General features: G+C 36.8%; 15 protein-coding genes and 4 long non-coding RNA genes across 36 annotated transcripts; 7 read left to right on the top strand and 12 right to left on the bottom strand.

Annotated features, from left to right (window-relative positions):
- The first annotated feature begins 3,744 nt into the window (after positions 1-3,744).
- On the top strand, positions 3,745-7,857 carry LOC139138335 (iron-sulfur cluster assembly 1 homolog, mitochondrial-like). Its single transcript, XM_070706667.1, has 3 exons — positions 3,745-3,896; positions 5,686-5,845; positions 6,284-7,857. The coding sequence occupies exons 1-3, from the start codon at positions 3,822-3,824 to the stop codon at positions 6,430-6,432; spliced, it is 384 nt and encodes a 127-aa protein (XP_070562768.1). The 5' UTR covers positions 3,745-3,821; the 3' UTR covers positions 6,433-7,857.
- A 1,634-nt stretch (positions 7,858-9,491) lies between these two features.
- Positions 9,492-20,941, bottom strand: LOC139138337 (R3H domain-containing protein 4-like). The gene is made up of 7 exons (XM_070706669.1): positions 20,648-20,941; positions 14,944-15,098; positions 14,395-14,513; positions 13,221-13,365; positions 12,359-12,444; positions 11,934-12,075; positions 9,492-11,392 (listed from the first exon to the last, which is right to left on the bottom strand). Exons 1-7 carry the CDS (start codon positions 20,707-20,709, stop codon positions 11,289-11,291), a joined length of 813 nt encoding a protein of 270 aa, XP_070562770.1. The 5' UTR covers positions 20,710-20,941; the 3' UTR covers positions 9,492-11,288.
- A 103-nt stretch (positions 20,942-21,044) lies between these two features.
- LOC139138336 (V-type proton ATPase 21 kDa proteolipid subunit c''-like) lies at positions 21,045-29,365 on the top strand. Its single transcript, XM_070706668.1, has 7 exons — positions 21,045-21,252; positions 21,404-21,452; positions 24,123-24,206; positions 24,693-24,770; positions 25,301-25,419; positions 26,207-26,397; positions 26,905-29,365. Exons 1-7 carry the CDS (start codon positions 21,186-21,188, stop codon positions 26,935-26,937), a joined length of 621 nt encoding a protein of 206 aa, XP_070562769.1. The 5' UTR covers positions 21,045-21,185; the 3' UTR covers positions 26,938-29,365.
- A 25,008-nt stretch (positions 29,366-54,373) lies between these two features.
- On the bottom strand, positions 54,374-79,154 carry LOC139138338 (phospholipid phosphatase-related protein type 5-like). Of its 5 annotated transcripts, XR_011553581.1 has the most exons (10): positions 78,863-79,142; positions 68,398-68,738; positions 68,050-68,179; positions 66,834-67,029; positions 66,289-66,346; positions 64,948-65,124; positions 63,683-63,907; positions 58,154-59,209; positions 57,407-57,473; positions 54,374-55,965 (listed from the first exon to the last, which is right to left on the bottom strand). XR_011553581.1 is itself a non-coding variant. In XM_070706673.1 (9 exons), the coding sequence occupies exons 2-9, from the start codon at positions 68,677-68,679 to the stop codon at positions 57,439-57,441; spliced, it is 1,119 nt and encodes a 372-aa protein (XP_070562774.1). In that variant the 5' UTR covers positions 68,680-68,738; positions 78,863-79,095; the 3' UTR covers positions 57,280-57,438. The 5 variants fall into 5 exon arrangements, 4 of the variants coding, with proteins under 4 accessions (XP_070562774.1, XP_070562771.1, XP_070562773.1 ...); XM_070706673.1 differs by lacking the exon at positions 54,374-55,965 and having other exon boundaries at positions 57,280-57,473; positions 58,154-58,169; positions 78,863-79,095; XM_070706670.1 differs by lacking the exons at positions 54,374-55,965; positions 57,407-57,473; positions 58,154-59,209 and having other exon boundaries at positions 60,587-63,907; positions 78,863-79,154.
- A 3,208-nt stretch (positions 79,155-82,362) lies between these two features.
- LOC139138349 (phospholipid phosphatase-related protein type 1-like) lies at positions 82,363-120,672 on the bottom strand. 2 transcript variants are annotated; one of them, XM_070706690.1, is made up of 9 exons: positions 120,182-120,672; positions 117,192-117,341; positions 99,134-99,410; positions 90,781-90,913; positions 88,639-88,828; positions 87,715-87,772; positions 87,006-87,182; positions 86,213-86,386; positions 82,363-85,312 (listed from the first exon to the last, which is right to left on the bottom strand). In XM_070706690.1, the coding sequence occupies exons 3-9, from the start codon at positions 99,383-99,385 to the stop codon at positions 85,247-85,249; spliced, it is 1,050 nt and encodes a 349-aa protein (XP_070562791.1). In that variant the 5' UTR covers positions 99,386-99,410; positions 117,192-117,341; positions 120,182-120,672; the 3' UTR covers positions 82,363-85,246. The 2 variants fall into 2 exon arrangements, with proteins under 2 accessions (XP_070562791.1, XP_070562790.1); XM_070706689.1 differs by lacking the exon at positions 120,182-120,672 and having other exon boundaries at positions 117,192-117,363.
- LOC139138341 (uncharacterized) lies at positions 104,634-107,946 on the top strand. The gene is made up of 2 exons (XR_011553582.1): positions 104,634-105,239; positions 105,703-107,946. It is a non-coding gene; the product is annotated as an uncharacterized lncRNA (long non-coding RNA).
- Positions 120,673-121,302: 630 nt separating the features above from the next.
- Positions 121,303-206,712, top strand: LOC139138342 (calponin homology domain-containing protein DDB_G0272472-like). The gene is made up of 18 exons (XM_070706674.1): positions 121,303-121,452; positions 121,596-121,688; positions 121,860-121,923; positions 144,017-144,249; positions 146,921-147,070; positions 147,640-147,724; positions 149,505-149,631; positions 150,314-150,441; positions 151,309-151,423; positions 151,702-151,768; positions 156,460-156,504; positions 157,560-157,799; positions 160,211-160,572; positions 192,653-195,454; positions 197,293-197,875; positions 199,278-199,535; positions 200,432-200,883; positions 202,659-206,712. The coding sequence occupies exons 1-18, from the start codon at positions 121,386-121,388 to the stop codon at positions 202,734-202,736; spliced, it is 5,949 nt and encodes a 1,982-aa protein (XP_070562775.1). The 5' UTR covers positions 121,303-121,385; the 3' UTR covers positions 202,737-206,712.
- A 2,447-nt stretch (positions 206,713-209,159) lies between these two features.
- On the bottom strand, positions 209,160-328,494 carry LOC139138348 (single-stranded DNA-binding protein 3-like). Of its 9 annotated transcripts, none has more exons than XM_070706680.1 (19): positions 328,339-328,494; positions 328,031-328,103; positions 327,760-327,821; positions 325,007-325,109; positions 279,875-279,958; positions 263,785-263,859; positions 263,419-263,454; positions 262,070-262,129; positions 259,919-259,985; positions 233,701-233,765; positions 232,946-233,010; positions 222,600-222,639; positions 221,538-221,579; positions 220,334-220,388; positions 217,859-217,912; positions 215,957-216,027; positions 215,327-215,399; positions 213,383-213,504; positions 210,229-212,663 (listed from the first exon to the last, which is right to left on the bottom strand). In XM_070706680.1, the coding sequence occupies exons 1-19, from the start codon at positions 328,392-328,394 to the stop codon at positions 212,553-212,555; spliced, it is 1,314 nt and encodes a 437-aa protein (XP_070562781.1). In that variant the 5' UTR covers positions 328,395-328,494; the 3' UTR covers positions 210,229-212,552. The 9 variants fall into 9 exon arrangements, with proteins under 9 accessions (XP_070562786.1, XP_070562785.1, XP_070562781.1 ...); XM_070706683.1 differs by having other exon boundaries at positions 217,877-217,912; positions 325,025-325,109; positions 328,339-328,477; XM_070706681.1 differs by having other exon boundaries at positions 325,025-325,109; positions 328,339-328,477.
- Positions 245,504-292,945, top strand: LOC139138351 (uncharacterized). 3 transcript variants are annotated; one of them, XR_011553586.1, is made up of 6 exons: positions 245,663-246,087; positions 247,104-247,516; positions 253,055-254,017; positions 263,738-263,888; positions 278,405-278,507; positions 292,182-292,941. It is a non-coding gene; the product is annotated as an uncharacterized lncRNA (long non-coding RNA). The 3 variants fall into 3 exon arrangements; XR_011553587.1 differs by lacking the exon at positions 247,104-247,516 and having other exon boundaries at positions 245,504-246,087; XR_011553588.1 differs by lacking the exons at positions 245,663-246,087; positions 247,104-247,516 and adding an exon at positions 252,468-252,854 and having other exon boundaries at positions 292,182-292,945.
- Positions 328,495-329,133: 639 nt separating the features above from the next.
- Positions 329,134-354,550, top strand: LOC139138350 (ubiquitin-like-conjugating enzyme ATG10). Its single transcript, XM_070706691.1, has 6 exons — positions 329,134-329,270; positions 346,425-346,577; positions 351,444-351,564; positions 352,375-352,472; positions 352,979-353,073; positions 353,553-354,550. Exons 1-6 carry the CDS (start codon positions 329,166-329,168, stop codon positions 353,641-353,643), a joined length of 663 nt encoding a protein of 220 aa, XP_070562792.1. The 5' UTR covers positions 329,134-329,165; the 3' UTR covers positions 353,644-354,550.
- A 6,823-nt stretch (positions 354,551-361,373) lies between these two features.
- On the bottom strand, positions 361,374-365,421 carry LOC139138346 (uncharacterized). The gene is made up of 2 exons (XM_070706679.1): positions 365,284-365,421; positions 361,374-364,602 (listed from the first exon to the last, which is right to left on the bottom strand). The coding sequence occupies exon 2, from the start codon at positions 364,476-364,478 to the stop codon at positions 362,418-362,420; it is 2,061 nt and encodes a 686-aa protein (XP_070562780.1). The 5' UTR covers positions 364,479-364,602; positions 365,284-365,421; the 3' UTR covers positions 361,374-362,417.
- Positions 365,422-381,774: 16,353 nt separating this feature from the next.
- Positions 381,775-386,767, bottom strand: LOC139138345 (uncharacterized). Its single transcript, XM_070706678.1, has 3 exons — positions 383,887-386,767; positions 382,436-382,580; positions 381,775-382,097 (listed from the first exon to the last, which is right to left on the bottom strand). The coding sequence occupies exons 1-3, from the start codon at positions 386,746-386,748 to the stop codon at positions 381,904-381,906; spliced, it is 3,201 nt and encodes a 1,066-aa protein (XP_070562779.1). The 5' UTR covers positions 386,749-386,767; the 3' UTR covers positions 381,775-381,903.
- A 14,790-nt stretch (positions 386,768-401,557) lies between these two features.
- Positions 401,558-423,683, bottom strand: LOC139138343 (uncharacterized). Of its 2 annotated transcripts, none has more exons than XM_070706675.1 (4): positions 423,563-423,683; positions 405,325-408,217; positions 404,342-404,486; positions 401,558-404,018 (listed from the first exon to the last, which is right to left on the bottom strand). In XM_070706675.1, exons 2-4 carry the CDS (start codon positions 408,190-408,192, stop codon positions 403,810-403,812), a joined length of 3,222 nt encoding a protein of 1,073 aa, XP_070562776.1. In that variant the 5' UTR covers positions 408,193-408,217; positions 423,563-423,683; the 3' UTR covers positions 401,558-403,809. The 2 variants fall into 2 exon arrangements, with proteins under 2 accessions (XP_070562776.1, XP_070562777.1); XM_070706676.1 differs by lacking the exon at positions 423,563-423,683 and adding an exon at positions 417,599-417,790.
- A 2,133-nt stretch (positions 423,684-425,816) lies between these two features.
- Positions 425,817-433,748, bottom strand: LOC139138353 (uncharacterized). The gene is made up of 3 exons (XR_011553589.1): positions 433,632-433,748; positions 427,733-429,328; positions 425,817-427,426 (listed from the first exon to the last, which is right to left on the bottom strand). It is a non-coding gene; the product is annotated as an uncharacterized lncRNA (long non-coding RNA).
- A 6,376-nt stretch (positions 433,749-440,124) lies between these two features.
- Positions 440,125-446,038, bottom strand: LOC139138354 (uncharacterized). The gene is made up of 3 exons (XM_070706692.1): positions 443,148-446,038; positions 442,560-442,704; positions 440,125-442,235 (listed from the first exon to the last, which is right to left on the bottom strand). The coding sequence occupies exons 1-3, from the start codon at positions 446,019-446,021 to the stop codon at positions 442,027-442,029; spliced, it is 3,228 nt and encodes a 1,075-aa protein (XP_070562793.1). The 5' UTR covers positions 446,022-446,038; the 3' UTR covers positions 440,125-442,026.
- A 12,866-nt stretch (positions 446,039-458,904) lies between these two features.
- Positions 458,905-478,092, bottom strand: LOC139138344 (probable serine/threonine-protein kinase roco4). Its single transcript, XM_070706677.1, has 4 exons — positions 477,893-478,092; positions 461,479-464,379; positions 460,783-460,927; positions 458,905-460,472 (listed from the first exon to the last, which is right to left on the bottom strand). The coding sequence occupies exons 2-4, from the start codon at positions 463,051-463,053 to the stop codon at positions 460,279-460,281; spliced, it is 1,914 nt and encodes a 637-aa protein (XP_070562778.1). The 5' UTR covers positions 463,054-464,379; positions 477,893-478,092; the 3' UTR covers positions 458,905-460,278.
- Positions 478,093-496,768: 18,676 nt separating this feature from the next.
- LOC139138356 (uncharacterized) lies at positions 496,769-512,088 on the top strand. The gene is made up of 4 exons (XR_011553591.1): positions 496,769-496,907; positions 508,133-508,198; positions 511,013-511,267; positions 511,954-512,088. It is a non-coding gene; the product is annotated as an uncharacterized lncRNA (long non-coding RNA).
- On the bottom strand, positions 505,141-512,188 carry LOC139138355 (uncharacterized). Of its 2 annotated transcripts, none has more exons than XM_070706694.1 (3): positions 509,318-512,188; positions 507,141-507,285; positions 505,141-506,819 (listed from the first exon to the last, which is right to left on the bottom strand). In XM_070706694.1, the coding sequence occupies exons 1-3, from the start codon at positions 512,186-512,188 to the stop codon at positions 506,626-506,628; spliced, it is 3,210 nt and encodes a 1,069-aa protein (XP_070562795.1). In that variant the 3' UTR covers positions 505,141-506,625. The 2 variants fall into 2 exon arrangements, with proteins under 2 accessions (XP_070562795.1, XP_070562794.1); XM_070706693.1 differs by having other exon boundaries at positions 505,142-506,819; positions 507,141-507,288.
- A 25,546-nt stretch (positions 512,189-537,734) lies between these two features.
- LOC139138357 (uncharacterized) lies at positions 537,735-548,653 on the bottom strand. The gene is made up of 4 exons (XM_070706695.1): positions 548,577-548,653; positions 540,585-543,488; positions 539,940-540,084; positions 537,735-539,702 (listed from the first exon to the last, which is right to left on the bottom strand). The coding sequence occupies exons 1-4, from the start codon at positions 548,577-548,579 to the stop codon at positions 539,494-539,496; spliced, it is 3,261 nt and encodes a 1,086-aa protein (XP_070562796.1). The 5' UTR covers positions 548,580-548,653; the 3' UTR covers positions 537,735-539,493.
- Between the last annotated feature and the right edge of the window lie 8,202 nt (positions 548,654-556,855).

Here is a 556,855-nt window from a genome sequence, read left to right on the forward strand (position 1 = left end):
AGCTGATGAGAATATCACAGAACAGAGAAGTTTGAAACAATGCCATCTCTTCTTCAAACATTCTGAAATCGCCCCTTTATGTATCTGTGATAAAATCTGTACTGGAAACATAATTTGGAGGGCAAGTGATTACACATGCATGTTTCACCCCAAAAGAAAAAAAAATGATCACATTAATTTCAAAAATTGGCAACTTTTCCCTTTTCTATATAAATTGAGAGCTGCATTCAGACAAAAGTAGTGGGAAGAGAATATAGGAAAGCTGCATTGAAATATTGCAACACTGCTTCAGAGACATGATATCAGTTCAAAAAAACTTCAGGTACTGAAAAATGCTGGTGATCATGTAACTTAATATGTTACTACACAAAGTTCAGTCACAGTTCAATTTCTTCTTTGTCTACAAATGACAGAAGAAACTTCTATCACACAAACACAAACTTGACCATGGACCTCAGGGAAAATATTATCAGCTTTCGTCTTTTCTCTGATTGACTTTTTCTTTGAAGTCTTGAAGTCTTGCTTTCTGTGAATGAGAAAAGATGATGTCCAATGAATGTGAAAAAATGGTAAACAGGGTGAAATCAATCATAGTAGTTTGCTTGCATTTTAAAGAAACACAGTACAAATTGTCATGTATCGGCACAACATGGACTGCGGACAATTTCTGAAAAATAGTTAGATATGTGTATTATAAACATATCAACATTATACGTACACCGCCCTGTAAGTTAATGTTGGGTGCTACAGACTCAAAAAAGCTCTCTAAATGCGAAACCGTTTTTGGTATTGGATGTAATAATATACATATTGGATGTAATAATATACATGTTGGATGTAATACAATATACTGGATATAGCATACTTATTGAATGTAATAATATACATATTGGATGTAATATACATATTGTATGTAATAATATATATATTGGATGTAATAATATACATATTGGATGTAATAACACATACACGGAATGTAGCAATATGAGACTTAGTAAACTAATTTTCCAGAAATTTCTACATTGACTCAAAGATTTCACAAATGTCAATAAGAGAGAACATAAGAGTAATGGGGCAGAATGAGGTTATGATGATGAAAGACTAACCTGTACTAAATCCTCTGGAGGGAACAGGTATCTCTGAAATGACAAGAAAACATTCCAGATTTAATCTTCATGTATAATCTTGCATTGCCTAATACAGAAGGCCATTTGCATAAAATACCTTGTCCATTCTTGTAACAGTCAGTCTATAATCAATAAATGCACACTGGCTGTAAAAAGTGTCTGGTATACTGGTAAAACATAACTTTACAAATGTCAAACTTTAAATAATGGCAAAGTAATTAATCATTTTCTTGTTTGTTTGTTTGTTTGTTGGTTTGTTTGTAACTTTCTCCTGTATCAGAGATACAGTTGCATGATTTTTGGCCAAATAGTTACAAAGCTTAATCAATTACACCAATGTACAAAGGTACAATAAATCATAGACCCTAGAGAAATGGCCTATAAGTAAACCAATGCCAATATTTGTACAAATTTATTATCATACATTTTGAAATAAAAACATTTCCTGTTATCTGAACTACAACCAGACACCACTCACCCTCCTCTGTGAGATGTATTCTTCAAACCATTCTGGCTGATTGAAGTAAAAGAATAATCCAACAGGAAAGAACACATACATGGTCATCTGTAGAATAAAATGGTAAAGTTTATCACTACAAAGCTTCTCAAAGAGTTGGATCAAAATATGATACGAAATCCATAGCAATGCTGCATTTCTACAAACTACAGCCTTGCTACACATGTACAAAATTTACTGATGAAAGATGCTGGCTACAGAACAGCAACAGCCACAGGTGATTCTGGCAAATGTGATTCTGTAAATGGATAATTCATTTCTTTTTTGTATATTTGCCAAACAAATGGCTCACAACCTGAATATTACTGATCATTAAATTCAATTCAAATATTTATCTGTCCATGTCAATATACATGTACAGAAATTTGCTGTAAGGCTCATCAAATACACACCAGAAACTTACAACGACATTCAGAATATTGAAATGAATCACAAGTTGGTAATGAGTTGAAACATAATCTGACTTTACAGATGGAGTCTGATTACTTTTTCTGTCTCATTAACAACGTAGAAACATTTTACTTCTGTTTATATGGTCAAGTAACATCCCATAACACAATGTTAAGGTCAGAACACATTGAATTAAAGATCATATGCATCACAAAAAACATTATATACCAGGGTTGCTGTATGCTAGAGTCTAGCTTATGGAATGAGAATTGCTTCAGGGTCTTTCTCTAGAATAGACAGATTACCTCTCATGGTGTATTTTGCATAGGTACCAGCACAGAACACAGAATAAGGAATTACATTATATCTCACTTTTTCTCAATTTACACCTCTTGACTACAGCTTTGGTCAATGGTAAATTTGTTGCCCACTCTTAAGCATGTTTTAGGTTCTGGGCAACACAAGTGACTTTTCAAATTAAAGTCGACAGAGATAATTTTTTTGATGTTGTCCCTTTGCTTAGCAAAACACTTTTGAGCCTTATTGGGTTACAGATGGGTAGTTGTGAATATGCAATGTTGAGGTAATGGCTAACGTTTGAGGTAGGGTCATCCAAGGATACAGCTGCCACTTGCACCATAATGCTGCATGCCTTATATATCCAAAGTTTGGAAGTGCAATTTGTAAGGAGGTATGTATGACTTACAACACTGATGGGAAGTTTAAGTCGGACCTAGTCTGTCAACTCAATCTTGGCAACCATGATTTGCCAATTTACACGTGAGACTTAGGAAGAAAATACTGTGAGGTTTAGAATTTCATATTCCTCATTATAGCAAAGACATACCATATTTATGTAATTGAGAATTTTATTGTCCGGAAATGTTTGTTGCACTTTTCTAGGGATGCCCGGATGTAGCTTAACTGATAATTTGGGAGACAAAAGTGAGAATAGATGGTAGATTGTGAAATAGATTAAAGCCGCTACTTATACTATTACTGCATGGGAATCTAAGACCACAGCTATACCAAGGATATAGAGTTCTACCTCCTTCAGTCCTTGGCTGGAACAAAAAGTCACATTAAATTTGTGTTGTTGTTTTTTACAGTGTAACTTTAGGTTCACAGTGGCCGTTCAAACTAGCAGAGCCAGAAAACTACGTGACCGATTCCTGTAATTACACCAACAGAGCATTAGCATTCAAGTGACACTTTGACTTTATCTCCATGGTGACATCGAATCACAAGAAAGCGTCGACCTACATCAATCACGTTCACAAGTAAAGGAGACGTGCAGCGTGGCCCAGTAACAGTGCATTAGTGCAGTCACACGCCATGATTCATTCTAAAACACCTACCCGAGCAATTTCTAGCTTCCAACCACCCATGGTGCTGCGTGAGAATGTTTAGTGGATCGTAGAGTAGAATCTCACGTGATTAATTCAGCTCTAACCCTTCTTCCGCCTTCAGATAAGAGGCAAAACTACTTGTGAGACAACGATCCTGCGTCGTCTGCATTGACCCACAGTTGACCTAAAACAAACCAATATTTCATACACGGCACAACATTCGCTTAAAAAATAGTTGAGAGTGTCAGTTTAACCATGTTTGAAAAAGCATAAATGGCTTCGTTAATATTAAATTATATATGTTATCTTTTTACGACAGATGGTGTGTAAAAAGTTCTAAAGAGTACAATATTGATTTCATCAATTCCTTCGAACAGACAGTTTGTCTATGCAAACTCGTTTTCACCGGACACATTACGACACAGGTTTTCCCCACCGATGGCTGCGTTATCCGCGACTGTCCGTGCTGTTAGTCGGAAAAGACAGATTCCTCGGCGGGCTGCCCTTGTTCTGGTAAGACATTCAAACAGGAAGATTGAGGTTTTATTACTGATCATGTTTCTTCGACTTGTCTTTCTTTTTTTACGCATTGACACGGGGCACGATCGTACATTACGAAAGAGCATTGTGATCAATCGATGCTGTTATAATGTTGACCCTAAACCGTGTCACGCGACTTACGTAAACTCCGTGCAATGACTGCGTTCTTCGGGTTCCCGTGTTGCTGTTCCCCTAAAAGTCTGACATGAATCAAAGATAAAATCACTGTAATTGTCTTCAGTTGTTGATGAACTGCAAATTTATGACTGTGACTGAAATTTTTTTGTAGCTTTCCATGAACAAACAATGCGTAACGCGTCATGCTTGGCAGTCTTTTTAAGTCCATGACCTACGAAACCACAAGCACTGGTGCTGCAATTATTGTAGGGCTATATGTGTATATTTGCAGTTGAATCGCATCGGCAGGAACGACTAGAACCTCATTTGAATCACACTCAGGGCTACGTTAAGTTACTTAAAAGTTTATTAATCGAGATGTTTGTACTCCTTCTGCTTTAATAAACAATTACCCTCCGAATTTTCAGAATTTATACAATGCTGTGGGCGTGAAAACATTACCATTCAGTCAGGGAATGAAGCACAGTCGCTTGTAATTGGGTATATGCCAGCTGGACAGCCCCTATGACGTGGGAAAAAGGCCCCCCTTTTTACATGTCATAGGGGCTGTCTAGCGTAAACTAAATAATGAGACACTTTGGAATGAACATGGAGTTAGCAGCTACCTCCATGGAATGAACGTATATGTGTGATAAGATAACATTGGCTACTGTCAAAAGAAATTCTGGCAAATTTGTTTCACACCAAGTTGTACATTCTGATGCCATTGGGCTTCCATCCTACTATTCTGTGGTAGCAAAGTACCAATTTTATTTAAAATGTTTCCAAGGAAACTGTGACAATGTAAGTTTTTAAATATACATTGATGATGATGTTGATACCTACAAACACAGTTTACACTTTTGTGATATACCATGTGTGTTCAATACTTCCAAACTACCCTTAGCCAATTGTTTTACGTCCAGTACTCATGCAGTTAAATGCTAAAGCACCTGCATTGATTTTAGTGCATAAACAAATAATTGCAATAGTACATGGGCGTAGAAGGGGCCTGCTACTACTAACACAGTAATTCTTTGAATCAAATTTCAAATCCTTGAAGTGAGTGATTCTGAATTACAGGACACTAGCCTGTTCCCCCATGATGCAGATACTTATTCAGTGATAAGAGGAAGGGCCGGTGTTTGATTTACAATTTGCTGTTGCTTCAACTATTTATACTACTGTTTTGGATTCAGTTTTATTCTCCATGAAGGTGGTTTCATAAAACCTGTCCATCACCAACCCTTAAACGCCCCCATTGCTTACCACTATGGTATATCCATAGAAATGAGAGGTTTTAAACCATTGCAGAGCTTTTGAAGACATGCAGTTTGAATCTTCGGTACTTTGGACAGGGCTGTGATAATATATCTGTAGGTGTCTTTCAGGAGTAACCACTGACATTGTAGCCTAGGGTGACAGGACTACCTCATTTTCTTTCATCATTTTGTGGTTGCCAAGGACATAGTACATCCAACTTTCCAAACTTTCATTTTGTCATAGGTCACTAACGTTCAAGCAACATGGCACAAATAATTACTGTATCCACAGTCTGCTTACATAAATTTGTATGCTGAAATAATGCTATGAAAAAAACTTGCAAGATTGTTACATCTTTTACGTTTTATTTAACTTGTACCAGACACAGGCAGCTGTCAGTAAAGTACAATCGCTGATGGAAACCAGACAGGATGCTGTTGGTTTGAAAGTGGGTGTTAAAACAAGAGGCTGTAATGGACTGTCATACACTTTGGATTTTGTCAAGGAGAAACAAAAATTTGATGAAGAAGTTTTTCAGGATGGTAAGCAACCGAGCATGGACCTATGATAATTTCCTAAACAAAGAAATATATGATCTTCGGAGCATTAGTGTTGATACAGCTTTTAAAGAGATTTGGAGCCAGTGTTACAGAATCCATATCAAATTTTTCAGCTCAGCCATACTTCAAGTGGTCATGCATTGCCTCAGAATGTAAAGACTTGTGATTCATCATTCAGAAATATTCATTTTCACCTAGCATACTCTGCCTCATAAGCTTACTTACAACTGATCCACGTTCTCACCCGATCCAAAAATCACACAAAAAAGAATGTTAAAAGCAAGCTTTTTAGCTCTCCTTGTTAGCTCTCCCACATGTCAGTTTTGTTGGAATTTACAAATCAATCTATCAGTCATTAAGGCATTAATCTGAAAGCGAATTGATAATTGTAACTGTATATTCGTCTTAAATTTTCTACAGGTGTGCGGGTACTCATAGATGCCAAAGCACAGATGTCACTTCTAGGAACAGAAATGGACTTTGTTGAAAACAAACTCAGTAGTGAATTTGTGTTCAATAACCCAAACATCAAAGGAACTTGTGGATGTGGAGAAAGTTTCAACATATGACATCAGTGGATCTTTTTTAGAGATGAGTTTTATAGCATGGACATTTACAAAAGATTTTCATCATGTACTCTGGGAACAGATTGTGTGTACAGCTTCATCGGTTGAAACAAATACATCTGTCTGCCTTTTATCTCAGTGCACAGCTTAATACAATAAATCTTACATTTTAAAGAGCAAGTTTAAGTGTTCTAAAGAATATATTTGAAAAGATTAATCTTTTTGCCATAACATTTATAAGTAAAACATAGAGGTGAATGTACCTAGGTGTAATAGTAAAAATGCTTACCTTTGCATTAGTAATGGTATAGCCCCTCTGCTTTCTATGATGTGTGATCTTTACTGATATGAGTTACTCTGTCCCACTGGTGGAGTAACTGTGTATAAGTGAAATAGGGAAGAGGGATCTTTGAAACACCCTAGGTAATGTCTAGGAGTTAATAATCCTGAATCAGGTCATATATACCACTATATATATGGTGGGTCAGGCTTGAGGGGGTCAAGCTTTTATTGCTAGCTTTGAAAATTTGTGAATAGTTGCATGCTGTTGTTCTTCATTATTAAGTGTAAATCAGAAATGCTCAAAATGCTCACTAAAATCACCAAATGATGGAGTGCAAGTTAATACAACAGAGGAAATCAATGGAGACAGCTGCAAGTTACAGCATCAATTGCCTTCTGTAATTTTTTTCAATTTTAAGCTATTTATTTGACAGAGAAAAGAGCAAAGAATGTTATCTTTTGCAGATGATATACAAGTCTCCTTAGTGATTTGTATAGAATTTCCAAACCTCATATTTTATGTACAATGTTGAATGGTTTGATCTAAGATTGCAGTACATGTGCTTTCTTTAATCCATGTACTTTCAAAAGTTAGCCAATCGTGAAAATCATTGATAGTCTGTGAATATCTGAAAAGGAGTCATTTGACTGTAATACTACATAGAATATATTGACTTTGAATGTTTGGTTTGTGTTCGGGTATCTGTATACATCTTACAAGTACAATGTACCAGTCAGTTGGTACATTGAAACCATTTGTCTATGAGTGATGCTTCAGAACATCTGGCTATTCATATATGAATTTTTTAACCATATTGTATTGAATCTAGATGTTGTGATCCTTGCCATGCAGTAAGGTATACTGCTACTGGTTAGGGTGGAACTAAAGTCTCCGTTTAATATTTTACCAAAATCAAAATCTGAATGAGGTATGTATGTTCTGCCCATTGTGACTGTTCAATGGAAATAATGTGCATTCAGTATGGATTACTACATTGCATAAGTAGTATTTCTTCAATGAACTGCTGATTCGCATAGTATTGTTTCAATTGAGTCAAATTATTCATGATCATATAATGCAGCATTAGATAAATGTAAATTTGTGGATTTCAAAAATAAAATTTTTATTTATTTATTTATCATGAAGTCTGTGTGGATTGTGTGTTTCATACCGTATATAGGAATCTGAACATGCCTGTTGAAAAGTCATGCACTGTTGAAAACTTGTTATTCATATCACTATTTGAAAATGTTCTGAAATAAAATGAATTTACCTGGGCAAATGGTGTGCGCCCTCTTGTGGTCATTTTATTTAAAATTCTGTGACCTGCATTTCGACATGGAGGAGAAAGATAAAAGTATTTACAACCTAGGCGTGCAGTAGGATATACAGTTTACAATGTAGAAGACATACATTATCACTGTAAACTGTACTTTGTCATTGTTCTGAGTAACAAATAGTCAACAATGATCTATGTCAATAATGTTCTAATGCTGATTGAGTGTCATTGCAGGTGCAAAACTTTCCACATATAACAAATAAATATTTATTTATTTATTTATTTGTTAAAACTTTCCACATGATATTTTAAAGACTCATCGAAAATACATTTTGCATAGTTTTTATCCAGAAATCAATTAAGTTTTAAGATTAATTCCACAAGAAACCCTGGTATTCTGTCTGATCACATTGCAGTATGTATAAAAGGCTGGACTTAACCAATTCCATGGCAATAGACTAGTGTATATGGGTGAAAGGTCAGTGAATTTATTGATACTGTGATCCTATCTTTGTAGGTCACGCTGTTTATAGTCGTGCAAGAGTAGAAATACTCTAATATACAACATGAATACTCAACAGACCAGAAACTATTATTATGTAGTAATCCCAAATTCTGGACTCAGCTGTTGCAATGTTTATTTTATTACATGTGCAGTATGATATGTTATTAATGGCATATTGCTGGCAGGACATACTCAAAATTCTATGTTGCAAAAGTGCAAATTCTTGCTTGAGATAAGCTACAGCACAAGAAGTACACAAGTCAGTGAATATGCTAGCCAGTTTAACAATATCTGATCAAAATGGATTAATACTAAAGGACGACATAGACACTTGGTTGTCCACTTATCAGATAAGCTCTTATTATACACCTATGACAAAATGGGATCTAAGAATACAAGGCTGTAAGGTCATGTAGGGGTCATGAAGATAAACCAATGGTACATTCTACTTGCATACACACAACACTGTGAAACCTTCCATTGATTGTTTCACTTCCTTAATTAAATGACATGTGAGCCAAATAGAAACGTTATTTTACACCATTAGCTTGGTCTTTTACTAGTGTTTCCTTGTGTGTAGGACCATTCGTTCTATTTGAAACAATTGGGGTGGATCAATGTCTGGTGGTTGCACGTAAAATCTAACCCTTTCGCCACAATGGTTTGGCCCAAATCTATTCTTATCAATGATGTTATGGACTTGTTTATAAGGAATTAGGGGTGAACAGGTTAAGTTTAAAGGCTTAATGCAAAGAACATGGAGAGAAATTTACAGGGCCATTTGTACCATAGCAGTAGCTATGGCATTAGTGTAAAATTATTATAAGGCAAGAAATTCATGGCCATAAAGGCACGAAACTACTCTACACTACACTATGGCCCTTAAATTTCTTGATAAAGAGACCATTTCTGATTACCAAAATCTAGAACACATGAATACTCAAACTAGGCAAGTTTTGACTTCTCAGTCAGAAACAAACACATTCTCTCAACAGTTTCGTGCACATAGATCACTTTATTAAATACAATTTATTGAACAGCGTGTACAGGAAGTTTATAATATGATTAATGTTTGACAAAGTCTCACATTTGTTCATTATACTCTCACAGAAATCTATATTGACATAATTGCAGAATATAAACACAGCTACATTAGACAGGATTTTTGTCAAATGAATGCAAAACTTCTGTGAACAATTTGTAATTCATTAATTCAGTTACCTGAGGGTGAAGAATTCTGTGTCTAACAAAATATCAAAGTGAAAGATACAGAGTGGCATGTACTGGAATAGTTCAAGCATGCAGACATTACAGGTACAGAGATGACAAAGTTGATTTTAAAACTTACAGATATGTTCTATCTTAGATGAAAGAGTGCCCATTGATGATGCATGCTTTTGTCTCTATATGAACTTGCGGTGCAAAAACGGAGGACCTTGTACAGAACAAGACAATTTTTAATCCTGTTGTGACAGCTAGAACAGGGGAAACAGTTCTCACAGCGTGGTACTTTCAAAATGACTCTCAATATTACACAACTTTTACAATAGACCCTGGTATATTAGAATATGAGAATACTCACAAGGAGATTTAACTTCACAACGTGTTTTACAGTGGAAAACATTATGGGGTATGCTGTCTACAGATGACACATTAAAAGATATGTTACAGAGAGACAAGAATTAATGGGGTTTAATCAGATACAGGTAAAATGACAGCAACGGTCAAGGGAAAGTTAATATACACATACATGTCCTTTTACAGTGAATATTCAAGACATCTTGTGCAAATCAGAGGTATATGTCTGTTTATACTGTTGTCCTGGAAAAAGTTTATTTCAGATCTGGATGCAAGTACCTGCCTTCCGAAATGCAGTGAGCCAAGGTTTACAAATCGAATGCCCTATTCCACCAAGTGATAAGAAAATTGTCAGTTTGTTGGGAATGATGTGGATGACAGGTACTACAGTAAGTAAATAATTTCATGGCTTTCCGGCATGTCATGTTTGAAAAAATAATGCACAATGTACCATATAGAAGGATTCGATCCACATTTCAAGTATGATCCAAACGGAAAGACGTTCCAATAATGACTCTGATAAAATGGTTGTTTCTCGGAGCAGTCGTTTTGAATTTGAGAAAATAAACTGGTGATCGTTCATAACATCTATTTTCACACTTGTCTCTTCAAAGTCAAATGATACATAATCAAATGATTACAAGAACAGTCCATTAGATGATAAGGTATTATTTAAAACAACTAACAAGGCTCTCAAAAAGTGATATTATGAACTCTGGCAGTCAAGTGTGGTGTTACAAAGTGAAAATTTTAGGCAACCACTCAAGATGATAGTTGATGGTTGATATGTAAGGTTTTGCTTCACAAAAATATATATTTCATAATCATATGAGTATTTGATATCGATGGCTAATATCTCTTACAATGGATAAGGATGAATGTAATAAAATATAATATTTTATCACCCTGACTGAATGTTTCTGAGGGGCAAAAGAAATTCTATTTCTTTGATGTGTAATAATGCCAATTTGTTTATTTCAGATTGAGTTAGACAGAATGAGCTAAAAGAGATCTTTTTAAGTTTACTGATGAACAAATGACCTCCTTAATTTTTAAAGGAAGACTTTTCAAGTTTGTCCTGGATCAGATGTTTAAATAAAATCAACTGTTTTGAAAATAAAATTGAGAACATAAGAAAGTCTACGACTTCATCTGAACGTGACGTCGTGATACAGTTGCTTTTACTGTATCTCTTGACTGGGTGATTTTATCTGTTAACTGAATCTTTCAAGGAACTCGGAAAGTTTCAGATCAGGTGGAAGGAATTCCTTCTTGTTGTTTACTACTTCAGTGTGACGAGTTCCTTCATAGTCAGCACCTAAAGTGGATAGAATATAAATAGAATTTTATACAGCACTAACGATATCATCAACTGTTGTTCTGTCTGTTTACTACGTTAGTACTACCAGTAGACAGCACTGATGCTATGCCTTGCGATATCAGCTTTCTTGAGTCAAGCACCAATGTAGAATATGAGATGGGTTGTCTTTGTTGCCAGACACATGTGACTGTTTCTGCAGAGTTTAAGTTGACGAATATTCAAAACAACTATGTGCATTGTGTAAAACGTGAAAACAGTGCCTTGATTAATACTGACGTTCAGCTGCCATTGGCCACGTGGTTTACATAGTTGGTGAGACTCTTTGATTTGTGTTGTGCCGATCATTAAATGATGTTTCCTTTGTGCATATACTAATGTGTACCTTAATATTGTATGGTTTTGGGAAAAACTTCTGAAATAGGTAATGCTCCACAAGCGAGATCATAAATCATAGTTCCTATGACTACTTTATTGTCACCATCAGAAAGACAGAAGTCAGACTCCCTGTGTACATAGACAACATTTACTGTCCACTTACTCATAGAATGAAGATCCAGGTACTGACACACAGCATGCAGCAGTAGTCTATCATAACTACTTGGCAGCACGGAGACATACACCGAGTCTGGACTCATAGTGAACCATGACAGTACATCATCCTCGATGGTTTCCAATGTTCCCTGCAGATGACACAACATGACACAGTTAGCTATACGCTGTCATGATACTTCTTTCAAGTAGCTTTTGAATTATGATTAGGGTTTTTTCAGCCGCACAATATCAGAGGAATCAGTATTGCAAATGAACGATATAAGAAATTTACATGGTAGTGTAGGGGCGACATACAGTGTAAGAAAGGCACTCGAGAGCAATTCTAGCAATCAATTGAGATGTATTTGTATGCAGAGTTTACACTCTTCAATCACATTTTAACTACAATTGACCAATGCAGCTGAAGCATACCTTAGGCAGGTGTCTTCTGTGCAACAAAGCTTTCAATTTTCCACTGATTCTCCTGAAACACTGTTCTGGAGTGAACGCTGGATGTTCTGCAACACAGCAAGAGTACTGCTGTCAGATGGAGTGACAATTGTTGACAACATACATGTACAGCATTCTTATTTTTGCCTTGCAGAAAAAGCTATTGTGATAATTGTGTTTGACCTGTTTCACGGTCACTCATTACTCCTGTGATAACAATAGGTCATTTTTATTGATCAACAGCTTGTACAAGTTATACCCTTGGGCATCCTGTACATACGAACTTATCAAATGCCATGATGCATCTCGTACACCCGGTTACCAAAGAAAACAAGTAATATATTGAAGAAACCTAGTAACGATACAGCTTTGTACTAGGGTTTACAATTGTAATACATGCGTTCAAATTCAAATAAGTGGTACTACCGTACTGTAATTACAGTGGCATATCTAAACTGTTGTTGAATTTGGTCAAAGTTCAACCCTTTGAGCGCCAAAGTCAATTTTTGTTACCTTTACAAAATGTACCCCAGTCAACATTTTTCAGATTTTTGCCAAAATTTTGATAAGAAACTGTAGCCAAGGAAATTTTATGTCCATTTGGTTCAAAATTATCAAAAAAATTGCAGAAAAATTCATAAAAATTTGTAAAATGTAGCACTCAAATTTTGATGGGAAAAATTACAGCACTCAAAGGGTCATGAGTATGAAATGATAAAAAAATTTCAAGTTATGATGTTAATCTTTGGCAGATTTGAGGTTCTAGTAATAGGCTACCATATAAGTATCATTTGATCAGTGACAATCTGAGGAATAAAGAGTGATGTTGTCTAGCAAGATGTACCTAGGCGTTTATCAGTGATTTCCCCTTCAGCGCGGTCAGCTTTAGCTTCTTCATTGCTCTTGGTTAACTTCTCCTTCTTTCCTTCAAGACTCATCAGAAACACCTCTTGCTCTTCTTCAGGATGATTGATGAAATCATTCCAAATCTAAAATTAATGTAAAACAGGGTCATCAGGGCACATGCAGTGCCCCTCTGGGTCATCGGGGCACATTGAAAATGCACCCCTCACGTCATTGCTCAGTTTTTGTTGAGCAATAACGACAACTATCTTCACATGAAGGAGAGAAGGCTATCCTGAGGGAAAAACAAAACAGTCAAGAGTTGTAAATGGAAGAGAAAAAGACAGAATAGCACAGTTATTGTGCTCTATGGAAACATCTCTCAACCCTTTCCCCACCAGAGAATGGTGGAACCACATTGTTATCACTGGGCTGGATGGTTTCATAGACATGGAAATGGAGTGAACGGGTTAAACACCATGAGTTGCTGCTTTCAAGATTAATATTAATATTGAGGCATGACCTACCGGTACAAGTTAGGCGTATCAACATTGGAAAAATTCAGTAAAGAACATTTAGAAAGACATAGAGACAAGATATTTCACGTACATTTGGTAGGAAAGCAATTACGAATTTCAAGTAATTGTAACAGGCAGGATTTCAAGTAACTGTAACAGGCAGGATTTTACTGATAAACAGGTCAACATTAGAAACAGTGTATCCTCTAACTGACAACATTTCTGAACTCTCTTATTCCACTTTGGAACTTTTCTATTTAAGAATTTCTTTGAGTCAGCCCTAGGACAGTAAATTCAGCATGTAAAATGTTCTAGAATCAACATGGATATTGCAGGTTTCAGTTTACATAAATATAGCAAGGAGGGCACACTAGTTGAAGTATACTTGAGACAATTAATACATTATTTACACAATACAAATGCATACATTTCAAAAAAATTTCGTTTTGTGCTGCAGGCACTAATACCAGTTCCCAACTGTTAGCACCTGCTTCAAATGCACATGATTTTTGTACAAAAGCTACTTATGTAGTAGAGTTATCTACTTGCAACTGGAATATATGGAAGACTACACACAACACGCCTTCGATGTCACTTTTATGGTAGACAGGGCAATGTGTGTTGTACACCTTTCTTTCTGCCTGAAGTCCCACTTACCTCCATGCTCTCTTCGTTTGTTAAGAGTTCACCAAACACAGTCTGATTGGAAGCCATGAAATCATTGATGTTTACTTCACCAAATTCCTCATAATCAACCATTTCTAAGAGGTAGCAGGCTGGAAAAAAGACAAGACATGTTTTCAACAGTTGTGACTGTGATTAATCAACTCAGTGCTGTACAGTAATTGCAAAAGCTTTAATTCTGTGATGTACAAAGTATAACATGCATTGATTATTTACTTCAAACATCACAATTTAAACTTAAGTAAATGGAATTACAGTAACATTCACATTGGTGATGAAGTAAAAATAAAGTGAAAGAAAGGTGAGTTTTTAATTCTCGTTAACCTCACAATTAAATTTGCTGAAATTGTAAATCACCATAAACACACCTTTAGAAAGTTTTCTTTTTTAGTCAAAAGGCATTTCATTACTTTGCGGAAACATAACTGACAATGACCTTGAAAAGATTGTCTGGTTTCAATGAAACTATTTATCTTAAAGTATATTCATGAGTAACTGATCGCATGAAATACAAGAACTCACTGTTTTGATATCTCCTAGCATGTTTGTATCCCTTTTCCTTCATGAATGACTGTGGGCGCGGTGATTTTGGTACATGCTGCTTACGACTCTTGGGTGACTTTGGTGGAATTGCAATGGGGTCTCCATGGATACCTGGAGCATGGCGCTCAATCAACCTGTGATGAAATGGAAACGATACGGATGTTATGAGATGCTACAGCATGTGTCTGGTCTGTATGTGCAACCTGATTGTAGCTCATGACATGTAATTTATCAAAATACCACAGTTGATCTTTTTTCATGAACACTATCAGACATGTTTGCCACAAAATATTGAATATTAGTTAAGTAGTGAATCAGAGGGAATATTTTGTAATTATCTTTTATGTGTCAAGCAGAATGACTTATCATTTGAGTACTGTAAATTGAAGAAGCTGCCAGCTCATTTGGCAGTCTAGTTTTGATTACATCATGAAACCCATTTCAAAAATATCACAATGCCCTTTTGGTGTCAAAATGACCGAGGTCACATTTGTTTATCATTATGAAAAGTCTGAAATGGACCTAGAAGCACTGCCCGCCAGTCTATTTGCCATTCTCAATTTCTAAACTAGCATACAAAAATCTTTTCTTACTTTAATCTACTGTCCTCATTTTTTCCTGAGTACAGTTGTACATAACAGTTGAGCTAGTACTGCCCTAAATTATTTATAGCCTGCATCTGTGACTGCTTGTCGCAAATAACATATGGTGTAATGTTTTTCCTAAATTGTACACAAATTGTTTTACTGTGTTTTCCACTTAATGGTTAAAGGCAGGGGAGCCTATAAATACCCCCTATCTCCCTGGGGATTCATAATCCAACATGAGTGGCACATGGTAACAACGTCAACGAATGCTCCCGAAAATCTGGATCTTTCAACAACCATGGTGTAAATTAAAGCACTGTTCCAACATATTACGTTTTGTGAATACTTGTGGCATCACCCTGTTGGCGAAATTCTCTCATTTTTTCCATTTTAAGTTGATTTTTTATGCCAAATTGCTTCGATGTTGTGTTCGAAGCGTCCAACGAACAATAGATGAAAGCATTCAAACAGCTGCCAATCACGAGGGGACGCGCAAAGGTGCAAACGATCAAACATTTGTTGTGTACATCGGATCGATTACGATGTCAACAATGAATAAACGATTCTTACTACTGAACGAAAAAACTTGACCAACGGTTACTGAACACGCGCCTCAATGAATTCAGACACAACGGACTACTTCATGGTTTCAAGCAGATTGCCTCTCCCTTTTTGTTCGTTGATATGTGTACCTGTAGGCCTATGAATGGGTGATGTTTTCGTTGACCTGCAGTACGATATTTTACGATAGATCGCCTTTGGAAGTATGTTGTGGCATAGCCCTGCGTACGATGACGTGTATTCCCGGGGTTATACGGCCTCCCACCACAGCTCTGCTGATTACCATGGACAAACCGGCAACATGCGGATCCAATTTGGACGGAGACACGAAAACTACTTTCTAACTGTTTTCCGCCGAAATCAACTCGATTCCGATCTACATGTATGCAGCCTACCCAAACCACTCAACCGCTCACAGACTGCGAAAAAAATGCTCTCGTGACATGCAACACCGTTGTTTGTTCGCGATGCACGGTCAATGGCTCATGCAGTGGACGGGCATTGGATACGTTGATGCCACGATTACATGTATACAGGTGCCCATGAGCTTTATTATCAGCATTATTTCCTGTCGGGTCGGGGCGATGAAACTAAATCGTGATTGATTCATCTCTGTCGGATTTGACCAAAAAGAGACACTTGACATAGATTATGGCATCAAATGTTGACCGTTCAGACTGAAACATGATAGAAGATCTGAAGATCGCCGTGATCGGTGATGTCGTTCTTCTCTATACGTTTTTCTGAGCTAGTTTTTTACTAATTTGTTCGAGTATTAGCTGACGTTTTTTTGAAAACTTAATCAACTTTTCTTTCCCAACCAGGGCACAACATTACCTTTTATACTTTCATGGTAACCTAAGATGAATTAAATCGCAGATTAATAGACTCTTATGTTCTTCCTCGATTGTCTGTGACTGATTTTGCTATCTCCATATCGATATTGCGTTCGCACTCGGGTGTCTTGAAACTTACGTCATTCACTGAAATAGTTTTCGGACAAACTCAAGAAATTCGACAACTACTAACGAATAGTCGGCAAATTTAGAGAGTCAAGCAATAATAATTATGGTCATTTTACCGTCTTTTTTACCATTTTTGCCGTCTTTAGATAAGCGGACTCGTTTGACGGAAGCAGTATATAACGATCTGAGTTCCCATATTTTTACCCTACCGTGTGAGTGTAGTATTCGAATGAGTGAGATCATAATCTTACGCTGTTCCGAGTGGTCTGGAGATTTTTTATAATATACAATAAATTGACCTTATCAAAATTATTGTTTTACATTGCTTGGATATTGATACTTTTCCCGTACGTTTTGACTGTTGATTTGAAGTCTTTTGATTCTCCATTGGCAGCAGCACATGTACGGTTACAACCGCCATGTGATGACCAGAGTGTGATTGTAAAGTTGTCGGGAAGTTGTTCAGAAGAAAAATCATTTTGTATTTAGAGGCTTCAGTTCGGGATTTTTCAAGATAAACAAATCATTATACATTTCCTACGTCTTTGAAACGGGGATTACGGTAATGTGATGAATGTGATGAAAATTTTGTGAACGTCTTTGCAATGTGTTCCCACGATGAGTGTGAACTGATTCTTTGTTAGTAAAAATCGTCAGAAATGGTCCAGTGACCGTGATAAAATAAACACAGATGCAAAACCATTGCGAGGAAGATAGTAAGAAATTCACATTGCAATATTTGCTGTCGTATTTCTCAGCAGGAATAATCAATTTTTACACGTTGTGTATAAGATCAGCAAGCAGGTGTTCGGCGGTCAATTGCTTCTTGATCGCAGCTATTTGGCGAGAAGACAGCGGGTACTTATAATTTCGCAAAATTATTGATATCATGTCTTTGTGTTGAAAATTTTCGATCGGAGGCAGCTCAAATCAACAGCCGTGATATATTCGGAATCGTGTTCTTACTGGACACCGAACTACCTGCTATCAACAGTACGTTATGTACCATCGGCGGTAACACATTGGTCGTAATCTTGTCTAATTCTGCCCCGCCGTTTGTACAGTCCAGAAATTTCAAAGCTAGATTTTTTCACCCTGACATATAACACAGCGACCTTGCACACTAATGATCATTCCACTGTTTCTGTTGGGGTTTGTTGGTTTTTTAATTTGCTCCGTGGCCCCGGTAAGATTTTTTCAATACGATACAAAGTTTGAAATTTTTTTCAACGTAAATTTAGTATATTCCCAGTTTGTGGGGTAAAGTTTTCTGGAGTGAAATTTTGAGTTGACGCTGATAGAGTAGACGTCGAGCCCGGCACAGTTGACTGGGACCCGGTCGGTTTGGGGTCGTTTAGTCCAGAAACCTGCAGCAGAGTTCTGTATGATCACCGTTCGGCATTTGGGTGATTTTTTGGTCAAAGTAATGCAGTAACAATGTACGCCAGATTTTTTGTGTTGTTTTTGTCACAAGACTGTCATGTGCGTATACGGACGGTTTTCGATTAAAAACGGTAGTAATATCCAGTGCTCGCAAATGCATGCAAAATTTATTCAGTGACTGTTTACGCAGCAGTCGTAAATACAACTAGGATTTACCACTACGTAACAACTGTAAACACCGTATCAACAGTCCATACGAAAATTTTGTGCTGAATCGAGGGAGATAACAATTGCGGTAGAAAAGGTCAGTCCATCATCCGTCAAAGTTGTTGATCGAAAAATCTTCACTGAGCGCCAACTACATGAGTGGCTGTTATAGTTGTACACGTAGTTCTGTGGGCTTTCCGCTGTCACTTGTTACCAGCTATGTTCAAAGTGCGTCAAGCTACGAATATTTTCATGTACTGAGTTACAGACATCGGTGAAGTACCGGGTACATTGATTTTGTTCAAAACCACTGCCTGTTTGTTCCTCGTGTTGTTTTTTGTGTCCCTAACGTCGACTGGCTCTATGTGCGTACAAACATAGCAGTCGGGATTAAGATTTCCTGGATAAATAGATTTATTCCGCCTCTGACGCAAAGATACACACTGTTTTACATGTGCCACTCCTAGGCCCTGGATCGATTTCCATACGGTTAAAGCTTTGAGCCATACCAGACTTTGTAAAGGGGTATACATCCTAATGATGCAATAGGTCCCTGCATATTAGGAAAGTAATTAACATGAAAAAAGAGAAGGTCACAGACCTATCAGACGGCCATCATGTGATCAACATGCCTCACACATATTAATGCACACTCTCTTTCCCTATTCTATTCTATAGTATCTCCTGAGTGCAGGATTGAAACTATCATTGTTAATAAGGATTTGAAGAATAAGAATGCATACAGATGAAATCACATTAAATTTTATAGAAAATCAACACTAAACAGAACTGAATCCCATCACTGCATTCGCTGTCCATGCCATTTACATATACATCACTATGACACTGCACATACCTCATAGTGTTCTTATTATTCTACAAAATTCTCCAACATATTCATGGTGAGTGTAGAACTTGGAAAAGTGCAAGCATACGTGGCTACTTTATATTGCAGTCCCTCCAGCAATGCAGATTGCCTCTATATTTGCATGATATGACAGCTCTGCCCAGGCAAGGTCAGTATTATATATGTGCCACTGCCTCTTCAGGAAAGCCTGTTGGTTTGTCAGTCATTATGAAGGTTAAATGATCATTGAAGTGCATGGTCAATTCCTGCCGCAATTAATAGTTGGTAGCACCATGACTTTTCAAATTTTGGTGAAACCTGTCAGTCTTCTGTTATGTTTTTGCTAGAATGCATGGCAAATTATGTAACCTTGGATTTACACAACAGGCAACAAGTACTACATCTATCGCCCGATACTGGTGAAAAAGATTAATTTAGATAATCTGGGTGAGAAAATTGAAGCTTTTAATACTTTGGGCTTTGAGCAAATTTCAGAGCCTTCAAAAGTAATATTTATAGACACTCCGCATTAAATTACAGAATTTTATTCTAAGGGTAAGGGTATAATCATATCATTTTGACTGAGCAGAATTACAATTTACGTTTCCCAGCTGACACGTATACGTGCACTGCATACTAGTACTTAGATAAACCATACACTCCCTAATGATATTCTTAATCAGTCAACAGATCTTCACCAGGTCTGAACAAAACAGTATCTATAGTATCCATTTTTACAATTTATAGATGATGTCCTGTTGATGGTTTTCTCGTATCTTTGATGGCACCGGTGTAAACAATATGTCTAAATCTGACAGTCCATCCATGACAGCCCATGCATAAATATAGCACAGACCGGTGATACAGCATTCGCATATCAATAATACGGATAGAGTTTGACGATAAGCATGTACATTTGCGAGATGGAGCCGCTGGAGGCCTGGCATTAATGGAAAAATAATGCTACACTCCTCAGAAAGTTTCCTACACATCCATATCCCTGCCGGGCGCGGACAAACGGACATATTATTGCCACAAATTGAGCAATCGCATCGCATATTCACCTCAGCTCAATCATGACATATTTCGTGCCGATAAAGAGTTTGCTGTTTCAAAAACTTAAATAGACTCACCCGACATCATTATCCATTTGTGCATGATTCATGTAGTCGCTTCCCACTTTCTGCACGCCCATTTTACCAAAATCTTCCGTGAGCACAGTGACTGTTTTTTTCTCAGATCCAAGACCGCAACCGTCCGCCGTCGTTTCTTTGCGCACTCGTAGTATGATAATATTCAGGCTGTTCCATTTACTCCCCTTTAGAAATATATAAAAGAGAAAGATTTCGCACGAAAATGTTAGTTGGCAAAATATTTTGAATCAAGAATTCATATTTTTATTGTTGTAAACAATGCCGGTAATTTATGAGGAATATTTTTTTCCAGAATTTTATTTCAAAAGAATGCTGTTCTCCCGTCTGCCACATCCCCTCCGAATGCATGTTGGGGCGGTGTGCCGAAGTTCAGTTCGACCATTGCAAGAGGTGAGAATTAACCAACGCACAGACAGAGGTCACGAGACATTAGTCACCGATCATCGTCAACCTTTTACAGGCTATGTTTTCGTGATTTTTTCGGCGTATTTGAGGATTTTCTAGTCAAGTTACCATCATGGGAAGGGGAAGTGTTGTATTTTGGACTCTGTTCTCGACGATATTGAGTATTATCCTCATTGTATGTAAGTATACATATAAATTACTGAGAAGTGTTCCCATTTATCGGAGGCCCTCTCGAAATATGAGGTCATTTCTCGTGATTTTGCTGGTATTTTATTTAATTAGTTGGTTTTAGAATCCATAGTTCTTACCTTTACGCTCATTATTTTTCAGGTCTATATTATCTTTTATCCGAAGAGGGGTATAGGTTCGACGTCGGATGGTAAGATAAGAAATTATTCCCTAGTTTTCTGGTCTGTTCATCATGATTTAACATGTGTACATACTGAACTTTGTATGCAATTTCCGGTTTGTAGTGCTGATACCAGTACCTCTAAACTTGTAATACGCATTAATGATTCTATATTTAGCTTCATTCACACGATTGAATTTAAGTTACTCAAAGATATCTTGTAACAGAGCACACGTATCCCAATGAAAATCGCAATACTAACAACCGCAGTGCAGCAACCGCAGACTGCGTATGGCTTCTCACTGCCAATCTCAGACTGGTGTAAATCATCCGGGTCAGGTTGTAATGTAAACCTGTCTATGATAGGGGTCAACTGTATAGAGTTGCCCCTCTCTTCGTTTCCAAGCAGACAAAGTATTGCAAATGCTGATATGGGTCATTATTCAATCCCCCTCCCTTAATGACAAATGCAGGTAACGCCGTTATGTGAAAGCAAGTATTATGAGATATAATAATAGATAATTCCTAATTTGCATTATTAGTGAAGTAAAATCAGATTTCATTTGTAATTCCTGGTACTGATGCTGTACCCGTCTTGGCTGTAACAAAGACAAAGTAAAGAAACAGCATTCATGAATTCCTCTGAAATAATGATGGTACAGATGAACTGTACACATGATGTATGTGTATATTGGAGTCCCTCTCAAATCCATGGTGCAGATTGCATTCTACGTCACAAGTTGCTCTGGTCAATATTTTAACGTACTTTGCTGCACTCTTCTTTAATTTGATTAATTTCATTAGGTTGGGTAGTGTCTGCCCGTGCCCATAAAAACCTGTAACTGGAAAATGGTGATACCTTGAAAATGATAGGTCTTTTGAATTATTGTTTTTCACTACTTTATGCATGATATTAGAGCTAAAATCACTGATATCAATCTTTCTGTCTTCTATGAAACAAGTCTAGATAACTTGTCAAAGTGGTGGTCCATTTGTATCAAGTAAAGATACAAACCCAATCCAACTGAAACGTTTTGTCCATTTGTATTTGTCAACAGAGAACCAAAGTCAGTTGGCCATTTAGATGTGAAATTGATATTTCAATATTTTGAACACTACTAGTAGCTAGTGATTTGCTCAGAGAATCTATATCATCAACAGTTAAATGGTAATGATATACAAGCAGAATAATTAGTTGTTAAAGTATTCCATGACATATTATGCTTTGATGATATTTTAATGATTGAAAGAACACCTTGACAGTTATGGATGCCTAAACTTTGCATAAATTTTTATATTGCTTTACTACTATGATGTTGTTTTACATGGGAATGAGCCATTTAATATTAAAGAGAAACAACAGGGTTGAGTTTGTCTGCCAATGGTTACTTGACCGAGCAACTGTGGTCTACCTTTTGATGGTGATCTGTGCATTCCAAAAATCCCATCTATTCTGAACTAAATAGTGTTTGGAACGTTTTGCAACATGATGCACGATCACTTTAAAGTAATGTCTTGAAAATCACAGCCTGAAACCTATCATTTTTCTTGTTCACATTCCATGAAGATGGTCATGTGCTGAGCATAGCAGGGAAGCCATTTATCTGTATGAATCTCAAACGTTGCTTTGCCTAACACCTTTGGTATCGTACCAATGTAGCAGTGGAAAAAGATATGTCTCTAATCTCTGATATTAGTATTTTGTCTAGCATTTAAAATTTTTAAAGTTTTCCTTGAGATGCTATTTATGACTATTGAGCTTCTACCTGTGTACGGACCATTAGAGTGTGAATCATTTAACTATTGTTACCCTATATTTTCATATGGAAACTGCTGCATGTTAAGACCAGTTAGGGAAGAACTAAATTATGTTTCCCCACTCACTAATCCTCCAACTCTGGTTTTTAGTGACATATAAAAACTGTGTGGACACATTGTGTAAGGTTATATATACATTGAAAGTAGTGTAATCATGTATGGCTTCAATGTTGAACATTGGTTCATTTGAATTTAAACATCAGACTTATGTAACCTCTTATGGAAGGGCAACATGTACACGCAGGCAACAATTTGATCCTATGCGCTCACTGACGCTGCTCTCAACTGGTACACATGTATACTCCTCTGATTAGTTTTGAGATGGGGAGATGGGGACCACAACATGTCATATGACTTCTACTGTCAGATGTGACTGATCTAGTACTTGCAGTGGAACCGTACATGCAAGGATAGAGTGTGCAAGGAAGAACAAATCATGTTCAGATCCACTCTCCTGTGACCTTGCAGACATAAAATGTTACTGTATAGTCCAGCCTTTGTTTCCACCTTTCCAGTAGTCAGCTTTTTAGTAAGAAGCTGAATAATTCACCAGTCTGGTGGAAAAGAAGAAGGAAAAAAAAATTACGGTACTAGCCTGGTCATAAAAATTACTAGTCCATGCGCTTTAGCAAGTTGATTTGCTCACCCCTTGTCCATCATGTACAAGGTCCATTTTGTAATATAGTAGGGGTACTACATACAGCCACCAATATTTTACTCAAGCAATAAAGATCAAACATGTACATGTTGTATATTTGTTTGTATATTTGTAAGGGCAATAAATCAAAGGCCTTTTGATGTGGAATGGACAAGCAGGCCAGTCTGTACATCTCGTATACAGCAGATTTTCTTACCTAAAAAGCATTTGGTGTTCTTTTATAGGTTCTTAACAGCAATTTCACCATACATGTGGGCAAGCGTAGGGGTCGGCCTAGCTATATCACTGTCTGTGGTTGGAGCTGCATGGTGAGTCTTGAATTCAAAGTTACTCGTCTTGTTGTTCCTCAAAAAATTGTTAGAATCAGAAAAATTTCATGAATAGTCTGTTTGAAAAATGTATGAGAGCCAGATATTACATTTTGTTACCAAGACATTCCGTGCAAAAAGTTGAAAATTTCAAATCTCCTCCCAACAAATGAACATTACATATATAATTAAATAGTATATCCATTTCATATTTCCAGGAATATATAAAAAAACTATTGTGTCATGAAAGTGAAGCATTTACTGTAATTGTGTCTCAATTAATGCACTTGATGATAGCTTAAGAAACTTTAATTACAAAGTGATGCATTTACAGTATTCACTAATTTATGCATTTCTTTATCTTGTTCATTTATTTATGTTCTTGTGTTCAGTCAGATCAGAATCCAATGTATCGTCCCAAATATGTGTCCTGACATAATGTATTCAAGTTTCATGTTATGGACACTTTCTCTCTTTTGTTTTTAGGGGTATATTTGCCACAGGCGCCAGTATTCTCGGAGCTGGAGTCAAAGCCCCCAGGATCAGAACTAAAAATCTCATCAGGTATGTCATCTTCACTTTATAAAGAGCGAAAATGTCCATACTACATGTGTTAATGTAAAGATACAATATTATTATACATACTGAGAATATATTGTGTACTCAATTATGTCCCACAAAGGCAAGTTACTGTACTTAATTTGCAGATCTAAAGAAGAGAACTGCCATCTCCACTTCTAAAAGAAACTTCATATTTTTCATCCCAATTCCTCACATATTGGTTCAGTTATGACTAATAAAACAATTGGTTAGCACCAAAGAAAAGAGTTGAGAGGGTTATTAAAGAAGAATTTCTAAAGATTGCAAAATTACAATGACCTGTTGGTAGACCTGTTTGTTTGATTTTGTATGAATAATTATCAGATTATTACACACAGCTACAGCTGTTTTTAAGGTGAAATATAGTGATCTCTATGTGTTAAGAGTGGAGGTCATGCAAAGGAGTTACTGCTTCTGGTTTAGCAGGAAAGGGTGTACCAGTTTAAAAGTTTAAATGAATTTAGAAAGATCATGTGATGTTCATTTGTCAACAGTATCATTTTCTGTGAAGCCGTTGCCATCTATGGCATTATCATGGCTATCGTTATCAGTGGAATGATAGAAGAATTCACCAACTTTGATGAAGAGACCATCCGACAGAACTACAGAGCTGGTAAGAAGTGATGAATTTTCACTGTAATTCTACTGCTTCTAGCCAGCTGTGTAGTCACACCGAGCTGGCAATTATCCTCACTGCAGAATCAATTAGAAAACACCATTGTACTTAATTGTGTTTTTACTATTCCATCAATGAAAAGCATGTACAACACCTATTTCAAAGTATGTTACTTTCACAACTTTTGAAAATCTAGCTTAGAAAGGAACTTAATTGGGACAATAAAGAACAGAGGAACAAATTCTTACGGGCATAAAATTATACTTGCTCACAATATAGAGATTAATATGTGACAGGGATGGATGGTCTAGGGAAAGGGCAGATCGTCCATGTAGCCGACACAAACACGAAGTGTCTGTTACCGGCTACCAAAAACTATGAAAAATAGTAAAGAATGAGCTACAAAATCACTATCAGTTTTAAGTTGCAGGTAGAATAAGTCTGTGCCTGTGTAAAAAATAATATGAAAATAGTAGAAAGTGAAGAACCAGCTGAAAGTTAGTTGAGGAGACCTTGACCGCATATCATTTGCATCTCATTGTCGGCTACATGGACTGTGTGCCAGGGAAAGACCATAAATGGATGCATAATGTAGTACACATCTTATAATGTGGTACACATCCTATGATGTGCTACACCTATTGATCCATGTGTGTACACATCAAATTCATTCTTTGTACACCATTGTTTTCTGTTGGACTGTAAATCCGATCCTCTCTGTTCAGTCTCATCAGAAATACATTACTCACCAGTAATATTTTTTTTATATGTTTTGTGTACACAGGTTACTCGATGTTTGGAGCAGGATTGACTGTAGGTTTCTCAAATCTCTTCTGTGGTATGTGTGTTGGAATAGTCGGTAGTGGAGCTGCCTTGGCCGATGCCCAAAATGCTAGCCTCTTTGTTAAAATTCTTATAGTGGAAATCTTTGGTAGTGCTATTGGCTTGTTTGGTGTCATTGTGGCCATTCTTCAGGTGAGTAGAAAGTTTCATATGTTATCAGTGTGTTTAGACTCTACCATTAATGTCCTGTGTATTTTTGCTTTCAAACATTCAGAATAATGAAAGATTTTGTGACAATAACCCTGCTGATTTCCTGAAATCCTTTCCATATAGTAAAATATTCATTGGGACTTCTATTTTCATTCAGATGTAAATTTTTGTCAAGCCCTCAGATATTACTACGGTAACAAATTACATGAAGGCTCTAAGCATTGATTGTGATACCATTTTCCGATATTACCTGTGACTGAAAATCATGGAAGACAGTGTCAGTGGATTCTATTGTATGATTCTGCTGAAAGAATGTGTTTGAAAGAGAGGGCGATTTTGGAACTTTGGAGTGGAAAAGCACAATTGTCACCAAATTAGTTGCATTTTGATCTGTTCATAGTAGTCTACACACATTACCTTTGCTAGCTGTTATTGAGATTTCTGTGAACAAATTGAATTAAGCTCTTTTTATTTTTCTTTCTTTTGCAGACATCGAAAGCCCAGATGGGTAATCTAACATAAAACGTGCAACCATCAATGATGTACAAAAGTGCTGCAGAGCATTAAAAAATAGTCTTATAATTTATATGGTGTCATCAACTCTCCTACAATCAGTGTTTACATTCCAGAGTGACTGTGTTAATCCAAGCCCTGATCATGTGAAATTAGAAACTCCCTAGACAGCGAGTTTTGTGATTTACATTATCATAGATGCAACGTAAAGTACCTCTGTGATAGAACTTGATATTTTTAATAGATTTTGTTGTACAGGTCCTCATATTCAGTGTCCGATGAAAGATTTCTTTGACATGTTTATGTGATGGTGAACTAGAAGATGACAAATGTTTATCAAGGGAAGCATACAGACGTAGGGATTTTACTTCTGGGATAGTATTTAAGTGTACATTTTAGAGATATTGTTGAGAAGAAAATCCTCAAACTGAACACAGTTCACTGCTGGCGTTGGTATCATTTTCTTTTAGTATACATGTATTTCCGATTGATTTGCATGTGCACTCGATAAAATTCATCCTTGATTTGGAATGTTATTTCTCAATGTGGACTGCGAAGCAAGCTTATTTCATGTTCTTGTAAGTTAAGACTGATATCTGTTTGATTATTTTGTGAAATTTTTGCGTTCATGCTCAACATACTTGCTGATGTTCTTCAGAAATCATCTGCTCAAGCCATCAAAGTATGATTCCTCACTTGGTCATTGCCAACAGCTTGCAAAGATTGTTAAAACATTTCACACCCATCTCCCTGCATAAATGTACAGTCACAGAGACACTCCACTTTCCTTCTGTGCAGGTTTACTGTCACTGTGAAACAAAGGCTGGAACTGTAGATAGGGATTATTGAATTTCTTTGATCTCTTTTCATGCAAGCTATCATTATGTTGACATGCAGTATGTTGGTTGTACTCTAAATAACCTTTCAGATATTTTGTCATCACTGACTTTCATCTCTGTGTAGAAGATCTGTCAACTTTCAAATATGTCCGATGTAGATTATTGTTCCAAGAATGGTAATGATAGGTTGTTTATATTGCTAATGTGTATAGAGTGTGCAGATAGATGACGGTAGATTTAAATTCTGTTGTACAAACTTTCAGAGGTGGGGGAAAAGATGTCAGTGTGTTTGAAACTGACCTCTCACTAGTTAATTGATTGAAAAAGATAGGATCCCAAATCATGTACAGACATAAAAATTTGATTGCTATGCCAGTGAAAATATTTTATTTGGCAAACAATATAGTAATTAGTCATGATTGTTCAGACTGAATGTGTCATTAGCTGAACAGTGGGATTCATTTAAAAACTCATTTATTGTTGGTGGTAATACATGAGAATTATTTCATTGGTAGTTGTATTTTTGAAATCGGTGTATTCTGAGTTGGGTGTCATTGGAAGCTATGCATAGCTGCACGTTGGATCTGTGCAGATACTGTCTAGTTGTTGTAACCAAAAAAATTTCTCTGTGCTGAAATTTGATAAAAAAGATGTATAAATAAAATACTGTCACACTGTATTACGTTTTTTGCCCTTGTGGGAGAATTACAAATTTGTGAACAAGACCAACAAATGGTCAATCAGAAAATGATGTATTTTTAAAACTGGAAAGCCACTTTAGATTACAGCAGCAATCTATCCGTGTTTATAGTAAGCCAATATTTAATGTTAAAGTGAACAGAGCTGATAGTAATGCATAAACAGTCCAAACTAAACAGCAAAATGAGCTAGATACTGCGACATGTTAAAGGTATCTGTTGGTCATCATATTGTCTCTGCTATTTTCAAGTCAGTCCAGTATAGTAGATCAGTTCATTCTGAAAATTTCTGTGTCTGTTTTTGAATTTCCCATATCTTTCAAGTCAACTGTACCATAATTTTAGTGTACTGTAAACAAACCGATGACTGGAGTATAAATAATGACCTACATACATACCTACCTGTAAGGAGTACGTCCTTCCTTTTGGGCATGTGTACATATTACATGTAGATCCTAGATTTCCCCTTCAGTGATTCAAAGCTGGCCCTCATGTTATATATCAATATGGTTATAAATAGGTTTGTAGGAATATTCTTTCAAAGTATGTGTTCAGTTCTTTGCAAACAACAGTAACGTCAATAATTATATATATGCTGTGGACTCAGTGATAGTAAATACGGTACATCCATAATGGAATGTAGGATGATAGTCATTCTTCCACGATGAAAGTTTCATAATATTCTAGCGTAGCAACTGAATTACTGAATTACCAAGGCCTGTCTTGAGAAACCTGCAGTATGTGTAAATAGTTTGCACGGAAATAAAATAAAAAAACTGACCACAGAGGCAAGAGAATACTGTGCATAGAGTTTGTGAAAAATTATCAGAATACACAAGCCTTTGTGTGTGTATGTGTAACGTGAAGGTCAAACTGTGACAATAAACATATTGGAAATCATTTGTGGCACTGTGTTGTTTTTTCTTGTCTCACAATGAGAACAACTTCATGACATTTTTGCCACAGTTTTGGTACGTAAGTACATATACAAGGAATCCTGGTACTACTACTGTTGTCCTCTGAAGGGAATTATAGCTGTCGAAACCAGTGAGGAGCCACTCATTAAAATGAGCTCGCTATACCATGCTGAACCACTGCTAAAGGATTCTGTTGTTTTCAAAACTTTCACAACTTTCAGAAGTTCCTTTCAGACTGTTTACTTTTGATAGTCATAATATGAAAGACAACAGTATACCAGCTGTAACATACAGTTATAATGAAACACTTTTCATCTGCTAAATCGTCTGGAAGAAATGTAGCATCATTTTGATTTATTGTTTTCCCGGTCGTTGTTTCAAGTTGAACTCAGAAAGAACAGTGAATATTTGATCACATTATAAAATGCTGTGGCACGGTCATTATACCTTTGCTATTGGTACGGTGCAGTTGCCTTCAAAATGTGATGTGGTTGTGAATTGTTCATAATTCAGAGTTCAACCAGAAACTACAGTATCTTGGGATGTTGTGTAAATGCTGCTCGTCCTGTCAAAGTCATGGCATCAGCTTGATCAATTTTGTAAGAATTTCACCAAAATTCTTGTAAATATACAAGATATTGAATAAATTTAGGTGGAGCTGCACATTACCAACACATTTTCAAACGAATATTTCTCATCTAAGATGACAAGGAAACCCCCTCATACCATATATTTTCAAAAAGCAGAGAATCTAAAATTTAGTATGGTAGTAATAGTTTACTTTAAGGAATGGGGATGTATATATTTGGGGTAAAAAACTCAATTTTGGTATTTATGATAAAAATTAATTTAAGTCAAAAACTTGATACATGCTCTATTTTCTGAAATGTAATATTTCACTTGAAACAAGGGCGTATGTAGAAAAAAACGACTATTTTGCATTTGCATATATTTGCATAAATTAAAACTTAAACTTACGACTTGATAAGATGAACCCAACTAATATTTTAATCTATTAATATAGAACAGTTGGCAAAAAAGTGATTTTGAGCAAAATACGCTGTGCTGGGTGCAGCGCCCCTTAACAGCAGTTGAGATCAGCTCACCACTAAGGGGTACACCATTTGATTTCTGGGGGGGTATTGAGGATTTTGAGAAAAAAAAATTTGTCGCCAGGTGAGATAGAAGAAAAAAAAAATTGATCCTGTCATGGCCTGAGAAAAAAAAAATTGTCATAACAGACAGAAGTGAAAAAAAAAATTGTCACAATGTACCAGAAATTAGCAAAATTTGGAAACCCTATTCTCATGTAATTCTTTGCCGGCGCGCCGCCATAGGCGGCGCAAATGTTTTTAACTCATGATATAAGCATGCACTACATAGGTCTACTTTACACCTCAGTGCACTCAATGTTTTCCTTCCCTTTACTGACCCAAGAAATCATATTTCAGGATTTCTGTTGCAATATCTCAATGGCATAGGCACTATCTAAAGGGGACTTTTTGACTTCTGTAAATTGTGAAAATTTTAAAACACAAGACAGGAGTCAATAAACTAGTGTTAAAATCAATATGTTATTCTCTCAATATAAATATATTAGGAAGATGTACAAGTTGACAATGAAAAATTGAGGAACAACAAATATAATGAAATACAAGGGAGGGGTCACTAAAAAAATTGAAAACTTCAGGGGGGTGTTACTCAAAATGTGGAGAGGAAGAAGGGGGGGGGTTACTCAATTTTATTTTGCGAAATAAATTGAAACACATCTCAGATTGCACCATTGCACACATCCATTTCTCAAAATTTTCACAGGATCTAGGACAAAACTGAACTGTTGTGAATTCATCCTTTATTATCACAGAAACATGTTTTCATTTACCTCAGTTCAATGACCATTTTGACAGTTAAACATACCATATTCATGCTTTTTATTAGAAGCTGGCAGCTGGAGAAATGACACAAGAAGGTCACAGATTTTCCGTTCCTGTATATTTATTTATCTTCAGTCTCTGGCAAACAGAACTGTTTTTCACAAATTGTATTGTCATTTTTTTGGTTGTTGAATATTGTGACACAAACACTGATCATTCATAAAATGTAAAAAAATATTGCAGTGTTCAATGTCATTTTCAAACAGTTTTACCGAGTGCAAATAACCTGAAACTCCTCTCAGATTGCACCATTAAACACATCAATTTCCCAAAATTTCCAATACGAGAGGGGAAACCCCCTCTCGTGCTCTCCCCCTTAGGGTGTTCTAACAGTTTCACTTTGTAAAAAAATTAAAAAAACACCTCTCAGATTGCACAAGACTGCACCATTGCACACATCAATATCTTAAAAATTTCCATGCAAGATAGGGGAAAGCCCCTGTGACACTTTCCCCCTAAGCCTCTCGCGTGTTCTTCTCCTGTACTTTCAAATTCTGCCCGGTCAGATATCCTAGTGAAACCTTGTCATAATACCCATCCAAATTAAACAATATACTATATGGTTAGATACTGCGTGAGCTTTTATATCTTTATTCTATTGTGACTTACAATTTCATTTTGATGGGTTCACCTTTTTTGAACCATCATGAGATAACTGATGATAGTCTAGCAGAGTATATCAGGATTTCAAAGGTCTTTACTGTTGCTGTATTTTGTAAATGTTACAAATACATGTATTTGTATTTAACTTTTCTAAGTTGGGGGATCAGTCAAAATTTCAGAGTTAGAGAGGGGAGTTGCTCAAATTTATCATGGTTGACGGGGGGGGGTGGGTGGGGGTGGGGGTGTCACTTAAAAATTTCTGAGTTTCAGGCCGTAAATAATGACAGCTCCCTTATACAACGCATAACAAACTTGATGACAAAGAAAAAAAAAATTGCATTGCTACTCCATTTGAAAAAAAAAATTGATGCAGCTCTGACAGTAGAAAAAAAAATTGCTGTCACTGTGACAGGAAAAAAAAAATTTGCTCCCATACCCATTTCCCCCATACCCCCCCCCCAAAAAAAAATCAAATGGTTCTCCCCTAACCATAGATCGACGCAATTGCGCGGGAAAAATAGCCCCTTCAATCCCCTTTCTAGCATGACATTTAGGGGCGACCCCCGCGACTCCCTTACAAAGATTTTATGAAGACACTGGAGAGGAGTTAATTTCAAATTGCATTGGAGGGCCTTTAGGGGTAAGGAACAGGTTTCACTACCCTTAATTTTAATTTTGTTTAATACATGTAACAGATTATAATTAATATATAAAAAACATCATTGCTCACCATTTCGAAAATTCAGCTGCACCGGTGAAATCAATACAGATTGTAGTGCAGTAGTTATTAAACTCCACGTACACATTCGAGAATTATTATCAGCATAAAAACATTCATACGTAGCCATCTGTCTGGAGTGGGTCGGATGTCATCCAGGGGTCTCACACGAATATCAGGAGTATTAAGGTTGTTCTTTTTCCGTAAAACTTACATAACCCGCTATCACGCGCCATCTAAACATGAAGTGCCGTGTAGGCTAAACATATAGGGGAGAACAATTTGATTTCTTGGGTGGAGGAAATTTGACAAAAAAAATTATCCGATCCTGTAACGGCCTTAGAAAAAAATTTTTTCTACAGACAGATCAGTGAAAAGTGTGTTGAAATCAGTAAAACGGGGAAATGTGATTCTCTTACATTCTTTAGTAGCGCACCGCTAAATAGTTTCAATATTTGTAAGCAAGTCCTATGTTTGTTTGTTTTTTTTGTTTTTGTTTTTGTTTTTGCCTGAGTATATGACACATAAGTCTGATTTAAATTCATTTGATACGACGTCTTGTTACATGACAGCCAGGAAGACATATCTGACTTTATTTGCAATAATCATTCATAAAATAAAGAGAATTTATTTGATTTATTCTGTATTAAAATATTGAAAACTTAAAAACGCAGGACAGGATTAAAGCTAGTCTTAATTTATGAATATATGAATATGTTTGTATTTGTTTATATTTAGAAAACTAAGCATTTCTTAACAATGAAAACACAACAAATTAAATCAAGTACAAGTTCTGTTTTTGACAACAAAGCATGACGCCTTTCCTGAGAAGTTTCAAAAGGAGTTGATAGTACAAATGTACTGATTTTATGAAAAACACCTATAAACAGATAAATGACCTACAGGTAGAATTGTGAACAAATTGTTAAAAAATGTTACCAGCGAAAACAATTGCATTCTCTTTCATGTATACAATAGAAAACAATGCTTTCACAATGACAGAAAAAATTAGCTGCCATACCTATTCCCTACACCACCCTAAGAAATCAAGTGACTCTCTCCTTCCAAGTATTTCAATATCAAACAAACAAACCTTTTGATTGGCTATATCTTCATTGACCAATCAAAGAGTGACTAGGTTCTTGGTTCTCGGCGGAAGTGCGCGGGAAGGAGCCATCTTATCACACACAATGCATGTGCTAAGACCCACCATGGCCGGCGAAATCAAGAAGACATGTGCGTGTCACATCATGAAGAAGGTCAGAAAAGAACCGATAGTATCCTTTACCGATAAATCGTGGGCAAAATTCTCCGAATGCGTCGAAATATGGAAGAATTCTGACGGCTTAGAGCGGGAATATGCTTTGCAGTTTGACCCCGAGTCCCGAGAACGGATCGGTTTTCACCGTGTGTGTTACCAGCGTTTCACAGACAAACATCGCCTGGCTCAAGCAGAGAAACGCAGAGAGACGGGCAAGTTACGTAAAACACTCGTCGAAGATAACCAAGGGGAACCGATAAGCTTTCGACGTCGCCAGAGTTTAATTCATGAGCGCCGCCTACTGAGAGCGAAGAAACGCATGGAGAAAATGAAACCAGCGATGACAGGTAAAGCAGACAACATGATATCTGTGGATCATGAAGGTGGTGGGCAACAAGCTCCGCTGAGAAAGCGGTGCTTACGGTCAAATACAGGTTCCGCATCTCTTTCGGCAACCAAACGAAGAAGTACAAATATACTGCCCCCGATATGCATGCTGTGCAGAAGAAGAAAGCAAAGACGGGACAAGATCACAGGAAAAAAGTCAAGTGAAAAACTCACCTCCTGTGAGACAGGTGGACGTACATTGATGAAGGCCGCAGAATTTAAGAAAGACGAGAACCTGCTTCTTCAACTGAGAGGTCAAGACTTGGTCAGCATTGAACTCAAGTATCATAGATCATGCTACAAGAGTTATATCAGATGTGTAACTAACACATATCAGAAGAAAACTGAGGAAGACAGCGGAATCATGTATGCCCCTTCTTTCAAAAAATTCTGCGACGAAGTGGTACAGAAGAGAATATTTGATGGCAATGAAGTTATGGAGATCAGTGAACTGAGGAAGATCTTTGTGGGAATTATTGCAGAGACCGAAGACATTGATGCATCGACATACCAGAACTCTTCTTTGAAGATGAGGATGATTAATAGATTTTGTGACAAAATTGATTTCTTTCGACCACATTATCGAAAATGTGAATTAGTAAAAGCAGCAAGAGAAGATTCGTCGTTGGCCAGCCAAGTCATGGACGCAGATGGTTGTGGATCTGAGAGTGAGGAAGATATTTTCTCACAAACACAAGCAAGTAACACTGAACATAGCGAAAATTAGGACGATCCTGAACGGTTTTATGAAACTTCAAAGCATTTTTGGGACACCATGTGACTAAGGAAACGAGTTGTTTATAGCAAATGTCTTCCAAACCAACTAGCTCAGGACTTTTTTAAAAATTCTCGATCAGTGAACGGACATTCAAACTGCAATACCAAACGTCTGTTTCTCCTAGCATGATATCGTTTTTCCCTCTAACGTATAAGTAACAGCTTGTGGTCCTCCGAATAAATCCAATTTATATATATAAACACGATTTGTCATTTTCATGGAAGATTTAAGGAATATTCACAAGATCTGATTGTAGAACTTGGAACTCGGCGAGCGGAAATGAACAGCTTAGCTAACGCATGAGAAGTTTCGAGAAATAATAGAGACGCCTTTAGATTAAGTCAACAGTGCTGATTTTATTTCTCGAAACTTAAACAGGCTACAAAAACAAAACAGCAAAATAAACATTGTCTGCACCTTGATTCACCTGGGATCACTCAGAGTCATCAACTTTGAAGTTCACCGATAAATTTGGATATAATATTGAGCCGATACCCGATTGTTTCACAGCTAAGTCTTCCAGAAATGATGTAATACTTTTAGGGTTTTTTTTATTTAATTAAGGTTTGGCTACTTGTGGGGGCTTTTCATCAAAAACATGACCTACTGGACGGCTGCACGTTAACAAAAAGTCAATTGTATACTTAAATATAAGCTAAATCTGCAATGCAAGTTTAGTCATTTGAATTTTAAGAGAGAAAACGGGAAAATTCGGCCATTTTTTGAAGTTATTGCGCTCCGGCGGATATTTTGTTTGGGTGCCTAAGAACGCCCTCACACGGCCGTGTGTTGTATAATGAAAATTGACACCAGTTTGTTGAATTAAAGACATCATTGTTGCATTTTATATATCTCTTCACACTCAGGATATAATTAGTTATTATGAATATAGATTAAAAATGCAACAACGATATTTGTGGTAGCAAACTTCAAAACAGCCCCAAATTTACAGTTGTAGAGTGTATTTCTCAGTGAAATGAGTCCCCTATACCATGCTGACCATTATAGATTCTGTTGTTTTCAAAACTTTCGCAAGTTTCAGAAGTTCCTCACAGACAAGTTATTTTTGATCGTTATAATATGATAGACAACAGTATACCAGCTGAGAAATACAGATATAGTGAAACGCCTTTCATCTATTAAAACAGCCTGAGGAAATTTAGCATCATTTCCATCTTGTTATTTTCACATTGGTTCAAGTTGAACTCAGAAGAAACAGGCGCACTGTCATAATAGCTCAGTTGCCTTTGAAAATGTGATGTGGTCATGAATTGTTAATAATTCATAGTTCAACTAGAAACAACAGTATCTCAGCATACATAAACACTGCTTGTCCAATCAAAGGCATGGTATCAGCTTGATCTTTTTATTGTGAATTTCAAAGAAAATTCTTATAAACATAAAAGATATTGAGTACCTTGCCAACACAGATTTTTTAAAACGAGTATTTCTCATCTAAAATTACAAGGACACCCCCTGTACTATATATTTTCAAAAAGCAGAGAATCTAATGTTTAGTATGGTAGCAATAGTTTACTCGTAGGAAGGGGGTGTGTACTTGGGGTAAGAAACCTCAATTTTGGTATTAATGATAAAAGTCAATTTAAGTCAAAAACTTGATACTATTTTCTGAAAAGTAATATTTCACTTGAAACAAGAATATATGTAGAAAAAACGGCTATTTGGTTTTGCATTATCTGTCATTCTAAAATGGCATGAATTGAAAGACTGACACTCAAAAAATGGATTAAAACATGATTAGCAAACTTATAATGCCTCTTATTCAAAATGTAAGGACTTTACTGCCAAAGAAAATAGTTGTTTTGTTACACAGCATTTAAAGAACATAATGTGAAAATGATAGAAAATTTGGCCCAGCCATTGTGGAGTTAAATTCTTTGGAAATCTTGAAATCGGAACAAAAGATAAGCCAGGATATCTGGTGATTTGCATATATTTGCATAAATGAACACTTCTTCATCACGCAATTTACGACTGCTTCACAAGCTGAAAGGTGAACCCAACTAATATTTTAATCTTTGGTTAACAAATTCATTAAAATTGAAAGAAAATTTTACAAAAAAGTGATTTGGGGCAAAATACGCTGTGCTGGGGGCAGTCGAGGCGATCTCACCACTATATAATTAACCATAGTTCGACGCAATTGCACGGGAAAAATAGCCCCTTCAATAGCATGACATTTCGGCGATTCCCCCCCCCCCCCCCCCGGTCGCAATAATGTGGGCTCTCTTACAAAGAAGACACTGGGGGAAGTTATTTTCATTGGAGGGCCTTTAGATTTAGTGAACAGGTTTCACTACCCTTTCAAATTTTAATTTTGTTTAAAATATGTAAGAGATTATAATTTACATATAAAAACAGCCCTGCTTGCCATTTCGAAAATCAGCTGCAACGGTGAAATTAATGGAGCAGTAGCTAACTCCACGTACACATCTGAGAATATTGTTATCGGGTGGGCCTCTAAATCGACGTAACAACACAACCCTACACTCACAGCTAAGACACGTGGCTATCTGTCCGGAGCGGGTCTGATGTCATCCAGGGTCTCACTCGAGTATCATGAGTACGGTTGTTTTTCTTCCGTAAAACTTACATAACTCGTTATCACGCGCCATCTAAACGCCTTAAAGCTTGAAGTGCCAAGTAGGCTACACGGGGAGAACCATTTGATTTCTTGGTGGAGGAATTTGACGGAAAAAGTTATCTGATCCTGCAACGTCCTTTAAGGGAAAAAATTGTTTCAACAGACAGATCAGTGAAAAGTGTGTTGAAATCAGCAAAAATGTGATTCTCTCGTATTCATTGGCAGTGCACCGCTAAATAGTTTAAGTATTTGTGAGCAAGTCCCATGTTTTATTTTGTCAGCGCATACGAGACGTAAGTCTGGTTTAAATTCATTGGATACAACGTTCTTGTTAAATGACAGAGCCATGAAGACATATCTGATTTTATTTGCAATAATCAGTGACATTATCATTCAGAAAAGAAGATCTATTTGACTTCCTCTGTATTAAAATGGTGAACACTTAAAAACGCAGGATTGGATTAACAATGAAAACACAACAAATTAAATCAAGTACAATTTCTGTTTTTGACAACAAAGCATGACGCCTTTCTTGAGAAGATTTCAAAAGGAGTTGATAGTACAAATGTACTGATTTTATGAAAAAGACCTATCAATGACCTATAGGTAGCATTGTGAACAAATTGTTAAAAAAATTTTACCAGCGAAAAAAATTGCATCCTCCTTAATGTATACAATACAAAACAATGCTTTCACAATGACAGAAAAAAATTAGCTGTCATACCCATTCCCTACACCGCCCTAAGAAATCAATCCTTCCACGTATTTCAATATCAAACAAACAAACCTTTTGATTGGCTATATCTTCATTGACCAATCAAAGAGTGACTAGGTTCTTGGTTCTCGGCGGAAGTGCGCGGGAAGGAGCCATCTTACCACACACAATGCATGTGCTAAGACCCACCATGGCCGGCGAAATCAAGAAGACATGTGCGTGTCACATCATGAAGAAGGTCAGAAAAGAACCGATAGTATCCTTTACCGATAAATCGTGGGCAAAATTCTCCGAATGCGTCGAAATATGGAAGAATTCTGACGGCTTAGAGCGGGAATATGCTTTGCAGTTTGACCCCGAGTCCCGAGAACGGATCGGTTTTCACCGTGTGTGTTACCAGCGTTTCACAGACAAACATCGCCTGGCTCAAGCAGAGAAACGCAGAGAGACGGGCAAGTTACGTAAAACACTCGTCGAAGATAACCAAGGGGAACCGATAAGCTTTCGACGTCGCCAGAGTTTGATTCATGAGCGCCGCCTACTGAGAGCGAAGAAACGCATGGAGAAAATGAAACCAGCGATGACAGGTAAAGCAGACAACATGATATCTGTGGATCATGAAGGTAGTGGGCAACAAGCTCCGCTGAGAAAGCGGTCCTTACGGTCAAATACAGGTTCAGCTTCTCTTTCGGCAACCAAACGAAGAAGTACAAATATACTGCCCCCGATATGCATGCTGTGCAGAAGAAGAAAGCAAAGACGGGACAAGGTCACAGGAAAAAAGACAAATGAGAAACTCACCTCCTGTGAGACAGGTGGACGTACATTGATGAAGGCCGCAGAATTTAAGAAAGATGAGAACCTGCTCCTTCAACTGAGAGGTCAAGACTTGGTCAGCATTGAACTCAAGTATCATCAATCATGCTACTTGAGTTATATCAGATGTGTAACTTACACGTATCAGAAGAAAGCTGAGGAAGACAGTGGAGTTATGTATGCCCCTTCCTTCAAAAAATTCTGCGACGAAGTGGTACAGAAGAGAATATTTGATGGCGATGAAGTCATGGAGATCAGTGAACTGAGGAAGATCTTTGTGGGAATTATTGCAGAGACCGAAGACATTGATGCATCGACATACCAGAACTCGTCTTTGAAGATGAGGATGATTAATAGATTTTGTGACAAAATTGATTTCTTTCGACCACACTATCGAAAATGTGAATTAGTAAAAGCAGCAAGAGCAGATTCGTCGTCGGTCAGTCAAGTCATGGACGCAGATGGTTGTGGATCTGAAAGTGAGGAAGATATTTTCTCACAAACACAAGCAAGTAACGCTGACCATAGCGAAAATTAGGACGATCCTTAACGGTTTTATGAAATTTCAAAGCATTTTTGGGACACCATGTGACTAAGGAAACGATCGAGTTGTTTATATAGCTTACGTCTTCCGAACCAACTAGTGCAGGACTTCTTTAAAGACTCTCGATCAGACTTGGTTCAAGTCGGTGAATTGAAAAATAAAATCATTTATAATAATTTCTCTTGTGTTTCTCCTATTTCGTACCAACCTATTCGGAATTTGACAGTCCAGGCCAGGTTTTCCATGCGATTGAATGTATTACCTTTGAGTCTGCGCAGTAGTGAGTTAGTTTCTACCTGATTCAAACTCCCCTGTATAGCTTTCACCCAACTCACTCAACGTCCACTCCACTCACGCGTTTCAAATGAAAACAGAACAAAAATCATCGCGTTCACTCCACTCAAACATTCACAAATCACAGACTTGAACCAAGTCTAGACGGACCTTAAAACTGCATGATGTCGTTTTCCCCTCTTATTGAACATAACCTCGTGGTCCTCGGAATCAGTCCAATGTATATACACATGATTTGTCATTTTCAAACATTTTGGGATATTCACAAGCTCTGATTGTGGAACCTGGAACTCGGCGAGCAGAAATGAAGCTTATGCATGAGAAGTTCCGAGAAGTAATAGAGACGCCATTAGATTAAGAACAGAGCTGATTAGCTCAAAAACCTAAAAGAACCCCAAAATCCCGAAAATTGATTTTTCGTCACTTTTGTTTACAAACAAGGTCATCAATTTTAAAATTTACAATGCAATGATTTGAATAGAAATCACAAATCAGTTTTTGCTCTCGCTTTAAACACCGAATTGAAGTCTGGCAAATTCACAAAATGATTAACTTGAACAAGTCATTGAAATTGCCTAGAAGATGACCAGAATTTTATGTCATCACTTTCTGTAATAACCTCAACTCGATTTTATCTGGTAAATAATAACTATTCTGTATCAAATTTGCTAAAATTTTTAACATATTTCTCAAACACTGCCACTAGTTTGAGTTCCAAGTGCTGCCTACAATAAGTGATTTGCAGATATATCACGAGAGACAGGCACAGGCAAAATAGTCATATTATATAATTGTTTATTTTCTGCCTATTGCGAGATCTCGCAAGACCTAGATAATCCAGCGATAATCATGCGTGGACAAGTTAGTTCCAACCCCCTGAGACAAGTCACTTTTGTATGATAGCAATGCTAAAACGGCTATTCATGGTCAAGTGAAAATAGAGACATTTGGAAGCAGAGACTACTAAACACTCATAGTCTGGTGTTTGTCGTCGGCCATCGGACCATGCTGCGCTTGTGACTCTGATCACCACACTGACTTTCGCAGCCGCTTGCCCGATGGAAAATTGATTTTTGATCGTGTGACTTGCTAATCATTCAGTGCTTCATTGCATAATATGTACCACTGTGACATTTTAAAGTTCTCGACTCAGCTTTTTTGAGACGGATGACATGTTTTCTAGCGCTAGCTCTTCAACTACCATGGCGGAAAACTCTGTGAGGCGAGGTGGTCTCTCTCCTCAGACTTAATATCGATGGAAGTAGGCCATGATTTTTCCAACTTGAAAATATTTGACGTTTAAACTCGGCAAACGGCTGTTGGTCTCTAGCAGCACTACTTTTCTTTCGCACTATCTTGGTCAATGTCAATGTCCAGTTAATTTCAGCTTAGAAAGAATGTTTTTGTGATATAAAAGTGAATAAAGCCGCTACCTTAAATTGCGAATATAGAGATCATATTGCCGTTGTCGGCGGGGGGGGGTGGGTTTGGGGAGGGTCGGAAACCCCGAACGTTTTCACTGAGTTGGGTGCTACATGAGGTAAACACATTTACCCATTTATATTACCAATTATTTGAGATTTCTAATCAGAATATTACTAGTAGTCTTTCGAAACAAATGAGTCCAAAAAGGTTCACTACGGCCCAAAAGTATGCCTCAGTGTACGGTATTCCGCGAAGCATAATTTCTATCGAACAGCGCTCTAGCCGGTCGCTATTGACAACGGCGAACATTGTATCAATTTATTTTCAATAGATTATCGATCGAAAATCTGTTTGGGCGCCGCTTGTGCCGGGCGCTCGTGTGTTGAGGTCATGTCATAAACATTTCCACAATAACCCATATATTGACTTATACACTTTAACATCAAGGTATCAGTTTGTTTCCTGTACTGACAGTAAATTGACGACACTGTTTTCAGTTTTGGTGATACTTTTACGTACGTTTCAGCACATTTTGGCGCACCTCGGCGTAGTTTGGCGCCATTGTGAACGGGGGACTACACGCGAGTGAGCGAGACAACAATGTAACAATTTCGGACAAAAGGATATCGATCGATAACGTTCACTGCACGATTACAGTGGAGACTCTACGCCCGTTCGCCTCTGTTCTGTGTTATTTTTGCAGTTTACTGGAACTTTCATGGTTGATATTCGCCAAAATTTGGTATAAATTACAACAACCTGACTGGTATTTGGTCTGTAAATTTAAGAGACACTAACCGATTAAAATGGGTCAATATTAGACCCTGATTCTGCATATGCAAACGCCGTAAGATCGCCATTTTATTGAGGGCAAGAGCAAACATTCAGCGATCGGAAAAATAAAATGCAACTAAAACAAGTTTCGTTGAGAAATTAAAAAAACTAAAACGACAGCAATTTTGTATATATATCAAGGAAACACCGTGCCACTTTTTACTATAATTGGTTCAGAATGAGAAATTTGAACGAGCGAGAGTTGTACGGTCTGTTCAGTACATAAAACGCCATTGTTTTCTATGGGAAATCGAGCAGATTAGACACATCGTAAAATGAAAAATACATCTGAAGAAAACCGTTGGTTTAACTTTTTCATTTCGCTGTTATTTTTTATAATATTTGGTATGACACATATCATGAAGGGTAACTAAAACTCTATGGTTTTAGTTTTTTGAGTTTCCCTCTTATTTTTATGGAATGACGAGTTGAAGATCGTTTTGCTGTTGACTGTGTTTTTACTTGATTTTGCATATGTCTGTTATCGCTTACGTATTTTTGGAATTCCCTTGTGAAATTCTTCCAACAATATTGTAATTGTAAGGGCAGCGTATACGGGAAATAGGACCTGTTGCTCTTTCATTAATATTTAGATGTGCAGCAAGGAAATACGGCGAAATTTTCAACATGACGCGGGAGGTGAAATTGACTCTCTGAACGCGCGCTCCACGTATGTGTGGCGAAAATTCGGGACGCTATTACCGTACAAAATGGGCGCCTTTGGCCTAGTGGTTGCATGGTGTTGTGTCACCCAATGTCATCAAACTTACACTGCGCCAAACGCATACAGCTTCGCACAGCGAAATGCGGGTCCGACGTAGTGTCAAGCATTTCAAAGGTTGCGAGACAAGTCAATTATCTTTTCATTTACCAAAATTTGGATACAAATCAGAAATCTGCATAAATTATAGCATGGGTCATGTAGCTATTTTTCGTGTATCGTCTACAGTTTGCTTATAAATATCTTCGTTGGTAACCAAAGCACAGTGAACTTATCTCCACAAATTTTCCACCAACATTTGAAAAAGTTTGGACAGGCTACAAAAGCAAAACAGCAAATATATATATATATATATATATATATATATATATATATATATATATATATATATATATATATATATATATATATATATATATATATATATATATATATATATATATATATATATATATATATATATATATATATATATATATATATATATATATATATATATATATATATATTTATAGTTATTGCGCTCAGGCGGATTTTTTTGTTGGGGTGCCCAAGAACGCCCTCACACGGCCGTGTGTTGTATAATTTAATTTGACTATTGACACCAGTTTGTTGAATTAAAGACATCATCATTGCATTTTTATATGTCTTATCATACTCAGGATATAATTATATAAGTATTTATTATAAATACAGATTAGAGATACAACAACGATATTTATGGCAGCAAACTTCAAAACAGCCCGAAATTTAAAGTTGCAGAGTACATTTCAACACTTCAGAATGCATGGAATGAGAGGATCACTGAGAATCTGTGGATCGAATTTGAAAGGTGTCAGCCTTGTGGTTTCTGTAAATTCTTTGGATCAAAATGTCAATACATGGAGTCTACAAATTTCATCAATCATTTGGCAAGGATAGAAATGGTAAAAAAGTGATGAACGCAATAAAATGAAATGAATTTTAAAGCTAAAGAAGGAAAATAATGGAACTTTTTCAATCAATGTTTGATGACGATAATCACTCTCTAACGTAAATCATAAATGTGTAATCTTAAAAATACAAGGCATTGATTTGTCTGAAATGAAACATGTAAGAAGTACCACATGCACAGACAGTAGAGAAGGAAAGATCTTCCCCACTATTGACTGTCTATGAAAATATGTATGATATTACATGCCGTACTCGCACTAGACACCCAATCTTTTACTGATAAGTACTGACCCAAACCGGTGCCGTGCCGATTTTATCCCTTGCCGATTTCGTCCCCGCGCATGCGCTGACTATCCAACAGGGCTTCACTGGGACAAGATCGGCAGCTATAGCTGCCGATTTCGGTTCTGTTGCCGATTTCGACCCTCGACGCAAAATTAAAGTTCACGCTAAAGTTTCTCTCGTATAATCTACCCGTTGGTCAATTATGTGAAAATGTATTATAAGTTTTGGAAAGTTCATCAATCGGTGTAATTTACTTGGAACATAGAACTGCTATATATACAGCTGCCGATTTCGGTTCTGCAGTTGCCGATTTCGACCCTCGACTCAAAATCCAACTTCACGCTGAAATTTCTTTCGTACAATCTTTCCGGTGGTCACTTTTACGTGTCTAAATTAGTTAAAAATGTATTATACCTAAGTTTGGGGAAATGCATCAATCGGTGTAATTTACTTGGAGTATAGAACTGCTATAGCTGCCGATTTCGGTTCCGCACAGTTGCCGATTTCGACCCTCGACTCAAAATCCAAGTTCACGCGGCTCTAAAATTTCTTTCGTACAATCTATCCGGTGGACACTTTTATGTGTCTAAATTAGTTGAAAATATATTATAAGTTTTGGGGAAGTGTATCAATCGATGTAATTTACTTTGAGTATAGAACTGCTATAGCTGCGTCGATTTCGGCTCTGCAGTTGCCGCCGGGAGTTGCCGATTTCGACCCTCGACTCAAAATCGAAGTTCACGCTAAAATTTCTTTCGTACAATCTCGGATGCGTACGCGATCTTGCCATTTTGCGCCCCATTATCGACCAATACTGTTTCATCTGCAGGAATTTCGGTACAAGTATACGATTTAACAGGCTATGATAAGAATGCTTCTCAACAAAAAGTCGAAACGGCTGACATATGATAGAAGAAAGTGGCTTCAGATTTGGGGCTACTTGTCTGGGGCCGTTTTATGAATAGAAACCATGTTGGATAGTTTGCGCATGTGCGGGGACGAAATCGGCAAGGGATAAAATCGGCACGGCACCTGCCATGTCCATATACAAGGTTACTTGCAAGTTACGTAATGTAAGGTACTTGAAAAATAAACTTTTGACCGGCATTTATAAATAACTAAAACTGAAACTAAACGGTAATTGGTTATTCATCAACAACCAATCAGAAAGGTTTTAACTTACATTAAACGCACTCTGATTGGTTGTTGATAAACGACCGATTACTTAGAGTATAAGGACAGAATGGCGGGCAAAATGAGTACCACGTGCGCGTGTCACATCGTCAAGAAGGCCAGAAAAGAACCAATATTATCCTTTACCGATAAATCGTGGACAAAAGTTTCTAAATGTGTCGAAGTATGGAAGAATTCCGATGGTTTAGAACGGACCGTTGCTATGCAGTTCGATCCTGAATCCCGAGAACGGATCGGTTATCACCGTGTGTGTTACCAGCGTTTCACGGATAAACTGCGTCTGGCTCAAGCTGAGAAGCGCAGAGAGACGGGCAAGTTACGTAAAACACTCGTCGAAGATAACAACGATGGCACGATAGGAGTCAGCGGTGACGATAGACAGGCAAGCGGTAAACCTCGAAACCGACGCAAAAAGCCAACAAAGAAGCGCAAAAAGAAAAGGAAACAACCAACTGCAAGCAGAACAGACGATCATGTAACATTGGACAGCGGTGATGAGCTGCAAATTCCGACAGGAAGGCGATCCCTGCGATCCAATACGGGTTCCAGTAGCCTTTCGACCTCCAAACGGAGAAGTGTAAACATACTACCCCCGATATGCATGTTGTGCAGACGTGAGAAACGAAGACTCGACCCATTTACAAGGAAAAGGTCAATAGAAAGACTTGTCTCCTGTGAGACAGACGGGCATACATTGATAAAGGCTGCGGAGTTCCAGAAAGATGAGAACCTGCTTCTTCAACTGAGAGGTCAAGACTTGGTCAGCATCGAACTTAAGTATCATAAATCATGCTACCAGAGTTATGTGAAATGTGTAACTTACACGTATCAGAAGAAAGCTGAGGAAGACAGTGGAATCATGTATGCCCCTTCCTTCAAAAAATTCTGCGACGAAGTGGTACAGAAGAGAATATTTGATGGCGATGAAGTCATGGAGATCAGTGAACTGAGGAAGATCTTTGTGGGAATTATTGCAGAGACCGAAGACATTGATGCATCGACGTACCAGAACTCTTCTTTGAAGAACAGGATGATGAACAGATTCGGTGACAAAATTGATTTCATTCGACCACACATCAGAAAATGTGAGTTGGTAATGGCGACCAGAGAAAATTCTACTTTGGTCAGTCAAGCACTGAGTGTAGCTGATCGTGAATCTGACCTTGGCAATGCCGATAGAATTGACTCTCAAACACCAGCTACAGAGCACTGAAGATGACCAAGCTTAGAATTTTATAACCAAATCTTCGAATGATCGAAAATAGAAGGAAAAAACCCGCAGAGCAGAAATTCCCACAAAAATGCGTCATTGAATTTTTTTTTCATTGATATTTATTGGATATATTGACATGGAGGTAGGACAAAATAAGTTATGGAATTTGGAAAACGAATCTGAATTTGTTCAAAATAGCTGGATCAAAATGGGAAAATTGGTGCCAATATAGTCTAAAAGTGTACATTTGCAATTTACCGAACAATTTAGGGAATCATTGTTTTGTCCAGATAGGTTTGGAATTGGCACAAATTTAAATATGCAAACTGCATATCAGAATGAGGTAATCTTCAACCAATCTGAACACTATCGATAAAGTGGTTTCCGAGATGAAAGAAGAGACTATAAGTAAAAAATTTTGGTTTTAATATGCTCCGAGAGATACATATGATAATTTTTTAGACATGAATTAATAATCTGTAATATTCGTATGGAAATAGTTGCATATCATCTTGTGCGTATAGACAGTTCCGCTATTGGCACGTCTTTGTGCAATCTTCCTACCTAACAGGGGAGTCGGCTGTGACAATGAACACTGCGAAGCAAAGATGAGAGTGAGAAAATAAAAATTCAGGAATTATGTTCAAGTATGGTGGTTGCACTGTTATTTTCTTGTTGAAAAGTTGCAGACATCCAGTATCCACATGAAACATCTTCCAATGAGTAAAGTGATTGAAAACATATACGAAAGAATGCAGGAAGTACAAAAGAAGGGAATATGGTGTAACGTAAAGGAAAATTTCGAGCTTTACATCATAAGTTTTAGTTAATTCTGATGTACACAGTGTCTGAGAGGACCTTTCCTTTTAACGTTGAAACCATTACATTGTAAAACATTGTGACAGCTAATAATGACAAAAACCGCCATATGTGAACTATCAGTTTGGTCATGAAAAAAAAAACACCTTTTACTTGAATGTGACATGAGGGATAGTAGTGCATCAAAGAGAATAAAAAATATCTTGTCGTTTTTCTCTTTCTGAAATATGTCTGTATCAAATTTATTGTGAAACATTAGTGCATGTTGCTTTCTTATACTGAATTCTCATAGAGAAAACAGAAAAGGGTCAGGAATTTGACCTTTGCTTTGATTATGAACCGCAGATTTCGTAATGGTTAGGACACTTTGTAAAACAGACTTCCAATTTGCAAACATCCAGACATCTCTGATATATCTCTCTGTGATATGGTGAAGTTATGCGCCCGAAGGGCATGTCGAAAACTGTGACTGATATGATGTAATTTGTGGCTGGTATGATGTTTTGTAAAGCAAACTTCCAATATGCAAACATCCAGATATCTCTGATATATGTCTGGTATATTAAAGTTGCGCGCCCGAAGGGTGTGCCGTCGAAAAATTAATGAATGATGAAATTCGTGGCTGGTACGATGTATTTTAGGCTTGTATGACCCCGTCTTGTAATTCAAAAACACACTGACCCCTATTGAGCATTTCAAAAACTTGGTGACCCCATCACCAAAGTAAAAACAAGTAGACCCCATGAATCCGCCGCCCCCAAGCCGAGGAAACTGACCTGCCCCTAAAGTAATTGATTCCAGAGTAGCTCGCGTATCGGGAACGCCTACCCACAGCCAAACACACGGCCATCTGCCCTTGGAGCAGGCCTCATATCATCCAGGTTCTCATTCGAGCATACATATGGGTTTTCGGTAAAAGTTACATAACCATCTATCTCGCGCCATCTTCATCTTCAAGTGTCTTGTATACATACCTAAAGCCTAAGAGGAGCCATTTGATTTCTGAGGTAGGGAAAGTTTGGGGAAAAATAATTTGATCCTGTAATGGCTTGAGAAAGAATTGTTCAACAGATAGATAAAAAGATTGTCCAGAAATCAGCAACCTAAAATCTGATTGTTTCGATATTGTCAATATTTGTGAGCAAGTCCTACGTTTTTTGTCAGCATTTATGATACATGTACACAATGGTTTCGTTTGCAAACATTTTTTGTTGCAATGACAGACCCTGGAAGACGTATCTCTTGGTTTAATCCCTTAAATTGATACAGGAGACATTTAAATAACGGGGAAGTATTTTAACTTAATTGCCCTGCACTAAAATAGAGAAACTTAAAAACACAGTGATTCAACTGAATCATTGACCAATCAAAGAGTGACTCTGCTTATTAACAACTAATCTCGATTTATTTTTCGAGAATTAACGCTCTCCTCACAACCATACTGTATCCGAAAACCACCATATAGCAAAGATTGTCGATGAGCCGCCGGAGAATATAGAATACAGGTGAACGTTTTCCCGCTAAAATTGTTTAAATTTCGGTGTTTGCTCTACTGTCCACGTTGGAATGCCCTTCTGTGGTTGGTCAGTAAAAAGGTCATGACTCCTGCGATCGTCTTCCGCTGTACACGAACTGCAAAACGTACCAGAAACAGGCTACCATGGCGGGAGAAATGAACAAGACATTTGCGTGTCACATCATTCAGAAGATCAAAAAAGAACCGATAGTATCCTTTACCGATAAATCGTTGGCAAAATTCTCCGAATGCGTCGAGATATGGAAGAATTCTGACGGCTTAGAGCGGAAATATGCATTACAGTTTGATCCCGAGTCCCGAGAAAGGATCGGTTATCACCGTGTGTGTTACCAGCGTTTCACAGACAAACGCCGCCTGGCTCAAGCAGAGAAACGCAGAGAGACGGGCAAGTTACGTAAAACACTCATCGAAGATAACCAAGGGGAGCCAACAAGCTTCCGACGTCGCCAGAGTTTGATTCATGAGCGCCGACTTCGTAGAGCAAAAAAACGCATGGAGAAAATGAAACCCAGTGCAGCAAGTGAAGCAGACAACCTGGTATCGACAGATCAAGGGGATGGGCAGACATCTTCGCTGAGAAAGCGGTCCTTACGGTCAAATACAGGTTCCAGCTCGCTTTCTACAGCCAATCGCAGAAGTACAAATATACTGCCCCCGATATGCATTCTGTGCAGAAGAAGAAAACAAAGACTGGACAAGATCACAGGGAAAAGGTCATATGAAAAACTCACCTCCTGTGAGACAGATGGACGTACATTGATAGAGGCTGCAGAGTTCCAGAAAGATGAGAACCTGCTTCTTCAACTGAGAGGTCAAGACTTGGTCAGCATCGAACTCAAGTATCATAGATCATGCTACTTGAGCTATGTTAGATGTGTAACTTACACGTATCAGAAGAAAGCTGAGGAAGACAGCGGAATCTTATATGCCCCTTCCTTCAAAAAATTCTGCGACGAAGTGGTACAGAAGAGAATATTTGATGGCAATGAAGTTATGGAGATCAGTGAACTGAGGAAGATCTTTGTCGGAATTATTGCAAAGACCGAAGACATCGATGCATCGACATACCAGAACTCATCTTTGAAGATGAGGATGATTAATAGATTTTGTGACAAAATTGATTTCTTTCGACCACATTATCGAAAATGTGAACTGGTAAGGGCAGCAAGAGAAGATTCGTCGTCGGCCAGCCAAGTCATGGATGTAGATTATTGTGGATCTACCAGTGAGGGGGATAGTATTTTCTCACCAACACAAGCAACTAATGACACTGAACATTGCGAAATTTAGGCGTGTGAAACTTGTATGATTACAAATCACGAGATATTTGGAAACCTGAACTATAATCATTCCCAAAAACTATAGACTTGCTGGCCATAGCAAACTCTAAATCAGTCAGCTGACCTTCAAACTGTCAAATCTGCGTTTCTCGCTGTAAGATGTCATTTGCCGTATACCTACCTCGAACAAATTATCTCGTGGTCCTCGGAATATGGTTTGTCAATTTCATACAAGATTCGACATGGAATATTCACAAACTCTGGTTGTAGAACTTGGAACTTGCGGAAATTGAGAACTTGCCTAGTTCTGAGAAATGACTGAGCTACAATTAAATTTAGTGAACATTGCCGACAGTAAAAAAGTTAGACTCTTTTTTGACTTGCATATATGAATAAGGTCATTACATTTATATTGTTCGATGCGATGATTTGAATAGAAGTTACAACTAGCCCTTTGTTGCTGTTGACTGAACCATGTCTGGTACTGTCTATGGCTACAGTGATTAAGTCGGACAAGTAATTAAAACTGCTCAGAAAGTGACCCGTAATTTTTATGTCATCACTTCCTCGACCCTGTAACTCTTAACTTCTTTAACTTCTTTAAATCTTAACTGGCTTTCAAATAATTGAGTAATCAAATAATAATATTATATAAAATTTGCTCAAGTATTCAATATTGTTATGCGCACAAAATTTTAATGAGTGGTGACAATATATAAATTGCCTTGCTAATGATTCAGTACTTCATTGTATACTTTGTACCATGCACATTGAATATATTTGTATTATCAATGTAATTTAACTAATACAATCACTTTGATGAATTAAAGACGTCGCATTACATTAGTAATATGTCTCATCTTCCTCACTATATTGATAAATCTACATTGAAAAATACAACAACGGCATTTGTCGTACCAAGCTTTAAAATAACCCCGAAATTTACAGTTGCGTATATTTTAATGTCTGGAATGAGGACATATCTGAAAACCAGTGGATATAATTTGAAAGCTGTCGGCCATGTCGTTGCTGTGAAGTTTTTCAAATCAAAATGTGAAAACAGTCAACAAATGTCAACAAACTATAGGACGTATTATCGACAAAGCAAATGCGGAAATTATTTGAACGAATGTTCTCTCTCATGACACTCCGACGTTAATGCTTTACAGTAACATAAGCTTACACATCATCAATTTGAAAATGAATGTGCAGCCAAAGCATAGAGTCTCTTAAATGAAACCGATTCATGCTTCTGTATGTATGGCATTGTGTAGTACTGACTGATGTCGAACTAGGGGCTCAATTTTGTAAGTAAAGGGCAATGTCAAATCAGTCACGAAGGTTGCATGTCAGTTTACGTAATGTACTTGGAAAGCAAAGCTTCTGACTTGCCCAGCTACTAAAACCAAACAGTGATTGACTATATCAACAACCAAAAAGAGGATGTTTAACTTAAACCCTCTCCGATTAGTTGTTTACCAGTAACATTAATATAAAGGCACAGAATGGCGGGAGAAATGAGTAAGACGTACACGTGTCACATCATTGAAAAGATCGGCAAAGAAACTATGTCATCCTTTTATACCGACAAATCGTTGAGTATATCATAAGTTTAACTTTCTTCGGTCTTTATGCGTGATATAGTGATGTGCTTTAACGACTTTAAAAAAAAGGTTTAGAAATGTAGCATAAGCTGATTTACTTTCCTCTAAATAATTTTCGCAATTACATGTATTTCTATCTGTTTGGTTTGTCAAAGGCTTTCGTTTGTCGGGGTAAAGTGACCATGGCTTGCAATGCTGATATACGATACCCGACGTCAAGTGACCGTTTCTCAATCGAGAAACCCGAACAACGCACTAAGTAAGCTTACCCTGGGAGCACCGCTCGCGCCACAGGAGACAGTGCCTGGAATCTGGCACAGTTTCAGATCGACCCAGGCTAGGCTGGGCGTGCTACTTCCGATCAGCATTGATTGAGGAAGTTAAACAAACAACAAAGTGCAAACTTTTCGATTGGCTATCTTGCTTTTAGCTCTGCATGGCAGGGCTGTGTGTTACCAGCGTTACACGGCCTCCCACCATCACCGGTAAGGGATGGACCACACACCCTGCCATGCAGAGCTATCTTGCTTTAACAAATCAAAACTTGATTGGCTATTTAGTAACAACCAATCACAGAGTTCATAAGGAAAAGCACAGAAATGGCGGTCGACCTGAACAAGTCGTGTGCTTGTCACGTACTCGGGGTTCAAAATGAGCCGATTAAGCCCTTTACTGATATTTCGTGGGCGAAAGTCGTTGAATGTATGGAAATATGGAAGAATTCCGATGGTGCAGAGCGGGAAATTGCTCTTGGATTTGATCCTGAGTCTCGAGAACACACCGGTTTCCACCTCGGGTGTTACCAGCGTTTTACGGGTAAACGCCGCCTGGCTCAAGCGGAGAAACGCAGAGAGAAGGGTAAGTTACGTAAAACACTTGCCGAAGATAAGCTAGATCTTGAAGACGCTGGTGACGATAGGCAGGCCAGCTCCAAGGTTCGACATCGTCGGAGTTTGGAGCGCGAGCGCCACCAACGGAAGCCAGTAGGTGCAAAAGAAGCAGATGATCAGGTAGCAGGGGATGACAGTGGTGTGAAGCACGTTCCACCAGAGAAGCGATCCTTACGGTCAAACACAGGTTCCAGTGCTCTCTCGGCAGCCAAGCGCAAAAGTTCAAACGTATTGCCTCCAATATGCATGTTGTGCAGACGTGAGAAACGGAGACGCGACCCGATTTCGGCGAAAAGGTCATCGGAAAGACTTGTCTCTTGTGAGACAGACGGACGTACATTGATAAAGGCTGCAGAATATCAGAAAGATGAGAACCTGCTTCTTCAACTGAGAGGTCAAGACTTGGTCAGCATTGAACTCAAGTATCATAAATCATGCTACCAGAGTTACGTCAGATGTGTAACTTACACATATCAGAAGAAAGCCGAGGAAGACAGCGGAATCATGTATGCCCCTTCCTTCAAAAAATTCTGCGACGAAGTGGTACAGAAGAGAATACTTGATGGCAATGAAGTTATGGAGATCAATGAGATGAGGAAGATCTTTATTGAAATGATCGGAGAGACTGAAAATATCGATGCATCGACATACAAGAACATGTATTTGAAGAGGAGGCTGCTGAACAGATTTGGTGACAAAATTGAGTTTGTTCGCCCTCACATCAGAAAGTGTGAGCTGGTAATGGCATCTAGAGAAAATTCTGTTACAGTCAACCAAGACTCAAATGAAGCTGAATCTGGGTGTAGTCAGATATGACTGTGAGACACCAGTATAAACTAAACCTCGAAGTGATCAAGATTAGGATGATCTCCAGTTCATTAACTGTTTAACAATTCATGGTATGTAATCAACTACATCGTGAGACATGTCAGCTTATACAGTCCTCCAAACAGACCAGAATGTCCACTGGCCATCTGAGTCAAATGCTGGACTAGTCTTGCCACTTCTACTGACAGACTTTGCTGAAAGGCTGTGAAGTGACGAAATAGACCACCTCACTATGAGGAGGGGAAACAGACTGGTTAAAAAGTAGAGTGTGAAAGAACCATAGAGGCTAAAAGAAAAGATATGATTGTGAAAATTACCGACACTCAGAGATTTGATTTTAGATGTAAACTCTAACAGTTTTGCCTGCCAAATGATGATTGCTTTGCCATCTAACATCCAACAATTTAGGAGATTCTAAAAATTTCCTTGTGTCAACGGATACATGAAATATATAAAATGTTCATGCAACAAAGTTATGATGCTCTCAATGGAGGGAAAGTTCATGCTTATGAAAACTAATTCTGTACAGCACTCATACCTATTGGCTGATGGCCCTCAGAATCCAAAACATTACCAGACACTGAAGAACTTCAGTTGGTATTTGCAGGACTCCCTCAAGAGTTGAAATGTGAAGAACTTTTGTTTCGATTTTTTAAGCAATAGGTAGTCTCTCTGTTTTCCCAACTATCTGAAAAAGCCATGCTCTTATTTACTTCAAAATTGCTTGCAAAAATGAAGTTGTGCTTGTAAATCAGATACTAATTGACAACAGATAATGTAAATTACCAGTCTGAGGAAAAACTGGTCTGTTTATTATGTTAAAATTTGACATCAATATATGACAATGAAAAAAATTACAGCAAAATTTGAGGTAAAATTACACTTAATAAAATTTTCAGTCAGGTTTATGTGTCAACAAATAATTTGTTACCTTATATCATGTAGCACTGAACTTCCTTAAGTTTCTCATTTTCATGAAAAACCCAACTTTCTTGAAATTCAAAATGTTTCCTATATAATGAGTTATCTTAAAGCTGTGGAATTATGTTCTGTCAGGCAGGGTGAACCTTTTACCATTTTCAAAATGATATCAAATACTTGAGAATTGGTTAATACTGAGAACAGTTACATGTTACTACATTGACTTATTTCAACACATCATGGTTTTGTCATATTTTTTAGTGTTCCTATACAGACAGTGCATGGATATTACAACAAATTTGTAGTAAAAAAATGAATATATAGATGGAGATTGATATATTACAAAAATGTGAGATTTATCTCATTTCAGCTGCTTTACAATGCATCCTGTCAGCTCAAGTGAGTTATCTCTGAGAAAAATTAGGGGATTATGTAATTTGTTAAAAAACCTAGATACATATTGAATGTTTCCTATGTTGAATATAATCTATGACAACTTTGGGATTTTATATTATGAACTTGGAAGTCATGTTTATTGAGTTCACATTAAAAAAATTAAATGTAAAATTATACTTTGTTATTGTATCTCATTCAAGTTTCAACTTCAAGTCTAGAAATTTAAAAAGACATTGAATATGTAATGATATTTGTCAAATATTATCGATAACTGTGAATTATTGGTAAGCAATGCATTTTGGATGAAAAGGTGTTGAAAGACTACCAGGGTTACAGCCAGGAAATGAAGGTTTATTTTTATTGGTGAACAGTAACATTAATCATTTTAATCATTTTAATACCGTGCTGAACTACTTTGGAAAGTTTACCTGTAATCTCTTTTGGAGTTTAAAGCAGTGTAGTAAAATTATTGCTTTGACAAGGACATTTCAATGTATGATTTGTAATAATTATGTGGAATTTCTTAAGATGGGAAAAAATGCTCAAAATGTAAGCAGATTGCAATAAGTCTGAGGGGAAAATTTTAATGATAATCAAGCGTGATAATTGAGAATAAAATATCCATGGAATGAATCAAAATAATAAATGTTGTTTTATTTTGCATTTCTTGGCTAAATTTTTTTTTCGTGTCCTGTCACTTGTTGCTATGTTACGCTCATTCATATTTACACACTTGTCTGGGTAGTACTGGTAACAGGTATGGTTTCCATGGTGATAGCTATATGAAGGGCGGGGGCCTGCTTGCATGGTTCTAGGGTAATTCTGAAAAACAGTACAGCCTAATATCTTTGACGGATCAACAATATGTACATGTTTACAATGCATTGTTGTACAGACAAGGTCTCATGTTGGTATTCTTTACACTGATGTGGTACAACAGCAATTTTCCAATGGGGATGGAATCTCCAGGATTCATGCGGTCGCATTGTACTTTGTTGGATCTGCCGATGTGGATGCACTCATTTTCCTGCATAGAAGTCAACCAATGCTGGAATGGGATATGACCATAATTTTGATGAATATAATAATTTTGTTAAAATATCAACCATGGGACGTACATACAAAGACCTGAAATAAAACAATTGCGATATACCAAGTCAGTTGAATTCATACTTATCTGAAATTGATTTCTGCATTACGTTGGTTTAAGAGAGTTACAGATGTTGTGAGATCTACTACAAATGGTGAAATAAAAAGAGTTCAGTAATGCCGAGTTTGGATGACCAACTGACTTGAGTATCTGAGTAAAGTTGTTTCATATTTTATAAAGACCACTGTATTGTTAGTACTCTCTCTATGCACAATCTCATGTATTGTGGATAACGGTAAATGGTACATGAGTCAGGTTTCACAGATATGAACTTTGCATTTATTCATACAATTTTTTATAAACTTTCATTGAAATTTTTCCTTAAAACTACTTATAGGTTGCAATGCTGGCAAAAATCACTGCTACTTATCATTTAAGAGAAATTTTGATAAATAGTACATTTTAGACCTGCACTATGTTTCTAGAACTTGAACCTTGATTTGTTTTGGCTAAAACTGCCATGCTACAATTTTGAATATTTTAGCATGTTATTTACTTTGTATCTCAGTTTAAATGACCAAAAATGAAGGTTTGAAAATTTGCTGTAAAGTGACTGTTGGAACATTACCAACCACAATTCAAATTTTGTTTAACAAAGTTCTATGGTGAATATTTTACATGCAAATTTTTTTTTCCATCATAATTTTTAACCTATTTATGTATCTTTGAGGATAAGAATAGTGCAATGAATGAATGCATGGCTTGTATGAAAATTTCTGTCAAAGTTTCAGAAATTACAGTCTACCAAGAAATCAACTTGACATTTAGAAAGTGAAACGACCTTCACGGATAATGAATGACAAACACAACTGATGTGGTATCATATTTTCCCAAGTGTCACTTCAAAGATGAAAAAGGCACTGATCTGGTACCATATTATTCCAGAACACTGCAGTCACCAGACAAAATTTATTAAAATTTCAACCCAAAAATAAGACAAATTTTACATATGCATGAACCTTATCACATGCATGACTTGCCATTAGATCCTGTGAAAGAAAACATGTCATTCAAAGAGAGTTGATTTATATACATCAAACAGTGCAATATCCTAGCCCACTGAAATACATCAACTTTTGTAAACCGCTCTCAAAAACATTGGATGAAATACAGAATAAGGCAGAAACTCACACATGCACAGTAACAAAGACATTTCTTTCATTACTCCTTGCTAAATTATGCTAAAATAAAAGACATGCTGACTTCGTAACGTGCATTATAATTAGATTTTATTACAAGAGAGTGCAATTTGATAAGAAAGATTCCATTGACAGTGGATATGGTGAATTCATCTACAAGTACTGTATAAAACTAGCTGCAATACACTTCAATTACATACCGCTCTCTCAATGTAAATTACACCATCCTTGTTTAATAATACTGATGTGTTACTGTATAGGAGTCACCTGTGTATATAGAAAATAAATGAATGTTGAAATCGGGGAAGATATTTTCCTAAATAAAATCTTTCACTCCTGCCTTGATCAGAGATAATTGACTACATCACATTTAGGATTCATTTGTCATCAATTTAATTTTGTATCTGATCAGTCATGCAAATCCTAAATTTACAACATTTTACTGCGTGGTGATGTCAAGTCCCTGGCATATTCAGCAACACCTTTGCATGTTTCATGACGTCAACATCAATAGCTAGAGAGACTCCTACAAATACAGCAGTTGCAATGCAATATTAAATATACACTAAAATCCTTATTGTTAGTACATACTAAAAAGGTTGAGGGGAAATTGGCAGTTAATAATTTATCAGTGGACTTTTATATATTACCAAATGATTGAACAGTGAACAATTAGTTCAAAGGTAACATTCTCACAGCACTATGTGAATTAATAATTAAAATACTTTTTTTCATTTCAAAATGGCTGGAAAACTTACACAACCACATTTCTGTTAGCAAAAGCTTGAGAAATAAAAACACACAAGTGAGTTACATTTTAAACTGCAAACGTAGAAAAAAATTGTTTAAGAGCTTATCGGTCTAATAAGGGGTTTAAATACTAAAAACTACAAACACTATGCAGAAGTAACAAATCTACGGTGCAGAGAAATAAACACTGATATTACCTTTTGGATAAGTAACCTTTGAGACATTTGTGAGAATAAAGAGAAAGAAAATAACAATATGTGAGAAATCTCTGTGTAATAATTTCTGAATTATGAAATACAGCAAATACTATTGCAAAAATATGTCCCACAGTGTGACCCTGTGATCCCAGGGTCAAAGGTTAGGTGTCTGGCTCTTTCACTCCTGGGATCTTCAGATTCTGAGTTGTCATTTAAATTTTTGTTTTACATAATGCTGTGTTTTCCATTGCATCATATCTTATGAAATGCTTTATCAGACCGATCTCTTAATAGATGATTTTTTGCCTCACATAACCTGTCCTTGCAAAGAGAATTAACAAATCACAACTTCTTTTACACTTCCATCAAATTATATATTCATAAAACAGCATTATATACACATGCAGTAGTACATTACTCCACAAACAAAATATGTTATGCCTTCACATTTTTGAAATTAGTGATCATTCAGTACATTTTAAATGTAAAAATTATTGCTTACATAATTGGTCCTGTTTACTTTCTTGGTAAAGATAAATTCTTCATTAAGGCAATGACTCATCAAAACTATAAATCTATGATGACACTATGTGTCTGGGAATAAAGGTTGCACATTTTTGTACATGAAATGTACATTATATCACATTGGAATGTACATTATAGTGCATCTGACTGTACATATATAGTACATTGGAATGTACATTATTAGTATGATACAATGATATGCAGTACTGTATATATATTGGACTTATCAGCAACAGTACTGAAATATTAGTACAATAAACACTTGCTGTTTGATGCAATGTTGTTCATGTCATAATTAAAAATACCGTTGACAAACTATACAATATCAAGGGCTTTAATTACTGAAAAGATGCACAGTATGAAGTAGATTTCAACCCCTTCCACCTCCTCAATATGGTATTGTCCCTATTGATTTCTGTGGTGCAAGTGGACCTGTGTACTGTGTTGTAAGGGGTGCAAGGCTTTTAAGAGGTACATCCCGTATGATCATCCATGGCTAGATACGGTGCACTGTTAAGTCCAATAGGTGCCCTGTATAAGCAAGAAACAATATCAAGAGCTGCTGTAAAGAATTGTTGCACATTTTGTCTCTATGTAGTCAACTAAAGCAACTGAAGTGTTTATTTGGCAAATTTAAAGGCATGGTTACTTCAGTTACAGTGCTATTAAAAGGCAACCTATCCTGAGTATGTTTTTTCCATTAGTTTGCATTTGTCTTTATATCGAACTTGACTCTGGCTACAACATCAAAATAAATTGTTTGAAACTGAACCCAAAGTAGCAGCCTCTTGTGAAAGTTACTGGCAACTCTTTTTGATGCTTTATTCATTTTGCAAAGCAAAATATAATATTCGATATCAGAATTCATAATTAATGAGATTTAGAAATAACTTGTTGATAGCAGAAAACTCCGAACTAGTTATCTTAATGTTTATTTTTTTGATTGTTCATGTTCATTGCATCAATGTGAAATTTTTTGATCAGACTTATGATATTAAAAAAAGATACAATGTATATTCTCTTGAACATTGAGACAGAAGCAGCTGAGGATTATTCAAAGTAATGCATGAAGTTATGAATTCAAAAGTGCAGAGATGAATCAGCAATCACTGATAGAGACTGAAGTGCTGGCTTTGAGTCTTTGTGCATGGTTATACAGGCTGGTTCAGAAGTGTAATTCCTTATGTGTGTGCAAGTTTTGTACCTTAATATCTCTAGGATTACCTCTTGATAGAACATACCAAACCTACAGAAACCCATGAATGCATGATATTAACCTAAAGCAACCCATTCAACCCATGACCCATGAAAACATATCATTCACCCTCAAACAACCCATTCAGCCAAAACCATTATACACAGACACATATCACATACCCCAATATACCCATCGAGCCCCAAACCCACCCATGATAATACATATTATTCAACCCAAAAGAACCCATGGATACATATCACATAATCACAAAACACCCATTGAGCCATAACCAACCTTTGATTAACATATCACCCAACCCAAACATGTTCACCCCAAACAACTCATGAACACAGCAAATCAACCCAGCCAACTGAAGACAACTCAAAACAACCCATGAAAGCCAAACATTTGACCAAACCAACCCATTCCATGCAAGAAAACTGTGACATCACAATGTTAAACCTACAGACATCCAGAATACAATAATCAACATCCAACATACCACAGCCAGAGTGCTGAATCATGTGTATTGCATGCTGGGTGTACCACACCCACCACCAAACATTCCCATAATGCTCTGCTGCAACCAGTGCTTTCAAGATTTTCAAAGTTATCATATTCATCCTTGTGTTGATACTTCAAAATCATTTTCAAATTTGAACAATTACACAAAAATCATTTTAAGTATTACAACAGTTCTTCACGATGTCTGAAATTTATTTTAAATTTTATTGAGTAACTAGATTTTTGCAGAACACGGTACACTAACAGAAAAATGAATTTTATCAAGATATTCTTATGTAATTGTATGGCCTCATTTTCTTTTCTTTAAAACAAAAAACAATGTTTTATCAACTGGACACATTTTCTCTGACAGCTAGAGGTAAAAAGACAGGTTGTAAATATGAAAACTATATTTAGAAATCAGGCCTCGTTGTCTTTAAAATAGCATATTGGTTGAGTTTTTATATTCATAGTACATTATTTTGCATATTTCTGTATTTAAATCAAATTTGGACAAAAAATAATAAAAAGATTAAGCATGATAAAAAGACAACAAACTATACTAAATCCAAACTGGTAAAATATTCATGCAAATTTGCTGTTTACAAATATTCCTTCACCCACCTAAGTAAATGAAGCCATTTTTACAAATTTTAAAAAAATAAAAAAAAGAGGAACTGTACATTTTACATTTTTGGAAAAAGAAAAACATTTCACATTTTTGAAAAAGAAAAATATTTCAACATGTGACATTGTTGGTATGAGTAAAACTATCAGAAACTACAAGACTACTTGTGATACTAAAATGGATTCTTGTGCTGGTAGTGGCAAAATGTGAATACTGCCATGGCACCATGGAAGATTCTATACAACCATGAGGGGTGGAAGGGTGAAAATGAGGGTGCTTTATGACAAATGAGGAAGGCTTTGCAGTCAAAGCCGTCCTCTTTCTCCCAAGGGGTTAAAGTTCACACCTGCCAGTCAAATTTCTTTGAAAGGCAGCCATGTACATGATGAACTTGCAGTTCAAACTATCTTCCCAAAAGTCTGTTTTGATATGCCATCCATTCAATGCCCATCATAGTCTGCATACAGCTGTTTTTGTAGAAATATCAAAATTCTGCTTACTCAAGCAAGTTCATTTTTGAGTCATCACATTTTTTGAAAAGTCTTGAGTTGAAAACAGGACACAGTTCGGCAAGACAATGATAAGTACTGCTATAAAGTGTGAATATTTGACTTTTTGAACTTTTCCTTTATGTTCTGTTGTATCTATTATTAGCAACAGTACCACACAGTCAGACATACTGACTATGCACCAGTTTTTTTTGAACAAGTACATTTATGTATTGCAGCATATGGAGTTGATGATTTGAAAGTTATTGCTGTCAAAATTGCAGCCAGCTTCATATGGTGCGCATAAAAGAAAAACAATTAATAAAAGTACATCCATCTTTAAAAATCTAATTTGCATCACAATAAATCATAAATTTCATAACGTATACACATCTTGTAAAATTTCTATATATTCTTTATAGATGATATGTCACAGACTATAATCTTGATATGGATATTAGATTGAGGTGATAAAGACTGAGAAAAAAAATAACGATTGACAATACTGAATATCAAAAGCTGAACTTTGTTTTACTGTGAGTCCAGTTTGAAATCTCAGCAAGACGTTCATTCTAGTAAAATACTTCCTTGGACTATTACAATGCATGCAAATCTTACACACCAGTCTTACAAGAATGAAAATTTTATGATATCAACTTGCGAAATAATAACTTACGAAATGATTATTCTTAGATGTAGCTGAAAGCTTTGTCAAATAATTTTTCTTGAACACTGTACAGAGTACAACTTCATTGATACCACTTTAAAAGGGGGGTGGGGTGGGGGGGGGTGGGTTGGGGGTTAGCCTGGTCTTTGGATCTCAGATGCTTTCTTTAAATACAATGCTGGTGTTTATGAGGTGTGTGGAAAATGTTACTTTCACTTAAAATATCTGGAAATATTGTTTTATTTGCATTTAATGCTATGATTATTGATATTTGATTTTTAAAAGTCAATATAATAGTTTTAACATGCATATTAAAAAATTAGAATTAAAAATATACTTTATTATGAATTTGTGACTGATTCATCTGCATAGTTTATGATTATGGAAGAAAATCAATACATAATAAATATGATTCATATTTTAATTTTTATGGAGTAATGACATCAATCTAAATACATAAATTGAGTTGAAGATTAATGTTTGACTAAAAAGTGACTTGTGGGAAGGCCGACGGTGAAGCAAGTTCAAGGTGAGATGATGAGTAGATGACATTTATTAGTTTGCGATGACTGTGGTTTGTTTCTAATTACTGTCTATTTGAAGATTTGATATAAATGACATGATATCATATGGTATTATATGAAGATATATGATGTATTTGTATTTAATAGTGTAATTATCTTAATGTCTATGATCGTCTACAGTTGAATTCATAAACAGAGTTTCATCTTATACAATGCTTTGTTGCATAATTGAACTCTGAGTTGTGGTTGATATTTGGTACAGTACTGATTGTAACAAGGCTGAATTGGGCTAGACTCATTTTAATCTCATTGCAGCATGTCATCAATAACAGAAATAGCACAGATGGCGTGACTATATTCATCATTCTAAAAACTCAGAAAGGGACATCATTTACATAAAAGAATTATATTGTTCTGTTTGCACTGGCCACTGGTTTACTTCAATTGGAAGGAGAAACTTATTGTAATATTGGCTGTGCCTTTGTTCAATTTTGATCACATTCTTCTCTATCTTGTTGTTAGTTGAGAAGACTCAAATGGTATATGTAAATGGCTTTCCGAATGTAAGACAGAGTAGCTATGCTGTTCTTTTCTGGAGTGAAATCAAACCATGCACACAATCGCAAACCACATTGAATGCTTCCCCTCACTACAGTTGTAGCTCCCATGCTTGGCATGCAAAGACTAATATGTGGCATGTCAAAATTTATTAAATTTAAAAAAATCATCACACTCCGATATTTCATCACACGACAAATACTGCTGAAAGTACGGATACACACAACAAGTTTCAGAGCAGCAAGCCTTGCCAATGTAAAACTTGATTTCAAAATTTGGCTGTACTGTGAAAATTTGGAAGCTGGTTAAGATTTGTGTGCAAAACATTAGGAAGTCTTTTTGACTGGGAGCTACGTGTAGAGGATCTATGGTTGACCAAAGTGATTTTCAGGACTGTACAAGAAAGATTTTTTTGCCTTTCCCTTTTTGCCATCTACCTTTCCCATTGATCCATCGTAGGTGTACGTAGGTTTTTCCGGCTCCCCAGCGTTGTCGTATAAATGCCTGGAATGCTGGCTTTGCGGGGGCCGGGCAGCCACAGGTTCCGAGTTCTTGTTGGTGGGATGCATTGGGTTCATGATCACGGTGTCTTGCAAGGTCATTGGCATGTTGGCAATAGAGTACTGGGGCCTGCCCTTGAAGTAGTCAACAACAAAGAAACCCTGTAGTTGGGAAGATAAAACAGATGTCTGTCAATGACAGGGTTTGTGTGTAAGCTAATCATGGAGTAATATCTGCAAGAGGACTCTGATCCAGAGATATCACCAGTTCATTTGGTTTTGTGATGGGATAGAGTGTGACAAACAAGTGTACTAACCATGCAGACTAAAAACAGAAAGAGCAAGATGTACTAAAAGTGTTGTTATCACTTAAAATTATGGCATTTTGCATTGTCTTTGTACAGTCCTGGATATATGGTTTATGATACCTGACATTATTCATGGTATTTTTTATTCATGTTCCATGATACGTAGGAAATTATATTTTACTTGTTGGCCTTATTCATGTTTCATATTTCTATATCTAGGGATATTTTCCTTACAGTACATTATCTTGAAAGTTTAGAATGACAAAGTTCTGACACTTAAGTTCAAAATCATTCCAATAAATTTCTCTCAAGGATATCACAACAAATTGTCTTGAGTGAAAAAAACCACCAGAATTTTACAAAAGTCTTGTGAAGTAAACTCACTGCCTGATTTGATATTTTAAATATTTTACCATCTTACAATAATACTGATATTCACGGGTTTGATAAGTATTTTATAAAATAGTAAATCTAAGGCAAAAATAACAACACATGTATTGTCCGACAGTCCTGTAGAATGCAAACAATAAGGCAACTTAAGACAGAAAAAATACTGTTGCTGAACTGGAGAACTGAAACAATAAGCTATCTGAGGCACTAACAATGATGGACAGTCTGAGGCGATAATAGCAATGTTGCCTTGATTGAGACTTCAAACAATGGGCAATCTGGGGCAATAATAACAATGATACTGGATTGATACTTCAAACAATAGGCACTCATAGGCAAGAATAATGATGTCACATAGGTAGGCAATATGGATAATGGAGTCATTTGGGGAAAAATAGTGGCAAAATCTTTGGGAAAATAGTCATTCTTATGCTTGTGGTCTTTTCATGTTTCTTTGAAAAAAGAAGAAAGAGAAGAATGAAGCACAAAGAAATACGGACTCACCAGGTATGCAGCGACTGAGATACCAATCGTATAACCAATGATGATGTCTGTCCAGTGACACCGGTATTTGGCAACTTCATCCAATCCAGCCATATAAGCCAGGGCTAACATTCCCAATACCAGAAGTGGTTTTGTAAGTCTGGTCAGTTTTACCGTAAACAATGATGAGATGTAAAGCTACATTGAAAGAAAAAAAATTTGCTCAGTCAACTAATTATTATAGAAATGGGGAATTTGTTCAATGGAAGGGATAATTTAAAGTATTTTCATTGGTAGGGTTATATTAGAATAGGTAGTGTTATATTTGACAAGATTGGCACATATTTGAATTGGTCTGGTATATTTCAACGGGTATGGGCCATTCAGATAGGGTTATCTTTGAATGGTTACGCTTGGGAAATGAATGACACCTTAGGGTTTTATTCAGATGGGTTGTACTGCCCTGTAGTTGAATTGATTGTCCCACATCAAGAACCAGAATACCGCTGATATGACGGGTCCATCATCAATATGCAAAAATAAACATTTTCCAAGAATATTTTTTGAAGACCTTTGCAAATTACTCATTTTGGAATGGCAAAATGGTACTTTGTTACCGCCGATGTCATGGCTGAAGCTATAAAAATCTCCTGTCAAAGGATCGGAGCATAAACTTTGTATTTATCTCAGCAACAGCTGATGTCATGTGCAATGTTATTTTTAGCAACAGACTTAGAATGGCGATCAGTGCTATTGTTTTCAACAATGAGCAGAGAATAATGGGGACTAACAGTAATACTGATATGAAAATGAACAAAACCAATTGCTTTAGACTTCTTGCATCAGATCTACGCTGTCAGTTTCCAACTGATACTCTTAATAATACTCTGGAATTTTCTTATGTCCATATTTTTTGTTTTCATCTATAAAATGATTGACTGCAATTTTGATGTGTTTTTGGGTGTGATATATGCTGACTGTTATGTGGTTGTCTATCTTTGGTGTAACTGCTAATGCTATGTACACTACATCGTAGCATTTGGTTGTCTATCTTTGGTGTAACTGCTAATGCTATGTACACTACATAGTAGCATTTGGTTGATTACTGTTTGAAATGCTATAATCATATAACCATACAGCAATAGTGGATAAATTATTGCAAATATTCATGTTAAGTATTAATCTGAAAACATCTGTAGCTTTTTTAATGATATTTTACAACCCTTTTTGAAGGAAAAAAGATTTGATGGATTAAAAGTTGAACAAGTGTCTTTGTGAACACGATGTTTTAAAAAAGCTACGTAGGCAGATGTGAAAAAAAAATCCTCTATAAAGTTCAAAAACAGTAACATCTCTACTTACTCCACAGTAAACAGCAGCATAGGAAGTCAACGCTGAATACAGATTTGGAAATGACATTCTGAAATAATATGAATAGTAGTGTTAGCTACATTATAAAATTGACATATGAACAACAGAACTTTCTAAATTATCTTCAATTAATTCTATCAGCATGGCATATGTTCAACTTCCACAGAGTTTTAGTAAGACCAACTCAGGCAATAAATGAAGAAACATAAATTTTACAAATGCTCTGAATTGTTTAATCTTAACTCTGACATTTGCAGTATATTTTCCCACTCCCTTTGGCAGCAAGACTCAGTAAATAACAGCCATACAAATAAATAAACAAATAAATAAATAAATAAACAAATAAATAAATAAATAATTGCACATATACAAATAAATTAACAATGAATAAATAGATAATAAATAAATAAATAAATAGATAAATAAATACATATATAAAAACAAATAAGTAAATAATCAATATTACAAACAGGAAATGGAAAAGTGCAAAATGAAGAGTATCAAATATTCATAGTGGCTGCTGGTATAATTCTTACCTGGCTTTGTTGAGCTCAGTACACTTGTCTTCATCTTCATCAGTACAGCCAGAGCAGTCTGTATTCTGTGTTATCTCTGCATTCTGTGTGCAATCTGCGTCACACACTGTGAGGAAATACGGAGTGGGACGTCCGATGATGAACTGACCAGCACGAATGAATATCCACGTCGTGAAACCACCGAGTACAAGCATCCCTGATGGAAAGAATTTAGATTGGCTTGTCAAAATGCAATGCAACAATCTTCTCTGTTGTTGTTTTGTACTTGACACTTCCTAAAGATCAAACCATGACATCTGTAATACGTATAGTCTTGCCTTCAGCCAATGAACTTGCATGTCAATATTTACTCATGGAACACATCACAAATGCGCTGTTCCACTCTTGTAGATTTTGTAAATACTTGAGGACATTATCAGCAGGATTTTTGTTTTACTAATGCAAGTACTGGTACAATTCAAATGTTACACACGGCATATGTCCCAATCATGCATGCATATCTGTATATCAACAGCGACTTACGGTAAGGTAGAATGTGACTCCGTGACAGTTTTCCGGATTCTTTAATAAACTTTTACAATATTCAATTGGCCTACCACTTATAAAGGCTTATTTTAAAAGACAGTGGTTGAAAGCTTGCATGCTTGAGTAAAACTTATGCAAATGTTTAAGTCTTCCAGTTTGGAGGTGCAAACTACCTCAAGCAGAAATGAATGGCGCCTTGTGTTTGATGGGGTAGTGTTATCTTCAGATGAACTGGTACAAGCAATGGAATATACAGATTTGCACAGCAAAGCGTTAAGCACAGCATCTATGCACTATATCTTTACATATGCATATTGCTATGTGTTGGGAATATAGTGAAATAACTTTTCCATTCTTTTCATGGACCAGTAATGTGAATTATATCATGACAAAGATGTATGATAAAGAATTAACAGTGGTGTCAAGCTTGCCTGCACCTAACCTAACCCTTTCACCACAATGGTAGGACCAATATAAACTGTTACAGATGGTGATTGTGGACTAGCTTGTTTATAGAAAATTGGGGGTGAACAACTTACCCTGAGACTGACCCTTGGGCAAAACACACAAAATAGATAAAAAATCTGCAATGTTTCCTAATTACAATACATGACGTTATTACCCCCTCCAACCCCTCCAAAAATGATAAAAAACAAACAAAGAAACAAACAAACAAACAACACTATTATACCTGTAAATCGGAGAGTTCTTCTCAGCATTGGATGCAGTCTCATTCCACATGACTTCACAGTCTTTTCTTGATTGATGTAATCATTTACTTTAATTTGATAGATGGATAACGATGCTTCACCAAACAAAATCTGCAGTATAGAACAAAAAAATATTGTACATAATCATGATTAACTAAGATGGGAAATTTTTCTTTCTCAAAAAAATTTGAATGAGCCCCACATGTGATTAAGAATTGTAAACATATGTGAATCTGAATAACTTTACCAGAGGAATACTCTCCAGTAATAAGTTCTTGTTCTGCAATTGGAATGAATAATTGTAACAAAAGTTTAGATTTTTTACTCACCACGACAAACGGAATCAAAAACACCATTGTGTAAACCAATGCTGCAGGCACATCCTCTTCTGGTATTGGTTTGGAATAGTCTGAATCACCACATGTAATCACTTGATTATTCACTCCAAACCACTGTGGAAAAAACTCCAGGAAACTCCACAGAACAACAACGGCAGCAACTATAATGCAGTCTACGACAAGAAAACATGGAAGAAGTCTGTTGTTTGTGGTCACCACGGGACCTGATGGTTTCGTTGGTACAGGCCGAAATTCGTGCTGCATTTCAGCCATCTTGGATGATGTTGGTCAACTTCTTCTCTCAAAGTTTTTCTATTTTCTTATCAGCTGCTCTGGATAATGGCTAATAAATGCACAAAAAATACTATTTAATTAGTTTACAATAATACTCCATTTACCTATTTGATTTTGTTAATTGTCTCTTTTGCGTCCCGGTTAAAAATTTTCAAAAATACAGGCATACTAGCAATAGAATTGGAGTAATTTTGGTATTTTCACAAATAGAATATCCACATTCAGACCATGGTTGTGGAGGACCGGTCGACATGATGGCCCATGAACAGATGATTTGTGAAGTCAAAGGGAACTTCTTTGATTTGTGAGTTCTTTGAAAATCAAGCACTATATATTTCAACTTGAATCTGTTTGGCAGCTCGTCATGAACTGTAACTCCCTTGGAAAAACAGGATTTTTAGAGATGGTTATCAATATCAAATATGGTGGTACTCTCAAAATTCCATCATTTACTGATGTCATATCAGGTGAAGTTCAAGTTTCCATTACAAAAAATATCACTCTGTAGCAGTTTAAAAAATTGTGGGTTTCTGTCCCTTAAAAAATGAAAATTTTAGTGTGGTCAAGCTTGTAATGAATCTACTAATACTATCCGCCTATTGTCCTGGGTTAAAGGTCAATGAAAATTGTACACTTGACAACCATTACATGTACACTTAGATTATGAATATAATACAGTAATAATAAATAACAGAACTGTTGTATTTACTGAAGATTTATGTCAAAACTACACTTTGCAAGTCAATATTTTTTAAAATGAACTTTGGAACCAATGTTTTCCCTGGACAAATTTTGGTATCTCATTTAGAAAACAAAACTTTTTGGAATGTCTGAGGATAATGATCATTGTGAATATTATCAGTAATGAACTATGTAAAATCAGACAACTAGAAATCTTTGGCTGAGGAAGATAACCAGACATTTTAAGGTCACTGATATGAGGCTGGTGTGTACATTTCATATGCATGCATGACTGGAATGCTGGTAACCCTGGAATGACTGGCATGTCTACATGTATGATGTATACCGGTACGCATATTGTAAAAGAAATGGACAGATATACACCTAACTTTCAGAGAAAAAAGTGTTGACTCATCTCAATGATATCAAGAATTTCAACTGTCCATTGACTAAAAAAATGCAAACAATTTCAAGATTTTTTTGAAATAAGCATTTTCATGATGTATAACCTGAAATTTGTGGAATTCATTGATAGTCTATATATCTATCTAACCCTTTCACCATCATGGTTTGGCCTAAACCTATTGTTATCAATGGCAAGTATGGACCTGTTTATGGGGAATCGGGGTGAACAGGTTAAAACCTTTGAATGTGATATTTAAATGTTATATTTGTGCAATGTATATCACTAGCAATGTTATACATATTAACAGGTAAGCATTAACAGTTACAAATATAAATGTGATGTACATTGCAATTAGATAATTGGTGCTTCACTTTAATTGCCCCTGAGTCTACCACGCCAAGTTGAGAAAAGTTACCAGAGTTTTGGTTTAACTTGCATCTGTCTGATTCTACTACAGTGCCTGTACTTGTGTGTGTGTGTGTCTACTTCATTGTTGTGTGAAGGGGCCCGTTTGAAATTGCGAGAACTTAACTCGGTTGTCGAACTTCAACCACCCTTTTTTTGATGAGAGGATATAGCTGGGGTTTTGAATGCTGGCTTTCTTTGTAAGCAAGTGAGAATTAAGGTACTGTACATTTGGTCCAAAATTATCGAGAAAATTATAGAAAAAAATTCATAAAAATCAGTGAATATGGCACTAAAATTTTGGTAGGAAAAATTACCACACCCAAAGGCCTAATTGCTAAAGGTGTACAATAGGCTACAAAAATATTAAGACTGTTGTCAAAAATATAAAAATGTTTCCATGGCAACATGCACCATATGTTGGATGTAACGGGTGTGTTTCATTGGCATGATTAATTGATAGAGTGTGGGTGTATTGTTTACAATATAGGTCAGCGTTGTTGGTCATACCAGACCAAATGACCTGTTGACGTACATGCAGGCATTTTTGGCTGACAAGTTGATAAACCCAACTTGGCAAAAGATCAACAGGTGGTTTTTGACGTATGTGTAAAACTTGCCAAGATACAATTTCATGGATAAAACCAGTCATTAATCAAAGCTGAATTTTCAATATATAGTGGCAGTGATTTGTGATTTTTCACCTAGGACGAAAGTCCATGCTTGAATGAAATTTACTCACTCCTTAGTATGTAATTGTGTCACTGGAGAGATCGTTAAAACTGCCTGCGAACTTCTAAAGTGAAAGACCCAAGAGACCTATGAGCTTTGATGACATAATTACATCATGAGTTGACTGAGACCTGCCTCTACACATACATGTACACAAACAACATAGTACACCAACTTGCCATATCATGTTGATAATTTGTCCCTTGGGCATCCAAATTCAACAAGATGGAGGAGTCATTTTGAATTTCAGTGGGCAGGCTGTGACAATGACATTGAAGCACTGAAGGCTACCTTTGATTAAATTCTGACTTAATACTCTTTTGAATGCCAAGGAACAACAGTAACAAAAAAACTAGCTTAAACACTGAAAGAAAATAAATGGTGCAGGTGCAAATAATATTACCAAGAAGTAAATCAGCTTTTCAGCAATATGCTGGTATTTGGGAGATATCATGACAAACTGTACGTCATTGATAAGCAACATTTCTTCTTTGCTGTTTGTGTAATAGTTAAAATAGAAGAGTAGTTCTCTCTGTTTTTAAAATCAGTGGTGTTAAATAGGAGGTATCATCTATGGCAACTACACACCTGTTCTCAGAGATGACCAGATGTGTGATTGCTATGATTTTAAACTAGATGTACCAACCAACATTTTGTTCCAACCAAATTATGTATACAAGTGGCGTAGCTCACAAAAATCATCTGAATTGAACACGGAAGTGGAAGAATCTTAGTAAGCTCACAAAAAAGAATTGAAATGAACAAGGAAGTGAAAGTACTTAGTGAGATAGCTATCCTTTCAACAAAGGTTGCTATGATAAATGATCATGTGACTTACAGATAACGTTTACATACAGATTGTAAAGTTTGACAATGCCGGTACGTTGGTGGGAAATTTCTAATAAACCTCACCTGATGTGCCAGTATTGGTAATCTACCTGGTGTAGTGAGAAAGAGCAACCGTACAAAGTATGCGTTTCCTGCTCATGGGGTGCAACCTGAGATACCTATGGCATGCATAATTTGAATATGCATGACTGGTTTACACGCGATCAGAGTTCACGATGTGGAGGTTATCTGAGTCAACTATTTACTTTCCAATGCAGTGGACAACACCTTCCATTGTATCTTGTATATCTGTGACCTTTCTACTATTCTAAATTCCAGAGCTTTTTCTGAAAGGTCATTTTTCTGCGTGTGAACTGAACAGTAACGCTACAAATTGGCCTGGTTGAGTTCTGTCTTTTCATGGACTGTGACACTTGCTCAGAGAAGAAATACATTGTTTGATATAAAGTAGTTTTCTGAACTTATTTTAACTTGAGTTACGGAAACACTTGCATTTCATAACAATGACAGAACTATGTAGACGCATCCTATCAACATGAACATCTAGGTACATGTATTTGTATTATCTATCTTTCTCAGTAGGCACATGGTTGTAATTTCTGCATATGGTATAAAATAACATATGAAGAACGTGATCAACATGACAGCATGCCACACTTGGTCTGAGAAACATATTGACGAAAAAAATTACAGATTACAAATTAGTTCTCATTTTATGTAATACTTTGTTGAACATATCGTTTTGCACTTGACATTCCGTAAACACCACAAATGCATGTAAAATACAATTGCTTGTTAATTATAGAAAGTTTAATTATTATCTTTACTTTGACATTTTAGAAATACACATCTATTCAGAATATTGACGAGCGCAGAAGAGATGATTCCTTCAATTAATTTGAACAAGTGACAGATATGTGTACAGAAAGTTCATAAAATTGGCTATACTGTCAGCTATGTTAATGTTTTTTCTGTCTATTCCACTGCTTGTTAGTTGTTAAATACAATCATATCTCAAACATAAGTGTTAAAAAATTTTCACATGGAACTTTCATTCGGCAAATTTGGCAAAATATAAAAAGACACATATACTATAATCATATGCCATTGAATCCATACTGATTGTAATTCCTATTCAAAAGAAAGCATTGGTGAATTTTGTGTCTGCAGAATGAAAGGACAATTCACACACGTAGGTGTAGTGCTATCTGAAAATTTTTGCATGGCATATGGACAACAGCTGGGGATATGTTAAGAGCAGACTGATGTTATATTTATATATATATATATAATATATATATATATATATATATATATATATATATATATATATATATATATATATATATATATATATAATATATATATATATATATATATATATATATATAATATATATATTAGAATATTTGTATAAAGTGCTGTATCATGGTGATGGCAAATAATGTTTTAGTAAACTAAGAGCATATGGTTGTAAAGACTGACTAGTGATTTATGAAAACCACACATCCTTTATTTTTCAATTGAACATTTGTTGAATCTTGATATTTATCTCTGTGTAATTCATGTTATAGAAAGTTTTCACTAAATTATATTTTTATATCTTACACTTGAATTAAGCCATGCTGATGCTGTTTGTGAATGATAATATTGCTGAAATTAAACGTGGCATCGTCCTTTGTAACATTTTTCATACATCTTATTTTGATACCAATTCAAAGGTTAATATTTCAACTTGAAATTATGCATTCAGAACATGTCTCTACTCTTATGTTCTGATTAGGAGAGTGTTCATGATAAACATTCAATTTTCAAAGCTTCAAATTCAGTGGACATGTGGACTATCAAAATGTGAACTTCTAAAAAAACGTCCCATCAAACGCTGCCCAAAACAATCCATTTCTCTTTGCCTACAGAATGAGTCAGACTATCTTACAAGAAGCAACTGTCAGGCCTTATGGCAACTAATGTTATGTTGCTATGCTCATGGCAAGGGACAATGACTGTCAGCGTGACTGAAGGCTTAGGTGACATTTCTGGGTACATTTATTTTGGTTCTGTCACATCTAATATCTGTCTGTCCATCACTGGTCAAGTTTAACACAACACAAGTCATGTCCACTGACACTGCTAGGTTCTAAGGAGTACAGTATGATATTATCACACCCAGTGTTAACCTCAAGGCTAGAAACGATATAGATGATAAATGTCAAGTGCATTATTTGATCACCAAGTCAGCATTTACAAGGTCTGCAAACATGACCTTATTGGGACAAATATGGCCCTTCTGCTTATCTGCTCCTCATGGTATGCACTCTTGACCACTTGTTACTTTAGATGATAGGTCAATCGAGGAAAAAAGCAAATCTACATCAAACATGCATTTAAATGCACAGAAAAGTGGTAACTACTGGTCACTAAGTACAACAGGGAAGCACATATATGTAGCATAGAATATCAGAGATTTATATTTTTACCACACCCTGTCCAGTAAGGGTTAAGGTTAACATTCCATATAGCAATCAACAAGCATGCTTTCTGACACCTTTTCCATAAATTTTACAGTTATGTTTGAATGAACCTCCAGCAGAATTCAACCATCAATAAATCATACATGCCAAGCTACCATCTAATAAATACTACACTTGTAATAAATTTATTCACAATCATATGCCTATAGACCAAAAAATGCTGAAGCTAATCTTTCGCAACAATTGTCACAGAAAAGTAGACTTTGAAAGCGGTGCTTATTACCAGATCTTCAGAATGTGGAGTAGTCACATCTGAACACCAAGTAGTTTTAATTGAATTTTCATGTTCCATGGCAGATACAGCAAATACGGAATTGAGGATTTTATTTCTTCCCACTTGGTAATATTGAAATGTTCTACCATCTATTTATAAACAATCTGACCCAGCACGGATGTTAGTCACACATTTCAAGGATCACCACAGCTGACACACCAAAAGAACACAGACAAATGCAATGTTTTTCAATTGTTCATTGTACATCCACCCATTGATTTCAAAACCAAAACAGAACTGAAACAACCGTATTGACCTGTGTCTGCACTTCTTCATAGCCGTATTCACATAACGCATCCTTGAGATTTTGTTTATTTTGTTTACATTCACCTGGAACAAAATGTTCCTCATACACCTAATTTAAATAGTGAATTATGACAGCTATTCTGTATTCATTGAATGGATTGAAAATATACATGTATATCTTTACAGTAACATAGTGTTATGCAAATATGTGTATGTGTGTGTGTCTGTGTGTATGTGAATAAATGTGTCAATGAATAAAAAAAACTGATGTAGCAAAATTGTAGTACATTAATGGATAACTGTGAGATACATGTATGTTATCATGACAGTCATTTTACAAGTTACATTGTTACATCTGTGATATATCTTGGTTCTATATCTTCGATCTATGTTGGCATCTTTTGAATGCTTTAAACTTTGTAGCTATGCAAAATGATTTTCAAATCAATTGTCATGAATTTTTGTTGTCTTGGTATATTAAAAGTGATAGTGCTAAACTGCAATGGAATCATTGAAATATATGTTATAAATCTACTGTGTAAATGATGTTGATTTGGAATACATGGCCTTGAACTTATACTTGAACTCACACTATTAGTATTCTAGTTAGTCGTCTAAAAGTAGAATACAAAACAATATTGAATAAGTATATCTGCAAGGAGTATAAATACGAAAGCTATGAAGAACTGAAACTACAATGCACAGAAGCACAAAAATATAACATCTCTTTTTGCATCAACTGTATTGGTAATTGTTCACATCGAAAATTCCTTACAATTAGTGTGAACTTAACAACTACCAAGACTGCATACAAATGTGATGCTTTCTGGTGACCATATTGGATTGTCTTGCAAAATAAATAGGCTTGTTTTTTATAGCAAATCCTTCATACCGTACAACTTTTTGTGACAAATTCTTGTCATACATATTACCACTTCAGATAGTAGATAAATGAGTGGACGTTTCCAAATTTTCCTGTTCCTACATGTAGATGTTTCAACTGTATGATAAATGTCACTATACATAAATGTGACTGTGTGGTATATCACCAGTAGCTGAATTGATAAGCATCTCATCTTAATATTTCTTTAGTAATTTCATATCTCTTTAATTATGCCGTCTGTCTCAACAAAAGATCTGCTAGACTGAAGTGCAAATTGACAACTTGTTGCTAAGATACTGCCCTGTGTCAGTGGGCACGATGAATACAGCAAAAACCCATAAGACATGCATGGCAGTAAAAAATTTGCTACGCAACAAATATTGGTGATACCAGCATTGAATAAAAGGGATGAAATACCTACCATTAATATTAATCAAACAATATTAAAACAGGCACAAACCCAATCTATTTTTTCCTACAGCTTTATAATTGAATTTTCACTGAGCTGGGCTGTGACTGAAAATGAACGTCAAATTCCCAACCCCACCCAAATTTAATCTCAAAATTCCAAAAAATAATTTTCATGATGATTACGCACAGGAACAAACAACGGCTTGTTTGAAATAGTAGTCTTAATAACATGTTCTAACTGCATTCTTAGAAACCAAGGAATTCATCCTCACTGACAACGTCATTGATTGACCCTACTTCAGGTTGGGATCAATATTCAAAGTCGAAGTTATGACTGAGACTGAAGTTGGAAATTTCAAATTCACAACCCCACCCAAATTTGATCCAAAATTCAAAAAAAAAAAATTTTCATGATGATTACACACAGGAACAAACAAAGGCTTGTTTGAAATGGTAGTCTTAATCCATGTTTTAACGTAATTCCTAGAAACCAATGAATTCAATGCATTAACCATCCTCACTGACAACGTCATTGATTGTACTTCAAACAAACTGTTGGGATCAAAGTCGAAGTTACACCTTTTTTAGAAGAATATGTATCACACACAATGCCAGTGTTGTGTTATTAAACACACACAATAGAATACACCTCTATGAAAGCCATTGTGAATATTTTTTAACCATGATTAACACACAACTTAACACACAACATTATTTGATGTATGGCGCCACATTCCTTTATTTTGCAATTTTGCATGGATGCTAGTTTTGCTGTGTAAGTGTACATTCATTTTTGTATACTGATAATGGTATCCTCAAGAGAAATTTCACTTCAAATGCCAATATTTCCATCTGAAGAGTTCGAATTTGAAGATGTCAGTTTGTTTTCACATAAGCACAAAGTTGAGCTATGTGGTAATATCTGATAGAATCACTGACCCTGTTCATTTTTTCAGTTGTGCTTTTATAATCCTATGATGCTAGTAATTTAATTTCCAAAGTAAAATAACCATGTTTCCCTGAGGTCATAACATTTTCATTAGTTTACACTGGGGCAATTAGATAATTACTCACTGGAGTACACTGCAGAGTCAATACAAAGACACTGTAGGGAGATAAAATGGGTCAACAATCTTTTTGTTTGCATGTACACATTACTCTTTTTTGATATTATGCTTTACATTGGCCATCTTATTAATAATCTACTGGGGAATATATCGTTATATGTTATCATAATATTAACATATTTGTTTACGTTCAATTATTAAGTTTAAATGTACTACCATGGTGGTCCTTCATGACAAGTAATACTGTTTTTTTTTGTTTCTAACTTCTTAAAACACCATTTTGTTAGATTAATTTTTTTAATGAAATCTTGAAGATAATTTCAACCTTTTTTGGGAACTGTTATTAAAGCATAAAACAGCCAGTAAATACTTTTGTAAAAGATTGTCCTTTATTTGTAAATTACATACTTGCGATCTACGACAATCAAACTACAATGGAAATCAACCTGACATGGGTAACGTGCCCATTTCTTGGAGGACTGAACTGCAATTTGGTTGTTATGGATACCAGGAAGTATGGCTGAATTCACCTTAATACTAGTAATTTGTACTGCTGTTCGGAATTTCTTTTGCTCATATAAAGTTTCAAGAGATCAGTGCCAATATTTTACTCAACAAGTTGGCATAAAAATTCTACCGGGCAAATAAAATTGCTTTTCACTGAAGATCTGGGTATTACAAAGTGTTGTTCACTTACTTAATTTCTGCTCTGAAGTCTGGTGTTCAATATTCATCATGGCGTTAAAACATTACACAACAGAGTTTACTGGGTTCTCTGTACAACTCTTTAAATTTCATTGTGCAGAAGAGCTGAAATCCGCCATCGGATGAGCCAGCTAGTTATTTTTATGATGCGATGCTGTGTCATCTGGTATTTTCAGAAAAGTGTATGGGCTTATACTAGCACGCATACACAACTTATTAATAGACAGTTCAATAAAACAACCTGTTGACTGCAAGAAATATGTGTACGTGCCGCTATTTGCGCAAGAAAAGTATAATATAATGAAACAAGTGTCCTGTCGTATCAATTGTGTATAGTTGTCGCAATACGTGGGGTGTGGCTGTATGTGGACACCTTGGTCTTTTTGTTCGAGTGTCCATGCCTTGATTTAGATCACAAAGTGAGCACAAAAAGCGACGCGAAGGAAGTTGCCCTCGATCCTCCATTGCGGTCCTGAACTGTAAGACGAGGCCGAAGGCCGGGGTAACGTAATTGACAGTTCGCGGAAGCCAATGTTCAGCCTATCCATGTATTGCATAATGTGAAAATGCCGATTTAATTTCTCACTACGGCGGCAAGTTCAATTTCGCCTGCTTTGTTTTCATGGCCGGCGTACGTCGCGGCACAGCTCCATGGTAGCGGTGACTTGGGAAATATTTAACCTGCTTTTGAAAAATGAGACGGGGCGAGAACAGACAGGCCAAGGCGGGTAGTAAAAGTGTTCAGTCACCAATAAATGCCTAGCGCCTCGCCTTGGGGTCATTCAGGTTTATGGTCTGCTGTTGTCAGAAATTTCAGTTTGGAGTGATTCGACTGACTATTTCACCGCTGACCGAGTAATATTATTTTGGCCGTACCCTTGTCTACAGCCGTCGGGGAAAGGTCACATGAGAAAATGTAAAATGGTGATATTCAAGCAAAAAGTGGCTACTGAGCGGCCGTTTCCAACTCACCTTGACTGCTGGACGGTCGATCTGAACTCCACCGTGCACCGATGCCACCCGTTCTCGCTTACAACAATCCGATGTCGTGGCAGTGTTTTTTATGTTTTTCAGTCAACGTCCCTTGGACCGTGTGGTACCACACCCTGATACTGGCAGACCGATAAACTACCTTCTACTTTTCCACCCTACAGTTGACTGGACGTGGGCTGTTGCGATGTCGATCCTCGCAGGGCGTAACATTTAGAGGTAGCATGCGTACAGAAAAGTTCTCGGTGTGTTGTGCTAGTATAGTCTGCTCGTGCACAGGTAATTTGAATATTAATCAGGGTTAATGTGAACGGAATATACTATTGATGGCCGGGGAGGGTTCGGTAAATCTGAAAACAGGGGTGTTTTTCTGTTATTGTTGATAACGAGAGAATAAGAAATGCTGAATTTTAGTGACTATGTCTCGGTGACTTGTTAGTTGCAATGACTAATTAATAGTTAAAGTTTCCTACTATCATTTAGTAGATTACCTTGATATGATGGTGCACATCAGCTGAAGCTGCTCCTACCAATGAAATGGTTTCCAAAAATCAACTCCACACATTTAAGATCAAATTACGACAAATAACGAATTTCAATTTGTCATTTATTTAAAAAAATTGTCTTCTGATGAAACATATGTGACACCACTCTTTGACTGCTGTAATTTTTCCCACCAAAATTTTAATGCAATATTTTACAAATTTTCAAGTTTGTGAACTTTTCTGTAAGTTTTTTCATAATTTTGGACCAAATGGATATCACATTTCATCAACTACAGTCTTTTATCAAAATTTTGGCAAAAATCAGAAAAAAATTGACTGTGATATATTTTATAAAAGTGACAAAAATAGACTTTGGCGCTCAAAGGGTTAAAAGTAGGATTCGTTGATAGGGATTTAATGCGTTGAGCAAATCTGGTTTGTAAACATCCAAATTGTTTACTAAAGATGGGAAAGGGGATGGGCGTGCAAAGGGAAATAAGAAAGTTATTGCAAAAATTGTGTCCATCAAACTTCCATTATTTCCTAGCAACAAGCTAATTATATTTCAGCTAGCCATATGTGATACCAGTATATTTAGACAATTTTGTGACATACTGTGTTGTCATAATTGATGGCAGTACTACCATTAGCTGTATACAAAAACAAGTTTGAACTCAAAAAAGTTGAGATCCCAGGTGAATTTATTTCTGTGTGAAATTATATCTATTGTTTTTGTTTGTATGTCTATTTTGTGAGTCAAAGTTTTTAAATATTGTGTAAAAATTTTAACATTCAATTATACATATATAGTGTTACCAATAAAATATTTTAATGAGTGCGATTTCTTCCAGTTGTTTTAATTCTGACCAATTTTTTCTAAATGTCTGTTACACTAAAAGTTGTATTTAGACAAGAACAAATTAGCTTCTTGAAACGTAATGAGACTAGCCTTCTTTCAGTGTGCTAGAAATTTGTCCCCTAAGGGACTGGTCAGTTTCTTCGGCTGGGGGGGGGGGATTATTTCTTGCCGACATCAAAAAATGGTTGACCCCCTATTCCGACTTTCGAAAACAAGGTGACCACCTGCGTGTGACAAAGGCAAAACATAAGGTGGAATATAAATTCAATAATTCAGTGTGTAAATATATGTGTGTGTGTGTGTGTGTGTGTATATATATATATATATATATATATATATATATATATATATATATATATATATATATATATATATATATATATATATTTGGGGTATATTTCAAACATTCTGTCATTCTGTGTTTAGATAGGAACTTAAAAGTGTCAATTCTAAAGTTTGAATACAGTATTTAGAATGAGCTGTGAATGTATTCCTTACTTTTTATGCATAACCAGATGTCCAGAACTGTTGTAAAAAAATGTGAGTGTGAAATTTCAGTGCATGTTGCTTTCTGATACTGAATTCTCATAGAAAAACAGAAAAGTATCAGGAACTTGTCATACCTTTCATATGAACTGCACATTTCATAATGATTAGTACACTTTGCAAAACAGACTTTCCATTTACAGACATGAATATATTTCTGACATAATATCTCTGATATATTAAAATACTGTGCCCAAAGGGCGTGCCGAAAAATATTAAACATCCAAGTTATGTGGATGAAGGGCATGCTGAAAAATATGGTTGATATTTTAAAGAAACGTGCCCAAAGGGTGCGCCGAAAAATTTTAAACATACAGATATCTCTGATATATATATATGTCTGATATATTAAAGTTTTGCACTTGGAGGGGCTCTGAAAAATATGTCTTATTACTATTAAAGTTATGCACCTGAAGGGTGCACAGAAAAATGCAACTGAATGATGAAATTTGTGGCTGACACGATGCTTTTTAGGCAAGTATAAGTCTGTGTTGAAATTCACAAACACACTGACCCCCCCCCCTATTGGGCATTTTAAAAACATGGTGACCCCCATCACCAAAGTCAGAAACAGGATGCCCCCCCCAGGCTGAAGAAACTGACCAGTCCCTAAGCTTCCAAAGGAAAAGTATCCTTGACGTAAAAATTTTATGATACTCATTGGTCTTGAAAATGAAAGACTTAAATTTTCTCAAACATTCATCAAGGAAACTTACAACCATTCTCTTACCAAATCAAGAATAAAAAATTAGGGTCACTGTGCAAAGAAGAGAAACAAATTATCTAATAATTACTGAGACTTCAAATTCAAAATGGCTGTCATCCCAGTGTCGATTTAATGGGGGAAATATAAAAATTCTGATTTTGAAATTTTCAGAATTTTCAAAATACAGTAAAAAGTTTTTCCGACTGCAAGAGCTTCAAAAGGAATCCCCACAAGCAGTAGATCAGACGACTATTGGAAAAAGTGAGAGTCCAAATATCTCTCCCCAAAGCGCATTCTACCTTAAACAAAGTTATCTTGTGAGTTCTTAATCATGGTAGGGGGAGCTGCCAATTTATCAGAGTAAAATGTTGATACAACATGTTCAGTGGCTTCCATGGAGAGGGTGATTGCTTGGCATGGAGAATAATGGAAGCAACAAATTTTAAATGTTGTCTGGGATTCAATCCAGCAAACTAGTCGGCAATGATGTAACAAAGTTAAACAAGAGAATCATCTTTTAACACAAACTTGTTTTTCATTTTACTTTCTTTGGAGGTAGAAGGATTACACGTTTTTGCCTTGTGGTCCACTTTGGAAATAGAAACATGCTGTACCCCTCTTTGTGACCAGTAAACCAAGGCTACAGTAAATTCATCCGACCTTTATGGTCCAGAGAAGTGTACAGATATATCAAGTGGTACTAAAACAGTCCTTTAAGTCATATGTTCACTTTGTACCATGCTGTTCTGAAAGAATTCAATGTCATGGTCTCTATGACTGATAGAATATTAACTATTCTGCTAAATAAAATAAAAGTTGTTCCACACCTTAGATGCAGAAGCAGTGTTCATCGATTTTGACATTTTCAAGACAAGAAGCATTGCTCTGTATTGTGAATCAGTGGGAGTTATTTATTTGACCAATATCATGATTACATATACGGAATAATATAACGATGTCATTTGACAAATGAATATGCCATACCTGAGAAACTTAATGAACTCAATAACATAAAAGCTATCAAAAAACTGTTGTAAATACAGGTTAATACTGAAACAAGGATGTCCCTATATAGATTTTTTCAAAACTCCTTTTGAAGTTTACACATCAGCCTGGCTTACCATAAATATTAATGAAATAAACACAACCTATAGGACAACAACAACAATATCGCGTTATAAAAAATACACACCAAGGGAATACATATTTAATATATCTGTATACTTTCAGTATGAACGTTCATTGTGGAATACATTATTCCAAATTTGTTTACTGTATACTGTCATGGTGAGGCAATATTATACTGTCATGGTGAGGCAATATTGTGTTGATTTTTCCACATTAATAACCACTGTGATCCAAGTTTAGGGGTGCGCTAGTTTCAAAAAATGGCAAACAAACAAATTCCTTGTCTAGCTGTAATATTAAAGCCTTAATTGAACAAGGGTTAGTATATTTATATATGTAGCTAGTGTGCCCACTGATATTCCAAAGTTCTGGAAGGAAATTCTGAACTTTAACTTGGAATTGAGTCACAAACCCATTCATGAATTTCCATCAAACAGGGATTGTGGGTCTGCAACAGCTCATCTCATTGGCTCAGAGGACACACTGTATTTAATGGTAAAACGGTTAAAACTACTTTTTGAATGGAGTTGCTCCATAGTCTGCTATCGCATACACACATTGTGTAAATAACTCACAGAAAAACAAACAAACAAGCAAACAAAAACAATATCAGATGACTTTTTATAAAAAATATCTATCATGGCAATTTTCAGAAGAATGACCAGATAACTGGACCGCTGACAAGTTCAATTATAAGGTATTTTCACATTGAAAATCTTGTTGAGTTGTTCAACATTCTAAAACTGTGTCTAGGTATAACATTGTTTGCTACAGCAAAATCAACTTATTTTGCTATTATGGTACTTGATTAAACCGAGTAGAGGTTTATAACATGCTAAATATTGTAGAAATCCACAAATGAAAAGGAGCCTGGCGATGTGATTAGATATAAAGGATACAAGCAAAGTTCAAAGGTCATCATGTCTGCACATCTGTGACTTTCTTGTCTATAAACAATACATTGTGGAGAAATTTGGTTGAAGCACGTCAAAGTAGTGAAGGAAATTTAAATCTTCATGTACGTGACAGTATAAATTATGGAAACAATCTTTGTAAATTTGGATCTTCTTGAAAGTAAATTTATACCATGTCTCTTGGTCTCATATATGAAGCTTGCGCAAGAAGGCTGACAGCTGGGTATTACAAAGAATATATGACCATAGGGAGTGCTAAGTGAATAAAGTGGTATGAAATTACCAGCAAGCTACAACACTAAGTTATCTCACACCTGAAATGAAATCATCTTTAACTTACTAACTTTTTGGCAAAGTTTATCACTTACCACATTTGTATTTGTGACAGTGATTCATATTGCATCCATCACCATTGCTTCCTTTGTAACTGGCAGTGGACTCAAGTTTCAACGATGTGATTGTCTAGCAATTTCCAAAAGAAGTGGAAATACAGATATGATAATATACACAGAACTAACTTTTACCTTGTATTACCTCATATCATCTGTATATATTTCCAAAAAATGAATGACCTGGTGCAAATTCCGTCGCTTGTTTAAGGTGTTGTAACATTGCTTCTGACAGTAATATTTGTCAGTTGTGGTTTGACCTTATGGAAAACTATTTCATTGAAGCTTGTACAGTAAATGTGTGGTTTATAAAAAAGTGAAATTTCACTGTTTTTTCAATGCTGGCAGGTCTACATGCATAGAGTGGTAAAAACTTATGAAGGGCGTAGGGGTCAAAGGTGAAAGACCTTTTCTGGTGAGGAAGAAAAGAAAAAACTAACAATTCCAAGAACCAAAGGATCTTAGATTTTTAAATTCCAAGAAATATTTTAAATTTTGTTATACAATACAAGTTAAATATTAACAGAGGTATAACTCCACCGTCTGAATCCAATCGAGTTTCTTCTAAGTTACACTGAAGATACTACTTTCTCTTGTATAATTTTTTTTTGATTTACAGATATAAAAAGTATATCCTTATATTGGTATGTATAACTGGTTAACTTGAAACCTCAATGTAAACTCAGTAGCATAAAAATACAAACCACAATATTTATACATACAGTCTTCACCATTTTTTCTTAGCTTTATTTACAAATATATACTACTTAGTTTTCAATGGCTTGGTTACACTGTAGAGGGGAATGGCAATTATCAATGCAGGTAAACAAGTATTTTGGATCACCCTATATCCATGACTGGTTTGTGTGGGGGGTCTAGTCTTTTGTTTAAACTCTGCTGCTCACAGCTATCCATCGTAACATAAGGAAGTCCTTGTTGGATGCGATATTAATTTTATATCTTAACAATGAGGGAAAGTGACAAAACTATATTGATTAACCATGATAATGCTACGCATTTTAGGGAAAAGTAAAAATGGGCATATACAAGTAATTGTATGTTAATCAAAAAATTATGCATAATATTTAAATAATTGCCGTGTACATATACTGTTACATTGTTACCAATAACACTTTATCTTCAAAGATATTTGTCTCATGTGATACCATATTTTTGACTGGGATGGTTGGCAGGTGGGGTTTTACCTAACCAAAGCAAATTACCAGTATCTTGAATAAAACCTTGTACAGTATATCAGCCTCAAGGGTAGGAAAAATGAAGGTGCAGTGGGACTGACAATCATCTCTTCATCTGTTGAGTGACCCATTGACCGGTGTATTTATCGCCTGTAGAGCTGACCGGCACCATCCTCAAGGTATGCAGGATTTGAAATGACTATCTGCTCCTGAGGAAAAAAATTATACAAACTGTACTGGTGAGTTTATGCCTGGAATACTAGCTTCAGGATTTGAAGTAACTAATTATTACCACAACGTGACAAAGTCATTCAGCTGAGTTCAACCAGGAATGACTTAGAATGATTTATCTAAATGTACTGTAAGGCATTCAATTATTTATGCAGTACAAAATAATAACCAAAGTCTTTCAGGGTATAATGGGCATTGGGCTCAGATATTCAGACTATATAATTTTTATAATAATTTTTGATCTATCACTTATGGCAGCTCATTTTGAAACCCACGGTGTAGTAAAGTTTTCATTGGCTTTATTTTTGTAATAATAAAAACATTACCTTTTTTCACCATAGGATAACACAGGAATGGTGTCCATTTTGACTTTCAAATATCAATAAATATTGGGTTCTATGTTCATCTAGTACCAATTTTTGCACGGTGACCCCTGACTTTTATTCTTAATTTCCAAAGGGAATGGTTTGAAGTTTCTTTATGGAAAGTTAAAAATTTTAGCAAAAATTGAAGTCTTACAATTTTAGGGCACCTGTAACCTTACTATTAAGAGATGAATGTCATGGGCAACTGGAGTCTGGATAGCCTTAAAAAGGCCGAACTGTGCCAATGCCTATCAACAGGGAATCTATCAAGTTTCCACAAATGTATGCCAGAGATTGCCTATTTTCCATTTACTGTGTTGAGATGGTTGTCAATCAGAGTATTCTTGTTACAGAGATCTCTTCAGCATCACTAATGCAGCAAATTTGTCTAGGAGTGATGAAATATTTGGCTCATCCTTGGGGTGTAAGACTTTATTAAGAAGCTGGACATTTATTTGTATGGTCTAACATCACCCTGAGAATTCCTTGGCATGGGTAGCATACAATACTTACAGATCTCCTTGAACTGGACCTGTCCAGAGCATGAGGGATGTAAGTTTGATTGCCATTAGCATGGCTGTACTTTGACTTTGGCCTTGGCAGTGTGACGACACCAATTCCTTCTTTTGCCAGTTCAGCTACAGAGTCCTTCGGTGTTGGATTGAAGAAGTTCAACACCACGATGCTCTGAAATTCACCAAGAATTAGAAATCATTTCCTGTTTCTGAAGGTGAACAATTGAACCTTTACAGGATACACTTGTACTGAAATTTGACCTTCTATGTTGACAACAGTTTTGTCCGAGCAATGGCTTCACTGTTGTGGACATAATATATGGTATACACAGTTTTGATTGAAGGCCACTGAAAGATGGCAATGCACTGTCACCGAGACATCTTGATTACCCCATACTGAATGAAAAGTTAGATGCATGATTTATAGTAATAAATGAGTGGTTTCATATATGATCATCTATAGAATTGTCTGCAGTCTCTTTGTAGCAAATGATTTAATCCTCTACTATCCTGTTGGACTGATAAACCCTATTTTTTATCACGTTGATCATTGGTATATGATATTAAGGTCTGAGTTTTGGAAAAACTTGTTTAATAAAATGGCTGTCAATTCTATCACAATAATTATCAATTTGTGCAGTAAGGTACTTTACAGATACAGTAGCATGACAGCAATATTACTAAAATACTTGGTATTTCACTTGGTATCCGGACAATTTGTGATTCTCTTTTGATAAGCCTACCTCACAAAAACTACATTGTCAACCAACAAACTGATGAGGAACACTTACCAAATATGCTGCCACAGCTGCTCCAATCAAAAACCCTAATAACACGTCAGCACTGTTATGTCTGTACTGTTGCATGTCAAGCAACCCACACATGTATGACAGTGTGACCACACCCAGGGATAGCAGAGGTCCAAGCAAACGAGATCCACTGATGCTCAGTAATGATTGCACGTACAGCTGTGGTGGAAAAAACAAAAGTATACAATTATTTTTGCTACTGAGGGCGCTATACAAACAGTAGAAATAGATCTTGAGCATCATACCATCTATGTTATACCTGAGACAACATAGGTCTAAACAAATGAGATGTACCGATGCTCAATAGAGATTTGATGTATAGTAATAATAGGAAAAACAAGAATAACATTTTTGCTACCATTGAGGATACTCTGTAAATGGCAGAAATACATTGTGTACGCTACCAACAGAAAATATAACTAAGTCATCTCTGTCGGAGACGAAATTTGAATTTACGTATTTTAATGAACATTTCTGACATCAATGCTAGGGCCGAAATCATGCATGAAATATTGTAACTACCACTTTTTTAATTTTTACAGCTTGAATAGCCACAAAAAAGCATTAAAATACGTGCTATTCACACATCTGTGACTATACATGAAATGATCATCATGTAGATGAAAATATTACTTGGGTGCAAAGCATAGCAAGTTTACAATTAAATATTATGAATTTTTTTTACACTTACTGCAATAAAGACTGCACAGTGCATACTAAGAGCAGCATTCAAAGATGGAAATGACATCCTATGGAAGAAAAGAACAGAATTTACTTTTTTCTACTTCATTCTAACTCCATGCTTTTAATGATGTTCTTGTGGTAAAGATCTGAAGCCATAGCTCAGATAACATCCATTATCCTACATCTACTATCAAGAACAATAGAATTCCATACTTGCACTACAACTGGTATATTTGTCGACCTTGCACAGGTCAATACTCAGCCCAATTGACGTCCAAGTTGGGAATGTAAGATGTATAATAGTAAGGTTTTTATGAAAATAAAAACTATGCACTTGGACATTGGTGCCGCATACTGCCCTCTGCTTCGTGTTGGGCAATACCAAGTGCAAATGTCCCTGTGGTGCATCCTTTCGGTATTTTTGTAATAACCTCATGTAACCTTTTGATTTTAGATTGTGATTATTTCATGCTGTGGTTAACAGTAAAACATTTAGCAGTCGTAGTCAATTTTGGATAGAGTATGACCAAAATGGTCAATATGGTATGACCAGAATTTTGAATGTGCATGGTTGAATTTTATGCTCCTGCTTGTTGTGAGCAAAGTAGGTTGCACTATTGATTTCAGAATTTGTGAGCTTTCTTGAGCTAAAAGTTTGAAACTAGTGCACAGACTCTACACTATTGGAAAAAGATGTTCATTGATTTACATACAACACTCTAAAGTACAGTTATATTCATCTTTCGGTTAATTAATTGAAGAAGTGGTTTGAGAAGGTACCTTCCTGGAAGAATCTGTTGATTCGCTGATTGTATAAATTGGGTTTGCAATGTACTAGATTTGAGAAAGCCTTCAGCAATTATTAATCTTCACTCTTAGTAAATACACACTATTTTAATAGTTGTAACAATTCTTGCATATTTTTAATTACCTTCCCAGTTTGATTTCATCGGCATCTCCTGTACAGACGCTGTCATCAGTGACTAGATTTAACTCAACACAGTCTGTGTGTGTCATGTTAGGAGCACATACGGTCAGAAAGAAGGGTGTCAAACGTCCCGTCAGTAACTTGCTAACATCTGTCAGGACCCATGTAGCAAATCCTCCAAAAGTACACATACCTGTCAGAGAAATTACAATTATGCCATGATTGAATCTCTCATCAATTTTCTCTGGTATTGAGAAGATTATGAGTATTTCAGAATTCTTATTATGAAAATTTGACTCACAAAAGTGCATGTGACTTTGGTACAGACATTCATGACTGCAAACTTCTATACAATTTCTGTTACTGTATGAAGTATACATCATCTTGTTCTCTACCCTGTACTAATTTAATACAGTCTTCAATTTTAACTTTTGTTACCCTCACAACATTAACAACACAAGGCAAAAATATTTCATGAGAGAGAGTTTGGAGAATAGCTGTCAGTATATTAGAGTTACATATTCAGTGGTTTGCCCAGAGTGCGTTCTTGCGTCTTTTGACGCAAAATTAGCAACAATGTCCCGCAAAAATACCGGACATTGGTCACAGGGACGCACTAAAATCAGGGCTAGAATTGTAAGTCCAGCATCCACAGACAGACTACATTTTTAGCTATTAAATTACACACTTGATAGCCCGTACAGTTATCGTTTCTCTATTGAGAAAATGAAACATTTAAAATTTAGTCTATTTTTTTCGTCACAATGTAAACACTTTTGAAAAATCAGTTAGTCTGTTACAGGCTACGATTCATGGTATGAGCAAGGCGATGTGCATCCACTCGGCCCTGCAGCCTTGGGGACAAAAAATCAAATGCCGGGCCACGTACGATCCCGATAACCACAATGATTTCGGAAGCGGAAGGCTTGTAAAAAGAACAACTAACTTTTCACAAAGCAAATTTTATTGACCAACAACTTGAAATGAAACATTTACATGTAAATATATGCTAGTACAGTGAAGTACGGAGAATCAAATTTTCAGTCACTATACTAGCCCGGGCACGGAATTGACTGCACGTGTATTTGGTGTACAGTGGAAGCTCATGACTTCATCTAAAATATCATCAATCCCCCATTTTTTGTTGAAACACTATATCCCTGACTTTCAAAGTAGTAATTTGCCTTAAATTTCCCCAGAAGGAGTCTCATAAAACTCTCCGATCGTCTGCAAGCCAGCCCACCTAGAGATCGAGGTCACGCTGAATTCGTTATATAGTCAAGACCCCTAGCTCGATTGTAGCTGATCTTAACAAGAACCACCTAGCTTGTCAAAACAGCGTTATGGCTATGTGCTATTGCTATCATGATGATCAAGGAGTTTTCCCACACGTTTGTTTTCAAACTATATTTTTGCAATTTTCAGGGAAAAATGTCAGTCATTGGAGCAATTATAAAAAAGAAGAGAACTTTATAGCAGTAATAAAAAACCCAGGTTACAATGTGCATCAAACTATTGTCTTCAACCACTTCTAGTTCTGGAGTCATAAGTGTAATGAAACATTCTTCTTTATTTCTGTTAAACACATGTAATGCAGGATCCCCGTAAAAGAAAAATGCGCATGAAATTGATTTTATCATGATGATGTCTTTTTTACAATTCAAAACTGTAAATATAACCAGTTAAAATGACTTTGTCACAAACCATTATAGGAGACGTCCAGCAATCTTAATTTTACAATGAATGTATGTATTCATGATATCAATTTTTTGATGGAAAACAACAGCCCTACATGTTTACAATACCTTTCTGCCTTGGTGACTTGACTTTGCTTTGCGTTCTTCGCTCACACATTGACCCCCATTGTAACTTAGTGTCCCCCTATTTTAACAATCATGGGACACTGTGTCCCACCTTTACAATTCCTGGGCAAAACACTGCATATTCTGTGAAAAAATTTGATCTCACATAATTTCTTTCACCCATTTATTACTGCTATTTATTCTTTCATTGCCCTTTGCCAAGCAGTTGAATTTATTTTTTTTCACTTTGCTTTGGTCTGACTTCACATTTTTATCTTTTCTTTGTATATGGATTCGCAGATCCTACAGGCACAATCTAGCTTGTATTGTTACTAGAACTCACCAATAAATCGGATCATTCTTCTAAACACAGGGTGGAGATCACAACAGTTGCAGGTCTTCACAATTTTTTCTTGCTTTTCATAGGTTTTTGACTTAAGGTGGTAGACAGAGAGACTTGACTCCCCAAACAAAATCTGCACGAAACAATCAGAAAAATAATATTTACACATAAACCCTACGGTAATGTATCTTGATTCCACAACTTTTTTAATAAGTTTGTTCTCATATGTATCAACCACACTTCCTGGTTGACATCCATCAACACATAGGAATTGGATACTGAGAATTGTGCTCCTGTCAACACAGCCTGGTGTCCAGTAAGTACATGCTGTCAAGAGAGTTAAATTCAACTGTAAACCATGACAACACATTTCAGACACACATGCATGCCCAGTGTTGACAATCAAAATACTGGGCATTTCAACAAACACAGTAGGGAGCATGTAATAAAAATATAGTTGATGCACAGAACAAAACAATTTTATTTTAAAGTGCATGTCAGTTATTGAGGTTTTTACTTGATATTAAAGTGAGAATCCATTTACACCGTAAATTCCTGGACACTTACAGTTGGAAGAGAAAAACCAGGCAACAGCCATGGAAAAATCAATTGCAAAACATGATGGAAACTTGAATCAGGTTAATTATAATTTGAAATGAGATAACTCTACATAATACATTCCGTATATAGCACAACAACTTCATTCAGGGATTATCATACAAATGGCATTATCTTATGCACAAGTCAAGTTTTCATCTATTGACAAAAAATACCGGATTTATCTTTTTGTCATTCTACGTCACAGCTGCTACAGCACAACCCGTATCTCTATCATCAATTTTGGTGCGTCAGAACTTTTTTGTGTTATCAAAATTTGCGTCTGGCATGAACATTTCATAATCAAAGTGAGACTTGAGTGGACACCGTGGGTCATCAGTATGTATTAGGGAGATGGTGCAGTGGCAAAGAATGTGAAATTTTCAGAAGAGTACTTTCAGAATGTGCTTTGGAATACAATTCAGAATAACATTCAGACACTCACTATGTGAGATAATATTCTGTATATTCCAGAAGAGTACTTTCAGAATGTGCTTTGGAATTAACCAAACTTACTAAACTTTTACCATAGTTATGCTATAGGGTAACAAGTCATTGACAATGACATAGTCCCCACTTGTAATAGGAGTATTAGTCTTGATGGGGCAGGGAAATGAGGTCATTAAGAAGTATCACTGGAGTGTATATGTTCAGATCTATGGACACATAGGTCTATGTCATTATTCCCAACTTGAAACAAGAGGCATGTCTAAGTTATGGTTTCTAATCGGGAAAAAAGATCAGACCTCTAGCTGTATTGGCCAGCCAAGAAATACATATGTGCATAATAAATGAGGTACAAGATGTGACATCTTAAGGTCTATTATCCTATCAAAATTGAAGCGTAAAGAACTTGTGGTTACTGAGTTATGCATATATATGCATATTCAAGGTCAAAGGTCATCAAGGTCACGTGACATTTTGAAAATAAAACATTGTATTGCTAATAAATCCATATCTGCCAAATTCAGACCTCTAGCTCTATTGGCTTGCCCACAATTATATATGGGCATAATTAACGAGGTAAAGCATGTGTTGTCGTAAGGTCTCCCATCCCACTAAATATAAAGGATATAGCACTTGTGGTTACTTATTTATTGACATAATCGTGTATTTTAGGTAAAAGGTTATCGAGGTCACATGACATTTTGTCAAAAAATTTCTATCCTATAGTCTATCCCTATATACTAAAAATCATATATTTACCTCTATTGGCTTGCTCAAAATTAGATATGCACATAATTAATGAGGTACAATATGTGGCATCATAAGGTGTCCCATCATACCAAATATGAAGGGTGTAGCACTTGTGGTTCCTGAGTTATGGACAAATATGTATATTTGAGGTCAAAGGTCACCGAGGTCACGTGACATTTTGTCAAAAAAATTGTATTGCTAAGTTATCCCTACATACCAAAATCAGACCTCTAGCTCTATTGGCTCGCTAAAAATTAGATATGTGCATAATTAATGAGGAACAATATGTGGCGTCATAAGGTGTCCCATCATACCAAATATGAAGGGTGTAGCATTAGTGATTACTGAGTTATGGACAAATATGTATATTTGAGGTCAAAGGTCACCAAGGTCACATGACATTTTGTCAAAAAAATTGTATTGCTAAGTTATCCATATATACCAAAAATCAGACCTCTAGCTCTATTGGCTTGCTCAAAATTAGATATGCACATAATTAATGAGTACAATATGTGGCGTCATAGGGGGTCCCATCATACCATATATGAAAGGTTTAGCACTTGTGGTTACTGAGTAATGGACAAATATGTATATTCGAGGTCAAAGGTCACCAAGGTCATGTGACATTTGTCAAAGCGTCTGAGATATCTGCCTGAACAGATGGACTCACATGGATGGACTAACGGACTGACATGACCCCATGAGGGAAAATGCCGAGAGAGTTTGACCGGTTAAGAAGGGCTTGACTACGCAGTTTCTGCGTAGTGAAGCGTCATTACGTATTCATGGTGACCTCTGGCCAGCTGTCAATATCTTTGGGGGCTTTTGTCTTTTGGCCTGCTTTGCATATGCGTCGTTGGACACGACCTGCCAATCACCCAGGTAGTCAATTAAACTATTAATTGACTGTTTACCGACCCAATTAACACTATCCAGCAGTATCAGTCATATTTTAATCGCGTGGCCCGGGTGGGCACAACGTAGGAACGCGTGTATTTCTATGTGTACGTTTCACTTATGGTGTTGTTTGTACCATGGAGGTAGGAATGTTTGTACCATCGTGCGTTTGAAGTAAGCTTACTTGTTTCACCTACAGCATTACCTTCAAGGTGACAGGCTTACTATTAATGTTCAGTATCATTGCACCGAGTTCTGCCCACGGTGAAAACCACCTGTTTTGCCACGGTCCCTCTGTGGAGGGCCGTGGTTTTGCCTACTAATTACTGCCCGTCGCTGCCCGTCCTGAATGTAGCCTATCTATAGCTACAGTAATCAGTCAATATATAATACCCCGCGCCTTATAATTTTTATATAAACCACAGTCTCTCTATCCACGAGGGACTGTGTATAAACTTATAAAATCATAGTCCGTGCCGTAAAATTGTTGACTTTCGATGCGATATACAGGTTGATCGTTGAATCGCACCGGCGCATCCATATTTACTTGCCCCATAAGCTTACTACTCTGTAAAGGGTGGGTAGATGCAATTCCTGGGCCATATATGAACACCGGGGCGAAACTTTTTGTGAACCCATGTGAAACATAAATCATTTATCAGTTTTGATATATACTCCTAAATTGTAAGTTTGATCATGGAGGTACCTCCATGGTTTGATCAAAATCGAGACCACATTCAAGGGCTATGCAGACTGCCCATGTACGCACACACAGTGACAAGAAGGCGGCAAACACCTACTTACCAAGCACATCGAATCGACGAAAAGAAGCATAAAAAAGCTATAGGCTCATCGCCAAAACAAACGCGCCAAGCGCTAACAAAAACCCATACCAAGCGGCCCTTTTCAGGGCCACCAAACACTCCAAAAAGAGAACTACCAAAAAAAAACCATAAAATGACATAGAACACACAAACACTTAAAATAAATAACAAAAATCGTACACATAAAAATAACGTAACAGAAAAAATGGGCCGTGGAAATAAATCAGCTATTTCCAAAGAAAAGCCGACAACAACATGAAATTCAACAACAACTATCATCGCTCAAACTATGAAACTCCGAAAAATAGTACTAGGCAAAGGCCTTAAAATTAATTCGGACGCCAACAAAACCAAACAGAATAAAACCACATCACGATTTCAACAAATAAAGTCGTAAAATGTGACTACGCTACATCATGAGACACAAACAATCGCAACAACACAAATTCAAAGAAAAGTCAAATTGGGCTCCACAAACAACAAACACCAAAAACTTGAAAGCTATCTGAAGCTGCTAAACTCGTACTTCTAGAGATACCCTTTCAAACAAGGAAACAAAACATGTCGCGTGCTAAAAGAATCGCGATAAACCAGCTTGCAAACAATAGACAAATTTCGGGAAAAAAAAACCCTCGACAAGGTCGGGTTTTCGTCATTGTCAACACAAACGATTACGTACTTGAATGCGAAAGGCAATTACGCAACACTCAGTATTATACACAACAAGCCAGAACAAACAGTAAACAAAGTAAACGAACTATGAATCAAAATGTACGAGAACAAGCACATCAACCAGGATACTTGTGAGTATCTTGATCCAATAAACATAAAATCCGTACCCCCAGTGGTACTTATTGCCTAAAAATTCACAAACCTCCGCAAAAATCTAAAAGACACACCAGTCAAAACAAAATTTACCGAAGTAAGAAACATAGAACAAACAAACCGAACCACCAAACGGACTCACAACGTGACCAAAAATTAATATACTTGCCTCGCTAATCGAAAAGCAAGACCACTAAAATGCATTAAAATAATTTTCACAAACACAAACTAAGAAAGAATCTACACCGCGACTGATGAGAAACCACAACCGGGTTTCGAAACGCAAGCGTCAAGGGCGACTCTATCACTTTTGTAACAACATAGGTCCGGCTGCGTCTCGCCATAAGCTTTCCCCACACAAACAAAACATTACCGTACACACTAATCCAAACTTCTCTACAAATATCCAAAGCGAAACAAACATTTTTATTAACACACACAATCGGATAAGAATGTAGGAACACATTTTCGAAACGAATCAAACACAAACTCGACACAAAAACATTTAGGATAGTTAGATGGGGAGCCTCTTTCACATTTTTTACATCTCGCTATACTGTCTATGATTCTAAAAATAAAGTCATCTGCCACTTTTTCTGTATACGCGGTTTGGCAAAACTCATCTCTTCAATCGAAAGTCGGGCGATTTCATGGTTCTTTGGGGTACGTCGAGCTTAAGGAATGTGGTTATATTCGCGATATTTTATTCGAAATTATTTATTTCTTCTAGGGCAAATGCACGTAATTCATGCTGTTGGAAATACTGGCCGCTCATAAACAAGACAATAAACTCGATATCTGTGCATCTTTACTTTTATTGTCAAAGTACCATCGACACCCAAAAAAAACCAAATGGTTCAGTCCACGCGTGGGTTCAGTCCAGGTATTTGCAACGCCAGTCACCTAGGCGACGGTAATCCGCACCACTTATCACCATCGGGAAGGTACTCTTCCCTCTTTACCACTGGCGATCCCACCCTCAAGGCACTGCGTCATTCGACCAAGCATTGTTGTTGTAATTTCCTGCATAAAATTAACAGCGAGGTCAACCGGTCAAACTCTCTCGGGATTTTCTGGCATGCCAATCTATGAGCCCCCTGGACTTTATCTGTGGGGACTAAAAACTGTGTCACTGCATCCTTTTTGCAATATGAATACGATGAGAAACTAAATTTTTATTTTTCTTGGCCTTATACATGGGAGTCTATGGACTGCCTTATACATGGGAGTCTATGGACTTCCTTATACATGGGAGTCTATGGACTGCCTTATACATGGGAGTCTATGGACTGCCTTATACATGGGAGTCTATGGACTGGCTGGAGTCTATGGAGGTGAAAACTAAAAAGTCCTCTAACACGGCCAAATTTGATCGCATTGTGAAACAAATCGACGTGCACCTGTATGAGGTAGAGTACTATCCTTGTACCAAGTTTGAACGAAATCGCTCCAGGCGTCTCTGAGATATCTGCGTGAACGGACGGACGGACGGACGGATGGACGGACGGACGCACAGACATGACCAAACCTATAAGTCCCCCCGGACGGTGTCCGTGGGGACTAATTAAGTATGTGTACAGTCACATCAAATTTGGTTCAATATTTCTTGAGATATAGCCCTATGGCCAAAAAGTCATAAAATATGCAAATGAGCAATTAATTAATAAGCCACACCCACCAAAATCTAATCAGATCTAAGTCTCATCATGATAATACCAAATACCAAATTGCATGACATTGGACCTAAGGGTTCTTAAGTTATGAGTGGAACAAAATCTGTCTACGGACGGACGGACGGACGGACAGACGGACGGACAGACGGACACACACACAGACATTGTGGCGACAAAGGACACCTTTGGTGCTTCGCACCACGGTGTCCAAAAATCGTCATAATTATTAGAGTCTGACAAAGTTCATCTACTTGGCAACTTTTAAATCCTTCTGCATAAGCTTTCTTGCCAATATAGCAGTTCATATGTATTTAACTAAACTTGACCACTGCCTGAACTTTTGATGCATGAGGGTGCTATCATGCTGTAGTGACATACAGTTTATTTCAATTCCTGTACAATAACTGGGATCAAGTGCTGTGTGCAGGCCACATCCTGAGCCTCAAAAAATTGTGTTGTCAAATTGATATTTTCACAGGCTATGACAACAATAATCCAATAACAGAAGAGTGCATAATGCCTGTATATGACATGCCAAAGGAATTACATGAACAATTTTTGGCAACATGTACCTCGAAGCTGGTCGCATTACCATGGGTTCTGTAAGCATTGCAACCAGGTCTGGCGCGACATTACACATTTGACTAGGTCAACTTTTGTTCTCTAAAAATAGTGTAACTTTCTCTGAGGTAAATTTCTGGGCCTTCATGTATGCTATCTTTGAAATTGTGTACAATGAATGTTCGTCGCTCCCACAACAAACGATAGCTAAAAATGATTGACAATTTACCCATTGCCCATTGATATTATTCCAAAAGCAGTTCAAAATTTAAATGTGGAATTGTTGAAGAAAACTCCTATCATATTGCAAAAATAACAAATTCTTGGCTTGATGTGCATGTGATAAGTTCCTTAATAGTTTTCTTCGTTTAGCCTGGAAAATACTCATGATGAAATGACTGTGTCACCACTCATCTTCAACTCATGGTGACCCGGTCATTACATCACTTGTCACTCATACTCTCCTGCACTGAACAAAGACAACTATTAGGGAATAATATGCCTTTAATCTTTCATAATTTGCATACATTGTAGATCATGCAGATTACCATTTTCCAATAAAACAATGGTGGTGAACTGCTGCTACCAATTAATGCTGTTGCTTCATCCTTTATTTTAGCCAAAGAACAATCAATGAATAAATGACATTGAAAACGCATTGTATAATCACTGCAAAATCCAGGAGAAGTCATGAACATGTATCTGCTTGCTTTAGAAATGAGATTTGATATCTTTTTTCTCAATTTTTGTCTCATTGCCTGTAACATTGCTGTCAAGCTAAAATACAACTGGCAAAGGCTTCATAAAACTTGTATTGTGGCATTAACATTAGAAATTTAGGCTCTGATGACTGCACCTTTTTATGCATTTCTCATGTCTTTTTTTTCCGTTTGCATAATACAGTCTCTCTTTTACTACTGGAATCACATCAAAACGGCCAAGTTTTCACTTGTCAACACAACCTGCATGCGTGTAATGTGTCCAATATTACTATTGACAGCTGAATTCTAATCTAAACAACAATTTGTATGCCAAGAATGTACTGCATTGGTACATTCTCTTTGCAAGATAAATCATACTTTGCATAATTTCAACATACATTTGGAAGGACATGTATCGTTACATCTATTATTAATACTATGAGTATGTAACTACTGAGAGTTTTGTCAGCTGTTAATGCACCTATCAATATTTTCCATAAGGAGGGAGTGTGGAGCAACATTGGAAATTTAATGCAATTTGAATCTCTGGACAGGGAAATTCGATTTCCATGATATGCACTGTGTCTAGAATCTTGACTGATATCATATCAAGTCCTAAATTAATATCTACATGTGTATAATGTTACTAATTTCCCCACATCCCCTGTTCGGCCAATACAAAATACAATGTCTCTCTTCGACAAATGATCACTGATGGCATCGGTGACATTGGGGCCTTAAGTTAGTGACCACAACCTATCTGACTTACAGATTGATATATGGCGGGTGCCACATGTGGGGCAGGATGCGCTTACTATTTTCGAAACACCTGACATCACTTCTTGGTCTTTTGGCCAGAGGTCCATGCATATATATCTTTCTTTCATGAATTTGACTTTGTTTGCGTACCGTCTATTTACTGTCTGTTCTGTGCTGTTTTGTGTCTATGTTTACAACTATTGTCTTACAAATTTTGACCTAGTGTTATTGGATTATGGATTGGTATGATTGCGATTATTTTAACACTCCCCTACCCAATGGAAAACATTGATAGGTGCATAAATACAGACATACATACCACAACTACTGGCAGAGCAAAGCACATAATGTATATCATGATTTTGGGTAAAACCAGATCATCATCTTTGATGTATGGCTTCATCAGGTCTTTGTCATTGCAGTAGAACCCCTGTTTGGCCACGGTGAATTCGTCTGAAAACTCCAGGAAGTACCAGAGTACGACAACACCTGCCACAATGAGACAGTCTATGAAGAGGAAACATGGTATGATGGCGTTGTTGGTGGTCACCACGGCTCCTTTCTTTATCATGGTTGTTTTTGATTGTCAAGTCTCTCTGTAGATCAAACAGAAATGTGATCTTACATTATATTAATTGATGAATGAATGAATTCACTGTTATGAAATTCAAGTGTGGTTGTATTAACACGATAACAATCAAAAATCAACTTAGAGCCTAGCTATCCTTTATGTTATTTTTGACATTTTAGTTGGTTCTGCATGTGAATTAATAAACAAATAATCTGATGAAATCATTTGTATGCAATGGAATGATAGCCAGTTAGTTACCATTGCAATATACTAATAACTTAGTCACCGTTATAACATACTACCATAAGGCCTCCAAAAATATGGGCCTGTACATAAAACCAACATCTCTCACAAATATATTATGCTGCAAGTGACAAGTTTACTTTCTTCAGCTAATTAACAGAATCATACACAAGCATGAAAACAGCAGGAAGATGATGCAGCAGTAATTCTGACAGGTAGACAGTGAGAGATGGTGATGATAAGTAAAGTTCATGGTTCAGAACTGTCTGTACCCTGTATCAAATGTGCGTATAATCACATAATACAGATACTTTGATTTTCTGTTGTTGGTATTACACTGTAGTTTTTATTTCACAGTATGAATTTTTTCAAGTGAATGTGAAAAAATAAGTCTGGATAAATTGACTGCCAGGATGAGAAATAAACATCTTTCCTTTTTTCAACCTTAGCAAACATACAGTCTACAGTCCTCAGCAGGGCTCGACGTAAGGTCAAATCATCCACTAGCCGAAGGACTAGTAGCAGTTCATTTTAGTAGTCCTAAATGAAATCTACTAGTCCTGCTCAAGCAAAGCCAAATGTTTGCTCTCATGTTGGAAAGAGGTGTATATGACCATTCTCATATTTTTGTCGTAAAGGTTTTTAAACCCAATAATTAACTTTCATGCAAGACTAGCACATTTGCTTACTGCAAAATGTTTAACTTTGAATCATATATAAACCACAAAAATAACCTGAATGAAATGTCATGTGTAGGAGGAGAGGTCATGAAAATAGCCTATTACCATCAAGAATAAAATCAGAGGTAGGGATGAATTTGTTGGAAAATCCTTCATAGCTCAGGTAGTGCGCCATTAATTTGCAAAGAACATGTTTGTTCATGGTGGGGACAGATTTGTTTCTCCAGAACTGAAATTCATACAGCCATTCACAAATGTTCCAGTGGAGTGCCTTCATATTTTTGACATATATCACATTTTAAAATTGACCAGCTTGTGGGGAGGACCTCTCATTTGTAATAATGGTTTGTGAAAAATTTTGTTTTTAATAGTAAAAATGTTGCATTTTACCATTTCATGTGCTTGTGTCTTTTATGAGTTTTTGCCAGTTACTGGTAACAAAATGTGATTAGCACAAAAATAACCAATGACTCCCAGAAGTGATTGGATACAACAGTCTGATCACAGTCCCTCTATCCATGTGGTCTGATACACCCATTTCATACGTTGTTTTTTCACTACTGTTTTAAGGTTCACTTCACTGTTATGCCCCAATAATTTACACTTTTCCACTAAAATGGCAAAACAATAAGTTGCTAGCACCAAGTTATTATCTGTCAGGAATTCCCTCACCTGTACAAGCAGTAGCAACTTGCCATAGCACTGTTTTGGCAAGCTAGATGGCTCTTTTTAAGATCAGCTTCAATCAAGCTAGGGGGTCTTGACTATATATGGAGGTCAGCATGTGGAGGCATTCTAAAGCAGGGTCAAGCTAGCTACGAACTATCGGAGGTGTTGTTTGGGAATGCCCCTGAAGAAATCTTGAAAAAAATCTTCTTTGAAAGGCAAGGATACAGTGTTTGAACGAAATTCTGGGGTTGCTCATGTTTTTAGGCGAAGTGATGAGCTTCAAGCAAACCAAAATACACGACGTGCAGACAATTCCGTTTGATGCTCAGCGTTGAGCCATGTTTCCCGGGGCCACGTTACTATGGCGTGTACAGTACAATTTGATTCTCCGTAGCAGGTAAACTGTTTCATTTTAAGTTGGTGATCAATAAAGTTTGCTTCACTGTTTCACTGTCCAATTTGTTTGGGTAAAATTTAGTTTATTTTTGTATAAAATGACCGAGGCTTGGTTCATTCTTATCGAATGAGTGAGTGGCCCGGCGTCCCATTAGTTTTGTAGCGATAAACTTTCCTGGACAACTACGGAACTTGAAAATTGCACTAGTCCGCAGGACTACCTCCGAAGACATTTTTACTAGTCCTCTTGAAAATTTACTAGCCTCGGGCTAGTGGGCTAGCGCTTATGTCGAGCCCTGCTCAGCATGGCAATGTGACTTTGGCCAACTGATGGTGTTACAATGAGTGTGCATGTTCAGGAGACAATCAACCAGGCCATGATGTCTTTGTAAATTTTTTAGTGGAGTCTTAGAAACACAATTTTTCTCCAAAATCAATCATGGCAACCATCACAATCCATCCTTCACACATTGGAAATGCTTTTTAAAGTCTTAGTAACGGAAAAAGTGTAGGAAAATAAGCTATTGTCAGAGCATTTTAATTTTTCTCTTTTAGTGATAATAATAACTGCTGATCATTTCACTTTGATGCAGCAAGCTATGGACAATGTGAAGTAAATGCAATCAGTGACTGAATCTATATAAAGTACATGTACTGGCCTAGGAGCATTGATGGCCTTGAATGAATGGTATTAGACATTGAATAACATGAAAATTCCGAAAGCAAAATCATGACTGATCAGGCTAAGTAAATTACCGTAACTGAATTTACATGTAGCTGCCTCATTGTAGTTAACTTCAATAGTTCACTGACAGCTGCTTCTAATAATGACTGTTTTGATTTAAGAAATACACAAAAAAATACTGTTATGTAGCAATTGAACAATGTCCACTTTGTATAGATGTTAACGATTGAAGTGTCATACCTTCACTTTTTTTTATTAAATGTCATCTTTTCTGCATGTGGACTCATTCACATTCAATCTCTATTAATAGTGTAATCATTTTCTCATTTAATACGTAATTGTTTTGTTAAACATTATACATACAATTTCAGTTTTTGATAAGTTTGGTACCATGGTCTACTTTGCCAGGGTTCCATACTCGTGATACCAGAGTTCCCAATGGTATATCAACACAAACGTACTGAAACAGTAGAAAGGTGCAGGGGTTCAAAAAATTTATGCATGTACCAAATCCTTGGCAAAAAACACTGCTTTTCAGGTTAAATAGTTGATTATTTTTGTCTCTGAATTAGGAGCTCAGCCTGGCTAGCAATAGAATAATCTAATATGTCACCATAGATTTGCATTTTAGGAAAATGTATCATAGTGCATGATCTTCATCAGTTTGATTGAGCACATGAAACTGGATATCAGAAAAGGAAAGACATCATGCTGATGGAAAGATGATCTCTTCATTATCAAGGATTCTTTAAGAGATAACTGAGAGAACTGAATGGAAGAGAGTAAGTGGCACATTGAAGAATATGACTGACAGCAAGATGAAATGATGGGGCCTGGCTGGGGCTAAGTTTATACTGTATCTGTGAATAACTTTTCTAACAGACTAATTGTAACCTAGCTACAGACAGTATATACTTCTGGCACAACACTCATACGAATAGCTGTACGTGAATTATGCTTCATTTTGATGCATTCTCAACAAACGATCAGATTTTACCCAATGCTTACATAATGAGGAACAGTTTGCACATTCTAGCAAAATTTTTGTCGAGTGTTTTACAGGTATTTGAAGAATGTGTGCACAAAATCTAACAGAACTCATTGTGTATGATGAGTTTGTAAGTTATGAAATACGTATACAGTCAGTGATGGTATGGTATGTGTGTGCAGACAGATGAGAAGAAGTTGCTATTGTGATACAGAGATGAATTAATTCAAAGTGGATATTACAACTGCTTACATAATGAAGGATTATTTGCATAAAAACTATTCAATTCAGAAAAGTTATTGTGATGGCATGCGGGACTTAACAGAATATCTTCACTGAATTTCTATAGCCGAGGGGTCATTCAGAAAGAAGTTGTTCGGTCTGCCTTCTATCAAATAAGATATAACAGCACACTGATTTCACTGCTTTTTTTCAGTTCTATTTCAGTTGTGTTCATGCTCAAGATTTTGTAAGCTTGTTCTGACCGTTTATGTCACATACTTTTTATGTAGGTGATAAAGATGGTAATTTTTCCATTTCTCAATTTCATGATAACTATATATATATAACTTGGTTTATTACCGTGAAAAGTAGTAGTAGTACACTTCACAAGTCATAACAGGCAAATACAAATTTACATTTCAGTGGTAATGTGGAGCCAGAAAATATAGCTGTTCGCTAGTCGAGCCTGGCCCATTTACAAAATTTAAATTAGTCAGGTCAACACGTACACTGTTATACAAAGAGTTCTACAAACATTATTTTATATTTATATGATACAAATTTGATATCAGAGCGAGGTATTCCTGAAAATTCATACACAATGATGTGACGACTATTGTGATTTAACTAGTTCACTGTAGGTATTCCTGTAACAGATACTCTCTCAGTGCTTTTGTAAAGCTATGCCTGGAAGTATGAGCTTTAATTACATTAGGCAACGAGTTCCATAGTTGAGCACCCGTGTACGAAATTGCCGATTGACCTTTACATGTGTACATTTTCGGCAAAACTGCTCTTTTGTGGTTCACTACATGAAATATCAAGTACTGACCAGTTCTTTATTTTGCAAATTGGAAAATTTCACACGGGGAACTTTTATAGAACAACAACATATGATAATGAATTGTTAATTTTCAACTACTCTTGCATGAATGAATTTGAACACAATATAAAAACATTTAGCGGGAAATTATAAGTTTTCTGCTTGAATTAATGTTTATAGACTTAATAATGGGGCGCGTTTGGTTCATTTAAATATTGGCATTTCAAATTTTGTCTCACTGAGCTGAACATTCCTGTGCAGTCTGGTTTAATTCACACAGTTTTGAAAGCTGAATACAGCTATACTAGGAACCTAATGACAAAGAGGCATGCCATATCGCGTGAGTGAAAATATGAATATGGTAATATCACCTGGCAATATTTATTGTGGGTTTGTCACAATGAATTAATTGTAGAGAACTGAAGGATATTAAACATAAAGCCGGTGACTTTTTCCAATACGCCATATTCGAGATGCATAAAAACGAAAGAAATTGTGGGTTGTTTGTTTTACGGGGGCGCTGTTTGTTGACAACTGGTAGGGCTAGAATTTCAAGATGGCTGCTGGCAGGACTGATGTGAACTGTCGTCTGTAGGATTGAGAACACAGCCACGAGTAAACATGTTTTCAGATTATTGACTTTAAGTACTGTTACTCTCCAGAAGATGCCTCATTTCTTTTGCAATGCCCCTGGTTGTAATTCGGCCACTGTCAAGCTAGAAAAGCTGCAAAAGTACCCGTGGATGGAAATGTTACTTTCCACTCATTCCAAACTGAAAGAAAATGTAGACGCCTGCTACTACAATAGATTCGTATGTTGCGGAGGGAACCAAGTTGCTGTCCAAACTGGTTTTCCAGAGTGTGTTCCCGGCATTTCCAAGGTAACAAAGGCCCTACATCTGAACATCCAGTTCCAACCTTATTCGAATACAACAACTGGGGTGAGTCCATATCGAAGCGGACAGCACCGAAGTGTAGGAAACGTCTGGTATATAACCTTGATGCCCCTGCTTCACTAGAGAAACCAACTAAACGGTTTGAACAGCATGCACAGAATGATAGGTGTGTAATGCAGCATTCTGAGCCATATGATGGGATTTGTGGCGAACTAGAAATTACAGAAGAAAATTCCAAAGCAAGTTTTCCAGGTAGGTGTCATGTAACTAATATTTGCTTCAACTGCCTCACGCTGAAATCACTGTAATTAATTCTACAAGTAATTTGATGGGCGCCAAAAGTAACTTGTATTTTGTCCATTTATGTGTATTTCATGCATAGTTATTAATTTTCAGTAAAAATAATGTTTGAAATACAGTTTTGAAACACTTTTAATCAAATCAATGTTCTTCAGATCTGAAGTTGTGTAGTTTGGAAAAACACGTGATATCATTCCCATTTAATATAAATACAAAACCGGTCGGTATATTTGATGTTGATTAATACATGCATCTGTGTAAGTAACCTGCCACTGCAAGCCTGTTTAAGTTGCAGTGATACTTTTATTATTAGCAATCATATTTTTCACAAAATATTGTAGAGTAATTTATAATTTCATTACTCAAAATTTCTAGTTCATTATTTAACTTTTGTTCATAATCTTTTTGTTGACAGATTTTACATCCAAAGTATCCACTGTACCATATGATCATCAGTATGTTGCTATGGAAGATGATGTAAATTGCGATGATCCAGTCCTAACCAATACTTCTGTACAAACTGATTTGACTGTTGAAGATATTAACAAACTAGAAACTGAAATTCATACGTTGAACTCAAAATTTAAAGACACAGATACTTTGCGAAGGGAACTTTTTCTTGATAAAGTCTGGAAACTGACAAATCTGTAGCTTTGTACACTGGTGTTGCCACTCTTTCATAGCTGTATACGTTGTTTAATTTGATACTTTCTTTTTCTCCCAGACTTAAATATTGGAGTGGTTGTCAATCAGCAAAGGAAAAAAACTACCAGCAAAGCCAAAACAATCATAAACCAGGGCCACAAAGAAAATTAAAAATGTTTGAAGAATTTATCATGACTCTGATGCAATTAAAATTGGGATTACTGTCATCTGTTCTTAGTGATATATTTGGGGTTTCTCAAAGTCGTGTATCTCAAATATTTATTACCTGGATAACTGCCCTTGCAAAAGTTATGATACACATCATAAAATGGCCTTCACGTCAAATAATAAATAAGCACATGCCTTTGTCATTTAAGAGATTTTCCCCCATATGAGAGCTATCATTGATTGCACAGAAATATTCATTCAAAAACCAAGAAGTCCTACAGCTCAGATAACAACATACAGCTCATATAAACATCATAATACATACAAACTCCTTGTTTCAATCACTCCAAATGGTGCATTGTTTCAATCACTCCAAATGGTGCATTTTCTTTTGTTTCTCGTCTTTGGGGAGGAATGTTTCTGACAGATATAGTACTAAATAAAGTGGTTTTCTAGATATCACTAAAGAGGGGGATGATATTATGGCTGACAGAGGATTCACTATCAGAGATCTTTTGACTGAGAAAAGGGCAACTTTGAAAATCCCACCGTTTAAAAGAAAATGTAAGACTGCCAAAGGGAAACTGTTAAATTCAGATGAAACATTACAATCAAGGAGAATTGCATCACTAAGAATAAGGGTAGAACAAGCCATTGGGCGATTGAAAAAATTCCATCTTATCAATCAAGTCATGCCGTTGAAATTGAAAAAAAGTTGCCAACCAGTGTGTTACTGTTGCTGCTGCACTGTGTAATTTTCAGGCACCCATTGGTTCAAAGCTAAATCAGCAGAGTTCATGATAGCTTTCCTATTTCATGTCATTGATCCTTTATCAACATAAAGATACCTTCCTTTAGAAATCATAATTTGCCATAATTGGATTTCATTTGGCCTCATTCCAATGCCAATTCTTTCCAAAATAATATCCCATACATGTAAGGTGAATTTCTATGTCTCTTTAAGTGTTTGGAGGGGTAGTTGTCATTTAATTACAGTTAATGTACATATGTGAATGTATGTATTGAATTGCAACAGATTATTAAAAATGCAGATACTGTCATTTCATCTTCTAAATTGTTTTTTGAAATGTAACCATATTGCTGTGTCATTTAAATTACACAAAAATGAACAACTTTTAAAATACAATTAAATTATACTTGTCTTATTTATGATAACAATAATATTTATTCATATGAATTCTATTTAGTATATGACATTGTATGTACAATTGAAACTGCCATGCAAGGAAATCTGTTTTGTTTAAATAATTTTCAAATACTATATATATGATTCATACTTGGCAGTAATTGATAATATGTAATATTTCAATGCATAGAAATGTAAATAATTTTTATTATTGCATTGGAACATAAAGCTAATCATAATCTGACTGTAGTTACATTGAATAAAACCACCAGGGCTATGCCAGGTAAATATGGTCTGAAGTACATTGTAATACTGTCAGCTAGTATTTATGTACCACTTACCACATAAAAGTAATTATCTGTAACACAGAAAGGTTGTGTGAATGATACAAAATTGATTGTGTAATAAGTGATTTTGTTTTGAGAAATAAAGCTGATTAGAAGACACACAAGTTAACAGTTTAGTGGCATGTAACTTCCAAGAGATAGAAGAGTGAATGAATAGGTGTATGGAACACTACAATGTTTAGATTTACTCATTTCTTTCCTGCTAAATTTCTTTAGTTACACAGTGATCTCTTTTCATAAGTAATTACTCATTCAAGTAACTTTGGGACAATGAATGTATCATAGAACCTAGTAAGTTTGGTTTTCATAGAATCCCACAGATCTTTGTCAAATAAAATTCTTTCAACACTTATGTTTTTATTTGTGAAAAGCACAAAATCACAGAATGGTAAACCAGTTACACCCAACTGACCTTGAATTTGATAGTACCATTTTGAAGTTGTCTTTAATTTAACTCTGTTCCCATCCAAGTATACATGGTATGATTTATCCTGTGCTGCTTTATTTGGAAATTAATCTTTATGTTTAAAACAACATTTAATTTCTAGCAACCACTCAACCTTACTGCAACAGGTACATTTAACTTTACCATCAGGGCTTGCTCCAAGAAAGGGAAGATCAGCTGAGATGACAAACCCTGAACTTGATATTTTAGTACCCCCCGTGCCCTTCACCACATAAATATCTACTGATTCATGTTTTACACCAAATCTGATTGCATCTGATGATTGACAATTGGAAGCTTTTGTGAGAATTTTAGAAACTAAATAATGATTTTTGCCTCTCCCTGTATAATTACAACAGTCATAAAAATTACTTGCAGTTAAACAGGCTTGTCTGTAATCAAACCAATCCTGTACATCTTTTTGACCAATGGTAATGTCATTTACAATGGATATATGCTTACTGTCAATATTGTCCTTCAAGTACTCAATGAAATTTAACTCAAAAGAATTTTAAAATCACAGACAAAGTCTAAAATTGTTTTGGGCAAGCATTATACATAACAGATCTGATTTCTTCTGGTGTTAATAAGGGATTACTAATTGCAGAGTTATATGTGTCCATAAGTGGCTCAGGTTGTAATGGTGTAGCTCTATTGTTCCTGATGTCAATCTCATCAATAAGCAATGGAACTGACTCCCTCCTAGGTTTGTCCCACGTACATGGTGTGTCAGTTGCTACTTGACTATGACGATCCCTATGACGATCTGTAAAACTGCTCAAGCTGAATAGAAGTGCGACACACTGCTTACCATCATCCCTGAAAAATAAAACAATACACTGCCACTTTTAATGCATACCTCAGAACACTTATGATTATACATTGAGAGAACTTCTAGGATTTCAACTTATTAGATTAATCAATTATCATTTCAAAATTACATTCAATAAAATTATGATATTAAGCATAATTTACAGATGACTGAAATGCCAATACTGTTTTGTGCTGTATGAAGTTGTAGTTTGCATAGTCCCAACAAAGATCTAGGGGGTGTAGGGAGACTGGGCTATGAGGCAAAATAAATGCGTCCACTGAAGGTGTAGGGCTTCCTACTTCCGTGTCCATAGATACAATGTATCTATGGTTCATGAATATGCAATTGACCAACCCGAACAGCTGGGCGCAAATAGCGTGCTATTGTTTACATTATCGAAAGACACTTGTGACTCAAATCTTCGCCTGGATTTTCTTTTTTAAATCTCTTTCTGGAATTTTTTACCACCATAGTAATTGTGTCAGTACATTTATAAGGCTTCGGTACTGTCAAATCAATAACTGAAATAAAGAACTGAGTACTTACGCGACGCAATCACAACCACCAGGATGCAGTCGACCATCAGCTGACATTAAAATCCATGCTTCGTAAGGCTTGTCTGACTGATTCGTCTCACGAATGCAGCAAAATTTAACGTCCATGAAGGGGTATATTGGAACGCTGTGAATCTTCACACCGTAGACATGGCCGTCAACAAATAACTTGTGTCCGTTGTCCTTACGATAATTTAGGAGTCATTCTTCGGACCAGTTACACAAATTCCGTAGATATAAACTTATTCGTATCAAATCGACATCTGGCAGAAACTTAAGGTTTTCATTCCAATTTTTGATGGATCGGATGTCGACTAGTAACTTTGTCACCGTGGATATCAACTGTAGGCCTACGGCGTTTCTTCCGCCCTAGTTCAGTTCAGAGTCGTCCGATTTCGATTCATTTTGGAGATCGAGATCGACAGCATTTTCAGCAAGCTTTAAAAGAACGGTCTTTCTTGCATCTTTCCTGGAAATACCTCTGGCTTTAGAAATTGCACAAGTTCCGTAAATTATAGCGTAACCATAGACCTTAAAGGTCTATGGCGTAACCAAATCACCACGGACAATTTTTCGCGCCGCCATTGTTGACTGTTGATCATTTTAGCCCTACCAAACAGCGCCCCCGCACAACAAACAACCCACAATTTCTTTCGTTTTCATGGATCTCGAATATGGCGTATTAAAAGACACAATGCTCTAGCTTTGTATTGGCAGATTCTATGGCAGATGTTGCATGATTTAAGTGTTCCTGTATTTAGCAATTAATCACTGAGATAATTGCGCTGTGGACTTGATTGAATTGAGTTGTGATTGACACACACAGGTGTTGCCCTACTATCACAAAAAAATGGAAAAGAAAATGGGAGTGAAGCAATCATGATAATATCCCATATTTGAAATATTAAAGTTTTGTATAACAGTAGTAATTAGATGATTGCAGGGATCTACAGATTTATGGAAATGACACTTGGAGTTACCAAACAGCAATATTTGTGGTTGAACACATCACAGAGATATACTATATGTACTTTGTAATATGGCAGGTGATCTCCAGATTTGACATTCTATTACAGGGGTAAGTCCATGTACATCAAATAAAACTGTGTCATTCACATAATGGAAGTTTCAAACCCATTGAGTAAAATATTGTAAAATATTTGAAAATTAGTGAGTTGAAAAGTAAAAGAGAATTCACTTCAAACTGGCTTCTTTTCAGTTTCAGTGATATACTGGATATAAATTTTGACAACAATATTGGGATGCTGTTTGCACAATAGCTTGATCTAAGCCCACAGATTTCTAGCCTAGTACATGGGTGTATACGGCATTGCCTTGTCAGATATCGGTATGAGTAACTGCAACCTTCAATACTGCACAATCTCAGTTGACATGGATATTCATTAGTACAGCATATCTTCTCTGTGTAAAAGATATTAAAATAGGAGACTGAGTCAGTATTGCCTGAGGGTGTTTAAAGAAAAGACAAGGTTGTATAATTGATGTATCATCTACCTTTTTCCTTGAGTATGAGGAAAGCATACACCTTCAGTCTGAGAAGAATGTGCATATTAGGAGAATATGTATTTTAGGTCTTTCTGGGCACAGAGGTAATTTCTTTACAGCTTGATTTTTTTACCTAAATTTTTATTTGAATCTAAGCTAAGTCTAAAAAATATTGACTAAATGATGTGATTGAAGAGCTAGATGATAAGCCTTCAACACAGAGACATAAAATTGAGAATTGCATGACCTCTAGCTCTGTAGCTATTCCCATCATCATCGATGCACTGTTTTAACCTGTCTATAAGACGGGAAACAACTATATATAGTGCTCAGTATATACTGTATTCATTTTGCTGCAAGCACAGCAAATATTCCTATTTTAATACCAATGTGCATTTTCCCTCATCCATACCAGCTAGTTAATCCTTCATTTCTTGTTCTATGTAAGAATTGGGTGCCAAATATTTTGTGTCTGATTAAAGCATAACTTGTTCTCAATGGCTGTATCAATTTGATTTTTCTGAACTATTTGTCAAACTGCTCGGTCATGAAACTGAATATTGACCAAAAAGTACTGAAGAACCTGAGTGTATGATTTTATGTGTATTTTTTCAGCAATCTTTGATGTATACTACAGTTTTTGCCACAAATTATTTCCTCACTTTAGGAACACAACTGATGTGCAGTATGTGGTTCAGGGAAGGACGAGCCTTTTTTGTGAATATAAACTGGAAAGCTGAAAGCATGTGAACGACTGAAAGTATACTGCAAACCTCTGTAAAATTCTGAAAGAGAACAGCATTTTCAACCATGGTAATGGTGTTTGTGAAACGTGCTGGAGACACTTCTTACTCAGTTAAACAGAACCCAGCCATGTTTATCTTGTTTGCCATGTGAACAGTGTGACCAAACTGACATTTGCACAAATTGCTCTAAATTGCATCGCCAGGTGAACGTAATTGCATTAGATAACACAACATGTCATGACTGATAAAACTCAAAGTACCCTATCACGGACTTGTGCAATTTCCTAATTTTATGGCAATTTGTATTGCCATGGTAACAGTAATACAAACCTTGCATCAGCAGTCACAACCATTTGTATTCATTTATTCTAAAATTAACATTTTCAAATGAGTGAATTTTGATAAGCAACTGGAGTACTACACTGTAAAGAATGTTTGGAAGTGAAATTGAAGGTACATGTAACTGAATGAATGAATGAATGAAGGAAGGAAGGGAGACAACACAACAAACCACTTTTACATTCCATCGTGACATTTCAAAAGTAAAATGTTACCAAAAAATTGCCCTGTTCAAGTAATAGTACTAACATTTACTTTGACAACCACTAGAGTTTTTTACGGTATAAAATATTAAAATGGCTTTGAGCTTGTCTTTGAAAATGGGAAAAAAAACGGATGCATGCAGTTCAGTTGAATCCTGTACTTGAATTACAGACCACTCAAAATCTGCTGTAATTATAGCACTTTGAATCTGACTTTATGAAACAAATTATCCAGGGACTTTGACATTGGTATTGTAATAAACAAGAGGTTAGGATAATATATATGTTGTATAAGTAATTAAAAAGAAAGGTCAACTCTGCTGGTACATCTGTTTGAAATACATCAAAATGTACTAGGGACTGAAAAAATCTGTATATGACAATCTTCACATGTAAAGACAAAAAGCCAGATTTAATAAAGTTTATATTGTGATATTAAATTCCATATCATCAAAATTGAAATCCTGATATATGTGGAAAAGCAATTACAGAGAAAAGAATGTCTGACTAAATTTCAAAATTGAAATGCGGAAGAAATGTGTTTACAAAACATGACTATCCAAAATAGACAAGCAAAAATTGGCAAATAAGGCTTGTGTTTCAGAATAAAAAAACATGCAATCATTTGTCCATGATATAACCTCATGGTAGTAATAGATGTCAGAAGACTTCAATTGTTCTCTGTTCTCATAACTGTTTGTTATGATGGATCTTGCCCTTAATTGATGCTTGGTACAATTAAACGCACTTAATAAGGGAGAAATGACCTTTTTCTGTTTAATCAACCTTTTGTGTACAGCACTTGTAATCATAATTAAACGGTGTATTGTACCCAGGGGAAATGGTTCATTTGTGCATCAATAAACAATGGATTATATTGCTGACAGTTCTGCATGAAGAAACAATTTCATGCCTGTCTAAGTATTGTTAATATTACCTTTTCAAAATGTGAAAAAGCATTTATATGGAACTACAGTGCTGTAACTATCATATACATACACTAGTGCCAATATGACTTCCACTATCATTACACATCAGAGTTTCAATGGGTTTAGATAGTCTACATGTATACATGTATGTATGTAAAATCTACAATCTGAGCATTTGGATGTATTTGAAACATGAGTGAAAATAAAACCAGTTGGAAGTAGTCAATGCTGCTGTTTTATCTGCATATTAAAAACTATCTACTGTTGATTGACCAATCAGAGTGCTCAATTCAGGGTGTTTTATTTCCTCGTAAAGCCTTGGTCACCAAATTCCAGAAACGAATGACAGAGCCGTAGTAAAGTACTGTCCAATCAAAAGTGAACATGTCATATTCTGTAGACATCTGGTACGTTTTAATATTCAATTTGGTAACACAGCGGACACCAGCTGCAAACACAAAATCTGCTGTGCCCTAGGGCATTTATATAATGTGGCCAAGGGCATTTATAGGATGTTCCATTACATTGGAAGGCTATTTCACAAATAAAAGTTTTAATTCATATCCTAAACATGTTACATTGACAAAGGGGATGGTTGACGTAAACACATTGAAAACGAAGATATATCAGTAAGGGGCGATAGTTTTTAAGTCGGATAAAACCCTCGTACTCGGGCTCTTCTGGTATATAAAGTCCAACCCTACGATAAAATGTCTCGGCCTGCGGCCTCGACATTTTATTGTTGGGTTGGACTTTATATACCAGAAGAGCCCTCGTACTCGGGCTTTATCCTATACTTATTTGATGCTATGCCTGATTATCTGTAAGTACTGAGTATCCCTACTGCTGGCACTTCCATGGCACTTGTTTACATCACAAAGGTGGACTTCTTGGATAATAAACATTGACTGAAGTAAAATATGCATATCGGAATGCCCTTTTTATATATGTTTAATATTTGTATGGTAATATTATAGCATGTGTGACGCAGGGTGAATTAGTCCACAGGAGCACTTAGCAAATATTCTTATTCACATAAGTGTAAAGAATTGATATGTATGGTTGATATTTATATTGTACCAAAATCAATATTTCAACTTGAAGAACAAAAAATATACAATGGCCACCAGCCTTTTATAGTTTTTGTTGATAAAATCAGCTCTTTTTGTTTAAGGACAGATTTGCAAATATAGTCACGCTTTCATAGACTTGAAAACAATTGACTACCTGGAGGTGTACTGAAAGGATAGCAAATTTAACACATGTGATGGTGACAAGCTGACATTATTGGACATTCATTTGAAATTGACTTTTTACCATCAGGTTTTGACAAATGAATAAGAAATTTTTTCAAATTAACTGAAAGGAAATTCAGTGACAGAGATGAGATATATTTGTATATTTGAAGCAGATGAATGATTAGAATCCTAGGTTTATGGATGTCAAATATCTATACATCCAAATTGATAGCTGGCAGACATTAATATGCTCAATTTTACAACAGAACAGGCAGTGACTTGTTGGATTTTGCAGGGTATTTGTTCTATATTTATAATGATCAATATCCATAATTCAGGGCACTGTTCTTGAAAAATGTTGAGTTATTCTAAAATACAGCATGGTTACATAAAACAGCTTTCAATAGACATTCCGTAAGATTATAAACTTTCCAAAATAATCTATTGATGACCATATTTTTAAAAATTTATGTTAAGCGGTTTGTGATTAGCCTGCATACTTACTGGGAGCAGATGTTGCAATGAATGCATACAAATTGTTCATGTAACAACTCCTTTAGCACTTTGTAAATAACTGAGCAAAAGCATATCAATGTTAGAAGTGTTTGTTGATCACATCATTAGAAGAGGTGGCTTTTAATCTTGAAATTTAGTCTTCAAACTATGGGGTTTAAAAAAAAAAGATAAAAAGCACCAAAAATGAACTAAAACTTCACATTAGGAAAAATGTCAATAGAAATTGTCAGTAAATTGCAAATCAGTTGGTAATATTACAAAAAAGTTAGAAAAAAAGAAAACTTTAATGACAAAAGCAGAGAAAATACAGCTCTTGTCACTTGGCTTTTAGTAAACAATGGTCACAATGTTTATGTTTTTTGAATGATATCAAAGATATCTTTCACCTGGCTGGAATCTATGGTTTCAATTTTTACACTGTCCTGATTCGTAATATTTCCTCAGAAAAAGAAATAACAGGAGAACATGCACACATATATTTTTCACAGAAAAGGTAATCCCAGCTGATGACTAGACAAAGCTGCATAAATTAGTACAACACTCATGAGGGATGTTTCAATTCTCTTGAAGCCAATGAAATCAAAGTTCAATGTCCTTTAAGTTAAGCCCATGACAGACATAAAAGTTTGTCAATACACCTCTATACCCTTGCAAGTAATATTGAGAACGGTTTGTCACTGGCTGAATAGCCAGTATGGAAATGATGCGACAAGACATGGTTATCGGACAAAAAGACAGAGTGACCATGGCAAACCTATACTTCACAGACACTAGAATGGTATTTTGTAAGCAACCATGGTCACTGCGCATAGTGGCTGGAGCTGTATATGTGCAGATATTTGATAAAAATGGACAACTTTGTTGTCTCCAACAATTAAAAAAAACACTTGTTGCACACAAAGTCACCAATTAAAGGTTGGTAATATGTTAATTTGCCCGTCGTATCATGTCATGACAATTGACTAAATCCTGTCTCATGTTTATGCTTAGTAGTAGCGTAATTTGTCCTTCTGTTATGTAAAATAGAACCTCACAAAAACGACAATGAAGCTAGCAAAATAAGGCCTTACTGTCTGATGTCTATGATGTACCAAGATGATGCCCAAACATGAAAGAAGACTATACTTGTTTGTAACATAACATCTTTCTTTGTAAACAAAAACACACAAAAGAAAATAATTTACATGTTTTCTGGTTTCTTTGGTTATTTCAGTCAGGTTTTTTCTTTTCATGAACTTAGGTGTCTTTATATTATTTTGCCTACATGAAAGTAGAGTCATTTAAAGTTCAGTATAATGTGTGAATCAGAGACAATCTTTTTGCAGGCTAAAGAAGAGCATGTGTTTCTCAATGTGAAACTTATAACCACAGTCTTTAGCGATGCATGTCTGTTACGAATTGCCCGCAGCTGTTCTGCGAGTATCAGGTCTTGAAAAGTGACTGTAACCATGGTAACTTCCATGTATGTGTACTAGATAGATATGTGGAAAATACTGAGAAAAGCAGCAACTGAGCCACATCAGTAGAGGGTTGGGTTGGGTTTCAAGTGGGAACTGAAAGTGAGTCAGAATGACCCTTCCTAAATGAAAATACCATTGTCCTAGCTGTTCAACCAAGTTTTGTAAAAGGGTTCCTGACACGGGGAGTTTCTGCCAGTGTTTCAAAGTCAGTTGAAGAAATGGACACACCTAGACTGACTCATGTCTGCTTGACCTGTTTATGCCCCTCACTGGGGGGGTTTCAACCAGGTGAATGGAAAAGTCAATAATCTTACGCTTTCAGTTATTTGTGGTGGAAGTTTACAGACAAACAGGTCCCCGTTTTCACTGCAGACCCTTCTGTTTCACCTGCAGTATGTAAAGAATTCCGATCTCACATACCACCTTTTACGAATGCAAATAAGGTTACTGGAAACTTTGACCTTGTCCAAGTGATGTGCCCATAGACAATTGTCTGGACTGACTTTGTTAAAATGTTGGTTGTATGGCAAGTTGCCGATCTTCGATGTGCATGACTGCTACCACATCAAGCGATTGTTTGGTACGTCACACGCAAGCACAGTTTTAGTACAGAGCTCCTGCTTGCTTCATCTTGAACAAACTAAGATTCTGTGCTTGTGGTTGATACAGTAAATGAGGTACCTGTGTTGGTGGGTGTAACACATTTCCAAATGTGTAAGGTGTATAACCATAAAGGCAGGTAAATTGATCTAAAGATCACATAAAACCACCATAAGGTCTACTTAACGAGGTCCTAATGACCCACAACACAGAACAAGCCACAATACATCTGACTCTAAACACTTACCTTTTATAAGAAGAATATTTCTGCACAGATCTCCCCCTAACAACTGGCCCCCGACAACTCTCACACAATCGCGGGTCGGGCGATGTATTATGCTGCCTTGTTGTAGTTTACCGGCTTTGGACACTGTTACGTTCACCTTTCTACCACACCCTGCATTGGAAGGGGAACAACAGAGTGAGGGGTGCACCTATTGTTTGTATTCAACGACCTGTCTATCATTTACATTCAGATTTCCACCGTGTGGCTATGCAAGGTGAAAGTGCAAGTGGACTGGGCCACTGCTTCATAGGGGTGCTCATCTGTGGATGGGCACTTACATTTTAGAATGGGTATACAACTCTCGTGCTAGTATTGATCTTTGCAACATTTCACCACCACATTGTGGTCTCTTCCCATTTTCTTAAATGGCGCAAAAGTCGGACTTGGTCTTCTGAAACAAAGCAGTACAGTGTTAGAACTAAATTATCCACTCTTGTAACAGTACAAAACCATTATACTCATTTGAAAGCTTGTTGTTGAAGATTTGTTCTGAGATAAAACAACAGGTGCTTTGGTTTCTTGCAATTTCCTAGCCATTCTATGTCTGATTAGCCATATAATTACCTCGGGATCTGCAATACAACTTACACCTAACCATAGTTGAGGACTATTTAATGGGGCTTTGCCTATATACATGTAATTGGTCATTTGATACTGAGGTATTAAAAGTAACTGGTGTTTAGCTTCACATGAATGACTTCTTTAAGTGGCTGTAAGAAAGGGAAGTGCCATGGGGAACAGTAGCTGTAATTTACACAATATCTGTATTTTAGTAGCTATTCTTTGCAAAAGATGACATCACTGATGTGGCTACATCTCAATTTAACTTAATCATTGTACTTATCAAGAAACTGCTACCATCCTGACATCATCTCAGTAATGGGTTCCATATATTGCAGTGATCAGTGTATGCTATTAAAGGAATGTACCAATAAAAGCTGTATGCTTGACCCTCATACACCTACTTGGTGACTGTACCCACTGTGGCCTCTGTCCTTGAATAGCTCAACAAGTGGTTCACAAATCTAAAACCTAAGAATAATCACCTACTAGGCATGTTTGCTCTTAGCATAGTTTCACTTTTTCATAGTCAACCTTGACCTCACATTGATAGACTTGGTACATAGTTGAGCAGCCTCAAGTTAAAATCAGGGAAAATCCGTAATTTTTCCAATAAACTAGTAGAACTCACATGAGAGAGTTTGAATTTGCACATTCCTTATATCATTTGGTTAAATCGAAGCATAAAAAATAATTGGTTGCAACCGGAAATAGCATAGGTTTCATGTAGGAAATTTTGAAATAGGCTGATATACAAACTGTATGGATAGAAAAAATACTGCGATAAAAATCCAAGTTGTAGGAGATCAAGAAAATAGGGAAATATGTGAGCTGCAGTGCACAACATGATAACAGGTGTTCATTCATGGCAAAGGCAACTCTGGTATTTATATGGACTTATGATATATGGATGCAAGCTAGGAAAATGGAAACTTTTAAAAGACACACCCTGCATCAGAGTCACTGGGACTACAGATCATTGAAGGTTGAATGAAGTCAGCTGTGACACAAGAAGAGTGTCTATTGGTTCAGGTTATCTTTTGATAGGCTAAACATTGCCTTGATCGGGTACATGTGAAGTCATGCTTGATAAGATATGCAACAGGTTCTTTGCATCTGATCACGACAGTTACACCTCTTTGTAAATTGTAGAATTAGTTACACCTCTTCAGTATTCAATTGAACCTCATCAATAAGTTTACAGTACTTCTTCCAAATATTCAAAAATCAACTCTCATTAACCACCCCATATCATGCAAATAATCTTTGATATTCTATCAACTGCTAACTTACACTGATGTACACCAGACCTTAGCAATGAAGAGTTTTCATCTAAGTTGGGTTAACTGGGCTTTCTTATCTATGAAATTTGTCCATGGCACCACAGAGCATCTCTTGACATATGTTTGTTAGTGTTTTAACCATCACTGTTGAACATAATACATTGTAAAGAAAAGATCAGCGGTTTCATGTGGCATAAAATTACATTTTTAGAATACTAAAAGTGTGCAATTTGTATTTAGTATGAAATTGGTCAAGAGTATGTGCTCCCTTACATAAACCTTGTGATACTATAGTCACACAGTTTTCATGACAGTCCTCCACGCATACTGAATTGAGTTTTCTATCACTAGAGGGCGCACATAAACGACAACTAGTCCCAACTGGGTCTTTACAATACTCTGCAACACATTTGAAAATTTATTGTCCTCGTTCATCTCTATCAACAGTTTTGGAAAAGATACCACAAAAAGTTTTTTCACAAGAATACTTGGTTTCAGATTTTTCGCCTCGAAATATAACTACTGGGTAAGTAGTTTTTCAATGTTTTCTGAGGTATATTTAATCAACAATCATACTCCTCACTTTTTAAACAACACTTTCTGTCTTTTAGGTTGCATCTAAGTATGGGAACCCAAACAGGATATAAGGAATCAAAGTCACAATTTTGTTAAATTCAAAAATACATTTTTGAAGTAAAGGTGTCACACAAAACACTAAGAAATCCAGTATTTAGCTGGAAAGGAATGTTGTTGTATAACCAAGTTACAGCAAAATGAAATATTTCTATGCTATCTGCATCACTGAAATAATAAAATGCACAGGTTTTTGTGGCAATAATTACATGAAATTTTTGTTGCTAAAATAATAATTTAGAAATTGTTATCATAAAAGACAGCGAAAGCATTTTTTCAATAAGATTTTAAGATGTAATTTAAAAATACCAAAATAGATGTATGAAGTTTTTATATCTTTCTCCACCTTAGCTTTGAGGAAGGTAAGCGGCAAGCTGACAAACTATGAGATACGGGCGGCTCTTAAGAGTCCTATAAAATCCTGGCTTTCTTGATTTGAATGATAGAGAAAAGTTCATGTATATCTTTACTCACAAAGATAAATTACCACTTGTGAAATTCTATTTCTTGTACTTTAGTTCCTCCCCAGCAGCAGCTTTATCCAGTGTTTGTTGAGTTTGTAATTTTTGCCTTACCACACTCCTGTGTTGTTGAAAAATAAAGTAATAATGATATGATACTTGACTAGAGGGAATCTATTTTTTTTTTTGCCTCCGAAATTACTGATCTTGTACTTTGGACAATGTAAGTAGTGATCAACTTTCACGAGAATTTTATCCAACAAACTTAATTTTGCAACTTGATTTATCTTATCAACTATACAAGTTGACATGGCTGTAACTGTATTTTTAAATTTATATCTCCCTAGCTCTCCAAGGCTTTGTAAATTAGGGGATGTTATTTTTGTCTAATTTTCTCCCATATTTCTCAAAAAAAGGGTGACTTTTTCGTTGAAGAAAGCCAGATGAGGGATGCTTTGAAATTTAATGGAACAAAGCAGGTATCAAGCCATTGTTTGAGTCCTACCGATGCGGGCCCAGAGCAGACGACGAACCAAAAGTTGAAGTCGGCTTGCACGTACGTCTTGCATAGGTTGCCAAAGTGGGTGTAGTACGGTTAGCTACGTTAGCGGAGAGAGGCGAAGAAGAGATAACCTAACCATTTTGAAGAATTCCACATCAAAATTTTTTAACTGAAAGTTTTAAACCATCTCTGACACAGGTCACCATTCATCATGGGAAGCCTAAGTTTGGGAAAGCATCTACACGCACCCAATCCGTTTGTGGAATTTGAAGCGGGAAGGGGTTTGGTAGTACTGTATTTAGGCAGAGGGCTTACACTTTACGACGATTTTATGATGTACCACAGTCCCTCCATCCGTATTCAACCAGTGTAGTTCTAAATAATTCAATATAAGAACCACAAAGTCTATCCATACTACTCACCTTTTAGACCAGGAGCAGATGGTAATTCGCAGAAAAGAAAGTCACCAATTTTCCTCAAGTTTGTTCATGGACATTTCGTCTGGCGTTCTTATGATGCACACTCAAAGTTGTTGCTATCGCCCTCGCGTGGCAGCAGACGACCACGGTCGTCATGTGCGTGAAATTGAGGTCATCGATGTACGATATCGATACATTTTCTGCGTGCAATGAGTACAGCGGTGCTACTGTGACAGCAGCCAGCAGTTTACGATGTCACCAATGTGCCTTTCACTTTAAATACATTATTCGGCTATATGCTGCATTGTTTGTATTTGGCCAATAAATTAGGGGGCTTCGTAACCATGGCCGGAGCAAGTCAAGGTAAGATTTGAAGACATAGTCGCGCCAAAATGTCATGCTATATATGCACTGTGCAGCTCTATCGAAACTTTGTCAAACCGCTCTGATGTGATGAACGGCAATTCACATAATGTAAACACTGGCACTTCTTTTGTTTTTCACAGATGGAAATGATGACTGGAGTATGACCGACGAAGAAAGAACTCGGTATGATGCTTTATTCTACAGTCAAAATCCTGTTGTAGGTCTTCTTACAGGTATGTTGAAATGTCATTCATACTTTCTCTGCAGTGTAATGTGTATTATGTACATGAGATTTTGAAAGTTCGAAAGTTGGTGTCCAGTAAACCTACTTCACTTTCTTCTTTCATTATTGTAAATGACATTAATTGTCTCTCTAAGTAGCCTTTTGTCGTTTTAATCCCTAGGAGAGAAAGCACGCGACTTGTTCCTGAGGTCGAAGTTACCCCTGCAGGCCCTTAGTCAAATATGGTAGGTTGCACTTCATTCACACAAGTATGACAAATATTACCTCATTGTCCATTGGGCTGAATTCAAACAGGAGATGTAATGTTTGCAGTAAGGACAGCTAGGTCACAAACATCCAATGGGCTAAGAGGTTTCGATCATGAAGTACTTGTTGAGTATAGCTTAATTTTTATCAAACATTAAGTACCAGTGGCCAATAACAAATGTGAATCATAAAGCATAGCATGTCTCTCTTGTGTTTTAATCTAAAAAAGGGAATATATAAATTTAAATTTATTTGAAGGAACAATAGTTGTAAAACTTTTGGTAATGTTTTTAGTCTTTTTTGTACAACTACAGTTAAATATGTTTTCTTATTTTTCTCCTCAAATTATATTGAGAGAGAAAGTATTATTCTCGACTGCGGGCCATCCGGGTACTTGCAGGTTCTTACATCATTTTTGTGTCACAGCGCCGTGGGGAAGTTTGGATTTTTCAACCACCAAGCAATATTCAAAGTTTCAATATACATAAATGACATAACTTTTAGTTCTGATTTTTTCCCACACAATTTCTGTTATCATTCGCTCTTCCTATCGTCTGATCTTTCATTCACCTTGCTCGTATGCATTTCACCTAATACCTACTGAACACTCAACAGGTTGCGGGAATAGTAACCTGGTTTACTTAGGCATAAAAAATCATTGTGGAAATAAAAATTCCAGTGTAGAATACTAGTCCAGGTGTGTAAAAAGTCAGTAGCCAGGCATAAAAAAATACCTTGACAACTGTCAAGCTACTGGAATGTGCACAGCAGTCAAATGTACCAGGTAACATAAATAATAGGCATTGTTGTAGGTGCATGTATGTGTATGATTGTAAATCTCTCAAAGTACTCAACATAGCTGTGTCTCCAGTGTGATAAGTAAGATACAGCCTTGGTTTCACCTATAGTATAAGTGTGTCTGATATCAGAATTGATTTAACATGCCAATGTTTAGCCACATACCGTTTGAAAAGACAGACAGATTTAATAGAACAACTTAGTTACTCCATAATGTTAAAAACTTCTTATGGGTGCAGCTGCAAGAAATTAAAAGACTGCTTGAGATCATATTCAATCCCCTGAATACTTTATTACTGTAAAAATCAGTTATCTCATTGTATGAGTGGAATTCGCAGTTTATATTTGTAAGTCTCATGGTGAATCGCAATTATATATTGTCTACTTCAAAAAGTCAATACATTAGTAACTGATGTCAAAACTATGTATAGTATAGCTGCTCCATTTGCTCAAATAATTTTGTTTAAAATTTTCCAGAACAAGCAAAACTAACTTAGAAGTGATGACAGCTTTTAATCACTCTAAGTTATTTTTATCAATTTTTAAAGAATGTCATATGAATTAAAAAACTGATCTTGTCTCTGCATGAAAATTGAAATGAGTAGCTTTGTAGTATATAGGAATGTTTATGACCTCAATATGTGACCTCTGAACTTTGGTACTGTAACCTACAGACTTTAAAAGGTCATGACCTCAGGTTGTTTAGGTTAATGTATAATGTCAATAAATCGTAGCTGAAGTCAAATACAAGCGGTATTCAAACAGGAAGTTTGTGTGTTGAAATACTTCAAGGAATTTGTCCAGTTTTTCTGCAGTTGTTTGTAAGATAGAGTTTCTGAATCTGTTGAAAACGATTTATCAAATTGGAAGCATAACAAATGGTCATTGAAAAATATGAATAAAAAGTTAAATTACCTGTACATATAAAGACATACCTAAGCTCTAGAGAAGATGAAGTTTTTGAACTGTTGTGTGTTTTAGGTTTACAGAAAAGTGGATGATTTTTTCCTGTCTGTTTGAGATTGGAGTATAATCAAACATAACATGAACTAATTCATTAAAAAAATGCCAAGAATTGCCTTTAATAAATTGAAACTACCTTGTCAAAAAGGAAATTAGTTTCATCCAGAAAAGTTTTCAACAAAAGTGATGATAATTTTTTAAATTTAGTTACAGTGTTGAAGACAGAGAAAATTAACATTGTGTAGTTTCCATTCTGGATGTGCATGAAAAGAAGAACAAACCAGATACAATTTAAATATCGATAAAATATTTTTATTTGTTATTTCTTCACCAAAGAAACAAAATATATGAAAACTGTACAGAGAATGAGCATTTTTCAAAAATGTGTATCTGCAATCTGTAGTTACTGTCACAGTGTTGTTGATATCAAGTTTAGAAATTTTCCTGGAAGATGAATTCATTATGCAGATTATAAACATTCTGGAGGTTCATATTTTTTAATTTAAAAGTTTGCAATATTAAACAATTTTTAAAAATTGCTTGGATGAAAGGCGCAGGAAATGATGGCCAATGAACACACATTTTCATTGCTCATAACAGTCATAATCACAGTTATCAGAGACTTTATGTCTCCTCCCAGTCTCCTCCCTACAGAAAGTCCATAGCCTATTTTTAGCCCAGCTACAGTATCTCTCTGGTGCTGATGTTGTCATGGCCAAAATTTGCAAACAACTCTGAGTATGAAAGGGGTTGTCAATAGGTCACCAAACTTTGAGTGTCACTGTTGTCCATTGTACCGGTTTCTGTGTGCAAGTATTGACATCAAATGACTAGAAATTACACTTTATTGGCAGAATCTGTAAAAATTAATAAACTAAAATATGCATGCGCTACCTGCAGCCGCAGCCAATGTCACTTGGCTACCAACTTCAAAAAATGGTAGCCCAAGTAGACTACAAGGTTAAAAGTTAATTTTGAGCCCTGGATTTCAAAATGAACAATGACATAAATTCAGACAATCTGACTGATACATATTTTTATCTATAGTGAGGAAATTATTCTGGTTATGAAACTCTTAATATTTAACATTAAAACCCTTTGAGAGCTGTAATTTTTCCGAACAAAATTGTTGTGCACCATTTTACCAATTTTCATGAATTTTTCTGTGTTTTTTTTGATAGTTTTGGATCAAATGGACATCATATTTCATTGGGTACTATTTTTATCAAAATTTTAGTGAAAATCTGAAAACAAATTGCTTGGAATATATTTTTAAAGGTGACAAAAATTTACTTTGGTGCTCAAATGTTTAAATAAATGAAATTAAACATTGCCCTTTCATGGTCAAGAAAATTAAGAAATGTAAATTCATGTTTTGACTTGATGTTGTATACAATTTTATTGTGATATTTTAATAGGGTGAGAATGTCTTACTGCTTGTGGTTTATGCAAATCATAAATATTTTGGATATGGTAGAAAGGTTTCTGAAATTCAATTTAATTTAACTACAAGACCTATCTGTATGTAGCTAAAATTCCTTCAACTATCATTGGCAGTGACAGCTGGTGATAGCTGCCCTTGAACAAACTGAGAAACAAAATCATTATCAGTTAATCCCATATTGTGTGTAGTTTGCTTTGTTTAATAACATCAATATTGTTTACTGAAATATCTAACTTCAAGGCAAAGCATTCTTTTTGTGGAAAGAAAGTTGTTATATGATCAAAATGCCACAGAAATTATTGTTATTATCATAATTGGTACATAGGTATTTCACACAGGTGTGGAATTTGATGAAAACCTTTCATTTTTACATTTACCTTTATTTTTCCATGAAGGTGTGGATTCATAACAAAAACATGATTTGATCATTTATGGAAGATTCTGATAGAAAAGGTCTTTCTAAAGAAACGAAACTCAAATTCTAGCAATCACCAATTATAGATCCCACCAACATATTTATGGACTAAATAATAACCAAAAATAAGAGAGATACATTACCAGCAGACCATGACAAAATGAAATGAGAGCCAGCTTTTATTGTCATTATAATTATCATTGTATGATTGATCATTCAATTTCTGTAAATTATTACATATGTACCACAGTTTACTCGCATCGAAGCGCGCGCGTACTACCGGTATTTGCACTGCAGTGCAATACCAAAAACATTATGCCATTCCTTTATGTTAATGAGTATTTACCAATGTTGACCCAGAACTATTTTTTTTTGTAAACACAAAAAATGTCGTCCACAAGATTTCATTTCATGTTGGTTCATCGTACAATGGATGGCATTAAAGATAAAAACCCACAACAAAAAAAATTGCGTGTACTTATTGTAGTGTGAGGTCGATTTTTATAATCAAGAAGAGCAGGTTGTCATCAGCGAAGCAAAAACATTGACAACGGGCGACGTCGGCGCAGCCACGGTTACGTGTGGTTCGGTACACGGCACGGTATGCGGTAGCCGTGCTGCCGTGGGAACGGTGGCTATCGTGTATCGAAGCACACGTAACTATTGGCGCAGCGGTGCTAATTAAACAGTTAACATTTTCAGAGACGTTTTGCCAGTAGTTTTCTCCCCAGACATTCCCCGTTTTCAATGTTCAGAAAGTCAATTTTTGCGCGCAGTTTACTCTGTGCTTGTATGTGTGCCACGGTGAACACTGAAATTTGATCGTTCGACAAGTTACGTTTGCGGAATCTTACTCTTGAAATTCCCGTAAAATCTCTGAACTGTTATTTGTATCGATCATTGAGAAGAATTTCAAGCACAAAACGTGAAAAATTTAGAAGCGTTCCATTTTCAAAGTTGTCTTTGTTTGACTATCTATGTCACCCATGTGTGAGCAATCGCGATCACGAGCAGAGTTCGAGCTCGCCGACGTTCCTCTGACGTCATCCTTGATAAACAAGTAAACAACAGTTAAGCCAATCAAAATAGAGGGTGTGGCGGCGTTGACCAATGAAAAGTGAAAACTGATTTGATGCCTCACTACAGTGATGTCAATGTTGTATAACGCTGCAGGGTTCGACTGAAGCTTTGATAGACAAGTAGTACGCACGACTAATCGTCGATTCTCTCGATGAATGATGCAAATAAAAGATAGAACATATGTAATAATAACAGAACCCCATGACCTGTGAGTGCAAGCGTCCGTACTGGCGGTATTTGCACTCGTGCTGCGGTGTATTTGGCTGTCCTTTCACTCGCTTCGCTCGTGAAAGGACTGCCGCCGAATACACAGCAGCACTCGGCAAATACCGCCAGTACGGCGCGCTTTATGGGGTGAGAACACCGCCAAAATTATCTTGAAAACTTTATTTAAACTTATCTCATTATTATTATTCCATTGTTTGGTGATTTAATGATAATTATATCAGTATTTGGCCATTATTTTGCAATTATTTGATCATTATATGGATATTATTTTGACATGATTATGAACTTATTTGGTAATTCGGTTGTTTTGACATTATTCAGCATTGATGTCTTGATTTGGAACTTATTTCATCATTATTATGCCATTATTTGGTGATTTGGTCATTTTTATGTCATTATTTGGTCTTTATTATGCGATTATTTGGTCATGATATGACATTGTCTTGATATTATCTTGATATTGTCTTGACATTATTATGTTAATTCGGTTCTTTTGCCATTATTCGGCATTGATGTCTTGATTTAGAACTTATCTTATCATTATTATTCCATTATTTGGTGATTTGGTCATTTTTATGTCATTATTTGGTCTTTCTTATGCAATTATTTGGTCATGATTACGACATTGTCTTGATATTATCTTGATATTGTCTTGACATTATTATGTTAATTCGGTTCTATTGCCATTATTCGGCATTGTTGTCTTGATTTAGAACTTATCTTATCATTATTATTCCATTATTTGGTGATTTGGTCATTTTTATGTCATTATTTGGTCTTTCTTATGCAATTATTTGGTCATGATTACGACATTGTCTTGATATTATCTTGATATTGTCTTGACATTATTATGTTAATTCGGTTCTTTTGCCATTATTCGGCATTGATGTCTTGATTTAGAACTTATCTTATCATTATTATTCCATTATTTGGTGATTTGGTCATTTTATGTCATTATTTGGTCTTTCTTATGCGATTATTTGGTCATGATTACGACATTGTCTTGACATTCTCTTGATATTGTCTTGACATTATTATGTTAATTCGGTTCTTTTGCCATTATTCGGCATTGTTGTCTTGATTTAGAACTTATCTTATCATTATTATTCCATTATTTGGTGATTTGGTCATTTTTATGTCATTATTTGGTCTTTCTTATGCAATTATTTGGTCATGATTACGACATTGTCTTGATATTATCTTGATATTGTCTTGACATTATTATGTTAATTCGGTTCTTTTGCCATTATTCGGCATTGTTGTCTTGATTTAGAACTTATCTTATCATTATTATTCCATTATTTGGTGATTTGGTCATTTTTATGTCATTATTTTGTCTTTATTATGCAATTATTTGGTCATGATTACGACATTGTCTTGATATTATCTTGATATTGTCTTGACATTATTATGTTAATACGGTTCTTTTGCCATTATTCGGCATTGATGTCTTGATTTAGAACTTATCTTATCATTATTATTCCATTATTTGGTGATTTGGTCATTTTTATGTCATTATTTGGTCTTTCTTATGCGATTATTTGGTCATGATTACGACATTGTCTTGACATTCTCTTGATATTGTCTTGACATTATTATGTTAATTCGGTTCTTTGCCATTATTCGGCATTGATGTTATGATTTAGAACTTATCTTATCATTATTATTCCATTATTTGGTGATTTGGTCATTTTTATGTCATTATTTGGTCTTTCTTATGCGATTATTTGGTCATGATTACGACATTGTCTTGACATTCTCTTGGCTTTCAATTATCTGACCTCCTTTATTATCTGAACTCATTATTTGACCTGCATTTGAACCCTACCCAGAAATCATTTCTTATTCACAATGGCGCAGATGATACGGTCTGTTCCCTCGCATAGAGATAGAAAAAACGGGCTTTGCTTAAGTTTTAAAGCGCAGCTCAGCACATCGCGTATCTAGAATAGTTGGGCGTGCTCGAAAACAGAGATCGACCACAATTTGGATAAAAATCGATTATTTTCGGCGGCGGGACTGGGCTGTGTTGGGAAGCTTTGGTGGCCTGTAGTATTAGCTATTACACCTAGCCGAGCGTACACGTCTGTGTACCGTGTGTTCTCGGCGTTATATGGTACAGGCCCACGGCAACGTTTCGTAGATCGTTGTCGATGGGAAGTGACTAAGACCGAGGTTCGGTCTTCGGCCTCACAGTGTCAGTCACTTCCCATCCGACGACGATCTACGAAACGTTCCGTGGGCCTGCTATGTTATGTGGTAGAGGCCGTATAACACCGGAAACACACAAGACCTGTACGTACGCACGGCTAGGTTACACCCAGCCTGCCACACAGAGATCAGTAAAGGTATCGATACCGTGGACGAAAACGACAATCGCCGCGCTGTCTTAAAAAAATCGCAACACATAGAAGACTAGGGGACTAACAGTTACCATGGATTTTTGAATTCTGGCATATGAGAACAATCAAATATTAGAGAAAAAAGATGGGGTCACCATACTTGATCTTATGCAAGTGTACGATGAAAAGTCAGTTTTTCTAAAATCACTTAAAATCAATATATAAAACCATTCATTTCAAGTTCATGCAGTAAATTAAATTTTCACATCTCATTGTACCAATAACACAAAGTTAAACTCTGAACAGTAAAGACTCTAATTTAAATGGAAAAATGTGTGACTAAATGGAAACTTTTATTTGTTATTAAATTGCCATTATTAGACCCAAAATTTCTGAGATTAAAACATTAATTTCATGGAATATTTAACCTTCCAGTATTGTCAATTTTGTAAAACATTTTATAAGTGGCATCTAAGTTGTACATGTCTTGTACTTTTGAAAAAAAAAATTTCGGTAGGTCACTGTGCTCATTTTTTTCACAATTTGGTTAAACGTAGCTAGGATACACAATTTTCATACTCTCTCATGATTGTCATTTTGTGTGCTCTTCAGCTGGTACCATTGAACTGGCCAGAGTTGGATAAACTCAAGTCGGCTTAGACTGAGAAATCCAAAAAGTTCACTGATGCATTTAAAAATGAATCAATTTTAGAACTTGCCCTAGGTATATGGCTCCACAACCTGCTGATAAGAGGTAGTGTTAAAGATTTGCGTGCAGAACAACACATTACATGTTGTTTTTACTCTGTTTGCATTCCTAATAGATATGCGGCTATATGGTAATTTGGGGGGGGGACTTGAAAATTTTTGAGGGTATTGAGGGGGGACTTGAAAATTTTTGAGGGTATTGAGGGGGGATCTGAAAAAAAATAAGCTTTCAATCGCGATTCCTCCAGCCCCCTCACCATTTTTTTTTGAACGCACCTTAAATATGTTTGACCTTGACAAAGCGATTACATTGTCGTATTTATTTGCAAATATAGACCACACTGCATTTGATTGTATTATTAGAATCAAAATCATCTCAACATACTCGTGCCATTATTGTGTATCCCTAGCTACGTTTAACCAAATTGTGAAAAAATGAGCACAGTGACCTACCGAATTTTTTTTTCAAAAGTACAAGACATGTACAACTTAGATGCCACTTATAAAATGTTTTTTCAAAATTGACAATACTGGAAGGTTAAAATATTCCATGAAATTAATGTTTTAATCTCAGAAATTTTGGGTCTAATAATGGCAAATTTAATAACAAATAAAAGTTTCCATTTAGTCACACATTTTTCCATTTAAATTAGAGTCTTTACTGTTCAGAGTTTAACTTTGTGTTATTGGTACAATGAGATGTGAAAATTTAATTTACTGCATGAACTTGAAATGAATGGTTTTATATATTGATTTTAAGTGATTTTAGAAAAACTGACTTTTCATCGTACACTTGCATAAGATCAAGTATGGTGACCCCATCTTTTTTCTCTAATATTTGATTGTTCTCATATGCCAGAATTCAAAAATCCATGGTAACTGTTAGTCCCCTAGTCTTCTATGTGTTGCGATTTTTTTAAGACAGCGCGGCGATTGTCGTTTTCGTCCACGGTATCGATACCTTTACTGATCTCTGTGTGGCAGGCTGGGTGTAACCTAGCCGTGCGTACGTACAGGTATTGTGTGTTTCCGGTGTTATACGGCCTCTACCACATAACATAGCAGGCCCACGGAACGTTTCGTAGATCGTCGTCGGATGGGAAGTGACTGACACTGTGAGGCCGAAGACCGAACCTCGGTCTTAGTCACTTCCCATCCGACGACGATCTACGAAACGTGCCGTGGGCCTGTACCATATAACGCCGAAAACACACGGTACACAGACGTGTACGCTCGGCTAGGTGTAATAGCTAATACTACAGGCCACCAAAGGCTACCCAACACAGCCCAGTCCCGCCGCCGAAAATAATCGATTTTTAATCCAAAATTGTGGTCGATCTCTGTTTTCGAGCACGCCCAACTATTCTAGATACGCGATGTGCTGAGCTGCGCTTTAAAACTTAAGCAAAGCCCGTTTTTCTATCTCTATGCGAGGGAACAGACCGTATCATCTGCGCCATTGTGAATGAGAAATGATTTCTGGGTAGGGTTCAAATGCTGGTCAAATAATGAGTTCAGATAATAAAGGAGGTCAGATAATTGAAAGCCAAGAGAATGTCAAGACAATGTCGTAATCATGACCAAATAATCGCATAAGAAAGACCAAATAATGACCAAATCACCAAATAATGGAATAATAATGATAAGATAAGTTCTAAATCAAGACATCAATGCCGAATAATGGCAAAAGAACCGAATTAACATAATAATGTCAAGACAATATCAAGAGAATGTCAAGACAATGTTGTAATCATGACCAAATAATTGCATAAGAAAGACCAAATAATGACATTAAATGACCAAATCACCAAATAATGGAATAATAATGATAAGATAAGTTCTAAATCAAGACAACAATGCCGAATAATGGCAAAAGAACCGAATTAACATAATAATGTCAAGACAATATCAAGAGAATGTCAAGACAATGTCGTAATCATGACCAAATAATTGCATAAGAAAGACCAAATAATGACATAAAAATGACCAAATCACCAAATAAGTTCTAAATCAAGACATCAATGCCGAATAATGGCAAAAGAACCGAATTTACATAATAATGTCAAGACAATATCAAGATAATATCAAGACAATGTGTAATCATGACCAAATAATTGCATAAGAAAGACCAAATAATGACATAAAAATGACCAAATCACCAAATAATGGAATAATAATGATAAGATAAGTTCTAAATCAAGACATCAATGCCGAATAATGGCAAAAGAACCGAATTAATATAATAATGTCAATACAATATCAAGATAATATCAAGACAATGTCGTAATCATGACCAAATAATTGCATAAGAAAGACCAAATAATGACATAAAAATGACCAAATCACCAAATAATGGCATAATAATGATGAAATAAGTTCCAAATCAAGACATCAATGCTGAATAATGTCAAAACAACCGAATTACCAAATAAGTTCATAATCATGTCAAAATAATATCCATATAATGATCAAATAATTGCAAAATAATGGCCAAATACTGATATAATTATCATTAAATCACCAAACAATGGAATAATAATAATGAGATAAGTTTAAATAAAGTTTTCAAGATAATTTTGGCGGTGTTCTCACCCCATAGCGCTTGCACTCACAGGCCATGGGGTTCTGTCATATAACTTATGAATATATTTTACTTTAGTCGATATTGTAACGACTGTGCATGTTATTTCTTCATATTGCAATCCTATACAATATTGTAGATTTGATATCGGTGTCTGCGGATGTACAACTTGTTTTCAGCATAGAAGGACATTGCTGTCAGAAGTAACAGACTTGTTTGTCATCAAAAACATGCCACTTTTGTTATTTGAAGTTTTATTTATGATCAGAAATATGTGAAAGTAGGTTTTACAGAGTACTGAAAAGAAGAGATTTTACCATTGTAAGGCAGTATGGAAACTCCCTAGCATGTGCACAATATTGGAAATATCACTTTTGTCAGCCCCTTAGTGGATACGACATGTCTTTCTAATGTTGCCTAGTGTTGTTCACAAAACATGGCGATGATCTATATTTATTGTCAAAACATTTTTTGAACAGCTCATGCAAATTCTGTCAATTACCGTAGTGCCACTGGAGGACAACTTTAATAAAATGCCAATCATTTATCCAAGTCAATCCATGTTTTACAGTCATGGTGACTGCCAAAAGAAAGTGGTCTATGCAAATATGCATATTTTCAATGGGTTATCCTACAAGGAGCTGGTATGCACTATATATACATTTATTTATGGCCCATATATTAAGAGGAGATTAGTCAAATGAACAAGATGCATTTAAAAAGTTAATCAAGTGTAAAAAATGTGTATATAATTTTTTTAGTAACTGTATAATTACAGCAGATAGAGTGTTATAATCATGATGATAATTTTGTCCATTTTCTAGAATCAGTTCTGTTAAGCATTATGAAAAGTTGGCTGTGCTACCAAAACCACAATTTTCAAATTTGGAGAAATTCATCAACATTTGAACCTGGTGAAAGGAAACACCTTATATTGAAAAACATATATTTTTTATGTGCTGAATGGAACTTCAATTAATTACGAAATTAAATCCTCTTCTCAGAAGTGAAATCCTGTTGTTACTATTTAATTGAGGGTGAATCCTCAGTATTGTGTATTGATCCAGTTCTGTAATATTAATGCTCTTTATAATGATGATGTCCTGTTGTCATGACAACAAAGCTTGAAGTCTTTGGACAATGGCCATAAACTGGTTAGAGTACATGACATCTATTTCTGACACTTTCCTGAAATTTATGAATATAGTCTAAAGAAAAAATTCAAGTGAAAACCATAAGGTTTTGACAGTAATAGTAAATTCAATTTTTCAAATTTGTTTCACACGAAATGGTTCAAAAATTGTCAGAACGCAACAGATGTTAAGTCTGAGAAAGGAATAATACATCATGTCAACAGAGAACAATTGCTGATTTGAAATGATGGGAAACGGTAGTGAAAGCTTGTAGTGTTTGAATGACATGACAAGACATGAATAATTTATCACATAGTATTTGAAATTGCTTTATAAAGGCTGTAGAAATGTATGACATGATGCAAGAAATCTGATCATTAATGCTATGTATGTAAATAAAGATCTATCGGCAGTGAATAATTCCTTTGTGTTTGAACTTAATCATGTCAAATGACTGTGATCATTTTTTTCGTGTAGCAGGTGAAACATCTGTTTCATCCATTAAATGTAATAGGAGAATGTGTGTTCTGATATTTATACATGAATACCATATAATAATTGTTACCATGGTGATTGATAGATCTTGATAAAATAGGACAACTCGCATGTGAACTCGATGTATGCCATGGTGCATATTTTGTTGGATTTTGATGTGAATTTGTTGAATGATCAAGCAATCAGTATATCAGACATGATTTTCTTATCATAGCCGTCATGTAAGACTCCTGTAACTTGGACATATAGTGCATTTGCTAATTAATTGATCACTTAAGAGTTCTGAAGTTGAAGCACTTACATATATGTTAGTGGATGACCTTTAAAGGTTAAACCAGGTTAATTATACACACTGCAGTAATTTTGGTTTAGGACATATTATACCAATGATTTCTAAAGATACTAATCACTGTTGATTGAAATTTTGCTGCTAGTGTGTCAAATTATCCAAAGTTTTTACAAGGGTTCCATTGAGTGTTAATATTTTTCCGCACCTTTAAAGTGGAACGATCTCACACAAATTTATGTACCATGACAATTTCACTTATCTCTGTTGTAGTTTTTATCACAACCATAGGAATTGCATCCTGCGTCTGGATGAAAATTCACACCAGTAGCATAGGCTTAAATTGAAGTACTGATTCGAGAAGGTATTTGGCATTTACTATAGAAAGCACCTTTAGGCAAGCAATATTATCACCATAAGGAGCACTGTATCCAGTTTTCTTCAGCTGTGCCCAATGGAACTGTGAAGCTGGTGTAGTTGTAATGTTGTATACAGTATTCATGCATAAACGACAAGATGTTACTAACATGTAATACTCTGGCCTGAAGGTCTTTCATAGTACAGGAATATTGTCTTTTGTGAACACTCTGTGTCTATATCATCAATCATTTCCATCATAACAATGACATCAACATTGGGATGTAATCTTTTACTAATTAGATTTGACTTTGTGAAAGCTTCAATAGCTATTAGTTTTGACGTACTTTTTCCAGTATTTAATATATTTGTTGTGTGAGTAAAATTTAACTTTTTTGTTTACTTCAGTGTTTCAGCCAGCTTTTGATAGCATGGGGGCTCAGTGACCCACAGTAGGTTTAAATGAGGGACAAATTAAAGTTTTGAGGGTCAAATAATGTATTTCAATAAAGTAACATAGTATATGTTCATTGGGTGTCATCATGACCTGGTAAATAGGCAAGTCAGGTGAGTGAAATACATGTAAAGATAAGTATGTAATAGGCCACTGGTGTTGTGCCAAATTGTGCCAATGTGAAACTTTCAGTATCAGTTAGTTTACTGCTACCATGTCAGGGTTCGCGGTAGAGGTCGCCACAGTCGCAAAATGCGACTAAAACTTGTTTGTGGCAAACAAAAACCCATCGGCAATCGCCACGATCTCAAAAGCGTGGCGACAGCTGATTTCTAAAGTCGAAATTGATAAGACTAAACAGTCCAAATCTTAATGCTTTTCCACTGATATGCTAAAGACAACATAAAAACTCTTTATTTAAAGCACTTACTTGAAATTGTAAAGGAACACAAAATACAGAATACAGTTACAATTGCATTCTCGCGATTTCGATCTCCATGAACTGGCATTCCGATCACGTTGATACTGAGATTGATAACCATAGCCAAAAACAGCAAAGCTCAGCGACGATTCCGAGATTTATTGACACAGTATTTCATATCGCAGTATCAAATCAAACTGATTACACAATCCCTGGATCAGCGACATTTTAGTGAAATTTCCACATTAATCATAACTTGAAAAAAGACGACGTGTACGCTGTCGATCAACAGCATAGTGTGAACCGTAAAACTGGCATGGCATATGCATTGACTGCACATAAAAGCAGGATCGACATTGCAATATCAAACGGTCTACATCTTGTGAAAACAACGACATAGCATGAAAGTTGTAATAGTCACCGGTAAAAACTCTTCACTGATGAAAGGATAATAGCGTCAAACAAATGAAATTGCATATTTAGAGAAGGAAACCAACGCAACGTCGCATCGCGGCCTTGAGTGAGAATAACAATGGCGGATGTGCGGAGTGGGACTATTCTATTTAGGTCACGGGGGTACGGAGGGACACAGATTCATGAAGGTACTGGCAAAACGTGCCATTTTCCTAACGATGCTTCGCGGGAACTTCAATGTCATTGTTGTAACACCTTTTTAATAGTTTTCCTGATCGGAAAAGTAATTTTACTAACTGTAATGATCTATTATACGCTCATCACCTTTCTGTATCGGGGTTTAACAAGGGTAGACATGTAAAGTAAAGTGAAGTAAAGCCTTTATTGAAATCCTATCCCAATTGGGGATCTTGATCATAAAGTGCAATACAGGTTTTGCAAAATCAACAACAAAAGAGTATATATAGATGAGGTTGTAACATGTTCATCAATATTTTACTCTTTTTCATTTTCATTTTGGTCTGAGTTCAAACAATTTTCCCAAATCACATAATGATGATTTGACTGTTCTTGAAAAATGTTTATAAGGTCTTGTGTATCTCTGAATGTGTTTTTACAAATGTTTAGTTTACTTAAAGATCATGTCTACTGTCTGTGTAGCCTTTGCAGTGAAAAAAGAAATGTATAGTCTCATGTATCTCCTATATATATATATATATCAGGGCTCGACATAAGCGCTAGCCCACTAGCCCGAGGCTAGTAAATTTTCAAGAGGACTAGTAAAAATGTCTTCGGAGGTAGTCCTGCGGACTAGTGCAATTTTCAAGTTCCGTAGTTGTCCAGGAAAGTTTATCGCTACAAAACTAATGGGACGCCGGGCCACTCATTCGATAAGAATGAACCAAGCCTCGGTCATTTTATACAAAAATAAACTAAATTTTACCCAAACAAATTGGACAGTGAAACAGTGAAGCAAACTTTATTGATCACCAACTTAAAATGAAACAGTTTACCTGCTACGGAGAATCAAATTGTACTGTACATGCCATAGTAACGTGGCCCCGGGAAACATGGCTCAACGCTGAGCATCAAACGGAATTGTCTGCACGTCGTGTATTTTGGTTTGCTTGAAGCTCATCACTTCGCCTAAAAACATGAGCAACCCCAGAATTTCGTTCAAACACTGTATCCTTGCCTTTCAAAGAAGATTTTTTTCAAGATTTCTTCAGGGGCATTCCCAAACAACACCTCCGATAGTTCGTAGCCAGCTTGACCCTGCTTTAGAATGCCTCCACATGCTGACCTCCATATATAGTCAAGACCCCCTAGCTTGATTGAAGCTGATCTTAAAAAGAGCCATCTAGCTTGCCAAAACAGTGCTATGGCAAGTTGCTACTGCTTGTACAGGTGAGGGAATTCCTCACAGATAATAACTTGGTGCTAGCAACTTATTGTTTTGCCATTTTAGTGGAAAAGTGTAAATTATTGGGGCAATAACAGTGAAGTGAACCTTAAAACAGTAGTGAAAAAACAACGTATGAAATGGGTGTATCAGACTGTTGTATCCAATCACTTCTGGGAGTCATTGGTTATTTTTGTGCTAATCACATTTTGTTACCAGTAACTGGCAAAACTCATAAAGACACAAGCACATGAAATGGTAAAATGCAACATTTTTACTATTAAAAACAAATTTTTCACAAACCATTATTACAAATGAGAGGTCCTCCCCACAAGCTGGTCAATTTTAAAATGTGATATATGTCAAAAATATGAAGGCACTCCACTGGAACATTTGTGAATGGCTGTATGAATTTCAGTTCTGGAGAAACAAATCTGTCCCCACCATGAACAAACATGTTCTTTGCAAATTAATGGCGCACTACCTGAGCTATGAAGGATTTTCCAACAAATTCATCCCTACCTCTGATTTTATTCTTGATGGTAATAGGCTATTTTCATGACCTCTCCTCCTACACATGACATTTCATTCAGGTTATTTTGTGTTTATATATGATTCAAAGTTAAACATTTTGCAGTAAGCAAATGTGCTAGTCTTGCATGAAAGTTATTATTGGGTTTAAAAACCTTTGCGACAAAAAATATGAGAATGGTCATATACACCTCTTTCCAACATGAGAGCAACATTTGGCTTTGCTTGAGCAGGACTAGTAGATTTCATTTAGGACTACTAAAAATGAACTGCTACTAGTCCTTCGGGCTAGTGGATGATTTGACCTTGCGTCGAGCCCTGTATATATATATATATATATATATATATATATATATATATATATATATATATATATATATTGTGTTGGTGTGTGTGTGTGTGTGTGTGTGTGTGTGTGTATGGATTTATGAATGTATCACATCAAAAACTTGAAGATTGAAGCATGTTTCTACCAGCATTTAGTATGTGTGGCTAATGAAAGTTGCGTGTGGCTAATAAATTAGGACCAAATTAGCCACACTCAGTAAGTGTGGCTACTAACTTGAAAATCCTACCGCTAACCCTGCATGTGGTATGCGTATAACTTCAGGGTTCCCCTCAGTCACCAAAATGATTAGCCAACTCATTAACCAAATCAAAAATCTTGTAGCCACTTTGAGCAACTTTTAACCCTTTCACCACCATAGTTTGACCCAATTCCATTGTTTTCTATGGTAAAGTTGGACCTGTACACAGGGAACTGGGGGTGAAAGGGTTAAATAGTTTATGATCTCAAGTATAGCAACAGCTGTTTTTTGGCATTCAGGAGCAAGATGTTCAGTATGTTGTTCGTGATAGTTTTTACATTAAAAAAATATTTCTTCAGGTTTTATTGCATTAATTGTGTTTTTATGACATTTCAGGGATAGGAATACTTTTTCATTTCTGGTTGCAAACTTTTACCACCAGAAATAAAATTAGGTAACAATCCAAAAATCTGGTAGCAATGTGAAGTGTATATTACCACAGATGCAGAATATTTCTGTGGCATTCAGTCAGTGTTCACAGTATAGTATGACAGCTTATCATAAGCTACAAGCTTCTCATGTGGCACATTTATGCAGTCTTTAAGTCATGACAAAAATTTTGTGAGCCACACAAATAAAAATTTTCCATGCAGAAGAAAGCATTTGGTTGCATAATGGCAGTGTAGATACAATTATTGTGGTATTTAAGGCCCTGGTGTTGTGTCATAGTTGTGATCAAGTAGGCTCAATAGCATCTTAAGCATAAGTATTTTTCTTGAGACAAAAAGGGTCGGGCCAAAACCAAATTCTGTAAAATAAGACACAATGATAAATGTTCCCACAGTTTGAGAGTAATCATTGTTTTAATGATTATGGTAACAATATATTTTTAGCCCAGAAATATTTTCATTTGATATTTTGATATCATCAAGAAATTATGGTGATGTTCACTTCTATGTCATTAACAGTTTGAAATAGGCCAAATGGACAATTTTTATAGTTCTTTTACTTTTGAATTGTTGCCTTGATGTTAAGTAAGCATGAAAAATTGCAGTTCTCTAATGTGATGATTTGAAAATGGATATGCTTACTGCATTTACTGTTGACAATTTCTCTTTGCCATGACTCTTAATAAAATTTAATTTAAAACTGTCATTCATGCTGAATGCCATTTACTGGTAAGTTGGAAGGCACCAGAAATTACCTTCTAACATATGATTGTACCTATTGGACCACCCTAGGTGGTTTCTTTTGAACCATAATTGTGTACTTGAGGGGTCTCATGCATGACATTACATGAGATGACCTAGGTTTGACCTTTCAGAAAACCTCAGTTTTTCTCCTTTTCCCTTGTACTGTGACTGTGTTTTTGAAAGTTTCCTTTGAAATAATGGTTTTAACTATCAAACTGGGTAGTTTCAGGCCAAAGTTTCATTCAAGCAAATTAGGTAAAACTTTTAGCAAAGCCAAGCCTCAGTGTATTGTAATGTTGAACAGCAACAATGTTTGTTTTACCAATTTTCAACTGAGACACAGCTCATTGGCATCAAAATTACTGAGACAAGGATACAAAAACAAAAAGACTCGTTAGGACTTTCAAAAAGTTCTACGGTCGATATGACAATATTGTGGCCAAATATGACACCTCGGTCACTCAAATGATTAACGACAGTATTCCTGGCTTTGACTTTATTACAATGATTCATATCCTGTATCTTTTCATACAATATTTAGACAATTTTGGGACCAATCCTGACGGGTGTAGCATGCTAGCAGGGTACGCTTACCCATTCCGGACACCTGGTACCACCACTAACTATCAGTGGTTCAGGATGGTCCTACTTAAATTTGTAAATCACAAATGTCCCATGGACCTGGTAATATATTACCTTGTTTGGAAATGATTATTGGACCAGTTTAATGTCATATTTCCATAGACAGTAGAGTTTGTATACTGTCTATGGTTTTACATGCCAGGGAATTTGTAACTTTGTAGAAAGGAAAGTAAACTGTTTCAATACTTTGCAACTTTGTAGGAAAGAGGGTAAACTGTTTCAACATCTTACAACTTTTTATTGTTAGCTGTAATTTTCTGTGGAGGAGGGGATATCTAAGACTTCATAGCCACTAAAATATGGCCTAAGCAGATTGTATCACAGTGACCTACAAAGATTATTTTAGGGGACAGAACAAAAGAAAATTTTGTCAAATGTTGCAATTCGGTAGGCTTGCTGAAACACTGTACTTCACAAAATTTTTACTGTTCAGCTTGTCAACACAGCCTGTGTACCCTATGGTTATTGCAAATGGTGATTTTAAATTTATTTGTCAACAATGACTCTGCAGACTGTAAACAATGCATTGTGTTTTCAGGCCCAACACTTCAAATCTTTACATAATGAAGAAAATTTATCAGTTCTATAATACAACAATAATGAAATCTGCATCAAAATTTACCACTATCCCTTTAATTAATGCAAGGCAGCCATATGCTGTAAAAGAGGAATTATTTCAGAAAATAAAAATTTTGAAATGTCTGGAAAATTTGTCATCTTTCACCATTTGACATCACCACCATGAACAAAGATAAGGTGTGGTTCTGTAGAAGGAAGACATGTGGACATATTTTGCTGTTTATTTATGTGTCATTGTAATTTTTTCACACAGTGGTCTGTGTAAATGCTTAACATAACCTTTGACCTTCTCTACTCAAGTAAAACGTATCACATCATACTTAACAGTAATTCAAATAAATTGTGTCTGTAATCTCTAATTCTATTATACCTGTACTGACCTTAATTTCCACAGTTCATTACAGTTTATTCCTTATTTTCTAGGGTTCACTAGAGTTTATTCCAATACCTGTAATTTTTTGTGTTCACCAGTGAATGAATGTGATATGGCACCTTTTTTCTCAGAATTTCATCAGAAACGTAGTGCAAGACAGTGTCAATAATTTTATCCTTAACAGCAATTTTGCATTCTGCTAAAATGAGTCAATGTCCGGTACTGTTCAAAAAATGACTATACATGTAGCTCATCTGTCCATGCTGTTTTGCTAGGAAGACCTCAATCTGATCTACAGCTGGGGTAGGCTCACTTTGAAATGTGTACATGGGCTTTCCAAAATGTCTTGTTTATTTTGAAACAAAAATTTGAATTTTTCCCATAGCAGTATGACAGAGAATGTGGCCATTTTGAATGTCTGACATCTGTTGAATTTGGTGATTTGCACCGTAAAGTGACCCATACTCTTAAGTTAAATGTTCTTTGGGCAAAGCATCAGGAAAAGTTGTGTTTTCCAGGTTTATAATACCATGTTAAAACATAATATGTACAATCAGTGTAATTAACATACTGAACTTTTATTCATGTACTTTAGTGTGTATGTTGTTCATTGGTAACTTATAAATGGAATTTGTATAGAACATGTAATTAACACAACCATTAATGTGGTGTATTGTTCATGAAAATGCCAAATTGCAAGTTATAAGCACATCTACAACTTATATACTTGGTTTTCTAAAATTTATACTTGGCATTTCAGTAGATAGCATTTTCAGTATCAATGGATCGTGGTTTCTATGTTACGTCAGTTTAGTTTCAAAGAATGTGAAATAGTACTCAGACATTAATGAAAGATTGATGATTTCCTTTCATATCACTGTATACATGTTTGGTAATCCTCTCAGCGCTAGGAACAACCAAAATGCATTTTATGTGATTCAGGGGTACGTTGCAGTGCAATTAATTTGACGTGCCACAGACGCAATAATTTTCTTTAGTATTTTTGTTGACTCAACATTGTGCTCTGTTTTCTCACACAAATTTGTAGGAGGTCTGAAATGTGACTTGAAGAATTTAGAAAAGGGCATTCTGAGTATGAGTATTTCTGTCTGGTAAATTGTAACCATGGAACAGAAATAAAAAAATTGCCAAAAAAATACTTAGATTTGCAACTTTTTCGTTGGTGTCATTACCACTATAGGAAATTTTGGAAAAGTACAACCAGGCATCTGGGTAGGTCACCTTGAAAAGTTGCCCATCTAGCAAAATGCAGTATTACCTGCCCTTGTAAGTATGTCACAGTGTACCTGGTTTACCTTGTCTGTGATTTCTGCAAACCAAAACCAGAAATTATTGATACCTGTCCATCTTGAAGGTAAACCACAAATTTTTGCTCGCTCAGCAAAAAATTTACAAGCTCCAAGCAGGGGAAACACTGGCAGCTATATTCTAGTCTGTTATCACAACCTGTCGTTGCATTGTAGAGTATGAAAGAACACTTCATTAAAAAATACACTGAAAGCCTTTATCAGTAAACTATAGTTCATAGGGTGCCTTGAAAATATTTTCATTAGTTTCAACTATTTTGAGGTTGTATTTATTGTGTCAATATGTAACCAGAATGAGGTGGACATTCAATCAAACATCCAAATAAAGAGTTATCAATGTGGTAAGATAATGAATCAGATAGTAGATTAATTTTAGTATTTTTATCAGTGTATGACGTATGCTTTGAATGTTTTTATTGAAATTGTGGTGAATAGTGCAGATAAATTCACATATTTTGTAACTTTTAGTCTTTCCTTACTAATGGTTTGCAAAGATAATTCATACCAGTTACTGAAAAGATTATGTGAATATCAAATTGCCTGATTTCTCAAATTATTCAGGGTCCTAACCCTTTCATAGAAACAACTGACACATGTGGGGATAGATTTTACTTTTTACAAGGTTTGAATTATCCCTGATTAATTAATTAGCTCATTGAAATAAAGATGATATTATGACATCTTTTTCAATATTAAGTTTTGTGATTTTTCCATTCCAAATATTGTGATATTGATAATTTTTCCTCCTACTATTTTAGTACTAATTCACACAGTCTAGAAACTTGGCGATTAAATATAAATAGTCTGTTTGCACAAGGGTTCATGTTGTATCTCCTATCTGATTTCAAATAGCCATTGGAATCTACCAGTATTCTGAGGTTGATATCTTTGTGGAGGTGTACTGAAGATAGAGCCAGACTGCCATTACTTAATAACAACCAGTTGTTCAACTCTATAGTATTGCTGGCATTTTATATTATTGTGATCATGTAATTCTTTGCCAAACTTAGAATAACACAATGTTGTTTTAATGTCTTCGTACTGTGCTAATGGTTCATTCCATGAGTTCTATTTCATCGAGACTTACCACACATACATGTACAATAAATATCTCAGCTACAGTTCAGAAACATTCAACCATACTTGAAATTTTGTTAATAGAATAACAATGCATTTTTTACATTATTAGTGAACATGTTGTTTTGATTTTATTATCTGTTCATATTTTAATATTTTTTTATTTATTTTACAGTATTAACAGTGTGCCAAGTATTTGAACACTGGGTTTAGTGATGTCATGAAGTTGTTAAACTGGTAACAGTTTCCATATTACATTAAAAAGTGGAGTTGTACAAGTTATTTTTGATTGACTCACAGGAAATTATGCGATGTGAACCATGACAACATGCTGAATGCTGATGAGTTTTCCATAGCCATGCATCTGATCAGCCATAAACTCAGAGGGAAGAAGATGCCGGCAGCACTGCCGGAGTGCTTGATTCCCAAATCTCAGCCGGAAAGTGAAGTTCCCGGGATAACAGAGAAGGAGAGAGAAGCGTATCGTCAGGTCTTCCAGAAAAATGACAAAAATATGACAGGATACATCTCAGGTAATCGGAAAACTGAGTGTCAACTGACAAAATTGTGTCAACAAAATAATTATAATATATTATTACCTTCTCGTGTCTATTTATAGACAGAGAAGGTATTAGAGTTGAAAACCAGTATGCTGCTGTCAACTACTACTTCCGTCTGTCAAGACTTCCGTCTGTCAAGATCCGTTGACGTCATGCCATTGTGATAGGTCATATCATAAACTGGTGGGGGTGTTCATGGCTCAGGTTGAGGTGTGGGAGAACGATTTTGAGCTGTGACAAAAATCAAAAGGGACTTAGCGGCATAGCCACAGTGTTAAGCCTTTCTCCAAGGTTTCTTAGTTGACTACAATCTATTACAGACTACTGAGCTGACGTTAGGGGTACTTTGTGTTTGCTCACTCTGTGAGCGCTAGTGTTTGGTACTGAGTTGCGTGGATATCCCCTCATGGCCTCACGTCATATGGGCCTGTTGCATAATCTGCAGAGATGATCATATGCCTCCGTCTGAAAACGGTCATTGTGTAAGCCTGTCGGCATTTTCCTTGCATTTTTCTCATTTAATTTTGCAAAATATCGGCGAGTACCTCAATATTTCAAGATAAGCCTCTCTTCCCAATCGTTTCCTGAGTTTCAGAGTCATATGAACGAAAATGAGTGAAAATTTTAGACAGGAAAATCGGACGTCGGCCATGTTCAATGTTTACAGTACAATCAGAAGTTTATGTGGAGGAATTAACCAACAAACACTGTTCATGATGCCCGCCCTCTAGAGGCAGACCTTCCTATATGAAGTATCACAGTTGATGCTTGTGGAAAGCTTGACCACACAATGGAGCATTTAAACTTTTAGAAAATGACAAACTGAATAAGAAGGTATTCAGAAAATGTCAAATACTGAGGAAAAATGCGCAAATATTCAAAATAAACAGGTTAACTGACTGGTCAGCTATAAAAAACAATGAAAATGTTTATGATCAAAGTTTTTGAGATGCGCACATTTTAACAAATACAGAAATTATGAACATCATAAATATAAGACAAAACTATTTTTTCAGGGATGGGACAGGTTGGAAATGAGGGGTGAGAGACAAAGGCACTCCTATTGCTGCATGTGGATGCAGCCCACCATTTCATTTACAGCATACTTATTCACTGTGTTGTGTTCAAGTTCCATATTGTACTGACTGTCATACAAGGATAACATAAGCAAATCAAATCAAATTAGAAAAGGATCAATGCTGTTGTGTGGATTTTGCTGAACATGGCTGATTTTAATATTTCGCCCTATATATTTGGTATTCAGCAAAGGCATATTTTGATGTAAAGTCAAAATTAACACTACATTGCTGACAATATATGTTACCGTGAACTTTCTTTTCTTTTTAATTATAGTATAGTAGTACTTCGAACAGATTAACAATTATCGTAATGTCAACCCATAATTTTACATCACAAAGACTGTAATTCTGCCAATTTTTTTTGTTTTTCAGTCATTTTATAAATTTTGCACTGCACAAGATGATTGAACAAATTGCAATGTTTGAATTTGTAAACTCAAAGAATAAAAATCCTTTGGTCACAGATTAATTATTTTTTGAAAAGAAATTTACTCTTAAACACTTTTAGCATACCATCAAAAAAGTTAGCTTTTCTTCTTTCTGTGTTGTCTTTCTTTTTCCTCGGGTCTTTTCTGTTGTCTTTATGTTTGTTTTTTCAATAAAAAAATTAAAAAAAAAACCAAAAAAACCCACTTTTAGCATATATTCTTTACGCGGTCATGTATTTCAAGGAAAATATGCCTATTAAAAACAGTAATTTCTTCACTTTCAATTATTTTCAATACTATGACAATTATCAGCCATGAGGTTATACAAACACAAGACCAGATAAGCGTTTTTTCGTCATTTCCACATGACTCTTTGGAAAATCCATTAAAAACAGTTAAAAGTGACTCAAATGATCACTTGGTTACAGATGCCAGGTTGAGTATTTCACATACACTCAGGTCAGTAGGGAAGTGCGTCATTACTATTTTGGACTGTTAATTCTTATTTCTGAATTATTTAACTTTTTTTCCACATTGAACTATCTTTAGGCAGTTTATACTGTAGCTTAGAATTTTTTTGATTGATGTATTTAATCATCTTTTGGGTTCTTTGGGTCCATATCCCACCTTATACCCCTACATCATCAACTATTTACCAACAACTCCATGCCAACAACCAATTACCTGACCTGGCCACACATTAGAGAAGGTACAGCGTCATTGACGGTATTATCCATCATGTAATAAGATAGCAACATCCTCTTGATTTTCTGAAATTTTTGTCAGGCCCACATTTTAGGATGTCCTTTCATTAAACAAGGATGATAGAAATTACAATATTCCTACAAATTAGATTCCTGGATTTTGAAGATACTATTCGGGATTTGTTGGTTTGTCAGAATGGAAGTTATTTTTCATGGTAACAGACTGTGTATGTATAGGCTGGAGATATAATATCTTACATTGTCATTAAAAGTTATCTTTCAAAAATAAATTCAAACTAGAAATGATTATACTTTGATGTTACAAGGACTTTATATTTTTCCTTTCCTCTGTCTTTTGTGCCATCTTCTACTCGTCTCTGTTCTTTTCTACTTTGTTCCTTGCTTTGCTACTCTAAACTCTTTTTCACAAAAGCTGCCTGTGCTAGGGAGATATTCCTGAGTTCTAAGCTGCCGGTAGGTTGCCTTGCCCAAGTCTGGAATCTTTCCGATATTGACAGGGATGGTCAGCTGGATTCCGATGAGTTTGCCATTGCTCTGCATTTACTCAGGTTTCTCAGGAGAGGTAAGACTTCTCAGAGCACATGATTGGTCAGCTGCAGTCACATGACCAGTCATAAAGTGTTTCTCAACATACTGTTAAAAAATCAAGGTGGCAGAAGCTGCATGTGAGTCAAAGCAAACTGAAAAACAGTACATCTACATGTGCCTTGGAGACAGATATTCAGAATCTCAAGCTTTTACAATTGCCTTCTGGTCTACAACTTGTGACAGCTCATTTTTAGCTCTTGAGTAAGAAAATTTTCACCATCTTAAATTTTCAAAAATTGAAACTTTTATTTTTTCCACATGGAGTTAACATAGAGATGACATCCATTTTGAATTTCAAATATCATTTAATATTAGGTAATTTGTTTCTCTAGTACCAAACTTTGCACGTTTACCCCTGATTTTTATTCTTGATTTGGTAAAAGAATGGTTGAAATTTTCATTGAGGAAAGTTTGAGCAAAACTTTTAAGTCTTTCACTTTCAAGGCACACGAGACTTTGAAGCAGGGTTACAGTTTGATGTTGTTCCACTATTCCATCATCAAACCTTTCTTATTCAGATGCATTTTTTTCAAACTTTTTCAGGTAATCAGATCGATGGGTCTATAAATGTTCTGGAGATCCTGCCAGACAAGCTGCCCTCTAACAGCGTAGAAGCAAAGAGGAGAAGGTGAGATAACTAATGTTTTCAAGGGCATTGGTATAACCATAACAACAGATTTCCTCCATCATGTAGCTTTTCTTTGTATCTGTATGTTTCCTATATATTAAGGGAAGTAAAACCTACTTATCAAATCAGGGTAGGTAAATAAGTAAGGTGATGATACCATAGCACAATTTGATGTTGAAATAGGCAGTCTTGTTGCCATGGAGTTATGATAATTTCAGACCATGCTCAAAGAGATGAGTGATTGATTCGATTCAAACTTAGGCAGATCCTGTCACAAAATGAACATAAACAATTGTTCTCATTGTTCATAATCAAAGTTTTCTGACTGGTCCAAAAAGGAGCCTTGAATGAAATAAAGTCAAGCGGTTTTGAGACAGCAACTTTTAGATGGCCACAGAGGTGATCTCCATTAGCAAAAACTGATACTTCTACCCATTAATAGTGTGTAGCATTTGTCCAATTCACTGTTACATATATTGAACATTGTCATATGGCTCACTGGATTCAATTTGTACACACTACAAGATTTGTTTCAAACTCAAGGGATGTTGCCGCTTGTTGACAGTGGAAGTGTGTTTTAATGTCCCTCCTTGTCTGATCAGACTTGGTAAATACACAGTCCGTACAATCTTGAAAGTCCTTGAATTTTAAAGCCTCATGTTAGATACTGGAAAAGTCCTTGAAAATGAAATTGAGTCTTGGAAAATCTTGGAAAATTGATAATCCACCCCCAATTTTCAAAAAGGCAAGATGATAAGTCTTGATGTCGTAAAAATGACAGGGGAATGATATATAATGGTATCTGGAAAATGGTATGTTGGACCTAAAGAGGTCCTTGAAAATTACTGAAAACTCCTTGAATTTGAAGTGACTTTGAGTGTATGAACCCTGTAAATACTTCAACAAAGGTGTATTCAACTGGCAACAGTATTGTACTGTGATGTGAATTTTGTTTATAGGTCAACATTGGTTGACAATGTATGATGATTTCTCACAACTGATATATTTAATATTTCCAAAAATAATTTCACAACTAAATTGCCAAACATTGGATAGCGTTGCATTTAGAGGAAAATGTTATTGTACTCAACAACAATAAAATTGTGTATATTGAATAAACAAAATACCATTAAAGACTTAGTCACCCAAATAATCTTTGATTAGGGCAGACTTTGTTGTCTTGCCCCCAGCTATGACTGAGCATCTGGAACATCATGATGAATGCTGTTGTTGTAAAGCATTCAGGTTTGAGGTGTAGCTTCTTGTAAACAGCCAATTTTTTTAATTATTATGTTTTGCCCAGACCAAGTGTGTAAATTCAAATATTTATGGTGATGTGAAAGACTTCATTTGTCAGGATTTCGATATGCAGTGTTTTTGCTGAGGAGCAAGTGTATGGAACAATGGCAACATCTCTGCTGTCCCTCAATATTACTACATGTACAAAGATACATTGTGGCAACCCTTTGTAAAGTAGTTGGTATTACTATTGGTATTACTATTAGTACCAATATTGAGAAGGATTGCTCAAACAAGATTAATTACCACACAAAGTTGACATGTTTTCAGACCTCAAACATCAAGAGAGTGCTATTACTTAACTTTGTGAGGTATAGATATTAAATTGATGCTGATTATCATTTCAGAATCACTGAGTTTGAGATGTAACATGTGATCTGATCATTTTCAGCATCACTGAGTTTGAGATAGACAGATATGATTTGATCATTTTAGAATTGCTTGGTTTTAGATGAAAACAAAGGTTGTTTGATTATTTCAGAATTGCTGAAGTTGAGATTCAGAAGCAGAAACTGAGCACCGTCAAGGAACAGAAACGACTAGAGATGGAGAGAGAAGCAAAAAGGGTTGAACTTGAGAGAGAGAAAATCAGACTCAATAAAATGAAAGTGAGTTGTCAGATTTTGAAATATTTCATGTTTTATCTTTCTAGCACATATAGAATCTATTACAGTTATTATGGATGATGCAATAGTCAGTTTAATAATATACTTAGATTTTGCAAGTATAGATGCTAATACTTTATTCAAATAAAAGTTGTTTTAACTTCTGTGGCATTGTGTTTGTCTTTGATCTATTTTTAAGAGCTTAATAAATACAGGGGTGTCCTGTGCGGTCTGTGTGTATTTATGTATGAGACCACTAGCTTTTCGTTGTACTGTGACTTTGGCCGATATATGTTATTAACATGATTATTCAAGCTATTATAGTCCTTTTTACAAAGGTTTCACATTCTTAAAAGGTAGGTTTTTGGACTTTTATTGTATTTCACAATGTCTCTATGCATTACCTGTCATCTCAACCTATAGTCTCCTTATGCAACAAATGTAATGACAGGGTTCTCTGCAGCAAAGGGGACTTTATACCAATAACCAGTGAGGATTTCCTCTATTCAGTACAGTGGTACAATAAGGGACATCACATCTTGTTAAAAAACAATTTCCAAGTCAAATTGTGACCATGATCATAGTGAACGATCAAGTGTCCAAATTTGAAATCTTTCAAAAATCATATTCTCTTTGATTGTGGCTTAACTAATCTCTAACAGATTTGTATACTGTATGATTACAGATTGAAGTACAGAAAGAGAAATGGTCACGAGAAGGAAAAATTGTACAGCTCAGTGACCTTGAACAAGAGGAGAAAAGTCTTACGACAGATTTGAAGAATCTTCAACAATTAGAAAATTCCTTGAGACGGTGTGTTCACAGTTTAATTCATGAAATTCAAACTTGTGGTACACATGTATCAATAATTCACATCGGAGGAATACAGATTGTTGTAAATGATCACTTGAAATATTTCTCAGAAAATGGATGTCACTGTAGATTCTCTGACCTAGAATATTACAGTTTACCACAAAATTGCATCTTCATCGTAGCTGAGGATTATGTATAGTGGTTGACATTTGAAGCACAATGTGTATACACTGTTTCTAACACAAAGTTCATCACTTTGCTGTGACATACCCTGAGGGGTCACTCAGCTGTCACCCAAATATTGACTTGTGTACTGGGGTGTATTGCTGTTGCTCTTGAGTTATAATCTGTAGTTGTGCTTCTTGCCATGTAGTATCTCACTGTGTCACATCTGCATCACTATTTCCCTGTGGGGAATGTCAAAATTCTACTGTTGCGTAATAGTTAAGCTGTTCAGAGTGACAGTGTTACAACCTGTGTCACAGTCCAGCACACCATCAATAGTTACAAAATTGTATTGTATGGCCAAAAAAAAAAAATGATTTGTTTCTGGTCAGCGCGCGCATCACTTCAAAGTGTGCGCGTCAACTCTTTTTTTTCTGTTTTTCATTTGCCCCTACGGAAAAAAGGGGAAAATATATCAAATTCAAGCCAAAATAAAAAAAAACTTGAAAAAAAAAATCGCGTCACCGCATCATTTTTGCCACATGTCAATGACCAGAAACAAACCTATTATTTTTTTTGGCCTATACATGTATGTCACAGTTTTTCCACAAGAATTGACAAAGTGTTACATCTGTGATCTTAGTTTGTTGCTGTTTTTAGCAGTTGGAAATGACAAAATATTTTCCATTTTATGTATCACAGCTTAGCCATTGCTAATGACAAAATGTTACAGGAAGAATTCAGATTAAATCTTGAGGAAGAACGTTTACTGAGTGAAAAAAGACTACTGGAAAAAGAAGCAGATGAGGTTAGACAGGTAAATAGATTTATTTGGCTCAGAAATCCATGATGAGAGCATGACTTCCCTTCGATTGACAGGCCTGATTTCTGCATCAGCTTGCCTTTCAGTATGAAGTTGAGAAATGGAAAAACAAAAGTCGTAATCTTGTCGATGATAGAGGGCGCTCTCCGACCACCTGTTTGATGGGTAGGCGTCGTATAACTTTCATTGATATGCTCCGTGTGTAAACGGAAATATTGATATATTTTTTCAGATTTGTGTTTATTTTTAATTAGGTGTGTGTTCATTTTCAGGAAGCTGCAAGGAATAAACTCCACAGAGAAATTGATCCTTTTCATTCACTCCATGAGAAGAGAAAAGGTATGTAGCATGGTTCATTTTAATACATACAACAATAACTCATTTTTGCTCATCAGTCTCTCTATATTCTGCTTTTTTCTGTCATTTTCCAAGAAAAAAAACAGCACAGTCAAAATTCCTGAAACAGTTGGATCAGGTAACTAGGATAGACATTCTCAAGTGATGATTCTGTACATTGGACTAAACAGTCACAATGCAATTATTCTAATGTACATAAGCCGATGTAGACTTGGTTCAAGTCTGTGATTTGTGAATGTTTGAGTGGAGTGAACGCAATGATTTGTATTTTGCTTTCATGTGAAACGCGCGCGTGAGTGGACGCGATGAGTGGAGTGAACGCTATACAGCGGAGTTTCACCCGGAATCACAGACTTGGCTTTCTTGCACGATCTGCGTTGCTATAAATTATTCATGAGATGACGTTTTTCTTTACTCATATATTATTCATAAGATGACATCACTAAATTTTACACATTGGGAGGAGTTACCAATTGACCCAAACGAGACGTGCATAAAACTCACATGGCGTTGTTGACAAAATGTCGAGTGCGATCACTCCCACAAAAGTCAGCATGACCTCTGTTGTATCACCGAAAACGCGTGAAAATATCTGTGTTGTTTGTGGGGCCCATGTTGCAAAATGCGAAAATCGTCGCCGGTTATTCAAGGATGGGAAAAGACACCGTCCTTACAGTTGTAGCCTGTTCTCTTACGTGCCCAAAGCGATGGAAATCAAAACAATGTGGGGCGACTTCGTATGTCAGTGATTTTCCACTGCCGGTTGGTGCGCAGACGAACACATCTTTTCCCTCAATGTAACTCTCAACAAGCTTTCTTTGGTAATCTCGCATGATTAGCAATGGTCGACCGATCAGTAGTAAAACGCGGTTGATGTACGAACTTGATGCCATTATTCGCCCAGGTATAAAACGTATCGTACTCGATGTCTAGCTTTGCACGGAGATGCCAACATACTTTTTAATGCATGCAGAGGTTTATTAGCAAGCGTTCTTCTTATTGGCCAGAATAACTGCGGGGGCTGTCAATTATTTTGTATTTGCTCCACGTCACTGTGTACACAGTCCGTCTCACCGCCTGTACTTTGCAAGAAGTCCAAGTCGGTGAATCCGGCAGAAACTAACTCACTACTGCGCAGACTCAAACGTGACGCATTCAATCGCTGTGAAAACCTGGCGTGAGCTGCCAAATTCCGGATAGGTTTGTACGAAATAGGAGAGACACAAGAGAAACTATTATAAACGATTTTATTTTTTTAAAATTCACCGACTTGAACCAAGTCTAAAGCCGATGTTAAATTAGAGTTTTACTGATACTCAGAGGACTCTCAGACGAAGGTTTCAATATTTGTAGTTTTTTCCAGTTCAATGTAGAACCAAGTAGTAAAATATAATTACTGAAATTGTTATGTTTTAAAATTATGCAAAGCTTAAATTTCCATAGGCAGATCTTACACAATGACAAATCTAAAGTTTGATATAGCAAGTAATGAGAACCTAAAGACTAATATGTATATTCATTATCACAATCATTATCACATCATCTGGGACTCATTTCATCTCTACGTTACGACTAACACTGTTTTATTTTCATTTCATTGTGTTATCTTTTATTTCTTAAGACAAACTAGAGGATCCTTGGAGTATAAAGAACAACATTTCATCTTGTGATGGTATTGCTTCATATTCACTTTGTTGCATGCCATAGTTTCCTTCCCAGCGCTATCCCTCTGTCCCGAAAACAACATTCTATTCTTCACAGTTCAATTCTTTTACATATCAAACAGATCTATTGACACAAACGCACACTGTATGACAGCTAATATGTCACATCTTTGCACTAGCCCTTCACAGTTGACATCGCTCGCTTCACCCATTTTACGCCGTGCCTGGCAACCCCTCAAACAACCTGACAACTGTAGATCTACCAACAACAACAGCTACCCCAAATTTCAGAATAAGTCTCTTACTGTATACCTTGAGTACAGTTTAAATCACAGACTCTGGCTTTTCTCCAAGGTCCATTGTATGAGCACTAGTAGAATATTTTTACATATATTAACATAAATTAATATTTATAAGCTTCATGATACCACCAACCTAGCAACTGCACACCTACCTACCAACATCTAACCTTGTCTAGAATCAAGCTTCTGAAGTATACTTTGAGTATACTTTGACTATGGCTTCACTCCAAGGTTATCTTTTCATCCAGACAATAGAAGAATATTTTTACATATATATGAATATTAATGATCTTCATGTTACTGTGAACCTAGCAGCTGCAAATCTATGCAGCGACTTCTTACCCAGAGATCAAAATTCATCTACCAAAGTATACTCTGAGTATTTGAGTCAGTCAGACTCTGGTCTCACTGCAAGGTCTAAATTTTGTCATGATGATGGAAGAATATTTTTGCATGTATTTAGCATAAATTATAATATTCTTGTACTCTATGATGCCACATATTGGGCTTCTGGATGGAACTGATTGTGAATAAATGTATGTGTGTAATGTGAAATATGAACCTCTGGACAAGTGGGACATTTATTTATTTATTCTCTTTAAATCGGACATCAATTGTCCATAGAAACACTATTACAAAAATGAAGAATAAACTTAAAGACACTTGGAATAAAGCACCGGTGAGGGTGCTGACAGCCAACCTTATCTCACTAGAAAAGAGAATCAATCCAAACTTGCGTAATTCAGATGAGAAATTCAAGCACTGATTCACTTGCTGAATAATTACATTATCACATATAGATATTCGTACCATAAAGCCATACATTTGTTTCCTGAGTAAACTGTCAAATTATACAGATCGTTTGAAACAACATGGAACTTGCACTACTGAACTTGCTGTATCCCAGAAAAATATGGGCAGCATTATTATAAGCAACTCTCAGTTTCATCATTTGCCGTTCTTTCTCACCATTTACACGTACAGTCAATATTATTGCCCTGTCTATATTAAGGAAAACCACAAAATTCACAAAACCACGTCTTTTAACCTTTTGAAGCAAAACAGTTTTGATCATGTCGGCAAAACACTGAAGCCATGGTGCCACCGAGAACTCAGTATCTATGGTTACGATGACGATAAACAAAATCTGGGTGGTCTATATCTTTCAACTGAAGCCTGTTTCATTTCCTTGCCATGGCTAGCTAAAAGAAATTAGTCTAGACATTTCCGTCGTACTATACCAACTTAATGAATTTTTGTTCCATTGTTGACTCCTGCAAGATTTCATCTTAAGATATTCCATCACTACAAGTCAGTTTTCCTCTGTGTAAATAATAAATAAACTTCTAATAAATAATTCATATGGAGTGTTGAACATTTTTCTTCGTTATTACATAGTAAATGCTTGCTTTTGATGCCTGGATAAGGCAGTTTAGAAAGATTGTTTAATGTGTATCTGTTCATACAATGCATGTATTTTTGTGTGTACCGGTATCTACATACATTCATTTGTGTGGGGGTATATTATATGTATTTAGATGGGTATTTGTGTGGTTTGATAAAAGTAATGGCTCTTGAAACAATTTATCACATGCTGTGCAGTCATGTGTTATGAAAAATCTCAAAAAAGGCAATTAATGCTTAGAGAAGTTGTATGGATTTGGTCAGATGGTAGTTGGCTAAAACTTAAAATATGAAAATTTCAATTTTTGGTCACTCTCTGATTTGATAGGAAACTTAATGCATAAACATTGCACTGTCTTGTCAAGGTCCCTGTGAAGATTAAAGCAATATTTTCTGTTTTGAGTTTGAAGTTGTAGGTAGTTTAAAGTTGTAGGTAGTTTAAAGTTGTGGGTAGTTTAATGTTTATAACTTCAAATGACAGTGGCTGAGAATGTTTTTACGGTAACATTCTAAATTCGAAATATTACCTGGCTTAAATTCTATTTTCATTAACTATGTGCAATTTATTACCATACTGCCTTCTGTAGAACAACAGAATCAAAACAAATAGATGTATTATTTCCATTGACAATTTCAGTATAACATGAATTGCATTAAGTTTGAGTCAATTAAGGGGCATGTTGTCATGGTTACCACCATGACAAAACAGCTGATAGAATTCAAAAGAATCAATAGAACCCATATTGGGTATTCTGTACATGTCCACTCTATTATAATTGATCAGAATTTTACATTATTTTATTTTTATCATTGTATAAGATTCAGTGATCAAGTGCCATAAATCATGACAAAGCAAAAGTAATAAACAGCTGGTTTTATAATAATTTATACAATTTTTACAAATCAATACAATTCTAGAGGGTTCAGTAACTTCATCGAGCCAAAGAAGGACCCTCTACAAAAAGCTGATTGGGGCCCTTTTTTTTTTCAGTCGCACCATGATAACATACATTCATGATTAACAAACAAGACAACTGGACTTCTGCATATGTTGATACTGGTCCTACAGACCACCAATAAAAAGTGAGGCTGCTTGCCCCAGCCCTTGCACTGTTCCAAAGTCCTATTATTGGTCCCATTATGTAGATGTGAAAAATAATTTATTATTGAATTTTTTATATAACATTTGAGGTAAAGTCGTTTGCTATAAAAGTTCATCAACATACAAGCTGATTAGCTCATTAGTGTATGCAACACTGATTTCAATGTCACGTATTTCCTTCCTCCTATTCACATGCTGCAGACTTGTTGGACATAGATGATGTATGGGCCATGGATGATCAAACTGGTACTATGAATTCATAAATAGCTTGAGTATCATAATTTCAGTTGTATTTCATATTTAGAAACAAAAGCTGAATGGCTGAATCTCTTTTATTGTTGTAAAGGATCATGGTTTTCCCTGCAAAAACTTTTAATGCAAAATTTTTTGAATATATTGTCTAAAAATAATCCGAGGTCATCTTGGTGTGCGATATTTTGATCACATCTGTTCCAAAATAAATGAATAGTTGAGTGCTACAGAACCACACACAGAATCGTTTTGTGGAAGAACAAATACGGACTAGGAAAAAATGCTTGTTGTAAGTGTATACTAATTATCTTACTGTCATTATTATGTCATATTTTTGTGAGAAATTTGTCAGTGTTACGTTTTTTTATTTCATAAAGGTCGGATGCAAAATGGCACATTACCTGAATACATTATTGCATGGGAAAGTAAACTGTGTCATTTTGAGCCACACCTCAATACAGTTGTTTGGTTTGACGAGTCAAATATACGCCAGTGATAGGATCAAATCATTGCCTGCAAATCTCTCACTTCATAGAATACACAGTTGCTTCTCTTGAATAACCTCCCATTTTTTGAATTTCATCGGGTGCATTAGATTTCATTCATCTTTATTTTCAATGGGGCTCAGTGTTCTCATGTTCTGTATATACATGTACATTCTGTTTCTCCTCTATTCAACTCCTGCATCCAACCTGATGTAACCTGCATGTATGTCACAGTTGTCATGACAACCAGCCAACAAATACGTCTTTCCATTGGAGCATCATTTCCTAGTTCATTTTTCTCAAGCCTTCCGGTATTTCCTGTTGTTGCCATTTGCTTCTGTATGGGAATGGTCGTCAGAGTCTCCGTGTCTGTACTTAGACGTAAATTTAATTACCTGGTCGTGCTCTGATGCATCATTGACTTTTTATGCCAGCCAATCAGATTTCAGCATTCCAGATCAGTTGAGGTCACTGTCAGCAATGACCTTCATCCAACCTCTACTGTTTTGCCGATAACATCGCATGGAAAACGGCATCACTGATCCGGATTTTTCTCTCTTCCAGAGGAGAGGAAAAAAGGAATAATTGCTCCGTTGAGCAGCCCAGATCCAGCTGAACCAGAAGCTCCCTTTCAGAAAACCTTTTCTGAATCCACCAATTTGTCTGGAAAAGATCTGTTCAGCGGCTCAACCAGCGTTTCGCCAACTTCTGCCGAAAACATTTTTGAGGATAACTTTGTTGACAGCTGTGAAACATCAGCGGATTTCAGTGTCGAGTTTGACACTGAGTTTAAAACTGTGTCGGGTAGGTTGATAACAAATATCAACACGCAAAACTGAAAATTTGGCTAGAAAGTAAATTTAAAAAAAATACAGGCGGCAGGATGTTTGTGTCTGTTGCTAAGTTCAGAGCTGTCAGAGGTAAGTTACCTTGATGTTTATTCTATTTTCACTGTTCAAATAATACTGATTATGAATAATGTAGATGACACTATACAATGGATGAGATCTCAATTATCTAATATTAACAGTTATTGCTATGATGTTGATTTCATTTTCCATGTTCCATATTCCCTGTGGGTTATTTTCCATTGTTAACGCTCCTTTATTTGGTTTGCCGGTATTGACAAATTATCTATTCTGTGATGCTGTGTATCATTTCACAGTGAATGGAAGGTCAACAGAGGTCATGGCTACATGAGCGTTCAGATCACTCAATGTTAAAAGCATACCTGGAGGTTTCAGGGTGACTGACTTAGTTGAAATAACTAGGTGCTATTATTGTGCAGAAAAGCATTATACCGGTATATACTGAAATGATGAAAACATGAAAGATTTTATATATAATGTAAATGACTTTATGCGATATGGATGTCACAAAAGACAAACAATACAAATGTCTGAAATGGCTAACTCTTCTGATAAAAAAATGTTGCAAAAGGCTCTATGTATGTATTTGATAAATTTCTTGAATATGTTTTCACTTATTTTTTCAAGTGAAATTCCATCCCTGAGTGAGATTCCACAATATCTTCTGTCATGTGGCTTTGTGTGAGCTGTTGCCATGGAAACAGCATCCAGTGGTACTCTGTAGCAATTTGAAAGTTTACTTTCAAAAAGCTAACATCAAACTTGTTATGTTAATATCTCTGAAAAGTTTAAAATGCAGTTTTAGGTTTGTTGCCAATTTTTAAATTGTTCTCTGACTGAAGCACTGAAGATGCAAATAAAAAATCTAAATAAATATTTTGTAAACATCATGTAAAAAAGATAATTCTATCATATTAGAAATATGTAAATATCGATCATATTATATACATATCAAATACCAGTGCATCAAGCAATCTAACAGCGTATTGTAAAAATAATTTTCAAAATCTAACACTGGGAGACATTCAGTTTGTAAAATGAATGTAGTCTTTACTGGTAATATCCTATCTATCAAAGATTTAGCAAATAATTGAAATTTTTTTGTCATCAGTGAAACTGAATATGGCAATTTCATATGGTGATTCATCATAAAAAGGAGGGAATTTCGTTTACAGTATTTCATCAAAAATGAACAATTTTTTATCTGTAGATCATCAAAAATGATAAAATCTTTGTTGTTGTATATCTGTCAAAAATTTTAGTATTTGCGAAGGCCATAGTTACTGTATCTGGTTCCTGGTAAGTTGTCGAAACTGAAATAATTTTTATTCCAATTTGGACAGAAATTAAAATGCTACGGGGCATAAATATGTCACACATCTAGGTTTCAGGCATGAATCTTTGCAGGTAGATGTATAATTTGCTCAAGCTACCCAGCAGAGTTCACTGAACCAATACAGTGTACTTTTCCCATAGCCAGATCAACACTCTCTTTTACTGCGTAATTGTTATTCAAAGTGACTCCTCGGCTAGTAAATGCAATTATGCGAGTATGGAGAGTAGTCCGTGTTGGTTTTTGCCGCTTGAAGGCAGGATATTGTCAGAGTGAATCATTGTAATTGAATTATGAATGGCCCACACTGTCCTCTGTTACCACACATCAGTGCTGGAAGTGAGGCTGCTGGGCAAAACATTACAGTCTCAAAATTCCATATATCACGATGGTTTGAAATATGTGTGTGCGAAGGCATGATGAAAATATTGGAAACAAATATAATACTAACAGCTTGTGCAATCAGTATTGATGCAAGTCATGTGACCAAGCCACCATCATGACTGTATACAAACAGTTTGGAATCCATGGAAATGCGTACTGCTGCTATGAGTCATTGATCCCTTGTGGGAGGTTCCTGAATCTCTGCCTACTGTGTGTATTTTCCTTTGAGAGTTACATGTCCCATTTTTCAGTTGATCAAAACACCTTGACATGATAGCAATAAAAAAAAATGAAAAATGCAAATATAGAATTTAATGAGTACTAGAATGTACCGTTTATTTTTTCTTCTTTTGTTCTCTACAAGTATTGAAGAAGTTATTAATATTGGGTGTAAACTCATAAATCAAAGAACATGAACGTGGCTATGCATATATTTCAGAATTCTCATTGGCTGAAGAATCAGATGTAAGATTGTTTTAACATGCATATGCACAATGTACAGCTATATGAATAATTTTGATCCTGCATACTGAATGCTGATATCGATAAACAAAATTGAGATGAAAATAATAATTTTTAAGTAAATATCAAAGATGTGTTGTTCACATTGAGAACAATGTGTTTTGCAGTGACAGCTGAAGAAGACGACTTATGGTCATCGGCCCCAGTAACCAATCAGAATGAATTATTCAAAAGTGCACCTGGTACGAGCCCACACACAACAAATGATCAACATGTTCCGTGTTCAAACACACCAACTGACAAATTGAACAATCAAGATGAGATAAATGATAACATACCAGATGTTACAACATCAACCAATCAGACATCAGACATCACCAACTGGTCAACCAGTCACACAACAGATGTCACCGATCAATCAGCCAATCAGACGGCAGAGATCACAGACAACTCAACAAATCAGATGCCAGTATCTTTATCAGTTACAAGGGGAGGAAATGGAAACTCCAATTTGCAAGAGAGTACACAGGTAAGTGAGGTGTTGCTGTCATGATTACATGCTGTGGTGATGTGTGTGTGTAGTGAGAGATTGGCCTTGCCTAGGGTAGGTCCATCAGTTAGTGTAATTTACCATAAAGTTTCATGATAGTGATTAAACTCACTTTTTAACAGCTCTGAAGTTTTAGGAAATCATTTATAAAACTCTTACGTTCTATCAATACAACAAACTAAGTGCCTCTCAGTGACTTAATAAATAGATTAATATTTACATATTAATCAGGATGTAAATTGTAGATTTAACGAAAAGTGTATTTTTTGTCATAAATAAAGTTCCATAATAAGAAATTGAAATCATTACAGCTAAATTTGTAGAGAAAAATTTGTGACACATTGTGACAACACCTAATATAATAGTACATGTAGTATCTAGTGGTAATGGTCCGTGTAAAATATTGCTATTAATTTATAAATATATGTAGAAGTGTTGCAGTAACATTTTTTAAATTTTAATTATTATAATTTTGCTCTGTAATTTACTTGGTTTTGTCTTTTGAGATTTTTAACGGTTCAAATTGTGAGTTTGTGGATTTCAGGTTGATCAAACACTGTATAAAGTTATCTGAAAATCGTGCTTTGTAACTTGCCAATCATATCGCAAAATGAAACTTTTCTATACATATACTGTTTAACCATTCAAAGAGACTTAAACTTAATGTTGACCTAATAAAACGATTGATCAATGAATATTTAAACTGTAAATACTTGAAGAGGACATTATTTGACAGATTTTCTGTCAGAATTATAAAATTAGTAACAAGACCATGAACAATGCAAATGGCGATTACAGATGGCTTCAAAAGTCCTGTAATAATGAAACACTATGACCCTTTAAAGGTGTACATATGATAATATGTATTGATCAAAATATTCAATTTATGTTATGGTTTGAATTTTTACTATGGTTTATACTTTAATCTGGTCGTAATGCATGTCATGAATAATTGTTGTGTGCATTTGATAGTGGTATGTGGGACATAAATAATTTTAAATAAGAGGGAAAAATGCCATTAGAAATACAGTGACAAATATTGACCGAGAGGGATTAACATGTGGCGTAACTGCATTTAAACTACCAGGGTTTAACAGACAACAGATGGGCTCTGTTCAGTCTGTTTAATATTAGATTATTTTAGCTGTTGTGAGGTCACAGTGGACGCGGAAGTGAATAGCTGCATTGTGTTGAACAAAATTATTTCTAATGCCTGTTGATACATTAACGGTGAAGTACTCGAAGATCTATGTACGAATGTGTGGCCATTTATCTATGGTGATTTACACACATTGTGCAGTTTTTTCCCCTTTTACCAGTTTCAAAGATTCAAATATATCCTTCCAATCAGATGGATATACCAATTAAGTTGCTATTCCGTAAGCTTTTCTGCAGTGCTGTTTTTTTCTGTTGTGGCATGAAAGTTTGTCCTGGCATATGCCAACATTTTTCCCTTAACCCTCCTCAGCACCATTCATGCTGTGTAGGTCTAATTTTGGATATGGAAATTGTAGTGTTGTACCAAATTGTCACAAAGGTTACCTAGTTGATCCGACCACTCCCCTCTACAAAGGAAATTCCAGCCACAGTACAGGTATATCAAACAAATCTCCAAGATAACACGTACATTAGTTGTAACCTTCCCTGTTTCAAAAAGCAAAATTGCCTGCAGTAGAGAGTTTAATAGACTTGTGCGCTGACATTACAAGTTGATGATGATGAAATGTTCCCTTCAGATAGTCTCCAGAAACCCTATGTATCTGACTTTTATACAACGCATGGAACAGGTAAAGTGGTAAATTTTTAATTTGAAATATAACATTATATGTTAATTCTAACCAATACCTAAGGGAATTGCTTGTAAAACTAGACACCACAGTATTGAAGTGACTGTACAGCATGCCGTAGTAGACAAACAACCTAATCAATTTGTGTTTTATGAGTAAATGACAAAAATAATAAAAATTGATGATTACTTTGCGGGTGTAATTAGTCTGGGTGTAAATTACTCTGGTATGGAAAAGTGAATGCCATCAAGTGTAAATGATGCCGCTTGTTTTGAGTTGTGGGTACTTGATATTTTGTTGACGCATTAATAGTCAGGGATTTACAATACCCGCTTCTCGGATAATTCTTGTGGATATATGGTACCCACTTGTTGCATCATGTTGGCATTTATAAAACATGATCTGACCCACATCTGCACCTGACGCCCAGATCACTGCCCACTCCCTTTGAAATGGCATGGATTATCATTGTGATTAGCAGTTTGAAATCCAAATTTTGTAGAACGAGTAGAAAATGTTAATGTGAAAAAAATGTGACATGTTATGAATTTTGGAAATGATCTGATATCATTATTCATGTGCAAGGTCTTTACTCACATTCTTATTCAAAAAAATATTTTGAAAAAGTTCTCTGACCTTATCTAAGTCTTTCTTTTGTTTCAATGCACCATTTTTGTTGATGTGAATTAAGGTCTCTTTGCCCGGTAAAGGAAAGCGTGTTGCTGCTGATGTGTTTTTGATGGACCAATCGTAGCAGGCCTACAGTTGCTAAAAAATACTTTACCAAGGCATTGTGGGTAATATGCAAATTATTAGTTCACATCTCAGAAGGCTGACCTTGAGTCAAAGCATACCTGTGGGTTTCAGCGCAAGAAATGATATGGTATCAGTGTACAATGAAAGAGTCAGACATTCTGACAGAAGTACTGTAAATACAGATACCCTTCAAGTACATACAAAAAAAAGCAGAGTTTGTTGTGGGAGTTGTTTAACTATTGCAAGAATTTCAAATATCATTTTTCAGTTGCCAACACTTGAGCACAGAGCTGTTGATGATGTCATTTGCATTGACAAACTATCTATATGAAATATAAAATTTACTGGTATTGGGGATATGAAAATAGATATTTTAACAAAGAAGTTTTGTAAACAGTCATTCTTTGGCGGCTACTTATTAATAGAGTGCAAGTTTCAACAGGTGGTTTTCTGGTTTGTTCAGGTTTTGCACCATGAAATATGAAAACTTTTCTCTCTCTGAAGGTTAACGTATGAAGTTATATGTGTGAATGTATCTTTCATGGTTAATTTTTTTGTTAGTGGATTGTTGGCTTCTCCACTCATTGTATTCTTTTGAGAGAATATTGAAATGAGCATGGGTACGTAACCTTTTCATTTTAGGCCTTCAGTGTCTGAGTATGGCTATCAATGGGTGGTGAGGTGTATATAAACAGGACAGTCTGGGTGCTTCCCTATCAGACCCCAGATAGCAAGTGAGCTGGTGCAGACCCGGTGTGTAACGCACAGTCACAGCTGTTAAAGTTTAATGACTTGCGTTTCTATTTCCGGCATCTTCTCAAGGAGCTAAGATATAGCAAGTGTCTGTCAGTGTCGGTAAACATTGCTCCTTAGAGATCAAAGTTAAGTCTGCAAGGGGGCCGAACTTGCGTACTTCAGGGCGCATCAGATTCTATACTTGGCTGTACACAGAGTGACTGTTTACTGGTTTGGTCAACAAGATGGGTTGTCTGTGCAGTATTCTGATTGCACATGGTATCTTTGTCAGAAAGAAGCCAACGTCCACGGCCAAAGAAGAGCAAACTTCAGTGGAGTTGCAGGTAATGTATTCACGGAAATTTCTGCTGGTTTTTGGAGAAAGTGACGATCAATTGTCATTGACAGTTCACACATTGCTGGATTTGTCATATTTCACTTCAATTATCATGAAACCAACGTTTCTCTATCACAGTGTTCGATGTTCATTCATTCAAAAACTGAGAACTCACTGAGAAAGATAATATCCTGTGTGCGGAGAATGCAAACACACTTGAATTTCTAATGTACAAATTTGTTGTGTTTAAAATTATCCTTTCTGATTTTTAAGTCCTTCAGAAGTAGAGTGTTACATTGCATTCTCACTGAATACAGAATCCTTCATCAACCAGATACACTGTAGCGAAAGCATGACTTGATGATAGTATAGCGGATAACATCCCAGTACTCTGTGGAATTTCAGATATTCATGGCAATACATCATAGCTTAGCACCTTTGCCATAGTTACTGAACCCAGTAGGCGGCTTTACTAAAGTGGCTTTCTGAAAGCTACTTTTGTAAATGAATTACTTGACTGTGAGTTGAAACAAGGAATGAATTAATGAAAAGATAGAAAAGATTAAATGTTATATAACTTGCCATGTTCACAGTTTAGTCCCACAAGACCTTCAAATAATCTGTAATGTTACTGAGGTTGCCGTGTTTTCGTCCACCATTACAATCTTACAGGTCTCTATTTTTGAAAAGTTCTTTGGAGAGGTCAGGTGGCATTAAAATGACATTGCTTTTGTCCCTGAATATTACTGTGCTTCTATACTCCAGGGGGAACCCCAGTAAAATGAATGACATAGTAAGATGAATGACATAGTGTTTGTCTAGAGGGACCCAGCAGAATGACTTGGGATGCCTTCGAGAAAACCCTGTCTTGTACTTTTTTTTTAAGATTTTGCTGTCGTATTTAACTTAACAGATTGTTCAGACTCTTGTCAGGAGGCTTGTCGCAGGCAGACATTGGATAACCTGGGTCTGAAAATCTGAGTCTGAATCAACCTTAGGGATTGTTTTGATTGTAAAGATCAGGTCATTGACTTCTGCCAAAATAGAGAGGCCCTTGTTTGCATTTTTTAAATTTTCATTGATGATGGTGACCTTGTTTTCCCAGAGTATTATGTACCTAGATGTGTTGTTGTGCACCCAACCATTATACCACCTTTCACTTCTGTGGTTCATTGCATATTCAAATGGAGTATTTATCATATTTAAATTTGCACCCTCATATTTACATAATTTATGGACCTTGTAGAGGTTGAGTTTTGGGGTTTCTGTAGTCACTTTACCTGGGGAACTAATAATTGTAGTCTGCAGTGTCTCTCAACAGAATTTTTCAAGTGAATTTTTTGAAGTAACCATCTTCACGTATCTAAGTGTCCTCAAGCTATGTAAGTAGCATCTTGTGCTGCAACAAACTTAAAGGGGCATAAGCTGTAACTTGTGGCAAGTTTTTCAATGTTCTGCTTCTGTATATCAACTACCATGTCTGACCCTAATCTGTTTGTCATGCTGAAATTTCGAGTATTCTTTTCGTCAACACAGCTTGTATGTGTGTAGTGATCATTGTTTATTGTTTACAAATGAATTCTAGTCCGGACTTGAATACAATTTTCAATAATAACAATGTAGATTATACTCATATAGGTTATGTTGATATGCTAAATACTTGGCATTAAATTACAGTTTAGGAATTCAATGCAGAAAGTGTAGTGAAACCACAAAACAAATGTTCTGAAAAAATAGCCAAAAGATACAGCTTATGGAGCTTTATCTTACCATGCTTTAATACTTTTATGACTTTTCTACAAAATGCATACTTACCACTGACTTGCTTGCTGTGCCTTAGTAACTTTCTAACCATGCCTACTAACTTTCATACCAATCTTATAAGCAAACCGATTAATGTCATCATATAAGGAGATACTATGAACAATGTAAGTTTCCCACTAGAGAGTATTTGGGGACAGAAGGAGACACAGCTGCACTCTGCCTCACTGGTTTCAGATGTCTCGGTTAGGTGAAAATTCCTGTAAAAAACCTGGTAGTTTTTGTCTGTTTAACAAAGACAGGTTGTATGAAAACAGCAAAACTGGGCAACATTATAGCTACAGTCAGTTTGTACCACAAACAGTTTCCTCACAACTGTTTTCAAATGTGAGGTAAGAGATCAAGAATTGATACAGGAAAAGTTTAAGTTTTCTGTATTATGAATAATGTAAGTTAAATGTACTCATACTGTTACATATTGTCGGTGGAATCTAGAAGCTGAGCCAGGCACAGAAACTCTTGATATAAATGCAAGTTGGGTTGATTGATTGGTTGGGACGGATGGAAGGGGGGGGGGGAGAGAGAGAGATTTTGATGGCTAGAACATCAGTAGAGTAACTTTATTCTTCATGACATTAAAGGACCAGCAGCTGTAATTTGTTACGATTTTTTTCACCATTTTGGTTTTCTTAAGTTAACTACAGTTTCTTATTCTACTCTCCAAAGAATATTTAGTACATGGTATTCAGCTTATCAAGTCGGCCTTTGCATGCGTAGACTTCATTGTTGTCGTTTACAAGTGAATTTTGGCAAAGACTAGAATTCAAATGTAAACAATGCATTTAACACGTATAGATGCTGTGTTGACATGTTAAATAAAAATGTTTCAACGTCCTTTGGTGAGAAGAAAAAAAAAACTGTAATTGATCTTGAAAATGAAAATAGCAAAAAAATGGTAAAGAGTCACAAGTTCTGGCCCTATAAGTTGATTTGTTTTGAAAGTCCAACTAAGACTGCAGCAGTGTCTGAATTTTACCCAAAACAAATTCACATAAAACTTTGCCAATACAACTCTTGGTGTGCTGTGATGAAGAAACATGGAAAAAACAAAAAGTAGAATAATTCCATAATTATTTCTGTTCACAAGACTATATCATCAACTTAGCTGTACTCCTGTTCTGGTATATCAGAGGTCAAAGGTCACATGATTAGTCCTCTGGGTGCTTTTAACCTGATTAGCTATCTCATTATCAGTGAAAACAAATATATCATGGAAATTACAAGCATCTGAAGGATATTAAAGATCAATTAGAGAGATTACTTTTTGGGCTTAAGGGATTTGCAGCCATGGATGAGTTCATTGAAATTATCAACGGGACAGCCGTTAGGACACCATTAAGTTGTTGACAACAATACATCAACAGGAACTTGAATTGTGAATGTCAAGTTAATGGACCGTGGTTTGTACAAATGTTGTCCCCAAGTTTTGTTTATGGCAATGCCCTGAAGCGCTTTTCTTCACATCAGTTTTTGCGCAGACAGTTTTTATCAATAATCACTTAGGGTGATAATTGAGACAGGAGATGTGTCAATTGTCATATCATTTGGTTGATATTCCTAAGTTGAAATTGCTAGGGAACTGGTGTGGATTCTGTCTAAATGACAGGAAAATGACAGGAAAATGTGTGAAAACATGGTCATTCATCACTTGCATTCAGGTTGCTTATTGTCTCTGTAACCTCACCCTAGATTGTGTTTGTTTGGCAAAGTCAACCTATCCATACCATACCAGACTGACCTCGGAGGTGACACTTTCATTTATAATTGAAAATGCTGCTTTAAAAGTGCTTATTTTTGATTTTGTACTCCGGTAGGAGTTCACCCAGATAGTCCACATGTTGTATCTCTCTGTTTTCCTTGACTTTGAAATTCTGGAAATAGTTTGAGTGGTCGATACTCCATCAGAAATATGAACCATATAATGTTTTCTGTTTGCTATGTGTAAACAACAGCCATGGAGTCTTTCAATTGTTGTATTGATGAATGTGTCAGGACTATTTTAGGTGTTGAAGCAAGTCATATTTGGTTATCAAGCAGCATTAATTTTATAGGGTGTGAAATGTGCAAGCCATTTAGCTGTATTGTGCAAATATAATGTCTGAATGTTTTTTCATTTTGCATATGAAGGTTGTTGACTATTACCATATAACCCCGAGGCCATGAATTGAGTGTCATTGCAATTTACATTTTGGAAGAGAGCGCTACAAATTTGAAGTTCATTGGCTTTTATTTGTAAGTAGATATACTGTGTTGCACCGATGTAAAAACAGGAGTTTCATTAAGAAGTAGAAGGCGGTAAAAATAACTGTTTACTTTCACAATTTTGCCAGCTACTGTTTTAGAAACCTGATACTCTTTGATAACTAAAACACTTTGTTTCCTTCCAGAAAGCAGCTTACTTTGAAACCCCTCAAGTAAATAACATATCATCTCATTAAAATTGCATATGATGTCATCAAGGAATATTTTAATTACCAAATAACATCCAATGATGTCATACAACTTGGAAGGCAGATTTTCATAATTTTTTTTCTTGTTTTCGTCTTTCTTCGTAATTCATCCAACAAATAGGAGTATGGTGACATTTTGAAATTTTATACGTACACTCAGTACTCTTTGCTATAATATTAAGAATGGTTCCTGGTCACTCCGTATGATTAGTTTGCTCCCTGGAAAATCAATTTATCATGAGACTAGATAAATTCACATTCATATGATAGATGAGTTAAATAATTTTTCCTCTGAATTCTACATTTGCCTGAAAAATATTGTAGCTGTTTCTTTAAAGCCTTTAGGAAGAATGTAGCAAAACCTCTTGTGAAGATTTTTTTCCAATGTTTTATTTCCTATTGTCAGCCGAAAGGATATTGTAACAAGGAGTTAATTGCTGACCCTAGCATTAACTGAGTCAGATATTGCAATTATGGTCTGCATGTCCCTTTGGTGACTTTTAATCAAACACATTTCTTGAAACTTGACAACAAGACAAGAAAAGTGACGTTCATCACAAACATCACAAAAGTAGACGTTTTGTTCGACAAAGGCTAAGAACGGCTGAGAACAAATCAAGGGCAGGCCAAGGTCAAAGACATCTACACAATAAAAACCACTTTTACCAGTCATCAAAATGCTATAAATTAAACATTGTCAGTACTGTTGTTGCAAGATAAAGTAGAAATTTACACACAAACAACTACATCTTAGATATCAGCAGGAATAAGATAATATACAGTATCGTAAATTTCGGAGTGTCCAGATACCTGGACATATCGGACATATCAAATCTTCAAAACTGTAACATTGTACATTTTATGTCAATAAATTTATCAAAATTGCACGTGAGAAATCAATTAATCATTGACGGCATTAATAAAGTCCACACATGACATACCATAACATAAAGTCCATACCATAACATACTGTTAAGGTACTCTGCACCTCAAACCGAAACACTTACAATTTTGCTCAAACTTTCCACAAAGAAACTTCCAACCATTCTCTGTCAACATCAAGACCACAAATCATGGGTAACTGTGCAAATTTTGGAACTAGAGAAACTAATTACTCTACATTTACAACACTTGAAATTCAAAATGGCGGATATCCCTGTTAGTTAACTCTATGGAAAAAGAGAAATTTTTGATTTTCACAAAAAAGATGGTGAAAACCTTATATATTCCAGAAAAGTTCAAAATAAATCCACACAAGCAGTGGACTTGAAAAGTATTGGGAAAATTTGAGAGTCCAAATATCTGTTGCAAGGCGCATTCTATTTTCCTTAAAGAAAAAACAGGTAGTCAAAAAGCTTGTTCAGTGAAATGGGATTTCAAACACCAATCTGCTCAATGCCATCACAATTGTAATATCATTGATTCGTACTGATGAAGCAATATGAACAGAGACATTGATTGGTTTTTATTTGCTGAGTGAACTTTTCCAGGAGAAGATGTTGTGGAAATGTGGATCTGCATCATCAGGAATTTGCCAGCACACCATGTATGCTTCAGAAGGGCTTTTGGGATTTATTCAGCTTTACCCTGAAGTTAAACAGCTTAAGAGATAATCTCTCTCATCAGGGCATTCATTAAAGAAATTTTCTTGACGTAATGAGCGACTCTCTTCCAACGAACTCAAAAGAGAACCAATTAAGGTGTATCTGATTATCATTCAAAAGAGATTGGAATATTAGGGGGTGTTTATCCACATAGCAGTAACTTAGGTGGTCATGTTACCAGTGCAAGAAAAGTATAGTTGCGAGTGTATAAATTTCTCAGGAATGCCATTTTGGCACATTTTTACTTGCAGTGTGTATAAGACAAAGTGTTTTGAGTTCAAAAGTGGCAATTAAGTTTTAATTTTGTTGATATTATATTGATTGCTTTCCTGACTTAAAAGTTTACGCTCCCTTCCTTTCTGCGGCAGTCACTTTTAATCACCTATGCATAGGCGTGTAAAACCAGACAAGGGCAATGTGATTGACCTAGGTGGGACATATTTGAATTTCTAATGTTGGGAGGGGCACATCATAAATTGATGTAAACCCACTAATACTGCACTGATTTTCCCACTGGTTAGTGTGTGGCTATGCTGTTTTACGTGTTGCTTAACTTGATTTTGCAAAGCTTCCTTAAACGGGGCAAAGGTGTAAGTACATGTTTAGGGAGTTGCCCTTGTCACGATGCAATGATAGGATGCACCAGACGACATCGTGACCTCATAACCCCTCGCGAACAATCGTTGGAGGTTCCTTATTTGTGTGTCGGTGGAAATGGTCTGTTTCCCTTTGTCAGCATTGGCCAAAGACCTCAAGCATGACGGGCCTTTTGTTGGCACTCTGAAACTCATACAATAAGCAAGTGCCAATAATTATAGGGGGACACCATGTATCAGAGTCAGTTGAAAGTGATTCTACAGTGGGGAACAGTGCCTACAGTTGAGGTGAGAAATTCAAAAATCCAAAAATATTCCTGGACTTAAATTCATTCGCTATTTTTTTTTCTGCATTGAGCTTCCGTCATCGTTCATTAACTTGATATATCAGAGGTAGATGGGAATAGTTTGATAAGGTAAGTCAGCCCCTGCACGGTGTGAGAGTAACACGCCCCTTCCTGTCAAAATGGTTGAGTTCTCTCAGTGGAGTGTATCTCCAGTCCAAGACATGAATCATTTGATAGAGTGTTGAGAAATGGATTCGCCGAGCCTTCCCATGCCCGTGATATGCTTTATGTAATTCCACAAGTGGTTGTTTTCAAACAATCTATAACTTCTTCAAAAAGAATTCTCCCAGCACAGTGATCAGGTGAGCAAATTTTTGTTATTCTGAAGAGTCTGATAGGTTTCACGGAGTTGTGGCCACTGCTGAAATCCGATATAGCAAAGTTGTTTTGGAATTATTTTGTCGCGGGCTTGCATCGCTTCCTGCTTCTGAACAAATACTAATTGTCAAGCATTTGCCGCAGCCCCAGCTGCTGCCCTAACAACTGTGCATAGCTTCCCAGCTTCATGACTCTGCATCTAGCTTTCTGGTTAATTTTTCACCTGAGCCCTGTCTGGACTTTGCCAGGAATGTAGATTGTAATCGCTCCCCTGAGATGACCCGATAGCAGCCTGAGAACACACACAGGTTTGTTCACTAAGGACTCCTCTCTGTGAGTTCCATACATTGACATGACACGACGGAGAAATTCCACAGACTCTGTCCAGCCCTGACTGAAAACTTTGTAACGGTCCATCGTTGGTGTCATACTACATTGATTTGTGCACACATCCGTATTTGCCTGTCACTGGTTGACAACAGATGCACACCTTGGTCGCACCTCAGTGCGATCATTTGTCAGTGGAAGAAAACCGGAAGAGAGAGAGACACGTACATGTGACACTATCCAGATAACCGAGAAGGGAACTGCCAGATCTCGAACTAGTTGAGATACTGCAAAAGCTATATAAAGGTGCTCAGTTTAAACGCAGTCAGGCCCGAGTTGCAACGTGTACCCTCAGTGCACCCAGGGATTTAGAAATGGAGCGTTCCAGAAAGTGTGTTAGCGCAGGGTCTAAATCTCAAGCTGACTGGCCAAATGCAACTGTCTTTTCATGCCCACACTGCCATGGGGTATGTATTCTCATTAATGTATGTACTCTAATTAATTAACCGTAACAAGAATTAATTGCATTTATTAACACTGTACACAGATTGAGCGGCTACTGTGAAAACACTAAGTGTCTATAAAGTACAGCACCATGCAGCCACAGTTCAAACGTGTATAAGCATGCAAAAGAAATTGTTCAGCATTTTCATAACTTTGTGCTCTTGCTGCAAGCATATGTGTTTTACATGTCACAATGTCGTTTTCATCATCACCTGACTGATACTACGTCATGTTTCTGTCATTTTGTCAGTAAAATGTTTAAGTGGATGTTATGCTTGTCATTTTCCATGCACCTTAATTCTCTTTCAACAGGTATTGTGAATATGTTTGAAAACTTTTCCACTGTCCAGAATATAGTTTGCTCAACAATTGTCTCATTGTGTCCATTCAAGGGGTTGCGCCACGTATAGAAATTTGCTGAGTTGAAAATGATACCACATGTAAACCAACAGATGTCCTTACACATGGCATAGTGACCTTTGTGTGTAAGTGAGTGTTTGTGTACACAGGTATACAAACATTTCGTTTCACCGTTTGTTCCAAGTTCAAGTACAGCGGACTTTGACAACTGCAGTGCGCTACTCAAGTACAAGATCTACGTCCATCAAGTCGATCACTCAAGACACAAGTTTGCCAAGTACTCAACAACGTGTGTAATCGCACTTCAATCATCGTCCATTTCTACGATATGGATATGTGGCGGCTGGGCAAACAAAACTACACATCAGTGCTACCTCGTGAAGAGTGCTGGCTCACAACCAGTGTTCGTTACAAATTTGTTTGCTGTTTAATCTTTAAGAAGTGTCATTTCATGTTTGACACAGTGGTGGCAATCGGCCAGGAGCTGAGTAATTATGAGGTGGACAAATTACAAGGTGTACATTCACAATAATGGAAAAATCGATGGTGAACTCCAAAGCCTGGTGCTTTATTGCATAAACCCTGGCAACTTGTCCTGTATCCTGCCAGTCTCATGAAAAACCGTTCACCGTCAACAGCCTGAATTCATGTTTGCAATATTGCAATACCGTATGTTTATTATGTCTGGGTAACATAGGAATTCTATAAATGTCAGAAGTCTATATTCCCCTATTATATAATTTGAACAATAAAAATAAGTTATGTGTATAACAGGATTCTAAAAATGTTTGGATCCAGTACTTCAGTGTTCTTAAAAGATTTGTGCAGAGCAGGAAATCAGCAATCATGTTCAATATTTAACAGCATAGCCCAGTTAAATCAATACTGGTTTAATTCGCTATCAATGAAGTTACTGAGAAGTTAAACCCGTCTTTTTGTTGGTCTGGCAAATCAATATTCAATTCCATGTTTGGTGATGAAATCCAGGGATTTGATGATAATGCTAGTATTGGAAACTTCTGTTGCCACCCTGTGAAATGTGATGGGAGGAAACCATGTTGGCGTGTCTTTCAGAGAAATGCAGTTATCATGAATAATTAGATTCGGAGACCCTGATGGCCGTGGTAGTAGAAGTCAACCATGTCATTGGAACCTTGCCAACCGATATCATCTCCCTGGTTAGGTTACTCTGAATACAAATGAGGTAGACGGCAATGCTGTAGTCAGTAAAAATAAACTCTAAAATTCTGAATGGAAGTTAATAATTAGTATCCCGGTTAGTCTGTTCTTTAGTTTGGTAATATTACTATTTCCATGGTGAAGAAGGTATACTCGATTATGATTGGTTGAAAATAAAATTTATACATTCACGACATACATACATGACAATATCATGAACTTTAGAGGTTGTAGGAAACAAACAACAGGCATTGCATCTGATTAGTAGGTTCTTGAATCAAAAAACTTTTGTTCAGCCAATCGTAGATAGAGTTTGATAGCTACTCTGATATATTCATTGTAACCATGACAACAACCCTGAAACCATGAAGGAATGATGCAAATATTCCAAAAGATCACCTTGATGAGCTGATTTCAACCCATAACATTGCAGATATTTGTAGAACAGAGTTGTTTAAGTATGCAAGGCAAATATATCTGTAGATATTATTTTATTTTTGAATATTTCCTATCAAACTTTTGAGTTTAATTAAATCAAAATATTGTTGGAAGCTCAGGCTACATTACAAGGGGTTTCCTGCTAGCTTGATTCAAAACTGGTGTAATTGAAAAAAATAATGAATGCAGTTTTGGTGAGAGGTCTTAGAGATTGAGTGTCTTGCAGTCAATGGAATTCCTTGGAAATATTAGAGAAGGATCATTGCTTGGAGATTGGAATAATGGTAAATTCTGTACTATGATTTACTCATACTAATGTTACAGTAACATATTAGACAAGATATACAGGAAACACTATCCCAAGATCATAACTTGAACATGAGTTTGAAATAGACTGGGAAGTTGGTTACATCCATTTATACAAACCATCTTTCAGTTCTTGCTTTATCCATTTGATTATCAACTTTTAAGGTCATGCCAAGCCTTTCCTGTTGCAATTTCTTTTGAACAAAATAACATAACTAATGGGTTTGTAGTGTTTTGGATGTTGCAATCTTTGTATAGTTTCTAAAAAAATTATTTTGATGATAAACTCTAGAAAAGATAATATTACTGTTGTATATGTGACAGTGGGTAGCAGTGTTTCATATAGTATTTCATTGTGCTTGGAATTCTTTTGTGTTGCACATTGCTTTCAAATATTTTTGTGAATGAATGCTTGAAGTAATCCTGTTTAGGTTTGGTGGAATCCTCTGTAAATATCATTGGAATTCATCCTTGAAACTTTCATTGTGAAAACATCACTGTGAAAGAGCTACTTATTTGGGAAGTAAAGCTATAGTAACAGTGTGTGGAAAATGACTTTTCAAAGTCTGTGAGAAATGGTTTAATTTTCTCCATGCTTTTGTATCTGAGACTCTTTGTATGAACAACAAGTTGACGCCTTTCAAGGGTAGGGCCGTGCCATTGTGCTCCACTGTGTACAAGTTTACAACACTGGCAGACAACTTGAAAAGAACTGTGTGTGTGATCACTTCCGATCCTATTTACATGGCTGAGTCACCAACTGTAAGGTGAATGCACCGTGTCTCCCGGTCCATGTCAACAAATCATAAAGTCAGTCTGAGAGCTTTGAAGTTGTAAGTTAGACATTGGAATCTTCCACTCAGGTGTACTTGGAGTGTTTTGTGCTGTAAAGATTCTGATCTCAGTAATATGGCAACCATATAAAAAGAGGAAATAAACCTGTTTTTTGCTAGTCTTGTAAATTTTCACCTCCTTTATAGTAATAAAACGGCAAGGTTTGTACTTCCAGGGGCAAATTGTTTCTACATGACAATATTACGGAAGAGGAAGTCCCAACTGTACATTCACTCAATTGAGTATTGTCATGGTATGATGTAGAGATTGAATGCAAGAATATATGCTGCCAATTTAGATACCTGAAAATCACATTTTGCAAAGATTTTTCAACACATTTGATCTGTGAAAATTGGAACTAGTGATGTAAAATTTGAAGTGGAATGAATGACAAAGTTAATTTTAGCATGTTCACATTGTTTTGAAATACTCCTAGAAAACTTCTGTTACTGGGTGTTGTGCTGCAAGTTTGACACTCATTGTGATTTTTGAATTTAAAGTTATAAAGAGGAACTTCATTACAGAAGCATGAAGAAGAGGAACAGAAATTTTTATAATTCTGTTCAGAGTTAATGCAAACAAAGTCAGAAAATAAGTTTTAAATCAAAAGACAATTGAAGATTTTAAGTGAAAATCTGTTTAAATCGAACAGCAGTTGTATAGTTGGTCAACTGTGGCCTTGTGAATTCTACATGTAAGTGTTAGAAAAGCTGACTTTGAATTCTCATACCAACCATATGAATTTTCCATATGAATTTTCAAGGCCACAGTGCAAGACTTGCCTAAAAATTTGCAAACACAGGACATCTGGAACAAAATTTAGCATTTGTTGGAATTACAGTTTACAAGCAGGATGGTCATCTTGGCAATGCTTGCACTTTGGGGTGTACATTTTGGAAGTGTGCAGAAAAGTTGAAAAGATGTCAAAACTGTAAGAAATCTTAGAAAGTTGCAAGTTAACCTTTTGAACTTTAAAACAGTTTGCAGAGGTGTTTCACATGGTTAAGAGACTGTAACACTTGTTTTGATAGTATTTGTGCATTTTTATTCTCGTAGTCTCGGCATATTTATTGGCATGGATTATTTGTGTGTGAATGGAAAATGGTGGTAAGTACACATACTGGTCTTAGACTCGCCCAGAGTTCATTCTGGGTCATCGATGATACCTGTTTAGGGACTTGCCCTTTCCATTCTTTGAGATAAACAACATGAATAAATCAAGACATGTATGAGGACATATATACGTGCGACATTTTTAGGTGAAGAGTGTCACTCATCACAAACAATAATAAAAATGACAAGATGCAAACCCAGAGTTGTGCAATTTTGATTGGGCCTGAATATTTTATGTGTTGGTCAGATGGTACTAAGTTGTTGCTGTCACATAAGCAATGATTGTCTGTAATGAAAATGAAAATGTTGTCAAAATGAAAGCTTCAAGAAAAATTGCTACATTGGCTTGCCCTTTTTTAACTTTCCCAGAGTACTTTCTGCATGCTATTTTGAAAAACCATGGTGATGAGAGTGCCATGTTTATGGACATTACTGATGACTTACTTTGCAGTGGAATTGGCTGTGAAAGATTTATCGGTAGACTCTTTGGAGTGTTTTACCAAATGCTACCTGACTGTAATTTTACCGTTCGATTTATTCTTGCACCTTGACAACCCAAAAATGTTGGGTTGTACACGCATAGCGATCTAATGATAGAGTCACAGTGCAAAGTTCCACTGTACATTAGCAACTGTTCGGTTGAAGTCCCCTCCATGATGAGCGGAACCGTGAGTCAAAATTTCACATTTTTACTGTGATGATTTTGTGTAGTGTGGATGACATGTATATGTAAGTGGCGCACTGGTGCCAGTGGAAGTCGTCTTTTGATGTTTTGGTGTAATTAGTCGTTCTGGAAACCTAAAACCTACCACTAGTTTGTCAACGGTGTACGATACCCGGACTACGCAGGACACTGTTGGCTGGGTAATCTCTCAGTTTGGCTACATGCCATGTAATGAAACCCAACTGATGACATCTAGACTGATTTAGGGTTTTAAACCTCTCCTTCACGTATACTAGAGTGGCCATGAATGTTTCAAAATACATACAGATGTTTGCAGATTGAACCTTTCCACGTTTTGTGTTGAGAGTTGATGTATAAAACTCAATCAGTCCAGACTTTGCCAACTAAACAGGTGGGCAGTGCAGTAGAGTATGTGACCTCATAGAATGATAATGGTCTGACTGCAGAATACAATGCAGATCTAGGTCATCAGGTATTATCTGCCTGAGACATTACAATTTTGGATAAAAACACATGAGCTGACAGGTACATGTATAGTAGTTGCATTATAAATAGCGGTCTTCTCTCAAACTCCGCAAACATTTTTCTCCGTTGGGTAAGACATTTATATCCCCCTGTTCTGTTAATACAAGCTGCCACGTACATGTGTTTTATGGTATTTTGTGTGCGTAGGTAAATTATGTTGCTATACACAATGAACCAGTAACTGTGTGTTGATCAAACAACAGTTATAACTGTCATTTTATACAGTGACCGTGCCAGCACAGTAATATTTGTTTTTTTAGTTCATTTTATCCTGTGTTAGGTTTGTCAGTGTTAGTGTCAGTGAGCATTTTGGTCTTGTATATGGGACTTATTTTGATGAAAAAAATAAAAAACTGACCAAAACCTGTGTTAGTATTTTGTTGGCCAACTTCATAATGATCCTAAAGGTTGGAAAAGATGTACAACACGACCAATATACAATAGGGTCATTTGTCAACAGGTGTATGGCATTGTGACAAAATCTGCATTTTATAGATAACTGAAAATCAGTTTTGTTAGAATAGTTAGGGTACATTTTACAATTCTGATAATAAAAAGTCAATAATAAGATGATTAATCAGTCTATAGCAGGCATAGACATCATTATAGGATCCCTGTACTTCCAATCTGGGTAATCAGGTATCTATTGATGGTACGTTCATGTCATGAGTGTGTGAATTAGTTGGTGGGCAGGACCTCAGGGTTGATTCTAGTATCACCAATGTATTGAATCATATATCTACATCTTGGTTCAAGCTGTATTTTTTTCTCTCAGTTTAAGTTTTAAAGTCCTTCAAATTTGTGAGTACATGAACAAAGCCAGATCCAAGCGGTATTTTCAAGATACAGTGTTTCAATTCATGTGAACTTTTAGTCAACTAATTAGCAGGCCTGTTGTGATATTTTCTCTTAGCTAGATTTCACGGCCCTTTGAACTTTGTGGATACTCCCCCTCCAGTACAACTCTTTCGTGCTTGAACCAAACATTTGTAATTTTCATGCAAAGATTAATGGTTTCAATCATTGATCAATGCTGATAAGTCTGCTCAAGGTATAGGTTTGATCCTTTTTGAGTTTGTAACACAGTCTGGTAATCACAGTTACATTGACACATTGGTGCCCATGTACTGAGTTACTGATAGTTTACTCTTTTTCAGTGAATTCCCAAATTTCTTTTCCATTAAAGAAATGTGACTTTGAAGAATACCTCAAGCAGTTTTATTTTACAGGTCCCGCTGTTCAGTGCTGTGTGGATAAAATTTGTTTGATTCATTGCATTGGTATGTAAAAGTTCAGAGCAGTGTTTAGGAATGTCAATAAGAAAATGAATGTGAAGTTTTGAATTCTGTAAATGCAACTTCAGTAAGGTATAAACTGTTAGCCCAGAAGAAAGGGTACACTGTATTTAACTTAAGATTTAAAATGACCAACACATATAATGTTGATAAAGTTTCCATTTATTAAATATTATAAACATATGTTTCATTGTAAATTACCTCACCGTAATTTCTGATAAAAATCAAACATTCTAAATGCTCAGCTGTCATTTGTTCAGTATTAAATGTTTATTTTATTCAGAGCAAGTGTTGCCAATGGAGTGCTGGTCTTATCTCCAGATATTTTCATTTGTAAACATGTTTCCATTCATCAACATAATAGTGCTTGAAAGATATTGTCATTTAAATCAATATGTCAGGTTTTATGACCCAACCTTGAGTGATGACCGTGCCAATCATATAGTGACATGCTAGTCAGTACATACTGCTGTTCAATAATGAAGAGAAATAGGTTGATACCAGAATTTATAAATGCAATATTCTCAAACTTCTTGGTCAAAGTTTCTGTAAAAAATCAGTACAAGTATTTATGTCCTGTTTTGTTTTTCAGACTTCCTGGCAGATGCATATAAAATTAACAGCTCTTCCTCGTTAGTTTCTGAGTTCTGCAAATTTGTAGAAAATCAATAGATTCCAATAACTTGAACAATGAGCCGCTGTTTACTGCAGTTTTGATAGGTATCTAATCTATAATCATCACCATTGTGTTTCTCGGATTTGCACACAAAGCATTTACAGAGATCCCTTCCAGATGGTACAACACCCTGTCCAGATCCTGTAGTTCCTCAACATCCCGCACCCATCCACCCCTCTCACGATGGAACTTGAACAACCATGGCAACTGAGGAATTTCTGAACATAATTACCCAGGTAGACTTATAATAACTTGCTTTGCAATGCGGTAGAATTATTATGTTGGGAATTCAATTGTACCAAAGTTCCAGTTTCATTTACATCTATCAATGTCACCTCCAATGTAGAAATCATGAATTTGAGACATACTGATCACAGTGGAATGTTTTGAAATGTAATAAGTGACTATATTAATGGTCTGGGCGTGTCTTTGAGTGTTTCATTGGGTATTATAGAATAGTTTGGTGCATACATCATTGAGGATTAGTTGATAGCTGAGCTACAGTTTTATTTTATTTCTTATTTTCCGTACTGGTACTGGTCATGTCAAACTGTCCTGTTAGCTATTTCCACCTACAAATAGTCATTGTGCTGCTAGATTACAATGGTTAAACTGTGGCAAATCCAGTAAGTGTGTACAAATTTTATAACTATCTTGTTTTGTAGTTATTTTACCTGAAATTGTTTTTCTGTGACAAAATGCTTTTGTTTGAGAAAAGGACCATGTTTGGTCTAGGAACATGAACTCTTGCATATTTTATTAATGCAGTGCTTGATATATTTCTATGAAATTTTCAAGATACTGAGATTTTTTCTTTTCATGGGAAGTATAGCTGTAATTTACAATTATTTGTGTCTAGGTTTAATAATATTCAGCTCAACTTTGTGTATAAAGAACGTAAATTCAAACCTACAAATGCATCCAGGCGGACCCCATGTCTTTTTTGTATGCATCGAATCTGAAATTATCTAGTGTCCTTATTTTCCTAGCTGTCTGCCAAAGACAAGCGGCCATCTTGCCTATCTCATTGAACACAGCATGCAGTGTTCATATTGACACTGTACTGTTGTTTCAGCAAACAAAGTCATTATTTGCACTGCTATCCTAATTGTAGCAGTATCAGATATCACTGATAAGGAAAAACCCTCTGAGCACTTGTTGCCTTCAGTTTCAACTTGTACACTGACTCCTGGCGCTTCTCAAACTACAATCTCACAATTTTTCCTTGTCTGACCAGTAGTAATAAGAGATTATCAGTACTGCTACCATTAACAGCTAACAGTAGTCTATCCATGATGTGCATGTGTTTGATTTATGGATAGAGGTCAACTGAACACGCTTGTGTCTTCTTTATCTTTTTTTTTTGGTCAATCAAAGTGTACAACCTTTGACAAGGTTAGCTGGCAGAATTCTGTGTAGTGATAAAGGCGATGTGTGAAGGTACATGCAGTTATGTAAGTCTGGTGATAGAGACATTATAACTCACATTATCTGATAGACAGCACAAATATTGACTCAGGGTAGAGTTTCTCTGTGAGGTTGTACACGTAGTGTTTTTGATGACACATGAACAGGTAGAGATGCGTAATGTTCAGCATTATCAGTTTATTTTTGTATTGTGGGTGTGTGAGCTTTCCGCTTATCTGAGGGTTATAGGTTGCTGATACATCTGTGACGTTAGAAGTTGCCACCCTGTCAGAGTGTTCAAACACAACTTGTACCAGCCAACTGGCAACAGGACACTTAAACAGATTATGTTGTTTAAAAAAGCATTTATGTCTAAGCTGAGTAAAGTTCCGTTTGTTTTTCCAGCAACCTTAATAAAAGTGAAAAATCTGGATTAATTCACAATAGGAGAAGTCTCCCTGATGGGATTTTTGAAAAACAAAAATTTGCATAAAAAATGATGTAGGGCAAGATAAATCACAGAGAGGATTAGGTGATGTAACTAGCTTTAGAATAATAAACTCTCTCAATGTGATATTCTAGTTCATAACTGACGTGGTCTAATCTATACTAGAATATTTTGAGCACCAGATCAATATGTTTTTCTTTCTGTATTTTTAAAAACAATTTTCAAATGAATTTCTGCCATGATAGCCAATGGTTGACAATAAGATAATATTTGACATTACTTTTTCAGACAGAAGAAAGACATCCATAAAGATAATTAAAGTATCATTGCAGACCTTTGACCTCAGTTGACCTTTAAACTAACACAAGCTTTCCATTACAACGTCTGAATATGGACTTTTGATATTTATAGTGGTATTTAATCTTCAGAATTTTGAAAATGTTTGACGTGTAAATGTAATTTAGGTTGGTGACATGCTGTGTATTTCAAGTAGATCGGTGTGGAAGTCATTCATTGAAGTTACTGCACCTAAGAGACGAGTTAAAAGTTAACCATAATCAAGATTTATTGATTATTTAAATTTCTTATTGATTTTAAGCTATTCATGTCACTCTGAATAGGACATAAAACGCACTATTGCCTCTTTCAATGGACAACAATATCGCTGCCTAAGGCTGCATTGCATTGAAAGATTTGGTCAGAATTTTGTCTGTATTCATTGCCCATTATTTTGTGCAGTTTTCTGTCTTTCAAATTTGCTAGCATAACTTTCCAAACCATCTGTGTGATTTTATTCATTCTCAATGTCTGTTCTGGTTTTGGTTTGGTATAGCATTGTTTGTACGTTTGTAAATCAATACTCCAATACAGTCACTTGACCTATAAAGTATACACACTGGCTTTCATGTGGACTCATGCCTGGCTATTGTCCCGTATGGAGTGAGTCCAAGTTTTTTTGTATTGGTGAGGAGAAAGCAGGCAAGCCGTCTCTGTGCATTTGCTAGTTGCGGCTCTGCAGTGGAGGTTGGCACACCGAAGGGGTATTACGTGGAATTGTCGTATCGCTAAGTTATCAGCGAGTGATGTCGTATGATAGCAACATGGTTGACTCAACAGGTGAGGTCAAACAAAGTTGGTTTTCCTTCAGTGAACTCTCGACTGTACAGTCCATGCTTGCACGGCTCAGTTATGTTTGATTTCTAGTGCACTGATTTTACACAGTATTGTGTTACAAATACGGTAAAAAATGATCAAGAAATTTCCCAAGGTTGAAATATATCACCCATGTTGAGTTGCGTGTCACATTCAAATCATTATAGTATCAACATATCTGTCAATGAGTGGCGTGTATCTGTGTGTCAATTCACAGGGTACTTTGATGTGTCAATATTGCTTGATTTTGGAAAGAGTTTTCATTCTATCACGGATGTAAGTAATGACTTGCCGTCTCTGTCAGTTTTGCAACCAGTGGGATCGTTTGGCTCAGGGGTTTTGTTTGTGGATTGTGTTTTTACTAACTAAATTGTACCATGGCGTTGTTTTGGTTACTGTACACTCTTACATTTTGTTCTTGAGTGTTTATTTTGCTTAACTACCAACAAATGGGTATACTACATAACTTTCTTAACTAACTTTGGCACTGAGTTCCTGTTTGTTAAATCACTGCACAAGAAATCCAAACAGTTGAAGGCTATCATAAAAATATAATAAATTCAAACTTCAAAATAAGCTTAAAAAAGTAATGATATTGTTGTTGAAACTAGCATTTAAATATCCCTACATACATTTAATTGAGGTTCTATGGAGACACATGTTGTAACTTCTTTTAAGTTAAAAGGCATAATGTATTGATTCACTTGAATTGTTGAAAGGTGTACCCACTTTATTGAATGCACTGTGGACAAGACCAGCATTACCCTTTGGGGTGGCACTCCGTGGTTCTGCAAATAGTCAACAGACAGTTAATTCCCTGTGGGCTTTGTCACAAAGTATCCTGGAATTTCAGTCCAAATGTCAGGGTCCCCTGGGGAAGTCAGATATTTGTCACCGTAAAAAGTATCAGCAAACAATTGATAGAGAATGCAGGGGTCCGCTTTGACTGCCAGGTACTCAAGTAGCACGGGTACTTTGAATACGGAACAAAAATAACCACAACCCAGGTCAGTCAGAGAATTGTATATCTTCTTTTATAACCTGTTTCAAGTGAATATTTTTCACTGCCATTCTCTGTCTAGTCTGCAATGGAATTCTGACCTAATTTCTGATCAAATCTATTATACCAGGCATATCGTAATTATTGACCGTCATTGAAGACATATTGTAATTATTGACCTCATCCAGCTCAATTATAGCAGCCATGATTTTTATGACAGGCAAATATGACCACCATAGAAATAGATCACCAACACGTGTACAAATATAACATGATTGTATTGTTTTCGTTAAAAAAATACGGATCAAATATCCTATGTTTCACATAGTAAGTGACACCTATTTCTGTTCGATAAAGTTCACAAACACATCTTATGCAAATTTAGCAGTATATATAGTCAGTTTCTATTATTATTGTGAAATAGACACACTAATATGTGATTGCTAGCAGTAAAAAAAATTTTCCCTGTCACGGTCATTAGGACCAAATATTACCTAATTTTACATTTGATATTATTAAATCTTCCAAAATTTTTATATCAGTCACCCTCATGGTTCATATTTTATCAAAATTGTGAATTTTTGAGTCTATATACATAACTATCATATATAGGAACAATTACTTTGGGTGTGAACTTAATCAGAAAAATGGAAATGAAATGGGTAACTAATAAATAGGCTAAGCGGGGTTTTAACTCATATCATCTATCATTAATCGCCGATCATTAAGTGAACAGTCTGTCTGAAATTTTTTTTACATCAGTAACTAAAAACAAACAAGTCATGGTTTTAGATGGATATTATAGATACTCAACCCATTTATCATAAAATATTGGTTTAAACCAACAACTTTGTTTTGTATTGCAAAGTTAAACTCCAAAGTGGAAAATGAGGATGATGCGGTTTAAAGCAGATCATTTGATGTCAAACTTTGAAGAACTGTCCATGGAATTGAAACTAGATTATTTTTTTCAAGTGAACTTCAATTATACCTCCTTGAGAAATGAATGCATACTGTACAGTTGACTTTGGTACATGCGTCCCTTCCTTGAGAAACACAGTATGACAGTACTGTGCAGTGCAGGGGTTCAACATTGAAATTGTTTTTCAAGCGAAGAATAACAAAAACAAGTGTGAAAAAGAGGTCTAGCTGTATTGTCTTAGTCCCAGTCTGCAGGAGACAAAGAAATCAGAACCCTGGTATCAGGGTATAGAGGTGTTGTTTGGAGACATTGTTAGTATTCTGAAGGAAGGGTATCTATTCCCAAGTGCTTTATTGTCATTAGTAAACAGCTTGTAGTGTCTGACCTATTATCTACTCTTTGTGTGTTTTTATCCCCCTCTTTTCTGTGATTTTCAGTAAAATATGACAGATTTTTGGACTTGTGTGCATCTAAGATTTCAGATGCTGTCTACTTGAAACCATTTCTTTCAAGTGTGAGTGGTAATTCTGATTGGTTCAAAAAAAGGTCAACTCTGCAGTCTGCAGAACCTAAGGGTTGGTTATAATTACGTTTCATACAAACCGGGGCTGTATTTGTTGTTGATTACTGATGCAGTCCTGGAGTTCTTAGAGACTTTGATCTGACTATAAGCCATGCATGAAAGGTCCTTTTGTGTTGCGCCTAAATAAGTCCTCATGTTGAAGGCCGCATCAATGGTTTAAATATACATTTGTCCTCTCATGTGGTCTGGTGTGTTAAAGTAATGCTGGGTGGCAGTGTGTAGGCAACCTTGCTTGCTGAACTGCCAGGTCATTTGAACTTTCCATATTTTGGAAGTTGATTTTCAAACCAAAATGGACGGCAAGCAACAATGTGAGAGCATGTAATCCACGCCAAGAGATCAGTACTAGTTCTAAGGCCCATGTAGCTTCCAACAATATATTATGCTTTTTCTGCAGCCTGTTAAGGTTTAAAATAGTCAATCTGCTCAATTGGATTTGGCAGGGTCCGAATCTAACATTCATTGAATTACTCTCATTGTAGTAATGGTAATTTTTGAAACTTGTTTGGTTGTATATTCGTTTGTCTAAAATATAATTTACTGAGTTTCCTTCAAACATGTCAAATACCCATTATTTAGAATGTCAACACAGCCTATGTGGGATATGCATTACTGTTGTTGGTAATTTAATTTATGTGACACAGAAATTCAAAATTTTAATGGTTTGAATCTTTTGGGGCAATAAAGTTTGTAGATTTCTTTTATTGCTGACTGATGTGACCTTTAACCTGTTCACCCCAATGCCCTTTAAACTGGTCCACAATCACCATTGATAACAATGGGTGTGGACCAAATCGTGGTGGTGAAAGAGTGAAAAACAAAGTGAAATACTGAGTATTCAAAATGTCAAACTCACCCTGGAATGTTCATAAGGTACGTGTGAATGAACAACTTTTCTTTCACTTTACAAAAATCACTTGAAGACATATTGATTGACTAATTTTATCCAGTTTTTACAAACTGCATAGAAAATTCAAACGCTTGCTAGTTTGATTGAGTAGCAAGTAGTATAAATGCAATTTTAGCTTACACTATGTCTTAAAATGTTGAGGAAATTTAAATTGACATAACTAAAAGTTTCAGTCAAGTGGTGACTGAAGGTTTTATTTCCAACTTGCTAGGCAGTGTTTGAAAATGTCACTTTTGTATTTTTGACAGAGTGACCACAAGAATTTATAATTTATTTTGATAAATGGTTTGTGGTATGGTCTAGGTCACAATTCTTCATCATGTGACCCCAGTGACCTCAGCTATCACCAGTCTGTAAGTTGTGTAACAACAAAGTGAAACTCACGTGAGTTTTGGTTGATAGTAATAAAAACATTTATCAAAGTGAAACTGATGTGAGTTTTGGTTGATAATAATAAAAACATTTATCAAAGTGAAACTGATGTGAGTTTTGATGGATAGTAATAAAAACATTTATCAAAGGGACACTGATGTGAGTTTTGGTTGATAGTAATAAAAACATTTATTTCCTGTTCTCATTACTAGAGAGGGATAATGATTAAACCAGTTCTTCTGTTCTGAAATACTGTGTTACCAAGGTGATGTAGATCTATGACACCATTAGGCACTATCATGATAAGGTCATGTGATGTCATACACATCTCCTTATTAGGACAACCATATCAGGGTTCTAATCAGATCTGATCTGAAAAATGCTGCTCCAACAAAGAAAGAGCAAAGATTACGAAAGACACAGAGATAAAAAATGAAGTCATCCAGTCCCTCATTGTGGAAATATTCCTTTGAAAAGTTTATCTGTGATAAGTTTCTCCGTTGACCTACGTTAAATATTAAATATCAAAATCACAAGATTCTGTCCAATTTTTAACCTGAATGTACTCTTGAAAATGAGAAACTTCTCAGAACATTCTAATCCAATCCAAAAAGGAATGCTTTGTCTTTTAGAAGTCATATTATAGTACAAACTTCAACTTTTTTGCAACAATCTAGTATGCATTTTATAAAGCTTGAAGATGCAACTTGATGAATTGTTTGTTTACTTATATAATTTCATTGTTAATATGAATATTTTATTGTTAAATTTTGCAAAGACACTTGTTTATGAGGTTAACTTCAGTACTGTAATTTAAGGCTTTGCCTGGTCTGTTGGGGTCTTCTTTTGCTGTCCAACCCCTACTGAACCCCAGATGTAACCTAGCTCTACAATACTGCTGGTACAGTGAAGTTTATGGAAACAGAAAAAAGTATCATAGAATTTGAAGGATTTATGGTCTCCCAGAATGCAATTTGAAATGATTTTGCTGAAGTTTACTTCCCACATACGATCATTCATTTCCTTAAAGTAGACATTGCAGACAGATATCTTCCAGAATTGGTGATTGTAGATGATTTGAAGAGGCTAATAGTAGTTGGAGGTTAGACTATTACATACAGTGAAAATCTCAATCAATGTTCTTGCCATTAGAGATGGACATCTGTGTTTCAAAGATTTGCCGACGACGCAGACCTGGCACTCTGCCAGCAAAACCCTCCAGTTGCATTATGTTACATTGCAGACAAAAGGCAGGAAAAAAACCCACTGCCAAACTTGTCCCCATGTGGTGAAATTTCATGAAATATGCAATACAGCAGGTGATTAACCCTTTCACCACTATGGATTGTCCCAAATCCATTGTTTTCTATGGTAAAGTTGGACCTGTATACAGAGAACTGGGGGTGAAAGGGTTAAAAAGCAAGGTCCATGCATATAGGCCTTCCAGTCGTTAACTCAGCCATTTGTTCCACAGATGTGGCGTTAGAGGCAGAACACAGGATGCACCTTGCAAGGTCTATGGTATTCATTTACACTTTTCAAACATAAACCCACAGGTAATGTTTGTACAAACACAGAAGCCCACAGAAAGTTAACAAATGATGTTGAGTAACCACAGCTTGCGTATCACATGTTCAACTGGTCATGAAATTTGTCTCATATTTCTCTCTGTTTTGTAAAATTATAGAAAATACCTAATCTGAATGTTTTTATTCTGAATTCACGCGCACCATTCCATCAAAAAAGTTTTTTCTGGCCTTTGAAATAACTTATAAATTATATCATAATTATTATTTTATCAATATTCTGATGTTCGGTTCCCTAATCACGGAACTTAGAGATTGACAAGCTGTCCAAATGTTTCCCCAGAACACCACATAAAACATTTGATTGGAGAAGTGGTGCTCACATCAATGCTGATAAATTTGATAAAATTTTATCATTGCAAATAATAGTTATTGAACTCCAAAAGATAGGATAGTCTAACATTAATTATGATTGATTTCAATAATATTCAAGCATTTCGTTTGCTATATTCAAAGGGGAAGTGAATGTCTACTGGATATCATCAGGGATGTTGAAAATTTTGTTTACAGGTGGCAAAAATAAAAGTACAGGTGGGTACAAGTAGTGTATGTGCACATTAAGTTTGTGCAAAATGTCCTGATTTTTTTACTACTAAATTTTCACAGCCAGCAAATTTTAGCTGACTGACTGAATTTTGATGAGAAAATGTTAAATTTTGCATCCTCATTAAAAATTGCCAAATTTTTTTCTTGAAGAACGAATCATTTCTGATTATAAAAATCTAGAGATTTTTCTCTTCAGCTGCTTTTGCTCATTTTAAAACTTCATACTTGGTTAATAAAGCTTAATGTTAGTGGTGGGTTTACTTATTGATGCCAGGCATAGGGAAATTTAACATCATGTACTCTTGGCATTTTGTTCAACTATCTTTCACATGGAGTCGATCCAATATTGACGACAAAAGTGAGTAAAATGTGAGTGCTTATGAAAAGTATAAAATGAATATTAAATTCAATGTTTGATTCAACAATATCAGAGTAAAAAGCAAATTTTGAGAGATGTACATGAAAATATTTATATTGGGATAAGGCGATTTTGAATCGCGGAAGCACGAAATGTTTCTGTTAAGTTTTTGACTTCTGAGTGATTTGATCATTGGCCTGAGGGAACTAATGCTAATAACTGTTCCGCTTAAAAAAACGACAGCAGAAGAGATTATGTTGGCTTTGTTCAAGTGGACCAGGATTTGGAGATGTTGCTATGGCGACAAACTCAGTAGTCAAGAATTTAGAGTTCTCTTTAAAATAGTGAACATTCAGGTGTTGGTCCTCTGTCAAAATGCATGTGACTTAAACATGTTCACGTAATCATAGTCAATGGGTTTATTTTGTGTGACTTGATTGGATGGTTCAAATTAAACAGATAATGCCTTTAACCAATTACATGCTGGTGCCATGGGAATTTTGAACTTGTTAACCACATACTGAATGTTACAAGTACCATCCATGGACATTGGTCTCCCCCATGACTTGGTCAATGAACTGTTGGAGGATAAATTACCTCCCTGCATTCCTTCACATCCCATAGGGTTTAATTTTTGACAAGAGTGTACAGTACGAGTCAGACCTTTGTAACAATCATACAGTTAGATCTTCCCCAAGACAGGTGGGTCAGGCAGGGCCTGTTAACTTTTATTCTTCTGTATGACCTGTTTTATCGATGTAATGCTGTAGATTTTAGCTGCAGTGAATATCCAGGTAACGTTTCAACCACTGAATGTGCTTAAGACTTTTTTTCAGATGAAGTGGTGTATTTTTCATAGTAGAATGTATGGAATGTGGTTTTGTATGGTCAGGTGGGCCAAGTAGTAGGAGGGACGTCCACTTGGCTCTTTAAATTTCAAAACATGGGTGTACCTAGTTTTAGTGATATGAACGGTGTCCACAGAAAAGCTCAAACAGATTCTGCATCTACTTGTCATTTGAAACAGAAGTTTGTAGAATGGTCTCAAGGTTTGTGTTTATTTCCATGGTGTAAAAGACAACTCGACGTGGAATGTTAAATATTAGTTCCAAAGTGTAGACTACGGAATGTTAAATATTGGTTTCACGCTGAAGCCAACAGTTGCTTTTATTTGATCCAGTCACTTGTTGTTTTGATTGCCAAATGAAAGAGAACTGTTTCTCAACAAATGATTTAATAACGCTGTACCTAAAGCCGTTTTGACCTATTGCCTTTAATATGATTAGTATTATAAATAAGTTTAGAGGGAAGAAATTCTTAAAATATTTTGACATTGTTGTGGTGTGGGTAACAGAATTACAGTAAGTTTCTAGGCATGTCTTACATTTTTTGCATGATTTTTAAGTGGTCCAAAAATTGTTTGATGTGAAAAAAGTTGAAACTAATGAGTTTGTCAACACGGAAGTATTTCATATCTGATTTCAATTAGATATTTTCATATCCAGGGTTTTGTCCATTTTCATGCGCATTGTGTTCTGCAGTGACTAAGACACATTGATTATTTTGCTGTCCATGTTTAAGGTTTGTGTCTGAATGGCATATGAAAATTAGTTGTCAAAATTCATGCTTAACAAAATTTCTTATGAAAAGCTATGTTCATTTGCTTACTAAGTGTGAAGTATGTTTTCAAAACATGAGTATAATTTATTAATTCTGAATGAGGCCAGCAGACATACAATATGGTTTTCTAAGGTGACATATTTGAAGTGGCACTGTACTGTCTACAGAAGAGTGGCTTCATTCACATAACATTTCTTATAATATGTCACAAGACAGCAAATTTCTAACATTAATGAATTTTTTGTTGGTGACATCACCGATTTGTTGTATTTATGCGCTGATGAGAATTATTTTGGCAGTTACAGATCTGCAGTGGGTATATGATTGAACAAAAAAATAAACATTAACCCTTAGACCAAAAAGTAAACATTAACCTCAGGAAAGGTCATAGTCTACCAATCTCTTTTGTTTTTCAGGGCAGGCTCAATGCTCCAGTTAATTTACTTAATTAGATTAATTAAAATTTAACCAAGATGATTTGTATTTCTGCTGAAGTAAGGAATTTTAGCTGTTGAATTTGAACATGTATTTATTGTTTGAACAAACTGACAAGCATGAACCAGTCCTTGTATTTCACAATCTAGAAAACAGTCACAACTTGTCTTTATTTGGATTAATCAGATTACACTGTCCACTGCTATTGATAACATTGTTTGTTGAACTAATAAGGAAACAATAGCAGATACAATAACAAAGGCAGTAGTTTAGACATCAGATTACAGCATAGTCTGTGATTATCAACTCCATGTGCTTCAAAATATTTTAAACAGTTAGAGAGTCAGAGACAACAATCATAGAAATGACATGCATTTTCAGTACATCATATCAGAGTAGGATGTTAGTCAAGGTTGTGTCAGGAATATTTCTGTTTTATAATTTGTAAAGGAGCTTACACATGCAATTCTGTTTGTACAGACCTTGAAATATTGTTTGGCAAGTATACCTTAGAACTAGGCTTCATAACCATCTGTACATTCTATCAATCAGCAAGGTAACCTACCTCTCCTGTAGAATGGAACAGTCCACTGTTATGTCATGGTATATTCTGACAGCATATTTTCAAAAGGGGGTGTCCGCATGTTGCATAGTTGTTTTTAATGCCACTCAATTCAGTCACGCTTTACACATGAGTAACAGAAATACCTCACATTGTTTTTGTGAATCTAAGTTGTCAAGAAGACAGACATTTTGTGTTCAGATGACAAGGAGTGGAAAGAAGGACTCATAAATCAAGACAATAACATAGCTACCTAACCTGTAAAAGCAATAATATAGGTCTCAAGTGTCTGTCAGACAATTGGGATCAACTTTGAAATTGATCCAGTCCAGGATTAAATCTAGTTCGGTGGTAATCTAGTCACTAAATTCAATTAGTGATGTTAATAAAATTTGAATAGACGTATGAAGTAACCTTGTAGATATATGCCAATAACTCCACTGGGCTTTCCTCTATGTAGAGGTTTACATAATATAGTGTAGGTAAGGCACTGAGTTTGATGTACTGCTACTGAAATTATGTCTGTGTGTGTTAAACTGATACCAAGAACACCAGACATTTAATCTGTTTAGAAAATTGTGTAAAGAGCGATGTGGTGTGTATGTGGCAAGGAATGTGTTAGTTACCCTGTTTTAGCACAATTTGAAATTTATAACCCTGCATAGACTAATTTATTCCAAAAGTTTTCATAAAGATATTTCTACCAAATCACATTCAAAGGTAGAATGATGAGATAAAATTTATCGTATGAGCTTTGTGCTAACTTTATGTGAATACAATAATATGCTCTATAATGCTTATGTGTTGATTTTTGATTTTTTCTTATATCATTCAAAACACCAGTATATTAGAAAACTAAACTTTCAATATTACTTTGTTTGTAGTGATGTCAATACATCACAAAAACTTTTAACATTCACTATATGAAGTTAATTTGTCACATGTTCCAAGAATTTAAGAAATAGGAAAATTTTTCTCTCTTGAAAATGAATTTCTATGAAGTGCTCTCATTAATATGTTGATGACCAAACATCCAAGAGTGTACTGTACGTATGGCAGTGTGTGTATGTTTTCTTGTTTGTTAATAGTTGGCAGAGTCTGGGGCTGATTGGCCAAGGTGCAATGAGTTTACAAATGTTGGAATTTTCTATTGTGTCCTCAACAGAAAATAGATCCTAGCGAGTTGTCTCAGCAGTTGACTGCTGACAATTCAGGATGGGAGGATTTTTTTGCCACTGATAACACAAACAAACCCGCTCCCACGGCAACAACATTTGATTTGCTCGGCGATACAGCAATGGATGGAAGTGTGACAGGAACGACGGAGTCAGGCGTCAAGCAAAGTGACCCCTTCGGAATGGATGACGATGATTTTTCTTTCTACATTACACAGACTGAAGAGCCTAGTGATAACTCAAATATCGGTCAACTTATAGACTTCGGGGAACCCGAGGCCCCTCCACAGTTACCAAAGTCTGGCAACTTACCGTTTTATATGACAAATGATTTTGATTTTCAAGAGACCACTGAAAAAGAACCCCGAGAGAAAAATGACTTTGGTTTTGAGATATCTGATAAATCAGAATCCTCTAATATGATTGACTTTGGATTCGACACCACTGAGAACAGTTTTAGCTTCGACAACCAACAGGAAAATGAAGCATCAAACACCAGTGATTTGGAAGATGTGGGGGAGAGTCCAAAACTTCCAACGTCAGCTCCACCAACCAAAGATGAAACACCATCCTATTCCTTGGAAGAACTACCACCAGACTTCTACAGTCAACCTGATGTGGACAACCTAGCAACAGTAACCGTGGAGTCACCACCAGTAACTATAGAAACAAAGCCACAGAAAGAAGACTCTGATGAAGTTCTCAAGGATGATGCCAGCAAAGAGGAACTGGTGGTACACACCATGACTACAGATTATGTCCAGTCGTATGAACCTAAGGTTGTAACCATGGAGCCTAAATCAGTAACAATGGAGCCTGAATCAGTAACCATGGAGCCAGAATCGGTAACCATGGAGCCTGAATCAGTAACCATGGAGCCTAAATCAGTAACCATGGAGTCTAAATCAGTACCTAAGGAGCCTAAATCAGTAACCATGAAACCCAAATCAGTAACCATGGAGCCAAAATCAGTAAGCACGGAGTCTAAAGAAGTAACCATGGATACCAATGTTGATGAGCAACCAATAGACAGGGATGCACTCATCAGACAATGGGAAATGTCACTGTCAATAAACAGCAATCCAGCCGAACAAGATCTCCCTCGAAAGCAAAAACACATCCAGCCCAGCAGGAAAAAACTCAATGTGTATGTAGATCCAAACCCCAAGTTCAAGAAGAAGGAAACACCAAAGGAGAGTGAAGAAGACCAAACAACGGTCATAGTACCAAAATCTGAATCTGACTTGCAGACAGACACTATGAACATTATTGCAATGCAGAGAGCCAAGAAGGGAAAAACACAGCTGGCATGGAATCTGGAAAACAAGGAAGGAGAGGAATTGGACAGAGCTGGTTCCAGTACCTTGGAAAGCTTGAAGCAGTATGAAGAGCGGAAAAAGAAACAGAAAGAGGAGGAGGGCAAGGCAGCCCCGCTGGTGAGTGGGAAGTTGAATAATGTATTGACTGATTCCAGGGATAGCGGACTTGGTGATACTTGGAAGAGCCTTGCGGATGACCAGGCCAGTCCGGAAACCAGTGACCCAATACCTGTGAACAGACAGAATGGTGGCTACCAACCTGTACATGAAGTGGACACCAGTAATATCGACAAGGCTGCGCTGCTACAACAGTGGAATGACAAGATGGCTTCAGAAGACACTGATGACCTGGAGGCCCAGAAAGAGAAGGAAAGAAGGATCCGTGAAGAAATCCAGAAGGATGTGGATTCTGAGTCCATTGCTAGTCCGGCAAAGACAAGAATGGAATGGGAAAAGAGACTGTCGTTGCGGAAAGGGGTTGCTCCTCCACAGTTCAGCCATGTGTCCAAGTACTCACCAAAAACACCAAAAGAAGAGGACGAAAAGCCTCCTGAGAGAGACATTATATCTGAGAAAGAAAAAGAAGAAGATGAAGTTGATGTAGCTGATGTCCAAGAACCAGAAGCAGGTTACCATGACGATGTCAGAGAAGAAGAAATTGAACCGGAGGAGGTACCTATGAATGAAAGCATCGTTGAAAGAGAAATCAGATTACAGAGGCAAAAAGAAAGACAGCTGCAGAAAGAGTTAAATGTAGCTCGGAGATTACCGAAAAAGAAAGTTGTTACTCCAGTTGTGGATCCCACCCCTGTCACTACAGCTCAGGTGGAAGATGTTAGACCACAAGAAGAGTTTGTTCCACCCTCGGCAAAATTTGATGACAGCGAAGAAGACGACCAGCAGCGAAATGTGAAGCTGTCGCAAATCGAGAGAGAAATCCAAGAGCAACTCAGGAAAGAAGAGGAACTGCTGAGACAAGGTAGGGTGAAAAATGTGAGCACGCCCAGCTTTGGGTTCGATGAAGAGTCAGAGAGTGACGCAAAACCAAAGAGAATGGAAAGTATCATCGAAAGGGAAATGAGAGAACAGCGAAAGAAAGAAGAACTACTGCGACTTCAACGAGGACTTCCAGTCTCTGAACCTGGACCAGATTTGTACGTCAGCACAGACGATTCCCAGCCATCCTTCAACGAGGATGAAGTGTCGCCTCGACAACAACAAGAACCGATCACAGAAACTGTGACTCCAAATTCATATCCAGTTAAAGAGAGACCATTCTCTGCTCCAAAGCATTATGCTAGTCAGTCCCCAGTGAGCGCCAGTAAAAATATTTTTGAGAGGCGGATGAAACCAGCGAGAGCGGAGGGAGATTATCACAGTGGAGGTGACACTCCCAAGAAAGCCCAGCAAAAGACCAAAGAAGTTATCCTGGTGGAACAGGAGAAAATTGAAGAGAAAACATATGAAGAAGAGGTAATTAATTATCAGAAAACCCTGCTAGCATGTTTTAATATAGCTTACCTTATACCTACATGACTGTAAAGTACCTCATTCCTGTGTGACTTCTTATTCTCCCATCATTCAGTATTCAAATCCATGCTATGTGTTAATGCATGAAACTGATTCCAGTACAGGACTTCTCCCACATAAACGCAGATGTGGGAGCTGTGAGGGACTGGATATTCCCTGTTCCTTTCTCTCTCTCCCTCTTTCCAAATATAACCTAGTTTACAACATCAATGGCTGTAGAATTTTTTAAATTTAATGTAGTTTTTTGTTAACAGGCAGCGATGTCTAACAACTAATGCTTTTCAAAGTTGCCTTTTTCCATTCTACTGGTGATCTTGATTAAACCATCATAACAAGTCACTTTTTAACAAAGTTCAAACAAACTTTGTTAACTTTGCTAACTTTGTCAACAAACTGAATCCCTTAACAAAGTTAGTGCTACATTGCTGAAATGTTTTACCATTATTCTTCTTGTAAAATTTCACCTTTTACATTTGCCTAGCATTCTATATCATCTGAATCAATGATCTGTGTTGATGTCAAATGATTTGATATGATGTGATTTGATTTGATTTGATCTGATGATTGTTATGCATTATTGTCTAAATTTTACAAACTTACTCATCATGGAGATAATATGAATATCTCCAGAGATGATCTCAAGTTTAGATCATATGATTGCACTGTACCCAACGGCTATTATTTGAATGGTACATCATCATCATTATCATCATCATCATCAACATAATTATCATCATGGACACAATGAGATCAACTTATTTGTTTCCATGTCAACAATCATTTTGTAAAACTCAAAACTTGATGCATACAGCTAAAGTCATTAAATATCTGTTAATAACATTAAAATCAATATCATGTGTTTAATATGGCATGTTTTTACCATTTTAACATGGCAAGCTATTCACTAGTGTTATGCTCAGCGTGTGTGACATCTAACCACATTGCTAGCTTCCCATTCTCTGTGTTTGCGCTGGGCTGCATTTTTCTGTCTGTTATTCTTTCTCTTTTGTTTGACCATGGAGTTGCCATGGTTACAACAGACAGAGAGAAAAGGGGCAGTGACTAATGACAGATTATCAGAGTGTATTTCTGCTTGTTAATACAATTATTTCTCTTGCAGCTCCATTCTTAACACTTCTGTGGAAAGGTTATACAAAGTTCCTACAAAAGTGTAATATCAGATACCAAAATCATCCAGATTATATTTTTAATGATGAATTTGGTTATAAAGTGCATCTGTTTATACTGTCTGCATGCTCATTATCATACTCTGTTCTTTCTATGAGTGTCTTATTTTCAATTTTTTTCTTTCCTTTTATTTCCTTTTCTTAACTTCTTACAAGTTTGGTGAATTTACAGGATAAGTATTGTTTGAAGGACAATGACAGTAGGAAAAACAGCATACCACAAAACATGCATTAATTTAGATTTTATCACAAATCATGGACACAGTATCTGTTCAAAAAATCTGTCTCCATTCAGAGCCTACATTTTGCCATACTTGTACTTGCTTTGTCTTGCATCTGATTATGAATATTCTCAAATGATTGAAATGAATATCTTACAGTTGTTTCCATGTTTCTCATGTGGACGATATAATTTTTGAAAAAAAACAATTTCAATAAACATTTATAGAACCATGATAAAAACGAAATGAATTTGACTTAGTATGATGTTGACATTTTTATATATACGGTTTTTGGTATTGTGCTAGCATACATAGACTTCATTTTTTTATCCCAAATCTGTTACTAGTGTATCCTGATTGTGTTTTCTCTCAGAAAGTGAAACCAGAATTCATAGACCCTGAAATTGCAACAGAGTACGAATCAGCACACATCATGGAAGAACCTGAGAAAGAATCGCCACCTCCCAACGAAAGTATTATCGAGAGGGAAATACGACTCCAGCGTGAGCGGGAAGAAGAACTCCAGAAACAGCGAAGGAGGGCGGGAATAGTCAAAAGTTCGGTGAACTCTGTTCCAGAAGAAAAGAAAACCAATGATGTTGCTCACGTTAACGCAGTGGAAACCAAGAGCTTTGAACCTGTCAGCCAACAAGAACAAAAGTTGACGCCTGCCCAAGCGAGGGCGGTGTTCTCCAAACCTACCAAAATACCAGACGATACCCCGCCTTCTAGGCAGCGATATGGGAAGGCGAATGCTGCTGGAACTCCAACAAGAGACGTTCAAATTAACAACTTAAAAGAAAGCAATAAAGTCAGCACTCCAACTCAGAATGGTTCAGTTGTAATTCAAGAGAAAGAAGATACCGTTGAGAAGGAAACTACCAAGAAGGAAACACCCATTGAGAGAGAAATACGACTTGCCAGGGAGAAAGAGCTGAGTTACAGGAAAGAAAGAGGTATGTTACACTTGTAAAGTTGATATCACTTCCTTGATACCATCGATAACAAACTGCTATGACTAGAATAGTGGACTTGCTATCAAAGGATGGTGAGTTCAAGACTTGAACATGGTGTTTTGCGGTTTACCAAGACACTCAAACTAACCCCCTCTCCCCCCCCCCCCCCCCCATTGCTTCATTTGGTGATGGGTCCATAGTGAGTACAACATCCCAAAATTAGGCTTGTGCCTATTGGATGATGGATTAAGTATGAAAAAGTATCATATTTGTTCATGAAATAGCTTCCTCAGTCAGTAGTTTTGTCCACTCTAGTCAATGAAATTTAATAACCTCATTTGTTTTTGCATTTAAGTTGAAATGCACCCCAGGGACAGATATCTCAACTCTCAATATTTTTAATACTGTGCTGCCCTACTGCTTATGGGTGCTCCTTTTAAAGTTCTTGGAGTGAGAAAAATTTTCAGTGTCTTTATATTTTTAAGATCCAAAATATTATTTTTTTCCTTAGAGTTAATACAGGATGGTGGCCAGTTTGAATTGGTATACATATATGTTAGGTAATTTGTTTCTCTAATACCAAAATTTACTCTGAGACCCCTGATTTTTATTCTTGATTTGGTGAGAGAATGGTTAAAAGTTTCACTAAGGAAAGTTTGAGCAAAAGTTGAAGTCTTTCACTTTTGAGGTGCAGACGACCTTAAATATCTTGATCACATCTCTGTATTGGTTGGAAAATTCTTATCAGATGTATCAGCTCATTAGACTTCATAGGGAAGAGATTTTTATGACAACTTTCTGTCAATGCCTTGAAATCAGCTTTATATTGCCACATAAAAAATAAGTACATCAAAAAATTATTTTTGAAGTTCAATTTATTAAGTCATATGTTAAGAAAAGAATTTCATAGCTGAAGCTATGGTGTGGCATTTAGGGTAGAATATTGCCCTCAGGGACAGGTATCTCAATTCTCAATTTTTTTCAATACTTTTCCAATCTACTGCTTATGGGGATGCCATTGTAAAGCTCTTGGACTAAGAACAATTTTCACTGTCTTAGTCTTTTTCTGAAAATAAAATTTTTACTTTTCCCCATAGAGTCAACACAGGAATAGTAGCCATGTTGGAATTTCAAATGTCGGTATATGTTAGGTAATTTGTTTCACTTGTACAAAACTTTCCTCGATGACCCCTTATTTTTTTTATTCTTGATTTTGAAAGAGAATGGTTGAAATTTTAATGTAGGAAAGTTTGGGCAAAAGTTGAATTCTTTCACTTTTAAGGCGCATACAACCTTAATTCATATGCTGCGTCAATTAAACATTTTATGCAGTGACTCATATGGGAAATCAATTGTGAAAATGTCAATGAGTAATCACAGATCTTGATTTGATTTGATTTAGGTCTTCTTCAGCCAAGACACGAGAAACAACACATTGCATCAAAGAAGAAAACAGAACCAGTGGAAGAAACGCCAAGGTTGTCCGTTGCAGAATATCAACCTCCTGAATCGGCAGCCAAAGACCAGTACATGCGGAAAGCTGCCGGATACTACTTTGAGAAGGACATAGAAGAGAACCGCCGGAAAGAAGAACAGCTTCAAAAGGAAGGTAAAATTAGAAGACTGTCAACGAGATCCAATGAAGATGAAAGAAATGCTGGTGAGAATTTTGTCACATTTCAGCTAAGTTTCTCTTTGCTGTTTTGGTCTTTTGAACCGAGCAACCCTACAACTGTACCCATTGTAATAAATATCCTGATATCTATCTCCTTGGTCTGTCTCTATGTCTGACTGCCTGTTTCTCTCTGTCTTTCTGTCTGTCTTTCCACTCCTCTGTTTTGAGATGATCCGTTCTGTATTTGGATCGCTGGCTTGGCCATGTCTCACTGCTTGACCAAATAACCACTATCTTTGATCATAGAGACAGATATGGCCATCGGTCATCTGTCAGTCTTTCTGGTCACCGAAGTTCATATCTTATGTGAGGTCTTCTTGCTACAACAAAGAAACCAACTTGACTGCACGATTAGTTTGCACTCCCTCTGACTTTAATCATTTTCCTGCCAGACAGTATCACTTCCCCATCAGCCAAGTCAGTAAAAAGCGAGTATTGAGTGAAAAGCACAATTTTCACCCACTTGGCTTGATTGCACCAGCAACTTTAGTCCATAAAAATCATATTTGCAGTATCTATAATTTCAGGGGCCTTCAAATATTCAATTCATTTTGTTAAAAATCGCCATAAAGGATATGTTATGCTTCTCTAGTTTTAATGAACTTGACCTGATGGTGAAATATGAACTTGGCAGGAAAAGGGTTAAGGGTTTCAGCTGTAACTTTTGACGATCGTTTTCCTTACTTTTGTTCATTGAAACATTTTCACATTTTACATTTTTTTTCTTTTCCCAAAAGTTGTGTTGAAATACTGAGTATTAGACTTGCAAACATGATGGATTATAATAATGCAATGCTGGTGTTGACAGATAAACCCTCATCAGCAATAACATTTAGTTGGCAACAATAAATAACAAAGAATGTGTCTATCTCACTTTGCAGGCATGAGCAATGGTCCGAAGCATGAATCTGTGGTGGAACGTGAAATCAGGCTACAGAAGGAACGTGAAGAGACTTTCAAGCGGGAACGTGATGGCAGCAGCCAGCATGGCCGACCCACAGACCTGTCACTGGGATCAAATGCAAGTAGTAGTGGATCTTTGTCACCTCAACAATCACCAATCGATTCACCATCATCAGAACAACATCAACCTCTACATGTACCACAACATCAAAGTCAACATCAAAGTCAATATCAGACTCATGCTCAGTCTCCACCTCAGTCACAATCTCAGCCTCATTTTCAGCATCATCACAAACCGGGTTACGCTCAGTACATGACTCATCTATCTCAGGCATCTGTGTCCCTCAAACTGTCACCGGGTGAGAATCATGGCAACATTGAGGAAGTGGACGAGGAGCTGGAAGAGACATCGCAAGATGGATCAGTTGATGTGAGTGTGAGGGTGCTGACTTCAGAGTGATTGCCACTCAGGTCATTGAGCCATTGCAGGTCATTTGAGGTCATTGCCAGCTCATTTGAGGTCATAACTTTGGCATTGTCAGGTCTTCAACAAGTCATTTTAAAGTCATGGTGCCATTACCAGGTCATCTCGATATCATAACCAGGTCACTGCTTGATCATTTGATCATAACACTGTGCTGCTCTGTCATCACAAAAGAAAAGTGCTGAATATCCACATCTGTACAGCTTAGTTAAATCCTTTGAGTGCCAAAGTCTGTTTTTGTCACCTTCATAAAATATGGCACAGTCAATTTTTTTTTTTTTGTCAAAATTTTGAAAAAAAATTTCAGCCGATGAAATGTGAGTCCATTTGGTTCACATTATGAAAAAACTTACACGAAGTTCACAAAAATTGGTAAAATATTGCAGTAAAATTTTGGTGGGAAAATTACAGCAGTCAAACGGTTAAAAATCGTGTATCAGATACCCATGCAGTCTGAAGTGAATTTTGACAAGGCAGGTCACCGATTTCATGATGTGAAATGAACTAGTACAATATGAAGGTGTAGATCACGTACGTTACTTAATGATGGTGAGACTTTGATGATTACTGAGTGACAACTAGTTTTTCCACCACGATGAAAAATTATTGTTGCTCACTGGTAGAAATATTAATTGTAATTGCAAAATGACGGGCTATTTTTTTTTACCTTAATGAAATTCTTGTAATGATATCGGTGGCATGTAAATTAACTAGTAAAATGCCATCAAGAGTACAATGGTGTTTATGTCAGTGACAAGGTTGAAAGCATACCTGGTAATTTCACCCAAGTTGAGGTCATAGTGGTGTGTCTTGTCCATTACACAAACATCATCTTGTTTGAACTGCTGTGAAAACTTGTCCAAATTGAAAGAGTAGCCTGACCTGCAGGGGTTCATTGCTTACCTTTGACCCCATTTCTTAACCTTTGAACCCTCTGTTAATTCACATGAATGTACTTGTGTACTGTTCATCTAGAATCTAGACAGTCATATTGCAGGTTAGCAAACCTCCAAAAGACTATTGAATATTGTGCTTATTGTTCTGGAAGGCGTTAAGAAGTGGTAGATGTGCATCAAGGGAATAGATATACTGCTTGGTTTAATCAGGCATATGAAAACCCATTGGCCAGTCATGATTTACATATGAAAACAATACTCATTAAATATACTTGCATACAAATGAGCTAGCACATTTGTTCGGGAAATTGAGTACAAATTGAAGACCTGCACACCAGCCGTCATACCTTGATGCTGATTGATACTCATAATTCTACATATAGTCAATCGCAGATTTAACCTTTTGGTGATTATACTATTACATGTATACATTAATAATAATAAAATAATAAAACTCAAAATATTAATTATACTAGAGTTTTCAAACTGAATCAACAATTCATTTAAGCCCCCTTGTGCTACCAAGCAAGTCTGACTTCTTCCTTATACATATTTACATTTCTGATCAAAGTTTAAGTGCAAATTTAATCATTCAAGAGTCATGCACTGTTCTGGAGTTTACAGATCCTGAAATGACTGAGTAGACAACCTAGGCAAGTGTACTGATGACCGGCTAGATTCTTGCTTGGTGAATAACTGGTAAGATTCTAGCCTAGTGTATGAGGCATATACCCAGAGCTCTCATTTCAGTTTGTATTGCGTAAAGTTCCGTTGCATCATGAAGTTCATCTCTGATTTTTGTGCATTCATCTTTCTCATCAACAGGGTGAAAGCAAAGAAAGTAAGAAACCAGTGAAAAGGAAGAGTCTCCTAGCATCACAATGGGAAGACAAATTCAAGTAAAAGGTCACAAACCTCACGATATCTCTGGAATCTCAAGATTATTTTGAAAAAATCCACTTTTCATCATCATTACAGCCGGATTTACTTCTTTTCATGTTGTTCACATTCAAGTCTTTTTTTTTGCAGATATTTGAATAATTGCATATTTCTGCAGTGGAATTGATGACAATATTCAATGCCATGCAATGTAGCAGGTAGTGTAAAACACTATTTTGGTTCAGATATGTCGCAATACACTATGGAAATATGCAGAGTTCCGAAATTCCAGGGTCTCTTCTGGACTGATTCTAGATTTATCTATGCAATATTGAAATGTACCAGTCTTCATTTTCTGTTCATTACTTGGAATTTCCATGAACTCTCGCACTGTTGTACACTCAAATACTGCGACAACATAGTGCCTTGACCTCTGAAATGTTCCGGCCTCAAACCAGGTACTTGTACCAGAAGATCAGAGTTCTAAGTTCAAAAAAGATAAAAATGATGATCATGGTAAAGTGCCTCTCAATCATGAACATTGTAATTTATTGTTATTAATGAAGATGTCGTCATTAATAATTATATTTCCATACGTAATCAACAACAAGATTGATGTTACTTTGTTTATCATATTACAAAACATCGTCAAACTTTGTAAGTTCATTTGCTTAATTTCTTTTTAAAAAAGCAGTACTCAGATCCAGTCTCTTTTTGGTAGTCATGACAACCTCAATAGATAATCTCGTAGAGACAGGTCATCTACTGAATGGGTGTACCTGTCAGTATATTCCTGCTACAATTCAGGAAGATTTATCTTGCAAAAAAAACCTAAGAAATAGGCACAACTGCAAGGAAGCTTTACAACAATAATATGACCTTGTACTTCACAGAATTGATGAAACCATTCTTTTTCTTCTTTCTCTTTCTTGGCATGAACATGTGTGATGTTATAACATTATCTTAAATCTGTGAAAAATTATAGTTAATTGTGAGTCAGTTGGCTGGACTATTGTCTGCATTGGGAATTTTGGGTGAGGATCGAAATGTCCATGTGTCCAGCTGATGGACTAATTGTTGCATTTGGTTTTACAGCAAAATTACAATGAAACTCACCACCTCAAGGTCAATTGACAGCTGTCTACAGATAGATTACTTCAGCATAGTTTGTCCTGAATCACAAAGCAAAAAATTTTTAATTTTGAAGAATGACTGACTGTTCACATCGTGTCATTGTGCTCTTTAACTTGCATGAGAAATTGTAAATGTCTGAGAAGTGAGTCTGCGACAGCAAAGAATAACTAATATTTATTGAGAATTTTTGTTTTTGAAATGTTTAATATGTGAGTTGTGAAACCTCTAACTTAGATTGTGGAATTATTGTCTTTGAACTCATACAGAATAGCGTTCATAAATAATTTACATTATCAAATTCTACATTACTCACAGAAACCGATGATTGCTGCATATGCCATCATGGTTTGCAAAATTTTCAGGTTAAAATTCAGTTAACCAGAATCATGACTTCAGAAAATTATTTCAAAAATGTTACTTCTTGAATGTAGTATCTCAAATAGAGGTCAAAGGTTGTACTTAACAGACTTATCAACTCCAAGTAGGATTGTACAGCACAAAATTCAGTGTCTGTAATCTTTTTGCTTTATTTTGTAAATATTTGAATATGTGTGAAAAATTTTTTCTGATAGGATATTGGTATTGTTTAGGTCCAGGTTAATATGGATATATGTTTGGGAAAAATGAGAATACTCATTAATGAAATTTGTTGAATATCAACTTCCTGAATTCAGAACGGTTGCTCAAAATTAAGTTACCTGCTGAATCAATGCAATGAGGAAATTTGTGTTCGTAGTAACATAACGCCGTAAGATGTTGTCAGTACCCATCAAATTTTTGTCTAAAAATTATTCTTGTGTGAAAAATTTTAAATTCTTATAATTTCTCTAAGAAACCTGATTTATCTATGAGATCTGTACTTGCCACAGCATTGAACATGTTGAGCTGTATTATCACAAAATTCGTTGTGATCGCAGAGCCTAAAATCTTGTCTATGCTAGTACTTGCATAAAATTTTATATAGAAACATTGTATTAATAGTACTGTGAAAGCTCTACAGAGAGGCCGAAAAGCCCTAACCCTAAATATTTGTAACAAGTAGAATGAAGAAGCCTTGATACAGAAATTATTTATTGGCATGTGTGAATTTGTATTTATGGGTTTCTGGATATCAGATTTTAAAATCATAGTGTCGAATGTTTGACATCTGCATAACAAATACTAGAGTGCCTTGAATATAGGAAAAACTTGAATTGTAATATAGATTCTTTTTATGTGCTGTCAGTGAGCAGTCAGATGGTATATGCTGATAACAAAGATTTTATAATAGTGTGCTGATAATGCCTTGAATTTAGAGCTTTCAAATATGGTTGGATTTTAGAAGATTATCAGACTATATAAGATTGTAAATTTTACAGTAAAATGTATATGTAGTACTGTTTCAACCATGACATAATTTTTATTTGAAATTTTATTGATTTAGAGGAACTTTTTTGTATGTTTCCATGGTGATGGGTTGAAAAGTTATCTACGTTACAGCTAAATGTTTTTCAGTATTAGGTTTGCCCTTTTCATTGTTTTATTTTCAATTCAGCATTTTCAAAAAAATCACATAGACATGCACTTCCACTGGGCACCATTCAGACAAACTCTGATTTTCTGTAATGTATGTCTGATACAGTTAGTGCCAGAAAACCATTACAAGAACCATGCACATTTCTTATTGGTTCAGATGTATCACATGAACTCGTCACTGATTGGTGGAGAGATTGGCATCACCATGGTAACAATAAAAGTCCAAAAAGTAGTCTGAAATGGACAAGAAGTTAGTGTATCAAATAAAACAGTCAGTGCTTTGTGATACAGAGGTTAAGTTGATTCATATAATAATCTGACCAGTCTTTGTAATTAAGCATAAACACTTTGTGGGTTTCAAGATCACCATTATAGGATACAAGAGAGGAGACATTGAAATGAAATCTGTTTTTATAATTTTAGCAGGCATTTAGAACCATACTTCATATTTCAGCTGTCTGATGTATCTGAGTTTCATTCCAGACCTCAAATATCAATAACCATGGTCATTTATTGAGCAATATCGATATCATGTCCGTTTGGCTTACACTATGTTTGGAAATGACCAAGTTAATGCAGAGGCATCAAGTGGACAGAGTCAATAACTCCTCTACATGTACGCCTGCCTCCTTGAGAGCACCACATTTGCATTTTTCCTTCTTTGGATTGCACAATTGGTCAATTATACATCATTGAGAAGTAAGCCATATTGCATGATGCTATGCTCTGTATTACAAGGACGTACAGTGTTGTTTGGTTCAATGTTAATAAAGGTATATTGTGCACAGTGGGCGACAGGGGAAAACTATCTAGCACAAAAGGCTTGGGCAAAGGTTCACTTGCAGGGCAGATTTTAGAATATATTCACTTAATATTTACTGGAAAGATTATCTCTGTAGTATTGAAGTTGAAACGACATGGGAAAACTGCCTATAATCCTCAACATACTCCTTATTCAGAATTGTTATTTTTCTGCTGCATGTCAGACTGGTTAGATATTTTAAGATGGCCTTCCAAAAGTTTAACCCAGATATCTCTAGTTCCTTTTGCCAAAACAAAACCCATTTTTGCTTTTTTTATCACTTGAGAGTATCAACCTTAAAGACATTACACACAAGAGATCATTAGCTTGTGATCCTACACTATTCCAATTCATACATTTTTACCTACTAAAGACAGAAGTAGGTATTTTAAAACTCATGTGATTGTTGGCCAATCACAATTCCTCTTTCAGAGAGGTATATCCTTGTTTTGAATTGTATGCATGTTTCCTTGTTGTAAGTTCATATAACTGATTTGAAACAGTGACGACTGAAGTTTCAATAAAGGTCCCATGATTTACATATAAAAATGTCTCTGAGTGGCATTTCAATGAGTGTAAGCTTCATAACAAGAGTGTATAGCTGCTGTAAATGTGGAATGCACCCAAGGGACAGATTTTCAGAGGCTCAAATTTTTCCAATACTTTTCTGGTTTACCACCTGTGGGGGCTCATTTTTAGCTCACGTGTGTCACACATGGGCTTATGATTTAGGGATATGTCTGTGTGTGTTTGTCTGTCTGTCTGTATACACAATATCTCAAGAACGGCTGGACAGATTTAAGCCAAATTGTGTAAATAGCTTAAGATATCAAATAGCAAGAATTGATTAGATTTTGGTGGGCGTGGTATGCCTATTAATGAAGTTATCAAAGTTTTAATTTTTCTGTTACATGGTTGTCTATGGGACGCATGATGACCATAGTGTTATATACCAAGATTTACTGCACTAAATATGATGAAACTTGCCATATAAATTGTAATATGCAAGAAATGATAATATTTGGAGCATCATGCCAATTAAATGCTAATTTGAATATTGTAATTAGTGATACAATTCTGAAATTGGTTCACCAATTTTGATAAAACGTGCAGATATTGAAGTGACAGACATTTGACGGTGCTGTGAGACATTCAGCAGAGCCATGTTAATTAACAGCTCGCAGTGTTGATGGTATAATCTGATCCAGTGAAGGAAAGGACTGCTGAGTACTGAATGCTGGATTTTTCATGCCTTTCTCACCTCAGTCCTGTGGTGAAAGAGGCTAGTGATAGCACCACTGCTGTGTGGAGTGTGAATATGTTAGTAAAACGATAGTTTGACCACATCGGCCGTTTGAGGGCGCTGTAAGTACCATTTATGTGTATTGAGTATGACTGGACAGAGACTTTGAATATTAACTGGGATAGCTATAAAAAGTCCTTGTGCCAGCTTTTAGATTCAGACAAAATTGTCAGCAATATGGTAAATGACTTTAACTGGAAGATATATCATAGAGGTTTAGTCATAGAAAGTTTGGCAAAAATTTTCGAAGTTTAACTTTGTAGTGATGGAAAATGCCACATCTGTGGGGACGAAGAGACCATTGAACATGCAATTTTTGATTGCAGATATGCAAACGAACTATGTGATAAATGCAAATTGCTCTTAACGAAAGAACATGGACTAAAGGAGGACACTGACTTGAAAAAATGGCAATAACTGGAGCAGACATTGATGATTCAATCTCAGAAATAATATATTGTACTACTTCTTATGTTAAATACACTATCCGGAATATACGAAACACTGGTTTTTGATAAGATAAAAGTTACAATCAATGCATAAACTCATCAGCCACTAGTTACTGTATCCTGTAATTAATCACAAAAATTAATGAACTTGCTACTTATGCTTGTCATATACCACTCTATGATAAAGTTGAACTAAATGACAGCCCTGACTCACTACTACACACGTGAGCATGTTAAGTTCATATCTGGTATAGTTTTGGAGTGAGAAAAATTTTCACCGTCTATCTTTGTATGTGTAAAATTTTATTTTTTTCTATTTGTTTCCTATTTTCAAATTTTGCATGGTAACCCCGATTCTTATTCCTGATTTTGAGAAAGAATGAATGGTTGAAAGTTGCCCTGAGGCAAGTTTGAGCAAGAGTTTAATTCTCTCAGTTTTGAGGTGTGCACTACCTTAAAGGGACAAAGTCAGCCATTTTTCTTGAATTTTGTTTGATATGAGATACTACGTATATTGTTTGACATGTTGACAAATAGTGAATGAATGGGTGACCATGCATATATTCGACCCCGGTTTTAGACACGATACATACAACCATCGCAAAAATGAATTAATGGTCATGACCATTAATTCATTTTCTCCATGGTTTCATTTAATTTGTCTAAAACCTGGGTTGAATGCCCGCATGGTCACCCATTTATTCAGTATCTTTCAACATGTCAAACAATATAAGTAGTATCTCGTATCAAACAAAATTCACAAAAGATGGCCGACTTTGCCCCTTTAATGCCAAGCTATCTTTGTGCCATCTTTGTTGTGCTACATAAAAACATGTATGCTTGATTGAAGTAATGAGTGAATTTAAATGGTTATGGTTGTTTCTCAGTCAATTTCTCAATACGTCTCTATGGATTTCATGCATATCCCTTTGCAAAAGTTTACGTTGGGTAAAATGCCCCGATGCATGTATTCCTACACATTCACAATGCAAACGAGTCCCTTCAAATCCCTTAATGGTTTGGTCAGAGTGAGAAAATAGTATATATAAACATGCAGCTCATCTCATAGTCCAGATCAGTATTTCCCTACAGTTCCTTGAGCTGGCAGCATTTGATAATAGATTTCTAGTAACAACATAACACACAAACACAACAGAGTGACGTAATCCGGTGAATACACACACACATAAACTCTCACCAACAAAATAAATAGCTGAACAAATGCAAGAGACTCAGTAGCCGAGTATTTTCAAAGTTTTGCTCTTACTTTAATGGAGATTCTGCATCTATAAGATGAGGGGAGGATATCTGTGGGGGGTTTCTTGTACATTACAGGACAAACAAATAAAAGGGTTGCTGTATAAGATCTCCTCAACTAACAAGAGAAGACTTTTTTCAAAACTACATAATACTGCAACAAAGATAGTAAGGTACAAGAGACTAGATGCCTAAGTACCTATTCATACACTGGGACCTCAGTTTGTCATTTCTTAAGTTATTTTTATCAGTGTCTGTCTTCAATAATATAATATTGCCATACACAAATACTCATCACAAATAGTTGGAAAATTCTGTCAAAAAACTACAATTTCATATACATATGCAGGTATGACACAACAGACCACTTGTAACTTGAACAAAATGAGCTATCTCGACATGTATGCTCCCGTAGCGCCCTCAGTGGTGATAGTTGCTTTTCATGCTCACAAGATCAAAGAAAAACCCAATTCCACCAGAGAGGGCGCTAGCCAAAATATTGCAAATTTTCAAACTGAACTGAAAACACATCTAGATAGTGCTACCCAAAAGGATAATTGTCGTCGTTCTCTTAAAATAACTATTTATAATATTAATGCAATTTACAGAGCAATAATGTACTGTTTAATATTCAAGTCATCTGTTTTTGGTGCTCTGGGTGGCCACAACGTGTTAGTTGCATTAATGGTTGGAATGGACCCTGTGGTAGTTGGGAACGGAGGAAATTTGGATGGAAATACCCAGTAATTAGCTACTTTAAGACTGAGCTACCTCTAGAAGTGTTGGGATGTGATAGACTGAACCACTGCCTGAAACTGTGTCAGCAACGTCATAAAAACTGTGCACACTGGTCGAGTCTGCTGCTGACAGAGTTGGAGGCAGTGTTCCCACAAGTTGGAATTCGAGAAGGGTAATCTGGTTACAGACTTTTTTGTGTCGGGACAAGCTCATACCCTTATGACAAACAAGCCAAAAAGTAAGAAAGAAAAAACACAAAAAATGAATTTCACATACATATAGTACATACACTTTCCTTTTTTCTATCTAAAACTTAAGTAAAATTAATTGGACTTTATTTCTCTTCAAAAAACTTTTTTCAGAATCCTCTTTTTTTCTTTTTTTTAATTTTTACATTTCTACTCTGGACTTCTGATATGTTCATAAAATATGAGTGTTGGTTTGGGATTTGTTCTCTCCAGGATAGTCTGCAATATTTTAAATGATGCTTTCAAGAAAAAAACTAACTTCAATTAAACATACAGAATTTTCTCTTTTCTGTGAAAGAACGTTTCAGGCATATATTTTTTTCACTTTTGTTTTAATTTTTTTTTGTTTGAAGACTCTCTCTCTCTCAAATACAAAATGTTGTGACATTTGACAGTAAAAATGAAAATATATAAAAGAGACAGGGAAAAAAACACATAAACCAGCAAAGATTTTTTTGTTCTGAGATCATCTGACTTACTTTCTCTGTATTTTTTGAAGCAATTCAGCCTGTGTTTACCGGGAAATTTACACGTCAGACAACGAAAACCATCAAAGGTACAAGGGCTACAAAGCTAATACAGCCATACTAGAAATACAAATTTTTTCCTCAATCTCCTCTGAAAGTATGGCAACACACAAATCGTTTACTCTAACTGTATAAATACATCCTTCTGAATTTCTTTAACATTCTCTGGAGTTTTAAAAAAGCAACTTCTCTAAAAAATAATCAGAAATCTACAGTGATTCTTTGTTTCTGAGTTGACATTGTCTTTGTCAGAGTTATATATATATCACAGAGGAAAAAATGTAGAAATACCTAATAGAGTTCAGACAAGTGTGGTGGGGTAGTTCTTTACAAGGTGCTGGCAACCTACTGGAGAATGAATGTTTTACTAGAGGTGTTCAGAAACTGTGGCAGCCAATCATATACTTTAATTTGAGTCACATGACAATAGCTGGTAGCCATGTCTTGATCACATGATCACTGCTGACCAATAGAGAATGAAATCAAGAGATAAAATCAGAGTTAGAAGGGTCAGCCAGTGTGTTCCTGGTACTAATCTACGATTTTTTTTTGTTGGAAGAAAAGAAGTGTTAGTGTCTTATCAGGGAGATGAGTTCTTGAGTGTTACTGTTGCTATGGCAACTACATGCTGCGCCTTCATGCACAATTTTCACTGGAGTAGAGAAACTGAAAATAAGGTGAAAACTATGCATGAAGGTGCAGTTGTTTCAGGTTTTGGTAGACAGACTAACCTGGCATTTAAACTAGCAATCTCTCCAATGGGGGCTTGGCCTTGAGCTGTAAAGATGGCATGGCATATAGACGATCAACATTCATTCTCCCAAAAGTTTGCCGGAAAAACCCAAAAATATGCACAAAAAAAAGAAAGAAAAAAACCTTCATTATGCTTCCTCTACAGATAAACAGCATTAATTTTTAATCTTTTACCCCTTTGAACAACTAGTGATATCATTATAATGACCGTCATCATAGTCACAAATTTGACCAATTTTTTGGCTATTGCACAGTCCTCTGTAGAAACAGCACTAAGAACAACTGGTTTTCAAAAAAATTTTTTTGTAGTATTTTTTTAATATAATGCTGTATCCATTTGCATTTGATTTTGCAAAGGAGAAAAAAAGAATATATTACAAACAGCTTTAAAGAGCAAGAATAAATAAAATATACTGACATATTTTACCTACAGACAAATACACTTTTGTTTTTCGTAGCAATGGAAATGTGTTACAAGAGAATCACAGCATAAGGCAGCGTCTGGGTGCTTTTCAAGTACGTTGAGATTTTTATAATAGATTATTTTTTTTTCTGATATATATTTTTTCAATGTTTCATTTCCCTGGCAGTTCATTTTCCAAATGCACACTTTCATTTATAATTTCTGAGGCTAACAAGTTTGAAAATAATCTGTACAAAAGGTTGAAAAGCTCTCTCAGAGTATAAAATCTATTTCACAATTTGTTTTTTCTGAATACACGGCTGAACAGTCTTTGCCAGCCGGCCAGTGGTATTTATGAGCTGCAAATTTCTTGTATTTCTTTGTGATCTTTTTAAAGTGAGTTGGACGTGGATATCTATGAGAGGTTCGTCTGGCCTCCTAATGTTAAAGTTTTTGATTTTCGTATCTTCCTACACGTTTCTTTCTGAGACTACCGCTAACAAGAGATTCTGGACCCAGAATGCGTTTTATGCTATGTTTGGTAACACAAAGTTTCCATAAGGATAACATAACAGAACATAAAATAACATGAAAATGTTTTCTTGTTTTTTTATCTCTGGTGAGTTACGAGAGTACTATACAGTTGTATTTCAAGTGAATTACACGAGTCTTGTGGTAAAATCACACGGAGCCCACAAAATAGGAGATATATTATTGCATGAAATATTCAGGGTGGTCTGATGGTGTCTCTTTCTCAAATCTTTTTGCCTCTTCTTGCATACTTTCTTTGATCTTAAGTATGGCTGCAGATTCATTATGATCCTGGCAAAGAGAGTTAACAAAATACGTTAAGAAAAAAAAGGAGTACCAAACGTTCCATCAACCATGGACGGGGCGGAGATTAAGCTGTCAAAATACACAAGCCTCACAAGGAAAAGTAAAAAAGGAAGCAAAAAACAAAAGTCCAATTTTGTCCTTAGTTAGTTTTTTTTTGTCTATATATTTTGGAAGTTTGCATAGTAGAAAGAAAATAAAGCAGTTTTTAAGAACCAACCCCCAGAAGGAGAGAGGAGAGGATACGTGTTTGAGTGTTTTTTTTTGTTAGTGTTGAGTTTACATTGCTCGAGAACCAGTTTGTCTCTTGTTGCTGACTACAGAGGTTCAGTTTTGTGGGTACAAGCCAGCACGCAATTTCTCAAACAGTGACCTGTCTCACCAGTCAAAACAGCGCCATCTGTTTGAGGAAACATAACGTATAATTGCCCTTAGAGTTTTCTCTTCTTTTCTTTAAGTTCCCCTAATTTTTTTTAATCTCTGAGAAAAAAAAAAGCCAAATTCACAGTCACCAACTTAGTTGGTAAACACATAAGTTGAACAAAAATACCCTGCTTAGAGAGACAAAAAAAAGTTTATGTTTCGGATGCATCAGTGAGTCACTGTTGCCAGGGACAACGTCTGATATTGTTACGCTGATGCAAGATATCTTCTTGAGGCCCAAGTCAACAACTCTGTATATCTGAATACTCAGACACGACACTTACATTGTCTTGAAATGGTGGTAGGAACTGGCCACCCATGTCTGTATTTTCCTCCCTGGGAGTGCCGGGCCCCGGGCCAGGACCAACACTGTTTGGTGAACTCTTTGGTATCCCGTCCAGCTCACCTGAAAACAAGATGAAAATTGAAAATTGCCGTATGAAGATCAGGGGAGGCAATTTTCCTTCGCCAGTTTTTTAGGGAGCATGAGTAAGTAAGGGTTTTACAGTGAGAGTTAAAAATTTTCAAAGGCTTTCCAGAATATTTTGAGCAATTTTCGTTTATGGTTCAACATACCACTTTTTCCCCGGATGCATTGACAACACTTAGTGGAATGTTTCACACACAGAAATAAATTCATGAAAAAATGACAGTTTAATAAAACATGAGCAATTTTGATTCTCCTTGGATGTTCCAGTGACCGCTTTTAACTTTTCTAGGACTTTTCACATGTGTAGACAACCTTGCAGATTTTATTTCAAATCTATTCAGACAGGGGCCCGTAAATAAAATTGTGATGTCATCAAAACTGGTGCATAATGATTCAAACAGTCTTATAAAAGAGTACTGCTAACTAGAAATTATACGCTATGGTCTAAACTGAGCTAAAATTTTATATTGAGTGATTTCTGAAGCACTTTAATTGGTAACAGTGAAAGTCTACTATACCCTGTCAATACACAACAAATTCTGTTGAGAATTTATTGGAAAGTTTATTTTTACCAAAGTTGCATATTTAATTTGGTTATGATTGCTAAATTTACAGAGGCCCTCAGATATATGACATAAATCTTGGACAAAATAAGACCATGTATAACACATCTTATGAAATGTTACGGTAAAATTGTCAGACATGTCGAATATTTGGATACGGTCAGTAATGTTAACGTTTAAGATTTTTTTTCATTATTTTTATTTTGTATGTCAATTGCAAGTTCTTATTCTATTCCCAAAAGAATGTTGAAAAACACTCTCAATTTAGCTTGTCAATACAGCATCTACATATTATATATAAAATGCATGGTTATTGTTTTTACATTTGAAATCTAGTCCAGATTACGCTTGTACATGCTTAGTTGATAAATTGAATACTGTGTATCTCAATATGCTTTTAGGAACAGAACAACAAAACATGGTTGACAAAAGTGCCATTGTGGAAGAGGAATCAACAAAAATGTGACATAAATGTGGAAATGTGGGTTTCTTTTCAGTTCATAATTTTTTTTCAGTTGTGACAGCATCTTTGTATCATACATGTTTCAAGTACAATAATCTCAGTTCAATAAAATGAATAACACTATCATAAACTGCTGATCACATGATCATGACATGATTGACCTTGTGACCTTCCATGTAAACCCAATTGCAATGCGAAGCGGTGATGTTATGTAGTTCAAGTGTTATGATTTCTGTATGATGTAGTCGTCTCCATGACAACTGGCAATACTGCTACAGATTACCAGACTTGATTCCTTCACACAGAGAGAATACTTTTCCTGAATGAAGTCAACAAAATTACTTGGGATTATAAATTATCTGACTTGCCAATTCCAATGAATTTCTTCCTTTCAAAAAAATAGTTTATATTGTGACATATTGATAGAAATACAATATGTGGTAAGTTTCCAGTGTGTACTGACGGAAAGTTCTTGGATTAGATATTTTCATAACCAAAACATGACCATACATGCCCATATTTTGGTTGGCATGATTCAACAAGCTGGATTAAACATTGTGCAAGAGGTTCACAGAATTTTTTGATGGAGTGAAATTCTAACTTTCTGTGGAAGAAAAAACTTGCAGCTTTCACTTCCACAAACTGTCAAACAAGGATTATTACAAATGTTTCAAAATTACAAGCAGATCATGAAAATAAACCAATTCAATGCAACAGTTGTTTCATAAATGAGCAGAATCTATGGTAAAATTGTTGATGTTACCAGACTTACCATTCATGGCCTGCATGTTTTGGGCTGCCATGGCTGACATGGGTCCATCAGGCCCTGTTCCCATAGGGAAGTCCTACATTACAGTCAATAAAACATGCATGACAGAGAGTTAAACTTATTTGACCCACAAATGACATTATTTCAGAAAACTGCATTATACAAGTTTGAGACTCCTAAATGATTTATGTCAGGGGGTAAGACTGCTTGTGGCCCCCCTCCAAATTTAACCTGTAACTGACTTCTGACAGTTCTCTCTGAAAATTTTAGATATCAAGAAAATTTAACCCTTTCAACACCATGGTTTGGTCCAAACCCATTGTTGTCAATGGTGATTCTGGATCAGTCCACAGGCCATTGGGGTGAACAGTTTAAGAAATTCCTAAATCGGCTCAGGGAGTATAAAAATATTAGAAGTTTGTGGGCCAATTGACAATCCATGCGTTTTATTTGGTATTTAAATATAGTTTTATATCAGACACAGAAACAGTTTAGTCCATGGTAGCTATCAAGTGTAACACTATGCTGTGTATGAACAAATGTACTTGATGGTGTATGGAATTCAATTTTGGTGTGGGGAGAATTCTTGATAGCTGATGAGGGAAGAATTTCAATGACATATCCGTTACTCACCCCTGGCATATTACCCCCTGGTACTGGTTTCATCATGGAGTACATACTGTCACCTCCTGAATTACTTGAATCTGTAGGCAAGAAGTAGAGAAAACCCAAGAATATTACACATAAATGACTGATAATATTCATTCTTGATGATGATTACCTTTCGGTCTCTACAATTTGATGCACTGATTGAGACATGTGTAAGTTAGGCTTTGTTATGTGGACACAGGCACGGTTTTCTATGATTTCTCTGAACCATTAACCATTTGCTGGATGTAAGTTTGGCAAATGGTATGTATGAAGCCAGTGTGATGTCCAGGTTGCAAAAACTATTATTACATGCCTCTCACTGTCAGCAATACCAAAGAGAAAGTTACATTTTGTTCTGTACACATTTATACAATTATTACCCAGAACTGTTACAGTGTGATGAATTTTATTCTAAAACTTTAGGATGTGCAGAACAATTTTGAAATGGTTTTGAAAGAACAAGGCAGCTTGTAATACAGAATTAATGACCGTTTCACAAAATCTAGACGAGAGATTCCCCCTTCATACATGGAAAAATTTTGCAAAAATTCCACCAACGACACTCTTGTGACTTGAGGCATGTAATAATCAAATTATCCACCACCCATGCTAATCATATTTGTATTCTACATGAATGTATGTACTACATGTGGTGTTCACTGCTGCCATCCAAAAGTATGATATTGAACATATTCAGCCCTTTCACCAACATGGTTTGGCCCAAACCCATTGTTATCAGTGGTGAGTGAAGACCTGGTTTACAGAATATTTTATGTGAATAGGTTAAACTGTATAATACAGATTCGTTGATTCAAAGGTTAAAGGTTATAAATCCATGGTGCCATTTATTGATGTTGTTTTGCAGGTAACATAACTCTAATAACATTAAAACAATATTAATTATTAATCATTAGTTTATTAACACTAAGTAGCTTTATTGACGTAAGCAGTATGTATTTCCTGTCTGGTTAAAAAGAGAGAAAAATTTGTGGAAAAAAATTAGTGTGTTATCGACTTTTCTGATGCATTTTGTCAAGGTTGCCCATTTTATCATTTTTTTTGGTGGGGGAGGGGGGTTCATGTCTCTGTGGAGGGGGAGGGGGCGGAACAGAGGTGGAGCTATTGCCATGCTGTCAAATAAGTCCCATCCCTCCAATGTCAATGAATTGCAATGGTTTAGCTTGAAAAGAGTTTATCCATATTTAATTGCCATGGGATGAGTTCTTGGTCTCATAAATTCAATACGGAAGCAATGTCATGGGGGACTGGCTCAATATACTGTTTGCTTGTGAGGTATGTTGCAGTGAGGAGGAGGAGGAGGAGTGAGTTGAAATAGGCTGGAATGGGAAGGATACTGGCGGTATGGTTAACAGTGCTGTGAAAGTGATCTTTTTATGATCAGGGAGAAAATACTAGGGTTTTGTGATTGGGTTTCACTTACAGATGATTGGTGGAACATTGAAAATAAAGAAAGATTGATAACTGCACATGGTCACTGTCAAAACTCTCACAGACAGAAACTGATATTCCTTGTCTCACACTAATCCACACAGATAGACAAATATGACCATTTATACGGCAAGAAACTCTCACACATGTACAAACAAACAAACGTCTGAACTCGCACAAAGAAAGTTAGTCCTGGTATCTGTTTCCAAGCCAGACAAGCGGTAACAATGCCATACAATTATACAAACTCTCCAAACCAACTCGGGAACACACACAAGCACACCTGTCGGAAATCCATTCCATCCTTTAGGTAGTATAAACGCATGCTAGCATTGGAATTAACCAGGCAGGGGTGAGGTCAGAGGTTAGAGTTCAGGATAAGGTCGAGGGGTTAGAGTTGACATACTCCTTTACTGGAAAGGAAAAGTTGTTCACCTTTGTGGAGATGGTTACCTTGAGGAAGACGGTGATTTGATTGAGGACCCTGTCCTGTGAGGGGATATAGACAGAAGGGGTTACAAAGGCAGTCGCCTCTCCGACATAGTATGCAAATATCGGTAAAATGCTTGTTGTGGGTAGGCGGTGTGAAATTTGGAGAGGTTGGAAAACTACACACAGTGTATGCTGAACACAGGATGAAACAACTATTACCGATAATACAGTATATATCAGATTGGCTGTAGAAATTATAGCTTCTAGTCTCTACTTTTACTGACAGTATTGACACTTTATAAAAGGCAACAGTTTGATGCCGACATCATTGTCACTCTACGGAGCATCATTTTTACTGGCTAAAGATAGAGAAGCAGTGTCACTCTATGTTGTGACATAACTGTCACTGTATGTGGCATTGTTTTTACTGTCCATAGACACAAACTGTATGTAGCATTTATTGTCACTGTATATGTGGCATCATTATAATCAGTGTACAGCCACTCTATTGTCACTATATATAGCACCATTATTATAAAAATATAGCAATATTATTATTGTTATCACTGTACCATGCAAACTTACGGTTACCATTACATGTATTGTATCTGGTTCAATCATAATGCAGGAAATAATTTAGAGTGTCTGAGTAATGTTTTGTGTCTGGCATATTTATGCTTTTCTTATAAGCTACCGATGGTACAATATCAGACCATCTGCATGAGTTTGAAAACGTTTCATTGACAAATGATCATTATCATGAACCTGGCTTAATATCACATCTTGGTAGGGGCTGATGTGCAGCGTCTCGGAAGCTGAAATCCAATTGGGTGGCTGAATCTTACCGTTATAATTAAATAATACAAAAAGACTCCCTAAGTTGCTGTGAATAGTGACAATCGACCTATCAGATATAACCTTCCCAGCATGCTGCACATCAGGAGCTTGGTACTGACGCTGATGTGAATCCAACATTTTGGATGAATACTCTACTCTGTTATGGGCATCCATAACTCACTGAAATATTGTACCAAATTGCCTCTTTATTTTGAGCAAAACATTTTACTTATCTCACTGCAGAATGCTAAATTTAGTATATTACTTAAAATCAATAAATACTAGGATGTGAGGTCAGGCAGAGGTCATGGAAATGACATAGTGGATGCACAAACGTCTCTGAGTACCCTGGCATGGAATAATCTGATCACATGGATGAATTTGTTGCCAAAAATGCAAGACCTGAGGTCATTGATATTGATGAATCTCTTTAAAAATGTACATTTTTCTTAGGGGATAACATTACACTTAATATGTTTTGAAAATGAATCACAATATTATATGTGTACCTGGCAAACATTAGAATATACTAGATTGATATTTTGATTGTATAGGGATGAACCAAAATTTAATGTTTTGAAATAAGTTTCAGAACATTTTCTCCTAAGGACATTCCTTTCTCTATTTACAAATCCCTAAAGACTACAAAATCTATTTATTTATTCATTTATTTATTTATTTTACACTGGAATGTGAGTTTTTTCAAATACTCAGATATTACATGCATCGTTGCAATAATGGTTTCAGAGTAAAACAGACAAAAGAGATTTATCGGTTGTCACTGATATAAGCAAAACCCTCTATTTTGAAAATAATGAGATAATACATTACAAAGCCTACTGGCTGCTGCGGAGCTTTTTAAATTCCAGACCCTGGTGTGAATTACCATGGTAACAGGCTGCATGCCAGACAAACAGAGCAGACCTATCACCATAGTGATTAGCATGGCATTAGCTAAATATAGCACACTCCACTTTGGTAACAAATGTATTTCCACAATATTTGGTCTCAAAGATACATCTTGAGCAACAGCCTACATTCAAATCAAATATATTATTAAGTTTTTTACAAGTATTGTATTATTAAGGATGAAAACACACATAAGTTTCCTCAGTAATTTATAGATTTTGTCATTTGTTAAAGATGATAGTAATGATATCTTTCAGTTTACATATTATTGCAATCTTTTAGTTTGCTTAGAAATTGTGGCATTTACAGATTTTTACATGACTTAAGAGAGCTGACTTTTGAACCAGTTTAAAATGATGTCAGCTCCAATCCCTCGAAAATTTCCTGGGACGATCGCATTAAACAAATGGTATTACACAAAACACCACCAGAGGGCACAATGTAATGCTGAGCCCTAGGTAAATCCATCCCTCTGGGATTCTCTCTCATTCTGAGAACAGTGTAAAATTCTTTCGGTGTAAAGATTGCGCAGCAACACCGTTCAACAGAAATGGCAACAGAGCGACTTGCACTTTCAAAATCTACCATCAGATATCATACTGCTGTAATTTCAAAACAACAGGGTCATGAGATTGTCAATTAAGATCATTTCATCCAGTTAGGATTACACGATACTCATTTGATTGCAAAACCTGGAATCCTATACGGATTTGATGAAATCAATAGACTCACCTTGTGGGCTAGGCATAATTGGTGTTCCTGGCGGCCCTCCTCCGCCCGGAGGCCCCTGTCGAACAAAATGATCCAAGTTTTAACAAGAATCCTTAAAACGAATGTTACGGATTTACTTTAATTGACCCGTGATTTATATGGATCTTAAAATTGATCTGCTGTTCAGGTCTGTAACACCACATTCATTTGTGTCTTTAGCATGGCCTATCCCTTGAATACAAATCTAGTTTGGCATATATTCCTGTTTCGGGGAGATGCTCAGATATATAAAATTTGTTGCAAACAAAGTATGGTCAGAAAGAAGAACCCTTTACCATGTATCATCTGTCAATTTATGATGATAAGGTTGAAAAACGAAATTTGAATCAGATAATATGTATTTCAAATGCTGATGACACTGTTTTTGTTTCCAAGTTTACCTCACACCAGCAGAATCTATAATCACTATCCGATATTACAATCAACTGGCCGATTCCTTATCAGGTCTACTGATAGATAACATGCTAGGTATAGAGAATGTCAGAAAGCTAAAACAAATGGCACTGACTGGCTCACAGCCACTTGAATGGTGTCAGCACCTTCCGAACAAATTCTGATCTTATTAAATTTATTTCTTTCAAACCGCTGCCATTCAGGACTGCCTTTATATCACAATGCTAAAGAGAACCAGTATAATTATATGCGCAATGATTTGATACAAGTTGATATAATAATGTAAATTATCACTGTTCATTCATTCACAATTATCACACTCTTCCGGTCCCCATAATAGAATTGTTATTTTTTTGTATTCTGCTATGGTACATCCGCTGACATGTGACCAGTCTTATCATTCTATGCCACACAACATGAAACCTATTTCAAATGCAGTCTACAGACATGTGTATGATATGAAAATTTCAGAAGAGTTTCCTGACAAATTTATACCACACATAAAAGCATGGCATCCTTTCAAAACAAAACTGTTATCAGTTCAATAATGTGTGGCATAAGGCATAGCAACAACATATAAAGCAGAATATAAAACTATGCTGGGTGGAATTACTGCAAAAGTTTTCACTTGTGTGAAGTTTCAACTTCTTTGCACACTGCTAAACATTGTGCGAAATACTAGAATTTCATCCCGGCACTTTATTTGACAACTTTTCAAAAACCCTTCACACCAAAACACATTAAGTAATACCATTTGGAATTAAGCACTTACCCCTGGCCCATAATTCCCTGGTGATGATTGTGAATAATTCATCTGGTGGTATAAAATTACAGAAGACAAGAACCAAACGTTACAAACTTTACGTAAACTCTACATCAGAATGTTGTACACTCCTTGAAATCTGGTTCTGTGGATCAGTTTTCTCAATGATTTAATGCAGTGCAGCATTTGAGAGACTGTTCTTTCCTCACAAATTGTGTACTCATGTTTAACAGTCATGCAATAGGTGATTTTCATGACCCCCTCCATGACTTTATATCCTGAAATTTTTTGTTATGTACCATATTCAAAATTCAACTGCAAGAATAATGAAAATTTGCGCTGGACAGAAACTACAAGTGAAATTCACTTCAGAAATCAACGAATACATTTGGCCGTTGCAGAATGCTTGATCACAAACAAACTAATGAGGATCTACACAAATGGAAATGCCAGACTGTATTATGTCATGCTTGTACTGATCATGAAAATGGCTATAACAATAGCAGCATTTCATAATATTCTCCATCACTGACTTTCCAATCATCAAATCAACTGGTTATTGAGAAACTGTAGCCAGAATTTTTTTTTGTTTTTTCTGCTGAACATGTTAAAGTTTCATTTACAGTATCTGCATAAGTTGTTTTGACATTTCTGAAATACGCTGGTAAATTTTATTGTTGACTGATCCTGCCTTCTTTATTTAACAGGATAATGTCCTTTGATTGATGACAAGACTTTGTTTTGATCAGACTTATGGTGAAATACATAAAATTACATTGGATTCTGGTTAAAAGAGGAGAGTATGATGTGTTCATCGTTTGCAAAAATCAACGGTTGTAATGAACGGGGTAATAACACAGACATGCAAAATTTCTCTGATCAGATACATTTCTTGGTGCAAGTAAATTAAAATTTGATAGCTTTGCTGTTATAAATTGACACAAGTACATCTTAGATAAACATAAACTGAAATAACACACATGGGATTACTGCAGAAGTACTTGAAAGCCTGAAACACTTTTTAATGTCTTTTATTTGAGAGTACTGGGAATACTTTGTGTCCATACTTACAGTTGATGTGTTAGTCTGCCAAGGTCTTCCAGCTCCTGGCCTGTTGAATTGAAAGGTACGTGAGAAGTGACGGAATTAGATGTCAAAGGAAAATATTTCAGGTCAGAAAATTCCAAGGAAAAGAGATTTCCAAGTGCCACTTGTTTACTGTTTTTGATAAAGCCAGAATACTAGTTGAGATACCGCAGTTTTAATGAATATAGAGAAAGTTTCTTGGTATTAAGCGAGAGTAATCAACAGTACAGCCAAGTTCATAGTGATTGATTGCACTTGTAGGTTTGTTCATAAATATAGCAATCTTCATGTGATGTAAGTTACTGCTGACAAAGAGGCTTCTATTTCTGAAGTGTAAGGTTGGTTTCCTTGACACGAATTTTCAGAGATTAAAAAAATAAATCAGTTGATCACAAAGAATCAAATATGTCATTCCTGTGAGCATTTTTTTCCCAAAAGTCATCAAAATTCTCAGAGAAATATTTAGCTTTGCATATAGAGGAACTCTGCCATCGGTGGGAACAAGCACTATTGGAATGTTTTTGAAATCCATCAGTCATGGCTGTGAGTATTCAGAGACAGTTCAAGATAGCGTAATGATCTTATTTTATTTGTTTTTGGGACGAGTTAATTAATTTGGAAGGCCTTGGTCTCGACTGGCCCTGGGTAAGTGGGGAGACAGAACTCTTAATGTGATCAATGTTATCAGCTGTCGTCCATACAACAGTAATCCAGGCACACACAGAAAATATAGTAATTCTCCTATTTATTCTAATTAAATATAAAAGAAATATTAAGTTACAATAATAAGAAAAACTTATCTGACTCCTGTGCGTAAAAGAGGGTAGGGGAGTAACGTATAGTACAGTCTATGAGCTCTACAGTTGCCCGGTTAAGTAAGCGTCCGTCTGCCGTGTTCACTGTCCAGTCGAGCATACAATTCCTTGATCCGGTAACTTCAACACAGATCCCGTTCAAGTCCTTTCCCGTAGCACATGTGCACAGTTGTTTGTCCTAGCACCAGAGGGTCCCGCAATTCAAGCCCTGTACGGTAGTTCCGTAGGATGTCGAGATTGTCTCTGTTCAGGTACAACTGGCCCAGTGTATGCACACCCAGTGCTTCTCTCGTAGTTCAGTCACTCTGCTCAATGGTGGGACCACAGTCTTGACACCGTAGAGTCCCGGCCTTCAGCACACACAGCAGGCTCCACAGGGAGGAGTGCAGCGTAAGGAGGAGAAGCGAGGAGTGAGCTTCCCAAGCTCAATCATACAGTTATATCCACTACGTATTGCATTTGACACTAAAGGTTTGGCCTTGATAAATTGTCAAGGAGCGGACGCAAAGTCTGGTCTCAGCGTCATGGTCTGGCAAGTTCAGATCATATGTACCAACAGATGGTCTGTAATCCATCATATTTAGACACTAAGTAGGGTTTAATTGTGAGAAGGGGGAAGCCATTCCCCAAGTGTATATTTTGGCAACCTCCACCTAGAATCTGATCCAGGGTGTAGCCATGTCCTTGTCAGGTTAAAATGTATAAAATGTCTTTGTGGAAATGCGGCCGAGGTGCCGACATTTCAAGTTAATTTTGATAAGTTTCACACAGCTCCCTTCTAAGAACATTGCACTCCTGGGCAATACTTAAAGTGAAAGATAATACAGCACAAGGTCATTATAGTTCACAGTCAATTTGGGGGGGGGGGGAATGGAATGCACAGGGCAGACAAGTACTGGGGGATTCGCACAGGTCAGATACAGACATATAAAACATTGACATTAAATAAACTTAAAGCTATTGAAAATTAAATGGAATTAAATCTACTGTTTATCTTTGAAAAGAAACAACAATAAAACTATTAACTAACACAACATAACTTATCTCTATCTTACTCTCATACTATTGGCAAACTGTCACTCTTCATAATTTTCTGCCTTCTCATTTACATACACCATGACAACTACATAGTTTACATAATTTATTCTTCCACCCAAACTCACCACACTTAACTTTTTCTGAACTTTTCTATGCTCACAGATCTCTTTACTCAGTACATTCCATTGACATGCACATGCAATATTTAGTCACTGCATGCAATTCATTCGTTTACTATCCAAACTCATTTGATCTGAATCTTTGTGGTCTCTTTATACTACGTTTTGACCGTCTCCTAACTGGTTCTGTGTTATCTTTTGGTCTGCCATTGACTGGATGTGTCCCCATGTCTACTTCTACCCTAGTTTCTACTGTATCTGGCTCATCACATTGTTGCGGTCTTGTATTTTGTCCATTGTTCAATGTTTCATTTGACCTACTTTCTACAGCAGCTTCTGTCTCTATGCAGCCCTCGTTCACTACTTCATCATCAACTTCCCCGGTCATTGACATCTCCTCATCATTATTGTCTACTGTCACCTCTACATTATTTTCTACTGCAAGCCAGTTTCTCATTCTATCACCTGTGTACAACTTCAGCCTATCATAATGAACTACTTTTGGCATTGCTCGAGGACCTTTTTGAATTCTGTACAACACATCTGAAAGTTTGTTGAGTACTATGTATGGACCTTCCCATACTGGTCTTAGCTTGACTGACACACCTTTCTTTCTTTTATTATTCAACACCCAAACGAAATCCCCTCGTTTTAGTGGTTTCCATAGCAACCTCCTATCATAATTCCGTTTCTGTCGCACAGCGCTTTCTTTTAATGCTACCCTAGCACGCTCATATGCTTCCTTTAAATTGTGACGTAATGCTTGCACGTGATCAGTCCTTACATCATCGTCCTCCGCACTAATAACTCCACTCATCGCAATGTCAAGTGGCATCGGAATTTCCCTTCCTAACATCATCATATTGGGCGATTCACCTGTTGATGCTTGTGGGGTACTACGATATGCCATCGTAGCATATGAAAGCTGCTCATCCCAATTCTTCAAATTAGGATCAATCAATGTGCCAATAATTGAAACTATTGTACGGTTAAAACGTTCGACCATCCCGTCAGATTTTGGATTGTATGCGGTGGTTCTAGTCTTTTCTGTACCTAGTAATGTGTTCATTTCTTTGAATACCAGTGATTCAAAGTCACGCCCCTGATCTGAGTGTAGCTGTTGTGGTACGCCAAACCTACATACAAACTGTTGTACATAAGCTCGTGCCACTGTCTCTGCTTTCTGATCTGGAAGTGGATACGCTTCCATCCATTTTGTGAAGTAGTCACCTACGACCAACACAACTCTATTTCCTCTTTCTGTTACATTGAATGGACCCAATATGTCTAGTGCTACTCTTTCTAAAGGTGCCCCAACAGGACACTACTGTAAAGGTGCGCGTGCTGTCCTGGTGGGTTTCTTTCTGGCTGCACATACATCACATTTACGACACCAAGCTCTGACATCTACACTTACACCTCTCCAATAATACTTGCGTCTAATTCTGTCTATCGTCTTCTTAACCCCAAGGTGCCCAGCAGTCTTTGCACCATGAAGTTCATCTAAAATAACTGGCTTCAGTCTTTCAGGTACTACCAACCTGTATTCTACTGACTTACCATCACTAGACTCCCATCGTCTGTACAACACACCATTTCTAACTTCCATGAGCTCCCAATCGGCCCAATATACCTTTGCTTCTGCAGATAGGGCCGACACCCTTTCCCAAGGTGGTCGCTCACCTCCCCTATCTTTTACTTCTAACATCCAATTGATATCTTGGTCGGCAAGCTGTGCCTCCCTTTGTTCAGCAAAACCCCAAACTGGTAATGCTTCTATTACCTTTACCTGATCACAACTTTTCGTACCCTTGACGACATACTTCCCATCAATGATCTCTCCTCTTTGTAAACTTATTACATCACCTGCTGGCGCAGCAATCGCCCTAGACAGCACATTTGTAGGCGTCCGCACAGCCTCTGTAGTCTCGGCTGGCTTTTGCCCGCCACCAAGGATTTCTACATTTGTACTCTGTCTCACTACATCTTTTCCCTCTGTTTTATCACCTACTATTTTCTTGTTGATGCCTCGCTTTGATGATTTGGATCGCTGACCTTGGGTATGCCTTTTGGTGGATGTACTCACCTGATAGACATCCACATCTGGCTCTGAATCCCTGTCATTCGACCCATCACCATCAGCTTGGACAGGTCTCCTTGACAACCCATCCGCATTCTGATGACTTTTTCCTGCCCTATGCTCTACCTTAAAGTCATAGGTACCCAAAGTTTCCAACCAACGGGCTACCTGCCCCATTGGCTCCTTAAATCCCCTCAACCACGTCAATGCTCCGTGGTCTGTTCTAACACGAAATTGTCTTCCCCATAAATACTGACGAAAATACTTCACATAATTCACCAACGCTAACATCTCTCTTCTCGTCACACTGTAATTACGCTCAGGCTTTGACAACGACTTGCTTGCATACGCGATGACCCTCTCAACTCCCTCTTGCACCTGGGAGAGGACTGCTCCAATGCCATAATCACTGGCATCCGTATCTAAAATGTACTCACCTTCTGGCCTTGGGTAGGCCAAGATCGGCGCATTTATCAGTTTCTCCTTCAGTGTACCGAGTGCCTCATCACACTCGTCTGTCCACAAAAACTCCTGTTTCTTTTCCGTCAGTCTGTGCAATGGCTTTGCTATCGTTGCAAAACCCTTGATAAATCTCCTGTAATATGATGCGAGTCCAAGAAAACTTCTCACATCCGTAACATTCCTTGGCGTCGGCCAATTACGAACAGAATCCACCTTGCTTGGATCTGTCATAATTCCCTCCGCCGATACTTTGTGTCCCAAATAAATAACACTCAGCTTGAACAAACGACACTTCTTTGCATTTAACTTTAGACCTGCCTTCCTCAGTCTTTCAAATACAACACCTAACCGCTCTAATGACTCGTCCACTGTCCTACCAAACACAACGATATCATCTAAATACAACAAAAGTATGTTCCACTGTAAACCTGACATGACTCTCTCCATTAGTCTTTGAAATGTTGCTGGGGCATTTGTCAAACCAAAGGGCATTACATTCCATTGGAAAAGACCCTCTCTCGTTACAAATGCGGACTTCTGTTTTGCATCTTCGTCCAACTCTGTTTGCCAATAACCACTGGCTAAATCTAACGTACTGAACCACCTAGCTCCTCCAAGCATATTTAATGAATCATCTATCCTTGGTATTGGATAAGCGTCCTTGACCGTACAGGTGTTCAAACGCCTATAGTCAACACAGAATCTTGTGGACCCGTCTCGTTTCTTCACAAGTACCACCGGCGCACTCCAGGGGGAATTAGATCGCTCAATTAAACCCTTATTTAACATCTCATCAATTTGCTTTCTGGATTCATCCTGTTGTTGGAATGGGAATCGCCTTGGTGGAATGCGTATAGGTTTGGCACCCCCTGTATCAATGCGATGTTTCACATAATCAGTCCTACCAAGATCACCATCTCCCTCCGAGATTACATCCTGGTACTTGACTAAGAAATTAGCTACCTTACGACTGTCAGACTTGTCGAGGTGTTCACTTGCATCTTTCCAGAGATCTAATAAATGTGCCGGCAGAGATTGCCCTTCCCCCGTCTTATCAGACACTTCACATTCATTCGAATAGATACCCTCTGAATTCTCTTTACCCACTGTACTTACAATATCATCGATTTCCAGCGACCTGATCACCCCAATAGTGCTACCTGCCTTTACTTCTACTGGTTTACTCGTGGCATTTAAAACCCTAATAGGCATATTCCGTTTGGCTGAGGTTACCATCGACCTAGCCACCAATATACCCTTACCTGCTATCACATTTTTCTTTGTGGGTTCGACAATACACCAATCGTCTTCTTTTGCTGCTTTTGTTGTCCTTGCCATGACTATATGCTCACTACCCCCTGGTATTATAACTGGCCTTTTCACTTGTATGCGCGCGCAAAATGAAGGTACACGTTTTTCAACACACTGAACAATCTCTCCATCCACACTAACTTCCTTTCTTTTCCCGAAAATGTTGCAATTCGCACCTTCAATGAAATCCATGCCTAAAATTCCTGCACTTCTTATGTCAGCTACTAAAACTGGGATAACTATTCGCTTGCTGCCTACCGTGACAACAAAGTGTGTTTCACCTTCAATTTGTATGGGGCTACCATTGGCCTGGGCTACTTTTGAACTACTTGACTTCAAAACAGGGCGGTCCTTCTCTGGAATTTTTAAGTAATGATCGACAGAAACAATACTACAATGTGCCCCTGTATCTAAGCAAAAACACCCCTTAATTCCATAGGTTCCTACGTCTATATGCAATGACTTTGGTGTCGCAGAAACCACAATCGTTCTGCTCGCCTCAGTCAGAGTGGGTATAGTTTCACTTATGCCTGTGTTTGTGGGCCTTCCTGATTTGCCAGCCCACTTGCGGCCCCTGAAGTAAGCTGATCCCCGTTTCCCTGCTGCGTCCTTGGTTTCCTTGGTGATGGACAGTTCTTTGTCATATGGCCTAGCCCATCACAGTTGTAACAAGAGAAACGACTTTCTCCTGTCATCTCTTTCTGTACATTCTTTCTACTAGTACAGCGTGTCCTCACATGACCTTTCCCGCCACAATTAAAACACACTGTACTCTCACTAACTGTTTGGCTTGCCTTGATGTTGGGTTTCAAATTGCCTTTTAACTCACTGAGATGTTTGCTGAGGACATTTTCAATGATCTCTGTCAGATTGTTTGGACTATCAGTGTCAGCATCCTCTTTGTCACAATTTCTCACAAATTTCTTCGCGTGCTCATCTTTCTTGCCAATCTCATATTTTAGCAAATAATTCTCTTCCTCGACAGCCACTGCTATAGCATCTTCCAAAGTTTTTGGCTTAACCCTATGCAGCGCATCTCTTATTGCCCTACTTTCTATAGCATTATCGAATTTTTCCTGCGCAATCCTATCGATGACCTCAGCAGAGAAATCAGCATATGCTAGCCTACATAGTCTGCGTATGGCGTATCCAAAATCTGTAAGGGATTCATTCGGCTTACGCCTGCGTGTTTGTAACTCAGACTTATGAGTAGCTGCAAGCTTGCTAGTTCCAAACCTCTTTTCAAGAAGTTCGCACATACGTTTAAAGCTAGCAGGGCCCACTCTACGTTCATCAATCACAGTACTTTTCGCCCTATCTTTCAGGTGAATAGCAGTTGCATGGCCATCATCTGATCTGACCATCCATTTATGGTGGCCATTTCTACGAAATAAATTTTGTAATCCTCCCACGGGGTGCTACCATCATACCTGTCAAGCACTAACTGTAGCTGGGTGGAAACCGTATTGCCACTGTTTACCGGTGTTTTCTGTTCGGGGACACTTTGGTTGGTGCCTATGGCTGTTTCATCAACTTTGACTGTATCAGTTGTGGCCTGTGATGCGTTATTAGTATTAACAGTTACATTCTCTGGTCGACTGTTATCTGTAGGTGCCTGTATTGTGGGTGTTCTGCAAGTGGGGGCAGGGTCGTTACCTTGCTCGGGAATATTAATTAACTCTAACAACCTTTCCTGCGATACATGTACTCTCTGTTGACTGGTCAGCCTATTAATTTCATGCGCTTGATCACGCATTACCGCCTGCATTTGCCTTATCTCATTACGCATTAGTTCTAGCATCTCCTGACTTTCTCTTGCCTCCCTTTCATAATCAACACTATTACTCCTGACACATTGTCTTTCATCTGTCGTCATGCCGACATCAGCACCATTGCTCAACCTTTGGCCGGCATCCCCTTCATGAACACTGCCACTTACACTTCTACGTTCAGTGTAACCCGTATCATTCTCACGCAGTCTCTGGTTTGCTGGCACACTCGTACTCAAACCATCAGTCGGAAATCTGCCATCTCTACCACTCAACACCAAAGTACTTGGAATTCGATCTGTTTCACCCACTTCATCAACTAAAGTCAAAGGCTCGTAATAGTAATCACCCTCACTAAACTCACCCACACTTCGAGCATCATCATGCCTCTCACCATCGAAACTCAATGCTTCAGCCATTCTTTGAAATTACCGGTATACAAAATTATTATATATATAATTCTTTTTTTCAAACAAACTTCTATGACTGTATACCAAGCTAATGAAAATACAAAGTCAAAAGTGAACGCTTTCACTATGCAAATAAATGCCTGGCTCCTGTATGCACAGACAAACAGCAACACAGATCACAAACCCTTATATATATATATTTTTTTTTTTTTTTTCAACTTCCAAAAATCAATAATCAATCAATTAATCATCCCACCGCTGCCACCAATTTGTAATGATCTTATTTTATTTGTTTTTGGGACGAGTTAATTAATTTGGAAGGCCTTGGTCTCGACTGGCCGTGGGTAAGTGGGGAGACAGAACTCTTAATGTGATCAATGTTATCAGCTGTCGTCCATACAACAGTAATCCAGGCACACACAGAAAATATAGTAATTCTCCTATTTATTCTAATTAAATATAAAAGAAATATTAAGTTACAATAATAAGAAAAACTTATCTGACTCCTGTGCGTAAAAGAGGGGGTAGGGGAGTAACGTATAGTACAGTCTATGAGCTCTACAGTTGCCCGGGTTAAGTAAGCGTCCGTCTGCCGTGTTCACTGTCCAGTCGAGCATACAATTCCTTGATCCGGTAACTTCAACACAGATCCCGTTCAAGTCCTTTCCCGTAGCACATGTGCACAGTTGTTTGTCCTAGCACCAGAGGGTCCCGCAATTCAAGCCCTGTACGGTAGTTCCGTAGGATGTCGAGATTGTCTCTGTTCAGGTACAACTGGCCAAGTGTATGCACACCCAGTGCTTCTCTCGTAGTTCAGTCACTCTGCTCAATGGTGGGACCACAGTCTTGACACCGTAGAGTCCCGGCCTTCAGCACACACAGCAGGCTCCACAGGGAGGAGTGCAGCGTAAGGAGGAGAAGCGAGGAGTGAGCTTCCCAAGCTCAATCATACAGTTATATCCACTACGTATTGCATTTGACATTAAAGGTTTGGCCCTTGATAAATTGTCAAGGAGTGGACGCAAAGTCTGGTCTCAGCGTCATGGTCTGGCAAGTTCAGATCATATGTACCAACAGATGGTCTGTAATCCATCATATTTAGACACTAAGTAGGGTTTAATTGTGAGAAGGGGGAAGCCATTCCCCAAGTGTATATTTTGGCAACCTCCACCTAGAATCTGATCCAGGGTGTAGCCATGTCCTTGTCAGGTTAAAATGTATAAAATGTCTTTGTGGAAATGCGGCCGAGGTGCCGACATTTCAAGTTAATTTTGATAAGTTTCACAATAGCATAGTCACTTGAAGAAAATCAAAAGAACTTTCATCTCAACTCCTGATTTGACTTTGATTTGTGGACACTCGCATGATATAAGTGTCACGCATTGTACAGCTGCCATTTACGGCGGGGCTGAAAAACTTGTAGATTTTCTTGGAGGTTTCACAGATAATTTTGAACATTTGCATGAAGCATTGTGCAGCTATGGTGAGATATCTGCATGCCTGAAGGGGCACTATAGCTGAAAAGTATCAGTAAAGTTTTGGATAGCTAGCTTGAGGCTGTAGTGCTGTCATGTGTATCACTTAAAGAGACAGGTATGACAAGCTAAATAGATCACCAACCGGTAATTGTCAAATTTCAACGCCCAAAGATCGAATAAACAACCTTACAAAACGACTGCAAGAGCCATAAACAATTTAATATCCCACTCGCAATGATGTGAAGCTCAGACTGAAGTCCCCATTCTGTTGGTAATTTGCAGCCCACGGTTTTTCATCACATGCTTTTACCTCTCCCAGATTGGAGAGGACAAATTTTCTCACCGACCAGTGACATGAAGTTCTTTTCAGAGCTATTACCTGTTTACTTGACCTATGCACCGCTCTACATTCACTATCTAAGTGTTTTCAGCACTGTGCTAAGAATGACTTTTACTCATCCACAGTCGCCGAGACCACTGTACTCTGAATGGCATTCTATTTAATGAAGTGTAGCTGGTTTGCAAAAAACCATCGGAGAATGAATAATGGTCATATTTGAGGGTGTGGAATTTTGCAGGTTGTCAAATTGTGATTAGTTTGATGGTACCCTGTTTGTTTCTGTACTTTCCTTTAAAGTGTGTGGTCATAAAATGCACTGCTGTCTCGGCCTTTAAGCCATGTTTATCTTCAGGAACACCTGTTGCTGGTGGGCATTAAATACAACTCAGCAAAACAGTGCACACAAATTCAATGAAAGTGCTGCAGTACATTCTTTTCATTTTCAGTAAACTGACTTGTCACACTTCACATTGCGGGCAAACAGGATTTTTGGATATTGTAACACTTACATAGACATTGGCATTCCTGGTCCCATTGTATTGTTGTGGGGTGGCCTCATACCGCCTCCATAACTCTATAAAACAAATAAGATTATCATAACTTTTAGTGTCTAATTCTCCAAACATTTCTTCTGACATTGCAGTTTGTTGTAAAAAACCTCCAAAAACAGAATATTTTCAGAGACACTGCTGGTAGTGTTTACCTGGCTTTCAACACTCACACAGTGCTTGAGTTGGATTTACAATACAGTGCTCATGGACACAATTCATACTTTTTCAACTTATGGAGTTAAATCTCATTCATTTGATAAAGCATCTATAATTTGATTGTATAAAAGAGGGATTAACTCCTCTGTATACCGTCAATGTAAGTTGGATGTGTAGATAGTACATTTGGACTTGAAACAAGATAATCAGTACATCTATCTATTGATGAAGAACTTGTCTTGTAATCATATTGCTTGATTTATTGTGACACAGGTAATGTTATCTTTCAAAACTCACAGTTATAACATCTTTCCAATAGAATTAACAATTGCATTGGGGTAAATGGTTACATTAAACTTTGACAGTAATAGGGGTAGTCTTAATCTGTAACTTTGGCAGTAACAAGCTAGTCTAAATCTACACGACCATTTAACATTCAATTCAGAATCATATTCAGAATTTCGAATTCCTGCCTGACAAATTCAAATGCAAATCCGATGATGGAACACAACGAATTTTTGCAATGAACTATGGGAACATAGTAGCTTTGCTCTTACCGGTTGCATCGGCATCCCCCTGGGAGGGTTCATCCTCTGCATCGGTCCACCCATATTCGGATGACCTGAAAAGACACAAACATTCAAATTCAGTCAGCAGGTGAAATAAAAATATATAAGATTGTAACAGTTAACAATGCACAAAGCTGGATATTTTGAACCCTGAGGTAGCAAGTCCTTAGCGAAGCACACATGAATCACACAGAACAGCACATGGCTAAAGAGGGTTTTTCTCATGATATCTTTTTCATTCACAAAATGTCACCTTATCATACCACCCACTCTTTCAATAAGAAATAAACCGTTCATAGGGGGTTCCATTTATTTTCAATTTTTTTTGTTTTTCATAGAATAGCGAGTCTTGTCATTTACATATTCTTACAGTATATGGCTTTATTGTTAGAAGTTGAAAACTGTATGCCATCCCTTAGGCACTACAGATAAAACTTCTGACTCGCTTGTTTATTAGATAGCTCTCAGCTTACAAATATTATCTAGACTGTTTTTTTTTATCTCAATGTCAAAAACTACTACCACATTCATACAAGCACATTGGAATTATGTGCAGGAAAATGGAGTGAAGAGCATAAAATCTTGTTGCTGCCCTCTCTGATAGGCACAGACACACAGCAGCAGACATCATTTTGAAGCATGGCTGCATTGATTTCTTGTTGCTATGGCAACTATATGTCTGTATGCCTTTCATCCCATGCCAGATCATCATCATTCAATGTGATTTCATTCTGTATCAAATGGACGCCATGTCTGAGAAAACCTGTCAGAGATTGTCTACAAGATATTGACACAGGTATACAAGTAGGAAGATGCGCGTATTAGAAACATAAAGATACTGTTTTCCCGCCAGCAGTTGTTTGCAAGATGTTGACACAAGTATATGAGAGGAAAGATGAATAAAATGGAAATACTGTAAGGACTTTTTACACAGGCAGATGCAATCACCTTTTTCGCTGATGGGTGAAATTGGAAACCTTGCTCACGTCTGTGGTAAATCCAAATAACTCAGTAGATTTACTCCGAGGTGTTCAGTGACAATTCACATACTTTATAACAGAGTCTAAAAATTGTGGACAGTTACTGAGACAGAGTGAGAGCAAAAAAATAGTCCTCTGAAGGACTGGAAAAAGTGGTGGGGAACAAATATCACATTCAATGACATTTTGATGTATTTCAAAGTACTTTTATTATTTTCACCTATTAGTTTATTTCTACATCAAGCACAACATCTCCAACTTTCCATTTTTTGAGTTTCCCTTCTCAGAAAACTGGCGTTTCTATAAAACTTTTCACTGACCAAAGGCAAACTGATTCTGCAAAGGGGATGTCTGTGCTATATGCTTTACATAAGACAATGAAATTAAAAAAAAAAGGGAGAAATATTGAGAGTACAAGTGTCTCAAACGAACACCAGGAAGAGGACACAGATAGTTTAATTGGCATTTTATGCTTTCCTGAAGGAGGATGCATGCCGCATATCCTGAAAAGGTACAAGGACTTCACAATTTTGTATGAAAAGAAAACTGTGGTTTCAAAGACAGTTATTAAAGGTAGGAAACCGACCCAATGAATGATGGATAGAAATGCCCCCGGAGGCAGGCACTGACCAGCATGACTCGCTGACATTTCTTTCTACAGAAATGAATTGCTTCCTGAAACGAGGGTCTCATTAATCATAGAGCTTAAACAACTTTATTTAGATGAAGTGCCGATAATATTTAATGATAGGTTACTGCTTTTCAAACTGATATCCAGCAGCACGACTTTTAGATGGTACTGCTCCCTTGTAAATTGCAGAATGACATTGCGACCCTCTTTGATTTCCAATGTACAAAGTTAGTGGTGCATAGCCTTGTGGATGATAAATTCCTAAGACTGATGGGGACCCAGTACTGTGTTATTCAATTTTGGTTTTCACAGTTGAGCAGTCACGATAGTATTTATGTCTTGGTTTCATGCCATTGCTCAAATTCAATTCTTTCTCCATCGTAAAGTTTTACAAGTTTCATTTTATCCTAAATAAACAGAATCATCGAAAACAACAACAGGAGTTGAACTTCTTATCTCCTTTGCCAGCTTTATTGCTGGGAATGCTCAAATGTATTTCTTCCTTCACATGCTGTTCCTACACAACCTCTATTAATCTTTGCAGAGTTCAAAAACCACTTGACAAATAAATTTGAAATCAGTTTCTCTAGGGTAATAAAAACAGCCACGGCAACATACCAATGCTATCATTCAAAAGCTCTCTGCACATCTAGTTACAGTGAATTCAGGTCATTGTGACTGCTACATTGGTTGTTGTTTAGAGAATTTTAGACACAGATAATTAATTTGTTCTGTTTTTGTATCATATGTACAGTATGAACTCAGGTAGTTATTATGTCTAGATCATAACATGTAAGTGCTGACAAATAATTTAAATTAAAATTGCCAGTATTATTTCAGAGTCTTGTAAAATGTTCTGGACAAAGAATAAATAAATAAATAAATAAATAAATAAATAAATAATTATTTTGCATATTTTTAACATAACTATGATGTCATTTGCAAATTTTAACCTATTGGACCATACTGGATTCAAGCTGAATACCACATCCTGCATATGATAAATTTTTAGATATGTAAATAAAGTTAAATGTTTACAATTAAAATGCTATTGACTTGGAATGCAATGCTGGACATGAGAGACTGCATGATGTGCAATGAGCGATTTCAACTTGTTTTGATGGAATCATACTTCAAATAGAGTGACATGTAGATGTTGAACAATTGTTTTCTGGTTTGAATGATACATAGGCGAAGATAATGTACAATGCCTTACAATGTTTCCAGGGAACTGCAATTCAACGTACACTCAATGACTCTTAGAAGAACTTGGTACACAATTAACTGAAGGGTTTGTATTGAGTTTGAAATCATGGTAAAAGAGCCACTTCATTGATGCTATTCAAGAATTCTTACAAAGCAGTGATAAATGTTCCTTATACAAGGACATTTGAGAATGCTGCTGAAGAAATGCATTGAATTATCTAATGAAACAGCGGAAGCAGTTGATAAATAGGGGTTACTTGTTGAAGTTTATCAAGACTTGGAAGTAAGAAATCAGAGATTAACATTCTGAGAGGAAGATTCAATGTCAGTGGAAGAAAATGAAGGCGAGTTGTGACAGGAAATGAACGGAAATGTAGAAGTTTGGAATAATGTTATGGTAAAGAAAGACGAAGTGAACTTTTGGAATAATCTGGAGAACCTGATGGTATGGAATGACAAAGTACAGGAATACATTTTATTGAACTTGCTTACTGGTAAGTTAATACATTATGATAACGGACATTTATGAAGGGAACGATGTACAAGAACTGAAGTAAAGAAATGTATGGCATTGGTAGTAGAGGTCATGGTGTAACGATTCACAGGATTAACCCCTTGGGTGCTGCATTTTTTCCCACCAAATTTCAGTGCAACATTTTACCAATTTTTATGAACTTTTCTGTAATTTTTCTGATAATTTCGGACCAAATGAACACAACATTTCATTGGCAACAGTTTTTTATCAAAAATTTGGCAAAAATCTGACAAAAATTGACTCGGGTACATTTTATAAGGGTGACAAAAATTGACTTTGGTGCTCAAAGGGTAAGACCATCAAGTTGCATATGTTCTATGAAAGCCTGGTATAACCAACAGTGACTCAATTGACAAATATAGGCTCAGAATTACATACACGGTGGCAATGGAATGGAATGGCTTAAATACAAGTTCAAATGATTTCTGTGGATGACACAAAGTTGGATTTGCATAACATGACAGCGCTGAATGTGATCAAATGGCTTTCTGTTGTGAGGACATGATAACATTTTGAGATTGGGCTGAAGTTTTTATTCCATTTGAATTCTATTCACAAGTGTGAAATTTTTCACAGCCAATGATCACAATACATCAAAATTTGGTTGGATTAGCATTGAAAGGAAGCCTGAAATCAAACATGTTTAATTTACAGATGTAGAGCATGCATAAAGTTTTTACTGAGTCTGGAAACTGGATGTAACCGCTATTCTGTCTATACACAGAGTGTTCATTCAAAAGTACGTCTTTGCTGGTTGAGTTAACATGAAGGAAAACATTATCCACAACTGGTGGGTTTATTCTCTGCAATACATCCAGGTCTACCACGAAATGTGGTGTCACTGACTCCTACCCACTCAGCGTGTTTCCTTTCACACACGATATAATACATGGCAGAGCCATTAACAGGCCACTCAGTAAACAAAACAAGTGTAACAACGATCAACAAAACATGCCCTTGACTTGGTGCATCACTCAACAATCAAGGTCATGTCACTTTATTGGATCCTGTCAGTTTAAACAACCGGGAAATTGCTAAATTTCTCACATGTGTTGAAATGACTGTTTCTAATCAAAGCTGCAGCCATTTTTCAATGACACAGTGTATACCAGGATGGAAATTTCTCTCTCTGACAACCGCACTTCAGTTGTTTCTCATGGCTTTCTGTAGGTGTCTGAGACAGCACCGACAGTTTACACAGGACACTTGTTTTGGAGACATGCTTTCAAGGCTGGTAAGAGTGTGTAATTCAGAGGGGTGTTAGTCGTCAGACGTGGAATATCTGAGGAGCGAGTCGACTGTTTATGTCATCTTGAGCATTTCACACATTTAAATCTTAGCAAGTGTTTGCAAGGGAGCAAAAAGACATGCTGTAAAAGAACGCAGTCATCTTTCAATGTAAATTTTCTTCTTTTTTTACTGAGTGAAAAATTACTTGTGATACCGTTCTGTTAACTTAAAAGGAGCACGTGGGTCAGCTGAGCTTGTGCAAGTTCAGAACCTCGCAAAAACCATTGGCATGTTGTAGAGTTGACTCACAGGATTTCATTTTGCAGAAGTTAATATAATGCCTAAAATATCAAGATTTTCTTGCGTGCCCATGATGCAAATGAGCTAATTGTACTGCTTTTGCCAACTGTTTGAAATATCTGCACATTTGGGTGAAAATAAAAGACCATGGCTGAGTGGTGCACACCTGCTGACTTGTACCTTTAAATACCCTGAATCAATGACCATCAGAGATCTTCTAACGGCTTTCTCATGCTCTGCATATATAGGTATGGTATGTCTATGACGTGATTTCAATATTTCATTGAAGTGTCTGTATGTATAATTACATGCCTTGGGAGAGTATTTCCGATGATTGATCAGTGACAATTTTTCAGGTAATTGAGTGACGTAACATCGCCATAAAGAAAAACTAGAACAAATGTTGGAGTACAGGTTACTTCGTCCCTTTAGTATTGTCGCCACAGAAAGCAGAAATCTCAAATAAAATTTTGGAGTCTAAGCAAATATGTACAGCCTGCAGAACTAATTCTGATAGTGTTGATTGAAGATGTTCATGGAACAAGCTTGATAGAGCCATGAAAATTGAATATTGGTATCACACTCTATGATGACATTAAGGTTTTCGACTGGCCAGACCAGGTAGTGACCACACAATGACATGACTTTCTTCACACCCAATGCCTTGTATACGGGTCAAACCTTACAATACTGAAAACAACAGGGTGGAACCATGACTTCACGTTGAAAAGGTTCCAGTGAAAAGTGTGCAGGTGATTGTCTGAGGATGAATGACCAACATCAATGCACGGTGACACTGCTTTCTAAAGCAGAGCCATTGAAAGTCAATGGAAGTCAATGTGTTTTTCGGCCGGCACTTTCAGAATCCCAAAGACAATGGATCTCTACATTCACAGTTACCAGCAGTTTTTAACATCAATTCATCATCATGATTACAAGTCTAGACACTGCTGAGGGTACTCCCTATCTTGTGGGAATAACAAATTTAATTAATTATTCAATTTCCAATGGTGATAATGACCAACTGAAGAAAAGTACAACTAAACCAACAATAACTGCCTTTCACTTACAAGATGATGTTCAGGAGCCATTGAAGACTGACTGTGCCGAGGGGAGAGAGAGTCAACTATCAAAGAGTCTGTCAGTCTGCAATAATGCCAAGACTACAGACGCCACATTGGGATTAGAGCCATACATTTCAATGAAGGAAGCCTTAGGTGCTATGGACACAGTTCACAGACAATAAGAGACAGACAAAACCAGAAATAGCAGTCTCTGCTTCAGATGGACCAAGAAAACTTTTGACAATTGCGGCAGTATTTTTGGAGCAGATTAGAGCAACATGACAGCACAATAAGAGGAACGACAGAGACTTCCAAGCCCTGGTGTGAAAAAAAGGGTTGTTAAAAGAGCAAGAATACAACAGCATGCTATGATGTGGGATTGAACCACTCAACCATGGAAGAGAATATCTTTTCGCTAACCCAAACAAAGCGATTAATAAACTCCAACAGCAAAATAAGAGCATACACACTATTTATTTTGATCGTTTGTTGCAGTTCACTGGACGGTCATCACAGCCGTCCAATAAAATTTGCGTGGGGTTTCTCTTCACAAGTACGCCAGCTTTCTATGTGTGCAACCAATCAGAAACTCTCATCAAAAAGTAACAACACCATACCAAAATTCACCAGTGACTTCACTGCCTATTAACAACTTTCTATTGCCACCATTCACTGCATCAACGCCTTCAAGGCACGTCTTGAACCATATCTGAAACTTTGTTCCCTGTTGTGTATTTGCACAGAACTTGTCAACCCATTTGAAAGTTCATGAAACAAGTAAATGATAGAAAAATTCGGGTTGCTTTTTGCAATAAACTTTACTTACTGAATTGAAAAGACCCATAAAGTTACTCATCCCTGTGACTTCATGGCTCTGTGACTTAGTTTACGAGATTGTTTTGGTTCCAGTGAATACATATAGTTCTGAACAACATCACCAATACTTTCAGGCGGAACAGGCTTTAAATCAGTTCTGCATGTTGACACCATAGAGACAGGGCATTTTACTATTAAAATCAGTCAGGATTAGTAATGCAATGGAAATGTGATTGCTTATTAGCCACTTTCCATACATATTAATGCCTATCTATCTGGTTGAAGCTAGGGGAATATGCAACTATGCATGTTGCACATGTGTATATGTGCGTCTATCTGTCTCTATCTGTCTGTCTGTGTTTGTCTATATGTATATATGTATGTATACACATGTATGGGTATGTGTATGTATGTATGTATGTATGTATGTCTGTCTATCTGTACGTGTATATGTATGTATGTACACATGTTTATGCATGAATGTTAGACTTTACATGTACATATTAGGAAGCTACACATTAAATTTGAAATCTAGCATATCAGTAGTATCAGAGAAGAACCTGTTAGTCCAAGAAGACAGAAAGTTGGCCCTATTAAAAATTCAAATATGCAAATTGCATCATAATCGTCATTTGCACAAGATTGACTGTATTCATCCCCGGTACCTTACATACAAAAATTTGACACTTAGTTGGGGAGCAGTGTCAGAGTAGATTTTGCATGAAAAAATTCTCAAATTCTCAAAAAATTCTCGATAAAATTCTCAAAAATCAAAATATGCAAATTTTATGCTCAGTTTATTAAATCAGAATGAAAGCAAGCTTTCAAAGCTTCATATGAAATTTGAACGCTATTGGATCGGTGGTGTAAGAGAAGATGTTTTATCCTAAAACTAGAATATGAAACAAAAAATTTGCATATCCAAATTTCAGAATCAGTTGAATGCTGATGGACAATCAACATACCTGATAAGTTATGCATCACTGACAGCACAGCTATAAAGAAAAGGTGAATTCTTGGAACTTTTAGCCACACTGAGACCGAACTAACACTTTCACATTAAAATGCTTGCCCTTGCGACACCTTTCCTCAATTTCCTATTACATACTTCAGGTATACATACATTAGAAAAACAGGGCATGACATAACTTCAGATGAGTTGTATTGAGTACTTCTTATGAGGAAATGGAAAACCTCACACACGTACTAGAAGTAGCATGTATGAGACAGAAACACGCACTTGGCAAACATCTGACAGTGTTGCAAGTAACTGAGTGCTAGAAAACACACAGGAATTAAGTAACATAACCTTTATGAAATTGTCAAACTTTTCCTGTTTCCATTTTACAGCTGTAGTTTGGCCCAAACCTATTGGTATTGATGGTGATTGTGGACCTGTTTACAGGGCATTGAACATTCCAAGGTGTGATTTTACATTTTTATTACAATTTATCAAATCATATTGCTTTCATTTTAACAGCGATGTTATATCTTCATAATGAAAGTGATGTAAAAACTAACGATTTAGTTGAGTTCAGGTAGCATGGGCCTCCACAGTGAAAGACTTAAACTTTGGTCAAACTTTCCTCAAGGAATCTTCCAATTGTTCTCTTATAAAAATCAAGAATAAAAATCGGGGTCACCATGCAAATTTTGGTACTAGAGAAACAAATAACCCAAGATTTACTGATATCTGAAATTCAAAATGGCCACCATCCCTGTGTTAACTCTATGGAGAAAAATAAAATGTTTAATTTTCAAAAAACTAAAAACGGTTAAATTTTTTCTTACTGCAAAGGCTTCAAAATGAGCCCCGACAAGTGGTCAATCAGAAAAAATTAGAAAAGTTTGAGAGTCCAAATATTTGTCACCAAGGCACATTCCACCTTGAATATAAAATCAGTTTTCAACTTAAATTTAAAAATCCTAGATCCTCTGTCTTTGCCATGGGTCAATGACATCAGCTACATCCAGTCCGCACAGCAAACCATATTTAATATCATGGTAAATGTACAACACTACTGTGAGCTATGACTATAGTACGAACTGAAGGAAGTTGAATTTTTTGAAATGTATGATTCCTTGAGACCCTTGAGATGTGGTCTAACCTCTACTGTGTCACTTTCAGCGGTCAGGCCAGGATTATACAAACACTGTGGAGAGGGGGGAGAGATCTTAAACAGTTTGACATTAGACAGATCATTTCCTATGGTATAACTGTTATCCTTTCCTAGCCTCAGAAATGATACAGGATAGTGTTTCTTTAATTGCTGTTACAGAAATGTATTGATTTCAGGATGTCCTCATCTTTGGTGGGCGAGCTGAATTTTTATCAATTTTTTTATTGGGTTTACAGTAACAGCTGTAACTTTCTTGTAATATTTTCATTTACATTTGTTCCAGAAAGCGAAAACATTTCCTGCTTTTTCTGGTTGAAATATAACATATTAGCCTAACAAACAATACACTGTGTAAACAAAAAATGTATGATGCTACTTTAGCTGTTGACAATTGAATTCTCGTCTGGATTGAAATTTAGTTGTCACTAATAACCTTGACCATCACATACACAGACCCGCAGACAGACACAGACAGACACACTGACACACAGACGTGCATATACAGACTGTGTTGACAAGTTAAAGATTAGGAATTTTTACATGATTTTGGGAACAGAGCAAGGAAATGTATTTCAAAAACAAAACAAATACTCTGGAATATACATCAAAGTTTATGCCTCATACAGTTTTAAAAAACATATTTAAACAGCCAGAACCATTCCCTACTTGCAACATGTAAGCTGACTTTCCACTGTGGAGCAACCCATGTCTGTCTAATTCTGACAGGCTGGCAACCATTCAGGCAGAATTTCAGCTAATTCCTACATAGATGGTTGCCTCCATTGGAAGAAGATGTACCATGGGGCAATTCCTAATCAACTCCCTATACAGACATCCAATGAGATTCAAAATCAAACCACCTATAAATTGGCTTATCAAAGAAACAACTGTCACGTCTTGCAAAACAAACAAGAATCAGAATGAAAGGCAGTTGATTATTTGGTGGTGTAATTACACTCTGGACTGTATTTCAGAAATGATTATGAGAGCTTCTTTTCTGTTTCAGAGCTCATTAAGCTCTGCTAGTTCCTTCATTATGTTCAATCTGTGGCTTCTTGTGATTGAGACCAGCTTTTTTGAACGACTGCAGATTTGGCTGAATTAGGTTTCAGGGGAAAACGTCTGTGATGCACCTGCTGGGGAGTTATGGGACGTGAGAAGAAAGAGGGTGGAATAGTGTGAACCGTTGATGGGAAATGTTTTCTCCATCTGCTATGTCACGTGGTGGGAAAGTGAGGGGGGTGGGGGGGGAGAGGAGGACGAAGATGCCACAAAACACACGTAACCATTCAGGTTGACATATACCGGTCACAAATATCCGGGAATAAAATCAAACAGGGATTGATCTCTCTGGATTTTTCTACGGAGAGATTCTAGAAAGAAGGCAAGATTTTGTTGGGAGGAGTCTCGTCCTACAGGAGAAAACTTCTACATTCTGCGCTTAATGCCATCTTTGAATTACGATAAAGCCATAATGGCAAACAGTCTTCAGTCCCTTGAGGAAACAAAAAATAAATTAAAAGTGAATGCGCCGACAAAAAACTTGCAGATCATATTCATAATTAACAACCTGGAAAATAGAAAAAGCCACAGACAATACACCTGGTGGGGAATAATAACAGCATATATGACCACAAAATGTGAAACAACCATGCACAGAGCTGTTATGTCGATAGCTTTCAGATATGTCTACGGGTAATATATTTTTGTTTGATCTGTTGAGAGAATTTCGGAATGGTCTGGGAAGGCTCAGAGGTGTGGATCAAGAGGAAGACGGATGTTCTCAGAGGAATCTAGCCAATATTGCCAACTAGATTGCTACAAAGACGTTTGTTTGAGCTGAACTGACGCATTATGATTGGCCTTTTCAAGAAAACGAAATTGGGTATTATTTTCTTTTATCTGTGATGTGAGAGTCGTGCGGGGTTGCACTCCGTTTATCACACGGGATTAGCGCAATACGCCGCTGATAATGATCAGTTTAACTCTTGGGTCAGCCTTTACCTGTGCTAACACAACAGAATTTATGCATCTAATCAGGTAAGTTTGTTTCATTTCCCCAGAAAAGATGATAAGCCCACACAACGACAATCTGCCTAAAGAAAACTGATGGATGTTGCCTGTGACGGATAATGATGACAGCAATGGGTATTTTGTTTCAGAAAATCCATCAATAATACTATATCATATATGGACTGTTTTCAACAACCATTGGGCTTTTAATTTGCATATGTTATTAGGATTTAAAATGAAATTCATCTGTTCACTCGTATATTCTGCAGTGCTTCATCCTTCTTTCAAATTTCACCAGATGACATAACCAAGGTTATGAGAACAGAAGAAAGTGAGAATTTTATAGTTTGTTATATACATGTCATAAACGCAGACAACGCTGATATCTGATAATGGATGAATGAAGCAGCGTTACTGAAAGGCAGTTTCAATACAAAAAGAATAACAGCCCACTTATTACGGCATGGCAACAAATTAAAACTTAAGGATACAGGCATTCACGCAGGATATGCCAATCAACAATTCAGTCACCCTGCTGGGTACTGCGCCCTCCGGGAAGCTGGCAGGGGAAAAAAAGAAAAGACCGAAAAAAACTTCAATTCTACACATGGAAGGCTTTAAGAAACCTATCTTACTTTCCAAATATCAAGCACAATAAGAAACAGCCTGAGCTGTTTCCATTACAGAATAAACAAAGCCTGTCTTCTATTCAGGGAGCTGGGAAGGAAAAAGCACTGTTATATTAATGAGCTGTGGGCTATTTGATAACACACAGACTTGGCATGATTAAATTTGTATAGTATATACTGTGGGTAACACTGCTCCCAGCAACGGTAATATATAAATTAAGAGTGTACCCTATTAACATTGAAATAAGAGTCAAGTAAGAGAGGTCGTTACTGCCGATATTAATGATGGACAGCACAGCCAATCAGTCCTGTCCACATTCTTGCTAATGTTTTCACACTAGACTTCCAGTAAATGGAATCGGCAACTCACAATAAGATAATTAACTTAAGCAAGTAGTATTCACTGCACGTTAATACTTTGCTGGCAAAACCTTTTGAGGCAAGACAGACCCCAGTCATCACAACAGCAGACGGCCGAGCAAAAACAACCCACGCAGAAATGCACACTACCGGCGGCCACTGAAGCAGCAATGGCGTGTACACACACATACTGTACGTCTTGAGCAGCGGAGTTTACCTCTGGTCAGGAGCAGAGCCTTGGAACCTGTTCAAGCCATGTCCATTTCTGCATTGACGTGTGAAGCAGTCTCCGAACACACACAAATGTTGAAAGACACACTCGGCCACTGCTGAGGGTTATATTCACTGCATCGCTGAGGCATTTTGAAGGAAGCTGTCGGTTCTCGCACGCATGTGGTACTGAAATGTCACAGCTAACTGACAGCCTTGCCTTGGATATTTAATAACCACTAATGTCATTCCCGAGCTGAATATTACATCCGCATAATCAGGTGAGACGATTTCAAACTACTTAGATCCAAATACTAGGAAAACATTGAAGCAAAGCACTACTGCTCACTTTGCTAGACACAGACGGCTTCACCAATCCGTCACTTCTTTCAGTAAGGTTAAATTAAGCAAAAACAAAACAACATTACATAATGGCGCACTAGTTATGCAAATCGTGAAGAAAGTCTCACGGTTCCCAGTTGAGGGAGAAGAAAAAAATTTTCACACCCGCACTTTAATTGAAATTCCATGTTTTCATGAAATATGACTCCATGAGTGCAACCCTCGTAAAATTTTACTGGAATTTCAGGCCAGGATTTCTAATATTATTGTAGATTGGCAGTCACGGAAGCTTAAAAGCTTAGGTGTGAGTGTAGCATTGAAAATGCAGCTTATGAGGTTTCCTCAATGGAATAGCCAGCCCTCTCAACGTTAACAGCTTTCCAATAGCGAGGAGACATCGGAACCAATGCAGCAGTGATGTCATCATGATCCATCTTCTGGTCTTCTCACTTTGCTTCTTTATTTCAAACAAATAAGGACAGCTGCAAAATTTTTATACCTCCTGAAAGGATTTGCCACTTTTCAGGAGGAAACCATACGGCAATGCATGAGGATCACACAGAAACCAATTACCTCACTCAAGCTCAACTAAATGCTAATGACCGATTCCATTTACTCTGGTAATAATGTGAGCTCCCTGGAGGTACCATTGATATTTTATTAAAGAACTGTCTAGCAACAATCTGGACATGGCATGCGACTGACAGTTTCCCCCTTTTCTGCCGGATCCTTCATACGACTCACAGCACAATTAATACGGGGAATATTATTACCTTAATAATGATCCTCACACAATGGCAATGCAGCTTCAACCCACTATAGGCCTACCACACCAATGGGGTGTGTACCGTAGCATTTATTTGGTTGTGAAGACACACGGTTTGTTTGTTGGCACTTTTTTTGCCCATTTTGGCTGCTACATTATTAAGGCTTCTATCTATCTTTCTCTATACAGCTGGTTGATTCTATCTCCCTAAAGGCAATGGCAAATGATTTACAGGTTTCCACAATTGTCTATGACAAGGCCACGCAAGCCTTCATTGATCGCACTAAGCAGCTGCTAGCTCGGGTCCCATTTTCCCTCAGAAGTGTCGAGATAGAATACTGGTACAACAGAGGCATTTAGTGGGCTCGCTCTTCTCTAGGCAAGAAACAAGCATCCATTATAAGGGCCGTGTTTGCCGATACATCAGGGCGACAACTGGAGCAGCGCGGGGACAGGTATTCACTCCACCTTCATTACGCTTGATAAACACGCAAACACGTCGGACTCCACAGCTGAAAATGTGCACAATGCAAACACAGCGGGCAAATACATGCGGACTCATGATTTTGGGAGCATTCTTTTCTTCAGGAAAGACAACAAAGGTATGTGCATAGTTTTGAAATTTGGGTATTGCTTACAAATGGCTGTTAAATTAGCTCGTGCCACTTAGAACCTATCGAACAATTCTAAACTACATGTTTTCAGAAATTTCCAACAATCACAGAGGAATTGTATGGCACAGAAATGCTGGTATCGCTGGCACAATTCAAGACCGAATTTCAAACTATAGCTATGATTTGTGAGAAATCAAATGAAGGAAGTGCTTTTCCACCTCATCTGGGAGTGACACAGAAATCTTTAGAGTCGTTAAAGTTTTGCTTGAAGTGCACTCTGTGCTGTTAAAATGCACTGGAGATCACATAGTAAACTTACTTTCCCCCAGCTTGTAATCAGGCTATCTGGATCTAAAGTGGCCGACAACTACATAAATGCGTCCTGACTAACAACTTTAGGGTATGCTACTCCTACTAATGAAGCCCTGCGAGCAGAACCACATATATGAAGCTCAGGGAAAAAAAACACATTCCCAAGGTTTGGCAAATACCTTGTCAGGCCGATTGAAAATGCTACAGAATTCCTACACACCCTGCGACCATTTGAATTATTTTCACACGGAAGGGAAATCACTGGCTATAAATGTTGGAAATTTTATTTAACGACTGACTGATTTCATATGCCTATTTGTTGTTTTCTTTGAGTTTGCATTGACTGAAATGCTGTCTACAGGTTATTATCTTCAGAGCCATGGTACATGGAGGCTGCCGGCAAAACTTTTCACAATGAATGAGAAGCAAAGAGCCCCCTAGGGAGTGCTATTTCTCCCGCCAACAATTTACAGCGAAAAACCCACAGGATCACATATGCGTGTCACATTAACAAATCAAGCATCTACAACACTGAAACCAAATGAACTTACAGTCTGAGAAAAATGTTAACAGTTCATTTTGAAAATTTTCAGCCTTTCTCCCCTAACAAAGCCAGCTTTTATCAGTTTTGTTCCTTCTAAATTCACTGCTCTAGTTAATCTCCAAAGATTGCCTCTATCTATGAACGATAATGTTATCTTGGCTATGAAACCATTTTGTCCCCTTGCAAACTGCTTGTAAATCATTTTCAAGCATGCAAATTGGAAAAATCGAGTGCCACGCTACTTGTAATCTCATTTGAAATTGAAATATCTTCATCTCTGAGGTGTATTGACTTTTATTGATCGGAGTTCTGTCCGACATGCCATTAGTAAAGCTCGCACTTGCTCAACTCGGAAAGAAGCATATTCCGTATGGAAAATGCATCTGTCCTGCTATGTCTGACTTAAAACCTCCCTGAATGTCAGCCCAGACTTTCAATTACAAATGCCAATACTTCAGTGGTGAGGTTGAGAAAATGCCTGTACTCGTGTTTTCAAAACAAGCTTGATTCCTGTTGGGATGATTTTCACTCTTGTTTACTTACACCATCCTGATGGAAAGTTTCCCCTTGGCACTAAAGCTTTCCTACTCATTGCAATACGTCAACTGGCTCAGCCAAGTAGTTTACCCATAATGCAACCTAAGTAAGTTAACACATTTATATATTCCAATGCATATACAAATACAACACTACGCTGTCTAGTTTATACAAGCTGTTTTAACATTAAAACAACTATTCTTTTATAATCATCGGTTTATAGTTTGTTGATAAACTCACAGACCCTCTGATATACTGACATGTTTTATATATGTCATGGTACTGACAAGTCAGAAAATACACATTGTGATTTTTCTGAACTGATGACATCTCGCGGAGATTAGCAGGAAGACAGCGGAAAATGACCATCTTTCTCATTTCAGGCAGCTCCGTGTCAGATTGACTACACATACTCGACGCAATTACCGCAAATCACGTCAATCCTATCTTCATTGGTTGTCAGCTTGAATTGCACCCTTCTTAGATTACGGGGCATTGTTGCTCCATAACACAACCAATCTATCCAGCCAGATTGTGCCCAGTTTTAAGAGATTAGCTGGAATTAAGTCTGCCCAACAACAATGTCTTGACTATGGACAACAACAAAGCATTTTAATGCACACCAGATACAGATTCTGAAGTGGGGAAATACACTCAGAAAACCTCTCCGGCCGACAAAAACAGATCGCGGCTCCCTGCAATAGACCTCTTCAGACTAACACTGAATACTCTCCCTGAACTCACGGCTGTCTGCGTGTTCTCAGTCAAAAAAAAGAAATTGGGCCCTCACAACTAAGGTAAGATGCCTGACAGTTTGATTTGTGCTGCCTTGACAACCAGGGCTGGAGGGGATTTGGGAGATGCTGAAAAACAGGAGTTGCTCGATGCTGGGAACAATGCCGGTGTGAGATCTCAGGGGAGACAGATTGGGTTACAAGTACAACTTGTTTACACTGTGTAGAGTGTGAGAACACCTGTTACTATGCCTTGAAGTTCTTGTAATTGGCCTGCCTTGGACCATTATGCATCACAGAATGTCACTAACATATCGCTGGTTACGTCAAAAGCACACTGTTTGGTTACCATGGTGATATTCAAAACAAATGTAACCCTGCTGATGTCAGTCAGTATGTTATTTTAATTAACATATTATGTCAACTTTGACATGTCAAAGTTCCCACCCCATGAAAATATTGAAGATTTTTGTAGAGTTGAAAATTGTGCTGAATGACTGAAAATTTCAAAAGACAGAAACACTGATTTTGGATGAATTGGGGCAAAAGGGACACAGGACTGACAACTCCAATTAGGCATGTGGACTGTGTGTTGGATCATAATGTAAGAACATCAAACAAAGTGCAGCAACCAATTTCACATTTCATTTACACTTCGGTGTCTTGGGACCGAACAAAAAACGCTTCTGAGGCGGAATGCTTCTTTGAAAGTGTCAGGCACGGATTGAGAACGCAGAAGGAAACCAAATACATTTAGAAGAATTCCGTAAAAGACAAAAACCTCAAACAACCGGCTACATGATCACTTAGTGTGTTAGAGAGACTAGTAAGTGCCTACATTTGTTTTAGTTTTTTGAGCGCGGCTTTGAAAAATGAGGGTAATGCGATAGCACTCTAATTCAGTTCCCACATTATTCTCTCAGGTTTTATTGGAAAACATCCAGAGTAGTGTCAGATATGGCAGACTCCAGGATTTGTTAGTTTCAACGTGTTAATTATGAATGCTCACTGAGAGTATCCAAACACCAGCAACATGTTGCACACATCAGCGTCAAAGTAACATAGGCAGAAACCATGTTAAAAGTCAGTTTACCACAATGGCTCATTTGGTATAACACACTACTATCTATGAACAACAATCTACTGAAAATCAAGTGGTTTCACTGGGTTCAGTCTCTGAAGGTGTCAATGGTTTGACCAGTCCCAGAACATTAGGACTGAGGTCTGAATAATGTCATTTTGAGATAACTTTCACGTCGTCAGAGAGGCTATCCTTTTGCAGCTCATGAAAAATCTGGCCAATAACTTAAACATTCTTGGATCCATGGTAAACTAAACTTGCATCCGGAAATCAAATTACGGAAAAGGAAAAGAAGCATAGTTGTGAATAAACTTTTATGAGTGATTAGGCATCGTACATGTTGTTTAAAAGCAGTCAAAAATCAAAACCACATGTTCTTTCTTGTAAGCATCCATTTTTTTTCTCACCATAGACACAGTGGTTAAGATACATGACGGAGAAATTCTCTATAATGGTATCATGCCTTCATCTTTAGTGACCTTAGACTCAAGAATATAAAAAGTTGAAGCATTTAAACCATCAGGCTTCCAATCAGTGTTTTGAAAGCTACAGAAGCCCTTCACAGTTTTCCTTAATCAAGTTGTAGTGTGGAGTAACTTTCTTCAAAGAAATCTGTGATGCTGAAATTTTGATGATGCATGTTTTTTTTCAATGTAGCAATTTGATTGGTCCGCTTGGGGGAAATCTGGTTTCAAAGGGCAGCACTGGGCAATGTTGTCAAATTGTGCATGATAACATGCGGCAATAAATGTACTCATGGCATGATTTTGCACAATATAACGCTGCTTTCCCTGAAAAGTGGAGATACATATCAGTCCTGTCGTCTACCTGAAATGAACCTTTGGGACATTCCACTCTGCTAGAGGAGGGTTACACTTTGTGAGGGACTTCCTGGTGCTTGTACAACTTTCACTCGTAGACGGCACATTTCGAATGATTTCACCATCCTCAGCATGCACACACAGGAAACATTATTTTTGTTTTGTCTTGTGACTGAGGAATGGTTTGTTGTCATAGATGTTCCTCAACAGTTGATGACATTCATGGCCTGTCAAAGATTGAATGGCAGCTTTGCACAGACACGCTCTGTGTCCTTACACCATACTTGGAGTGGCGCATTATTTCCCCATGCTATTATTTGAAATCATAAAGCCTGTTGACCCTGTCTTACGAAATCAGGCTCTCTGTCCCAACTTCATTGTAGCATCATGAGACTGTATTTACTATTGCATCATTGCTGTGGAGTGTTTCCTTTGCTGGTTCAAATCAGTTCCCCTACGCTTGAACAATACAAAACAAAAATCCAGCTTGAATACTTTGTTACCCATGAACGACAATACGTATTTGAAATGCTCCATATAAATACAAATGCTTCAAAATGCTAAAATCCTCTTGGAAAAAAGGGGGGGGGGGAGCTGAGCAAAGACAATGAAAATATTCACACCCCCGAAGGAATAGAAGAAACCAGAGTGTAAGCACTCATTAATCTAACTGATTGGAGGAATCACACAGCATGCTACCTAAGCACCATAATTGTTATTCATTGAACAGCACGTCTATCCACTCCAGTCCTCCATTAAGGGGATAGAAAACGATTTAATGAGACCGTGAAAATGGTCCACTACACAATTGTGTTTCTGCCAAAAGCATTTGTCATCACGTTTGGCTTCTAGCTGCATGGAAATCCCCATACAAGTTTCTATAGCCAGAGTGACACTACACTCCGGGATTACATTAAAACTTAAAGACATGCTGAGTTCAGGCCAGATGAAACCTGTCAGGATCGACTTTCTTTCCATGTGATACTGACATAAATTCACAGCTAATTTCACATGGTTTCATGCAAATTGTCAGGCGGATACTTAAATTATATTGAAGTTTCAGAGCTGCGGTCACTGCTAGTTATGGCTCTGTGTTCAAGGGCTTGCCATCCGGCGCCACATACTTCCCACACAGAAAATGCTTGAAATTCAGTATTCGGGGAGATAGCGACTTCAACCTGGCCTGCATAGAGATTGACATTTTGATATCCAAGCGGGAGATATTATTGTAAACTGATGACACACACTTCATACATAATCCAGATATCTAGTGTACATGGGCAACTTGCGCCTTAAGGTAAGCAGCAGTGTACTTTGATGGCTTTGATAACGGCCGGCTTCTCTCGTTTCTTCTCAGCTATCAAGCACTATTATTGGCAGGGGTAACGTAGCTGACACACCACTGCGATGTTGACATACTCGGCATACACAGGTAAAGGGGTAGGTACAGTTCACAGGCAAGCTCACGCTAAAAATATGCCTTTTTACCGTTTGCAGGACATAACCGAGAAGTTCGTTGACTTGAAAATGCTCGACAAAAAGAGAAGAATGAGTGGCAGCCCTTGTAGATAACTCAGCCAAGTAACCAGAGGACATGCCTAATTGTAACCAGGGATTCGTGGCGGATTTTTCCCAGTGACAGGAAGTTAAAAATTTTGATTAATGTTCTGAGAGTAACATCTGCAAGATGTGGTCATTTCACTCCGGAATTTTTATTCTATCTGGACATTTGATCATCATCCATGTGACTTTCACAGGCCTGCATCGTTCTTTTCATCATCCGGGGTGTGAATCGCGTTAATGATCCTGGCTGTCAGAATGGGTCTGAAGCAGGATGCCGTGAAATGGAGTAGAACACCGAGGATGGATGACGTTACCAGACTGTCGCATATCAGCCATTATTTGCACATAATGGAGGCGATAAGGAAACATCCTTCACTTAATGCCCCCAAGCCATCTCTAAGCAAGGCTGACACACCAACTTTTGTGAAATGTGTGAACCGTGCTGAGCTCTTACAGGATATCATTAGCTACGTCTGTAAGCATTCCAGCATCTTTGAGTGACTACTTCATGGCTTCAGAGGCGCGAGGATCTACAGCAACTCCTGTTCTGCGATTTTAACATGTGCCAGCATTCCATCTTGGAGGAGTGTAGTCACCTGACAACCAACCAACATGGGAGTTAAGTCATCGTTGCCAAGGGAAACACGTAAGGATATGACACGGGGCAAGTCTGAGGTTCAAATACTTTATTTTGCATCTTTGTGTACAGACAGATTTAGGAGCAAACAGAGGATTACCACGCACGGAAATGACCTCACAGGACAACCCGATACATCATGTTTCCACATTGCTGTGGGAACTTTGAATGCCTAGTGCCATCACTCAAGTCCATACGTGGGATAGGAGCCTTCAGCATTTCGACTCAGTGCAAGCAACCAGCAAAGGGCTGGATGGAAGGTAAGTCATCTTCAAATTTATGCAGTAACCATCAAAATTTACAGACATTCTTCTTAAACTTCTGATACTTGCCTTTGGCCCATATATTTGACATATTAACACTACATGTGTCACTGAATCACACTAACACTTGAAACATGGACTAGTAGTATATGTATGTTGATATGTACACACTAATATATGAGAGGCTTTCATTCAAAATCCTTGGCTTTTAGATGCCCCATCAACCCTCAACATTCTGCCTCAGTTGAATAGAAGTTGATAGATAGCGAAAAAATCAATGCAAGAAAATCTCCAGTTTTGATATCGTAGAACTGAACTGACTCTATGCACAGCTGGGTCAATACATGTGTCTTTGGGCACAATTGATCATGTACAGTGGTGTAATTACACAGGGAGAGATCCGACACCCTGACTCGCATTCAATAAGTCATATCTAAAATGATCGGCAGGAAAGCAACGGTCATTGCGTTTCATGCGGAGATGGAGGTATTTCTCAATTAAGGAGAGCCTGACAATAGCCACGCTTGCTTGCAAAAGCCATATTTTTGTTCCCTTTTGAGATATGGTAAATTCGCTTGTGTTTGGCTAATGAAAAATATCAGACCAGAAAGAATGACGAGTCGTATCAGGTAGACGCCACCTGTTCTTGTTAAGTGCTGCGTTAATGGTTTCAGTATGAAATCAAAACCATATTCAAAAACCTCCAGACTTCAGCTTAAGAAAAAGCATGCACATATTGTTACATTGATGAAATGAAGATTGCATAATTTTTACACTCTATAATTTTTATAACTTTCAATTTTCAGTAGTTTTACACAAAATAACCAAATAACAAATAACCAAAACCAATAGATTTAGCGAGGACTTCCACTTAACTTTTATTGCAAACCACTAAAATGTTGGAAATGGAGGAAATGGAGGATAATTATTACACAGAGAGATCAAAACTTATTTGATAACAAGCAGGACACTTCAGACCGGCTTGTACTTTACTGTGAGTGGATCCTTTTAGCATGTAGCCTGAATATTGACACTGTTGTCAGACCAAACCGCTGTCAGAGAGGTAATTAACTGTTGACCACACAGTCAGTGTTCCCCCAACCATGTGACTGAGTGCTCACCAGACAGAATTCTGAAACCTGCATCTGGAAAGACTATCATCCCGTGAATTGTGCTTCTCTGCTAGAGCTCAAACTCATGTTGAGAAATTTCCATTATAGGACCAGATTGGGTAATGTTGCCATTGGCCTGATATGCTATAATTGAAACAACACACTCCATAGTAAATCAACAGTCCATTTTCAGCATTTAATATCTCTGAGCCTGGCAGTGTTATAGTGCAAATAGCTAATAGCCAATCACAGGACCTCCTGGGGTCATGTGATTACTATATCAAAGATCATGCGACAGAAAATTTTGAAGCATTAGTTGGCTGCCTCTCTCCATTTTTGATGTAAAGTGCTTGAAGTTGAGAGTAAACACCAGGTTGCTATGAAAATGGTTGGAAATGAGGCTAGAGCTGTCAGAGTCGCAGAATAGCAAAATTGAAGTGTTTTTTAAACAATACTTGAAGTTTATCAACAAACACACTGAGGTGTCAAAAGTTCAAGTTAGTTGGACGGAAGCAAAATTATTCCCTGGATATCTAGTCGCATGTGTTTATTTTTCATCAAAAGATACCAGCAGTGTAATAACGTGAAGATGATATTAAGATTCAGTTTTTTATCAGTGGCTTGACAAGTGCTGTGTATGTTATCTCCTCTGATGTATCTTATCAATTACTGTGATAATTGGAACTCATTAAAGCCAAACAGCTGTTGTCATTCACTGGTATTGGTCACATATCTATTATGTGCATTTGTGTAACTCACAGCGATCCAGTCTGTGATCCAAGGAAGGCTCGTTTCAAGCAAGGTGATCTATCTGTTTTGTTTTTGAGGAGGGTATCAAATTTTATGATAATGAATTGCTATGGTGGTCTCAACAGCCCTTGACAAGCCAACTTTCATGAGTTTGAAATTGACCAATTGTTTGTTTCGATGGCTTCTCCAGTGTCCTGTATAGGAGACACTAAACGATGATAAACTAGTTTAAAGCCGAGAATTGTAGTTTAGTACATGTCACCAGAACTATAACCTGCTCTCTTCATCTCATAAATCTTTTAGGCCAGTAAATTTTGAGCCAGGTCAAGAAAACATCAAACACTCCAAAATAGACAACAGTTGCCAAGTAATTCAGAAGATGGTGAAATGCAACAGAAAAGAATAGCACACGTTAGTTACAAGATGTGTGCCACCACAAGGCTTTTAACACAAAAGTAGATTAAAGCGACAGAATAGATGGGAGTACCTACTTTATCGCTAGTGTCTGTCTCACAACACACTAACACTAAAATAATTCGCCTAATCTTAATAGCTATGGTACTATCTTATCAACAGCTATGGCTCTCCCGATGTAGCATCACTTATCTTTTCTCTCAGAGGCATGCCTTCTTTATATGGCTAGCTGACTGCTAATTTAGATAATCTGCCTATCTCTGCAAGTGCTGCATTGCTGATGGTTGTGTGTTATACCTGAGTACTGATAAGAACCTGGTGAGAAAACGAAAACCCAAACACGTGTGTACGTTCACAACAGGGTAGCACTTAGCCCATGGTATGTAGACTGGGGCACACCAAAGCTGATGACTCGGGCACATCACACCAGTCTTCTGATAAACAGCAGGGAGAGTCACTCCGAATTCACCTCTGGTAATCTGGCAATGGCTGTAGGCATTAACTCATGGTTTCTGTTTTCGGTTGGAAAACTTCAGGTCAGTTGGATCATAAATTAGATTGACTAGGAATTTTCACGTTACGATATATCCTTAATATGATTTTATATTCATAATCGTGATATCGCGTGACCATGAATTGAAACATACAACTCTCGATAAAGCAATACTATTTTGAAAGGTCTGTGATCTCTTAATAATGCACAATAAAGCTCACGTGATGATAGTGTTTTGAAATACATGCCTGTATTCCATATTGATCATGACAATGCAGGCCGTACTGATAGGAAAAGTGTATGTATTGCTGTGTTATGATATGCAAACAAGAGATAAAATGTTACTGAATCAATTGTAGATTAAAAGGCCTCATTCAATGTACCACTTAAATCCATACAATAACTACAAAAATCAGTTGTGATCGTGGTTTTGAAAATTTGAAGGGGTTTGATTGTGTTATGACACTGGTGCCTTGAAGCAAAAAGTTTCAACATATCCTATATTCACTTTACAAGAAAACGTATAGTGAGGTTTTACATTCCCATCAATGTGAACCACAGGCAGTGAGCGGATCAACAAAAATGAACATGAATCTAGCATGGTATTGCTGCAGATATGATTTCAAGGAGAGTGCACCATTGAGGACATCTTTTTAAACTTTCAAGAAACTGAAAATTCTGGTCCAAAGCTTGTGTGGACTTATTTTAAAACAACAGAGCAAAGTTAGTTTTCACCAAATTATTTGTGAAATTTGAAAGTATAATTTCCCCATAAACTAAACATGCGCCATGGCAGCCATTTTGAATTTCAAATGAAACTGAATTTCAGGCAAACTTTTTTTAATCCAAAACTTGGCATTGACACCCATAATTTTTTATATTTGTAATAACGAAAGACAATAGTTTAAAGTGTCCTTGGATGAATTCTGTACGAATTCTGTGCGTAAGTTAATAAACTATCATTTGAGATGTGTACTGCCTTAAAGTAATTCTCTCATAAAGACCATGCATTGATATTTTACAGCTAGGGAAGTCACCTGCAATTCAGGTTCCTGCACTGTGTAATACTCTGTACATCAAATCAACTACCATCATAAATTGTAATGTGTATCTTATGGGTATCCTACAATCTAAAAATTTTCACCTTTTTTATCCTTTAACCTGTTCACCCCTAATTCCCACTACAAAAGTCCAACATTATGGCTGCAAACAGGATTTAAATATTAGTGGTGAAAAGGTCTGGGTAACTTATGAAAGTGTTAAGGTTAGAAATGTTTTATGAATTCAAAGTTGGAGCTAAATTTTCTTAAGTTTTTTTGATGAATTTGTATTAGATTCACACCAGTTGTCAAAAAATGAATGGTTTGAGATCGTAGCCAGAACTCTACCGTAACACTGTTCCACATATATGTATTTTGCAACTAGCATAACTCACAAAGTCAGTTTTTTGACAAAAATTGGAGTTGACATATCTTATAAGCTACTATATGTAAGAGAGTTCACATAAATATAGTACTGCCAAGTTAAGACCAATGCCACAAGGATTTTATGGTTTGATTAATTGTTCAATTTTGTATCAATTACCTGAATACCTTCAAGGAATGAAGAATAAGATTCACAATTTTGTCATAACTGATTTTTTTAAATTACTTCTTTCATTATCCAGCTGTCACACACACTACATTACTTATTTGATATTCTTTTGATTAATGGTTGGAGTGAATGGAAGTTACAAAACAGCCAGGAAATAATTATGTATTCATGTAAACTCTTGTATTCTGGCCCTGTAAACCTCTTATCTATACCTCTACCATATAAACACAACTTTTACAGATCTGGATGTTGATTTCATAATTCACAATGCAAAAAAACCCAGTTGAGTCACAGTTCTTCATCCTTAATAAAATGCACAAAATCTGTGGATTTTATGAATTTATGTTTCACTTATTTGAAATTTGTAAGTCTCTTTACACACAAAGGCTTTCTGCAGGTACATTCAAAGATTCGTATTACATGTATCATCCCCTGCATTATAAGAATATCACGTAACATGAGCAGGCATGACTTTCTTTCTCGAAGGCATGGGAACATATCTTTTGTATTTGCACGCTACCGTCTGCCCATAACAAAACATAGATTCCCAAGACGACCATCACACAACTGTAGATGTACTTTATCTCAGCTAGATATTGATAGGCTGAAAGGCAAACTGGGAGACGCTCATATCTTGATAACATAATGCTTTCACAGAGGGGAGATGTCACCGCCAGAGGGCGCTATTGCATGCTGTGCCCCACTTTGGAATCACACACTTCAGTCTATAGTACATTGTTCATCTAAAAGGTTTGTGAGCAACTATGAAATTTCTATTAGCTAGGAAAGACAAGGTACATGAGTAACTCAAAAACTGGACAGACTTTAAAATAATGACTAACAGTAAGGTTAATTAGCAAGTTGTATTTTGTTCCTATCAACCCTTGATCATGACATTGTTTATCTTGACATGCAAACAAGTTCAAGGTGTTTGTGAACAACTATGGTGATGGTGCACCTGCCATGTAACGTGTCAGCTGTCATATGATAGCATTGCAAAATGGATATGTATTGAATGTAGGCATTGCTCAGAACACAAGCAAAAAGGAAAAGTAGGAAGTTCTATAGAAAATACAGGCAATATTTCATTAAGATATTTTGGCTAGTATCAATTCCTTATTTACTGAAGATGACCAGAAATATTCCTTTGATGATGATTTTGTTCTGTTAGGACATAAAGTCTGACTTTCCAAACTGGTCTAAGGTTTCAACTTATGGGGTGAAGGCCAAAGTCACATATTTGCATATTGTCTTGGCAACCAACTCCAATTCATCCTTCAATATATCGTATAAACCTTCTTTGGATGGTAAAGAACAAATGCAATAAGCTTTGTTCTGAAATGCACTGATTGTATGGTATGGTATTGTATAAACAGACTAGACGGTAGACGAAGGAAAGATGAGATTTTAATATACATAGCAAAAGACAAAGAGATAGGCACCTTGAAGTGAACGGTTAACAAACACGCCAATAACAACCATCAACACTTCTACTCTACTGCACATACTCTGAAAATTTTAGGACTTTACACTTACCTGGTTGCCTTGTAGGGTCCATTGTGTTAGGTAATAAAGGTTGTGACCCAGGTACTCCCCCTGGCGGCTTCACAGAGAGAAAGAATACAAATTTACCACACTGAAGTTACAAATATTTGGCTCGGTACAAGGTCAAAATTGCGATATTTACAAAAGATAAACATGATCTCCATTCAAAGGTAAAGGTCAGAAATGATTTCATTTCAAAATGGCCGTAGTTGTGATAATTGGGATTGCATGTTAATCACAATGTTCTCTGTGCTCAGAGTGACAACCTGCACTTTCTAAAAGCCTTCACCACCTATAGAGGGCGCTATACATTTGCCTATGGTCTCTGAATAAAAAATAAAGAAATGAAACCCATCCTCTCACACAACACCGGCAATAAGTAAAGCTGCACTTGCATTTATGTAATTTAAATGTATTTCAATTTTTCAGTTAAGCCTGGTTTGAACAATAGTCTTTCAAAATAATGAAAAAGAATTTTGCAGTGGAAAATTTGAAAACACAGTAATATGTGATCCTACAAGTTTGTTATAAATCATTGGGTTTTTTTCAAAAAGGATGAAATATGTAAGATGAGCGTATCTCATGTCTGTTTCAATTCACAGTTACAAATGATTATGGAATATGAAATTGAAACATTCAGTTACAGGCGCTAGGCTGAAATCCACGAAATAGATTTAGATAAATAATTGAGTTTTGGTTTGATGTTCAAGGCTAAATCATCATCTTTAGTTGTTGTTTCACAGAGAGAAAGATATCTTTTTCCAAAGGACATACATGCACTCCGTTTTGTACAAGTAAAATTATTACAGGATATTCAACGGCAGAAAATGGTCTGGGAAGTGAATATGTGGGAAAGCGCTGCTCCTTAAAAACAAAATTAGAAATGTACATAGCCTGATGTTTTTCCCCTGAGACACAGAACGGCAACTCTAAGTCCCGCACTCATTATGACATTAATATCAACCAAAGGGTCAAAGGTCAGGTGCTGACATGGCGACATGAACCATGTTGTTATCTCACAGAATAACATAACACACCATGCTTTTCTATTTGGAAATTCTGAAATTTTCGAAATCATACCCCTTTCTCATGTGTGAAATTTGTAAGTCCTTCAAAACGGAAAATTTTATGGCGGGGATAGTAAGTGTCCCGACCATTTCCTGTTGTTGTCACTATTACTAATAGTTTTGTCATACTTCCTCTGTCATGGCTGGGTAAAGATTGAAAGTAATATTGTTTATTCAATTATTTTTAATGTTCAAAAATTTATTCTCGTTCTACTATAAACATAATTGTGTACATTTTTAGATATATTGTTATTGATTGAAATGAACAATGCCAAGTCAGTATGAGACAAATAAATGTAATTCTAGTAGACAAAATTTCATGCTATAAATAAATTTTAAAATAGGATTTTAATACAAACATAACGTAATACTCATTTCCTTTAGTGGCTTGTTTGATATTTTTATTTCTTTGTTTTCGCTACCTTTTTTCAATTTAATTTGAAATGAGTCTTGGGTCAGAAATTTAAATATTTCCCAATTCTTACCATTTACAGAGAGAGAAATTACAAAAAAAAAGGTTACTGGTTGACTGGCAAACAAGAAAGGCCCCTTATCTTGGCATATCTTTTCAACGCTCTTTGTGTGCACATGCTGGATGTCCTAGATACATAAATTTTGACCCAACAATATGACCACGTTTTGAAGTGATGTGAAAATGCTAACAAAACCAACCAGAGTGACCTTTGGAGTGTTCACCATAAAACGTGACAAACTGTCTTGCCTTGAAAATTTATGTTTGCAAATACGCTATTACCACATTTTTGGCTGTTTGTCAATGACATAATGTCTGACTTATTTTGTTTCTGATCTGCTGAAATTGCAAAATTTTAATTTTAGGAAATACAATTTAGTATTACAGCATTTAGCCAGTTCCCGTTGTTTTGTGCATATACTAACATTAGCATGAAACAAAATTTCCTCTTTCACAGATCAATTTTGTCAGTCATATTCAACAAATTGCGTATGTCACTGTGTATATTATCAACTAGAAATTTCCGTGTCCAAGACAAAAGCAGCGCCCTCACAAGTCTACTTTGTGAAATTCAGATTCAGGTCAAACAATTGTTGTACTAACCTGTTGTTGTGGCATTCTCATAGGCCGCGGACCCCCTGGATACCTCGGCGACATAAACGGCTGAAAAAGAGAATGTGTGGGTTCAGTATTGGAAAGAAAATGTCACCGCGGGCTAAGATTTCGTGAATATGCAGTCACTTTGTCAAAAGACTCAATACTGACATTAAAAAAAGAACTAAAGTGAGTTGTCCAAAATGTCAAGAAGATGATCTTCCGTTTCTTTGAATGAAAATTTAAACTTCTCTAATCCTTTTGTCATTCCTGATGACCTAATCACTACAGATGATATAATCACTCATAAAGGACAGCATCAACACATTATGAACATGAACAACCTTGACAAACAGTTTGAACAAGCCCTATGGATGACAGAAAATAAAAACAAAGAAAAACAAGAGAATACTAGGGTAGGATGAAATATTTCACGAACTACCAAACACAACAGCATAGAAGCACTTTTTGTAAAGGAAACAAACACAAATTGTAATTTGTGCTTTGAAGACAAAATGTTAAAAAAAAATAAACATAGTACTTATGATTCTAATCATGACTGAAAGCAAGTATGTCAACATTTTAAATTGTGTTTCCAGCTTTAAAATAAGTACCTTTCCTAACACTGAACAATTAGCGATACTATTAGTTTTGCTGCATGTTTGAAAATGTAAAATGAAAGCATTTTACTCAAGAAACGTTGATTTCATACGATATTAATTTTTTAACTTGGGTGCGCCCAAGACAACTAGAATTTCAGAAAAGATTTCTGAAGGCCATTTCATTTTGGGAAAAAATTTTGACCCAAACATAATTTCTCTGGAGTAACTAGAATTCTCACGTCTTCAAGTCTTTTTCACAGGTTAGTTTTACAATGTTCTTAACCATATGAAAACCATGGGCCCTAAACTTTATTTTTGGCATTATCATAATTTGTAGTACGTTACAAATGATGGTCCAAGATTTTTTGACAAGATTTCTTTACATAATTTGGGAAAAACACATGTTCATTGCACTACAGAACAAGTTGAAAGTAGTTTATCACTGGCTGTTTTGGATTTACTTTACATTGCCAAATGGTGTTACTATATTACAAATGCACAGTAATTGGTGTAGTGACAAATCAAGCAGCGGGAACACAAAGTGAACGTTTTTTTAAAACACAATTAACAATCTGACTAAAACTGCTTTATAAGACATTTGGGTTTTCTTCTTTCCAGAAGTTATTTCTTTAGTTTTTGTTTATAAATCACTGTTGATATATTCCTACTTTTGTAATCATGGCGGCATTTTTTTGTCAGGAAGAACATTGATTCCATATGTGAAAGTGTTTGTGTGTTTGAAATTTGAGTACTCACCTGATTATTATCCATCATTTGACTGTGTGGAGGTATCTGGAAAAAAAGCAGAAGTTGAACATTGTGTGAAAGTTGTGAACAGACATCTCTACAAACTACACAGAGTTTTCAACTCTGGCGCTGAACAGTGGTTGCGTGGCTGGTGATATGATTGACCATATCAGATTGATAAGTTTGCATTCAAACAAAGAGCTTACAATGTGACTATAGATATATCAAAACAGATTTGACGAATACAACAGAAAAGATGAGGATTCCTTAGACAGTGAAATAAAAGTTATCATAATTTGAAGTGTAAATAATGCTGATTGTATTGCAGGTTGGGTTTTATGTATCATGGAGGAGAGAGTTAACAACCAAACTCACCTGATTTTGTGGCATCATGGGATTATTTGGATGTGGAGGTTGTGGATGAGGGGATGGTTGTGATACTTGAGGTTGCTATGGAAACAGGACAGAAATGAAGAGAGGTAAGTTGCTATCTTGAAATGAACCAGAGTTGGTTGTTAGATGTTCAGTTAGGTAAATAGTGCAAAGAAAATAATTTCACAGCACAAACCCACTTAACTATAAAACTCTCTCTACTCTAGTAAATTTTCATATTTGTAAAAACGAATTAACTTTGTGAAATAACAATTTTGTCATACTGTGAAAAAAATGGCCGACAAAAAAACACAGTACATTGAAAAATTTATCTTCAAATATTGGCAGAAGCCTCGTCATCCTATAACCTAGCCATTGACATTCGCGAAAAAAGTAACCTTTTTAAACAATTACTCATGAAAGCAAAAGTGAAGATTATTTTGTCCAAAGCAAAAAGTAAACTTTGCACTGTTGTAACTGCACACCTACAACCATGAAATTTAAGTTACCCCTGGCAGTACCCGTTTTGCCCGTACCAACTATTGGTATTCATCTTTCATTTTGAAACACATTGAGGGCAAATAAAATCTGATTGTTCAAAGTGTTCCCACCCACTCCATCCCACTTTATAATTCTATTTGGCATTTTCACTAATGATGCACAAGTTAACAAAATTTCGCCATTTGCTATGGGCAACAATGAGAAAAAGTTTAAAACACACAAATTACAAATTTTCTCAACCAACCTCTACCCTATGTCCCCCAGTTTCTGTTACAGAAAATGAGCATAACTTTTTGCCATATATGTTTTGTTATATCTACTGAACAAGGGAAAACAATAGGAAAAAAGATAAATCCTTCAAATATTGCAGGGTAGCCAGAAACGAACCTGAATTCAGAGTAAAACTTGTCTTTAAAGACAGTCAGGAGTTTAATACAGCACGATTATTTTGCCTTTTTTTTTGTAACTGAGAACTTAATTTTTAACTCATGTACAATTCTATTGTTTTTTCGTGAGGAGAACTGATTACAAACACACATACAGGATGTGCCACTATACAACTGAAAAAGCTCTTCTTATATATTGAAAGTTTTTGTATCCATGTTACGATTTACAATACCAACCAGCAAATGTGATTTACCAAAATATCATACTTAAAAATACTTTATTTATTGCTTTCTGGAAAATAGAATGGGATAAAAATTAACTAAATGGAAACAAAACAGGATATTGGAATATCCGATGACTTCTCGAGTCTTATAGTTGCACAACACAGTGTGCACATATAACTGTGTCTACTTTCACTACAAATTATTCAGAATTGACTGACATTGATACCTTACAAATAAGTGAAAAAACCATCAATATGTCCGATTTATACCATTTTATTATTCATTTGTGCTGCCAATACCAGTATAATGGTAAGGTGCCAAACTAAAAATTTGTCAAAATTTTTTAACTGAGAAAGAAAGCTGAATATTAGCTTATATTTTTTCTATTCAGGGGTAAAATTTTCAAAGCGATTGAAAGAATTGAATGTTTTAAATTGATAAAAGGGGCAAAAATTGCAAAAGTCTGACTGAATAAGGCAAAACACATAGGTTTCCAAAGTAGTATATTACTTAGCAATAATTTTATTTCACTTAATTTTTTTCAGTTGGCCCTTGCTTTTTTCCTCTGAGTGAATCACTCTAATTAATAATGCATATTGTTGAATCAGTCCCAACCATGTGCCAGCAAATGAACTGCACAGGTTGGTAGAAATACTGTGGAAGTTAATCCAATGCTTCTGAATACGTATGAGTAGTGTCGGAAGTTTAAGCCCTCTCAATTTTGACATATATATCAACAGAAATTTAATTTTCTTGTAATTTCATCACAAAGGTGTTTCATAATCTCTTAAGATAATCTAATATCACAACCTTTTGGACAAAAATATTAAGATGCAAAATGGGGCATGATTTCTTATTTATATATTGAAATTTTTTTCTGTACTGTTTTTTCAAAGATCATCTAAGAGGTTTAGGAAGTAGGTTGATTATCACACAGGCATGTAGAAATATTCATGCAAAGATATCATTTTGATATTGCAACAGTGGTCTATTTTTAATATATTTTAGACAACATGCCATTGCACCTCCATTTCACGGCCATAATCAGTTATGGCGATTGGACTCACTGCAAATATCAGTGTCAGTGTTTAGAATTATCCTGTTCAGAATCACATGTTCCTGGAAACATTGTAAAAATATCAACTACCTACTGGTAGTTTGATATACGTGAGTTGTATTACACCGCTTGAGGTGATAGAGCAAAAGGAAAACATTACATTTTGTGGCATTGCAAACGTGGTTTGTTAAAAGAAACGTGAATGGAAAATAGATAAATGGACGAACGGACGCATATCCATGTGCTGGTCCAAGGGAAGAAGGGGGTATGAGGGCAGAGGAGGGATAATGTTCATTTGAAGAGAGGAAAGGGGAGAGTTCTAACTTGTGCAATTATACTTCAAGTGCTGCCTGTTGTCACTATGCTGTCACTTGTTAGTTTCCTACAAAATTTGGTTTACAATTTGACTTTCAAAAAATGAAAACAAACAAAAACTCTCAATACCTAGAAAACCACACCTTCAAATCTAGAATTAGAAATGGAACAGAATACCAGATCTTTCCTCTTATTCCAGTTTAGATTTTACAAATGGGTGGTTCAAACAATGCTACTGATAATTTAACAAAAAATTATTTGCATAAAAATACCAATACAAAGTAATTATCTATAATTGTCAATCATCATTAAAAGTACAACTTATTAAGCCCTCACTTGTCTACCAACACCAGAGATAGATAATCCACATACCACGATGGATTTCGAAGATCACATATTTATGAAACCTTTGATTCTACATGAAATTTTCACAGCAAAAGGAGAAAGCTTGATAGCGCTTCAAATCAATATTATATCATCTGAATATTAATAGTCACAATGGCTGATAGACCAATATTCTTTTATGAATTTGAATCAAGTATATAGGTCGTATAATATTTCTAAGTTCTTCCTAACCTTATGGTTCAGCAAAGTAGGTCATTTTTTACTTGTCTATAAATACAGTTGGAAATCTACAACGGTTATGTTTCATTTGCCAGGGCAATAACTAAATGACTTTGTAAGTTTTACTTCCATCATTTCCACTTTTTCCCCTCTAAATCCTCCCTCCCCCCCAACTGTCTTCAGCCCATCACTCTGTACATTCCAGAGCAAAGATGAAACTTTCATGCAAAAAAAAATGAAAACATACTGTCTTTGCGTTATTGTCTTAAAATATCATTCACAGTGTAAATTATGTATAACAGAGTGAAACTACCGGGTGAAGCTTGGCACACTTCCAAGAAAGGAAATTTTATTGTTTTGCGTAAGCACTGACATGACTTGAGTAACCTATCACAGCTATCATCGAAGGCCACCGCTGAAAAGATGTCTGTAAACGTAATGACAAGTCAGCATCCTTTCTTAATAACGTCAATATCATTACTAGCAGAAAAAACAGAGAAATAGGCAAAAACAGAGAAATAGGCATATCAGTTTAGCTTTCAAAACATAGATCACTAACTATTACTATTTTTGGTTTATGGTTGAGTCTTATGATACACACATAAAATGCACCATAATATATTTATAGATTTATTACCTTGTCTTCAAAGACACTGAATTTCTACTATTTTTATTGAAAATAAATTGTAAAAAAATACTGACAATGAAGGTCGACCTCTGTATGTCAACTGAAACGAACAAAAGTGAGTGATTGCCTGTGATCCATGCATCATACCATTTTCACCTGTTTCATAACAAGTTTCTATAAATTTCACTTCAAGAAAACAATACTGTGAGTCCTCAACAATACCCATTGACAAACACAACTACTCTAACATGTTGAACAGAGATCAAAACTTTTTAAAATTTCAGGGAAAATAAAAAAATTTCAAATCTGATTAAATTCAAATCTCACTCTTCTGAAGGTGTTTAATGTTATATATCAATCTGCATCCAAAAGTGTTTTATTTGAATGTGAAGAAAATAAATCGCCCAATCAGTAATTCAGATTTCACAGGGAACATACACCTGCTATATTGCCAAGGCGAACTTTGTACCAACTGTCTAGTTTCATGTTCTCTTTCACACTTTGCCAAACTAAGATTTTATTTCCATAATGCACTACTTTGTTGGTTATTTCTGCAGTAACACTCACCCCTGAACTGACAGTAGGAATATGAACCAATACACCTCCAAGACAAAATCCTTTCCACAAGTGAATGCCACAAGTTATCTCAACGGTCTACTTCATATATTCAGATCAAAATTCTATTATAATATGATTATAGATCATGTTGTGACACAAAAGCCTCATACTGGGTTAGCTTACATTCCAGAAAATATGAATTATTTTACACGGTCTACTTAAATTTTAAATGGGCTGAATTATGTGTTTCATCAATGTTGACACTAAGGCCAGTGGGCATAATATGTTTAATCAGTACTTGTTGTGCCAATGCTGATACCAGGGCCAGTGGGCATAACATGTTTAATCAGTGCTTGTTTGATCTATGCTGGTACCAGGGCACATAGTATAATATGTTTAACCAGTACTTGTTTGGCACAAGGCAATGCTGATACCAGGGCCAGTGGGCATAACATGTTTAATCAGTGCTTGTTTGATCTATGCTGGCACCAGGGCAAGTAGGTATAATATGTTTAACCAGTACTTGTTTGGCCAATGCTGGTACCAGGGGGCCAGTGGGCATAACATGTTTAATCAGTGTTTGTTTGATCTATGCTGGCACCAGGGCCAGTAGGTATAGTTTTTTAATCAGTACTTGTTTGACAAATAATGATACCAGGGCCGATAGGTAAAACACATTGAATCAGTAATTGTTCGGCCAATACCAAGGCCAGTTGGCACAAATGAGTAACAGTCATAAGAATGACAAAGTTGTCATTTTTTGCACGATTGTGTCAGCTTGTAATTAAGAGATTAAAAGGCCGTTCTGACACAGCATTTAACAACGTTGTGAACGCCGTTGTTATGGTAAACAACGACGAAAACCACGTGTGAGAACAGTTAACGACGGTGCTGCGACGGCGTCGATCTACGGCGTCGAATTTCGTCAGACCTGCAACGGCGCGCCGACGCAAATTGTGTGTCAGAACGGTTAACGACGGTGTAAACGCCCTCTCGCGACGACTTTTGTCCAAAACATTACCTCTGACCTATCAGCTCGAGTGCACAGTACGCATAGCTGGACTCGACACGAACCATGGAAGACAACAGATCTCTCGCTCCCATGTATAAAGTGTGAAAGAGGCTGCCCACCTAACTATCCAAAATGTTTTTGTGTCGAGTTTGTGTTTGGTTCGTTTCAAAAATGTGTTCCTACATTCCTATCCGATTGTTTGTGTTAATAAAAAATGTTTGTTTCGCCTCGGATATTTGTAGGGAAGTTTGGATTAGTGTGTACGGTAATCTTTTGTTTGTGTGGGGAAAGCTTATGGCGAGACGCAGCCGGACCTATGGTGTTACAAAGTTGATAGAGTGGCCCTTTGACGCTAGCGTTTCGAAACCCGAGTGTGGTTTCTCATCAGTCGCAGTGTAGATTCTTTCCTTTGTTGGTTTCTTTCCTTTGTTTGGTTTGTGAAAAATTATTTTAATGGGTTTTAGTGATCTTGCTCATCGAATAGCGAGGCAAGAATATCAATGTTTGGGTCTCGTTGTGAGTCCATTTATGCATTCCTGAGGCGACGATTGAACTGTTGAATCCGTCTGGATCGCATATGAAGGTGAAAATACAGGAGACACGCCGCTACAGTTGCGTCCTGGACATCCGCCATTGTTGTTTATATCCAACCTGTACTATAGACATATATTGAACGTAGAGGGCGCAAAACACCGGTGTTTTCCTCAAAACACCGGAGGAAATTCCGTGTATGGACATAAGTAGAGATTAAGGGTTAATCCACAGGTGTTTACCAATCAAAACCGTTAGTTACCGGCGGCGTTGGTTTGGCTAGTGGGAACACAGTATAAGATGCAAGAGATTCAGAGATTAAATCAAGCAGGTCGATATCAGAACATACACCTCACAAATAAAGTGAAAATAACAGCTAATAAACAAACACAACTAAAACAAAATCAGGGATGGACAACACTTGTGGGATTCACAGAATAAAATCTGATGTATTTAGAATTTTAACGCCTTCAACATGATAGTTACAGACAACAATTGCATACATCCTAAGCCGACTAAAAAGACAACTGTTCCCAGCAGGTATCTGTTTTCTTTTCTTGACTATAAATAGAAAATGAAACTGCTGAAGTGTTAATAATAGCATAAAAAATGTCAATATTGATGACCACTTGTTTCTTCTTCATCTAAAATTATTTTTTTGTTTCTGATTTGTGTAATGGTTGAATAATTATCGCTAAGACTGGTTGTACACATACATTGTGCTCTTTAAAGCATTAGGATTTCTTTTGGCATAGATACTTTGTTAGTTCGTCAACAGGAGTCATGAAATTAGTTCCCAGTAGAACACTACCTCTCTGTCTTTCCTCTTCATCTGCTGAATAAGACATTAAACCCTATATACATCTTTTTCTATACGATAGATCATAAGCATATCTGACCTCAACCTTTGGTTCAATATCACAATGACACATCCATAGTCTTCCTGCACACTTTTTAATGAACATATAACATTACAATTTGTCAAATACGACTCTTTCCTATCACTGGATAAATCTGCCTAATACAAACATCCATATACCAGGCTCTTTCCTCTGTATACCATACTGGCATGTTTTCCCGTCTATGTCTGATTTATCATGACCATATCATATCACTGTTATGGCCTTGTACTGTACGATACATGACAGGCATACATTCCTAATCTTTACTCATACTTTTCAGATTCATTGTAAACCTACATGGTGCTCCATCTTGCTCATTATGTAATAAATAATATTCATAGCCTGTTTTTTCTCATTCACTCTGTGGCATATCACAAAACCATCAAAGCAGTCCATACTCTGCCCAATATATCATGAAGTCATATTTGTCCTCTATCCTCAGTGTGTGACATACATCAATCATAGTTTCATCTGTACCGTCATCTCCTCTTTCTCACTACATCATAGTTGATATGTTGGTTGCCTTTGCCCCTGATATCAAAGATTCACTGTAACACCGTACAGTCTTTTGCTTTTGCAAATCCAGACATGTACATCGCAAACTCCGCCATTTTGCCAGCTGGATGATATTTGAACAGCTCACATCAAAATTTCCCTACCATCAAGGACCGAAGTTTGTAGGTGTGTATGCATGCGTCTCTGTGTATATGTACACTGATTGGGAAGTATCCCATACAGATTGCATGTATGCATCTTCATATACCGAGAAGGACATGATATTTGAAAACACAGACGCACTCTCATAGAAGAAATAGGCTGTGAATGAATCGCCATATGGTCAATGCTACACACACTTCAAACATTTTAAGATTTTAATGTTTCCTGTACATGATCTCCGGACATTGTTCTTGGTTTTGTGTTATTATCATTGTGTATAAGTACATCTGTAAGGGCTGCCTGTGGCTTTGAGTTTTGCATCTCTGCAACAATGTTGAAAATAATCCTCAAAAATGAAATTCAGAAGATTATTTATATATGTATCCACAACTTTTTTCTTTCACTGGGTAATACATCACTTCTCTATCACCACTATATCTGTCTTTTTCAAATACACTACAGCGTATCACGTCTGCATCTACACTTCCACTCTCTCTCCTTTCACTCAGTAGAATATCAAAGCTATCTGTACTGTCTACATGCTCTACCACTAAGCAAATCCGGCATCTACTCTACCACTGAGCAAATCAAGCGGTAACATGACGGATAATTCCAGAGACGCTTGCCTTTCACTGTAAAATCCATTACAGCCTCATAATCAAACAAAGCTAGATTCTAAGAAGAAAGCACTTAATTCAGCCAAACCCACAGAAAGTATAAATTTACTTTTCTTCAAGTCTTATTTTTCTGGAAATGCATTTTAAAATTCAAGCGAATAATGAAAATTGTTATGTAGACATCAATGTATTCGTACTGTCACAGTTGTTTTTTTTGCGGCCATTCTAGTCATAGTGACAAAAAACAGTACTTGTTTTATTGCAAAGATTTCTTTGCAGCAGCTGTATTACACAATGTTTAGAAATTTTGGACGCCAAGTCGTCCCATGAAAGGCAAGACAAACCATAGTTGTGTTGTGTTCCCTTGAAGATCAAACTGGCATGTCATCCTGACTTTGGTTAATCAAATGATCACAAAACGAAATTCAAAGACCATTGAGAGGACTGCTTGAACTTTTAGTACAAATACTTCATTCTGTTTAAAAACCCATTTTTGGGTTCATAACCAACAGGCCGATCACATAGATCTGTACAAGCAATGTTGACAATCTTCCCCCTGAAGCACCTGTTTTTCATCTTTACATAGAGCCTACTGGCCTTGATTTCTGGCTAAAGTATACAATGATATTGGTTTTGAAGTTGTATATGATGAAACAAAAGGAGGGCAAATTTAGTAGTATCGTGTCTTATCAAGTCATGGAGGATTAAAATGTGGATTTTGGGAAATTGTTGTATATAATGCATCAGGAATTAAAGGGAGAAAGCACATCACTTCCAAGAAATCAATGTTTTCCATGGATGGAATGTAAATAAACTCCTAAATTTGATAAGGTATCCCATTTTTGAAAAGGGTGCACACAAGTATGTTACGTGTCTGAAAGTTATCGAAGTAACCACTGAATTAACATCCTGCATTCTGCAATTCAGCATGCATGTTTCATAAAACTTCTTTTTCCATACCAAAGACTGAGGATTTGCAATATTGGTTGGGGTTTCTGATATAATGAAAAGGTTCCTATTAAACAATAGCATCCATTGTGCTTTTTTCTCAACAGTGCACTCTGGTTTTACTTTATATTCATCCCCAAGGATTGATTTTTGAACATCATTTGTAGAGGAGGGACGATCTGAATCGGTAGACAGTAGGGCTACGAAAATTTGTTTCAGACCATAAGTATAAGTTATATTAAGCATAAGTTTCAGAAACTAATCTAGCTACAGTTGGCGAGATTAAGCAAAAAAAGACTAAAAACTCAAAACAGATTCTGTGGAGACATTGTTCTAAAACCAAACTTAAAAACCACAAAATCAGTGTTCCAAATTCTCCTTATAAGTGTTCCATCCTTCTCTTTGATCATGGTGCTCAGAGACCATTTCACGTCGCCAGGGCTTAAATTACATGTAAAATGTGAGAGAGTTTAAATTTCTTTGGCTCTCCAGAAAAAAGCAATTTGTTTATAGCATTCGATGTTTCAATATTTTGGTATCCCACAAGGCCATATTTCTTTATTAAATCTTCTTATTGTCAGAGAACTGAGACTTTGATATTTTCAGATTATTCAGGTATTAGCTTCGGTACTACTCTAGAAAGCCAAGAAGAACTCTTCCAGCTTTGAATACAACGGGGAAAAAAAAAATCCTTCCCCAAACTCTGGTAATCTGCAGGAGTCTAATTTTTCTGACAGCTTTTGCGGAGTCCTCTTTCAGTTGGCCAATCCAACTGGTAACAAATCCAGCCATTCTCTGGCTCACATTGAGATCTATGAGCAAATTAAAAGCGCGTCTCCTTGGGGCACGGACAACACAGAGAAGAATCATCCACAGAAAGCAAGAATAGATCACTGAAATGCCTATCACATAAGTGACACTTTAACTGATTAGTGAAATTAATTTTACACTATGTACAGGATATTTTATGTAGATTAAGTTGTTTTATTATTTCAGGTTTTCATAATTGAAACCTAATCTCTGACAATTATATTTGTAGTAGTAATTACTGTGTATATAATCTGATACTGTGACTTCAATGGCTTTTATTCCGCTAATAGACGCCCTGTGGTGGTTTTTTTCCCAGCATTTCACTCATTCGTTTTAAGAAAATTAACTTTGAAGCCTGGAATACTATCCTTTGGCAAAAGCTGTCGGCATCTTGTACCTGGATATCACAAAGTGTTCAAAATCTTCCAATTTGCGATATTAAATCGTGATTATTTTGAAATGCTGTAGTTCTGTTTGTACATGGAAACTTGGTATGATGCAACTCTTCACAGATACTCCAAGTAGCTCCTATTTAGGAAATAAAACTGCAACCAACATATTCAGGTGAAGGTAAATCTTTAGGATGGTAGTGTCCATGCAGAACACAAAAACTGGTGAAATGCAAGAACTGAAAACAGCTCTGATACTATTAGAATATGTTTTCATAAACCATAGCTTCAAGCTGCAATAATAATGTGAACTATATTTTGTTCATCATGAAATGTAAGATATTCTATTAAGTATGTTTTTCATGTAGTTCATGATATGATCTGTCTACATGGTCTACGTTTCAGCCGTAAAAAAGCTAACATCCTTTGCCGTAGCCAATGACACTCACGACATCACACCAACCATTATCCAATTGCGTATTACACGAGTCCAACACTTCAAAATCATCAAGTGCCAATTGAACATTCAGCATTGATAATTTGCTGGTTATAAAACAAGAATTTTGACCCTACAGATTGACAAATACAAACTTAATCAATTTAAGTATGTATTACCCCTAACGAAGTTGTCACACACCCTGGTCTTTCAGGTTATATATGTACTCTGTGACAATTTATTATCTGCCAGGTCAAACCTATATGTACATTATGCAATGGTCTTTATTTACCTAAGGTGGGGTTTACCTGGTAGCTGAACATTTTATGAAAGGGACTCCTTTATTTGAACTCACTGTAAATTTCAACAAATCCTATCGGAACAGTACCCAACTTCTTCCTATATTGTAATCAGGCACTCAGTGAACTCGCTGCAAAAAGAATTGAAAGCAACCCCCCCCCCACACCCCCCACACCCCCACCCACCCCCACCCCCCACCCCACTGTAGGCCACATCACAGTATTTTGCTTGATGTACTGATTCCAAGGACTGTACCAAAAGTATTCTCTGGGAGGTATTCAGGTAAATTTTCAAACAGCCTGACACTCCACTCTTTGTGGTGTGCGACTTGATTTTAAACTTGACCACAAAAATAGATGTTAAATCAAGCACCACTCGGTTTGCATGTGTAGGAGGAAAAAGGCTTCAGCCATAAATTCATTTTGACTTTTGTTCCATCTAAAGTCTTTCTTAATTTCCTATCATATTAATTATTCATCTCTCCCAAAACTGTATCACTGATACCTGATTTGCAGAACACAAAATTCACCACTTTAATAGTTGCCCTATAACTTAGGAAATTTTTAAAATTCAAAGCTGTACCAATGTATGCCATGGGAAAGTTAATTGATATAAACACCAGAATTCCATAATCTGTCAATTAAATCCTAACGTGATATAATTATATCAATAATTATAAAAATGATTGTTCCCTGAAAGCTGATTACCAATATTTGACAAAGGTGATCATATTCAACAAAAATTTTGAATTGAGTAGTTTTATGCATAATCATGTGACCAGTTTGTTTTTACTCCTGATTCACAATAAAAAGTGACAGAGTTTGATTTATCACCCTCAGCATTTCAATTCTTACATCACAATGTCAAAGAATGACATTTTCAAGCTGAAGGAATGCAGCGACGACTCAACTCGGATTATCTTAAAATTTTAAGTAATACAGAGTTTAATCTTGTCCCTCTTTGCAGCTAATGAAAGAGTCCGAGCCAAATTATCAGTAAGGCAGCTGATTCCTTGCCTTCAGTGAAATTGAGGATGTGGGACTCTCTCAACTGTATTCAGCAACATTGCCATTGTGTCAAGTTGTATGACCAATTACGATTACTAAGATTTCATGAAAATAATCTAATTCTCTATCTGAGAAACCAAACACCACAATATCACACTTATGTTCATAGAGAGACATTCAATAAATCATAATTTACTTTTGATATTCCCTCAGGGCTTGACAATTCCTATCGCCCGACGCCCGGGACAAGTGAAATTTACGTTCGGGCAAGTCAAAAATAAAATCTGGTTGCCCGCCGGACAAGTTGTTTATACAACTTCTGGCGCAATCAACGCGAATCCAAGTTGCGGTTTGTGCATGTGTCGCCCGATTTGCGTTGTCGTTCACACAAAATAAATGTCAATCACTGACTTTTTTAGATACAATTGTGACGTTCTTCTGCGATTCACTTGCCGACTCACACGATGTTGCAATTTTTCGATGATCGGCATGAAATTGTTTCATCGTCCAATTAAAAAAGTCGCTTAAAATTTGGCGTAAACAGCATTTCTTTGTTGTATGCTGACTGCTCCGCCCCAACAAATTAGGTAAAAATTGCAAAACCCAATCATATTGCTTATCGGCGATCGACCGTGCAGTACTTCAAAATCATTTATGCAGCCTCGCGAAGTAGACGAACATTGTTGGCAGATAGTTTGTGGAGTGATCGCTGTAAATATGAGTATTTTACGGTAATATTTCCACTAACACAAACAAGGCATTGTGCATTTTCGCGAGCCAGAGCGTAATTTCCACTCCGCAGTTGCGCAGACCTGCGCAAAAACCAAGCAAAGCTGTTGCCGTAAAGAGGCGCATAGTTTACGACGATGGGCATTGTGTAACTCTGAGAAACGACGTTGCAATGATTTACGACAGCGCCACGAGGGCCAGCGTGAGTGGGATCGTCTGAGAATCGACGACTCGATGTGATGATTAGAACGATGTTTCTGACAAAAGATCTATACATAAGCGTTATGATGAGGAAAAACGCCGTAGATGTTATCTCCCGAAATGGAAAGCACAGTGGCCTTGGTTGAAATATGACGGTTCCAAAATGTTCTGTACATCGTATCTCAAATGCCCCACCATTGCCAAACCATGGAGGTAGGAAGAGACTACCTCCATGGCCAAACCAAGCAAAATGCTTTTTTTGACGGATGCGGCATGTTTCGCGTTGAATCGATAAGGTCTCACGAGTTTTAGTCAACCGCATTTGGACTGTTTGGCGCATCACAGATGAGATCGTGACGGGGACAATGATTGTGGAAATTTTGTGGGTCCCGCTGAGCCCGATACGGTTTCACTTGCCAACACCCCGATCGCATGCACTCGCAATGCGTGAACCGAATGACGACGACCAGCGACAGAAACTGACCAATCTTTTTACGACGGCATTTATGCTTGCCAAACACAGGAAGCCGATGTATGATATGTACCTTCAAATTTAATGTAAGCCCTGCGTACAGATCTGTGTGTTCCCGGCGTTATACCGCCTCTTGTGGTGGAGGCCGTATAACGCCGGGAACACACAGACCGTACGCAGGCCTACTTCAATGTAAACTTTTGAGAAAAGTCAACATCGGCGAAAATTACCAAAATAAGAAAGCCCTGAAAGCTGCTACGGAATTCGTCGCAAGTATTTTGGTCTTGATTATTACAAATGGAGGACAAGTAAAATTTTTGAGAGGACAAGTGAAATTAAAAATCCACTTGTCCGACGGACAAGTGAACTGGAAAAAAAATTGTCAAGCCCTGTTCCCTATATTGACTTTAATATTATTAGAAAAATACCTAAATCTGAATTGCCTGTCTGTTGCCTGACATCATGACAGTGGTGTCATATTTTCTCCAAATATTTAACTTAGCTATGAAAGCTGCTGAACACTTCCGTCTATAGTCAATGTCACATGACTGGCAGTTTTGAGGAACAACCTGCCAACTTTGTGGGCAAAAATTGGGACTGGGTCAATACCAAAAGGCAAAGTTATGAGAGTAATCGCAAATTTATTCTCTGGTTCATCAGAAACATTTGCATGGTTGAACAATAACATAAGCCAGTTAAAAAAAATTCTGTATTTCTATTGCTATATGCAGGACATCCTTTGCTTTTATTACACACTGACCACATCATACCTTTCTTTTGTCCAAGCTCACAAGATAAAGAAATTCTTTGAAAATGTTGAACAGGCAGTTTATTATATACTGAATCCATAGCATTTATGATTGTGAAAGTTATGACAATATACATTATTGCTTTATTTATTTCAGTGAAGAGCCTGTTGTTTTCTATTTGTTTGACGACAACAGTTCACAGAGTTTATCCATCAACACAAACTTTATTTGAGAATGATTCCTGCCCACTCCACCTGGAGTGGTTACCTGGAAATATCAGCCAATAAACTACACACAGTCATTTACAACCATTATTATTGTCATACGGAAAGATTTAAATCTTTACACTCATGTTTGATAAAATTCTTTTTATTGAGGGAATGTCTATGGCAACGTTGGGCATTTACCCGTGGTCACATATTTGCTTCAGATTATCAAAACTAAATCAAAACAAGAATGATTACAGGTGCTAGATAACCAGTATGTTGTGATAACTTCATGTTAATAGCTCGGTATGGTATATTCTGTGATAAAATTCATTATCTTATTCATGCAGAGGTAGCAAATTTCCCAAGCGATGCTTCAAATTTACAAGATTACTATAATTAGCTTTATTCCCCTTCCTGCAGGTCAAAGGTCATGGCAGGGCTTCTTCCACCCATACCGGACTATTTAAAAGCAGATCGCTATGGTTACAGCGGTACAAGTTGCTGAGATCGTGAAATGCTGAAGGTAAGTAGCTGTATCAAAACTACTACGTCATTCCATTTTTCCACTACAACTCTGATTGTGTTATTCCTCACTGGCATGAACAGTCCATATATCAGACCAAGTGCTCTTTAAGATTCGTGTTGAATTTGTACGAGTTAAGGTCTCTTCAAATCAAAGAAAACAACACACTATGAGAACATTTTGGAGTGTCTATTAACTCTTTTAATTTTTCATGCATTTTTTTGGGTGTTTTGCTCATCTTGTAAGTGTCCACTGGAGTGTGCTGAAGAGGTAATCTTCAACCTCCTGTATTCTGATTAATTCTCGTGTTAATCAGCATTAGGTATTGCTCATTCCTTTGTCCTACATGTATTCAGTCTAGTGAACAATCCTTTTAGGGACTTACAGGAGATAGCCTCTGTATAAGATTAGCTTGTATCTAAATTTGTACCTACACGCCTTGCACATCATTACCAGGAAATATATACGAGACAATAGTAAACAAACATGGGAGGCTCTATTCCTTGCATTGAAAGCTTCAATTTACTCCTCTCAACCGTTGTATTTGGAACGTTCCTATAGTTTTCCATTGGGCTGGTGAGATCTGAACACAGGGAAGGGGATGTGATAGGTCTAAAGGTGGTAATGCTTCATCTGTGGGGCTAACTTTCCATATTTTGTTGATCTGACAGTATGCACTCCCAGTTCAGACCTAGCAAGTCTATATTTTTTGGAGCCAACCATATGGCTTTCTGAAAAAAGCGATTATTTGGTACCCCTTTAACGTCAGCATTTTGTGCCCTTGTTCTAAAAGAGTCTGTTTTACCAACATTGATTATTTATATATTTTCTAAAATTCGCATTGCCTCTGTAGTTTGAACAATACTTTTAAATTTTATCTTTGTCACAGAAAACGAGTATGCCTGTGTTTTTAATTTTTGTCCATACAAATTCATTCTGCTTTCTACTATTCACTTTGTACTGTGTCCTTTTATTTTGCTGAAATATGCCACCAGGAAAGGATTATTCTTCTTTTTAACCCTTTGAGCGCTGCAATTTTTCCCAACAAAATTATAGTGTGCAACATTTTACCAATTTTGTGAATTTTTCTGTAATTTTTTTGACAATTTTGGACCAAATGAACATAATATTTTATTGGCTTCAGATTTTATCAAAATTTTAGTAAAATTTAGAAAAAAGTTGACTGATGTATATTTTGATATAGGCGACAAAAATTGACTTTGGCGCTCAAAGGGTTAAACATGGAGTGTGAGAGTGATGGTAGGACCACAATACGGAAGGTTTTTGCTGCTATCAAAAGACTGGTTCAGCAACATCCAGCACACAGAAATAGACAGCAATGATTTCGAAACTGGATAGTCACTTACCTGAAAGAAGCCCGGCGGCATTGGGCCGCCTGGCATTTCATTTGGGGGCATTTGACCTAAAACTGGACTCGGCGCAGCAGCACTCTATTGGCAAAGGAAAAGAAAAGAAAAAACACACATGTGGCAACAAACTGACATGACAGTTACCAATCTGTATGAAATATCAATACGATACAGTGTGCCATGCAAGTGATACAAGTATTCAAATTTTCCTGATCCACAATTTCCTTATCTTCAATTTTTTACACTAATATTTGAACTTGAGTCTGATTCTCTTATAAGTACAGATAAATTGCTGTACTCTGAAAAGGTCACATAAAAATACAGTGAAGTACAATTACTGACAAATTTTGTCTGTTGTATCAGCATGGCCACTCTATCAACATCATTTTAATGTCACTTTCTCACTTTGGAAGAAATCAGTTTCAGAATTTTTTTTCCCATCTCCACCTCAGTGGTTCAAATTTTCTTGGCAAAGTCTACATCACTACTGTATTGCAACTTTTGAGGACAAAAAACGAAATGAGTGTTGCAAACCGCACATCATTGTTGTGCAGGTGTAGTAAGGGTTAGTATGTTATCTGATGATGCATTCTCCTGTTGCCATGGTAACATTCCATCTTACAGAAGAGGGAATGAATTCAAAGATACAATACTGCGGTTGGATGAAAACTGGAGTAGTGAAAAGAAATCCGTGGTTAGACAGGAAATGATGTTTTAAAAAAAATATGTTTTGCAGCCAAACATGGTGCTATCAAGTCATTTATGGTACTTTTCTTACAATCTTTAAGGGCAGAACCATGGAAACAATTCTTTTTGCCGTAACCTTCAGGTTTCCAGCTTTCAAAACAGCATAATAATCACCAGTAGGCGTAAATGTTATTCTAGGATATAACACAGTTTCAAAGGAAAGTTTGTGAGAGAAACTCTTAAATCACTAGGAATTATTTGTCTCTGTAGCATAAGTTTAAAGCCACATATTAATATGGACAGGTATACTTTGCCTACAAAATACTCACAATTGTTTTTCTTAAAAATGTTGAGATGAGTTTATCATATGATATGGTATCCACATGTGAAGTCGTTGAAGAATTGACTTTCAAATTTGGAGACCATTTCCTTTCAGTTTGGACAGTATTGTTTGTCTGTTTTTAAATCCTTACATGAAGCGCCAGAAAAATGCATCACCATTCACATGCAAATATTATGGTTTTAAAACAACCATACATAAAGGTTAGTAAAAGTAGAAAAAGAACTGAAAAGATAGTCCAACCTCAAAGAAATATTTTTGACTTGTAAAATTTGTTTTCTTTTTTGTAGAAAAGGACATAAAACAGTTTTCCCTCATACAATAAATCTCACTCTCAAATTACATGACGTTATTCTACCTGACAAAATTCAAGGAAGTGAACTGTATAATACAAAAATTCCGTATATCTGTGGAGGGCACTTTCTCACGCTCTGATGATTCAATATATAAAGATTTCCAGGCTTATCTTCAAGAAAACTTGAGGTCAATATGCATGTTCTTTATTAAGAATTTAGTTTTGAATTAAATTTCATTATCCATCAATTTTTGGGAGGAAACTATAGTTTTCGAATTAACATTATCATCAGAAGATCAGGTGTGAGATGACTAACAGTGCTGTTACTATCTGCGATCTGAGTTTACATTAGAAGGCATTTAAATATGCTGGAGGAAATGTTATTTGCTTGAAAATCAAAACGAATGCTTTGTATCAACTTTTGTCGTGAGATGGTCATTGAAGTAGTACCGGTACTACATAAATATACAGGACATTTTTTAAAATGATATAGTTTATGACATGAAATATTTTCTGTTTGCTGCTGATAATTTTGAAAAAAAAAGTTTGAATAGAAAATGTTGGAAAACTAGATGATCTCTAGTGTATGGCAGGTGTTTTGAGTTGGGTATATTTCAATTTTTTCTAAAATCTATTGAAAATAACTTGCTGAAAATGGTGGTTTATTAGCTGAAGGCTTGTAATAGCATGCCGATGCATGCTCAGATTTAACAATATTGAGCAACAGATCTTTTATATACGACATCTTCTTCGCCAGTGTCATTTACTGCTGCTGTGTCATACTGAATACACACAATTTTGCGGACACAACACATTAGATCCTGTTGTGTATGGAAATACCTGTTTTGTCCATTTCCTTACGATGGAAAAGAAGTGTGTTCAGAATAATATCAGGTTCTGGATGAACTCAATTTGGTGCGATCTCGGGCTCTGAGAGCTGAAGTCAGCCAACAACGTTGAATCCACGACTGTGATAGTACTTAAAACCAGAAATGGAAGTATAAAGAGTATGCGCCTACGTAGCATTAGTGATTTGTTTTAAATTATTTCGGAAGGGCATAGAGTACAAGAACTCATAACCAGGATTTCAAAATTTCTACATATACTTGGAGGTTCTTTCAAGAGAGTGTTTTGATCAAATTACTTCTTGATACTTCCACAACTGAATTTCAATACTAAGAACAGTTCATGGAATGGCTGAAAGCTGTCAACATAGAGAGATACAGCACATGGTTGGACAATCCTTCAGTATAGAAATAAAGAGATAGATGAACAAAAAATAAAAAGTGGGGCCAGGAAGATGATGATGATGATGATGACTATACATTTTCAATAGATGAATGAGCTTACAGATACCAAATACCATCGGTACATGAAATGACAAATTTCAACATAGATCAAATTTATCAAGCATCGTAAAACAGGCATAAAAAAACTGTATAGTTCAGATTGATGGAGTTTGGTTGTCAGGAGAATTGTACATGAATATTCAACTAATGACCACTTCTGATTAAAATTTGTATCAATACAGGATTTACAGCATGTCATCAAACATGCTTGCTATTCAAAAGCTTCCTTCTAGATTCTGTTTCTAAGATACTTTGTCACAGATGTTAGAATGATCCGAAAAAAACCTGTACTACAACTTCGATATTGCATCATCATACTCAAATTGTTTTCTAATTTAATTTAAAACAATCAATGCAATATCATGTTGACAGACTTGGTTTTTTTTGGTACATGGATTTTGACATTATCGTAGTAACATTGATGGCATTATTGATGTTTTAATCAGCGGACTTGTTGCTGTTTCAAATAACTGTCAAAAAACATTTTTTTCTCTTAGTCTGAACAGAGCTACCACAATACTAATGGATTGAATTTATTATATCCATATAACATCCTGCGGGCATATGACTAAACAATACCCTAACACAGAGATGAGGCTGTACTCCTTAAACATTTTTGCATTCCTAGGGAGTTCTTATTAGCCTCCTAGCTTTGAATATATTTACTGAAATATGTTTACTTTCAACAGTGCATCACTCCCTACGTAGCCAACAAATCATCTACATGCTAAACCGCCTACACTCCGTGGAGCATTTAGTGGGAGTACTCCCACAGGAATGAACAGCGACCGCCTGTAACAAAGGCCACAGAGATGGGATGGGCAGCATTGACTGGAACAGCATGGTACTCTTTCTTTCTTAAAATGAGACTATCTCTTACAGTTCATCTCTGCAGTGTATATTTATCGCGTATGTCTTCTGCATAAACATATATGTAAAAGACTGACCCCAAGAAACAGAGGAATATTTTTCAAAGACAAGCTGTACCCTCAGAGGTTCACCAGGACATCACCTGGGATTTTGCATGCCAACCTGCTGCGTGTAACAAGGCCACCCACCGTTCACTATTGTTCTGTGTTTGTAAAATGGGCCAGATGACACCACAAGGTGTCAATAGCATTCCTGGTAGAGAGCAAACAGGGGTCCAACCCAACAGGTCTTTACCAGCTTGTAAAGTGTACCCAGTTCTTGTACAGCATTGTTTATATCTGCCTGTTTCACAAAAGGCGTCGAAAAGGTGACCCAATCCACGCCCGATACAGTTACTGATCCTAGTAGGGTCCCTAGGTAAAACTCAATATTGGCATTGTGCCAGTAACCAATCAGAAGAAAAGCTTTGATTATTGGCCTTCAAAAATAACTGTTTCACTGGAAAAGCTCTACAAGCACAGTGACTGCATTCACCTTGTATGCAAAGCAGTGACTACTCACCCCTTGAAAATTCACTTTTTTTATCTCTATAACCCGTTAGCAAAATATGCACCATTCTAAACAAACAATTTGAACAAACAGGGTTACACCAACATTAAAAGAAGTTTTGACAGCATAATTTACTGCACTTTTCAACTGCCAAAAACATAACAGTTGCACTGTATGTAGAATTAAACAAAAACAAATTTTCTTACACTATTTGCTTGACACACACACTGAATAAAGGCTGTCTAATCAGGTGTTAGAACTTAAAAACGGAAGGACAGGCAACTGCCAGAAAAGACAAAGAAACTTGCGTGTTTACCCGTACGATCTGGGTTATAATCCTCTGCGCAGTTATGTAAACGCAAAACACGTCACGTGATGACACAGTGACGTCTTGGCAGCACTGGAGCTACACAGAAGACGCTATACCTGTGCTGTCGAGTCAAGTCGCGTTCTGTTCCGGGTCTAGTTCACGTTGTTTTCAAGCATTGTATTACCCATTGATTTTTACAGACAATTTTGCTACCATTTTCGACAGATGAGTCACTATTAGGTATATTTATTGTTGTTGTTTTTTGTAATTCCCGTCAATTCATGATCGAGTCGGCAAAGTTAATTTTGCAATCTAATCATTGTACACCCCTGATAACTCTTCCGTTTATTTCTGATTCATGTGTAATGCTGTAAACTTCTTTTACTCATTATGTACTTCTTGCACTTCGGCACTGTAGTATTTTTAAAAACTCGTGCGTCTTCAGCCCGATCGGCCATTGTTGTTTACGAAGCGACTTCATGTTTCAACTGAAAATTTCATACCTACCCTGTCATATTTCTCTGCTGTAATGATAATGCATGTCAATGATAGTAAACGTTTCAACGTTAGGTATTTCGTCAACTGACTAGTATTTTGCGGGGCAAATCATGTTTACATTGTAAAACTTGTACCAAATTCACCAAATTTGTACCAAATTCACGTGCAGGCATCTCCAGCTCGATCGGCCATCATGATTGCTGTTGATGGACGATCTTTTTGTGCGTTTCAACTAAGTAATTTTTTTACCCTCTTAATAATGCATGACAGTGCTAATGTACGTTTCTACGTGTCTTATTTCGTGGATTGAACTAGTATTTTTAGGAGGAAGTCATGCGTACATTTGTAAAACTAGGACTATTCACGCGTCTCCGACTCAGTCGGCCATTGTTGTTTACAACACGACATTTTGTGCGTTTCCTCTGAGTAATTTTTCGTACCGTCTCATGTTTCTCTGTTGTAATAATAATGCATGACAGTGCTAATGTACGTTTCTACGTGTTTTATTTCGTGGATTGAACTAGTATTTTTAGGAGGAAGTCATACGTACATTTGTAAAACTAGGACTAAATTCACGCGTCACCGACTCAATCGGCCATTGTTGTTTACAACACGACATTTTGTGCGTTTCCTCTGAGTAATTTTTCTTGCCGTCTCATGTTTCTCTGTTGTAACAATAATGCATGACAGTGCTAATGTACGTTTCTACGTGTCTTATTTCGTGGTTTGTACTAGTATTTTTGGGAGGAAGTCATACGTACATTTGTAAAACTAGGACTAAATTCACGCGTCTCCGACTCAATCGGCCATTGTTGTTTACAACACGACACTTTGAAATTAGACGCAAAAGCTTGAGCATGCGCTGATCGCAATGTTGTAGTGATTAACATAATCTCGCGTCTGACAAGTCTCTCAAATCACGGGAATTTCCGTGAGCTTGCGATACGAGAGATAAACAGTTACGTTTGTTTATGTTAATGAGTGTTCAAGTTTTTCACGGATTATAACCAGGATTACATGGAAGAAAATAGCTAGTTGCCTGTCCTTCCGTTTTTAAGGTCTATGGTCTAATCAGGTGTTAGAATTTCAACCACGTTTTCAATGTCATTAGTTATTGGAGAGCACTGTTACTATTGACACTGACAAACCACGAGGTGGTCATCACCGAGAATGGTCTCTGAAGATTTCATTATCAATTTTGAAAAACGATTGCTGTCAAGAGTTTTCAAAAATAGCGCCAATGGCACTTGATCACAACTGGCACATTGTGAAACTACTCTATCTCTGGGTACACCTGTACATGAAATACTGAATGGGTAGGTGCTGCGGGTTTGGAGTTTGTCAGTAAATCCACACAGAAAACAAAGTCCCGAAGTAGCGAATTCCAGCCATTTTCAAACCACACTGTTTGTCAGTGGGGTAAGCAATATTCGCAAAAATCACATTTCCAGGCTAATAGACTATGTTTTACGAAATCACACGTCCTTATTACAAAATAAAACGATCTTTGTCTTAAATCAATGCGCCAGTAAACAGGTCCAGCAGCTAGTTATGTCATCAAGTCTGTAATGTTAAGGGTCATAACAAATGTGAGAAATCTAAAACATTAAATATGTTGTTTTTTATCAATTTTATTACCAAAAGCGCATGAAAAATCTCTGATACTTTGAATCAGCCATCCTGCATATTTGTAACATTCATCAAAACCTCATTTCTGTTCCACAACTCATTAAATAGTCCACAATGCAGGATTGGTGTACATTCCAAAACTACATATATGAAAGACCCTAAAATCAATTAGTTAAAGGGGGGTTAGAAATTTCCAAAAACTATCTAACCGCTGCTCCGTTTGGCTCCATTTTTCGGAATCAGAACCTTGGAATTAGTCTGAATATCTGTACCAAATATCAATGCAGTCTGTTCAGTGGTTTTTGACTCTTTGTCGTTTACGGAAAATGGACACTGTCCACCACCGGTTGAAGCTAACCCTATATCATAACTTCCAGTTGTGATAATGACCTATGGTCATTATGTTAAAAAATACCGTCAATGGCGCTTGGACATAATGACCCCGCCTAGTATTATCGGCATTTATCAACAACCACACTCACTGTGAATTAGACAGACCACAAAGTCAATGAGCAACATATAGCTGAAAGACTATTTTTCACATTGCGATTTTAAGCTCATTTTTATGAGAAAAAGACATGTATATGTATATGGAGAAAAAGCAGAAGACATATTTGTAAATTGTTTGTTAAGTGACAATCATATATGCATCTCTTGAAATTTGTGGTTATAAGGTATAACAGTAGTGTAAGAATAATGAGGTATGAATAAGTTAGAAAAGCTAAGTTGACAGTAATTAAGATTACAAAATTATACACTAAACTGAGGAAATCTGAATGAAATAAATGTTGAAAAGTTGCAAAGTCATGGTCATCTTTTGTCTAATACCTTGTGTAAGTTCATGAACTTTACATAAATCTTGCTACAGATTTGTTGCTAATGGGCAATAACTGTGTTTCAGATCATTTGAGAGCAATCTATCCATGACAGGTTTAAATTGTAATATACTTCTATTTAAAGGAGAGAAACTTCTCAAATAATTTTTTTCCCTGTAATTTGCTGTGAGAACACATGGCAGATGCTCAGGACTCTATGCTGGTGCTACCTTGATAACTAACCTACAACTTGTAACGTCATTGTCTAACCTGTTCACCCCAATTTCCTGTAGACAGGTCCACACTCTCCATTGATAACAATGGGTTTGGGCCATACCATTGTAGTGAAAGACTGTAACATGTGAGGTTGTGGATACTTAATCTCTGGAATGTCAAAGTCTGTATATTGACTCAAGGATGTTTACTTAACAAATGCCTAGGGTCATCTCAAAAGTGAGAATCTAAACTATGAAATATGTTTTTTTTTAATGCTTTTGATGCCCAAAAGACCATAGAAATCTCTTATACTTCGAATCAGCCATCCTGCATATTTCTAACATTCATCAAAACCTCATTTCTGTTCAACAACTCATAAAACAGTCCACAATGCAGGATTGGTGTACATTCCAAAACTACATGTATGAAAGACCCCTAAAATCAATTAGATAAAAAGGGGGGTTAGAAATTTCCCAAAACTATCTAACCGGCGCTCCGTTTGGCTCCATTTTTCGGAATTGGAACCTTGGAACCAGTCTATGTATCAGTATCAAATATCAACGCACTCTGTTCAGCAGTTTTTGACTTTTTGTCGTTTACGGAAATGGACGACATCAAACACCGGTTGAAACCACCTCTATATCACAACTTCCAGTTGTGATAAAAATCAACACTACAGGGGTAACTGGGCTCCAAACCCTCCTCCATAACTCACAATTTATGAGCTCATCGTGTGAGTATTTCCTCAGGAATTTGTGACCAAAGACAAAGAGGACGCCTTCACAACATATTCAATACCGGGAAAGTTTTGAACAATCTCGTCTTTGACATTTAAAATACTTTCATTTTCTCTACCTACAAGACATAAGACAACTATGTGAAAGGTGTCTGGAATCAAAATCATTGTCGGACATCCACCCAAGGTTGATGATAAATTGTTGAACAAAAACACAAAAGATAAAAATATCAGTAAAAAAGAGCCTGTCCAAGCTTATTATTCATATGTGATGATCTCTCTAATGGATTAAATTAACTCATTTCTATTATATTAGAGTGTGAAACATCTATGTTGACTGTAATTTTTTTTATATCATTAAATATGACAATATGTAAGCTGGCATGTATTTGGTTTGCCTGTGAGGCAATCCTCGGCACCTCGATCAGTGGATTACCTGTCAAGCTTTATGTAAATTTCATGCCACATCATCATCAATGAAATATGTCCTACTTCACATCTGTTCTTACAAATTAATAGAATTTCAAAAAAAGCATGGCCTCTGAAAAAAAAAAGAAGGCAAGACGTCCAAGAACAGAGCCCTGAGGTGCGGTAATTAAATTATGTCTGTTTTGCTGTTTTGCATTAAAGTTCATTTCTTTTACATCTTCGGCGCTGTCCTTTGAGGATGGTGGTGATTTCATAATAGAGATAGGCAAGGCAAGCTAATAATACTATCATTTTCTTCCCTGGTCAAATGGCTTGGGACTCCCCAGCTCACTGAAAGATATCACCCGCGATTGTCGTCTGCTGTCTCTTACCGGGTACAGCATCAATTGTAGATGTTATCAGTTTTAGCGATGAGAGTGATGCATGCAATGAGAGTACTCTGTAATAGTAACCACGGTCAATACCATCTTATTCACATATTAATATTTCTCATCTTATCAATTTTTTTCTTCCTGACAGCATTGACAAATCATTTTCAGCATGTTTCCACCATGCACTGAGAAATTTCACTCCAACATAATGCACAAGCTAGGGAGATACCCTTATAGCATAGACAGTTGTATGAGAATACAAATTGAACTGGGACAACATAAGCTATCTTTTGTTCAAGGTGTTATGATGGACAATTTCACAGCATTAGTTTTGAAAAATAGAATATATATCTCAAGTCAAATTTTGCTGCGATGAGATCACATGATTGTAAATTTCGATCAACTAACCACGTCTATGAACTACCTCACTACGTTAACTGCATGACCACTCTGGTTTTCGTATTCCTCCTCAAAAAGAACACCAAAATATTCCTGACTTACAACAATATTAGTTTCACTATGACATTTCTCCACAAATATTTCACCTGACACTCACTTAAACTGAAAATACCCCAAGAAGGTACTTCAACTCATGTGCCTGTATTGGTACTGAACATTATATTTGTCAAAATCAAACCATGAATTTACACTAAAAGAAAACGGCAACGTACTCTTCTCTATCAAAGAAAATGAAGTTAAATCACTGTCTGCCTTTATGCAAGTAATTTTAACTTTAAGAGAGGAGAACACCTTTTACTTGACAGCTTTCTTGGGGTGGACTAACTACGGTCTGCGATCCTTTTCATTAAAATGCAGCTAATTTAAAGAATAGATAACTTCATAATGGCAGGATGCTTTTTCCGGCCAAATAAAGATACGTTGACTTGAAATATACTACTGTGACTTTACTGAAATAGCGTGCAACTGTTTAAAGTGTCTCAGAGACTCAGCACCCACAATGCACTGGTGTTAGACATTTGCCCTTGTCAATGCTGACACTGAAACAACACAGCATGATCGATGGGGTCATGCTCTGTAACGGTTTCCTGACACAGACTGGGTTCCCAAATGATGTTACAAACTTGGAAATGACTTTGCCGCTTGCCTCATTTCAAACAAAATCGGTGATGCTCGAACTGATTTTCACTGTACAAACAATGACGGTCATTGTGAGATAAAACAAGTAACCGAAAGTGCTGTACATTTGTTACGCACAAACACACTGAACCCGGACACTGAACAAGATACCAAACCCATTGATGGGTTGCTTGTACAGTTTTCTCTTCATTTTCGTAATCCCTGAAAAAAACTGCCATCATACTCCTGTTTTATTTTGTCCATGCATCACTTTCAATCAAATGTCAAGTGTATATATATAATTATCAGCAATTTTTGTTGGACATGTTTATTTCTAAAATGTAAAGAAAAAGATTTACACTGCCCACATGGCGCCATCATAAACAGATTAACACAGATCACAAATGTTCCAAAAGAACTCGTCATGGTCAACTGAACAGACACAAATTTGCTGTAATGTTCAACACAGGTGAGTTAATATCTTCACCAGAAGTCCTCCAGTGCAAATGGAATGAATTCATCCCACCATGTCATACAATTTAGATATCTATCTAAAAACAGTCTAACTGTTTTCCATAGAGATACAAACCAACTGCACGGAACTTTGGAAGTGAAGGTTTGAAAAAACAATGACTGTGTAAAAAGTCTGCATAAAGAGTCCCTTCTCCCCTTGCTTTCCAGGTTAAAATTAAAAAATTAAAGAGAGGTGTAATGGGCAAAGAAAAAGTGACCAACAGTATACTATTGTTCCTATAAATAAAATTTGTAAAATAGTAAAATATCAAGTCTATACAAAACAAGCCATGTCTCCTACATTTTCAATATTTCAACTTCTCAATTCCATTAGCAAATTTGTGATTTTATTTTCACTTTTTAATGGTTGTTCAACAGTCCACCACATTATGTTGCAAAACTGTCAATTTTCTCAAGGATATCCAGAAATCTCCTAAAACTGCCATTTAATCATTGACATTTTGCTTGTCTTACTTTTCTGAAAGGAAATTACTTCATGAACAATTAATACTATGAACAAAAACAGAAAAAAAAGAGCTGCGGTGTTTTTCAACTACTGCTCATTCAACGGGACTATCAACATCACAACTAATCACGTGGACTAACTTATCGTCATTGACAACATAATTCCACAACCACTTGTGTGGAGAGGTTGATAGTAACAGCCAAATTTTCTGGGTAATTAAAGTTGTCACAGTGTTTGCAAATCTGTTAAGACAGCTCACACAAGCGTACTTCACCAAGGAACAAACTACAGCACAAGTGTCACCCACAAATGGAATGCTGCCCCGGAAGAGTACCTCCACAAATAACCTATTGTATATTTCACACCGGGCTGAACAAATGTATATTGCTGTATTTTCTTGATCCTGAGCATAAGGTTGAATAAAAAGAATGTGTTTTGATGACTACAAATGCCATTACCTACAGCTGACGGCACTACCAGGACTCTGCATGGCTGACTACTGTCGGTAACTATGGAAACCAATGCACGTGCATCAGGGACAATACGGTTATTGTTCGTTTAATGATAAGACAAAAACACTAAAGTATTGAGATTATATTGACTGAATGAAATATACCAATACCAGCTAAGAGACACAAACTTAACAACTTTTATTGCACTCAAATAAACAATACAGCTACACTGTCGCCATGGATACAGCCAAACTTTAAAACTACAATCGTACACTCCTGTAACAGTCCCATCAACACAACACTAGTATTTGTTACATGTTTTCTGGTCTTACTTCTGTGTCCCAACTTTGCAAGAAATGTTGATTCAGTGACTATGAGACTCTGATCAAGGCAATGCACTGACAAGTGAACTCGTGGGCATTCAATTTTTTAAGTAGATGTAGGTGGCAAATCGTCACGGATAAGCAACCAGGAAAATACAAGAGCTAACAGGTGCATCCCCCGTCCGTGGATGAGACAATGTGCTGCAGGGAAAAATCCTGGTTAAAATAGGGGATTGTCAGTCAATTTTCTGGTTTCCTTTAAAAAAAAATCCTCTTGAAAATTTTACCTGTGTATCTTAAGTTTGGTGACAAAATTGAAGGTAATTACTTATATAAGTCAGGTTCTAATATATTACATGTGTTTATTCTTCCTTGACAGGTATCCAACATGAATTATGAAATACTACTGTGACATTACCAACCTACTCCTTGAACAAGATGTGCTTTGCCAATTGTAACGGTACATCAGTGGTGGCGTTTTACCTGCATTCTGTGACGCAAGTCTCGTTGATGAGTATATCTCTGACTCTTATGTGCAGATTGCGTGTTTCCTCAAAAACAAATTTTTGTAAGTTTATGCAGACCATAAGGTTATAAGTATGCTGAACAGAGCAGAAAAAAACATAAAAACCTAAAAAGTCTTTCTTTGATCTATACTTTGTTACTTCTCAATATATTTGTATTTCTTATCGGTTTAGCACCACAACTTGCACACTGCTGAAACATGTGTTTATAACAAAGATCATTTGACGAACCGGGACAGGTTGAACGAACTACATGTTTCAAATTTTCTTACTTTTCTTCAAAACTTTGGAATGGTACACTTTCCATGTTGAAATTTACACCCTCATAAATTTTCAGAGCAGTTACTGGCATTGCATTTTTTGAACTCCATAATGTAAATATCGTAACACAATTCATTGTGATGGCATGGCTAATACTTTCATTTCAGAAGAATAAAAATAAGAAAATTTATCTGATTTAAAGCACACAAATAATGACAACATTATTCAAAGCTACAGCTATTGAACCTTCAACAGTTTTTGTATCATTCAATTTTCATCACCTTACATGTATAATATTTTTTTATTTTATGATAGATTTGGAAATAAACATAGACATAACATATGTCAATTCACATTGCGGTATTTCATTTAAGACATATGATTCTAGTGTTCAAGATTAATTTTTAGTTTTATTCACATACATGATCAGTCACACTGGAAATTTGCAAGGTTTAAAAGTAGTTCTTATTGAATACTCATGACTCCCCCTTCAACATAACAATTCTCAGCAATACCAATGCAAAATTCTTATGGAATGATTTGTAAACATGAAATTCTCAAACAACATTCTTTTCGGAAACAGTCTCGGCTGTAGTTTGTAATCAGGTCACGACTCGCAAGTAAAATGAACATCACTGAACCGCATCATTGGATTGGAGAGGAACAAACTACATCATCTTGAGAAACCAATGGCTTGCCACACACTATATGCAGCTTGGCAACAATTACCGGCTGTACCCTTGTCAAGGGTACAATGGCACCTCAAACAGGGTCAGTGCGATGAGGAGAACATGTTGTACACAATGAGAAACAGGAGAAAGTTTGTCGTACTCCGCACAAGTGGTTTACTCAGATTTGCTCCACTGGTGTTCACTGAATGAGCCAGCAGGTTTAGAGTTTCAGAAACTCTATTGCCAGAAAAACCTCAGAAGTTGACCAGTAACATGCTATCGAGGATACATCAAAACCTGCTGCGTAAAAATTACTCATGGTGCGTGCAGTTATTTTTCCTGTTTTCTCACAAATTTTGTATAACAATATCTTCAAAACTTGGTTTCTTATTTTCTCATTGACAGTCAGAGAAAGCCGAAATGCTATTTTCATTTGGTTTGCTTTTCATATCTCTTCCTGACGGACTGAACGTAGGACTATTTTCGGCATGCTGAAGTATTTTCTGTGAATGTTACATTATGAAAAGAACAAGATTAAAGACCAATGCTGGTACATTCAGATACAATGTACTGGTTAACTAATAAATGCTTAACTTCTATTTGGACAAATTTTTGTGTACCCTTTCCTGGTTCAATGCTTTGTCACACTCCTGTAAAAGGCATAAAAGAACAAAGTCTATAAGAGAAGAAAATGGGAGGATCTGATGGCTGTTCTGTTGCAGCATACAGTGTGACTGATCAAGGACAGGTACTATTGTGATGCTGCAATGATGTGATTTATATCATGGAGCTAGCCTTCTCACTTTAAATCTCGGCATTTTTTAAATTTAGTTGTAGTCTGTGCCCTGGACAAAGACACCAACCGGCTTGTGTGACCTTTAACCCTTACAGCATCAACGGTGGCAGCATAAAACTACATATAAGTTCTCTCTTGTGACCTCATAAATTACTGGCGGCAGAGGCAGCAGAGATCTCTAAACTAGGTCACACTGAGCTCCAAATTGATGAAAATTAAGAAGGTATGCCTGGCTGCATGACGGAAATTCTTGAGAACAACCTTCGCCCCCCTGAAATTGTTCAACCAATGAGAAGTAGAACAGGCACTGACAAGGTCAACTGGCTACTACAGGGTAGGGGAGGGGGGAGTAGAAACAAGTGCACGTATCTGCTGATTTTAAACAATCACCATAAATCAACCCTTCAGACAGATTTGAGAGTTGAATGGGGAGAGGGGTAGAGCCCCGGTCAGCTGTACCACAACAATGGCAACAGTTTATATTACTATCATATCTTGTTCCAACGCTCTGAACAAACTGATAAACTTACAAGAGATAAATTGTTACCCGACTCTGTCTTTATTTACTCCGCACTTTACGATGATTTACAAACACACTTGTGGATATCATTCTAGGGACGAGTTGCCACAGGAGGGTAATGAACTATTATACACTGGGTATGCTTGTGTAAATGCCAGACTCTTCGCGGACTTCACAAGGTTAGATGTCACCTTTCCCAGCTCCTGACACTTCAACTATGCGACAACAACATTGCTGACATTTTTACTATGGAGCATTGAATCCACAGAAATCACATACACACATAGAGACACAAAACAGTCCAACACAATGGTTAAAATGCTGTTTTCTGACCAATCTGTCAGGCTTCAAACCACTTTCTGAATTTCAACTGATCGAATCACATCTTTTCCACTGATCTGTACAATATGCTTTTGGTAGTATACCTAACAGCAAGGCAAGTAGTTTTAAGAAGTCTTACTACTACAATATGCAAATTTTAGATACTTTGGAAGTGACAGAAGTGATGAAAGATAGGAACGAATCTGAGCTTCACATCATGACGTCCGGGAATTAGATAACTGTTAATTTTTGGAGTTTAATAGTGACAAATTCAGAGTATGAGAGACACCACTGATCCATGAACAGATGTATATAACTGTGGAAACTGCACTATACACACTGGTTGTAGCAGAACCAGCGACTATGCAGCAATCAAAATCTCCCCTCTCTGCAACCTGCTGTTCAAGGTGACATATTTTAAATTTTATTTTCTGGAATTAAGGGCAGAATTAACTTGATCTCAAGGAAATCCTTCAGATTGTTAAAACAACATTGAGGAGAGTTCATGCAGTGACGTCAGTTCTACCACATTGTGAGGTCACGACCCCGCATCAGTTTTCTATCTTCACTGTTCTATTGATTTAGCCTTGGTGATTATTATGGGATGGCATGTGGGAGGAGCTTGATCGCATCATGTCCTGGACTCCTTAGAATGGTGAGATTTCTCCATCGGGGACACCCACTGATTCTTAGATATTTTATCTGTTGACCTTTGACACTGGTTTTCATATCAACCAAACACCTTTAGCAGCAACAACACTTTTTACTATTCTATTTTGATCTGCAAGGCATATATACAATGACAATACTCTCAATATTTCTACCATTCTTTTAACTTTTGGTCTCTTAAATATGGTACCATGTAATAATTGAAGAATCCTGACCTACTCGACTGCCTATTGACACCAAAATCCAAAATAAAACTGATTTTCAATCTAAATTATTTGACAGGGTTGATACAAATACCCTAACTGTTTGTCAGCAATTGTACAATTCCTTATGTCAAAACATACATAGCATCCTATATCATAATTCACTAGAATTTTTCAATTTTCTTTGTTATCTCCTCACTGTTATTATAATCATAGTCACAAATAAAATATTGTATGCACACAGAGAATTCCCTCCTATTACCCAAGCTAGAGAGATGATTTCCATTTGTTTAGGGGGCCTTAGTCAACAAGCTAACTTTACTCCTGGGACTCAATAAAGCATGCTGCCAACAGGGGCTGTTCCAACAGCTGCCACTATTCCCCACAGATAAACAATTAACTGATTGACTGCTACTCATGAGTGAGCGTATTCCAAGTGTATCTGAATGGGATCCCAATACCCACTTAATGACTATTTAATTGCCTTAACGGGAAATTACTGAAGAGCAACAAATCTTAAATTAATAAGTGTAAACGATCACTGTTGATTAAGCATGCAAATTCAAGAATAAATTCAAATTCCACAGCATACAACAAGACCATTTTCTACCGGGTTATTTTTTTTTCCTGCATTGAAAGAATACTTAATCTGTCAAGATTTACAAGAGATTAGGAAAATGTTCTTGACATGTTGTTGATACAGTTAACAGCAGTGATGACTTTTCCTCGTGTGGTCGAGTTTAAAGGTAAGTTATACAGTGCAGAAACAAATGGAATAGTGTCAAGAGGGATATGTTACCGGGACAGTTAGAGTTTACAGACCAGTAAACCCCACCAATGACTTCAAACAAAGTCACGGAGTGTGACATCTACACTACACCTGATTGACAAGGAAGTGTGTAACGGACCCAATTTGGCGGGGTGAATCGCAATTACCAGAGTGATTGGACAAGGACAACTATTTAGGCACTTGGTTAATCTTTGAAATTTACAAAACATTCCATCTGTAGCAGCACATCATATTGCACACATGGTACCAGAAAGAGTGCGGTCACCTTGCGCATCCGTGAACTGAATCAATGGTGAAGGCACATTTTACTATCATTAATATTCTCAGCGCGTCTCTTCCATATCATACACACATGCCAGTACTAACCAGTCACATGATCTATATACTAGCTGCCTCAGTCACAATGCCACAGAGTAGACAATTTGAATGCCTGCTTTGTCTTTATACACACACACACACACACACACACACACACACACACACACACACATATATATATATATATAGATATATATATATATATATATAGTATAGAAACATGCGTGTGTATATATGTATATATTATATATATACATAATATATTTATATAAGTGTATATTATATATTTATATAAGTGTGTGTATGTGTGTATATATATATATATATATATATATATATATATATATATATATATATATATATATATATATATATATATATATATATATTATATATATATATATATATATATTATCTATACTTTTATATTTTCTCCATATATCACAGACATCAATGGTAAGATAGCCAGGCTGAAGTCGCTTGGTCAGTGCCTCTGACAACCACATAAAAGGGTGCAATAATAGCACATGCAGTCAGTCTTTTACAGCATATTACGTAATTGAAAATACAATGCATACACATCATATATCAAATGAATGAGGCAATTCTGAAACAAGTCATGTGGCCACAGGTAGTGTTCAGTAAAGAGCGGCACATGAAAAGGAATATTTTTACATCCAATAAGAAGTCTAAAAATACTAAAACATCAATGTGTCTTCTCATCTATCACGCATGGTTCAAATGCTGTAAAAACTGGTCCACATTGTGAGCATTTATTTATTTATGTATTGTCTCTGTTGGGAACGAACTACATTTTAACGGTTTTACTTTAAGAATATTCAAGTGTGGTTTATATTTGGCAGCTCAATGATTTGTTGTTTGAACCTATATTTACTTGTAAAGTCTTTCTCAGCAATTATTGAAACAAACTTGATCTTAATCTGTTGTTTTGATAACCAGGTAAACAAACCGTGACATTTCATCAAAGAGGAAGCAATGTGACTATCAAGGTTCAAGAAATGTGTTCACTGTTGTTGCGTCTAATAATCAGGTGTAGGAACATCACGGCAGCATTTGCACGGAAGAATGGTTGATGAATTATGAATGGATCTTCTCACTTCAGCAATAAGTGTATCTAAGTCTCCTTTTGCAGAATGTAGTTGCCAGACCTTGTTGCATACACTAGGAAAATACATAGCCCTGTAATTTTTCACTACACTCTTTGAAATAAAGTGTAATTAAATGAATGATGAAATTGTGGGATTGTTCATGGGTTCTGGGATTATTTGGCTAAAAAATTCAGTAATCCTGCGGAACAACAGACCGTATTAACTCCTTGAAGTATTGTGATTTGGGTAACTTCAACAATTGTATTAAAATATCATACTCGGGCGTACAGAGACAGCAATTAGAAACAGTTGGTACTTTTCCTTTGGGAGCCACGACATTAGCAGAAATTTAATTTTTTTTTTCACAGAACAACATTGTCAATGTCACCACACAGAATAGAATAACATGTAAGAAAATGTGCTGTCTATTACCAAACATGCTTTCCTTATTTTGGTATTGAACGAAAAAGGACAATTTCAGGTTGCTTTCCTTGAAAACTACTTTCATTGGTTTTTTTCATCACAAAGAAGTTGTCATGAAGCAGGAGAGCAAAAAACCAAATTAGAACACGCCATATGGATGTTTTAAAATCACTCTTTATTTACATTTTAAGATGTGGGTTACCCTCACAATGGAACATGGAATTTGTTTGTGTCTGTGTGTCTACTACCAATTGTTTGTTTCTACTCCTGTTGTGCAAGCGTTGCGCATATAAAATTTCAAACACCTGACACTTTGGCTTGAAACATCTGCTGTATAAGATTTTAAAGGATAAACAACCCTTCCAATAAAAGATCCTACAATTTCCATGGTACTGGTACAAATCCTACACTCTTCAATTTGTGTTATATTAAAATTTATCATACAACTATTTTTATGGACAGAAAAATAATTCACATGATGATGATTATGTCAAGATTTTAGAAAAAAATGAGAATCAAGATACATTTGTCTTGTGGTAGATGTGCAGACAGTGATAATAACTGTTTTTTTCTGTGTCTCCTTGGCCTGATAGTTCTGACCTTGTGTTTTAGCATATGTGTCATTTTCCGGGGAGGACGTCCCATTCTGTTAATACAAACACCAGCTGAAGTACAGTATAAGCAGCACATTTCCTGGTGTAAAGTATTAATCCTGGTTAACGGCTGATGACAAGAGATGCTTCAATCAATATCAAACTCACTTTACTTTCTCCAGGGATAAATTTTCAAGAAGCAAAATGTCACAGACAGATCTTTGTGACAAATTTTAACGGCTCTTCCATGCACTGTAGACACCCCCACCCTTGCTCTTCTTTTAGCATTGAAAGGCCTGCAACATCGACATATTTGTAGATGTAAAACCTGACTGGACAAGAGGAAACACTACGTTTCAGTTTCACTGACAAAATTTCAAGATACATGTACATCTTCCAACAGAGCAGAAAAACTGATTCCAAGGTGACTTGTGAAAATATCTATGAAGTTTTATCAATCTATTGCCACATTCTTGTACACCGCTGAATCCCTCATTGTTACCTTGCAAATGGTTGAAAATAACCTGCAATTTTTTTGTATCACATTTCATTTCTGTTTGATATTGATTTGCCATAAAAAAGCACAATTGGTGAGGTTCTGTTGATGTTTGTCTTTTGCTAAAAAAACTGCCCCAGCAACTTTCACACATCCCTGCACCTGTTTTTCAGGAAACCTACTTTCCTCAACCAAACTGAGTTTTACCACCTGTAGAACAATAGATCAGTTCTTCTACACACCATATTAGTCTATCTCGACTTACAAAGTGTGAATAGTTTCCAACCTTAATGTTTACTCTCTACACTCAAGTAGCTTTGTTAAAGGTCACTCATATCCACCTCTTGAAACTACTCTGAGGCATTGTATTAGAGACTATTGCAACATTATAAGCAGTTAACATGTATCACAATACTTATGGAAACAAATAAATAAATAAATAAATAAATAAAATAATCAATAAATAAAGCAATAAGTTTGTCAATCTGTTTATCTTTCTAGTATGAGTGTTTGTATGTGAGCCTGTCTGTCTATGTCCATGTGTGTGTAAGTTATATGGATGTTCTGAAAATAAGTATTGTGTATGGGATCTATTTTATTTGTCTTGTCCAACAGTATCAATTTAAATTTTTAAGATCATTTCCAAGAATGTCAATAACAAAGTCAGTGAAAGGCACACCATAAACTGGGGGTACACATGATCCTCGTATCGACTCCATCTATTTCACACACCTCCACTGAATCTGAAGGTGGGTCACTGTACAGTCACACAGGTACAAAATTATGTACTCTTTGGAACATTTATGAAAAATAGGTAGGCAGAGCTAACGGATTAGTTCAGTTGGTTATTTATGACTCTGCACCAAAATATACTCACTGGTCGTAAAAAATCAAATACATTTTTGTGTCCTCAATTTCTACCTAGGGAAAGCCTATACATGTACATGTCAATATATACCACATGAAACACTTCATATTAAGGACCGAGGAAAACTTCATCTCACCAATAAATCTGATATAATGTGTGTTTTGATCTCTCTGTCAGGGCCGAGGTTCTCATCATATTGTAGTCAAAATTCTTTCATGCTGGGAGAGTTATAATGATTGATGTATGTATTAGCAGCGGCTTACTCATATATAAATGGCAATTGTGAAGTTCAAAAACTGGTAAAACTAAAGTCAAAACTGATCAGTATAAATCACTTGACTATACAGCCCACATTCTTTCGTTTTGTGAGAATGTGTAGGATGGAGTGGTTAGTCTGTATTAAAAAATGTCTCAATCCCACTCCTAGCATTACAAAATTTGGTGGAAAGACTGCGTAGGTAGGTATATGTTGGCAGGACATTACACTACCTCGAGCAAAGTATTCAAAATAAACTTTTCTCAGTACATTTCACATCACTGGGCAGTGAATTTTCTTTATCTGCAAAATATTTGTAGATCCCGTAAATTTTGTGAGGGTAGGAATTGGAATATTCATGGGATCTTGGTTGAACTCCATGAGTGTAAATTGATTAACCAAAATTTTGGCATGTAAACTTATTGACAAGTTGGCTTATACAGTCCAGTTTTTAAATTCATGTGGAATTTTACTTGCCTGTCTCTTATTAAATATAAAGGCCATATTCATGTCCTACAAAACTTCAATATCGATTCAATAAATGTGCTGAACATGAAGCAGCTTGTGATTAGCTGTTAAATGCGTGTGACTGGTTGATTATCAGGACCTTGCCATCGTGTGAGTCAGTTACATTACAAGTGAGCTATGATAGTCGTCTGTGACACAAGTATTTGAATAACGGTATCAGCAATTACAACTTCCTTTGTTCTTTTACTTTTCCATTTCATCACAGTACAGTACAAATACTGAATCTGAATATTGCAAACAGCAGTGTTTGTAACTTGTACAATGGTATTGATAATGTTTGCCTACATAAAAATTAAAATTATCAGGTAAACGTTCCTGATATAGGGTAGATTATTAATAGAAATTTTTGTTTTGATCAGTTGAAACACTACAAACAATATAATCTGTCTGAAAATTACTTGATGTTAGGCTTTAAGTACTTTAGGAATTAGTGAAAGGTGCATTCCTCTCTCCGTGCAGCTTCACTTTCAGCTCTGTCTGGGACTCTATAGCTGTCTGGGACCTTGTATTCAATTTTCAAACAGAGTACACCAAAAATTACACAAACACTTGATGATAAATTTGAATCGCTAAGAAGGACAGCTAATTGCAATCGTCACTGGGCACTTCCATGGTATTCATATGGGCACCTTCATGTGCAGTTTTGTAATAATTGTGGGAGAAGTCCGCCATGCCTTCCAGACCACCCCTCTAATTTCCTGAGCAGTGGAGTGGCCTGATGATGAAAACAATGGGTTTGCACTATTATTAGCAACATGACTACGACAGAAAAGTGAACCCTGCATGTGTACTGGACACTGTTGGTCTCACTCCCTTAAAAAGTCATGCCACTCCACCTTGCTCAATATAGACCACAATTGGCTAAAAACTAATTTCTTGATGAAACAGCCCTATTACCTGTCAACAACAAAAACTTGCTTGACATTTATTTGAACAATATCAGCCTTAAAAAAATCACTTTGTTTTCAAACAAATCATCTAATAACCAAAATTACAACTATGCTAAAAAGCTGGACAGTTACACAATGAACAAAATACTAGTCTTTTTTCCAATAGTGACATTCACCTCTGTGCACGGCAATTTTCCAAAAATGTGTATTTGACAACCCTAAATAAACCTGTAGATGGTAATATGATATTCATTGGGTCTAGTAAATTTACGATGTCGGTCAATGAGGTGGAATGTCCAGATCACAGTAATATTCATCAGTAGAGTATGGTGGTACAGACTGAAAACCATGTAAACTTTAGACTCTGTATTCCATGCACATTGAAAAATTTAAAATCAGATGTCCTCTTAATACAAGACTACAGTAAACAAAGTAAGATATAAATATGCTCTTGTCTTGTATCCTTTTAATAGTGGTATATCTGGGGATCACCAGTGTTTACTTTGCAAAGCATTGTCCAGATAATGTTTTTGGTATTTGTTCACAAGCACAGTAAAAAGTCTGGATGATCGATAGAATTTGCAATGAAACCCTGCACTGTCCATGTTGTTGTTCACTCAGGAGTCAATGAAATAACATATGCTATTCTGCTTCATTAGCATATCTCCGGCGTTGGTTTACGCATTGCCTTCTCATTCATTCATACTAGTTAGTATCTTGCTAATGTGAGCAAAGCACCTAATTAAATGCCACGGCCAGGCAGACATTTTTATTATCTATGCAATACTCGTTCATAAACCTTTACGAATTCCAGACTGATTGTTCAGTTTGTATAGTTATGTACTTAATTTTCTTAATTTTTCCCTTTGTAGGAATGTGGCGCTGAAGACAATTTTCGTACACAATGGTCAAATGGAGAACTTGTCATTGGTATCTGGCCAAAAAGCGTCCCATAGATGAATGCAGCACACAAAAGTTTACTAAGCTGGTGACATCATCAAATTGCGGTTTCCTGTTCTGGCGATTCTGCCCTGCAAATTATTGACAGGAGAGTGTGTTATTTTGTCCATTCCTGTCAGCTTTTGTGCAAGACGCACAAAAGGTACAGGTATCATTACAACAACCTCCGCTGGATCACTGTGGAGGCTATCTGGTCACTTGGGCATGTAAAACTGCCTTCTATTATATCCATTTACAGACTCCTGGTGTGACCACGCCTTAAGAGGTGTTGATCATCAAATGTGATCAACGGAACGCATACCACCTTACACTGGGAGACACACGCAGTGCACCCCCAGAGTCTGCACATAAACGGAACAGGGACTAACAGAGTACAGCCACCAAATGTTGTGAAACACATGCCCACACAAACCTAAATAGCCATGTATGCCATCATCATGTTCAGTTGATGAAAGTTGCAACTCTGATCTTAAGAATGGTCAAGACCCACATGATGTTGTAACAGAACTAGTAATCTCTGTAAGTTAAAGTGACAAGATGATCAACAGTCTTGTGCATGCTGTCAGGGCCTGAAAAACAGCCATCACTAATGCTACCAAAGAGAGTTTGAGTTTGCCAAGATTCTTCTTTTTTTGCTTACGTGGAATAATTTCAAGCAGACTAAGGGGCCAAAGTACCCCTACTGTGCAAATAATGGAGGATTCAGTCCTTAAGAAGAAGATTTGACAATGCATAAATTGAGCCTAAAATTACCCCCAGGATACCCTGAATAGAAATAGTGGGATCGTGCAGTCAACATGCCAAAATAATGATCAATAATAGCCGACTCCAGGAAACTTGGCGGCTTCAGATATTCCTTTTTGGAAGGAGAAGAAATAAAGGCCCGCAATTTACCGGGAATAATGTTGTCATGGTACTGGCGCCCAGTTGCAGGGAAAAATGATAATTGCGGTGGGTGTAACCATCTCAAGTAAAATTACTTTGGATGAAGGAAAGCTATCGGCCAAATGTATACAAAACTGTCTTGCCTTTGGATGTCTGGTTGCACGATGGTAAAAGTGTTTGAGGAACAGAATACAGAGAAAACAGGTCAACGGGCTATCTCATTAACTATAAACAGCCAGTTTTGTTTTGATTTTTTCTGTTTAACTTGATAAAACCATAAAAATTGACACTGTTTTTAAGACATACAAGAAAACTTGAGGAGCAGAACCTCAGGGGAGAGGGTGGGCAACTATTACAATTTTGTCATGACTAGGTCACCTTACCAGCCACAACAAATGGGGCTTCACCTGCTCAATAGTTATTACTTCAATGCGGTTGGTCATCTGAACTGGGTTTTGGGGTAACAAGAAAGATGCAATCACATCTTTTGTAAAATAGTTCTCCTGGTTAAGGAAAATATTCAAAAAAGAAAGTGATGACAAGATGAAAGATGGAGATCAATAGAGATATTTGGATGTTGCTATGAATGTCAATGTATGTGTGTGTATGTATGTGTGTGTGTGTGTGCGTACATTATACACACACACACACACACACACACACACACACACATATATATATGTGTGTGTGTATATATGTATATATATATGTGTATATATATATATATATATATATATATATATATATATATATATATATATATATATATATATATATATATATATATATACGGACACACACACACATGTACATCAATACATACATACATAACACACAAATGAGAAAAAGAAAGCTCCTAGACAAATTATAGATTTTTTTTCTTGCAGTAGCATGGTTCACCAGCTATGACTCTTGAACTCACACGTAATAAAATCAAGTAAACCAGTAGTGTTGCTCTTCCAGTTCAAACTTGATTCTATTAAAACCTGAGTCAGTGGTTTTCCTTTAAATCCTAGTTCAAATCCAACCACTTGATCAAACCTCCCTCCCTCCTCTTTCTCTCTTCCCATATGACGAAATTTCCTTTTTCACTTTTTCAAATTCTTTTATCGTTGGACCTAAATATTGGAAACCCAGAACGAAAGCAGTATCATCCTTTTGTTAATTTTTTAATGATCAAACTCAATTTATGTACTGACAATAAATAGGCCAAACAATTCATTAAACCACATCTCATGAGACACAAAAATATACCACTAGGCAAATAAAATATATAACTTTGAGATATTCCACTGAAAATACTATGCCAATCTTCCAAAGAATACAAAATGACAATCTAAACGGATGCATTATTCACAAGTTGACTTTTGGGAGTGTTTACAGCTATTGGAATCTGTTTTGAAGCCACGGAAGAACGCTGGCACTGCGCCAACCGTGAAGGCTATTATCACCAACATTTACATTATTTATGGCACCGACACAAACTACCTGCTCACTGCAGGAAAAACCAACATCACTGTCACCTCTATAGACCTATGAATTTCAAAATTCTAAACATATTTTGTTGGCAGTGACCAAGAAAGCTTTAAAGAATTTGAGTTTCAATATACGCCTGCTTTTTTTCTCAAAAATGTGTGTGCATTTCAAAACCTCTATTGTTATTAAAATTTGGAGATCTAAATTGGGCAATTAGTCGCTTCACATCTGCTGGTCTTTGCACGTGCCCATGGTTATTCTGGGAACCAATATCAATCCCAAATTTCTGATAAGGAAATTTTCTAGAAGACAGTTACTGGTATATATAGCATGACTGCCAGATGTAAAAAATACAAGAAGATCTACGAGTTACATTCTGAAGGAACAAGACGGCTAAGTTTAACACTGGACAATCAAACAAAAGTACTTTTATCATTCATGACCCATCAAGTTGACAAAAGACATCAAGGGCAGTGGGTAAAGTATTTGCAAGTTGCCAATGTGTGACCTTTGACCTGATTTTACCCTTGAAAAGCATGTCCACTTTATTCATTGAAGGGTTGTCAGTGGCATGTTAATGTAAATTGGATAAGACTCTCTTTACCTTTTCCATGTTGCGAAATCGTTCCACAGATTTTACAACCACATGACAACATTTAAAGTGGTCATTTTACACAGAACAGATTTGACGCTTGCACAACTGCTGTTTAACAAATTAATTTTGATAAAAATTTGCCGTAGAGACACGTTTTTTTTTTTGACAAAAACAGATGCAATTCGCATCTGTGTAAAAAGAAACACAAATGCTGCAAGTTTAATCTATACCAATGTACCCTAAAAGCTGAATGCTTTCATAACTGACTCACAAAAGTTGTCTTTGATGGAGGAAAACTTCATACACTGCACGTGATATATAGGGGTGGCTCAAGGAAATTTACTGAAATTCCGAAACTGACAAAAAGAATTCAGACATGTTGTAAGATAAAGGGCACATCAGTTAGACTTGTTGATTGCTTTGTTCTTGTACAATAAAAATTTTTACAGTATGTTGTATCACAAAGAGTTACATTTCAGATGAAAAACCCCATCTGAATAACTTGCTTCTGAACGCTCCCCATTGGTTATCTGGATGACCGTGACAAATCACTTTAAAGGGTGCTCAACACCCCTCTCCAGCTCCACCAAAGGAGGGTTTCAAAGGTGGATCATTTCCTTGATTGACAGTATGGTTAATCAGGAGTACAGCAGCAGACATATACAACAATTACCTTAGCAAACAGTTAAATTCATCCCACGAGTGCCTTCTTTGTTTGTGATTAGTTTGGTCAAGAGTCTCTCGCCCTGAAGGCACAAACCTTTTCAATCCCTCCCTTTTTTTCTTGAGTGAACTTACAGTCATTCTCTATCACAGACTTATTCTAGTACCATATTTAACTTTTGATAACTGATGCACCAGTGAAGTATAATATTGTACATGAATTTCTTTGTTGTAAGCTCATCCAATTTTAATATCTTCTTTATTTCATTTCAACAAAAGTACTGGATGCAGCATCACACGTTTCTGGTCACGCATTATTTTCATTCTGTTACTAACTTTTATGCATTCCTGGCTTACTGCTGCTGTTACAACTGTTAACTTTTCATACCACGGTGTTACGTATGTCTCAAGGTTTGTCAACATAACTATCATTAAAAATAATATATCTTCAAATATGTTATGAATTATCAATAGATGATGATGCTTGAGAACGGGCTTATCAACTGCAGCAATTCTCCCTTTTTTGACAAATAACAAGTCATCGTTGATGACACAGTCCCCACTTGTTAATGGGTACTTTGATTACATGTCCTAAGAGGATAGAGTCCTCTTCATTAATTGAGACATGCCCAAGTTTTGGCCAAGAACACGAAAAAATTGTAACAAAATGGCTGCCATGCAGCCATATTGGATCATATCAAGAAACAAATTGACATACATATGTATGACATAGGTTAATGTCCTTGTACCAACTTTGAATAAAATCGGTTAAGATATGCCTTAGAGTATTATGGCCCTCGACAGGAAAAAATCGTAATAAAATGGCCGCAAGGCAGCCATATTGGATCGTATCACATAACAAATTGACATGCATATGTATGACATTAGTCAATCTCCTTGTACCAACTTTGAATAAAATCCGTTGAAACATGTCTGAGTTATTGCTCTGTACATGAAAATATCGTAATAAAATGGCTGCCTAGCGGCCATATTGGATCGTATCACATAACAAATTGACGTACATATGTAAGACATAGGTTAATGTCCTTGTACCAACTTTGAATAAAATCGGTTGAGATTTGCCTGAGTTATGCCTCTGCATATGAAAAAATCGTAATAAAATGGCCACACAGCAGCCATATTGGATTGTATCACAAAACAAATTGACATGCATATCTATGACATTGGTCAATGTCCTTGTACCAACTTTGAATAAAATCGGTTAAAACATGTCTGAGTTATGGCACTGTATATGAAAATATTGTAATAACATGGCCGCCTGGCGGCCATATTGGATTGTATCACAAAACAAATCGACATGCATATCTATGACATTGGTCAATGTCCTTGTACCAACTTTGAATAAAATCGGTTGAAACATGTCTGAGTTATGGCTCTGTACATGAAAAAATCGTAATAAAATGGCCGCCTGGCGGCCATATTGGATTGTATCACAAAACAAAATGACGTGCATATCTATGACATTGGTCAATGTCCTTGTACCAACTTTGAATAAAATCGGTTGCAACATGTCTGAGATCTGGCTCTGTACATGAAAAAATCGTAATAAAATGGCCGCCTGGCGGCCATATTGGATCGTATCACATAACAAAATGACGTGCATATCTATGACATTGGTCAATGTCCTTGTACCAACTTTGAATAAAATCGGTTGAAACATGTCTGAGTTATGGCTCTGTACATGAAAAAATCGTAATAAAATGGCCGCCTGGCGGCCATATTGGATCGTATCACAAAACAAAATGACGTGCATATCTATGACATTGGTCAATGTCATTGTACCAACTTTGAATAAAATCGGTTGAAACATGTCTGAGTTATGGCTCTGTACATTAAAAAATCGTAATAAAATGGCCGCCTGGCGGCCATATTGGATCGTATCACAAAACAAAATGACGTGCATATCTATGACATTGGTCAATGTCATTGTACCAACTTTGAATAAAATCGGTTGAAAAAATCGTAATAAAATGGCCGCCTGGCGGCCATATTGGATCGTATCACAAAACAAATCGACGTGCATCTGTATGACATATGAAGTAATCCTTGTACCAAGTTTGAATGAAATCGCTTCTTGCATCTCTGAGATATCTGTGTGAACGGACGGACGCACGCACACACGCACGCACGCACGCACGGATGCACACACGCACGGACATGACCAAACCTATAAGTCCCCCCGGACGGTGTCCGTGGGGACTAAAAATCACCAAAGTGTACTGATCATGCCTGAAAATTTCTACCTGATTCTGCATCACAGGCATCTTGTTGTCATGGCAACAACTTCTTACGTAAGATGATTTCAAGAACTCTAAATGTTAGCATTGTATTGTGCACATGCCTGACACATACAGAATAATTGAAATCATTATTTCGGGATAATTTTGTGATATATTTTATATATGTGCTTCCTATGACAAGATGTTTGAGCCAACTGCTTACCCTACATGCAGAGAAAACAGAAAGCTATCTGCGGTTCTCAATTGTGAATCAATGAAAATTATTTATAAGTTTATTTATTTAGTATTAGTAGTTTTTCTACTAATCATATCTGTCAAAGGAAAGTTTATAGGAACTTCACGAAAGTTTATACTGTGCCAGAATTTAATTTGATCTCAAAGAGAGTAAGTTTTTAATAAGTGTTCTGAGATCACGAAATCAATACACTAGAATTGAAAAATGCAATGCAATCTGGAACAGAAACAATTTGTTACAAAACATGTTGTTACATTTTCCCTACTTGAAAATTTGCAAAACCATGAACAAGTGCTTGTAACATGACTAACCAAGAGTACTCCAAACCGGTTGCAACAAGTGAATTTATTTGCTTGACAAAGATCAATCAATAAGGGAGTGCAAAGCCTATCCAAGTCTACCACAAGGTACTACAGACACAGGGTTGACAGAATCCGTGTTGATTTTGGTTGTTCTGAGACCATAATTAGAATATGTTTGACAGTTCAACAACCTAGAGTTCTGATGTCATTCGACATCCTCTAGTTTCATTATTTTTTATTACCCACCTTGCTGTCTCAACCCAGAATGTTTGAAATCTTGAAGGATATTCATGAAGGGAAAAGATTTTTACACAATGTGCTACAGAAACATGTCTCGAGCAACATTTAAAACTAAGAATTCCTCTTCAAGAAGTTACAAAACTTGCTGATAACTCAATTTGCTCCATTGTAAACTGTCTCCAGTAACTGAAACCATAGAGACTGTCAAATTCTGTAACCATGGAAACTGCACTTCACATTACTGCCTCCACTGTCGCAAAACTTGTGCCATAATATTTCCCCACACAAGCATTTTGACACTGCCCTCTTGTCCTCAAACGCCCACGTTACTCCCACATTACCATCAGATTTAAAGAGACAAACACTGGAAAAAACTCCTTAAGCTACTTACATTGTACGCATCCGATGGCGCAAAGACAAAGGAAAGACAGTAGTGTGTTGATTACATATGCGAACAGATACAAAAGGGAAAGAACATCTTTGGTCACCTCTTGTTTCCAGGAAACAAAATCTCACGTTCAGAATCAGCGATACATTTCAAAGTGAAAATCTAAAGTGAGTGAAAATAGGTAAAAACTTTCATTTGAACACACAAGATCATCAACACTACATGCAGAACACGACTCGGTATAGCGCAAGAGGTTGCAGAAATCATTTGCTTTCTGTCCAAGGCCTACTGTTGTAAGGTTAACTAGTTTCCATGAATCAAATGAAATTGGTCTGATCAGGGAACAACACCCAACACTTATAACAAGTGACCACCTTTTAACACTGAAGGAATATTACTGCAAACGCTGTTGGAAAAACACTGCCTACATGATGACATCTGCATCAGATGCAACATAAAATATGTCTCACAAATTGGCGGTATGTCTGATGCGATGACAACACTGCACTAAAATTCAACACAACTGAACAAGATTGTATATTCCTACTTCATCTCCCCTCTTAGGTCTATTGGTTGCCATAGCTACAGTTGTCAAGGAGACAAAACATTACAAATGATACAATACCTGACACAACCTTACCCATGTGTTACAATTTTGCCTTGGAGGGACAGAGACCACTCTCCGTCAAGTTTTACGACAAATTTGCATCCTACACATTTAATCAAATTCAACGACTTGCACCTTAACACTTCTTCTCCCTTTTAGCGGACAGACAACAGAACGGTGTTTCCATACACGGGTGATTACCCAACAGATCAAATGTTGTAAAAAACGTTGTGCAATGAATGTTGAATGAGAGAGAGAGAAAAAAAATTCACATCTCACTCATGTTAATGCCTGCAGATTACTCTGCCCCCGGTGCTAGTCTTTCCAAGGAGTTGTTGAAAAGTTGCTGCAGCCACAAACACACAGAAGAGCATCCATTTCAGAAACCAAATAAATTTTTATCTACAAGGAGAATTGAGGGACACTGAGAATCAAGTATATGTGTCTATACACTATGCAACAGGTTTCCCTGATGTGTAAAATATGAAAACTGTGGACTGCCAATGCATTGACATTAATTATATATATTGATTAAACTTCAAATGTCTAAAATGTCACAGTTTCATAACACAAAAACTGATATGTTGTTTTGCTAGAGTTATCGGATGAACCACTTGCAGTGATACAAAACAGTTTGTTGATTCTGTAGCCTTCTGTTCTGTTCAGATAACACATTACAAAGTCTGCAGACTGCAGTCTTCCTTTCAAAACCAAAATTTTGGGTTTAACCAGTGTTTTTCCATGGTGAGAGGTCTGACCTATAAATTAAAAGGGAAGTGAAAGGGCCCCTGATTTTTATGTAAATCAACCAGTTTGTTTCAAATGTCTGGGTGTGATAAATCTTCCATCACTTCTACAACATGTTAAATAACAACATTTGTACTTGCTGGACCGGTAGGCAACCTCTTACACACAAACCAGGCCTTGTACAGATTACAAGCCAACAGTACAACATCTAAACCATTGTATGGTAAATCCTTCCCCCAGCCTGCCCCCTCCCCCACCCCTTCCAACAATCACAGTTCACACTTCAAACAGAAGATTTTGTCAAAAAATAACCAATACTTGCATGAAGTATTACTATAAGCTGAACACTTATCAGTAAATTTCTGTTTACTGATTTCAATTTTAATACTAACTCATAACACACAAGTTGTAATAATTTTGGAAGGGTCTTGATGGAGCATAGAGTGCTGCTTTAGTAATGTCCAGCTCTATAAAGTTGATGACGCAGTTTATATTGAACTTCAACTCCAGGAACGTCATGAGAGTTTCCTTCCATACTTTAAATGCAGTGGTGCAAAGTGCTTACATGTGCCCTGCAATTTATAGATTTTTCAAAAAGAAAAATTATGTTTGTTCCTATGGAAAGCATTCTGAAAGTAAATAACAGTTACTGTATGGTCGACAGAAAAATTTCAGCCATCTTTTCTGTCAACTGACGTAAGAGTTTGAAATTTCAGAATCAATTAAACTGAAAATTGAACTGGTTCCACATAACTGTTAATTTCTTAACTGAAAAATATTCACAATGTCACAGTTTCTCCACTTAAAATATTCAAGTTAGTTTCTTCAATTAAAAATATTTATAATGTTAATTTCTTCACCTACAAACCTATTTTTGACTTGCAAAAACTGTCATCAACGACAACTGTGAAAGTATTTCAAATATAAGAATATCAGTTTCTGAATTAATTACTTTAAATCTTTATTGAAGCCATATACAGGAAAGATTTCTTACAGTTACTTCACTTTGCCCTAGCTCTGAAGCAGATCTAGCTATGGAGGATAGCTTATGCGTCATTTTTTGTACACTACTTCCTTTGTGTATAATAAGCTGCTGATGTCCTTGTCTTTTAGGCGGCCCATGCCACATATGATGTTCAGACCGACGGGTAAATTGCATCTTGGGAACAGGTTTTCATTTAAAAAATCGTAAAATACTTTGATGGCCAATAATTCATGTAGGCTCCTTTTGAAATTTATTAAAAAAATTCTTGGTATTCAAGAAAATTGAAATTTAATTGTTTCCAATTATGACAGAAAAAAGGCAAACATTTAATTTTTCAAATTGTAGTATACTCAAGCCATTCATCATTTCTCTAATCTGAAATTTACACGTTGACCCTTGATTTTTAAGATGATTATTACATACAGTGATTTAGACTTTTGTTGACCGTAATTTAGACTCTGAGCAGGGTATTAGCAGCAGGTTAAGGCTATCCGTATATTAATTTAATCAGACTTTACATGACAAATGGGCACACTTTGTAACATGACAATGAAACAATTTGAACATTTTGGTCAGGCTTACTGAGAAGATATAAACTATCAGACCAGTCACCTTAAAATGTGAGTGGTTGGAAGAAAAAATATAACAGATCTAATCCTTGATTTCCTTCCCTTTGCAATGTCAAAGCATTAATTTTAAAGATTAAGTTTTTCGATTGAAGGAGATGTCTGACAGAAAATGTGAAACTTTCACTAATAATACACAAAATTTGGTTTGATGTGTTCTTAAGTATGAAGAAACCAAAGCTTGGAATTTTGATCAATAGCAAGCACGATGTGATATTGAGAGTTCTATTGGAAATACACATTGTTGATAAACGTCAAACTGGAGCTAACAATTCACAGTAAAGTTAATACTGTATATTTAGTAATAAAAGAAATATAACTCATAACATAAGAACACTGATGTATTTCATGCATTTTAAGGGTTATTGTGTATCTATTTTATCAAATACAGTCTTGAAGGGAAGCTGCATATCCGGTCTCTTGGGAATACATCATGACCTGCGCAACAATCAGTGTCACTCGATTTCTTACAATTTTTAAAGATGTAAAGCAGTTGCATCTTGATATAACTGTGGTGCCAAATTTCATGAACATGTTCATTTCTGATAAGTTAAATGACATATCTGACACATTTGGGAGATATCATTATCACAGGAGACTGTTATTATGAGAGAGACTTTTCTGGAAGAGGTTCTACAAAATCTACAAAACGTGATTATCATCACAATCACCCTATCTGATGAGGTCAAAAATTCAGTCTACATTCATATTAACAAATTTGCTCCAATTTCTATGAAGGAGACAATGCATTAAATACACCAGACCAATTATTGGAGGAGTATGTTTGCACGGAAAGAAGGGACATGGAGAGAATGCAAATAAAGGTCAAAGGTCAAAGTGTATGGGGTTGAAGGTGAAGACGTTTTTTTGTTATCCAAAGCAACTCAGATCTGTAAGAAAGTGCTGCAATCTTATCAGATAACCTAAATTGCAGAACATTTGTACCTTGTACTCAATCCATATTTTAAACCGTGACATCATTTTTGGAATCTCATTGATGACAACGTTGCCTAAATATTGGAGTAAATTTACGTGCCTTCTTGGATAACAACATTTTTATTCTCCTCAGTGCATGAGTTTTTCACAAAAAATCTGTACTGTTCAAACATTACCATCACAATGCAGTTGCTAGTTTGGCATGACTGAAGAACAGTGGGCCCGTGCTAAGCTACAGTAAAACCCTTTCACCCCAGTTCCCTGTATACAGGTCCAACTTTACCATAGAAAACAATGGATTTGGGAAAAACCATGGTGGTGAAAGGGTTAAACGTATTATTCACCATTGAAGGCACCCTCAGACAAGTACTGATTTCTATTACGAGGAAGATGTGCCAATTGTTCTCAAGGTGTGCACATGATATTCCTTTTTTTTAATGAACTTGTACATGAAAATGTAACACTTATTCCCTCAAGTTCAATTCACCTATTTCCAGTTTACAAAACTGCTATCTCTGCATTGGATTGTAACTGTAAACACTTTGTGTACCTAAATCTATGCTGGCTGTGTTTTAATAAAACTTCAATGGTCCCATGCTTGGACAGAAATTTGCATAAAGTTTACTTTGCCAGAAGAGGAAGACTTTAGAGTGGTTAATTTTAAAACTATATGCACATGGAATATTGGACCCATTCCGTTATGCAAATAACTTTTAATGTACTACATGAAGTTTGCTGAAGCAGATGCTGTCCTATCATCTGCTTGCACCCCCTCCACCAAATATGCCCTTAAATGTAGACTACGGCATAAAAACAATTTCTCAAAATTCATTCATCTTTGTGACTCTGCTGGTTGTTATGCCGCACTGGGGGTCAGGTCGCGACAGCAGCATACCCAGAATTTTTGGAGTTCACTGCGGATGACTACTGAAATGCTTGTGCATAGATACAATGAACACAAACTGAAATGGCACGACAACAAACAGAAATATTTACATTCAGGAAAAAAACAATTGTAAAAGACTTTTGTTGATGTCAGTTTCCTTACTTTAATTTTTAAATAATAACAAACTCCACTATTTCCTGTATGTAAAAACATCAACGTTGGAATAAGTCTTTGGTTCTGCTCACGCTGGTGTTTAACCATTTCGTTGTTTTACAAATTCAGACTGAATGACATGGTGGTTTTTTACTTTACTTCAAATCTACTGTACCTTTGTGAGTTCTGCTGTGATTTCCATTTAAAAAAAACAGCTTTGGCGTTTACATCATATTAGCCGTTAAACCTATTAACTTTATGTCAGTACTGTGGTTAATTATAGAACTGCAACTTCTGTTTCATACCTTTTTTTGTCTGGTATTGTGTCAGTGTCTGGGCACTGACAACACACACTGCCTTTGAAAAGCTGCAAATCTCTTGCAATGCTTTACAGTCTGACTTGTAACTCTCGGAAATCGTACTGGCTGATATACTTTGTCTCTGAGTATACAGGCGAGTACTGAGTCTAGTAATGAAAAGTGAACAAAATGAGACATCCTTACCATAAGACCTTTCCAACAATCAGAAATGAAGTAACCACAAGAGCTTCAATACTTTCACTCTAAAATTTTGGTGCAACATATTGATTTCTGAATTCTAATGTCAATTATGGGTCTTTTTCCACAGAAATGAGGTGATAGGGTCCAGCTGGGCTACTGTACAGCATTTCATCAGGGTAAGACATAATCCCACATTATCTCAGGACACCCCCAGAAACATGTGGCATCCCGCAAGCCTGGATCTCTCAAAACCTACGTAGCCATCCAGATGATCGCATTTACTAACCCAGTATTCATGAACAGATATTCAAACAAAAGGTGGCAGTGGGGGCCTACTACCATGCCAGATGACTTGCACTGGGTTTTCCACATGTAAATTGCAAGACAGTACTTATTGTTATCATCAGCAACTCATTTGAATGCCATTCAATGAACAGCATGGCACTGGCAGGCAAGTCAGATGTGATATGTGGCAAAGCATAAAATAATATGAATAGTCTACAATTTACAAATTATGATGTCTTTATCAAAAATTTATTCTGGCCTTTTCGATTTAACCATAATGTTACTTTACTTTAACAAACAGAATTATACTTAAAATGGTATATATTTGCTTTGTTTTTTAACAGAAAATGTACTGAAATGTAATCGGAAAGAATTCATATCCCATTTAGTACTGAAAACATGGCTACCACTTCATTACCATGAAGAAAAGATAGACATATTCAGTGTGCATGAAGAGAAACTTCAAACAAACAACCTTCTCTGTTTTGACCAATCAAATTGAAGTCCACTGCTTCATCAAGCTTTGACATTTGTATGCACTTTGGTTTGAATGCAACAGAATTTATTAATTGCCAAGGAGAAGTTACCAGGTTTCATTCTACAAATGTGTTGTAGAAGTACAGCGTACATGCATAAACTCTGCTATAGCCAAAGGTGTGGATTAAACAGACATCACAGAAAAGTGAAATATTTTTTGTACAATACAAAAATCTACAACAACTGAGATGACAACCATTTCACCTGTATTTCAAATCACTTTGCAAATCGGGGCCTGTTAAAATTCTGACTAAAAACAATGTACCATAACTTCTTTGTTCCTACATACAAAGGAAATATCAACTACAATTGCAGAAGGTAAAATTTTACTTTCTATTTTTCAATAATTTCTATTCAGAAATTACATATGTTTGATTAATTTTCCTCCATTGAAAACTGCTGGATTTATGCATCTGGACATTGAACATATCTTTGTAAACCATGATAAAACTTGGATGGCTATGGAGATTTGTTTGATGTTATTTCTACAGGTACACAACATTAAAGCTAAAATGAGAAGGGTGCTTGGACATTGGAATCGCTCACCCTGTATATGATATATAAACAATAATTCCTATGGAAAACCTAACATGTGTGTATCAAACTGATTCAGATACCTGATTCAATATTAAAATCTGGAATCACAACAAATAAATCCTAAATAATAGACTCTAAATCACCTAAAGTCTCCTACATTCATTGTTCACATTTTTAAACAGCATGTGTACAATACTCAAAACAACAGAAATGTGTACAATACTCAAAACAACAGAAATTGCAGCACATGATGTTTAACTTTAGTGATACACGTGTAATAATTTGCCAGGCTGTCCTTCATGCAAATCAGTTCCCTGAGTCTTAATTTAGCTCTTCTATTCAAATTAATTCAGGATTCTCATTCATGATGCAAATAAATGGGATAATGTCTGGTCTCTGAGAGTATTGACGAATGAGACACCCATGTTGTGATATCACTGGTGACCTTTCACCTTTGACATCCTGTTGTTACAAATTATATTCATCCCATCAAGGTCATGACTCAAAAACAATGGCTTTCAACTGAATACTCAAAAATTAAATATCTGCCTTTTAGGATAAAACCAAGAGAAGGAATGTTATCTTCAAGGAATTAAAATCTAAAACGGGGATGATTCACAAGGTTTTTGACAAAGTACAGGCCGCCTAACAGAACATAATACCGCAGACAATCAATAGCAACTGTAACATGCCTTACACCATTTCCTCTCAACACCGTAACATCAGTAAAACATTAAATTTATTCATGTGTGGTTTAACAAATTAATCAACATACTTAACACTCTTGATATTCTAGTGTTCAGTTTAATACAAAACGTCAGACTGAATATTTCTTATTGCATTTATTTGTATTTTTATTACCACAATACAAATTTCTAATTGTTAAAAAAAAATTGGGGCAGTACTGCAGCCCCTGTTCATGGCTTCATACATGACCTATGGGTACTCAATGATAATGCAATTGCCAGAGACCAGCGTGAATTTATTTGCATACAAGAAAACAATAACCAGACAGATCGAAAATTGAAAAATAGTTCGATTCATCGTATCATGTGTGTGTACTTAGTAAAATAATTGAAGTAAAATTCACCAAAATTAGATCGATCATTACACAAATTTCTACAGGATAATATAACAGAGAGGTCAAAGGTTAAATTTTAGATCAGAGAATCTGGATTTTTCTCCCAGCTGGTAGGGAATTCAACATATTGTGAGGCATAAACAAGATTTAACGATACATGAAAAGGCAGATAGTGAAATATTATTCAGCTAACACTCGACAACCTGTGTACATATGTCCATGTGAGACATACTGCAAGGTATAAACATCATTGAGGTCAGAGGTCAACACATACAATAAATATCAGATGCCGCTGTGATTTTAGTGAGATAAAACAACACATACATAATTTCACGGAAGAAAATGAAGATTCTCACACTGAAATACCTCGTCTCACAATATACCAATTTATCTGTGATTACGTTGTGGACACTCAAACAATTAATTCTTGCGGTGTAAGTGGCAGCAGTTTAAATCTCAACATTTTTTGAACTGCTCGAACGTTGTCCCTCTAAATTTCATCTATCTTTTCCTTAGAGAATTTTAAAAATATGTCTCTGTAAAAGGAAAACCAACAAAAATATGACTTATGCTAAGAAAAGTACTGGTTTCAAAATTTATACAAAAAAGATAGCGAACTCTGAGTGTCTATTATGTATTCATATACAGGAAGGACTGAAATTCTAGTGAAAGTGAAAGAATTGACAGTAATTTTTTTAAATTTCAATATTTGTTTCAAAAGAAATTACTGGAAACTCTCTTTATCTAAAAGCAAAAATAATTTTTAAAATTTCTAATTTTTTAAAAATCTGTCCTCAACTTAACCTTAAATATGCTTCACACACATTTAGTATTATTTTGTGGGGTACATGGCCTCGGCTTAGGAAGTTTTATTTGTGTTATTACTGGAAGAGTGACAATGTCAACATAACCTGTCTAATTTAAACTCTGTATTTATGAACTATATGTGAAAATCATGGATGATGCATTTGACCATATTCCTTAAAACCTGGCAGGACATGTAAAACAACATGGACAACAGTACAAATTAAATTTGTTCTCTGAAATAAATATTCAATTGTCACATTGCCATTTAAAATGGTCCATTTTGTAACTGAACAATTATACAAGACCAGTAAAACAAAAGGTTAACACTTGTTAATTACAAAATACATCCATTCAGAAAGGATCCCCCATGTTCAAACCTCATTTGCATGATGATTTACCAGTGCTGACCCCTCCTTTGGATAAAATGGAAGAACTTCAAAGCCACCTAAGCTGGTGCAAATTGATATACTCTATCCGACATAGAGGGACCAGCCAACACATAAATCATTCTGTTTAGATACCACTGATGATCACATGTCTGAACATTTCACGTGTAATTATCGATCATGATCTCTAGCAAGTTACGACTACAGTACAGTCAAAAAACAAAAAAAAATTCAAATGATGTAAAGCAAAAACTGTTGAAACTAGGCACTGTGTAATGAAATTTATTTTGTTATGCTTCTCTAGAAGCCTACTCCAATATCACAAACGAAATCTTTCCTCTAAAATTTATTTACTCCTGCATGGAGGAAAATTCAACAAAGTCTCTTTTTGTATGACAGAATGATTTCCCCAAATGTCTTATTTTTGAGAGCTATCTGTGGTATAAATGGAAGCTACACTATTATACTTCACATTTTTAAGGCACCTTATCTTTTGTTTAAGAATTTGTTTAAATGTCATTTTAAAAAGTTATGACCGATACTCAATTACTATACAACTCAAAGAAGCTCAAAATTATTTTGTCATATGATAAATGTGTTTCTTTTCACATCACATAAAATTAAGAATAACTCTACGGAAAATTTGGAAAGTGATGCACAGTACAAATAGTGTCCAATTACAAACCATAATGATCAAACATAACTTGATAATTAGGGGAAATAACAAACCATGGCAATCTGATTGTTTTGCATATAAACAATATCTTTGAGTTGCACAACTTCTGTCCCAAAAAAGAGAATTATATTGGTGATGATATTGTTTTAAGTTTTTTTAGCAGTGGACCATAGTGTCAAAGTACAACAACTTGTCAGACTTACAATTGCACTCTGTTAACTACGTCAATTATTCATTTTGCTACAAACAAAACAGTTCCATAAAAGCAGGTATGAACAGACTTTTCATATTTTTTTTAAATCGGCCCTTAGGGACTTATTACCTAAATTTAGAACAACGTGCAAAATCTGCTAAGGAGAATATTCAAACCCATCTCCATCTCTCCATGATATATTCAGACTACTTAGTGAAAAACAATAGGGTTGTGTGATAGCCACAGTTGTACAAGGCCTACACTCAATATCAGACTATTTTCATTTCATGCAAAATTGTTCTGTTCAATCTTATGTAACCATGATAATTTTATTAATTTCAACTCTTAAATGATGAAGAGTAAAATTTGATCATGTTCAGACAATCCATCGAGTGAAAACTTCAAATAAAATGCGCTTTCATCCACACAGATCACCTGTGAAATCCACTACATCGATGTAACAATGAATTTCAAATGGGACGGTGATGACGAAAAAATGACAATAAATTATTTGACACAGTGCCGTTAACCAAACAACTGAACATATTGCAAAAGAAGACCTGTGCTTTGCAAATTATTCATACGGAACAAAAAAGTCTGAAAATCAAGTGGGAGGATTTCTCAAAGGGAAAACAGACTTCTTGCTGTTTGGATAGACAATATGTAGTATCTTTTGTAAAATGGCTTCCCTGGACGCTATTCTGGGTAAAAAATTTAAAAACTTTATTTGATCCTCATTTGAATAAGTATTTATTTCAACAAGTTGCATGATGTAGCATTTGAATTACGATATTTTCTCTTTGACTGGCAGTAAAAGTGTCCTTTCCTGGTCCTGAAATTAGAGGTCTCCATGCCCACGCTTAAAATGAATTACTTTTTTTCCTTGATTCAAAAAAGAATAAAAAAAGGCCAAAAAATATAGTAAAATACTGTTTCCTTGATATGTTCATTCAGTAGTCACCATGTCTAGCAATCCCTGGCTAAGTCTGCTGATGCCTTATGTAACATGCCCCTTTACTAATATTCAAATTAGCACAGAGAGAAGCCAGGATCCATGGCAGAGGCTGTTTCAATGAGGTCAAAAAAAGGCGCTGTACGACAAGTGGGACAATAATTCCCCCCCCCTTTGAAAATGCCCCTATATTTTACTGGGTGACCAGCCAGGGCTAGTGACTGACTAAGAAGTATAAACAACTTAACAGAATTACCCAACTTCCTAATGCCTTCCAAAAACAACTTAAAATGTCATTGTGAGAATGAGATCAACAATACTACGTCTGCAGAAACATTGTCTGGTGCACACTCTGCATAAAGAATACAGTGGCGGGAGTCAAGTCATAGACCTCCATATTCTCAAAAAGACAAATGTACAACTCAACACAATATAATTTAATGAACAGCATAATTTCATGGCTTCTATGGTTGGATAAAGAAGCACTTATTATAAAATATTTTCAAAAAACTTGCTTTTAAAAATTCACGCCAGTGGCACTACAGGTGTATGCTATGTAGATTAAAACAGTGGCTAAATACATCCTGCCACTGCCAAATTTCTAAAAATTCAACACTTTTCCTTGGCATAGGTGGACCTACACAAGGAGAGATAAGGTGAAAATGGATAGTGTTCAAATAATTTCAAAAAAAAAGGCGTGTAATAGATGTGTTTTTGTTCAAGGATTTGGTAAAAGATGTCCAGATGATTGAAAGGCATCAGAGGAGAGTTCCAAATTATTCCACCTGTTCACCCCGATTCCTTATAAATTGTTCTACACGTGCCATTGATTCCTATGGGCTTAGACTGAACCACAGTGGCGAAATGGTAATAGTAATAGTAATACCAAACAAGCTGCTATTTAATAGCTACGCATATTCAATTCAGCTAATATTTGATTGAAAATAGAATATAAAAGCTTTGACGCTTTACACAAACTATTTGTTTTCATACCATTCCTTGCTCTCAAAAGGCACATTGCCTCTACCTCTTTATAACTATTACCCATAAGATAGAAAAACTGTTTTATGCAACTTCGTGTTATTAGCATGAAGTCATCACAAATACCTGAGGAGTTGTTTATTAAATCACTCGGACTGTAGCTAATTCCTCAGGGATGACTCTTCAACAAGTTGGTCTGTTTCACTGTGATAAATATATTACTTGACATTTCATGTGTTAAACATTGAATTTGCACTAAATCTATTATTGGTTTCCATACATGGATGTACACTGTAAACAAGTTCAAAGCTATTATCTTCGGGCAGTACCATCTTCGTTTGCTTACGATAAAACGGTATTTATGATCAATGGAATTCCATGACATACAAATCATTTCAGTCCCTTCCAGAAAACATATTTAATTTACAAAATAGACATTGAGGAACATATTTTATTTTTTACACAAGGAATTTTATTTTAGATATTTACATTGGTCCACAACATGTATAAATTGAATGCAAATGGCAACAACGCAAAGACATGATACCAGTATTAAAGCAGGAAACTGGATGACAAAATTGTTGAAACTCACAAAATTGCTGGATTTTTGGTGAAATACTTCCTAATACAATTGCCAGAATGTGTTAACATGATCAAAACTTTACTGGCTTTCTGTGTGGTATTCACAACACCCTTGTAAAGCATCTGTTGTCATGTAACCATTGCTTTCAATATGACATTACTTTTCATCAACGATCATGGTGAACTTTGCAAAAGAAAAGTATAGAAAATTTGATGAAAACATTCCTTATGAACTGTCAGTAAATTTTACTGAACCTAAAGAGTTAAAGATTGGTTACACTGACCTCTACAATTTTAACTAGAATAATGCAACACGAATCTGACCAATAACAGAAGGGTAGAACAAAAAAATTCCGCAGTTGTCCATTCCTTTGAGTTGGAAGCCATACAGTGACCCACATTGGTATAGAACTCACACTGAAAACATTTCATTCAATGGACTTGAATTTCACACTTTGTTTACACACCAAACTAAATGTCTAATTTTGCTAATTTTTGTTTAAATACCCAACAAATCCCTTCCTTGATGATGACCAGCCACAGTGTTACGGCACAGAAACAAAATAATCAGCTGTCACAATAAAATAAAGGACTGTCTCTGCCACTACAGACCTGTTCTCGGTTCTTTTTGTTCTAGTCGTAATGTATGCAGTACGCCTTTGTGTACTCTGCAGACTGTACCTCTGACACAGTGTTCATTGTTGCATAATGTGTTTAAGTTATATGCTACAATTGTTAAAATCAAACAAGGCCAGTCTACCAACAGCCACAATTATGCATTAGACTTTGCATTATGATGTTAAAAACTTGTGCAATCATAGTATCCCCTCTTTGTTTACTGGTACTGATTTGCTAGATTTGACATCATCTATGTCAGGCATGATAACAGTAAAATTGGTACTCAAGATTGTATGTTCCAATGCTTTTCATGCTGATGGAAGTACATGTATCTTGAATGTTGATGTTGCAAAAAGAACAACTTTTCACAGACTATACACTCCTAGGATCAATTTTGCTTGTCTGAAGGATAGTCTTCATAAATTTCACAAAAGAATACAAAGCTATTTAGGGTAAGTTCACATCTCAGGCAAAATAATCACAGAGCAGAAACCCTGCCTAAAATTTATGTGTTTGTGGAATCCACTGGTATTTCCTCCAGTGAGCGAAGGGATGAATATGCTGAACTGAGAGAAGCAGGTCACGCTATTCCAGAGATTTCACTCCACTGGGGGCCCTTGCATAGGTGGTCTTATTTATTGACACTTGAGGGGCCCTCTAGAGTGTGGCAAATACAATACATGCACACACACCAGCCACTGTCAATTAGAAGTCAGTTCAGGGAGAAAATCAAAACGTTGCTTAAGCAGTGCACTTCACTTTACTCTTGTTAATTTGACAATGGCACATCTTTTGAGAAGTACACTAAGTATGGTGTAATCTAAATAAGACACTCATGCCCACGGGCAACTTAATCCTTGATTGTCAATTTTATGATACCAGACTCTTCTGAATCCAATGATCAACCTCAAACAACGACAACAAATAGATCTACCAAAACTAACACTTTCTGTCTCCTTCAACATTGGTCATTGGACCTGGCATTGAAGCTGAATGGAGGGAAAAAAGATTATTTTGGAAAGGAGTTTGATCCAGACATACATCTTATCCACCACAATGAGAAGAACTATAAAATCCACGCACCAAACAGAATATCCAACAGATCTTGTGCACATCTACTGGCCTGTGGCTCCAGATCAAGGAACACCCACCTCCAAGCTTCCCATTGGTCATTGGCTGTATTCAAATAATTATGTCCATCCTAACTATATTTCTCAACGTTCTCAGCAAAATTTATGACTGATGTGAAATGGGCGGGCATAAAACAGATTTTAAAAAAATGAAACTGTTGATCAGAGAGCCCTTGGATACAAGGTCAGCATATATCCTTCTATATTACTGCCAGCAAAAAAGAAATTTCCAGTCACAATTTTTATGTTTTACAACAATGCTAAGATGAATAATGTCATACAACAGTTTTGTTCCATAAGTTCACAATTCTACTATGAAAAATAGTTAAGATCTGCTGCAGCATTAAGTAAAGAGTTGAACTGCACATGCTAACACACTTGCTGTTCACCTGTGACATCTGTAGGCAATTATTTATCAGTAAGTACAAACTTACTTTTTCTCCATCTTTCCTGTTCACTTCAAAGCCGCAAAAAAACTGTTGTCACTATATTAAGCATGGCACTGAGAAATGCAATTTCAATTTATTATATAAAAACATATTAAAAATGTTTATAGATACTTGTAATTTTACAAATCTTACAATTCACATTAATTTTTTCCGACATTCAGACCTGAAATTCATCCTGACAACCAAATTATCAAAGGATTTTGACATATTTTTTGGTACTGTTTTGCAAGGGCCCTGGACCCATGGAAAAGAAAATTCCCCAAACTTAAAGTAAATAAGAAACAGGAAGAAAGAGAGAAGAATACTTACATTATACTCTCTACTTACATAATCATGGAAAGCTTTTGCCTCACTAGAATGTTCACAAGTCTCTCTCCTTTCAGGAGCTGCGCAGTATAAATCCCAAAATACACTAGAAAAATACAGGGAAAAAAATTAATGTTAAGCCTTGTTGTAAAGTAGTGTCACAGAACCAGCCATTTATTGCTACACTATTATGGCTGATTCCCAGTGATCTCACAGTTCTTTCGCTAACATGCAAAAATAAATACTAACTTGAAATTTTCAACTGGACTTTGATAAATTTTGTCAAACAGCAATGGTCACTGCAGATGTAAATTATTAAAACGGTAAAAATTATAGGTCAAAGGACTCAACTGTAAACTACAGCAATAAATGTGGGAGCTCAAAGACAAAATTTGTTAGGACTTAAGAAGGCAGCAGCCTCTACCACATGTGTTGTGCTGTTCACAACAAACTAAATTACAATCAGCATTATTTTTTCTTCACAGTTGCATTTGGTAGTACCGCAGGAGCTTCATAGATCATAATTTGAGGATACTTTTTAAAGGCTTGCATAACACCACTTCCTTTATTTCTCATTGACACGTATCAAGAAAGGTGACTGTGCAATTTCATTTCTAAACTCTACGCAGACATTGTCTGATATTTTGGTTCAAAAGTTAATCAGACAGTAAGGTGAATTTTTCATTTTTGCAAAATTTTCAAAAGTTCCCGCAAAAGTTGACAATTTCAATTCTTTTTTACCTGCAAACTCGTCCATGAATACCCCTTGAAGAGGGTAATGAAAAATATCATTTGAAGTGTATTACTAAATCACTCATTTTTCAGATTGGTAAATTTATGACTAAATCATTCTTTTCTGAACAATTAAATGAATAACAAAGCACGATAATTCTGTCAATTGTCTTGAAAATATGACCCCTTTATGAACATCAACAAAACACATTTTTGACGATCCATATTTTTGGGAAATTTAAAATAAGCCATACTTCTGATAAAATACCTATACACACAATTGTCTCTATAGAAGTCGCATCATTTTTGTCACTTTGAAACTGAGGATCAAGAACTTACAACCTTCTAAACTTCCAAGAGATGCATCGAGTTGATGATGGTGACACCTACCAAAATTGTCACACCTGACTACGGTTTTTGGCTCTGCACAATTCTACAGATTTTTTTCACAAATTAACTGCCATCTGAAAATACTAGTAAATGCATCTATGATAGGACTCGTCTCTGCAGATATTCACTGGTATAGGTATTAATAAAGGCATGGGCAACAAGCTTAACATTAATTTAGGCAAAATTTTTCTTACAACAAAAAATTCCAGTGTTTTAATATCGTCTACTAATCGTAAACAAAATGCCACTGATGGAATGAGATAGGTGGTTCACAACACTCATAACCTATCACACATAAAGCAATCACAATTATAAACATTGTAACATCAATACACATTTTGGAACAGAATTACAAAAGATCATCAATACTAAATAGACGAATTGCGACAGTTTCTGACACTGAACAATGTCCGCTAGAAAATATATCATGACTGTCACCCCATTAAGTCCTTGTGTTATGAAATATTATTTTAAAATGATAATTTGAGGTAAAAATTGAAAGCATTATAAAGAATTGACCCTGTAAAATTAGCTTTCTTCATGTTACTTACTCTGAAAAATTTCCATAGAAAGCAACGAGTAGTGCAAGCAAGGTCCATACAGTACTGCATTTAAATATTGCAGCATGGCATGAGGTAGCAGACGACACTGTCAACACGGAATATTTCAACCTTTTGTAAGCAGACTTCCTTTGTTTTACCACAATGCCCACTTATGGGTTTGACTTCCAAACAAAGAACAGTATACGCCGTAGCTCACACACAATATTTTCTCACGATAAAAGAGTCTAAAATAGTCCAGTCTTCGGGCTGATTTTCTTTCCTGTCACAAGTTTGACTGGGTTAGGGTGGCATACAGACGTCGGACTCGTAACCTCAGAGGTACATAAAAGGTGGTCATTTGTAGTACGTGTTTATACAAGGCTAACACGCACAAAAGTGGTAGCATGTACATAAATAACTGTTTTCGACGATAATTTGAGCAACTTTGGGCCGACTGTCCTTATTTCGCATCAAATGTGCCTGAACGGTTTTCGACAACGGGAGACTGAGTGCAAGCCTTCGAGGCATTTTACGGGTTTTCGTTGATTACAAATCAAATAATTGACAGAGCCCCCAACAAAAGGTAAATTTAAATGATCTAGGTATAAGTTACAATTCATGCGGACCAAAGACTTGTAACTTTGGAGAACCCGCTATCATGGACTTAAATCCTCGACGTCTTCAGTAATATCGATGTCACATCACCTAAACGCCCGTACACTAAACCTCCGCCACAAAGGATTTTGTCGACGTTTCCACGGGTTAATATTAACCAGGTTTTATTCATAACGCGCGGCTAGGTCAGTGCCACCACAGCCAAACAAAAGACAGGGCCTCCTTTCAACATGGAGGGCTACCACTGCACACCAACATACAGTGGCCGGTAGAGCTATCCCCATATACAAACCACCACGTATGATGACTTCCAGTGAAAGCATACTGTAAAATGCTATGTGTTAAATATTCTACGCCGAGCAAAATTATCACTGACTCGGACAATGGTGTCGCAATTTACAACACGAAGTGAGAGAACACAGTGTTGTGAGTGCGTAACTTTGTATCATTTCCACATATTATATGTGTACTACTTACCACCACCATGAATGAAGAAAACCCGGCGGTTCTCCAAGTGTTATATTTTTCTCCCATCGTATCTAAATGAATAAAATACAAACAATTATTGGACACACGAGAAAATTTGGTCAACACACTGCACATTCTAATGTTCGTAAGTCGCTTACCATTGTGCTAACCGTGTCACGGCGTGTATTTATTATCGCCAAGCGTGGAGGGAAACCACGCAGAATTCAAAATGGAGGGTTAGTATATACACAAAAAGGGTATGGTACAAAAATTTACTTACCTCCGAAAGAAACGTCTGTGCACTTTTTTGAGCTCCGACATGGAGTAAATATTCATAAACATACAGTGCTAACCTGAATAGAGAAAAGGAAATAGACAGAAATTACCACGTTGTTTACTAGGTAAGCAACCAGGAGGCCATAATGACTGTGAGACCGAGCGCTAAGCCGGACGAGACCGGCGAATGAAATTGTAAATTTCGGCTTTCCGTGAACGGATCTCCACGAAACAAGTATCAAACCCAATAGTTTCAAGTCTGTAGATTCGAATTATACACTTGGTTTTGCACTGCAAGTAAAGGAAACTTACTTTTCCCTCGCCTGACTGTCCGAAGGTACGCTGGAACCCTTTCCTTTGGCGTACATGCTGGGTAGCTGAACTGTCACGCACCTGTCAAGCCATCAAGGCCGAGTCCGACCTCGTTGTCATAGGAACTGCAGTTGATGACCTGTCGAAACGGCAGTTTTGATTGGCTGAATAACCGTAATTGGAATGGAGATTTTGAAACTGTACCAAGCTATGTTCACGTGATGAAAATAAATATATTCAATTGGCCATTTTCTTTCGAGGGACCTTCGACAGAGCGAAGTTGTTTAAGAAAATTACCTCCCTCGATAAAGTGAATGAGAAAGTGTAATTTGTCTAAAGGTAATGACAGCATTCTCTCATCGACTTCCGGTCTAATCTCAAACCTATGTAAACACTTACAGGGAAAAAGAAATGAGTATTTATCGCAATTAGAATCAGTATTACAGTAAGTATCGTATGTGTACGAGGGAGGACACCCAATAATAATATGAGCCAGGAGGTTGCAATGAGAACAACTCTACAACTGGCATCGTTTTATCTTTTTCGCCCTATTTTGATGAGATTTGACCATCTAAAGTTGTGTACTATGTGTGCAAGTAAAGGGTATCTTTTCTAAAGTCAAGTATGAAACTTTTAAATGTTCAGCGCGTAATATTATGTTGGCATCGGACACATTGTTGCAGACGGCTTCTACCGTTGTTGTAACGAGGTTCGAGGATCTTGAAACCGTGAAACAACAAATTAGAGGCGGGCATTCCCTTTCATTTCGACTCTGCTGTTACAACAACCGTCTTTATTCCCCATTCACAAAATCATTCATTACAAAAATGGCGACTGGTAGCATATCCTGGACAAAATTCAAGAAAGATGCGCTCGAAATTATAAGACATTCGGGGCGTATACATGATGGCTGGCAGTTTACAACGATCCAGGTTTGTTTTACCCTCACAAAAAGCATATTATAGATCAAAGAAAAATCACTAAAATTGCTTGCAAAGTTTCGAAAAAAATATTAGAAATTTGCAGGCAACCTCTGGGACAAGCGAGGTAAACAGATCCGTACTGTCAGCTGATGACGATCAGCTGTGAGGGGCCAACAAAGGGTAAGCTGAACCCTAGCTCTCGCTGTACACTGCCGGAGCTCGAGAGGCGTACTTTGATATCCATTGTCGAAAACTCCAGAACTTCACGGACTGTCGCGAAGCAAGTGCTAACGGTTACATTGGTTTAACGTTCGATAGACATATCACGTAGCTTGCGACTGCGATTTTTTAATCGTTGCGAAACGCGAAAACGTAGGGTAAAAATCGTCGACCGGTGGTGTTAGTGTGCGTACGGTACCGTATATGGTGATTGTTACGAACAAAGGGGGCATTGTGATTTTGTCGGAACGCAAAGTTCACGAGTCAGCGTTGCCAGTCGCGCACGGTGCGTTGGTTTGGATGCCGTGACCCGACTTGCCCAGAGCACGTTGTGCAGGTCTCGTCCTTAGTGGCGTTAATTACTGTCGTTTTAATTTTCTATTAGCAAACGAACATAATTTTAGCGTGTAAGTCACATTGTTTCAGTCGTCAGTTTTCTACGATAGTAGTTCACTACATATTTACACTTGAGCACAAACATGAGGAGGAATAAGTTGACGCATCGTTCGTTCGTTCTACCTCCATGGAAGGTGTGATATAGATGATTTAATCGTTATTGCCAGTGTTATCACCTTACAGATATGAGATAAGAAACAGATTTTGGTGTTAGCTCCTTGCTCACAGACTACTTAAATCTCACTGATGTTGCATTCTGGTATTAATTGAAAAATAATGGGACATTCATGTTACTATCTCACCCTTTATCGAATGCCATTGGCTGATAGTTCAGTGTTAAACTCTCCTCCCATTGGTCATCTTGTATTGGAGATTACTCTTAGTGGTTAAACTCATTATCAGCAGATTGGATCACCTGTTGGTTATTGGATGGATGTTAATCCAGTACAAACCCCATTGTTTAATTGATGGCCATAGACAACATGCCCAGTACGCTATCTGCCCCTCCAAAGCATTAGCAAATGAAAACAATGTCAGAGAACCCTCAAACACTTGTTAGCTACTGACAGTGGCTTGAAAAAGTATCTTACATTGCACTTGCTTTTTCTCTTCCCATTGCAATTTATGTTGCGTACACAGAAAGAAACAATCATGATGATAATATGATATATATATATATATATATATATATATATATATATATATATATATATATATATATATATATATATATATATATATATATATATATATATATATATGTTAAAAATTGATAACATGTAGAAAATGACTCAGGTGAACTTTATGGGATATATATAAATGTGTATATATATATATATATATATATATATATATATATATATATATAATATATATATATATGAGACAATGAAAGAATTTTCTTTCAATATACATAATTTGTGTGTATATATATATATGTGTGTGTGTGTGTGTTTGTTTTATATACACACATGTACATAAACAAGTTACAATGAAAAGACTTTGTCAGAACTTGAATGCTACATGCAACTTTCAAATAGTATTAAGTTCCTTTTGTTTACAGAAAAGCAGTCTGCTTTCTCCTTATCTTGGAAGACTGATTTCAACAATGAAACCATCAAATTCTAGCCTTTCAATAGCCATTCTCTAGCCTAATTGTATTACATGTACTTTAAAAAATACCAAAGGTGGTTCCACATGCATAATTGTTGCTGGTGTTAATATTTAAAGAGTTGGCGATTTCAAAACATCACAATAGATTCTTCTGTATTTATTGTTCATATTTGAACCACCCTTTCAAATGTCCAGTATTAACTAAGCCATCACCATGCAAATTGTGCCAAATTTTTAACATTCAAGCATGGAATACCTGAGATGAACCAATAGCATCTTAGCTGAACCAATGATCACAAATCAAGTTATAACATTCGGTAATTCATTCATTCATTTATTTATTTATTTATTTATTTATTTATTTATTTATTAAACTGTCATTGACTTTTTTCTACTTAAGCAACTTCATCTTAGCTCCAATATTTAACAAGATATAAAGATGTGACATTGTTTCTATGGTCTAGCATAGACAGTGTCTCTACTGTCTATGGTTCTAGTATAAAGCGCAAGGTAAATTTTATGTTTGGAGTAAATGTGGACATATTTTATGCATAACACATGCTTTATTTTTACAAATTATTGAAGTGAATCTTTTGCAGCAAAGTTAAATTATCTTGGCTTGAATAATGTTTCATTTGTCTTTGTTTGTCAACAATTCAGCGGCAACAGCCTATTTTTTAATTTGAGTTTAATCACTGAAATGAAAGTGATATATGATAATATGATTTTGTGGTATGTAAATTTTCCTGAGATACAGGGTGTAAACAGATATTGATAAACGATACTATTATTACATCAAATTTGATCACAAACTATGAGCTTTCTAATCACATTTTTTTTATTTAGTTTTATTATTCACATTCCTTTTCACTCTGATTACCAAGTTAAAACCTTGACCTGTACAAGCAGTATGTTGTTTTAGGTGCACAGAATATTTCATGAATATGTTGATCCCAGCTACATTTATGTATTATAATTTATTTTTTTTTACTTATTCATCAATTGTTTTGTATATTTGTTATTATTTGTTTGTTTATTATTATTTACTTTGTTTGGTATATTTATGTAGTTGTTTACTAGATTATTATTTTGGTTTTGTGTTTTCGTCTTTCAATTATGGTTAGAATCTTTGTCAATATCATAAGTGGCCACAATCATCTGATAAATGGGATTTGTACGGTAAATTGGCGTATTGACTGAGGACTTCCAACTGGTCCTGACAATTGAAGGTTACTTTGCACTGTGGAGATGTGAAAGTTGGTACCAACAGGACACTGAAAATTATCAGTGATGATAATGCTTTCCATAATGATGAAATCATCAAATAATATTCCACGGAATACAAATACCGTTACTAGCTTAATCAAGATAAGTTCATAAAGTTATGATGGATAATGCATTCATTAAGTCATAATTTGACTTTAATAGTCAAGTACATTGTATAGTTGTATGCATGCATGCTGCTTAATCTGTCAAGGCAGGTAATCAAATCTTGTAACAGTATAGTGATACAGGAACTCAATCATTTGACATTCTGAAAATGATCTTCAATGCTTTATGATTGTGAAAGAAAATAAATAAGTAAATTGTTGTTTTTGTGTTTGTTTTTCTCACAGTGCGAATGATTTTTTCAAATTTCACAATTCACAGGCGGAAAAGGCTGGTATTAATTAATGTTCACTTTTTGTCCACTGCAATTTTAGGAGATTTAGTCAGTTTTAGCTTTGGTGTTTGTGTGCTCATTTTCTTATCACCTGTCAATGTAGTTATGGTTACTTTGAGATGCCTGTATTATCCTGCCAAGATGATCTGAGGTAAAACATTACCTGTAGTTAATAGAATTTGAAAAGTCTGCCACAACTGTTATCATCTTCACATACATGGTGCTAGTTAATAATAATAACTGAATTCATGGACAGGTGTATTGTGAGCTGCATCAGTTTTACACAGTCAAATACCTTTGGAAATTTGGTAGATATTATCACAAGTGAACAAAAGCTGTGGTGGTTGACATTCTTAAGGGAGAATGCGCCTCGGGGACAGATATTCAGACTCAATTTTTTTCAATCCTTTTCTGGTTTACCGTTTGTGGGGGGCTCATATTAAAGCTCTTAGAGTAAGAAAAATTCACAGTCGTACGTTTTTTCTAAAATCAAAAATTTTTATTTTCCCCCATAGAATTAACATAGGGAATGCAGCCATTTTGAATTTTAAATGTCGGTAAATTTTAGGTAATTTGTTTAGCTAGTACCGAATTTTGCTCAGTGAGCCTGATTGTTAGTCTTAATTGGGTAATAGAAGGGTTGAAAGCTTCATTGACAAAATTTTGAGCAAAAGTTTCAGTCTTCCGTTTTTGATATGGTAGAAAGCCCAGCAAATAAAGTCTTACTCAGATTTGAAAAAATAAATGGAAAATCCTACAGTAAAAAGTTTGGTATGAAAAGTAAAATTGTGAAAGTTATGATCCAGTATTGCTCAAAAATTGGTATTCTTTAATACATAGTGCAAAAGGATAATAAATCAAACACCGAAAGAAAATTCGAGTGGAAATGGTCATGCATTGCCCAACTTGATGGGAATTGCCAGTTGTACAGCTAAGAAGTTTCTAAACTGGATGTGGGAGAAATATTATGATAGTTACCATTCAAAATATTTCCAGCCTTCTTCTATTTTTGCAGTAAAAAATATTGGATGAACTGTGGCTCAAAGTTATCTGACAGACAATTTTAGGCAATGGTGTTTCAATAGTGTTTGCAGCTGGCTGCCTACTGTCCCCTCAGTTGAATGTTGTGTTTATCATGGTCTTTGAGACTCAAAGGCTTCTGGACTCTGACCTCGTCAGGCGAGTCGATTATGAGTAACCTTTGACCCCAAACAATGCTCAGCCAGAGAAAATCAAGGAGAAAGGAACAGGTCACTCGTGCTTGGCAGTCATTTTGGCAGTCATTTTTTTTCTACAACAGGAATTTGATCATGTTTTAGACATCATTTTTGCAATGACAAACAAAGTACAAGAAATCAAATTAATTGCCATTGATGGTATTTTTAACATAATTGTCGTCAAATTAATGTTTTCAGTCCGCTACACCTTGTAGAAATATAATACATTATGCTTCCTTGCAGTTGACAAAATATTATAATTATTGATAAATACATTTTTAAAGTATACTGTAGTGATTGACGATTCAATACATCACAAACTGTAAGGATTATAACTTCCCACTGTTGTGAGTTAATATTTAGTGCAGGTGACATATTTAAACAGCAATCATTAATAACTGATCTCCAAAGTTATGCTGTGATATTTTGTGTCAGTTTGCTCAGACAGGGATTAATTTTTGACAAAACTGGGTTTTGATTTGAAGGGATGTTTTTAAAAAAAGTGAGAAAATTCGACATGATAGAGTTGTGTTTCCTCTAAAATACCAAAAGTATTCCTCAGAAGTAAAATGGTCTTTTGCTTTGCCGTGTTTCCTCATTTGAGTACCTTTCTGTGCATTATTTATATCTGACAATTTACATATTGAAGTATATGCGTCCCATTCTCCTGTGCAAGGATTTATTGGCTAAACCAAGCCGTACAGACAAGCGCAACACCCTGAATATCCATTGTACATATGTGTTATGGGGTGATTATTCTTGTAAATTAATCGAAATACAGAACAATGAGACATTCTGAGATTCTTCATGAATCTGGTGTCTTGAAGGATTATAATCTGATGTATATTTTGACATATTTGCACCCTTTCCGATCATCACAATTTCCACAATTTAAGAGGAAAGAGATGGACTTTTACCGACTTATCAACTTTAGCAATTAATTTGAAATGGTAAATGTCAGATTTTTATGTGAAAAAAATGAAGTAGGAAATAAAACATTATTCGTTGCATGGTACATCATTCCAATTCTTTCTTTGAGATACCTCTGCGTTATCAGAACTGAGAAATAGGTTCACTTTATTTCAGTCCAAAGAAGAAAGACCATACGAAATTTTCCAGTGAACTTCCCCATGTCATTGACTGGCATGGTATGTTTTAATGAATGCCAAGCGTTGGCTTGAGATAAGTGGAGTATTGTAAAGTTGGTAGGTCACGTGAACAGACAGTCACCAACACGTTCAAGTGCATCCCAACTATGTAGGTGAATAAAACTGTGAAAAAATTTGGAACGGCCTCTGTCATCAGACAAATTATAGTATTTTTACAATCTGCATCATGTAATAATTCACAAAAAATTTTGCTCTCAAAGTGGGGATTTTTCCAAAATGTTTGAGGCAGAATTAAAATGACACAATAATTCTATGCTGTAAGAGAATTACTGCTTTTTGGAGGTCATTGTATGTGGGAGTAAAATCTTGCTTTCTCAAGGCGGACCTGTCCACTCTATCACAGGGAATGATCAAAACTCAGAGGCTCCATGTTTTGTTTTCCTTCCTACAGAAAATGTGTAAAAAAATAACTTGACCTCACAGGATGTTCGTGAAAGGATCAGCTTTCCAAATATGAATGCATCAGCATATTGGCAGTGCTGCTCATGAAACTTACCCTTTGTACCCTAACACGAATAGTTTCTCCCTAATCATATGGAAATAAGCTATTGGCTCAATGCCAAACCTGTTTGACCCTTCTTTCTTCTACCTCTGTATGGCCTTGTGAATTTTTTCTAAGTTCGGTCATGCATAATGAATGATGTACATATCTATTATTTTCTTCTCAGTGCAGAGCAAAGCTGCAATGAAAACCACCGTATCAGTGAACATCGTTTTGTCCATCCTCAATATCCCAAATTTGCATCTTTTTGCTCAACCTAGATTTTTTCAAAGCTTTTCAATTAAATATATCCCATCAAAGTTTTTTACTATATATGAAGTTGATGGCCAACAGGGCACTGAAGATTGTATTTGTAGGAATATAATTCAAAATTTATCTAGGCCGTTTATAAACATTTTGTTTATAGTATTTTAATGGCTCCTAATTTGCTGCCACAACTTATGATATATGCAGAGATAGGAATCGGTATTGTACAATTCTAAATTAGTGTTGTGACTTACCAATACAGGTTCCAACAAATTTCATAATCGTTCTTTGTATCACTGATTTTATTGGCTTACTAAAGTAGCGAACAAGGCATATTCTTTTGTATGGGTCATGTTCTCTTTTGTCACATGTTTGTCCTAGCGATCACATTGTTGCAAACTATGCCGGGCATGGCCCAGCTTGTTAGCTATAGTGTTGGGTCACCCTAGCATTTGCCCCTGTTATTAACACCTGCAATTTGCTAATAGACCACATACATGCCAAGCCAATCGAGAAGAGAAAAAAAAAGGAGCACTCGGTGATTTTTAGCTGCTTGCTTTCACTTCGGATCCAGTCCACCTTTAATATTGGCGCATTGGCAAATTATTAGGTAGCTATTAATTAATTGTTGACCAGTGAAATCTAATAGGAGTGGCGCTTGCCGTATCATGTTACATAGTGTAATCTCTGAACACTGTGAATACAATATAATGAATATAGATGTGGCATTCTGACTGGACTACAAATGTGATTTGATGCTATACCGGATAAAAATTAATGTTGCGCTCATCTGGGAAAGGATGTGTTATACATGGTTTTTAATTCTGTTTGTAATTCAGTCAAGGGAATGGGACACACAGTTTTTGACGTACTTCCAGAAATATACTTTCATGGTCCCACAAGACGATGGATCCCTTTCTAAACCCTTTTGACACAGAAAGATATTTTTGTTTGTTTGAAGTTAGTACTACCAATAAAATACTGAATGAATTAGGTGACCCAATATGACTATAAATTTACACATATGAACAGCACAGTTTCTTGGTATGAATATGGTTTTGGTTCGAAAACAACAGCAGTGGGCTGGCGACATCCTGTTTGTGAATTCTTATATCAGGTGTCTGTAACAAAATATTTGTAAATATGTAAATGATCAAATTTAGATGATCGCTTAAAAGATCAAATAGATGTCACACATACCAATTACAAGTACTCTTGCAAATGTTTTCAATTTCAAATTTTTTGAAGCAATTGCCCTCATAGTAAAAAAAATTATTAATTTTACAACCTCAGCCTTGTGACTAATATGTGTGCCCATGATGACTTAACTATTATTAATTTGGAGTTAGTAATGTTTTACCATATAATCATGACTTCGCATTTGCTAGTTAGTTTACCATTACAAACTATGATAGTCAGTCTAACTGGAAATGAAAACAGGAAAATGGTCTTGTTTACTCTCCTTTTTGTTATTTTCCATGTCTTTGAGGGGGTCATTGAAGTCGTTTGATTTTGTGTTGTAATGTTTTAAAATACATCTAGGTCAGCAAAAGATTTATGCAAATGTGCAGTCTACAGTTGATGAGTCACACTGGCCAGGCCACGCTGATAAAAAAAGTTGTTATCAGAAAAAATTTTGCAATTCAAAACTGAGAATTTGGCCTCAGTTGCAGAAAAGCATGATTAATTTGTGATTGATAATTTCTAGTTTCTTATGATTTTACTATGCACTTATCAAAAACAGTAGTTCTGTATTGAAAAAATATTTCATATTAATGACATGTCCTATCGTCATTGTGTTAAGGATATTTATATATTACATGTTTTGAATTATGAAGTTCTATGACACACAAATATATTACTTACAAATGGCTGTCAAACATTGACCACAGATTTTCCAAACAAAGGAATAGTAGATTATATTTTAATATACCAAGATATTCAGCTTTACTCTTATAGATATTGATATCAGCAAAGTCTATACCCCCCAAACTACCTTGCAGGAAGTCAAATTACTGTTTTTACCTGTATTTATATTAAGTAGGTGTCTTTTTAGTACTTTAGGAATATTCTCATCAGCTGTCACAACAGAGTTCGAGAAATTTGTCATCAGTTTTGTTATCTCAGAATGTCAGACAATAAAAATGATTCGTAGCAGCAGCAACACCAACAACAATAGCTTTGAATTCACATTTTGAATTGTCCCAATTTATAATTGTCAATTCTGCTGTTTTAGTTCAATATGAAGTTCAAAGATATCATTGATGATGCTCAGTGCAACTATTTGACAAGCTGTCAGTGAGAATATTTTATTATACAGGATCATAGTTTTAACATTCAATATTTTTTCTCTAAAAACTGATTAATACAGCTTCGAGGAAATAGACATCGTCTGTTGCATCCTATAAAGCAAGACAAAACAGATTTACTTTAGATAAGTTCTATTGAATCCAAAGCCAAAAAGTACTGAAATATTTTTAGCATTAATCTCAAACAGGTGCCATGGCAACAAATATACGTCACGATTCAAAGAGTTCAGGAAATCCAGTTGTTGTTTATATTTTGACGCTGTATGTCAAAAATAAGATTGCCTATACTATTAATTAAAGTTGGTTATAAGTTGAACAGTTCTCTAATGTATCATATCAGCCTTTTTGAAAGTTGTTTACAAGATGAGGATATTCCACTGTTGAAATTTGGTTAACTTGATAATGAATGTGCAGATAAATTCATGACGATATCATACCTACATGTATTTTTGCATCAGTCTTGCTCAGTATTGTCAAAATTAAAAATCTTATAAATTTGTTTTTATGTATTGATTTTAAGTGATTCCGTAAAAGCACTTTTTTGATCAATTACAGTTACAAGAATTTCAGATTCATGAAAATAAAAAGCATGTTTTAGTAGTGTAATTCAAGAAGCAGATGTGGAGATGTATACACCTATTCTAATCATAAAAATATTGATATTTATGATGTTCCTGAGACTATCATGACATTCTTCATGTAACCATAGCAACTTCTTCCTTTGGTAATTTTCTTCATCATTCAATGTAATTGCCACCTTTTCAAGGTGAACAAACCACGCCATTGTAGCAATTTTTAACCACTTCTGCATCTTATGTTCATCTACTAAATGTGGTGTTCCTGCTCCTGAGAAAAAAATTGTCGGCTCACTCACCTGAAATACAAAAAAGTGTGAGTGAATTCAAATTTCTTGTATCAACTCAGAAGGTCAATTGTTACCGGTATATAGTTTTGATTATATTTTCAGCCGTTTTGTCTTAAATTACAAGGAAAGTTTACCTGTTTGCAATTGGCAAATATCTAAAGTGTAGTGTGAAGTGTAAATCTGTGTTGTGTGTTATGTATGCTTCAGCCGTGTCTAGCTAAGAAAATTGTTGCCATCTAACGTGTTGTGTCTACCAACTTTGAACTTTCCTGTAGAAATCAAAGTAAAGTCTCATAAATCGTACAACCAGACTTTTCACCACGGCAACTTTTTCAGTCAGGGACTGAGAAAACACTCTATATACTACAGGTGTCCACATTGCTGATTGTGCCTGCTTAGTCTGTCATTTTAACAGTCATTTCAACTTTCTGACCTTTTTATGTCATACTTGAGTTATTTAGAAGCCCTACATGGCTCTTCAAAGCCAAATTTATATAATTTGTGGTAAGAGTGTTTACTTTATGCTTTTTAATACAGTTTTCCTGCCAAATTTTGGCTAGTATACTATATGTAACAAGCCAAGACGTTAAGCTGACTGTTTCTCACTCAAAATCTCTGTTGCCTGATGTGATAAGCATGAAGCTTTGTCATGGCAAAGTGTGATTTCTCTGCATTGATAACAACACTGAACTCGAGACATGAAAGTCACTGTTATTGTTTCAAAATGTAGAGTCAGGTATTTCTGGCCAACTTAGCTCACCAGTTCTTCAAAAAGGTATATGTATATTGTACATCAGTTAGAATGAAATGAACGTTTGGCTTTTCCGCGCCAAATTCACGGTCCATTTATCACTTTACAGCCATCTCAAAATTTTCAATGGCAACTTTGAAATTGTAATACAGTGATTTTTTCTATGATTTTAAAACACCAAACTTTCCTTTTGCCCAACAAAAACAGATAAAGCTTGATTGATGTGTCATTATTTATTGTTTTGTTTGTTAAACCTAATTAATGGTCCAGGCTGTAGTGCTGTTTCATTCCTGATTTCATGTCAGTTTAATTTATCAACTTTCTTCATAGCTATTATCCATTGGTGTTTCGAGTCTACATGTTCCACATGACTTCAAGCATCAAAATATGTATCAGGCCAGTATAGAAGGTTTTAAATGTCAATTCAATTCAATTTCATTGAAATACTTCATTGTCCACAAATACGTGTGGAAATTTTCCTTCAGGCTCATCTAATACAGATTAAAATAGTACAACTGGCAAGAACATTTCTAAATTTTCCCCCTGTATAAATATCATATTACAGAATTAAGTCAGAAGTGCTTTAAAATGTTGAAGCTCATCAAATGGCCAAGCTAAGGAAAACAACTACAAATAATTAAGATATTCCAGGGTTTAGATATCACCATTTCATAGCCATTCACCGTACATGCGCAAATTTTGTCAAATTCTGACTCCCTTTTCATAACGTTTCATTTTTCAATCAGTCGAAAAGACTGAAGTATGCAGGGCCCATGCTAAGCTGTTGTACAATTCAACATTATTCTCGGGGGTATGTTTGGTTCTATTCACCATAGAGGGCCTGTAATGTTAACTTTCGATGATTTTTTCAATATTTTTATTTTGTATGCCGATTGCAAGTTCTTATGCTACCCCCAAAAGTATGTTGAAACACTCACTATATAACATTTCAACACAGCGTTTAAATGTTTAATGTTAATATATCAATTCTAGTCTGGACCTGAATTCACTTGTACAACCGTAGCAAAGCCTACACATGTACAGGCTGAGCTGACAAGCTGAATACTTTGTACATCAACATGCTTTGGGAGTACAGCAAAAAATTATGGTCGACATTAATAACAAAAGTAGTGAAACAATCATCAAAAAGTTAGCATTTATACTGATCCAAATAAAGGCGCCCTCATTGATTGATAAAGGGAATGTGGCCCTGTGGAACTTCTCAAAGACTGTACACCTAATTTTTGCAGTGATATTATATGAAAATTGTGATATGGAATAATTTGAATGAATAATACCTACATCCTTCAGAAGTATAGCTTCACAGTTATTGGGATAAACTTTATGGCATTGATCAATGTTTGAAACAGCTGGAAAACTGTCAGTCTGGGATAAAAAAGCCTCAAAGAGTCCTCAAGGCTTGCCTTACATCAATCTTCCCTAACTGAAACAACCTGTTAATCCACTGCCAAGCTCTTAAAAAACAATTCTGCTCGAGAAACCTCAGCGATATCAGAAGTGCCAAACAAGTGACAATGTTAAGAATGAATTTGATATTTCAGTAACACCAAGCTATATTCTGACGGATTATGAATATTTTAGGGTACAGGTGGGATACAAATGGGTTTTATAGAAGACTTGTAGTTAAAATAAAAGTTCATGAAGTTTTGGGCCCACTTTTGATCAGCAGCATGCAGTTATGAACTGTAACTGCTTTAGTGAAAAAAGCCTTTAATATTGATCAGCGGTATATCCTAAGAATTTTATGTGATGGGAGTTTCCTCAGTTCAAACCCCTCTAAAATTAAGACTGTCAAGTTTTTAGCTCATATTTGTTATCTATATTGATCTTTTGAAGGTGTGTCACATTTTTCGTATCCCTAAAGTAGAAAAATGTAAATATATTTTGAGTTTACTAAATATCTGCGATTATATTCAATGTCCATATTGAACTTCTTAGTCTTGAAGAAGTATGATTACAAGGCTGTTAAACATGAACAAATTACCCAGGGAAGTTTTGATAGACAACATTGAGAAAGCTCATAGGAGTCCTGAAGTTGTAATATCAGAGACAAGGTAGCTACCTGCAAAGATTTTATTGTATTTTTGTGTTGCAATATAGTATACCATATAAACAATCTCTTCATTGTAGCAGAAGATATAGTAATTATAAGCCATGATAAATAATAATTCACATTATCACATTATATATACAATGTAGCAATTTTCTGCTTGTGTGGCTACATTGTATCCTATGTAAATAATCTGTTGCATTAGCATACTCTATGTAAATAATGTTACAATATTGCATTATGGCCTATGGTAAATATATTCTGCTTCTGTGTTACGTAGATAATTTTACATAAATAATTTTTGATTTTGTGCGTGAAATTGACTGAATTTCAATTGTGATGTCATGGTCCACATCCCAGCCAACTTCACTTGACATTTTCTGACATCAAAACAGGATTCTGTGGGTCAAAAACAATTTACTGTCTTTGAAAGCTATTTTTATTAACCTATTGCAGCTAGTAAAAATAACGTGGTGTCAACCTAGGCACTCACCGGTGGGACCCCATGCAGCGTTCAAAATACAGTCTGAGATGATGTCTTGGAATATTATCTACTTTGCAACTTGTAATTAGAAGATATACTGTTTAATACTGCAGTTTATTATAAAACAAATTGAATTCACCTGTCTATTTTGATTTATACTCACACAAGCTTGCAATAATGCTTTTACTAGAAAATGCTTTCTTAGAACATACACTAGCTTAATAAAAACATGCATATTTTTTTGAGTTCCCCATAAACTATTTTGAGTCACAAAGTGTGAAGTCCTGCAAAGACAGTTCATTGTGTACACTAGGGATGAAGTATTTGACAAATGAATTCTGGTCCTGACTGAAATTCAGTTGTCTACAAAACATTTGACAATATTACATGCATACTGCAGGCTGAAGTAATGAGTTGAAAACAAGGAATTTTAACCTGATTTGAGGTGTAGAACACCAGGCCCCCCCCCCAGTATTTTAAACAGGAAAGTACTGAAAATACCCCAAAAGTTACAACCATGGCTTCAAAAAGACACTGGCTGTAAACCTGAATTCTGACATTTGAGGTTTGCAGTGGTTGCATGCTCACTCACATATATCAAAACTAAAAAAATAAATTACTGTTATTAAGGCATAATACAAAGCTCAATAGCATTTAATCACAGAATTAGAACAGTTAGTGACAGTGTACGTCTGGGCTCTCTTGGGTGTTATAATCAAATTTACAATTTTTCACAAAATGTACTTGTAGTATCAACAACTATCATAATTAAATAAATTGGCAACAGATGGTTTTCTAAGTACATCTGACTGAGCATTGGTACCTCAACCCTTTGAGTGCCGAGGTCAGTTTTTGTAACCTTTGTAAAATATAACACATACAATTTATTTCATATCCAGAAAATTTTCTCTAAATTTTCCCCAAATTTTGATCTAAAAATGTAGCCAATTAAAAGTTATTGTTGTTTGGTCTAAAATTATTTTTAATAATGCAGAAAAATTAATAAAATTGGTAAAATGTTGTGCTAAAATTGGTGTGAGCAACAGGGTAAATTAGATACGTTACAACCTAAGGTTGTAAAACAAACTTCTAGCATGGCATGACATGATGTTACAGAATGATGTATTTGACAAAAACATCTAATATTAGTATGATGTTGCGTCAAGTGTATTGATATGTCCTGCAAGATTGCTGCAAGTGGGAGAATCGTATACGATAAAGTGGCTTTGTACAGGGCAAGTTAAGTTGCCATTGTACAAGTCATTTCTTCGTGTCACTCTGAAATTACCTTGATAAAGTATCAAGGCAAAGTGCTTTTCAACTGTCTCATACTGGCTGGCATAATGTTGTTAAGCAACATGTGATTTCAAAAACATGTGAGTCTTTGTTGTGGCCTTCTTCTATTTTCATGGTGTATGGTTCTGCCAAAAGTACTTTGGATTATATGGTAAATTCAAACACATCGAAAAGTTTTTAAAAAAACAGGTTCAAACTCAAAAAGTTTTGTTGTGAGTTTTAAACAGACTATTTCAAATCAAAGTGTCAGAAATAATTTCTCTTCCTGATTTAAAAAAACAGATTCAAACTCAAAAAGTTTTGTTATGAGTTTTAAACAGACTATTTCAAATCAAAGTGTCAGAAATAATTTCTCTTCCTGATCACAATAGCAAAGACAACACCAGAAAATGACAGAACAACTTCCAATTTCCTATCAGGTTAGTAAGATTATTGAGAATTCAATCACTTAATTGGTATACAAGAATTTAGGGAAGCTTTTAAAAAAAATAGGTACCGGTAACGAAAATACTTACAGTTAAAGTAGGATGATCTTACGAATGCACCTGCGGGATATTGTCAGTGAAATCATGTGTACATTTTATGGTTGCGTATCAAAATTCAAGGTAGTCAATCAACAATAGCATAATATTTTTACTTCAGTGTGAAAACAAGGCCCTGGGCTCACCTCAAGGAACAGCACTTCTTTATCTTGAAATTTTCAACTTACCCTTGACACCAAAGATTCACCACCTTCCCATAGCTTCAGCAAATTATAGGGACAAGTGGAAAATGAAAGAATGTAGACAATATAAATAATGAAGACAATATAAATACATATTTGTTGCTGCCTGCCATTTTGAAAAATCAGTGATATAATTGACATTGATACTAGAGAACTACTAATCACTGTATGTTTGTTGTCAGTGTCATGTTTCAATTACAACTTAAACATGTAGAATGTTCAAAAATTTTTGAATACATAAGAAATTGTCACTGATAGGTGGCCAGGGAAGGTGAATAATTAACAGAGGACATATGGCCCCTTTTCATGTATTGTTAAACACGTTGATGGGTGTACAGCTGGCCAAAATCAATGAGGAGACCATGTCAGGCTAAAAATGAGCACAGTGCAAACTGCATATGTGTCTGCAGACATTTCATTGTATGGGATATATGTGTTTTGGTGAAAGCGTATGAGTGTATGTGAACAGGTGGTGCATGCATGGGTTTTGCAGGTCATCTTGGGGACAGTTCCGGAGTTCCAGTAGTGTGTGAATTTTCGCATGTTCATCTTGTACTCAGCATGTTCATGACAAGCACTTGAAATAGTTTTAGGTTTAATTTTCAACTGTATTTGAGTCACACACAATTTCTGTTTATATTTAAAATTAAATTGCATATACCTTCTTTTATGCAGAAAATCACATACTCATTTATCAATTTCCATTCACACTTACCAGTGACATACCTGCATGCTCATGGTGTGATTGTTTAGCTCACATTGAACAGCGCCATCAGTGGTGTAAAGATAGCAGGCGAGATACACAACTGTTTCATTTTTTAATGTCTTTCTCTGCCTTTTTGAATTCTAAATATGCTTATGTTTTGAAGAAAATTGAATTCTTTATATTACAGTAGTAGTGCAAGTTTATACTGCTCCCTTTAACCGCCATTTGTCTGAATTTTTTTGCTACTTTACCACAGAACAACTGACTATTATCATATTTAATATTCATACTAATACCTGTGTCTTTGCTGATGCAGACAGTTCAAAAGTTACACCGACATTGTACACTAAGCTGCTGATTTGACTGCACCACCAAGTGTTGAGTCTTTGAATAGCACAATGCTACCCACCTTTAGTTCATATTTACAAGGTACACCATGTGGATTAATTTTGCTGTTCGTCTAATATTAGTCACATTTGAGATCACTATGGTAACTCAGAAGTTGTAACATAATGGCACATGTACCTATCAAATTGACATTATTATGTTCTTTGTCACACAACCATTTTGGAGAAAATTTTGAAACATATTTTTTGTACACTTAAAAGAAATGGAGTAGAAATGTGAGTTTTAAACTCCATCACATATTGCTTTAGTACTCAATAATAATATGGAAGAATGTGAAATGGTTTTATACATTCTTGAATTGGGAAGGCCTTGTAATGCATAAATCATCATATTTGTTACCATGGTGTTAGTGTTCTCTTAGCCAATGGCAGTAGCCTGAGGACTTGCTGTGGAAATTTCAAGGAAAAAAACCCAGCTGTCAGTCTCCCTATCAATACACTCACCCCTTTAGAATAGTAAAATGAACTATTTTTCAGCAGAGCTGTGGTCTAATCCTGTCGTCCTAAGAGTGTGGTTTGATTCAGCCATAAGCAGGAAACAGAAGTGAAGCTAGTAAACAATAAAAATGTTGAAATTGATTACATTCATCCATATGATGTCATTTGATATCCGTATAACAGTGTCATAGTGTGGCAAATTTTCTTCAATGAGAGAAATTCGTCAGTTTCTATGGGCATCTGTTCCACATGCCACAAGAATACGATGCTTTGTGTGTGTACAGTAACAGGTTCATATTCTTCATATGATGGCCTCTAGGTGGCGCTGTTAGTGATCTTCCCATTCCATTGTTCAAGTTCCCCCTCTCTTTCAGTAACCTGAACAGCCTCGGCCAATGACCCTTGCCATTTCCAGTCAACCTTTGCATTTATATGTCTGCTGTGACATGTTCTACTCGTTCTAAAAATAGAAAATGTCACAACAGCTTGACAATGCAATGGAGCGATTTTTCAAAAAGCTATAGACCTGGGAAAGAGTTATATGAAATTACAATGAGGTTAATGATTGGTGCTGTCCTCATCTTCAGCTCGGGAAAGAGGAGCCAGGATTTCTCCAGAAGAAAAATGTGCAGAGGCTGTTGAAAACGATCCAGACACAGAATTCTGCACACACCAGCAATAAAACGGTTGCCATGGCTACAGTAAATGAAGAGCAGGACAGCTGGGAAAAGGATTTAGAGGTAATCACGCCATATTTAAAAAACAAAAACAGCGTTTTATATTCATGCCATGATAATTGTCTCTCAGAAATGTTTACCCATTTCCCATGACAAATGTTGAAACTGCATGAAAATTAATCTGGACTGGTGGTATATCATGTAACTTTCAAAACAAGGAAGAGAACTTTCTTTACTTGGTTTAAAGGCAGTGGGTCATCCCAGTCTATGGCTGCGCTACTTTCTTGTTGATGTAATTGCCTCTTCCCGAAATTGGCGATGAATGTCGAGCAAATATGGCGCAAAATATTCAGTATTTTTTTTGTCATGTTCAAAGCACCGGTTTGTTAGCTTTCTAATCACTGCAAGACTGTGCCAAATAAACTTTGGTAGCATCCCTTCATTTCAATGAAGCTGCTTCGGCCACAGTCACCAGTTCCAGTACAGTCGCCATTTTGAAATTTTGAATATTCACAAGGGATGTCGGTTTTTGTTCAGCATAGCAACAGACCCATTTTATGGGTCCTTATATATATACAGCTGCAAACAGGATGATCCCCTACCTTCCATTTTCATAGGTTTATCAATTTTTTTACTTTCTAAGCAGATTTTTACGTCCAGCAAGAAGCATGTAATTATTCAATGGGAAAGAAGTTGTAGATCAAGTTTGCCCACTTTAATGATAATATAGAAACATTAATACATGGTAAAATAAAAAACTTAATACATGTTTACTTTATGTTTAATTGTGGTAAAATAAAAAAATACTATATGTTTACTTCATGTTTTATTGGGAAATGTAGGGGTTCTCACTGAGAAAGTTCTCATCCAAGGCAAGTTCAGATGGTTTTTCAAAATGTGGAAATGGAGCACTTATCAATGTTAATTGATTCCTAGTCAAAAAGGATGGATGACTTTCAAGCAAACCCTTTGGGAATTGTTCTGTTCTTGAATCTTGAAATTGTCCCCGTGACCCATTCAGTGCACTTGCATGGTTTTGCTCAAAGCCGTTGTTATCGATGGCCATTCTGGCAATACTAACAGGGAATGTTTGAGAACATGTTAAAATTATCAAGTAAATAAAACAATCAGGTTAATAATTTTCAGTAATTTGTGTATCCTGTCTGGGATTTTTGAGTGTTTATACATTCATTATAATGCTGTTCTTTTTTTCATGCTGTACTATAAATTTGTTTAACAAACAACATAACAAATTTCTCATCAAGCTTACTAACGATCATCTGACAGTATTAAAGACAAATTATTTGGTCCTTTGGAATGGTAGAAAATTTCAAATAGCAACATGTTTAATTTTTCGTATATTTCTTTTTAACAATGAACAAATTACCTCATTTAGCGATTCATTTCATATAAATAATGCATGACATTCCCACTGAGAGCCACAAAGACAAAGAAACAGGTCATAAGAACAATAAATGAGAATTATTCTGAAAATTTAAAGATGGATGCAGGATTGCAGCTTTTATGTAATGTAGTCTATGAAATACTTGGTTTAATAGAGGCCAGGTATTCAATGTTGGAAAATCATACACGATTATCTGCATGTTTTAAAACAAACAGTCTGGTGTAGGGCTTAAGAATTTATAACAACCATATGTTCAGTGACAAGCAAGAGACTGTAATATCCCCAGGCTTTTTGTCAGATGGAGAATGATGAATGTACTGGTCATGAATATTGGAATTTTAACGTTTGTTCCTGCTCAGGTCACTTGTTTGTATATTAAACTGAGACAAACAGTGGGACTAGGGTTCAGATTTCAATCTTAATACTTCTGATGATAGACAATAATTGCTACCGAAAAAAAAGTATTTTGTGAAGTGCAAGTGTGTGTTAGCATTGCTGTGTGCACTAAAACTTTTATAATATCTGGAAGCTTGTGTTCAAATATTTTTATAATTTTGTAAGTGATCATTATAATAATATATATTGAAGTTATTGTTTTGTGTTGTATGTTGCTTAATATGTTGCATTTATATGATGTATCTGACTTCATTGCCGTTCATGGTGTGGAGAAATTTGTAATCAAAAAACAAAAAATCTCAAAATTATGAAGACACTATTTCAATAATTCTCATATGCACATACTTCTGCCTCACACATACAGTGTACATGTATTTGAATATTGATGAAGTTGAAAGACGGTTACCATAATGAGATTATCATATCTTGATGAAACTGTACATTTTGGAATTTACATTCATGGCTTTGCTTTCCCTTTGACTAAAACTAACCATGTATTTGTATTTTCTTCCAACTGGACTTTCTGAAATATGTACACATCATGCCCACAAATCTTTCACGTTTGAAAACGAATGTGTTTTTGAATGCATTTCACACAAATATAATTTCACATAAGGGTACAGACAATTCTGCTTACAACAAAATAATGTCATCATATTATTCTGAAATAATAACTTAAAAATAACCATGGCCTTTATACAGTAGTTTTTAGCAGACTGTTCATATGTTAATTATCATACAAAAGAATACATTGTACAACAAAAGAATATGCAAATTATGCATTGTAATGGAAATTGCCATCACTCTGTTTTTCCAATGTGTGGAAAACATTGTTGTATTTCAGAGTGAATGGTATGATTTTACTAAAAATAGATGAAATTTCAAACAAAAGGTGGCATGTGAACAAAAATTGTGACCTAGTTAAGTATCTTTTCATCTGAAACAGCAGGTACTCTCCTGTGACCCATACTGGTGACTTTTCTACAATTTTTTGTTTAGAACGGTGACTGTTCTACGATTTTGGTTTGGAACTTTTACCAAAAGTGCAGTATCTGAAAATTGTAGAGGGATAATCGATGGTTACCCGTCACTTGAAGAAGTTGTTCATTCCTTTGCAAAAGATAGCACCAGTTGATATTGTAGAATTGCAATGATCATGTGATCCCTTTCAATTTGGTTGATACTTCAGCAATCAGTCACTACTACCTCAGCATTCATATGTTTTCACCGTTGGCTTCCTGTGGTTAACAACAGATTTGAACATGAATTTCCTCTAAACCATGATATTGTTGATTGTCTTGATCAAGGTGTAATTGCACACAAATATAAACAAGATGTTATCGTAGAAGGACTTAAAAAGGCTATATGGTAGAGTTTGTGCTGTGAGGCTAATTTACGTGTGCTTCATCCTTCTGCCATTCTTATGTACATGCAAAGATTCAGAGGATGTTTCCATCCATAGAACTGCAAACCCTGAGCCGTAAAAAATCTCCACACCACATATTATTTGATGTGAGTAAACGTACACCTAATGAACATAGCAATAAGAATGAATGGAGAGCTTCATTCTGATTCAGTTGCTTAGTTTTAATTACATCAACCTCAGGGACCATGACTAAAAACACACAAATGCGGGCAGGCAAGTCCCTGCATAAAAAGGAATTTAGAGTAATTGCCATTGAGGGCGCTCTACAGCGTATGTCATGTGTCATATTCCTGGCCAAGATAAAACTCTTGAGGACACTTTATTTGAATGCAAATGAGTGAAAGAAATTTGGCAAAAAATGTATTTCTTACTTGAATAATAATTTCAAAAACAACGCAACAGGAATTGTCGATGAGGATAATGCAAGATCAGATTTTACTTACTGTATCACTTCATTTGTGAAATACAGAATTTTGAATTTAAGAAGCTCATTTGTTCTTGATGGGCAATGTGATTGCTAGTTATCTTCATGAATGAATGCCTCGTACTTTATTTATGAGACGAAAAATAGATATGATGATTGTATGGCTTAAATCATCAAGCCTGAAGAAACTTTTATGATGGACGATGCACCTTGAATTTATAGTTAAATTATTTCACACTTTTTGTTTTCCAATCATGCATTCAGTCACTTATTCGTTTGTACATATTTCATTTGCTTAAGTTATTACATAGTTATGCTGACTGATGATACATGTTGATGGTGCACAAATCTGCTGTCATAGCTGTTGCTTTGGGAGTAAAGTGTTAACATTTCCCAAGTAGACATTTCCACTCCTTCACAGTAAATGAGTTTAGCAAATGTACTCGCTGGCTCATCAACATCTGTTGAAGAAATTTTCTAGGCATAAACAGATGCCTGCTGCACTATCTTCAGTGTGTAATAGCTGTGAGATAAAGACGGTTACAACACCTCCAGGGGTTAATATGTCCAATTTATGTACTAATTCTGTGCAAATTTCACAATGGAGGAATTCATTCGCATTGCATTGTTGGTGTCTTGACCCCCAACATCAGTTAAATATGCTTTTCTTCTTCAGAAGAAAAACTAGTCTATTGACATCTCCAAAACTTCGATCAGTAATCAACTCTGGTAATCTTACCATAAAATTAGAAACTTTAGGACCATTTAACCATAAATCTAGATCTATCTATTTCAAGTGTGTTGTCTTCAAATTGTCAACACCTATATATGCATACAATTAAATTGGATTTTTTTGTCTGTACTAGAATTCATTTCATTGAAAATAATAGTAAAATGTGTTTGCCATTATGTTACTTTGCATCTAGGTATAAGAAGAAATAGATATAATTCATTTCTGGAATAAAAGTAATTAAAAATGTTATCAAAAGTTACCACTATTGGCTTTTTAAGGAGCTAACTCCGCACCCCATACAACTGCCTGTTAATCAATCTTCAAGTCTTGAAGTTGAGTGTTTTCACTGTTCAGCATTTGTGTAATGCATATTATGGTTAGATAATTAGCAAGTAAAAGTAGAGAATGGGTACAAAGCCAGCTCACTTGATTATTTTTTTGCCCCTCTGAAGTTGATCCGACAACATACAGCGTCTTAATATGTGAATAAAGTTGGTCATATCAGTAAATATATAGTTGTCAACTTTATCTTTTTTTTCAACCAGGAAGATTACAGTTCAGTGGACAGCCATTCAAAGTCAGCATCCTGGTGTATTTATGAATATCATGTTGTATACAGTCTCAGCTATGGTGTGCCTGTGTTGTATTTCAATGCTTCAAAGGAAGGTAGGTAGTGTATTCTTTTTAAATTCAGTATTATCCAGCTTCAGAGAAGGGCACTTCTCATAGAATTTTGCATTTTTTTCGATATGCAGTTAAATTTTCCATGAAAGAGAGCACCTGTAACTTTCTGATCTTCACAGGCTTTCATGATTGAAGAAAAAAAAAATTAAACTGTAAGTTTGTAGCTTAAGGGGATACCCTGCTGTTCTTTATTCGTGGCACTTCACAATATAACTTCCCACTCAGAAAGAAATAGCAGGGTGGGCCCTCAAGTGACTCTGAGCAAAAAAAATTACATTCACGGCAATACTTGACATTATCTGATCCATTTTACTATCATGTGAGTGAAGATGTTTGAAAAGGTTAGTGTTTTGCATTGGAGACTGCATCGCAAAACGATAGACACTGCAAACTGCAATACATATATTTAATGTGTTAGTAGTGATCTATCTATCTATCTATCATTGCTGTATGGTTATTGTTGTAAAATCAACAATATTCAGATTTAATAGATTGAATGCATGACAAAAACTTACAATAATTAGTTGCCAGTGAACACTGGTATGGTAAATAAATGTCAGATGATTCACTGGTGACGGGAATATAGAACTTCCAGAAATTAAGAGTTGCAGTACTATAGTCTAGCAGTATAATTCATATTCACTTTGATTGCAGATATAAATATTAGTATATACGGCATATTCAACACAAATTAATCAAGTAAAACATCGGAATGTGAAATAGACTGTAATAGTACAAAAGTACAGCTAAAATGTAGAATATGTTAATGATTTTTACTAAAATTGCTTACAGACGGACGGCTGCTGTCCCTGGAAGAAGTATGGAATAATGTAAATGAGAACTACCAGTCCAGCGTTGTATTAGATCGTTGGTCATTCATAACACAACAGGTATGATTTTATGATTGCATTCTCTGAACGTCCATTAGTAATGCAGGGATATGTTGCATGATTTGGCTATCGTAGTTTCTTACCTTTGTATGATGTTTTGAAAAGAATTACCAAAGGCCCAAAATTTGATAATTCACATTAATAACATGACCTATGTAATTTCAGATCGTAGTGCATAGGGTACTGGCAATGGCAGTACTTGTCTAATGATTTTCAAAACTCAAGTTGTCTATAAATGAGTGACAATAATTTGGAAAAAAGCAATGGCAGATTACTAAATACAAATCTATCGTCCAAGGCTGGTAATCAGTGTTCAGTACTGTATCTTTCAAGCCAGCTTGACATTAGTGGCGTGTCATAGACCCTCAATTCTGCATACAATAAATGTTAGCAAAGCTGAATTTGAGAGCATCTTCAACATCAGTGTTGATCTTTTGTGAGTCCGCTGTACATTTTATGTATATTACCATTGTTTGTAAGCAATCCACTAATTTTGTGTTTTGCAGGAACACCCATTGCTGTGTAGACCGTTTTACCAAATTCATCCTTGCCACACAGCAGATATGATGAAAGCCACTGGTATAGACTGGAACCAAACAGAGTATGTAGCACTGTTCATATTTCTTTGTCGAGTTTTAAAGAGCGCCCTCTGTAGGCATAATCTGCCTAAAATGATATGTTGCCCGCTATTGAAATCTGATGTAATCTTTGGAGCCAAGCCATGAATGAGCAAGGGACATGTAAAATACTACAATTTCATAATGTCTAGAAATTTAGGAATTATAGTACTTGGTTATTTACATAGGTATTACATAACAGTTCATATTTTGGTTTGACAAGAGGAAATTTTTTAGTTTGTAGGGGTAGAAATCATAGGAATGTTTTTATTCTTTGCATATTTACGTAGATCTGCTGTTATGTGAAAAAAAAAAAGTAATAACGGATGGTGGCTCTATTCCTTCAGAGTGAATTATTTTGACTACCAGCAATACATGGTTACGCACAAACATAGCCACACAACACGCAAAGTGTTTCAGCATTATTCCCCTAATTCACTTTTCTTTTCTTTTATACTTTCAGATGTAATTATTTGGTGACGTGGCTGAGTTCATTAGGGCCTGTGGTCGGACTCCAACTTGATCTGAGCTACGGAACCCTAGATACAGGCTGACTTTGTAGCGTACATATCAGAGTGGTGTACGTCTCTGAGAAGTACAAATCAAGGTTTTTTGCCTTGTGATGAAGACGTGACGAAGACATCAAGAAACACTGATGCATGCTGCCACAACGTGGTCCCCGAGTACAGGGCCAGTGTGTGTAGCTAGAGGGTCTTGAGCCAAGATCGGTGTCTGTGTTGAACCATTCACTTACTAGAGTGATCAGTGATAATCATCAATGTTGAATCACAATGGAGAAAGAATCCACAAACCAACAAACTAGCATGGCAAGAATTGAAAGACCGACTTTCCAAAAAGTGATTGAAATTATGATAAGCTCAATTGAAATGTTTTTTTTTATTCCCACTTGAGGAACTTCATTGCAAAAGAAAAATTTTATTTCCTTGTTCAGTATTTCAAGAATGAGAGTGAAAATTTCACACCATTTGACCCAGCCAAAGTAGGTAAATTCTTTGGAATGTTCAAAACCAGTGGAAACAGAGGCCAAGAAATCTGATAATTTGCATGCATTGCATATAAATTTACCCTCAATCTTGGGTGAACAAATTAGGCAAGATTAGGTAAATTCTCTGTTTTAGCATCCACTTCAATTCATAAAGGTAGGCGGGTAAATGCATGGTTAAAAACACAAATGTGTAACAAAATGAACATGCCATTTGCCATCATTTGACAGTTTTCTCAGTTTTCTCATACAGCCTGCTTATTCGTGTACGTATATACTTCTAGAGAATACAATTTTACTCCACCACATGGTTCAATGGTTGTAGTGTGACTGAAGAACGGAAGCATTTTGTGTTATTGTACAAAGTCATTGCTTTGTTTTGTGACAATATTGTCAATGATCAAAAATTCAGCAAAAAAAGTTGTTTTTTTTCTGAAACACTACAAATCTTGTGAGCACTTGATAACTTTTATTTGCCTGACCAAGTTTCCTACAAGTGGTTTTAATCAGTCATATAGTGATTTCCATCAGTAAAATATCAAACCGCTTTACAATAAAAATACTGAGATCATAAAAATACAAGTAAAAGTACATTTATAAAAATGCACTGATAAAAAGGTAAGCTGGGCAATACAACATGATAAATAATTTAAAAAAAAATAAGAACAACAAAACGGCTACTTAGCCACAATGCTTTCTGTAGAGGTATGTTTTCAGAGATGTTCCAAAGGAAGCAACAGATGGTGACAGCTGCACTAGAGAAAGAACAACAGCCAAAGTGTTTCTGCTCCCAGTTCACTGGCTCCATAACGGGTGCGAACACTTCAAGCGTGTCCACCGTTTAGGAATGCGAACCGTGATCAGATCAGACAGATAAGCAGGTGCATGATTGTTCAAGAGTTTGTAGACAAAAAAGAATTTTGAATCTATTCTAGCATAGATAGGCAGCCAGTGTAGATCCTGCCTCACAGGTGTGTGCTCATGCATTTTTGTGCATGTGACAAGACATGCAGCTGAATTTTGAAGTAACTGGAGTTTATAGAGGTGTTTATCATCGATACGAACAGCAAACTATTGCAGTAATTGAGATGTTACAAAAGTATGCACAAGTCTTTCAGTGTTTGTTGGATCTAAAACATTTCTAATTCGACCAATTCTATGCAGAGCAAGTGATGCAGACTGACATAATTTCCAAATATGCGTGCTCATATCTGCACAGCAATTTAAATAAAACACGAAGATCACAATCGGATTTAGACATGGTATCATCAATAGTCCCTACCCAAAGAGATGCAAGATCAACAGTTTTCTTGAACTTTGAGCGAAAGTGGATCACTTGTGTCTTGGCATTATTCAAGACCAAACAATTGTCAATCATCCATTGGCGAATATCATCAATACAATGTTCAACGATGAGTCCCTATAACGCCCACACGTCAGATACACCTGAGTATCATCAGCTAATAACACCAGATCCAGTGTATGTTTAATGATTATGTCCTCTAATGCCACATCCAGTGTGGAAAGTTTACAATAAGGTGATATTTTCAATTCTCTTTCAAGAACTCAATAATGTCTTCCCTTTCAAGCATTGGCCTTTGTAAGACCTCGATCAATGTTTCAACGGTGGCTGTATTTGATTTTGCCCAGTCCTGTATGACTGCATTGCATGGGTTTCCTTCAATGCCAAATATTTGAACCTCTCTGGAAGTGTAACCAAGTTCACCTGCAAATGCAATTGAGATATAAAAGTAAACCTGGTAAAGCAACAAGACTTAAAAACAAACACAGTGTCAATGACACTTGGCTCACATTTGGTTTGATATGACAGGCCAGAGTGAATGTACTCAAGTAAGTTTACCCTGGGAACATCCATACTAAGTTTCAAAGCAATTGGATGACCTATTTCAGAGAAAATGATTTTTTGACCAAAAATGGGAAAAATACCAAAAATTTACCACAATTTGAAGACATCCAACTAAGGTTGCCTCTAGGTACATGCAAACCAAGTTTCAAAGCAATCAGAATAGTAAATTCAGAGGAAATGATTTTTTGACCAAAAATGAGAAAAATTGCCCCAAAAATTCTTTACGAGTGCTTCAACTTGAAATTTATTTAAAATATCTGATGTGACATTCACAAACATGACTTAGCTAAATAACACAAACTCTTAGCAATATAATTGTATCAGCGGAAGTTGTGGAAAGTAGCGAATATCTAATTGTTTTTTTCATACACATACCGGCAAAGAATCTCCAGTCGCCTTTTATTAAACGCTCCACATTCAATTCATTGCACAGTCTCTGATAGGTCGACGGCGGAAGGTCCATCACGTGTGTTTCTGACGTTACAGCCACTGATTTAACTCTTGCTGGATCTTTTTTCTGTGAAGAAATGATGATTCAGTATTATTGTGTCTGTATAATTTTAGTTAGGTTTGAATGATTTTTATGTCTATGCTCTTGTATGCACACGTAGTAAGGGGTGCCCCATATGATTTTGGAGGGGGGGGGGCGGCCGACAATTTTTTTACCCACCCTGGCAGCAAATTTGTTTTTTCCAGAGGTTGCTTCAAAGCCATTTTAGCTCCTATAGCCATATGTATATATGGCAATGGAAGCTATTCTTATAGGCTAGGGAAATGTCTGTATGTCTGTATGTCTGTATGTCTGTATGTCTGTCCGTCAACATCAAAAACTCCAAAACCGCTGCACATTTCATCTTGATATTTGGTGTGTACATGGATGATGGGCTGTAGATGAGATTTTGTTCAAATGAAGTTGTCATTGCCAAAAATATGCAAATTAAGTGAAAAAATGTAAAAACAGTCAAAATTGAAAATCTCAATAACCACTGAGCAGATTACATAAAAAATTAGCATGTAAGTACTTTGGGCTGACCTGAAATAATTGTGCTTTTTTTGATTTTTTGATATTGTTGAAAATATACAAATTAGTGCCAAAAAAGGCGTTTTTGGTAAAAAATCTTCTTCTTCATGAACCGCTTGTCAGACAGCTTTGATATTTGGTATACAGGTCCCTAGGGATAACCCAAATTGGATTTGTTCAAATTGTGATGAAATATTTAAATCTGTATTTTTAAGGAATTTTTTTGTCATTTTTGGTCAAAAATTTATTTCATCAAAACCGCTTGTCTGACAGCTTTGATATTTGGTATACAGGTCCCTAGGGATAACCCAATTTGGATTTGTTCAAATTGTAATGAAATATGCAAATCTGTATTTTTAAGGAATTTTTTTGTCATTTTTGGTCAAAAATTTATTTTATCAAAACCGCTCGTCTGACAGTTTTGATATTGGTATACAGGTTCCTACAGATAAACTAAATATGATATATAGAATATATGATGAAATCTGCAATTTTGTATTTTTGGTGCAATTTTTGACATTTTTGGTCAAAAAATGTGTTTCTCAAAAACTACTTGTCTGATGCCTTTGATATTTGGTATACAGGTTCCTGGGGGTTCTCGTAGTGTGATATAGTGAAATTTGATGAAATCTTCAATTTTTGTATTTTTGGGTCAATTTTTGCCATTTTTGGTCAAAATATTTGTTTCTCAAAAGTTACTCATGTGATAGCTTTGATATTTTGTATACATTTTTATACATAATTATGATGAAATCATCAATTTTGTATATTTGCAGCTAATGTTGCCATTTTAGGTCAGGCCATCCTGAAATGAGCTATCAAAGATCTCAACCATCTTCATCAATACATATGTAACAAAAAGTTGCTCTCTACATAACACAGCAGAGCTCTGTCAGCTATTTGGTCGCTTGTTTTTTTCAAAACCGCTGGTCAGACAACTTTAATATTTGGTTAACAGGTCCTAGGATGACCTTAGTGAGATGATTTCATACAGTCAGGAAATACTTAATTTTGTATCCATGTCTATAGTAGCTTCAGGGACATTGGCCCTATGTTTAAGATAATGTTGTGATTCAGTAAGCATTTGAAATGGTAAACTGTATTTGGTGTTGAAATGCGGTAAAAAATAATGAGAAAACATAGCTGAGGTGATTTTAGCAGGTTGGTTTCCAACAAATATATTCAAAGTTTTTTTCAATGTTAAAGAGTGATGAAGGGGGGAGGGGGGTCCTGAGGTCCTGGCAGATTTTGAAAAAAATCCAAACAAATGTCAATAAAAAAATCAGCCACAGAAGGTTTGTCAAAAGGAAAAGGTGGGATAGTGGGAAAAAAGAATGTACAGTGTATCGGATAAAAAAGATGTTCCTCATCAATCTTCCAGACAACCCCCTTTTATCAAATGGTACACCCCTGATGTATTTTTGTGTGCCATTAAACATGCAGTGTATTTTAGTTAAGATGTCAATCAAGTTAGGTAAGGATTTGAAAGGAATAGTCAAGTTCACCACAGTTTAACTTTATCCCTTGTGTCATCATCCTTGTGTAATTGGTTAAGTTTGTAAGTTGCTCCAGATGTGGATATACCAGCTGTTCTGGAAGAAAACAATGTTTACTTTTCCCTATAGGGTTTCTGAGTTAATGATTGCATGTTGAAATCTCTCCATGTATCTGGTGCATGGGCAAAATGTAAATATTTGTTGCATGTTATGTATTTCAGTCTATGTCAAATATTGTAAGTGAAAAATCAAGAACAGTTTGCTGTGTGCTTGTACAAGATAACATGTATGTAATTAAATAATTAAATATTAAATATTAAATTAAATTATGTCAATTAAGTATTAAAACTGCCTTGCAGTTTGATTGTCTTAAAAATTATTACAGAAGTAGAAAATGAAAAGAAACTAATCAAATTGCTGTAACATATTCACTCTCAGTGCCTGTATAGGCCTATACTTAACTATTTTATCATTACATTCAGCTTTTTGTTTATCTTTATCACTCTCCATGGGCCAAGGCACACTTTGGGTCAATGTCATCACTCTGTGCCAGTCTGTGAATGTCAGTCTGTCTGTATTTAGGCCCATGTTTCATACAATTGGTGGTTTGTTTGATAACTATATTTGGTATATAGGGATAACCTAGCAATACAATTTTTTTGACAAAATGTGACATGACTTCGGTGACCTTTGACCTCAAATATACATATTTGTCCATAACTCAGTAACCACAAGTGCTACACCCTTCATGTATAGTATGATGGGACACCTTATGATGCCACATATTGTACCTCATTAATTATGTGCATATCTAATTTTGAGCAAGCCAATAGAGCCAGAGGTCTGATTTTTTATATATAGGGATAACTATAGGAGAGAATTTTTTTTGACAAATGTAATGTGACCTCGGTGACCTTTGACCTCAAATATACATATTTGTCCATAACTCAGTAACCACAAGTGCTACACCCTTCATATCTGGTATGATTGGACACCTTATGATGCCACATATTGTAGCTCATTAATATGCACATATCTCATTCTCAGCAAGCCAATAGAGCTGGATGTCTGATTTTTGGTATATAGGGATAACTATAGAAGAGAAATTTTTTGACCAAATGTCATGTGACCTTGATGACCTTTTACCTAAAATATATGTTTATGTCAATAAATAAGTAACTACAAGTGCTATGTCCTTTGTATTTAGTAGGATGGGAGACCTTATGACAACACATGCTTTACCTCATTAATTTTGCACACATCTAATTCTGGGCAAGTGAATAGAGCTAGAGGTCTGATATTTTGGCATATAGGGATTAATTAGCAATCTAATTTTTTTTTCAAAATGTCATGTAACCTCAATGACCTGTGACCTTGATTATACATATATATGCATATCTCAGTAGCCACAAGTTCTATACCCTCCAATTTTGATAGGATATTAGACCTTAAGATGTCACATCTTGTACCTCATTTATTATGCGCATATGTATTTCTTGGCTGGCCAATACTGCTAGAGGTCTGATCTTTTTTCCCGATTTAGAACCATAACTTAGACATGCCTCATGTGTTTCAAATGGGAACAACGACATAGACCTATTTGCCCATAGATCTCAACATATACACTCCAGTGATACTTCTTAATGACCACATTTCCCTGCCATCAAGACTAATACTCCTATTACAAGTGGGGACTGTCATTGTCAATGACTTGTTTAGTTAATGGTTGTATCACAGTATACGATATTTCTAATTCTGTATTTTTTCCATTTATATTCTGAATAAATACATTAAACATATTTCACTGTCTCCAGTACATTACATTTAAGTATTTTCACTTCATGCACTTTATCCCTTTCACACATGTTCAAATATCTGACCAGAGAACAAACACTAAATAGTCCAGGATGGGAGCTACAGTGTCATTGACGCTATTTTTTTAACTGGTAGAGTCAAAATAATTTTTTTTCAAAAAACAAAATCATTTAATCACAATCTTGCAAAATCGAGCCGTTTTCAACATTTAATTTTGTGGAAATATCCATGTCTTCACACAAAAACATCACTGCACATTTATCCAACTTATGTAACCTTTCCAATGTTACTGTCTGATGTAAAGCACATGACTTGTAAAAAATCCAGAAGGTGCTGAATGGTCTGTGCACTGCAACAAACCGCTGACTTCTCTTGGGCTTTCCTTAAACCCATCATTGTAGGTCCACCGACTATGTATCAAAATCTTGCAGGTTATAAAACTATCTTCTCTGCAGCCGCTTGCCTGGTCGCTTTGAACATTGGTTTAGAAGTACACAGGGATGTTCTCTTTCAATTTTGTTTTAATCATGAGACATTTTGGTCAAAATAAAATAATTCTCAGAATGTGCTCATGCTCTTTCTTTGAAATCTGGTTTTATTGGGGTATTCATATTATGAAGTTTAAAAATTATAGTAAAATTATCAGTATCATACATTTTTGGCAATTTTTATCATTTTAGTCAACATTTTTTTCTTAGACACTACTGTTTTAATTGGAACGAGTTTAAAGTTAATATCTAACAGGTAGACATCAGTGGACTGTTAGAAAAGTGTTTCACAGGGATTTACATGTTTTGCACATTTTTTCCTTATTATTTAAAAGTAGTTAAACATTTTCAGTTAAAACATTTGTAAATTGTTTGAATACAACACAGTTAACTGTTCATTTATTCTTTGATACTTTTTTAAGAAGGATTTATGTAAATAGAGTAATATATATATTGTTTATTTTGATAGGAAGTTTACAAATCCTATCTTTTATATTTCCAGTCATCGTTTAAAGTACACCACTAAGGCAATGTCAACAAATGCGACTGAAGACTTGGTTAAAGCAATTTAATACTCACCCAATGAATATCACAAATCAAACATATTTACTGAGACATGAATGGCAGATTAATATTCTTTTCTTCATCATGAAATATCTGATCAGATGGCATACAACATGACATTGACATTCACCATTTATGTTTTCTAGTAAAATTTGAGACAAAATGTTAAACTTCAATAGACATATATATATTTATAAAGTGTTACCGCTTCATAATGAGATTTATTTGTCTATTTATTTCAATCTCTTTTGTAGACTTGACAAACATCCTTATGTTTATTCTAACGCTGGCAGCGTTGCATTTATAACACAGCCTTGCAGTCGGGGAGTGCAGCAGCAGAATACAAGTACATATTCATGTACGGTCACTCTGTATGCACGGTCACTCCACACAGAGTGACTGTGCTTCATGCTACTGAGAAGAGGTTTCTGCTTCTATAGATACCCATTCATAAATGCCGCCGTAGGCGGCAACTCCAGAGATCACTGAATGCAGGTCTACCACCCAAGGGTGCATAACAGCATTATTTTTGCAGCGTTCATAGATGCAATGTTTCCCCTTCCCTTCTTCACAGACAATTTTTTCTAGCATTTGGCCGGCAACAATTTTTTTCTAAAATCTTCAAGCCCCCCACCCCCCACCAAATGGACCATCCCTTAAGTTTTATTACGTGTCTGCTCAACGTTGGTGTTTTCGAAAACTCGCATAGGGTGGTGCATGCATATCACTGGTCCACCACCTACAATGTCAGAAACAGAAGTTTGGATTCCATTTCGTATTGGCATTATTGAAGCTCCGTCGTAATTTCGACATCCCCTTTACCGCAATGTTGATGTGAAAATAGCATTAAAGTGGGGGTTGGTCCACGAATATAAAACTCCCTCGATATGCTGCACATCAGTAACACTCACTGTGTGCTCCCTTTCAAGCCCTCGGGCATTGAACTTTCCATCGGTTTGGGAGTGCTGTACAATTAGAGCTGTGAGTTGACAACCCTTTGTATAGATGAGTGGACGAAATGGGGTGTCAATAGGTTTTTGTTTCGGTCAGTATATCAGCGATTCTTTTCATAGTCTAAGAGCACTCGAGCAGCAAACTGTTTTTCATACAACAGTCACGTGAAGAGAAAATAGATACGCATCGTCCCTCCTGCTTCGAAAAAAGTGACGTCAGAGGGTATTTTAACATTTCGTGCATTTCTGACTCGTCTTCAACCCCACAACTCTCCCTCACCAGCGCCATCACATCCGCGTTTGTACAAATGCAATGCTGGCGACCAAACTGTTCCGACTCCTGTCGTCTTTTCTTGATGACTTTGTAAAAATGGAGAAATCTGACGGGGAACTCTTCATTTAAGTACTCCACGTCCTGCGTCCTTTCCCAGATTTTACTACGAAGCTGATGCGCGTCTGACTCTAGGGGGCGCGAGTTCTCAACGACAAAGGTGAGGAATCCTTTATCATTGACGATCAATCGGTCACAGAAAACGTCATACAATTTATCCTGCAAGAAGTTGCAGAGTTTCTCTCTTTTGGCAATGTCAACGCTATCCCTGTGTGTGCCTACAAGGAATATTACAGCATCTTTGTGTTTCGCGTGGGTCTGTACAGAGTGCAGCCAAAACAGAATCCTGTCAAGTTGTTTTTGAGGGTTCTCCGTTGCCTGGAGGAGACTGAATACTATTAAATAGACGGCATGACTGGATATGAATACCTGATGAGTAGTGTAGTACAAAGTGTCCCCTGCAAAGTCCCAGAGACTTAATCTCCTTGGGAGATCCTCGGCACCTTTAGCTTGTTGTTTAAAAGCATCTCTGACCTGAACTATGGGGACACTCTGACGTCTCACCCTAGTAAACACATATAACTCTATCAAAGGGTGTGTCAACACCGAAATGAAGAATATTAATAACTGGAGTGGGGATGTGTCGGGTAACCAAAACGCCCACCCCATGCAGAGTCCCTGGAAAATCCCCAACAGGGTCCCTATCAGTTTCTTGATCGGATAGCCAACGTCGAATGCTTTGTCGACATGTCTCCCGACAAATACGCCGTTTATGGTTCCGATCCAGAAAAGGCAACCGAAAAGGAAAGTCAGCAGAGCGGGAACCGTGATTCGGAGACTAGCTATCGATGTGCTTGCTATGACGACGAAGATGGCATGTCTGAGGGATACAGGAACATTTGTGGTAAATACATACCTGCAAAGAAGCACAGCGGTGATATTCCCAAGGAAACAGACAAGTGTATCAACGACGGCAGTGAAGTCAATTGATGCTTTTGACCACTCAAACATACCTACACTGGCAATCTGTTCCGGGGGCAACAGGATACAAAGGCCAAATGCAATGCCGGTCCGACAGCCAAATCCGAACGAGCTCCCCAACACAAAGCCTGTACAGACAAAAAACGCCGAAAACGCGACACAAGTGAGGTAATACCGGCCGTGAAAGACGGTTTCTAAAGTTGAAAGAAAGACAGGCAACGTCATCCTGTGTCGGAAAAACTTATCAAAAGCTATGAGAATTGCTACTCCTGTGCCAAATCTGTAGGAAATTAGCCATTCAGCGCCACACAAGGCAAATGATAGGTAGACAGTCCATTCCAGGAATGCAAACCCCATCGTAAACCCATGGTACGACGGGATGGCGCACACCATCATAACAGTGAGCAAAAACTTTGACACATACAGAATGTCCCGCGGTAAAGTCCCAACACTCACTGGGGGTTCTGGCGATGCTGTGTTTTGTCGTACTTTTTCGGACAACTGCGTTGAAGGCACTTTAGAAGCCGCCTTTGCGGTTACCCATGATGCTCCTTCTTGAAAATCATCGTTTCCCATTCCTTTTAACTCTTCCCACAACGAATTCACTTCCTTCGCTTCACACATTCTGGTTTCAATGCGTTCTGTGCTGGCTTCATTCGGCTGAAATTTCTCACCCATCAGCAGTCTCCGAAGGCTTGTCTTGCCAACGCGGGCGTCACCAAGAAACATAACTTTACTCCTGTTAAATTTCAACTTCCCTGTTTTTTCAGACTCGCGGTACATTTCCTTCACTTCGGCATCTTCGGAAAGAGTGCCCAGGTTAAAACTTCTCCCGAAATCGCTAAAACCGCCCAGCCAGCTCTGCGTCATAGCAATACCTTAAGCTGTTTCCGAAAATATGATATATCCGTAAATTGCTTGTTTCCAGGGAAACGGGTGATCTCACCTCTCTGTGAATACCATTACCCCTGCATAGTAGATTATACTCAGCGACCTGAAATACAATTCGTACGAGAAAGATCATAGAGGGCGTATATTGTACTTGTTGGTATGACCCTGAGTCTATAATTCTATGCTAGGTCACCACACGTAAAATACTCCAGCGAAGTGAAAACCCAGTGTGAGTCACGTCGACTGTGCATGGACTTTACGAGAGTGTGTTATTTATATGCAAGAGTCACTGTACTTGCATTGCTTGTCCAACCACCGTAACCATAGACAATCGAGTTTCTCTACTGTCTATGGTCCAAGCATTCTTCCATACGGGCATCGGTGATATATTCTCAATAAAGGTAGTGGTGTTGAATTCAACCCTGTGCCCTTGGAACTTTTCGAAGTTACAGTAGAATCTCGTTACTGGAACGTGTGCTATTTCGCATAAAACCTTCAACCTCTCCACCAATTCCGTTGTTTGCGACACACATGGATGCATCAGCATAAACAAGATTCACTACATTATAGGCACGTCACCTTCAGACGCTTGCATTGAAAATACAATGACTCTGTGTATAACAAATGATCGCCTAAAAGAACAAAGTCGCTTTTTATCTCAGTGAGCAACGATCGAATCAAAAATAGTCAGTGCAAGCAACTGTGACCTACAACTTATCCCTGCGCACAGAAGATAAAGAAGGGGTCAGTTATGAATTATTATGACAGGATTTAGACGTCTTACCTGAATGAGATACGTTAGAGAATTTCTACTTGAGGGAAACGTTGTCAACTCTACTGACAGCGCAAGCAGATCTCCGACCTACAATGGCCGATTCTCGGTAAAGGACGAGTACATACACGTACAGAGAATCAAGTGTAGTTGGTGAAAACTGTTGAAATGTTAAACAGGTTAAAAGGTCACGTCAAATGGTGTCAAATGTTGTAATCACATCTTCTGAGACGCCGTGAATGTTTGCGTAACCGGTGGCGGCATGTAAATTCTTTGCTGTTTGTCCAGTGTTGGCAAAGAACCTGGCTTTATCAGAAAGCCTGGAATTAACTTCGCAGATATTGACCTTCAATAAATGTGCTCTGAATTTATTCCAAGCTTACAATTTGTGCGAGTTAAGAATATTTTGCTTAGACATAGCAAAAATACAAAAAAGAATAATTACGGCCAATTACGATTTTAATACATATGAAGGAGGAACACCACAGGAGCTTGCAAATCATACTCCAACCCAATTATGCATACATTTTCGGAGAAGATATTTTTACAAACAACGGACTAACACTTCTTCGTGAATACCATATTTTCAATACTTCATAGTTTACAGAGCATCTGAATGAATGGATACCAGGGGACCATTCAAATTTTCCAAATAACGAAGCAAAGGTGTTTGAATAGAAATAAACTAGACACAGTTGTCTGTAAATGAGATATTATGTAACTTTTTAAATTATGTTAAAAATTTGATCGAGAAAATTACTAGGAATCTGCAAAGTTGATTGGACTTCTCAGTGGCAATATTGACAAAGGCTCAAGGAGACGATATTGTAATTCGATAATAATTACAACAAACGTAATACTGAAATATTCTTTGAGAACTGCAAACAGTATTCCAAACTGTCCGGACCTGTTATTTTGTATCGAAAGTTTTTTTGACCAAATGTGAAGAAAATTAACGTGTTGCAAGAAGCAGACAACTTAAGATTCAATTACGCGTAATAAACAAATATAGCTTTGCGTCGAAAGCAATCTGACTTGTTCTTACGCAATTGCTTAAAGAGGCACTCCCACTTTGTAACATTTTTAAAACACATTCTTTTGATGCCAACGGTCGATATTTGACTTGGCGACTGCGCGCGGATCTCGAGATATCGATAAAAACATGTCATTTTCCGAGCGTATTTTTCACATCCCGAAGTTTTACGATCGTTCTAATTTTGACTCGAAATCCCCCGAAGGTTTGCTGTTGTGCTGATTGACGATATTCTAGGGAGTCTACAATAAGTTCGAACGACGCAATAGGGCCGTTCACAGTTTACGTCACTGTTCTCTTATTAATATGCAAAAATAAATATTTGTCCGCATTTTCAGATAACGCTTTTGAAAATTACGCATGCAAGAACGACGAAAATACATCTCAGTGGGTGACTGCTAGTGTAACAATGAATACTAAAAAACATATTAACGACTCTGAGTACTAGCTGCAAAAACGGCCATGTATGCAACATTGATAAAATTTGTCCGCATTTCAAGCTGCGTGTGCGATGTCGCGCGCGTACAGCTATATTTAGTAACAAACCTGTAACCGTGAACAGCGCTATTTATACTTCCCACTGCAAAGACTTTATATACAGCATTATGCCTTTACCTCAGGTAAGTTTTTAAAAAACTTCTCCTTAGTTTTTGTCGTTTTCATTATTCTAAATCGGTTGTATTATATTTTTTAACCAATATCACATAAACATCAGTTTTTACATGTCAAATATTAGCCGCCTCCGATGACTACATTTTGTCGTCTGCCACACGGTACGCCGCGCGCGTGGTATGCGCGCGTGGCATGTGTCTATGCATATCACGCGGCGGCCGCTATGGCTATGTATCAACCGCACGTAACTGTGCTAGTCACCTTTGCCAATTCTGGTGGAATCAGCAAAAAATGTTTTTCGTTTTTTCGCCAAGTCAGTAAGACTCAGCTTTCTCCCACAGGGCATGACCGATCACCGACGCCAGTGGTACTGTGGCGTACAGCAGCGTCAGCGTAGACTCGTACTCCCCAGCTTGGTTGACAATGACCCAAGTGCCGAACGTTCGATGTTCGGAAGCTGAATTCAGGTGGGCCACCGGAATTCAAACTTTTACTTTTTTGAAGACATGCTTTTATCGATATCTCGCGATCCCCGCGCAGTCACCTTGTCAAATATCTACCGTTGGCATTAAAAATATGTGCTTTAAAAATGTTACCAAGTGTGAGTGCCACTTTAAACTTGGGTAATCCCAATTCAATATTTTTGGCTCATAAACTTCTTATCGGAGATAACCATGTTACTTTAAACATCCCATCTTCAACACATCACGATGTCTTGAGGGGAAAGGGTTATCGGACTTGGTTCAAGTCGGTGAATTTTAAAAAAATAAAATCATTTATAATAGTTTCTCTTGTGTCTCTCCTATTTCGTACAAACCTATCCGGACTTTGGCAGCTCACGCCAGGTTTTCCCAGCGATTGAATGCGTCACGTTTGAGTCTGCGCAGTAGTGAGTTAGTTTCTGCCGGATTCACCGACTTGGACTTCTTGCAAAGTACAGGCGGTGAGACGGACTGTGTACACAGTGACGTAAGCAAATATAAAATGATTGACAGCCCCCACCGTTATTCTGGCCAATAAGAAGAACGCATTGCTAATAAACCTCTGCATGCATTAAAAAGTTTGTTGTCATCTCCGTGCAAAGCTAGACATCGAGTACTATACGTTTTATATCTGGCGGGCGAATAATGGCATCAAGTTCGTACATCAACCGCGTTTTACTACTGATCCGTCGACCATCGCTAATCATGCGAGATTACCAAAGAAAGCTTGTTGAGAGTTACATTGAGGGAAAAGATGTGTTCGTCTGCGCACCAACCGGCAGCGGAAAATCACTGACATACGAAGTCGCCCCACATTGTTTTGATTTCCATCGCTTTGGGCACGTAAGAGACAGGCTACAACTGTGAGGACGGTGTCTTTTTCCATCCTTGAATAACCGGCGACGATTTTCGCATTTTGCAACATGGGCCCCACAAACAACACATATTTTCACGCGTTTTCGGTGATACAACAGAGGTCGTGCTGACTTTTGTGGGAGTGATCGCACTCGACATTTTGTCAACAACGCCATGTGAGTTTTATGCACGTCTCGTTTGGGTCAATTGGTAACTCCTCCCAATTTGTAAAATTTAGCGATGTCATCTTATGAATAATATATAAGTAAAGAAAAACGTCATCTTATGAATAATTTATAGCAACGCAGATCGTGCAAGAAAGCCAAGTCTGTGATTCCGGGTGAATCTCCTCTGTATAGCGTTCACTCCACTCATCGCGTGCACCCTACTCATCGCGTCCACTCACGCGCGCGTTTCACATGAAAGCAAAATACAAATCATTGCGTTCACTCCACTCAAACATTCACAAATCACAGACTTGAACCATGTCTTGAGGGAAAGGGTCATCGGAACTGCGCCTGTGCGACACAAACAATGTATTTCATACATGATATATATGAATGCATCACCTCAACATAACTCTAATATCTAAATTTTACGAGGCACATTTATGACAAACATGTTTAACCTTTATTAATCGCCAACGTACCCTGGATACATCCAGCTATATAAATACGATACGACCGTTGAGCGCAGTTACGATGTCTCCCTTTCTTCAACATACCAACACAAAACTTGATTCTAAAGCATTTCCAGCGGACTGACATTCATACCGACATTAAATCGACTTATACCAACTTTATCATAATTGTTTCCACCGTCCAGGCACATTATAGAGAACAGTAGGCCAAATTTTCTAGTGGTATTAATCAGTGATGCAGGTGCCTTTTATGAGGAGTATCAACAAAGATAGTGCTGCATTTGGCCTTAGCAAAACGAAATCCAAATTTCTTCAGTCTTGCTCTATCTTTCGAAATTAAAATGTCTGTACTTTTGCGGAGTTCTTGGATATGACGGGATGAACAAGCCACTCAGACAGCATCTCCAAGCTATGCGAATCAAATTAGCTTGTCTTTGTCTAAAGGAGCTGGCCATATCTTGTTAGTTATTGCCCATGACAGTGTGTTAGATACCACAAGAACTCCAAGAGAATGAAGAATTGTATATCTGCATACCGTCTCATATTGCCTTTTGATCTTGCGGCGTCGGGTTGCACCTACTTCACTTTATGAGCTGTAATTTTCCCACGGAAATTTTAGTGCAACACTACGATTTTACCAATTTCTTTAATTCTTTTATTTGACAATTTTGGACCAAGGGGTGCAACTTTTATTGGTTACAGTATTTTTGTTTTAATTTTGGGAAAATCTTAAAACAAGTTTCTGAACCGAAAAAGATTGTCAGCGTCACGATTTTATACAAAGGTGACAAAACTAACTTTAGCACTCAAAGGGTTAAACACTTGTACAGGTCATGACTTTTCAGAGTTTTCAGACCCTCTAGTGCTCCTCTTTAAGAAAATTGAATTTTTAGTATCTGTTATGTATTAGCCTAGACCCTATTCGTCGCTTTCGGCCTTCAGAGTGGGGACGAAGGCCGAAAGCGACGAATAGGGTGTAGGCTAGTTATGTATATATTCAAGTACCAAATTGGGACCCTGAATGACCTCATCTCAAAAACAAACAAACAAACAAACAAACAAACAAACAAACAAAAACAAAACACCCTTCAAGTTCTCTGAATACTTTTTATTTTCCACCAATCCTCACTCAGACAGATTCGTCACAGAGTTATGTATTAAATTTTGTATACTTATATATAATCCCATGGTATTTTTCTCTGTTTGACGTCATCGTATACGAGTGTTTTTCGCGGAGCCGTACAACTTCGAGCCGAAGGCGAGAAGTTGTGCGGCTCCGCGAAAAACACGAGTATACGGTGACGTCAAACAGAGAAAAATACCATGGGATTATATATTTATCACATGAACAGTCTTCTTATTTTTCTTTTGACGTAGATGGATCAAAATTATCTTAACAAATTGCATGAATTTCGTCGCGATTCGTGTTTACTTACGTGGATTACTTTCATTTACAGAGTAAAGCGGCCCGTCACCCAGGAGATACTTTCATTCATAAATCACATCAAGCTGGAATTTGCTACATTAAAGGGTATCTCCACCAACCAGACGTACGGATTCGGTCACGTGAACGTGTCAATCATTGTCTCGCGCTGTACCGATGCCAAGGCAAGTTGGCCATCGGCGGACATAGCTTTCACCGGGCCGTGCTAGCGACGGATAACCATAGTATTCAGAGTTACTTAGAATATTTACAATTATATTTATGAAGTAAATGAGACGACACGATCGAAACAGTAATTCTTATTCTCAGGGATGCCGTGGCTTTCAAAATATCACACAAGTTTACGACCTTTGCGAGCGCGAAAGATTCCGTTCGATGACACACTCATTGCATGTCTGTGCCCACAACGTTGCCGTCACCGGTCTCTGCCGGTGTCAACTCGTCAATCCCGATCTCGGTCATCAATGCTTTCGTCTTACAAACTTTGGTGTTTGCATTGACACATATCTCGTCCAAGGATACATCCTAATTTTGTTGACGGAAACTCTGTTTTGAGTGTTGTCTGAGTCAACTTTCGAAGTACATCATGGGATTCCACAGCGTTACACAGCTCGACAGCTTATGTCTTCGCTACAGCATTAGGGGGGCCTACGCCGCCCTGCAAGTTTGATTCCGAGCGAGACTTTACGGAGTTTTGTGTAAATTGATGGTTCTTAGTCGGGTAGTCGAATGACTTTAGGCTTGTGCCTCCTATGTCGCTTTCCCGAAGATTATACTATACTCATTTATTCAGTTTGAGGTGTAGGTTTCGGTTTTATCGCCAACCGGGATCGCCAGGTACGACGTCCACACGACTCGACTGGAGCCGAGACGTTACTGAGCCATTAAAATAACGATCGTCGGTATCTCCATTCGATTCTCGGGAAAAGCTATTGTTTTAGCGACTTGAAATTTCGTTGGACAAATATGCCTTCTATGTTTCCATGTCTGGATTTATCGGGTCACCTTTTTGTAAAAATAACGTGCGAGCTAGCACGGCATCGATCACAACAAATCTGTTCGTGTCGCGACGCCTGCATATCATGTATGAACGGTACCATGAAAGAAAAAAGTTCCGGTTGATGACGTACAACAGGGGTAATTCGGATTTCTTATCCGTCCTGTTCTACGTCACACAGGTGGAAATTCGGGCCAGTTCATGTGATAAATTTATTAATGCGTGAACCAAGAGAAAACTTCGTCTAGGTTATCTTTCCTTCAGCTTGTGGGAGCATACATTTCGAATAACTTGCCTAGAGAAATTTCACAGCTAGGAATAATGTATTAAAGTCGTTTATTCTGAACTCGCCATAACATTTACATTTCTATATATATCTGCTATACTATCGGGAATTTACAACCGGAAGTTTGAGCCGGATTAGCTACGTGACTTTTCGCACCTTACCTAATCCCTAACTCTGCGTTTGTGCTGCGGCATTTTGTAATACTGACGTGTTTTGTAATAACTTACGCAAAATGTAATAAGGGTATCAGCATTTTGTAATAACTGACGCATTTTGTAATAACGTCTGCAGTATTTTGTAATAAACCAGTCTACGCGTTTTGTAACAAGGGTATCAGCATTTGTAATAAAAAATTGTCTACGCAAAATGTAACAAGGGTATCAGCATTTTGTAATAATTCGCACTTTGTAATAACAGTTAACGCATTTTGTAATAACTGACGCATTTTGTAATAACGGCTGCAGTATTTGTAATAAACCAGTCTACGCGTTTTGTAACAAGGGTATCAGCATTTGTAATAAAAAATTGTCTACGCAAAATGTAACAAGGCTGTCAGCATTTTGTAATAATTTGGACTTTGTAATAACAGTTAACGCATTTTGTAATAATTTTAAAAACTTTTCCCAGTTTTAAACCTTAACAATATTTTATTGACTTTGGAATGGTATTACAAAGTGTGTGTTTACTCGGTAAGTAAGTACAAAAAATTGATCGCTGCCCGACTTCCATTTCAAATTAGAAAGACTTAATTTTAGATAGCTGTCAATCAATATTTTTACTACTGATCATCTGAGGCAGGTAACTACTAGATTTTGACTGCTTTATTGTCATATATTTGAGAGAATCATTGGTATACACACTCAGTTGATTTATTAAATAGAGGATAACGACATTGTCTGATGTATTGCAGACAACCAGCAATCAACAGGTAGATACTCTGATAAAATAAAATATAATAACATAAAATAAATTATTATACATCTGCCTTCGCAAACAATAGAATCGAGCTTCCGTAAAAACGGGCACGCAACGGGCATGCGATAACCCCTTTACTTTCATATTTGATGATAAACATTGCGTCATTGAATGGCTTACATGGAGGAAACCCCTAGCGCGACGTCTGTCACCGGCAGCCACCTTATTGTTGTAAACGAAACTCCATACTGTACTTTGAAAATAATTTCTGATAAAAGAAACAGAAGTAAATGTTTTACGACTGTTTGAAGGTGAAAAATATTATGAGGTAATAACGAAAGTGTTTATCGAGACGGCACTGTACAAATATGGCGCGACATCGCTGCTCGGCTAGTGCATCGAATGTTGGATGACCGCGCAAACAAAGATGGCGTTTACCCTTAAACCGCTCGCAGCATAATATGCCTCAAATGTGTATGGAGTAATGCATCGGAAACGACGGGTGCATATATTCTTGATAAAAAAGGAGATGTATAATAATAATTATTACGAAAATACCTCAAAGTATAAAGCACTCAGACATTAGTGCAACGCATCGCCCGACACGCTAAACGCGCGCTAATGACCACATGTATGTGCTTTTATACATTCATTTCGTTATTTTCGTAATAACCTTAACTATACTGAAGTAATCTAAAGTAAACTAAACAAAACTAAACTACAATAGTCAGAATAATCTGATGTTATAGTGATTTGACTTTTTTAGCTACTAAAGCGGAAGTATATCTGACCTGTTGAGTATGTATGTATGTATGTATGTATGTATGTATGTATGTATGTATGTATGTATGTATGTATGTATGTATGTATGTATAAATTGCATGTATGTATAAATTGCATGTATGTATCTATGTATCTATGTATCTATGTATCTATGTATCTATGTATCTATGTAGGCCTATGTATGTATCTCTGCGTCTATGTAGGTAGGGATGGAGGGAGGGAGGGAGGGAGGAAAGAGTGCCTCAGTATGCCTGTCTATCTATCTATCTATCTGTCTGTCTGTCTGTCTGTCTGATCTGTCTGTCTGTCTGTCTGTCTGTCTGTCTGTCTGTCTGTCTGTCTGTCTGTCTGTCTGTCTGTCTATCTGTCTTTCTATGGCTGTTATCATTTAATGATAATGGCAGATATTTGGCAGGTATAACCAGTAGGATAGCGAGTCAAATTTAGCTTAATCATAGTATTGCAGGGCTGCTTATCCTTGCTCGTTGGCTAGACAAATTTTCCCATTGGGCGATAGCGTAGATTCAAAGGAGGAACACAATGGGAAAGAAATAGATTTGAGAAAACAAAACCATGGCTCAGTAGATATGAATTGTCACCTTTTACATACAAGGAAAAGTAGTAGGTCTGTCGATACAGATTTATTTTGTTCTTGTCTATGGGATGATTAAAATTATCATTCAGTATTTTATTGACTGCTTCACGTCAGTGTTTATTTCAGTATATTTTGATAAATATCAGCTGTCAGCATTGACATATTAACGTGCCCCTCCCCTCTTATTACCGTAAATTATCGAAAATCAACTTTAGAGAAACACATATCATACGAATAGAAGTTGCTTAGAATACTGCAATCTTTCGTTTGTTTATTTTCCACTTTAATCGGCCGTTTTATGTCAAATTCACTTTTTCTAACAAAATGTCGTGACATCGCGCTTCATATATGTGAAAATAATGGAATAAGGAATAAATAAGGAAACCAACGCCAGTGGACGATTATTTTACTAACAATTACACTCATAATTGTTGGACTAATACTGGGAATCAGTTGAACTTAGACCCCCCTGGCATTATTATGATAACCTAGCACTGGTAGTGAGATATAATCTCGACATCATTATATGCTATTACATTTTTACGTATTCAGAAACCACAAAGCATTTTGAAATACCTACAATATCAGCGGATGTTTATAATTATTACAAAATGCGTTAACTAATGTTACAAAACGCGTTTTATTACAAAACGCTGATACCCTTATTACAAATCGCGTAAACAATATTTTATTACAAAATGCTGATACCCTTATTACAAAATGCGTAGACCATTTTATTACAAAATGCTGATACCCTTATTACATTTTGCGTAAGTTGTTACAAAATGCGTCATATTACAAAATGCCGCAGTACAGCGTTACATTCGTATTCTGTAATAAAACAGCCAGGCATTCGTTCAATTATATGCATACGACATTTAAAAAAAATAATATATTCAGGCTTCTCTTTACTTTGATAGGCCTGTGTTTGACAGATCTGTGTTTGACAGATGTCTATTTATTGTTTTCCTCGAAGTCCGGAACAGGTACCTATGGATCGGGTTACGTCCGTTCCTGCTTCTGTGTAGTCCGCACGCGCGTGCGTCCGTCCGTCTGGAGCTGTTTCTCTGACATGACTGGACCGATTTTTTTCAAACTTGGTCTACAGACAACATCCTGTAGCATACACATGCACGTCCATTTATTTTGTTATTAAGTTCAATATTCCTCCAGGCGGTCATTACGTGCGAAGAGTAGTAATTTACACACGTTTTAACTGACTTCATTCAAAGGCAGTACCCTACGATCCTTACATAATTGTTCTGCAGCATACACAGTCTAAGAAAGGGCGATTGACGGCCATTTCGCTGTAATTTTACTCGGTCTCGTGCCAGTATTCAGACATGACTGGACTGCATAGTACCACGATGATCAAAGAGGAATAAAGCTTTATTAGTCATAGCAAGAGTGAAAAAAATCATAAATTTATGATTATGACTATTGTTGATAAAAACTTTATATTTCTGTCACTAATCTATACTTCCAAAGTACCCTACTGCACTCGAATTCTGAATAATTATCAATATTTATGCAAAATTCATGCAGGCGTAGTCCAGACCTTCAGAAATATGGTCAATATAGTTTTATGTAGGTCATTTCCCCCACACTCATCATGACCTGAGTTCAATTAGTCTAGAACATTCCCAAGGTCACTGCCCTTGATGACCTCACAACCTTGAATTCAATTAGTCATGTTTGGAATGTTCTGGAAAGTTGATTAGTTGCGTAAGGGAGATAATTTTAGAATAGTAATTAGCATGTCAATAAAAGTTCTAGATTGTTCTTACATGCCTTTATAAAAGGGACGTGCACAGCTTCCAGTCAGACTTTTGGGATCGTGTCTCTTGTGTGTTACTAAACTCCAGCAGTAGTCATTCTCAAGACTTTTCAAGACCTTCACTGCCAACGCTGGATTTATACTGTGGACTTTGTGCAAATTCAAGCCTGCAAGCCAAAGGACTGTTCATTCATCCGACTGACTGTTACAACTCTGAGACTGGAGCTTTGCCGTCCCAGCTGAGATAAGTAGTCTGTACACTTAAAGCTTGTATCCTATCCCTAACTTAGCAATTAGTTTTATTTTCGTAATAAATTTTGTTTAAACGTTAACTGCTGAGTTCACCCTTTTGTTCGTTTTCTCTGCACGTAACAAATTGGGGGCTCGTCCGGGAGACGAATATTTTGAGCCGTTTGACAACATTTTGACAGCCTTTTCAAAACTACTGTACACTGTGAACTCAGCCAAATCCAATCATGGCGGAATTTAAACCAGACGAATTTATGGATGACCTTGATCAGGACACATTTAATTCCCTCAGAAAAGACAACCTCATAGCACTGGCAAATTTCCTTAAAGTAGAAGTTAAAAGATCTATGCGCAGAGGGAAATACAGTACCGTATTGCCAAACATCTAGTTGATTTAGGCCAATTTGAGGAATCCACCCTGAAAGATTATGAGCCCAAGTCTACCTCTGAACTCAGAAAATTAGAATTAGAAATGCAGACAAATTTGGAGATCAAGAAACTAGAATTACAAATGAGAGAAAAGAATTACAAATGGAAAAAGAGAGACAGGCAGATTTGGAGCTTAAGAAATTGGAATTAGAAAAGGAATGAAAGAAAAAGAATTGCAAATGGAAGAAAGACAGAAAGAAAAAGAAAGGCAGGAAAGATTAGAAATGGAAGAAAGACAGAGAGAAAAAGAATTGCGATTAGAAGAACAGCGATTACAGGTAGAAATAAAACGTTTAGAGCTTGGACAGTCAGGAAAATTCTTCCCTTCGGACAATTTTGACATCACTAAGCATTTCAGGTTAGTTCCCCCTTCCAAGAAAAGGATGTTGACAAATATTTTCTCCATTTTGAGAAAATTGCTCAGAGTCTGAATTGGCCTAAGGAGTCCTGGTCTATGCTTTTGCAGAGTGCTTTGGTGGGTAAAGCCAGAGAAATTTACATTCAGTTGTCAGTAGAGCAGGCTTCAGATTATGATTCTGTGAAGGAATTAATTCTCAAGGGCTATGAGTTGGTGCCTGAAGCTTACCGTCAGAAATTTAGGGATTGTGAGAAGGTGAAAGATCAAACTTATGTTGAATTTGCTCGAACAAAAGAACAACTGTTTGATCGTTGGTGTTCTTCTGAAAAGGTCAGTCAGAATTATGACAAATTACGACAGCTTGTTTTGATTGAGGAATTTAAAAGGTGCATCCGGAGTGACATCAAGACATTTATCAATGAACAAAAGGCAGATACATTGGAGGTTGCTGCACGTTTGGCCGATGATATTCATTGACCCACAAATCTTCATTTCTCAGCAAACCATCCCAGTCCTTTTCCTACAGAAACAATGCAGGTAAATTTAACTCCTCCTTTCATCCAAGAATTTTTCAAAGGAGAGTAGAAAATCAAATGACAACAGTTCACAGAGTTCAAGTAACACTCCCACATCATCAGATCCCAAGTCTCAATCTCCTTCTGACAAACAGTTTGGTACACTTTCTTGTAATTATTGTAAGAAAGACGGCCATTTAATGTCAGAGTGTTTCAAATTGAAAAGAAAACGTGAAGGTCAAAGTGGTCAAAGTGGATCTAAGCCAACCGGCTTTATTTCTTCATCAACTCAATTAGAGTCTAATAATGTGTGCAACACATTTTCTGAGGTTAAACCCCTCTCATCCCCAATTAATGAGGTCAAGGTCAATTCTTCTCAAGATAGCATTATGGGTATTTTCGAGCCATTTATTCATAATGGTTTTATATCACTTTCTAGTGATTTCTCTTCCGCTACCCCTGTCAAAATTTAAGAGATACCGGGGCTTCCCAGTCTCTTTTGTTGGCAGATACCCTGCCGTTTTCTGAAAAGTCATTTTCAGGTTCTAAAGTTCTTATTAAGGGGGTAGATTGTAATGACTACATTCCTGTTCCTCTCCATAATGTCTATTTGTCTTCGGACTTTGTTCTGGACCTGTGACTTTAGGTATTAGGCCTTTTTTGCCTTTTGAAGGGATTCACCTTCTTCTTGGAAACGACCTTGCTGGGGACAAGGTCATTACTAATCCACTTGTGACTGATAATCCTAGTTTAGATCAAAATCCAGAGCCAATAGAGGAAGACATTCCCGGCCTTTTCCCTTCATGTGCCATTACTCGAGCCATGTCAAAGAAAACTTCCGAGAATCAAAATACTCTCAAAAATAATGTCACAGATGTTGACTTAAATGACACCTTTCTCAGTCAGGTGTTTGACACGGATCATTCCGTTATCCCTCGTGGATTTGAAACTTCCAGTAAAACTTCTGCTGACCAAAGTCAGACATTTTCTAGATCAAATCTCATTGCAGAACAACACAAAGACCCAGATATTTTGTCTTTGTTTGACAGGGTAGATGATGAAGGTAAAACTTCAGATAGCTCTGTTTCCTATTATACAAAGTCTGGTATTCTCATGCGTAAATGGAGACCTCCAGATGTTTTGGTTGATGACGATTGGGCTATAAAACATCAAATTGTGGTTCCAAAGCCCTATCGTGCTGAAATATTGCGCCTGGCCCATGAAACCCCCTGGGCTGGTCACTTAGGAGTCAGGAAAACTTATCATAAAATTCTCAGTCACTTTTATTGGCCTAATCTCAGGCAGGATGTAGCACATTTCTGTAAAACTTGTCACACATGTCAAATGGTAGGAAAGCCGAATCAGACCATTCCAAAGGCCCCTTTACAGCCAATTCCTGCATTCCAAGAACCATTTAGTAGGATACTAATAGACTGTGTTGGGCCCCTACCAAAAACAAGATCAGGAAATGAGTACATGTTGACAATTATGTGTACATCAACTCGGTTCCCCGAAGCCATACCACTGAGAAATATAAAGACAAAGACTATAGTGAGAGCTTTAGTCAAATTTTTCACTTTATTCGGCCTCCCTAAATGTGTCCAGTCCGATCAAGGCTCCAACTTTATGTCTGGTATTTTTCAACAAGTAATGGATCAGCTAGGCATTAAACAGTATAGGTCCTCCGCCTATCATCCAGAAAGTCAGGGTGCTCTTGAGCGATTTCATCAAACTTTGAAAAACATGATTAGGACCTACTGTTTTGACACAGAGAAACAGTGGGATGAAGGAATTCATTTTTTGCTCTTTGCTGTTAGAGAGTCAATTCAGGAGTCTCTTGGTTTTAGCCCATTTGAGCTTGTATTTGGACATACAGTCCGTGGCCCACTTAAGCTCGTTAAAGAGAAATTCCTATCAGACGATGATGATTGTCTGAATATTTTGCAATATGTGTCAGATTTTCGTACAAAACTCTCTAAAGCATGTGAATTAGCCAGAGAAAATCTTGAGTCATCTCAGCAGTCAATGAAAACCAAATATGATAAAAACACCTCAAAACGGAAGTTTGAACCAGGTCAAAAAGTTCTTGTTCTACTTCCGGTTCCTGGCAAACCACTCCATGCTCGTTACTTTGGGCCATACCTAATTGATAAGAAATTGAGTGATTTAAATTACATCATAATAACACCTGACAGGCGAAAACAAAAACAGCTATGTCACATAAATATGCTTAAGCCATATTTGGATAGGGATAATCCTACTATAACTCAGCCTGTCAGTGCAGTCAGTTCAAACCATTATGAAGATAGTGATACTGAAACTGACTTGAGTGAAAATACTCTAAACTCAAAGCTGGGCTCGGTCAAGCTTCAGAACTCAGAAATCCTGGAGAAGCTGGAGTCTACAAAGTTGGCACACCTCCAGCCAGAACAACAACAACAGGTGAAAGAACTGCTCCATGAATATAAACACCTGTTTCAAGATGTTCCAACGAGGACAAACGTCATCTATCACGACGTTGATGTTGGGGACAGTAAGCCTGTAAAACAACATCCATACAGACTGAATCCAACAAAAGCAAAATATCTCCAGGAAGAAGTCAAATACCTGCTGGACAATGACTTTATTGAACCCAGTAAAAGTAACTGGAGTTCGCCGTGCATACTTGTTCCCAAATCAGATCACAGTTATCGTATGTGCACAGACTTTAGGAAGGTCAACACTTTAACAAAGACAGACACTTTCCCAATCCCGAGGATTGATGACTGCATCGACCGAGTGGGAAAAGCCAAGTATGTGACGAAATTTGACCTACTGAAGGGATTTTGGCAAGTCCCTCTGACGGATCGTGCTCGTGAAATATCCGCCTTTGTTACACCAGACGGATTGTTCCAGTACAAGGTGATGCCATTCGGAATGAAGAACTCTCCGGCAACGTTCCAACGGATGATCAACGACGTCATATCCGGGCTAGACGGGTGTGCAGCTTACGTTGACGACGTCGTCCTGTATAGTGACACCTGGGAGGAACACATCAAGCTCATGCGGAAGTTCTTTGAGAGACTGAGTAAAGCAATGTTGACTGTCAACCTCGCCAAATCTGAGTTTGGTTGGGCGAGGGTAACTTACCTCGGACATACTGTAGGACAGGGTGAGGTAAACCTGTTGATGCCAAAATCAGTGCCATTTCAAGTTTTCCCATACCAAACTGCAAACGACAACTGATGCGCTTTCTCGGTATGGCTGGTTACTACAGAAAATTCTGTCCAAATTTCTCCGCAATTACTGAGCCTTTGACTAACTTACTTAAAAAGAAAGTAAAGTTTGTTTGGTCAGAGCAATGCCAACAGGCATTTGATACACTTAAAGCCATACTGCAAAGTGCCCCAGTGTTGTCTGCACCAGATTTCACTTTGCCATTCAAATTAGCTGTAGATGCTAGTGATACGGCTGCTGGTGCTGTTTTATTGCAAGAGGATAGTCATGGGGTAGATCATCCTGTTTGCTATTTTTCACGCAAATTTAACAAATCCCAGAGAAACTACTCTACAATTGAAAAAGAGTGTTTATCTTTGATATTAGCTTTACAGCATTTTGAAGTTTATGTTACTTCTTCAAATCAGCCAATAGTGGTTTATATTGATCACAACCCTCTTGTTTTTCTGCAGAAATTTAAAGGCAAAAATCAGAGATTGCTAAGATGGAGTTTAATGTTACAGGAGTTTAATCTTGACATTAGACATATCAAAGGCAGAGACAATTTAATTGCAGACTGTCTCTCTCGTATTTAGAAATTATTGTTATTCACTTTCAAGAAATTTTATGTTGTTCACTTTCAAGAAATTTTACTTTAGAGTAAAACAAAATTTGAGTACTTAAATCCTTTTCAGATAACATTTGTGAAAGAAAGATTTTTCTTTGAAAAATTTTCTTTTTGAAGAGGGGGTGTGTTATGTAGGTCATTTCCCCCACACTCATCATGACCTGAGTTCAATTAGTCTAGAACATTCCCAAGGTCACTGCCCTTGATGACCTCACAACCTTGAATTCAATTAGTCATGTTTGGAATGTTCTGGAAAGTTGATTAGTTGCGTAAGGGAGATAATTTTAGAATAGTAATTAGCATGTCAATAAAAGTTCTAGATTGTTCTTACATGCCTTTATAAAAGGGACGTGCACAGCTTCCAGTCAGACTTTTGGGATCGTGTCTCTTGTGTGTTACTAAACTCCAGCAGTAGTCATTCTCAAGACTTTTCAAGACCTTCACTGCCAACGCTGGATTTATACTGTGGACTTTGTGCAAATTCAAGCCTGCAAGCCAAAGGACTGTTCATTCATCCGACTGACTGTTACAACTCTGAGACTGGAGCTTTGCCGTCCCAGCTGAGATAAGTAGTCTGTACACTTTAAAGCTTGTATCCTATCCCTAACTTAGCAATTAGTTTTATTTTCGTAATAAATTTTGTTTAAACGTTAACTGCTGAGTTCACCCTTTTGTCGTTTTCTCTGCACGTAACAATAGTTACAGCTGTGGCATTGCACAGTCACTTGATGGGCGGTCACAGCACTGCCTCGGCAATGTCTCTCAACTGTTGAGAGAGAATGCTTGTCAATTTATCCTGGCAAATGCCGTATAGATCGACAATGTCAGGATATTTCTTCCTAGGTTGCCTGGTTTATATGTTTCCTGATGGTATCAACGATGTCATATCGCTCAAGAGATGACCTTTGTAGTAGTTCTAGAAGATTCTTGACCGTCGCGTGATTATATCTTGACCATTCCTGAAGGATTTCACCAGTTGGATTACTCTTCTGATTATATATTTGAACTTGCCCAGCCGTATGTCCAAGTTCACCTTTATGAATGATAATAGAATTAATCATAATTATATACATCTGGGTTCTTTTGGGTGCAAAATGTAGACAATTTAGTAAATTTTAGAAGGTGACACATGATCACCATCCTTCCTAAAAACTTCAAAAGCAAGGTCCTTTGTTAAGTCAAAGTGACTTATCTGCCACGCATGCGCCACAGTAAAATGGTCAGTCATGACATGTAGTCATTATCGTCTAGGACAGTTTCCTACCAACATCACCCCTAGTATTCTCAAACATCCATCGACAACATCACCATCCCTATTACAGGCCCTGACAACAGCTGTTTGACAACACGATACAACCATGGATTACTTACCTGCTAGAGATCGCCAATCACCACTCATGCACTTTACATTAAGATGATCACAGATGTCCTGGTAAAGGATTGCTGGCATATCAGCTATATGAGTCTCAAGCGTTACAGATCGTTGTCCTGGTAATCTTCGATCTACCTCTTCACGCTGTTATAAAATAATTATATTAAATGTAGAAACATGAACTGATATAAGCTACGGCTCTCTTTACGACTTTATAAACAGACGGTACGAAGGAGCTTATTAGGAGTAAGGGCCGGAGGAAATCAAAGCTCAGGTCCATCATGCACATTGTGACCCTCCTCCAATACCCCATCTAATCCCCTTTTCAGATTTGTAAAATATAACCTTACCCAGTTCAAAATTTGATAGCTTGACGTGTATAACCTAACCAGAACCACTTCGCCTTATAGACTCCAATGTTTACTTCTATGTTCAAAGCCCTTCGTTTGTGCACATGTCACTCGATTATTCTTTGGAATTTGACCTTATTTTCCATATTTGCAACATGCTAGGTCTTGCTCTTGTCAAGGTACTAATCTCATAATTAACCCTTACAGAACACACTGCATGGGAACCTGGCACTTTTGGGTGAAATGTAATATTTTGTGCGCAGATATGTACTGAGTCATGTCAAGTACGTTTATATTTGAAAATAGTAATGCATAATGTCCTATATGTCACATAGTCTTTATTAACTCCAAGTTTGGGTTTGTTTGATGCGCACGTATCTATCACAAATTATTGTCGAATGTGTTGTAAATCTTTGATCAAAACATTTAAAATTTTTATTCATCGTAAAATTTGCAAATGTAAAATGTTACCCATCCCAGCCTAAGTTCGCAAACTGTGACCCTTCACGAAAGGCAGGTTTGTACAAAATGACCCTCCCCAGTCCCTCGGGGGCCCCCTCTCATAATAACTGAAAAATCCTATTTTTTTCTTGATATAACGATAGTCATATTCTTCGGGGTTTCTTGTCGAGACAAGAGGAATGTCAAGCCTTTTAAAATATATTAATGACTTGAATGCCTTATGTCAGCTGGTGTACATCACGTGGTAGAAACAAAGTTTTTTTTTCAAACAAAGTTATTCGTGTCGAATGAAGGAGCAAGAATATAACCATTGCACAAAGACTGAACCATTGGAATATGGAGATATTTGCAATATTTCGTTCTAAAAATTTAAAACCCGATGAAGAACAAGGTTCCATTCCAATTTTAACTTTAGTGAGTTGGCCGTTAAAAAACACAATCACGCATTAAAATTCCGTGCAAAGCCATTTGTGGATCGGCTTAGGAATCCTAAAACACTTCTATTCATCAAATGTGACATTAATCTTTATGATTTTAGTTTAATAAGATTGAACGTGAGAATAATTTGAGAAGAGAAGGGATATCTAACAATTAAGATATTTAGATTCTTTAGGTAATCATTATATACTCATACTCACCGAAGTTGATATAGGATATACAGTTATTGTCTTGCGTCTACCTTCACACAGTAATTTGAGCTCTGGATTATCATGAAGATTACGACCAGGACTTGCTAGCTCTATGATATGAAGGTAACTGGCGTTCACATATTCATCATGGGTCTGGTAAGGACATAGTGTCCCCAGTGTGAATTCCATAAACTTGAAATCTCGTCTTCGTATGATGTGGAGCTGTTCCAAAAGCCACTTGAGTAAATTTCTAGAATCAACACCAGGGGCTTTTTGGACCGTAACTTTAATCAGATTCTGCTCCACGGGAATGTGACGGACAAGTTGTAGTATGTACGTAATGTGGAAGTCAAAGGAAAACTTTGCGATGTCACTATAGACATGTCTCTTCAGGGACGATTTCAAAGCCGTTGGAGACCTCATACAACGAGCCAACAAACGCCAAAATACAACGTCTGGTAGGAAAGATCCAAAATCGAAATAATAAACATCATCGTCGTCTTGTAAAGTCTGCCATCTTGGCACAGGGTCACATTGGCCATCAGTTTCGTAGGCAGGTAGAATACTTGGGACCATGTACAATTCTTCATCGTCGCTGGACTCTCTTGGTATCAGACACACCAGATCATAGGAAAGTAGTAAGGATAGGGTTATCTCTTTTGATAAACCAACTGAATTGGCAATGTGGTTTATGAGATTGGGGTCTGCAAGTCCTCGCTTTTCCAGCATGTCCCAAGATTTCGCCAAGAGACGGGATCTTTGATTTCTTGGAGGAATAGTTATCAATACTTTCATCAAACTGACAAGAACGTTCGGATCAAAGATTACGTACTTACTCAGATATTCATCCATAGGTTGATATATTATTTCGCCAGCTTTGTGGAAAAAACAAAGCATTTTTCGAAACTCAGTTTCTTCAACTTGAAGCTGATGTTTTACAAGAACTTGAACCTCATCATAACTTGAGATTGTTTGTCTGCTTCTGTTTCTCCGCTCATTTATTAGTTTATAAAAGTTCATGAATGTGACAGGAAACTTTTCACGCACGTAAGTCGTATTCTCTATTTCTTTCAATATACACCTCTGGAGATTACGAGAATCTTCGTCTAATGGAACTGAATTCTCGACCGAAAAAACAAACATGCCGTCAGGGTTTTTCACAAAACGATCACGAAACCTATGTACGTCTAGCTTCTCTGTAAGATAGCCAACCACTTCGGAATGTTGACTTGAATTAATACTCTCTCGGTGTGTGCCAACCAAAAATATGGCAGTGTCCTGACTCTTCGTGTGGGTACAAATGGAATTTAACCAAAACACAATTCTTTCTAGTTGTTTTTCTTTGTTCTTAATCGCTTCTTTAAGACTGAAAACCAATAAATAAACAGAATGTTCGGCAATAAATATGTGATGAGTCGAATAATACAACTCTTGACCGGCGAAATCCCATAAACTGAGGCGAGTTGCAAGGTGCCCCTCTCGTATTTGCTGTCTTATTGCTTCACGCACGTGAACTATAGGAATGGGTTGTAGCTTGACTTTACAATATATGTACAGATCTGCAATTGGCTGCGTTAAAACAGAAATCACATAGATGAACAATGACAACGTTGGGAGTCCACGCGATGGGAAGGTCAAACCAAGGAAATGGCCGATGACTATCCCGCCCATTAATCCTCCGAGTCTCTTAGGTAAGTACCCAAGACAAAGTGTCAGATTAGCTGCCCTGCCCGAGTTTATACCCGAAAATGTACCAATCCAGGCGAAGACACCGAACACGAAATGGATTGCTAGATAGTGAACAGTAGGAATGCAAGCCAAAAGAGAAATTAAAACCATCGAAAGTGGTAAGAAATTTGCGAGGGGGCACTTCGCGTTTAGTTTATGCCTATAGGTGTACAACATGCAACCGCAAGCAAACCCTAGGAACATGAATGGGTGAGCCATTTTGTGTGACGATACAGTGGTGTCGTCAGTAACACTGTCGGAGATCTTATCATTGGCCACATTTGTTGCTGGCATAAGCATGCACAACCCCCAGGCCATGCCATTTCTGATACCAATACCGTAAGACACCCCGAGGGCGTAGCCTACCGCATAAAATGTCCAATGGTACATCATCATACAAAGAATATGCAGAAGAGTTGATGCCTGGAAGTAAGATTTCAAGACACCACAGACAAGGTCATCAAAATATCCACAGATACTTGAGGATTCTTGAAGATTAAGTGTAAGATATGCTGAGATGGCAAGACCAGTACCGTAACGGTACATGATCATGAAGTCGCCACTCCAAATTAGACAGCACAGATAACAAGTTAGCTGGAAAAGTCCATACCCATATTGTAGTCTCGCTTTCTCAATAAAAAAGAACGGTATAAGAGAGAAAAGGAAAAACCTTGCAACCACTTTGACAGTCTTCTTAAATGGCCATTTCAAAAAGTTTAGCGATTCTTTAGCTGTAATATCAGGTTTGTTCGACTGTTCCTTGAACATTGTTTTCGATGATAGAATTGCACCTTCAGCTGTACACCAAGACACACACCTCTCAAACTCATCCGAAGTCGACGTCTTACATTCTTTCCATCTGGAGTCTACATCTTTGGTTTCATACATCTTTGTTTCAATTCCTTCAGTACTTGGTTCATCTGTTTGAAACTTTTCGCCAGTCAAGAGACGCAACAGACTGGTTTTGCCAACTCTTCCATCGCCGACAAACATAACTTTACTTCGATTGAATGGTAGTTTGCCGCTGTGTTTGTACTTCTCGTAGAGTTGTTTCACTTCATCGTCGTGTGCTAGCGCTCCAAAGTTGTAGCATCTCCCATATTTTGGAGATCCATACAGCATCGCTTGTAATTTGTTCGACATGATCTTGGCTCTTTTTTCAAATCCTATAAGACATAAATTGCACCAGTAAGGCATAGATAATGCCACTTTTGAAAATATCATGGCGCCACAATTGCCTCAAACATTATCAAGTAAATGTTTGCATATCACTGAGACGGTGTTTGATGTTAGACTACAGATTTAGTTCATAAATTTTGTGTGATATTTCAGCTAAGTGATTATTGCGGGAAACGGGAACTTAGACCGAGCGCAGCTCACTAATATATCGCTCCCTTCCAAGGAGGAATTTTTATTTCTCAGTAATGACAAATTTATATTTACTTTTTAAGTCACAACAAGATTTGAACCACTTTGGGGAGAATTGGATCTTTTAATTGTTCAAATTTATGGAGGTTGAAAGTTGCAATATTACAAAATACCCATGAAAAACAAGTATATTTGCAAAAAAAGCAGATGAGCTTACATTTGCAGATGAAACCAACATTAATCGTGTTTAACGTAGTCCAGGTTTACTCAAATGTCACGCTGATTGCAATTTGATGGCTCGATACGAAGAATTTGTGATTTGTAAATAATTTGTGGATCCTTCAAACTTATACAATTGCAGTACTTTTATTACTACCTTTATTACAATCTACGTTGTGATACATCACGCGGCCTTAACCTATCAGGGTTACTTTGTAAGTAATATAAACGAGCATCATTTCTAATCTCTGTTTACATGTATTATACATTTTAAGGGTTACGTATGGGCCAAATTAGCTCTACTGTGTGTAACACACAGATCTGCCACGCAGAGCTGGGGCCAGACGGACGTGTTACTCAAATGCTGCTTGTGGTATTTTGAGACTGACTATATGTCGTACCTGGTGTTCACACAATACTAGTCGGGTAAATAGAGTCAGTGAAGTTAATTGGCCAGGCAATTGTTGTTCGGCACAGTGCAGGAAAGACCCAGTGAATTGTAGAGAATTAGGTACTGTGTAATTTCCAAGATCTCATACAATCAATTGTTTTCCAAAAGATTAAATATACAAAATTGACAGGTATACATGTAAACAACAAGTGTGCCTCATCCTACACACTTTTAACGCATGTCACGTCGTGAGTCCGAACAAATTCAGCGCAGTTAGTTTTGAAATACTACCTACTAAAGAAAACTCAATAAATATGCAAAGTAGTGATAACCAGTGTGCCATTCCTATCAAACTTTCAGTGAAGTTGAACCTTCATACCATCCCATCCAATTCATTGCACACAGTGTCGATGTACGATGGCCTAATCACTAAAACCAGTCTGACATTCACGTCAGATCATAATCCGCAATGCTCCACTTTCTGCATAACTTAACCTAATCATAACCAAAGAATCTATTCAGTATGGTGAACTTCAGTGCAGTGACTCGTGGTAATGTCCTGATTATAGAAGGAAATGTAGCTAATGAATAGACGGACACACCAACCAAACGTTCACTTCGTGACACTTTAGTGACATAAACTCACAGCAGAGTCAGGAGAAATTTTACTATGGGCTGAGAGAGATTTCACATGATAGCGCTAATTACAAACAACAGTATTCGATTAGCTTCCTATAAAATCAGCGAAAAATGGATTGCCTGGTATTTAATGACAGCTCTCAGGTATAAATGATGGAATGTCGAGGCAGTGTTATGAACAAATGCAAAGCTGAAATAGCCTTGGTTTTTTGTGGTTATGCTGAAATCAGATCGAATTCAGAGCACTCAGTCTGGATATATAATCATGGCCTAATTAGTAAATATGTCGAACATTCACATGAGTTCATATATCCGCCTCGTTCAACTTTTTGCATAGGAAATTCGGATTGTGTACACGTGAAAGCGTTCTGGTCTCGGCACAGCCTCGACATGGCTGAGCACGCGATGCTCCATAGAAAACGAAACTGCTGACGACATTCAGTGAGTCATAGACGAGCGGATGTGCCATCGATACTTTGAGAAGTTCGTTTACATTTCCCATACAGATATTCCAAGATGAAACAAAGAAGGGTTGAAGCGGACTTGAAATATGAGTAAGCGGACACAGAACGTAATATCAGTACAGAATGACCAGGCTGAGATATGTTGAATTGCCCGCAGTCATCCGTCAACGCCCTTTGTTGTCAGTTGACATTCTATTATTGTTCTCAAATCAATGGAGCTGTATCAGTTGCTTGGTCACTTGTTTTCTTGTTCCGGATACCGCCATGTCACGATGAAAGTATTCAGTACCCTTATCTATGGCCAATAATTTAGATTGACAAAGAAAGATATATATGTTTGTTGTTAAAAGGCAACACTGGATGTTAGGAGTGTCCTCACGACACGGATTTTTAAAGTCCAGTAATAAGAGATCTGTTTAAATGTTTATTTTTAAGACGTTTCTACTTAGAATACAGGAAATGCTGACCACTTACGCGAAGAGCCGTCGCAAAGTGGTGAACAGTACTAAGACTGCTGTCTTCAATTTCATTTGTCCTTGGTGAACTCTTGGTTTACTTGATCTTTCTACAGATTTCGATAATTTATAAATAATACCATTTTATTAGATTGTCCAGGAGTTCATTCTGGTTTCGATGTCTGCTACTTGTGTGTATTTAAATGACGAGAAAAGTGAATTTGATATCTACTCTGCCTCCTTTGGTCAAACGCAAAGATCACAGGAAGTATCTACAACAATTCACTGAGCTGACCTTTGTTCATTGTCAGGCTAAAAGCCTTGGCCTCATCTCACCCTTAACTCCTGGCTCTCAATAAGGACTAACGTTAGACAGACCTGCCGTTTCGATACGTTTCACTTTTGTCGTACATAAACGCTCACTCGAAACCCGGATGTTCCCATTCAAATCAATGCGCTTATTTGCACTCACATCGAGGCATGTAATAAAAGGGCGGAGAGTTACCCAAACCAAATACCTTTCTTTACTTTGCCTGGTCATTTTGTACTGATATTACGTTCTGTGCCCGCTTACTCATATTTCAAGTCCGCTTCAACCCTTCTTTGTTTGATATCCAATATCTCAGATTTTGTAAAGACACCACCATTTACGGACAAGACTAAAAATATGCACCATATAATCGAGAACCTCTGGCAAGTCGCCTTGAACTTATTTGACACTCGATGTCAAGGTTGCGAACTTCCAAAGTAAATTATCGTGAGAGTAATAAATATGACGTAAAATGGTAAACGTACTTGAAACCAATATGTTAAAATGCCAAGAATAGCCTTCTCATTCGCTTGATCGCTGTGTGTTAGATACAGTAAACGGAGTTTTTGAGTTTTCTTGTAAATAAAACGGCAGTCATGCAAGCAACAAATTAGCAGACATTGTTGCTCAAACTCTCGTAAAAAATTGTGTAGAACCCTCTCTAGAAGCCAGCGATGCCCTTCGTTCTTTATTTTGTCTGACACTGTACAGTGTTGAATTAGCTCTCATTATGTTAGCCACGCCAGGTTAATCTGATCAAGTGGAGCGAAAGTTACCATGTCTATTGTGATAGATGAAAATCTCCGACTAGTCGGGGTAAATTGCTAAATTCGTCATTGTGTGAAACTATAAAGTTTGCGAGGTGAAATCTTTCGAGTCCAGGAACGTCAAATGGTTCACCCTCTGATGCTGTGCAATGTTTTGTTTAAATTTTACGCAAGGCCTCGTTGATACATTTTCTTTGTCAATAGTGTAAAGGTCGGTTTTCATTCCTTATCCTTATTCCCCACATAACATATATCAGTGATATCAAGCATCTATTAAAAATAACTTCGATTTCTCTTTACGCAGTTGCATTAGTACGTACTCAGTGACTTGATACCACATGCCATTGCCATTTCCGGAACCTACACTGCCTCATACACGCTTAGCTCGCTCGAACACACTACTAAGCATGATTATCTAGGCTAAGCGTCACAAAGACAGCTTTGTCACGTACAACTAATGTCAAGAGTTCCGGTTTGAAACTTTTCATCTCATAAAGATGAATACGTATATATTGAGTATTACTCAGTTATTTCCTTCTGCTTCTGTTTTTACAATGCGCGAATCAAAAATTAATTATTTCGGATGCCCTTTCATACGACAATAGGAAAGATCTAGCCACGAATTCAAGTTCAGTGAATCAGTAATTGGTTCAGAGGATTTGAAACCCGTGGATGGGTTCAAGATTACAGAAAGTCACTTACCTTATCCGTACTCCAGAGATGTTTTCGATGTTCTAAATAAGCTTGCTGTAGTAACAAATGGCTACAGTCCAATAGTGTTTCCACCGAGTCGGAAATGATGTCACAAAAGCTCATATAACGACCCCTTCCCTCCCTGTGACAGTTAAAGCCCGGGGCGAAATGGACCGGGATCCGGACGTTTTGGGGCATGGCTCTGCATAATGAGTCTGTTGGTAACAGTTGCTATCGTGCGCATCATCTGCGTAATCTGTTTGCTCTCAAATCACGCTCTGACTATAAACTTAGGTACAGTCTTCGCAATATGCGAAAGAAAAAAGAAAGAAGGAAAAAATATCAATTTCATAAAAACAGGAGCGTGCTGAGTTGATCTACCGAAGTTTTTGCTGTGTTGATTTACAGAAGTTTCGGGGTCATGTCATCGTTCGAGAATGATTCGGCTACTGCACATAACTAATGAGGTATGAGTAAATTTGTAAAATAGGGGTCAAAGGTCATCCTTGTCGCCTGATTTTGTGTCGAAAATCTTTGCACCATACCTATCCATTGTACCAAAATTTAGACCACAAGCTCATTTGGCTAGCCCAGAATTATATATGCACATAATTAATGAGGTACAAATTTTGCGTCATAAGGTTCCCGTCCTACCAAATATGAATGGTGTAGCACTTACAGTTACTCATTAATAGGTATATATGCATATTGGAGGTCAAAGGTCATCGAGGTCACTTGACATTAAAAAAAAAACTTTGCTCCCATAGTTATCGCTACCTACCAAAAATTGGACCTCTAGCTCAATTGGCTAGCCTAGAATTAGATATGTGCATAATTAATGAGGTACAGGATGTGGCATGATAATGCCCCCCACCACACCTAATATGAAGGGTGTAGTCCTCGTGGTTACTGATTTGTGGGCAAAAAAAATGTATATTTGAGATCATAGGTCATGGAAGTCACGTGACATTTGGGCAAAAAAAATACAGCTTAGTTATCCCTGTGTACCAAAGTTCCTCTTGCTCTATTGGCTAGCCCACATTTAGATATTTAGATGTTCATATAATTAATAAGGTACAGAATGTCGTGTCATAAGTTCCCAACCATACCAAATATGAATGGTGTAGCACTTGTAGTAACTCATTTATAGGCATAGATGTATATTTGAGGCGAAAGGTCATCGAAGTCACGTGATTTCTTGTCAAAAAACTTTGCTTCCACAGTTATCCCCTGCGTACCATAAATTGGACCTCGAGCTCAATTGGCTAGCCCTGAATTAGATCTGTGCGTGTGGCATGATAAGGTCCCCCACATACCAAATATGAAGGGTGTAGATCTCGTGGTTCTGATTTGTGGGCACATATGTATATTTAGTATAGCTAAGTTATCCCTATGTACAAATATCAGACCTCTGGCTCTGTTGGCTTGGCGAGAATTATATACACGCATAATTCATGAGGTACAGAATAAGAATTCTGTGTCATAAATTCCCCGTCCTACTATGAATGGTGCAGCACAAAAGGGGGATTATGGTAAGACTATGCAGATGTGAAAAAGCCACGCTACGGGTAAGACGCACTCGATTTGCTCCGAGATTTCCAGAAATTCGACGGGTGAACGGCGTTGATTTCCGTCCAATCTCATACATGACACCTGTGAATGTATAGCGACTGCCTTTATGTCGAAAAAACGTTGAAAAACACTGTTATTTAATACAGAGAACGCATATTTTCACAAAGTGTGGGTCCAGAATGTCCATTTGACCTCTGTTCTAAATGTTAATGTATGCTGCCAATCATGATTACTCAAATTCAAATTGCGGCCTGGGCGATCTTGATCCCTGCCGAGCACAACAAACAAAGCGTACTGACTTATCACTAAAATCACCGTTATGTACCTAAACACACGCATACACAACCACATACAACGTAAACGATACGACACATGTAATGAACACGCAAGAAACGGCATTTTCTTTTTGGAGTGATTGGTGGTCTTGAAAAAAAACGTTTTGTAAATTGTATGTGTTCCTGTAAAAAGTTATGAACATTGAGAGTCTTCACACGTCGTTTTGAAGGCAATCACAATTTCATTTTTCCTTCAGGCATCGAAACTGAATCTTTTGACTCACATTTTGAGGAAGTACCTTTAGCATTGTGACAAGTTTGGTCATGTTTATATCAGTTGATTCAATTCAGTTGAGCTGAGTGGAATTGAAATTTCAGTGTCGATTACATCGTTGCCACTATTGCGTTGTAGATCGATCATCCATGATCATCCATACTCGAGTACTCATCGACGACGACCACGGCCCTGCACAGCTGTCCTGGGGGACTCATCAGCGTCATTTACTTTCTTTACCAATGTATTTCAAAATATTTGGCTGACCATTGTCACAGATTACTAGTAGTTTCCTTTTGTTGAAGATTCTGGCTTACACATCGGAACAGCAAGCAGCGTACATGTATGTATAGTATTCAAATATGCAGGCTCATCTATGGAACTACGGCAACTTTTCCACAACGTCTCAGTCACATGTCACATTTGCATATTACGAATGGTCGTCGATGTTTTCCGAGGTTACCTATCCGAGGTAACCGGATATGCAATCTGCGCTCACTATACTTCGGGTCATGCATACCAAACTCTAAACTGGGGGTCGTAACGTTTTAAATCAGTTTGACTCAAAATTTCTTCACCCTTTCCTCTGATTTGTTCGAAATGCCAAAATTACACGGAAAATAAGCTTACGAATGGGTGAAGATTTGTTTTCAAATTCACAAGTTTTTTTTCCCGTTGCAAGCTGCGTGTAACCCGGCCGTGCGAAGTACCAGTGACCGGCTATCTACATCACTGCCAACCAAAAAAGCCATAAAGCTACAAACAGTAGAAGGTTCTAACTTACGATTGCTTACGATCACAATCTGCTACCGTCCTTAGAGACTATCATCTATTTGCTAGACTTTCCCCTTATTTTTTATATGTCTAGTTTGCGCGCTTGTACCGAGCACGAGATGTTCAGGGCTAGATTTAAACTCAATACAGTGCCCGAGGAAATTCTCTCCTGAACTAAGTCAAGACCTTCGTTTTCTATCTTCCTTCCGAAGCCCGTAATACTATGTCCATTTCAACTACTGGCTTCAATCACAGCGCCTTCACATTCAAATCACCCGCTGCTGTTGTGAGAAAGTATCCGTTCTGTGTTGATGAAAGCCGGGGTTGAAACCAGGGGGTTGAAAACCGGGTCCCGTTTGAAATCGCAACGGAATATGCACACATCTACTTAGACGCAAAAAGGTTAGCAGAAATTCAGAGATGTATTGAAAGCCATACACCGTTGCTGTTTATTGAGCAAATTGTATGATGGAAATTCGTCTCCGAACTCGGCGATACATGAGCGGCCATTCTGTTTCATAACTTCCTATACATGTATTTCTATTGCATACCACAGCGGTCATCGCATCGCTGTCTATCGAACCGCAAAACGACTGTGATTTGAATTCAGTAAATTTTGATTGGATTCGAACTCACAACGTACGGCATACAGTCACCTTAGTAGCGAAGAAATCACAGTCAAGGAAGGTCTGTCGACCAGACCACAGCCCCTCGACCAGTACCCCACCCTAGTTATAATGTAGTCTCGAATTGTGTGAATCCTACACACTTCCGTAATATTCAGGCAGAGGTGTAGCCCTGCGTACGATGCTGTGTGTTCCGCTACAGCTAATAGTCCCGCTGTGAGCGGGGCTATTAGCTGTAGCGGAACACACAGCATCGTACGCAGAGCTAGCAGAGGTGATAATCGGTAGTTCCTGGTGTAAAAGATAGTTTATGTTTCTCTGATAAGCCAACGACTAAGCAAGTGTTTAACCATCCCGCCCAGTATTTGCCAACAACCGACGTCACTACGACGTTGCCTATTGTGCGCCCACGGCGCTGGACTTTCCTCTTTAAGGTTCCTCATTTTAGGCATATATGCATATTGGAGGTCTAAGGTCATCGAGGTCACGTTACATTTTGTCAAAAAACTTTGCTTTCATAGTTATCCATGCCTACTGAAATGGACCTGTAGCACAATTTGCTAGCCTAGAATTAGATATGTGCATAATTACATAATTACATAGTTATAGTGGCATAATAAGATCCCATACCACACCAAATATGAAGGGTGTAGCCCTCGTGATTACTGATTTGTGGGCATATATGTATATTTTAGGTCAAAGGTCATCGAAGGCACGTGATATTTTGTCAAAATAATTTTACAGCTGTGTAAATTTTTTCCTGTGTACCAAATGTCACACCTCTAGCTCTATTGGCTAGCCAAGTATTAGAAATGCGCATAATTAATGAGGTAAAAGATGTTGCATCATAAGGTCCCCCACCATATATATATAGCCCTTATATAGAGGTATAGCCCTTATGGTTATTGATTTATGGGCATATATGTATATTTGAGGTGAAAAGCCATCATGGTCATTTGACATTTTGTCGAAAAACTTTACTATCATAGTTATCCCTTTCTACCAAAACTCAGATCTCTAACTCCATTTGGTAGTCCAGAAGTAGATATGCGCATATTTAATGAAATACAAGAAGTGGCTGGTCATGTAATATTTTCTCAAAACACTTCGTTCCCATACTTACCCCTCTACACCAAAATCAGACCTCTAGCTGTAATTGCAAGCCCAGAAATAGATATGTGCATGATTAGTGATATGCAGGTTGATTCCAAGGTAAAACGTCAAGGGGCATCCCCAAAATTTTGGTGTGCAATTTGTTTGCCTACTGGTCATTGTTTAATGAACACAAGCTCTCTCTGACTTTTACATAGGCCAGAATGGGACATGGCCATAGCCTAGCTGTAAAGATATTTTCAAGTTAATATTCATTGTTATGGTCATGTGATCAAAAATTACTTTCGAGGAGTTCAACCTATGTGCCAATTTTAATTTGAAGCCTCTAGGTGCAATGGTGTTCGCGTAGCAGTTGTATATAGAGGGTAGAATAATAATAATAATAAAAACAAGGCAGTATTGCTGAAGGCAATGAGTACTTGGGCCGTGATAGAGTAATTTTGAGGACAATATATACTACTATTCAAATATGGTCTTGAATTTCCTCCTGTCAATTAGGCATTTGATTAACTGGTTATTAAACGAAGCAATGGCATGACAACGGCAAAATATGTCTAGCAACTTTTGTGGAGTTTGAGGCAGGGGTTCTTTATTTATAGTGGAAATTGCTTAAACTCCTTAAATATTCAAATTACAGCAAATTTCTTTTGTTCTCGATGGTAGATGTCTTATATTTAGATGGGCATATTTAGATTTCTACCCTATAGTTATCCCTATATACCAAAAATCGGACATCCAGCTCTATTGGCTTGCTCAGAATTAGATATGCGCATAATTAATGAGGTACAATATGTGGTGTCATAAGGTGTCCCATCATACCAAATATGAAGGGTGTAGCACTTGTGGTTACTGAGTTGTGGACAAATATATATATTTGAGGTCAAAGGTCATTGAGGTCACGTGACATTTTGTCAAATAATTGTATTGCTAAGTTATTCCTATATACCAAAAATCAGACCTCTAGCTCTATTGGCTCGCTCAAAATTAGATATGCGCATAATTAATGAGGTACAATATGTGGTGTCATAAGGTGTCTTATCATACCAAATATGAAGGATGTAGCACTTGTGGTTACTGAGTTGTGGACAAATATATATATTTGAGGTCAAAGGTCATTGAGGTCACGTGACGTTTTGTCAAACAAATTATATTGTTAACTTATCCCTATATACCAAAAATCAGACCTCTAGCTCTATTGGCTCGCTCAAAATTAGATATGCGCATAATTAATAGGGTACAATATGTGGCGTCATAAGGTGTCCCATCATACCAAATATGAAAGGTTTAGCACTTGTGGTTACTGAGTTATGGACAATAATGTATATTTGAGGTCAAAGGTCACCAAGGTCACATGATATTTTGTCAAAATGTCTGAGATATCTGCGTGAACCCCGATGGACTCACTGATGGACTCATGGACGGATATGACCCAATCTATAAGCCCCCTGGACTTTATCCGTGGGGACAAAAAACTGTGTCACTGCATCCTTTAGGCAATATGAATACGATGAGAAACTAAATTTTTATTTTTCTTGGCCTTATACATGGGAGTCTATGGAGAACTGCCTTATACATGGGAGTCTATGGAGGTGTAAACTAAAAAGTCCTCTAACACGGCCAAATTCGATCGCATTGTGAAACAAATCGACGTGCATCTGTATGGGGTTGGGTACTATCCTTGTGCAAAGTTTGAAGGAAATTGACCAGGGCATGTCTGAGATATCTGCGTGAACGGACGGACGGATGGACTGACATGACCAAACTATAACTCCCCCAGGCCTTCGTCCGTGGGCACTAAAAACAACGCAACAGTTATTACAGCTACACCGGCGGTAGGTTCATATCCAGAGCCCCGTACGGTCTGCCGCTGTCGCTTGAAAACAATCTCATAAACCTGGCCATATGGGCAACTGTGTATGGGCAGCTGGATGCTTGACTTCCCGGAGAAGGCGAGCTGTCACGTTCAAGCTCAGGATTATTTGTCGATCAAATTTCAGTAAATTTACCTTACCTAGATGAAATTTTGTCTATAGGCTGAAATTTCGCCGAAGTTTGACAAAATTGCATCGATTTTTCAGGTTCATATCCGACATTTTTGAGTTTTGAGTGCAGACAGAAATAAGTTTTGAGGCAACATGGCTGCGACCCCATGTTGACCCCTAGCCCTGCGTACGATGCTATGTGCTACAGCTAACACACAGCATCGTACGCAGGGCTAGCGAGAGAGTTGCCGACATCGACGGTTATTTACGAGAAGTGAATAAAAGACTGTCATTTTTGGAAGCGATCGAGTAGCTGAGGTAGGCTGGGATACGACTTGGGCCCAAGAACGCTGAATTTCGGCAGTAATTTGGCTTTTACGTCAGGTCCCAAGATGGATTTTAAGTCACCGACCCTACGTACGGGTCTTTGCAGGCTGTGGTGAGCGGGGCGATTAGCTGTAGCGGAACACACAGCATTGTACGCAGGGCTAGTTGACCCCAAGTGAAAATGAGTTCGCGATCAAATCTTCCTATATTTTTTCAGAATTTTCGACAAAATCATTGCTTCTTAAATCTTTTGTAAAATATAAAATACTAAAATAAAAATGCAATGTGCCACGTCTCCAGATTTCTAAAATATCGTTTGTTTGACCGTTGGACGGAATACTCATTTCGCAAATTTGTGACGCAGTTGAAATTCAATACTGACCGCCAAATAATCTTAATGAGACAAGATCATTCTAGACATCCTCCAAATTATCCAACCATTCGCATTAGAGTTCAGCTCGCTTAGAGTATCATAACATTCTTCGGCCTTCGTTTAGATCGACCCTAATCTCTCCCATTTAGGAAATAAATACACAAGCTACCTTGACAAAACTTCGTGCACCATCCAGGACCAAACGCACTACAAATCTGTCTTGACGTCATCATCTCCTTACATGGTAATCGGCATACGGTAATTTTTAGCAAAGGAGACACAGAATATGTCGGAGTATTCAGTTTCAAAACGTATTACATTGTGTGATGTTGTCAAAAAAAGTAATGTTACTGCAGTGGTATAAATTACAAAACACAAAAGTTCAAATCAGTTTATTTTGGACTGGCTTTACCCAACATTTCATATTGTTTCTTATGCCAGATTTGACCACGTGCTTACTGGCGACCCCTTTACATGCAAATTTTGTGTCAAATGGTGTGTTCTCCTGGAAAAACAAACGTACGATTTCTATATGAAGGAGGCGAAATTTGCCCTCAAAACTCGAAACCACCCCTTTATGGGGTGTACCTAGCTATTTTGAATGAGCTTCTCGAATCTGCAGCTCTATTTCGAAATGATGGTCTGGTTTTCTAAGCTCAAGAATAAGTGTTCTCCATCGCTGTGGGCATTACTATTCTCAACTGGGGGTACAGTTTCCAGTCGTGATGTTTTCATTGTCTCCGGGATATAAAACCTTTCCTTTTCACACTTTTACTTTGATTAACACTAGTCCACATCTTGTCAGTGATTAAACATGTTACAAGTTTAAATGTTAAATTCTGGTCTCGAGCCCTCTTGTTCGACCAAACTGAAATTACCCCTCCCACTTTGGCTCGTCCAGTGGGTGTAGCAAGGGTCGTGCCATCGCTTAGGAAACGGAGGGTGCATTAATTGTTGCATTTCGATGCACATTTTGATTATATTCAGAAGAATTTGTGGCAAAAACTCAGATAGAGAAGCATTAATATTCACATCTCACTTATTCAAGACTGGCTGAGAGCAGCACTTCCATTCAGTTAACATCATTACGCCATTTATTATGCCAAGAAAGATGAAGCCAAGACATTTTGCCCTCCCTGGTCTCAGCCAGAAATGGTTATACCTTACAGAGTTTTTTCCCACGGAATGAAAACAAATGTACTTGGGCTGAGGCCCAAGTACAACAAAACGATTACAAGAGGATTTCAGACCGCTGGTCTCGAAACCCTAATCTTACCCATCCATAATTAAATAACACTTTTAGCAACATAGGCACAAAACAGCACAGAACAGACAGTAAAGCACTGGTACACACAACAAAGTCAAATTAATGAAAAAAGGTGTTTTGCCTCTGGCAAAAAGGACCAAGAAGTGATGTCAGGTGTTCTGAAAATAGTAAGTGCACCATGCACTACATGTGGCAACCGCCATATATCAATCTGTAAGTCAGATAGGTAGTGGTCACCAACTAAGGGACAAGTCAGTTTATTCGGCCGGGGGGGGGGCGGTGGATTCATGGGGGGGGGGGGTCACCTTGTTTTTGACTTTGGTGGTAGGGGGGTCACCATGTTTTTGAAATGCCCAATAGGGGGGGGGTCAGTGTGTTTTTTAATTTCGACATGGCTCATACTTGCGAAAAATGCATTGTTCCAGCCACAAATTTCATCATTCAGTTGCATTTTTCGGTGCGCCCTTTGGGCGCATAACTTTAATAATAATAAGACATTTTTCAGAGCCCCGCCCTAGTGCAAAACTTTAATATAATATATCAGACATACATACATATAAATACTTGTATGTTTAAAATTTTTCGGCGCGCCCTTCGGGCGCATTTCTTTAAAATATCAAACAATATTTTTCAGCATGCCCTTCAGCTACATGACTTTCATATATCAGATATGTATATATATTAGAGATATCTGGATGTTTAATATTTTTCGGCGCACCCTTCGGGCGCAGTAAATTAATATATCAGAGATATTATGTCAGATATATCTTGATGTCTGTAAATTGGAAGTCTGTTTTGCAAAGTGTATTGATCATTATGAAATAACCAGTTCATATGAAACGCATGATAAGTTCCTGATACTTTTCTGTTTCCTCTATAAGAATTCAGTGTTTGAAAGCAACATGCACTAATATTTCACAATCACATTTTTCTTACAACATTTCTGCACATCTGCTTTGTGCATAAAAAGAGTCGAGTACATTCGCAGCTCATTCAAAATACTGTATTCAAACTTTAGAATTGACACTGTTAAATTCCTATCTTACAACTGACATGACAACAATTTCATTAAAACACAGAATGACTGAATGTTTAAATTATATATATATATATATATATATATATATATATATATATATACAGAATTATTCAATTTATATTCCACCTTTTGTTTTATCTTTGTCGCGCGCAGGGGGGGAGGGTTACCCTGTTTTCGAAAGCTGGAATAGGGGGGTCAGCCTGTTTTCGGAAGTTGGAAAAGGGGGGGGGGGTCAGCCATTTTTTGACGTCGGCAAAAAATAATCCACCGCCCCCCCCCCAGGGCGAAGAAACTGACAGTCCCTAAGGCCCAATGTCACCGATGCCATCAGCGATCATTTGTCGAAGAGAGATATCGTATCTATTTACCAGCCTTTGATATGCAAAAAAAAAGAGTTTGAATGTAGAGACAAGCCTTTCTCTGTGTAACCTTAATTTACAAGTTTGTAAGATAGGTAGGTGGCTATGTCTCTCTGAAAAGTCACCATATGAACTGCATGCTCTTGCATATCGAATAAGCTTGGAACTATATATGCTGGTTGGAGTGGAATATTACAAATGAGATATAGGAAGTTGATAATACTGAAGTTGTAATCATCCCTCTTGTCATATAGCCTAGTAGAAAGGTGACCATTAGAGTCAAAATCACGGAAAATATCCAGATATGAAGCAAAAGAGGCCGTTTCTGTAGTTTCTTTAATCTCCAATTCTTGAGGATAAATCATAGCAAGATGTGCGATATGACTGTGGAATATTTGTCCCGATTGGCGATGTCTTTGCAATACTCACTGATTCCTAAGGTATGCGTATGTTCACAGAAAACTTTGTGGCTATGATAAGACAAAACTATAAACCTCGTGTAATCATTGTTTTTCCGGGTTCTAAGGACGAAAAAAATGCGCAACAACTTTCACACAGTGACCTACTCTCGCTTGCTAGGCTCTGTAAGAGTTACTCTTGATCACAGAGGCACTAGCAGACAGCATAAGCCCTGGAGAGGGATAGACGATCATGATAAGCACGTGACAGGTCAAATATAATTGCTATTTATGTTAATTGGTCTGGAGATTCACGACTACCTCTGGAAGGTTGCGTATGCATCTTCGAGGCTGAGGAATACTGCTCTGCAAATAACAATGCGTCCAATAAAAATACAATGAATAATAAAAAATACACGTAAGAGGTTCATCAAACATGACTGTTAAGGTAATATGCACCTCGAAAGTGAAAGACTTAAACTTTTGCTCTAACTTTTCTCAAGGAATCTTTCAATCATTCTCTTTCAAAATCAAGAATAAAAATAGGGGGTCACCGTGCAAATTTTGGTATTAGAGAAACAAATTACCCAAGATTTACCGATATTAGAAATTCAAAATGGCCGCCATCCCTGTGTTAACTCTATGGAGAAAAATAAAAATTTTGAATTTCGAAAAACTAAGCCGGTGAAAAGTTTTCTTACACCAAGAGCTTTAAAATGAACCCCCACATGTGGTATATCAGAAGAGAATTGTAAAAGTTTGAGAGTCCGAATGTCTGTCCCCGAGGTGCGTTCTACCTTAACTCAACAAAGATGTATCATTAGTTTGTAAAGCAGCTGAAACATAAACGTGCAGTTGTCATATAGATTAGGAAGGTTGTTAGAATTGGATAAATCAATTAAGCCTTGAATTGTAAGATGTTAATGAGCTTTGAGACGACTCAACTGTAAGAACAGGTGAAAAACCAGTAGAATAAATGGTTTACATTTTGAGTGTCTTACTGTACAACAACAAGGAAATGTGATCGTAAATTTGCAGTTGATTATCAGTCAGGTAAATTATAATATTCGAAATCCGGGACGGGTCGTGCTGTGCCGTTCTCAATTCCTATGAAACAAGTTTGTTCTAGAAGCTTATAATGATGCATAGCGATTGACAGGTAACAGACGTCATAATACAAGTACAAGTACAAGTAGTAGGCATTTATGAGTGAAGTAAAATTTTAAATGAAAATCTCATAGGTGTGCAAAAGTATAAGACTTTCTGACACTTAATAGGCCATCTAACTTCAGTATGTGTGTTCTTGAATCATCGACGTTGTAATGAAAACTTTCTATCTCAAGTAAATGCTCAAGATGCTTCATAAAAATACAATATTATTGTTCACAGAAATTCACATACTAAAATGTGAAATCAAAACTTGGGATACAAACAAAGACTCTTGGACTCATAGATATATATTTGATAATTTGAGTTTTCCACAGTACTTGCCTTTTCATGAGAACATACATACATGTAATTGTAAATTATGAGGAAGAAACACAGTATGTCAGTGGTAGAATTCAAAGGTTGGAAACCTCGGGTGTATTCGCTTTTGCAAGATAATGGTGAAGATAGCAAGACTGTTACAGAAATAATGAAGAATATTCTCAGAAAATATAGATTTACAATGATGAAATCTTCCATAAATATCGGACGTTCCATACAATGAAAAAAGTATTTGAAAAACATTGGACTAGCTGTTTTGACATTTCTAAAGTATCACTAGGCTGCTTGATAACAAAATATGTGTGCCTCATGGCCATCATGACATTGTACAAAGTTGAAATTCAATATGACACATCATTATCTCGAGTCGTATGGTTATGCTATTCGTCAGTACGGGGATAAAATTGAACGAGTCGAAAATTTTGACAGACGTTTTGAAAAGGACTCCTGGTTAAAAGAGAGTTTTCCTACAAATATCTCACATAAATTGTCAATACTTTGATCTAATTTTTTAAAATAGGTTTTGATGACAAAAGCTGTGTTATCAAAATTTCTCCATTCGTCTTAAAATATTTTGCTAAACCAGCTGGTTAAAAAGGTATAATTTGGAGAAGATTTACAAGGGTGAGTTTGTTTAGCTATTTTCTGTACAGTACTGCTTATTTCTTTCTGCCCTAAGTGGTCAGAGAAACATGGTGCAATCGTTGACACTGTAAAGTGGCTTCTATCTGGTGTTAAGAAACTTGACCAACCTAATTTTGCACTTGCAGTTGTAGCTTCAACACTTGTCCCAATAAACAGATTCTTTCACCAGGATGGGTGGAGGATGACCAAAGTCTCTCTTACAACTGTACAACTGTCAAGTTATCGTTTATGCCTCATAAATGTTGGCCGATTTTTTCAATCGACACTACTTAATTGTACTTCGTAAAATTTACATGTGTTGCTTTCCGGGACCTGTCATAGTCTTCTCAATAAGGTCCGTTCATCTGCTGTTTAACTTTATCCAAATATAGTCAAAATCGGCAATTTTATGACATTTCTTCTTGCGATTCTTGGTTGATGTGTTCCCTAATGATACAAACGATGTCATACCGCTCAAGAGATGGCCTTTGTAGTAGTTCTAGAAGATTCTTGACATTTGCATGATGATATCTTGACCATTCATTAAGGATTTCACCGGTTGGATTACTCTTCCGACTGTATATTTGGACTTGCCCAGCCGAGTATCCAAGTTCACCTTTATAGGAAAAAAGATGACCACAATCATATTAAACAATTTGTTTGTAAAAAAGACTATTGAAACGGGCTAAAATATAAGAAAGCTGAGCAAGACCTCCTCATCAAATCTTCTGACATAAAGTCAAGTGCTCGACCAGCGCGACTCCTTTGCAAACACAGGTGTCACAGTGACGTTCCAATCGATGTAGCCATCACCATCATAAAACAATGCAACAGGTACTATCAGCTCCCCTTGCCCATTGCTCTCTAAACCATCACCAACCCCACCACTGTCACTGACAATAGCCATCGGACAACGACATACGACCGTGAAATACTCACCAGCTAGAAATCTCCAATCACCTCTCATGTGTTCAACATTGAGATGATCACAGATGTCTTGGTACAGAGTTGGTGGCATATCAGATATGCGAGTCTCAAGCTTTACAGATACTTGACCTGGCAACCTTTGATCACTCTCTTCACGCTGGCACAAAACAACAATAATATTAAATTTGGGCTTCTGTATGTAAAGGCCCTCTTAATGACCCTCATAAATTAAAATCACTTTGTTTATCTAAACATGGTATATTATAATTTTATGACCTTGTAATTGCAAGTTACATGCTAAGGTAGAAATACCAAGAATATGGTTTATGCTTTAGCACGAACAAAATTGTAAAGGTGAAGTGTTTGCGGTTGACTGTACATCGTTTTTGAAATATAAATGTTGAATTCGGATAGTTTTCAATCGGATTCGAACCCACAACATACGGCATCAGTCGCCTAGCTGAGAGGCCACAGACAGAACCACTCGGCTAAATCTCCACTCCAAAAAAGAGTGGTTCAATAGCCGGCTAAGTTGTTACATTTTTCTGACTGAGACCGCTCAACACGTTGTAGAGTTCGTGAAGCACTCACGCACGCATGCTCACTATCATACATCGCACATGCACACTTTATCGAAGCGAAGAAACGAATTTCATCGCTTTAACTGGGCGAACGATAACCTCGGGGACAATTCTGTCCACCAGCAGTGTTACCTACCCAGGGTAGAAAATTCGGATAGTTTTCAATCGGATTCGAACCCACAACATACGGCATCAGTCGCCTAGCTGAGAGGCCACAGACAGAACCACTCGGCTAAATGTTGAATTCGCTGAGCTACTTAAAATCAAAGGTAGATAGTAAAATGGGAAAACAATTGAGAAAAGGATTTCTCCAGCAGTTTCATTCTCCTATCCTACAATTTTACAACAATGGTACGACAAGTATTTCAATTCTTTGGACAAAAACCTAGGTAACACTCATATATGTAAACTCACCGAAGTAAACACAGGGTACGGAGTTAGTATCTTCCGTCTACCTTCACATAACAGTTTGAGCCTTGGATTATCTAGAAGTTTTCCACTGTGACTTGTTAGCTCTATGATATGGAGGTGTTTTGGGTTCTCATATTCTCCATGGATCTTGTACGGGCACAGCATTCCCAGTGTGAATTCCATAAACTTGAAATCTCGTCTTCGTATGATATTCAGTTGGTCCAAAAGCCACTGGAGCAAACTTTTAGAATCAACACCAGGGGCCTTTTGGACCGTGACTTTTATCAGATTCTGTTCAACAGGTATGTGATGGACAAGTTGGAGTATGTATGTGATGTGACGGTCAAAAGAAAATCTTGCGATGTCACTGTAGGCGTGTCTCTTCAGTGATGATTTCAAAACTGTTGGAGACTTCATGCAACGAGCCAACAAACGCCAAAAAACTACGTCAGGTAGGAAAGATCCAAAGTCAAAATAATATACGTCATCGTCATTGTGAAAAGTCTGCCATCTTGGCATGGAGTCACATTGGCCATCAGTTTCGTAGGCAGGTAGAATACTCGGGACCATGTACAATTCTTCATCGTCGCTGGACTCTCTTGGTATCAGACACACCAGATCATAGGCAAGTAGTAAGGCTAGAGTTAGCTCTTTTGATAAACCAACTGAATCGGCAATGTGGTTTATGAGATTAGGGTCTGCAAGTCCTTGCTTGTCCATCTTGTCCCAAGATTTGGCCAAGTGACGGGATCTTTGACTTCTTGGAGGAATAGTTATCAAAACTTTCATCAAACTGACAAGAACGTTGGGATCAAAAATAATGTATTTACTTAGGTGACAATCAAAAGGTTGATATATAATTTCGCCTGCTTTGTGAAAAAACGAGAGCATATTCCGAAGCTCAATTTCTTCAACTAAAAACTGATGTTTTACGAGGACTTTAATGTCTTCATAAAGCGATATTGCTTGTTTGCCACCGTTTTGAAATTTACGTTCATTGATTAGTTTGTAAAAGTTCATGAATGGTACAGGAAACTCTTCACGCACGTACATCATATCTTCTATTTCTTTCAGTATACACCTCTGGAGATTATGAGAATCTTCGTCTAATGGAACTGAATTCTCGATTGCAAAAACAAGCATGCCGTTAGGGTTTTTCACAAAACGATCACAAAGCCTGTATATAGATAGCTTCTCCGTTAGATAGCAGGCCACTTCAGAACGTTGCCTAGAATCAATGCTATTTCGATGAGTACCAACTAAAAATATGGCAGTGTCCTGACTCTCCGTGTGGGTACAAATAGAATTTAGCCAAAACACAATTCTTTTGAGCTGTTTTTCTCTGTCCTTTATGGCGTCTACAAGACTGAATACCAATACATAAACTGAATGTGCAGAAATGAAAACATGATGCATTGAATAATACAACTCTTGACCGGCAAAATCCCATAAACTGAGACGAGTTGCAAGATGCTTGTCTCCTCGTATTTGCTGTCTTATTGCTTCACGCACGTGAACTATAGGCATGATTTGTCGCCTGACTTTACAATATATGTACAGATCTACGAAAGGCTGCGTTGAAACAGAAATCACATACACAAACAGAGATAATGTTGATAGGCTGCGCGATGGTAAGGTAAAGCCAAACAAATAACCAATAGTTATCCCGATCAGTAAACCCCCAAATCTCTTTGTTAGATATCCGAGACAAAGTGTAACATTTGCTGTTCTTCCCGAGCCTATACCTGAAAAAGTGCCAACCCAGATAAAGGTACCGAACACGACATAGATAGCTACATGTTGAATTGTAGGGATGCAAGCTAGAAGAGAAATACACACCAACAGAGGGGAAAGGACTTTTGTTGATGCAAAAGTCGCTTGTAATTTATACCTGTACATGTAAATTAGGCAACCAAATGCTAATCCAAGGAAAATAAAGGGGAAACCTATTTGGTAAGACAAGACGTTGGTGCTGTCATTATACCACAATATATCAATTTGAAGGCTTATGTTTCTTGCGGGCACGAGCATACATAAGCCCCAGGCAACACCATTCCGAAAACCAATACCACAGAATGCACCAACAGCGTAGCCAACCAAATAAAATGTCCAGTGGTACATCATCATACAGAAAACGTGGGGAATTGATGATCGTTGGAAGTCATATGGCAAGACACCATTGACAACATCATGTATAAGAGAATATTTACTTGATGAATATGCTAAAGTTGCAACATATGTCAATATGGTAAGACCAGTACCATACCGATATGTGATCATGAAGTCATTACTCCATATTAGACAGCAAAAATAACAAGCTAATTGGAGAAGGCCGTAACCATATTCCCCTGTAATTTTCTCAAGGAAACAGACCAGCAATAGTCCAGGAAAGAAAAACTTTGTGAGAACTTTAATAATTTTCCAAAAAGGCCAGTTTATGAAGTCCATGGATTCTTCGCCTCTGATATCACATGTTGTTGATCGTTCCTGGAAGGGTGTTTTCGACGCTTGAATTGCACTTTCAGCTGTACACCAAGACGCACACCTCTCAAACTCATCTGAAGTCGACGTCTTACATTCTTTCCATCTGGAGTCTACATCTTTGGTTTCATACATCTTTGTTTCAATTCCTTCGGTACTAGGCTCATCGATTTGAAACCTTTCACCAGTCAAGAGACGCAATAGACTAGTTTTACCAACCCTTGCATCACCGACAAACATAACTTTACTTCGATTGAATGGTAGTTTACAGTTGTGCTTGCAGTTCTCGTAGAGATTTTTCACTTCATCGTCATGTGCTAGTGCTCCAAAGTTGTAGCATCTCCCATAGTTTGGAGATCCATACAGCATCGCTTGTAATTTTTTCGACATTGTACATTTGCTTTTTTTTCAAATCCTACGAGAGAGAATTGAAACAAATGTTGTATGTTCAGTAAAACGTAGATACACAATGGCTGATGAACAACCATAGAAGGCTTATGTATGACATAAGGTTGTTTATCTTTCAACGAAATTTTAAAAATATCAGTCCAAGCAGGCCTTGGCTATTATAGCAGTTAATATGAAAATGGCTCCCTTCGACCATGTTGGATCGTATTACCAATCAAACCATATGCATCTGTGTGACATCATGGGGTTGTGTCTTTGTGCCAAATTTTTAACAAAAATGTCAAGACATGTACTTGTTATGATTCTCCTCATAAACATTTTAACAGTTGAAAGCTTTCGCTCTCGTTCATTCAGTGGCTATGAGAACATTTAGCTTTGGCTTCCCTATCGCTAACAATACTCTATCCCGGGTATTATATTGTCGTTCGAAAACAGTCGCTGAATTTTAAAATCAACGTTCACCTTTATTTGGTTGCTAAAACTACGGAATAAAAATGGTTTAACGCCAGAAACAAAATAACAACAACAACAGTATGATGTAAGCTAGTAGGAATATCCTTTCTGCAGGCGTTCATAAAATTGCGTACAACTAACTCCTTATAGCGATCGTCTAGCAGCTCATATCAGGGTCGGAGGGCTCCTGCTCACGCTATAATTCGCACCAAATTGTACGAAAGTCACGCATGTATCCGCAGGCGACTTGGGTTTAATGTAAGGATCAACTTTACTTTGCATGTCTCTTTAAGACCAACGGGTACTTCTTTAGACACTATTCCGAGCTTATGATTTATTTTTGCATCTGAAAGGAGGGTATCTTTGTTACATAGGGGATGAACCGCAGCTGCATCAGCAAGAGATCAAGCATCGACTTAAATAAAACAAGTGAAGGCTGAATCCCAAGTATTACAGTCTTTGTCAATTTTTTGCAGCTGTTCACGTTCCTTAATATGCATATCAAGAATATATATCATACATTATATATATTGTATATATTCGCCTCTCATATATTCTTTGCTCTCGAATTTAGGATTTGCTTCACCCTAAAGCACCGTTTTAGGTTATTTACTTCAATAAACGAGTCATTTTCATTTGTTTCACCTGTTTTTGCTCGTTTCGTGATACATTCTGCTTGAGTGTTTTCGTTGTGCGGTTTCCTCGCCCTTTTAGAAATGATATCAGATGGCCAATTCCTGGTGAAGCCGGTGAGTCAATGCCGCATGCAAACATTTACTGTTCTAAGTTGAATCCGGAAGTGTTGTGTTTCAGAAAGTATCGTTGCAGGAATGGTACTGTCTTTGTGTCACACCTGAATGTGTTACTGTCGGGGGCGTAGAACACGGAATGGCCCTTGAAGCCACACGATGCCTACCTTGACGCTGCGCATTATCCTTTTATTTATGTCTCGTTTATGGTTTGGCCCACAGGTAAACGTTTTTCAATTTACTCAGAGTGTTCATTCTACTGTATTAGCAGTCTTGGAGACTATTTCTCCTGTCACCTGAAATTTCCTGACCAGAATTTGCAAGTTTTTGTAACGACCATAGGTTTTGAATAAGTTTTGCTATGCATTTGACCGACGTTGGCTTTGGTTGTCTTTTGACAACTTGTCTCACCTTTGAGTTATTTTTAGGTTTTCATCCTTTGTTTGATAGGCTTGAACAACCACTTATTTTTTGACGTCACGAATACTCAGCCTGGCAAACCAGTGAACGATTAAAGGCAAATCCACTGTCACATTGGATTGATGGATGGATTTATTCTTCAATCAATTCTACTAATTAAAATATCTGAAAGTGAATGTGCAGAACAACAATAAGTACTTCACAACTGTTACAATAATCAACGAAAGTTTGCATTTGTGAATTTAATATTTAACACAGGCAAACATCTATCAAATCAATGTCTAGTAAATGTCTAGTCTGTCTAGGAATCAGTCTGAATACCTGTACTCAAAGCCAGCAGTCCTATCAAGGTCGTACTATAAAGACCATACAAGCATTTCAATCTTCCAAGTTTAGAGCAAGAGCAGGGTCTTATTATACAAATTAGAAAAGGGAAAAGGTTTAACACTTTTTATGATTTTGGGGAGGACAATTCATTAAATGATAACATTTCCAAATTACCTCCAGCCACCCCTCATAATTAATGAAAGCTCTATTATGTCCTACATTTAATGGTGGGCCCAACCGAAACAATGTTTGCGATGTCATCATTCTCAGTATTCAAACTCTTACGTCCGTGAAAATATTCTAACATTGTTATTTAATTCTCGGTACCTTAAATACGAATTTGCCACCTGTGCGAGTCATCGTAAACACATAAGATTACAGAAGCCACAGTAAATTTTACGTTATGTTTTGTTTGCCTTGTCATCATTCTCCATTATTCAAAACCGTACGTCTGCCAACATATTTCAAACACAATTATTTATTGAAGGTATGGTTTTAAGGCTTGCAGTTTCAAAGTAAAATCAACAAATTGGTCATTATCGGTTATATAAATAGGATCAATTGGGATTATTCGAATTCTGAAGGGAGAGTCTGGTGTACTTGTTGGAAGTTACCTTCCCTTTTGAGGAACGTCTCTCACCAGACAATATCTTTGGAAATATCTCGCAAAAAATGCACAAATCGGCAGACATACATTCATCAACGTGAGTTTAATATCAGGTAAACATTGGGCAGTCAGACCGTCAGGGTAGGCTAAAGATTCAGTTATATGGTTGTATGATGGTGCATCCTTACACAGCTGTATATCTCAGTTTGTAACAGTCACTAGTACTTTTGATTCGGTAAAACTGGCCTTCAATATCATATCATCGATACACAACACATGAAAAAATCAGAAATATTACACAACTCTCTGACAAATTTTATGTGTGTCTTTGTTAAAGGACCATTATTTGTAACTTTTGACCATATTTTACCTCGGAAAATTTCATGTTGGAGGCTCATATTTGTTGCAAAATGTTGTTTTACGAAGAAACAAACATAATTAGTGATGCTATAGCCACATAAAACTGCTAATTTTTGTTCAAACGTGTTGCCCTTCCGACCTCGTTTGTTGACGTCTGGTATGCTCAGCGTGCTGGGGAGAACGCAGATATGGTGACGCCGCGATCACGCGAAATGTACAAGTTCACGTTTATTACGGGATCAAAACAACATTTCGTCGTGGATTGCTAGACATCTGGCTACGCAACGTGCTCGGACAATGGACTACGACGTAAGTACCGGGCATAAGTAATGAATATTTATTTTGAAATTGCTGTAAATGGGTCGCGCAGGTGCAGAAGAATGCCTTCGTTGCAATCCGCATGTCAACAGAGTTTGTGTTTCTGTCCGGACAAAAATTGAACTTTTCGTTGTAAAATCACATGTTATTTAGTTGTAGGGCACGTAATGTTTCCGAATAATATGCGATTCTCTGTTATTTGACATGCTATTCAACATGAGCCAGTGATCATTTCAATCAAAACTAACGGAAAAATCGCCAGAAGATACAGCTAATGGAACTTTAAAATCATCAAAAATGAGAACAAAGTTGTTCATAGTAGAAAAAGCGTAGGAGAGAGGGGACTGTCTAATCCAAAAAGAAGGACGGACCACTTTTCTGTCTACTTTGTTGTTACTATCAGAGAACAACATATACAAACATTTAGAACCAGACATTGTCTCTAAATTTGAACTTTTGCCACAATTTTGTAAGTGTTATGATCAACATCTCAACATCATGAAAAATATTCACCATAAGTTAATTCAAAAGGTCATTAAATGTAAAAACATGTAATGAGCTAAAATAAAGATGCTAAATCTCTTTGACTTCTGTCATTTGGATTTCAAGCAGGAAAGAAACATTAAGTACAGTTTAAGTCAAGTGAAAACACCTACAGCAACTTTCAATAAAATCAGTGTAGTTTGGCAATTCATTGACAGAACAATTGTTAACATTTCTCATTATAGGTCAGATATCTGCCATCTTCATATATATAGTAGATACAGTAATTTTGACTCATATTACTAAATACACCAGATGTGAACTGAATGTGCTCACGTGTTTTACAACAGGTTCACTAATAGTAATACGCTTCACAGAACAAATACATATCTGTTATATCATTGTATGCAGCAGGTCTCATCAAATTTCGCACAGTACTCTTAGAGTTAAATCACTAATTACAAAACTTTATTTGATATGCAAATGAGCTGTTTATTAACTTGACATTGCTCAATGCTTCATGGGACAATTAGATATCCACCAGATCAACATATGTAGCACGTTTAATCAAATTTAATGCTGCAATTTTGGAGAAATATCACTAATTACAAAGTTCATTAAATATGCAAATGAACCCTTAATTGACTTGACACCGCTAAATGTTTCATGGCACAATTAGATATTTATCAGATCAATATCTGTAACAGGTTTCACCAAGTTTGGTGCGTAATTTTAGAGTTATATACCTAATTACAAAGTTCATTAAATATGCAAATAAACCCTTACTTAACTCTGCACTACGAAATGCTTCACAACACAGTCAGATACCCGTTGGATCAGTATCTGCAGCAGATTTCATCAAATTTGGTGCATTTATTTCGGAGTTTAGTACAATTAGATATTTATCAGATCAATATCTGTAGCAAGTTTCACCAAGTTGTGTGACGTAATTTCAGAGTTATATACCTAATTACAAAGTTCAATAAATATGCAAATGCACCCTTAATTAACTTCACACTACTAAATGCTTTACACCACAGTTAGAGCTGTCGGATCAGTATTTGCACAGATTTCATCAAAATTTGGTGCAGTTATTTCTGTGTAATATGACTAATTACAAAACTTCATAAAATATGCAAATGAGCTGTTTATTAACTTGACACTGCGTAATGCTTCTAATTACAATTAGATATACATCAGATCAATATTTGTTGCATGTATCATCAAATTTGGTGCAGTAATTTCAGAGTTATGTCCCTAATTACAAAAGTTCATTAAATATGCAAATGAGCAGTTAATTGACATGATACTCACAGTGTCAACATAATGTTTTGAGATTGTCATCTGTGAAAAATTTCATGAAATTTGTGTGGTATTTTTTAATAAACGTCGACACTGTCATAACTATCTCTGTAGGGAAACCATTATATGAAAAAAATTATATGTCATACCTTTTTAATATGCAAGTCACACTAACCAAAATCTAATCAGTTCTTGCAAGTAGCATATGGTACCTGTCTACTAAATCTGACTTGAATCTGTTCAGGCGTTTTTTAGTTATCGTGTAAACAGACAGACAGACAGACAGACACATACACATACTCACACACACTCACGGACAAACAGACAGACATCGCTATGACATTAGCTCACGTGTGTGAACATGTGAGCTAAAAATTAGTTTTGGAGTCAAATTATTAATTGCAAAAATTCATGACATATGCAAATGAGACATTTCTCAATTTGACACTGCTCAATGCTTCACAGTACAATCAGACATCTACCAGATTAATATCTGTAGCAAATTTCATCAATTTGGTGTTGTAACTTCATAGGTATATTACTACTAATATATGTAATGGAACCATGAATTAAGTTGCCAATTGCTAACTTCTTCTTAGAACAGTTAGTATTTGTAGCAGGTTTTATCAAATTTGGTGCTGTTATTTCCGAGGTATATTAATAATTACAAAGTTTATAATATATGCAAAGAGCCATTAATGAACTTGACACTGCTAAATGTTTCACAGAATAATCAGATATCTTTCAGATCAATATCTGTATCAGGTTTCATCAACTTTCGCACAGGACTTTCGAAGTTAAATCACAAATTACAAAACTTCATTTAATATGCAAGTGAGCTGTTTCTTAACTCGACACCGCTCAATGCTTCTCAGTACAATTAGATATTTACCAGGTCAATATCTGTAGCAGGTTTCACCAAATTTGTTGCCATAATTTCAAAGTTACATCACTGATTACAAAGTTCATTAAATACGCAAATGAAGTCTTAATTAACTTCAGACTACTAAATGCTTCTCAAACACAGTCAGATATCTGTAGGATCAGTATCTGCAGCAGATTACACCAAATTTGGTGCAGTTATTTCGGAGTTATATGCTCCATTTGGGGAGTTAGTGGGTTATTTACCTCATCCTGTAATTGGGCTAACGCCTGTTGGATGATGGACTGAATAAAAAAAAAAATAAAAAAAAAAAATGCTTCTACAATTACATATCTATGACATCAATATTTGTAGCAGGTATCATAAAATTTGGTGTAGGAATTTCGGAGTAACATCACTAATTAAAAAGTTCATTAAATATGCAAATGAACAGATTATTGACATGACACTTATAGTATAATCATAATGTTCTAAGATTATTATCTGTGAAAAGTTTCATTAATTTTTGTGCAGTATTTCTTAATGCGGCGACACTGTCGTTACCATCTCCATAGGAAACCATTATTTCACAACTTCATTAATATGCAAGCCATACTAACTAAAATCTAATTAGTTCTTACCATTAGCATATGGTACCTGTCTACCAAATCTGACTTGAATCAATTCAGGCGTTTTTGAGTTATCGTGTAAACAGACAGCCAGACAGACAGACAGACAGACAGACACACTAACACACTCACACGGACAGACATATCGCTAAACACGTGAGCTAAGAATGACAATAGCTTTTATAATTTTGAGTAGACGCCGCCTTGAGGTTGCCCAAACATTCTGTAGTTGTGACGTAATATAAAAAGTGAATTCCATATAATAGCTCATAAGAGACTAATGTATCATTCATTGAAAATGATTCAACAAGAATCTACTATAAATAAAAGCTTAACATTTGTGTAGGCCTAGTGTCAGACTTATTTGCATCAACTATCAGGTCTAATTGCACCTCATACATACATACATACATACATACATACATACATACATACATACATACATACATACATACATACATTACTTCATTACTTCATAATAAATAAATAAAACATCTCTGTATGGTCTGTTGTCATTGAGTTCATCACACACCACTGACCGCCAGACATACATACATACATACTAACATACATACATTCATACATACATACATACATACATACATACATACATTACTCCATTACTTCATAATAAATAAATAAATACATTAATTAATTGAGACATCTCTGTATGGTCTGTTGTCATTGAGTTCATCACACACCACTGACCGCTCACTAAAAGCAGTCCACTTCCCCTGCTGGTTTCACATCCAGTGTGGAAACTTCCGCTCACGCATAAAAGACGTCATTGTCCTGTTGTCGTTCACCCTTCGCATACCGGTTGCATTCATCGAGAGCCTAAAGATATGTGTTTTTCGGTATATTTGAAACTTGCCATGGTTTCTTGTAGCTCGTGAATCAACTCTGGATTGCAAGTTCTTCAGAAAACAAACTTCATGTAGTACAAACATTTATCGTGGGTGAATCGAAATGACTGGGATAGCTAATTTGGCGAATCCTATTGCAGTGTTTGGGAAAGGCAATAAGCGTGTGTGATAGAATGATTTACAGGAAACAACATCCAAAACAAAAGGGCCAGTGGGAGATGTATTTATCCACCCTGTATACATATACAGTCGAGGCCAATTGTCAGTGTCTGTTAACGAAAAGTGGCAAAGTTTGAAGGCCGCTGAAGAAGTTACATTTTAAACATTTGACGACGATTTTATATTGGTGCTGATAAAGGTCCTATCCTTTCTGAAACAGACACAGAGAACACTCTCAGCACCAATAGTATGATATATGGCGCACAAGTACGTGGAAAAATATGCAAGCTATCACTCGTTGAACGGAGAGGAAATTTTGAACAGTCAATGCTTGCCTGATGTTAGTCATGTATTTGCATTACGTATAAAACCTTTCGGCTTTGAAAATTTATTCTATAGAACAGTCCCGCCGGTCATACTCGTGTCAGAAGGTCTCCAGGGTGAGATTTATTTTAGCAAATATAAGTGCCTGTGAGTCATTCACGCACGTTTGATGAACATTCGTTTGTATAGTAACTTATCAGCAGCAATCATGCACTTGCGCGTTAAATGCATCGGTATCGCTTTTAAATTCTTATACTTTCACAAAAGCGGTTAGTTCAAAGATGTGTTTGAATACAAATAAAAGGTGCGACCGTGTGGTTACAGGGGAGGCAACGACGTCAGTTCGTGATAGTATCAAACTGACTGTGCTCCTCGCTAAAGGTACTCTTTTGACAAGCGGTCGCTAAACCTGGCCAGGTTTTGCACAGGAAAACGTAAAATATTGTTTTCATTAATGGTGTTCTTTAACAGTATGGTCCTGACAAACACGTACTAAAGCTTATACATTGGTATGCAGATAGTCACAACTTTGGCATCTCTTGAACAAAAAAATCAGATTTTGTTATTTCGGTTGTACTGTCAAACTATCCTATAAAAGGCTTCTCGGAATATATTCTGTATATATGTGATAATTTTCTGGTCAATTATTGTGTTGCAAACCTGAAATCGTAGGTTATCCGTCATGGAAATTGCAACCTAAAAACAAAACAATCGCAAATGTCATCGATACGACGTTTTTGTCTGAAGATATTTTTGTAACGAAAACAATGGTTGAGGGGTACTTTTGTAGCGGTATTCCACACTCATCGTTGCTGTTTTAAATTTCAGTTCCCACTCGTGGACAGATCGTTTTCCAAGCATGTTCGTATACTATAAATTCAGGTTAACAGCTGCAGTTTCCCCACACGACAGTGTCTCTACCGACTGTTTATGCTTTCAACATCATTATATAATCACCACAGCCCCTTGAATGTCTTTGTCGCATCTTTGCAAGGTAACTGAAATATTCACAAATGGGAAAATGATAGACGCAGAAGTGGTCTCGAAAGCCATAGGCGGTAGAGTCAGATAAAATTTCAACAGCAGGTCAAAAATACACCTGTTATCTTGGTACCACCTATACCACAAGCATTTTTTTCGCAGGTTGATCAGCAGATTTCGAAACCTTCAAGTTTTTACAACCGAGTACCAAGTCATTGTTAATCAATAAAGAGCGAAACGCTGATCTAAGCCTAACGTTTCGTCACAAACATCACACCTAAAAAGCCATCTGTATGCTGATAAAAAAAGTGACAAAATTTACCTTATACTGATTGCAAACGCTGCCGATGTCACTGCCGCTGTATTTTTCAAAGTTCTGACCAAGACATTGCACCTTCAATTATAGAAAATGGCGGAAAAGATGTCCGAAGACATTGACTTTCTCACATTTACTAAATGAAACTAGCCTAATGACAAAGATCGAGTTTGATTGTCCCATACCAACAATGTACAAGAAATCAACAGCCGCTGCATTGTCCCCAACCTACCTCGAGGCCTCATGGATCCATCCTAGCCGAGTGTCCGATGACCGCCAAACCGCGCTTGACATGCCATAATATTGCCTGAGACGACTGGACTTTACAGAGGGTTCTCGCCAGTATCAATATGTCTTCAATGTCATGTCTCTGGGGAAATTCAACTGTGATACCAAACTGTTCTATTGGAGGAGGGGGTCAAATGAACGTCAACAAGCGAACCTTCCTCTAATATGTGCCACACACCTTTAGTTCCGCATTTCCGGTTCCGAACCTTGCGCAGGCTCTATTAATTAAATACTGCCAGGCACCGACACATGCAAACGTAATCTGGAGATTGACGATCTTTCGTTGATTAAAAACTGGGGGAGAATCCATAGCAATTGTTCTACTCCGGAATAAAAAGGACGCGATGCGTTCTACAGACTCAGTACGTCCAAATAATCACATGATGCCGGTACAAACAAACCCACATGTGTACTATTAGTAAACGCGTATGGAAATACACGTACGTCTGTGCGCGTTTGCGCACATGGCTTTGTTTGTACCGTGGTCGTTTCGAATTCCGGGTTTGGCCTATTGTTACCAATCAAAAATATTTGACCGCCTACAGCTTTTGCGATAATATCAACGTGACTGGAAAAGATAGTACTAAAGGGATAAGCGTTCAAGTTATCCTTGCTCCTAAAGTGATTTAAATTTATGAATACGAACATGTAGTTATATTTCCTTAATCTGCTTAAACCCCCCCATCTAATAGTGTATTCCTTCGCGGTTGTAGTTCCAAATAGAGTCAAAACTACAGTGACGTCACCATAGTCTACACCCAAGTTGAATTATTCCCTTTGTTTGCAGATTACATTAACGCATAGTACTGGTGATGATCGAATTTTATTGGCTGTACATTGTACGATTAACTTCAGATCGATTCAGCCAACATGAAATACGCAGTCTATATTCTAGCAAATTGTAGCAAATTAAAAGTGGGCCATTGGTCCTTGATTCTCGCGTGAACCGATTATAGAACGAGGAAAGAATGTTTTTTTTTGTGCTCGAAGCCCGACTGTAAGATGAAATTGTTCATCTGCTAGGGATAAAGCACTTGCATACCTTGCACGCAAACGTGACAAAAATATTCGCCCACCAGCCAAGAAATTACAGGAGGGGAGGGCCCTTGTTTTGTTTTGTAGGATCATGGAATTTCACGCATGCCTTTAATTGCAGGAAGGTGACCGGTTTTTGCACAACAATAAGAAAGCAAGATGTGGCCGATATGGTTCAAATGACAGCAGTTTCAAGGCCAACAATTTACAAAATGTTCCGTCTTTACTTCTAGTAATAATTAATAATTTATAAAACTGTTATATGGAAATAATAAAGCGAATAATAACAGGTCAGATTTTCATGAAACTTACAGTAAAGGGTAATTTTGGGCCGCTGCTGTCAACATGGCCATCCGTTTTCTGGGCAAATGTTGCAGTGGCAACCAAAATTGCAATTTTCTTAAAATCATGAGGGAACTTGCATGTTTGTCAAAATTGCATCATAAAAGGTATTTTATGTTTCTGACTGCAAATAAGGCATCCATTTGGGAACGTAGGTTTCCGTGGCAACCAGTTTACGCCATCAAAATTACCTTTATGCTGTATTCATGATAATTAGAACTTTAATTTTAATCAAACTTACAGCATAGAGGTATTTGATGTTTGTAATTGTAAATATGGAATCCATTTTCTTAACACTTGTCTCAATGGCAATGGTTTGGTCTATTTTTCATCGAATTAATTGAAACCGTACATAAAAGTGGTCATTCATAAATGCAGGAAAACGTATTCTTCGAAGGTAAAAGGTCAAATGAGAAATAGTTTCAAAAAGATATTATTGATATGGGCTGAGACACCCACGGGGAGGGAAACCGTTTATTGAACATGAAAATTGGGGAAGGACATTATTTTCGAGCACACTTTTGAAGGGTTTCTGTTTTTGTGCAACGCTATTTGAAAAATGCTGGGTCTCCACCCCTGTAATTTTGTCAGGGGTCATAAGGCAAACAGTTTTGCTGGCTAAGCCTTGCATTTTAATACAGTCGGTGAATTGAAGCGTGCAAGTCTTCTGAATAAAGACGACGATACCAGCTCTTGACCTTCCTCTGGCCTGTTTGTGCTGATGCTCCCTTGGGTTCATGCGATCTGATTCCCACGCTTACAGCTTTGAATTCATCCGTTAGGGAGCATTCGTTATTTACGGGGTGGGGGGGGGCGGTGGAAATCAGGGGGTTGACTTTTACAAAACCGCTTTTTAGGGGGGTCAAATTTTACAATCAATGATTGAAGGGGGGGGGTGTTAAATTTTACAAAGGTTTGTATTGAGTTATGGAAAACAAAATTGACTTTGGAATTTCACTGAAATGTTGCTTGTGTAACCGATGTTTCGAGACGGCAGAATAATAACCGACCGAAGCTCGGCCAAATTTATTTCTCTAGCAGGGCCAGCAAGTCTGAGACTGGCGTTAACCTCTCTAGAGCAGCAACAGAGCATGTAGCCCTGAGTACAGGTAAGTGTGTTCCTGGCGTTATACGGCCTCCACCACAGCCCTGCAACGGTCTGTGGAGATAACTGGGGTCTCTGCAGCGAGATTCAAGATGGGGATCTCCATGGGTAAACAACTTGTTGAGTATGTTATGTTTCAGAAAATGAGCGGTTTTGGACGTTAGGAGAAGTCAATCGCATCTTTTCTGGGATTGGTTAGGAGGTAAAGGTAGGCAGGGAAAGGATTTTGCCCCAATAGAGCAGAATTTCAGCCAAAAAGACCGTTTAGTCTTCATTGCGGTCCAGGTCCAGGTCGCAGAGACCTCAAGTCTCTTCAAAGACCATTGCAGGGCTGTGGTAGAGGCTATATAATGCTGGGAACACACGTGCACACACCTGTATGCAGGGCTACACAGCATGGGGCATGAAATGAGGAACCAACACACAGTCATATAATGTAACAAACATCTGTATATTACTATATTGTGTCAAATATCGGGGTCTACATATAAAATTGTAGAACCGTACTTCAAAACTATAAATATTACTCCATGGTAACAATAACCGTACTGATCGACCTCCCGACGGCAGGAGTCGAACACAATTTCAGAACAAAAACCCTGTTCAAACCCTTTCTAAATGCTTAACAATTTCTATGGAAAACTTAACGTTACCGCAGAGGTACCTCAGACTTGACCACGCGGCTGGGAAACACAAATAGTTCACACGCGACTTTAACTAATGTTCGATGATGAGCACAATTGTCAGTCCCGTGTAATGTCTGCTCATGAAAGTCGGCGACAACACACACAATTCACTGCTAAGCAGCGTCCATTTCAGCTACCACGGAAGCAGCCATCTTAGATCTTTGTTTACTTCCGGTCGGGACATGCCGAACTAATCTGAAGTCTTCCTCTGCTAACTCCGCGCATCGACAAAAGTTCAGTGGAACAATCATAAATAATGTTCTCATGACAATCTCAGACATCTGACTGAACTCATAAAAGGAATAAAGTTCACAGTTAACACACAATTTGCTGCAGAAAGATGACAGCTTTCAACTTGTGGTGATATTATCATCTCAGCGTGCAGTGCGTATATTGCAAATATACGGCACACTGCGGCACGGCTTTCACTTGTGTGAGCAATGTTAGTTCCATTGACTAAAGTAGAGGATGGCGTAGGGTTTAAATAAACAGTCCGATCCGCATGAAGTTCGATCATTGCCACTCACCGGTTTCTTTAAATATCTGCTGACTTGAGTAAAACTCAAAATAGAGAAATATCTGACTTAAAAAGCACACGCTGACACTCAAACCTTCCAGTGTCAGTGCAGCATGCAACGTAAAACACACTCTGAAAAGTTCCCGTCTTGGACTCCCTAGGTATACAGTGATAACACACAAGAACTCCCAGGCAAAATAGAAAATACACAGATCCTCCATACATAATCTATGAGAAGCTATGAATAATTTCTTTTAAATACAAAACTAGCTAAATCCGTGTATTTATAGACTCTTGATTATTGATATTAATGTACTTGATCAAACTAGGGTAGTTACCAGTGCATGTGTGAGCAAGAAATTTGATTTTGGAATTTCACCGAATTGTTAATTCACTATCTTGTCAGAGGAAACTAGGAATAATTTTTTTCCATTACAAAACTAGTTAAATCTGTTTATTTATGTACGCTTGATTATTAATATTAATGTACTTGATTAGACTAGGGTGGTTACAAGTGGATGTTTGTGCAAGAAATTTGATTTTGGAATGTCACCGAAATGTTGATTCACTATCTTGTCTATGAGGAAACTATGAATAATTTTTTTCCAATATAAAACTAGGTAAATCTGTGTATTATGTACTATTGATTATTGATATTAGTGTACTTGATTAGACTAGAGCGATTACAAGTTCATGTGTGTGCATAAAATTTGATTTTGGCATTTCACAAAAAATGTTGATTCTCTAGTATGTGAGGAAACTTTTCAGCCCGGGGCCACAGGGTGCGAAGGGTTAATGAATCAAATCTGATGAAATTTTTTTTTTTCATGGGCGGGGGGGGGGGGTCACATTTTACAATTGATGAATTGAGGGGGGTCAAATTTTAGAAATTTGATTTTGAAGGGGGGGGGTCGCTTTTTACGTTTCATTTGTCGCTCAAATTCCATCGCCCCCCTCCCCGTAAATAACGAATGCTCCCTTAGCCTAAGTTTTACCATGGGTATCAAAAAGTGCATAACGCAGCCCGACGCTGTGAAATAATTATCATAATATGAAATATTCCTACGTAATGACGCAATGTTAATGAGTACTTCAAGCATGAATGTTTCCGTCGTCTAATAATGTTTACCGCCTCCTTCTTTAGTTACAGTCATTCGGGTTCTTATATAGCGCACATATCCACAAGTTGTGCTCAAAGCGCTTTACAATTATTATTACCCTTGGTCATTGGACCTATTCTGATGCCATTCAACTCCCCGGGGAGCAAACAACAGCTCACATTTGCAGCCAATCAGCGCAGTAGAGCTAAACAAACACAGGTACAATCACTGTCCTCCTAGTAACACATCAATCATGGGTGAGAGAAGCAACGAAGAATAATGTACCATGCTCAAGGACACAGCACTATAGCCATGCCGGGGCTCAAACTCGCTAACCTGAGATCGTGCGTTCATTGCTCTAGCCACTGGCCCATGATGCCTCCTTTTCTCGCCATGACAAAGGCATGAAAAGGAGCAACTGCCATTCCAACACTACGTACGTGATATTTCATTGTGATGGAAAGCAAAGTATTGACAGAAAAGATGGAAAGAAAGCCAGTAGGCCGCAATTAGTATCTCATAGTTAGAAATGGGTCACTCGCTTTTAACGTAAGGAAGTTGTAAGTATTTATATGTGAGAAGATTAGAGAAACCGTAACCACAGTAAACCACTGGCCTACGCGAGAATTTGAGCCAGACCTTTCCTTAAAACATAATTCAGTGCTTCTTATGTATATTGGCAAACTAGCGTTACTGCCTACAATCTATCTATCCATCTATCTATCTATCTATCTATCTATCTATCTATCTATCTATCTATCTACAACACAGGCACAGACAGAGAGACAGACACAGACAGAGAGACAGACACAGACAGACACACGTACATACACACACACTCACACACACACACATATATATATATAATATATATATATATATATATATATATATATATATATATATATATATATATATAGAGAGAGAGAGAGAGAGAGAGAGAGAGAGAGAGAGAGAGAGAGAGAGAGAGTAGTTTTGATGTGTGTTTACACATTTGTATCATACATAAATGCACAAATATGTATGTTACCCGGAGCCACACACTGGGTTTGACCCAAACTTAAAAAAATACACCATGAAAACACGTTACAAATCCGGCATAGTAACAAATGTGAAGACCTACCTAGAATTTTACAAGCCAAACAAAAAGACCAACCACTTCTTCTAGCTTACTGGCAAAGACATCTAAGTCCCTAGATCGAGTATATGCCCCTACAATGCACAGCTCACATGCAGTGAGTCGACACTGCTTTTCAGTGCGTGATGACGGCAATCAATGAATTCCATCTGATTAGTCAACTGTAGATAGGATGGACGACCAAATCACGTGACTTACTTCGTGACCGGGGTTACGTGTATGTACGCTTGTAATATGTTGATTATGAATGAAACACATTTTTTACCAACTTATCAGAGATGCAGTGGATTTATTGCACCACTGGTCATTTTCCAACGAACTCTGGGTCGACCAAATCGTTGTGCGAAAAAACATTTGATTAGCCATCTTTAAGCCTAAAATTTGGGGACCCCATATAGATTTTGATATTTAGCCACGTGTACATCCGATTCCCACTGCCGAAAATAATGACAGCTCCTTAAACGTATACTTTCCAGTTTCAAGGGAAAGGACAGGTGAGCTGGGTCTCATACGTGCGTATGTCTTCAATACCCCGGGACAATTAATTTTTCACAGTTTAGTTTCATGTCGAGGCCATTAACCTAAACTGTACACAATTACTGTTTCATATATTTATAAGAATTTTACTGTTTCTTTTATAAATATTTCAACCGTTTTCAAACAAAACATGCTCTTGCCAGTTCCGGCGGAATAAAGCTAACAATAGACGAAATCGATCTTTGAAAGCTAATAAAATTTACGTACATCATCCCGCACATTTTTTCCTGGTCGAAGTGGCCAACTCTGCTGTAAAGTATTTGACTTACTGTCAAACCTTGCTAAAGTGAACTTACTACACGAGGTTACAAGTTCGCCGATGTTTCTACCATGACGTCAACGAGTTAGCAGGCGTTCTGTCACACTATAAACGCGGAAGTACGGCGATAGACCCCGGGAAGTTTATTTGTTGTTTCCGAAGAGCAAATATAATGTAGGTCAGTCATTGATTTTGTTTCTATCAAGGCACAAACTAATCCCGTTATCTTAATTAGAGACCGGCGGTCGGATCCGCTTCATATCTATAAATGCCACCATTGATAATTTCATGACTCAATATACCATGCAGTAACTATGTCACAGTAATCTGTACGTTGAAGTTGTTGTCTGAAATGCTCACGAAGCTGTGACCCAAAATAACACCATTTACGATGCTAGACATTCAGTTATGATACTGGTAATGTTTGCCAGTGCGATCTACAGGCGAACTTGTCGCTGCGAACCAGTGATCTAACAAGGCATTTTTCTGTATAAGCAGAAAGCGTACTGTACTAAAATTGGCATATAGACATATTAAGTTATTATCTCTCCGAGACAAGAGTTGCAAGCATTGTTTATGATACATTATACATATAAGTTGAATTGGCGGCTGTGACATCCTTGTCAAGTCACAATTTACAGCATCATATGTAGCCATTGTGTTCCTCAACGCTGATCAATATCATAGTTGATTACTATTACGCGCACGAGATTGCAGTTGCAATAGATGGTTACTGCAGCTTGTGGTCGAATGCATTTCCAAGTATAGTTTACAATTTAAATAAAATCGTCCATGGTAACGATGTGCGAATTTCCAATTTCTGAAGGTGTAAATTCCAAAAAATCCCAGAAAATTTTGGATAAATATTCCTTTTGGTTTGTTAGTGAAGGAACTTTGACCTTTCTAGGAATCGGTCCTATCATCAATTTTATACTATGATACAAGTTTTGTTACTCCCGCAGATCCAATATGTACTTGAAATAGTAGGTCTTAAAAGTATTGGAACTCGCTACTTTCTGACATATAGCCGTCGAAATTAAGGTATTAGTATGTTTTCGATGTTTTACAAGTGATAGAAAAAAAATTGAAATTGGTTGTATGATGCAAAATACCTTCCATGTAAATAAATAAGTAGCCAAACGGAAATAATCAACGACTTTGCTTTGTGTACTTGGCCGATCCGAAAAAAGTAAATTTATGTCAATTCACACAGATTAAAGACTGTGTTACCACTGACAAAGCTTACAAACCATCATAGTCCCAGGGGTCCCTGGTTGTTGAAATAGGTACCCCAAGGTCCCCTAAGTAAGCTCTGAGATTTTCATGGTAGAAATCGGACCACATGTTCTTTAGGTGGGCCACGATCGAAGTAAAAGTTTCCTCTGACACTTGTTGAAAAGACTACTATGATAATGACCGAAGGAAAACACTTATTGTAGTAAATCATTTTAAAGCTTACTTTTATTGCTATACAAATTATATAGACTTTGGAGAAAAACGATAAAGTGATTATGCATTAGCACTATGAAAGATCAGAACTAACTCGTTAGCAATAAAATCTGCAGATATTTATGACAGATATGAATGTGAAATAATTATGTCGATGATAAAGAAACCAACTTCCTACCTCGAAATTGACCACTACAAATATGTATTCTTAATTTGTCAAAAATGTAATGTGTAAATTACTTCAAGAAGAAAATACTGAAGATATATCAACATATACAAAATATCGCTTGAAGAATTGATATAAGTTTTACGTGTAAAATAACAACTAAGAATAACTGCAATTTTCTGGAGTCATACAGACATCCGATAGCTACCGGAGTCACCTTTTAATAATAACACATGTACTAAAATCTTTAGAAAGTTTAAGGATAAAACATCAATTATTTCAGTAGTAGAATTCAAAGGTGCTAAAGTGTTTTATGTGAAATACAAGAATTAAAATTGCAAGACTGATAAAGAATATTGACTAATGTTATCGAAAAAATAAGGCATTAAAGTTGCAAGTTACAATGTTCAATTGTTTGCATCAGTGAAAAGTATCGGAAGTGAAACATTTGGTAGGTAGCTTTAGCATGACACTGTGTTTTAGCGTCCTGCTATGATAAAATTTTATGTCATGAATTCAAAGTGATACTACAACCTCGATGGTGGATTACATTTACGTATCCGTTATCCACAACAGAATTTTGTCATTGCTGAAAGCCAAAGCAAAGCCATTTCAATAACTCTAACCGTTTTCAAGCACCTGATGCACAGTGCCTTTTACAGGTGCCTCTTTTCGCGTTCCCGTTTGAACTGTTTGTTGGCCAGCAATTGCGAAGTTATAAGTGATACACGTTACGATGCACGGGGTGCCAGAAGTTCAAGTACAACTATTACCATAACAAGTCAGTCAGTCAGTCTGTCTGTCTGTCTGTCTGTCTGTCTTTCTCTCCCTCCCTCACTCCCTTCTCTCTCTTACTCTCTCTCTCTCTCACTCTCTCACTCTCTCTCTCTCTGATAGCCTTTGATGTTGATAGATAAAGACATTAAACTACAGGAAGTAAGCCATCCCAGATTTGCTTTCATATCCTCCTTTCTAAAACATGCTCATAGGTTTATGTACCATATCATGATTGCAAACACAGACATAACATAACAAATGCAACATTGACGGTATATTATTATAATGAGATATAACAGCGTTTACTTTCCAACCGTATTTATATCCGCACATTGTAAACAAGTTACTTAATGACCGAGTAGGACTATGGTCGTTATGAGAGGGCCTGTGGATCTTAATTTTGAGGCATTTGATTTACATGGACAGTTCTGTTACACTCATAGCCATACAAGTATTGGAAATTTCTTGCTAGGTTGCCTGATTGATGTGTTCTCTGATGGTATCGACGATGTCGTATCGCTCAAGAGATGGCCTTTGTAATAGTTCAAGAAGATTCTGACCGACGCGTGATTATATCTTGACCATTCCTTAAGGATTTCACCGGTTGGATTACTCTTCCGACTGTATATTTGGACATGCCCAGCCGTATGCCCAAGTTCACCTTGATGGACAAAAAAACGATAAAAATCATTTCAATACGATTTCTATTCAGGGGAAAACTGGAGAAGACGAGTCAATATTACAGAGGTAAACATCACTCTCCTACAAAATTTCAGAAGCAAAGTCCAGTGCGCGACCGGCGAGGCTGGTGTGCCACAACAGTTTTAACGGGAAAGCTCCATCGCCATCATAAAATAAGGTAACTGGTTCAGTCAGCTGCACATCCCCTGTCCCTAAAAAACATCCCCGCCACAATCACCTACACCATGGGTGTACTTACAAGAGCCTATCATCATAGACAACTCACCGGCCAGAAATCTCCAATCACCTGCCATGAAGTCAACATTGAGATGATCACAGATGTCCTTGTAAAGGATTGCTGGCATTTTAGATATGTGAGTCTCGAGCGTTACAGAAACTTGTCCAGGTGAATTGGGATCGATCATGTTGTCCTGTTACACAATAAGAATAATAATTAAAAAAGTTGTCAAAATATTTAAAGTTGTTTTCGTTTATGTACAGAAGACATTAATATTCTTCTGGGTTTTCTTACCTGAAGAAGGTAAATAATAGTGTTTGCTATTTTTTACGCAATAGCAGGGTTCTCCCTTGATTGGCGACTTAAAGCCCTAGTCATTTAGAATACCAATCACTGAAAAGAAACATGCACTTTAAATAAACGTCCCTGCTGGTTGTTTTCATCAAACAACCAGCAGGGACACACACTCTACCAATGCCCATGCCAGAAAAAGTACCGATCCATATGAAGATACCCAACACGACATACAAAGCTAGACTTTGAATCCTAGGGATGCAAGCCACAAGAAAAATGAAGATCAACAAAAGCCGTAGGTCGTTTGTGAATGCAAACATCACTTCTAATTTATGCCTATACGTGTTCAATAGACAACCAATTGCTACCTTAAGGAAAATCAAGGGAAACCCAAGTTGGCAAGACGAGACATTATCGCTGTCACTATACAATACAGGCATTTTATCTAAGGTAACGTTTCTTGAGTATACAAGCATACATAAACCCCAGGCATCACCATTTCTAAAACCGACACCATAGGATACGCCAATAGTAAGGCCGACCCCATAAAATGTCCAGTGATATATCATCGTAGAGAGAACGTGTGTAAGAGATGATGATCGGAAGTATGATTGCAAGACACGACAGAAAACATCATTCAAAAATGCACGTTCCCATGAAGAATACATAAAATAATTTGCAATATATGTCAATATGGCAAGACCAGTACCATATCGGTATGTGATCATGAAGTCATTACTCCATATTAGACAGCAAAAATAACAAGCTAGTTGGAGAAGGCCGTAACCATATTCCACCGTAATTTTCTCAAGGAAAGAGAACAACAGCAGTCCGAGAATGAAAAACTTTGTAACAACTCTGATAATTTTCCTCAATGGCCATTTTATGAAGTCCAAGGATTCTTCGCCTCTGATGTCACATTTTGTTGATCGTCCCTGTAACGTTGTTTTCAACGCTTGAATTGCACTTTCAGCTGTACACCAAGATGTACACCTCTCAAACTCATCTGAAGTCGATGTCTTACATTCTTTCCATCTGGAATCTACATCTTTGGTTTCATACATCTTTGTTTCAATTCCTTCAGTACTAGGCTCGTCACTTTGAAACTTTTCGCCGGTCAAGAGACGCTGTAGACTAGTTTCCACAACCCTTGCATCACGTACAAACATGACTTTACTTCGATTGAATGGTAGTTTTCCACCTTGTTTGCACTTCTCGTAGAGATTTTTCACTTCACCGTCGTGTGCTAGTGCTCCGAAGTTGTAAGATCTCCCATAGTTTTGAAATCCGAAGATTGTCTTTTGTAATTTGTTCGTCATCGTAGAATTGTTGTTTACTCAAACTCGATAGCTGTATAAGAGAGAATGAACAAAATAATTATCTGTAAAAAATACATTACGTCACGTCTGTTTACATCGTTGAGACCTGTTCTCCTCAAAGTTGCCATATGAATGTTTGCTACTGTGACAGGGCCTCAAGAGGGTATTACACTATAGGGTAAAAATGCGAATTTGATTGAGTACACATAATGGGGTCATTGCTTAGGGAGCGTTCAGCTATTATGGTTATAGATGGGCTGGCAAAGTCCTCCTGTTCATCATTCAAAATGAGTGAGGCCCCCTCAACCTATGCCCCCAAATTGTGTGACCCCACATAGCTATGAGTCTGATATGTCACTGTTACTGTCTTTATCTGTATTTTGAACACTTGCCAAAAAATTTATGATCTTTTCTTGAGTTTCCATGCTTTTCTGTTCTTTCCTGTGTATATCACAGATAACCCTTTGATTTTGTCTCTTTTGTCCCTTTGGTCGACAGATTGTGATGAATTAAGGATTTGTTCAGACAGGCCCCACGTCGGTTGGCTTTTCTCGGCAGCAGTTACTGCCTGGTGTCGGCCATCGCGTTCACCCCACTATCTATCCGATAGCATACTTCTAACATGACAGCCTGCTGCTCTGTTTTGATATTCATATGCTAATAGACTTGGCTTGGAAAAATATGAAAATCCAATTGTCCTAAATTAGTTCCAATTGTGTTCAAATTGACAGGTATACATGTAAACAACAAGTGTGCCTCATCCTTCACACTTTCAACGAATGTCATATCGTAAGTCCGAACGCATTCAGCGTTATTAAAGAAAACTCCATAAATATGCAAAGTAGTTATAGCCAGTATGCCATTTCTATCAAACTTTCAGTGTAGTTGAACCTTCACACCGTTAATGTGCAGCTGAAGTCCGATCAAATTCAGTGCACACAGTCTCGTTGTATGATGGCCTAATCACTAAAACCTGTCTAACATTCATGTCAGATCATAATCCACGTTGCTCCACTTTCTGCATAACTTAAAGGTATGCAGTCACCTGTAATTTAAATATGCTGATATATTGTCAAAGGGGCGTTCCTTGGTATTCAAAATGCCCATGTGAGGGCGCTGTTTTTAAAAAGCGGCCGCCAACTTAAAATCTGTGATTGGTTAGATTTTCTGTTTCCATGGTAACTGTGGCAAAATTGGAACAGGTGACAGTATACCTTTAACCTAATCATAATCAAAGAATCCATTCTGTATGGTGAAATTCAGTGCAGTCACTCGTGCTAATGTCCTGATTATAGAAGGAAATGTCGCCAATGAATAGAATGACACACCAAGCAAATCTTCACTTAGTGACACTTTAGCGACATAAAATCACAGCAAAGTCAGAAGAAATTTCCCAAGGGTTGAAAGAGATTTCACACGTGAGGCAAATAAAAATAACTGATTACAAACAACAGTATTGGATTAGCTTCCTAGCAAATCAGCGAAAAATGGATTGCCTGGTGATATATACAAGCTCTCAGGTATAAATGATGGAATGTCGAGGCAGTGTTATGAACAAATGCAAAGCTGAAATAGCCTTCATGTTCCTTGTGGTTATGCTTAAGTCAGATCAAATTCAGAGCACTTAGTCTGGATATATAATCATGGCCTAATTAGTAAATATGTCGAACATTCACATGAGTTCATATAGCCGCCTCGTTCAACTTTCTGCATAGGAAATTCGGATTGTGTACACGTGAAAGCGTTCTTGTATCGGCACAGCCTCAACATGACTGAGCACGCGACGCTTCAAAGAACACGAACCTGATGACGAAATTCAGTGAGTCATAGACGAGCGGATGTGCCATCGATACTTTGAGAAGTTCGTTCATTTCCCATACAGATATTCCAAGATGAAACGGTTTGACCCTGCTTATATGTGTACCAGTTTATTAATTTTCTCCTTCGATACGATGCTCGCTGCAAGCACAGAACTTTTTGCTCGATGTTTCCTCTTTGATTAGTGAAGCTTCAATCCAGAGATTGTCGCGGCACATCATGAAATACTCAGGGATTTTGCTTTGTAACTAACGAGCTTAATAAGCGGCTACCATATATGCGGCCACTGAAAGGTTGATTCAGGCTGAGATATGTTAAAATTCCCGCAGTCATCCGTCAACGCCACAGGCGTGCTGTTTTCTGGGTAGTTTCTGTAAGTGTAGTTTATTCTACGTTTCGACGTACTCTACGGAAGAGTACGTCGAAACGTAGAATAAACTACACTTATAGCAACTACCCAGAAAACAGCACGCCTGTGATCAACGCCCTTTGTTGTCAGTCGTCATTCTATTATTGTTCTCAAATCAATGGAGCTGTATCAGTTGCTTGGTCACTTGTTTTCTTGTTCGGGATACCGCATGTCACGATGAAAGTATTCAGTACCCTTATCTATGGCCAATAATTTAGATTGACAAAGAAAGATATATATGTTTGTTGTTAAAAGGCAACACTGGATGTTAGGAGTGTCCTCACGGCACGGATTTTTAAAGTCCAGTAATAAGAGATCTGTTTAAATGTTTATTTTTAACACGGTTCTACTTAGAATACAGGAAATGCTGACCACTTACACGAAGAGCCGTCGCTAAGTGGTGAACAGTACTAAGACTGCTGTCTTCAATTTCATTTGTCCTTGGTGAACTCTGCAGATTTCGATAATGTATAAATAATACCATTTTATTAGATTGTCCAGGAGTTCATTCTGGTTTGGATGTCAGCTACTCGTGTGTATTTAAATGACGGGAAAAGTGAATTTGATATCTACTGCGCCTCCTTGGGTCAAACGGAAAGATCACAGGAAGTATCTACAACAATTCACTGAGCTGACCTTTGTTCATTGTCAGGCTAAAAGCCTTGGCCTCACCTCACCCTTAACTCTTGGTTCTCGGTAAGGACTCACATTACACAGATCTACCATTTTGATACGTTTCACTTTTGTCTTACATAAACGCTCACTCGAAACCCGGATGTTCCCATTCAAATCAATGCGCTTATTTGCACTCACATCGAGGCATGTAATAAAAGGGCGGAGAGTTACCCAAACCAAATACCTTTCTTTACATTGCCTGGTCATGTTGTACTGATATTACGTTCTGTGTCCGCTTACTCATATTTCAAGTCCGCTTCAACCCTTCTTTGTTTAATATCCAATGTAAAGACACCACCATTTATGGACAAGACTAAAAATATGCACCATATAATCGAGAACTTCTGGCAAGTCGCACTTGAATTTATTTGACGCTCGATGTCAAGGTTGCGAACTTCCAAAGTACATTATCGTGAGCGTAATAAATGTGACGTAAAATGGTAAACGTACTTGAAACCAATATGTTCAATGCCAAGAATAGCCTTCTCACTCGCTTGATCGCTGTGTGCTAGATACAGAAAACGGAGTTTTTGAGTTTTCTTGTAAATCAAACGGCAGTCATGCAAGCAACAAATTGGCAGACATTGTTGCTCAAACTCTCGTGAAAAATCGTATAGAACCCTCTCCAGAAGCCAGAGATGCCCTTCGTTCTTTATTTTGTCTGACACTGTATAGTATGGAATTAGCTCTAATTATGTTAGCCACGCCAGGTTAATCTGATCAAGTAGAGCGAAAGTTACCATGTCTTTTGTGATGGATGAAAATATCCGACTATTCGGGGTAAATTGCTGAATTGGTCATTGTGTGAAACTATAAAGTTTGCGAGGTGAAATGTTTCGAGTCCAGGAACGTCAAATGGTTCACCCTCTGATGCTGTGCAATGTTTTGTTTAACTTTTACGCAAGGCCTCGTTGGTACACTTTCTTTGTCAATAGTGTAAAGGTCGGTTTTTATTCCTTATCCTTAAGCTTATTCCCCACATAACATATATCAGTGATATCAAGCATCTATTAAAAATAACTTCGATTTCTCTTTACGCAGTTGCATTAGTACGTACTCAGTGACTTGATACCACATGCCATTGCCATTTCCGGAACCTACACTGCCTCATACACGCTTAGCCCGCTCGAACACACTACTAAGCATGATTATCTAGGCTAAGCGTCACAAAGACAGCTTTGTCACGTACAACTAATGTCAAGAGTTCCGGTTTGAAACTTTTCATCTCATAAAGATGAATACATATATTGAGTATTACTCAGTTATTCCTTCTGCTTCTGTTTTACAATGCACAAATCAAAAATTAATTATTTCGGATGCCCTTTCATACGACAATAGGAAAGATCTAGCCACGAATTCAAGTCAGTGAATCAGTATTGGTTCAGAGGATTTGGAACCGTGGATGGGTTCAAGAATACAGAAAGTCACTTACCTTATCCGTACTCCAGAGATGTTTTCGATGTTCTAAATAAGCTTGCTGTAGTAACAAATGGCTACAGTCCAATAGTGTTTCCACCGAGTCGGAAATGATGTCACAAAACCTCATATAATGACCCCTTCACTTCCTGTGACAGTTATAGCCCGGGACGAAATGGAACGGGATCCGGACGTTTTGGGGCATGACTCTGCATAATGAGTCTGTTGGTAACAGTTGCTATCGTTCGCATTACCTGCGAAATCTGTTTGCTCTCAAATCACGCTCTGACTTATAAACTTAGGTACAATCTTCGCAATACGCAAAAGAAAAAAGAAAGAAGGAAAAAATATCAATTTCATAAAAACAGGAGCGTTCTGAGTTGATTTACAGAAGTTTCGGGGTCATGTCATCGTTCAAGAATGATTCGGCTACTGCACATAACTAATGAGGTATGAGTATATTTGTAAAATAGAGGTCAAAGGTCATCCTTGTCGCCTGATTTTGTGTCGAAAATCTTTGCACCATAGCTATCCATTATACCAAAATTCAGACCACAAGCTCTTTTGGCTAGCCCAGAATTATATATGCACATAATTAATGAGGTACAGAATGTTGTATCATAAGGTTCCCGTCCTACCAAATATGAATGGTGTAGCACTTTATAGTTACTCATTTATGGGCATATATGCATATTGGAGGTCACTTGAAGGTCATCGAGGTCACTTGACATTTAAAAAAACTTTGCTTCCATGGTTATTCCTGAATGCCAAAAATGGGACCTCTGGCTCAACTGGCTAGCCTAGAATTAGATATGTGCATGATCAATGAGGTACAGGATGTGGCATGATAAGGTCCTCAACCATACTAAATATTAAAGGTGTAGCCCTCGTGGTTACTGATTTGTGGGCAGATATGTATATTTGAGATCATAGGTCATGGAAGTCACGTGACATTTTGTCAAAAACGTTTGTACCTTAGTTATCCCTGAGTACCAAATTTCAGACCTCTAGCTCTATTGGCTAGCCAAGAATTAGATGTGCACATAATTAATAAGGTACAGAATGTCGTGTCATAAGGTCCCAACCATACCAAATATGAATGGTGTAGCACTTGTAGTAACTCATTTATAGGCATAGATGTATATTTGAGGCGAAAGGTCATCGAAGTCACGTGATTTCTTGTCAAAAAACTTTGCTTCCACAGTTATCCCCTGCGTACCATAAATTGGACCTCGAGCTCAATTGGCTAGCCCTGAATTAGATCTGTGCGTGTGGCATGATAAGGTCCCCCACATACCAAATATGAAGGGTGTAGACCTCGTGGTTCTGATTTGTGGGCACATATGTATATTTGAGGTCAAAGGTCATCGAAGTCACGTGATATTTTGCAAAAAATTAGTATAGCTAAGTTATTCGTGTGTACAAATATCAGACCTCTAGCTCTGTTGGCTAGGCGAGAATTATATACGCGCATAATTCACGCATAAGTCACGTGATATTTTGTCAAAATAATTTTACAGCTGAATTTTTCCTGTGTACCAAATGTCACACCTCTAGCTCTATTGGCTAGCCAAGTATTAGAAATGCGCATAATTAATGAGGTAAAAGATGTTGCATCATAAGGTCCCCCACCATATATATATAGCCCTTATATAGAGGTATAGCCCTTATGGTTATTGATTTATGGGCATATATGTATATTTGAGGTGAAAAGCCATCATGGTCATTTGACATTTTGTCGAAAAACTTTACTATCATAGTTATCCCTTTCTACCAAAACTCAGATCTCTAACTCCATTTGGTAGTCCAGAAGTAGATATGCGCATATTTAATGAAATACAAGAAGTGGCTGGTCATGTAATATTTTCTCAAAACACTTCGTTCCCATACTTACCCCTCTACACCAAAATCAGACCTCTAGCTCTAATTGCAAAACAAGAATAACATATGTGCAAAATTAGTGATATGCAGGTTGATGCCAAGGTAAAACGTCAAGGGCATCCCCAAAATTTTGGTGTGCAATTTGTTTGCCTACTGGTCATTGTTTAATGGACACAAGCTCTCTCTGACTTTCACATAGGCCAGAATGGGACATGGCCATAGCCTAGCTGTAATATATTTTAAAGTTAATATTCATTGTTTTGGTCATTTGATCAAAAAACTTCCGAAGAGTTCAATCTATGTGCCAAATTTGAAGCCTCTAGGTGCAATGATGTTCGCGTAGCAGTTGCATATAGAGGGTAGAATAATAGTAATAATAAAAAGACCAGATATGAACTGAATATGCTCACGTGTTTTACAACAGGTTCATTAATAGTAGTGCGCTTCACAGAACAATAAGATATATGTTATCACTATATGTAGAAGGTTTTTTTCAACGTCGCACAGTAATCTCAGAGTTTAATTACTAATTACAAAACTTTATTTACTGTGCAAATGAGCTGTTCATTTACTTGACACTGCTCAATGCTTTATTGGACAATTAGATATCCATCAGATATCTAATCAACATTTGTAGCACGTTTTATTTAATTTAATGCTGTAATTTTAGAGTAATATCACTAATTACAAAGCTCATTAAATATGCAAATAAACCCTAAATTAACTTGACACTGTTCAATGATTCATAGCACAATTAAATATTTATCAAATCAATATCTGTAGCACGTTTCACAAAATTTTGGTGCCGAAATTTCAGAGTTATATACCTAATTACAAAGTTTATTAAATATGCAAATGAACCCTTGATTAACTTTACACTACTAAATGCTTTACAACACAGTTAGGTATCTGTCGTATCAGTATGTGCAGCAGTTTTCATCACATTTGATGCAGTTATTTCGGAGTTATATGACTAATTATAAGACTTCATGAAATATGCAAATGAGCTAATTATTAACTTGACACTGTTCAATGCTTCTGAGTACAATTAGATATTTATCAGATCACATCTGTAGCAAGTTTCATCAAATTAATGCTGTAATTTTGGAGTAATATCACTAATTACAAAGTTCATTAAATATGCAAATGAACCCTTAATTAACTTCACACAACTAAATGCTCTACACCAAAATTAGATATCTGTCGGATCAGTATCTGCAGTAGATTTCATCACATTTGGTGAATTTTTTTTTGAGATATATCACTCATTACAAAACTTCATAAAATATGCAAATGACCTATTTGTTAATTTGCCACTGCCAATGCTTCACAGTACAATTAGATATTTATCAAAGCAATGTTTGTACCCAATTTCACTGACTTGGGTGCCGTAATTTCAGAGTTATATACCTAATTACAAAGTTCATTAAATATGCAAATGAACCCTTAATTAATTTCACGTTACTAAATGCTTAATACTACAATTAGATATCAGTCAAATCAGTATCTGCAGCAGATTTCATCATAGTTGGTGAAGTTATATCGGAGTTATATGACTTATTACAAACCTTCATAAAATATGCAAATGAGCTATTTATTAACTTGACACAGCCTAATGCTTCTAAGTATAATTAGATATATATCAGATCAATATTTTTTGCAAGTATCATCAAGTTTGGTGCAGGAATTTCAGAGTTATGTCTCTAATAACAAAAGTTCATTAAATATGGAAATGAGAAGATAATTGACATGACACTCACAGCATCATCATAATGTTCTTAGATTGTCATCTGTGAAAAGTTTCATGAAATTTTGTGCAGTATTTCTTGATATATGTCTACACTGTCATTACCGTCTCCATAGGAAACCATTGTACGGAAAAAAACGATATTGCATAACTTCATTAATATGCAAGCCACACTAACCAAAATCTAATCAGTTCTTGCAAGTAGCATATGGTACCTGTCTACCAAATCTGACTTGAATTTGTTCAGGCGTTTTTGAGTTATCATTGTAAACAGACAGACAGACAGACACACACACGGACAGACAGACAGACATCGCTATGACATTAGCCCACGTGTTTACACACGTGAGCTAAAAACGATTACAAGACGATTTCTGACAGCTGGTCTCGAAACCCTAATCTTACCCATCCATAATCAAATAACACTAGGTCAAATAAGACATACACACAAAACAGCACAGAACAAACAGTAAAGCACTGGTACACACAACAAAGTCAAATTAATGAAAAAAGGTGTATGGACCTCTGGCAAAAAGGACCAAGAAGTGATGTCAGGTGTTCTGAAAATAGTAAGTGCACCGTGCACTACATGTGGCAACCGCCATATATCGATCTGTAAGTCAGATAGGTAGTGGTCACCAACTAAGGGACTGGTCAGTTTATTCGGCCTTGGGGTGGATTCATGGGGGGGGGGGGTTCACTCTGTTTTTGACTTTGGTGGTAGGGGGATCACCATGTTTTGAAATGCCAAATAGGAAGGTCAGTGTGTTTTTGTAATTTCGACATGGCTCATACTTGCGAAAATGCATTGTGCCAGCCAAAAATTTCATCATTCAGTTGCATTTTTCGGCGTGCCCTTTGAGCGCATAACTTTAATAATAATAAGACATTTTTCAGAGCCCCGCCCTAGTGCATATCAGACAATATTTTTCAGCATGCCCTTCAGCTACATGACTTTCATATAGCAGATATGTATATATATTAGAAATATCTGGATGTTTAATATTTTCGGCGCGCCCTTCGGGCGCAGTAAATTAATATATCAGAGATATTATGTCAGATATATCTTGATGTCTGTAAATTGAAAGTCTGTTTTGCAAAGTGTTTTGATCATTTTGAAATCTGCAGTTCATATGAAAAGCATGACAAGTTCCTGATACTTTTCTGTTTCCTCTATGAGAAATCAGTGTTAGGAAGCAACATGCACTAATATTATAGAAATAACGGGCGACGCGCTGACCATTAACGTTTATTTATGGGCAAGGGCGAGAGGAAAGCCAAAAATTAACGGGCGAGGCTTGCCGAGCCCGTTAATTTGGCTTTCCTCGAGCCCGCGCCCATAAATAAATGTTAATGGTCAGAGCGGAGTCTGTTATTTCCATTATATTATCAACGAACCGAAGAAAACCGTCAAAATTTGCGAAAATTTCCGGAGCGAACGACAACTGGGCCCCAGAACTGAGCAATACGCGACGCACTGTCACGCGCGCTGTAAAAAATTGGCAAATCCGGAGATATTTTCAGAAAAAAAGTATCTCAACTAAGCCCACAAGTGCTCCATTTTATTTTGTGATTGATTATGATTTACATTTCAGCTGTAAAGTTACGATACTTTGAGTTGTTATCTTATTATTCATATTCACGGGCATGTAAACAGACCATTACTGTGTATTTGTGGTCAGTCACGTGGTTCAGCTGGACCAATCAAAATGCGACAGGCAGGGCGTGGTAATAAAATTCACAATCACGTTTTTCTTACAACATTTCTGGACATCTGCTTTGTGCACAAAAAGAGTGGAGCACATTTGCAGCTCATTCAAAATACTGTATCAAAATTTAGAATCGACACTTTTAAGTTCCTATCTTACAACTGACATGACAACAATTTCATTAAAACACAGAACGACTGAATGTTTAAATTTATATATATATATATATATATATATATTATATATATATATAATATATATATATATATATATATACACACACAGAATTATTCAATTTATATTCCACCTTTTGTTTTACCTTTGTTGCGCGGAGGGGGGGGGGTGTTACCGTGTTTTCGAAAGCTGGAATAGGGGGGTTAGCCACTTTTTGACGTCTGCAAAAAATAATCCACCACCCCCCAGGCCGAAGAAACTGACCAGTCCCTAAGGCCAAATGTCACCTATACCATCAGGGATCATTTGTCGAATTAAGAGAGATATTGTATCTATTTACCAGCCTTTGATATGTCCAAAAAAGAGTTTGAATGTAGATACAAGCCTTTCTCTAGTGTAACCTTAATTTACAAGTTTGTAAGAGAGTGGTGGCTATGTCTCTCCGAAAAGTCACCATATGAACTGCATGCTCTTGCATATCGAATAAGCTCGGAACTCTATACGCTGGTGGGAGTAGAATATTACTAATGAGGTATAGGAAATTGATGATACTGAAGTTGAAATCAACCCTCTTGTTATATGGCCTAATAGAAAGGTGACCATCAGAGTCAAATTCATGGAATATATCCAGATATGAAGCAGAAGAGGCCGTTTCTGTAGTTTCTTTAATCTCCAATTCTGGAGGATAAATCATAGCAAGATGTGCGATATGACTAGGATCATTTGTCCCAATTGGCGATGTCTCTGCAATACTTACTGATTCCTCAGGTATGCGTATGTTCAAAGAAAACGTTGTGGCTATGATAAGACAAAACTATAAACCTCGTGTAATAATTGTTTTTCCGGGTTTCTAAGGACGAAAAAATGCGCAAAAACTTTAACACAGTGACCTAGTCTCGCTTGCTAGGCTCTCTAAGAGTTTCTCTTGATCACCGAGGCACTAGCAGACAGCATAAGCCCTAGAGTGGGATAGACGATCATGATAAGCACGTGACAGGTCAAATATAATTGCTATTTATGTTTATTGGTCTGGAGATTCACGACTACCTCTGGAAGGTTGCGTATGCATCTTCGAGGCAGAGGAATACTGCTCTGCAAATAACAATGCGTCCAATAAAAATACAATGAATAATAAAAATACACGTAAGAGGTTCATCAAACATGACTGTTAACTAAACAAAGATGTATCATTAGTTTGTAAAGCAGCTGAAACATAAACGTGCAGTTGTCATATAGGTTAGGAAGGTTGTTAGAATTGGATAAATCAATTAAGCCTTGAATTGTAAGATGTTAATGAGCTTTGAGACGACTCAACTGTAAGAACAGGTGAAAAACCAGTAGAATAAATGGTTTACATTTTGAGTGTCTTACTGTACAACAACAAGGAAATGTGATCGTAGATTTTCAGTTGATTATCAGTCAGGTAATTATAATATTAGAAATCCGGGACGGGTCGTGCTGTGCCGTTCTCAATTCCTATGAAACAAGTTTGTTCTAGAAGCTTATAATGATGCATAGCGATTGACAGGTAACAGACGTCATAATACAAGTACAAATGCAAGTAGTAGGCATTTATGAGTGAAGTAAAATCTTAAATGAAAATCTCATAGGTGTGCATAAAGTATGAGATTTTCTGACACTTAATAGGCCACCTAACTTCAGTATGTGTGTTGTTGAATCATCGACGTTACAATGAAAACTTTCTATCTCAAGTAAATGCTCAAGATGCTACATCAAAATACAATATTATTGTTTACAGAAACTCACATACTAAAATGTGAAATCAAAACTTAGGATACAAACAAAGACTCTTGAACTCATAGAGATATATTTGATAATTTGAATTTTCCACAGTACTTGCCTTTCCATGAGAACATACATACATGTAATTGTACATTGTGAGGATGAAACACAGTATGTCAGTGGTAGAATTCAAAGGTTGAAACCTCGGGTGTATTCGCTTTTGCAAGATAATAGTGAAGATAGCAAGACTGTTACAGAAATATTGAAGAATATTCTCAGAAAATATAGATATACTATGGTGAAATCTTCCATAAAAATCGGACGTTCCATACTATGAAAAAAGTATTTGAAAAACATTGGACTAGCTGTTTTGACATTTCAAAAGTATCACTAGGCTGCTTGATAACAAAATATGTGCGCCTCTTGGCTATCATGACATTGTACAAAGTTGAAATTCAAAGCTGCTATACACAGTCGATATGACACATCATTATCTCGAGTCGTATGGTTATGCTATTCGTCAGTATGGGGATAAAATTGAACGCGTCGAAAAATTTGACAGACGTTTTGAAAAGGACTCCTGGTTAAAAGGGAGTTTTCCTACAAATATCTCACATAAATTGTCAATACTTTGCTCTAATTTTTAAAAATAAGATTTGATGACAAAAGGTGTGTTATCAAAATTTCTCCATTCTTCTTAAAATATGTTGCTAAATCAGCTGGTTAAAAAGGTATAATTTGGAGAAGATTTACAAAGGTGAGTTTGTTTATCTATTTTCTGTACAGAACTGCTTATTTCTTTGTGCCCTAAGTGGTAAGAGAAACATAGTGCAATCATTGACACTGTAAAGTGGCCTATATCTAGTGTTAAGAAACTTGACCAACCTAATTTTGCACTTGCAGTTGTAGCTTCAACACTTGTCCCAATAAACAGATTCATTTACCAGGATGGGTGGAGGATGACCAAAGTCTCTCTTACAACTGTCAATTTATCGTTTATGCCTCATAAATGTTGGCCGATTTTTTCAATCGCCACTACTTAATTGTACTTCGTAAAAAATTACATGTGTTGCTTTCCGGGACCTGTCATAGTCTTATCAATAAGGTCCGTTCATCTGCTGTTTAACTTTATCCAAATATCGTCAAAATCGCCAATTTTATGACATTCCTTCTTGCGATACTTGGTTGATGTGTTCCCTAATGATACAAACGATGTCATACCGCTCAAGAGATGGCCTTTGTAGTAGTTCTAGAAGATTCTTGATCGTTGCATGATGATATCTTGACCATTCATTAAGGATTTCACCGGTTGGATTACTCTTCTGATTATATATCTGGACTTGCCCAGCCGAGTATCCAAGTTCACCTTTATAGGAAAAAAGATGACCACAATCACATTAAAGCGAGTTTTTTGAAAAAAAGACTATTGAAACGGGCTAAAATATAAGAAAGTTGAGCAAGAACTCATCATCAAATCTTCTGACATAAAGTCAATCGCTCGACCGGCGCGACTCCTTTGCAAACACATGTGTCACAGTGACGTTCCAATCGATGTAGCCATCACCATCATGAAACAATGCAACAGGTACTATCAGCTCCCCTTGCCCATTGCTCTCTAAACCATCACCAACCCCACCACTGTCTCTGACAATAGCCCTCGGACAACAACATAAAACCATGAAATACTCACCAGCTAGAAATCTCCAATCACCTCTCATGTGTTCAACATTGAGATGATCACAGATGTCTTGGTACAGAGTTGGTGGCATATCAGATATGCGAGTCTCAAGCTTTATAGATACTTGACCTGGCAACCTTGGATCACTCTCTTCACGCTGGCACAAAACAACAATAATCTTAAATTTGGCAACTTGGGCTTCTGTATGGAAAGGCCCTCTTTATGACCCTCATAAATTAAAACCACTTTGTTTATCTAAACATGGTATATTATGTGATTGTGGTTTCCTTGACAAGAGGCGAGCAGTTTCGAGCCGCCAATTTCAAGTTGCTTTTATGAATCAGTAATTTTTATCCTAATATGGTTTATGCTTTAGCACGAACAAAATTGTAAAGGTGAAGTGTTTGCGGTTGACTGTACACCGATTTTGAAATATAAATGTTGAATTCGCTGAGCTACTTAAAATCAAAGGTAGATAGTAAAACGGGAAAACAATTGAGTAAAGGATTTCTCCAGCAGTTTCATTCTCTAATCCTACAATTTTACAACAATGGCAGATGGACAAAAACCTAGGTAACACTCATATATATGTAAACTCACCGACGTGAACACAGGGTACGGAGTTAGTATCTTGCGTCTACCTTCACATAAGAGTTTGAGCCTTGGATTATCTAGAAGTTTTCCACCGTGACTTGTTAGCTCTATGATATGGAGGTGTTTTGGGTTCTCATATTCTCCATGGATCTTGTACGGGCACGGCATTCCCAGCGTGAATTCCATAAACTTGAAATCTCGTCTTCGTATGATATTCAGTTGGTCTAAAAGCCACTGGAGCAAACGTTTAGAATCAACATCAGGGGCCTTTTGGACCGTGACTTTTATCAGATTCTGTTCCACAGGAATGTGATGGACAAGTTGGAGTATGTACGTGATGTGACGGTCAAAGGAAAATCTTGCGATGTCACTGTAGACATGTCTCTTCAGTGACGATTTCAAAACCGTTGGGGAACTCATGCAACGAGCCAACAAACGCCAAAAAACTACGTCAGGTAGGAAAGATCCAAAGTCAAAATAATATACATCATCATCATTGTGAAAAGTCTGCCATCTTGGCATTGAGTCATATTGTCCACCAGTTTCGTAGGCAGGTAGAATACTCGGGACCATGTACAAGTCTTCATCGTCGCTGGACTCTCTTGGTATCAGACACACAAGATCATAGGCAAGTAGTAAGGCTATAGTTAGCTCTTTTGATAAACCAACTGAATTGGCAATGTGGTTTATGAGATTGGGGTCTGCAAGTCCTCGCTTGTCCATCATATCCCAAGATTTCGCCAAGTGACGGGATCTTTGATTTCTTGGAGGAATAGTTATCAAGACTTTCATCAAACTGACAAGAACGTCGGGATCAAAAATAATGTATTTACTTAGGTGACAATCAAAAGGTTGATATATAATTTCGCCTGCTTTGTGAAAAAACGAGAGCATATTCCGAAGCTCAATTTCTTCAACTAAAAACTGATGTTTTACGAGGACTTTAACGTCATCATACAACGATATTGCTTGTTTGCCACCGTTTTGAAATTTACGTTCATTGATTAGTTTGTAAAAGTTCATGAATGGTACAGGAAACTCTTCACGCACGTACATCATATCCTCTATTTCTTTCAATATACACCTCTGGAGATTATGAGAATCTTCGTCTAATGGAACTGAATTCTCAATTGCAAAAACAAGCATGCCGTCAGGGTTTTTCACAAAACGATCACAAAGCCTGTATATAGATAGCTTCTCCGTTAGATAGCAGGCCACTTCAGAACGTTGCCTAGAATCAATGCTATTTCGATGAGTACCAACTAAAAATATGGCAGTGTCCTGACTCTCCGTGTGGGTACAAATAGAATTTAGCCAAAACACAATTCTTTTGAGCTGTTTTTCTCTGTCGTTTATGGCATCTACAAGACTGAATACCAATACATAAACCGAATGTGCAGAAATGAAAATGTGATGCGTTGAATAATACAACTCTTGACCGGCAAAATCCCATAAACTGAGACGAGTTGCAAGGTGCTTGTCTCCTCGTATTTGCTGTCTTATTGCTTCACGCACGTGTACGATAGGAATTGGTTGTCGCTTGACTTTACAATAAATGTACAGATCTACGAAAGGCTGGGTTGAAACAGAAATTACATACACGATCAGAGACAATGTTGATAGGCTGCGCGATGGTAAGGTAAAGCCAAGTAAATAACCAATAGTTATTCCGATCAGTAAACCCCCAAATCTCTTTGGTAGGTATCCGAGACAAAGTGTAACGTTTGCTGTTCTTCCCCAGCCTATACCTGAAAAAGTGCCAACCCAGATAAAGATACCGAACACAAAATAGATAGCTACATGTTGAATTGTAGGGATGCAAGCTAGAAGAGAAATACACAACAACAAAGGAGAAAGGACTTTTGTTGATGCAAAAGTCGCTTGTAATTTATACCTGTACGTGTAAATTAGGCAACCAAATGCTAATCCAAGAAAAATAAAGGGGAAACCTATTTGGTAAGACAAGACGTTGGTACTGTCAATATACCATAAACGCGGTTTATCAATTTGTAGGCTTATGTTTCTTGTGGGCACGAGCATACACAAACCCCAGGCAACACCGTTCCGAAAACCAATACCATAGGATGCACCAGCAGCGTAGCCAATCAAATAAAATGTCCAGTGGTACATCATCATAGAGAGAACGTGGGGAAGTGATGATCTTTGGAAGTCATATGGCAAGACACCATTGACAACATCACGTATGAGAGCATATTTACTTGATGAATATGTTAAAGTTGCAACATATATCAATATGGCAAGACCAGTACCATAACGGTATGTGATTATGAAGTCATTACTCCATATTAGACAGCAAAAATAACAAGCTAATTGGAGAAGGCCGTAACCATATTCCACTGTAATTTTCTCAAGGAAACAGACCAGCAATAGTCCAGGAAAGAAAAACTTTGTGACAACTTTAATAATTTTCCTCAATGGCCATTTTATGAAGTCCATGGATTCTTCGCCTCTGATATCACATTTTGTTGATCGTTCCTGAAACGGTGTTTTCGACGCTTGAATTGCACTTTCAGCTGTACACCAAGACGCACACCTCTCAAACTCATCTGAAGTCGACGTCTTACATTCTTTCCATCTGGAGTCTACATCTTTGGTCTCATACATCTTTGTTTCAATTCCTTCGGTACTTGGCTCGTCACTTTGAAACTTTTCGCCGGTCAAGAGACGCAACAGACTAGTTTTTCCAACCCTTGCATCACCGACAAACATAACTTTACTTCGATTGAATGGTAGTTTACTGCTTTGCTTGCAGTTCTCGTAGAGATTTTTCACTTCCTCGTCATGTGCTAGTGCTCCAAAGTTGTAGCATCTCCCATAGTTTGGAGATCCATACAGCATCGCTTGTAATTTATTCGACATTGTAGAATTGCTTTTTTCAAAACCTACGAGAGAGAATTGAAACAAATGTTGTATGTTCAGTAAAACGTAGATACAAAATGGCGGATGTACAACCATAGAAGGCACATCATGAGGAAAATGAACGGCATATATAGGATCTAGGGTTTGCATATATATATATATATATATATATATATATATATATATATATATATATATATATATATATATATATATATATAATATATATATATATATAAGTTACGACTTTCGACACGAAGAATTGAATAAAAAATGGCCGTTCTGCGGCCATAAAGGGTCATATTGCAATACAAATCTTCGTGCGTATGTATGAGATAAGGTTGTTTATATTTCAACGAATTTTTAAAAGAATCAGTCCAGGCAGGCCTTGGCTATTATAGCAGTTAATATGAAAATGGCTCCCTTCGACCATGTTGGATCGTATTACCAAATAAACCATAGCATTTGTATGACATAATTGTGTCTTTGTGCCAAATGTTCAACAAAAATGTCAAGACATGTACTTGTTATGATTCTTTACATATAAATTTTAACAATTGAAATCTTTCGCTCTCGTTCATTCAGTGGCTATGAGAACATTTAGCTTGGGCCTCCCTATTGTTAACAATACTCTATCCCGGGTATTATATTGTCGTTTGAAAACTGTCGCTGAATTTTAAAATCAACGTTCACCTTTATTTGGTTGCTAAGACTACGGAGTAAAATTGGTGTAACGCCAGAAACAAACAACAACAACAACAAAAGGTTGATGTAAGCTGGTAGGAATATCCTTTCTGCAGGCGTTCATAAAATTGCGTACAACTAACTCCTTACAGCGATCGTCTAGCAGCTCATACCAGGGTCGGAGGGCTCCTGCTCAGGCTATAATTCGCACCAAATTGTACGAAAATCACGCATGTATCCGCAGGCGACTTGGGTTTAATTTTTGAGTATACTGATTCATATTGTTCCGAACGTTTGAATAAGGTTTACTTCTTGGTTAAGGATCAACTTCACTTTGCATGTCTCTTTTAATAAGACCAACGGATACTTCTTGAGACACAATTGCGAACTTATGATTTATTTTTGTATCTGAAAGCAGGGTATCTTTGTTACATGGATGGGGCGGGGCGGGGGGTGTGAACCGTAGCTGCATCAGCAAGAACTCAAGCATTGCCTTAAATACAACAAGTGAAGGCTCAATGCTAATCATTACATTCTTTGTCACTTTTTTGCAGCTGTTCACGTTATGGTTCTAAATGTGAATATCAAGAATATATATCATACATTATATATATTGTATATATTCGCCTCTCATATATTCTTTGCTCTCGAATTTAGGATTTGCTGTGCCCTAAAGCACCATTTTAGGTTATTTACTTCCATAAACGAGTCATTTTCATTTGTTTTACCTGTTTTGGCTCGTTTCCTGATACATTCTGCTTGAGTGTTTTCGTTGTGCGGTTTCCTCGGCCTTTTAGAAATGACATCAGCTAGCCCATTCCTGGTAAAGCCGATAAGTCAATGCCGCATACAAACATTTACTGTTCTAAGTTGAATCCGGAAGTGTTGTGTTTAAGAAAGTATTGTTGCAGGAATGTTATTGTCCTTGTGTCACACCTGAATGAGTTACTGTCGTGGGCGTAGAACACGGGATGACCCTTTAAGCCATACGATTCCTACCTTGACGCTGCGCATTATCGTTCTATTTATGTCTCGTTTATGGTAGGGCCCAAAGGTAAACATTTTTCCATTTACTCAGAGGGTTCATTCTATGATGTATTAGCAGTCATGGAGACTATTTCTCCTGTTATCCGTGGACTTATCAGGGATTTTACGGGTTGGTCAACATCGCGAAAGATAGGAAAGGTTACTAAAATTTTTCATTTACATCTCTATCTTTCCGATGTTGACCAACCTCTGATAAGTCCACGGATTAGCATAATTAGTTGTGTTGACTAATTAACTACAGCATGTGTGTATGAGAGATATACGTCCTTGTAATGGAGTGTAAAATAAATAAAGAGTCACAGAGGCTAGGTTAGGTTATATACCCATTTATTTTATTTACTCCGATCAGCCAGAGCATGAAGAAAGGAGAGAAAATGATAGAGAAAACAGTATGAAAAACTAATAATTTTTGGGTCGCCTGTGCAGTCACTAGTACTTTTGATTCGGTAAAACTGGCCTTCAATGTCATATCATCGATACACATCAATCAGAAATATAACACATCTCTCTGACAAGTTTTATGTATGTGTCTTTGTTAAAATCATCAAAAATGAGAACAAAGTTGTTCATAGTAGAAAAAGCGTAGGAGAGAGGGGACTGTCTAACGCGAAAAGAAGGACTGACCACTTTTCTGTCTACTTTGTTGTTACGATCAGAGAACAATATATACAAACATTTGGAACCAGACATTTTCTCTAAATATAAACTTTTGCTACAAGTTTGAAAGTGTTATGATCAACATCTTAACATCAAGTAAAATATTCACCACAAGTTAATTCCAAAGGTCATAAAATGTTAAAAAGTAATGAGCTAAAATAAAGATGCTAAATCTCCTTGATTGCTGTCATTTGGATTTCGAGCAGGAAAGAAACATTAAGTACAGTTTAATTCAAGTGAAAACACCTTGAGCAACTTTCAATAAAATCATTGTAGTTTAGCAATTCATCGACAGAACAGTTGTTAATATTTCTCAGTATATGTCGGATATCTGTCATGCATCTTCATATATGTAGCAAGTGTTATTAGATATGATACAGTAATTTTCACTCATTTTACTAATAACACCAGATGTGAACTGAATGTGCTCACGTGTTTTACAAAAGATTCACTGATAGCAGATTTCCTCAAATTTGGTGCATTTATTTCGGAGTTATATGACTAATTACAAAACTTCATAAAATATGCAAATGATCTATTTATTAACTTGACACTGCCGAATTCTTCTTAGTACAATTAGATATTTATCAGATCAATATCTTTAGAAGGTTTCACAAAGTTGTGTGACGTAATTTCAGAGTTAAATAGCTAATTACAAAGTTTATTAAATATGCAAATGAACCCTTAATTAACTTCACACTACTTAATGCTTTACACCACAGTTAGATATCTGTCGGATCAGTATCTGCACTGATTTCATGAAATTTGGTGCAGTTATTTCTGTGTTGTATGACTAATTACAAAAGTTCATAAAATATGCAAATGAGCTATTTATTAACTTGACACTGCCTAATACTTCTAATTACAATTAGATCAATATTTGTTGCACGTATCATCAAATTTGGTGCAGGAATTTCAGAGTTATGTCCCTAATTACAAAAGTTTATTAAATATGCAAATGAGCAGATTATTGACATGACACTCACAGTATCATCATAATGTTTTGAGATTGTCATCTGTGAAAAATTTCATGCAATTTTGTGCAGTATTTCTTAATATACGTCGACACTGTCATTACTGTCTCTATAGGGAAACCATGATATGAAAAAATATGATATGTCATAACTTTGTAATATGCAAGCCACACTAACCAAAATCTAATCAGTTCTTGCAAGTAGCATATGGTACCCGTCTACCAAATCTGACTTGAATCTGTTCAGGCGTTTTTGAGTTATCGTGTAAACAGACAGACAGACAGACACACTCACACACACGGAAAAACAGACATCGCTATGACATTAGCTCACGTGTGTGGGAGCTAAAAAGGGCATTCAATATGCAAAAAGCCGTTAATTGACACGGCTAATCGATTCTGAGAAGAGTAAGATATCTGTCAGATCAATATCTGAAGCAACTTCCATTGAGTTTGGTAAATTAATTTAGGAGTCAAATTATTAATTACAAAAATTCATGACATATGCAAATGAGACATTTCTCAATGTGACACTGTTCAATGCTTCACAGTACAATCAGACATCTACCATATCAATATCTGGAGCAACTTTCATCAAATTTGGTGTTGTAATTCCGTAGGTATATTACTATCATAATTTATGTAATGGAACCATGAATTAAGTTGCCAAATGCTAACTGCTTCTCAGAACAGTCAGGTTTTATCGAATTTGGTGCTGTTATTTCCGAGGTATATTAATAATGACAAAATTTATTATATATGCAAAGAGCCATTAATGAACTTGATACTGCTCAATGCTTCACAGAATAATCAGATATCTTTCAGATCAATATCTGTATAAGTTTTTTTCAACTTTCGCACAGGACTTTCGGAGTTAAACCACAAATTACAAAACTTCATTTAATATGCAAGTGAGCTGTTTATTGACTCGACACCGCTCAATGCTTCTCAGTACAATTAGATATTTATCAGGTCAATATCTATAGCAGGTTTCACCAAATTTGTTGCCATTATTCCAGAGTTACATCACTAATTACAAAGTTCATTAAATACGCAAATGAAGTCTTAATTAACTTCAGACTACTCAATGCTTCTCAAACACAGTCAGATATCTGTAGGATCAGTATCTGCAGCGGATTTCCCAAATTTGGTGCAGTTATTTCGGAGTTATATGACTAATTACAAAACTTCATAAAATATGCAAATGAGCTATTTAGTAGCTTGACACTGATCAATGCTTCTCAGTACAATTAGATATTTATCACATCAATATTTGTAGCAGGTGTCATAAAATTTGGTGTAGGAATTTCGGAGTAATATCACTAATTAAAAAAATCATTAAATATGCAAATGACCAGATTATTGACATGACACTTATAGTATAATCATAATGTTCAAAGATAGACATCTGTGAAATGTTTCATGAAATCTTGTGCAGTTTTTCTTAATGCGTCGACACTATCGTTACTGTCTCCATAGGAAACCATTATTTCACAACTTCATTAATATGTATGCCATACTAACCAAAGTCTAATTAGTTCTTTCCACTAGCATATGGTACCTGTCTACCAAATCTGACTTGAATCAATTCAGATGATTTTGAGTTATCGTGTAAACAGACAGACAGACAGACACACTAACACACACACGGACAGACATCGCTACGACATTAGCTCACGTGTGTGAACACTTGAGCTAAGAATGACAATACCTTTTATAATTTTGAGTAGACCCGCCTTGAGGTTGCCCAAACATTCTGTAGCTGTGACGTAATATAGAAAGTGAATTCTGTAGCAATAATAGCTCATAAGAAACTAATGTATCATTCACTGAAAATGTACTTAAGTAATGATTCAACAAGAATCTACTATAAATGAAAGCTTAACATTTGCGCAGGTTTTTTGTCAAAATAATTTGCATCAACTATCACGTCTAATAGCACCTTTGACATACATACATACATACATACATACATACATACATACATACATACATACATACATACATTACTTCATAATAAATTAATAAACACATTAATTAATTAAGACATCTCTGTATGGTCTGTTGTCATTGAGTTCATCACACACCACTGACCGCTCACTGAAAACAATCCACTTCTCTTGCTGGTTTCACATCTAGTGTGGAAACTTCCGCTCACATATTGGCATAAAACACGTCATTGTCCTGTTATCGTTCACCCTTCGTACACCAGTTGCATTCATCGAGAGCCTAAAGTTATGTTTTTCGGTATATTTGAAACTTGCCATGGTTTCTTGTCGCTCGTGAATCAACTTTGGATTGCAAGTTCTTCAGAAAACAAACTTTATGCAGTACAAACATTTATCGTGGGTGAATCGAAGTGACTGGGATAGCTAATTTGGCGAATCCTATTTCAGTGTTTGGGAAAGGCAATAAGCGTGTGTAATAGAACGATTTACAGGGAACAACATAAAAATACAAAAGGGTCAGTTGGAGATGTATTTATCCACCATGTATACATATACAGTCGAGGCCAATTGTCAGTGTCTGTTTAACGAAAAGTGGGAAAGTTTCAAGGCCGCTTAAGAACATTTTAAACATTTAACGATATTATATATTTATGCTGATAAAGGTCCTATCGTTTCTGAAACAGACACAGAGAACAGTCTCAGCACCAATAGTATGATATATAGCGCACACGTACATGGAAAAATATGCTAGTAAACACTCATTGAACGGAGAGGAAATTTGAACAGTCAATACTTGCCTGATGTTAGTCATGTACTTGCATTACATATAAAACCTTTGGGGTTTTGAAAATTTATCCTATACAATAGTCCCGCCGGTCATATTCGTGTCAGAAGGTCTCCAGGGTGAGATTTATTTTAGGAAATATAAGTGCCTGTGAGTCATTCACGCACGTTTGATGAACTTTCGTTTGTGTAGTAACTTATCAGCAGCAACCACTTGCGCGTTAAATACATCGGCATCGCTTTTAAGTTCTTATACTTTCACAAAAGCGGCTCTCATGGGTGGACTGTAGTTCAAAGATTTGTTTGAATACAAATAAAAGGTGCGACCGTGTGGTTACAGGGGCAGGCAATGACGTCAGTTTCGTGGTAGTATCACACTGACTGTACTCCTCGCTAAAGGTATTCTTTTGACAAGGGCTCGCTAAATCTGGCCAGGTTTTTTACACGAAAATGTAAAATATTGTTTTCATTAATGGTATTCCTGAACAGTATGGTCCTGATAAACACGTACTGCAGCAAAAAAACAGGATGGTTGGACAGTCTCATATACATTACGTTTACTTTTTTGTACGTGGCACACAAGTTTTGTAGATAACATTGTACATAAGAAGAACCGACTCATTTGAGTGTCTGGATAGAACGCAAGGGAATTGCTAAATTAGTTATCAAGTTTATCGTCGAGACCGAAGTTAATTAGGACAGCACTCTGGCTAAACAAACCATAAAACAATGTATACCTACTGATGCCAATCTGTTTTTATAGACACACAAGGATAAACAGTGGAGTGGAGTGTTACATGATTAGTATTCCACTCAAATGAGTCGGTTCTTTTTATCTACAATGTTATCTACAAAACTTGTGTGCCAGGTACAAAAAAGTAAACGTAATGTATATGAGACTGTCCAACCATCCTGTTTTTTGCTGTAAAGCTTATACATTGGTATGCAGATTAGTCACCACTTTAGCATTTCTTGAACAAAAAATCAGATTTTGTTGTTTCGGTTGTACTGTCAAACTATCCTATAAAAGGCTTCATGGATTCTGCTTATACATGATGATTTTCTGGTCAGTTATTATGTTGCAAACCTGAAATCGTAGATTATCCGTATGGAAATTGCAACCTAAAAACAAAACAATACGACGTTTTGTAACGACATCAGTAGTTGAGGAGTACTTTTCTAGCAGTATTCCACACTCATCGTTGCTGTTTTAAATTTCAGTTTCCACTCGTGGACAGATCGTGTTCTAAGCGTTTCGTAGTATATAAATTCAGGTTAACAGCCGCAGTTTTCCCACACGACAGTGTCTCTACCGACTGTTTATGCTTTCAACACCATTAACCACCACAGCGCTTTGAATGTCTTTTTCACATCCTTGCAAGGTAACTGAAATATTCACACATGGGAAATGACATGCAGACGCAGAAGTGGTCTCGAAAGCCATAGGCCACTAGAGTCAGATAAAATTCCAACAGCAGGTCACAAAATACACCTGTTATCTTGATACCAACTACACCACAGGCATTTTTTTCGCAGGTCGGTCTAAAGGTTACGAAACCTTCAAGCTTTTAAAACCGAGTACCAAGTTATTGCTAATCAATAAAGAGCGAAACTCTTAACTGAGCCTAACGTTTCGTCACCAACATCACACCTAAAAACATTTGTATGCCGATATAAAAGTGTCACTGCCGCTGTATTTTTCAAAGTTTTGACCAAGACATTGCGCCTTCAATAATAGAAAATGGAGGAAATGATGTCCGAAGACATCGACTTTCTCACCTTTACTAAATGAAAATACCCTAATGACAAAGATTGAGTTTGATTGGCCCATACCGACAATGTACAAGAAATCAACAGCAGCTGCATTGTCCACAACCTACCTCGAGGCCTTATGGGTCCATCCTAGCCGTGTTTTCGATGATCGCCAAACCGCGCTTGACATGCCATAATATCGCTTGAGACGACTGGACTTTATAGAGGGTTCTCGCCAGTATCAATATGTTTTCAATGACATGTCTCTGGGGAAATTCAACTGTGATACCAAACTGTTCTATTGAAGGAGGTGGTGGAATGAACGTCAACAAGCGAACCTTCCTCTGATATGTGCCACACACCTTTAGTTCCGCATTTCCGTTTCCGAAACTTGCGCAGGCTCTTATTAAATACCGCCAGGCACCGACAAATGCAAACGTAATCTAGAGATTGACGATCTTTGGTTGATTAAAAACTGGGGGAGAATCCATAGCAATTGTTACAAATCAAAAATTATTTGACTGCCTACAGCTTTTGGGATAATATCAACGTGACTGGAAACAGAAAAGATAAAATTCAGGGATAAGAATCTAAGCTATCCCTGCTCCTAAAGTGATTTACATTTATGATACGAACATGAAGTTATATTTCCTTAATCTGCTTAAACCCCCCATGTAATAATGAATTCCTTCGCGGTTGTAGTTCCAAATAGAGTCAAAACTACAGTGACGTCACCATAGTCTAAATACTCTCATACTCTCACCATAGTCTACGCCCAAGTTGAATTATCTCAATTGTTTTCAGGTTACATTAACGCATAGTACTGGTGATAATCGAATTTTATTGGATGTACATTTTACGATTAACTTCAGATCGATTCAGCCAACGTGAAATACGCAGTTTATATTATAGTAAATTGTAGCTGATTTAAAGTGGGCCATTAACCGAGTAAAGAATGTTTTTTTTTGTGCACAAAGCCCGAATGAAAGATGAAGTTTTTCATCTGCTAGGGATAAAGCACTTGCAACCCTTGCACGTAAACGTGACAAAAATGTTCGCCCACCAGCCAAGAAATTACAGGAGGGGAGGGCCCTTATTTTTTTTGGATTGGTTGCTGCTTTTCACACAGGCAGTTTTGTAGGGTAATGGAATTTCACGCCTGCCTTTGCAGGAGGGTGACCGTTTTTTGCGCAAATATAAGAAAGCAAGATGTGGCCGATATGGTTTAAATGACAGGCCAACAATATAAGAAATGTTCAGTCTTTACTTCTAATAATAACTAATAATTTATAAAACTGTTATATGGAAATAATAATGCGAATAATAATAGGTCTGATTTTCATGAAACTTACAGTAGAGGGTAATTTTTGGGCGCTGATGTAAACATGGCCATCGTTTTCGGGGCAAATGTTACCATGGCAAGTAAAATTACAATTTTCTTAAAAACATGAGGGAACTTGCATGTTTGTCATAGTTGCATCATAAAAGGTATTTGATGTTTCTGACTACAAATAAGGCATCCTTCGGGAACTTTGGTTTCCGTGGCAACCAGTTTAAGCAATCCAAAGTACATTTTTGCTGCATTCATGATAAAAAGAAGTTTAATTTTCATCAAACTTACAGAATAGAGGTTTTTGATGTTTGTAATTACAAATATGGGATCCATTTTATTATTACTTGTCTCCATGGCAAAGATTTCCGCCATCAAAAGTAAAATCCTCTTCAAATGATACTATCAATGTTGTGTATAGCTAATTTTAGTTGATAGTCGTTGTGAAGTGGTTGATCTATTTTTGTCGAATTAATTGAAACCGTGCATAAAAGTAGTCATTTTGAAATGCAAAGGAGGCATCATGGGCCAGTGGCTAGAGCAATGGACCTTCTTTGAAGGTCAAAGATCAAATGAGAAATAATTTCATTAAGATGACACTGGTATTGTGTGAGACACTCATGGGGAGAGTCGCCGTTTATCGAACATGAAAATTGGGGAGGGTCATTATTTTCGAGTGCACTTTTTGCAACGCTATTTGAAAATCGCTGGCCCTCCACCCTGTAATTTTTGTCTGTCCTAAGGCAAAACAGTTTTGTTGTCTAAACCTTACATTTCAATACACTCAGTGAATGGAAGCGTCTTCTGAATAAATACGACGATAACAGCTCACGACCTTTCCCCTGGCCTTTTTGTGCTGATTCTCCCTTTGGGTTTCAAAAAGTGCATGATTAAAAACAAAACCATACTGGTATGTGGTCTAAGCAGCCCCACGCATGTTTGTAAAACTGTGAAACCATTATCACAGTATGAAATATTCCTACGTAATGACTTAATGTTAATGAGTAATTCAAGCATGAATGTTTCCGTCGTTTAATGAAGTTTACCGCCTGCTTCCTTACGGTATTTAAGCAAATCACTGGCCTACGCAAGAATTTTGAGCCAGCCCTTTCCTTAAAACATAATTCAGCGCTCCTTCAAATGTTTATTGGCAACCTAGCGTTACTGCATACATATCTATCTATATATCTACAACACAGACACAGACAGACAGACACATGCAGACATACGGGCACAAGCACGCAGAGAGAGAGAGAGAGAGAGAGAGAGAGAGAGAGAGAGAGAGAGAGAGAGAGGAGAGAGAGAGAGAGAGAGAGTGAGAAAGGGAGAGAGGGATGTGTGTTTGTATGTGTGTGTTTACACATTTGTATTATACATAATGGGTATGAACCTAACTTCAAAAATACACCCTAACAACACGTTACAAACCCAACATTGTACCAAATGAGACACACCACCCACCTAGAATTTTACAAACCAAGCAAAAAGACCAACCATTTCTTCTAGGTTACTGGCAAAGACATCTAATTCCCTAGACCGAGTCTATGCCCCACCATGCACAGCTCCCATGCAGTGAGCCAGTGCTGCTTTTCAGTGCATTGTTGGCGATGACGGCAATCAATGAATTCCATCCGATTAGTCAACTGTCCGATGGGATGGAGGATCAAATCACGTGACTTACTTCGTGACCGGAATTACATGTATATATATGCTTATAATATGTTGATTATGAAAGAAACACATTTTTTACAACTTATCAGAGATGCAGTGGATTTATTGCACCACAGGTCATTTTCCAAAGAACACTGAGTCTACCAAATCATAGTGCCAATAAACATTTGATTAGCCATCTTTATGCCTAAAATTTGGGGACCAACTATAGATTTTGATTTTAGCCACTTATACAACCAACCCCCCACCCCCCTCCGCCGTAAGTAATAACAGCTCCTTAAACGCACACTTTTTAAGGGAAAGGAGAGATAGCAAGGTCTCATACGTGCGTATGTCTTCATTAGCCCGGGACAATTATTTTTTCACAGTTTATTTTCATATCTGGGCCATTAACCTAAACTGTACACAATCACTGTTTCATATATTTATGAAAGTTTTACTGTTTCTTTTATAAATATTTCAACCTTACTGTTTCAGGCAAGACATGCTCTTGCCAGTTCCGGCGGGATAAAGCTATCAATAGACAAATTCGATCTTTGAAAGCTAATAAAAATTACGGACATCATCACACACATATTTTCCTGGTCGAAGTGTCCAACTCTGCAGTAAAGTATTTGACTTACTATCATACCTTACTAAAGTGAACTGACTACACGAGGTTACAAGTTCGCCGATGCTTCCACCATGACGTCAACGAGTTGGCACGCGTTCTGTCACACTATAAACGAGGAAGTACGGCGATAGACCCTGGGAAGTTTATTTGTTGTTTCCGAAGAGCACATATAATGTAGGTCAGTCATTAATTTTGTTTCGTTTTATGTTCGCAGTACCACCTTTATCAAGGCACAAACTAATCCCGTTATCTTAATTAGAAATCGGCGGTCGGATCCGCTTCACATCTCTAAATGCCACCATTGATAATTTCATGACTCAATATACCATGCAGTAAATATGTCACAGTAATCTGAACGTAGAAGTTGTTGTCTGAAATGCTCACGAAGCTGTGAGACAAAATAACACCATTTATAATGCTAGATATTCAGTTATGATACTGGTAATGTTTGCCAGCACGATCTGCTGGCGAACTCGTCACTGCGAACCAGTGATCTAACAAGACATTATTCTGTATAAACAGATAGCGTACTGTACTAAAATTGACATCTCTAGACATTCAGTTAATCTTTTCGAGAAAAAAGTTGTAAGCACTGATTATGATACGTTATACATATGAGTTGAATTTGCGGCTGTGACATCCTTGTCAAGTCACGATTTACTGCATCATATGTAGCCATTGTGTTCCTCAATGCTGATCAATATCATAGTCCATTACGATTACGCGCACGAGATTGCAGTCGCAATGGATGGTTACTGCAGCTTGTGGTTGAATGCATTTCCAAGTAAAGCTTACAATTTAAATAAAAACATCCGTGGTAACGATTTACGAATTTCCAATTTCTGACGGTAACTTTCCAAAAGACAGCAGGAAATTTCTGATAAATATTAATTTTCTTTTTGTTTGTTTGTGAAGGAACTTTGACCTGTCTAGGAATCGGTCCTATTATCAAATTTATACAATGCTACAAGTTTTGTTACTGCCGCAGATCCTACATGTACAAGAAATAGTCTTCAAAGTATTGGAACTCGCTAATGATGTAAAATACCTTCCATGTAAATAACTAAGTAGCCAAACCGAAATAATCAACGACTTTGCTTTGTGTACTTGGCCGATCCGAAAAAAGTAAATTTATGTCAATTCACACAGATTGAAGACTGTGTTAACACTGATGGAACGTACAAACCATCATAGTCCCAGGGGCCCCTGGATGTTGAAAAAGATACACCAAGGTCCCCTAAGTAAGCTCTGAGTTGTTCATGGTAGAGATCGGACCAAGTGTTCTTTAGGTGGGCCAAGATCGAAGTAAAAGTTTCCTCTGACAAAAACCAACTTCCTATAGTTAATGAGAGTAACACTATAGAAAATATTAGAAAGAGTAAGACTACAATGATAATGACCGAAGGAAAACACTCATTAAAAGATTTTAGTAAATCATTTTAAAGTTTACTTTTATTGCTACACCAAATACATACACTTTGGAGAAAAACGATAAAGTGATTATGCATTAGCACTATGAAAGATCAAAACTAGCTCGTTAGCATTAAAATCTGCAGATATTTATGACAGATATGAAATGTGAAATAATTATCTCGATGATAAAGAAACCAACTTCCTACCTCGAAATTGACCACTACAAATATGTATTCTTAAGTTGTCAAAAATTAATGTGTAAATTACTTCAAGAAGAAAATACTGAAGATATATCAACATATACAAAATATCGCTTGAAGAATTGATAGTTTTACGTGCAAAATAACAATTAAGAATAACTACAAGTTTTTTGAATCATACAGACATCTGATAGCTACCGGAGTCACCTTTTAATAATAACAAATGTACTAAACTCTTTAGAAAGTTTAAGGATAAAACATGAATTTCAGTAGTAGAATTCAAAGGTGCTAAAGTGCTTTATATGAAATACAACAATTAAAATACAAGACTGAGAAAGAATATTGACTAATGTTATCGAAAACTAAGGCATTAAAGTTGCAAGTTACAATGTTCAATTGTTTGTATCAGTGAAAAGTATCGGAAGTAAAACATTTGATAGGTAGCTTTAGCATGAATAAAATAACACCGAGCTGTTTTTATGAAGCTGTGTTTTGGCGTACTGCTATTATAAAATTCACAACTGATGAATTTTTATGCCATGAATTCAAAGTCATAGTACAGCCTCGATGCTGGATCACTTTTACGCATCCGTTATCCACAACAGAATTTTGCAATCGCTGAAAACCAAAGCAAAGCCATTTCAATAAAGCTAACCGTTTTCCAGCGTCTGAAGCACAGTGCCTTTTACAGGTGGCTCTCTTCGCGTTCACGTTTGAACTGTTGCATGGCCAGCATATGCGAAGTTATAAGTGATACACGTTACGGTGCACAGGGTGTCAGAAGTTCAGGTACAACTATTACCATAACAAGTCTGTCTGTGTGTCTGTCTGTCCCCCCTCTCTCTGATAGCCTTTGATGTTGATAGATAAAGACATTAAACCACAGGAAGTAATCCATCCCCCGATTTGCTTTCATATCCTTCTTTCTGAAACAAGCTCATAGGTTTATGTAACCATTTCATGATTGCAAAAACAGACATAACATAACAAATGTAACATGGACGGTATATTATTATTATGAGATATAACAGCGTTTACTTTCCAACCGTATTGATACCCGCACTGTGTAAAAAAGGTATTTAAATGGCCGTTATGAGAGGGCCTGTGGATCTTAATTTTAGCCGCTTTGATTTACATAGACAGTTCTTATACACTCATAGCCATACAAGTATTGGAAATTTCCTTCTAGGGTGCCTGACTGATGTGTTCCCTGATGGTATCAACGATGTCGTATCGCTCAAGAGATGGCCTTTGTAATATTTCAAGAAGATTGTTGACCGTCGCGTGATTATATCTTGACCATTCCTGAAGGATTTCACCAGTTGGATTCCTCTTCTGACTGTATATTTGGACTTGCCCGGCCGTATGCCCAAGTTCACCTTGATAGACAAAAACATTGATAAAAATCATTTCAATGCGTTTTCTATTCAGGGGAAACTGCAGAAGACGAGTCAATACTGCAAAGGTAAACATCAGCCTCCTACAGAATTTCAGAAGCAAAGTCTACTGCGCGACCGACGAGGCTGGTGTGCCACAACATTTTTAACGGGCGATTTAGCTCCATCGCCATCATAAAATAAGGTAACTGGTTCAGTCAACTGCACACCCACTGTCCCTAAAACAATCCCCGCCACAATCACCAACATCATGTGTGTCACTTACAAGAGCCTACCATCGTGGACAACTCACCGGCCAGAAATCTCCAATCACCTGCCATGAGGTCAACATTTAGATGATCACAGATGTCCTTGTAAAGGATTGCTGGCATTTTAGATATGTGAGTCTCAAGCCTTATAGATACTTGTCCAGGTGACTTTAAATCGATCTTGGTACCCTGTTATCACAATAAGAATAATATTAAAAAAGTGTCCGAAATATTGAAAATTTTTTGTTTATGTACAGAAGATATAATTATTATTCTATGGAGTTTTCTTGCCTTAAGAACAGAAATAGTAACGTTTGCTATTTGTTTACGCGACAGCAGTGTTCTCTCTTGATTTGCGACTTTAAGACCTAGTCATTTTAAGTACACATCACTGAAAAGAAACATGTACTTAAAACAAATGTTTTGACCATCAAACAGCCGGCAGGGACACACTATTTAAGTAAAGAGAAAATTGTAATGAAGGAATATTTGTGGTTGATTTTTCAAGTTTTTTAAAACACCAAATCAAAGCAGGCAAAGTAGAAGGTTCTATTTTGAGATACAATTCGATGAGCTGCTCTAAATGGATACAACTTCATAAATAATCTTTACATCGTCGTTCGAGAAACATATTTCAGTAGTATATTTATTCTCCACTGTTTAAAATATAGTCTAAAAATAAAAGGATTCTAATAAGTATATGGACTCTTTTAGTAAAACCAAAGCTTAACAGAACTCACCAAAGTGGAGACTGGATACGGTTTTAATACATGGCTTCTACCTTCACATAACAAATTCACCTTTGGATTATCATGAAGTTTGCCACCACGACTAGTAAGCTCTATGATATGCAGGCGTTCGGCGTTTTCAAATTCATCATGGGACTGGTAGGGACATGGCATTCCCAATGTGAATTCCATAAACTTGAAATCTCGTCTTCGTATGATATTCAGCTGTTTCAGAAGCCACTTGAGCAGACATTTAGAGTCAATACCTGGGGCCTTTTGGACCATGACTTTTATCAGATTCTGTTCCATGGGAATGTGACGAACAAGTTGTAGTATGTACGTAATTTGGCCGTCGAAGGAAAACCTTGCGATGTCACTGTAGACATGTCTCTTCAGGGATGATTTCAAAACTGTTGGAGAACTCATACAACGAGCCAACAAACGCCAAAATACAACATCAGGTAGGAAAGATCCAAAATCGAAATAGTACACGTCATCGTCATTTTGAAAAGTCTGCCATCTTGGCATAGAGTCATATCGGCCATCAATTTCGTACGCAGGTAGAATACTTGGGACGATGTACAACTGTTCATCATCTTTGGACTCTCTAGGTATCAGGCAAACGAGATCATAGGCGAGCAGTAGGGAAAGGGTCAGCTGTGTAGATATACCGACTGACTTTGTAACGTGGTTTATTAGTTTGATGTCTGCAAGTCCTCGTTTGTCCATCATGTCCCAAGATTTTGCCAAGTGACGGGATCTTTGATTTCTTGGAGGAATAGTTATCAAGATTTTCATCAAACTGACAAGAACGTTGGGATCAAAGATTACGTACTTACTCAGATGATCATCGTCAGGTTGATATATAATTTCACCGGCCTTGTGGTAAAAAGAGAGCATTTCCTGAAACACGGGCTCTTCAACTGAAAACTGATGTTTTACACGGATTTTAACATCATCATAAAGACAAATTGTTTGTTTGCCACCGTTTTGAAATTTACGTTCATTGATTAGTTTGTAAAAGTTCATGAATGGTACAGGAAACTCTTCACACACGTACATCATATCTTCTATTTCTTTTAAAATGCACATCTGAAGGAAGGAAGAGTCGTTATCTAATGTGATCGAATTCTCAACTTGAAAAACGAGCATGCCCTCAGGAGTGTTGACAAAGCGATCACAGAGACTATTTACATTCAGTTTTTCTGTGAGATAGCCAACAACTTCGGAACGTTGAATAGAGCTAATGCTATTTCGATGTGTCCCAACTAAAAATATGGCAGTGTCCTGACTTTCCGTGTGGATACAAATAGAATTTAGCCAAAACACAATTCTTTCGAGCTGTTTCTTTCTGTCGTTTATGGCGTCTACAAGACTGAATACCAATACATAAACTGAATGTGAAAACATGAAAATATGATGCGTTGAATAATACAACTCTTGACCGGCAAAATCCCACAAACTGAGACGCGTTGCAAGGTGTTTGTCTCCTCGTATTTGCTGTCTTATTGCTTCCCGCACGTGTACGATAGGAATGGGTTGTCGCTTCACTTTACAATAAATGTACAGATCTGTAATTGGCTGCATTAAAACAGAATCACATACACAAACAAAGCTGGGATAGGCAGGTCACGAGATGGAAAGCCTAAGCCAAGAAAATGACCGATCATTATCCCGATCACTAATCCTCCTAGTCTTTTTTGCAGATATCCGAGACAAAGCGTAAGACTTTTTGCTCTACCAATACCCATGCCAGAAAAAATACCGATCCATATGAAGGCACCGAACACGACATACATAGCTAGATGTTGAATCCTAGGGATGCATGCCACAAGAGAAATGAAGATCAATAAAAGTCGTAGGTCTTTTGTTAATGCAAAGGTCACTTCTAGTTTATACCTATATGTGTACAATAGGCATCCAAATGTTACCCCAAGGAAAATCAAGGGAAACCCAAGTTTGCAAGATGAGACGTTAGCGCTGTCACTGTACAATACAGGCATTGTATCTAAGGTAACGTTTCTTGCGGGTACAAGCATACATAAACCCCATGCAACACCATTTCTAAAACCGACACCATAGGATACGCCAATAATGAGGCCGACCCCATAAAATGTCCAGTGATATATCATAGTGGAGAGAACGTGTGTAAGAGATGATGATCGGAAGTATGATTGCAAGACACGACAGAAAACATCATTCAAAAATGCACGTTCCCATGAAGAATACATAAAATAAGTTGCAACATATGTCGATATGGCAAGACCAGTACCATAACGGTATGTGATCATGAAGTCATTACTCCATATTAGACAGCAAAAATAGCAAGCTAGTTGGAGGAGGCCGTAACCATATTCCACCGTAATTTTCTCAAGGAAAGAGAACAATAGCAGTCCGAGAATGAAAAACTTTGTAACAACTCTGATAATTTTCCAAAATGGCCATTTTATGAAGTCCATTGAGTCTCCGCCTCTGATATCATATTTTGCTGATCGTTCCTTGAACGGTGTTTTCGACGCTTGAATTGCACTTTCAGCTGTACACCACGATACACATCTTTCAAACTCATCTGAAGTCGATATCTTACATTCTTTCCATCTGGAGTCTACATCTTTGGTCTCATACATCTTTGTTTCAATTCCTTCAGTACTGGGCTCGTCACTTTGAAACTTTTCGCCGGTCAAGAGACGCAACAGACTAGTTTTCCCAACCCTTGCATCACCGACAAACATAACTTTACTTCGATTGAATGGTAGTTTTCCACTTTGTTTGCACTTCTCGTAGAGATTTTTCACTTCACCGTCATGTGCTAGTGCTCCGAAGTTGTAAGATCTTCCATAGTTTTGCAATCCAAAGATTGTCTTTTGTAATTCGTTCGTCATCGTAGAATTGTTGTTAACTCAAACTCTATAGCTGTAGAAAAGAGAATGAACAAAATAATATATCCGTAAAAAATACATTAAGTCACGCCTCTTTACATCATTGAGACCTGTTCTCCCAAAAGTTGTCATGTTAATGTTTGCTACTGTGACAGGGCCTCAAGGGTGTATCACACTATAGAGTATTAAAAATGCGCAATCGATTGAGTACACATAATGGGATCAATGCTAATAGGGAGCGTTCAGTTATTATGGTCGTGGATGGGCCGGCAAAGTCTTTCTGTTCATCATTTAAAATGAGCGAGCCACCATTGCCAATTGCCCCAAAATTTTGTGACCCAAAAAGGCTATGAGTCTGATATTTTACTGTCGCTATCTGTATTTTGAACACTCTCCAAATAATTATGATCTTTCTTTGATTTCCCATGTTTTTCTTTCTCTCCTGAGTATATCACAGATAACTGCTTTCATTTTGTCTCTTTTGTCCCTTTGGTTGACAGGTTGTGATGAATTAAGGATTTGTTCAGACAGGCCCCACGTCGGTTGGCTTTCCTCGGCAGCAGTTACTGCCTGGTGTCGGCCATCGCGTTCACCCCACTATCTATGCGATAGCATACTTCTAACATGATAGCCTGCTGTTCTGTTTTGATATTCATATGCTAATAGACTTGGAGCAAGTATGGTACAACTTCTTTAATTCCTGTACATATAATGTACATATCGTGTATTTCTCAAATGGAATTGAACCAAAACCTACATGGCCATTTCCATGATCCCTTTTTCGACCACTCATCCTGGTATTTCTGTTCATATACCTCTACCAGGTTCATTGAAATTTCTGTAACATTCGAGCAAATTTCCACGGGGCCTCACTTCCAAGGAAAATTATGCATGTTCACTTAGTTGCATTTTTCAGAGGAAAGTGTTGTATTTAGAATGCCCTGATATCACCAAAATCCCAGGATATAAGGTCATGAAGGGGTCAAATAGCCAATTTACCGGCCTAGGTACCCACGCTCCTGCGGTAAGGTAAAGCAAAGTAAACTATGGTAACAGTGCTTGATCAAGGACATACTCCCTAATTGAATACTCTGACCACAATACCATAACGCTACCTGAAGGCTGATGATAATTTACTACATAAATGTATATAGTATATGCACATATTGTATATTTCTTTTAAGCATTATAATGCAAAAATGCATTTCTTCCTTATCGCTAATTGACATAAAAAACAAAGCCATTGAAACTTTTCATGCATATCCCAGCCTTTCTGTTTAATTTTCAGATACGTTTTGTACAGTTCTTTCATAAAAACTGGTCAGATATAAACAATGGTGCTGTGCAACAGACAGGGGAACATTTGAATGTGTGCCAGATTTCAGTTTAACATATACTGTAGCTTGCATTTAATCATTGCTTTGCCTCGGCTAAAGGCTGATAGGAATTGTTCATTACCCTCAGCGAATCAATTTACAAGAAGACAACCCTGTATAGCTTTGCCAAGGAAAGATGTTCATGTAACAGATAATACATATGATTTTATTCAGATTTACAGTGAAATGACTTTGGAGAATAAAATCATTTTTATTTTTAAGGATATTTTCGAACATTGGGACTGATTTTAGACTGGATGGATACTTATGAAAATGAAGTAAGCCCCCCCTGTGCTGTTTCAAAAACGCATAACCCCCGTGAAGTTTTCAAATTTATGGTGACACCCTGAATTTTGTCTGCCTTAACTGGCGGTAATAATGGAGCGCTCCCTTAATTAGTATAAAGTTGTTAATATTCTGCCTTAACCAGAAACATTTATTTGTTTGTGTTTTTGTAAAAGTTTAGAAACATGATAAATATCAAACTGGAAAAAATAGGTAAAGCAAAAGCGATTTTCAGTTATATCACATGTATATGTCATTACATCAAGTACTCTCTTCTGTTTTAAATAATTTAGAAAATAAGCATTGGCTGGTGTTCAAAGGGTATAAATGCATTTGAATGTCAGCAGCACATTTCTGAATATGCTGTAGATTACTTTTTCCTCGATGCGAAAGAATCCAACGGGTGATGTCGTACATACATCAGTGCCTTCTGCAACTGTAGCGGCTAACATCGTTGGTGGCGCACTTTGCCAGGGTATAGACAATTAGTCATAGCGACACTGTCGAGACAAACGTTTTCTTTTACCAAAACTGGGTAAAATTGCCCCTGACATATTGGTATGCAAGTTTTTTAATAAAGTGAATAAATCTGAGTCAGGTCAACCCAATGAACCACATAAATAAGCTTTCAGACGATGAACTTCTTAGCAGAAGATTTTGTAATACCTTTTCCCCGAAACAGCAAAGCTTGCCCCAAAATTACAAATACATCCAAATTTCAACACGATTAGAAAACCTGACGTCAAGGCCAATCCTACTAAACGAAAACGGTATAACATCTTGTCTTCGTTTAAGTCCAATCATTACGGTGATTTTTATTTTCTTCAAGAAACTCATTCTACAGTGGCTAATCAGGCACCAGTGGCAAGTTGTTTGGCGCGCACGTATTTTCTTCTCTAATGGTACGAGTAATTCTGCTGGTGTTGCAGTGCTGTTTCCGCGAAACAAAAATGTTGATGTTGTTTCTGTCAAAAGTGTTATCTAGGGTCATTTACTGCATCTGCATGTTAAGATGAATGATGTTTCCTATCTTTTGCTTAATGTTTATGCTTCTTCCAATGGAGATGATCGTTGTATTTTCTTTCAAAGTCTTCGTAAATTTCTCCTTGATTTTGATCTTGTTTATGAAAATATTGTCATAGAGGAGACTTTAATTGTACTCTTTTTCCTGACTGAGACAGGTCGTCTCATATTGAACCACATTTGAAGTCTTCGCAAGTCTTTTCTTTGCTTGTCCATCGTTGTAAGCTTTCTAACACCTGGCGTCATTTCATAAGCAGTCTCTACTGACTCTCCTACTGATTTATCTGATCACTATCTTGTTTCTCTTGTTATAACTATGAATCCATGTGTCAGCAAAAATTGAGTTTGTTGTCTCAATACTAGTCTTCTTAATGTTGAAGATTACTGTACTATAATTAAGGAATTCTGGGAAGGTTGGCGTAATGAGAAGGATAGATTTTCTTTTCTTCAGCTTGATGGGATATAGGAAAACAAAAGATTAAAGAATTATGTCGGCAGTACAGCGTTAAACGAGTTCATCACTTTAAACATTACCACCACGAACTATCAGTGGTTCAGGATGGTCCTACTTAAATTTGTAAATCTCAAATGTCCCATGGACCTGGTAATGTATTACTTTGAATGGAAATGATTATTGGGCAAGTTTAATGTCATATTTAAACGTTCAAAACAAAAGCTAATTGAAGAAATTCATACTTTGGAATCTTTGATTCATACACAGCCTTCTCTGGAAACAAGATATAATCAGCAAAAGACCTGTTAGACAGTTTTCAGGAACTTGATACCAGAGGTGCAATTATTCGTTCTCGTTTTCAACAGCTTAATGATTCTGATACTAATTGAGTGTTTCTTATCTCTCGAAAAATACAAAGAAAGTCGTCAGTCCATTAGTCATCTCCAACGTGAAGATCAGACAACTGCAGAAAATCAGAGTGAAATTCGTCAACTTACTCGCCAGTTTTATCAAAATCTTTTTACTGCTGAGCCAGATTCACCTGAAGCACAAAATATATTGCTTCATGATTTCCCTCAATTATCAGGTGACAAAATTACTTAACTTGATGACCCCATTAGTCTTGATGAGTACACCTTTGCACTCAAGAACATTGCAAATGGTAAAACGCCTGGTGTTGATGGCATACCTTGTGAATTTTATAAAAAAATTCTGGTCTTTTCTAGGAAGAGATTTCCACCAGGTTTTTTCAAAAGTCAATTTCCGATGGCCTTCTTTCAACGTCCTGTCGTAGAGCTGTTACTACACTCCTTCCGAAACAAGGTGATAACTCTCTTCGGAAGAACTGGAAACCTATCAGTTTGATTGGCTCTGATTTTAAAATTTTAACTAAAGCTTTATCGCTTAGCTTGAAACAAGTTTTGCAAGATATCATTCATGTAGATCAAAGTTATACTGTTCCAGGCAGACAGATTTTTGATAATATTCAATTAAGCAGAGATTAATAATCAAATGAATTTTCCGATTTTCCATCAGCATACAATTTAGCAAAAGATTCCTGTTTTTCTATCATCTGTTCTCCCAGACTTCTGTGTAAATGTACTGAATGCCTGGTATGCGGTGAAACAAAATGCTTCTCATGTAGGTAACCGTACACTTCTTAACTGGTCTTCTAAATTCAGGTATTTCTATGCCGCTAAGTCTGCACGTAATGACTATGGTGTCATACTTAGCGACTCTAGGACTTTAGTCTACAAATTAACTTGCAAGGTGTTGTATGCTCATCTCATACAAAGGCATTTATTACATGCAAGTGATAAACTCTCGAAATGGTTTTCTAGTTTAAACATTTTTCCTGTAAAGTCAGAGAGTGACTGTAACAAAATTTGGTTGAGAGTGTACAATCTGACAAAAGAAACTAAGTTAAAAGAGTTTCAGTAGAAACTTTTACTACGATTAATACCATGTAACAAGTATTTATTCTTTTGGAAGCTAAAAGATTCAATGTTCTGTCCACTTTGTCAGCAGATTGACTCTTTGGAACATAAGATTTATTTATTGTCATATCGCTGTGAGATGTTGGAATAAGCTAAATACGTCATCTCCAGATATTTGGATTTATATATTGAAATAACGCCATCAGACATATTTTCAGAAGCTTGTGAGAAAGTCACACCTAAAGGAAAACGTTATGTCCTTCAACTTCTAATTATCCTTGGTAAATGGAGCATCCATAAGTATTGGGTGACCTATGAAAATACACCGATTGAAGTTGTAATTAAAAATGAGTTTACTTTAAGGTACAACATAGAGAAGCAGCTGGGTGCAAAGGCTGACGTATTAGAAAGTTTTGAGACGATAACGAGTTAAATGTAAATTTAACCTCTTACAACTTGTCCATTTTCCTTTGTTTAACTGCCACTAGGATACTTGCGTATCCATGTCACTGTAATATTTACATATCCATGTATTTGATATGAAGTTTCAACTAAAATATAAAAAAAAATAAAATGAATTTTCCTCTTGGTATTCTTTCTTTGGATCAGGAAAAGGCTTTTGATCGTGTCAGTCATCATTATTATCTTCAAACTCTGCATACGTTGGGGTTGGTGAAAATTTCATCAATTTTATAAAACTTAGTTTCTAGCAAGAGCAGGATCTTGTTATACGGATTAGGACAGAGAGAAGGTCATATTTTGGAAGTTCTTTTGGGAAGTGCGATTGATTAAATGATACCTTTCAAAATTACGTCCAGCCACCCCTCATTCTTACTATTGAAAGCTCTGTTATGTCCTACTTTTTTTAGTTGTGGTGCCAAACCGAAACAAAATGGGTGTGGCCTGAGATATGACAAGGAGATCAGTCAGTTACCAATACTACTGGTCTCCATGAGCGTTCATTGGTGCAGGGAAATTCCACTCTCACCAGTTATACTTAACGCTAGAAACGTCTTCATTCTTTATTGTCCCTAAAAGTTGCTTTACCAAAACGATTTTAAACATGTTTTGAACATGATTTCGAAGCTTGTTGAATTAATTTTTTTCGTATTATTAAGCATTGATGAGGATTTCTCGACATTGTAAATTAGTGTGTTGAATTAAATATTGTTATATATACTTATATTTTTTTCGAAAGCTTTATCACTCGGAAAAATTGTAAAAATAGCTGTATATACTTAAATCATCATGTAAATCACTAGGGAGAGATGTATACCCGGAAATATTTTGGTAAACAATTTACATTTAGCGAATATTTGCTATAGGCAGATATCTGTTAAAATGCCTGACTACATATCCTGCGAATTAAGAATTCAATGGGTCGCATTATTTACTGATGGCACCATACACCGTAGAGAAAGTCGCCACTCGCAACTGAACCGCATTTACAGTGTGTGATCAGTACATAAATTTTTATACATAGTATATGTCTGAAATGGCTTTTTCAGGACTTTGGGAATTTTTTTCGCAGTTTGTTGATCGCAGATGAAGGAGTAAAGCTTTTATATATACAATAACAGAACGAAACGGGGTTCATGTACTCTCCTTGCCCTAGGCTACTTTACGTGTATGTCCAACATCAGTCATCGTCAATGAAAGCGGTTTTGTCCACACGCTGTTGTTCGACGGACCAATATACATTTAGATCATAACCACAGACCAAGATCTTTGGTCTCTCCTATTTTACATAAAAAGTCTTTGATCTCAAAAGAAAAGTAAGCTTGATTTTACCTATTTGGAATTGACATTATGATCAAAGTGTCATCATTCTCGGTATTGAAACTCTTTTCACACAATTCTCTGACAAGTTTTATGTGTGTCTTTGTTAAAATCATCAAAAAAATGAGAACGAACCTGTTTATAGTAGAACAAGCATGGGAGAGGGGTACCTGAGGACTGTCTAACCCAAAAAGGGCGGGTGCCCTTTTCTGTCTACTGTGTTGCTACTATCAGAGAACAATATATACAAACATTCAGAACAAGATATTGCCTCTAAATTTAAACTTTTGCCACAAGTTTGCCGCATGAAAGTTTTATGATCAACTTCTCAACATCATGAAAAATATTCACCATAAGTTAATTCCAAAGGTCATTAACTATAAAAACATGTAATTAGCTGAAATAAAGATATTAAATCTCTTTGACGGCAGTCATTTCGATTTCAAGCAGGAAAAAGCAGGAAAAAGCAGGAAAAAACATAGTAAGATATCTGTCAGATCAATATATGTAGCATTAAGTGCAGTTTAATTCAGGTGAAAACATCTTCATCAACTTTCAATAAAATCACCGCAGTTTAGCAATTCATCGACAGGACAGTTGTTAATATTTGTCAGTATAGGTCAGATATCTGTCATCTTCATATATGTAGCAAGTGTTATAAGATCTGATACAGTAATTTCGACTCATATTACTAATTACAATAGACCATGAAATATGCAAATAAGCCGTTAATTGACACGGCTGAACGCTTCTGAGAGGAGTAAGATATCTGTCAGATCAATATCTGTAGCAGCTTCTATTGAGTTTGGTAAATTAGTTTTGGAGTCAAATTATTAATTAAAAAAAATCATGACATATGCAAATGAGACATTTCTCAATATGACACTGCTCAATGCTTCACAGTACAATCATACATCTACCAGATTAATATCTGTAGCAACTTTTATCAATTTGGTGTTGTAACTTCATAAATATGTTACTACTATAATGAATGTAATGGAACCATGAATTAAGTTGCCAATTACTGACTGCTTCTCAGAACAGTTAATATCTGTAGCAGGTTCATCAAAGTTGGTGCTCTTATTTCCGAGGTATATTGATAATCACAAAGTTTATAATATGCCAAAGAGCCATTAATGAACATGACACTGCTAAATGCTTAACAGAATAATCGGATATCTGTCAGATAAATATCTGTATCAGGTTTCATAAACCTTCGCACAGGACTTTCGGAGTTAAATCACAAATTAGGAAACGTCATTTAATATGCAAGTGAGCTGTTTATTGACACGACACCGCTCAATGCTTCTCAGTACAATTAGATATTTATCAGGTCAATATCTGTAGCAGGTTTCAACAAATTTGTTGCCGTAATTTCAGAGTTATATCACTTATTACAAAGTTCATTAAATACGCAAATGAAATCTTAATTAACTTCAGACTACTAAATGCTTCTCACACACAGTCAGATATCTGTCGGGTCAGTGTCTGCAGCAGATTTCATCAAATTTGGTGCAGTTATTTCGGATTTATACGACTAATTACAAAACTTCATAAAATATGCGAATGAGCTATATAGTAACTTGACACTGCTCAATGCTTCATGGGACGATTAGATTTTTATCAGATCAATATCTGTAGCAGTTTTCGCCAAATTTGGTGTCATTATTTCAGAGTCATATCACTGAATACAAACGTCAATAAAATATGTAAATGAACCCTTTATTAACTGTACACTACTAAATGCTTTAAAACACAGTCAGATATATGTCAGATCAGTTTTGCAGCAGGTTTCACCAAATTTGGTAGAGTTATTTCAGAGTGATATCATTAATTACAAAACTTCATAAAATATGCAAATGAGCTATTTATTAGCCTGACACTGCTCAATGCTTCTCAGTACAATTAAATATCTATCACATCAATATATGTAGCAGATATCATAAAATATGGTGAAAGAATTTCGAAGTTCATTAAATATACAAATGAGCAGATTATTAACATGACACTCATAGTATAATCAAAATATTCTAAGATTGTCATCTGTGAAAAGTTTCATGAAATTTTGTGAAGTATTTCTTAATGTGTCGATACTGTCATTGCCGTCACCATAGGAAACCATTATGTATTAAAAATAATATTTCATAACTTCATTAACGTGCAAGCCATACTGACCAAACTTGTGAACAGACATACAGACAGACAGACACACACACACTAACACACACACGCGGACAGACATGGCTACGACCTTAGCTCACGTGTGTTGTCATTGAGTTCATCACACATCACAGACCGCTCACTGAAAGCAATCCACTTTCCTTGCTTGTTTCACATCTAGTGTGGAAATTCCCGCTCACACATTGGCATAACCACGTCATTGTCCTGTTGTCCTTCACACTTCGTACACCAGTTGCATTCATCGAGAGCCTAAAGTTATGTGTTTTTCGGTATATTTGAAACTTGCCATGGTTTCTTGTAGCTCGAATAAACTTTGGAAAGCAATTTCTTCAGAAAACGAACGTCAACTAGCCCAAACATTTATATTGGGTAAATCGAAATGACTGGAATAGCTAATTTGGCGAATCCTATGTCAGTGTTCGGGAAAGGCACTAAACTTGTGCGATAGCATGATTTACAGGGAACAACATCCAAAACAAAAGGACCAGCGCAAGATGTATTTATCCACCCTGTGCACATATACAGTCGAGGCCAATTGTCAGTGTCTGTTTAACGAAAATTTGGAAAGTTTGAAGGCCGCTTAAGAACATTTAAACATGGAACGACAATTTTATATTGGTGCTGATAAAAGGTCCTATCGTTTCTGAAACAGATACAGAGAACACTCTCAGCACCAATAGTATGATATATAGTGCACACGTACATGGAAAAATATGCAAGTTATCACTCATTGAACGGGGAGGAAATTTTGAATAGTCAATGCTTGCCTGATGTTAGTCATGTATTTCGATTACATATAAAACCTTTGGGGCTTTGAAAATTTATCCTTTACAACAATCCCGCCGGTAATACTCGTGTCAGAAGGTCTCCAAGGTGAGATTTGTTTTGACAAATATGAGTGCCTGTGAGTCATTTACGCACGTTTGATGAACTCTCGTTTGTATAGTAACTTATCAACAGCAACCACTTGCGCCTTAAATACATCGGCATCGCTTTTAAGTTCTTATACTTTCACAAAAGCAGCTCTCATGGGTGGACTGTAGTTCAAAGATTTGTTTGAATACAAATAAAAGGTGCGACCGTGTGGTTACAGGGGCAGGCAATGACGTCAGTTTCGTGGTGGTATCACACTGACTGTACTCCTCGCTAAAGGTACTCTTTTGACAAGGGGTCGCTAAACCTGGCCAGGTTTTGCACAGGCAAACGTAAAATATTGTTTTCATTTATGGCATTCTTTAACAGTATGGTCCTGATAAACACGTACTGAAGCGTATACATTGGTATGCAGATTAGTAACCACTTTGGCATCTCTTGAACAAAAAAACAAATTTTATTGTTTCGGTTGTAATGTCAAAGTATCCTATAAAAGGTTTCATGGAATATATTCTGCTTACATGTGATGATTTTCTGGTCAATTATTGTGTTACAAACCTGAAATCGTAGGTTATCCGTATGGAAATTACAGCCTAAAAACAAAACAATAGTACATGCCATCGATACGTCGTGTTTGTCTAGAGATATTTGTACCGACGGCAATGGTTGAGGGGTACTTTTGTAGCAGTATTCCACACTCATCAATGCTGTTTTAAATTTCAGTTCCCACTCGTGGACAGATCGTGTTCCAAGCATGTTCGTATACTATAAAGTCAGGTTAACAGCTGCAGTTTCCGGACACAACGGTGTCTCTACCGACTATTTATGCTTTCAACATCATTCATCACCACAGCCCTTTGAATGCCTTTTTACTTGCAAGGTAACTGAAATACTCACACATGGGAAAATGACAGACAAAGAAGTGGTCTCGAAAGCCTGGGCAGTAGAGTCAGATAAAATTTCAACAGCAGGTCAAAAATACACCTGCTATCTTGGTACCACCTATTTCACAGGCATTTTTTCGCAGGTCGGTCTGAAAGTTTCGAAACCTTCAAGCTTTTACAACCAAGTATCAAGTTATTGTTAATAAATATAGAGCGTAACGCTGACCTGGGCCTAACGTTTCGTCACCAACATCACACCTAAAAAGCCATATAACGATATAAAAGTGACAAAATATACCTTATCCTGATTGCAAACGCTGCCGATGTCACTGCCACTGTATTTTTCAAAGTTCTGACCACGACATTGCACCTTCAATAATAGAAAATGGAGGAAATGATGTCCGAAGACATTGACTTTCCCACCTTGACTAAATAAAAATACCCTAATGACAAAGAATGAGTTTGATTGGCCCATACCAACAATGTAAATAAATTATGGACAATAAATCAACAGCCGCTGCATTGTCAACAACCTACCTCATGGATCCATTCTAGCTGTGTGTCCGATGACTGCCAAACCGCGCTTGACATGCCATAATATCGCCTGAGACGACTGGACTTTACAGAGGGTTCTTGCCAGTAATTTGTTTTCACTGATATGTCTGTGGGTAAATTCAACCGTGATACCAAACTGTTCTATTGGAGGAGGAGGTGGTGGAATTAACGCCCACTAGCGAACCTTCCTCTGATATGTGCCACACACCTTTAGTTCCGCATTTCCGTTTCCGAACCTTGCGCAGGCTCCAATTAAATACCACCAAGCACCGAAACATGCAAACGTATTCTAGAGATTGACGATCTTTGGTTGATTAAAAATAGGGGAGAATCCATAGCAATTGTTACCAATCAAAAAATATTTGACCGCCTACAGCCTTTGTGATAATATCAACGTGACTGGAAACAGAAAAGATAGAATTAAAGGATAAGCGTTCAAGCTATCCCTGCTCCTAAAGTGATTTAAATTTATGAATACGAACACGAAGTTATATGACTTTATATATGACTTTCCTTAATCTGCTTAAACCCCCATCTAATAATGCATTCCTTCGAGGTTGTAGATCCAAATAGAGTCAAAACTACAGTGACGTCACCGTACTTTGTATACTCTCATACTCTCACCATACTCATACTCCCAAGTTGAATTATCTCAATTGTTTTCAGTTTACATTAACGCATAGTACTGGTGATGATCAAATTGGATTGGCTATACATTGTACGATTAACTTCAGTTCGATTCAGCCAATGTGAAATACGCAGTTTATATTCCAGTAAATTGTAGCAGATTTAAAGTGGGCCATTAACCGATTAAAGAAAGAGTAAAAAATGTTGTTTGTGCGCACAAAGCCCGAATGAAAGATGAAATTTTTCATCTGCTTGGGATAAAGCACTTGCATTCCTTGCACGTAAACGTGACAAAAATGTTCGCCCACCAGCCAAGAAATTACAGGAGGTGAGGGCCCTTATTTTCACACCAGCAGTTTTGTAGGATCATGGAATTTTACGCATGCCTTTGCAGGAAGCTGACCGGTTTTCGCACAACAATAAGAAAGCAAGATGTGGCCGATATGGTTCAAATGACAGCAATTTCAAGGCCAACAATTTACAAAATGTTCCGCCTTTAGTTCTAGTAATAATTAATAATTTATAAAAATGTTATATGGAAATAATAATGCGAATAATAACAGGTCAGATTTTCATGAAACTTACAGTAAAGGGTAATTTTGGGCCGCTGATGTTAACATGGCCATCCGTTTTCTGGGCAAATGTTGCAGTGGCAACCAAAATTGCAATTTTCTTAAAATCATGAGGGAACTTGCATGTTTGTCAAAATTGATTCATAAAAGGTATTTTATGTTTCTGACTGCAAATAAGGCATCCATTTGGGAACGTAAGTTTCCGTGGCAACCAGTTTACGCCATCAAATTTACATGTTTGCTGTATTCATGATAATTAGAACGTTAATTTTCATCAAACTTACAGCATAGAGGTATTTGATGTTTGTAAATGCAAATATAGGATCTATTTTCTTATCACTTGTCTCCATGGCAATGGTTTGATCTATTTTTCATCGAATTAATTGAAACCGTACATAAAAGTGGTCATTTATAAATGCAGGAAAACGTATTCTTCGAAGGTAAAAGGTCAAATGAGATATAGTTTCATAAAGATATTATTGATATGGGCTGAGACACGCACGGGGAGGGTAACCGTTTATCGAACATGAAAATTGGGGAAGGACATTATTTTCGAGCACACTTTTGAAGGGTTCCTGTTTTTGTACAACGCTATTTGAAAAACGCTGGCTCTCCACCCTGTAATTTTTGTCAGGGGTCATAAGACAAACAGTTTTGCTGGCTAAACCTTGCATTTCAATTCTGTCGGTGAATTGAAGCGTGCACGTCTTCAGAATAAAGACGATGATAAAAGCCCTTGACCTTTCCCCTTGCCTGTTTGTGCTGATTCTCCCTTTGGGTTCATGCGATCTGATTCCCACGCTTACAGCTTTGAATTCATCCGTTAGTCTAAGTTTTACCATGGGTATCAAAAAGTGCATAACGCAGCCTGACGCTGTGAAATAATTATCACGGTATGAAATATCCCTATGTAATTCCGCAATGTTAATGAGTACTTCAAGCATGAATATTTCCGCCGTTTAATAATGTTTACCGCCTGCTTCTTTAGTTACAGTCATTACGATAGTTATATAGCGCACATATCCACAAGATGTGGTCAAGGCGCTTTACAATTATTATTACCCCTGGTCATTGGACATAATCTGATACCATTCAACTCCCCGGGAAGCAAACAGCAGCTCACATTATATTTGCAGCCAATGAGCGCATCAGAGTTAAACAAACACATAACAACCACTGTCCTCCTAGGTACGCATCACTCCTAGGTACGCACCTCTCTCTCTCTCTCTCTCTCTCTCTCTCTCTCTCTCTCTCTCTCTCTCTCTCTGGTACGCACCTCTCTCTCTCTCTCTCTCTCTCTCTCTCTCTCTCTCTCTCTCTCTCTCTCTCTCTCTCTATATATATATGTGTATATTTGGTGTGTGTCTACACATTTGTATCATACATAAATGCACAAATATATATGTCACCCGGAGCCACACACTGGCAATGACCCCAACTTTAAAATATACACCATGAAAACACGTTACAAATCCGGCATAGTAGCAAATGTGAAGACCTACGTAGAATTTTACAAGCTAGGTTACTGGCAAAGACGTCTAATTCCCTAGATCGAGTATGTGCCCCTACCATGCACAGCTTACATGCAGTGAGTCGGTACTGCTTTTCAGTGCATTGTTGGCGATGACGGCAATCAATGAATTCCATCTGATCACAGAGAAACATACACAGAGTGGCAACACTTGCATGCCTTCTGTTCCATGGTCGTCTCGGTAGACTATTGGCTTTTCATATTAAAATGAGCTTCAAAGGTGTTAAACTTTTTGGAGGCTTTGTTTGTGGTTGATAATTACACGAGATTATGCGAAAAATACGACGAGATGGCATCGTACTGCCAGTCGCGTAGCAACCATAGTTACTTTGTGAGCTCTCAGGCCAGAAACACTGCTTCACGCCAATCAAAACATAACACGCCAGCAGTTTCATAAACATGTCCTTCCTTGACGCACGTGTAAAAGACGGTATTACTGACCGTAAACCAGACAGTATCGATAAAAGACTTTCAAATTTGGTTCAAACACACTCATTATATATTCATAAAAATATGAGAGGAATTTTTAAAACGGTAAAACTCATTTTCCTGAAGCTCAAAACACTCCCGTTTTCGCCAGCACGTCAATTCTGCTCAGCACCACACGACAACAACAACACAAACTTTGCTGAACATACTTTCGCTTAACAATTGGCGAAAATCCGAAAATTACCGAAGGATTCATGGTCGGCACTCTTCGGAAAAGAGAGGCGAGAGCAACCTGAGGCGAGGCGAACATGGATGGGTTACGTAACCGCTTCACGCCTTAAACAATACGCGTTGCCACTCTATCTATGTTTCTCTATGATCTGATTAGTCAACTGTCAGATAGGATGAAGGACCAAATCACGTGACCTACTTCGTGACCGGGGTTACGTGTATGTACACTTGTAATATGTTGATTATGAATGAAACACATTTTTTACAACTTATCAGAGATGCAGAGGATTTATTGCACCACAGGTCATTTTCCAACGCACTCTGGGTCGACCAAATCGTTGTGCGAAAAGACATTTGATTAGACATGTTTAAGTCTAAAATTTGGGGACCCCATATAGATTTTTATTTTTAGCCACTTCTAGATCAGATTCCCCCTTGCCGAAAATAATGACAGCTCCTTAAACGTATACTTTCCAGTTTTAAGGGAAAGGAGAGGTGAGCTGGGTCTCATACGTGCGTATGTCTTCAATACCCCGGGACAATTATTTTTTCACAGTTTAGCTTCATGTCGAGGCCTTTAACCTAAACTGTACACAGTTACTTTATCATATATTTATAAGAATTTTACGGTTTCTTTTATAAATATTTCAACAGTACCGTTTCAGGCAAGACATGCTCTTGCCAGTTCCAGCGGGATAAAGCTAACAATAGACGAATTCGATCTTTGAACGCTAACAAAAGTTACGGACATCATCCTGCACATTTTTCCAGGTCGAAGTGTTCAACTCTGCAGTAAAGTATTTGACTCACTATCAAACGTTGCTAAACTGAACTCACTACACGAGGTTACAAGTTCGCTGATGTTTCCACCATGACGTCAACGAGTTAGCAGGCGTTCTGTCACACTATAAACGAGGAAGTACGGCGATAGACCCGGGAAGTTTATTTGTTGTTTCCGAAGAGCAAATATAATGTAGGTCTGTCATTGATTTTGTTTCGTTTACTGCTCGCAGTACAACCTTTATCAAGGCACAAACTAATCCCGTCATCTTAATTAGAGACCTGCGGTCGGATCCGCTTCACATCTCTAAATGCCACCATTGATAATTTCATGACTCAATATACCATGCAGTAAATATGTCACATTAATCTGTACGTAGAAGTTGTTGTCTGAAATGCTCACGAAGCAGTGAGATAAATAACACCATTTATAATGCTAGATATTCACTTGTGATACTTGTAATGTTTGCCAGTACGATCTACAGGCGAACTTGTCGCTGCGAACCAGTGATCTAACAAGGCATTTTTCTGTATAAGCATAAAGCATACTGTACTAAAATTGACATATAGACATATTAAATCATTATCTCTCCGAGACAATAGTTGTAAGCATTCTTTATGATACATTTTACATATAAGTTGCATTGGCGACTGTGACATCCTTGTCAAGTCGCAATTTACAGCATCATATGTAGCCATTGTGTTCCTCAATGCTGATCAATATCATAGTTGATTACTATTACGCGCACGAGATTGCAGTCGCAATGGATGGTTACTGCAACTTGTGGTCGAATGCACTTCCAAGTAAAGCTTACAATTTAAATAAAAACGTCCGTAGTAACGATGTACGAATTTCCAATTTCTGACGGTGTAAATTCCAAAAGATCGCAGAAAATTTTGGATAAAAATGCCTTTGTTAGTGAAGGAACTTTGAGCTTTCTAGGAATCGGTCCAATCATCAAATTTATACTATGATACAAGTTTTGTTACTGACGCAGATCCTATATGTACTAGGAATAGAATGTTTTCAAAGTATTGGAACTCGCTACTTTCTGATATATAGCCGTCGAAATTAAGGTATTAGTATGTTTTCGATGTTTTACAAAAGATAGAAGAAAACTTTGAAATTGGTAGTATGATGTAAAATACCTTCCATGTAAATAAATAAGTAGCCAAACCGAAATAATCAACGACTTTGCTTTGTGTACTTGGTCGATCCGAAAAGAGTAAATTTATGTCAATTCATATAGACTGAAGACTGTGTTAAAACTAATAAAACGTAAAAACCATCATATTCCCAGGAACCCCTGGTTGTTGAAAAAGATACGCCGAGGCCCCTATAAAAGTAAGCTTCGATTTTTTCATGGTAGAGATCGGACCAAGTGTTCTACAGGTGAGCCAAGATCGAAGTAAAAATTTCCACTGACAAAAACTAACTTCCTATAGTTAATGAGAGTATCACTATAGAAAATATTAGAAAGTGGAAGACTACAATGATAATGACCGAAGGAAAACACTTATTAGAAGATTTTAGTAAACCATTTTAAAGTTAACTTTTATTGCTACACCAATTACATACACTGTTGGGGAAAAACGATAAAGCGATTATGCATTAGCACTATGAAAGATCAGAACTAGCTCGTTAGCATTAACATCTGCAGATATTTATGACAGATATGAAATGTGAAAAAATTATCTCGATGATAAAGAAACCAACTTCCTTCCTTGAAATTAACCACAACAAATATGTATCCTTAATTTGTCAAAAATTTAATGAGTAAATTACTTCAAAAGAAAATACTAGTAAAGATATATGAACATACAAAAATATCGCTTGAAGAATTGATAGTTTAACGTGCAAAATAACAACTTAGAATACCTACAATTTTTTAGAGTCATACAGACATCTGATAGCTACATGAGTCACCTTTTTAATAATATAAAATGTACTAAAGTCTTTAGAAAGTTTAGGGGTAAAACATAATGAATTTCAGTAGTAGAATTCAAAGGTGCTAAAATGTTTTATTTGAATGACAACAAATAAAGTAGCAAGACTGAGGAAGAATATTGACTAATGTTGTCGAAAAATAAGGCACTAAAATTGCATGTTGCAATGTTCAATAGTTTGTATCAGTGAAAAGTATCTGAAGTGAAACATTTGATTGGTAGCTTTAGCATGAATAAAATAACACCGAGCTGTTTTTTATGACACTGTGTTTTGGTGTAGGCCCCTACTGCTATCATAAAATTCACACCAGTTGATTTTTTTATGTCACGAATTCAAAGTCATAGTACAGCCTCGATGCTGGATTACATTTACGCATCCGTTATCCAGAACAGAATTTGTCATTGCTGAAAACCAAAGCAAAGCCTGTTCAGTAACGCTAACACAGTGCCTTTTACAGGTGCCTTTTTTCCCGTTCACGTGTGAACTGTTTGATGGCCAGCAATTCCTGATATTCGAATTGCGAACTTTCGCGAGATTTAACATTGTGCGCAGGCGCATTGAATGTGATTTTCCTATTTGGAGCAGACGGTAGGACAATTTTTTACCGCGAATCACGATTTACGTGCAGCAGTTGCTAGGGATATGCCAGAGTTCCAGTGCGCAGTACGGGATTGCAAATCGCATACCCATGAGCTCCGAAATGTGGAAAAGTATCCATGGATGAGTGGGGTGACTTTCCACGCCTTCCCTCTTCGAATATCGCAGAGAAATCTTCGCCGGAAATGGATTGATCTCTGTTATCGCGAGCCATCGTGGTTCCCCAACAAGTTCTCCAGAGTTTGTTCAAGTCACTTTGATCCTGACAATTTACCCTCTGCCCGTAGCCGGAATCACTGTATCGTTCCCTGCAAATTCCCTTACAACAACTTGGGGAATTTGTGAAATCCATCCCATCCGAGAAACCAGTGGCAGCTAAACCGCAGTTTAGACACCGCTCGTGCACAACGAACGGAGAATAACTTACAAGTTGATCATGGCATCGAGACTGACACTCAACTTACATCTCTTGACGTCACGATTTCGACGGATTCTAGAAATCGACAGAGTTATCCGTCCGTATGCATGAAAAGTAAGTTTATTCTTGTTAATGTAATGCTTGCTAAAGTCTTATGTTGTTTGTATGTGTTTGTGTGTCTTTTTATATCTTTCCAAATTCATTTTCATTGTTCACGGTCGTGCATCGATGGCCATTTTACCCGGCCAGATGATCTTCTGCGCGGCTTTCACGTCTTGTAGCCGGCCGCCTTGCATGAACGAAATTTTGATTGTATAAGGATTGGCTTCTCATATTTCTTGCTATCGAATATGAGTCACGATGCATTTTTTAATGTAAGTAACACAATTTTATTGACCGATGTGATGTAAACCATAGAGAAACAGGGTATTGTTTAAGGCGTGAAGCGGTTACGTAACCCATCCATGTTCGCCTCGCCTTAGGTTGCTCTCGCCTCTCTTTTCCGAAGAGTGCCGACCATGAATCCTTCGGTAATTTTCGGATTTTCGCAAATTGTTAAGCGAAAGTATGTTCGGCAAAGTTTGTGTTGTTGTTGTCGTGTGGTGCTGAGCAGAATTGACGTGCTGGCGAAAACGGGAGTGTTTTGATTCCTCTCATATGTTTTATGAATATATAATGAGTGTGTTTGAACCAAATTTGAAAGTCTTTTATCGATACTGTCTGGTGTTACTCAATGGTTTACGGTCAGTAATACCGTCTTTTACACGTGCGTCAAGGAAGGACATGTTTATGAAACTGCTGGCGTGTTATGTTTTGATTGACGTGAAGCAGTGTTTCTGGCCTGAGAGCTCACAAAGTAACTATGGTTGCTACGCGACTGGCAGTACGATGCCATCTCGTCGTATTTTTCGCATAATCTCGTGTAATTATCAACCACAAACAAAGCCTCCAAAAAGTTTAACACCTTTGGAGCTCATTTTAATATGAAAAGCCAATAGTCTATCGAGACGACCACGGAACAAAAGGCATGCAAGCGTTGCGACTCTGTCTATGTTACTCTGTGTGTAAACATAATAATTTCTAGTACGCGTAAAAACTTGCGCGTCGTACGCCCGCGTCTGTGATCATTCTAGTAATAGAATTTGGAATTTTTGTTCTTGCATGCATCTTTCCGTAACGTAACCTTAGTAGTGGTCTCGTCGAAAGTTTCAGTAGTCACTATATACAAATAGTACTACTCATGTAATTTATTTTGTTTCTTTCCTTGATAGACGCAGTAATTACCATCACCAACCCACCAAGTGATGACCATGTGTATTGCAAAATTGATCATGATGTAAATGAAGTATCAAGTGTGTGCGTTGCAACTCAGACTGACATTACAGGTATCACCATTCTCATCGTAAAATGTACCTATAAGTAACTCAAAAGCTGCAATCATATTTTTATTTACTGCTGAATATAAGAAAGCCTCAAAAATTTGTTCATCTTTGTTTACTTTGTCAATAGTTTATCATAGCCACAATAGCATAAATACTCAAATGTGTTCAGAGTCTGAGTGTCATGTCATCATTGGAAATGATCAACCTCATTTGATTAAAGTTTTGTGTATTTTGAGTAGACATTTATACCGGAAATACAATTTTAGGTATTTCAGTGTTTTTTCATAGGTTTGTGAAGATGGTATGGCAACCCAATACCAGTTCTGATGCCCTCTAATACATTTGTATTGGTATTTTCAAGGGAACCTAATCAAAATTTTTTAGGGTACTGACATACAAAAACCAGAAATATGGTTCCATTGATAGTGCTTTCAATACTATTTTTGTGTTGTTTATAGTGTGATTTTGATATTTTTTTATATACATACTAAATCTCACATAATATAATTATAATGTAATATCATCTGATATTAGGTTAACAATCATTCATTGTTGTTAATTTATAATTAGGGTCATATATATCACGAATCTATGAAGTAAATTTGCTCTTACAAGGGAGGATTCATGAGTTGGAGAATGCTCTCACTGATGAAGAAACATTGTGGCGAGACCTGTCTGTAGACAGTGTTCTCAAAGATGATAAAAGCTGCATGAAATATACAGGTATGTTTAATTTTCTCATAAAATCATGCTTTTATAGTAAAAAGGACTCATGTTGGCTAGCCATATTTCGGTATCTAGCAGTATACAAGGACAAATGACATTCATCTCTTTTGTAGTCATTTTCTCAGGAGACACCTTCTGTCTGATGTTTAACCCTTTCACCCCAAGTTCCCTGTATACAGGTCCAACTTTATCATAGAAAACAATGGATTTGGAACAAACCATGGTGGTGAAAGGGTTAAGTCTGGTCTTGATTTCAGTTTGCTAAAACAATGTTGATTTTACATTGGGATGCATTGAGAAGAGAGAAAATATAAAATGAAATAAAATTTGTTACACAATAAAAAAGACTGGACACTTTAGTCTCAAACCTGGAAATCAAGCAGTTTTCACAAAGAAAATGTAAGAGCTAAGAATTCTAAACATTTTTATTCTGTACAATTACAGTGTGTACATCCAATCAACTTACAAACAGTTAAAAGTACCTGGGTCTCTGATGAAAAGTTTTGTCACTTTGTATTTTTTCTCATCCAGGATCAATTCTTTCTTTTCAAAGTCATAATGTATGGCCCTGTATGACAACAGTATTGGTGGAAAGTGACTTGTCATAGATCTTGTGCTAATATATATTTTCAAGTGTTTTACAGCTGTTTTACTTATTTTTTCTGCACTGTGTATTTACGAATAGGTATAAAATCAAGGAGCCAGCTAACGGATGTTTTCAATACAGTATCAACAGCAACAGCTGGTGGTAAAAATATTGGATACTGGTATGGCAAACATAGTGTCAGGTAATTTTGTAGGCTTGTGAATTGTTTTTGATCAAATCTAGAAATAAATGACAACATAACGATGTTTAAACAATTCAATTTGCTCAATGTACATGGTAGGTCTGTATATCATGTTCTTGTGATAGAAGTCTTCTTATTTGTCTAGTGTAGACTTAAGTATGTACCCAATATGTTCAATGATATGCAACTTAAAAGTGAGTAAAGTGCCAGTAATACTAACTTTTGGTGATTTTTTTCACTTTTTTATTTTATAAAACAATTTCAACTTCGTATTCTAATCCCTAAAGAATGTTAAAACATCTACTGTTTAGCATATCAACATAGAGTCTATACGAGTAAATTGTACTGTTATTGACAACATGTGAAATCTAGTCCAGATCAGGGTTAACTTGCCAATGATAACAGTTCAGTTTACACACATGCTGAGTTGACAAGCTGTATACTGTTTATCTAAATATTGCTTGAGGTGTATAATAATAAATTCAGTGAGCTGACATTGAAAACAAAAATAGTGAAAAAATCATCAAAAGTTATCATAACTGCCCCTTAGTATTCATAAATGAGTCTTTTGTAAAAATTATTTCATCTATAAACAGTGGTCATTACACATATGCTAGTTGTGTTGACAAACATTACTGTACATTTTAGCATACTGTAGAGAGTATGAAAATAATCGCAATCATACCAATCCATAATCCAATGACACTAGGTCAGAATTTGTAAGACAATAGTTGTAAACATAGACACAAAACAGCACAGAACAGACAGTAAATAGATGGTACACAAACAAAGTCAAATTCATGAAAGAAAGATATATGGACCTCTCGCCAAAAGACCAAGAAGTGATGTCAGGTGTTTCGAAAATAGTAAGCGCATCCTGCCCCACATGTGGCACCAGCCACATATCAATCTGTAAGTCAGATAGGTAGTGGTCACTAACTACGTCAAGTAGAACATGAATATTTAAAGAGTGCTGGTAAGTAAAGCTAATGGATTAGTATATTAAATATTAGGCCGAGGGTCAAGATAAAAGTTTCTCTGAAACTTCTCATTGGTTTGAAAATGTAATACACTCTCCATTTGGTGTTTAAACACTAAATATATTGGCTTTGTTGACAAGCAGAACACTATATACTGTATTATGTTATGGTGAAGAAGATGAAAGTGTGCATGCGTGTTTGATGTCCGGATTAAAAAATATGCCAAATTACAGATAACATTAACATAATCAGTCTATAGAATGAAAATAATTAAAAATTCTAATCTTTCTGTTCAATTTTCAGTGACATGGACACCAGAAAACAACATCATAGCGAAAGATCCAATTCAAAACCTGGAAGGAAAAGGAAACTTAGTCCTATTCAAGAGTTGTTGATAACGCTTTTGAGGCTTCGACAGGGATTGTCATTATTTATTTTAGCTGATATGTTTGCTACGTCAGCTACTCGGGTGTCCCAGGTTTTCATCACCTGGATTACTGCTATGTCTCCGCTTTTGAAATGGCCCTCGAAGAGACGAGTGTTAAAAACATGCCACATAGTTTTAAGCTGAAATATAGGGCCACTAGAGTTTTAATTGATTGTACAGAGTTTTACATTCAAAAGCCATCAATGCCCAAAGCACAGTATATTACATATTATAATTACAAATCAAGAAATACATGTAAGGCTCTTATAGGTATAACACCAGATGGCTACATCAGTTTTTCTCAGAGTTGTGGGGAGGAAATGCATCCGATCGTTATATTACCAAGGAATGTGGTATCATTGATTTGCTTGAAAGGGGTGACCTGGTCATGGCAGATACAGGGTTTTTGATCAGAGACTTATGTTTAAAGAGGCATGCAGATCTTGCAATTCCACCTTTTACACGCAAGTGCTCATGGGCAAGGGGAAACATTTGAGTCTAAAAGAAATCATTCAGACACGAAATATTGCTCGATTGAGAATTCATTTTGAGAGAGTCATCAAAAGAATATTTTTTTTCTCTTTTATCAAGTACAATACCATTGTCTCTAAAACCTGTAGCCAATTAGATGTTGATAGTTGCAGCAGCACTGTGCAATCTTTATGAACCACTTGTGAAAAGGTAGCATGATTCAGAGACATGTCACGGAGTGTGTCACACACGTTTGCCAATTCTTGTGCTGATGAACAGGTTATAACTGTGAAAACAGGTCACATATTTTGAAGAATGCCTATGGAAAGAATGTTTCTCATAATGTATAGCCATGCTAATGTCAATTGCCCTTAGTACTAGTATAAATTCAAATTAGGAGGAACAGCAAATTTTGATTGTTTTCCATTAAAGGGACAAGCTCGGCCACTTTTTCATGAATTTTGTTTGATATGATATACTACTCATATTGTTTGACATGTTGAAAGATACTGAATGAATGGGTGACCATGCATATATTCGATCCCGCTTTTAGACATGATACATGAAACCATTACAAAAATGAATTAATGGTCATGACCATTAATTCATTTTCGTGATGGTTTCATTTGATTGATCCAAAACCAGGGTTGAATATATGCATGGTCACCTATTCATTATCTTTCAACGTGTCAAACAATATACTAACCAAACCACAGTTATGCAAAAGACAATGATTAAAAGTAAGATTGCCTTTGAATATTTGGAAAAATCCATGACATGAACAAGTTAGTAAGCTTGGAGTGCCACACATCCCATAATGCTTGATCATGGTAAATTCTCTCCACATGAATGTTTGGATGTTTGCCTAAAAACAGTACAAAATCACAGTATTCCACTTTAGCCAATGCCATCTGCATCTGAATTTGTGTCATCCATGGACCAGAACCAAGGTGAACACACTTGTTCTCATCTATACTTATATTATTGCTTTTGAGATTAGCAAACTCTTCCAAACTACAATCAGCACCTGTACTTGGGCACTTTATTTCAACAACCCCTCTCCCATGACATTTACATTCAACCATGGCATCAGGGCTTGCTCCTAGATGGGGTTTATCAGGAACAACAATCAACCCTGTTTCCCAAATCTAGCCAAGGGGTATGCTGCTCACCAGTATGGACGCATTCTATGGGTCCCACATGAGCGTCCGAATGTAAAACGGCAGCCCGTCCCACAGCTGCCAATACATCCAGGGCTAGACGGTGGCTAGATCATTAACCCCCATAAGCTTACAATACAATGAACAACGTTGTCACTTACCTTCAAAATCAATGAGCTTTTCGAGATCACGGACACTGAAAGAGTGATACTTTTTCCGGATGCAATCATGGGTCATGGAGCGAGGGACACGCTCACCAAAACTTGCCAGCGCCCTCATGTGTTGGTGACAAAAATCATTGACTGCGACGCCCATGTAGGAGAGAAGCAATTGACTGCGACGCAGACTTTGAATGCGGACACATATGTCAGAGAGAAACAATTGAATGCGACGCAGACATTGAACGCGGACACATATCTCGGAGAGAAACAGTTGACTGCGACGCAGACTTTGAATGCGGACACATATATTTCGGAGAGAAACAATTAAATGCGAACACATATGTCGGAGAGAAACAATTGAATGCGACGCTAACATTGAATGCTGACACATAAGCCGGAGAGAAATTCTAAGTCAGGGAGAAATTACTACATAGTATAACACGTAGTTTTGGGCCACCTTAACATATGGTATATGCACATAGTGTATATTTCTTTTAAGAGTTATAATACAAAAAGGTATATTTATGTTTTTTTCCTTATTGCTAATTGACATAAAAACAGAGCCCTTGAAACTTTTCATGCATATTCCAGTTTTTTGTTTAATTATCCAGATAAGTTAAGTACAGCTCTTTCATGAAAACTGGCCAGATATCAACAATAGCGCTATGCAACAGCACAGGGGAACCTTTCATGTATGCCAAGTTTCAGTTTAACATATACTGTAGCTTGCATCTAATCATTGCTTTACCTCAGCCAAAGGCTGATAGGAATTGTCCATTGCCTAAGTGAATCAATTTACAAGAAGACAAACCTAGAGTTTCCAAGGAAAGATGTTCATGTAACAGATAATACATATGATTTTATTCAGATTTAGAGTGAAATGACTCCGGAGAATAAAATCACGAAGAGAATCACTTTTATTTCCAAGGATATTTTCGAACACTGGGACTGATTTAAGACTGGATGGATACTTATGAAAATGAAGTAACCCCTCTGTGCTGTATCAAAAATACATAACCGCCATGAAGTTTTCAAATTTATGGTGACCCCTGGATTTTGCCTGCCTACCCAGGCAGTAATAACTGAGTGCTCTTTTAGTATTATAAAGTTGTGAATTCTCTGCGTTAACCAGACATATTTATTCGTTTGTTTCTTGTAAAAGTTTTAAAAATTGTTAAATTCAAATAAAATGTTAAAATAACCAATGATAAATATGAAACTGGAAAAAGATAGGTAGATAAGCAACAGCGATTTTCAGTCATATTACACGTGTATGTCATTTCATCAAGTAAGCTCTTCTATTTAAGAAAAATTGGAAAATAAGCATTGGCTGGTTTGCCAAGGGAATAAAGGAATTTGAATGTTAGCAGCACATTTCTGAATATGCTGTAGATTACTTTTTCCTCGATGCGAAAGAGTCGAACGGGTGATGTCGTACATACATCAGTGCCTTCTGCGACTGTAGCGGGTAACATCGTTGGTGGCGCACTTTGCCAGGGTATTCACAGTTAGTCATAGTTTTCTTTCACCAAAACTGGGTAAAATTGCCCCCATACATTTAGGTTTTCAAGTTGTTCTGATACTGTGAATAAATCTGAGTAAGGTTAACCCAATGAACCATATAAATAAGCAATCAGACGATGAGCTTCTTAGCAGAAGATTTTGTAATACCTTTTCCCGAAGACAGCAATGCCTGCCCCAAAATTACAAATACATCCAAATTTAAACACGATTAGAAAAAACCTTACCAAGACCAATCCAACGAAATTTCACACTGTGTTTAAATCAAACTGACAAGCGGTTTCAGGTAAGATTTTTTTTGACCAAAATCAGGAAAACATGCCCCAAATACAAATATGAAAGTTTACCAATATTTCAATAGACCTAACTAAAGCCACCCCTAACAATCAACAAACGTGAAGAGACAAACAATTTCAGAGAGGAAGACGTTTTTTAACGAAAATAGGAAAAAATGGCTCCAAAATACAAATATGCAACTTTTCATCATTTTCAAAACATACAGGTAAAATGACCCTAAAGAACCTGCAAACCAAAGCAATTCGACCAGTTGCTTTCGAGAAGTAGTTTCTAATGTGAATTATACCACTCCAGGTCATGTGACCTATTGTTCTTGCCATCCATTTACCCCTGAAAACACGACTGACACCTATTGTTCTTATGCAAAATAAGTAATCAGTCATACTTTTATTCATATGTAAATAAGTAATCACCACACTTTAATGAAAGAAAATTATTATCATATCAATAAAAGTGTAGTGATTACTTATTTAAATATGAAAAACGTATGACTGATTACTAATTTGCAAGAGAACAATAGGTCAAGTCGAGATGTCTGAAGCATTCACACATATTCGATAACAAAATGAAGACAATTTGTTCAATTGATATGTTATAGCATCACATTTTATAATTCAATTTTAACTTTTTTTGGACCATGCTCAATGTAAGCAACATGATTTGTTGATGAAGACTGTCCATCTTTAGATTCGGCGTCTTCTTGGGTTGGACCAATCTTGTCTGTTTTGTTACATTGTTTTGTCGTAACTTGAGAAACTGGTTTACTCACAGATTCCTCTGATTTAATACTAGATGGAGGTGGTAGTAATATATTCGACACATGCTTTTGTTGTGCAGTAGACATACATTTGAGGCGTGTAAACCGTCATCTGATCTATGACCTGTTTGTTCTTTGATAAGCTGCTCATCGAATCCCTGATGGTACAGAGATGTTGCCGCATTCACCTGAAATTATCAAACACAAGACATATGTGACAAATATCATGGAAATAAGTACAGCCTTTTTGTAACGTTTGTGGAATAGTCGAAAGAAATTCTGTGATACTGCCGCACACACAACAAATTGTTTTGGTCAATGAATTTAATTTTATAACTTTACAGAATTCGTTTTGTGTATAAATATTTTAGTAAAAGAATAAATTACCTTGCCAGAATATCCAGTGTGCTGGCAGTCTGGCCAAGCCATCTTGCACATTTGCTTTGTGTAAAGACGTATATTTTCTGGCAGGAGAACTTGATTATCCCTTGGCAAGGGTCATTGATAGTACAATCCCGTCCGGTGTTATCATCGCCACGTACTTTTTTATAAGTTGAAGTACACATCGTGGATTTTATGCGCTCCGTAGTAGCGGCTGCTCTTATAGGGTAGTTTGCCCGTGTAAAATCCACTGTGGTTGTTTTTACATGGCCGTCCATGGAACTCTAGGAAGTCTCTTGGGTCATCAGATCAGACAAGTTGACAAGGTCCATCTTGACCAGTCGAAAACACCAAAATGGCATTGAAAGCCTGATGCATCCACGAGGCAATCACATGCATCTACAGATTGAATTCCTTCTCGCTAGCCAATAGCCAACAAGATAGAGTAAGGCAAGCCATTTTATTTAACCAATCAGATTAAAACAGTTTCCTTCTACACAGGTGCATTATACCACTCTGTAGCCCTTATTCAAATGCAGATTTGCAGTTGACCAGAGCCCTTGTCCTACTTGTCTGGGATAGGTCATTCTCCCAAACTCGCATGCCAGGTGCATAATGACCTCTGTGAACCTTTCGACGTGCAATGGGTCACTCCATTCCATTGTGGGTATTCAAATCAAAAGTAGACGATTTATTGACAGTAATTTTCAAATTTTAGAGAAGATCGGCCTTTTTTTCGTGGTATAAGTCGTTAATCGCACCTCGTAGGTGAGCTGTTACAGTTGTAATCACCACACTTATGGTCAGGAACTTGTAAACATCACGAGGCCTTATAAGTGTGGTGATTACAACTGTAACAGCACACCTACTCGTGCAATTAACTATGCAAATTGACGGACCAAGACGATGACAGACAACAGACGACGGCGGACAACCACCTATCTGATACATGTAATCTCCGCGTCTGTTCAAAGGTAAACCTTTACTTGTCTTCAGAGCAGAACAGCTTTATTCGATCATTTGGCTCGCGCTTCCCCATGCACGCATTGCCACGGTCTGTCATCTGCTTCCCTTCTACCGCAATAGCCAAGTATATACACAACGTAACGCTCTTGGTAACAATGCTTGATTCCTGGCGTTGAATTTCCCTTCGACGACAGGGTCAAATTCCAAATCTACCTTCTTCTTTTGGTTTACCACAAATACGGGAAAACACTTGAACTGCAGGTACGAGGGAAATACAATGCTAACGCTCGGTTCAGATGTACTATCAGCGATTCGGATTTACACACGGATTTGAGATAACATTTGCCGAGAAAGTCACCCCAAGCCAAGTTCCGGTATCGTTATTGAACGTATATCAACCGGATCTCTATGTCGAAGACACTGTCCGTCATTCTAGCCGGCCTCGGCAATGCTTTCAAAGTCCCACCCTTGGCCTGCTGCACACAAACACTAAAGACAACGTCACCAGCGGTGAGTCGCTTCTGTGAAAGATTCACTTGTTTAATAGTCACTGCTTTACATATTCTTTTCCCGTAATATTATGGCCCAAGCCTACTGGGCGTAGACCTCAATTGGTTACGTTCGAATTCCATTTCTTCTTCTTCTCCTTTTCTTCTTCATCTTGTTAGGAGGCTATTTTTAGTAATAAACGTTTATTTGAAAATCAAAATCTTCTTCTTGTTTTGCTTTCCCCCTTTCAGTGGAGATTTTCATGCACCTCGCATCTTGCCTTTTGTCATTAACAAAATTGTGTTTTTTTTCAGATTTAATTGGTTTCCTTCCCCATGTTGTAAGTGATATAGCTACCTGTTTGCCTTTTCACCAGTTCTCTCCGTCTCGCTCCAGCATCAGTGTCATAGCCATTTCGCAGTTTTTGCTGATTTTTTAAAGTCCAGCTTTGCCTAGAATTTTCAGTATTTGAACATCATTTGCCATTTCGCTTTTGTCTGATTTCATTTTTGCTTTTCGTCTCAAAATTTGAATTGTTTTGATATGTACTTTCCTGTACAAGAGATTAATTTTAGTAATAAACGTTCATTTGAAAAATCAAAATCTTCATCTTGTTCTCCCTCTTTCATCTTAGCCTAATGAGCGTAGGCTACGTTACGTTCGAATTGCATTTCTTCTTCTTCTTCTTTAATTCTTCTTCCGTAATTTTTTGTCGCTCCTTATCTCAGAAGCTACTGCTCATGCCATTTTGAAACTTCACACCTTGTTCAAGGATAGGTAGTACTAGTGCATGGTACAATTGAACTTCAGTTGATCACATGATATTGGCGGCCATATTGAATTTTAATAAAATCAACATAATGACATATTCTCAAAACTATAGGGCAAAACTACGTCAATTTATTGTAAAGAAGTCTTATTAATTAGGCTACTAAACTTTGGGAATCAAATTGTGAGCGGTCACGTGACCTTTGCGGCCATATTGATGTATTGTAAAATACAGTGCAATCTATAAAAATCTACTTCTCCAGAACCAAGGGACCATTTTAATTTTAAGTGCATAGTTTACTGTTCTGATGATGGCGTCTAATTACTTCGTAGAGTTTTACCTTTTACAATATCTCCAGCTTTTCATAGAACTTTTTGGATTTTGTTGCCACAGTACTTTACTTTATTCTCATGTCATTTGTATTTAAAGTTTGATTGTTGCAAACCTTTTCTTGACTTTCTTGATCCGTGTTTATGATCCTTACAATCTCTGTCAGACTATCTTTAACTACATTTACATACACGCAATTTCATCTGTAAGAAATGCTGACAGTCTTAGCAGAAGAGACACGCGATATGTAAAGTCCCCACTGAAGTAGGCCACATAGCTTCCTTTTAGTTGCAATTGTCCAGGTTTCGAAGCATGTCCTTCTGCTAATGATATCAGTTTGGTGATTACCAAATATACCATTGTTTTTGCAACAAGAATGGAGGGGGTCAGTGTGGTCGCCATGGGGTTACTCCTGCCGATGTTACTGTCATGGTCTAGAAAAAGTCAAAATTTACAGTGGGCAAGGACGAAATTTCAGCTTTTACAGCGGGCGCAGAGAAAATCCCTGTAACACTAGATATATTTTCTTCATCTTGAAATGATATATGTAATCTAGTTAATAAAGGTAAGCGGAAGTTTCAGTTGTGGGGAGAGGGCTGTGATGAACTGTTGCGGGGAGTGGGGAGGGGGCAGACCATATATACTGGAGGGCACTCGACATCAAAATTCACTGAGAGGGCATATTCTCCGCCTTTGCAAGTGGGAGGGCAGTTACGAACAGCTCTACTTTCCCCTCCAAACTTTAGGTCAATGTCAAAAATATATAAAATCATTATATCAACATCCAAATCATGTTTTGTGATGATTTTGTAAACTTGACGAAATTTACCAGTTGGCAGCACCTGACGGTCGTTGATGGCGGAATTATCTCATTTTCAACGATGTCTCAGCACCATCCCTCTCCATACTGGTAAGGTCTTTATTTGCTGTTGTTCTTGTCATGCCTCGTACGCATGGTTGAACACCCTGACATTGGTTTGCCTACGCCCATTGACTCTACAGCTTTGTTCTGTTGTGTACCACTATCGGTGTCATATAGACTATTGCTACTTTTACCTGAAGTTTGCTGAACATAATTTCCTTGTATATGCAACGATCCTAGCTTCTATATAAATTCTGAAGTATCTGTGATGTACGTTCGGTTTGCTGTCTTGAAATAATCGGTTTCATCATCGTAAGTCGTCTAAACATTTAATTGCTTGTTTAAAGGGATGTGTGGGCAGTCACTTGATATTTTACGTCATGAACCCTGGCAGCAAACGAATGAACAAAGAACTTGAAATCGACAGTGTTATTGAAAAATCTGAAATACTTCAAGTTCTACTTATAATCTCATAATCGACATTGCAAATCCGGCAAAACTGACCTACAAAATACGAAAATTCAAATTGGCATACGTAAGGAAATTTTGAGACAGTCGCGGTGGAAATCTCCAAACTAAAAGTGACACAGACCGTACCGTAGAAGTGAAAACAAGTTCTTCAGGGGCGAGAGGTATCCAGGCGCCAGTGAGTCACTCATGCATTTCTGGCGAACTTTCGTTACATGCTTTAAATTTATCAGCACGCCTTTCAATTCTTAAGTATGATCAAATGTGGTTATCGCAGGTTGACTGTAGCTGAGTTCAATCTTGCTTGTAAACAAAGGGCACAAGCATATCTAGGGCACCAGCATACTAATACGAAAGTCTGACGTCACTGCCTTCCCCTATATATGCTTGTGCCCTCTGTTCAGGAGCTTGAACACATTTGAACTACAGTCAACCTGCGATAACCACATTTGATCATACTTAAGAATTGAAAGGCGTGCTGATAAGTTTAACCTTTTCACCCCCAGTTCCCTGTATACAGGTCCACTTTACCATAGAAAACAATGGATTTGGGACAAACCATGGTGGTGAAAGGGTTAAAGCATGTAACGAAAGTTCGCCAGAAATGCATGAGTGACTCACTGGCGCCTGGATACCTCTCGGAGAAGGCAGTGACGTCAGACTTTCGTATTAGTATGCTGCTTGCACAGCTAAAAGTGTCCAAGTCAAATGGAGGATTGGGTATTGTAACTACCAAATGTGCTTGGGAATTCCATCCTCTTACATCATCAGGCGGAATTCGCTAATGTCGGTCCAGCGATCCAGGTGCAGAATTTGTACCGGAAAAACACACAAATTGCTTTGCCACCCTGAATCGCATGGTTCTAATAATACCTAATAAAGATTCGTCTGCCAACCGATAAGCGTGCGCATTGGTATGTAAATATGACCTCGACCACATTTATACTAGATCTTAGAGTCAGATTTTGCTTCCTTTGAAGGTCTTGCCACTGTTTGCTCCGACACACTTCAAGGAATGTTTCCTGCTTATTTGTGATGCACCTCTGGAAAATATTTTGCAGTAAATCCCAGCCGTAGTCAGGATAGACTATCGTGTGTGGACGTCAAGCGAAAAACAAAAATCACTTATGTTTCTAAAACATATGAGTGGCTTTCGATTTCACTCGTTGACGGGTTCATTTTCTAACAAGATCCGTTCCACCAATCCGTTCACCACTGATCCATAACTACTGCAGTTTCTAACGGTATTGAATGTGGGCCCCGTCGACTGTTTACGCTTCCAACATGATCACTTAATAACTACTGCCCTTTTTGCATCTTTATATAGTGACTGGCATATTCCGCTCTCTCAAAAATTACAGAATCTGAAATAGTCTCGAACAGTATCTGAGGCAGTATAGGTACTGCAAACAAAATGCCAACAGCAACGCAAAATGCACCTTTGATATTGGTACTCCATATCCAAGAAGCATTAACTTTATCTACATATTACACCTTCCAGCTTTTCAAACCGTGCAAACAGCTTTCGCTTATCCATACAGCGTGATGCGTGAATATTATCGATAATAACCATCGGCCTGGAAAGCCGCTTGATTGTTTGGAGCTGGACCTCAACAGACGACATCTCCGCGTTTTTCATGTAATACATGTAAGTTCTTAACATTTATCACGACTTAAAATAATAATGAAATTAAGCATGATTGTACAAAAGAGCATCCCGCTCTTCGGGCTGTGCCTACTGTTAACGTTTGTAAGATAAGCTGTCAGCCGTTAGTATATTTTGTGCAGCCTAATGCGCTTGTTACGCCACATTTTTCGTAGTTCTGACGACGACATAAAACATGTCAAAAGTAGAGAATTGACGATCATAAAAATGTCCAAGACATTTACTGTATCACTGAACGAAGATATTTAAACAACTTACAGAGACACAGTTTTGCTCATACCAGCCGTGAAAATATCTTATGAACTGGAAATCAATAGCGACAATGTCATTGACCTACTTTATGGGTCCCTCCTATCTGTGGGTGCGATGACCGTCAAACTGCAGTGAACGCGCTCTCTACAATTTCCAGTGACTCGTGTGACGGGAAACTCAATTATTATGTGAAATGTTTATTGGTGGAAGAAGGACGAACGCCCACCGGACAACCTTATAAAGACTGGTGCCGTATAGAGGCGCCTCACATGCAAGTGCACTATACAGAGATTGGCAATTTCTGGGTGGTGATAATTGGTGGAATAAGCCATAGAAAAAACTTCTAAGTAGAATAAAATGCTACCTTATGACTCTTGCACAAATACACATGTGACTAGAAACTGAAACAGTGTGGAATTATGGTGATAAGTATTCATGCTATGCCTACTCTGGTAATTGTTTTAAATTTTGTTTACACGAATAAACATTTGAATGTCTTTAATCTGATGTGATTCCAAGTCTAATGGTGCATCCCTTAGTGATTGCATGAAAGGAGAATCGAAGCTATAGTAAACTTGACCAAATGGACATTTGAATAATCTTGATTGCATGCAGATTGTGAACGTAAAGTACTTGTGATGACCGGATAGCTAGAACCGCCCTTCAGATTTGCTGCACATTGTACGCCCTACGTGAAGTATGCAAGCATATGCCAAATCTACGGTATAGGTCCTCGATTCGCCATTCTCGCTGACATTCACCGAGTAATGAACTATTAAAGAATGTTTTCGTGCAATTTGCATGAGAAAACGATAATACAAATGTATGTCATCTGCTTATGGCAAACGTTAGCGATATAGCCTAACCCAACTAACGTATACGTGAAAAAAATGCAAGCTGAGAAATTACCAGCAAACACTCTCGTAGGCGGACAGATTTGATAGCAACCATTGACCTTTCAATAAAGTAGGTAACGAGTGGTGAACTTTCACTGACCCTTTTTTCTTGTTTCAATATGACGGTCCAGTCATCTGATTTCCACACTTACAGCTTCTAATTCATCTATTTCATAATAATCCAGATTTGACAGTCAAATAGCCCGTCGGTAACGGGTTATGTAAACTCTCCAAATTTACATGTTGTTGTTCACTTTATATCATGAAAGACAGAAAAAAAAGATGTCCTCGTCATTCCAAGCATTGGTTATTTTATCATACGTTAGAGAATATAGTCGTAAGACATGCCAAGTTATAGTTGTAGGGGAGCATTCAGTTCGTCAAATTCTTCCTGTGCATCAGTCAAAAGAAGTAAACCTCCTACCCATTTCTCTCAAAAATTGATGACCCCTTTCAGAATGACAAACATATCATGAACCCCCCAATCGCTTGAGCAAGTATTGATCCAATTTCGAATGATAACTATGGTCATTACCGGTGCATCGATACAATATAATATCAATGGAAAAGGGATTTTTCCAAGATCCTGCTCTTCTTCCAGAACTTATATACAATGTATGCTGTGTCTCGGAAGGTTCAAAAACTTCTTCACTTGGGCTGCTGAAAAATTCACCGATTACATAATCATCATCCTCTTCCTCGGCAAAAAGCTCTGAGTCCAGTATGTCACTGTCACCGTCACTTCTGTATTTTGAACACTTTCCAAATAATTTAAGATCTTTCTCTGAATTTCCATGTTTTTCTGTTCTCTCCTGAGTATATCACATGCAACTGCTTTGATTTTGTCTCCTTTGTTCCCTCTGGTTGGCAGATTGTGATCTACAAGTTATTTGTTTTGACTGGCCGCCAGTCGCTTTGCTTTCCTCGGCAGCAGTTACTGGCTGGTGTGGGCCATCGCGTTCAGCGATCTATGCGACAGCGTACATGTAACGTGGTAGTCTGCTGTTCTATTTTGATATTTATATATGTACACAGACTTGGAGGAAGTCTAGTATTTGTTCAGTTCTTGTACATATACTGTACATATTGTGTACTTCTCAACAGGCATTGAACCAAAACATACATGGCCATTTCCATGATCCCTTCTTGGACAACACATCCTGGTATTTCTGTTGATATATATCTGCCAGGTTGATTGGAAACTATGTAACATTTAACCACATTTCCATGGGGCCTCAAGTCCAAGGGAACTTGTGCATGTTCACATAAAGCGCCTCTTTTCGGATATTTTGGTCGAGTGATATTGATGGGGATATTTTACTGTACCCACAATTTTTTTAAGATACAAGAATTCATCTTGTCGTGTGAGTTTCCTGAACGCAATGTGTCAATAACTGCTATATTTGAACATTTTCACTCTCAGATTTGTCAATGGTAAATTGGTTACATGGGACGGATGCGGCCACAACCATTGAATTGAATTCAATTTCTTGCACACGCATGCACTTGTAACGCCCGATGTAATCGACTACATGAATATTAATTATCAAGTGTCTATAATATACAGATTCAGCTAGTTTTGTATTGGAAAAAAATTTCATAGTTTCTTCATAGACTAAAATGTGTAGTGAATCAACATTCGGTGAAATTCCAAAAGAATATTTCTTGCACTCAGGTGCAAGTATCTACTAATACACAGAATTAGCTAGTTTTATAATACTATAATGTGTAGTGAATCAACATTTCAAGGAAATTCTACAATCAAATTTAGAAGCATCGACATTATCTCATCTTATACTGATATACAGTCACTGGCACACCATTGTCCTCCGACTGGTGAATGAATAGTCATCGTCAAAGTGACTCATCAGAAGTGAGTAATACGAAAGACGCAGTTAACCTCTGTGAACTTGGCAGTTAAAGCGACTCGTCAGAAAAACTGAATAAAAGGCAGTTGTCCCATAGGTGTTCTTACTAATATTTGTTAATCCATGTTGTTTAAATGTATACAATTGTATTCAAAGTGTTATAAAAGTTATATCGTGAACATAGCGTGAAACTTATTTCTCTTTGAAAACTTGAACATTTTATTTTGAGAACAAAAGTGCTCTTTTCAGCTTGTTATCACCTGTTCAGACAGAATAAAGCCATGTTCGAATTCTGTTTTATATACATTTTGGTCCATTTTTTTGCCATAACTCCATACAAACCTTCGTACAATTTTGATCCCCTAAATCATTGATTGTAAACTTTGAGCCCCCTAAAACAGTCAACCCCCTGATTTCCACCGACCCCCTCCTTGCAGGGGTAGAGAGAGATTTTTGTATGTGTGTTTACAAATTTTTATCATACATAAACGAACAAATATATATGTAATCCGGAGCCTCACACTGAGTACTGCCTCATCTTCAAATCCAGCGTAATTATTAACAAATTCAGCATTGTAACAAATGTGCAGACCTACCTAGAATTGTACAAGCTGAGCAAAAAGACCGACCACGTCGTCTTAGTTACTGGCAAGGACATCTAATTCCCTAGACCGAGTCTATGCCCCCACTATGCACAGCTCAAATGCAGTGAGCCGGTACTGCTTTTCAGTGCATTATTAGTGATAACAGCAATCAATGAAGTACATCTGATTACTCAACTGTCAGATAGGACGAATGATAAAATCACGTGACCTTCTTCGTGACCGGGTTACACTTCTATATATTAATAATACGTTATCATGAAAGAAACGCATTTTTTACAACTTATCAGATATGCAGGTCATTTTCCAACGAACACTGGGTCGACCAAATCATTGTGCGAAAAAGCATTTGAGTAGCCATCTTTAAGCCTAAGATTTGGGGACCAAATATACATTTTGCTTTTTTGGCCACGTGTATTCCCGATTCCCTCCCGCCGTAAATAATGACAGCTCCTTAATTGCATACTTTCCAGTTTTAAGGGAAAGGCGAGTTGTAGCTGGGTGTCATACGCGTGTCTTTCAGAATCTTCGTCCTGTGCAGCTTCATCTGTGCTACAATAGATTTCATTCAAACTTATTAGAGGGGCAGTTCACTGTGACTTTGATGTGTGCATCGATTTGTTACGCAAGGAAATACACTACCATACCCTTGGACAACAATTTTTTCACAGTTTGTTTTATGTCCAGGCCACTGAACTAAACTGTACACAATCTCTGTTTCATGTGTTTATAGGATTTCTACTGTTTCTTTTATAAATATTTCAACCGTTTTCAAGCAAAAATTGCTCTTGCCACTTCTGGCGGGATAAATCTCACAATAAACAAATTTGATCATCATTGACCTCATCCTGTTCATCTTTTCCTGGTCGAAGTGTCCAACTCTGCAGTAATCTACATGTATTTGACTCACTGCCAAACCTTGCCAGAGTGAACTCGCTACAGGAGGTCACAAGTTCGCCGATGTTTCTACCATGTCGTCAATGAGTTAGCGCGCGTTCTGTCACACTATAAACGCGGAAGTATGGCGATAGACCCCGGGTATATAATTTAGGTCAGTCATAAATTTTGTTTCGTATTAAGATCACAGAGCAGTTGCTGTCCGGCAAAACACCCCATGATCTAAGTACCAGCGTACCGCCTAGCATGACAGTCTGCTGAAGTTCATTCCTTCAATTTATTTTGTTTTGATATTAATATGTCCACAGACTTGGACCAAGTCTAAGTACCGTCTTTACCAAGGCACAAACTAATCCCGTTATCTTAATTAGGGACCAGCAGTCGGATCCGCTTCACATCTATAAATCATGAACAATTTCATTCCTCAATAAATCATGTAGTGAATATGTCACATTATTCTGTATATAGAAGTTGTTGTCGTAAATGCTCACGAAGCGGTGACCTGAAATGATGCTAGATTTTCAGTTATGACACTAGTAATGTTTCTCAGTAGGATCGACCAGCGAACTGGTTGCTGCGAACCAGTGATCTAACAGGGCATTTTTTGCATAAACAGAAAGCTTACTATAATAAAATTGACATATTAAGTTATCGCCTTTTCTCATTTTGGATGGCCTATGCTGTTCGAGACGATAGTTGTAAGCATTGCCTATGATACGTTAGGGAGCATATTATTCGTTTTTTACGGGGAGGGGGTCGGTGGAACTTGAGCAACAAATGAAATATAAAAAGCGAGCCCCCTCCAAATGAAATTTCTAAAATTTGACTCCCAATTCATCAATCGTAAGATGTAACCCCCCCCACACCAAAAAAATCATCAGATTTGATTCATTAACCCTTCGCACCCTGTGGCCCTGGGCTAGAAAATTAGGCCCTTCAAAAGTGTTTGCAAGAAACAGAGTTACCCATCCTAATTTTCATGCTCAAAAAAAAGCGACCCTCCCCTCAGATGTCACAGTCCGTGTCAATAATATCTTAAATGACTTATTATTTCCCATTTGACCTTTGAACTTTCAAAGACTCCTTTTTGAACTTTACAAATAATCACTGGCTGAAATTCCAATATCATATTGGTTTTTCAGATCTGCTCATTCAAATATAATATTATCGTCACGTACATTTATCAATTGTCAAACTTTTTTAAAGCACAGATTTTAATAGCTAGTTTTGTATTGTAAAAATATATTCAAAGTTTCCTCACATACCACAATGTATAGAGAATCAACATCTTTGATGAAATTCCAAAATCAAATTTCTTGCACACACATGAACTTATATTCGCCCTAGTCTAATGAAGTACACTAATATCCATTATCAAGGGTCTATAAATACACAGATTTAGCTAGTTTTGTATTGGAAAAAAAATGTTCATAGTTTCTTCATAGACCAACATGTATAGTGAATGAACATTGCGGTGAAATTCCAAAATCAAATTTCTTGCTCACACATGCACCGGCAACTACCCTAGTCTGATCAAGTACATTAATGTCAATAATTAAGAGTCTATAAATACACAGATTTACCTAGTTTTGTATTTAAAAGAAATTATTCATATTTTCTTATAGACTACTCATAGATTATGTATGGAGGACCAAGCAACATTTTAGTGAAATTCCAATTTCTGGTCAATTTTTTTTCCATAACTCCATACAAACCTTTATAAAATTTGACAACCTCCTTCCAATCATTGATTGTAAAATTTGACCCCCTTAAAAACGGTTCGTAAAAGCTAACCCCCCTGATTTCCACCGACCCCCCTCCCTGTAAAAAGCGAATGCTCCCTTATACATATGCGTTTGCGGTTGTGGCATCCTTGTCAAGTATAAAGTTACAGCATCATATGAATTGTGTACCTCCACGCTATCGTAGTAAGTCGATTACTATTAGATACAACATTTCGCGCTCGACTTTGTCCGCCACCGACTTAGTCACATTAGAGAGTTACTGCAGCTTGTGTTCGAATGTATTTCCAAGTAAAGTTTACAGTTTAACTAATAATGTCGGTGGTATCGATATACAATTTTCCAATTTCTGTCGGTGTAAATTCCAAAAGTCTCGCAGAAAATGTCGGATAAATATTCACTTTCGTTGGTTGGTGATGGAACTTTTACCTTTTTAGGAATCGGCCCGACCATCAAATTTATAATTTGATATACGTTTTGTTACTGCCGGAGATCCTGAAAGCTTATGTACAAGAAACAGTAGGTCTTCAAAGTATTGGAATCTGCTAATTTATGACAAAATTTAGTTTTTAGTACGTTTTGGATTTAAATCTACTCACAGAATGAGAGATGTTTTACGTGCGATAGAAAAACTTTGAAATTGGCAGTATGATGCAAAATACCTTCCACTGGCACTTAACAAATAAGTAGCCAAACCTATGCCAATCAACTACGACTTTACTTTGTTAACTTGACCGATCCGAAAACATAGGGCCAATGTCCCTGAAGCTACTATAGACGTTGACTGTATAGAGGACACACATAGGATAATACAAGATATAGTGAATGCAGAAGTCCTTTGGCAATACAAGTGTATTCTCATGGCAGAAGAATTGTTTCAATTTGGCTCATACTGACAAACCCCTATATTCGTACACAGACATTCATCAATAGTAAGCATAGAAAACTGCCATCTATGCCTATGGTGTATTTGCCACCCGTCTCTCATACTAGGTGTGCACTTATACAGGCAGTTAAGATTACATCACAGTTTTAATATATCACACTAAGATAACCTCTAGAAACCTTTCTACCAAATATCAAAGATGTTAGACAACTAATTTTTGAGAAACAATATTTTTCGCCAGAAATTGCAAATATTGCCAAAAAAATACAAAATTGCAGATTTCATCATAGTCTCAATATATAACAGCGGCTTTTTGAACTAATTTGCATATTTTCTACAATATTAAAAAAGGAAAAACAGATAGTTTGTCATGATCATATTTTACATCTACACAAGACATCTGTAAGTACTGCAGTTCTCAAGATATTTGAGTTGACGGACATATATACATACATGCATGCATACATACACACACACACACACACACACACATACATACGTACGTACGTACATACATACATACATACATGCATGCATGCATGCATGCATGCATACATGCATACATACATACATACATACATACATACATACATACATACATACATACATACATACATACATACATACATACATACATACATACATACATACATACATACATACATACATACATACATACATACATACATACATACATACATACAGAGGCTGGACGGATAAACATTGTAAAAGCTTCTATAGACTATAGTCTATAGTAGCTAAAAGTAAATTTATGTCAGTTCACCCAACAGGTAGAGGCAAGGTTGAAGAAGACAGCCGACACTGTCAAAATCGTAAAAACCATCATAGTCCTAGGGACTCCGTTTGTTTAAAACGATACACGAAGGCCCCATAAGTAAGCTCCGATTTTTCATAATTGAGATCGGACCAAGTATTCCTCAGGTCAGTCAAGATTGACCAAATTTCCTCTGAAAAACTGAAACTTCCTATGGTTGATGATGGAAGAACTATAGAAAATATTAGAAAGTTGAAAACTATGATGATAAGGACTGAAGGATAACAGTAAATCAAAAGCAGTTTAAAGTTTATGTTTATTGCTACACCAGTGATATTTTACGTACACTTGAGAACAAAAATGATGAAGTGAGTATAGTATGTAGTAGCAATATGAATGTCCGAAACTAGCTAGTACACATTAAACATCTGTACTTATTGATGACAGATAAGAAATATGAAATATTTATCTCGATCATAAAGAAAACAAACTCCTGCAAGAAAATAGACTACTTCACGTTAATACATGTATTCTTGAATTGAAAAATAATTTAAATTTTAAATTACTTCAAACATACTATATTTAAGATATGTTTATAAAGAAGAAATACTATTTTTTTGTAAATGTTCTAAGTGATCTTTCTTACCTGTGAATTCAGAGTTCAAATAACTGGTAGTTTAACGTGTAAAATAAAAACTAAGGATAGCTAAAATGTTTTTGAACATGAAAGACATCTGATGAGTCACCTTTTTATAATAGCCAACATAATTAGGTGGTTGAAAAGTTTGAGCTTTTCCAAAGATCATGTGGTTCAGTGATAGAATTCAAAGGTGATAAACAGTGTTTCCTTATGGGCACAACATTTTAAAGTTATGTAGCAAGACTTCTAATGAATATGCAAGAATGTCATCGAAAAAATAAAGCATTAAAGTTACAAAGATACAATGTTCAATAAAATATATCGCTGAAAAACATTCAAAAAACATTCAATGACATTTGGTAGGTAGTTTTGACATAAATAAAAAACACTGAGCCCTTTTCACGACACTGTGTGTTTGGCGTACGGCTATTATAAAATTTACAACTCTTGTTTTTTTATATCATGAATTCCAAGTGATAGTACAGCCTCAATGCAGGGTTTTAGTTACATATCCACTAAACAGAACAGAATTTTGCCTTGCTGAAAACAAAAGCAACGACAGTTCAGTAACGTTAACCGTTTCCAAGCGTCTGAAGCACAGTGCCTTTTATAGGTGCCTCTATTCGAGTTCACATTTGAACGATTTCAAGGAACCAACCACCAGCACTTGCGTATATGTTAACTTGTAACAGGCTGTCAGAAGGGTAGGTACAACTATCACCATAACAAATCAGTCAGTCAGTCTCCCTCTCTCTCTCTCTCTCTCTCTCTCTCTCTCTCTCTCTCTCTCTCTCTGTAGCCTTTGATACTTAAAAAAACATATGGAAACACACAACAGAAATCCAACCTCCCGATTGGCTTGTTTTTGTATTCTCCTCATAGGTTTATGTAACCATATCATGATTGCAAACGCAGACACAACATGAAAAATGTAAAATGGACGGTAGATAATTATAAAGAGGTATAACAGTGTTTATGTAAACCATACTATCTTTTTCAGACCGTATTCATATCGGTACTTTGTAAAAACCCAAAGCCACGGTCATTATATGAGGGCCTGTTGATCTTAATTTTTCGGCGGTTTTATTTATGCGACCAGTTCTGTTACAGTCACAGTTATGCAAATATAGGATATGTTTTTTCTAGGGTGCCTGATTAATGTGTTCCCTAATAATACAAACTATGTCATACCGCTCAAGAGATGGCCTTTGTAATAGTTCTAGAAGATTCTTGACTGTCGCGTGATTGTATCTTGACCATTCTTGAAGGATTTCACCTGCTGGATTACTCTTTCGATCACATATTTGGACTTGCCTAGCCGTATGCCCAAGTTCACCTTGATGGTCAATAAGAAAATGACAACAATAATTTCCATGCCAGTTTTGTTAGAGGGAAAATGCAGAAGATAGTTAATGATTACATAGGTAAACACCACCCTCCTACTAAAATTTCAACCAAATCCGTTGCCACATGGGCAGGGCTAATGTGCGTCAACAGTTGCAACGGAAAAGTGTCATCTTCATCATAAATGAACGTAACTGGTTCAATTAGCTACACAGCCGTTGTTATTAAAAACCATCCCCTCCATCCCCACTTCCACCATCAGTGTCACCGACAATAGCCCTGGGACAACCACATACGACTATGGACCACTCACCGGCTAGACATCTCCAATCACCTCTCATACGGTCAACATTGAGATGATCACAGATGTCCTTGTAAAGGATTGCTGGCATATCAGATATTTGAGTCTCAAGCGTTACAGATCGTTGTCCAGGTAATCTTCGATCGATCTCTTCAGGCTGCTACACAATGACAATAATTTTAAATTTAGGTTAGTATCAGTTATGTCCCTTCATAACCTGCATAAATGTCTTTGTTTATGTACAGAAGAAAATATTATTTGTCGAGTTTCTTCACTGAATGGGGAAATAGCAAGCAGCGTTTGCTATTTTTTTGCAAAACTGCATTTTTCTCCCTTGATTTGCGACTTTAAGACCAGATCATTTAAAGTATATGTAAGGGTAGCTCAAACCCCCAAATGGGACCGTTAAATGGGACTCCTGGTTGGCTCGAAATTCACTCTGGGACTGGTCCTAGTTGGCTTCCAGGACCGGCCCAAGTCTGCTTCCAGGACCAGTCCCAGTTCAACTCTAAGACTGGCCCCAGAGGTGAACTAAGATGTAACTGACCATAATGTAATGGGAAAGAGGCTTCCCACCCTTCTATATGACTCTTGTAGCAATAATGCGCATTTGTTTTGTTTATGTTCTGTGTGCTGTTGTAAAAATTGTATATGTTGTGTAGGAAAGCTTAAATCCCCCAGTTTCATTGTAGGACAGTGTGGTCTCATTTCAATTCTGGGACTCATAGTTCTGTAGAGCAATGGCAGACATACAGACTGAAATACAAAACACTGAGATGGCAATTAACGTAAGCTACATATCTACTAGCTGTCAATAAAGTTTTGAAGCAGTGCTTGTTGTTGACTTGATAATTTGTATATTCAAAACCCTTTGTCTTAAAATGTTAACACCTCATTGATGTTTCTTCCCTCAACAGGAAATTATTCTGCTGTATATGCATTTCTATTGATGTAGACATAACCACTGACGGTTACCTCTCTCCTCTTTATGTCTATCTGTTCAGAAATAAAACTAGTTCCAATTAAGATGTCACTTATACTTCAAATGAACTGCAGTTCTTTTAAACATGGTGAGTTTTCGTTTAATGTTTTGTTTCTTGTTTTTAATGTAAATTTGTATGCCTTGATGGGTTGCTAGTCCTGCACAGTTGTTTTCATCTCCGTTCCATTACTACATAGTCTCTCTATCACCGTGATCAGTACAGTAAGATTTCCACACACATCATAGTACAGGACGCACTACTGCTAAGATTGTGTACATCACAGATAGGCCAAAGTAATTACATTATTTCTTTTGCGCCCACTCAAACGTTTGAAAATATAAGCGGGAAGAGGGTACAAAAACACATACAAGAAAATTAAAAAGCACAAGTTATATTTTCTTGATTATCAGAAACTTCCTTTCATCATCATAAGTTATTCTATAAGATGTGAAATTTTGTAAACAAAGAGTTGTAGGCAGAAAAGCTACTCAGTAAAATCCTTTTCAAACACACACAGTTTTTTATGGAAACTTAAAAAAATATGTTCACACAGATGTAAAACAAGGAATTAAAGTACTTTGGCCTTAGTTGGGATCTATCAAATGTGTTGTATACCTACATATTGGCTGATTAAACAGGTAAAAACATTTAACAGATTGTTAGTACGAAGTACCGGTAACTGGATTCTTTCATAGTGGTCCCAGTTCACAAATTGGACCTGTCCCTGAAGTGAACTAGGACTGATCCTGGAAGCCAACTGGGACAAGTCCTGGAGGCCAACTGGGACCAAACCCAGAGTGCATTTTGAGCCAACTGTGGCCAGTTGGCGGTTTGAGCTACCCTCCCTATATGTAACTGAACAGAAACAAGCACTTATAAATATGTTGTGACCATCAAACAACGAACAGAGACACTGTTTACGCGATGAGAAAATTGTATATGCGTGGTTGATTTTTAAAAGTGTTTAAAACAAAAAAGTAGAACGTTTCATTCTGACACACAATTCCATGAGCTTCTCCCAAAGCAAATTACTTCATAAAAGAAAAAATCCTTGCGAATTCATTGTAGAAACAGATTTTTGTCGTCCTTTTATTCAGCACTGCCTGTTTCCACGATGTGAAAATATAATTAAACAATAACAGGATTATAACAAGAATGTGAATTCTTTTGCTGAAAACCTTACCGTAATATAGTACTTAAACTCACCAAAGTTGAGACTGGATACGGTGTTAATATCTTGCGTCTATCTTCACACAATAATTTGAGCTCTGCATAATCATGAAGTTTGCCACAACGACTCACTAGCTCTATGATATGTAGGTATTCAGTGTTCTTAAATTCAGAATGTGTCTCGTAGGGACATGGCATCCCCAATGTGAATTCCATAAACTTGAAATCTCGCCTTCGTATTATATTCAGCTGTTCCAAAAGCCAAATGAGCAAACATTTAGAGTCAGCATCAGGAGCCTTTTGGACAGTAACTTTAATCAGATTCTGTTCCATGGGAATGTGACGGACAAGTTGTAGAATGTACGTAATTTGACTGCCGAAGGAAAATCTTGCAATATCACGGTAGACATGCCTCTTCAGTGACGACTTCAAAACTGTTGGAGAATTCATACAACGAGCCAACAAACGCCAAAATACAACATCAGGTAGACACGATCCAAAATCGAAGTAATACACGTCATCGTCGCTTTGAAAAGTCTGCCATCTTGGCACAGAGTCATATTGGCCACCCATTTCGCACGCAGGTAGAATACTTGGGACCATGTACAACTGTTCATCATCTTGGGACTCTCTAGGTATCAGACAAACGAGATCATAGGCGAGCAGTAGGGAAAGGGTCAGTTGTGTAGCTATACCGACTGACTCTGCAATGTGGTTTATAAGTTTGGTGTTTGCGAGTCCTTGTGTGTCCATCAAGTGCCAAGATTTTGCCAAGTTACGGGATCTATTATTTTCTGGAGGAATGGTTATCAATACTTTCATCAAACTGACAAGAACGTTAGGATCGAAGAATACGTACTTACTCAGATGATCATCGTCAGGTTGATAAATAATTTCACCTGCTTTGTGGAAAAAGATGAGTATTTGCCGAAACTCAATGTCTTCAACTGAAAACCGACGTTTTACGAGGACTTTAACGTCATCATACATCGATATTGCTTGTTCGCCACCGTTCTGGAATTTACGTTCATTGATAAGTTTGTAAAAATTCATGAATGATACAGGAAACTCTTCACGCACGTACATCATATCTTCTATTTCTTTCAAAATACATCTCTGGAGGATGGACGAATCTTTATCTATGGGAACTGAATTCTCGACTTGAAAAATTAGCATGCCGTCAGGATTTTTGACAAGGCGATCACAAAGACTATTTACGTTCAGTTTTTCTGTGAGATAGCCAACCACTTCGGAACGTTGACTTGAGCTAATGCTATTTCGATGTGTCCCAACTAAAAATATGGCAGTGTCCTGACTTTCCGCATGGGTACAGATGGAATTTAGCCAAAACACAATTCTTTCTAGCTGTTTGTATCTGTTTGTCAGGACGTCGTCAAGACGAAAGACAACTAAATAAACTGAATGTGCAGAAATGAAAATATGATGCGCTGAATAATACAACTCTTGACCAGCAAAATCCCATATACTAAGCCGAGTTGCAAGGTGCTTGTCTCCTCGTATTTGCTGTCTTATTGCTTCACGCACGTGTACGATAGGAATGGGTTGTCGCTTCACTTTACAATAAATGTACAGATCTGTAATTGGCTGCGTTAAAACAGAAATCACATACACAAACAAAGCTGGGATAGGCAGGTCACGAGATGGAAAACCTAAGCCAAGAAAATGACCGATCATTATCCCAATCACTAATCCTCCTAATCTTTTTTGCAGATATCCGAGACAAAGCGTAAGACTTTTTGCTCTACCAATACCCATGCCAGTAAAAGTACCGATCCATATGAAGGCACCGAACACGACATACATAGCTAGATGTTGAATCCTAGGGATGCAAGCCACAAGAGAAATGAAGATCAACAAAAGCCGTAGGTCTTTTGTGAATGCAAACATCACTTCTAATTTATGTCTATACGTGTTCAATAGAGAACCAAATGCTACCCCAAGGAAAATCAAGGGAAACCCAGTTTGGTAAGACGAGACGTCATCGCTCTCACTGTACCACACAGGTATTTCATCTAGTGAAAGGTTTCTTGCAGGTACAAGCATACATAAACCCCATGCAATACCATTTCTAAAACCGACACCATAGGATACGCCAATAGCATAGCCAACGACATAAAATGTCAAGTGATACACCACATTAATGAGAATATGTCTAAGAAATGATAGTGGGAAGTAAGGTTGCAGGACACAACTGAAAGCATCATTCAAAAGTGCGCCTTCCCTTGAAGAAAACATAAAATAAGTTGCAACATATGTCAATATGGCAAGACCAGTACCATATCGGTATGTGATCATGAAGTCATTACTCCATATTAGACAGCAAAAATAACAAGCTAGTTGGAGAAGGCCATAACCATATTCTAGTGTAATTTTCTCAAGGAAAGAGAACAATAGTAGTCCAAAAAAGAAGAACTTTGCGACAACTTTAATAATTTTACTCAAGGGCCATTTTATAAAGTCCATGGATTCTTCGCCTCTGATATCACATTTTGTTGATCGTTCCTTGAACGGTGTTTTCGACTCTTGAATTGCACTTTCTGCTGTACACCAAGATACACATCTCTCAAACTCATCTGAAGTCGACGTCTTACATTCTTTCCATCTAGAGTCGACATCTTTTGTTTCATACATCTTTGTTTCAATTCCTTCAGTACTGGGCTCGTCACTTTGAAACTTTTCGCCAGTCAAGAGACGCAGCAGACTAGTTTTTCCAACCCTTGCATCACCGACAAGCATAACTTTACTTCGATTGAATGGTAGTTTACCGGTGTGCTTGCAGTTCTCGTAGAGATTTTTCACTTCATCGTCGTGTGCTAGTGCTCCAAAGTTGTAAGATCTCCCGTAGTTTTTAGATGCGAAGATTGTTGCTTGTAATTTGTTCGTCATTGAAGTATTGGTTTTTACTCAGACTCTATAAGAGAGAATGGACAAAGAATTTTTATTTGTGAAGAATAGATAAGGTCACGCCTGTATACATAATTGAGACATCTTTTCCTCGATGTTTGAATGTTTGCTCCTGTGATAGAGCCTCACAGGTTCATCACACCACCAGCAAAGAATGCGAATTTGATTGAGTGCACATTATGGGATCAAAGCTTGGTAGTATAAAGTTTGAACTTTTCTGCGTTAATCAGATATAATTATTTTTGTTGGTTTCTTGTTAAACGTTTTTAAAAGGTACATGAAATCAAAATGTTAAAAATACCGTCAAGAACACTATGTGCTCACATTCGGTTTGAATTGGTCCATTCAAGAAATATTTAAACCAGAAAAACAAGAATGACAAAAGCTAATAAAGTCTCGAGCTTAGGTACTGGAGGTCATCTTTAGGAACATGCATTTCAACTTCTATAGCAATGGGACAAGCAGATCCTAAACACATAAGCAATGTCAACAAAAATGTCAGCCAGAGAAGGCTTGACAAAGAGAAAAGGTGGGAGAGTGAAAAAATAATCAGTGGGGGAAAAATGTACAAAGTATCTGGTTAAAAAAGTAATGCTACCTTATCAATCTTCTCGACCCTACCCCCTCCTGAATATCAAATGTTCCACCGCTTGGTATTCAGCATGTTTACTTTAAAGAGCTACAATGCCCAGATGGCAGGAAATGGATTTACAACCTTTGGGATTTTTAATTAATGCTGTGAGTGCTATCATTGGAATATAAACAGTTAGTTACAGAACCATAGTGAAATGCCTTCCACTGTGGGGGTGGTTATGACATCTGGAATTATCCTGGATCCAAATTTCTCATCAGTTCTTGTGTGTCTTACATGGAAAAGTTGCAAAAATTCGTCCGCATTATAAAAATTAACCCCAGCTTTGTTTTTTGGACCAACTTTTACAACAAATTGATACCAAATATGACAAAATTATGTTCACGGCCTTTGAAACTGTATCACAACATATCCTGGGTTGGTGTAGGTCATTTAAGGTCACAAACTGAGAAAATTACCTAAAATATACAAATTTTGGGGTTTCCAAACACTTTCAGCAGAAAATGTATCTAATATTATCCTTTGGGACTTGTATACCAGATTACAAATCTATCAGACAAGTAATTTTGAGAACAAGTTTTCTTGACCAAAAATGACACAATTTTCTTAAAGATACAAATTTGTATATTTCAGGACAAGTTCCATATATCTAACTATTGTCATCCCTGGACATCTATATACCAAATATAAAAGATGTCTGTCCAATGGCTTTACAAAGAAATTATTTTTTAAGATTTTTTGACCAAAAATGACAAAAATTGCCCCAAACAGTATTTTTTTCCAATTTTGTCGTAATTTAAACTAATTAGAAGGGTAACATCCTTGCAAATATCCAACCAAAATTTGAGAGCAATTGGGCCAGCAGTTTCAGAGAAGAGGAATTTTTACTTAAAATAAGAAAAATAACAAAAAAATTCTCAAAAATACAAAATTCAAGATATCTTCAAAATACTCATAAAACTGTATAAGTTTCACCTAAGGTATTTGCACACAAAGCTTTAAAGCAATCAAAACAGCGGTTCTTGAGTTATTAATTCTTGACTATTTTCACATACACATTTTTAAAGCTCATTTTCATAATGTTGGATACATACATACATACATACATACATACATACTACATACATACATACATACATACATACATACATACATACATTCATACATACATACATACATACAGACAGACAGACAGACAGACAGACAGACAGACAGCCAGACAGACAGACAGACAGACGCCACCGACTTAAGCTTAAAGTATGAGGGCACTTTCAACGGAGCAACAACGCATTTGCGTCGCTCCGGCTTATTTTCACTTATCTTCGAAGTTTTTCGGAGTTTAACGAGCCAAACATGAAATGCCATGACTGTCCAGCAAGGAAGAACGTGGTGCTGTACCAGGGAGATCTGATGCTGTGTCCTAAATGCGAATATCGACGATTTGGAATAGAAAGATCAGCAACCGAAAAGCCCGGGAAAGCAAAAACGGTACCTGCCACACCCTGTACACTACCAGGTGCAACGTCAAGTTTGGATCAAACATCGACAGGTGAAAATGCTGGCAAAGATCAAATGACCAGAGTGTTGGAAGGAATCCAAGAAATTAAGACAGAGGTTAGAAATCTTAAAGAATCTCAACATGACCTTGTAAAATCGGTGGATTTTATAAGCTTCCAATTCGAAACAATGAAATCTCAAATTCAAGAACTGCAAAATTCCAATCGCATCTTGCAGCAAGACAATAGGCAGTTATGTAACCGAGTGTCAGTGCTGGAAACAGAGCTGCAAACGTTGGATCAATACAACGGAGGATAAATCTAGAGATTGCAGGTATTCCTGAACCTCAAGAAGGTGCAGAAGATACAGATACTACTGTTCTCAGTGTCGTAAGGAAAATAGATCCTGAGATCAATGCTAAAGACATCGACATAACGCATCGAATAGGCATCAAACAAAGTACGAACGATGATACCAGACGAAACGGAAGTCCACGTATACGGCCCATTATCATCAAATTTACAATGAGGAAGAAGCGAAATTACATCTACGATATCCAAAGAAAGCTACAAGGAATTACAACTCGAGAACTTGGATATCAACAGCGGAATGCCATTTTGTCAACGAGAATCTATGTAAATCACAGTGACAGCTCCTGCACAAGGTAAATGAAGAAAGAAAGAAAGCCAAGTTTAGATATTTATGACTGTTAACGGTAACATATATGTAAGAAAAATCAAAACGAACGATCGATGTGTATTTCAAATGGTGACATCAAAAAATCAAGTGAGACCACAATATATTGCTGTGTAGTTTGGTACTGAATTTTATACCAAAAACATTATTTCAAAAGCGATGAAGTAGTTGTTTTGTCTTTTTGTTGTATTATTTATTTATTCTTTACTTATGAGTTAGTAAATGTACCCTAGCCACTCATAATTGATTTAGTGTATTTACAAAGTGCAGAAAATGTAAATTTTTGCTGCGACGCCATAACGCCCTCCGACTTCAACGAAAGGTACCACTCCATTATTGACCAGTCGTTTGCGGTCTCGCATATAAATACTCGCTCATTGAATAAAAACTTTGAGGAGTTTCGTTTGATGTACGAGGACACATTGCAGCAAAAGTTTAAAATCATTGGTGTCTCTGAAACGTGGCATATCAATGACCCTAGTTTTTTTTCGTTAGATTCATATAATCTTGAAGTAAACTGTCGTGAGTCCGGCAGAGGAGGAGGCGTTGCGGCCTATATCCATACATCAGTAAAATATAAGAAATTGTCATTCACCATTTCTAATTCTGAGTCATTGTGGTTGGAAATACAGGACGGAAAACAGGTTTATGTTATAGGTATACTGTATAGGAAGCCGAATACTATGTTGTCCGATTTTGAAAATAGCCTTTTAGATGTACTCAACTGTGTAAAAGTAGATAAGAAACATTGCATTCTTCTTGGCGATTTTAATATTGATATTTCCAGACAGGATAAATGTGTTGATAGTTACATTACAGCATTGAACTGTCTACATTTTTCTCAATTGATTACAGTTCCAACACGGGTTACAGAAATCTCTCGTACTGTTATCGATCATATTTACACAAATATCAGTAACTGTTCCATTGTTTCTGGTACTATCGCTTGTGAGATATCTGATCATTTACCAGTTTTGCGATCTTCAAAGATATAAGTTTACATAGTAGGATGTCAGGAAAAGTGCTTTTAGAAATTATAAAATATTTGATGGAACAGATTTTGTAAATGATCTCTCTGAGCAAACATGGAACGAGGTTTACACTAGCACAAGCGTCGATGATGCTTACAACAATTTCGTTTCAATTTTCCGTGATTGCTGTGATAAACACGCACCAGTTGTCGAAAAGACCTTTAAGAACATCAACAAACACAAGCCCTGGATTACAAAATCAATAAGAAAATCAATCTACAAAAAGCATAATTTATTTGCGAAAATGATTCACTCAAACTATGACTTACAAATTGTTAATAATTACAAACAATATAGAAACACTTTAACTAAAGTCCTAAGGACTGCTAAGAGAGATTATTATGCGTCTTTGATTCTAGAAAACCATAATAATTCTACCAAGACATGGGATATCATTAATCATTTACTCAGTAGGAAGAAAGTTTGTAATAGAACATGTTTACCAGAACAACTGATTGTTACATCTAGTGATGAAAATGAGACGATATGTAGTACTCCTTATGAGATTGTAAATGGTTTCAATAGTTTCTTCACAAATGTAGGACCCGATCTGGCTAGCAGAATTCATTCACCTTCACATTCTTATTTTGATTTCCTACCCAAGACCTGTAAAATATACGGCTAGTTTTCAATCGGGTTCGAACCCACAACATACGGCATCAGTCGCCTAGCGGAGAGGCCACAGAAAAATTCGTTTTTCTTACAGCCAACATCAGAAATGAAGTTGCCAATTTGTTGAGAACCCTTGATATAAAAAAGGCTTCCAGCTGTGACAATTTACCAGCGAAACTCATTGTAATTGCTGCTAATCAAATAGCCAAACCATTGTCTCATATATTCAATCTGTCGTTTACACAATGCTAGTTTCCAAAGCATTAAAGGTAGCGAGGGTAATACCAATTTATAAGAAAGGTTCAAAAGATGCACCTGGAAACTACCGACCGATTTCTGTGTTACCCCTTTTCAGCAAAATTATTGTAAAAACTGTAAATACTAGACTTATGGGCTTTCTCAACAAGTTTAATTTACTGTATAAACATCAATATGGTTTTCGTGAAAAACATAGCGCAAAATTGTCACTTATCAATTTGGTTAGTGACTTACTGCATCAGATCGACAACGGGAATGCTACTATTGGGATTTTCATAGATTTTGCAAAGGCTTTTGATAGACCATAGTATTTTACTATCAAAGCTTCAACATTACGGTATAAGGGGAAACCCTCTCAGTTGGTTTTCAGATTATCTGCATAATCGAACCCAGTTTGTTTTTGCGGACCAGGTGAAATCTGAAAATATGCCAATCACGTGTGGTGTGCCCAGGGGTCAACACTTGGTCCAACATTGTTTTTAATATATATCAATGATCTCCCGAACTCATCCAACTACTTTGATTTTCGTTTATTTGCAGACGATTTCAATTTATTTCATACATTTCCTGACAAGCTAAGTAACATAGACCTTTCAGTTGTAAATCATCATTTCATGAGAGTTATACACTGGTGCGACTCAAATAAATTGACTATTAATATGAGAAGACAAATGATATAATTTTTCATGACAAACGTAAAGTTATCTCCAATCATGGTGTACTAAGGGTCAAAGGTAAAATTATAAAGCAGGCGGAAAATGCCTCCTTTGTTGGTGTGATTTTCGACGAGCACTTGTCTTGGAAAGATCATATTGATTATGTAACACTTTGTATTCGAAAAAAGTCAGGAATGTTATTTAAGTAAGAAACATTGTACCAAACATATTTTACTTTTACTTTATAAAGCTTTTCTTCAACCAAACATAATGTATGGATTAGAAGTGTGGGGGAGTACATACTCGACATATTTGCAATCTATTTTGAAAATTCAGAAAATGTGTTTACGGTGTATAACCTACTCTGGATTCAGAGATCCGTCTGACACCACTATTCAAAGAACTAGGTCTTCTTGATATCTTTAAACTGTATAAACTTGGTATAGGAAATTTCATCTTTGATCTGTACAATTATAATCTTCCCCATCATATTAGTGACTATTTCAATATGGTCGACCATGGCCGACATACAAGGTTTAAACTTCAGCAAAACTTAGCTATTCCGAAGATATACACAGATGCCGGTAAATTTGCGATTAATTATTCAGGCGCTAAACTGTGGAATAGTTAACCCATTCACATGAAATCACTCACATCACAACATTTGTTTAAAAAGCGTTAAAACAACACCTCATCGATGAATCGTAAAGTAGTCACTGTCATGTAAATTCTTACATTTTAAGCTCGTTGTATTTACCGGATTTTTTTTCTTTCTAGCCCTTTTAACAGTGATGCACATGTAGTTGAGGTGGGGCAAACCAGATTAGCGAAAAGCTATTTTTTGGCTCCTAAATTGCCTTTCCTTTCCTTTTTCAGTAATATGTAAACGTTTATAGTAGTTGTTATTTTTATTTCTTTATGGCAATAAATGAAATGAAATGAAATGAAAAATGATAACCTCGCATTGGTATACCTAAAGTCTGAGCTAAAAATCAATGATAAATATGAAACTAGAAACATCTCAAATGCAAAGTGAAGCAATAGCGATTTTAAGTCATATAACGTGTATCTATCAGTGCATCAAGTACGCTGTGATATTTAAGATAATTTAGAAAATAGACGAGGGCTGATATGTTAATTGAGGGAATACTAATGAATAAATGGATTTAAATGTCAGCAGTACATTTCTGAATATGCTATACATTATTTTGCTTGATGTGAAAGGGTCCAATCGGTACAGTTCCTTGTGCAAACGTAGTGGCTTACATCAACGGTGGCGCACTTTGCCTGGTAGTAACAGTTACCCGTAGCAAAAGTGTCCAGACAAACGTTTGCTTCTATCAAAACCGGCTGAAATTGCCCTAAACATGTAGCTATGCAAGTTGTATAAATAATGTGAACAAAGCTGAGTAAACTCAACCCAATGAACCACACAAAAAAGCAATCAGAAGATGGCATTCTTATAGAAGAAGATTGTTGTGATACTTTTTACCAAAAAAGGCAAAACTTGCTCCAAAATATAAATGTATGCAAATTTCACCAAGATTTGATTAAAACCTGACCTGGGTCAATCAAAAGAAATCCTACATCATGATTTAAAGGTATCTGATATGAATTTTCAGAGAATAATTTTTTATCAAAAGCAGGAAAACTACTGATATATACAAATATGAAAATTTCACCATGACTTGAATATGCCTCACTACGGCCACCCCTAGCAACCTGCAAACGTGAAGATACGAACAATTTCAGAGAAGAAGATTATTTGATCGAAAAATGGGGGAAATTGTCATCAAAGTACAATTATGCAACTTTTAACCAATTTCTAAACATATGACTAAAATCACCCTAAAAAACCTGCAAACCAATTTGAAAGCCATTAGAGCAGCTGTTTTAGAGAAGTAGTTTGGAAGGTGAAAAATCGACGGATCACGACTATGACAGACAACAGACGATGGTGGACAACCACCTATCTGATACATGTAAGCATTTGGCTCATGCTTCGCCGTTTATACGCATTGTCACTTTCTGCCATCTACTTCCCTTCTACCGTCATAGCCAAGTGGAAGCACAAGTAACTTTCTTGTTAACAATGCATGACCACGGGCGCTGAATTTCCCTCCGACGAAAGGGCTCAATATCTAAATCTGCCTTCTTCTTTTAGTTTACCTCTGTGCGAAAATACTGTTTGAACAGCACTCACATAGGAAATGCTACACTATCTCTCGGTTCAGACGTACCTCCAGGGATCCGGATTAACACACAATTTTGAGATAACAATTACCAAGAAATTCACCTCCAGACAAGTTACGGTATCATTATGGAACATATTTCAGCTGCATTTCCGTGACGTAGACACTCTCACGTCATTCTAGCAGGCCGCGGCAATGTTAATTTAGTCCAAGTTAAGGCCTACTGTACAATGACACTGAGACAATGTCACAATCGGTAATAGCTTCAGTGAAATACTCACTTGTTTAACATTCGATGCTTTACAGTTTTGTTTCCAGTAACATTAAAGGTCCACGCCTACTAGGCTTATGCTCCTATTGTTTAAGTTAGAATTTTACTTCTTCATCTTCTGTTTTCTCTCTCTCATTGGAGGATATTCATGCACTTTCCTTATCGCCTTATGTTATTAAGTAACATTGTGCTGTCTTTCAGAAACAAACCTCTGGTTCTTCTTAATCTTAATCTTGTTCTTGTTCTTCTTGTTCTTGTTCTTCTTCCTCCTTCATTCTTCTTCTGTAAATCTTTTGTCGCTTCTAATCTCAGAAACTAGTGCTCATGTCATTTTGAAACTTCACACCTTGTTTACTTCTTCAGGACCAAGGGGCCATTTGAATGAAACATTTGCTCATATCGTAATCAGTGGAAGGGCTAGCAAGTTTGCAAAACAAACTTAGATCGGTCGTTCACTCTGGCACCCATATTGCCATTTTAAAAAAACTTACGACAATGAAAAAGTATCATCTTGATCATCAGAACCAACTGACAAAATGGAAAAGTGTGGCACAAACATTTCTTGCCATTTCGTGGATAACCTATGATGACCTATGACCTACTTTCACGTAACTAAGTAACCAGAATGGCTAGAGGTTTGGGTTTGTTTGGTTTTGTTAGATATTAACACGATTGGAACTAATTTGGGATAATTGGATGATGAAGTAATGTAAGCTAATCTGCTTTTCTTTTTTTTACGTTACACACTTGTTTTTATGAGTAATTTGTAATATTGAGACATTAAGCTATAGTGCACCTAAGATTTTCAAGAAATTTCAAAAATATGAAGATCCAATTATCCCAAAATAGTTCCAATCGTGTTTATTGATCAATTTGGGACAAAACTATTCATTTAAAATGAAGGATGACCTTGGGTGACCTTTGACCCTTTTCATATATCTCAGTAAGTACAAGTGATTGTTTTATTTTGCTATTGACCATTATGGAAAAAAATATTGAATTCAAGGTCGTGGAGGAGAATGACCTTAAGAATATTTTGGACTAATTAAACTCAGGTCATGAGCGGGGGAGGGGAGAATGGCCTACATAACAAGTGCGGTGACTTTGGATGACCTTTGGGCTACTTTCACTTATCTCTGTAAATTAAATACAAGTACAAGAAATTTGGTTTCTGTTCTTTAGTCATTTGGCTAAATTTTCCTAAAGGTTTCTATGACCTTTGATCTGCTTTCATGTCTCTCGGCAACTTCAACATTTAAAAGTATAGTAGTCATAGAATAAGGTACCCATGCTAGGTTTATCACTTTCGGAACAAGTGCACCTCATTACATGTAATGATGTGCGTACCTGCTGACCAATGTGTGGACAACTTGTGTTGTTTCATATGGAGCAGTAAGGTCAAACGTCAGTTAAGAAGCTTGTCTAAATGTGCTTTTGATGCAATTTATCATCACGCTTGGTTTTTTTGTAACTCTGCTTGCAGCTTTAATTTTCGCTGTTACTGCCATGAAATACGTCACAAAGAACTTCGCAGGCACACTTTAAAGTATGGAGTGCTTGATGTTGTACTTGTATCCCCACGTGAGTAAAAATGCAACACAACAGACTCATAATTTGCCAAACGTAATCACTTTGATGGACCATTAATCATTTTGACGAACGTATAACAAAATCTTCGGAGAGAAAAAAGTATTTCCATGTTATTTGCGTTGACCAGCCAATTAAGAAGATCGACGTCAAAACTTCCTTTATGTTAAACGGTAATTTTTGTAGAATTACCTTCTGAAAATGTATCATGCTTGGTTTTCTCATAGCTAAGTGCAAGAGGGAATTTTATCACTAAATTGCCCGCGTAAATCAGAGCCTGCAGCAACGGAATTTTGTCACTTTTCAACCAAGCAAGAATAAAGCTATCATGAGTACCTGTCTCGAGTGAGGAAATTTTCAAGTCTTCATTCATTTTTGAAAACCTTTCTTAATTTGCGCACAATTTGTTTGAAAGAACATTCATTTGAAGACTAATCAAATTGTGCATAGCCAGTAACAGCGTTAATGTGCTATTGTGATATTTCAACATATCTTCTGCTCCTTAAATCTGAGAGTATCAATTCTCTCATGAGCTATTCATGTTGGAGGTTGTCTGCTGAGGCGTCAAAACTGAAACTATTATAAGTATTGGCTAACTTCCTGTTTTTTTTTTATCATAGCTCCTTGTATATGTTAATTGTTTCAAAATGATCTTATAATTCATCTCTTTTAAAGTTTCACAGCTGTGAATAAAATGTTTGTGGATTTTCCATTGCCGGAGTCTCGCCATAAAACGTATTTATAATATTGACCCTAGATGACTATAGTTTTAAACTTTGCCTACTTGGAATGACATTTGATGAATCCACTTTTGTCTTCAAGTTAATGTATTGACGCTCGATTATATGTATAGGCTACATAGAGATGAGTAATCCAACCTGCTCCTGCTGTACAGCTATCTGTTCCTCATCAGCCATATTAAATGGCCAAGCAATGACAGGAAAGCATAAAGTGAAACATTACAGTGCCAGTGAGTCAACCATGCATTTCTGGCGAACTTTCGTTATAGATGTTAAACTTATCAGCACAGCTTGCGCATGGAACGCGTTTCAGTCCTGTACATAAAAAATGTGGTTATCGCGGGTTCAAATGTGTGCTTGATTGTAAACAGTTGTTGCCAACATGTAGAGATAGGGGCCAGGTAGTGATATCAGAGTTTCTTATTAGTAAGTTACTTACACGGCAAAAATTTCCAAGTTTAAAGGGAGGATTGAGTATTGTAACTACGGTGTGTGACTGTAAATTCCATGGCCTGTTACACCATCAGGCGGAACTCGCTAGAATCGGTCCAGGAGCAGATTTTGCACCGGAGAGGAAATGCAATTGGTTTAATGGCCACCCTGAATCGCATGGCTCTAATAACTCCTAATAGAGTTACGTCTTCTAATAGATGAGCGAACGCATTGGTATGTAGACTGTGACCTCGACTCCACATTTATACTGGAACGAGAAATAACAGCTTGCTTACTTCGAATGTACTGCCAAGTAGTTGCTCCAAAGGCTTTAAGGAATGTTTTCTGCTTATTTGTGATACATTTCTGGAAAATATCCTGATGCAAATCTGAAGGCATGGATTATCCTGAGAGAATGTCAACATAAAAACTAAACGTCCACTTATGTTTCTAAATTACAGCAGTGACTAGGGGCTACTTTTGTCTTGATATTCGAAACATATCATCAATTTAATTCAGTCACATTCCATTCGTTGACGGATCCAGTCTCAAACACAATCACATTACACCATTCAATACACAACCAATCCATCACTGCTGTAGTTTCCCCGCGTGCGGGCCTCACCGACTTTTACGCTTTCAATATAATAACTTGATAACCGCACTGCCTTGAATGACGTTATACATATTTGCAAAGTGACTGTGATATTCTATTTGCGGTAAATGACGGACTCTGAAGTGATCTTGAAAAATGCTTGAGGCAGTATTTGTTGTACAAAAAGTGTCAAAATGCATTTTTGATCTTCGCACTCGCTATCCAAGAATGCATTACCCCGATTACTTAGTCTAAGGTTTCCGACACTTTCCAGCTTTTTCAGCCGAGCAACTAGGTTTTGCTGATCCCTACAGCGTGATGCTGACCTAGGCTACACTTTTTGACATTAATCTCCGACCCGAAGAGCCATATGTATGCTAGGAGCTTGACTTCAACAGACGATGTCCCTATGTTTTCCTTCGTCGTATAATACATGGAAGTTTAATATCAATCATGACTTCAATTAATGATGATTGAGCGTAATTATCTTATTATGACTTCAATTTATTATGATTAAGCATGGTTATATTATTTTCAAAGACAAGATCCCTCTCATCGAGCTATGTATGCTGTTTTACGTTTGTGAGAACAGCCGTCAGCTGTTAGTATAGTTTATGCAGCCTAAAGTGATTTATTAGCATATTTACTCGATCCTGATCGTAAGTGGGTCGGACATGCTGTTCCGGATACTGGTACCCCATTATTTATAACATGTTAATAAAAGAGAATAGACGATCATAATGTTCAAAACATTAACCGAGTCACTTAAAATGTATGCACATACATGAACAATTTACGGAAATACAGTTTTGCTCATACCAGCCATGAAAAAAGCTTATGGACTTAAAATAAATAGCTGCAATGTCATCAACCTACCTTATGCAACCCTCCTAACTGTTTGTTCGACGACTGTCAAACTGCACTGAAAACGCTGTGACACCGATACCTCTGAGGGCCTCTGTAAGTTTACCGAGGGTATATTACTCACAAATCCAAATATGGTGAACCGAGGGGTACTTCGGTTCCTTTACTTGCTGTATGCGTGCCGCCAAATGGGATTGGTATTTCAGCGACTTTGTCGGAAATGGGTGAATTAATTCCACTGTAAACCAGGGCCTTAAGGGTTGATTATTGAGTGCCAATCCAAAAAATACAAGCATGAATTTAAACCGTCCGTGTTCGTCTCGCTGGCACAACGACTGGCTCTAAGCTCAACTCAATAAGCATCGATACCTTTTTCTGTGGTAGGGTAACCATGAAAGAGACCCCCTAGCTTTAGCCAAAGTAAATGTCGACTTAGTTTTAAAACACCGTCACTGATTGGTCAAAACTCCACATATGGTAGAATTTTGGCCAATGGAAAATATCCAAACAAGGTGGCTTTACTACTCCTAGTATTTATCATGACAGCTCGGCCGTGGCCACATGAACTTGTGCTTTAAGTTTGAACAGCTGGGCTTCTTGTGGTTCGGAATTTAAAATCACCGCTCGGACTGTAACTGGTGGTAACTGAATATTTTCAGAAACTTGACCAAGAAAAAATGTAATAACAATTATATGCTGCCTTATGACTTTTTCAAAAATACTCATGAGACTAGAAACTGAAAATACGTGGACTTATGGAGATAAGAGTTCATGCTGTGCCTACTCTGGTGAATTGTTTTAAATTTGTCAAAACAAATATAAATTTGAATGTTCTTAATCTGAACTGATCCGAAGGTCTAATGGCGCATCCCTTAGTGATTGTATGTTGAAAGAGAGGCAAAACTATTGTAAACTTCACCAAATCGCACATTTTTGAATAATCTCGATTGCATTCACATTACATTCGGGGTATTGGTGATGACTGCATAGCTCCGAGCTTTGCTGCACATTGTACGCCCTATGTGACATACGAACTTTATATGTTTTGAACATGTGCAAAATTTACAGCAGAGGTCCTTAGTCCGTGAGTTTCGCTTACATTTACCAATTAACGAATGATTGAAGAATGAATTTTTTGCAATTTGTACTAGAAAAAGATTACTATTTGTCATCTGCTCGTGAAAAAAATTAGCGACCTCCCCGTAACGGCTAACAAACATGAGAAAAAAATGTCAGCCGAGAGGTTTCTAGTATGCGGGCAGTTTTGTTGGCTACCCCAGACATTTCAATAAAGGTGGCGACGACAAAGGGTGGTGAACTTTCACTGATCATTTTGTACTGTTCCATTTGGGGTTCTAATGATCAGATTCTCACAGTTATAGCTTGGAATTCATTCACTGCACGGTAGTCCAGGTTTTATTTTTCAGGTACCAAACATTTGCAAATATCCAAACTTAAAATGAAGTAGGCAATCGCTAAGAGATTATGTAAACGATCCAAATTTGAATCATTGTGTTTTTTATGGTGAATGAAATAACAAATCTCCTCGTCATTCCAACCATTGGTTATTTCAAAACGAAATTATTATTCTATGATAAGAAGGACAATTTAGTTGTAAGAAATGCCAAGTTATATTGGTTGTAGAGTTTAAATAATTCATATCATTTCCGGTGAACGACAAGCCGAGCCACAGCGGGTAGATTTATACTTAACTTCAACAAAAATGAAAACTGTATGCAACATAGCTAATTATGCTTTAAGACCCACACCTATAGTTGTAAACATGACATTACTCAGTGATGCAGACGACTACATCGTTGTAACTTTCAGGTTAAAAAACAAAACAAAATGTCATCCATGGTCTCCTAATGCGTCGTAAGCTAAACTAATGAGTGAGAAATCATCATAATGGTATATCAAGAATGTTATATAGAATGTTATTTATATGCAATGACGTTTTCGTAAAGAGCAATTACTGCACGATCGCTTCTATCATAGGAAGGAGAGTTAAGTCGTAAGAAAAGCTTCCATTTATAGGTTTAGGCGAATTCCCAAAAAGACATCTGTATACACACACACTCACACACACACACACACACACAGACACACACAGACACACAGACACAGAGACACACAGACACACAGACCACAGACACACACACACACACACACACACACACACACACACATAATATATATATATATATATATATATATATATATATATATATATATATATATATATATATATATATATATTCTCCGATATTTTTCCCGTCTACTCTAGTGACTACATACTCTTGCATGTTTTCGCAGGTCGCTTTATAGGTCCTGGGTCAGCTTCAACATTACCAATTACCAGTTGTGTAAAGAAGCATATCTGAATGGCAAGCCTCAGCTTCCCCTGATTGAATAACAAAAGGCCTGCATGCATGGATTGCTGACATTATTGTCTCTGTCCCCTCGTTTCGGGTAACCAAGTCGGGTTAATGACTACAATAACATTATGAATGCTTTAAACGATATGTTAAATGCACATCACAACATAATAATACTCATAACAACAAGATATTAGACCTCGTGGTTTTCCATAATAAACAGGTTAATATAGTCTTGTAGGCTTGATAAAGACGCACTGAGGCTTCGTTCAACAACCTACTGCAATAGACGTTGACATACGTATCACGTTACAGGAACGAAAATTTAGATCATATCGGTTTTCGTCGCTGATAGTGACTGCGTTTAGTCTGAAAGACTTCAATTATTTTTTAGCTTATCTCTTATGCACATTTGATGTGTTACTTGCTTTCTATGTGAAACGTATGTGAAGCTTTTTATAGTTTTGTTGATCATGTTTTATGTCGGTTTTTGTTTTCTTAGGATTTAAGAGCATGTTCTCGAATTAAAGAATAAATACAAAATAAAACGTGTGTCTATCGACTGGTGTGAGTTGAAATTCATTCGCGATGCCTGGGTGTTTATTGAAGGAGAATGATTTCCTCATTTGTTGAGTGAAAACCGAAAACAAATGAGTAAACCTCACAAGGATATGTGCAAGAAACCTTTATTTCAATATCCATAACGATATTTTCGTACCCGGCACAAATACGAAATACGTATCACGTGACGCAACACCGAGAGATTTGCGATCGCAGGATAATTAAAATTTGTAAAGAATTCCCAGAAACTATACATTACATCTACATACTATTACACATTTTGCAAAACGTTTTCATGTAATGGAAACTGAAACAGTGAAGAATGGTTGGATGTGTCCACGCCACACTTACTCTGACATTACTTTTAATCTATGAACAAGAACACGACTTTGAATGTTCCTAGTCTGATCATCCAAGGTAGCCGCCTTGTAACAGTTCTCCAAGCGAAAAAGATTGAAAGAAAAACAAGATTCGTAACCCTCTACTAAAGTCCAGACTTTGAATAATATGGACTGCAGACGTGTTTTTGAAAATAACAATTCGACTTTGACCTTCTAAGACATGTATTTTACTTGGCCAAGAACTAGCTAGTACCGTGTGATCTATGTCTGACGAGATCTCACCAGGGCATAAAATCATCTGTTTAGTGTAGAGTCTTTCTCTGAATATTTTAATTTTTATCTTCAGCTAACATTCATGATTTTCCTCTTCGGATGGAATATGATCCTTGATAAGATTTATAACATCATCACGTAGTAATGATGGTCTTTTTAGGATTTCCATAAGGTTCATGACCGTCGCTCCACCACTTTTCGACCAGTCCTGCAGAACTGCTGCACAAGGGTCATCTTGCCTTTCAAAAAGTTGAATTTCTTGGTATGAGTACCCAAGCTCGCCTAAAAATGAATATATAATAAAGGGAAAACACTGTGTTGAATGTTCGTTCACCGTCTTCAGATGCTGGATATGGAATTCTTCTAACCCTCTTTACCTTTCAGCAATTTTAAAGTATTCTTGTTCTGTGCATCAACCACATTGTCTTTCGTTGAAAAGTAGGAGATATGTATAAATGAAATAAGTGTGGCTTTAATGTTGACAACTGATTTAAAGTCAGGAGAGACACTAACATGTCAACGTAACAATGTACCTAAGCATGTAAAGGTAGTTTAGAGCAACTGATCAAGAGTGACAGGGATGGGGGAATTTGACTCTACTCATAATTTTCCAATAGATACAGTTGCAAGAGTTCGTCTTGTCTTGTGGGTTTTATGGACTGGATGTGTCATAAAATACTACATTCGAATACTTTCTCTATCATATTTGTCTGTGATAATGTGGTCACATGGGACGTTGCGTCGGACGGTGCGTCAACCATCCATACGTTTCAAGTGATACAATGGTTTGCTTTGAAGCATTGGCATTACGCAAAGTAGACATGTTGTCAAAATTGAGGTGTTGACAACACTGTCAGATGTATTTATCAGCTGAACAGTAATTCCAGTCGACCACAGAAACATTGTCTTGCAGTAGTCAGATGTAGTCAAAACAACTACACCTGTAAGCAAGTGATAAGACTTGGACAGTGCTTTGACATATGTGGTGGCATTGTCCAGACTTCGTCTGACCGTCTGCCAGACGATGTTTCAACTTTTGCAGGGTTGACTTTTTATGATCGACTCATGTTACCGCTTAGCTATTATTTGCACCCGACAGTGTTGGCAACACCTCGATTTAGACAATATGTCTAGTTCGTCTAATGCCAATGCTTCAAAGCAAACCGCTGTAATTTGGTTAAATGGGACGATGCGTCAGACCGTGCGTCAACAATCTATAGGTTTAAAGTTTGATGTTTGAAATCTGTTTGAAACCGGCCTGGTCCGGAGATGCTGAACGTTGCATAAACACGTACATTAATTGTTCAAACAAAATTGACTTTTCCATTAGAACCCCACTAGATTTGGGATCTGCTATAATGTGGTATGTCTAGCGCATTCATTATATCATGGATGCCGAAATGGTATTTTCTTCTAATTATAATCAGTTAGTGTAGTTTGGCGCTCTGAATCTCTGGCCAATTAAGAAGTCGACAGGTCAAATTTTGTGATGCTGCTTGTTGATCTCATAGCAGAGACAGAATAAGTATTTGTATAAGTTCAAGTTTAAACAAACAATATAGCCGGCACTCTTCATTATTGCTATCGCTGAAATAACGAGAAAGATTTGTAGCAAAGGGATATTCATTTTTTGCATGTACTTCGATGGCAAATGCTGCTAAATGAGTTGTAGTAGCCCAGTTGAGCTAGCCTAATTTATAGTTAATGCTCCAAAAAGGCAGGGTGGAAAAAGCACAGTTTACATGTATGAAAGAGTAGTTAAAGGGTGGCCTGGAATTATGAGGGCATACGCCAAATGTTGCGACGCTTTCGACAGATACAGACTAATAACAATTGCAACACGAAGGTTAACAAACACAGAACTTTAAAGGATTTAAATATCTGGAGCAATTTTAGCGAAGAAATACTTCAATACTGAACTAGACCATGAAGAGTTCTCTTTGTCTCCTTGGGCCGACCCCTCTTGATCATGTTGCATGGTGAATTGAGGTAATACACAGTGTATATGAAGTGACGTCGTGACGCAGCGTACCTCTTTATGACTAAGCCTGAAACGCAAATTGCCCTATTATCGCGCATAGTGGAAAAAAGTAGATCCTAAAATAAAAGACCCTGTGCTTTTTGTCAAATTATAAGTGTGAGATATGAAATGAATTGGCGGAAACCTAACTTAATCAATGACCGGATTTTTGCAAACATAATGATGATTTCAGCTGCATCAGCCTCTTGACTTTGTCTCGTGCCTTTCCTAGCCGAAATGAGACGTGCGTATATGACACTGGAACATTGCTATTATGTAGAGTTCTCGAAATAAATGTCATACTGGAAATAGATGTTACTCACTTGCCAGGGATCTCCAGTCACCCAATGCGCATTTCACATTGAAGACGTCACATATTCTTTGATACAGAGATGGCGGCATGTGGGCGAGCTGACTTTGAATCGTGACAGGTCTTGGCACAGGTAATGCCACACTGGTGTCTCCATGCTGTAAATCAGAATATTTTTAAAATAAAGTATCAAATAAGTGTCTTCAGCAATTTGGCAAGTTGTAGCTTCGATGTGATGATGCATTATAGAACATATGCCACTCTGACAGTTTCGGTCTATTGAAGAATGTTTTGCAAGCCATTTCACAAAATATTCGCCATGTATGTGCATGATCATGTGAATATCGAAGCACAAAAGGCTACCTAATGCATTTTTACAACCGTTTATTAAAGCTTCATGACCAAAGGGTTATAGTATAAATCAATATTTGGCAGCAAAATATGGTTTATACTAATTCTTTTTGTTATAACAGGTACAAAAAAGTGATATAGGAATGAGGAATAGTTGAATCATAAAATGGCAAAACTCACCCTGCTAGATATTTTATATACTGTAATTATTTGCTGCCTGCCCTCGCACAGAAGCTTGTACTCACTATGTTCGTGGAGTTTTCCATCGGCATCAACTATTTTTACAATGTGGAGGTGTTTCATATTCTTATATTCCATGTGTTCTGAAAACGGACATAGTACACCTAGAGTATATTGCAGAAACTTAAAATCCCGACTTCGGATTCTATCTACCTGATCCAAAAGCCACGTAAGAAAAATTTTAGAATCAGCACCAAGAGCCTTTTGGACTGTAACTTTAATCAGATTCTGCTCCGAGGGAATGTGATGAATAAGTTGTAGTATGTATGTAATATGGTTGTTGAAGGAAAATTTCGCCGTGTTTTTATAAACATGTCTCCTCAGTGATGTCTCAAAATCAATAGGAGAACTGATACAACGGGCCAACAAACGCCAAAACACAACATCCGGTAGAAAGGATCCAAAATCGAAATAAAATACGTCATCGTCACTTTGAGAAGTTTGCCACCTAAGCATGGAGTCATATTGGCCATCAGTAGGGTATGCAGGTAGAATACTCGGGACCATGTACACCTCTTTGTCCTCTTGGGATTTTCTTGGTATCGGACACACCAGATCATAGGCAAGCAGCAAGGGTATAGCAAGCTCTTCTGATACACCGATTGATTTTGCTATATGACTGATGAAATCGAGTTCTGCAAGCCCACGTTCATCCATTATTTTCCACGATTTTGCCCAGTGGCGGGATATATGTTTTGCAGAAGGCATTGTTATTAAAGCTTTCATCAAACTTACAAGAACCTGTGGATCAAAGATAATGTACTTTCTAAGATTGTCATCGAAGGGTTGATAGATAATTTCGCCTGCTTTATGGAAGAAAGAAAGCATTTTCTGGAACTCTAGTTCTTTAAGTGAAAACTGTCGATCCACTAAGGTTTTAACATCTTCATATAGAGAAATTGCTTGTTTGCCACCGTTTTCATTCCTCCGATCGTTTATTAGTTTATAAAAGTTCATGAATGTAACTGGAAACTCTTCTCGCACGTACTGCATATCTTCTATTTCTTTCAAAATACACCTCTGGAGATTTTGGGAATCTTCGTCTGATACAACTGAATTCTCGACTGAAAAAACGAGCATGCCATCATGGTTTTTCATAAGGCGATCACGAAACCTATGTACGTCGAGTTTCTCTGTGATATAGTCAACCACTTGAGATAGGTGCTTAGAATCCAAGCTATTTCGATGTGTCCCAACTACAAATATTGCAGTTTCATGACTCTCCGTGTGGGTACAAATGGAATTTAACCAAAACACAATTCTTTCGAGTTGTTTCTCTTTATTCTTTACGGCGTCTAGAAGGTTGAAGACAACTAAATAAACTGAATGTGTAGAAAGGAAAATATGGTGTGTTGAATAATACAACTCTTGACCAGCAAAATCCCATAAACTGAGACGAGTTGCGAGGTGCTTGTCTCCTCGTATTTGCTGTCTTATTGCTTCACGCACGTATACGATAGGAATGGGTTGTCGCTTGACTTTACAATATATGTACAGATCTACGAATGGCTGGGTTGAAACAGAAATTACATACACGAACAGAGACAATGTTGGGAGATCACAAGATGGGAAGGTCAAACCCAGCAAATGACCAATGACTATCCCGACCGTTAGTCCTCCAAGCCTTTTTGTTAAGTATCCGAGACACAGCGTAAGACTTGCTGTTCTCCCCCTTTTTATACCTGAAAATGTACCGATCCAGATGAAGGCACCACTCACAAACGGGAAAGCTACATGTTGAATCGTAGGGATGCAAGCAAAAAGAGAAAGAACAACCATCGAAAGTGTCAAGAACTTTTTGAATGGAGTCATCAATGCTAGTTTATGCCTGTACGTGTACAAAATGCAGCCAACTGCTAACCCAAGAAGCAAGAATGGGAAATCTTCTTCGAAGGACAACAAGGCAGCGTTGCCAGTAACTCTGGCTGATATCTTATCAAGTGTCGTGTTTGTTGCAGGCATGAGCATACACAAACCAAACGCAACACCACTTCTAAAGCCAACACCATAAGATGCACCAATAGCGTAGACCATCATATAAAATATCCAAAGATAAATCATCATGCAAAGAATGTGTGGTAGTGTCGATGATGGCTTTGAAAATCGCAAAAAGCTAAAGAATAGGTCATTTAAATATCCACTCATAATGGAAGGGTGTTTATAATGATTCAAAATATATCCTATTATCGCGAGACCAGTACCATAACGGTAGGTGATCATGAAGTCCCCACTCCATATCAGACAGCAAATATAACAAGCTAATTGGAAAAGTCCGTAACCATATTGTAATCTAATTTTCTCAAGGAAAACCAAAAGCAGAAGGCTGAGAAAGAAAAACTTTGCAGCAACTCTGAGAATTTTCCTCAATGGCCATTTTATGAAGTCCATGGAGTCTTCACCTTGGTCATCACATTTGTTTGATCGTTCCTGCAGCTGTGTTTTCGACGCTTGAATTGCACTTTCTGCTGTACACCACGATACACACCTTTCAAACTCATCCGAAGTCGACGTCTTACATTCTTTCCATCCGGAGTCTACATCTTTGGTTTGATACATCTTTGTTTCAATTCCTTCAGTACTCGCCTCATCAATTTGAAACTTTTCGCCAGTCAGGAGACGCAGCAGACTAGTTTTTCCAACCCTTGCATCACCGACAAACATAACTTTACTTCGATTGAATGGCAGTTTCCCGCTGTGCTTGCAGTTTTCATAGAGTTGTTTCACTTCCTCATCATGTGCCAGTGCTCCAAAGTTGTAACATCTCCCATAGTTGGTGAATCCGTACAGCGTAGCTTGTAATTTGTTCGTCATAGTGTAATTTATCTTTTTTCTGAGCTCTAGGAGAGGACATAAAAGAATATTTAGTAACATTAAAAACACGATATAAATCATCTTTTATATTTACGTTCTACAACGTATTTGGCTGGGAATTGTCTTTACGGTCTGTATATACCTAACCGAAATTGTTTTATTTTCAAGGTAAAGCTAATTTACATGAATCATTTTTTAAAGTTTGAATGTTTAAGAGTGGTGTTGTAAGCCATATTAATTGTTTTGTTAAATGAGTACGTCATATTGCAATTTTTATATTCTGATAAAATTGGTGTCACGAAAACTAGTTTAAGAGTGGACATTCCTATTTGTCAATAGTCGTTATAAAACAACGTAACAGTCAAAGTTGGTTAATCAAGGAAACCTCGACTGAGTATTTATACCTTAATTATGAGTAGAGTAACGGGTCAGGTACGTTTAGGAATTCTCCATCACGAGTGTCTATTTTCGAGATGAGCAAGCAACTGTTGCAAATACAAAAAAGTAGCAGTTATAAAATCAACAAAATAAGTCAAGTCAATCGAGTGAAAGATGCATAATATGCACCTTGAAATTTTCAGACAGTCACTTTGATTCAAAAGCGCCGTAATTTTTTTCTGTCTGATAAGAAGCCTGCCCTTTTTTACCTGTAATTTACAGTGATACCGCATTATCTGTGATGATAATTATCATGACATGGTAGTCGTTTTTTCTTATTGTCGTTCATGAACAGCAGTATGCACTTCTTGTTATATGGTATCATCAAGGAAAATCATAACTGTTGCCGAGGAAGTACTTTTTGAATTTCGACTGCGTGTAAACAAGTGATACACTTTATTGTATAATAACCTTTACCGGATTAAAGCCTTTAAAGTCTGGTTTTATAGTTATTTGTTGCATAGTGGTTCGCCTATTTGATGTATCTAATATATACTGAAAATATTCACGGAGAGAGAAGTAGTTTATCGTAGAGTAGATGGTTTTGATTTGCGCATGGCCATCAGCAGAATGATGAGACGCTACGCATGATATTTGCTTCTGAACTGAAGGTCATACCTATCCGGGTGATATTTGCAAACCAACTTAATACATTGGCTCATGCACTCCCTGTATTCGGGATTATATTTAAGGTCATACTACAGGGAAGATCATTTTGCTTTGACCTCATTTCGTCTGAATAGGAAAGATGATCTGCAAGTTAAAAATGGTGGCAGAAACTTTACAGAAGTGTAATCGAACATGAACCTCTCTGAACGCGGCATCTTACACAGCACATCTTGGTGATTTTGTGTCGGAAACGGGTAAAATATTTACTCCACTGCTTTTGCTGTCAGCCATCTCGTTTTACGCCATTAATAGCAAATATGTTCAAAGCTATCGTTTTAGATGACCAAACTTACGGATTCCATTTCAGCAGCTTTCGTTTCCCTACCCACGCTATCCTGCACGGTGTCAAGACTGTCATTTTTATTCAAACGCTACACTTCCTATGGTACCCCTGTACTGGACACTTGGTATTCTTGGGAAATAACACCCACTCCGAAACTATTATTTTAAATATTTTAACCAGCTTCTCACTACGTAGGCATGCGCAAACACTGCCAGGACATTACCCACTTCGCCAAAACAGCAAAAAGCTGACAACTTCTCCTGTGCAACGTTAACCGTTAAATTACCAAACGATGAAAGGTCAACATGCGTCAAAATAAGACTATGTTTGATGGCACACACCTATCAAAGTTGTTATGAGTTTACATTTGATATCTGGAATTTGTGTTCTGGATTTCATGAAGACCTACAATCAAATATTGGCAAGCGTAGTTAGAACACTGAATGTATCTTTTTGTCTGATTTGAACATCGAAAGAGGAAGAAAAGAGGAAGGCTATAAACAAGTATTCCCATGGAGTAGGTATTCAGCATAAATTAAAAAAACCGACACGTTGCACAGGCAAAGCAAACATTATCAATGTTGAATTCATATCTCTACTTTAGACGATTTAAGGTTGTAGATAAACCAACAAGAAACAACCAGTCGTACCGACGAGTCTTGTAGCAGGTGACTCTTTTAGGGGCCTTTGCGCTTGTTTGCACACCAGTAGCGAGTAGACGAACACAGGGACTCCAAAAAGGAGCCACATTGTGCATTCCAGGATGGGCAAACATTTTCATTTCTAAAAATGTAAATATATGCCATACTTGTTGATTTTTTTTGTTTCCATTCTTAAGAAAGCAGAGTTATTAGTAATCAGACAAGTTTTTGTAGAGTAGAGATTTTATGAATATTTGTACTTACCTCGAGGAAAGGAGCAATTTCGACACTTGTGTCGTCTGAGGTTCTATACGAAAAGAATGCTCAGAACGAGATTTTATGGTACAATGCATCATTCTAATTGGATGACCTGCATTTGGACTTTGTACTACAAATACACTACGACCTACCAGGTTTTCATGCTGTACATTCCGTTCCCGTTGTGCTATTTTAAACACTCTATTTTTAGATTATCCTAGACAGAATTGAATATTTCGTGATAGGTGTATGTATATTTATCGCCTGGCACAGACAGTCCTGCATTCCCGACCAAATTTGGTAGGTTTGACGCGAATCATACAGTTTTGGTTAGAACTACCCCCAACATTATCCCAGAAATGTGAACAAGGTTGATTCAGTGGAGCTCCACGCAAAAACAAGGCCTTCAGACCAACAGTTTCGGAAGTAAAGTGGTGAAGTTTTTGTCAGAGGGCGGAGAACAGATTATAAATGAGAATCATCCAATTTCATAAGCTCTCCTTCAATAATACGTATAAAGCTATTGAAACATCGGGCCATGAATATATTTTTATTTCATACAAACTTACTCAAATTCCATGACGCAAATATTACTGGTATTTCTCATAAAAATCATTCAGCGTGGAATCAGTTCAAAATGGTATAACCACGGTGCTGGCTGTGGTACAGGCAGAGGCAGCCCCAATGAGCAAGAAACAAATAGAATCCATAAAATCAACACGCAGCGAGTCTGTCCGTTCATTTCAAAACTCATACTATCATTTGTGCACATTACAACTGACCATCCATGAGCTTTAGGGCCCGATTTTCGAGAGGATGTTTATTTTTATTTTTTTTGCACAAATAGTAAACAAAGAGTATAAAATAAAACAAGTAGAGATAAACAATTATAGCGAATATAAAACACGATCAAAAGCTATTTGTGTATGGATAACGCAGAAGAGTCCTAGGACTTGTTTCCACTGGGGTCAATAAGAATACACGAGGACAAATGATAGTGAACAGAACACGCGCAAAATTGACAATTAAAAAAGGAACAAATTAAAATAAGCCAAATAAAAACGCCGACATGCTAGACAAAGTTAACCGAGCTCATTGATGGATTCTGTAACAAGGACACTCAGTCTGTGTAATTAGCTCGTCACCTTTCGTTTTAAGGCACAGTTTGAGACAACATTCCTGATGTCTCATGGTGAATTATTCCAGTTTTTGATGCAGAATAATGGAACCAATTTTGAGAGACTTTAGCTCTAAATGGTGTAGCACCGGAAAATAATTTCTACGTCGAGAGCTATATCTATGAATATTTTGTGTCATAAGTACAGTTGAAGACAAATAGGACGGATCTTGACCAATCTTATACATCAAGTTTAATTTAAAAATACAAGCTTTTGTCCGACCGGAAGCCAGTCCAATTTCTCAAAATCAGTGATGTGTGTGCGAGGATGCATATTCAAAACAAAACTAACATTTTTTGCGTGATGTTTGTAAGCGACATTCAGTGACTAAGCCCTGAATACCAACACGCGCATGTGTAGTAGTAAATGCAATTATTTAAGAGCGCTGGTTACAAGTTTCCAAGCGTTAATATCAAGCAACAGTGCACAAAAAAACATGCCGAGTTGTAGATGCCGAGTTAACGTTCTTATACATCGGCCGCACACTTTAAGATGCCGACACTGTAGAAATTCGTTCTACTAACAGATATCACCGAATGACAATTCCTTATCTACCATTGTAACCTATTTTTATAATTCTGTCCTTGTAACCTTGTTGATGCATGTGGCAGTATATTTTTCTGCAAATAGTGGCTCAAACACATTTCTCTACCAAGAAAAATGCGAAGATTATGGCTTGGAGATTGCCATATGATTGAATCGAGCAACAGCTGACAAAAGTCATCGCTTCAGTTTCTAAACTTTTGCTCGTAGGAGAAAAAAATCACGTATACTTTACGATAATAATGATAATTTTGAAATGTTGGTAATTGGACAAATTTATTTGGAAGAAATAGTGTAGTACAGATTTAAGGGGGCACACAAAATTAAGGTGTACAAGCATATCAGATATGTTGTAAGCTTAACAACTTTATTCCTATTGATAAATAGTGTGCAAAACTTGTCGCCTGCTCTCCAGTGCAGAAATATATAGAGATTGAAGAGGTTTGTGCCCCTACTGAATAAAACTTACAAATCAAAATAATCGCAGTGGATACAATATCAAACAGATGCGGATGTATTCATGATAGAGGTTGGGCCAAGTTTTCTTCTTGACTGATAGGTAAGATCGATGTAATAATATTAGTTACCTGAAAATGAGACTTTTTAAAGTGGAATTTTGTTAGATTATATATAAAATAGAAATTGGGAATACGTTGGAGTTAAATTTTGTTAGACTATATATAAAATAGAAATTGGGAATATGTTGGAGACTTTTGATGTCTCACAGACCAGTTTATGACAACAGCAGTTGGTATTTTAATTAATAGGACTACTGCCTGTCGTATAACTGTGGTCTTGACTAGAAGTAAAAAGAGGTAGCGCCTGGAGGTTGCTATTGAAGAAAGAAAAGTGAAATATGTGACTAACCTATTATCGAGCGCGTCTAACTTTTTTATTTGAATTAGCATCTTTTATCAAAATTTAATATAAAAATGTTTACCTCGTCGGTTATATTCACACCCTCTTCACATCCTCTACTCGCAAAACAGAATTCTCTAATATCTCCTTGTAATAGATAAGTAATTTTTAATTTGGCAGAATATGTGTACAAAGCAGATAAACTTAGAAAAGAACGTTTATAATCATTTCATTTACTCTATCTCTTGTAATCTATGTACTGTATTGGCTTGTGAACTTCAATTAGGGCCGATGGCCTTAAAGAGCAACAGTTAATGATAATTAAGCTAAAGCATATTCAACTTTTCTAATTAAATATTTACACGCAAATGCCTTTAGGCCTCGCTGTCGTGAGCCCTACACTTTATCCGGTTATCCAGAGCAGCGTTTAATCTCTATTGAAAAAATTTTTTGACAAAATTACATCGATGTTACGCTCCTGAATGCAATGTTCATACCCCAGGTTATAGGGCGTATGAGACAAATCGACTATATTTCCTGATATGGTCGAATGACGAGTATCTCCTTGAAACAGTGAGAGGTCATTTCATTGATCAAGCCCTCTAGAGCTGCACTAAAACCTCATTTGTGTTATTGGGGTACATTTTACAGTGAAGCACGTGTCCTAAACCGAGATGGTTACCGTAGCAAAACTTTCGCAGGTTTTTTTTTCGTGATGAAAAGTGTAATGCTCTTCAGCACTAAAAGAGTTTCGTTTCAACAAAATTCAGGTATGTATTCATACTACAGATGAATCAACCAAAACGTCAACTTCTGCAGCAAATAATTCTGGCTCATGTTAGCCTTATTTTTGACAACTATTACAACGGTAAACATTTCTCTCGCTCTCTCAGTCTTTTGAGACTGAGATGAAGACTTGTGAACGAACAACAAGAATTAATTTCTCTCCGTTGGCATGTATTTGCAGACACCTAGCTAATTAATGCTGATTGTTTACTCTATGCTATATATCATGATTCGAAGTATAAAGAATAGAGAAATGGACACAACATAAAAGATATAACATGTGCTAGCTCATTGAACGTGCTAAGTTTCGTACAGATTTGCAATATCAGAATACGTTCTCCTGATTTGCCTGGTTTATGTGTTCTTTGATGATAATAACGATGTCATACCGCTCAAGAGATGGCCTTTGTAGTAGTTCTAGAAGATTTTTGATCGTTGCATGATGATATCTTGACCATTCATTAAGGATTTCACCGGTTGGATTACTCTTCTGATTATATATCTGGACTTGCCCTGCCGAATATCCAAGTTCTCCTGCATTGGTAATAAAGTTGATCAAAATCATATAAATGCGAGCTATCTTAAGCAAAACTAAAGAAGATTAGGTAAATATTAAAGGTTGACGTCCTCTTTCCTGCAGAAATTTAGAAACAAAGTCTGCTGTTAGATCAGCGTGGCTATATGCCATCACACGGTGCAGTAATCAATCAATATGTCTCACGCGATCATCATACAATGTAACAGTTTCACACACGACCATGGATAACTCACCGGCTAGGACTCTCCAATCCCCTGTCATGCGGTCAACATTGAGATGATCACAGATGTCCTTGTAAAGGATTGGTGGCATTTCAGATATATGAGTCTCAAGCGTCACAGATCGTTGTCCTGGTAATTTCAGATCGATCTCTCCGCGCTGTACTTGACATATTAAATGTTAAAAATTTACGGTTTATTAGAAAAGGGTTCAATTCTAGCCAGAAAAGTGGTTAGTCATCTTAATAAAGTAAGAGTAATGTTCTTCCTTCATTTCAGTGGCTGATGCTCCAGTCATTGCACGTAAAATAATAGGATGGCAAAAACCTAAAAAGCAAAACGTACTGGCGATATAACGAATCCACGAGCACACTGCAAATGTAAACGCGATGAAAATGTAGTACATAATAAGTATTTGTGATTGACTTTAAAATATATTTGAAACCCACAATTCAGAATCAGCAAAAGTATAAGGTACAAATCCGAGGTACAATTCAATACGATGTTCTGATAGAAAGGATGACGTAAAGTTACTAAGTCCTCACAAGCTCACTTGAGAAATATATTTCTGAGGCACTTTCATACGCGACTACTTTGCAAAATGGGTCAATCAAGTCATTCGTTGGTAAAAGATAGATATCGTAAAACATTCAAACTCACCACCACTGACACGGGATATGGTGTTAGTAGCGTACGTCTTCCTTCACACAAAAAATTGAGTCGTGGATTGTCATGAAGTTTTCCACTACGATTGGCTAACTCAATGATGTGGAGGTATTTTGGGTCCTTATATTCTTCGTGGTTCTTGTACGGACATTGCAATCCAAGCGTGAAGTCCATAAACTTGAAATCTCGTCTCCGGATGATATTCAGTTGCTCCAAAAGCCAGCGGAGCAAACTTTTAGAATCAGCACCTGGGGCCTTTTGGACCGTGACTTTAATCAGATTCTGCTCCAAGGGAATGTGATGGACAAGTTGTAGTATGTATGTAATTTGACTGTCGAAGGAAAATCTTGCAATTTCACGATAGACATGTCTCTTCAGTGACGAGTTCAAAGCTGTTGGAGAACTCATACAACGGGCCAACAAACGCCAGAATACAACATCAGGTAGACAGAATCCAAAATCGAAGAAATACACGTCATCGTCGTTTTGAAAAGTCTGCCACCTTGGCATAGAGTCACACTGGCCACCGATCCCGTACGCTGGTAGAATACTTGGGACCATATACAACTCCTCTTCATCTTGGGATTCTTTTGGTATCAGACATATTAGATCATAGGCAAGTAGTAAGGATAGAGTAAGCTCTTTTGATATACTGACTGATTTGGCAATATGTGTGATAAGATGAGTGTCTGCAAGTCCTCGTTTGTTCATTATGTCCCACGATTTTGCTAAACGACGTGGTCTTAGAATTGGAGATGGAATGGTTATCAAAACCTTCATTAAACTAACAAGAACGTTTGGATCAAAGACAACATACTTACTTAAATGTTCATCAAAAGGTTGATATATAATTTCGCCTGCTTTGTGGAAAAAACAGAGCATATTACGAAATTCGGTTTCTTCAACTGAAAACTGATTTTTTACAAAATATTTAACGTCATCATAAAGGGATATTGCTTGTTCGCCACCAGTTTGACTTTTACGCTCATTAATTAGTTTATAAAAGTTCATAAATGACACAGGAAACTCTTCTCGCACATACATCATATCTTCTATTTCTTTTAAAATATACCTCTGCAGACTGTAAGAGGTTTCGTCTAAAGCATCTGAATTTTCAACCGAAAAGACAAGCAGGCCATCATGGTTTTTAACAAAGCGATCACTAAGCCGATGTATGTCAAGTTTTGCTGAAAGATAGCTATTCAGTTTGTCACGCTGACTTGAATCGATGCTGTTTCTATGTGTCCCAACCAGAAATACAGCAGTGTCCTGACTTTCTGTGTGGGCGCAAATGGAATTTAGCCAAAACACAATTCTTTCTAGCTGTTCCTTTCTATTCTTCTCGGCTTCTCGAAGATTAAAGACCAGTAAATAAACTGAGTGTGTAGAAATGAAAATATGATGTGTTGAATAATACAACTCTTGACCGGCAAAATCCCATAAACTGAGACGAGTTGCAAGGTGCTTATCTCCTCGTATTTGCTGTCTAATTGCTTCACGCACGTGGATGATGGGAATGCGTTGTCGTTTCACTTTAAAATATATGTACAGATCTACAATTGGTTGCATTAAAACGGATATAACATACACAAACATAGATTTTGTTTGGAGGCCATGCCATGGGAAGGCTAGGCCAAGCGAATGACCAATAACTAATCCGATCATCAACCCTCCAAGTCTCTTCTGTATATATCCGAAACAAAGTGTAAGACTGGCAGTTCTTCCAAATTTCATACCTGAAAACGAACCGATCCAGATGAAGACACCAAACACGAAAAAGACAGCTACGTAATGAATGGTAGGAATGCAAGCCAGGAGAGAAATGACAATCATCGAGAGCGGAAGGAACCGAGTGAACGCAGCTTCAAGCCTTTGCCTGTATGTGTACAATACAAAACCAAATGCCAACCCTAGGAAAACAAAGGGGTAACCTATTTGGTAAGAAGAGATATCAGTTCTAGCAGTGTACCATACAGGCATTGTTATGGTCATGTTCCTTGCAGGAACGAGCATACATAAACCCCAGGCAATACCACTTCTAAGACCGATACCGTAGGACGCACCTATTGCGAAACTAAGCACATAAACTGTCCAGTGATACACCATCATGGATAAAAAATATGTAATTGAAGATTGTCGGACGTAAGTTAGGGACAAATTATGGAAAATATCATTCAAAAACGCATCTGTACGTGAAGAAAGTGTCAAATTAGATCGAAGGTATGTCATTATAGCAACATATGTCATTACAGCTGTACCAGTACCATAACGGTATGTAATCATGAAGTCACCACTCCATATTACAAAGCAAAAATAACAAGCTAGTTGAAGAAGGCCATAGCCCTGGTGTAAGCTAAGGTTTTCAAAGAAAGAGAACAACAGTAGTCCTAGAAAGAAAAACTTTGCAACAACTTTAATAATTTTCCAAAAAGGCCATTTTATGAAGTCCATCGATTCTTCACCTCTGATATCACATGTTGTTGATCGTCCCTGGAACGGTGTTTTCGACGCTTGAATTGCACTTTCAGCTGTACACCACGATGCACATCTCTCGAACTCATCTGAAGTCGACGTCTTACATTCTTTCCATCTGGAATCTACATCTTTGGTCTCATACATCTTTGTTTCAATTCCTTTAGTACTTGGTTCATCCTTTTGAAACTTTTCACCTGTCAAGAGACGCAATAGACTAGTTTTGCCAACCCTTTTGTCACCAACAAACATAACTTTACTTCGATTGAACGGTAGTTTACCGGTGTGCTTGCAGTTCTCGTAGAGATTTATCACTTCATCGTCGTGTGCTAGTGCTCCAACGTTGTAGCACCTCCCGTAGTTTTGACATCCATACAGCGTAGCTTCTAATTTGTTCGTCATTGTTAACTTGCTTGTTTTCAAACCCTGCAAGACAGTGAGCAATATAATATTATAATTTTCCCAACTGTACAGATAAACTAAGATATTTTGTAATATTATGTTCTTCAGTATATATTCTAATGTTATTTCAATACACACACAAACATGCACTCACACAGACAGACACAGAGTCAGACACAGACACAGACACATATATATATGTAACGGATATCATTACCTTGTACTTAAAGCAATATGAATTATATATATATTATATATATATATATATATATATATATAATATATATATATATATATAATATATATATATATTATACAAGAATACAGGAACACCACAGGGTTGTCAAAGTTTATCGTCAGTGACGATCGCGTGTATGCGTGAAACTCGAGTAATAGGTACCAAACATACTTGATTCGTTCTCATATTTATTGTAATATTGCTCTGCATCCCTGCATCGAGCACTTTACCCCTCTGAGAAGAAACAAACAAGTTTTGGTATATATATACATATATATATGTACATATATATATATATATATATATATATATATATATATATATATATAAATATATATATATATATATATATATATATATATAAACAGATTACTTCGAGTACAAAGTAATGAAATCTATTAAGTTTCTCTATCTGAGGACTGCAAGATGTATGAAACTTAAGTAGTAGATTTCATTACTTTGTACTTGAAGTAATCTGTTTATTTATAACGCTCTGCTTTAGCATTGAGCACTGTAATTTCCCACAAGGACATCTGTATACTTCGAGATATATATATATATATATATATATATATATATATATATATATATATATATATATATATATATATATATATATATATATATATATTTGACATTGTCAACTTCTATCCATCTATCTCAGAAGATCTCTCGCGTAAATCACTTGATTTTGCGAGAGAATATACTTCAATTTCTGATGAAGTGGTTGATATCATAATGCACTCGAGAAAGACCCTCCTTTTTGACGACATAACACCCTGGATTAAAAGAGAGAATAAGGATCTTTTCGATGTGGCGATGGGCAGCTTCGATGGTGCTGAAATATGCGAGCTGGTGGGTCTGTATATACTTAACACGCTCGCCAAAAAGTATGATAAGAATCATATCGGGTTATACCGGGATGACGGGCTTGGTGTACTCAAAAATATCACGGCCAGCAAGGCGGATAAGATCAGAAAGGAAATCACAAAGATATTTCGTGACATTGGCCTGAAAATCACAATCGAGACAAACCAGAGGATTACAAACTTCTTGGATGTGACATTTAATCTGAACGACGGCAAGTTCTACCCGTATCGTAAACCGAACGACCAAACAATGTATGTCCATAAGCAGTCTAATCACCCGCCGACCATTATTAATCACATACCTGACGCAATAAGCAAACGCATCTCAACAATATCTAGTGATAAGGGCATCTTTGATAAATATAAAGGGCGATACAATACAGCGCTAAAGGCAAGCGGCTACACCGAACAAATTGAATTCACCAAGACCAACCAATCAACGAGGAGAAGCAATAACAGGAAGCGTCATATCACGTGGTTCAACCCCCCTTTCAGCAAGAACGTGGAAACTAACATCGGCAGGAAATTTCTCCAACTTGTCGATAATTATTTTCAAAGGGGTCTAAACTTCACAAGATCTTCAACAGAAACACAATTAAAGTTAGTTATAGCTGTATGAGGAATATGGCAAGCATAATCAAATCGCACAATAAGAGGGTAATCTCCGGAGAACAGGGTAAGGACCAACCAGCTGATTGCAATTGCAGGGTTAAGTCGGCATGCCCCTTGAAGGGTAACTGTCAAGTCAAAGGCGTGGTGTACAAGGCCAACGTATCAACGGAGGACAACGGAGAGAGGGTTTATATCGGCCTCACTGATAACACCTTCAAGACGCGCTACACTAATCACATGAAGTCGTTCCGCAACGAGAGATACAAAAACGACACCGAGTTATCAAAATATGTATGGAACTTGAGAAATAAGGGACAAGACTTTGACATTTCATGGTCAATCATTGATAAAGCATTGAGCTACTCTAACATGAACAAGCGATGTAATCTTTGTATATCAGAAAAGCTGCACATTATCAATGCTGACAACACTGTTAAACAAACGCTCTGAGTTGGTTTCAAAATGTCGCCACCAAAACAAATATTATTTATTGAATTTTAACACTACCTACAAATAGAATGGTTCGTCCCAATCATATATGTAAGAGTGTCGAGCTAGTAATCCTTTCATTCTATCTGAGGATTGCAAGATGCATGAAACTTAAGTAATAGATTTCATTACTTTGTACTTGAAGTAATTTGTTTATATATATATATATATATATATATATATATATATATATATATATATATATATATATATATATATATATATATATATATATATATAAACAGATTACGTCAAGTACAAAGTAATGAAATCTATTACTTAAGTTTCGTGCATCTTGCAATCCTCAGATAGAGGATTGCAAGATGCATGAAACTTAAGTAATACATTTCATTACTTTGTACTTGAAGTAATCTGTTTATTTATAACGCTCTGCTTTTTGCATTGAGCACTGTAATTTCCCTCGAGGACATCTGTATACTTCAATATATATATATATATATATATATATATATATATATATATATATATATATATATATATATATATATATATATATATATATATATATATATATATATTATATATATGTGTGTGTGTGTTCGACTGTGGTTTTTCAGGTTGTGCCAGTGTTGCCATACTGTCATTCAGTATTTTCTCTGACGTGTAACTTTTGTACGAAAAATACCACTGTAACTCACTCCGTGTTGAAACATTTTTATCTGTAGCACCTGAGGAAGTCCTACTTTTTGGACGAAACGTTGTGCAGATAAAATAAACTATTTGAACCAGCAGATTGGTACGTGTGTATATGGTTGAAACGTACCATTCAGTTTCTGGTTGGTGTTAAAATTTGATAGATAATATTTGTTTTGGCCGCGACATTTAGAGGCCAACTCAGAGCGTTTGTTTAACAGTGTAGATTTGTCATCATTGATAAGTTGTAGCTTTTCTTATATACGAAGATTACATCCTTTAGAGTAACTGGATGCTTTGTCAATAAGTGACCACGAGACGTCAAATATCTGGTGCTTGTCTTTTAAAAACCATATAAACCTTTTGACAACCCTGTGCTGTTCCTGTATTAGTGTTACGGAATGATTGCATGTGATTAGCGAAGCACGTGTTGAAGGTGTTATCAGTGATGCAGATGTGAACCTTCTCCTTGTTGATTCCCGTTGATACCTTAGCCTTGTAAACGACTTCGTATTCTTTGACTTGACAGTTTCACTTCAAGGGGCATGTAGACTTGCCCCGGCAATCGCAAACAGCTGGTCAATATTTACGCTGGCCTCCGGTGATTACTCTCTTTTTATACAATTTGATTATACTAGACATATTCTTCATACAGCAGCTGCTGTAACTCACGTTAATTGTGTTCCCATTGAATATCTTATTGAGTTTGGACCCCTTTGGATAGTGTTTATCACTAGAAATGTCTTGCCAATATTAGTTTCCACGTTTTTACCAAAAGAGGGTTCAACCACGTAATGTTAAGTTTCATGGTATTGCTTCTTCCCGTTGATTCGTTAGTCTTGACATATTGAATTTGATAGTTGCTGTGTTGTAGTGACTTTGTATTTAAAGTTCTATCCGTTTCGTAAACCAAACGACCAAACAATTTATGTCCCTAAACCAGGCCACCTGGTAAATTTCATCACTTTTGCAAAATCATCACAAAACATGTTTTAAAGGCTGATATACCAATTTTACAAATTTTTGACCTTGACCTAAATTTGAAGGGGGAAAAAGTAGAGCTTTTCGTAACTACCCTCCCACTGGCATACGAGGAAAATATACCCTCCCACTGAATTTTGATGCCCACTGCCCTCCAGTATCTATGGTCTTCCCGCTCCCCACTCCAAACAACAATTCAAGGTCCCTAATGCCCTCTTTTCACAACTGAAATTCCCATTTGCCCACAAGATGCCGGCTAGGCAACCAAGATCAACAAAAACCATACGACAAGCTAACAGTATACCCTGGAACACTGCTCCCCTCTGAGTTAGGCGCTCAATTTCCCCTCAAGTTCTATCAACTACGGCTCCCCCCCTACTTATTTTCCGGTAACCACTGTCAAAAATGTTCTCCCAGCCCACTGAAAGTAATCATATTTCTTCCCCGTCAACAGTAAATATAGATTTTGTCTCCCCGCCCACTGATTAGATTTGTAATTTGTCAGCCCGCTGAAAAACTGCGCAGGAGCACCTTTTTGCATGAACAGCTTAATTGGCGGCACCTGATAAATAGTCTAATCACCCGCCAACTATAATTAAACACATACCTGACGCAATGGGCAAACGCATCTCAACAATATCCAGTGATACGACGGCAAAAATCATCTGAATTTGCCGTTCGACCCAAATACCCAGGCAAAATCTAGAGCTACAGTACTGCAGCTATGCAGTACCATAAGATATTTTGCCCTGTCACATAGCCGCCGCCGTATTGTGACGTTACTTCATGAAACTCTTAAAATAAAATTCAGACACACATTTTTTAAACAATGCTCATCTGTCACTAGCCTCTAGCACATTTTAGTCTAATGAACATCGAAAGAGGAAGTGTGCCATATGGAGATGTTGGTCAGCATAAATTGAAAAACGTGCGTTGCATCGTTAACACCACAAGATTAATGGAACTTCAATTCCAATTTATCTCAGTTTGTTTTGGCCATGTTAAGTATCCTATAAACAACACCTACACCGTAGGTATAAATCATCAGCAAGCTTGCTGAATAATCTTAAACATTGCGGCTCTCCGGGGGCCCATCGAGAAAAGTTGGCGGGCTGAGACAGAAAATAAATGACATCTCACTGCGTCAAAAATGATCTGAAACTAGAACACTATTTGTGAGTGGAACTTGTAGAATATAAAGAAATGGAATGAACTTTAACCACATGAACAGTTGCAATGTTGCATACTGTTTATGTTCTTCTCAGTTACCATTTTGTTTCTCGTTAATGTAGAATTGGCCTCGGGGGCAGGTATTTGGACACTCAAAACTTTTACAATTCTTTTCTGATCTACCACTTGTTGGGCTCCTTTAAAAGCTGTAGGTGTAAGAAAAAAAATCACCTTTGTAAGTTTTTCTAAAATCGGAAATTGTATTTTTCTCAGAGACTCTCTATTGAGTTAACACAGGGATGGCGGCTATGTTGAATTTCAAATGTCAGTAAATCATGGGTAATTTGTTTCTCTGTTACCAAAACTGGCAGGGTAACCCCCGATTGAAAAACAATGGTTAAAAGATTCCTCAAGGAAGGTTTGAGCAAAAGGTTGTCTTTCACTTTGAGGCGCATACCATCTTAAGAAACGACAGGCAACCAGTTTTTAGCCTTGAATTCAGACTGAGGTTTCGCGAGCACGTGCAGGAAGGGATGAATAACGCCTTGGATTGGTGACGTCGCCTGTCAATGGAAACGAGGTTACACGGCGATCTATACGCTTCCGTTCAAATACGGCAATATTTGTTATCATTGCCTGCAGAACATCATTCGTCTCAGTAGATAGTACCTCTATTAGAATTTAGTTTGGCGTTTTCCACAATATTTAAACTAGAAAAGGGAACTGTTAAAAAGGAAATAAATAGACTATGCTAGTGTATTGACTCAGAGAGAAATCATGTCCGTCTGTACTGATACTGGTTTACTGACTTTACGTGATCTTTTCCAGTGTTCTATAGGTGCTAGTGGTGGTAACCTGCACCGTAAAATGTTTAAGACTGCTATTGGTCAAAGATCAATTTTGCTTACCGACCTACGAATAATTGGAACTCACTCTCTCCGATAAACATTTAATGTCATCTAATGATCAATGAACGTTTAATATCATACATTATATAAAACAATTTCCATTCATTCTTCATTGAGAAATTAGTCCATATTAGCAACGCTCTCCATCTCACTAATTTACAGTTTAAATTTGCCACTTCTGAAATCTCCACAGGTAGAGCCTCTTGCTAGGGCTTTAACACGATTCAGGTTCTTTTTGGAGTTTCAGACTCTGTATATTCCAGTACATGCCACTAGTGAAAGCAAATTTCTCTTGCATTCTCTAGCATTGACGACGTCTGTCACGACGTCTGTCTTCGTTGGCACATAGACAGCATAGAGTGTTTCTACTGCTATGCAGCCTTTTTTCTGTTATCCAAGAAGAACGGCCGGAATGGAATTTATTGAGAAACCTTGATGTGAGCCTCATTACGACCTGCCTCATACTATTTTCTTCTGCTATTTTTAACAAACAGTGATAAGATTATCTACATAAACAGCAATCTTATAAATGTACGGATCACTGTTCGGAATTGTTTTTCACTAGCAATACTGATTAATCTCTGAATACAATTTAGATTGGTTTCAGTTGTCGGTGCCCTGTATAGACTTTTTGTTTACAATCACGGCTTCTTGAGCGCTAGAGCGCTTGGGCAGACAATGATGAATTACCAACAGAGCCCATTGTTTGATTGAGAAGTACAAACATTTATGTAAATGCATTACAGCATAGTTTGTGTCGAAATGGAGAATACAGCTGTTTCATGATCATATGTTCTGATCTATGTATTACGTTTTCAATGAAAATTTACAAATTCTCGGTTATGCTTTCAGGTTTTTCCAAATGAAGGAAATCTTCAGTCCGCATGTACATCTTTTGCTTGCAGGACGTCACTCTATGACGTATCGATTGTTACTAAATATAAACAATGTAGTAGTTATCAGCTGCCGCCTGCAAAACTAAATTTGCATAAACTGTCGATCTCATCCATTTGAACTATATTTCGACTCGTTACATCCGTTTATTATGGTATTTTGAGCGAACATGTTTTTTCCGATTTTTAAATGTATTTTGATGTTGTCCCGATGAAAAATTTGATGTCATGCAATGATCAAAGAACGTTTATATCATACATTATAAAACATCATTTCCATTCATTCATTCATGATTTAGAAACTAGTCCATATTAGCATCGCTCTCCATCTCCTGATGAACGATTTAAATCTCCATAGGTATAGCCTTTTAGCTAGTGCTTTAACTCGAATCTATCGCTTTTGGGAAAGCCTCTATATTCGCGTACATGTAACTTGTGAAAGCAACATTGTCCCATAAATGCATTCCAGCAAAGGCGAGAATGCAAGACTATTCTGTAGCCCTGAAATATGTGTCAAACGGTGGTGTATTCGCTATATTTTCCGTTTTCATTTGTAAGTTCTATCTACCTGTACTTACCTAGAGGAGAGAAGCATTCACGACGTCTGTGTTCGTTGGCAGCCCTTTATCTGTAATCCAAGAAGAACGGCCGGAATGAAATTTACACTACATTGCATTCGCCAATCAGAATTTAGTGACCTCATGTGAACCTAATAACGACCTGCCTAATATAGGACCTTTTTTCCTGTGCTATTTTGACATTCATTGATAAGATTATCTACATTTTATGATGTGCATTTCAATAAACATCACTCTTATGAATGTGCCAATCACTACTACATGTAATGATGTTTTTCTCAAGCAATACAGATATTTTCAGATTTGTTTCAGTTGTCGCTGTTCTGTATATATTTCTGTTTACAAACACGGCTTCTTGAGCCCTGGAGTTCATTTTTGAAGGCAATATTTGAATAAACTTATTACCCATACTTTGCACATTCTAAATGATTATAACTATCGACATTCATAACTGTAACATTTGTGTAAATATTTGTACTCACAGTACTGTTATTTGTTCGTTCGTCACACAGATCTGACATAAGGTTAAATCTGAAATAGGTCTCTTGGAATTCTCCCTTGACTCAAATAGTCCTGCGTTTCTGACCTTATTTGACATAAACTATGTTTTTGGACCAGACCTGACCCATATGCCAACATGTGACATCATTGCTACATTATTAGGTGCCCAAGCCTACAGAGGCATAGGCCACTTTTGTTTTTATAGTGTGGTTCAACTTTCTTCTTCTTCTTCTTCTTCTTCTTCTCCTTCAATTATGCGATTATTGATTATGATTCCCAAACCAGTAATGTGTATGTTTATTAAAGGCGAGTCCGTTCTCGAAATTTTGATAAATACAATTAATTTATGATCAGTTCAAACATAAGTGCTTTAAAAACATTTGATGTGTTAATGACGTCATTGCTTGTGTAGACATTAATAATACTTATTTATGATTCAATATTTTTGTGATTACACACCTATGTTTTGTGTGCTTTCAATTTTTAGCACGCTCTGCACACCTAAGTCGTCTCGGAATGAGAGGCGTTTGCCAGTACTTGAGACTTGGCAATGTGTCCCTTCTTATAGGCGGTTTGGTGGCATTTTGTGTGCGATCTAAGGTGTTTTTGTCTTTCTTGTCCTAGAATTTTGCTAATTACTGTTCCTCATTTCTCTTTCGGGAATTTTGTTCTGCTTTCTCCTATTCATAGGAGAATATTTATGCACCTCTTATCTTGCCTCAGGCTTACAAAAATTGTTTTTTTCCAGATATGACTGGGTCCATCCTCATGTAGTAGTTTGCTTATTCTATCATTTATCTCCCGTCTCGTTTCGGCTTTAGTGTAATTAACAAAAGTTGCAGTTTTTCAGTCATTATGTTAATTTTCTTCAGTGTCCTTTTTTTTAAAGTTCTTCAAAGTTTGATCATTATATGTTACCATCTTTTTGTCTGATTTCATTTTTGCTTTTTCGCCTTTAATGATTAAATTGATTTGTTATGTACTTTTCGGCACAGGAGATTGGTTGTAGTATTAAACGGTCATTTGAAAAAAGTCCTCTCCCTCTTCCATAACTTTATTCGAGCTGGATGTCTAAAACAGTTGTGCGCAACTCTTTTAAACTTTCAGGGTTCACTAAGCCTATTTTGAACCCTTTAAATTTCGGTGGGTCATGTGAGTCAACTGACCTCCCTTCTAGGACGATCATGGTACAATGTTGATGGAATGTTCAGCATTCATTTTAAAGTGTGCTGGTAACAACCATTGGTAAGAGCATACCAATGTCCTACGTGCAGTGTCAACAAAACGTGAGTCTAGCAATAGATGGGTCATGAACGAGAAATAATGCAATAATCACGTGCCATATTAGCGCGATTGTAATGCTCATGTGCCGCAGTAGGGCGTAGGCCGATTGTACCTTGTTTTTCCATGATTACTAAACCATAGACCAAAAACATTCATAACAAGTCATTGTCAATGACATGGTCCCCAGAAATATCTATTTGCCATAGTTCAACGGTAAAAGTGTACAAATATGATTGTAACTGCAGTTTCTAAGTCCAGAAAAAGAGGCAAACAATGTTTCCTTTTCTGTTTGAAAAGAAGTGGTGACATATTCTGAAAGTGCCTTACGTTCATTTAAACAAATGGAATCAGAAATGGAAATAAACAAATGGCTGCAGAGGGCACTATCACATACAATCTTTAATGACCACTTGATTGTGTTCAAAGTTTACTGAATAGGGTGGACTTAAATGTGCTTGTTGCATGCTGGCAAGATAATTGTTTTGGCAAGGTCAGGCTTTGTTGAAGATGACATTGGTGGTAGTGATAGAGTGCCAGGAGAGAAATGGAGCCAAGTATCTCGCAAGAAGTGATGGGCGTTTTTCAAGTAAAGTGATCGTACAGGCGCTATAACATGTAGTCTTGCAATAGTAGCTGGCATTGTGTTCCAAGTGAACTGGATGAGATCCAATTGACTGTGCCTGTTCAATGCTCAAAAGTGAGCGATGTTGACAGTTCCCCAGGTATTGTAGAGGACGATGGAATTGCAGTGAAATTCTTCCAGGACAGAAATCGAGATGAAAATTATCCATTACAGTAATGAAAAGTATGCCACTAAATACGTAATGTAATCAGAATAAGCATAAAAAATCAGAACAAAATGGTCGCCTGGCGCCCATATTGGATCGTAGAATGAAGAAATTTGACGTTTCATGTAAGTCATAGGGTGTGTAGTTCTTGTGCCAAGTTTAAAAAAAAATCTGGTTAGAGATCAAAATCTGTCATGTTTTAGGAATGGATCTGGGCATGAAAACAAAACGAAAGAAAATAGCAACCTGGCAGCTCAGCCATATTGGATCGTATCATAGAGACATTTGACATGTGCATATAAATTAAAGTGTGTTGTCCTGTGCTAAGTTTAAAATATGTCAAGGCATATTTTAGTACTGGCTCTTGACTTGAAACAATCGCAAGAAAATGGCCACATGGTGGTTCTATTTTAAGAGGTAATAAAAACACCTATTTAATTACTTGTGCAACCATCAATAGTTACACAAAAGGAATACTCAGCTACTCTCGTTCACATGACAGTTCCCGCAAGTTGACAATAGTTCAAAGCTTTGCTTGCTTACAAACACGTGATGTGACCGTGTGACGTCAGAGTTTCGTATCAGTATTTCACTTACACTACAAAACTCCCGATGGTGAAGCATTGTGTATGATAATATCTATAGTAATACACTTGGAAATTCCTTTGCCGTCCGTTTTCTCGCTGATGATACAGAATCAAGTGAATATCGCTTAAGTAAGACGAGGGGCACTTTTGGCAGAGGAAAACATATAACATTTCTAAGATGGCAAGCCTGAAAAATCTGGTGTAACTGGTGACGTCCGCCTATTAATTAAAGATGGCAAAGGTTTCCAGACCAGTCACGTCTATCACTTTACAAGAACTAAATATCAGATTTTGTTTTCTTCGACAGAATTGCACATGTTAACGTAGATTTTTACGTGTGAGACTGCTTTCTGATTGTCTGTAACACACTTCTAGGCGAGCACTGTTGCAAAACTGACGTAATAAATTATTCCGTCCGCTTCTTTGCTATACATAAGGCTAAACATGTGCATTATTCTAAACGAAGGACGATTGAGCTGCCACTTTGTCTGTTCCGATCAAAGCAGTCGAGTTGTAATATGGTATATATCTTTCGAAACCCGTCACTGATTGTTTATAATTGCAATGTTATTCAAAAGTAGTCGTGGACAGATCATGTACAAAAGAAGATCGTATATCCCAGATGTATCAGCTGCATTATCGATACCTGTATGTATCCTCAGTGAGGGTTAACGTTTGTGCTCGCAACTTGATCACTCAACAACGTAGCGCTTTCAAATACGCTTCGCTTTGCGTCCGACTGAAATGTCCTGAGCTCGAGAAACGCTGAAGAGTGCCAGTGATCGCGAAAAAAATGCCTGATGAGCTATCAGTAGCATTAATACACAATGTCAACGACAATGCAAATTGCACCTGTGTACTAGAAGTTTCTAGAATCCTCTAGAATCTTCAATGTATAGTTTTCATTTTTGGTGAATAGCAGTCAGTTTTCGGAGTAATTATTTCTTTGTGTACAGGATTATACATCATTTACTTACTCTGTCCTCTTACCAAGCTGGACTGATAATGTTTTCTTGATCACTGCGTCGGTATTTTTTAAGGTTCTTTCAACCACAGTCGAAGCATTACTTTAGCCTGTTTATTTACAGTGTAAATTAATGCAAAAGATTTTATGACTGTCCGAGACAAAGTTTTGCGCATACCAGCCATAAAACATACAGTATGGACTTAAAATCAATAGCTTCACTGTCATCTACCTACCTCATATATTCCTGCGGTGTGTGAACTCGATGACCGCATAAACTGTAATGAGGATGCTGTTCAATTACTTAAGACCACCTGATTTTACCGGGAGCTTCTACATGCGTTTCCCATGACTAATATGTTGAATATTTAAAGGGTGACACAAAAGGGATAATCGATTTTCAAAGGGGAGGATAGAAGTAATTTTTTTGTGGGTAGCTGCAACAAATTTAGCCATGGACCCGTTTGATGGCTTCTTTTGTGTTAGCTGTTGTTGCGCCAACTCCCAAGGGCTTCAATTGCGAAGTGTAAGTACCAGGGAATTTTGCACAGCAGATCTATTATGCCCGATACGGTCGCATGTGCAGCCAATCTTCCCTTTCGTCATAAAATTTCACCATAGTAAGAGAAACAACAGCCAACATGAAAGATGCCAGCACACGGCCGGTCCCAGGGCTACAATTATTGTATGATGGGTTATTATATTTTTCTTGAGGACTTTCGCAACAGTCACGCACTAGTTACGCACACACGGCAGACATAACCATCCGAGTTCAGAATATAGTTCTTGCCGTGTTGCACTTCTTATGACACGTTAAACACGTTAAAGGTTACTAGGTTGGTGTATGTGTTTGAAATTTGACAAGTAATATACTTTTACAAAAATAATAAATAGATAAAACTTTGAAATCATGGCCCGCTACCTCCGCTATCCTTCGCTACCCTAAATCTCATTTGCATAAATGAACCGTGCCCGAACCGTGTAATAATTGTGAAAAGACGTATTCGTTAACATGCCGACTTGGTATGGAAAGTCCGTTGTCTTTCAGGAAGCAGCGTTCTGCTACGGTGCATACAAAGGAGAATTACGACAACACAAGTCCGTCGCCATGGTTGTTTCTCCATTAGTGGCTCAAATGCAGGACCAAGTAAATTTTCTGCATCAACACAAGGTTGATATTATATATTTAGAGGACAGTAGTGTTGCGACTGTGAAGCAGAAAATGAAAATAGACTTCATCATATCGTCACAAATGCTTTGCTGAATTGTCGTCGATGAAGTACATTGAATGGTGAAAAGGTATAGGTTTTTTAAACAACACTGGTTTCTAGTTAGAATGTCGATAGTCCCTTGTACCTTTTCTGTCTTATTGGTGTAGTCTGTCGCACATACAGCGGTGTGGGAGTCGTAAGCATAGCGCCGAAGGTGCGAGCTGCGAGTGCCGTAAGACACTAGGTATGAATGTATACTTCAGGAATGCCCAGCTCGCACCTTTGGCGCTACGTTTGCGATTCCCAACTGTCGAAAGTCTAGTTTCTGGTTTTTCTTAAAAATTGTGCATATCCTGTACTTTGTCGGTTTCAATCATGTGCCAATCATTATGTGTCGAGTTTCAAAGATACCATTTCTATCTACAATGGCAACGGCTTTGTCACGTGCTATTGTATTGCGAATGAATTGTTAAACTCCATAAATTAGTCTTTGTTGTGTAAAAGTCTGAAAGCGTTCATCTACGGTTATTTCAAAACTTTAGGATAGAACCGGATAAACAACTTTAAAGTTGTAGCTTTGTCATAGCAGTGAATCCCACATGTCGTTACCCACATCTAGTTAAACGGATCACAACCATTCGAAACGAACTGTGGATTCTCTGTT

Source organism: Ptychodera flava, chromosome 8 (assembly GCF_041260155.1).
Source record: "Ptychodera flava strain L36383 chromosome 8, AS_Pfla_20210202, whole genome shotgun sequence".
Lineage (NCBI taxonomy): Eukaryota > Metazoa > Hemichordata > Enteropneusta > Ptychoderidae > Ptychodera > Ptychodera flava.

Bases quoted from the DNA above. Each gene is read 5' to 3' on its own strand.
- LOC139138342 (XM_070706674.1), top strand. From the start codon at position 121,386: ATGCTGCATTGTTTGTATTTGGCCAATAAATTAGGGGGCTTCGTAACC. The intron at 121,453-121,595 runs GTAAGATTTGAA...TGTTTTTCACAG, and splicing joins CATGGCCGGAGCAAGTCAAG to ATGGAAATGATGACTGGAGT. The intron at 156,505-157,559 runs GTACTATGAATT...TCTCTCTTCCAG, and splicing joins GGCCATGGATGATCAAACTG to AGGAGAGGAAAAAAGGAATA.
- LOC139138336 (XM_070706668.1), top strand. From the start codon at position 21,186: ATGGGAAGGGGAAGTGTTGTATTTTGGACTCTGTTCTCGACGATATTG. The intron at 21,453-24,122 runs GTAAGATAAGAA...GTTCTTTTATAG, and splicing joins TATAGGTTCGACGTCGGATG to GTTCTTAACAGCAATTTCAC. The intron at 24,207-24,692 runs GTGAGTCTTGAA...TTTTGTTTTTAG, and splicing joins TCTGTGGTTGGAGCTGCATG to GGGTATATTTGCCACAGGCG.
- LOC139138335 (XM_070706667.1), top strand. From the start codon at position 3,822: ATGGCTGCGTTATCCGCGACTGTCCGTGCTGTTAGTCGGAAAAGACAG. The intron at 3,897-5,685 runs GTAAGACATTCA...AACTTGTACCAG, and splicing joins GGCGGGCTGCCCTTGTTCTG to ACACAGGCAGCTGTCAGTAA. The intron at 5,846-6,283 runs GTAAGCAACCGA...AATTTTCTACAG, and splicing joins TGAAGAAGTTTTTCAGGATG to GTGTGCGGGTACTCATAGAT.
- LOC139138355 (XM_070706693.1), bottom strand. From the start codon at position 512,188: ATGACGAACAAATTACAAGCAACAATCTTCGCATCTAAAAACTACGGG. The intron at 507,289-509,317 runs GTGAGTTTAAGT...GTCATTGTGTAG, and splicing joins CGTATCCAGTCTCAACTTTG to CAGCCTGAAGAGATCGATCG. The intron at 506,820-507,140 runs GTGAGTGGTCCA...TTGACCATCAAG, and splicing joins TGATTGGAGATGTCTAGCCG to GTGAACTTGGGCATACGGCT.
- LOC139138346 (XM_070706679.1), bottom strand. From the start codon at position 364,478: ATGACGCAGAGCTGGCTGGGCGGTTTTAGCGATTTCGGGAGAAGTTTT.
- LOC139138350 (XM_070706691.1), top strand. From the start codon at position 329,166: ATGGCGACTGGTAGCATATCCTGGACAAAATTCAAGAAAGATGCGCTC. The intron at 351,565-352,374 runs GTAGGTAGTGTA...AATTGCTTACAG, and splicing joins TTTCAATGCTTCAAAGGAAG to ACGGACGGCTGCTGTCCCTG. The intron at 352,473-352,978 runs GTATGATTTTAT...TGTGTTTTGCAG, and splicing joins GGTCATTCATAACACAACAG to GAACACCCATTGCTGTGTAG.
- LOC139138349 (XM_070706690.1), bottom strand. From the start codon at position 99,385: ATGATAAAGAAAGGAGCCGTGGTGACCACCAACAACGCCATCATACCA. The intron at 90,914-99,133 runs GTATGTATGTCT...TGTTTCGTGCAG, and splicing joins TTGCTCTGCCAGTAGTTGTG to ATTTTGTTTGGGGAGTCAAG. The intron at 85,313-86,212 runs GTAAGTATTGTA...TTTTTTCCTCAG, and splicing joins GGTCCAGTTCAAGGAGATCT to GAGCAGATAGTCATTTCAAA.
- LOC139138354 (XM_070706692.1), bottom strand. From the start codon at position 446,021: ATGTCGAATAAATTACAAGCGATGCTGTATGGATCTCCAAACTATGGG. The intron at 442,705-443,147 runs GTGAGTTTACAT...GTTTTGTGCCAG, and splicing joins CGTACCCTGTGTTCACGTCG to CGTGAAGAGAGTGATCCAAG. The intron at 442,236-442,559 runs GTGAGTATTTCA...TTTCCTATAAAG, and splicing joins TGATTGGAGATTTCTAGCTG to GTGAACTTGGATACTCGGCT.
- LOC139138348 (XM_070706680.1), bottom strand. From the start codon at position 328,394: ATGTACGCCAAAGGAAAGGGTTCCAGCGTACCTTCGGACAGTCAGGCG. The intron at 327,822-328,030 runs GTAAGTAAATTT...TTATTCATTTAG, and splicing joins CACAGACGTTTCTTTCGGAG to ATACGATGGGAGAAAAATAT. The intron at 259,986-262,069 runs GTTAGTACAACA...CTCTCTGTGAAG, and splicing joins TGAGAATGCCACAACAACAG to CCGCCAGGGGGAGTACCTGG.
- LOC139138337 (XM_070706669.1), bottom strand. From the start codon at position 20,709: ATGGGCGTGCAGAAAGTGGGAAGCGACTACATGAATCATGCACAAATG. The intron at 15,099-20,647 runs GTGAGTCTATTT...ATTTCATCACAG, and splicing joins CAAATGGATAATGATGTCGG to GTTGATTGAGCGCCATGCTC. The intron at 12,076-12,358 runs GTATGCTTCAGC...TGTCATCTGCAG, and splicing joins ACAGAAGACACCTGCCTAAG to GGAACATTGGAAACCATCGA.
- LOC139138357 (XM_070706695.1), bottom strand. The intron at 540,085-540,584 runs GTGAGTTTGAAT...TGTCAAGTACAG, and splicing joins CATATCCCGTGTCAGTGGTG to CGCGGAGAGATCGATCTGAA. The intron at 539,703-539,939 runs GTGAGTTATCCA...TTACCAATGCAG, and splicing joins GGATTGGAGAGTCCTAGCCG to GAGAACTTGGATATTCGGCA.
- LOC139138344 (XM_070706677.1), bottom strand. From the start codon at position 463,053: ATGCAGCCAATTACAGATCTGTACATTTATTGTAAAGTGAAGCGACAA. The intron at 460,928-461,478 runs GTGAGTTCTGTT...TTGTGATAACAG, and splicing joins CGTATCCAGTCTCCACTTTG to GGTACCAAGATCGATTTAAA. The intron at 460,473-460,782 runs GTGAGTTGTCCA...TTGTCTATCAAG, and splicing joins TGATTGGAGATTTCTGGCCG to GTGAACTTGGGCATACGGCC.
- LOC139138343 (XM_070706675.1), bottom strand. From the start codon at position 408,192: ATGTCGAAAAAATTACAAGCGATGCTGTATGGATCTCCAAACTATGGG. The intron at 404,487-405,324 runs GTGAGTTTACAT...GTTTTGTGCCAG, and splicing joins CGTACCCTGTGTTTACTTCG to CGTGAAGAGAGTGATCAAAG. The intron at 404,019-404,341 runs GTGAGTATTTCA...TTTCCTATAAAG, and splicing joins TGATTGGAGATTTCTAGCTG to GTGAACTTGGATACTCGGCT.
- LOC139138345 (XM_070706678.1), bottom strand. From the start codon at position 386,748: ATGTCGAACAAATTACAAGCGATGCTGTATGGATCTCCAAAATATGGG. The intron at 382,581-383,886 runs GTGAGTATGAGT...ATTTTATAACAG, and splicing joins TATATCCTATATCAACTTCG to CGTGAAGAGGTAGATCGAAG. The intron at 382,098-382,435 runs GTAAGTAATCCA...TCATTCATAAAG, and splicing joins TGATTGGCGATCTCTAGCAG to GTGAACTTGGACATACGGCT.
- LOC139138338 (XM_070706670.1), bottom strand. From the start codon at position 68,679: ATGGCTGAAATGCAGCACGAATTTCGGCCTGTACCAACGAAACCATCA. The intron at 68,180-68,397 runs GTGAGTAAAAAA...TCTATACTGCAG, and splicing joins TTTTGATTCCGTTTGTCGTG to ATTTTGTTTGGTGAAGCATC. The intron at 65,125-66,288 runs GTAAGTAGAGAT...CTTTCAATGTAG, and splicing joins ATGCTGCTGTTTACTGTGGA to CTTTACATCTCATCATTGTT.